Source organism: Pseudophryne corroboree, chromosome 11 (genome assembly GCF_028390025.1).
Source record: "Pseudophryne corroboree isolate aPseCor3 chromosome 11, aPseCor3.hap2, whole genome shotgun sequence".
Lineage (NCBI taxonomy): Eukaryota > Metazoa > Chordata > Amphibia > Anura > Myobatrachidae > Pseudophryne > Pseudophryne corroboree.
Window position 1 is genome coordinate 95901322 of NC_086454.1, and position 576716 is coordinate 96478037.

The 576716-nt window shown below is 45.6% G+C and overlaps 2 protein-coding genes and 1 long non-coding RNA gene across 5 annotated transcripts; 2 read left to right on the forward strand and 1 right to left on the reverse strand.

Moving 5' to 3' along the window:
• The first annotated feature begins 21301 nt into the window (after nucleotides 1–21301).
• SPI1 (Spi-1 proto-oncogene) lies at nucleotides 21302–149272 on the forward strand. Of its 2 annotated transcripts, none has more exons than XM_063944592.1 (5): nucleotides 21302–21420; nucleotides 134593–134683; nucleotides 140536–140726; nucleotides 146797–146947; nucleotides 148165–149272. In XM_063944592.1, the coding sequence occupies exons 1-5, from the start codon at nucleotides 21388–21390 to the stop codon at nucleotides 148479–148481; spliced, it is 783 nt and encodes a 260-aa protein (XP_063800662.1). In that variant the 5' UTR covers nucleotides 21302–21387; the 3' UTR covers nucleotides 148482–149272. The 2 variants fall into 2 exon arrangements, with proteins under 2 accessions (XP_063800662.1, XP_063800661.1); XM_063944591.1 differs by lacking the exon at nucleotides 21302–21420 and adding an exon at nucleotides 73746–74029.
• On the reverse strand, nucleotides 132183–312998 carry LOC134968958 (uncharacterized). 2 transcript variants are annotated; one of them, XR_010189358.1, is made up of 8 exons: nucleotides 312684–312998; nucleotides 287799–287848; nucleotides 285311–285384; nucleotides 267569–267709; nucleotides 248695–248798; nucleotides 235555–235679; nucleotides 200987–201294; nucleotides 132183–133576 (listed from the first exon to the last, which is right to left on the reverse strand). It is a non-coding gene; the product is annotated as an uncharacterized LOC134968958 (long non-coding RNA). The 2 variants fall into 2 exon arrangements; XR_010189357.1 differs by having other exon boundaries at nucleotides 285311–285395.
• On the forward strand, nucleotides 235605–462547 carry MYBPC3 (myosin binding protein C3). The gene is made up of 32 exons (XM_063944593.1): nucleotides 235605–235694; nucleotides 242330–242590; nucleotides 315306–315440; nucleotides 316739–316819; nucleotides 316923–317071; nucleotides 321841–321958; nucleotides 323609–323657; nucleotides 330339–330395; nucleotides 335966–336132; nucleotides 337693–337825; nucleotides 338115–338117; nucleotides 342047–342171; nucleotides 345484–345589; nucleotides 382684–382850; nucleotides 395955–396120; nucleotides 398425–398531; nucleotides 399115–399144; nucleotides 405103–405239; nucleotides 406629–406688; nucleotides 422614–422773; nucleotides 423723–423827; nucleotides 425329–425517; nucleotides 436704–436838; nucleotides 440713–440880; nucleotides 443250–443338; nucleotides 447338–447533; nucleotides 447631–447770; nucleotides 449432–449591; nucleotides 451985–452121; nucleotides 456239–456425; nucleotides 458008–458041; nucleotides 462175–462547. Exons 1-31 carry the CDS (start codon nucleotides 235670–235672, stop codon nucleotides 458016–458018), a joined length of 3753 nt encoding a protein of 1250 aa, XP_063800663.1. The 5' UTR covers nucleotides 235605–235669; the 3' UTR covers nucleotides 458019–458041; nucleotides 462175–462547.
• The last annotated feature ends 114169 nt before the right edge of the window (nucleotides 462548–576716 follow it).

Consider the following 576716-nt stretch of genomic DNA (forward strand, 5'->3'; position numbering starts at 1 on the left):
CTCATTATCCTCATCAAACATGTCGACACAGCCGTACCGACACACTCCACACACACAGGGAATGCTCAATATAGAGGACAGGACCCACAAAAGCCCTTTGGGGGGACAGAGTGAGAGTATGCCAGCACACACCAGAGCGCTATATAAGGCAGGGACTAACTGAGTTATGTCCCTTATAGCTGCTTTTTAATATATACTATATACTGCGCCAAATTAAATGCCCCCCCTCTCTCTTTTTTACCCTTTTCTGTAGAGTAGTCTGCAGGGGAGAGCCAGGGAGCTTCCTTTCAGCGGAACTGTGAGGGAAAAATGGCGCCCAGTGTGCTGAGGGAGATAGCTCCGCCCCTTTTCCGCGGCCTATTCTCCCGCTTTTTTATGGAATCTGGCAGGGGTATTTACCTCATATATAGCCCCTGGGGCTATATATTGAGGTATTTTTGCCAGCCAAGGTGTTTTTATTGCTGCCTCAGGGTGCCCCCCCCCAGCGCCCTGCACCCTCAGTGACCGGAGTGTGAAGTGTGAGAGGAGCAATGGCGCACAGCTGCAGTGCTGTGCGCTACCTTGGTGAAGACTGATGTCTTCATGCCGCCGATTTTCCGGACCATCTTCTTGCTTCTGGCTCTGTAAGGGGGACGGCGGCGCGGCTCCGGGACCGAACATCAAGGCTGAGCCTGCGGTCGATCCCTCTGGAGCTAATGGTGTCCAGTAGCCTAAGAAGCCCAATCCGGCTGCAAGCAGGCGAGTTCGCTTCTTCTCCCCTTAGTCCCTCGCTGCAGTGAGCCTGTTGCCAGCAGGTCTCACTGAAAATAATAAACCTAAGACTATCTTTCTTCTAAGAGCTCAGGAGAGCCCCTAGTGTGCATCCAACCTCGGTCGGGCACAAAATCTAACTGAGGCTTGGAGGAGGGTCATAGTGGGAGGAGCCAGTGCACACCAGGTAGTCCTAAATCTTTCTAGAGTGCCCAGCCTCCTTCGGAGCCCGCTATTCCCCATGGTCCTTTCGGAGTTCCCAGCATCCACTAGGACGTTAGAGAAATTACCTTTCCGTGGATACAAATATCTTTTAGCACCGTTTCCATTGTTGCTGTGTTATATTATAAATAATCTCTCCTACACGCCTTCCTACAAATACTTACCTTGCGTCCACCGACGTCTTCCCAGGAGTCCACCATTAATGTACAAGTTTTCTTTAAAGAAGACACTGACCTCAAATGCACACTAAGACGCAGGAACCGAACGCTATTGTCTGATGTGTAGCGCTACCTTCGGGACAGTTTAGGTAGGGTCGGAACATTTCTTAACCTAAAATATTTGAAGTTGTTCATTACTTTTTAATGATTGCTGTTGCACGTGATTTATATGATTGTTTGACCAAGCCATTGTCGTACTGTCGAAGTAAAAAATATTACATAGATAGAACATACAGCGTGCACAGCAATATATGGTAACATACGCATTTACACAGACATGCCACAAAGATAGATTCAACACATATTTCATACAGCACATATATTTAAACATATCAAGCACCAGACATCATAAGGTTTTAAATTATATAATGGAGTAACGTCATGTATGTGTATTATTGGAGCGGAGCAAGATGGACATGTCATGCTTGGTATCAAAGTAACCAGATTAATGTGTAAATTCATTTGATGCCTGTGGTTATGTTGTAGCACATTGCCATGAGTAGATATGATTAAATGTAGGAATATGAAGCCACAATTCTAAAGTGAACAAAAGATCTCTTGAAGACTTGAAACTAGCTCCACAGCATGGCTCTGGGGGCAGACACATGTGCCAGCAACACAGGACAAAAGCCCTCACTCTGACCAATGAGCCGTTGAGTTCTTGAGAGGTCTGGCCTCTGGACCAATAAAAGGAGACCGAAACCAACTGACTGTAAACTCCCACTGTGTGATATAGGCAGTTTCTAGGACTTAGGGAGTTAGTTGCTGTTTGTCCCAGATGATGGTCGAGATGCTATCTGTCCAGTGGCTGCATGATTTTACTGAGAGAGAGAGAGTGATGTGGAGCGGAGAGTGCATTTGAGCAAAATATAGTAATTGTATTGCTGGCCGTGTCTGTATTTGAATTAGTTTGTAATAACTGCTTACTGTGTAAACTGTAACCATGTAACTATATATACTGTACATTGTGATATACTGAATACATATCCTTTTAATAACAAATATATACATCAATGAGCTTTGGAACTCAGATAATGTGTGGGTGTATTGTTTTCTCTTATGGGATGTAGTGTTTTGCGATGTATAGCGCACATTCATAGCACATGGTAATAAGATGCGCAGGCGTCCACAGTATATATTAGAGCTGGCTTTTTAAATATTTGTTAGAAAGTAATTTGACTTGAACAGTACCTTTGAAATACATAAGCTGTGATTGCTGTTATAGACACTAGAAGAATTGGGGTATTGTAATAATGTCTAACCTATGCAATTTTTCCTAACAATAATTGAGTTACAGTGGTGACTGATAACTTTCCGTTCAATAAATGGTTGTCACCGTCTCCCTGTGTGGTGGTCCTTGAGCATACTGTGTTTGGGTGGTGCTACTGGGGTCCTCCTTGTCCTTCTGTCCCAGCTCTATACAGGTGACGTGAAGAGTAGTCGCTGGTCTCGACATCGTTGAAGAGTGGATTCTGCTGACCACGAACACGACTGAACTTCAGGTACGGACCAACTCCACCCACTTTACCGTTATATCACACCTGCAGATATCAAGAACATACACTGTGATATCTCTCATAGTGCATTGGCCACGATATCTATGCTCCTCCCCTATGGGAGGAGACATTTTACCATTCTGTCCCATGTGATATCTCTCTCATGGCATTAGCCACGATATCTGTCCCCAGGGAGGAGACATTTCCCCGTTCCTCCCCATGTGATATCTCTCACAGTTTTTTGGGAACAACATCTGTGCTCCTCCTCTGGGAAATAGACATTTCCCCATTCCTTCCCATGTGAGGGAACAGGAGAACTGTGCATCAGTCGGCCATGGCAAGGCATACACAGCCCAATGCGGCCAACTTGGCACTTAAGCTGGGTACACACTGGTAGATATATCTGCAGATCAATGGATATGCAGATATATCTATAGCTAGATCGGGCAGTGTGTTGTGCATACACACTGCCTGATCCGTCGTGACTGACATCACAAACTGGGTGGGCATTTACATGCGCCCGCCCATTTAAGCCATCAATCACCGCCGGCTGATGCAGCATGTTTACGGGTGGTCGGGTGAACTCCCGTTCACACACAATGATGCACCAATATATCTGTAGATATATTGGTCATAGTGTGTGCTGCAGGGCTGACACGATATGTCTGTGAACGATGGCGTTCACAGACATATCGTTGGTACACACTGCCCGAAGGGACAGCGATAAAAAGGACGCTCAATAGAATGGCCGATATATCGGCCAGTATGTGCCCAACATTAGAAAATTGTATCGGATGAACATGCTAGATGATTCGGCATGGCCTGACCAAACAATATTTTCAGATCGGTCGCTCCACATACAATCCACAATTATCTGGGCAATCTGCAGATATTTACAGAGTTGCACGATCGTTGACTGAGTACGCATGTGTCACGGTCGCACTACGCACACATTACGATTCACCAGGGATAACGATCGCAGTGAGGATTTATTTGCAAACTAATTGAAAGGCAGGGACTGTTTGTGGGAGGTAATGGGGAGTGGCAAACAGAAACGCAGCAATCCCGTGTGCAGAAACATGGCGTCAGCGACCATTCTGCACGACCATAGAGTTACTCAGGACTGCTACAAACAAATGACCTTTGACTGATGGCACACCATTGCTTGGATCAGCAATGCTGCCGGTAGCTTTGCCGACCCGAACAACTGTGTACGATACAAATCCAGGCATCCGTGGCATCTGCATATTGTCGCACAGTATCTGTGCAAGGGATTGCAGGTTCAGAGCAAGTTGAAGATGGCTGAGGAGGCTGGTTGCTTGTTGCTTGCTCACTGACCTCCAATATTCATCTTTATACTTCATTCTCAGTTCATAGCTATCCAGTCTTTCAGCTGCATCCTTCACCCCTGAATTAATGCCAGTCAATCCCAAGAACCACAGCAGGAATTATACCCAGGCAATCCTCCCCAGACTCCATCTCAGCCCTGAACCCACTGGCCGACCTCTTACCTTATCTGTATCTTGCAACTGGAGCTTCATCCATTCCTGCCCCACTGCAGTCCAACCGCTTGTAGTGGCATTTCCAGCAGATGCCTTCCCCAGCTATGTGTGAGCTGGACTGTCTTTACTGCTGTGCTCAAATTCTGCAGCTCCATCACAATCTATAACCTTTGTACCCTTTCTAATTGGTGTTGATCCTGTGCGGAGTGACCTGTGTGACATTCCTGAATCCTGGTGGTTAAATAATGATGGCTTGTCCCAATGAGGTACTTGCGCCTTCTAGGCTCAATGTCTGGGTCCCATTTCAGGAACTTGCTCTGCACTACTCCAGCAAGATCCGGTATCCCCAATATATTCCTATGCCTCCAACAGTAACAAAAGTCTGGCGCCTCCATCAAAGCCTGGCTCACCTCTTACTCATGATCTCCATGTTGACCCACCTAACCCACAGCAAGCCTGAACTGTCCACCTAGGCTTGGTTCTTCCATCTAGCCTGCTGCCAAAACTGTAACTGACGCTTTGCCACTCTCAAGCAACCGTACAATTATGCCTCCAATATATACCGGGCCAGGGTGCTATAACCACTGGTTCATCTTCTAAATTTTGCAACTTTATTTAATCACTTCTCTAGCAGCACTACAATCAAATCTCCTGCAACTGTACCGTATTCCTTCAACTACTCTTCTGATCCACACTTTTGGACTCCCCTAATGACACAACTCCCACTGATGCTACCAACTATCATCCCACACTGATCCGTGTCCAATAGCTTCTCAGATCTCTGAATTCCTCTCTAGAATGTAGGGGCAGATGTACTGAGCAATGAAAAGAGTGGAGAAGTGAGCCAGTGGAGAAGTTGCCCATGGCAGCCAAACAGCTGCTCTGTATAGTTTTATAGTATGCAAATTCTAAATGTAAATTCTAAATGTTACTTCAATGCTGATTGGTTGCCATGGGCAACTTCTCCACTGGCTCACTTCTCTACTCTTTTCACTGCTTAGTCCAGCGCCCCCGTAATTCCTTACAAGCAGCGCCATCCAAATCATCTGTCTCACGTTCACACCATTGTGTTCACCCCATCTGTTTTCTTTTGTCGTTACAACCTGTCTCACTGCATGTTTTGTTTCCATTTATTAATGAGTATTTTGATATACCAATGTATGGTGTTGCCGACTTTTGTGGCGCCCTAAATGATGATGATGGGGTGAAAATATCATTTTACTGAAGCCTGAAAAAGTAAGAATTGCTTTTATAATATGCAAAATTATTGTCCAGTGTCCCTGAAACAACAAAACAGAAATGTATTTTATTATTTGATAATAGGCATAAAGAATTCTGTGAATAGCTGGAGAACCTGGGAAGGGGGAGACAACTGGGGGAGGGGTTGGAGATTGAGGCTTCCTGACTCATCATGCTACCAAGTTATGCAATCAGGCCTTCTCAAAAAGCAGAAGTGTGGTTTGGGCATAGCAAAGAATGGTTGGAATGATTTAAAATATGGAATTTTATTCTTACTCATCACAAATGCTATTTAAAAATATATGCCTATAGTTTTTTATTTACAGAATCTGAATCACAAGGTTGCTGGCCAAAACATTAAAGCCAGGGAGTTGTTTCCTCTCTTGCTGGTTACAGAGTGGCCCTGATATAGACAAAGCAGTATCCGGTCTTTAGGCAGACCACTATTGGTCGACATACATTAGGTCGTCATCGTCACTAGTTCGACATGGCAAAGGTCGACACATAAAAAGGTTGACGTGATTTTTTCACTTTAAAAAAAAATTAGAACTTTTTCATTATTTACGATCCACGTGGACTACGATTGGGAATAGTAACCTGTGTCGTGCGGAGAGAGGCTCCTTGCCCGAAGCATGGCGAGCGAACACGTTGCACTAATGGGTTCACGGTCACTTTACAAAGAAAATAAATCCCCCCCCCAAAAAAAACCTCAAGTCGACCTTTTTCCATATCGACCTTTTCCACGTCGACCTAATGACCGTGTTGACCTATTTCAGGTGTTGACCTAAGCACTGTCGACCAATAGTGGTCGACCTAATGACTTTCGACCTAGTTACTGTCGACCCAACAGTCGACACCAGACCAAGCACCTCTTGGATGTAGGAGAATCTGAATACTTTGGGCCCTCATTCAGCATGGATCCCATTTGTAAAGTTGCTTGCAGGCAGCTTTGCAAATGCGAACCATAGTAATGAAAATGCAGTAGTAGGTGTTAAGCACCTCCTTGCTACATTTGCATTTGCAATCCCAGCCCTGCAACTGCGACGCAGCCTGGGACCAACATCGTGACCGCTCCTTGAAATTAAGAAGCAAATAAAATAGGGCACAGTCTTTCTTTAGCTATGGAATTCAGCATAAAAGAAGATACGGGATGCAGTTAATTTGCCGGCTGTCGGAATCCCAGCAGTCAGGATAGTGACGCTGGAGTCCCGACAGCCAGAATCCCGACGCACAGAGGCTATTCCCATTTGTGGGTGCCCACAACACCCATAGAGTGGGAATAGAACCTGTGGCGAGTGCATTGAGCCGCCGAGCCCACAGCGTGTCTAGCACAGTGAGCCCACAAGGGGACTCTTTGCCCTCGCTCCGCTGCCAGCATACTGGCGTCCGTGATGCTGCTGTCGGTATACTGACGGAACGGCATCCCAATTTGTATTTTTTGTTTCTGATACCACATAGACTACAGATGTGTCCTTATACACTGTGGCTTCAGTCACGCCAAATAGTCCCTCTCAATGCGCCAGGTCCAATGCGATTCAGCCGCGCCGAGTGTCTTCCTCAAAATATGCGTCCTCTTAATCACATAAAAAAGCAACTGGAAGTGATAAAACTACTTTGCTGGATTGCATTCTTCAATGTGATGTGTGGCATTTGTACATCTGGGTGTGACTGAGTCTGAATCTGTATGCGAAGTGCTGCATCTGCGTCACTTTCTCATGCCTCCACAGTGACATATAAATGGGGGCTTCCACAAGGTTACGCCCCCTGCTGGCAAAGCCATGTCCCCATTTCTGTCACGTACGCAGGGGAGGATATTGGCTGCACCGGATGTCACCGACCCCACTGGTGGGGTAGAGCCCTCCGAAATTGGGACAGTTGGGGAGTCTGCACTTTGTGCTTGTCTGCAACATAATTGCACCAAGATGGAGAAAGGGACTTAGCAGAAATCATTTTTAATTTACTGATGTCTCCACCCCCCAAGGTCACTGCTGGCATGACTGTACAGCCTTGCTGTGCCCTCCATAATGGGTGTAGTAGGGTATGCCAGTGGCCGGCATACCGGCAGCTGGGCGAGCGCAAATGAGCCCCTTGCGGGCTCGCTGTGCTCGCCATGCTGAGGGCATGGTGATGTGCTACGTGCGCCACGCTATCTATTCTCCCTCCAGGGGGGGGGGGGGGGGCGTGGACCCCCAAGAGGGAGAAAAGGTGTTGGTATGCCAGCTGTCGGGATTCCGGCGCCGGTATACTGTGTGCCAGGATCCCGACAGCTGGCAAACCGAAGACCACTCCTCCATAATGGGTACCATGATTTGTTGATAACGATAATATATGTATATCTATATACAGTATCCTGTGTCCCTGCAGCTTTCAGTCTGCGTGCCCTGTCTTGCTTCTACAGACGTGCATTTGCTGTGCTCAGAGGCTGCTCTGGCAGAAGGTATGTTACACACTAGTTACATACATGTGTGTGGCTGAGGATAGCTGTGGTTGCTGTGGTCATAGAAGGAAGCTGTCAGAATAAGATAAGACCTGCTGGGATCTGCTCCAATTCTGTGTACAGAGAATCACCAGGGCCACATGGCCAGGAGACATTTGCTCCTTATCACAGTATAGTGTCATTTAGAATGAAGCATTACACAAAGTCACCTATATAACAAAACGGGGTATGTGCACATGGCACTCACTTTCCTACTCTCCTTGATCTACAGCAGATCACCCACCCACATCCTACCTACTTCCTAGTGAAGGTATACGAGGGGGGTCTGATGATGGGATTCTCAGCCAATTGCGTCACCATGGCCTCTGCATTATCTAACGTTTTGTGGCATTGCCCCATAGAACAGGGCCATATAGATGCTACTTGTCCCAACTTCTCCCACTGTGGCCACTTACAGCTCTCCCATAGTAACTATCCCGGTATGGAGACAACAAAGGTGGGAAATCACGACATGATGTTTACAGGTTATTTCCACAGTTTCCCCATCGTTTTACCCAACATGCGGTGGTCACTCTGGTTGGACCTCCTTTTTCTTCACTGTTTAGCCCTCTAAAAAATTTGTAAAAGCATTATCTGCAAAGCAAACCACAGTACAGCATAATGTCAGCCCTTCCCCAAGGTGTGTCACCTCCATGCTTCACATCACTGATGGGGTCCAAGTGCCAGGATTACTATCTCTACAGCAGTAAGGAAAACCAGTTAGAAAATAAGGTGGAGATGGAAAATTTCCCATTATGTTTCAGGGATTGAGTAACATTCAAGTCTTGCCTTGCAACCTTTTAAAGCCTAGTACAGTACATAAAGGAGCTGAAATAGAAGTGGAAGCCCAGAACTATGGTCCTGAGACGGAGTTGGATGCAGTTTACACAACAGCTGCGTCTTTGGTCATAGCTGCTGTGCAAAAGTAGGTTAATGCTGCAGGAGGAGACTTGCATAAATAGATGTCAACTGCATGCTTCTCTGACCTGCCCACTGCACGCTTCTCTGATCCACCCACTGCACGCTTCTTTGATCCGCCCACTCCTGACTTCTCTGATCCGTCTACTGCTGGCTTTTCTTATCCGCCCACTGCCCACTTCTCTAATCCGCCCACTGCCCGCTTCTCTGATCCTCCCACTGCACACTTCTCTGATCCACCCACTGCACGCTTCTTTGATTCGCCCACTGCACGCTTCTCTGATCCGCCCACTGCACACTTCTCTGATTCGCCCACTGCACACTTCTCTGATCCGCCCACTGCACGCTTCTCTGATCCACCCATTGCACACTTCTCTGATCTGCCCACTGCACGCTTCTCTGATCCGCCCACTACATGCTTTCTCTGATCCGCCCACTGCATGCTTCTCTGATCCGCCCACTACATGCTTCTCTGATCCGCCCACTGCATGCTTCTCTGAACCGCCCACTGCCCCTTTCTTTGATCCGGCGCCCACTGCCAGTCATCTGAGTTACCCTTATGTTACTCAGTAAGTGTTTTCATGCTGCCTGGGCAGGTAAAGCTGCATTCAAGTACAGTATGCAGCCACTGGCCTCGGTTTAATTACAAGACAGGATGATATACCCTTGTTTTCTGGAACGCTGGCTGTGCCTGCCCCCAAATGGCCGTAGCCTGTCAATCAAGATGCTTCTTATGGGACACTGCATCTGACAGCGCAAGACCCGGCTCTGTGCATATGCAGCTCAGCTAACATCAGAGATAAACGTAAACCATTGGTTTGCGTCATCTTTGAATTAGCCCCTATGTGCAGGAAACATGAACATAAATAAGTGCAGGTACTATATAAGTATAAAGGTTATATATTTAAATAGATTAATAATTGAATCTAAATGTCACATCGTTTGACTGCCCTCTCATTAAATAGAAATTGCTGTTTCATCAGTGTACATTGCTCATAGGATATATTTATTTATTTATTTATTTATTTTTTTATTATATATATCTTTATATATCTTTTTATATATATATATATATATATATATATATATGTACATACATACATAGGGGCTTGGACTGTACACTCTGAGTCCACACATAATGAGAGGTGCTATCATGCTGAGCCTTGTAGTTCCACACAGAAAGAAAAAATGCAGATGCACACTCTATAGTATCAGGCATTGCTAATCGGAATCACAATAGAAAATGCTACAATCTAACAAAGAGAAAAATCAAGGTGCTTGCAGTGTACAGTCCAAGGTCCCACACCTTCAGGATGTCTATAGCAGCCATGGGAAGTAATTGGTGCTTTGATCAGAGCTGGCTGGAGACCAAAGAAGGTCAGATAGAGGAAAACCAGAGGCAAGAGCAAATTCCAGGTCTACCCAGGGCTTTGAGCTGGGAGGAAGAAACCAGTCACTAAGCTGGGAGAGTAGGGCAGCCTCATGGTAAAGTGTCAGGTCAGGGAGAGCCAGGCCGCCCAGCAATTTGGAGTGAGTCATTCGTCTGAAGGCTAGGCGGGAAGTCCAGACATAGAAGAGCATCAGCCGCTTCTAAATCTGTTTTCTCTTCAGTCCCCTCACTGCTCTGATACAGCTCTGAATTCTCTCCTGGCCAAACCTTTGCCCACTTCTCCACTGGGCTTCTAAGGGTATCAGGATGGTACCGGATGTTGTAGATAAAGGGGAATGAGCTTGGTTGACTCTGGTACAGAGGCAGCTGGGGCTCAGTGTCCTTTCATGTTCTAACCTCCATATAAGGCATTATTGGGCTGATGTACTAAGCCTTGGAAAGTGAGAAAGTGGAGAGAGATAAAGTACCAACCAATCAGCTCCTACCTGCAATTTTTCAAACACAGCCTGTAACATGGCAGTAAGGAACTGATTGTCTGGTACTTTATCTCTGTCCACTTTATCATTCTCCAAGGCTTAGTACATCTGCCCCTACATACTTCCTTACTTTCCAAACATTGCTCTCATGGTCCCGTTTCACAAGGGATGGTTTCCTTCCATTACAATATGTTAATGCATGCCAAGCAGTCTTCCATTCCTAAATACAAGGGTGCTTGGACAGTGGGCAGATCCCCAGATGAAGCCTCATAAGTCACAGCTAGAGAAGGGCAGACGAAGCCTGAATTAAGCATGAGGCTAAATAAGAATCCTGCTTTTTTTCTGATTGGCTGTATATAACAGCCTTGTTACTGGGCAGATTGCTACATTTGACTGTTACTTAATTTATTATTACTGCAATAAGTGTTGATAAGAAATGATGATTATTGGATCTAATGCTCTGATATTTAATAAATATGTTCTAAATATAATATATAATTGGAAATATATACATACATTAAGAGGAGATTAAGCTACTTTTGCCCTTTAAGCTATAGGCCTGTGAACACCTGTCATATTACCCTGAATGGAAGAGATGTGTTCTTGTATTTGAGTATAAGATAAAATAAGCCTCTCATTCATAATTATTACTGGATAATTATTCAGCGGATCAGTAAGGACCCAATGTACACTATCTGTGTTTGCCGTAATTTGAAAATACTTTTCATGACCATTTTTCTGCTTGGCAGGAGTTAATGAGAGATTAATGAATATGAATACAACTAGTTTATGATGTGTAAGGAAAATAATAATAGGTATGAAGGTGTTAATGGTTGTAAAAGGGGTTATTCATGTTAAATACAGGCGTATCCGTGCTTATCGTGGCTCCATCTTGTGGGATGTGCGCGTCTTTTACCGGCCCATGCAAAGTGAATGAGGTGCATGCGCGTCTAAGACACGTGTGCATTTAAGACGTGCGTGTGGTTACGGCAAATAAGGCGCATTTATGCCTAGATGTAGGCACGATGAGCATGGATACATCTGTAGGGATGTTATGATAATGCAGAAAAAGTTGATGATTTTTGAAAAGGATTTAATTAATGATAAGGCAATGATATTGTCTAGTAATCACTGGAAGGCTCTCTGTATTGAATGAAGGACACTGGGATGCTATATGTATTTATATGTCAATCACTGCTATTCTTTCTGTACTGTACAGTGATTACTTTGATGCACTCTATATCATAGGTTCTCAAACTTGGTCCTCAGGCACCACAGTGCATGTTCCAGGTCTCCTCATAGAATTGCAAGTGATTTAATTAGCTCCACCTGTGGGTCTTTTAAAATGTGTTTAGTGAGAAATTACTACACCTGTGCAACTGCTAGGTGACCTGGAAAACTTAAACTGGGGTCCTGAGGACTGAGTTTGAGAACCTATGTGCTATATCAGAGGTTCTCAAACTCGGTCCTCAGGACCCCACACAGTGCATGTTTTGCAGGTCTCCTCACGGAATCACAAGTGAAACAATTAACTCCACCTGTGGACCTTTTAAAATGTGTCAGTGAGTAATTAATACACCTGTGCACCTGCTGGGTTACCTGCAAAACATGCACTGTGTGGGGTCCTGAGGACCGAGTTTGAGAACCTCTGTGCTATATTGTATGACATTTACTGGGATGCTCTCTGTTTTGTATGGTGGTCACTAAGATGCTGTCTGTGGGTCTAATTCAGACCTGATCGCAGCAGCAAATTTGTCGGCAAAACCATGTGCACTGCAGGTGGGGCAGATATAACATGTGCAGAGATAGTTAGTTAGATTTAGGTGGGTTATATTGTTTCTGTGCAAGGTAAATATACTGGCTGCTTTATTTTTACCCGCAATTTAGATTTCAGTTTAAACACACCCCACCCAAATCTAATTCTTTCTGCACAAGTTATATCTGCCCCACCTGCAGTGCACATGGTTTTGCCCATTAGCTAACAAATTTGCTGCTGCGATCAGGTCTGAATTAGGCCCCATATTATATGGGTTTAAATTAGTGATGTGCACCGGACATTTTTCGGGTTTTGTGTTTTGGTTTTGGATTCGGTTCCGCGGCCGTGTTTTGGATTCGGACGCGTTTTGGCAAAACCTCCCTGAAATTTTTTAGTCAGATTCGGGTGTGTTTTGAATTTGGGTGTTTTTTTACAAAAACCCCTCAAAAACAGCTTAAATCATAGAATTTGGGGGTCATTTTGATCCCATAGTATTATTAACCTCAATAACCATAATTTCCACTCATTTTCAGTCTATTCTGAACACCTCACACCTCACAATATTATTTTTAGTCCTAAAATTTGCACCGAGGTCGCTGGATGGCTAAGCTAAGCGACACAAGTGGCCGACACAAACACCTGACCCATCTAGGAGTGGCACTGCAGTGTCAGGCAGGATGGCACTTTAAAAAAATAGTCCCCAAACAGCACATGATGCAAAGAAAAAAAGAGGCACACCAAGGTCGCTGTGTGACTAAGCTAAGCGACACAAGTGGTCGACACAAACACCTGGCCCATCTAGGAGTGGCACTGCAGTGTCAGGCAGGATGGCACTTCAAAAAAATAGTCCCCAAACAGCACATGATGCAAAGAAAAAAAGAGGCGCACCAAGGTCGCTGTGTGACTAAGCTAAGCGACACAAGTGGCCGACACAAACACTTGGCCCATCTAGGAGTGGCACTGCAGTGTCAGACAGGATGGCAGATTTAAAAAGTAGTCCCCATACAGCACATGATGCAAAGAAAAAAAGAGGTGCACCAAGGTCGCTGGATGGCTAAACTAAGCGACCCAAGTGGCCGACACAAACACCTGGCCCATGTAGGAGTGGCACTGCAGTGTCAGACAGGATGGCAGATTTAAAATATAGGCCCCAAACAGCACATGATGCAAAGAAAAAAAGAGGTGCACCAAGGTCGCTGGATGGCTAAGCTAAGCGACCCAAGTGGCCGACACAAACACCTGGCCCATCTAGGAGTGGCACTGCAGTGTCAGACAGGATGGCAGATTTAAAAAGTAGTCCCCATACAGCACATGATGCAAAGAAAAAAGAGGTGCACCAAGGTCGCTGGATGGCTAAGCTAAGCGACCCAAGTGGCCGACACAAACACCTGGCCTATCTAGGAGTGGCACTGCAGTGTCAGACAGGATTGCACTTCAAAAAATAGTCCCCAAACAGCACATGATGCAAAGATAAATTAAAGAAAAAAGAGGTGCAAGAAGGAATTGTCCTTGGACCCTCCCACCCACCCTTATGTTGTATAAACAGGACATGCATACTTTAACAAACCCATCATTTCAGCGACAGGGTCTGCCACACGACTGTGACTGAAATGACTGGTTGGTTTGGGCCCCTACCAAAAAAGAAGCAATCAATCTCTCCTTGCACAAACTGGCTCTACAGAGGCAAGATGTCCAGTGTCAGACAGGATGGCAGATTTAAAAAATAGTCCCCAAACAGTACATGATGAAAAGAAAAAAAGAGGTGCAATGAAGTAGCTGTGTGACTAAGCTAAGTGACCCAAGTGGCCGACACAAACACCTGGCCCATCTAGGAGTGGCACTGCAGTGTCAGACAGGATGGCAGATTTAAAAAATAGTCCCCAAACACCACATGATGCAAAGAAAAAAAGAGGTGCAATGAGGTAGCTGTGTGACTAAGCTAAGCGACCCAAGTGGCCGACACAAACACCTGGCCCATCTAGGAGTGTCACTGCAGTGTCAGACAGGATGGCAGATTTAAAAAATAGTCCCGAAACAGCACATGATGCAAAGACAAAAAGAGGTGCACCAAGGTCGCTGGATGGCTAAACTAAGCGACCCAAGTGGCCGACACAAACACCTGGCCCATCTAGGAGTGGCACTGCAGTGTCAGACAGGATGGCAGATTTAAAAAATAGGCCCCAAACAGCACATGATGCAAAGAAAAAAAGAGGTGCACCAAGGTCGCTGGATGGCTAAGCTAAGCGACCCAAGTGGCCGACACAAACACCTGGCCCATCTAGGAGTGGCACTGCAGTGTCAGACAGGATGGCACTTCAAAAAATAGTCCCCAAACAGCACATGATGCAAAGATAAATTAAAGAAAAAAGAGGAGCAAGAAGGAATTGTCCTTGGACCCTCCCACCCACCCATATGTTGTATAAACAGGACATGCATACTTTAACAAACCCATCATTTCAGCGACAGGGTCTGCCACACGACTGTGACTAAAATGACTGGTTGGTTTGGGCCCCCACCAAAAAAGAAGCAATCAATCTCTCCTTGCACAAACTGGCTCTACAGAGGCAAGATGTCCACCTCCTCCTCATCGTCCGATTCCTCACCCCTTTCACTGTGTACATCCCCCTCCTCACAGAGTATTAATTTGTCCCCACTGGAATCCACCATCTCAGGTCCCTGTGTACTTTCTGGAGGCAATTGCTGGTGAATGCCTCCACGGAGGAATTGATTATAATTCATTTTGATGAACATCATCTCCACATTTTCTGGAAGTAACCTCGTACGCCGATTGCTGACAAGGGGAGCGGCTGCACTAAACACTCTTTCGGAGTATACACTGGAGGGGGGGGGGGGGGGGGCAACTTAGGTAAAATAAAGGCAGTTTGTGCAAGGGCCTCCAAATTGCCTCTTTTTCCTGCCAGTATACGTACGGACTGTCTGACGTGCCTACTTGGATGCTGTCACTCATATAATCCTCCACCATTCTTTCAATGGTGATAGAATCATATGCAGTGACAGTAGACGACATGTCAGTAATCGTTGGCAGGTCCTTCAGTCCAGACCAGATGTCAGCACTCACTCCAGACTGCCCGGCATCACCGCCAGCGGGTGGGCTCGGAATTCTTAGCCTTTTCCTCGCAGCCCCAGTTGCGGGAGAATGTGAAGGAGGAGCTGTTGACGGGTCACGTTCCGCTTGACTTATCAAGTGTCTCACCAGCAGGTCTTTGCACCTCTGCAGACTTGTGTCTGCCGGAAAAAGAGATACAACGCAGGCTTTAAACCTAGGATTGAGCACGGTGGCCAAAATGTAGTGCTCTGATTTCAACAGATTGACCACCCGTGAACAGAGGCGTCACTAGGGTTGGTGTCACCCGGTGTGGTAACTCATGGTGTCACCCCCCTATGGACCATACGGCGCGTGCTCGCAAAGTAAGATGCAATCGCATCCAGCTTATGCGAACACCTCTGCCTGATTTGACAGGTAGAGGAGTTCACGGGGTGGCGATGCGGCATTGTGGGGTTATCAACTCGGCATTGTGGGGGAATGCCGTCATAAATGGAGATGAGTTCGGGGCGGCCATGTGACATCACACGCGGACGCTGCGATTGGAAACATGGCGGCGTGCTACCCTAAATCATCGATGTGATCACAATTGTATTGCGATTGCATCACTGGCCGCCAATAGCACACAGAATGAGCCAAAATTCACATTATGCCACACGGAATGAGCCAAAATTCACATTATGCCACATGGAATGAGCCAAAATTCACATGAAATGAGCCAAAATTCACATTATGCCACACAGTATGGATCAAAATTCACACGAAATGAGCCAAATTAACATTGTACCACATGGAATGAGCCAAAATTCACATTATGCCACACGGAATGAGCCAAAATTCACATTATGCCACACAGTATGAGGCCGCAATTCAGGGACAGGGAGAGTGACAGAGGGACAGGGAGAGTGACAGAGGGACATAGGGACAGGGAGAGTAACAGCAGGGACATAGGGAGAGTGACAGCAGGGACATAGGGACAGGGAGAGTGACATCAGGGACATAGGGACAGGGAGAGCGACAGCAGGGACAGGGAGATAGACAGCAGGGACATAGGGACAGGGAGAGTGACAGCAGGGACATAGGGACAGGGGAGTGACAGCAGGGACATAGGGACAGGGAGAGTGACATCAGGGACATAGGGACAGGGAGAGCGACAGCAGGGACAGGGAGATAGAAAGCAGGGACATAGGGACAGGGAGAGTGACAGAGAGAGGGCCAGCAATGAAATACAGAAGGGAGAGAGAAAGGCAGCAGTGTATGATTACCTTATCAGCAGCGGCGGTGTGGCGGAGGCAGGTGATTGGCGGCGTAGCATTTGTTACTTTTATCAAATTACAAAATACACTGGTACTTTATTGCCTTTTTTTACTCACAGAGGGACGGGGTAAAAACGGGAGGACTAGCATGGCATCCAGGGCAGCGGAAGGCTAAAGTTAAAAATGGGAGCATCCCACTAAATGCAGGAGGGTAGGCAAATCTGGTATAAACATTTAAAAAAAAAAAGTCACATATGGAAAAAAAGATAGAGTAAAATACACATACCTATTAAAACTAAACACCAGATAAAACAAACAAAATAGTTCAGGCAAAATTCCGGCTCTAAACCCCCCCCCCCCCCCTCCTCTCTCCTGCTTATAATCGATTCACTCACCATGAGACTATGCACTCTTTCTCTTCAGCCTACTCCTCCTAGCTCCCAGCAGTCCAAACTCAATCTTTCCGCGCCAGGTCACCTCACTCCCCCTCCCAACAGCAAGCAGCTCCCAATGTGCTGGGGGACAGGGGGAGGGATCTGTTGCTGCTGTCGCTGCCGCGCCCGCAGTGCACAAAGTCTCCTCTGCTCAGTGCAGCAACGGTGCCCGCGGTGCGAGGCCGGCAATCAAGCTCCGCCCCTCATCGCGTCCGAAGTCGGCGGGGGTGAGGGGGCTTGGTGCCGGGAGGGAGGGTGATGCTGCCGCTGCGGATGTGGATGGGATGGGGGTGCGGGGGTGCAGCCCTTTTAGGTGTCACCCTATTGAAGGGTGACACCTGGGTGCGGGCCGCACCCCCCGCACCCCCCTCATTACGCCACTGCCCGTGAATCCTGGTTTAGCGAATGAAGGGCTCCATCCACAAGTCCCACATGCCTAGCGGAATCGCTCCGTTTTAGCTCCTCCTTCAATTTCTCCAGCTTCTTCTGCAAAAGCCTGATGAGGGGAATGACCTGACTCAGGCTGGCAGTGTCTGAACTGACTTCACGTGTGGCAAGTTCAAAGGGTTGCAGAACCTTGCACAACGTTGAAATCATTCTCCACTGCGCTTGAGTCAGGTGCATTCCCCCTCCTTTGCCTATATCGTAGGCAGATGTATAGGCTTGAATGGCCTTTTGCTGCTCCATCCTCTGAAGCATATAGAGGGTTGAATTCCACCTCGTTACCACCTCTTGCTTCAGATGATGGTGGGGCAGGTTCAGGAGTGTTTGCTGGTGCTCCAGTCTTCGCGGCACGCTGTGGCTGAATGCCGAAAGTAGCCCGCAATTCTTCGGGCCACCGACAGCATTTCTTGCAAGCCCCTGTAGTTTTTTTAAAAAATTCTGCACCATCAAATTCAATGTATGTTCAAAACATGGGACGTCCTGGAGTTTGCCCACATGTAATGCACGCACAATATTGGTGGCATTGTCCGGTGTCACAAATCCCCAGGAGAGTCCAATTGGGGTAAGCCATTCTGCGATGATGTTCCTCAGTTTCCTTAAGAGGTTGTCAGCTGTGTGACTCTTATGGAAAGCGGTGATACAAAGCGTAGCCTGCCTAGGAACGAGTTGGCTGTCACAGTCATATAGTCCTGAGTCTGCCCTGCTCCACTTGTCCACATGTCCGTGGTTAAGTGGACATTGGGTACAACTGCATTTTTTAGGACACTGGTGACTCTTTTTCTGAGGTCTGTGTACATTCTCGGTATTGCCTGCCTAGAGAAGTGGAACCTAGATGGTATTTGGTACCAGGGACACACTAACTCAATAAATTGTTTAATTCCCTGTGAATTAACGGTGGATACCGGACACACGTTTCTCACCACCCAGGCTGACAAGACCTGAGTTATCCGCTTTGCAGCAGGATGACTGCTGTGATATTTCATCTTCCTCGCAAAGGACTGTTGGACAGTCAATTGCTTACTGGAAGTAGTACAAGTGGTCTTCCCACTTCCCCTCTGGGATGACGATCGACTCCCAGCAGCAACAACAGCAGCGCCAGCAGCAGTAGGCGTTACACTCAAGGATGCATCGGAGGAATCCCAGGCAGGAGAGGACTCGTCAGACTTGCCAGTGACATGGCCTGCAGGACTATTGGCTTTCCTGTCTAAGGAGGAAATTGACACTGAGGGAGTTGGTGGTGTGGTTTGCAGGAGCTTGGTTACAAGAGGAAGGGATTTAGTTGTCAGTGGACTGCTTCCGCTGTCACCCAAAGTTTTTGAATTTGTCAATGACTTCTGATGAATGCGCTCCAGGTGACGTATAAGGGAGAATGTTCCGAGGTGGTTAACGTCCTTACCCCTACTTATTACAGCTTGACAAAGGCAACACACGGCTTGACACTTGTTGTCCGCATTTCTGTTAAAATAATTCCAAACCGAAGAGGTGATTTTTTATTTTTATTTTACCAGGCATGTCAATGGCCATATTCGTCCCACGGACAACAGGTGTCTCCCCGGGTGCCTGACTTAAACAAACCACCTCACCATCAGAATCCTCCTTGTCAGTTTCCTCCTCAGCGCCAGCAACACCCATATCCTCATCCTGGTGTACTTCAACAGTGACATCTTCAATTTGACTATCAGGAACTGGACTGTGGGTGCTCCTTCCAGCACTTGCAGGGGGCGTGTAAATGGTGGAAGGCGCCACCTCTTCCCGTCCAGTGTTGGGAAGGTCAGGCATCGCAACCGACACAATTGGACTCTCCTTGCGGAATTGTGATTTAGAAGAACGTACAGTTCTTTGCTGTGCTTTTGCCAGCTTAAGTCTTTTCATTTTTCTAGCGGGAGGATGAGTGCTTCCATCCTCATGTGAAGCTGAACCACTAGCCATGAACATAGGACAGGGCCTCAGCCGTTCCTTGCCACTCCGTGTCGTAAATGGCATATTGGCAAGTTTACACTTCTCATCAGACGCTTTCAATTTTGATTTTTGGGTCATTTTACTGAACTTTTGTTTTTTTAAGTTTACATGCTCTCTACTATGACATTGGGCATCGGCCTTGGCAGACGACGTTGATGGCATTTCATCGTCTCGGCCATGACTAGTGGCAGCAGCTTCAGCACGAGGTGGAAGTGGATCTTGATCTTTCCCTATTTTACCCTCAACATTTTTGTTCTCCATTTTTTAATGTGTGGAATTATATGCCAGTGATATATATCAATAGCAATGTCCTACTGTACCGTACTGCTATATATATACTGGTGGTCAGCAAAATTCGGCATTGTCCTCCTACTATATACTGCGCACAACTAAAATGCAGCACAGGTATGGATGGATAGTATACTTGACGACACAGAGGTAGAGCAGTGGACTACTGTACCATACTGCTATATATATATACTGGTGGTCTGAAAAATTCTGCACTGTCCTCCTACTATATACTGCGCACAACTAAAATGCAGCACAGGTATGGATGGATAATATACTTGACGACACAGAGGTAGAGCAGTGGAGTACTATACCGTACTGCTATATATATACTGGTGGTCAGCAAAATTCTGCACTGTCCTCCTACTATATACTGCTCACAACTAAAATGCAGCACAGGTGTGGATGGATAGTATACTTGACGACACAGAGGTAGAGCAATGGATTACTGTACCGTACTGCTATATATATACTGGTGGTCAGCAAAATTCTGCACTGTCCTCCTACAATATACTGCGCACAACTAAAATGCAGCACAGGTATGGATGGATAGTATACTTGACGACACAGAGGTTGAGCAGTGGACTACTGTACCGTACTGCTATATATTATATACTGGTGGTCAGCAAAATTCTGCACTGTCCTCCTACAATGCAGCACAGATATGGAGCGTTTTCAGGCAGAGAATGTAGATATTTGCAGCACACTGAGCACAGATATTTGCAGCACACTGAGCACAGATATTTGCAGCACACTGAACACAGAAATTGAGAGAACGCAGCCACGTCCTCTCGCTATCACTCCAAAGCACGAGTGAAAATGGCGGCGACGTGCGGCTCCTTATATAGAATACGAATCTCGCGAGAATCCGACAGCGGGATGATGACGTTCGGGCACGCTCGGGTTAACCAAGCAAGGCGGGAAGATCCGAGGCTGCCTCGGAACCGTGTAAAATGGGTGAAGTTCGGGGGGGTTCGGATCCCGAGGAACCGAACCCGCTCATCGCTAGTTTAAATGGGATGCTTTCTGTGTTAAATGGTGGACAGTAGTATGCTCTCTGTATTGCATGGTATCTACTAGGATGCTCTCTGCATTGTAAGTCAGTCGCTAGGATGCTTTCTGTTGTATGGTGGTTACTAGGATGCTCTCTAATCATGACTAGCATGACACTATCACAGAGACTCTCCATTTATTTTGATAAATTAGATGATCATTGTCTAGTCTAGTGCCACACTATCACAGTGGCTGATAATGTTCCTTACATTATTACAGGAACTTTGCATAAAGTTTGTGATAAGTTCCTTCTGCATTAGAAGGATGGAGCATGGAGAAGTGGTGTTCTCTACTTATGTATAGGAAGTCAGTACACTTCCCACTTTAAATCAAATGTACAGTGTATCCGAGTATCCCCAACATGCAGCTGGAGAGCAGGACTGGGCCTTTTGCTAAGAGATAGGAGGGACTGGTATCTGGGAGTGTAACCAGGCAGAGGTGACAAAATGAGCTGCTCCTGGAACACCGTATCCTGTAAGGTAAGGACAAAGTCAATCAGTGATCTCTTATAATTATGCCAGCGCTGTCACAACGTTTTTTTTTTGCAGATAATATTTGGCTTATGTGTGATTGTGGAGCTACAACTCCCAGCAAGCTCTGTAAGCCTCTGCTGTCATTTCCCTTAAGGGCTCGTAGGCTTCCAGTTTGCCTGTAGTAAGTTTAATTTATACATTCTGATTGTTTTCAACCTGTGGATCATTCGTATAACCAATGGAAATTAGTACAAAGGATCAGAGTGTGTCACAATGTTGTGACAAAATATCCTGTCCCTGTTGTGTGTACTCTGCAAAATGACTCAGTTCAGGCCACAAATGTCTCTCATTTTCCATCAAGCCTAAATATTAGATGAACTTATCCTGCTCTCAGTATATTAGAGTCAGAGAATAAATGTATGTTGTGCTTATATGCTTATCTACAAATGACCGTATTGATAGTCAGATACAGTACCCACTCCCCGTATTTGTCTTCATTCATGCGTAGTATGACATATGGGGGTATATTTATCATTGGTGGCATTGCTGCATATAAGAAATTATTTTACAGGGGTGTTTAACAAACAAAACTAAAAACCTTGTACAGGTTGAGTATCCCTTATCCAAAATGCTTGGGACCAGAAGTATTTTGGATATCGGATTTTTCCGTATTTTGGAATAATTGCATAATAATAATGAGATATCATGGCGATGGGACCCAAGTCTAAGCACAGAATGCATTTATGTTTCATATACACCTTATACACACAGCCTGAAGGTTAATACAATATTTTTAATAACTTTGTGTAGTAAACAAAGTTTGTGTACAATGAGCCATCAGAAAACAAAGGTTTCACTATCTTACTCTCGCTCAAAAAATTCCGTATTTCGGAATATTCCGTATTTCGGAATATTTGGATATGGGATACTCAACCTGTAATACTATCGCTTTACTGTTCTGCCTCTGCAATCACCGGAGGGGAGAAGTATGAAGACTGACAGGAATGGACAAGGGCTCTCTCTGGCAATGCTCTCACCATAGGGAGAGACTAGCAAACAACGGGAGTCATTCCGAGTTGTTCGCACGCAAGCTGCTTTTAGCAGCTTTGCACACGCTAAGCCGTCGCCTACTGGGAGTGAATCTTAGCTTCTTAAAATTGCGATCGAAAGATTCTCTAAATTGCGATTACACACCTCTTAGTAGTTTCTGAGTAGCTCCACACTTACTCGGCATCTGCGATCAGTTCAGTGCTTGTCGTTCCTGGTTTGACGTCACAAACACACCCAGCGTTCGCCCAGACACTCCTCCGTTTCTCCAGCCACTCCCGCGTTTTTCCCAGAAACGGTAGCGTTTTTTCGCACACACCCATAAAACGGCCAGTTTCCACCTAGAAACACCCACTTCCTGTCAATCACATTACGATCACCAGAACGAAGAAAAAACCTCGTAATGCCGTGAGTAAAATTCCTAACTGCATAGCAAATTTACTTGGCGCAGTCGCACTGCAGACATTGCGCATGCGCATTAGCGACTAATCGCTCCGTTGCGAGAAAAAAATACAGAGCGAACAACTCGGAATGACCCCCAACATCTGAAGAGTTTTCGGGGCTTACACTTGGTCCAGGAGAAGTCCTCATTGAGAATAATGGGAGAATGACAGTAACAGTGTCAGTTACCCTAGCGCAGGCAATATTTGTGATATCTCTTGTGTTCAGCCTTTGCTAGATTGCTGTGATACTTCAACCAATGTGGAAACTAGAGATGAGCGGGTTCGGTTCCTCGGAATCCGAACCCGCCCGAACTTCATTTTTTTTTTACACGGGGCCGAGCGACTCGGATCTTCCCGCCTTGCTCGGTTAACCCGAGCACGTCCGAACGTCATCATCCCGCTGTCGGATTCTATCGCGAGACTCGGATTCTATATAAGGAGCCGCGCGTCGCCGCCATTTTCACACGTGCATTGAGATTCATAGGGAGAGGACGTGGCTGGCGTCCTCTCCGTTTATAGAGAAGAGAGTGAGACTAGAGTAGAGAGAGACACAGTAGTAATTTTGGGGAGCATTAGGAGGAGTACTAGTTACTTGCTGAAGTGATAGATAGTGTGACTGTATATTATCTGACTTGTGGGGGAGACACTGACAGTGGGGAGCAGTTAGAGTCTGAGAGCAGGACTCAGGAGTACATATAACGTACAGTGCACACTTTTGCTGCCAGAGTGCCACACTGCCATTGTGACCACACTGACCACCAGTATAATATATATTGTGATTGTCTGCTTAGGAGTACTACTTGCAAGTTGCTGATAGTGTGACCAGTGACCTGACCACCAGTTTAATAATCACCACCAGTTTAATATATATATTTATATATAATTGTATATAATATATATATAATATTGTATACCACCTACCCGTTTTTTTTTTCTTTCTTTCTTCTTCTTTATACATACTACTATAGTAGCTTACTGTAGCAGTCTGCGGTGCTGCTGAGCTGACAGTGTCCAGCAGGTCCGTCATCAGTCATTACATAATAAATATATATACCTGTCCGGCTGCAGTACTAGTGATATTATATATATATATATATATATATATATATATTGATTTCATCTCATTATCATCCAGTCTATATTAGCAGCAGACACAGTACGGTAGTCCACGGCTGTAGCTACCTCTGTGTCGGCAGTCGCTCGTCCATCCATAATTGTATACCACCTACCCGTGTTTTTTTTTTTTTTCTTTCTTCTTTATACATACTACTATAGTAGCTTACTGTAGCAGTCTGCGGTGCTGCTGAGCTGACAGTGTCCAGCAGGTCCGTCATCAGTCATTACATAATAAATATATCTACCTGTCCGGCTGCAGTACTAGTGTGATATTATATATATATATATTGATTTCATCTCATTATCATCCAGTCTATATTAGCAGCAGACACAGTACGGTAGTCCACGGCTGTAGCTACCTCTGTGTCGGCAGTCGCTCGTCCATCCATAATTGTATACCACCTACCCGTGTTTTTTTTTTTCTTTTCTTTCTTCTTTATACATACTACTATAGTAGCTTACTGTAGCAGTCTGCGGTGCTGCTGAGCTGACAGTGTCCAGCAGGTCCGTCATCAGTCATTACATAATAAATATATCTACCTGTCCGGCTGCAGTACTAGTGTGATATTATATATATATATTGATTTCATCTCATTATCATCCAGTCTATATTAGCAGCAGACACAGTACGGTAGTCCACGGCTGTAGCTACCTCTGTGTCGGCAGTCGCTCGTCCATCCATAATTGTATACCACCTACCCGTGGTTTTTTTTTTTCTTTCTTCTTTATACATACTACTATAGTAGCTTACTGTAGCAGTCTGCGGTGCTGCTGAGCTGACAGTGTCCAGCAGGTCCGTCATCAGTCATTACATAATAAATATATCTACCTGTCCGGCTGCAGTACTAGTGTGATATTATATATATATATATATATATTGATTTCATCTCATTATCATCCAGTCTATATTAGCAGCAGACACAGTACGGTAGTCCACGGCTGTAGCTACCTCTGTGTCGGCAGTCGCTCGTCCATCCATAATTGTATACCACCTACCCGTGGTTTTTTTTCTTTTCTTTCTTCTTTATACATACTACTATAGTAGCTTACTGTAGCAGTCTGCGGTGCTGCTGAGCTGACAGTGTCCAGCAGGTCCGTCATCAGTCATTACATAATAAATATATCTACCTGTCCGGCTGCAGTACTAGTGTGATATTATATATATATATATATATTGATTTCATCTCATTATCATCCAGTCTATATTAGCAGCAGACACAGTACGGTAGTCCACGGCTGTAGCTACCTCTGTGTCGGCAGTCGCTCGTCCATCCATAATTGTATACCACCTACCCGTGGTTTTTTTTTTCTTTCTTCTTTATACATACTACTATAGTAGCTTACTGTAGCAGTCTGCGGTGCTGCTGAGCTGACAGTGTCCAGCAGGTCCGTCATCAGTCATTACATAATAAATATATCTACCTGTCCGGCTGCAGTACTAGTGTGATATTATATATATATATATATTGATTTCATCTCATTATCATCCAGTCTATATTAGCAGCAGACACAGTACGGTAGTCCACGGCTGTAGCTACCTCTGTGTCGGCAGTCGCTCGTCCATCCATAATTGTATACCACCTACCCGTGGTTTTTTTTTTCTTTCTTCTTTATACATACTACTATAGTAGCTTACTGTAGCAGTCTGCGGTGCTGCTGAGCTGACAGTGTCCAGCAGGTCCATCATCAGTCATTACATAATAAATATATCTACCTGTCCGGCTGCAGTACTAGTGTGATATTATATATATATATATTGATTTCATCTCATTATCATCCAGTCTATATTAGCAGCAGACACAGTACGGTAGTCCACGGCTGTAGCTACCTCTGTGTCGGCAGTCGCTCGTCCATCCATAATTGTATACCACCTACCCGTGGTTTTTTTTTTCTTTCTTCTTTATACATACTACTATAGTAGCTTACTGTAGCAGTCTGCGGTGCTGCTGAGCTGACAGTGTCCAGCAGGTCCGTCATCAGTCATTACATAATAAATATATCTACCTGTCCGGCTGCAGTACTAGTGTGATATTATATATATATATTGATTTCATCTCATTATCATCCAGTCTATATTAGCAGCAGACACAGTACGGTAGTCCACGGCTGTAGCTACCTCTGTGTCGGCAGTCGCTCGTCCATCCATAAGTATACTAGTATCCATCCATCTCCATTGTTTACCTGAGGTGCCTTTTAGTTGTGCCTATTAAAATATGGAGAACAAAAATGTTGAGGTTCCAAAATTAGGGAAAGATCAAGATCCACTTCCACCTCGTGCTGAAGCTGCTGCCACTAGTCATGGCCGAGACTATGAAATGCCAGCAACGTCGTCTGCCAAGGCCGATGCCCAATGTCATAGTACAGAGCATGTAAAATCCAAAACACCAAATATCAGTAAAAAAAGGACTCCAAAATCTAAAATAAAATTGTCGGAGGAGAAGCGTAAACTTGCCAATATGCCATTTACCACACGGAGTGGCAAGGAACGGCTGAGGCCCTGGCCTATGTTCATGGCTAGTGGTTCAGCTACACATGAGGATGGAAGCACTCAGCCTCTCGCTAGAAAAATGAAAAGACTCAAGCTGGCAAAAGCACCGCAAAGAACTGTGCGTTCTTCGAAATCCCAAATCCACAAGGAGAGTCCAATTGTGTCGGTTGCGATGCCTGACCTTCCCAACACTGGACGTGAAGAGCATGCGCCTTCCACCATTTGCACGCCCCCTGCAAGTGCTGGAAGGAGCACCCGCAGTCCAGTTCCTGATAGTCAGATTGAAGATGTCAGTGTTGAAGTACACCAGGATGAGGAGGATATGGGTGTTGCTGGCGCTGGGGAGGAAATTGACAAGGAGGATTCTGATGGTGAGGTGGTTTGTTTAAGTCAGGCACCCGGGGAGACACCTGTTGTCCGTGGGAGGAATATGGCCGTTGACATGCCTGGTGAAAATACCAAAAAAATCAGCTCTTCGGTGTGGAAGTATTTCAACAGAAATGCGGACAACATTTGTCAAGCCGTGTGTTGCCTTTGTCAAGCTGTAATAAGTAGGGGTAAGGACGTTAACCACCTCGGAACATCCTCCCTTATACGTCACCTGCAGCGCATTCATAATAAGTCAGTGACAAGTTCAAAAACTTTGGGTGACAGCGGAAGCAGTCCACTGACCAGTAAATCCCTTCCTCTTGTAACCAAGCTCACGCAAACAACCCCACCAACTCCCTCAGTGTCAATTTCCTCCTTCCCCAGGAATGCCAATAGTCCTGCAGGCCATGTCACTGGCAATTCTGATGATTCCTCTCCTGCCTGGGATTCCTCCGATGCATCCTTGCGTGTAACGCCTACTGCTGCTGGCGCTGCTGTTGTTGCTGCTGGGAGTCGATGGTCATCCCAGAGGGGAAATCGTAAGACCACTTTTACTACTTCCACCAAGCAATTGACTGTCCAACAGTCCTTTGCGAGGAAGATTAAATATCACAGCAGTCATCCTGCTGCAAAGCGGATAACTGAGGCCTTGGCATCCTGGGTGGTGAGAAACGTGGTTCCGGTATCCATCATTACTGCAGAGCCAACTAGAGACTTGTTGGAGGTACTGTGTCCCCGGTACCAAATACCATCTAGGTTCCATTTCTCTAGGCAGGCGATACCGAAAATGTACACAGACCTCAGAAAAAGAGTCACCAGTGTCCTAAAAAATGCAGCTGTACCCAATGTCCACTTAACCACGGACATGTGGACAAGTGGAGCAGGGCAGGGTCAGGACTATATGACTGTGACAGCCCACTGGGTAGATGTATGGACTCCCGCCGCAAGAACAGCAGCGTCGGCACCAGTAGCAGCATCTCGCAAACGCCAACTCTTTCCTAGGCAGGCTACGCTTTGTATCACCGGTTTCCAGAATACGCACACAGCTGAAAACCTCTTACGGCAACTGAGGAAGATCATCGCGGAATGGCTTACCCCAATTGGACTCTCCTGTGGATTTGTGGCATCGGACAACGCCAGCAATATTGTGTGTGCATTAAATCTGGGCAAATTCCAGCACGTCCCATGTTTTGCACATACCTTGAATTTGGTGGTGCAGAATTTTTTAAAAACGACAGGGGCGTGCAAGAGATGCTGTCGGTGGCCAGAAGAATTGCGGGACACTTTCGGCGTACAGGCACCACGTACAGAAGACTGGAGCAACACCAAAAACGCCTGAACCTGCCCTGCCATCATCTGAAGCAAGAAGTGGTAACGAGGTGGAATTCAACCCTATATATGCTTCAGAGGTTGGAGGAGCAGCAAAAGGCCATTCAAGCCTATACAATTCAGCACGATATAGGAGGTGGAATGCACCTGTCTCAAGCGCAGTGGAGAATGATTTCAACGTTGTGCAAGGTTCTGCTGCCCTTTGAACTTGCCACACGTGAAGTCAGTTCAGACACTGCCAGCCTGAGTCAGGTCATTCCCCTCATCAGGCTTTTGCAGAAGAAGCTGGAGACATTGAAGGAGGAGCTAACACGGAGCGATTCCGCTAGGCATGTGGGACTTGTGGATGGAGCCCTTAATTCGCTTAACAAGGATTCACGGGTGGTCAATCTGTTGAAATCAGAGCACTACATTTTGGCCACCGTGCTCGATCCTAGATTTAAAACCTACCTTGGATCTCTCTTTCCGGCAGACACAAGTCTGCTGGGGTTCAAAGACCTGCTGGTGAGAAAATTGTCAAGTCAAGCGGAACGCGACCAGTCAACATCTCCTCCTTCACATTCTCCCGCAACTGGGGGTGCGAGGAAAAGGCTCAGAATTCCGAGCCCACCCGCTGGCGGTGATGCAGGGCAGTCTGGAGCGACTGCTGATGCTGACATCTGGTCCGGACTGAAGGACCTGTCAACGATTACGGACATGTCGTCTACTGTCACTGCATATGATTCTCTCCCCATTGAAAGAATGGTGGAGGATTATATGAGTGACCGCATCCAAGTAGGCACGTCACACAGTCCGTACTTATACTGGCAGGAAAAAGAGGCAATTTGGAGGCCCTTGCACAAACTGGCTTTATTCTACCTAAGTTGCCCTCCCACAAGTGTGTACTCCGAAAGAGTGTTTAGTGCCGCCGCTCACCTTGTCAGCAATCGGCGTACGAGGTTACTTCCAGAAAATGTGGAGAAGATGATGTTCATTAAAATGAATTATAATCAATTCCTCCGTGGAGACATTGACCAGCAGCAATTGCCTCCACAAAGTACACAGGGAGCTGAGATGGTGGATTCCAGTGGGGACGAATTGATAATCTGTGAGGAGGGGGATGTACACGGTGATATATCGGAGGATGATGATGAGGTGGACATCTTGCCTCTGTAGAGCCAGTTTGTGCAAGGAGAGATTAATTGCTTCTTTTTTGGTGGGGGTCCAAACCAACCCGTCATTTCAGTCACAGTCGTGTGGCAGACCCTGTCACTGAAATGATGGGTTGGTTAAAGTGTGCATGTCCTGTTTATACAACATAAGGGTGGGTGGGAGGGCCCAAGGACAATGCCATCTTGCACCTCTTTTTTCTTTAATTTTTCTTTGCGTCATGTGCTGTTTGGGGAGTGTTTTTTGGAAGGGCCATCCTGCGTGACACTGCAGTGCCACTCCTAGATGGGCCAGGTGTTTGTGTCGGCCACTAGGGTCGCTTATCTTACTCACACAGCTACCTCATTGCGCCTCTTTTTTTCTTTGCGTCATGTGCTGTTTGGGGAGTGTTTTTTGGAAGGGCCATCCTACGTGACACTGCAGTGCCACTCCTAGATGGGCCCGGTGTTTGTGTCGGCCACTAGGGTCGCTTATCTTACTCACACAGCTACCTCATTGCGCCTCTTTTTTTCTTTGCGTCATGTGCTGTTTGGGGAGTGTTTTTTGGAAGGGCCATCCTGCGTGACACTGCAGTGCCACTCCTAGATGGGCCAGGTGTTTGTGTCGGCCACTAGGGTCGCTTATCTTACTCACACAGCTACCTCATTGCGCCTCTTTTTTTCTTTGCGTCATGTGCTGTTTGGGGAGTGTTTTTTGGAAGGGCCATCCTGCGTGACACTGCAGTGCCACTCCTAGATGGGCCCGGTGTTTGTGTCGGCCACTAGGGTCGCTTATCTTACTCACACAGCTACCTCATTGCGCCTCTTTTTTTCTTTGCGTCATGTGCTGTTTGGGGAGTGTTTTTTGGAAGGGCCATCCTGCGTGACACTGCAGTGCCACTCCTAGATGGGCCCGGTGTTTGTGTCGGCCACTAGGGTCGCTTATCTTACTCACACAGCTACCTCATTGCGCCTCTTTTTTTCTTTGCGTCATGTGCTGTTTGGGGAGTGTTTTTTGGAAGGGCCATCCTGCGTGACACTGCAGTGCCACTCCTAGATGGGCCAGGTGTTTGTGTCGGCCACTAGGGTCGCTTAGCTTACTCACACAGCTACCTCATTGCGCCTCTTTTTTTTCTTTGCGTCATGTGCTGTTTGGGGAGTGTTTTTTGGAAGGGCCATCCTGCGTGACACTGCAGTGCCACTCCTAGATGGGCCCGGTGTTTGTGTCGGCCACTAGGGTCGCTTATCTTACTCACACAGCTACCTCATTGCGCCTCTTTTTTTCTTTGCGTCATGTGCTGTTTGGGGAGTGTTTTTTGGAAGGGCCATCCTGCGTGACACTGCAGTGCCACTCCTAGATGGGCCCGGTGTTTGTGTCGGCCACTAGGGTCGCTTAGCTTAGTCATCCAGCGACCTCGGTGCAAATTTTAGGACTAAAAATAATATTGTGAGGTGTGAGGTATTCAGAATAGACTGAAAATGAGTGGATATTATGGTTTTTGAGGTTAATAATACTTTGGGATCAAAATGACCCCCAAATTCTATGATTTAAGCTGTTTTTTAGTGTTTTTTGAAAAAAACACCCGAATCCAAAACACACCCGAATCCGACAAAAAAAATTCGGTGAGGTTTTGCCAAAACGCGGTCGAACCCAAAACACGGCCGCGGAACCGAACCCAAAACCAAAACACAAAACCCGAAAAATTTCAAGTGCACATCTCTAGTGGAAACTGTCATTTTGGTGTAGACCCTATAGGTATATATGTTATATACAATTCTCAGCTTCATGGGCCTAATACAGATGTGTACGCAGGCCGCAGGGGCGTATTAAAAGAAGAGGGAGCTCATGTGCAGTTTCCATCTTAGTCCCCTCCTGTCTGGCTGGCAGTACAGAGACTCTGGGCACAGTGGTCCCTAGGAGACCCTAGAGCCACTGGCGTATTTATAATGAGTGCAGTGTGTCAGGTGACACGGGCCCCCACCACACACTCTGTACCCCTTGGTTCAATACTTACCCTCCAGAGTCCAGTGTCAGGAAACAGCAGCGCTTCAGAAATCACCGGCGTGGTGGCCATTTTGTCCGGTGTTTTTCGTTGCATGCACTGGGAAAATGGCCACCGCATTGTTTTCCCGGAGACTTGTGCACTAGACTCTGGGACAGTGCTAGGGTCTACAATGCTGCCAGCTAGAGAGGAGGGGGCCCAGACGGAGTCTGCACACGGGCCTCCTCCTCTCTAGATGTGCCCCTGCCTGGTGCTGTCCCAGAGTCTAGTGCGCATGTGCTGGTCTACGGGAAAATGGTGCGGCGCTGCTGGCGGGGGACTCTGGAGAGGTAAGTATTGAAATATGGGTGTGTGGTGTGCGCCCCACCTGGACGCAGGGGCCTGTGTGCCCCACACACACTGCGCCATACTAGCCGACTTTTAGGCTGCTCTCTCCGGGAGAGAGCAGCCAGGTCGGCTCAGCCGGGGGGCGGGCAGTAACATAACGTGCAGAGGGGTCAGTCCGGAGGTGGAACAGGGGTGTGGTGGCGGAACAGGGGCGTGGCTGCGGGATCGCGTCACGTAAGCCACGCTCCCCGCTGTCTAATGCCGCTATTACCGGCATTATACAGTAGGGGGCGTAGCTATGATGACGCGATTCAACAAGAATCGCGTCATCGCCTGGCCGGACCGCCCACTTTACTTGCTAAGTGGGCGGCTGGGGGGGAGGGGGACCCCTGAAATCGGGAGACTTACCTGCTCTTCCGGGGGGCAGGGAGGGTCACCCGATTTTCCCGGCCATTACGGGAGAGTAGGCAAGTATGCACTGTGCCCATTATAGATACACCACTGCATGTACGGAAACCCGATGGTTTACGTATAACTCCGATGGCGGAGCAGGTACAAGACCCATTCTGTGCATGTACAGAGCTCTGGAACTGAACATGATTTCTATATGATAAATATTTTCCTTCTATCTGATGGTTTCCTAGCGGATGACTGTATATCAGCCTGAGAGCTCAGCTGGGGCTTTCCCAGATAAAGAGGCCATGGCCTGTGTGCTGCTGTATTCACATAACACTGAGCTAGACTGTTTGTGGATAGGGATTTACCAAGCACTGCACTCAGGTTGGAAGTTGGAAGGAAGTCATGTGAAGTCTCATGCTTAGCACAAAGCAGCCATTAGTTTATAAAAAAAAATGACCATCGGTCAGTAATGCGATAACAAAAACAAAAAACTGGCAAGTGAAAATGTAGGCTGTAGACAGGGCTATCTAAGAAAAAAAGGCATTTGGTTTCACCCAGCACCCTGAATGATAACAGTAACAAGATATAAATCCCACATAATAATAGAATTCAGAGATCTTCGTTACACACAGTAGCGGATCTTGCCACGGGCAAGCAGGACTTTTGCCCGGGGCGCTGCCTTCCGGAGGGCGCAGGGCGCCATCCGGAGGGCGCCGCACCAGGGCAAGATCCGCTGCTGCTGTGCCCCCGCTGCCCGTTGCCCCCCGCTGCCGCTGTGAAGAGAAACTAGACGCTTACTCGTCTAGTTTCCCTTCGTGGAGAGGTCCTTTACTGTGCGGTGCGCGATGACGTCATCGCGCACCGCACATCATTTCAGTCTGTACAGGGGGCATAAATGACCACGCCCCTTGTACGTAGCCATGCCTCTATTGTCGCCCGGGGCGCACAGCGCCCAAGAACCGGCCCTGGTTACACATATTTGCGCAAATGTGTGGTTAAGCCCCAAAGCCGCATCAAGGCGTCTCTGTATATTTGGGGTCCCTAGCACTATATCTAGGTGCAGGGCGTGGCACCCCAAAACACCAGCATAAGCCAGAAAGCCCAGCGTAGCATACCAGTGAAAAAACTATAGTGTTAATAAATTTGTATTTAGGAAGCCGAAGCTATAGAGTGGGTGATACAAAAATGAAATGTAATTAAATGAAAATAGAGAAATAGTGTTAGAAAATTAATAAGTGAAAAGTGTTAATAGAATGTAAAGGTATGCCACACTAAAGCCATCCAGCTCAGCCAGTCCAGAGGCACCACACCTCACACCTCCGTTACCCCAATCTGGGTCTAAGATTAATCAGCAAGGAGCCACATGATAATGGCTCCTTACTACAATATGTCTAGGCTAAGAGCTACCTACCTTGGAGCAACCCCATAATGCTCCATGTGGCATGTCAGGGCCTGCACCTCCTCCTAATGCACGAACCTCTCTGCCTCTCACAACAGACATATATAATGGTAGATGCTCAATTAGCTTAGTGATAGCTTTGGGGCTTAACCACACATTTGCGCAAATATGTGTAACGAAGATCTCTGAATTCTTATTATGTGAGATTTATATCTGGTTACTGTTATCATTCAGGGTGCTGGGGGAAACCAAATTCCTTTTTTTCTTGCTCAGAAATACCCCTCTCTTTCGAGCACCTGAATGATATCACTAAGCTAATTGAGCATCTACCATTATATAGGGCTACCTATCTATCTATCTATCTATCTATCTATCTATCTATCTATCTATCTAGTATCGATATATCTATCTATCTATCTATCTATCTATCTATCTATGTGTGAAGATGGGTGGCACGCCAGGATCCTTCAACATAAGTGACAGCGAGCCGTGTCTCCAACATTCCAAAGCACTGTTATACTTTTACTCTCTTTAGTGTAAAGGAAAAAATTAATTTTATATATATATATATATATATATATATATATATATTTACTCTCCGTAAATCCGGCACTCTAGGTATCCTCGGTGGGATATGTCTTGCTCCGGTGCCTTCCTCAGGGGGATCACCCCTCTATAATACATGAAAATTACGGGGATCTTGATGAAGGGGAGGTGGTCCCCGAAACGTTGAGATTGCACTAATACACCTTGTGGTATAATTTGAAGCCTCTGAGTGCCGCCTCGTCATTTTCGTGTGTGTGTGTGTGTGTGTGTGTGTGTGTGTGTGTGTGTGTGTGTGTGTGTGTGTGTGCGTGTGTGTATATATGGCATACCGGCACTTCTTACCACTGAACCTGGAAGTCTTTTTTTTATTTTTTATTAAATGAAAGAGTGTGCAGCAGGAGGCGAGGGAAGTGGCCATCCTGCTGCCATCCATGCTGCTCCCGTCCCTGCCCGGCACCGGACCTGTGAGGCTCTCATACCCGCAAGCTTGACTGTGACTCACTCTCCCCAATATTGACGTTTAATACATCTTCCCCATGGTTTTTCCACAAAATTCTGCAAGTTTTTTCTTTTTTCTGTTTTTCTGTATTTTGTGAGACAGTGGGATAAATTTACTAAGATTAGAGTTCTATTTAAGATACAGTAGGACGCATACCCTCCAACATTGTACACATAAAAATCGGTACAAATTAGGAAAGGGGGCGTGGTCACAGGTAAAGGGGGCGTGGTCACGCCCCTTTTCCTATACTTTTAATGGAAGTTTAGAGGGCCAAAAATCGGTACAGACCATAAAAAAAGGTACTGTACCTGCTAAAAAGGTACAGCTGGAGGGTATGAGGATGTTGCCCATAGCAACCAGAGTCTAATTCTCGTTTATCTAGCACCTTCTAGAAGATAATATCTGGAATCTGATTGTGGCTATGAGCAACATCCCATCTTAAATAGAACTCCCATCTTAGTAAATTTACCCCAGTGGGTCTGACAGTGTAGAGGTGTACAAACCCACATGACACTGGCCGCACCCACACAGCATTGGTCACAGCTCTTCCCCTTCTCAGTATAGGCCTGTAAATCATTTTCAGCCCCAGCTCCATAAGGCTCTTCATTCGGTCCTGAGAACATGTCCCTCCTGCAGTAAACTTGGGATCCCGCTGATGGAAGCACATTATTACGGATACCGTACAGCGTACAACCAACCATTAACATGCGCCCAAACCTCCGAAAATGCAGTTTTCTAAGGTTTGGCCACTTACTGCATATGCACCAAGCCCTGGAATTATATAGATTTCATGGCTTGGGTCTGGTGGGCAATGCCATCTTCTTTATGCGTTTTCCCCCTGCACCACGCGTAGTGCGTGGTGCAGACAGAACTCCAGGTCATAAACCCAGATGCCCCATCATCGCAAAGGACAGCTCTTACCGGATGAGCTGTCCTTTGTGATTTTCTTCAAGCAAACAGCGTTAACAAAAGCCGCTATGCTTGCGAAGAGTGACAGGATGTATGCCAAGCAAAATGCGATGCTTGATACATCCCCCCCATAGAGAGGTTAGCAAGCAAGACAGATGTTACCTGTGCCACGGTGATTTTCCCTTGGAGAAACAGGAAGACTATTCAGTTGTTCACTTAAGAATGCATTTTCCAGTGTTCCGTCAAAGCAACTCATTACTCTGATCTGATATGCTCCTGCGGCACTCCCTATGGGTGTTGGCAAGATCAGGAACCCAGGGACCATATATCAAGACTAGAACTCTTGTTGACAATTTGTAAATGAAAAGCACAACAATCAATGAGATGTATGGGAATATTTCACAATAGAAGTATTGTAAAATTCACATTTTTTTCTTATGCTAATTATGTTCCGTTTGGATAAAAAAATACATACAACTTCCACATCTCCGTACAGTTATTAGTAGAGATGTGTGCAGGGTGTTGTGTTTTGGTTTTGCTTCTAATTTCATCCTCATGTTTTAGTTTTGGAAAGCCACCCTCAAGTGTTTTAGTTCAGATTCTGATTTTGGTTCTGTTTAAAATTGGTAAAAACAAATCGATAATTATTGATAAAAATCGATTTTAAAAAACCCCCAGCTAAAATCATGTAATTTTTGCAATCCAAAACCTAAAATCCGGATTTAAAGTCCGAATTCTGAACTGGGACTTGGTTCAGATTGGATCTCCTTTGGGAACCGGGTTTTGGTTCGGTTTAGTTCCAAAAAATTCATATGGATTCGTATTTCTGGAGAATCGAACCGCACATCTCTAATTAGCATAATACAAAAACCCAGTTCGTTGTGACTTCTGTATAATATCCAATTTTTTCAGTACTAAAGAACAATAGAGGGGCCCATCGTGGGCAATACATGGCCCATTCTGCTTGGATAAAAGTTATACACTGTTATGTGGCGGATAGCATAAATTACAGAGCCTGTTCACTACACTAGGGGTGGGCAAAATACGGCCCGCGGGCCTGATGCGGCCCGCAAACCGATCCTGCCCGGCCCACTGCCTCCCACCAGCGAGTAATGACAAGCGGCCCGACCGGCTGAGCTGCTTGTCATTGCTCTGCACTGCAGTACCTCCAAGCTGCCAGCGGCGCCTCTCTCCCCTGCTGCGTTGTAGCAGCCTCCTTCTCCTCCCGTCCACAGTGACAACGGCTGTGTTCAGCCGAAAAGGGGGCTGAGCTATGTGCCGATGGGGGGGCGGGGCTACACGGTACCTCAGGGGGCGGAGCTACACGGGACAAGAGGCAAACTGCTACAGATCCATCCTTCCTGCCACTGCCAGCCAGATCAGTAAGTAAATGGGAAAAGTGAAAGAAAGTGTGTGTGTGTGTGTGTGTGTGTGTGTGTGTGTGTGTGTGTGTGTGTGTGAGAGAGAGAGTGTGTGTGTGATAGTGTGTGTATATTTGTGTGTGCGGGCAGTGGCGTCAGACTTTTTTTAGGTTGCGGGGAGAGAACTTTAGCTCTCGCTGTACCATCCCCTCCTGTGTTCTGTCACGTGTCACCCCCCATGTTCTGTCACCGTGTCATCCCCGTGTTCCGTCACGTGTCACCCCCCCATGTTCTGTCACAGTGTCACACCCCCGTGTTCTGTCATGTCACCCCTGTGTTCTGTCACGTGTTACCCCCCATGTTCTGTCACCGTGTCATCCCCGTGTTCTGTCACAGTGTCACCCCCCCCCGTGTTCTGTCACTGCCCCCCCCCGTGTTCTGTCACTGTGTCACCCCCCGTGTTCTGTCACTGTGTCACCCCCCCGTGTTCTGTCACTATCACCCCCCCGTGTTCTGTCACTGTGTCACCCCCCCGTGTTCTGTCACTGTGTCACCCCCCCGTGTTCTGTCACTGTGTCACCCCCCCGTGTTCTGTCACAGTGTCACACCCCCCGTGTTATGTCACTGTCCCCCCCCCCGTGTTCTGTCACTGTGTCACCCCCCGTGCTCTGTCACTGTGTCACCCCCCCCCCCGTGTTCTGTCACTGTGTCACCCCCCCGTGTTCTGTCACTATGTCACCCCCCTGTGTTCTGTCACTGTGTCACCCCCCCGTGTTCTGTCACTGTGTCACCCCCCCGTGTTCTGTCACTGTGTCACCCCCCCGTGTTCTGTCACTGTGTCACCCCCACGTGTTCTGTCACTGTGTCACCCCCCCATGTTCTGTCACTGCGTCACCCCCGCCGTGTTCTGTCACTGTCAACCCCACCGTGTTTTGTCACCGTGTCGCCCAGAGGCATCACCGGCTGTGGTGACACCCGGAGCGCACTCTGTACTATTACACCCGCCACCCCCCGCTCGGGCCACGTGGCGCCCTAAAAGTGGGTGTGACCTAATTTAGAAGGGGTGTGGCCTGGTGGGTCTTTTCTCTTTCGCTCCGGGGGCATGTCCAGCTTCCCCAAAGATGCTGGCTGTCCCCCGGAGACTGGACTGTGTGTGTGCCGGCTCTAATCTGTGACAGGAGCCGAGTGCTGCAGGAGATTATCTCATTGCAGCACTCGGCTCTTGTCACAGCAGAAGAGCTGGCACTTTGGTGTCACCCTGTCCATGGGGGACACCCGAGTGCCGGTCGCACCCCCCTTCTGACACCACTGGTGTCACCCCCCATGTTCTGTCACTGTGTCACCCCCCCCGTGTTCTGTCACTGTGTCACCCCCCCGTGTTCTGTCACTGTGTCACCCCTCGTGTTCTGTCACTGTGTCACCCCCCCCCCCCGTGTTCTGTCACTGTGTCACCTCCACCATGTTCTGTCACTGTGTCACCCCCCCCGTGTTCTGTCACTGTGTCAGCTCCACCATGTTTTGTCACTGTGTCACCCCCCCCGTGTTCTATCACTGTGTCACACTTTTCCCCAGGGGCTATAAGACACTGGATAATTTGCTTGCTGCGCAATAATTATCCTAAATAAAATGTTAATGTGTAAAAGGGGCTCTACCTGCCGTAATATGTAAAAGGGGGCGCTACCTGGTGTAATGTGTGTAAAAGGGGCTCTACCTGGTGTAATGTGTGTAAGTGGCGCTGTGTGGCGCAATTTGAATAATGGAGACTATTGTGCAGCCTTATATGAATCTGTATTATTTTTTGCCCACACCCCTTCCACATGAAGCCACGTCCCTATATTTTTGGCAAGTGGGGGGAGCTGCTATTTTGTATGTGGCCCTTGGATACTGACAGGAAATGTCAAGTGGCCCCTCCGCTGAAATAATTGCCCACCCCTGCCCTACACACTAGCACGATCTCGACCCTATATGTCATTACTGGTCAAACCGGAACAACATATCGGGCGGATTATTCAGTGTGTACCCGTGAGTGAGCGCTATCGCGGGTTAGTGATGTCTTCAGTTCGGTCCAGCTGCAGGGTCAAACAGAAGACATCGCTAACGATGACATGTTGCCGAATACAGCGTGGCATAGGCCGTCATTCCATTTTCTCCTGCAGGAGCGTATGTACTTGCCGAAGCAGAGTCCCTTTGCCCACCGGTATGGGCGGCTTCACATCATTATAATCACGTTTACAGTGTTAGATGGGTACAAAGTTTTCTTTCTGTTATAAATTTTGCTATTCCAATGCTTTTGGGTACACAATATTTTTTGTCTTCCCTCCTCAATTTCTGTCAGTTATTTTAGTTCAATGATTTATTGTTATTTACGGTCATTACAGGTCATTAAAGTTTTCATCCTGTTATAACAAGTCAATCAAGTTTTCATCCAAATCCATTCAGTGGAAGACTCCCTTCGTCAAAGTTCTACCCAGCGTACAGCAACGGGAGTTCTGACCGGGACCACAACCCCCTAGTATGTCTTCTGGAATGCAATGTTACCAGTCTGTGAAATTTTTATCTAAAGCTCTCCAGTGGAAGGCTCAGAACAGGCTCCCCGGCCAAATCCATAACCGGACAGACAAACAGAAAAACAGACCAAGAAATTATATATATATATATATATATATATATATATATATATGTATATTAGAGATGAGCGGGTTCGGTTCCTCGAGATCTGAACCCCCCCGAACTTCACTTATTTTACACGGTTCCGAGGCAGCCTCGGATCTTCCCGCCTTGCTCGGTTAACCCGAGCGCGCCCGAACGTCATCATCCCGCTGTCGTATTCTCGCGAGATTCGTATTGCATATAAAGAGCCGCGCGTCGCCGCCATTTTCACTCGTGCATTGGAGATGATAGCGAGAGAACGTGGCTGCGTTCTCTCAGTTTCTGTGTTCAGTGTGCTGCAAATATCTGTGCTCAGTGTGCTGCAAATATCTACGTTCTCTGCCTGAAAACGCTCCATATCTGTGCTGCATTGTAGTATATAGTAGGAGGACAGTGCAGAATGTTGCTGACCACCAGTATATATATAGCAGTACGGTACAGTAGTCCATTGCTCTACCTCTGTGTCGTCAAGTATACTATCAATCCATATCTGTGCTGCATTGTAGTTGTGCGCAGTATATAGTAGGAGGACAGTGCAGAATTTTGCTGACCACCAGTATATATATAGCAGTACGGTACAGTAGTCCATTGCTCTACCTCTGTGTCGTCAAGTATACTATCCATCCATATCTGTGCTGCATTGTAGTTGTGCGCAGTATACAGTAGGAGGACAGTGTAGAATTTTGCTGACCACCAGTATATATATATATAACAGTACGGTACAGTAGTCCATTGCTCTACCTCTGTGTCCTCAAGTATACTTTCCATCCATACCTGTGCAGCATTGTAGTTGTGCGCAGTATATAGTAGGAGGACAGTGCAGAATTTTGCTGACCACCAGTATATATATAGCAGTACGGTACAGTAGTCCATTGCTCTACCTCTGTGTCGTAAAGTATACTATCCATCCATATCTGTGCTACATTGTAGTTGTGCGCAGTATATAGTAGTGATGAGCGAGGTTCGGTTTTACTCGGTTTTACTCGGTTCTCAAAACGGCATCTTATTGGCTATCCAAAACACGTGACATCCGTGAGCCAATAAGATGCCGTTTTGAGAACCGAGTAAAACCGAGTAAAACCGAGTAAAACCGAATCCGCTCATCACTAGTATATAGTAGGAGGACAGTGCAGAATTTTGCTAACCACCAGTATATATATATAGCAGTACGGTACAGTAGTCCATTGCTCTACCTCTGTGTCATCAAGTATACTATCCATCCATACCTGTGCTGCATTGTAGTTGTGCGCAGTATATAGTAGGAGGACAGTGCAGAATTTTGCTGACCACTAGTATATACATAGCAGTACGGTACAGTAGTCCATTGCTCTACCTCTGTGTCATCAAGTATACTATCCATCCATACCTGTGCTGCATTTTAGTTGTGCGCAATATATAGTAGGAGGACAGTGCAGAATTTTGCTGACCACCAGTATATATATAGCAGTACGGTACAGAAGTCCATTGCTCTACCTCTGTGTCGTCAAGTATACTATCCATCCATATCTGTGCTGCATTGTAGTTGTGCGCAGTATATAGTAGGAGGACAGTGCAGAATTTCGCTGACCAACAGTATATATATAGCAGTACGGTACAGTAGTCCATTGCTCTACCTCTGTGTCGTCAAGTATACTATCCATCCATACCTGTGCTGCATTGTAGTTGTGCGCAGTATATAGTAGGAGGACAGTGCAGAATTTTGCTGACCACCAGTAAATATATAGCAGTACGGTACAGTAGTCCATTGCTCTACCTCTGTGTCGTCAAGTATACTATCCATCCATATCTGTGCTGCATTGTAATTGTGCGCAGTATATAGTAGGAGGACAGTGCAGAATTTTGCTGACCACCAGTATATATATAGCAGTACGGTACAGTAGTCCATTGCTCTACCTCTGTGTCGTCAAGTATACTATCCATCCATATCTGTGCTGCATTGTAGCTGTGCGCAGTATATAGTAGGAGGACAGTGCAGAATTTTGCTGACCACCAGTATATATATAGCAGTACGGTACAGTAGGCCATTGCTATTGATATATTACTGGCATATAATTCCACACATTAAAAAATGGAGAACAAAAATGTAGAGGGTAAAATAGGGAAAGATCAAGATCCACTTCCACCTCGTGCTGAAGCTGATGCCACTAGTCATGGCCGAGACGATGAAATGCCATCAACGTCATCTGCCAAGGCCGATGCCCAATGTCATAGTAGAGAGCATGTAAAATCCAAAAACCAAAAGTTCAGTAAAATGACCCAAAAATCTAAATTAAAAGCGTCTGATGAGAAGCGTAAACTTGCCAATATGCCATTTACGACACGGAGTGGCAAGGAACGGCTGAGGCCCTTTCCTATGTTCATGGCTAGTGGTTCAGCTTCACATGAGGATGGAAGCACTCATCCTCCCGCTAGAAAAATGAAAAGACTTAAGCTGGCAAAAGCACAGCAAAGAACTGCAAGTGCTGGAAGGAGCACCCGCAGTCCAGTTCCTGATAGTCAAATTGAAGATGTCACTGTTGAAGTACACCAGGATGAGGATATGGGTGTTGCTGGCGCTGAGGAGGAAATTGACAAGGAGGATTCTGATGGTGAGGTGGTTTGTTTAAGTCAGGCACCCGGGGAGATACCTGTTGTCCGTGTGACGAATATGGCCATTGACATTCCTGGTCAAATTACAAAAAAAAAATCACCTCTTCGGTGTGGAATTATTTTAACAGAAATGCGGACAACAGGTGTCAAGCCGTGTGTTGCCTTTGTCAAGCTGTAATAAGTAGGGGTAAGGACGTTAATCACCTAGGAACATCCTCCCTTATACGTCACCTGGAGCGCATTCATCAGAAGTCATTGACAAGTTCAAAAACTTTGGGTGACAGCGGAAGCAGTCCACTGACAACTAAATCCCTTCCTCTTGTAACCAAGCTCCTGCGAACCACACCACCAACTCCCTCAGTGTCAATTTCCTCCTTAGACAGGAACGCCAATAGTCCTGCAGGCCATATCACTGGCAAGTCTGACGAGTCCTGTCCTGCCTGGGATTCCTCCGATGCATCCTTGAGTGTAATGCCTACTGCTGCTGGCGCTGCTGTTGTTGCTGCTGGGAGTCGATCGTCATCCCAGAGGGGAAGTCGGAAGACCACTTGTACTACTTCCAGTTAGCAATTGACTGTCCAACAGTCCTTTGCGAGGAAGATGAAATATCACAGCAGTCCTCCTGCTGCAAAGCGGATAACTCAGGTCTTGGCAGCTGCGGTGGTGTTAAACATGTGTTCGGTATCCACCGTTAATTCACAGGGAATTAGAGAATTGATTGAGGTACTGTGTCCCCAGTACCAAATACCATCTAGGTTCCACTTCTCTAGGCAGGCAATACCGAGAATGTACACAGACCTCAGAAAAAGAGTCACCAGTGTCCTAAAAAATGCAGTTGTACCCAATGTCCACTTAACCACGGACATGTGGACAAGTGGAGCAGGGCAGACTCAGGACTATATGACTGTGACAGCCCACTGGGTAGATGTATTGCCTCCCGCAGCAAGAACAGCAGTGGCGGCACCAGTAGCAGCATCTCGCAAACGCCAACTCGTTCCTAGGCAGGTTACGCTTTGTATCGCCGCTTTCCATAAGAGGCACACAGCTGACAACCTCTTACGGAAACTGAGGAACATCATCGCAGAATGGCTTACCCCAATTGGACTCTCCTGGGGATTTGTGACATCGGACAATGCCACCAATATTGTGCGTGCATTACATGTGGGCAAATTCCAGCATGTCCCATTTTTTGCACATACATTGAATTTGGTGATGCAGAATTTTTTTAAAAATGACAGGGGTGTGCAAGAGTTGCTGTCGGTGGCCCGAAGAATTGCGGGCCACTTTCGGCATTCAGCCACTGCCTGCCGAAGACTGGAGAACCAGCAAACACTCCTGAACCTGCCCCGCCATCATCTGAAGCAAGAGGTGGTAACGAGGCGGAATTCAACCCTCTATATGCTTCAGAGGATGGAGGAGCAGCAAAAGGCCATTCAAGCCTATACATCTGCCTACGATATAGGCAAAGGAGGGGGAATGCACCTGACTCAAGCACAGTGGAGAATGATTTCAATGTTGTGCAAGGTTCTGCAACTCTTTGAACTTGCCACACGTGAAGTCAGTTCAGAAACTGCCAGCCTGAGTCAGGTCATTCCCCTCATCAGGCTTTTGCAGAAACAGCTGGAGAGATTGAAGGAGGAGCTAAAACTGAGCGATTCCGCTAGGCATGTGGGACTTGTGGATGGAGCCCTTAATTCGCTTAACCAGGATTCACGGGTGGTCAATCTGTTGAAATCAGAGCACTACATGTTGGCCACCGTGCTCGAGCCTAGGTTTAAAGCCTACGTTGTATCTCTCTTTCCGGCAGACACAAGTCTGCAGAGGTGCAAAGACCTGCTGGTGAGACACTTGTTAAGTCAAGCAGAACGTGACCCGTCAACAGCTCCTCCTTCGCATTCTCCCGCAACTGGGGCTGCAAGCAAAAGGCTAAGAATTCCGAGCCCACCCGCTGGCGGTGATGCAGGGCAGTCTGGAGCGAGTACTGACATCTGGTCCGGACTGAAGGACCTGCCAACGATTACTGACATGTCGTCTACTGTCACTGCATATGATTCTGTCACCATTGAAAGAATGGTGGAGGATTATATGAGTGATCGCATCCAAGTAGGTACGTCAGACAGTCCGTACGTATACTGGCAGGAAAAAGAGGCAATTTGGAGGCCCTTGCACAAACTGCCTTTATTTTACCTAAGTTGCCCCCCCTCCAGTGTGTACTCCGAAAGAGTGTTTAGTGCAGCCGCTCACCTTGTCAGCAATTGGTGTATGAGGTTACTTCCAGAAAATGTGGAGAAGATGATGTTCATCAAAATGAATTATAATCAATTCCTCCGTGGAGACATTCACCAGCAATTGCCTCCAGAAAGTACACAGGGACCTGAGATGGTGGATTCCAGTGGGGATGAATTAATAATCTGTGAGGAGGGGGATGTACACAGTGAAAGGGGTGAGGAATCGGACGATGAGGTGGACATCTTGCCTCTGTAGAGCCAGTTTGTGCAAGGAGAGATTGATTGCTTCTTTTTTGGTGGGGGCCCAAACCAACCCGTCATTTCAGTCACAGTCATGTGGCAGACCCTGTCGCTGAAATGATGGGTTTGTTAAAGTGTGCATGTCCTGTTTATACAACATAAGGGTGGTTGGGAGGGCCCAAGGACAATTCCATCTTGTACCTCTTTTTTCTTTAATTTATCTTTGCATCACGTGATGTTTGGGGGCAATTTTTTTTAAGTGCCATCCTGTCTGACACTGCAGTGCCACTCCTAGATGGGCCAGCTGTTTGTGCCGTCCACTTGGGTCGCTTAGCTCAGTCATCCAGCGACCTCGGTGCACCTCTTTTTTTCTTTGCATCATGTTCTGTTTGGGGACTATTTTTTGAAGTGCCATCCTGTCTGACACTGCAGTGCCACTCCTAGATGGGCCAGGTGTTTGTGTGGGCCACTTGGGTCGCATGGCTTAGTCATCCAGCAACCTCGGTGCACCTCTTTTCTTCTTTGCATCATGTGCTGTTTGGGGACTATTTTTTTAAGTGCCATCCTGTCTGACACTGCAGTGCCACTCCTAGATGGGCCAGGTGTTTGTGCCGGCCACTTGGGTCGCTTAGCTTAGTCATCCAGCGACCTTGGTGCACCTCTTTTTTTATTTGCATCATGTGCTGTTTGGGGACTATTTTTTTAAGTGCCATCCTGTCTGACACTGCAGTGCCACTCCTAGATGGGCCAGGTGTTTGTGCCGGCCACTTGGGTCGCTTAGCTTAGTCATCCAGCGACCTAGGTGCAAATTTTAGGACTAAAAATAATATTGTGAGGTGTTCAGAATAGACTGGAAATGAGTGGAAATTATGTTTATTGAGGTTAATAATACTATGGGATCAAAATGACCCCCAAATTCTATGATTTAAGCTGTTTTTGAGGGGTTTTTGAAACACACCCGAATCCGACAAAACATTTTCGGGGAGGTTTTGCCAAAACGCGTCCGAATCCAAAACACGGCCGCGGAACCGATTCCAAAACCAAAACACAAATCCCGAAAAATTTCCGATGCACATCACTAATATATATACATATATAATAGAGTGTTTCCTTAATGCGCTATTATTAAAGTAAATTAACCCTGGAGCCAATTTATTTGTATATTACATACAGCTCGCTTAGGGCAGCTTCCGTGGAGAAAAAACCCTCTGCCGATATGGGTCTATAAAGATAAATAGAAAAATAAATCTTTACGGAGCGCTCTAACTGCTGGATAATCCAATCTGTTTCAGGATATGAACACAAGGTGACTTTGATGGTCCCTTAATACATATACACTCAAATATTAAAAACACATCTTTTTATTAAAATGTAAAATGATATATTTCTATATAAATTTCTGTAATCATTATATTACAACAAAACATACAATTTACTGAAAAACTATATGTTTGCACAATTTCTATTCATACAATAAAAATATTAAAAATATTTTTGTTTCACCCAACACGTTTCGTCTTATGGCGACTTCTTCAGGGGTGTTCTTTTGGGTGTAAAGAAGGAGAAAACACATATATATATTTTAATACACTATTTGTAAAATGGTATGCAATTCAAAGCAGATTGTTGTCAATATTAAAAAGTTGGAATAACTAATATACTATAAAAATAATATAATCCAATACATAGTTCTTTAAACTTAAATAGACTATATTGCTATATTTCATATAACTTATTTTGTTATGTCATACAGATATTGTCATATTACAAATGACAACCTTAGTTTTTATTCAGATAATGGTTGTCTGTTGAAAGATTCCATAATTATATAATTGGTCAATGTACTCATAAGATTATACTGAATACTTACTAATTTCTAGACAATTAGTTATCTCGTAATAATGCCAGGAACGTTTAGAATTATTTTTCTTCTTAAATGGTGACTTAATATATGAAACCATAAGCGAGGCAAATTGTTTAACCTAGCTGAATAGAAATAACCAATTTAATTTAAAAAAAATGTTTTTTTTTAACAATTATACCGTTAGCCATACAATACTTACTAAACATCATGTTTAAAGTAGTCTTAACTAGTTTCCACAGCCTAATGACAATTCCATCTGGTTTCTCTATTAACGAGCTTCCTAGAGGATATATATTTTTTAATTAATTGATTATAAAGATACTTTTTCTTCAGAAAAATTGAGACTAAAGGATATTGAAATGCTTACTAAAGGTGAAAAATTTCGGATTAGATTTTAAGGTCAAAAAATCTTCAAGCTGATGTCAAAGTATTACAATCTTTTCCTAATTGAAAAGACAAAACATTAGTATAATGTGGTATTTTGAAGTCTACAAATTAATTAATTATATATATATATATATATATATATATATATAAAATATATGGTAGCTAGTATACAACACAAAGCCTAATTGCAGCCGTTGAGTGCACAATACAAACCCTTTTCTCTGATGGATAGTGGACAATGAGACATGGGGGGTATTCGATGATCAGCGAAATCACTGCAATTTACTGCAATCGCCACTTTTGCATCTTTTTTGCTGCAAAAATTTACTTTTCATGGATATGCATACTCCTGCGATTCGCCCTTTTCATATGCAAATTAGTGAAAAATGGGATTGCCACGAAAATTGGTGCTAAAAGTGAAAAGTGAAAAATGGGTAAATCTGTTCGTACCCCCCAAAAAAGCTAAACTAATATCGGATAACAGTATAAAAGTTTATTATTGTTTATAATAAAAGTATTTCTGGTACTTAAATTGGGTCACATGGCTGTTATATACATTTTTATAAAAATGGAAAAAAATCATAGAAAGCTATTTTTGGGGGGCGAAATAAGTGCTAAAATTAAACATGGGGTACATAAAAATGGGTATAAGATTATATTTAGGTCATTTTAGAAGACTTTAAAAAAAAGTGGAAGCAGACTGATTACTCCCATCTGCAAGTTTAAAAACACCTTGTATCCCAATTTCAATCATTTTGCGCTTTTTCACTGCCAAAATGTCATGTTATTATTAGCCAATTATAAATAATTAAAAACTTCTAAGTGCCTAATAATAAGTAATTCAGGGGGTTGTTCCAGGGGTTCAGAACCAAATTCCGACATTTTTAACTTAAAATAGGGATTTTCCCCAAGTTTATCACCTGCACAGAGTTGGTGGATTGAAATTTGCAGTAAAATTACCGCAAAAAAAATGCTTTCGCAGACTATTGAATAGGCATTTGGCATTTTTTCTGCGATTCTCAGTAATTTCTCATCTTTTTACCGCAAAAACGTGTTTTCCCCTGTAATTGAATTGCCCCCTTATTCTCTAACAGGAAACTGCAGGCCTCATTTTCTGAAGGATTGCGGACTTTACAGGTCCTACTTTCAGATATAGTGAATAATGCAGGGCACAATCTCTGCTGACTATGATACAACATAGAAACTCATCACCACTGTTTATTAGACAGAACAAACCCCATTCTCTAATGGATAGTGACTATTAAACAAAACAAGCACTCCGAACAAGCACTCTGAATTACACCCCACAAGTGGCACTGGCACTGCAGCCCTCGTAGCCGCATATGCATCCTTCTCCAACGCCGCCCCTGCCACTGTGGGCTAACGAGCAGCACCGGCTTCACAAATCTCTACAGCGGCATCATCACTCCGGTCAGTACATTGCTGCACTATCTCTCTCAGCAACAGCCAAGTGGTGGGCATTGCAGGACTATTAACCGAGGACGCTCGGTTATAACCAGCCCACGGGAGAGGTAACTTTGCTCTTATCTCTACTGCAGATCACCTTATTAACGGAGCTAAACATCTTACTCACGGAACTGCCATACTGTGTATAAATCTATGGAATATTCCTTCTGTATCCCACTGTGCATTCAGGATACGGTATAGCTTTCTTTGCTCTCCATACATGTTACAATTTGTTGCCGTTCTTGTTACAATTGCTCGTTCCGATTGACTCTCTAGCACTATACAGGGTAATTGAACATTCATTCTATAGGTCTAGCCTTAGACCAGTTGGGGTATTTTATAAATTTATATTTTTTATGGTTATTTATATTTATTCTATAATAAACATTTTTTATCTGATTATCTCAGCATACGTCAGCTTCCTTTATTATTATTTTCCAGGTTCCATTGCGCAGCTGGGTTTTTGTTTATATTAAACAAAACAAGTACCTGGTGACCTAGTGTACAAAACAGACTTAATTCTTTAGTAACTAGTGGGAATAAGAGACTCTATTCTCTGATGTTCAGTCTATAATGGTTTGTGGACTGTACGAATACCATTCTCTGGTGTCTAATGTACAATACAAATCAAGTTCTCTAGGGACTAGTGAATGATACATAGGAATATCTGGTAGCTAGTATACAATACATAGGGGATAATTACAGCGGCTAATTGATCCCTTGGGGACTATCCAATTAACCCCGACGCTGGCACTTATCAGGGATTTTTTTTCGCGACTCACTGAGGTCCTTAAAAAAAATAAGTACCCTGTTTTTGTGGGTGCGATCGTGAAAACACATAGGTCTAGGAACTTATCCCGTATCCTACATGTAACCCTGCATGTGTTCTCGCCCAAAAATGGGGCAATTTTCGGGTAAAGAGAAAAGGAGCTGCAATTGAATTGCCTGTAAATTGCGGTAAAGACCTTATTTTTGTGCATAATTGATCCCACATGCCCCCCCCCTCCCCCTTCCATAGCCTAATCTCAACGGTTTAGTGCACAAAGCCAATATTGACTTAATAGGTTTAAGGTAGCAGCAACGAGAATCTATGAGGGAGTTAAGGGCAGGCATTGCTTCAAACCTTTGTAAATATAGGAGGCCTTTGTAGATGCCTCTCAGCCCGTGTTATTATTGTGAGTGGATATGATATGAAATGCACCCACTATTCTAGATCTCATCATCTGGACTGGTCACTGAAATCTTCTTTGCCTTTTTTGTATTGATACACTTTATCACATAATAATAAAAACCTGTAAAACGTACATTCCATTACCAAACTCTCCAGCCTGTGAGATGCATCTTTCATTAAAGGAACAATGAACTTAAAAAGTTATTATTTACGTAAACCCCTGCCTTAAGTTATCACTACTCCCAGTTTACCTGGCTTTGCAGGTTTTCACTGAGAAGCCCCACTTTATGCCCGAGTGTGAGCGGTGACTGGCACGTGATCGGGGGAGTACTGTATCTGGATTGAGAAATTAAAGACACTTACTGATAAGTTACTGCTGAGACTATCCTTGTGAGTGAGTTGGGTATGGGGGACCGGCGGTTGGGATACTGCCGGTCACCATACTGACGCCGGGATCCTGGCGTTTAGATTGCCGGCAGGGGAGGGGGGGGAAAGAGCGCAACGAAGCCCCTTGCGAGCTCTGTGGCACCCTGCACTCACTACAAGCTCTATTCCCACTCTATGGGTGTCGTGGAAAACCATGAGTGGGAATAGGAGTGTAGTTCATCGGAGTGTAGTTTATTAGCATACATGGACTGGTGTTTACTTAACACAGGGTAATTTAAGCCCTTTGATTAGATGTCCAATTGGCTTTAGCTGTAGGCTTTGGATTAGATCTAGTATATCTTAGCATTCAGTTATGGGGCAGTTGTCTGAGTTAGGAAATATACGAAGTTTGGAAATTACAAAGTTAGGAAATTTTTAAAAGAACAGTTAAACCAACAGTTGAACAAACATTGAAAAACATTGAAAACTAGGTAACTTCACCATTTAACTTGCATTTTCCTAAAGACTTTTATCTTTGAAATCACCATGTTCCACAAACTGTTTTTCCTAATAGCACTTCATGGGATCCTCTATAAAATGGCAACATCTTTCACTATCCCTGTTAGTCATCACTCTGTACACATTGCAGCCTCATTAATTCACTCCCTTCTTATTAACACTCATGAGCTTTTAACCTATCTATGTACACTAACTATCACATCCTCAACCTGTCACCATAAGAAACTATCACACACCTCCCACAGCTATACCTACCTCTCTCTTCTTCTGCTTCTACTAGCTGGTGACATATCCCCAAATCCAGGTCCCATCCACATACCACGCTCACATTCAGCTGATTCATAACGGAATATAAATCCAACAAACCTTATCAATATCACATGTCTCCCATCTACCTCCAAGTCACTAAAATCTGCTTTATGGAATGCACGTTCTGTTTGCAACAGATTAACATCTACTCATGACCTTTTCATAGCAAAAATAACTCAATATGTTAGCTATAACAGAAACATGGCTCACACAATCAGACAATGCCTCCCCTGCAGCACTGTCACATGGTGGCCTCCACTTCACACACACCCCCAGGCCTGGTAACAGTAAAGGAGGTGGGGTTGGAATATTACTGTCCAAATCTTACACTCACATCGTTTTACCACCTGTTCACTCGCATTTACATCATTTGAAGTACCCTCTATTAGGATTTTAACTCCTTTCTCCCTGCGTGTTGCAGCTATCGCCCACCTGGGCAACCCAGAAAGTTTCTGGAAGATTTTTCTGCTTGGCTCCCTCACTTTTTATCCTCTGACATGTCCACCATCATTATGGGCGATTTCAATATCTCTATTGACAGTCCACAATCTCCCCATGCCTCTAAACTACTCTCTCTAACCTCCTTTCTTGGCCTCTCCTAATGGACTGACTCCCCTACTCACCAGGAAGTCCACTGCCTTGATCTTGTATTCACCAGACTATGCTCTGTTTCTGAACTCACTAACACTCCATTCCCTCTCTCAGATCACAACCTTATCACCTGCATGCTCTCCTCCATTACTTCAAACTCAATGTCCCTGAAGTCTACCAAGCCGCCTTTAACCCGCAGAAATATTAACGCTATTAATTTTCAACAACTATCTACCTCATTGCAACTACTGCTCTCACCAATTTCTACATTCACCTCTCCTGAGACTGCTGTGTCACACCTTAACCAAACTCTAGAAACAGCACTTCATGAATTGGCTCCGGCTACCCATCACACTCCACGTAGACTTAGATGTCAACCGTGGCACTCTAAATACACTAGACACCTACAAAAACTCTCACGTAAAGTAGAACGCCAGTGGCGTAAATCTCGTAGTTCAAGTGACTTTCTCACATATAAGACCGTGTACCACTCTTATCGTAATGCTCAGGACACTGCCAAACATATTTCCAATCTCTCATCTCTGCTCAAGCCTCAAACCCCAAGCGACTTTTTAATAACTTTAAATCACTTCTTGTCCCTCCTTCACCCAGCCCACCAGCCACTGTCTGTGCACAAGATCTTGCTTCCTATTTCAAGGACAAGATTGAAAAGATCCGAAATGAAATAGTATGCTCTTCCACAGTCACTGACCTGCTCAATTCCCTGCCTGAACCCTCTAACACCTTCTCTTCCTTTGATCCTACAAATGAAGATGAAGTATCTGCACTCTTTTCATCTGCCTACTCTACTACCTCTCCCCTTGACTCTATACTCTCACAAATTAGTAAAGCTCTGTCTACTGTGCTCATCCCAACCTTAACTACAATCTGTAATCTCTCACTGTCTACTGGTATCTTCCCTTCTCTGTACAAGCATGCAGTGATTACTCCCATTCTGAAAAAACAAAACTCTGACCCTAACTCTCTCTCAAACTACCGTCCCATCTCTTAGCTCCCATGCCCCTCCAAGCTACTTGAGAGACTTGTCTACACTCGCCCCACACACTTTCTTAACTCACACAGCTTACTGGACCCACTTCAGTCAGGATTTCATACCCAACACTCCACAGAGACTCTGTGTACCCCGTCTGTGTCACCCCTGTCTGTCTACCCCTCACCTTTAGGATGTAAGCTCTCACGAGTAGGGCCCTCTTCCCTCATGTGCTTATCCTCTTACTTTAATAATCTTCAACTGCATCAACTCCAGCAGTCCTCTGCCACCTGATACTTATTTCAGTGTTCTCTGCTGATGTAGCTATGTTCATTTACCCTGTACTTGTCCTATATTGTCTTCAACTGTAAGTTGCTGTTTTCCTGTTTTGATTATTTGTTTATGTAGTCTGTAATTGGGCGCTGCGGAACCCTTGTGGCGCCATATAAATAAAGGATAATAACAGAGACAGCACTGACTAAGGTAGTGAATAATTTGGTCACTGCTAAATCTAAAGGCCATTACTCACTACTTATTCTCCTTGATCTCTCTGCTGCTTTTGACACTGTTGACCACTCTCTTCTCATACAAACACTACAATCCCTAGGTATGCAGGACACAGCCCTTTCTTGGTTCTCATCCTACCTATCTAATCGCTTATTCAGTGTTCGTTTCTCTGATTCCACCTCCTCTTCGCTACCTCTTTCAGTTGGAGTACCGCAAGGCTCAGTCCTAGGTCCTCTGCTTTTCTCTATCTATACCACATCTTTTGGCAAACTAATCAACTCTTTCGGATTTCAGTACCATCTGTATGTGGATGATACTCAAATCTACCTATCCTCCCCAGTTTTGTCACCTTCTGTATTGGGCCGTGTCACTGAATGCCTTTCTGCCATTTCATCTTGGATGACATTCGCCACCTCAAACTTAATATTTCCAAAACAGAATGAATTATATTTCCACCGGCCAATAGTAGTTACCAACCTGATATCTCTATCACTGTTGAGAACTCGGCAATCATCTCTACCCCACAAGCTCGCTGCCTATGTGTCATTCTTGACTCTGAACTGTCCTTTGTTCCCCACATTTAATCTGTCTCAAGATCATGTTACATACATCTAAGAAACATATCCAGAATACGACCATATCTTACACAAGACACAGCAAAAACTCTAATCCATGCTCTCATTATCTCCTGCATTGATTATTGTAATAGTCTCCTAACCGGTCTTCCCAAACATAGGCTCTCACCACTACAATCCATTTTAATGCCGCTGGGAGGCTAATCTTCCTCACTAGATGTTCATCGTCTGCAGATCCGCTCTGTCAGTCCCTCCATTGGTTACCGGTATTTTACTGTATTAAATCTAAAATACTTTTACTGACATATAAGTTTATTAACCAAACTGCACCAACATACATCTCTTCACTCATCTCAAAATATCTCCCTACCCGACCTCTCCGCTCTGCACAAGATCTGCGTCTCTCATCCACACGCATTACTTGTTACCACTCAAAATTACAGGACTTTATCCGGGCTTCACCCACTCTGTGGAATGCCCTCCCACGCACAATAAGACTCGCCTCTAGTCTCCAAACATTTAACGTTTCCTGAAAACTCATCTCTTCAGACAAGCCTATCAAATTCCAGACCCACCCACAGAACCTTCAATGCTTCCCTATCCAATTCCATCCTCACTGTACAGTACACATAACATCACATATCTTGTCTTTCTTTACTCTCTCACCCTCCTGACACTTGGCCAACATTGCGGGATGATCATATCATACAATCCATTAAGAACCTAGCAATCTGGTGGACCATTATGCAATAGGTAGCATCTATCCTTGGGGGTCATTCCGAGTTGATCGCTAGGAGCCATTGTTCGCTGCGTAGCGATCATTGAAAAAAACGGCTAATCTGCGCATGCATATGCACCGCAATGCGCACCTCACGTCGTACGGGTACGAAGTCCTTTGTGGTTTTGCACTCGTTATAGCGACGATTCCAATCGCACAGCTGACCGCAAGGAGATTGACAGGAAGAGGGCATTTATGGGTGTCAACTGACCGTTTTCTGGGAGTGTTTGGAAAAATGCAGGCGTGGCCGGGCGTTTGCCGGGTGGATATCTGACGTCATTACTGTGTCACTCGTCGCAGCAATCATCGCACAGGATAAGTAACTACAGGGCTGCTCTTGTTTTGCACAAAATGTGTTTGCAGGCGCACTGCTGCACAGGCGTTCGCACTCCTGCAAAGCGAAAATACACTCCCCCGTGGGCGGCGACTATGCATTTGCACGGATGCTAAAAACTGCTAGCGAGCGATCAACTCGGAATGACTCCCCCTTGTGTATCAATGACTATTTCCCTATAGATTGTAAGCTTGCGAGCAGGGCCTTCCTACCTCTATGTCTATCTGGGTTTTTTTTTTACCCAGTTTTGTTCTATTACTGTTGTTCTAATTGTAAAGCGCAATGGAATATGCTGCGCTATATAAGAAACTGTTAATAAATAATAAATAATAGTCCCTGTAAATTGGGATTCCAGCGTTGGTATAGTGACTGCCGGACTCCAGACCTCCGGTCACATAACCGCATCAAAGAGCGAGTGTGTTGTGTTTCAGGACACTGGAAACAGAGGACCTGATTAAGGGGTGGATGGAGGTGCAGTACTGGCTGCGACCTTTGTCGCAACCACTACAGGAAATGTATGCTAATGCCGCAGCTGATGGGCTTCCTACTGAGATGACCACATCTCTAATCCGCTAAGGTGCATTGAAAGTTGCACCACTGAGCGGACATCGGTCACATTATAGGATATCAGAGCAGAATGTCCGACTGTACATGGCCACTGGTGCCAGTGGAACAGTCCCTGTAACCGGAACGACCGCCGACAAAAGCCCCCCTCCAGTAAAGCCCAGGAACGCCAATTGAAATTACATGGATCTCTATGCAATTCCATTATGGGTCCGCTCGTTTAAAATACTTACCCCATGTCGGGATCTTCAGTGTCCGGATGCCACTGTCAGTCATGTGACCGCTGGTATTACATACCGGACCCTTTCAGACATAGGAAGCATCCAACAACAATGGCCACTGCAGGCTAATGCTGCCTGTGTTGAAGCCGTAGCACCTGCCAAGTTGCACAGCCTGATATCAGGAAAGGGTTAAGTCCTGGAGACCCATCTGGTTCTACATCATAGGTAGTCGTTCCTAAAACTATTCTTGTTCTGTATCAAAGGGGAAGTTGTGTGAAATGCTGGGTGCTACCTGTGTTCCTTCTTCTGGCGCCACTAAAGGTGAGAGTAGGAAAAAGAGAACTTGTGGCGATAGAAAACAAGGAACTGTTCCAGCCTGACAGCAGCATCCTACACGTCTAAATGAGAGACCACTGTGTAATAGGCATGTCAGTATGATGGAACAGCGTCAAGGCTTACATGGCTATCACGCAGGAAAGAAACCAAGCCACCACATGTCCACAGACAGTCAGAGAAATGATGTCAACGAGACATTGTTATACTATTGATGCCTGAGTTTTTAAAAGGGATGCTGCTACTGGGTAGATGCTATAGGCCGGATGCTGTGTTGAATGCATAAAAAATTGTATGCTAAGCAGTGTCGGACTGGGGCATGTAGGGCCCACCGGGGAAATGCTGTGGTAGGGGGCCATGTTAGGGGTGTGGCCAGTCTGCAGAGGGGGTGTGGCCTGCCACCTCATTGGTTTGACTAACCATTAGAGAGTGCAACGTTTTGGGCCCCTTCATAAATATATACAGTAAATTCAGCTGCTGCATGCATGATACTGTACTAGATTAATAACAGATTAATTTATTATTATTTATTATTTATTAGCAGTTTCTTATATAGCGCAGCATATTCCGTTGCGCTTTACAATTAGAACAACAATTATAGAACAAAACTGGGCAAAGACAGACAGACAGACAGAGGTAGGAAGGCCCTGCTCGCAAGCTTACAATCTATAGGGAAATAGGCATTGATACACAAGGATAGGTGCTACCTGTCACATAATGGTTCCCCAGGTTGCTAGGTTCTTAATGGGTTGTATATGATATGATCACCCAGCAATGTTGGAAGACAAAATGTGAGTTTATGTGGACTGTACAGAGGGGATGTAACTTGATAGGGAAGCTGTGAAGGTTATGTGTGTGGGTCTGAAATTTGGTAGGCTTGTCTGAAGAGATGAGTTTTCAGAGAACGTTTAAAGGTTTGGAGACTAGAGGAGAGTCTTATTGTGCGTGGGAGTGCATTCCACAGAGTGGGTGAAGCCCGGGTAAAGTCCTGTAATTTTGAGTGGGAACAGGTAATACATGTGGATGAGAGACGCAGATCTTGTGCAGAGCGGAGAGGTCTGGTAGGGAGATATTTTGAGATGAGTGAGGAGATGTATGATGGTGCAGTTTGGTTAATAGCCTTGTATGTAAGTAAAAGTATTTTATATTTGACACGGTAGAATACCGGTAACCAATGGAGGGACTGACAGAGCGGATCAGCAGATGAAGAACGTCTGGCGAGAAAGATTAGCCTCGCAGCTGCATTTAAAATGGATTGAAGTGGTGATAGCCTATGTATGTTTGATGAGTGCATGGATTAGAGTTTTTGCAGTGTCTTGTGTAAGATAAGGGCGTATTTTGGATATGTTTTTAAGGTGCATGTAACATGATTTAGAGACAGATTGAATGTGTGGAACAAAGGACAGTTCAGAGTCAAGGGTGACACCTAGGCAACGAGCTTGTGGGGTGGGGTGGATAGTTGCATTGTCAACAGTTATAGAGATATCAGGTTGGTAACTACTCTTAGCTGGTGGGAAAATAATTAATTCGGTTTTGGAAATGTTAAGATTGAGGTGGCGAGATGACATCCAAGATGAAATGGCAGACAGGCATCCAGTGACACGAGCCAATACTGGTGGTGACAAATCTGGGGAGGATAGGTAGATTTGAGTATCATCAGCATACAAATGATACTGAAATCCAAAGGAGCTGATTAGTTTACCAAGAGAGGAGGTATAGAATGAGAAAAGCAGAGGACCTAAGACTGAGCCTTGCGGTACTCCAACTGATAGAGGTAGAGAAGAGGAGGTAGAATCAGAGAAGTGAACACTGAAAGAGCGATTAGATAGGTAGGATGAGAACCAAGAAAGGGCTGTGTCCTGAAGACCTCGGGATTGTAGTGTTTGTATGAGGAGAGAGTGGTCAACAGTGTCAAAAGCAGCAGAGAGATCTAGAAGAATAAGTAGTGTGTAATGGCCTTTTGATCTAGCAGTGACTAGATCATTCACTACTTTGGTCAGTGCCGTCTCTGTGGAGTGTTGGGCACGAAAGCCTGACTGAAGTGGATCCAATAAGTTGTGCGAGTTAAGAAAGTGTGTAAGGCGAGTGTAGGCAAGCCTCTCAAGTAGCTTGGAGGGACTGGGTAGCTGAGAAATGGGACGGTAGTTAGAGAGTGTGTTTGGGTCAGAGTTGTGTTTTTTTAGAATGGGAGTAATGACTGCATGTTTAAACAGAGAGGGAAAGATACCAGTAGAGAGAGAGATTACAGATTTTAGTTAAGGTTGGGATAAGCACAGGAGACAAAGTTTTACTGACCTGTGAGGGTATAGGATCAAGAGGAGAGGTAGTGGAGTAGGAGGATGAAAAAAGTGTTGATACTTCATCTTCACTTGTGGGATCAAATGAAGAGAAAGTGCCAGAGGGTTCAGGTAGGGAATTGAGCAGGTCACTGGCTGAGTTAGAGCATACCATTTCATCTCGGATTTTATCAATCTTATCCTTGAAGTAGGAAGCAAGTTCTTGTGCACGGATAGTAGCTAGTGGGGGAGGTGAGGGAGGGTAAAGATTAAGAAGTGATTTAAATGTATTAAAAAGTCGCTTGGGGTTGTTGGCATGATAAGAGATGAGAGATTGGAAATATGTTTGTTTGGCAGTGTCCAGGGCCTGACGATAGGAGTGGTAGGTAGTCTTATATGTGAGAAAGTCACTTGGATTCTGAGATTTCCGCCACTGACGTTCTACTTTACGTGACAGTTTTTGTAGGTGTCTTGTTGATTTAGAGTGCCATGGTTGGCATCTAAGCCTACGTGGAGTGTGATGGGTAGCTGGAGCCACTTCATCAAGGGCACTCTCTAGGGTCTGGTGCTGGTGTGATACAGCAGTGTCAGGTGTAGTAAATGTAGAGATTGGTGAGAGCAGTTGTTGCAGAGAAGTGGAAAGTTGTTGAAAATGTATATTGTTAGTATTTCTGCGGGTTAGAGGAGGCTTGCTTGGTTTTAGTGTCCTAGAATTTAAAGTAATAGAAGAGATTGTGAAGGTGATCAGGTTGTGATCAGAGAGAGGGAAAGGAGTGTTAGTGAATTCGGAAACTGAGCAGAGCCTGGTGAACACAAGATCAAGGCAGTGGCCCTCATGGTGAGTAGAGAAGTCGGACCATTGGGTTAGGCCAAGAGAGGAGGTTAGAGAGAGGAGTTTGGATGCATGAACAGATTGTGGACTGTCAAGAGCTATATTGAAATCACCCATAATGATGGTGGTGATGTCAGAGGATAAGAAGTGTGGGAGCCAGGCAGAGAAATCTTCTAGAAATTGTTTTTTAGGTTGCCCAGGAGGGCGATAGATAGCTGCAACACGCAGAGAGAAGGGGGTGAAAATCCTGATAGAGTGAACTTCAAATGAGGTGAATGCGAGTGATGGAACCTGAGGTAGAACAGTGTATGTGAAAAACTGTGACAGTAAGATTCCGACCCCACCACCTTTACTATTATTAGGCCTAGATGTGTGTGAGAAGTGGAAACCACCATGTGACAGTGCTGCAGGGGAGGCAGTGTCTGATTGTGTGAGCCATGTTTCTGTTATAGCCAGCAGATTAAAGTTGTGAGATATGAAGAGGTCATGGATGGATGTTAATTTGTTACAAACAGAGCGTGCATTCAATAAGGCACATTTTAGTGATTTGGAGGGGGATGGGAGACACGTGATATGTATGAGGTTAGATGGATTTCTATGTTGTTTTGAGACAGCAGAGTGTGAGAGGGAAAGGTGGTTGGGGCCTGGATTTGGTGATATGTCACCAGCTAATAAAAGCAGAAGAGTGAGATAAATCTTGGTGGATGTTTGCGAGTGTTTGTACTGGTGGCCAATTGTGGTTGTCAAAGTACTTGCAGAGAGGAAAGTATAAATCTCATGAGTGTTTAGAAGAGGGGAGTGGAGAATAGAAGCTGTAATGTGTACAGAGGGGTGAGTTTCAGGGTGAGTGTAGAATGTGTTAAATTTGGTGAGAATTCCATGAATTGAAATTAGACAAAGTAGTTTGATGAACATGCTGAGTTATGGGTTAAGTGGAGTTAGAGTAAGTTGTTATAGTAAGTAGAGATGTGCACTTGAAATTTTTCAGGTTTTGTGTTTTGGTTTTGGGTTCGGTTCCGCGGCCGTGTTTTGGGTTCGACCGCGTTTTGGCAAAACCTCACCGAATTTTTTTTGTCGGATTCGGGTGTGTTTTGGATTCGGGAGTTTTTTTCAAAAAACACTAAAAAACAGCTTAAATCATAGAATTTGGGGGTCATTTTGATCCCAAAGTATTATTAACCTCAAAAACCATAATTTCCACTCATTTTCAGTCTATTCTGAACACCTCACACCTCACAATATTATTTTTAGTCCTAAAATTTGCACCGAGGTCGCTGGATGACTAAGCTAAGCGACCCTAGTGGCCGACACAAACACCTGGCCCATCTAGGAGTGGCACTGCAGTGTCACGCAGGATGGCCCTTCCAAAAAACACTCCCCAAACAGCACATGACACAAAGAAAAAAAGAGGCGCAATGAGGTAGCTGTGTGCGTAAGCTAAGCGACCCTAGTGGCCGACACAAACACCTGGCCCATCTAGGAGTGGCACTGCAGTGTCACGCAGGATGGCCCTTCCAAAAAACACTCCCCAAACAGCACATGACGCAAAGAAAAAAAGAGGCGCAATGAGGTAGCTGTGTGAGTAAGATAAGCGACCCTAGTGGCCGACACAAACACCTGGCCCATCTAGGAGTGGCACTGCAGTGTCACGCAGGATGGCCCTTCCAAAAAACACTCCCCAAACAGCACATGACGCAAAGAAAAAAAGAGGCGCAATGAGGTAGCTGTGTGAGTAAGATAAGCGACCCTAGTGGCCGACACAAACACCTGGCCCATCTAGGAGTGGCACTGCAGTGTCACGCAGGATGGCCCTTTAAAAAAATACTCCCCAAACAGCACATGACGCAAAGAAAAATGAAAGAAAAAAGAGGTGCAAGATGGAATTGTCCTTGGGCCCTCCCACCCACCCTTATGTTGTATAAACAGGACATGCACACTTTAACCAACCCATCATTTCAGTGACAGGGTCTGCCACACGACTGTGACTGAAATGACGGGTTGGTTTGGACCCCCACCAAAAAAGAAGCAATTAATCTCTCCTTGCACAAACTGGCTCTACAGAGGCAAGATGTCCACCTCATCATCATCCTCCGATATATCACCGTGTACATCCCCCTCCTCACAGATTATCAATTCGTCCCCACTGGAATCCACCATCTCAGCTCCCTGTGTACTTTGTGGAAGCAATTGCTGCTGGTCAATGTCTCCACAGAGGAATTGATTATAATTCATTTTAATGAACATCATCTTCTCCACATTTTCTGGAAGTAACCTCGTACGCCGATTGCTGACAAGGTGAGCGGCGGCACTAAACACTCTTTCGGAGTACACACTTGTGGGAGGGCAACTTAGGTAGAATAAAGCCAGTTTGTGCAAGGGCCTCCAAATTGCCTCTTTTTCCTGCCAGTATAAGTACGGACTGTCTGACGTGCCTACTTGGATGCGGTCACTCATATAATCCTCCACCATTCTTTCAATGGGGAGAGAATCATATGCAGTGCCAGTAGACGACATGTCCGTATCCGTAATCGTTGGCAGGTCCTTCAGTCCGGACCAGATGTCAGCATCAGCAGTCGCTCCAGACTGCCCTGCATCACCGCCAGCGGGTGGGCTCGGAATTCTGAGCCTTTTCCTCGCACCCCCAGTTGCGGGAGAATGTGAAGGAGGAGATGTTGACAGGTCGCGTTCCGCTTGACTTGACAATTTTCTCACCAGCAGGTCTTTGAACCCCAGCAGACTTGTGTGTGCCGGAAAGAGAGATCCAAGGTAGGTTTTAAATCTAGGATCGAGCACGGTGGCCAAAATGTAGTGCTCTGATTTCAACAGATTGACCACCCGTGAATCCTTGTTAAGCGAATTAAGGGCTCCATCCACAAGTCCCACATGCCTAGCGGAATCGCTCTGTGTTAGCTCCTCCTTCAATGTCTCCAGCTTCTTCTGCAAAAGCCTGATGAGGGGAATGACCTGACTCAGGCTGGCAGTGTCTGAACTGACTTCACGTGTGGCAAGTTCAAAGGGCAGCAGAACCTTGCACAACGTTGAAATCATTCTCCACTGCGCTTGAGACAGGTGCATTCCACCTCCTATATCGTGCTCAATTGTATAGGCTTGAATGGCCTTTTGCTGCTCCTCCAACCTCTGAAGCATATATAGGGTTGAATTCCACCTCGTTACCACTTCTTGCTTCAGATGATGGCAGGGCAGGTTCAGGCGTTTTTGGTGGTGCTCCAGTCTTCTGTACGTGGTGCCTGTACGCCGAAAGTGTCCCGCAATTCTTCTGGCCACCGACAGCATCTCTTGCACGCCCCTCTCGTTTTTTAAATAATTCTGCACCACCAAATTCAAGGTATGTGCAAAACATGGGACGTGCTGGAATTTGCCCATATTTAATGCACACACAATATTGCTGGCGTTGTCCGATGCCACAAATCCACAGGAGAGTCCAATTGGGGTAAGCCATTCCGCGATGATCTTCCTCAGTTGCCGTAAGAGGTTTTCAGCTGTGTGCGTATTCTGGAAACCGGTGATACAAAGCGTAGCCTGCCTAGGAAAGAGTTGGCGTTTGCGAGATGCTGCTACTGGTGCCGCCGCTGCTGTTCTTGCGGCGGGAGTCCATACATCTACCCAGTGGGCTGTCACAGTCATATGGTCCTGACCCTGCCCTGCTCCACTTGTCCACATGTCCGTGGTTAAGTGGACATTGGGTACAACTGCATTTTTTAGGACACTGGTGAGTCTTTTTCTGACGTCCGTGTACATTCTCGGTATCGCCTGCCTAGAGAAGTGGAACCTAGATGGTATTTGGTAACGGGGGCACACTACCTCAAGAAATTGTCTAGTTCCCTGTGAACTAACGGCGGATACCGGACGCACGTCTAACACCAACATAGTTGTCAAGGCCTCAGTTATCCGCTTTGCAACAGGATGACTGCTGTGATATTTCATCTTCCTCGCAAAGGACTGTTGGACAGTCAATTGCTTACTGGAAGTAGTACAAGTGGTCTTCCGACTTCCCCTCTGGGATGACCATCGACTCCCAGCAGCAACAACAGCAGCGCCAGCAGCAGTAGGCGTTACACGCAAGGATGCATCGGAGGAATCCCAGGCAGGAGAGGACTCGTCAGAATTGCCAGTGACATGGCCTGCAGGACTATTGGCATTCCTGGGGAAGGAGGAAATTGACACTGAGGGAGTTGGTGGGGTGGTTTGCGTGAGCTTGGTTACAAGAGGAAGGGATTTACTGATCAGTGGACTGCTTCCGCTGTCGCCCAAAGTTTTTGAACTTGTCACTGACTTATTATGAATGCGCTGCAGGTGACGTATAAGGGAGGATGTTCCGAGGTGGTTAACGTCCTTACCCCTACTTATTACAGCTTGACAAAGGCAACACACGGCTTGACAAATGTTGTCCGCATTTCTGTTGAAATACTTCCACACCGAAGAGCTGATTTTTTTTTGTATTTTCACCAGGCATGTCAATGGCCATATTCCTCCCACGGACAACAGGTGTCTCCCCGGGTGCCTGACTTATACAAACCACCTCACCATCAGAATCCTCCTTGTCAATTTCCTCCCCAGCGCCAGCAACACCCATATCCTCCTCATCCTGGTGTACTTCAACACTGACATCTTCAATCTGACTATCAGGAACTGGACTGCGGGTGCTCCTTCCAGCACTTGCAGGGGGCGTGCAAATGGTGGAAGGCGCATGCTCTTCACGTCCAGTGTTGGGAAGGTCAGGCATCGCAACCGACACAATTGGACTCTCCTTGTGGATTTGGGATTTCGAAGAACGCACAGTTCTTTGCTCTGCTTTTGCCAGCTTGAGTCTTTTCATTTTTCTAGCGAGAGGCTGAGTGCTTCCATCCTCATGTGAAGCTGAACCACTAGCCATGAACATAGGCCAGGGCCTCAGCCGTTCCTTGCCACTCCGTGTGGTAAATGGCATATTGGCAAGTTTACGCTTCTCCTCCGACAATTTTATTTTAGATTTTTGAGTCCTTTTTTTACTGATATTTGGTGTTTTGGATTTTACATGCTCTGTACTATGACATTGGGCATCGGCCTTGGCAGACGACGTTGCTGGCATTTCATCGTCTCGGCCATGACTAGTGGCAGCAGCTTCAGCACGAGGTGGAAGTCGATCTTGATCTTTCCCTATTTTTGGAACCTCAACATTTTTGTTCTCCATATTTTAATAGGCACAACTAAAAGGCACCTCAGGTAAACAATGGAGATGGATGGATACTAGTATACTTATGGATGACGAGCGACTGCCGACACAGAGGTAGCTACAGCCGTGGACTACCGTACTGTGTCTGCTGCTAATATAGACTGGATGATAATGAGATAAAATTAAAATATATATATATATCACACTAGTACTGCAGCCGGACAGGTATATATTATGTAATGACGGACCTGCTGGACACTGTCTGTCAGCACTGCAGACTCCTAAAGTAAGCTACTAGTATCAAGAAGATAGAAAAAAAAACCACGGGTAGGTGGTATACAATTATGGATGGACGAGCGACTGCCGACACAGAGGTAGCTACAGCCGTAGACTACCGTACTGTGTCTGCTGCTAATATAGACTGGATGATAATGAGATAAAATTAAAATATATATATATATCACACTAGTACTGCAGCCGGACAGGTATATATTATGTAATGACGGACCTGCTGGACACTGTCTGTCAGCACTGCAGACTCCTAAAGTAAGCTACTAGTATCAAGAAGATAGAAAAAAAAAACCACGGGTAGGTGGTATACAATTATGGATGGACGAGCGACTGCCGACACAGAGGTAGCTACAGCCGTGGACTACCGTACTGTGTCTGCTGCTAATATAGACTGGATGATAATGAGATAAAATTAAAATATATATATATCACACTAGTACTGCAGCCGGACAGGTATATATTATGTAATGACGGACCTGCTGGACACTGTCTGCAGAATGCGTTTATAAAAACACCACACGACGAGTGTTTAACTTTTTCAGGCAGACAATCACAATATACTGGTGGTCAGCAGACAATCACAATACTGGTGGTCAGTGGTCACTGGTCAGTCACACTGGCAGTGGCACTCTGGCAGCAAAAGTGTGCACTGTACTTAAAATATGTACTCCTGCTATAACTGCTCCCCAGTCTCCCCCACAATTAAGCTGTGTGAGCAGTGAGCACTCAGCACAGTCAGATAATGATATACAGTATTACATATGATGCAGCACACTGGGCTGAGCACAGATATGGTATGTGACTGTGTCACACTGTGTATCGTTTTTTATCAGGCAGAGAACGGATTAATTAAACTGGTGGTCACTGGTCACACTATCAGCAGCAAGTAGTACTCCTCCTAATAATATGCTCCCCAAAATTTGTGTCTCTCTCTAGTACTCTAGTCTAAACGGAGAGGACGCCAGCCACGTCCTCTCCCTATCAATCTCAATGCACGTGTGAAAATGGCGGCGACGCGCGGCTCCTTATATAGAATCCGAGTCTCGCGATAGAATACGAGCCTCGCGAGAATCCGACAGCGGGATGATGACGTTCGGGCGCGCTCGGGTTAACCGAGCAAGGCGGGAAGATCCGAGTCGCTCGGCCCCGTGTAAAAAAACCTGAAGTTCGGGCGGGTTCGGATTCCGAGGAACCGAACCCGCTCATCTCTAATAGTAAGTTACCTTTTCTTGATGTTTTTCAATTAATAACAGCAATGCACTGTAGAAAATACATCATAGTCCAGTATAAGGTAACATATGTATAAAGTATAATTCAAGTGCACAGTCTGGAACCTGATCCTTAGCGAAGGAGGTGGGCCCCCATGCAGTGGGGCCCACCAGTGTTTTCCTCTGTGCCCTTGTGAGCCAGTCCATGCCTGATGCTAAGAAAACATTCAGGCTGAAAGAGTGAATTTATGCGCATACGCTCAGTCTCCACTTGAGTCCTGCTCTGCACAGGTAGAAAATTTGTCACATTTATGTATATAAGATATAGTTACACCGAGCAGCGGATGGGGAACATTTCTCAAAGTGGCCTCATGTAGTCAGTACCAAACCATTAGCCCTGGCCACAACATACTGAGTATCCCAATATCTGCTATACAGTACAGTGAGCATACCAGTGACTGACTTGCAGTATAGGCAGCATCTAAGCGACCGCTATACAGTACACTGAGCTTACCAGTGACCACTATACAGTACAGCATTACAGTGACCGTCATATAGAACAGAGCATCCACGTAATCACCATACAGTATAGAGAGCATCCCAGTGACTGCAATAAAGTGACAGAGCATTCTAGGGACTACCACTGTACAGTCAGCATCCTAGTGGTCACCATACAGTATATTGAGTATCCCAGTAACTGCTATACAGTACACTGAGCATACCAGTGACCGCTATACAGTACAGCATTACAGTGACCGTCATATAGAACAGAGCATCCACGTAATCACCATACAGTATAGAGAGCATCCCAGTGACTGCAATAAAGTGACAGAGCAGTCTAGTGACTACCACTGTACAGGCAGCATCCCAAGGGTCTCCATACAGTGCATTGAGAATTCCAGTGCTTACCAGATAGTACAGACCACTAAAGAGATTCAGACTTTAAGATGAGTCTAAATTGTTTTGTTTTTTTCTGAAGATTTTCTTTGTTTTTTTCTGAAATGTTAGTCAAAATTGAAGTAGCGATGTAAACTCAACATTATTTGCCAGGTGCTAGTGGGTATTTAAATGTTTCTGTCTTACCAGTACACTTCTGACATGCCTTAAATGTGTTTCTATTCAACCAACACTAAGGTGCTTACACACTTAACAATATAGGAAACTATATTGCTCATTTCCCCCCTCCTATATCACCCAGTGTGTATGCAGCTGACGACAGCTGAAGCGCAGCCCTGCGGGTCATTAATGACCCTCGGTGTCGGCCATACATGCAAATAAATTTGGACTCATCATCCAAAGCTGCATGTACAACCCAGCCGCGGCATGACGTCACTGTGCGATAACGCTAGCGACATCACACAGTGTGTATGCCCGCCGCCGAGTGGCCCAGCCCGGGAGGGGAAACACAAGGTGATCTCGCTCACGGAGCACATCGCGTGTACCCACCCTAACTCAGTTTTCTCATCCAAGCATCATCCACATTTAAAAGTGAGATATTGTGTTTTGGGATAAAATATACAGGTTAAACATAATTGAACTTCCCCTAATCAGAGCCGACCGTAGCATCATCCAACAACCAGAATGTAAACAAATTTGGTAGAGAGACTAATTAGTACCTGGGAGCACGATTCTGCAAAAATAAATAAATAAATAGTGCAAATAGTCACTGATAGTGGGAATATGACACTGTACAATGTGTAAACAGCATGGCAATGGACAGACAAGTGTTATTACTGGGAGAAGTTTCATTACGGCCGTCGGCCACCCTATAGATTAGCAGATTGGGTATTTACCAGGACATTCCAAGAGTAGCAAAATAACCAGAGCACTCTATGACTCCTTCAAAAGACTTGATATTGCCTGTTCTAAGAGTACCAGAGATCATAAGTCAGTGAGATCTTTTATCTTGGTGTCTTTGTACAGGTTCATGCCCATAATGTACATAGCACAGTGGTTCTCAAACTGTGTGCCGTGGCACCCTGGGGTTCCTTGGGGCACTTGCACGGGTGCCCTGGATTGGTGGTCCAGGACCAATTCCAATTATTTATGAACAAAACCAGTGCTGGTGGTTGCCAATCTTAGAAATATCTGGCAATCAGAAGCAAATCTTGTCCCTCACCACACAATTGAACCTAAAGATGACATAAAAACACAATTTAATTTAATATTTCTTCCTAAATTTCTCATTAAGAAAATTATGATAACCTAGGGTGCCGTGATTCAAAAACGTTTGGGAACCACTGGCATAGCACATAAAACAAATTGTTTTCCAAAAGATTATAATTTGTTTCACTTTTCTGTTATACCCAAAAAATTGGTGGATAGCGAGATTTTTGACTGATTGTCATAATCATGCTATCCAATAATACCCATTTTTATCGGCCAAAAAATGGCCCGCTTTCGGCTTATAACACATGGGAGCCAACCATGTGTTGTGGAAAAAAGGGTCTCTTATCGGTGATTATGGTTCGCGTGCCTGAGACATCCGGGACTAATAGGATAGCTCTGTGGGAATCCATTATCAGCTGTAAATTACCTCTGTTAATTGATTGTTAATTGGATAACCCCATTTATTTATTTGACCGGGGGAGGGGGATGTCATTTCCATTCACTGAATTATATCAGGAGGGTTTGCGTATTATTGGTACCTTACTAGATGTATCGTCCAAACTGCCCCTTCAGTTTGCTCAAACGTCTGAGAAATTCCCCAGCTTTCACCCATATCCTTTTGCTTATATGCAGGCAAAACATTACGCTGACTCAGTCACTAGATGGTTCTCATAAGGGGATTGGGAAGACAATTTGGACAGAATGCTTCTGTCTGAGCTGGCTACTAGACAAGCAAATTTCTATGCACTATTCCTTGTTGAGGACGCAGATGAATCATGAGGATGTGGGCTGGGGTATGAGTAGGTGGGTACAGGCCATTCCGCCTTTAACATGAGAGGCACTGTTGAAAGGACTCCAACTTTCCTGGACCTTGCTTCCTAAGATTCAATATCAGGAGATGTTCCTGAATGTTTTCCATAAAGCAAATTTTTCCCCTCTTTGGCACCTTATGGCTGGAATGTCCCCTTCGCCTATTGTCCTCACTTTCAATCGCCTGTGGCGGACCTGTATCATTATCTTTGTAACTGCCCTCTCCTTAGGGTATTCCGGTTATGGGTTAGGAAATATGCCATGGAACACTTAAGGCCCGTATTCACGGGCCGATGTGGGAGAGATGTGTGCTGAGCGAACCGCTCAGCACACATCTCTCCCACCGCTCATCACAGCGCGATGTGTGCTGAGCGTGCGGGGGGAGCCGCACATTTCACCCAGCGGGTGAAATGAGCGACCTGCTAGATTGGCCTACATGGCAGGCCAATCTAGCACCAGCGATAGCGATGCGCGAGGCTGCGCATCGCTATCGCTGTGGGGGCTACACACGGAGCGATCATGCTTAAAATCTAAGCAATCTAGTCAGATTGCTTAGATTTTAAGCAGCAATCGCTCCGTGAGTACCCCCCTTTAGTGAACTCTGTTTCAGTCACTGAAGTTTGGGAGATATTTGGAATCCAGATCCAGCAGTCAGCAAGTGGCGCAAGAGGCTTCTGTTGATCCTGTAAGGCTGTATTACAGACATGTATTGATGCCCCCTCCCCCCCTCCAAGCTGCAGTTGTTTCACAACAAGCTTTTTCATGGTTTTTCATGGAGAAACCTGGAAGAGTTATATTACAACCTCGACTCCTGATTTCCACAACCATGAAGCATACTCAGTGGTACAGTAGTCGTGAGCTATCAGGTGATCCTCCAATTTGTCTTGATTCTTGATTTTGTTTTATGATTCTGATTTTTAGTTTAGGGAGGGAACACTGTGCTGGAACAGCCCCCACCTCCTGCCCCCAGTGTACTTGACGTCTTTGACGTCACACAACAAGCGCTGAGGAAGTAGACAGATGGACCTTTCTAAAGCAGGTACCCTATTAGGTGCGATCATTTTCCAGCCAATTAAAATGGCATGATAGCAAGATTTTCGACCGATTGTCATTATCGAGCTATCCTGAAAAAGGACCCGCGATCTTGCTATAACACATGGGATCCTGAATAAGCTCCTGATCCCATGTGTTATCGCAGATCTGACGGCTGCTTATCGCTATTATGTTTTGGGTGTCTGAGGCACCCGAAGCATAATCCCCGATAAGTGTCGGATATCGGGGATAATTGGATAGCCCCTGCTGATTCCATTAACTGTGGTGAATTACTGCAGCTAATTGGATACCGGCCTAAGCAGGGGCGTTTCTAGAGAGGCGGAGGCCCGTGTGCAGGATCCATCTGGGCCCCCTCCTCTCTAGAGCGCATGCGCAGATCACTGGGAAAATGGCACCACGCCATTTTCCCAGTGATTTCTGGAGCGCTGCTGCTGTGCCGCGGGACTTCAGAGGGTAAGTATTGAAAAAAATGAGTGCAGGATGTGCGGTGTGGGCCCCCCCCTGGGCCCCGGGGGCACGTGTGCATCGCACACACTGCTCCCACTATATATATGCCAGTGGGACTAAGTAGTAGACTACCTCCCAGGCACCTTGCAAACTATGGGGCTAATTCAGGTTGGATTGCAGTGTGCGATCCAACCGCAAAAATGACAAAAAAATATGCGGGTACATACGCAGCACCGTCCTGCCCATGCACCCGCATTTTCAGCAGGGGGAGGGTGTAGATAATGCGATTGCCTCTAGCTGTCAATCAGGTAGAGGCGGTCTCGTGGCTGGTGGCGGCAACGCTCCGTTTCCTAGGGAGAGATGGAGCGTTGCAGGGGCGGCAAATGGGAGGCGGTGTGGCACGAATGGGGGTGTGGCAGGGTGTGATTGCGGCGGTTGCGTGATGTCACACGCAGCCGCCACGATCAGAAACATGGCGGCGGGCCTCCTGTGCCAGCAGGAGGCATCCTTAATTTCTGCTAACAAGCAGAAATTAGAATGCGATCGCAATTCCTGCTTTTTGAAGGGAAGGGGGGAAGGGGGGAGACGGCGGTCAGCATGCTGAGTGGCCTTGCCCTGCGATGGGTGGCCCCCAGCATGTGAACAGATGGATTGTAAATTCTACTAATTGGCAGGACAATCCTTACTGAATTAGGCCCCATAAACCGAGCCGCCATCTCATCATCGCACCATGAACAGCAGTATTGGTTGTAAATCCTCTCTTACAGCCTCGTATATCCATAAATGTTATTAATCTCTTCTCTATATAAAATAACTTTTATTTTAGGGTGCGTTAGTGGCCCTTTAAAACAGAGGCTTTGGTATGTGCTTAGTGATATGTACAGGAAGTGTTATTTTTGGAACAACAAGGTGAAAGCAGGCAGTTTGTGAACGTACGCTAAATATTAAAGGACAACTGTAATGGACTTCAGTTTAAACAAGTTTACAGACAAATAAATGCAGTTATTTGGAATAAGGATTTGATTATTGGGGAGAGACTTTTTTCCAACTTTGTACATTCTGCCGATAAATGTCATTCTACTCAGCTAATGATAAATACAATATAAAATTTTTGTTGTAGTGTGCTTTAATTTATTTAAATGAATGTATTAGTGGAAGATAATTTGAACCTTTTCATAGGGAATCAACCCTAATTTTGGTTTAATAGGCCCATGAAGAACCATCTACAGTAAAAAAGACCGCAATCATACCGCTATTCATTTGTCTCTATAATTGAGACTGTGATGTATCTTTATTTTTGCCTATTGTGACAGCCACCTTAAGGCTGGGTAATTCAATGGCGTTTAACGTGCAGTGATTATAAGTGATTGCACTTTCAGTTTTAAAAGAGTGTTAATCAACAAATTACAGGCGCTTGGCGCTAGGCATTGTGTTCACTGATTTGTACTTATCTTGAGAATTTATTGCTTCTTGGTTTATACAAGTGGCTGCTTGGTTGTTTGCGCCTTGGGTTTCATTTCAATTCTTTTTATATATTATCTAGAATATCTAGTATTAAAAAAAATTCAAAACAGTTGATTAAAAAAACATCAAAGAAGAATGACACAAAGGAACTGCAGGAACCACTGATAGAAGACTCGGAACAAGATTTACGTTATTCGCACATGGTCCTGATTCATGTTAGTAAGGAAGCAGCTGTGCAAGTCCCTCTCATTGGAATTCTAACGCAGCAGGGAGGCGCCTTCTGTTTGCATTAGCGAGGATCCGAGCACTTGAGAGATGCATCTGAGATCACCATTACGACCATTGGTCACGAATAGCGATGGATTCAGGCACCGGACAGCCTGTGTAAGCTGAGCTTACTCAGGCTGGCCGTCAGATCCGGAAACCCAGGTCCAGTAAGTCTGCGCCTGATGACACAGAACCTGGACTCATCACGCCATGCCGGGCTACCGCTCCCCAAAAGCCCCAGCAGGTCAATCATGCTGCTACTGGCAAGGAGCTGCGATCAACATCGCAAGACCCGTTCTGCACATGCATAGAATGGGTCTTCAGCCTGCGCAGACCCCCAAACCATTGGATTTGCGTACACATTTAAATTAGGCTTCTGGCTTCCATTGAATGCTGGGGTTGCGTCACTTTGTGCAGCGAACACAAGCAAATGAAGCATGCCATGCCCAAAATATGGCAAATGCTCATCCCAGCAGCAAATGCAGGCAGTATAGAATCATTCGAACTAGTAAATTCAATTTCCAAATCCATTTAAATGATATGATAGGGGATACAATCCAGGGGCGTAGCCAAAACTTTGTGGGCCCCATAGCAACATTTTGTTGGGGCCTCTGACCCAATGCTTTTAGAGAGACACTTCTCTGCAGCAGTTGTTAATGTTATGCCCACCCATAGTAGTGCCCCAGTTTCTTTTATGAATCGCAGTAGTGCTTAAGTTCACCCTATGTCACATTTCAGAGCTGCCAGTACACATTATGCCGCACAGTACCCCCAATTCACATTATAATATATAGTGCTCCCCGTTCATACTGTATTGTGCCTTATTACAGAGCCCCGGTTCATATTATATAACATTAGAACGCCCTACAGTTCATTTTATACCACACTACAATGAGCAGGTCCAGGGTCATACCCAGATATATTGCAGGCCCCAAGGAAAACGTTTGAAAGGACCCCTACATACCACCCAATGGCGAAAAATGTATATAACACATGTAACTGTGACAGGGAAGGTGGGCCCCTCTCAGCTCTGGGCCCCATAGCAGCTGCACTGCCTGCACCTATGGTAGCTACACCCTTGATAAAATCGCTAGTAAAAGCATGAATTTTAATACCCATGGGTAAGATCCCTTAGTAGGAATCATTGATCCGGTCAGGATTCCGGTTGTTCAGTTATAATCCCGACAATGCTCGGAATGCTGACGCCCAGGATCCCAACATCGATCACAGTACCGGCGCCGGAATCCCAAATGCTGGCATCCTGAACAAAGGACTGCGGGGAGGGAAGGTTAGGCACCACCGGGAAAGGTTAGGGCTATGCTGTGGGGGGGAGAAGAGGGTTAGGGTTAGGCTGCGGGGAGGGAGGGATAGGATTAGGCAGCAGCGGGGAGGGTTAAGGTTGGGCTGCAGGGGGTGGGGGGAGGGGTTAGATTTAGGCTAGCACCGGGATGCTGCTGTCGGTATTTTGACTGCCGGCATACCAAGCACAGGGATCCCGATACCATCACTTAATCATAAATAGGACACCAAAAGAAGGGGCGGGAACAAAGTACTGGTGCTCTGGCCTGCCAAAGAAATGCAACCATACCCCCAGCATGGTGTAGCCAATTTCCCTTCTGCTGCGTCTTGGCTGAGGCCAAATATTTACAATAGAGCATGGTCATGCCGCCAAGATGCAAGGTCATGCTTGTTTCTTACTGGGGCCTGGTACTTCTCATGGTCGCCCTTTTCATTGCCCAGTGTGGAAAAAAGCTTAAAAGTAATAAAAATACAAATTATTTTTATTTTATTTTTTTAAAGCATGGTGCAAGCATTTTTTCTCTGTACAAATGTATTAAAAGTACACGCTGTAAGGAAACAATGCAAATTTGTTTCAAACTTATTTCAAATATTTCGAAAGAATATCATGCCGGGACACCCAGAGCCTCTTCTACAGTATTTGCAGTATGTATCTGTTGCATCAATCAGAATAATCAGCTATTCCTGATGTTAGAGAATGATGGTTCTATTGAATGGCTGTGTGTCAATGTCATGTTTTCAGGGGAGAATTGCTGTGTTGAGTCACTTTGCAAATCATTATTTCCATTATCACTATTATCTTCAGAGCCCATCTGGATGGTCTGTGGGGTATTTTTGTAAAGTAGTACTGGACAGCCAACCCAGCGTGTCACCCCATGCGCAACTCATCACTTGAAAATATATTTACAGCCTATCTTAAGGCACAGGGGAAAAATATACTGTATAATGAAGTCAGGCCATGTAGCCAGAGCCTGGGGGAGGGATTGGGTGCCCACAGACAGAAAGGATATTTCCTGTGACGTGCCTGAGAGATTTACAGTACAGTATGTAGTGATGTTACGTATATATGACCTGCTCTCTGCTGTCTACCGTTTATAGAAATCAGGAACTTGTCTTGAGAAAGAAGGAAAAACTTCATTATCAGTGTTAGTGATAGCTTGTGTGCTCCCTCCCCATACACACACATAGGGGTCACACAGGTGGCTCTCCACCCTGGTCTGTCCAACCGCCTGCAACCAGGAGCCACACTATCGGGACACTGAGGTACAGAGGAGATCCTGGCTACCAGACTTGTGGATGTTACCAGCTGGAAGGATGGATGGGTTTACCCTCATCTCCACGGTGAGTGCCTGATGGGTCTTGCCATCTCAATGGTCTACTCCTGGGAAAGATTCTCCAAGGGATATATATATATATATATCTATCATGTAAGGTGGCAGTACTCTTGAACATTGAGCAAGCCGGCATGGGTTGACATCTAATTTCTTCAGTGAAGGTCCCGTGAGTGCCGCCTTACATGCACTATATATTGGTGTACAGTTTACCCTGGAGGGCACTAATGTAGGATTATACGGGCTGTAGTATAAAGTACTATAAACTACTATAAATATATATATATTATCTGACTCTGCTGCATCTGGTGGACATATATATATATATATATATGTATATATATACATATATACCCTCTATGTGGACCTGGTAATCATACATTGAGATTATAAACTATGTGTGCAATTTAATCTACTGATAAAATAATGAATATTCATTTGCTAGAAGAAATTACAGAATTTACATATACATAACTATACACAGCACCCTACATCTGCCAGTCCCCTGTTCTATCGATCTTTCCGTACAATGAAGTGTAATTTCTGATGGAGTGTCTTGTCCCAAGTCATGCAGCTGACTTTTTATTATAATAATAATAATAATAATAATAATAATAATAATTATTATTATTATTATTATTATTAATGAAATAAGTATCCTGAAACCCCTTACTTGATATCATTATCCATCATTTATATAGCTGTAACATATCATACTAGGCAGTGCATATTGTATGTAATCATATACTTCATGTCCCTGTGGAATGTATCTTCTAAATTATCCACCACACATAGGCAAAGATCAAACCTACCTGTATGGGTATGTAATGTGGGAGAAACCCAGCTAAACCCAGGTAGAAGGTGCAGATGTGGGGCTTCGGAGTGTGAATGGTGTGTAAGTGACTGTGGGAATGAAGACCCCCTATGCTAAATAACTATGGATAGATTTCATCCTCATATCTAGAGTAAATTGTGTTATTACATTGCTCTCTTTACACTGTAAAAGCTCCTGTACCACTCCCATAGCAAGTACAGTAAATGTTTCAATAAATGCTGATACTAAATCATTGCAGGTACCATTACAAAATACTTTGAAGGAGATTTATCAAACCTTGGAGAGAGACAAGGTGAAGAAAGATAAAGAACTAACCAATCAGCTTCTAACTATCATTTATCAAACACAGCCTGTAATATGACAATTAGTCACTGATTAGTTAGAACGTTCTCTCTCTCTCTCTCTCTCTCTCTCTCTCTCTCTCACACACACACACTTTTTATAGTCCACTGTTTCCCAAACTCCTTCCTCAAAGCCCCCTTACAGTCCAGGTTTTAAGGATAAAAATGACTGAGGTACTAATTAAGTAACCTGTGCTAAAGCATGGCTATCCTTAAAACCAGGACTGTTAAGAGTGTCTGAGGAACGGGTTTGGAAACACTGCATAGATACTATATAACATAGACACATAAATTTCCCCATTTCCCTTTAGTGCTACACCTCAGACATTGAGGCACGCGGTGACTGCAACACCTCAGACATTGAGGCACGCGGTGACTGCAACACCTCAGACATTGAGGCACGCGGTGATTGCACCAAGGTCAAAAGGAACTGACAAATGATTTGCATCAGGGTCTGTACTGAATTACTGAGTTACTATTTTTGAAAAGATATTAGTCACTAAATTAATAGTACTGTGGAATATGTCAATATATATATATATACACATCTGTATATGCCAGGGCTGGCCAAACCAGTCCTCGAGATCTACCAACAGTTCACATTTTCCAGACCACCTAGCTAGTACACAGGTGTAGTCATTACTAATTAAGATGTGCTGCATTCATTCCTAACTGACAATTCTACAGATCTCCAGGAGGCCTGGAAAACATTCACTGTTGGTAGATCTCGAGGACCGGTTTGGCCAGCCCTGGTATATGCTGTTCAATCATTAATCTGTATTTGAACAAGCAATAGTTTTCAACTTAGACAATATGAAAGACAAAAGTGTGGCTCAGCATAAATACTACATATTTCTACTACAGCATTTCTCTATTATACACAGACAGTAGAAGCCGTAATATGTGCCGCATTAATTTGCCTGGACTACCTATTATATTTCCTCATGTCTGAATGAGCTAATACAGTTTTCTGATTCGTGCGCTGGTAAGTCTGGCTCTCTCTCTTCAGAAGTGTGAGGACCATTAGAGTTTCACAGGAAACTCGGCAATTAAAAATGGATTTCTGAGAATGAGATGGCGTCTTATACTTATACCAGTCTTATACTTTGTGTGCTTCAAAGATGGTAATGATCTCTGGCCGTTATATAGTGTGAGGGTAATGGAAAAGGGAGTAGGTACTATGGGCACCGAGTGACCAGATGGCAGGCCAAGACAAGACTGTTGCTTCCTGCCATACCTTAAGTGTTTTATATAAGTAATACTGAAGTCACTGTATAACTCTGTATGGACAATGTGCTTCCTTTCTACTGCACTGTGATACCATATACAGCAACTACACTGGACCAATTCTAACGTACGAACATGGTTACACTACTGTGTGAATTCTGGTTTAGTTGCCGGCCTTAAGGATTTACGTTAAGTTTATTCTTAAATAACAGGATCCATTGAGCTGTTTATGTGCATAAATAACAAATAAAAAGAGTATTTTTTGTACCTACGCAGAATAGAGCTTCATTAAGATGTGGATTATACTGTCAAGGGAACAGATGTCACATTTGAGAACCGATTTATTTTTTAATGTAAGGTTTTTGAAAATAATGATCATTTAGTTAAATGATCACTGCTAAATGATCATGATTTAGTAATTTAGGGAATACCAAACTCATGATTATTTAGTAGTGCAGGGTATACCAAAATCATGGTAACATAGTTAGATAGTTTGTGAGGTTGAAAAGAGGCAAAATGCCCATCGAGTTCAACCTGTATTCTGCGTTAAGTTATTCATATTATAATGCACCTGCTAAAGTAATGGTTTAGTATGAATTGACAACTATGGTTCTTATCATGATTATTTAGTAGTGTAGGGTATACCAAAATCATGATTATTTAGTAGTGTAGGGTATACCAAAATCATGATTATTTAGTAGTGTAGGGTATACCAAAATCATGATTATTTAGTAGTGTAGGGTATACCAAAATCATGATTATTTAGTAGTGTAGGGTATACCAAAATCATGATTATTTAGTAGTGTAGGGTATACCAAAATCATGATTATTTAGTAGTACATGGTATACCAAAATCATGATTATGTAGAAGTATAGGGTATACCAAAATCATGATTATTTGGTAGTGTAGGATATACTAAAATCATGATTATTTAGTAATGTAGGGTATACCAAAATCATGATTATTTAGTAGTACATGGTATACCAAAATCATGATTATGTAGAAGTATAGGGTATACCAAAATCATGATTATTTAGTAGTGTAGGGAATACCAAAATCATGATTATTTAGTAGTGTAGGGTATACGAACATCATGATTATTTAAAAGTATAGAGTATTCCAAAATCATGATTATTTAGTAGTGTAGGGTATACCAAAATCACAAATATTTAGTAGTGTAGGGCAGTGGTTCCCAAACTGTGTGCCGTGGCACCCTGGGGTGCCTCGGAACACTTGTAGGGGTGCCTTGGGTTGTTGGTCCAGGACCAATTCAAATTATTTATGGTCAATGTAATAGGCAAAACCAGTGCTGGTGGCTTCAAATCATAAAATCTGTGGACAAACAGAAGCAAATCTTGTCCCTCATCACACAATTAAATCTAAGGATGTCATCTAAACACAATTTACTTAATTTAATATTATATTCTAAATTTCTCAACAAGAAACTTTTGGCCTAGGGGTGCCGTGAAATAAATTTTGATACTCCAGGATGCCGTGATTCAAAAAAGTTTGAGAACCACTGGTGTAGGGTATACCAAAATCATGATTATGTAGAAGTATAGGGTATACCAAAATCATGATTATTTAGTAGTGTAGGGTATACCAAAATCATGATTATTTAGTAGTGTAGGGTATACCAAAATCATGCTTATTTAGTAGTGTAGGGTATACCCAAATCATGATTATTTAGTAGTGTAGGGTATACCAAAATCATGATTATTTAGTAATGTAGGGTATACCAGAATCATGATTATTTAGTAATGTAGGGTCTACCAAAATCATGATTATTTAGTAGTACATGGTATACCAAAATCATGATTATGTAGAAGTATAGGGTATACCAAAATCATGATTATTTAGTAGTGTAGGGTATACCAAAATCATGATTATTTGGTAGTGTAGGATATACTAAAATCATGATTATTTAGTAATGTAGGGTATACCAAAATCATGATTATTTAGTAGTACATGGTATACCAAAATCATGATTATGTAGAAGTATAGGGTATACCAAAATCATGATTATTTAGTAGTGTAGGGAATACCAAAATCATGATTATTTAGTAGTGTAGGGTATACGAACATCATGATTATTTAAAAGTATAGAGTATTCCAAAATCATGATTATTTAGTAGTGTAGGGTATACCAAAATCACAAATATTTAGTAGTGTAGGGTATACCAAAATCATGATTATTTAGTAGGGTGATCAGTATTAAATACCTACAATCAAAATCCCGACAGTCAATATCCTGACAACAATTGACCGACAGTCAAAATCCTGACAAGGTCAAAATCCCGACAAGGTCAAAATGCCGACATTTAAAATGTCAACAGGTTAAAAAGTCGACACAGGGTTTTTGTTGTTTTGTGTGTGTTGACATAGGTCAACATGGACACCGTATAAGTACCACTTCCCCTTGCATGGCTCGCCATGTTTCAGGCACGGTGCTCGCTGCACTCGGCACACTATTATATTCCCCCTTCAGGTCCACTGGAATGGTAAAGTATGAATAAGTCGGTTTCAATATAAAAATCATGAAAAACTCATGTTGACTTTTTGGCCTGTCGTCATTTTTAATGTCGGTACCTTGACCTTGTCGGGATTTTGACCGTCGGTCAATGGTTGTCGAGATTTTGATTGTAGGTAAATTGACTGCATCCCACAAAATCATGATTATTTAGTAGTATAGGGTATACCAAAATCATAATTATTTAGTAGTGTAGAGTATACCAAAATCATGATTTCTTTGGTATTATAGGAAAGATGTATTTGGCATCCCAATGTATGAAATCCTGTAGGTCAGAAGACCGGTGCCGGAATCCCGACAGCCAAAATCCTGATCATAAGTTTGCCAGGGAGAGTTAGAGTTAGGCTGTGGGGCGAGGGTTAGGTGGTGGGGCGAGGGTTATGCTTAGTTTGCTCAGGGGGAGGGTTAGTGTTAGGCTGTGGGAAGGGAAGGTTGGGGTTATTTAACATGCGGGCACCTGTCAGGATTTTGGTAGTTGAGATGCCAGTGTCGGTATTCTGACCGCCGGCATCCTCAGTGCCGGTTTGTCATACCCAACCAGTTACCAAAATCCTGATTATTCAGTAGTGTAGGGTATACCAACATAGCATTGGGTATACCAAAATTGTGATTATTTAGTAGTTTTGAACTTTTGATAGACAGAGATATCTTATTGAAGTTTATAGTAAATGAGTTTGAGAAGGGTTTCCTTGCTTTGCATTGACTGTTAACTGAAGAACATTTCACTCAGTCTCTACAGCATGAGCAGGTCCATCCACCAAACCTGGAAAGATAGAAGTGTATGTTCTGCTCCTATATGTACATTCATTTGAGAGAAAATCAATTTGCAAACAGCGAAATTGGCAGATGGAAGCCATTTTAGTTGTTTTACAAACTGAATATTTGTATCACCACTCAGCAAACTGGTAAACCAAAAGAATCAGCAGCTGACCAAGCATTGTTGTGTGTTACAGTCATTGTTGCTATGAGTTCAGATACTTTGTTATTCAGCTACAGGATAAAAATAATACACAATAACTTTTTTTGGGGGGTGGGGGAATGGCTCCATCATTTTGTTTCCCTTTCTATATATATCAACATTCCCTATTACAACAATGGCCCTCATTCCGAGTCGTTCGCTCGGTATTTTTCATCGCATCGCAGTGAAATTCCGCTTAGTGCGCATGCGCAATATTCGCACTGCGACTGCGCCAAGTATCTTTGCTATGAAGAAAGTATTTTTACTCACGGCTTTTTCATCGCTCCGGCGATCGTAATGTGATTGACAGGAAATGGGTGTTACTGGGCGGAAACACGGCGTTTTATGGGCGTGTGGCTGAAAACGCTACCGTTTCCGGAAAAAACGCAGGAGTGGCCGGAGAAACGGGGGAGTGGTTGGGCGAACGCTGGGTGTGTTTGTGACGTCAAACCAGGAACGACAAGCACTGAACTGATCGCACAGGCAGAGTAAGTCTGGAGCTACTCTAAAACTGCTAAGTAGTTTGTGATCGCAATATTGCGAATACATCGGTCGCAATTTTAAGATGCTAAGATACACTCCCAGTAGGCGGCGGCTTCGCGTGTGTAACTCTGCTAAATTCGCCTTGCGACCGATCAACTCGGAATGAGGGCCAATGCTCTAAGTTTACCACATTTTGGAAGCTATTATCTGTGCATGACACAGGCAGTGCAGATAGGACTGGGGGCTACATTGCTGCAGTTTGAAGCTTTCTGTGCATTGTTGTAATATAGGGCTTTATTCAGGTTTGTTAGCAAACCATAAAAGCACACTAATGGTCAAAACCATGCTGCACTGCAGCTGGGGCAGATGTAACGGTATCCGGACTCCAGGTCGACAACAAAAAGGTTGACACACCGTAGGTCGACGCCAATTGGTCGACACACCTTAGGTCGACTTGGACAAAAGGTCGACAGGAACAAGGTCGACATGGAAAAAGGTCGACATTAGTTTTTTATGTTTTTTTTTTCTTTTTTGAACCTTTTCATACTTAACGATCCACGTGGACTACGATTGGAACGGTAATCTGTGCCCAGTGAAGCGGAGCGTAGCGAAGGCACCATGCCCGAAGCATGGCGAGCGAAGCGAGCCATGTGAGGGGACGCGGTGCACTAATTGGGGTTCCCGGTCACTCTACGAAGAAAACTACACCAAAAAAACATAAAAAACTTATGTCGACCTTTTTCCATGTCAACCTTGTTCCTGTCGACCTTTTGTCCATGTCGACCTCAGGTGTGTCGACCAATTGGCATCGACCTAAGGCGTGTTGATCTTTTTGTTGTAGACCCTGAGTCCCAGACCCGATGTAACATGTGCAGAGAGAGTTAGATTTGGATGGGGTGTATTCAAACAAATCTAAATTGCAGTGTAAAAATAAAGCAACCAGTATTTACCATGCACAGAAACAATATAACCCACCCAAATCTAACTCTCTCTACACATGTTACATCTGCCACACCTGCAGTGCAACATTGTTTTGCCTATTAGTGTGTTTTTTTTTGGTTTGCTAACAACTCTGAATAACCCCCATAATTCACTCATGAGCAATGGCGGCTGCACCACATCGTTCAGGGGGGGAGCGGGATAGCAATATGAACATTCATGCAAGGATGTCTGTAACATATGTGCTTGCTGCAGGTCTCCAGGAATCGGAAGTGCTGCGTCTCGTCTTACAACTGTCACTGAACCCGGGACCAGGGCCGTTTCTTGGGGCAGGCGAGCAGTGCAACCACACTGGGCGCCCGCCGCGGCACTGTGGCTTCCTGCTTCCCCCTCCTATTTCTCCCCGAGTAACCCGCTTGGGGGGCGGAGTTTCCCGGAATGACGCGGTTGCGTCGTTACGTCGCGACGCAACCCCGTCACTCCGCGAACCCCCCCCCCTCGAGCGGAGTACAGAGGGGGATCCAAGTTAGGAAGAGGGAAGGCTGGCGCGAGGAGCGACTGGTGAGGCGGGCCGAAGAGCGGTAATCGCCTCTGTAAGTATTCTCTCTCTCTCTCAATGTGTAAAATGGGGACACCTACCGTAATGTGTGAAATGGGGACTCTTGCCTGCCGTAGTGTGGGGATTTAATGTATCAAGGGCATTGCGGTGTGTGGCATAATATTGTGCAGGGGGCATTACTGTGTGGGGCTTAATATGGTAGAATTTTTTTTTCCTATGGTGGTCGTGATCTGTTGGAGCAGGGTCAAAAACTGGATTGTGAGGTAGTCTTTTCAGACGAGGCCATGCCCATTTAAATGAGGCCACACCCATTTAGATGAGGCCACGCCCCTTGCCGGGTGCAAGCACAAGTTTTTTTCTTTTCATCTAGGTGTGTGTGTGGGAGGGGGCACATTTTTTATGTCATGGAGGGGCGCATTTTTAAATCTCGCACTGGGAGCCAAATTGGCTAGAAACAGCCCTGCCCGGGACTCAGCATTCAGCATAATACTTCCACTCTCCTGCTAAACCCGCCCCCAGGCTCCCATTGGCTAGTTTTCACAAGCGTCTTGGGGTGGGCTTTGAAGGAGAGTGGAGCCGAATGCAGCATCCCGGGTTCAGCGGCAGCTGTAAGACACGCAGAGCCGCTGAACCCCGGAGACCTGCAACCAGCACATATGTTACATACATCCCTGCATGTATGTTCAATTGTTCATATGTGCTAACCTGCTCCCCTCTGCATGATGCACAGCTCATGAGCATTATGTTATGTATTCCATGTGTCTTTGACTTATAGAGAATGTTTGTCTGCACTTATAACCAGTTTATTGCATATTTATCGGTAGCGACACTGATAGCCTTCTATTTAGTACTTTACATAACTTTATTTTTAATGTTTTGCACACTTTGCATACTTTACATTTTAGCGTAGTGCAGTAGTACTTTATACATGCATTTTACAAGTTTGTCATTAATGTCTCTTTAAAAGAAAGCTACAGTACTACAGTTTCCCCACATATAGGGATATTCAATTAGTGCCGAGTTTTCTGACAGTCGGAAAATCGGCACTAATTCGACTATCGGGCGTTTTCAACAGTTTTTTTGCTCTGTTTTCGCCATGCCTTTTCAATTTTATTTTGTTGAATCGACATGGGCAAAAACGGACAAAAAAACAGTTGAAAATGCCGCAAATTCAACAAAACACTTGGATCGGCAGTGAATTCGATGATCCACATGGTTTTCGCCTGGGCGGCTTTTTCGAAAAGTAAAAAAATTGGAACAGGCTTTGAATAGGTCAAATGTGAATTTGACCTACAAACGGGCGGAAAGTTAAAACGGCACTAACTGAATACCCCCATAGTGTACATACTGTATATAATACGTTAATTCCAGAAACTTACTGGCATTGAACAGTACTATAATAAACTGATATAAGAAAATATAAGTTGCACAACTCTTTGTTAATACGTACAAGTACAGACTGCTGATAATTACTGTTCCTGAGGTCAAATGTGGCTACAGCAGCTGTGAGTCACAGAAAGCCTGGTAACGGATCACAAGACACAATGACTTCAGCGTTTATTCCAGCCATAGGCCCAGGGACCCCGTCTTTGCTGAAGTGCGGAGTACCTCTTGTGTTTATAGGAAAAGTACATTTTTGTATACAATTTGAAGGGTGGTTTTTGAGGAACAAGCTGCCACTTGATGAAGGAATAAGACAAATATACTCTTGTACACTTGAGTGTCCACCTAAACTGTTTCCCATCCCACTCATCTAGACTGGTCAGACTCAAGGAGATTCTCATGTCCCAAATCCTGAATGCAGGAAATATGACAGATATCTTATGTGTTAGGCAAGCTAACATTGCATTTTTTTATTTAATGGGGACTGTGGTCTGGACCATTAGTTTGGCCCTGTTAGCTAAACACATCTTCAGATGGCATTGGTTTTTTATGTTGTTACCTAACTGGCTTCAGAATCGCTGGAAAATGATTCTGGTCCCTCTCCTGCAGCAGCAGCAGCATCTAGGAAGCAAAGTCTCTCACTGAAAGACTTGAAAATGGTGATAGTGTTTCTTTGGACGGCTTCTTTTCTGAAGCACTGTCCAGGCAAGAAATTATCAAATAGGAGGGTGGTTCAACATGTAAGGTAACAAGACCTTCACGTGTGTAATGTTCTCTATTTCATTCTAATTTCCCACCAGGCCAGAGCAGGTATCCCACTGCTTCCCCTCACGGCCATCAGTGGCGGTTATAAGTGCGGGCTTGCAGGGTGGGGGCACGGCTGCAGTCACCCCGCCAACACCATGAATTGCTTTCCAAACTGCGCTGTCTGCCTCTTGGCCCCCGCCTCCTGGCAGTCCCCCTACTTGCCACCTCTCACTGCCCGCACCCCACCCCATGCTATCCGCACCCCCCCCTCCCTTTCCTGCGCTACTCACACGACAAGCTGGACAGATCAAGTGAGGTAGTAGAGCCGGGGGATGAAGTGCCAATACTGACGCAGCCGCATGGTGGGTATGGGGGACACAGCCAGCCGCACACAAACACTCACACTCTCTCTCTATGGAGGGACTCTACCTGGTACAATGTGTATAAGGGGCTACCTGATGCAGTGTATATAAGGGGCTACCTGGTGCAATGTATATAAGGGGCTACCTAGCGCAATATGTATATGGGGCTACCTGGCGCAATGTGTATAAGGGGCTACCTGGCGCAATGTGTATAATGGGCTACCTGGCGTAATGTGCATAAGAGGCTCTACCTGGTGCAATGTGTATAAGGGGATACCTGGTGCAATGTGTATAAGAGGCTTTACCTGGTACAATGGGCTTAATTGAGATCTGATCGCAGCAGCAAATTTGTTAGCTAATGGGAAAAACCATGTGCACTGCAGGGGAGGCAGATATAACCTGTGCAAAGAGAGTTAGATTTGGGTGTGGCGTGTTCAAACTGAAATCTAAATTGCAATATAAAAATAAAGCAGCCAGTATTTATTCTGCACAGATACAAAATAACCCACCCAAATCTTACTCTCTCTGCACATGTTATATCTGCCTCCCCTGCAGTGCACATGGTTTTGCCCATTATCAAACATATTTGCTGCTGCGATCAGATCTCAATTAGGCCCTGTGTCTATAAGAGGCTTCCTGGTGCAATGTGTATGGGGGGCAACCTGGCACAATGTGCATAAGGGGCTACCTGGCGCAATGTGTATAAGAGGCTCTGTCTGGCGCAATGTGTATAAGGGCCTCTACCTGGCACAATTTGTATAAGAGGCTCTTCCTGGCGTAACATGTGTAAAAGGAGCTCTACCTGGCGCAATGTGTGTAAGGGGCTGTACCTGGCACAACATGTGTAAAAGGGGCTCTACCTGGCACAACGTGTGTAAGGAGCTCTGCCTGGTGTAACGTGTATAAAAGGGTCTCTACCTGGCGTAACGAGTATAAAAGAGGCTCAACCTGGCGTAACATGTATAGAAGGACTCTACCTAGCATTACGTGCATAAAAGGTCTCTATCTGGCGTAATATGCATAAAAGGGGTTTTACCTTGCATAATGTGTATAAGAGGCTCTACAAGATGTAACACCATAAAAGGGGCTCTACCTGGCAAAGCAAGTATACAAGGCTCTACCTGGCGTAATGTGTATAAGGGGCTCTACCTGGCATAATGCATCTGAAGGGCACTGCTCTACTGTTGTGTAATATGTGTAAGGGGCTCTAACATGGCATAATGTTTTTAAGGGGTACTACTGTGTTGTGTAATGTGACTGATGAACACTACTGCGCTGTGTAATGTGAATTGGTACTATTCTGTGGCTACGCCCCTTCCCCATGAAGTCACACCCCAACATTTTTGGTGATCGCCTTTGGTGCACACTGTCCCAGTTTTCAATGAGGGGGGGGGGGGGTGCCTCATATCAGTCATACTGTCCCTACATCAGTTGTAGGGCTGGTGGAAACATGGTCACACATTTAGGTATTTAGTGTGATCAGATTTCTGTGTCATAGCCATATTGTCGAGGTGTAGAGGTGATCACGTCATGTTACGGATACAGGTTTGGTGCACTGCTTGTGGTGGACTTGCTTGGCTGATCGGATCACTGCTCATGATGTGCCCTTTAGATACATAAATATGATCACACTGCCCACCTCAATGTGTGACCATGTTTCTGCCAGCCCCGCCATCTTACACCTGATGTTGGGACAGTATGGCTGATATGAGGTACAGTCTATTGGCTGTGAGTGGTAGCAGCAGTCTACCTGCTCTGGCCTGGCGGGAACTTAGAATGAAATATAGAACATTATACATGTGAGAGGTCTTGTTACCTTTCTTATTGAACCAACCTCATAGCTCTGAAAAAACAAACTAATACAAATCTAATTGTCATTCATTACAATTTAGGAGATTAACAGTGTAGAAGTTGCCAATAGAAACCAATTTTCTTACACCTATCATTTTATAGAATGTATTTGATAAATACTACTTCAAAGCTGATGGGTTGCTATGGGCAGGTTCCGCACTTGTCCACTTGTCCGATCTCCAGAAGGCTTTATTATACATCTCCCCTGTTGTCTTCTATTTTTGGTAACTAAACAAGACTCAAATCAGAAGTTGAACTTAAAAATTCTAATACAACAGGCTACTCTATCTATAGTCTGTACACAAAAGATAAATCAGATGATGCATTATCAACAACATCATTTCTTACAGACAGAGGGGGGCACTGAATTAGTGTAGAAATTGTGGCAATTTACTGTGATTGCAATTTTGCACCATTTTCGTGTCTTTTTTTGTGTTGATTCGCCCTATTGAAATGCAAATTCGCAAAATGGGATTGAAGTGAAGTGAAAATGAGAAATGGGTAAATCTGCCCGTACCCCCCAAAAAAGCTAATCTAACATCGGATAACAGTGTAAAAGTTTATTATTGGTTATAATAAACATATTGCTGGTACTTAAATTGGCTTAAATGGCTATTACAGTATATTTTTTAAATGTAAAAAAAATTATAAAAAGCTATTTTTCCCCCCAACAAAATAAGTGCTAAAATTAAACTTGGGGTACATAAAAATGGGTATAAGTATATATTTGGGTCATTTTAGTGGAAACGGACAAATTACTCTCACCTGCAAGTCTAAAAACAGTTGTCCCACTCGTAAAGCACCACAATATACCTGCCCCATACCTTGTACCCCAATTTCCATAATTTTGCACTTTTTCACCCCAAAAATGACATGTCATTATTGGCCAATTAAAAATAATCAAACACTTCTATGTGCCTAATTAGTCATTCAGATGGTAGTTCAAGGAGTTCAGAGACAAATCCCAACATTTTTAATGTAAATTAGGGATTTTCCCCAAGTTTATCACCTGCTCAGAGTTGGTCAATTGAAATTAGCAGTAAAATTACAGCTAAACTGTTTTTGTGGACAATTGAATAGGCACCTTGGCAAATTTACTGCAGTCATATCACCTCTTTTTACAGCAAAAACGCATATTCACCACTAATTGAACCACCCCCCCCACCCCCCCCCCCCCCCCAGAAGCAACACTGTTAATATTCAACCACAGGAAATACCTCATGGAGGTCTGACTAATAAAGTCTTCTTCCACAGTATGCCGATAGGTAATAAAAGGGGGTTTCCAATGTATAACCAGACAATATCTAGATACAGTAGACAGTCAGCCGGTCCACATCATATGGTCGACATGGTCAAAAGGTCGACAGGGTCAAAAGGTCAACATGTAAAAGGTAGATAGTGCTTACGGTCAACATGTCCAAAGGTTGACATGACAATGGTTGACACGACAATGGTTGACACACACTCATGGTTGACACACATATGGTCGAAAAGTTTTTTTGGGGTTATCACATATTTTTCAACTTTTGCTTGATTTGCCATCCACGTAGACTATGAATGGGAACAGTAACCTGTGCCGAACGCAGCGGCAGCAGAGCGAGCCATCTTGCCTGAAGCGTGGTGAACATATGTTTGCAATAATTGTGGGTTTTTAAAATTGTGTCGACCTTTTTTGTGTCAACCATTTCCATGTCAACCTTTTGATCCTGTCGACATTTTGTACCTGTCAACCATTTCTACTGTCTACCATTTCCATGTTGACCTTTTGATCATGTCGACCTAATGCATGTCGACCTATGGGTTCGACTTAATGACTGTGTATCTAATTACTGTAGCTCTTCTATACCACACCCATTAAAAGATAAGGTGGATAGACAATGTAAGAAAAATAATACGTGCCAAGTGCATAAAAATAAATTCATACATGTATAATTACAGCATATGTAACACATTTATACATGTATAATCAGTGGGCGAAGTGGGGCGGTATACGGCGGTATGGTATACTGTCACTTCTTCCACTGACCCGGAAATGCTGAACTGAAAGTGCAGCAGGAGGCGAGGGAAGTGGCCATCCTGCTGCACATGGTGCTCCCCGTTCCTGCGCGGTGGGCGGCGGCTGTGTAGAGTGCTGTATTAGCGCCCAGCCGCCCGCCGCCACCCACTGCACGCCACCCACCGCACGCCGCTCACCGCCAGCTGTTCACAACACGCCGCCCGCCGCCGCCAGCAGCCCACAGCTCACTGCTGCCAGCCACCAGCAAGAGATGAGGTAATGTTCCCCTGCTGTCACCTTTCTCCCTGTCGTTACCGTCCCTGTCCCTACTGTCACTCTCTCTCTCTCCCTGCTGTCACTGTCGTCACTCTCTCTCCCTGTCGTCACTCTCTCTCCCTGTCATCACTGTCGTCACTCTCCCTGTCATCACTCTCTCTCCCTGTCGTCACTGTCGTCACTGTCTCTCCCTGTCGTCACCGCCGTCACTCTCTCTCCCTGTCGTCACCGCCGTCACTCTCTCTCCCTGTGGTCTCTCTCTCTCCGTCGTCACTCTCTCCCTGTCGTCACTGTCTTCACTCTCTCTCCCTGTCATCACTGTCATCACTCTCTCTCTCCGTCATCACTGTCGTCACTCTCTCTCTCCCTGTCATCACTGTCGTCACTCTCTCTCTCCCTGTCGTCACTCTCTCTCCTTGTCGTCACTGTCATCACTCTCTCTCTCCGTCATCACTCTCTCTCTCTCCCTGTCGTCACTGTCGTCACTCTCTCTCTCGCTGTCGTCACTCTCTCTCTCCGTCGTCACTGTTGTCACTCTCTCCCTGTCGTCACTCTCGCTCCCTGTCGTCACTCTCTCACTGTCGTCACTCTCTCTCCCTGTCGTCACTCTCTCTCCCTGTCATCACTCTCTCTAACCCTGTTGTCACTCTGGCTGTCCCTGCTGTCACAATTTCAGTTCATTCAGTGTGCTATAATGTGAATTTTGGTTCATTCAGTGTGCTACAATGTGAATTTCGGCTCATTCAGTGTGCTATAATGTGAATTTCGGCTCATTCAGTGTGCTACAATGTGAATTTCGGATCATTCAGTGTGCTACAATGTGAATTTCGGATCATTCAGTGTGCTACAATGTGAATTTCGGATCATTCAGTGTGCTACAATGTGAATTTCGGCTCATTCAGTGTGCTACAATGTGAATTTCGGCTCATTCAGTGTGCTACAATGTGAGTTTCGGCTCGTACCGTGTGCTATAATGTTAGTTTCGGCTCGTACCGTGTGCTATAATGTGAGTTTTGGCTCGTACCGTGTACTATAATGTGAATTTCAGTTCATACCGTGTGCTATAAGGTGAAAGGGGCACCAGTACCAGATAGTATAAGGGGTTCTACTACACTGGACACGCCCCCTTTTGGGTGACCACGCTCCTTTCTGGAACGATTACGTCCTTGACTTTTGCATAACCCCACTTCAAAATTTCCACTTCAACCACTGTGTATAATTACAGCATATGTAACACAGTCATACATGTATAATTACAGCGTATATATATATAACAGTCATAATATGTATAATTATAGCATTTATATAACAGTCATATATGTATAATTGCAGCATCTAGAACACATTCATACTAGTGATGAGCGGGTTCGGTTCCTCGGAAACCGAACCCCCCCGAACTTCACCCATTTTACACGGGTCCGAGGCATATTCGGATTCTCCCGTATGGCTCGGTTAACCTGAGCGCGCCCGAACGTCATCATCCCGCTGTCGGATTCTCGCGAGATTCGGATTCTATATAAGCAGCCGCGCGTCGCCGCCATTTTCACTCGTGCATTGGAAATGTTAGGGAGAGGACGTGGCTGGCGTCCTCTCCGTTTATTCATTGTTGAGTTGATGAAAATATTTGTGCTTGCTTATATCATTGTGGGGACTTCGGGGCAGCTTTATATTAATATAGGAGGAGTACAGTGCAGAGTTTTGCTGATCAGTGACCACCAGTTTTATCCGTTTTCTGCCTGAAAAAAACGCTCCTTATCTGTGCTCAGTGTGCTGCATATATCTGTGCTCACACTGCTTAATTGTGGGGACTGGGGAGCAGCTGTATTATTTAGGAGGAGTACAGTGCAGAGTTTTGCTGACAGTGACCACCAGTATACGTTGTCTGCCTGAAAAACACTCCATATCTGTGCTCAGTGTGCTGCATACAGTATATCTGTGCTCACACTGCTTTATTGTGGGGACTGGGGACCAAAAGTATAATATTATATAGGAGGAGTACAGTGCAGAGTTTTGCTGACCAGTGACCACCAGTATACGTTGTCTGCCTGAAACACACTCCATATCTGTGCTGCATTGTGTAGTATATAGTAGTACAGTGCATAATTTTGCTGACCACCAGTATATAATATATAGGAGTACGGTACAGAAGGCCACTGCTGTACCTACCTCTGTGTCGTCAAGTATACTATCCATCCATACCTGTGGTGCATTTCAGTTTTGCACAGTTTGCTGACCACCAGTATATAATATATAGCATTACGGTACAGTAGGCCACTGCTGTACCTACCTCTCTGTCGTCAAGTATACTATCCATCTACATTCTATACCTGTGGTGCATTTTAGTTTTGCAGTTTGCTGACAGTGACCACCAGTATATATAGCAGTACGGTACGGAAGGCCACTGCTGTACCTACCTCTGTGTTGTCAAGTATACTATCCATCTACATTCTATACCTGTGGTGCAATTTAGTTTTGCAGTTTGCTGACAGTGACCACCAGTATATATAGCAGTACGGTACGGAAGGCCACTGCTGTACCTACCTCTGTGTCGTCAAGTATACTATCCATCTAGATTCTATACCTGTGGTGCATTTCAGTTGTGCAGTTTGCTGACACAGTGACCACCAGTATATATAGCAGTACGGTACGGAAGGCCACTGCTGTACCTACCTCTGTGTCGTCAAGTATACTATCCATCTAGATTCTATACCTGTGGTGCATTTCAGTTGTGCAGTTTGCTGACACAGTGACCACCAGTATATATAGCAGTACGGTACGGAAGGCCACTGCTGTACCTACCTCTGTGTCGTCAAGTATACTATCCATCTACATTCTATACCTGTGGTGCATTTTAGTTTTGCAGTTTGCTGACAGTGACCACCAGTATATATAGCAGTACGGTACGGAAGGCCACTGCTGTACCTACCTCAGTGTCGTCAAGTATACTATCCATCTACATTCTATACCTGTGGTGCATTTTAGTTTTGCAGTTTGCTGACAGTGACCACCAGTATATATAGCAGTACGGTACGGAAGGCCACTGCTGTACCTACCTCTGTGTCGTCAAGTATACTATCCATCTAGATTCTATACCTGTGGTGCATTTCAGTTGTGCAGTTTGCTGACACAGTGACCACCAGTATATATAGCAGTACGGTACGGAAGGCCACTGCTGTACCTACCTCTGTGTCGTCAAGTATACTATCCATCTACATTCTATACCTGTGGTGCATTTTAGTTTTGCAGTTTGCTGACAGTGACCACCAGTATATATAGCAGTACGGTACGGAAGGCCACTGCTGTACCTACCTCTGTGTCGTCAAGTATACTATCCATCTACATTCTATACCTGTGGTGCATTTTAGTTTTGCAGTTTGCTGACAGTGACCACCAGTATATATAGCAGTACGGTACGGAAGGCCACTGCTGTACCTACCTCTGTGTCGTCAAGTATACTATCCATCTAGATTCTATACCTGTGGTGCATTTCAGTTGTGCAGTTTGCTGACACAGTGACCACCAGTATATATAGCAGTACGGTACGGAAGGCCACTGCTGTACCTACCTCTGTGTCATCAAGTATACTATCCATCTACATTCTATACCTGTGGTGCATTTTAGTTTTGCAGTTTGCTGACAGTGACCACCAGTTTATATAGCAGTACGGTACGGAAGGCCACTGCTGTACCTACCTCTGTGTCGTCAAGTATACTATCCATATAGATTCTATACCTGTGGTGCATTTCAGTTGTGCAGTTTGCTGACACAGTGACCACTAGTATATATAGCAGTACGGTATGGAAGGCCACTGCTTTACCTACCTCTGTGTCGTCAAGTATACTATCCATCTACATTCTATACCTGTGGTGCATTTTAGTTTTGCAGTTTGTAGACAGTGACCACCAGTATATATAGCAGTACGATACGGAAGGCCACTGCTGTACCTACCTCTGTGTCGTCAAGTATACTATCCATCTACATTCTATACCTGTGGTGCATTTCAGTTGTGCAGTTTGCTGACACAGTGACCACCAGTATATATAGCAGTACGGTATGGAAGGCCACTGCTTTACCTACCTCTGTGTCGTCAAGTATACTATCCATCTACATTCTATACCTGTGGTACATTTTAGTTTTGCAGTTTGTAGACAGTGACCACCAGTATATATAGCAGTACGGTACGGAAGGCCACTGCTGTACCTACCTCTGTGTCGTCAAGTATACTATCCATCTACATTCTATACCTGTGGTGCGACCTTGGTGCGCCTCTTTTTTTCTTTGCATCATGTGCTGTTTGGGGACTATTTTTTTTAAGTGCCATCCTGCCTGACACTGCAGTGCCACTCCTAGATGGGCCAGGTGTTTGTGTCGGCCACTTGTGTCGCTTAGCTTAGTCACACAGCGACCTTGGTGTGCCTCTTTTTTTCTTTGCATCATGTGCTGTTTGGGGACTATTTTTTGGAAGTGCCATCCTGTCTGACACTGCAGTGCCACTCCTAGATGGGCCAGGTGTTTGTGTCGGCCACTTGTGTCGCTTAGCTTAGTCACACAGCGACCTTGGTGCGCTTCTTTTTTTCTTTGCATCATGTGCTGTTTGGGGACTATTTTTTTGAAGTGCCATCCTGCCTGACACTGCAGTGCCACTCCTAGATGGGCCAGGTGTTTGTGTCGGCCACTTGTGTCGCTTAGCTTAGCCATCCAGTGACCTCGGTGCAAATTTTAGGACTAAAAATAATATTGTGAGGTGTGAGGTGTTCAGAATAGACTGGAAATTAGTGGAAATTATGGTTATTGAGGTTAATAATACTATGGGATCAAAATGACCCCCAAATTCTATGATTTAAGCTGTTTTTTAGGGTTTTTTGAAAAAAACACCCGAATCCAAAACATACCCGAATCCGACAAAAAAATTTCGGTGAGGTTTTGCCAAAACGCGTCCGAATCCAAAACACGGCCGCGGAACCGAATCCAAAACCAAAACACAAAACCCGAAAAATGTCCGGTGCACATCACTAATTCATACGTGTATAATTACAGCATATGTAACACGGTCATACATGTATAATTACGGTGTATATATAACAGTCATATATGTATAATTACAGCGTATATAACACATTTATACATGTATAAAAACAGTATTTGTAACTCACTCATACATGTATAATTATAACATAAGTAACACAGTCGTACATGTATAATTACAACATACTTAACAGTCATACATGTATAATTACAACATATGTAACACAGTGTCTAATTACATCAAATACGTAACAAAGTCGTACATGTATAATTACAGCATATGTAACACAGTCATACATGTATAATTACAACATATGTAACACACTCATACATGTACAATTACAGCATATATAACACACTCATACATGTATAATTACAGTGTATATAACACATTCATACATGTATAATTACAGCATATAAAACACAGGCATTCATGTATAATTACAGCATATGAAACACAGTCATACATGTATAATTACAGCATATATAACACACTCATACATGTATAATTACAGCATATGTAACAAGGTCATACATGTATGATTACAACATATGCAACACACTCATGCATGTATAATTACAGCATATATAACACACTCATACATGTATAATTACAGCGTATATATCACATTCATAGATGTATAATTACAGCATACTGTATGTAACACATTCATACATGTATAATTACATTGTATATAACACAGTCATTCATGTATAATTACAGCATATGCAACACAGTCATACATGTATAATACAGCATATATAACACACTCATACATGTATAAGTACAGCATATGTAAAACAGTCATATATGTATAATTACATCTTGTGTAACATATTCATTCATTCATACATGTATAATTACAACATATGTAACACACTCATACATGTATAATTACAGCATATGTAACACAGTCATATATGTATAATTACATCTTGTGTAACACATTCATTCATTCATTCATACATGTATAATTACAACATATGTAACACACTCATACATGTACAATTACAGCATATATAACACACTCATACATGTATAATTACAGTGTATATAACACATTCATACATGTATAATTACAGCATATAAAACACAGGCATTCATGTATAATTACAGCATATGAAACACAGTCATACATGTATAATTACAGCATATATAACACACTCATACATGTATAATTACAGCATATGTAACAAGGTCATACATGTATGATTACAACATATGCAACACACTCATGCATGTATAATTACAGCATATATAACACACTCATACATGTATAATTACAGCGTATATATCACATTCATAGATGTATAATTACAGCATACTGTATGTAACACATTCATACATGTATAATTACATTGTATATAACACAGTCATTCATGTATAATTACAGCATATGCAACACAGTCATACATGTATAATACAGCATATATAACACACTCATACATGTATAATTACAGCATATGTAAAACAGTCATATATGTATAATTACATCTTGTGTAACATATTCATTCATTCATACATGTATAATTACAACATATGTAACACACTCATACATGTATAATTACAGCATATGTAACACAGTCATATATGTATAATTACATCTTGTGTAACACATTCATTCATACATGTATAATTACAACATATGTAACACACTCATACATGTATAATTACAGCATATGTAACACAGTCATATATGTATAATTACATCTTGTGTAACACATTCATTCATTCATACATGTATAATTACATTGTATACAACACAGTCATACATGTACAAATACAGCATACAGTATGTACCACACTCATACATGTATAATGATGAAGTTGTATATAACAGTCATACATGTATAATTATAGCATATGTAACACAGTCATACCTGTATAATTACAGCGTATATAACACACTCATACATGTATAATTACATTGTATATAACAGTCATACATGTATAATTATAGCATACGTAACACAGTCATACATGTACAATTACAGCCTATGTAACACACTCATACACATATAATTACAGCATACGTAACACAGTCATACATGTATAAATATAGCATATATAATACACTCATACATGTATAATTATAGAATATATAACACACTCATACATGTATAATTAAAGCATCTGTAACTAGAGATGAGCGGGTTCGGTTCCTCGGAATCCGAACCCGCCCGAACTTCATGATTTTTTACACGGATCTGAGCGACTCGGATCTTCCCGCCTTGCTCGGTTAACCCGAGCGCGCCCGAACGTCATCATGACGCTGTCGGATTCTCGCGAGGCTCGGATTCTATCGCGAGACTCGGATTCTATATAAGGAGCCGCGCGTCGCCGCCATTTTACACGTGCATTGAGATTGATAGTGAGAGGACGTGGCTGGCGTCCTCTCCGTTTAGAGAAGAAATAGATAGGAGAGTGAGAGTGAGACAGTGACACTTCATTTACTGGAGCTTAGGAGGAGTACTCAGACAGAGAGTGCAGAATTTTGCTGATAGTATTAGTTAGTTATAGTGACAGAGTGAGACAGTGACACTTCATTTACTGGAGCTTAGGAGGAGTACTCAGACAGAGAGTGCAGAATTTTGCTGATAGTATTAGTTAGTTATACTAGTGACTGACCAGTGACCACCAGTGCAGTTTTATATTATTTAATATAATCCGTTCTCTGCCTGAAAAAACGATACACAGTGACTCAGTCACATACCATATCTGTGCTCAGCCCAGTGTGCTGCATCATCTATGTATAATATCTGACTGTGCTCACACAGCTTAATTGTGGGGGAGACTGGGGAGCAGTTAGGTTATAGCAGGAGCCAGGAGTACATATTAAAATTAAACAGTGCACACTTTTTTTCTGCAGGAGTGCCACTGCCAGTGTGACTGACCAGTGACCTGACCACCAGTATAGTATACTATATTGTATTGTGATTGACTGTCTGCCTGTAAAAGTTAAACACACGTCGTGTGACTTGTGTGGTGTTTTTTTATTCTATAAAATAAAAAACTCATTCTGCTGACAGACAGTGTCCAGCAGGTCCGTCATTATATAATATATACCTGTCCGGCTGCAGTAGTGATATATATATATTTTTTATATCATTATTTATCATCCAGTCGCAGCAGACACAGTACGGTAGTTCACGGCTGTAGCTACCTCTGTGTCGGCACTCGGCAGTCCGTCCATAATTGTATACCACCTACCCGTGGTTTTTTTTTTCTTTCTTCTTTATACATACTACATCTCATTATCATCCAGTCTATATTAGCAGCAGACACAGTACAGTACGGTAGTCCACGGCTGTAGCTACCTCTGTGTCGGCACTCGGCAGTCCGTCCATAATTGTATACCACCTACCAGTGGTTTTTTTTTTCTTTCTTCTTTATACATACTACATCTCATTATCATCCAGTCTATATTAGCAGCAGACACAGTACAGTACGGTAGTCCACGGCTGTAGCTACCTCTGTGTCGGCACTCGGCAGTCCGTCCATAATTGTATACCACCTACCCGTGGTTTTTTTATTCTTTCTTCTTTATACATACTACATCTCATTATCAACCAGTCTATATTAGCAGCAGACACAGTACGGTAGTCCACGGCTGTAGCTACCTCTGTGTCGGCACTCGGCAGTCCGTCCATAATTGTATACCACCTACCCGTGGTTTTTTTTTCCTTTCTTCTTTATACATACTACATCTCATTATCATCCAGTCTATATTAGCAGCAGACACAGTACAGTACGGTAGTCCACGGCTGTAGCTACCTCTGTGTCGGCACTCGGCAGTCCGTCCATAATTGTATACCACCTACCCGTGTTTTTTTTTTCTTTCTTCTTTATACATACTACATCTCATTATCATCCAGTCTATATTAGCAGCAGACACAGTACAGTACGGTAGTCCACGGCTGTAGCTACCTCTGTGTCGGCACTCGGCAGTCCATCCATAATTGTATACTAGTATCCATCCATCTCCATTGTTTACCTGAGGTGCCTTTTAGTTGTGCCTATTAAAATATGGAGAACAAAAATGTTGAGGTTCCAAAATTAGGGAAAGATCAAGATCCACTTCCATCTCGTGCTGAAGCTGCTGCCACTAGTCATGGCCGAGACGATGAAATGCCAGCAACGTCGTCTGCCAAGGCCGATGCCCAATGGCATAGTACAGAGCATGTCAAATCCAAAACACCAAATATCAGTAAAAAAAGGACTCCAAAACCTAAAATAAAATTGTCGGAGGAGAAGCGTAAACTTGCCAATATGCCATTTACCACACGGAGTGGCAAGGAACGGCTGAGGCCCTGGCCTATGTTCATGGCTAGTGGTTCAGCTTCACATGAGGATGGAGGCACTCAGCCTCTCGCTAGAAAAATGAAAAGACTCAAGCTGGCAAAAGCAGTAGCACCGCAAAGAACTGTGCGTTCTTCGAAATCCCAAATCCACAAGGAGAGTCCAATTGTGTCGGTTGCGATGCCTGACCTTCCCAACACTGGACGTGAAGAGCATGCGCCTTCCACCATTTGCACGCCCCCTGCAAGTGCTGGAAGGAGCACCCGCAGTCCAGTTCCTGATAGTCAGATTGAAGATGTCAGTGTTGAAGTACACCAGGATGAGGAGGATATGGGTGTTGCTGGCGCTGGGGAGGAAATTGACCAGGAGGATTCTGATGGTGAGGTGGTTTGTTTAAGTCAGGCACCCGGGGAGACACCTGTTGTCCGTGGGAGGAATATGGCCGTTGACATGCCTGGTGAAAATACCAAAAAAATCAGCTCTTCGGTGTGGAAGTATTTCACCAGAAATGCGGACATTTGTCAAGCCGTGTGTTCCCTTTGTCAAGCTGTAATAAGTAGGGGTAAGGACGTTAACCACCTCGGAACATCCTCCCTTATACGTCACCTGCAGCGCATTCATAATAAGTCAGTGACAAGTTCAAAAACTTTGTCCGACAGCGGAAGCAGTCCACTGACCAGTAAATCCCTTCCTCTTGTAACCAAGCTCACGCAAACCACCCCACCAACTCCCTCAGTGTCAATTTCCTCCTTCCCCAGGAATGCCAATAGTCCTGCAGGCCATGTCACTGGCAATTCTGACGAGTCCTCTCCTGCCTGGGATTCCTCCGATGCATCCTTGCGTGTAACGCCTACTGCTGCTGGCGCTGCTGTTGTTGCTGCTGGGAGTCGATGGTCATCCCAGAGGGGAAGTCGTAAGCCCACTTGTACTACTTCCAGTAAGCAATTGACTGTCCAACAGTCCTTTGCGAGGAAGATGAAATATCACAGCAGTCATCCTGCTGCAAAGCGGATAACTGAGGCCTTGACAACTATGTTGGTGTTAGACGTGCGTCCGGTATCCGCCGTTAGTTCACAGGGAACTAGACAATTTATTGAGGCAGTGTGCCCCCGTTACCAAATACCATCTAGGTTCCACTTCTCTAGGCAGGCGATACCGAGAATGTACACGGACGTCAGAAAAAGACTCACCAGTGTCCTAAAAAATGCAGTTGTACCCAATGTCCACTTAACCACGGACATGTGGACAAGTGGAGCAGGGCAGGGTCAGGACTATATGACTGTGACAGCCCACTGGGTAGATGTATGGACTCCCGCCGCAAGAACAGCAGCGGCGGCACCAGTAGCAGCATCTCGCAAACGCCAACTCTTTCCTAGGCAGGCTACGCTTTGTATCACCGCTTTCCAGAATACGCACACAGCTGAAAACCTCTTACGGCAACTGAGTCAGATCATCGCGGAATGGCTTACCCCAATTGGACTCTCCTGTGGATTTGTGGCATCGGACAACGCCAGCAATATTGTGTGTGCATTAAATATGGGCAAATTCCAGCACGTCCCATGTTGTGCACATACCTTGAATTTGGTGGTGCAGAATTTTTTAAAAAACGACAGGGGCGTGCAAGAGATGCTGTCGGTGGCCAGAAGAATTGCGGGACACTTTCGGCGTACAGGCACCACGTACAGAAGACTGGAGCACCACCAAAAACTACTGAACCTGCCCTGCCATCATCTGAAGCAAGAAGTGGTAACGAGGTGGAATTCAACCCTCTATATGCTTCAGAGGTTGGAGGAGCAGCAAAAGGCCATTCAAGCCTATACAATTGAGCACGATATAGGAGGTGGAATGCACCTGTCTCAAGTGCAGTGGAGAGTGATTTCAACGTTGTGCAAGGTTCTGATGCCCTTTGAACTTGCCACACGTGAAGTCAGTTCAGACACTGCCAGCCTGAGTCAGGTCATTCCCCTCATCAGGCTTTTGCAGAAGAAGCTGGAGACATTGAAGGAGGAGCTAACACGGAGCGATTCCGCTAGGCATGTGGGACTTGTGGATGGAGCCCTTAATTCGCTTAACAAGGATTCACGGGTGGTCAATCTGTTGAAATCAGAGCACTACATTTTGGCCACCGTGCTCGATCCTAGATTTAAAACCTACCTTGGATCTCTCTTTCCGGCAGACACAAGTCTGCTGGGGTTGAAAGACCTGCTGGTGAGAAAATTGTCAAGTCAAGCGGAACGCGACCTGTCAACATCTCCTCCTTCACATTCTCCCGCAACTGGGGGTGCGAGGAAAAGGCTCAGAATTCCGAGCCCACCCGCTGGCGGTGATGCAGGGCAGTCTGGAGCGACTGCTGATGCTGACATCTGGTCCGGACTGAAGGACCTGACAACGATTACGGACATGTCGTCTACTGTCACTGCATATGATTCTCTCAACATTGAAAGAATGGTGGAGGATTATATGAGTGACCGCATCCAAGTAGGCACGTCACACAGTCCGTACTTATACTGGCAGGAAAAAGAGGCAATTTGGAGGCCCTTGCACAAACTGGCTTTATTCTACCTAAGTTGCCCTCCCACAAGTGTGTACTCCGAAAGAGTGTTTAGTGCCGCCGCTCACCTTGTCAGCAATCGGCGTACGAGGTTACATCCAGAAAATGTGGAGATGATGTTCATTAAAATGAATTATAATCAATTCCTCCGCGGAGACATTGACCAGCAGCAATTGCCTCCACAAAGTACACAGGGAGCTGAGATGGTGGATTCCAGTGGGGACGAATTGATAATCTGTGAGGAGGGGGATGTACACGGTGATATATCGGAGGATGATGATGAGGTGGACATCTTGCCTCTGTAGAGCCAGTTTGTGCAAGGAGAGATTAATTGCTTCTTTTTTGGGGGGGGTCCAAACCAACCCGTCATATCAGTCACAGTCGTGTGGCAGACCCTGTCACTGAAATGATGGGTTGGTTAAAGTGTGCATGTCCTGTTTTGTTTATACAACATAAGGGTGGGTGGGAGGGCCCAAGGACAATTCCATCTTGCACCTCTTTTTTCTTTTATTTTTCTTTGCGTCATGTGCTGTTTGGGGAGGGTTTTTTGGAAGGGCCATCCTGCGTGACACTGCAGTGCCACTCCTAGATGGGCCCGGTGTTTGTGTCGGCCACTAGGGTCGCTTATCTTACTCACACAGTCAGCTACCTCATTGCGCCTCTTTTTTTCTTTGCGTCATGTGCTGTTTGGGGAGGGTTTTTTGGAAGGGCCATCCTGCGTGACACTGCAGTGCCACTCCTAGATGGGCCCGGTGTTTGTGTCGGCCACTAGGGTCGCTTATCTTACTCACACAGTCAGCTACCTCATTGCGCCTCTTTTTTTCTTTGCGTCATGTGCTGTTTGGGGAGGGTTTTTTGGAAGGGCCATCCTGCGTGACACTGCAGTGCCACTCCTAGATGGGCCCGGTGTTTGTGTCGGCCACTAGGGTCGCTTATCTTACTCACACAGTCAGCTACCTCATTGCGCCTCTTTTTTTCTTTGCGTCATGTGCTGTTTGGGGAGGGTTTTTTGGAAGGGACATCCTGCGTGACACTGCAGTGCCACTCCTAGATGGGCCCGGTGTTTGTGTCGGCCACTAGGGTCGCTTATCTTACTCACACAGTCAGCTACCTCATTGCGCCTCTTTTTTTCTTTGCGTCATGTGCTGTTTGGGGAGGGTTTTTTGGAAGGGCCATCCTGCGTGACACTGCAGTGCCACTCCTAGATGGGCCCGGTGTTTGTGTCGGCCACTAGGGTCGCTTATCTTACTCACACAGTCAGCTACCTCATTGCGCCTCTTTTTTTCTTTGCGTCATGTGCTGTTTGGGGAGGGTTTTTTGGAAGGGACATCCTGCGTGACACTGCAGTGCCACTCCTAGATGGGCCCGGTGTTTGTGTCGGCCACTAGGGTCGCTTATCTTACTCACACAGCGACCTCGGTGCAAATTTTAGGACTAAAAATAATATTGTGAGGTGTGAGGTATTCAGAATAGACTGAAAATGAGTGGAAATTATGGTTTTTGAGGTTAATAATACTTTGGGATCAAAATGACCCCCAAATTCTATGATTTAAGCTGTTTTTTAGGGTTTTTTGAAAAAAACACCCGAATCCAAAACACACCCGAATCCGGCAAAAAAAATTCGGTGAGGTTTTGCCAAAACGCGGTCGAACCCAAAACCAAAACACAAAACCCGAAAAATTTCCGGCGCTCATCTCTATCTGTAACACAGTCATACATGTATAATTACAGCATTTGTAACACAGTCATACATGAATAATTACAGCATATGTAAAACACTCATACATGTATAATTACAGCATATGTAACACAGTCGTACATGTACAATAATAGCATATATAACACACTCATATATTTATAATTACAACACACGTAACACAGTCGTACATGTATAATTACAACATACATAACACAGTCAAACATGTATAATTACAGCATATGCAACACAGCCATACATGTATAATTACAGCATATGTAAAACAGTTATACATGTATAATTACAGCATATATAACAGTCATACATGTATAATTACATCTTATGTAACAGTCATACATGTATAATTACAGCATATGTAAAACAGTTATCCATGTATAATGACAACATATGTAACACATTCATACATGTATAATTACAGCATATGTAACACAGTCATACATGTATAATTACATTTTATGTAACACATTCATACAGATGGGTCCACAGTTATCTTGACCTTTTTATTATTATTATTATTATTATCCTTTATTTATATGGCGCCACAAGGGTTCCGCAGCGCCCAATTACAGAGTACATATGCACATAATCAAAACAGGAAAACAGTGATTTACAGTTGATGACAATTTAGGACAATAGTATAGGACACATAGGATTAACTGAGACTGGCCAATTAATCCCATGCTGTAATGACTTAATCCCCTGATGTATTGTTCTCTGTATTGTACTGCAGTTGAGAACAATAGATTAAGGGTTTATGCTAATAAATCATATTGTGACTAGACACAGAAAACTAGTCAAAATAACGGTGGACCCATCTGTACATGTATAATTACATTGTATATAACACAGTCATACATGTATAAATACAGCATATGTAACACACTCATATATGTATAATTACATTGTATATAACAGTCATACATGTATAATTATAGCATATGTAACACGGTCATACATGTATAATTACAGCATATATGACACAGTCATACAGTACATGTATAATTACATTGTATATAACAGTCATAAATGTATAATTATAGCATATGTAACACAGTCATACATGTATAATTACAGCACATGTAACACACTCATCTCCTATATACTGTATTTGGCCAGATCTGTGACTCATTTCCTAACGCTGGGCGTGGCTAGGAGCTCTCATTGGGTTAGTGCCAGATCTATCACACCCAGCCCACAGCTAATTGGCCGAGAAACACCCTCCCACACAAGTTACATCCAATAGGAGGCTCTGCCCTTTGCCTGCTGTGTTCCCTGGACTCCACTCGGCTGCAGAGGTACTCGTCGTCTGGGAAAAGCTGCAGTGCCTGGCCTGGCCACAGGAGCCTTCACCGCCTGCTGCAGGGAGCACCAACACAGGTCAGCAGATTAGCTGCTTCCAGGAGGAGAAGCAGGAGAAGCATTAACCACACCTCCCCTACTCCCAGCCCCTTCGGCCTCCTCCCCCATCCGCGGCACCACCGCAACTGTCTGACGTCATTTTAATAAGACGGAGCAGAGGTTTAGGTAAGAATGGAGAGACCACCCAATGCTGTAGTGGATTGGAGAGGGGCAGGATTTCTTGATGTTACTGACAGGAGTGTCACTTATATATATATATATATATATATATATATATACAGAGCCGGCCCTAACTGATATGATGCCCTAGGCAATATTTTGGCTGGTGCCCCCTAGCACCGCCGCTAGTTCTGCAGGAGTTGCTGGCATGAGTCAGCTGGCAGCTCTGCTAACGTTGGGCGCCTATGAGTCAGCTGGCAGCTCTGCTAACGTTGGGCGCCTATGAGTCAGCTGGCAGCTCTGCTAACGTTGGGCGCCTTTTGTTTATGAAAATGCATCATAATATTTGCATTACTATGTGGCTAGGATTCACAAGCAGCTTCTGCTGATTAAATGATATGCAGCATGCCTATATTCTGTGTGCGACTGCGGCTGTATATGCATACGAAATGCTACATTACAGTGATTTCCAAGAATACACTGCAACGTAGCATTTCATATGCAGATACAGCCGCAGTCACACATAGAATATAGGCATGACACATATCATTTTAATCAGCAGAAGCTGCTGGTGCCCCTAAGCATACCAAATGCCATAGCCATTTCCCTAGTTTGCCTATGCCTAAGGCCGGCTCTGTAGATATATATATATATATATATATATATATATATGGGAGGAAACCCAGAGGCATTCGTTGACTGTATTCCAGAACAGTTATGGAAATGCTGGCCCCTGATAACAAGACAAATGTAGTCATCACTGTGGCAAACTCAGGATTTCTACAGGGTGGTTTCCAAATGCAATCCACAATCTCCCACTCTGTCGAACAATGGCGTAAGTGCGGGAGTCTGGGGGAGTGTTAGAAGAACATAGTAATAACCCTAAATATTGGTCTTTTTATATACTGGAAACTGTATGGAATACATTATTAATAATAACCACTATAGAAAATGGTCTAAAGTACAAGCTGTATCAGACATATTTAAATAATATAAATAAGTCGTCAGGAAAAGGTTCAACATCCCATAATAAGTAAATATATATAAATACACAAACTTAATAGAACCAGTACTGCACTTTCTAAGCACACATTCTCCCACCTCATGGTAAGGCTCCTTTCTCTTATTCCTGGTCCAGAGCACTGATTGAAGATCCATACACACAGCAAACTTAGTAGAAGAAGCTTATACCACTGGGCATGTGCAGCAGCTCCGCTCTGTCCCTTACACTGCATGAGGTGGTGGCAACTCTAGTAATTGTATTATATACCATTGCTATTGTGGTCATAAATTGAGCCACTTGCCAAGAGGAGGGGGGTTTCCAGGCAACCGGAAACCCCACCTGCGTTTGCCTATGCATCATTCTCTGATGAGCTGAAGTTACTGGCAGGAGAAGACAATAGCAATAGTTAACTTTCCAGAGGATCAATGAGTGGCCTTGTGAGTGAACTGACAAAAAGGGTCATTCAGACCCGATCGCACGCTAGCTTTTTTTGCAGCGGTGCGATCGGGTCCGAACTGCGCATGCATATGCTCTGCAATGCGCAGGCGTGCCGGCTGCCGACAACGGGGATCGCCGGACAGCGACTGATATAACGAAGAAAGCAATTGCACCAGTGATCGCAAGAAGATTGACAGGAAGAGGCCGTTTGTGGGTGTCAACTGACTGTTTTTAAGGAGTGTCCGGGAGAAAGCAGGCGTGTCCAGCCATTTCAAGGGAGGGTTCCTGACGTCAGCTCCAGGCCGGATCGTTGCAGCGGCTGAGTAAGTCCTGAGCTGTTCAGAGACTGCACAAACTTTTGTTTGTGCAGCTCTCTGCACAAGTGATCGCACCCCTGCACAGCGTTAAACCCTCCCCCTGTATGCGGCAACTGAATCACCCCCAAACACAGGAACAAAGGTCAACAGCACATACAATTATATCAACTTCTAATTTACCATTGCACCAGGCTACAGTATACGTCACAAAGTAACAATCATATAATAAAAACACTCTCTAAAAAAAAAATAAGATTTTACTTACCGATAAATCTATTTCTCGTAGTCCGTACTGGATGCTGGGGACTCCGTCAGGACCATGGGGATTAGCGGCTCCGCAGGAGACAGGGCACAAAAATAAAGCTTTAGGATCAGGTGGTGTGCACTGGCTCCTCCCCCTATGACCCTCCTCCAAGCCTCAGTTAGGATACTGTGCCCGGACGAGCGTACACAATAAGGAAGGATATTGAATCCCGGGTAAGACTCATACCAGCCACACCAATCACACCGTACAACTTGTGATCTGAACCCAGTTAACAGTATGACAACGTAGGAGCCTCTGAACAGACGGCTCACAACAAGAACAACCCGATTTTTTTGTAACAATAACTATGTACAAGTAATGCAGACAATCCGCACTTGGGATGGGCGCCCAGCATCCACTACGGACTACGAGAAATAGATTTATCGGTAAGTAAAATCTTATTTTCTCTAAACGTCCTAGTGGATGCTGGGGACTCCGTCAGGACCATGGGGATTATACTAAAGCTCCCAAACAGGCGGGAGAGTGCGGATGACTCTGCAGCACCGAATGAGAGAACTCCAGGTCCTCTTTAGCCAGGGTATCAAATTTGTAGAATTTTACAAACGTGTTCTCCCCCGACCACGTAGCTGCTCGGCAGAGTTGTAATGCCGAGACCCCTCGGGCAGCCGCCCAGGATGAGCCCACCTTCCTTGTGGAATGGGCCTTGACAGATTTAGGCTGTGGCAGGCCTGCCACAGAATGTGCAAGTTGAATTGTGCTACAAATCCAACGAGCAATCGTCTGCTTAGAAGCAGGAGCACCCAGCTTGTTGGGTGCATACAGTATAAACAGCGAGTCAGATTTTCTGACTCCAGCCGTCCTTGAAATATATATTTTCAATGCCCTGACAACGTCCAGCAACTTGGAATCCTCCAAATCGCTAGTAGCCGCAGGCACCACAATAGGCTGGTTCAGGTGAAACGCTGACACCACCTTAGGCAGAAAATGAGGACGCGTCCGCAGTTCTGCCCTGTCCGAATGGAAAATCAGATATGGGCTTTTATACGATAAAGCCGCCAATTCTGACACTCTCCTGGCTGAAGCCAGGGCCAGTAGCATGGTTACTTTCCATGTAAAATATTTCAAATCCGCCGATTTGAGTGGCTCAAACCAATGGGATTTGAGAAAATCCAAAACTACATTAAGGTCCCACGGAGGCACTGGGGGCACAATCGGGGGCTGTATATGTAGTACTCCTTTTACAAAAGTCTGGACTTCAGGAACTGAAGCCAATTCTTTCTGGAAGAAAATCGACAGGGCCGAAATTTATACCTTAATGGACCCCAACTTGAGGCCCATAGACAATCCTGTTTGCAGGAAATGTAGGAATCGACCCAATTGAAATTCCTCCGTGGGGGCCTTCCTGGCCTCGCACCACGCAACATATTTTCTCCAAATGCGGTGATAATGTTGTGCAGTCACCTCCTTCCTGGCTTTAACCAGTGTAGGGATGACCTCTTCCGGAATGCCTTTTTCCCTTAGAATTCGGCGTTCAACCGCCACGCCGTCAAACGCAGCCGCGGTAAGTCTTGGAATAGACACGGTCCCTGCTGAATCAGGTCCCGTCTTAGAGGTAGAGGCCACGGATTTTCCGTGAGCATCTCCTGAAGTTCCGGGTACCAAGTTCTTCTTGGCCAATCCGGAGCCACGAGTATCGTTCTTACTCCCCTTTGCCGTATAATTCTCAGTACTTTGGGTATGAGAGGCAGAGGAGGAAACACATACACTGACTGGAACACCCACGGTGTTACCAGAGCGTCCACAGCTATTGCCTGAGGGTCTCTTGACCTGGCGCAATACCTGTCCAGTTTTTTGTTGAGGCGAGACGCCATCATATCCACCTTTGGTTTTTCCCAACGGTTCACAATCATGTGGAAGACTTCTGGATGAAGTCCCCACTCTCCCGGGTGTAGATCGTGTCTGCTGAGGAAGTCTGCTTCCCAGTTGTCCACTCCCGGAATGAACACTGCTGACAGTGCTATCACATGATCTTCCGCCCAGCGAAGAATCCTTGCAGCTTTTGCCATTGCTCTCCTGCTTCTTGTGCCGCCCTGTCTGTTTACGTGGGCGACTGCCGTGATGTTGTCCGACTGGATCAACACCGGCCGACCCTGAAGCAGGGGTTTTGCCAGGCTTAGAGCATTGTAAATCGCTCTTAGCTCCAGTATATTTATGTGAAGAGACATCTCCAGGCTTGACCATACTCCCTGGAAGTTTCTTCCCTGTGTGACCGCTCCCCAGCCTCTCAGACTGGCATCCGTGGTCACCAGGACCCAGTCCTGTATGCCGAATCTGCGGCCTTGTAACAGATGAGCACTCTGTAACCACCACAGAAGAGACACCCTTGTCCGTGGCGATAAGGTTATCCGCTGATGCATCTGCAGATGCGATCCGGACCATTTGTCCAGCAGATCCCACTGAAAAGTTCGTGCGTGGAATCTGCCGAATGGGATTGCTTCGTAAGAAGCCACCATCTTTCCCAGGACTCTTGTGCATTGATGCACAGACACTTTTCCTGGTTTTAGGAGGTTCCTGACAAGTTCGGATAACTCCCTGGCTTTCTCCTCCGGAAGAAACACCTTTTTCTGAACCGTGTCCAGAATCATTCCCAGGAACAGCAGACGTGTTGTCGGGGTCAACTGAGATTTTGGGAAATTCAGAATCCACCCGTGTTGTTGCAGCACTACTTGGGTTAGTGCTACTCCGTCCTCCAGCTGTTCTCTGGACCTTGCCCTTATCAGGAGATCGTCCAAGTAAGGGATAATTAATACGCCTTTTCTTCGTAGAAGAAACATCATTTCGGCCATTACCTTGGTAAAGACCCGAGGTGCCGTGGACAATCCAAACGGCAGCGTCTGAAACTGATAATGACAGTTTTGCACCACGAACCTGAGGTACCCTTGATGTGAAGGGCAAATTGGGACATGCAGGTAAGCATCCTTGATGTCCAGGGACACCATAAAGTCCCCTTCTTCCAGATTCGCTATCACTGCTCTGAGTGACTCCATCTTGAACTTGAATTTTTGTATGTACAGGTTCAAAGATTTCAGATTTAGAATAGGTCTTACCGAGCCGTCCGGCTTCGGTACCACAAATAGTGTGGAATAATACCCCTTTCCCTGTTGTAGGAGGGGTACCTTGACTATCACCTGCTGAGAATACAGCTTGTGAATGGCTTCCAATACCGTCGCCCTGTCTGAGGGAGACGTTGGCAGAGCAGACTTTAGGAACCGGCGAGGGGGAGACTTCTCGAATTCCAACCTGTAACCCTGAGATATTATCTGCAGGATCCAGGGGTCCACCTGTGAGCAAGCCCACTGCGCGCTGAAATTCTTGAGTCGACCCCCCACCGTTTCTGAGTCCGCTTGTAAAGCCCCAGCGTCATGCTGAGGGCTTTGCAGAACCCGCGGAGGGCTTCTGTTCCTGGGAAGGAGCTGCTTGCTGCCCTCTCTTACCCTTTCCTCTGCCTCGGGGCAGATATGACTGTCCTTTTGCCCGCTTGTTCTTATAGGACCGAAAGGACTGCGGCTGAAAAGACGGTGTCTTTTTTTTTTTTTTTGGGAGGGGGTCTGAGGTAAAAAGGTGGATTTCCCGGCCGTTGCCGTGGTCACCAGATCCGATAGACCGACGCCAAATAATTCCTCCCCTTTATACGGCAATACTTCCATATGCCGTTTGGAATCCGCATCACCTGACCACTGTCGTGTCCATAAACTTCTTCTGGCAGATATGGACATCGCACTTACTCTCGATGCCAGAGTGCAAATATCCCTCTGAGCATCTCGCATATAAAGAAAAGCATCCTTTAATTGCTCTAAAGTCTGTAAAATACTGTCCCTATCCAGGGTATCAATATTTTCAGTCAGGGAATCCGACCAGATCACCCCAGCACTGCACATCCAGGCTGAGGCGATGGCTGGTCGCAGTATAACACCAGTATGCGTGTATATACTTTTTAGGGTAGTTTCCAGCCTCCTATCAGCTGGATCCTTGAGGGCGGCCGTATCAGGAGACGGTAACGCCACTTGTTTTGATAAGCGTGTGAGCGCCTTATCCACCTTAGGGGGTGTTTCCCAGCGCGCCCTAACCTCTGGCGGGAAAGGGTATAATGCCAATAACTTTTTTGAAATTAGCACTTTTCTATCTGGGTTAACCCACGCTTCATCACATACATCATTTAATTCCTCTGATTCAGGAAAAACTACAGGTAGTTTTTTCACCCCCCACATAATACCCCTTTTTGTGGTACTTGCAGTATCAGAGATATGCAAAGCCTCCTTCATTGCCGTGATCATATAACGTGTGGCCCTACTTGAAAATACGTTTGTTTCTTCACCGTCGACACTAGATTCAGTGTCCGTGTCTGGGTCTGTGTCGACCGACTGAGGTAAAGGGCGTTTTACAGCCCCTGACGGTGTCTGAGACGCCTGGGCAGGTACCAACTGGTTTTCCGGCCGTCTCATGTCGTCAACTGATTTTTGTAATGTGCTGACATTATCACGTAATTCCATAAACAAAACCATCCATTCCGGTGTCGACTCCCTGGGGGGTGACATCACCATTATCGGCAATTGCTCTGCCTCCACACCAACATCGTCCTCATACATGTCGACACACACGTACCGACACACAGCAGACACACAGGGAATGCTCTATTGAAGACAGGACCCCACTAGCCCTTTGGGGAGACAGAGGGAGAGTTTGCCAGCACACACCCAAGCGCTATAATATATATGGGAACAACCTTATATAAGTGTTGTATCCTTATAGCAGCTTAAATATATAAAATATCGCCAAAAAAAGTGCCCCCCCTCTCTGTTTTACCCTGTTTCTGTAGTGCAGTGCAGGGGAGAGTCCTGGGAGCCTTCCTCACAGCGGAGCTGAGCAGGAAAATAGCGCTGTGTGCTGAGGAGAATAAGCCCCGCCCCCTATTCCGGCGGGCTTTTCTCCCGGAGTTTGAGATATCTGGCAGGGGTTAAATACATCCATATAGCCTCAAGGGCTATATGTGATGTATTTTTTTTAGCCATAAAAAGTATTATACATTGCTGCCCAGGGCGCCCCCAGCAGCGCCCTGCACCCTCCGTGACCTAATGGTGTGAAGTGTGTGACAACAATGGCGCACAGCTGCAGTGCTGTGCGCTACCTTCATGAAGACTGAAAAGCCTTCTGCCGCCGGTTTCTGGACCTTCAATCTTCAGCATCTGCAAGGGGGGTCGGCGGCGCGGCTCCGGGACGAACCCCAGGGTGAGACCTGTGTTCCGACTCCCTCTGGAGCTAATGGTGTCCAGTAGCCTAAGAAGCCAATCCATCCTGCACGCAGGTGAGTTGAACTTCTCTCCCCTAAGTCCCTCGATGCAGTGAGCCTGTTGCCAGCAGGACTCACTGAAAATAAAAAACCTAAAACTTTTTCTAAGCAGCTCCTTAAGAGAGCCACCTAGATTGCACCCTGCTCGGACGGGCACAAAAACCTAACTGAGGCTTGGAGGAGGGTCATAGGGGGAGGAGCCAGTGCACACCACCTGATCCTAAAGCTTTATTTTTGTGCCCTGTCTCCTGCGGAGCCGCTAATCCCCATGGTCCTGACGGAGTCCCCAGCATCCACTAGGACGTTTAGAGAAATATCAAATGACTCTGAATGAATCTTCTAATACTGTATATAACTACATGAGTGTACCCAGGGCTGTCTTAACATCATTGTAGGACCTGAGCAAAGCAATGAACTGGGGTTCCTACACACCCGTTCACAGGAACCAAAAACACAAGATAAAATGCCCCCTCCTGTGGTCCTGCCACGTCTCTCCGCATGCTTCCATACAGTGAAGGGCTGTCAGCACTCTGATTGGTGGATAGCTTCAAACATCCACCAATCAGCATACTGACAGCCATTCACTGTCTAATTGAGGGCAGGGAGACAGGCAGAGAATGCTGGCTGGCCGCTATGATTGTGTGGCCACCACCCACCACTGCTCAGAGACCCCTAGAAATGTGGAGCCCTGGGCAGCTGCCCAGTGTGCCTAGATGTTAAAATGGCCCTGAGTAAGGAGCCCATTGAGAGTTTCATGCATTTGTGTGGTGAATGTACATGGGAGAAGACATATGTAAAAGAGTCAGATGCTCCTCAAGATGCTTCCAGCTCAAATCCAACATACTTTTTTGCCAGACGTATGTCAGGTATTTATACTGACTTTGTAAAACCATTTAAGACCTAAACATTATTTAGTAAAATAAAAGTCTGATGAGAAATCTAATTGAGGTGTTGAGCACATGACTCCACCAGATCAGTAATTGCTGTGTGTTGTTGTTGGCTGACACACAGACACAGCTATGAGGTCCCTAGAATTCAGTCCGAGTGCTGCTGCGGCTGGCCAGCGATTTAATATGAACTGAGAACATTTTGCCATGGAGTGATGGTGTGATAAGCAAAATGTGTCATCTTTAGCAGTGTTTCTGCCAACTTTCACAGCTACAGGAACATCAGGCGTGGAGTGGTCGGTGTTAACACTAGTAGATATTTTGTTCACACCTTTCAGGCGGGTGACCATTACTCGATTAACAAGTCTGATATATATCGGGGTGATTTACGACAGTCGGACACAGTGTAAGTAATAGTATCTATTTTTGTGTGAGTAGTGTGCCAATTTGGGTTGCGTCCACATACACTTATAGACTCAGGAGCATGTTCGAAAACTGCACAGTACTCACAGCTCTTCTGAGAATTTTTTTTTTTAATCCCTGTAATTACTAGTACGACCCTTGTTTAAAAAAAAATAAAATAGGAGAAAAAGAGATTGTTGTTCATTTACTGTATGTATATGAAGGCTCATACACACTAGGCGATTTCAGCCTAAAAAATAAATAATAACGACATAAATCGTTATCGTTTATTTTTAGGCTTATAGTGTCCTGTGTGTATGGGGTAATATTGGTGAACGATGCGCACTCCTGCATGTTGTTCAACGATCAACAATATTGAGCTGACATTCAGCTCCACCCATCAATGTCGGGCTGAGCTGCATGTCCGCGAATGCCATCGGTGATGTCACTGATTGTTATCGTTGAACGATAATGTTAGGTTTATACTCACTATATCGCTGAACGCTATATTGTTCAACGATATAGTCGTTCACCACTGGCATTTAAACATTAGCCAGTGTGTACTCAGCTTAATACTTGAATTGTTATCACTTAGATTAGTGGCTTAAGCAATAACCAGATGAAAAATATTTGTTGCTGATGTTTCCTCTACCCACATGCATTCCTGGTTTATCTGGGGGGGAAGAAGGGGGAAGAGGGGGGTATGGTAGTGAGTTATCTTACACTGTACTGTCCTTCTGTTCTTCAGTTAACACCAGCCTGTACTGTGCTCCTACATGTTCAGGTCTAGTGACAGAGGAGCAAATAAAGCAGGTGTGGCAGATTATAATTACAGCAATGAAATTAAAAGACGAAGGGACTGATTCAGAAATACGTGTAGATCATGCATGGCTGTGATTTCTCAGGGAGTCTCAAATGCGAAAATATGCAAATTGGAGTTTAAGCATTATACTTGTGCCATACTTCAGTACTCTCCCGGATCAACCAGGAAGTTCCTGATAATCTGGCGGTGCCCCCTATTATGGAAGAAGGATACTGCAGAGACATTACTGATTTCCCAGTGATTTCTGTCACCCTACGGGGGACTCCGGAGATATAAGTATAATCAGGGACATAACTAGTACTTTGTGGGGCCCCTAGCAAATTCTTGAAAGCCACTACCCCCCCCCCCCCCCCCCTCCCCATTTGCATTGAGAGGTTAAAACAAAACACACATTGGCATCCTTATGAAAAAAAATAAAAAATACCCAGCACTGTAGGTTTAGTCCCTCAGCTCCGCAATCAGTTCCTACCTGTCATGTACCAATTTCCCATGTCCCAAGGAACTGTGCTAATCCATACTAGGTTAAATGGTTAAATGCTATCGGCGGGTCGCTGCTGAGAGGGTGGATACACTAAGATGCTCCACATAAGATTAGATACACAAAAATACCAAAATCTCTGCACTGCATGCGCAGAGTAACGCAGCGGCCACGGGTGGTGCGGGGAGGGATCCGATTGGATCCCTCTCAGGGGAAGTCACGAAAAGAAGCCCAAAGGCTTCTATTGGATAGCACCACCCAAAGATGACGTTACCCACCGTAACCAAGCTCCGGAATGCATCACATTAGTAAAAAAAAAAAAAACTTAATTTTCAGGGTTTTTATCACATTTTATGGCTTAGTACATTCCGTCCTATATGCACACTAACACTAGAGATGAGCGGGTTCGGTTCCTCGGGATCCGAACCCCCACGAACTTCACCTATTTTACTCGGTTCCGAGGCAGCCTCGGATCTTCCCGCCTTGCTCGGTTAACCAGAACGCGCCCGAACGTCATCCTCCCGCTGTCGGATTCTCGTGAGATTCGTATTCTATATAAGGAGCCGCGCGTCGCCGCCATTTTCACTCGTGCTTTGGAGATTGAACCGAGAGGACGTGGCAGCGTTCTCTCCCTGAAAAGCTCCGTAATCTGTGCTCAGTGTGCTGAAAATATCTGTGCTCAGTGTGCTGCAAATAATCTGTGCTCAGTGTGCTGAAAATATCTACGTTCTCTGCCTGAAAACGCTCCATATCTGTGCTCAGTGTGCTGCAAATATCTGATCAGTGTGCTGCATTGTGGGGACTGGGGACCACCAGTATATAATATATACTTTTCTATAGCTTCTATACTGCTTGTCAGGACACACATGGGTCACAGTTGCACAGCTCTGTACTGATATATATAATAATATATATACTTTTCTATAGCTTCTATACTGCTTGTCAGGACACATGTGTCACAGTTACACCGCTCTGTACTGATATATACAGTAATATATATACTTTTCTATAGCTTCTGTACTGCTTGTCAGGACACATGTGTCACAGTTACACCGCTCTGTACTGATATACAGTAATATTATATATACTTTTCTATAGCTTCTATACTGCTTGTCAGGACACATGGGTCACAGTTACACCGCTCTGTACTGATATACAGTAATATTATATATACTTTTCTATAGCTTCTATACTGCTTGTCAGGACACATGTGTCACAGTTACACCGCTCTGTACTGATATACAGTAATATTATATATACTTTTCTATAGCTTCTATACTGCTTGTTAGGACACATGTGTCACAGTTACACTGCTCTGTACTGATATATACAATAATATATAAACTTTTCTATAGCTTCTATACTGCTTGTCAGGACACGTGTCACAGTTACACCGCTCTGTACTGATATACAGTAATATATATACTTTTCTATAGCTTCTGTACTGCTTGTCAGGACACATGTGTCACAGTTACACCGCTCTGTACTGATATATACAATAATATATATACTTTTCTATAGCTTCTATACTGCTTGTCAGGACACGTGTCACAGTTACACCGCTCTGTACTGATATACAGTAATATTATATATACTTTTCTATAGCTTCGATACTGCTTGTCAGGACACATGGGTCACAGTTACACCGCTCTGTACTGATATACAGTAATATATATACTTTTCTATAGCTTCGATACTGCTTGTCAGGACACATGGGTCACAGTTACACCGCTCTGTATTGATATATACAATATATATATATATATACTTTTCTATAGCTTCTATACTGCTTGTTAGGACACATGTGTCACAGTTACACCGCTCTGTACTGATATATACAATAATATATATACTTTTCTATAGCTTCTATACTGCTTGTCAGGACACACATGGGTCACAGTTACACTGCTCTGTACTGATATATACAATAATATATATACTTTTCTATAGCTTCTATACTGCTTGTTAGGACACATGTGTCACAGTTACACCGCTCTGTACTGATATATACAATAATATATAAACTTTTCTATAGCTTCTATACTGCTTGTCAGGACACACGTGTCACAGTTACACCGCTCTGTACTACTACTGATATACAGTAATATATATACTTTTCTATAGCTTCTGTACTGCTTGTCAGGACACATGTGTCACAGTTACACCGCTCTGTACTGATATATACAATAATATATATACTTTTCTATAGCTTCTATACTGCTTGTCAGGACACATGGGTCACAGTTACACCGCTCTGTACTGATATATACAATAATATATATACTTTTCTATAGCTTCTATACTGCTTGTCAGGACACATGGGTCACAGTTACACCGCTCTGTCTGTACTGATATATACAATAATATATATACTTTTCTTATTTTTTATAGCTTCTATACTGCTTGTCAGGACACATGTGTCACAGTTACACCGCTCTGTACTGATATACAGTAATATATATACTTTTCTATAGCTTCTGTACTGCTTGTCAGGACACATGGGCCACAGTTACACCGCTCTGTCTGTACTGATATATACAATAATATATATACTTTTCTTATTTTTTATAGCTTCTATACTGCTTGTCAGGACACATGGGTCACAGTTACACCGCTCTGTCTGTACTGATATATACAATAATATATATACTTTTCTTATTTTTTATAGCTTCTATACTGCTTGTCAGGACACACGTGTCACAGTTACACCGCTCTGTATTGATATACAGTAATATTATATATACTTTTCTATAGCTTCTATGCTGCTTGTCAGGACACATGGGTCACAGTTACACCGCTCTGTCTGTACTGATATATACAATAATATATATACTTTTCTTATTTTTTATAGCTTCTATACTGCTTGTCAGGACACATGTGTCACAGTTACACCGCTCTGTACTAATATACAGTAATATTATATATACTTTTCTATAGCTTATATACTGCTTGTCAGGACACATGGGTCACAGTTACACCGCTCTGTACTGATATATACAATAATATATATACTTTTCTATAGCTTCTGTACTGCTTGTCAGGACACATGTGTCACAGTTACACCGCTCTGTACTGATATACAGTAATATTATATATACTTTTCTATAGCTTCTATGCTGCTTGTCAGGACACATGTGTCACAGTTACACCGCTCTGTACTAATATACAGTAATATTATATATACTTTTCTATAGCTTATATACTGCTTGTCAGGACACATGGGTCACAGTTACACCGCTCTGTACTGATATATACAATAATATATATACTTTTCTATAGCTTCTGTACTGCTTGTCAGGACACATGTGTCACAGTTACACCGCTCTGTACTGATATACAGTAATATTATATATACTTTTCTATAGCTTCTATGCTGCTTGTCAGGACACATGGGTCACAGTTACACCGCTCTGTCTGTACTGATATATACAATAATATATATACTTTTCTTATTTTCTATAGCTTCTATACTGCTTGTCAGTACACATGTGTCACAGTTACACCGCTCTGTCTGTACTGATATATACAATAATATATATACTTTTCTATAGCTTCTATACTGCTTGTCAGGACACATGGGTCACAGTTACACCGCTCTGTACTGATATATACAATAATATATATACTTTTCTATAGCTTCTAGTATTACAGTGCAGCATTTTGGTGACTAACAGTATACAGTTGTATAGTAGGCCATTGCTGTATCTTGCAGCTTTTTGTCACTGCAAGTATCCATCCATTCCATTTTCTTCCAGTGATTTGGACCAATAATACCATTGATTAGAACAAATAATTCCTGTGATATTGTGTCGCTTAGCTTAGCCATCCAGTGACCACAGTGCACCTCTTTTTCTCTTTTCTTTACATCATGTGCTGTTTGGGGCCAATTTTTTTAAGTGCCATCCTGTCTGACACTGCAGTGCCACTCCTAGATGGGCCAGGTGTTTGTGCCGCCCTCTTGGGTCGCTTTGCTTAGTCATCCAGCGACCTTGGTGCAAATTTTAGGACTAAAAATAGTATTGTGAGGTGTGAGGTGTTCAGATCAGAATAGATTGGAAATGAGTGGAAATTGTGGTTATTGAGGTTAATAATACGATAAGATCAAAATTACCCCCAAATTCTATGATTTAAGCTGTTTTTGATGTTTTTTTGGAAAAAAACCCACCCGAATCCAAAACACACCCGAAACCGACAAAAAAATTTCAGGGAGGTTTTGCCAAAACGCATCCGAATCCAAAACACGGCCGCGGAACCGAATCCAAAACCAAAACCCGAAAAATGTCCGGTGTACATCTCTAACTAACACATAACATATATACACTCATACACACTACCACATACAGTACAGTATATACTCACTAACACATATATACAACTACAGTATATACATACTATCACATACAGTACAGTATATACTAACACATATATACAATTGTACACACTAATAAAGTAGTTACGCGACTGAGTATATATGGGTGTGCGGTGTTGGCCCGCTTGGACCAGGGACCCTGCACCTACTATAGATACGCCAGTGAAGCAGGGGGTTCCGGAACCTCTCATAGTGACTTTGGAATAAGGATGGCCCTTTTTTACCGCAGCTTCTAGAGTAACCGCTGCCGCTGTGTGCAGCATGGAGAGCAGCTAGACGGTATGAACTGTAGACACACATTTGGTAGCCCACAGGTTCATTCTGAAGGTGAGCTGCTCCACTGTAGTGCGCACCTTCATAGCCGACAATCACCTCTCACATCAATGGCACGTGGTGCTCTACAGTTTCCACGCCTGTTATTCGCAATGGTGCCATTTGTCTAGTCACGATACTCCTAGTCCTTCACCATAGCAGCATGCAAACAGATCACAAGCTGCACTGTCTCAGAAAGCGGATAATCATCCCTTTTTGGAACTATGATAAAATGCCCCTTTTACCCATGACAGCAATGAGTGATATGTGTGCAGACAGCCTATCGCACACCTTATATACTCACCAAGCCAGCGCACGAGAAGTGACATACTTCATGGGCTACGCGCTGCCAACGTCAAATGTAGGAGGTGGTCATAATAATGTGGCTCAACCGTGTAGAATGAGTCAAATACCACTTCTTATAAATGGCTTCAAACTAGAGATATGCAGTGGGCACTTTTTGTGTTTTGGTTTTGGTTCTGGTTCCAAGCTCATGTTTTGGATCTGGATTGGTTTTGCCAAAACCACCCTTTCGTGTTTTGGTTTTGGATCTGGATGATTTTTGAAAAAAACAAAAACAGCTAAAATCACAGAATTTGGGGGTAATTTTAAACCTGCAGTAATATTAACATCAATAACATTAATTTCCACTCATTTCCAGTCTATTCTGATCACCTCACACCTCACAATATTGTTTTTAGGCTAAAAGGTTCCACCGAGGTGGCTGTATGACTAAGCTAAGTGACACAAGTGTGCGGCACAAACACCTGGCCCATCTAGGAGTAGCACTGCAGTTGCAGACAAGATGGCAGTATTTAAAAACTAGTTCCCAAACAGCACATGATGCAAAGAAGAAAAAAAATTGCAATGAGGTTGCTGTATGACTAAGCTAAGCAACACAAGTGTGCGGCACAAACACCTGGCCCATCTAGGAGTGTCACTGCAATGGCAGACAGAATGGCACTTAAAAAAACTAGGCCCCAAACAGCACATCATGCAAAGAAGAAAAAGAGGTGCAATGAGGTAGCTGTATGACTAAGCTAAGTGACACAAGTGTGCAGCACAAACACCTGGCCCATCTAGGAGTGGCACTACAGTGGTAGACAGACTGGCACTTAAAACAAAATAGTCCCCAAACAGCACATTATGCAAAGAAGTAAAAGAGGTGCAATGAGGTAGCTGTATGACTAAGCTAAGCGACACAAGTGTGCGGCACAAACACCTGGCCCATCTAGGAGTGGCACTACAGTCCCACTGCACTAGTGGCGGATACCGGACGCATGTCTAACACCAGCATAGTTGTTATGGCCTCAGTAATCCGCTTTGGAACAGGATATATATATATATATATATATATATATACGGCAGTATCAATGGATTTATATGGCAGTACCACTGGAATATACGTCAGTATCACTGGACTGGATTTATACACCAGTACCACTGGAATTATACTGCAGTATCACTCGATTTATACGGCAATACCACTGGACATATACGGTAGTATCACTGGACTGGAGTTATACGCCAGTACCACTGGAATTATACAGCAGGATCACTGGAATTATACGGCAGGATCACTGGAATTATACGGCAGTACCACTGGATTTATACGGCAGTACCACTGGACATATACGGCAGTATCACTGAACTGGACTTACATGCCAGTACCACTGGAATTATACGGCAGGATCACTGGAATTATACGCCAGGATCACTGGATTTATACGCCAGTATCACTGGAATAATACGGCAGGATCACTGGAATCATATGGCAGGATCACTGGACTTATACGCCAGTACCACTGGAATTATACGGCAATATCACTGGACTTATACGGCAGTACCACTGGACATATATACGGCAGTACCACTGGACATATAGAGCAGCACAGGGATACCACCACTGTACTGATGCAGGACAACACAACACCACTGCAAGGGACTGGACTTATACAGCAGCACTGGACATATGGCAGCAGAGGACACCACCACTGTGACTGGACTGATGCAGCATAATACACCACCACTAAACTGATGCAGCACAACACAGCACCACTGGACTGGACTTATACAGCAGCACTGGAGACATATGGCAGCACTGGACACAACCACTGTGACTGGACTGATGCAGCACAAAACACTAACAGTGAACTGATGCAGGACACTGAGGACGGAGACACGTCCTCTCTCTACACTCTCCAATGCCAGTGTGAAAATGGCGGGGACACGCAGCTCCTTATATGGAATCCAAACCCCGTGAGAATCCGACAGCGGGATGATGACGTTTTGCCTCATTCTGGTTTCCAGATCAGGTGGGAAAACCCGAGCCTGATTCGGATCCGGGTTCGGGTTGTGAAGTTCGGGTGGGTTTGGTTCTCAGGGAACTGAACCCGCTCATCTCTACTTCAAACTTATTTAAAAAGTTAATTGCAGTTTGTTCAAACACAACACAGGAGGCTGGGAAAACAAGGCCTTGCATAAGGTATATGAGAAAAGAATAGCACAAACTGGTCAGGCTTTTCAGCGGTATGCTGCCCACTTCTACAGACTTGTATGTATCAACCTTTCCCAAGTAATGTTCTCATGTGGAGAATGGCGAGATCAGAGCAGCAACATTCTGTGCTCTTAGGGGCCTATGTACTAAGCCTTGGAGAAAGATAAAGTGGACGGAGATAAAGTACCAACCAGTCAGCTTCTGTCTGTCATTTTTTCAAGCACAGCCTGTAACATGGCAGTTAGATGCTGATTGGCTGGTACTTTATCTACGTCCATTTACAACCTTCCCTACTCTTGCCTGGTGAGACTGTCACAGTTTCTCAATCCTCCGCTTCTACACAGTTGCACGTCCGCCAGGGTATTCACACGTCTTTAAGTGTTGCCGGCTTCTATCATATACAGTTGTGAACCTCCTAGGGTAGTCTCAGGGCTCGCACTTATGCTCACACCACTTGCAGCTCTCCGCCACATCACTTATCTCTGAGTTCCTGTTCCTCTGTCAGTGCTTTAATATCAGCAGGATTTTCTTGAACAGCGGTCAACATATGCTGAATTAGAAACCAACTGAGAGTCAAATTCTCTGAGGCTGGTGCTCTTTAAACACTGGAACCCAGCGATTGTTCCCCACATCCCACAAAGAATAGGCTTAAGAGCACTGTGGGAATAAATTGCTGGGTTCCTGGCAAGGGACTCCCATAGAGTTGTCCTTTAATGTTACCTCCACTCAGATTTTTGGTGGGTCCTCACATTCAGACAACTTTGTATATGATGCCCTGTAATTTTTACTTAATATATTGCATTATATTTCTGGCTTCTGCCTGTGTTTTCCAGCAAGGCCTTTATATCATTAAGACAGTTCATTTTTATTACGTGTGTATGTGGCATACAATATGTAGGCCGCACGACTAGAATGCTACATATCAGATGTTTAGAACATAAAAACAATATAAGACGGGGGGTTAGTACACATAGTTTAGTGCGACATGTGAAATATAAACATCATAGCAATGTTTCAGTGATCAAGATACAAGGAGTAGAACATGTCAAAAATACAACAAGAGGCGGGGACAGATTCAATCTCCTTTGCAAACGCGAAGCGTTTTGGATCTTTTCCCTGGGCACACTATTTCCGAATGGTTTGAACGATTCAATTGAGATGAATAATATATAGGATTTCTCAATGGGTGATATGACTTTTGATTGCACAATGTGAAAAGATAAGTGACTCCTGGGGAATATTGTCGGGTCTACACTCTTTGAAGGATTAAAAATAATATCTAAGAGCATGAGAGTGTGAGTTATTTATGTGTATATACATACACACATATATATAAAAATATGGGAAAGACAAAATAGATGTGTGATATGTGTATATATATATATATAGATTAAAAGTATATAAGGGCTTATACTACAAATATATCAGGGGTATACTAATCCTATAAGACTATGTTATGGTAGGATAGGTCGGACTCCTTTCCGAATAATATGTCTAGATGTCATATGATAATTATGCTTGTATAAAGATTTTTACATACATTATTTTAAATCATTTCATCCTTATGAGATTTGGAATATAATCATATTAAGAGTGTATATATTTAGAAGATCATTTAGAATCAAGTTGCGTCTGGTTTCGATAAATTTAGTAAATATAATGAAGATGAGAAAATCATTAATAAAATAAAAATCTAATGAATTTGAAGCAAATAGAAAATCTTTTTTTCCAGGGCTGAGAGGGTGACTTGAACCCGGGTCTGCCGGGTTGTAGGTGGAGGCCTTAGCCTCTTGAGCCACATGGCTTCATATTGGTTTGAGCTATACGAAAATATATCTATCATTTGTAAAAATTCAAAATGAACTAACTCCTATGTCTCTTGTGTAAAATAAATAAAGAAATAATATGTAGTATATATTATAAATAAAATAGTTTTTACATCTGTGCAATGAATATAATTAGGTTGTTGCCTTTTGTTATAGTTTATTATAGTTTTTAATGTGTAAAATAATGAGAGATGAAAGACAGGTTTAGAATATCAATACACCTGTAAAAGCTTAATTAATTAATGCTCTCCATTGATTGGGTACCTGGTATTTAAATACGGACAATCTAATGCACCTCAATACCTTCTGATGAAACCGTGAGATTGGAAGCACGGAGAAACGCGTTAAGGATCCATTTTTAAACACCGGCAGGCTGTCCAGAATCCCTCTATGCCAGAGGATACTTTGGAAGAATCACTTGAATCCAACCTTGGAAGTGTGCACCCTTCCCCCGTGGACGCTGCTGTCACCGCCGCTCCCGCCGGAGAACTTCGGCACTGACCGTTTAAGATCTAGCCATGCTGAGGCTTCAACGTACGGCTGTGGTGAGCAAAAATCATTGGCGGTGGGGAGAGAAAAGGGACACTAGCTGCTGTGCGGCAGGCACGTTGTGAACACTTGCAGTCTCTACAAAAGTATAATGTTCTGGCTTGTGGATACAAAGTAAACAACATACATCTTTTTAATAATAACCAGCTCTTCACCGGGGAGTTACAGAAATAGCATTTTGTATGCTTAAAGAATATCCTTATTGGAGCTCCAGCGGTATATGGTTATCTGGACGGTAATAGTCACGGTTTCTGGACTTTGTTTGCACTGCAGATTTGGTGTGTTTTAAGGTTATATTATGCTATGCATTATTAAGAAAATTGTCTATTAAACAAATAAAAAATATCTACAATTTTTAATCAAATATATATATGCGCTTCCTTGTAATATATTTTTATATGGTACATTTTTTAGTTCATTTTTACTGCCTTAGCCAACCTTTGCAAAGTATTACTACAACCAATTACATCATTACTTTCCCATATTTATTAGATAAGGATTATCCCAATGAATATATCAGTGCAGTCTACCACGTACAGTATTGTGTCAGCACTGTATCCCCACTGTTTATGCTAGTAATATACTACCCCACTGATTGTGCCCACAGTGCTAAATATTGATTACACCAGTACTGACTTCTCGCTGATTGTGGCATTGCCATGGGTTACGGAGATTCCTCAAAGTCACATGTCATGACTGTATGCATTCTGTGTGTCCTGGGTAAGCAGTGCTCCCTGACCTATGAGTAATAACCCATCCGTGACCATGAGGTGAATTATTATAGTGCTCCCAAAATGTATATTTTATAAATGTCTGTGTGGTAAAAACTGCTTGGTTCAGAACTATATCTGCATTGTGTAAGCCTTGCTGAACTGTATCGAGGTGTGATCCTTTGAAGGATACAGTAGGGTGGGCCCTGCTCTGATCCTGGAGACAGGCAGGAGGGGAGAGTGTCATTTACAGTATTTTATTCAGCATCTCCTGCCATAAACTACCAACAGGATATCCTGCCAGGGAGGTATCTGATTAGTGTCCCTGAAGACACCTAATTTGCATCTACATTGGTCTTGGGAGAATAAAGGACAATACTTGTTCGGCTTGGAGGGTGGGGACTACTGAAGGAATGCTTGTGGAACTATATGGCTCAGAAGCAGACACTGCTTTTTGTTCATTCTTCAAAAGAGTAGCTTCATTGTAGGAGTGGTCCCATCTTCTGCTTTCCTCAGAATGACCTGAAACCTCAGAGTAAGATTATTTAAGTTTTATGACTTTATTCCTTTTATTTTCTTGAAGTCAACCTCTGCATATAGCATTATTATACGTCTTGTTAATTACCTGTTTTCTTTGTAACTTAACCTTGGAGATATTTCTCAATCAATCCTAAAAATGTATCAGCATTATCTCTGTGCTCTAAGAATTCATGTGCCTGGAGAGGTCAATGCTACATATGGTTAATAACTGTGGATGTTGTAAGGGTGATTTAAGTGTTTGTCGAACGCAGAAACACTATTCTATACTCTTCATGGTCATGGCTTGAGTAACACCCACGTCACGACTGCCCACTTGCATCAGGTTGGTGTATCTGAGCGCAGGCTGGGTGCTGTGACACTGATTATGCCCCAATTGTGCAAAATTTATTTTTTATCAGCAACATGCCTATTGATTGTGCAGGGACAGCTTAAGGGGCGGGCGGCCGGCGATCTGCCAGGAGGCCAGCTGCCTGAAGCCCGAGGTGCTATGTGACCCTGGTGCAGCCTGAGTCAGGGGTGTCTGAAAAAGCACTGTGCTTTAAAATCAGCTCCCAGATCTGCTCCCCTGTTTTAAAATCAGACACCACATCTGATACCCCACTTCCCTCATTCACAATGAGACCCCCGGCTCTGATCCTCCGCTTATTTAATATTATACTGCAGATCTGATCCCCCCTACCTTTAGTAAAAACATACTCCAGATCTGAATTATCCCCTAACCTGTTTAAAGTCAGACCTCTGATCCAATCAGATTATACACAACTACTGGGGTCCCTTGCCACTTCTTGATGCCTTAACAGCTTCTTGCAATCAGACCTGTTCCACTACTCTGAGGCCCCATGAACCACCACTGTTAGCTGAGCCGGCCCCTAAGCATAGTCAAATGGGTTATGGATCAATGGGTTGACCTGCAAAAGGTTACAGTGTCTAGGTCGACCCCAAAAGGTCGACAGGAACAAGGTCGACATAGGAAAAAGGTTGACATTGACAAAAGGTCGACACAGTAAAGTTTGAAACAGGAAAAGGGGGAGTGTCGTTTCCTCCATAAAGTGACTGGAAACCCCAAATAGTACAACGTGTCCCCTTGCATGGCTTGCTTCGCTACCGCTCGGCACTGGTTACTAAACCCAATCGTAGTCCACGGGGAAGTATGAATAATGTGAAGAATTTTAAAAAACTTAAAAAAAAACCCCTCATGTCGACCTTTTCCTGTGCCATGTTGACCCTTTGTCAATGTCAACATTGTATCCATGTCGACCTAATGCATGTCAACCAATAGTGGTTGACCTATTGACTGTTGACGTATAATCTGGCTACCGGCAAAGCCCTAGGCAATTGCTTAGTACGCCTATGCCTAGGGCCTTCTCTCCTTCCACTACTCGGATATGTGAATGATCAGAGGCATCCACCAATCATCATTCTATCAGCCATTTACTTGGTATGACAAATACCACACAAGTGAAAAAGGAAGCGCTGGAATTTCATCCAAAGAGAATACAAATTTTGAGATTGACTGAGAAGAGAACATTTACCATCAGTCCCAAACAGTGAGATTCTAAAGCAGAAGATCAGAAAGTATTAGGCTAGCATACCTTATGTTCACCGTTAAGCGGGGTACACACTAGAGCGATGATGGCATGATATGCCATTTCGTAACAACATATTGCCTACATCACTCAGTGTGAATGGTGGATTGCACGCTCCCGCAGTCATTAGCGACGGGCGCTTGGTTAGATGTGCTGCACGTCCAACCAAGCATTGTCGCTAGTGTCCTGTAGTATGCTCATGAAGGACTATCAACAGTAATAGCTTTTGTTGTATTCTGGTCTTGGTAAATAGGTAAAAGCCCTATCTCCAGCAAAAACACATTTTCAATGCACCACATAGTATTTTCCTATGGCCCTGCTGATACATTATGCTGTGTACTTAGATAGAGTAAGCTCTGGTAACTCATGCTTTTATGTGTTTACACAAAACCAACTAACCTAATATCCAATTCTTCAAAAACCAGTATCCCCCTTTGCAGCCTGAAAGCTGAAGGGTTCCTTCCACAAAAAGTACCCCTACATTTCCAAACTACTAATATTAGTGTGTGGCATGACATAACTGGGGCATTTATCAAGATTGGTGTAAAGAAAAAAGGAGAGGGGCATACAGACAAGGGTGAAACAGATGTGGTAGATAGTGAGCATGGAACAGAGGCTTAGGATGACAAATGGCTGGGTTTGATGAGGAAGTGGGTATTGAGAACCTGTTTGAAGTTTTGTAGGGAGGTGGAAAGTCTGATGGAAGAGGTAGAGGTTTCCAGAGAAAAAGAGCAGCACGTGCGAAATCTTGGAGGCAGGAATGGGAAGCAGTAATCAGTTGGGAGGAGAGGAGGCATGCATTTGTGGAGCGAAGAGGACAAGTGGGAATGTAAAGTGAGATAAGGTCAGAGATGTAAATGGGAGAGGAATGAGTGAGGGCCTTATAAGTGAGTGTAAGAAGCTTGAATTGGATTCTGTAGGGGAAGCGGGGCCAGTGTAGGGCTTATAAAAATGGGGAGGTAGACATAGTACATTTGGAGAGGAAGGTGAACCGGGCAGCAGCATTGAGGATAGATTGAGGTGGATAGAAGCATTTGTCAGGGAGGCCAGACAGGAGGAGATTACAGTAGTCTGATCTAGAGATGACCAGTGAGTGTATGAGGGTCTTAGTAGCAGCCATGGTGAGAAAGGGTCTAAAGAAACCTGGAAATATGTTTGAGTTGGATTCAGCAGGACTGTGAGAGGTGCTGAATGTGTGGTTTAATGGAAAGGAAGGAGTCAAGGATAACGCCAAGGCAGTGCACTTGGGGGTTAGAGAAGATAGTTGTGCCATCAACAGATATGAAATTGTGGGAAGTGAGATTATTTGGAAATGTGGGAAGATGATCAGCTTTGTTTTCAACATGTTAAGTTTAAGAAAGCACTGGGAAGAAGAGGTAGCAGAGAGACAGTTGGAGATACGAGAGGAAAAGTAGATTTGAGTATCATAAACATAGAGATTATAATCAAAGCCAAAATAACTAATGATCTTACCTAATGAGGATATACGTATAGAGAGAGAGAACCAGAGAAGTACAAGAACAGAACCTTGGGGGACACCTACTGTTAGTAGAAGTAGGGGGCAGCCGGCGTCATTAGAGGAGACAGAGGAGAAACAGTCAGAGAGGAAGGAGGACAGCCATGAGAGGGCAGACCAAGGGAGTGAAGGATTTGTAGGAGGAGAGGGGGGTCCATAGTGTCAAAAGCAGCAGGTCAAGGAGAATAAGCATTACTACTGTATAAGGACAGTCCAGATCCTAGTCATCCAAATATTTGGTTTTCGAAAGTTTACCAACTAATAGTTTAGGAGTGTGCATGCACATAATAAGCGTACTGTATGTTAAATAATTTTTTCCCAATGGCTGTACATCTACGAAATTGTCAGAATGCACAAACTTAAGCCTGATGTAAGTATTTTTTACCTGCTTTAATATGCCAGAGTGTTTTAATGTGTTTTTCAATGGCAACTCATTGCTGTTTTGCTAATAAAAATAACAAAGTATCGCACAGCCCTGGAGACTGGTTTTGTTTGAACATTCTGATGTGACGCCTTTCACAACAAAATAACCTAAATTACGTGATGTTAGGATTGTTGGGTTGTTTTTATTTGATTTTTTTATTGAAACTAATGTAATATAATCTGTCCATAATTTGTAATCTTCTCGTTCTGTAACAATACCTTGGAAACATTTATCGGATTAAAATCCACTTGAGCGTATTCTCCATGTCTCTTTTGGAACTCACAGGCCTGTGAGGCCAAAGCTACTGTACATATACCTATGTATAAGTAAGTGTGAAATATTAATATTTGGGCAGGAAACCTAAAGACTTTGTTAAAGTCTTTCATGGTTCCAAGCAGTACAAATTAGGTATATGTGTTAGCGCCTGCATCTCCTAGGTGTCTCTAGTCAGAGTACCCACAAGAATGAATAAGATAAAAACAGATTTATTTTATATACATACAATCATCATAAAGATTTAAAACAACCTTGTTGCATTTGTCAAGTGACACAGTGCAACCAAATTCATTACAGTACCATATAAAGTGATAGTGCATGGGGTTCATCAAATTATGATGTGCATCAATCTCTCACCAAATAAAGGTGCTGCGGTGGGCTAGCTGGAAAACAGTGCAGGTCCCAGGCTGAAAAGATGAGCACCATGCAGACAAACAATGGCAGTTGCTTGGTCATTCCTGGAGATAATTATATATCAGGTGCTAGAAAGGGGAGGGGTCACAGACAACAGACAGAGAGGAAGTGGGGTGCAAATCCCCACCCCTAAATTTCCCCCCAGCACACTAAAAATTACCTGTAACCATACCTGAACCTATCTGGTAATAGAAATTCAGAGAATTAGTCACACATGTTTGCAAACGCATGTTTAGCTGCTGAGCCACTTCATGGCTTCTCCAATATCAGCAGTCCTAACACTACATAATAGCAGTGCCCACATAGGGCCATGTAATTTGTCACAGTAGGCCTAATGATAAAGGCTATTACTAAAACACATCCAGACAGAGAGCTAACGTACCCGGGAGCCACCCCCAGGATCTCCCATTGGCACTACAAGGAACAGCATGCCTTCCAAATACTGCTCCCATTCAATGCCTCTCACACACATGCAGACAAACAATGGCAGTTGCTCGGTCATTTCTGGAGATAATTATATATCAGGTGCTAGAAAGGGGAGGGGTCACAGACAAACAACAGACAGAGAGAAAGTGGGGTGCAAATCCCCACCCCTAAATTTCCCCCCAGCACACTAAAAATTACCTGTAACCATACCTGAACCTATCTGGTAATGGAAATTCAGAGAATTAGTCACACATGTTTGCAAACGCATGTTTAGCTGCTGAGCCACTTCACGGCTTCTCCAATATCAGCAGTCCTAACACTACATAATAGCAGTGCCCACATAGGGCCATGTAATTTGTCACAGTAGGCCTCATGATAAAGGCTATTACTAAAACACATCCAGACAGAGAGCTAATGTACCCGGGAGCCACCCCCAGGATCTCCCATTGGCACTACCAGGAACAGCATGCCTTCCAAATACAGCTCCCATTCAATGCCTCTCACACACATGCAGGCAAACAATGGCAGTTGCTCGGTCATTTCTGGAGATAATGATATATCAGGTGCTAGAAAGGGGGAGGGGTCACAGACAAACAACAGACAGGGGGGGTGCAAATCCCCACCCCTAAATTTCCCCCAGCACACTAAAAATTACCTGTAACCATACCTGAACCTATCTGGTAATAGAAATTCAGAGAATTAGTCACACATGTTTGCAAACGCATGTTTAGCTGCTGAGCTACTTCACGGCTTCTCCAATATCAGCAGTCCTATCACTACATAATAGCAGTGCCCACATAGGGCCATGTAATTTGTCACAGTAGGCCTCATGATAAAGGCTATTACTAAAATACATCCAGACATAGAGCTAATGTACCCGGGACCCACCCCCAGGATCTCCCATTGGCACTACAGGGAACAGCATGCCTTCCAAATACTGCTCCCATTCAGCTGCTGAGCCACTTCACGGCTTCTCCGTTATCAGTACCACTGCAGGTAGCTTTTTCAGACTTTTTCAATGCTGTCCCCTCCTGTGAAGTCCAAACTATTTGGTGAGAGACTGATGCACATCATAAATTGATGAAACCCATCAATTTATACCTATAGCCAACACAGGGTGTCATACGGTATGCCGGCGCTCGTGCTCCCGGCGCCCAGCATACCGGCGCCGGGAGCCCGACCGCCGGCATACCGACAGCGTGGAGAGCGCAAAGGAGCCGCTTGCGGGCTCGCTGCGCTCGCCACACTGCGGGCACGGTGGGGCGCTACGCGCGCTACACTATTTTATTCTCCCTCCAGGGGGGTCGTGGACCCCCACGAGGGAGAATAGTTGTCGGTATGCCGGGTGTCGGGATTCCGGCGCCGGTATACTGTGCGCCGGGATCCCGACATTCGGCATACAGAAGACCACCCGCCAACACATATACCTAATTTGTACTGCTTGGAGCTTGTGGAATTGAGTGCTCATTCCAAAAAGGTATACGTGAGATTTTGCATTTATACTGAGTGACCAAAGTGTGTACATGTCACGGCCCAGCTGTATTAGATTGCGTTATCTAAGTGCAGGCTGGTATTATGACAACACGAGTGCCACCGGATATGATACCAAAAACTGTCCATTCGGAGGATAAGGGTTAGTAATTGACTAGATGACATGTGACATAGCACCACATCTGAATCCAGAATCTCTGTATTACAGAGCATGTCCACAGACGGTAATCTTTTAATAAGTACCATCAAACATACAAATACGCAATACAGTCATAAATATCACAGACATAAAAAGTGGCAGGTACAACTTAGTATAGATAAAGTATAGAAACCAATAGACAGAAAACCAAAGTAAAAATATGGAAGTAACTAACAAGGGGAAGAGGGACAAGCAAACCCTGGGAGGCTGTGGAGAAGGTGGTGGTGGTGGTTGGGGGGAATGGCCTTAGTGTCTATAACGGAATTACATTACTCCGGGGAGTCCTTGAATTCTATCCAGTAGAACCATGTGGTTATAAAGTCAAAGTACCTCTCTAGGGCAGAAAGGGTAATGTCCTCTATGTCCATGTATTGATCAATGCAGTGTAACCTTTTAAAGATGGGCATAGAAAACAGGTTGAGTATCCCTCAAAATCCCACATTGTTAGGTCCCCTACTGAGATAATGACATACATATTATATATTATGTGTACATGTAGATATATTATATAGATATATCATATAAATATATATATATATATATATATATATATATATATATGTCATTACCTCAGTAGGAGAACACAAAATGTATGATTTAGAATTTTGGATAAGGGATACTCAACCTGTAGTACCTACTGTAAACAGCCATAAACAGAAATTAGTTGGGATATCTGCACCAGCTACTATTAAGGAACTAGCAATCACCTGTTGCCAAAGGCAATGATCCTGGGGTGTGTTCATTAACTGCGGAATGGGGTGCCAGGGCCATGGCCACAGTACCAGCATGAGTCAGGAACAGTTGGAAACTTTCTATGCAAAATATTATCGCTACCATCAGGACAAAAACTTATGGTAAGCCTCGATTACCAATGTGCTCTGGCAATTATCAATGATTTTTCTGGTTTATGACTTGGCTTACCTGCATGACCATAGAGCCACGTATAAGCACAGTTTAGGCTGCTGGGGAGGGACCCTATGGAGAGTATTCGATTAGCCCCTGGGTTTACCCCGCAACTAATTGCCAGAAAAAATCCCTACGACGCAGGGAAAGGCTATTCAATTGAATAGCCTTTTTCCTGTGCTGAAAAATTGGGATTCACACACGTAAACCCACCGATTCCGTGTAAACTGGTCTTCCACATTACTTATTGGAACTCTGTAGCCTTCTCTTATATCTCCTGCATTCAATCTTTGTTTACTACCCTGATACTAAAAAGGTGCCCTCATCATGCAGAAAGAGCAGTTTCACATGATTTTGGCTTAATAAATAGGCCCTTTAGTGAGAACGATGTGTGATTAAGGGTACATTTACTAAGCAGTGATAAGAGCGGAGAAATGAGCCAGTGGAGAAATTTCCCCATCAACCAATCAGCAGCTCTGTATAATTTTAAAGTATGCAAATTATAGATGTTACTTCAGTGCTGATTGGTTGCCATGGGCAACTTCTCCACTGGCTCACTTCTCCGCTCTTATCACTGCTTAGTAAATGTACCCCTTAAGCATGAACTGCTAACACTTTGCATTGCATTGATGGTGTGATAAGCTCAATTTGTCAACTTTAGTGGTGTTGGTAGAAAGCGATGCAGCTACAGCAATATCAGATGACAACACCATAGAAGCGTGGAATGGCCAATGTTAACACCAGTAATAGCTGTGGGTGTCTATTTCACTCCTGTCATGCAAGTTCCTCAGTAATGTAGCAATTAGCAGAAAGTAAATTGTAACAGAATATGAAGCTGAGGAAACAGTAGGTATTAGAGGTGTATATACAAAAAAAGACTTGTAACTGCTGTTCTCTATGATGACCTCTCAATGCCAGAATAAGGAAAGATAGAACATTTTATAGTCATTGCTGTGCTGTTTATTCATACATGCCTACTCTCCGGCAAGTTGCGGGAGAGTCCCGATTTTTAGGGTAGTTCCCAGCACCAACAGAAGAAGAATTTTGCCATGACGGGGCGGGGCCTAGTGACGTGACCACCTGGCCGCGCCCCCCTGAAGTGGACCACAGAGTGTTTAGTAAGTCAGCTATGTTAAATATCATATTCTTACATGCTGGGTTCGATTCCCACCACGGCCCTGTGTCGAGTTTGTATATTCTTCCCGTATTTGTGTGGGTTTCCAGTTTCCTCCAGCGATCCAAAAATATTCCTGTAGGTCAATTGGCTCCTGACAAAATTAAGCCTCGTATGAATGTGTGTGCTTTTTACATCTGGTAGGGAATACAGATTGTAAGCTCCACTGGGGTAGGGACTGCAATCATTTACAAGGCAAAACCATACCCTGTACATGATTGCCCATTTATAAAAGGTCCAAATTTGGCTGGCATCCCGCCTGCACGACCACCGCTATTACATCTGGCACCTGATCTGTTAAGATTCTCCACGTGGAGAATAGCTTTGCTGTAGTTCCCCGTGCAGTCATCCTCCACCTACTGTATATCCCAGGCCTCCTGCTTACCTTGCTGAACACTGTGCTGGTTCTGTATCTGTGAACACTGGCCCTTTTTTTGGCCATCCGTTAATGATCTTTAATGAATGTCTGCTTTTATCTCTATCCTTTACAGTGCTGAGGGAAATGTTTTCCCATTATGAAAAAACAAACAAAAAAACAAAATATTTATTTACTAATAGTAATAACGCCATTCTCAGTTGCTGCACATATACATACGCATGGTAGCTGCTGTGTATCCTGGAACCTGTGCCAGAGAAGTAGGGTGGCCAGCTCCTCCAATCCCAGCTCGGCTGCAGCCACGTGCGTTCAGCACATATGGGATTCTGCCGCCTCCCTGCCTTCAAGGCCGACAACCTTTCATAGTTTTCCTGACAACTTTATAAAATCTGACCGACATGCAATGTGTACTGTAGAATAAACAGATTCCTATCATTTATAATATCTTAAAACGTCTATTATAAAAGAAATGGAAACATCATATAACGGATGGACTTAACATTTTACTTACGGATTGTGAAAAAGCAAGGGCAGATTGTGACCACAAAACGGACCTGTATAATATGCTGACGGTGATTTGATGTTGTAGGGAGCAACAAATCCAGGGGGAAATCAGCAGTAGGTGGGGCAATAATAGCGACAGGTGCTCTTTAGCCCCTCCCCTTCTAATACATCTAGGTTAGGTACACGTGGTTCCCCTTTATCTGTAGAGCACCCAGCAGCAGAATGTACCTCTTTGCCTGTCCCTACATCAGGGACACACAATAATTTCCAGTTGCTCCCTCCTGGTGTCAAGTTATTACCAGGCTGCATTCTGAACAATGGGGGTCATTCCGACCTGATCACTCGCTGCAGTTTGTCACAGCGCAGTGATCGGGTTGGAACTGCGCATGCGCCGGCGCATGGCAGTCGTCGGTCGTCGGTGCCCAGCGATCGCCTCTGAGACAGAGGCGGTCGCTGGGCGGGAGGGGGCTGAACGGCGGTGTTAAGCCACCATTTAGGGGGAGCGGTCCGGCCAATGCAGGCGTGGCTGGACCGTTGGGGGGACGGGCCGCTGCGGCCAGCGGGAGCGACGAGTAACTCCCGGCCAGCCGCAGGAGCTGCGCTGGCCGGGAGTAACTCCTCAAATACAAAGGCATCGCCGCTGTGCAATGCTTTTGTATTTGTGCAGGGGGGCCGGCACGGACATGCGGGGTGGGCTAGCCCTGTGCTGGGCGTCCCCCCGCATGTCTGAGTTTACGATCGTAGCTGTGCTAAATTTAGCACAGCTACGATCAACTCGGAATGACCCCCAATGTCACTGACTATTACTGAATTGAGACCTCATAGCTATGACTGTACCACTAGGTACATGCATCAAACCATGAGTGTTGCAGCTTCTGCTTCAATGACTAATCTATATCATCTTGATATCTTCTTCCCTCAGGCACACCCAGAAGAACTGGTTCCCTATGAGACGGAGGTTTTTCGCCCGCCCCACGACTATTACCCATATCTCAGTGACAGTGAAAGCCACGGTAATGACAGAATATCAGACATGGTGAAATGAATGGCAGGGCCCATCAGTGTACTATGTGCTGTAAATATGATATTGATACGCTAGTGTAAGGGTATAAAATAAATACATATGCCCTTATTTATCAATGAGTGATAAATTTCACTGTGAGTGATAAATTGCACCAACCAATCAGCTCTTAACTGCCATGTTACAGACTGTTGTGTTTGAAAAATGACCGTTAAAAGCGGATTGGCTGGTGCAATTTATTACTCCCAGTGAAATGTATATCACTCATTAATAAATAAGGGCAATAGTGGGAGATCGAGGGACATCTCTCTGGTGTGATGTCAGAACTTTAGCTGGACCTGGGTGGGGGGGGTTTTAAATATACAACTTATAAGGAAAATTGTCAGGTAATTGTTATGCAAATTAGTAGGTGTGGCTAAATGGTGTACATTTCTAACACAACATTGATCAAATAGTTAATTTTCTGTTTTAGATGATTAAAAACATACCAATCTTCCCGTATACATTGCGCTGTAGGTTAAGTCTCCCAGTCGCAAATATCTCAAATATGACGATATCTAAATATTTTTGATCGTGACTGAGTTAGTGATACCTTGCTTTTTGATTGTTCAGTGTACACAAACGTTGTTTTATGCATATAATTATAAAAAATATTGTGTAAAATTACCTCAAGGCTATGTGGATAAGGTGTATATACTGAAAGGTGTATATATGTGGATAAGGTGTATATTAGACATACTAGTTTAAATGCATTTTGTGTTGATACTTGGGTCCCATCCCCAAGATATCTCATCCAAAATACTTCTGGTCCCAAGCATTTCGGAGATGGCAGATTAAACCTATGTACTACCTTTTTGAGTTTTGTATTAACATCCTTATTCATAAGATATAATTTTGCAGTGACAATGCGATTATGTAATATAATAGTATATATAAATAGTAGTAGCAGTATGTCACAATGTATTCTGTATAGTATAATGAAGTACCTTTACTTTCCACTCTCTGAATAGGATAATGAAGTACTGTACTATCATTTATAAAGATGTCAGAAGTCACTACAACAGGGGTGGCCAAGCAATCAGAGGCAAAGAGCCAGAAAAGATCTGTAGTCAAGGGGAAGAGAAACTACAATGTGCGCGCCGAAGGCGCACGTGCAAAAATGGGTGGGCGGCCTAGTTGTCACAAAGCCACACCCCATTTTTGTGCGCACACCTTTCGATATGATGTTTGTAGGAGTGTGGCCTTGTGTCATAACCCTATTTTTAGTCATGTTGTACAGTGCCACATACTTATAATGCCCCAGTACAGTGCCACATACATATAAAAATGGCAATATATGGGTACCTACACACTGCCAGGAACATATGTCCCCACAGTGCCAGATACATATATGCCCCCAGTGCCAGATACACATGTCCCCACAGTGCCAGATACACATGTCCCCACAGTGCCAGATACACATGTCCCCACAGTGCCAGATACACATATGCCCCACAGTGCCAAATACATATCTGCCCCACAGTGCCAAATACTCATCTGCTCCACAGTGCTAAATACATATCTGCCCCACAGTGCCAGATATGCCCCCAGTGCCAGATATACATGTCCCCCCAGTGCCAGATATGCCCCCAGTGCCAGATATATATGTCCCCACAGTGCCAGTTATGCCCCCAGTGCCAGCTATGCCCCCAGTGTCAGAAATACATGTCCCCCTAGTGCCAGCTATTCCCCCAGTGCCAGATATACATGTCCCCACAGTGCCAGCTATGTCCCCAGTGCCAGATATATATGTCCCCCTCAGTGCCAGATATACATGTCCCCACAGTGCCAGATATGCCCCCAATGCCAGATATACATGTCCCCCCAGTGCCAACTATGCCCCCAGTGCCAGATATACATGTCCCCCCCTCCCCCCTCATGCTGCTCACCGCGCTGCTGCTGTTTTGTGAGGGGAGGAGAGCGCAGCACGCGCCTCTCCTGCCCCTCACTCTCTGGCAACGGTATCTCTCTTCAATTAGGCGCCAGTCCGTGAGCCAATCAAAGCTCGTGGTCCGGCAGCCAATCAGGAGCCTCAGCTGCCGGTCCGTGAGCTCTGATTGGCTCATGGACCGGCGCTGAATTGAAGAGACACCGCCGCCAGAGACAAGACAAGTGTGTGTGCCGGGCAGCGGTGTCCAGGAGCCGGCCGAGCCGCATGCGGCGGATGAAAGAGCCGCATGCGGCTCGAGAGCTGCGGGTTGGCCACACCTGCACTACAATGTTTTCTCACCATCTGCAGACAGAAGGATAAAACGGTGTCCTTTTATACAGGAAGAGATGACTACCTCCCAACTGTCTCGATTTTGATGGGGCAGTTCTGGTTTTCAGGCATTGTGCCGCTGTCCCACTTCTGGGTTGCAGTGTCCCGCAGTGTCGGGGGGAGGGGGCAGAGATGGGAGGCCCTCTCTCACTTGCTGCTCTGTGAATAGATAGGGAGGGAATACAGAGCGCTGAGCATGACCCCACTGTGACAAAAATGGGGGCATGGCTCGTGACCGAATCACTTCCCACTTGGCCTCCCCCCCTAAATTAAGGTGCGCAAATTTGGGAGGTATGGATGACTGCTAATAACCTTATAATCCGCAGTATTGAATAACATTAGTATTCAGGGATTACATTGAAACTCAATACCACCTATACCGAAACAGCTAACAGGAAATGAAACATAACATAATTACCCTTGCACAGGGGCGTTTCTACAGAGGAGGGGGCCTGTGTGCACCTCCGTGTGGGCCCCCTCCTCTGAACGGCGCTGTAGACTCCGGCAATGTGCCGGAGTCTACTGTGCATGCACAGGTCTCCGGAAACATGGCGCCCGTCATGATCTGAAGACCAATTTGGCTACCGAGCATGCGCGGTGGCCATTTTGGCGGCGATTTCCACCGCGGACGCTGCGCCCGCCGCTGGACTCTGGTTAGGTAAGTATTTAAATGGGTGCAATGTGTGCGGTGTGGGCCCCCCCTGGACCCAGGGTCCCGTGTGCACCGCACACATTGCACCCATTATAGAAATGCCAATGCCACAGCATAATAAAAGGCTAGTGGCATGGGATATATGTCAAAGATTAAAAATTGCAAGAAGGTATAAAAATTAGAGATGTTCTAAATCATCTCCGTGTTTTATTTTTGGCAAAAACCACCCTCAAGTGTTTTGGTTTTGATAAAAACAGCCAACATCATGTAATTAAGGCCTGTTAGGTTTTGTCCAATAACAATCATTCACAGTCATTTGCAGTGTGAAATGTCACCTGAATCACAATTACATGCCATTTAAAACATGTGAGATTTGGTTTTTGGATCCAAGGTCTGAACTTGGCAGGGTGACCTGACCAGGGTCGGATTGCCCCACCAGGACAGATTCCGATGGGCTGGTCCCATATCCCCCTCAGCCAAGCTGATTCACACTCAGGCTGGGCTGGCTCACACTGCTTCCAGTACTTGCGGTTCATTGGAACGCAATCCAGAAGTTAGGCTAGAATGGACTTCCAGGTGCCGCTAGCTGTGAAAAGTGGTGAAGCTGTTCTATCAACAGGGGACCTGGAGAAAGTTAACCAGCCCAGTAGCATCCTCTCCCTGGCCCCGGCCAAAGGTCTCTTCAACCAGCCCAGACTGGGAGCAGTAGCATAGCGATGGTCGGAGCCGGGTTCACTACACCCGCCGCCACCCTAGCTCTCACACTCTTACTGAACTGGCCAGAGCAGCAACTGAGCACTGAAGGTGACCTGGCAGAGAGGATATTTTTAATTACATTATTTGTATTATCATGATGGTGTAAGGGTTAGGGCGTCCCCGGTCACAGCATATGGTTTGGGGACTGGACAGGAGCAGGATGTACCTTGTTCTCAGGATGCCAGCTGATCAGGCAGCCCTGGGACAATCTCTATTGCAAAGTCCTTCAGAAAGTCCTTCAGCCCTATAGCTGCCCAATGTTTGTCCATGATGTTGGGCCTTTTTATGTAATGCGGTGGCTATGTAATGTATGTAATGTGGTGGCAACGTATGTAATGTGGCGGCAACGCATGTAATGCAGTGGCTACATATGTAATGTGGTGGCTACGTATGTAATGTGGTGCTATTTGTGTAATGTGGTGTTATTCATATAATGTGGTCCTATAAGTGTAGTGCGGTGCTATACATGTAATGCGGTGCTATACATGTAGTGTGGTGCTATTCGTGTAATGTGGTGCTATTCATGTAATAATGTGGTGGCAATGTATGTAATCAGGGGCGGATTGGCCACTGGGACAGATTCCGCTGTGCTGGTCCCCTGTGCCTGTGTTTCACTACATGTGTGTGCTCACTTCCTGTATTGTGCTGTATGTAGTGTGTGCTCCCTCCCTGTACTGTCCTGTATGTAGTGTGTGCTCCCTCCCTGTACTGTCCTGTATGTAGTGTGTGCTCCCTCCCTGTACTGTGCTGTATGTAGTGTGTGCTCCCCCTCCCTCTACTGTGCTGTATGTAGTGTGTGCTCCCTCCCTGTACTGTCCTGTATGTAGTGTGTGCTCCCTCCCTGTACTGTCCTGTATGTAGTGTGTGCTCCCTCCCTGTACTGTATGTAGTGTGTGCTCCCCCTCCCTCTACTGTGCTGCATGTAGTGTGTGCTCCCTTCCTCTACTGTGCTGTATGTAGTGTGTGCTTCCTCCCTGTACTGTCCTGTATGTAGTGTGTGCTCACTTCCTGTATTGTGCTGTATGTAGTGTGTGCTCCCTCCCTGTACTGTCCTGTATGTAGTGTGTGCTCACTTCCTGTATTGTGCTGTATGTAGTGTGTGCTCCCTCCCTGTACTGTGTCCTGTATGTAGTGTGTGCTCCCCCTCCCTATACTGTGCTGTATGTAGTGTGTGCTCCCCCTCCCTCTACTGTGCTGTATGTAGTGTGTGCTCCCCCTCCCTGTACTGTGCTGTATGTAGTGTGTGCTCCCTCCCTGTACTGTGTCCTGTATGTAGTGTGTGCTCCCCCTCCCTATACTGTGCTGTATGTAGTGTGTGTTCCCCCTCCCTCTACTGTGCTGTATGTAGTGTGTGCTCCCCCTCCCTATACTGTGCTGTATGTAGTGTGTGCTCCCCCTCCCTGTACTGTGCTGTATGTAGTGTGTGCTCCCCCTCCCTATACTGTGCTGTATGTAGTGTGTGCTACCCCTCCCTGTACTGTGCTGTATGTAGTGTGTGCTCCCTCCCTATACTGTGCTGTATGTAGTGTGTGCTCCCCCTCCCTGTACTGTGCTGTATGTAGTGTGTGCTCCCACTCCTTGTACTTTGAAACAGATAAGGTTAAAAAAAAAGGGGTTTGTAGAATGACAAATCAATAAATTCAGAAGTAGATTAAAGGCATGACAGCAGTGACAGTAGATACTGAAAGTGGGCATATCAGTCCTTGTATATTCAGATGTGCAGATGTACATCAGGGAAGGGCAATGTAGCAGCAGGTAAACATTAGCATAACGTAAAGCAAAGGAGGCCCCAACTGTGTCTATCTCAGAACCAGGACCTCTGAGGAGTGACCCCGCCCTCTTGACAGTCCCCTCCCCCTCAACAGACTCCGCCCCATTAGGGCTGCTTCCATAAATTTCCTGGGCTGGTGTTCGATCCCAATCCGCCCCTGGACCTGATCCAGGACCCGATGCTACCGTGAACCCTATAGTGACCTGAGCCTGGACTCGGAACCCCAAAGTTTGGGTGTCTTTGGTTTTCAGCAAAACTGACGCGCTCATCTCTAATAAAACACAGGCATGAGAAATGGACAGCTACTGTATATACTGTATATACAAAAAACACTTGCTTACTAATCCAATCTTTCTTCTCTCTTAGAGCATTACTGGGAGTACCCCTCACACCTGCATGGGGACCTCGATGGATTCCCAGACTCCCAGCTCACAGAACTGCAGAGCGTACAACCCCCGCAGCTGCAACAGCTGTACAGACACATGGAATTGGAACAAATGCATGTTTTGGAACCTGGAATAACTGCTCCTCATCCGCACCTGCAACTGACACACCAGGTAAGTTCATATGTTTGATACAGTGCAGATGAAGCTTCATCATCTAACATCACTGTCATGGAAATACAGGGAGGGGTGCAATATTAATGCTTTTTTAAGCAACTGCAGATTGCACAGAGTGGAGGCAACCATGTTGTGGCAGCCATCATTGATGACAATGCACTGTGCATCTGAGTTCTTATCACGCTTGGAGAAAGAAATTATTTGCTTATTGTTGAGGCCAGAGCCTTATTAAGACCTGGTGGACAAGAGCTGTACCTAGGCATTTTAATGCCATGTGTCAGAAAGAGCATTGGTATACACTCCACCCCCATATTTTAAATAGGAACAGCACGCAGCAAAGGTGGTGAATGGTCTCGTGGGTAAGCGGCACCTCTAATTCACATACGCCAAACAGTAGTACCCCTTATACATGTTACGGCACAGAGTAGTACCCTTTATACATGTTAGGCCTCACAGTAGAGCGCCTTATTCACATTACAATGCACAGTAGTACCCCTTATACATGTTTCTCCACACAGTAGTACCCCTTATTCACATTATGATACACAGTAATAATTCCCTGTGCACATTATGCCACACAGTAGTAATGCCCCTTACACATTATGCCACTCAGTAGTATTGTCACCACCCTCCTACCCCCTGGGCTCTCTCTCCTATATACAGTACACACCCAATCACTGCCACCATCACAGTGTCTAACACAGTTAGTGTGCCTGAACTCTTGACTTTGCCACCTTACACAGCTTTTCACTTCAAGGGCATCACTGTGGGAGTGTAGAGAGAACAGGCGCCATGATGTCCTACAGGAGGGAGTTGAGGAAAGCTGTGGTGGAGAACAGAGTGAGTCAGGCTGCTCAAGCAGTGCTTCAGTAAAGGAGCAGGGCGCACAACTACTAACATACATAGCAGTAGGAGCCTGGCAAACATAATTCTGCAGCAGCGGCCGGTTCCGCCCACATGGCTCTGTGTGGTGGCCCCAGCTGCACCACCCTAGGTACAGCTCTGTGTTGAACCCTAGAAAATACAATAGTTTGGGCTTCCTCCCCAGGATAAACCCAAGACAAAAACAGGTTGAGGGAATTTCTTGTGAGTCTTTCTTGCATCATTAAAGACTTGACCTTGGTTCTAGCCCATACTGTATATTTGGATTCCAGTATATTGTAAACTGTATATAACTATCTTCTTGTACTTGTCCTGTACTGTACATTACTGTGTATGGGCAGTTCCGTAAGAGGGCTTTGCCAAGACGGGTACCGCCCACACCCGACCATGCCCACTAATTGGTTGCATCATGAGGGGGCAGGGCCACAGGCACGGGTAAGTGGAGCACGGCCCGGAGTGTCCTCACTCTGGAGGGGCTGCACAGACTGCAGGGTGTCTGGCTGGTATTTCTAAAGGACGCATCACAAGGAACTGCAGCAGAGATTCTGGCTTCAAGGATCTGTTCCAGGCACCATGCCAACCAGATGTAGGGACTGTGGGACAGTGACGGTTCCGCCCACAGAGCCCGGCGCTCTGTCCAGCGGCACTGCTTGCTAGTTCCGGCCCTGTGTGTGGTTGTGAGTACATAATGTATCTTTCCTGGCCCAAACAACCTTTGTATTGGCTATATTGATTATTGGAACTTAATATTTCTAGATCACTGTTTCATGAGAGTCTATATATTAATTTATATATGTGTTTATATATAAACCTGTGTATTGTTAAGCTAAATATTAAATATTCCTAAAATAAATGCAGTATTTATGTTTCGTTAATATGGGCCTACATTATGTACTTTGAGAGAGATAAAGTACCAGCCAATCAGCACCTAGCTGCCATGTTACAGGCTGGGTTTGAAAAATGACAGGAGCTGATTGGTTGGTACTTTATCACTCTCCAGTTTATCGCCAAGGCTTAGTACATCTTCTGCTCGTAGTATATAAATATGAGTCTCTTTAAACTGACTTGATTTTTAGAACTGCAGACAGAAAAACTGTTACATTTAATTGAATTTAGTTCTATTTGGGCTGTATTTTATAATTATTATTATTATTATTATTACTAGTTACCAGCCTGTCAAACTGACCGAACAACTTAATAGTAAGGTCAGCGCCGGCGGCTGTGTATGCTCGAACGGAGCAACACTTGAACTGCTCCGTCGGGCACCATCTAGTGGCTGCCAGTGCGCACAACACTTCAATTCCCCTCATAGAGGTGACGAGCAGCGTTAGACCTTTATTATATAGGATTACTGTTATTATTACTATTATTATCATTAATAATAATAATAATAACAATAATAATAATAATAATAATAATTATTATTATTATTATTATACTATATTTGCTTCCTTTATGTTAAGTTTTTAAAGTTACCTATAATATTCTGGGGGTGATTCAATTGTTTGTGGCTACCATTAGGGGGCGCAAAACAGAGCAAATAAATTGTTGCTCCGATTAGACGCCCATTAACTGTGGGGGGAACATTTCTTCTCGCTGCCACCTGAGATGCAAGAAGAAATATGTGCAAAGTCTGTGATTTAGGTGCCCAAACTCTTCTAACCAGGACTAGAGGGGATTATCCGCTACTTGCGGCTAAACCCCATCTATTGGGTGCATATAAAGCAATCGGTAACCAATCAGAGAAACAGTTGAATTGCTCTGATGGGCGCCCATTACTTTGGGGACCCAAAAAACATTTAAATTCCCAACCCCCGGTTCCGCGGCCGTGTTTTGGATTCGGACGCGTTTTGGCAAAACTTCCCTGAAAACTTTTTGTCGGATTCGGGTGTGTTTTGGATTCGGGTGTTTTTTTTTTCAAAACCCCCTCAAAAACAGCTTTAATCATAGAATTTGGGGGTAATTTTGATCCTATAGTATTATTAACCTCAATAACCATAATTTCCACTCATTTCCAGTCTATTCTGAACACCTCACACCTCACAATATTATTTTTAGTCCTAAAATTTGCACCGAGGTCGCTGGATGACTAAGCTAAGCGACCCAAGAGGGCAGGACAAACACCTGGCCCATCTAGGAGTGGCACTGCAGTGTCAGACAGGATGGCACTTAAAAAAATAGTCCCCAAACAGCACATGATGCAAAGAAAAGAGATAAAGAGGTGCACTGTGGTCGCTGGACGGCTAAGCTAAGCGACACAAACACCTCAATATCACAGGAATTATTCGTTCTAATCAATGGTATTATTGGTCCAAATCACTGGAAGAAAATGACAAAATCACTGGAATTATTTGCCAAGATCACTGTAATTAATATATATAAATCACTGATATTAATTGGTAAAATCTCGCTATCGCCTGCCTAGTGAAGTGGAATCTAGATGGGATTTTGTACCGGGGACACAATAACTTCATCAATTGTCTAAATCCCAATGCACTAATGGCAGAAAATGGGCACATGTCTATCAGCGCACTGATTATACTGATCACTGATTATACTGATCACTGATTATACTGATCACTGATAATACTGATCACTGATAATACTGAGCACTGATTATACTGAGCACTGATTATACTGAGCACTGATTATACTGAGCACTGATTATACTGATCACTGATAATACTGATCACTGATTTTACTGATCACTGATTATACTGATCACTGATTATACTGATCACTGATTTTACTGATCACTGATTATACTGATCACTGATTATACTGATCACGGATTATACTGATCACTGATAATACTGAGCACTGATTATACTGAGCACTGATTATACTGAGCACTGATTATACTGAGCACTGATTATACTGATCACTGATTTTACTGATCACTGATTATACTGAGCACTGATGATACTGAGCACTGATTATACTGATAACTGATGATACTACGGAGAACTGACACTGAGCAGCGAGAACAGCACTGGACTATTGTACTGTAGTATACTGGTCACCACAATGCAGCACTGACACTGAGCACAGATATTAAGCACTGATCAGGATACTAGAAGTTACACGGTGCAGCAAGATAACGCTATGGCCTACTGTACTGTACTACTATATACTGGTGGTCACCACAATGCAGCACTGTACTACTGTATATACTGCTCACAAAAATACAGCACAGATATGGAATGGATACTTGCAGTGACACAGAGCTGCAAGATACAGCAATGGCCTACTGTACAACTATATACTGTTGGTCACCAAAATGCTGCACTGTACTATTATATATACTGCTCACAAAAATGCAGCACACTGATCACAGATATTTGCAGCACACTGAGCACAGATATGGAGCTTTTCAGGAAGAGAACGTAGATATTTGCAGCACACTGAGCACAGATATTTGCAGCACACTGAGCACAGATATGGAGCTTTTCAGGCAGAGAACGTAGCCACGTCCTCTCTGTTCAATCTCCAATGCACGAGTGAAAATGGCGGTGATGCGCGGCTCTTTATATAGAATACGAATCTCGCGAGAATCCGACAGCGGGATGATGACGTTCGGGTTAACCGAGCAAGGTGGGAAGACCCGCGGCTGCCTCGGAACCGTGTAAAATAGGTGAAGTTCGGGGGGGTTCCGATCTCAACGAACCGAATCCGCTCATTTCTGAACACAATATGATCTTATTAACCGTTACTGTTGCAGATTGATGCTCAGCACTACTGGCAAGCCTCAGCAAACATTCCCAATGCATTATTGCTTCTCCCAAAAAATCTTAAACCCATACATTCGCTAAAGTTCTAGAGCCTGATTCAGAGATGTATGCAATGTCAATGCTGTATGCAGTGGAGTGATTGTTGCATCTGCGAATGCATCCAAGTTGCACCGCGCATGTGTACAAGTTGCATGTCGCATGGGTACAAGTCACACCACGCATGTGTACAAGTCGCCAGTAGTGTCGGGGGGGAAGGGTACAAACTATCCTGGCCCAGGTCTGATGGAGGGGCCCAGTGGGGGCCCGGATCCACTCCCCCTTACCTGGTAGCAGCTGCTGTAGCTCTTCTTTTCAGCCCAGCACAAGCAGACTCCATGTGGCCATGGAGGCACTTAAAAAAGTTAAAATACCATTTTTTTCAGCATTTTTTTTCTAAGGGTGCATGACCACACCTCCTGTGATTAGGCCACACCCCTAAAAAGTACCTGGGCCCAGCCAGGCTCTCAACTGCCCTGCAAGTCGCGCTGCGCATACGTACAACCCACACCATGGATGTCTACAAGTCGCATCGCGCATGTCTAGAAGTCGCATCGCGCATGTCTACAAGTTGCATCGCACATGTGCCACGATAGTGACATTTGCATGTTTTCACACAAATGCTGCATATAAATTTGCAGCTGGGAATGCATTAGCAAAAACATCTCTGACTCAGGCTTCTAGTTCTAAAACCACAATTAGTGGTGTAACTTTCAGTCTCTGTGGGTAGATTTATTGATATGCTGCAAAAGGATGGATTTCTATAACCGCCTATGATAGCAATACTGTAGGAAATTTAACAAGAAAACTTCACAGGGACAATAGACATACTGTATTAATACACAATGTATGTTACAGGTGTGTTACTATATTTATATGTAATGCACTGTGGGCCTAATACAAGGTTGATTCAAAACAACATTTTCCTCTAATGGGCAAGGCCATGTGCACTGCAGGTGGGTCAGATATAACATGTGCAGAGAGATTTAGATTTGGGTGGGTTATATTGTTTCTGTGCTGCTTTATGTTTACACTGCAATTTAGATTTCAGTCTGAACACACCCCGCCCAAATCTAACTCTCTCTGCACATGTTACACCTGCCCCACCTGCACTGCACATGGTTTTGCCCATTAGAGGAAAATGTTGTCTTGCAATCAACCCTGAATTATGCCCAGTATGTATAAACTGCTGCAAGTAACATCTGTACAAATTGTGAGCTTGGATATCATCGATTGCAATCGCTTATATAACTGGAGTTCTGTTGTCAGAACACCTATGTGTTGCAAGGAATAATGCTCCCCCTACTGTATATCATATAATGTATATTTTCTGAAAATATACCTTGTGAGTGCTGTTTATTCCCGACTTTGGATCTGTATATATATATATATAATTTTTGAATAACATTTCTCTGTAGGTGTCATATATGCCCCGCATGTGTGTGCAGTTCCATGCACCAGCCAGTTCAGAGGAAGATGACCACGAGAGACGCAGCCCGCCTTTGGAAGTGTCAGATGGAGAGATAGATTCCCGAGATCCTAGCTACGCGATGCTTCTTGGAGAAACAGGTCTGTAATTGGTATACTCATTACACTAGGACATTTTAGCCTAAAATACCACTCCTGGAAGACTTGTTTACATTTTAAATGAAAGGGGGTCTCATTAACAGAATGATGTTTAAAATTAGGAAAGAAAACCAATATCTAAATGTGCAATCTTCCTCCATGCAGTTAAATATCTTTCCTTTGCCTGACAAACCTTAGCAAGGAACGGGTTCGGTATGTTATTTCAGTCATCGGGATGCAGGCGGTCACATGACCGACATGGCTCATACATAGTCATTGTACTATTTTTTTGGTATTTGAACGTCCCGACTTCTACCCAAAAGAATATTTTTACCTTTGTGTGGAGCTATATTTAATAGTTGATCTGGATAAGCCTAGGCAATATCAAGACGTATATATCCTCAATTCTTTCTGCTGGGGGCAGAGCCGGTTTAAGGCTATGGGGGGCCCGGGGCACTTCAGAGTGCGGGGCCCTTACTAAAGAGGAAGTAGATTAAATATATAGATAGATAGATAGATAGATAGATAGATAGATAGATAGATAGATAGATAGATAGATAGATAGATAGATAGATAGATTCTATCTATCTATCTATATATCTATATATATATACACATACATATATATCTATATATATCTATATATATATATATATATATATATATATATAAAAATAACCCAGAGCCTACATTTTTTTCATTTTCAGCAGCAGGGAAAAACCAATGAAAGATAGTCAGCCTTACTTGCTCAGGTTGCTGTCAGTGTCTGCTGAGACAGAGGAGTTCGAGACCTCGATCCTCTCTGCCTCTAGTCTCCGTTAAGGGCTCCAGGCTTCCTGTGCTGGGCTGGCTCCACATGTTGCCAGGGTTCGAGTTCTTCTTCCTTCCTCCCCTCTGCAGCCTGCGCGCCCAGCCAATGACTGAGCCGCAGGCTGCTGCTTAAACCGCTATTGGACAGCTGAGCCGTCGCTCAGCTGTCCTCTACTCTCTGCTATGCAGCGCCGCTGCGGGGAGCCGGGAGCGCAGCAGCACCACAGAGCGGATCGGTAAAAGCGATCTGTTCTGTGGAAGGGGGCCCCTTTTAGAAAGGGGGGTCCGGGGTACGTATCCCCGGGACCCCCCCCCCCCTTAATCCGGCTCTGGCTGGGGGTAACATTCACCAACATGAGCTATAATTTCCTGCAAGCTATCTTCTCAGATCTTTACCTCTTATATAACAGGCAACAAGAAGAAGATCCGACTGTATCAGTTTCTCCTAGAGCTACTGCAAAGCGGGGACATGAAAGACAGCATCTGGTGGGTGGATAAAGACAAAGGGACATTTCAATTCTCCTCCAAGCACAAAGAAGCCCTTGCACACCGATGGGGTATTCAAAAGGGAAACCGTAAGAAGATGACCTATCAGAAGATGGCTAGAGCATTGCGCAACTATGGCAAGACTGGAGAAGTGAGAAAGGTGAAGAAGAAGTTGACCTATCAGTTCAGTGGAGAAGTTCTGCACAAAATGTACACGGGTCGGAAGCATTTTCATCATTAAGATGGCAAACACATCCGGGGCCGCCATCAGGGGGGGACTGCCGGGATAGGAGTCCAGGGACCGGGCCGTGATGGGCTCAGATTGACGTGCATTGCAAGTTGCCATAGAGGAACAGCACCAGCAGCATTTTGAATTTGGCACTTGCCGTGGGTTATTTGGCCACAGCGGCAACTCCTCATTGGCTGCCAGTCCACAAGCTCCAATTGGCTCGCAGCCAGCTCCAAATTTGCAATTCCAGTGGCGCTGTGCCTCTATGGCTGCCTGCTCTGGACTCTTTCCCTGTGCTGCTGCAGTGGTCCTGGCTCACCGCGGTCATACCTGCAGTAGGTGCACTACCTGATGTCCTGCAACCAGCGCTCAGAACAGTGTGTGATAGCCGCAGGGGGAGTGAAAGGAGTGGACAGTCCATTCTGGCAGCCCAGGGCCCCAGCATTTCTGATGGCAGCCCTGTATACATCTACATGTACAACACAGAAGTGCCCTTACGTATTCAATTGGTACGAAAGACTCCACCGCTTTCTTCAGAAGAGGAAAGCATTTACTGTATTTGTAAATACTAATATTATAGTAATTATTTTTCTATGTGTACGAAGTGTGCTTTAATGAGAAATCAGCATCTTACCACTCAGTGAAGGAGATGAGCGCTATATGGGGAGTACCCGAAACATTTATTAATTTCAGCATTATTATAAAAAAATAAATTAATAATTTGTATAATATTTTACCTGAGAAGTACAAATGCTGAAATTGTTTAGCAGTGTTAATAAAAAAATAAAAACATTTTAAAATTGCTTCCGGAATGAAATATTGAAGTTTTGTAGAATTTGATTATTTTCAGTAAATGATTAAATATAGACCTCTTATCTTCCAGTTCATTATGAGATTGTGAGCCCATAGTTTGGTTACAGCTTCCATGGTTTTTAGTACAGAATTAAAGATAAGCCACATACTGTATAAAGCAAAGGGACACATAGGTCATTGTGATATACAGTAGTTGTGACTGGCGTCATTGTTTAGGTGAGTTAATGCAATGGTCTACACCACAGCCCTGATTAAATTACACTTCCAAAAGATACGTAAGAAGAGATAGGTTTCCCGTGGCACTGAAAATAGACCCACAATTAAGAATTCCACTCAAAAGTGGAATAGAGTGTTAAAAATTGGACTCTTTAAACACTTCAGTACGTAGTATGAGCAGGGCCGAAACTAGGATTTTCGTCACCCGTGGGAAAAAAAGAAAATTGTCGCGCCCCCCACCCTCCCAAAAAAACAAAACAAAAACAAACTCTGTCAGACTAAAATATCATATTATCAAAAAAATGCGAAAAAAGAGGATACTATTGGACAATATTCCCCTATGTGCCTCAAATACCCAATGCGTCACATGCCCCGCCAGCATGTTCAACTACATGCTCCTTTGTGTGTCCTCATACATTGCACTATATCATAACACTTCATCACTGCACTACATTCCCCTATCCACTGCACTACATCACTATACTACATCCCCTACACGCTGAACTACATCACTACACTACATGCCCCTATGCTCTGCACTATATACCCTATATGCTACACTACATAACTACACTACATCCCCTTATATGCTAAACCACATCAGTACACTACGTGCCCCTATATACTGCAATACATTACTACACTACATACCCTATATGGTACACTACATCACTACACTACATCACCTTATATGCTACACCACATCAGTGCACTACATGCCCCTATATACTGCAATACATCACTACACTACACAGTGCCGTAACTAGGCATTTTAGCGCTGTGTGCAAGAAACGACATTGGCACCCCCCCCCCCCATGCAAGATAGGGGCAGTGCACGCCGTAGGCGCGCTAAAAATATATAGGGGCGTGGCTTCATGGGGAAGGGGCGTGGCCACAAAATAATAGCAATTCATACTACGGTGCACAGTAGTCTCTATTATTCAAATTACGCTGCACAGTAGCGCCACTACACCAGGTAGAGCCCCTTTTATACATTACAGCAGACAGCGTCCCCCTTTTTACACATTACAGCAGACAGTCCCCCTTTTTACACATTGCGGCAGCCAGTCCCCCTTTTTACACATTGCGGCAGCCAGGCCCCCTTTTTACACATTGCAGCAGCCAGTCCCCCTTTTTACACATTGCGGCAGCCAGTCCCCCTTTTTACACATTGCGGCAGCCAGTCCCCCTTTTTACACATTGCAGCAGCCAGGCCCCCTTTTTACACATTGCGGCAGCCAGTCCCCCTTTTTACACATTGCGGAAGCCAGGACCCCTTTTTACACATTGCGGCAACCAGTCCCCCTTTTTACACATTGCGGCAGCCAGTCCCCCTTTTTACACATTATGGCAGACGGTGACCCCCAGAGAGAGAGAGAGAGAGAGAGAGAGAGAGGGATATACTTACCTTCTCCCCGCTGACAGGCTCCTCGTGCTGGCATCTCCCTCTGTGCAGTGTGCAGGCATCGGACAAGGAGGAGGAGGGAGGAGACTGGAGCCGCAGCAGCGCTATGTCATTGGTAGTAAGCGCCGCTGCAACATCCCTCTCTCCTTCCGTATAGGCTGCCTGGCGCTGCTGTGGATGCTGGGATGGAGGAACCGCATCCCAGCATCCACAGCAGTGCCGGGCAGCCAACACGGAAGGAGAGGGAGCTGCTGTAGCGGCGCTTACTACCAATGACATAGCGCTGCTGCGGCTCCAGTCCCCCTCCCTCCTCCTTCTCAGCTGCCTCCGGCGCTTCTCTCTCCTCCAGCGCGGCTGCGGCGCACGGCGCAAACTTCAGAGGCGGCATGTAATGAGTCAATTTGACTCATTACATGCCGCTGGCCGTGCGCCCTCAGGGCAACTGCGCTGTGTGCCAAGCCCACTTGGCACACACATAGTTACGGCCCTGACACTACATACCCTATAAGCTACACCAAATCCCCCCATCTGGGAGGAAAGTAGAGGTTGATACTGCTAACTGGGAGCACAGTGCGCTTCTATAGCTTGTACAGTGCACTGCACGCTAGTCGCAGCACTGCATGGCAAAGAAGAGAGTTTATGACAGTAGCCGGCATAGGAGAGATCCCAGGTACTGGAGCTCACCTGCACAGTTCCGGAGCCAGCTGCAGACAGACAGGTGGGTGAGAAACATTGCCCTGGGAGCTGTCTGCTGTCTCACAGGAGCAGCACAGCACTGCCGGTTAAAAAAAAACAATACCTGCTCCTCTGTAACTCCTTGGCACCCCCTTAAATCCTGCCCCCTTAGCCCCCCACCCCCCCCCCCCCCTAGTTACGGCCCTGGTATGAGTTCTAATTCCACTTCTCATTTCATATGGATATGAGGGTGAAGATAAAGGAACAACAACTTTGGTACTCAGAAATCTGTAAGCTACATTGAGCTAGAAAATGTTTATCTATATAAATTCTCAACCAAACGTTCTTTGGAGGTCATTCCGAGTTGTTCGCTCGCAAGCGGATTTTAGCAGATTTGCTCATGCTAAGCCGCCGCCTACTGGGAGTGAATCTTAGCATCTTAAAATTGCGAACGATGTATTCGCAATATTGCGATTACACACCTCGTAGCACTTTCTGAGTAGCTTCAGACTTACTCGGCATCTGCGATCATTTCACTGCTTGTCGTTCCTGGTTTGACGTCACAAACACACCCAGCGTTCGCCCAGACACTCCTCCGTTTCTCCGGCCACTCCTGCGTTTTTTCCGGAAACGGTAGCGTTTTTTCCCACACGCCCATAAAACGGCCTGTTTCCACCCAGTAACACCCATTTCCTGTCAATCACATTACGATCGCCAGAACGATGAAAAAGCCGTGAGTAAAATTACTAAGTGCATAGCAAATTTACTTGGCGCAGTCGCAGTGCGAACATTGCGCATGCGCATTAAGCGGAAAATCGCTGCGATGCGAAGATTTTTACCGAGCGAACAACTCGGAATGAGGGCCTTTATTGGAGTAATTTCCACACTCCATACATCTGAGGTGTATATTCCAGCACTATGCCTGTGGAAAAGAACTGTTGAGTAGCGAAACGTGTTGCATCCCTCTTAAAAGTCAAACAAATTACTTTTTGCCTGCAGAAAAATTATTTTCAGTCAGTTTTATTTTCATTTTTCAGTTATTGGGGGGGATTCAGAGCTGATTGTAGATGTGTGAAAAACGCACATCTACGATCACAATCTCTGACATGCGGGGGGGACGCCCAGCACAAGGCTAGTCCGCACCGCATGGAAGGCCCTACCCCCCCTCCTGCACACGTGCGAAAGCATCGCACAGCAGCGATGCTTTCGCACCTGGCGAGTACCCGCCTGGCTGCGGGTAGCCGTGTTTTTGGCCACAGCGCCTGCATGTGATGTCACGCAGCCGCCGCGGCCCACCCCGCAAATGGTCTGGACGTGCCTTCGTTGTCCAGACTGCACCCCCCAACGCAACCAACGCCCTGCGACCCCCTCTGCCTGTCAATTAGGCAGAGGCGATCGCACCAGTGAGAATCACTCCCATGGTGCGCTCCCAACATTTTCTCAAAAGGCTGCAGACAGAGATTAAGAAGGCTGAGGGCTGCCTAAGCACGAAGCCACATAAGTGCCCTGGTTTTTGTGACTAATTGGTTAAAGACAGGGCAGTGCTAGCTTAGTGATGTCATTTTGGGTCAGGTGCTTTTATCTGCCTATTAGGTAGATTACCATAGAAACATAGAAACATAGAATTTGTCGGCAGATAAGAACCACTTGGCCCATCTAGTCTGCCCCTTTTTTTTTTTTTTATCTCTAACCTTAATTGATCCTTATTTCTTTGTAAGGATATCCTTATGTCTACCCCATGCATGTTTAAATTGCTCTACTGTCTTAGCCTCTACCACCTCCGATGGGAGGCTATTCCACTTGTCCACTACCCTTTCTGTGAAGTAATTTTTCCGCAAATTTACCCTGAACCTCCCCCCTCCAGTCTCAGTGCATGTCCTCGTGTCCTATTGCTTCTCTTCATTTGGAGAATGTTTCCCTCCTGGACTTTGTTAAAACCCTTGATATATTTGAAAGTTTCTATCATGTCCCCCCTTTCCCTTCTCCTCTCCAAACTATACATATTGAGATTTCTTAGTCTTTCTGGGTATGTTTTGTGATGTAGGCCATGCAACATTTTAGTTGCCCTTCTTTGTACAGTTTCTAATGTATTAAAATCCTTTTGAAGATATGGCCTCCAGAATTGAACACAGTATTCTAGATGAGGCCGTACCAATGACCTATACAGTGGCATTATTACTTCTTTCTTTCTGCTGCTGATTCCTCTCCCAATGCAGCCAAGCATCTGACTAGCCTTCCTCATTGCTTTGTTACATTGCTTACCTGCCTTTAAGTCAACTGAAATAGTGACTCCTAGATCCCTTTCCTCCTCAGTAGTTTCCAGTATAGTGCCATTAATACTATATTTAGCCTTTGGATTTTTGAGACCCAAGTGCATGATTTTGCATTTTTTGGCATTAAACTGTAATTGCCGCACTCTTGACCATTCCTTTAGTCTACCTAGATCCTCAATCATTTGTTTTACCCCACCTGGTGTGTCTACCCTGTTGCATACCTTTGTGTCATCTGCAAACAGGCATACTTTCCCTTTAATGCCATTTGCAATGTCACCAATAAAGATATTAAAAAGCACTGGTCCAAGTACAGATCCCTGGGATACTCCACTGGTAACATTTCCCTCCTGTGAATGCACTCCATTTACCACAACTCTCTGTTTTCTATCCTTCAACCAAGATCTTATCCATTCAATAATCCTAATATCCTAATAGATTGTAGGAGAAGTGTATAATACAGTACTTATAGGCATGTACTGGGGGCCATCTTTCTCTTTGCCATTTGGAAGCCTCTCCCACCCACCCTGCAATTTTTCACTTTGTTTTTTGGTTCACTATTTTGGATTCTATTTCCTTATTAGTAGTTGGCTTTGATAGCCAGATTGGCGGAAAGTCGCTACCAGCCAGCGGTCAAAAGCTTGCATAAGTGGTCATTGTGGGGCACCCCCTTTTGGTAAGACGGCGAGTGTGTCCTCCCCCTGCTGATGGACTACGGACATTCCCGTGCGGTTTTGTCCATTACTCTGCTAGAGTAAAGGGGGTGAGTCCTGCACAATGCGGGTTATGCTTTAGGGGGCGGTGGTAAGTCCCCTCCTAGGTCATTTGGTGTTATTCTAGTTGACTGGTGCTGGTGAGTTAGTAGCGCTTTTTCTTTGCCATCCTCCAATACATAATTAAACCTAGGTCATCAAACAGTAAATACCTGTTAACCTTTTAAATCTAGAAGTAGGTGTCCGTGTCGTCATTTCTTGGTGATAAGCTAGTTTAAGTATATATATATTTAAGTGTGTCACAATAAAGTCATGGGTGACTTATACGGAATATAATATGGACCGAATTCAGTTGCATTAGTCATTCTGAAACTGGATTTTATTATTATATAAAACTGCATTTATTATTCTCCTGCACTGTATATAGCACCAGGGGAGTAGCGAGGGTGGCTCCGGTGGAGCGCAAGCTCCGGGCGCCCAAAAAGTTAGAGGGCGCCCTGTCGTCTGCCACCCCTCCTTCCCGTGGGCCACTGTGCTAGAAGCCGCAGATTAGGAGGAGGAGAAGCAGTTGGGATGGGGGGGGGGGGGGGGAAGAGGCGCGCACGCGCACACACACACCCACACACACACACACACCAGTGTTCATTTTGTTGGGAGCCAATTAGGTAAATTTTTGTATTTTAGGAGGAAAACCAGCACGGGGAGAATATACAAACTCCACGCAGTTAGGACCATGGTGGGAATTAAACCCATGACCTCAGTGCTGTGAGGCAGTAATGCTAACTATTACACCATCCGTGCTGCCATGTCCCTATATTGTAGTTGCAAGCCTTCGGCACACACTGACCCTATATTAAACATGGGGGCACCAAAAAGGAAACTTTCGCCCTGAGCTCCAGAGGGTCTAGAACTGGCCCTGTCACCGATTTAAGATTTTTAAATATTGTTTCTTTTCAAATGTAACATACACCCACATGTTGGCTAGGCCCCAATTCAGTACAGGGGAGGGGGGCGCCAAAACACACCTCTGCATAGCACTGATATATTCTGTACAAGCAGATGCCTTTTATTAAGGCTATTTTATTAAGGTTATTTTCCCATCCAGTGCAACACACTACCAGAGCATATTTTCACAGAAGCCATTTAAGCTAGCGGAATATGCACTTTGGGGGTAATTCAGACCTGATAGCTGCTGTGCGTTTTCGCACAGCGGTTGCAATCAGGCACAAACTGCGCATGCATATGCACCGCAATGCGCAGGCGCGTCGCATGGTTACAAAGCAGATCACTGCTCAGCGATGGGTTTGTGCGACGTGCAATTGCAAAGAGATTGACAGGAAGAAGGCGTTTGTGGGTATCAACTGACTGTTTTCAGGGAGTGTCTGGAAAAACGCAGGCGTATCCATGTGATCGCAGTGGCTGAGTAAGTCCTGGGCTGCGCAGAGACTGCACAAAATCTGTTTGCACAGCTCTGCTACACAGGCGTTCGCACACTTACACAGCTAAGATACACTCTCCCTGTAGGCGGCGACTATCTGATAGCAGCAGTGCAAAAATTGCTTGCTAGCGATCAGGTCTGAATTAGGTCCTTTGTGCTAATGTTTTTCTTTAGATTCTGCTAAACAAGCTCAGCTGCATTGGTTTTAAGCAAATCGCTGCAACATATCTTTTCATACAAATAACTGTTACACCACTTTCAAAGTGTCGGAGGAAAACCCCAGACGGTGCATTTTGTGTTGCTCAGAAATGTGACTTTTACAAACACCAAATAGAAACCCACAGTTCAACTCCCAGAACCACAGTTTAATTTTCTTAAGATTCTGATAAACTTGCTTGTGTGAACTTGGCATGATAGGTAAGCATCAGCATTTTTACAGTAGAGAATGGAGAAGCTTGGAGACAATGAAGCTCTTAGCATGTGCTACATTGTCTGCTGGAAAAAGTTTATCACAGGCACGGGTTTCATACACAGCTGTTATCATCATTAAAGGGATTGGGACAGCAAATAGGGGGACTTTAACATGCAGAATTCCCTGATGCCCCGACAGATCGCCGATGCTCCTTACATATTATGTCCACACAGTAGAAGTGCCCATTATGCATTATGCAACACAGTAGTTGTGCTACTTACACATTATGCCACACAGTAGTTGTGCTACTTACACATTATGCCACACAGTAGTAGTGCTCCTTACACATTATGCCACACAGTAGTATTGCTTCTTACACAATATGCCACACAGTAGTAGTCTCCCTTACACAATATACCCACAGTAGTGGTGCCCCTTACACATGATACCACATAATAATAGTGTTCCTTACACAATATGCCACACAGTAGTAGTGTTCCTAACACATTATACCCACAGTATTAGTGCCCCTTACACATTATACCCACAGTAATAGTGACCCTTACACATTATACCACATAATAATAGTGTTCCTTACACAATATACCACACAGTAGTAATGCCTATTACACATTATGCCACACAGTAGTAATGCCCCTTCCCCCCAGGGCTCTCTTCTATATACAATAATCACCTGGTCACTGGCACTATCACAGTGTCTAACACACTGTTAGTGTATCTGGACTCTGCTGCCTTGCTTGTGTGCCCAACAGACACAGCTCCTCACTCTAAGCATGCTGCACATCATTGTGGCAGTGTAGAGGTCTCTCCTTTTGGGACTATGTAGGTCTCGCCCTACAGACGGCCAAGGCTGCCAAGAGAGATCCTGGGCCCTGTTACAGCAATTTCCCTGCACCCCCCCGGAGGGGGTGTGGCCACAGTATGCTGGGGGCATGGCTGCACCCCTTTGGGGATGATCATATAGAGATGCCTTCCCTTCCCACCACTACTAATACACATAGAAGCTAGCACCCGGCAAATATAGATTGCGGATGCGGCCGGTTCCACCCCCAGGGTATCCTGCACTACTTACAGCCCTGGGGGGCACATCAAAGTAAATAGTTCTAAAAGTTTAAAGGGGTTGTCAGATAGTGTGTGGGGACCCATTGGTGGTGGTTTCCATAAATTAAAATTTTATTCAATTTATTTTGTTATAATCAAATGCTTTTTTTTCTCTCTCTCTCTCTCTCTCTCTCTCAAATCATAATGCTGCAGATGGCTGAATCTTGTGAGTCTGACCCTGAGCCACCAGCCCTTGTCACGCGGCATAACTGGAGCCCTGCCAATTCACTGCGGACTGTAGACTAGCTGAGTGCGCTATCTATATAATTATGTAAATCGTGTATGTTTATATATGCACACACACATTTGTTTTCCCTTTTTTTAAGGAAGGGGGCACCAAACTCCATCTTGCCTCTGGGCGACTGTGATGAACTTCCGCCCCTCTGTAAAATTGGGTGGTCTTCAGTATGCCAACTGATGGGATCCCGGCGCACAGTATACCGGCGCCGGGATCCCGACAGCTGACATACCGACACTTATTCTCCCTCGTGGGGGTCCACGACCCCCCTGGAGGGAGAATAAAATAGTGTGGCACGCGTAGCGCGCCACCGTGCCCGTAGCGTGGCAAGCGCAGCGAGCCCGCAAGGGGCTCATTTGCGCTTGCCACACTGTTGGTAAGCCGGCGGTCGGGCTCCCGGCGCCGGTGTGCTGGTCGCCGGGAGCCCGACCGCCGGCATATCGTAGTGAACCCGTAAAATTCATGGTCCAATTCACCAATATAAAGCAAGGTTTGACTGATTGTATTGGGACACCTAGTTATATTAGATAATCAAATTACAAGGGCAGTACAAACGGGGAGATGTGTGCTGAGTGATCTAGCACAGACCGCTTAGCACCCATCTCTCCCCCCGCTCAGCACACAGCACGATGTGAGCTGAGTGAGGGGGTGGGGGGGCTTACTTCACCCAGCGGTGAAGTGAGCGATCGAACTAGATTTGCCATGCATGCATGCCAAATCTAGAGCCGGCAATAGTGACGTGCGGGACTGCGCATCGCTATCGCCGGCACCCTACACACGGAGAGATCCGTGCTTAATTTCTAAGCAATCTAGTCAGATTGCTTAGAAATTAAGTAAAAATCACTACGTGTGTACCCCCCTTAAGAATAGTCCATTTATATTTCCTTAGTTCTTTTAATGCCATCCATACTTGATAAATAGGATTCTCCTTGGAAAACCATGCACAATTTACCAACAAAAGCTGAATAAACATATCAGCAACACTATTATTGCTGGAGGTAATTCCTTTATGTGTATAGTGATGTGATAACGAGCCCTATTGCTCTTTCTTAAATAGACCCCTGTGGCTTCTGCTGCATAGAATCTAACAATACAGTGGTTAAAATAACCAATACCCGGAAAACTGTCACTCTAAAGTGTAAGAGAGTAATTGCATGTTTTATAATGTGTCAAAACCATTCCGTGAGTCTGTGAGTGCCACACTGAAACCGGAGCGCTTGCATTATATGTGTTTAGAGTGTGAATATGAGAAGTCTATTTATACCACTCTATCTTCAATGGCTAAAATGACCCAACAAGAGTGCCAATTTGTGTGGGTCAGTATTGCTGCAAAGGGAGCTTGGCCCAAGATTTGGGATGTGGCCAATACTGGAGGGACATACGACTAACTAGTGGATGGGTTTAGACTGGGTTCATTTTTACAATGTATGATTCTGGGTAAATTCAAATAAAATTTTACTTTGTATTTTTTTAATGTATTAAAAATCAACTCCATGGTGAAACCTTCAGGTTATGGAAACAAAACAAAAGAAGAGGCTAGTAATTGTAATATTTATACAAAAGAAGAATTCACGCAAACATTAAAAAAACTGCGGCCCATTGACAGCGAGGTATACAGAGACATAGGGCAAGATTCAATTGTTATCGCTCCCTCACCCCACCCCACCCACAATCATGCCCGCTCATTAATCCTGGGGGTGGCAAGCTGAAATGCGTGAATAGTGACCTGTTTGGGCGCCCAAACTGGACTTTTTACGCCACGCCCAATAGTTTAGTCGCGTTTAACTGCTTTACATGGCTAAACCCAACTGTTATTGGCACGATCAATACGAAAATGGGGGACATTTGTATATCGCCCCCTGAGATCTCATTTCACTATAGATGGGAGATCGGGGGCGATAACATTTGAATCTCGCCCATAGAGTTGTAATATTAGTATACAACTCTTTGTCAGACTCAACTACCTCCCGCCCACCAAGCCCCCGCTGGAGGAGAGATCACAGACAATCACTCCTCAGGTGGCAGTTATGGGTACTGTGTGGGAGGTGGTGGCACCACTGGCTGTTAGCATGACCATAGAAGCATGTCTGTAGTCCAGGTCCTCTGCAGACATGTCTCCTCTCCAGCAGCAGCAGTAGATACTGGGCGGGAGGTGGTGGTGCCGCTGGTTGTTAGCATTACCAATGAAGCATGTCTGTAGTCCAGGTCCTTTACAGACATGTCTCCTCTCCAGCAGCAGCAGTAGATACTGGGCGGGAGGTGGTGGCGGCACTGGCTGTTAGCATTACCAATGAAGCATGTCTGTGGTCTGAGTCCTCTGCAGACATGTCTCCTCTCCAGCAGCAGCAGTAGATACTGGGCGGGAGGTGGTGGTGCCGCTGGTTGTTAGCATTACTAATGAAGCATGTCTGTAGTCCAGGTCCTTTACAGACATGTCTCCTCTCCAGCAGCAGCAGTAGATACTGGGCGGGAGGTGGTGGCGCCGCTGGCTGTTAGCATTACCAATGAAGCATGTCTGTGGTCTGAGTCCTCTGCAGATATGTCTCCTCTCCAGCAGCAGCAGCAGATACTGGGCGGGAGGTGGTGGCGCCGCTGGCTGTTAGCATTACCAATGAAGCATGTTTGTGGTCCAGGTTCTCTGCAGACATGTCTCCTTTCCAGCAGTAGTGGTGGGTACTGTGCTGGAAGCGGTAGCACCGCTGGCTGTTAGCATTACCAATAAAGCATGTCTGTGGTCCGGGTCCTCTGTAGACATGTCTCCTCTCCAGCATCAGCAGTAGATACTGGGCGGGAGGTGGTGGCGCCGCTGGCTGTTAGCATTACCAATGAAGCATGTTTGTGGTCCGGGTTCTCTGCAGACATGTCTCCTTTCCAGCAGTAGTGGTGGGTACTGTGCTGGAAGCGGTAGCACCGCTGGCTGTTAGCATTACCAATAAAGCATGTCTGTGGTCCGGGTCCTCTGTAGACATGTCTCCTCTCCAGCATCAGCAGTAGATACTGGGCGGGAGGTGGTGGCGCCGCTGGCTGTTAGCATTACCAATGAAGCATGTCTGTAGTCCAGGTCCTTTACAGACATGTCTCCTCTCCAGCAGCAGCAGTAGATACTGGGTGGAAGGTGGTGGCGCCGCTGGCTGTTAGCATTACCAATGAAGCATGTCTGTAGTCCAGGTCCTTTACAGACATGTCTCCTCTCCAGCAGCAGCAGTAGATACTGGGTGGAAGGTGGTGGCACCGCTGGCTGTTAGCATTACCAATGAAGCATGTCTGTAGTCAAGGTCCTCTGCAGACATGTCTCCTCTCCAGCAGCAGCAGTAGATACTGGGTGGGAGGTGGTGGCACCGCTGGCTGTTAGCATGACCATGGAAGTATGTCTGTGGTCCAGGTCCCCTGCAGACATGTCTCCTCTTCAGCAGGTGGTGCTGGATGTTAGCATTACAAATGAAGCATGTCTGTTTGTGGTCCGGGTCCTCTGCAGACATGTCTCCTCTCCAGCAGCAGCGGTGGACACTATGGGGGAGGTGGTGGTGCTGCTGGATGTTAGTATTACCAGTGAAGCATGTCTGTGGTCCAGGTCCCCTGCAGTGCAGACATGTCTCCTCTCCAGCACCAGGGGTGGGCACTGTGGGGGAGGCGGTAGCGCTGCTCCCTGTTAGCATTACAATGGGAGCATGGCTGCTGTTCGGGTCCTCTGCAGGCATTTCTCCTCTCAGGAGCAGCGGTGGGCACTGTGTGAGCGTCTCCATTCAGCTCAGCAACTGTCCCATTGGCACAGCTGCAGCTGCTGTATAAAAAGGTGGGAACAACACTTGGGGGCATACTCTCAGTTCAGTCAGAGTGAGTGAGTGAGTGAGTCAGTCAGTCAGGGAGGGAATGAGCAGGCATCATGGAAATACACTATATCCTCCAGGCACTGAGGACACTGAGAAGTGTTACATTAGGAAGGAATGAGAAGATACAGAAAAGTGTTCCATTAGTAGGTAAGTTTACTAAAGCAGTACATTAGTAAGAAGAAGCAGTTTATGAGGTCAATCCAATTAAATGAGAAGGGTGCTAGTTGCCGTTGCTGCAGCGTTTCAATGCTGGCAACAGTCAGCACCCTAACTTGCACCCCTCATGGCACGAATTCAACCTAGATTTGCTCAAAAGTGCTCGCAGCCCCATAGGATTTGCGAGTTCCGGCTGCCGTAAAGTGCGGCTGCTGCTGCGCTAACTCGCGGTGCAGGGAAACTCTGAACAAGTTTACGGATGTTCTGAAGCAGTTTAATTATGCTAACCCAGGGGTTCCCATGTTCTGAACTTGAACCAATGTTTCCTCATACACTGTGGCTTCAGTAAAAGCAAGCAACAGCCCCTCTGCGCACCAGGACATATCACACAGAGTTGTATCTCTCCACCCCTGTCTTCATTAACAGATCACATGAAGAGCACCACATGACTCCGCCCATCTTATTCTGACAGGACAAATCATACAGAGCTGTATCACTACGCCCCTCTCGTCGCAGAGCACATTGGGGGGATTTCAATTGTTTCTCCCTGCGGCTGCCACTAGATGGCGCCCAATGAAGCAATTCAATTGTTGCTCCGTTTGGGCGCACTGAGCCGCAGGGAGATACATTTCAGCTGGAATCCCCCAGTGCTGGCGAGCTGAATTGTGTGAAAAGTTACTGGTTTGGGCACCCAATTGGCACTTTTCACAAGTGTGCTCATTAGTTTAGTCGGGTTTAGCTGCTCTAGTGGCTAGACCCGCTATTAACGGTCACGACTGGAAAGATAAGCAGCATTAATTGAATATCACCCCTGCGATCTCCAGTCACTTTAGGCGTGAGATTGGGCGCCGATATCAATTGAATTCTCCCCATTGTGTTACACTAGTGACTGTCATAGGGGAATGTCACATTACCTTATCAGACAGGATGAGTAAGGGACAGGGGGGTAGCTGCGTGATCCTCTGTTATGTGCCTCAGTGGTATCTGTGCAGGGGGGTAGCTGCATGATCCTCTGTTATGTGCCTCAGTGGTATCTGTGCAGGGGGGTAGCTGCATGATCCTCTGTTATGTGCCTCAGTGGTATCTGTGCAGGGGGGTAGCTGCATGATCCTCTGTTATGTACCTCAGTGGTATCTGTGCAGGGGGGTAGCTGCGTGATCCTCCGTTATGTACCTCAGTGGTATCTGTGCAGGGGGGTAGCTGCGTGATCCTCTGTTATGTGCCTCAGTGGTATCTGTGCAGGGGGGTAGCTGCGTGATCCTCTGTTATGTGCCTCAGTGGTATCTGTGCAGGGGGCTAGCTGCGTGATCCTCTGTTATGTACCTCAGTGGTATCTGAGCAGGGGGGTAGCTGCATGATCCTCTGTTATGTGCCTCAGTGGTATCTGAGCAGGGGGGTAGCTGCGTGATCCTCCGTTATGTACCTCAGTTGTATCTGTGCAGGGGGGTAGCTGCATGATCCTCTGTTATGTGCCTCAGTGGTATCTGTGCAGGGGGGTAGCTGCGTGATCCTCCGTTATGTACCTCAGTGGTATCTGAGCAGGGGGGTAGCTGCGTGATCCTCCGTTATGTACCTCAGTGGTATCTGTGCAGGGGGGTAGCTGCATGATCCTCTGTTATGTGCCTCAGTGGTATCTGTGCAGGGGGGTAGCTGCGTGATCCTCCGTTATGTACCTCAGTGGTATCTGAGCAGGGGGGTAGCTGCGTGATGATCCTCCGTTATGTACCTCAGTGGTATCTGTGCAGGGGGGTAGCTGCATGATCCTCTGTTATGTGCCTCAGTGGTATCTGAGCAGGAGGGTAGCTGCGTGATCCTCTGTTATGTACCTCAGTGGTATCTGTGCACATTATGTATGAAGATACCGCTTCTCCATAAGCTATACACCCCTGTCATTGGGATACAGTCATTAGGTCGACCACACTTAGGTCAACAGTCATTAGGTCGACCACTATTGGTCGACATGCATTAGGTTGACATGGTCATTATGTCGACCTGAACAAGGTTGACATAGAAAAACGTCGACATGAGTTTTAAAATTTTTTTTTACTTTTTTATTAACTTTTTCATACTTTATGATCCACGTGGACTTCGATTGGGATTAGTAACCTGTGCCGAGTAAAGCGGTAGTGGAGCAAAGCACCTTGCCCGAAGCAAGGGGACACGGTGCACTAAATGGGGTTCCACATCACTTTATGAAGACAACAACACTAAAAAAAGGGGGGGAAACCCTCATGTCGACCTTTTTCCATGTCGACCTTGTTCATGTCGACCTAGTGACCGTGTCGTCCTAATGCATGTCAACCAATAGTGGTCGACCTAATGACCCATACCCCCCGTCATTATGGGCGCTCCTATCTGCAAGTGACTGACAGTCTGATGCTTTTTTGGGGCAGGAAGGGGGCGGTGACGTCCTCCATTTCTTAAAACAGCGCGCAGGGGAGGGAGGAGGCCAGGATTTCCTTCAGAGGACAGAGATTTCCTGGCCTCTGTGTAGCAAATGCATCAGATGGCTTGCTCGACCTCGCCGGCTGATGGTGATAGGACGCAGTTCGGATTAGCAATTTAAGGAGAAAATAAAGATTTGTGCTAGATGAAAGTAGAATACAGAAAATGCATAGTGGTTTTAATAACTATTAAAAGTATTGCAGTATTATTATTAATAGTCTAATGATTAATAGTCTGTATTAATAGTCTAATGATTAATAGTCTGTATTAATAGTCTAATGATTAATAGTCTGTATTAATAGTCTAATGATTAATAGTCTTTATTAATAGTCTAATGATTAATAGTCTAATGGTTAGGGCATGGGTCTTCAACCTGCGGCCCTCTAGCTGCTGTGGAACTACACATCCCAACATGCCCTGCCACAGTTTTGCTATTAAGGCATGCTAAAACTGAGGCAGGGCATGCTGGGAATGTGTAGTTCCTCAGCAGCTGGAGGGCCGCAGCTTGAAGACCCATGGATTAGGGGAACGCTCCCTGTCCTTCTTCTGTAATATCCTCCAGACTCTAAGGGGTAAATTTACTATGCAGGTCCATTTAAAGCTGCTACACCTTCAGCACTTTCAGTTTTCTGGATTTATATTTTAGTTTACCTGGTTTTGTATTTAGTCATATTGCCCTTTTAAATTCAAAGAAGCATTGACTGTGCAAGGGGCTCTGTAATTCAGCTAGGGTGCACAGCAAGCTATTTTACTGGCCATGGGGGTTGGGGTTACACTGTTTGCACAGAGAGCGAGCTGTAAGTCTTTCACAATCCTTCTTGAGACATCTGGAAAGTTTGAACAAGTTAGGCAATTTCCCCACCGCCCACATGTCATTATGGCAACAGTGAGCGCAGGTCATTGTTGTATGATTCACAGATCTGGTGTTACACGTCGCCCTTAGATCTAGAAAAACCACTGTGACAATTTTCCGGCCACCTTCCTGGGATAAATGGGCAGCTCCAACTGGCAATTCCTGTGGTCTACATGGAGAGACATGTCATCATGCATTTTTAATGTATTTCTGCAATGTTTAACACTTACAAAATGCACAGAAAATACAATGTTCATTTAGGGCAGTGTCCACGGGCGAGTTTTTACCTCAGGTTCCCCACAGCAGAAAATCACTGACAGAAATATTGAACAGTTTTCCTTTTTTTGAGGTCTGGCAAGTAGAAATACAAACAGCTACAAACTGATGTTTAATAGCAGAAGATTAATGTTTAATGTTGATGTCTATAGAGAATAATTTGCTAGTAATGGTAAACGATAATGAAAGATTTGCACCAAAAATGCAGTATGTATTATACTAATCTCTGCTCTTCCCATATGACTGCACGATATTGTATATTACCAGTTATTTATATAGCGCACACATATTCCGCAACAGAGGAAACCCAGACAAGCACAGGGAGATTATGCAAACTCCACGGTTAGGGCCATGGTGGGAATCGAACTCATGACCTCAGTGATGTGAGGCAGCAGGACAAACCATTACACCACCTGTGCTGCCCATATGGCCTCTAGGTTGCTGCAGACTGAACATGCCGCAGCACATTATGCCAGAGGAACCCCTTGCTGCAGGTCTCCGTGTTATAGCTGGTTACGGAAGACTCCATTAGGCCATAAGCAAGCTGGATTGTGTGCCCTTCCCACCTCCAGTAGGCAAAAACTCAACAACATGAAACCTGTTAGAGGAATCTGAGCGCCGAGTGCCCAGTGTGCCGCAGGTAGGAGCCTAGGATGCATAATGGAGCCCATGCTCTTGCCTTAGGGGTTACCCGCACAATAGCCTTCATTTTTTTCTATTCATGTAGGGGGTAGGGGAAATTGTAATTTCTATTTATTTATTATATAAGGTAACACCTGCAGCCTGCGACCCATTTACAGGAGTGTATGCACCCATGTGCTCTTACGGATCACAGATCACCACAATCGAGTCACGTTTGCTGCAGCTAATGGCATCAGTAGCCCCTCTCAGTGCGCCAGGTCCCCGGAGGCCTGGCTGCGCCAAGCTTCTTTCTCGCTCACAATGTGTATCTTATTTGCAAGAAAAAAAACGCTACATCTCTGGATCACACTGGTCCATTTTATGTGCGACATTTGTGCATAATATATGTGCGACTGAATCTGTGTAAAAAGGGCTCCACTGCTTTTTCTGATGCTAAGTTCCCTTGTGCTTAATCTGCGGCTTTGTACGTGTTGTTCTATGCAGTTAATGTAGCAGCGCAGCAACTCTAATACTACAAATGCAGATAATCTAGGCGCTGGTCATGTTTATAGAGCACTATTTCCCAAATATCACTATTATAGTTATCTTTAGAATGACTGCAGCTTCAATAGGAGAACACTGACTCTACCAAAATAGAAAGGACCAGTAAACCTCCTAATGATAATGTGTGGACCCCTATTCCAAAAGTAAAACATTCAATATCTTTAATACCAAGAAATAATGACACGGAGACTTGAATTTGGCAGAAAATTGTTAGCTATTTATTGTACCCTAACCATTAGAAAAAACCTGTAAAGTAAAATTTAAGTTAACATGCCGATTCAGCCGGCATATGGTGGCAGAAAAAAGAACGGCTATATTCCACTGACGATAACCTCAAAAAACATTAAAAACCCAAACGATCCTAATTTACCACAAACCATACATAGGTAATAGGTGCCCGACTCAGACCTCCACGCTGACTGCCCACCCTGACGGGTGATGACGCTGCCCCCTGTTGGGTGATCTAGCGGCCTTAAAAGTCAATGGAGGTGAGTGCACCTAAACCACACCAATACTGTAAACAACTGTAACTAACAAGTCAAACTATAACCTGCCGTTCTTTTCCGCCAACAGTGAAAGACTCTTCCCCAGAGTCTTCGCACCGCCACCATACCCTCAACCTAACTTCTGCAACACCAGAAACAGATCCTCCAGGAAAAACATCATCCCTTCCTTGGACAGATGCACACCATCAGGCCGAAAAAGGTGACTGTCACGAAACCGAATCCTAGGGTGGCGAACCACTTTCCCTCCGTGAGCCAACACCCACTTCGCCACCGCCGCATTCACCTTTTGCCTGGCATCATCAATCGGACGACCGTCCGCCACTCCTCGCCAACGCAACCTTGGCACCATCATAGAGAACACCAAAACACAATTGGGCTAAGCTGCGGCCACACTGGCCAGATCTTCCATCATGGCCCATCGCAGCTCCAAAGATGTCCTCTTCCCCAGATCGTTGCCACCCAAATGGACAACCAGCACCCTAGGGACTCCATGCTCGCTGACCTGACTGACCAATCTACTCTTCAGATCTTGCCACATCATCCCCCGCCAACCAAGCCAACGAACGCCATGAGCCCAAGGAAAAAACTGCGCCCCCTCCGAGGCCAAAAACCTGGCTGCCCAGTAAACATAAGAATGGTCAACTACCCAGATTGCCAAATCGTCTTCTACCCAACCTGAAGAGAAGGAAAGGAGTAAAAATCGGTTAATAAGTATCCTAACCGGAGCTTATTGCATGCATTAACCTGAAGGATCTGCCAAAAGACAAAAGGGGTTTTCGTGTCTTGCATAAGTCCCGGCCTAGCCGATCTAAACAAGCTTCCAGCCAATCGAAGCATAACATAGAAACAAAGTTTTTCTGTAACCCTAATCTCAATTCCAATCTCATTACCAAATACCCCAATAATGGTGGAGAACATACTGCCACAGATACCACCTTAGAATTGGGTCCTGATGACCAGGTAGCACTGGAAACATTAGAAGATCTTGGTCAAGCCAGTAGAGTTGATCAAATTCAATCCATGCCTTTTGATAAGGACAAAATTAAGAAAAAATCTACTTTTTTCCCTGATAGCAAGATATGCCCACAGGTACAGGTTTTCCAAAAGTTGGTATCAAGAGATCTGGATCTCCTATATCAGCACAACAGACACCATCCAGATAACATCACTAAAGAGGAGAGAGCAGCATTGCAGGAACTGGCGGAGTGGCAAGATGTTATAATTAAACCATCTGACAAGGGGGGGAATATAGTGTTATGGCCAAGGGATCTGTACATTGAAGAATTAGAAAAACAATTAAATGATACCAACTGCTATAAAAAATTAATCTTTAGCCCCACACAGCAATTTTTGAGGGAATATAACAAGCTGCTCTCAGATGCACTTGGGAGTGGTACGATCCTAAAGAAAGATTTTGATTTTCTCCAAGTTAACAGCCCCAAGACGCCTACACTATATCTCCTCCCCAAGGTCCACAAAAATGAGAAAAAACCCCCAGGTAGACCTATCGTGTCTGGAAAGGGTAGCCTTACTGAGAAAGCCAGTGTCTTTGTAGACCAGTTTCTCAGGAAACATGTTATAACCCTTCCATCTTACTTAAGAGACACTATGGATGTCCTGAACAAATTAGCTAATCTGCGAGTGAATCCAGGTGTATGGCTGGTGTCATGTGACGTTGAGAGTCTCTACACCAGCATACAGCATGGACAAGGCATCCAAGCATCTAAATTCTTTTTAGACATGGAGGCACATAGTGAATTTAACAACTTTATCATCAGCCTATTGCAATTTGTCCTAACTAGGAATTATTTTGTCTGCAATGAATCCCACTACCTCCAGGTAAGAGGAACAGCAATGGGGACCGCGTGTGCCCCCACTTATGCTAACCTCTACCTGGGGTGGTGGGAGAGGGAATTTGTATTCCATGAATCGATGGAAAAGTATACGGAAAACATCCTTTTATACTGCAGATACATTGACGACATCTTCTTCCTATGGGAGGGTCAATGTCGAGATTTAAAACATTTTATCTCACTGCTTAATACTAATGACCTAAATCTCAAACTGACATGTGAAATGAGTTAGGAGCAGATCAATTTCCTTGATCTAACTATCAAATTGGATGAGGAGGGTTTTCTCTCTACAGACAACTTTAGGAAAACAACTGCCACAAACAGTATCCTGCATGCCCAAAGCTCACATTTTCCCCCTACTATCCGTGCCATCCCAAAGGGTGAACTCCTGCGTATTAAGAGAAATTGCTCTGAGGATGAAACCTATGAGAATAGGAAATTGGAGCAAAGCAGAAGATTTAAAGACAGAGGTTACAGTGGGAGGACCATAAAACAAGCAATTAGGAAGACTGAACAGTATCCTAGGGAATCCCTTCTGAAACCCAAACTGCGGTCCCAAATTGAAGAACCCATTCGATTTATTGGCACCTTCAATGCCCAATGGCGGAACATAGATTCCACCCTACAAAAACACTGGCACGTGCTGAAAACAGATAGTGATCTCAACAAAATCCTACCAGCTAAAGTTAAGTGTAGCTGGCGGAGATCACCCAATGTACGGGACAGGTTGGTCCATAGTCACATGTCAAGAATAGATTCAAAAACCACCATTCAGGGTTCCATGTGTTGCGGCCGCTGCAAGGCTTGCAAATATATGGTCCCTGTAAAATACTACACGGACAAATTTGACAAAAAATGGACCATACCCAGTCTCATTACATGCACAACAGTTGGTACTATCTATCATTTGGAGTGCCCCTGTAAAAAAGCCTACATTGGGAAAACCATCAGGCCCTTAAAAGTTAGACTATTAGAACATGTGGGTAATATACGCAATGTAGACAGGGACCGCAGTAATTTTAGAATCATATCACCGGTGGCGAGGCATTTTCAACAGTCCCACAACTGTGACCCTAGTGGACTTAGAGCCTTTGGGATGAAGCACATCAAATTGGGAATACGTGGTGGGGATCTGGATTCAGAACTCCTGAAAACTGAGACCAAGATGATATTTCTCATGAATACTCTGCATCCCTATGGTCTCAATGAGACTAACAGCTATAGCTCTTTCCTATGAACACATGGAGAACATCAATTCGAAGTATAGCATACTTCTTCTTCCCCTTCTGTCCCCCCCCCCCCCCCTTTTCTTGTTCATATCTTTTTTTGTTTATATATATATATTTAAAAATTCTTTTTGCTCATGGTCCGTTTCCTTTTTTGTGTGTTTTTTTGTTTATTGTCCACATATCATGACAACTATGGGACTCAGCATAATCAGAACCCCTAAGAGTATATTTTAAAACATTCTTGATCTTATATTGAATCAATCAGGTCATTAGATTACAGCTATAATAAGTAGTTATTGGACTACATAAGCATAAATGTAATAGCCATGCACTCCAAGGCTATATGTGTTCCTACTGATACTACATTCACCCAGTATGATCAGACGTATTTCTACTATCTTTTTTCTTAAGAAAACAGTAATACTGTCTTGAAAACCAGTATTTCATAAATCTGCTGACAGTATCACAAACAGGCTTAACTGTAAATGTACACTTATTAGAAAGATGTTTAATGAGCACTGCACATATGCAATATAATGAAGCATATCATCCTGAGGCAGCAACTGCAGTGGTTATTTTCACTTATCAATGCACTTGGTCACTGTTCTTTTCTTCTGTTTTTCAAACAGCACCAATATAATGGAGTGTACTTTGTCATTTTGCCTCGTTATCAAGAGGCATAGATGGCAGAGTTCATATTATTATTCTTACTAATTTTCAAATCATATATTTTCACACACACACTCTCATCTTATTATGAATAAATATCAGTCATCACACATTTAATTATAACTAGTTTTATCAACCAATCACTTGTTTAGTTTTTGGCACCACGCACTATCAATTTGGTTTTGTGTTTTTTGTGTTTTTTGCCGGCACTAGTTTTCAGTCACATTATAGCACTAAGCAACGGATTTTCATCAGCAATTAATACGTATCCTTTCTTTTCTCACGTCTCACTTTCATACATGAACACTATTTAAATCAATACTGATCACTTATTATTACTTCTCTCACGCTGCACTCAATATATCAACATAATTATAAATTAGTAAACCTGGACTATATGTTTTAATAGCAACATCAGAATAATAACATATGTGTATAACTTCTATTTAAGCATGCAGTATCGAACGGGATGGATTGACATTCAGTAATTTTGGCAGCAATAATTATATTCACACATAGCATGGACGAGTGGGCAATCCAACAGAGTAATCAGTATGTAGGAATGCCATAAAATGAACTTGATTTCATCTGTGCAACCATAATGAGGAGTTGCGCAGGATGAATAAATTAAAATAAGATACACCAATAAAGGGCATGATATATAGCTAAATCACTGATTAACATGATATAAGTAATATCATTGTACATACACCTGACATTAATGAGAAATGACCATGAGAGGTATTCCACGCACAATAAAACTATTGAAGTAGGACGTAAATTACCCACTGACATTACGAATAGGAGAGGGCTAAACAGGCTGCTATAGAAGCAGCTGAGACGCTATCATGACTAAACAGCAGCAGAGATTCGTATCTCAACTTTATCCAGGACAAGGTAACTATTGAGTACTAAATCAATCCAGCTGAGACGGTCACATGACCGCAGGACAAGAGGAGATTGGCTCTTTGATAGGATAAATTCCCTGTCAGTAGAGACATTCGGGTTAAGCCCTGAAAAAGCTAGTTGTGAAATGCGCGCATCGGCATTGTAGTCTGCTCCGATGCTCTTGCACTGACTATTATTGAATTTCTTTGATGTTTATCGGGGTTCCGTGAAATTTACTTCTTATATCTATATCATACATTGGGTCATCAGAGTACTGCACAGCGAACACGGGCACATCCGTGGGTCAGACAAATGCCGACCATAAGCTGATGCAGCTGTGATACCCATAAGAATATACCTTTTATATTTTCAATATACATTGGGGTATTGGAGCGCTGCACAGTGCACACGGGAACACCCGTGGGTCGGATAAATGCTGACCAAAAGCTGATGCCAATATTGATCAGTATTAACACTGCTAGAGTGCTGTTACCTACATCAGGATTAGACCCTAACATATTAGAGGGAGTGTGATATAGGTGTAGTTCAGAGCACCAGAAATTAGAAAATATCCTGTTAATCAGATTATTGCTACAGATTCTTGGAGTGGTATCACACATTTATATTTAATTGTTATATTAATACATACATTCATTGGCATACACAGCTTCCAGCTGATGCAGGCTCAGCGGTCTGTGTATGTGTAGAATTTCAGTTTGCCCCACAACACTTATCAGACGTGTCCCATGTGCAGATTATACTATCATTGCTCTTGACAATTTCTATAGTATTCAAGACAACTCAACACTATATAATTGTTAGGGTAACACGCATACAAATCAATACTAAGGAGATATATATCCATAAGGCACTGGGCATTCCACAGCCATTCCGTGATTTGTTACAACAGCATAGCATCAGGAATAAAAAATATCCTGTTAATGAGATCACTGTTGATCAACTCACGGATCTTGTGCAGCGGTATTATACATTCATAGTAATCTGATACATTAGCATGCACGGCCCATTGCAATACAAAGTTATAAACTGACTAAGGCTCAGTGGTCGGTGATTGCTTAACAGTTTAGCTTGACCAATAACACATATCAGACGTGTCCTGTGTGCAGATTTTGTATACTGATTACCATCACTGCCCTTGCTAATCTTTAGAATATTCAAGACAACGTATTACTATATAAATATTAGGGCAATATTATTGTGAATCAGTACAAAGGAGATATACATCAATAAGGCACTGGGCATTTCATAGCCATTGTGTGATTCATTATAACAGTATACAGGGCCCTCTGCATATACAGCCTCAATTGACACGGGCTCAATGGTCTGTGTGTTTGTAGCAGTTTACTTTGCGTCATAAACAATTATCAGACGTATCCTATGTATAGAATACTCACACCGGTAATATAAGAAAACACAATACCAGCAATTTATGGGTTAGATTTTTAATGAATACATACAGATACTGTCATCTGCCCAGTGTTTTCAGTGTCATCATTACCTTTACCTGTGTCAGTCGTCATAGCAGAATTACCAGGGCACTGTCCATGTGAATTAATACACAATATTTGTGTGTCCGTGGGGTGTGGGGCACATTGTGACCAGTCTTGAGACTTGGTATATCAGTACATACAATTTTTCATGTATATATCTTTTTACTGACGTAGGACCAGCGGTCTGCGGATCTGCAGCAGTCCACTTTATAGATAGTAATTGGCATCTTACCATTACGGTAATTGGGGAATAGGGTAGATTTTCTTTAATTGAGCTCATTGCCCCACCAAGCACACATGATAGTGGTGAACATCTTGTATTTCACGTCATAATTTGAATCTCTACAATACCCAACATCTACAGACAATTGTAACAAGTGGGACCAATAGAATTAACGGAGTTTATTTTTACCCGATATAACACATCTTACCCAATATATAGTGGGTTATTAAAGGATCGGTACCCTTAAAATACAAGTGATTGGGTTTTTTCTCTATCAGGGGTATATAATATATGTTAAATACATTAAATATATCCCAAAACACCCTAATAGATTAGAGAGTCAGTGCAATCAGAGGAGCAGACACATTTTTTAATTCTTATCACCTCTATATCTTTGAGCACACAGTTGGATTCTTTATTCAATTTTAACCCTATTTTTCGCACACTGTCCGAAATATCGGTCTTTTAATATAATGTATTAATAAAAGTTAAATTTTATCTTAGTTTAGTGCACCTAGCAGTACAACCCCATTTTCTTTTTGTTTAATAGGTGTTACACATGGTTGTCTTAGGTAGCACCCCCGATATGAGATTATAGGATCTTTCCAGATATTATAATCGGGGTTTTGTCCAGATATTCCATATGGCATTTGGAGAGTGCAGATTTTTTTCTGTTTCTTGGTGCCCAGTAAACATAAGAGTGGTCAACTACCCAGATTGCCAAATCGTCTTCTACCCAACCTGAAGAGAAGGAAAGGAGTAAAAATCGGTTAATAAGTATCCTAACCGGAGCTTATTGCATGCATTAACCTGAAGGATCTGCCAAAAGAAAAAAGGGGTTTTCGTGTCTTGCATAAGTCACGGCCTAGCCGATCTAAACAAGCTTCCAGCCAATCGAAGCATAACATAGAAACACAACGGGAAAGATCAAAGTAAAATAAGGAAAATAAAAAGGGGGGGGGGGTTTAAAATGGGAAAAACATGTAAGAACTCAGCTGGAGGTGAAAGCGTAAAAACCTGCTGAGGGACTTCGTGTTGTAACTAATCAGCCGAATTGTAGATTGAAATTCAGTCCGTCAAGTCAGGCAAAAAATCGCAAAAGAACTCCAGACGCCCGCTGCCAGCAGCGGCGAGTAGCTAATCCCTGAGTAGGATGAACAGGGGAGACAAACAGACACTAACTGCACAAGGACGTACTTAACCTTACAACATGAACTTAGACAACGGCTAATAAAACTGAACGGTTAATCAAACTGAATACTCATGAAACTGGGCGAATATAACGTTTGTAACTTGACGACTTCCATCGCCCCACAGCCTGAATCTCCGCAACGAAAAAACCCGCCGACGCAGCCGACGTCGCCGCCCCGATTCGGAAAGAATGCGTACCGAAAGCAGCGGGTGAAAGGCCCAAGCTCGCCAGACAGCGACTCAGCATCCAACGAAATTGATATTTCGTCAAAGGTAAACCGTCATAATGCAGCAGCCACGACCCCTGCACACCGGGCGGAACTGCTGCATATTTCGATGCCAATCTCACCGGGCAAATGCTCCCCTCCAGAGACGGTACCAAAGTGACCCATCGCCCTCTACCTACTTGGTCCGTCTTAGAGCGACGCAATCTGCACAGCAAAGACCACTCACCCACCACCACGTCATCCAGAAGCATGCGCGAATCTGCCCGCTTAGATGGTGCTACCAGCTCCGAAACCCGAAAAGCTCCGTGATAAGCCATGGAGAACGCCAACTGGAACAACAGCGAGTCAAAAAGTGACGATGCGATACTGCCCGCAGCATCGATGACAGCTGGCAACAAGGCCGCATCGATGGGGTGTCGCCTATCTGGCGGCGTTGGCGCCACCCGTGCCCAACCTTTCATCGCCTTCACAAGAAGCCCGCTCTTTGTCACATCAGGAACACCCTTGATTTTATTAAAAAACAAAATCCCTGCTAAGTACCGGGACACCACCGCTCTGGACCTACCCGTGACAAAGAGCTGCCAAATAAAAGAAAGCATCATCCGATGCCCGCTCTTACCTTCCTGACTACGTCCTCGGACAAACTCTTCCCATTCGCTCCAAGCTTGCCCGTAAGCCTTGAGCGTGTTCGGAGCCACGGACCGCATCGCTAGGCCCTCCAGTCCGGCCCGATCACCTGCCAGACATAACCGGGACATTGAAACCCCCGCTCATCGGCCTCAGGTGCCAACAAACGAAATCTCTCCCACTGCCCGTGGGACAACGCGTCGGCAATCCCGTTCTCAATTCCTGGCACATGCTGCGCGCGGAACCATACATTCCTATGCAAGCATGTCAGCAGCAATTGCGCAAGCACCCTCAAAACCACCAGCGACTTCTCCCTCTGGTTATTGATCGCATGCACCACGCCCAGATTGTCACATCTAAACAAAATGCTGCGATCAGCCAGACGATCGCCCCAAACCTCCAGTGCTATCATAATGGGGAAAAGCTCCAGCAGCAAAAGGTCCTTAGTGAAACCTTCGCGATGCCATTCCTCAGGCCACGAGGCCACGCACCAAGATCCCTTTAGGTAGCAACCGAACCCAGAGGAACCCGCCGCGTCGGTAAACAGCTGTAACCTAGCATTGTCGATCGCTGGGGCCAGCCAGATACGCACCCCATTGAAGTCCTCCAGGAACGAGGCCCAGACGGCCAAATCCCTCTTAATCTCGGAGGACAAGCAAATGAAATGATGCGGCCTGGCACACCCCGCCGTCGCCCTCTCCAGCTTTCGGCAGAAAACCCTGCCCATCGGGATCACCCGGCAAGCAAAGTTCAAGAGGCCCAGCAAGGACTGCGCCTGCCTCAGCGTGACTTTGCGCGACATCACGAACTGGCAAATAACCTCACGGAGCTTCGCGACCTTGGCCTGAGGAAGGCGACACGAGCCTGCCACCGTGTCGATTTCAATCCCCAAGAACGACAAACAGGAAACCGGCCCCTCCGTTTTATCCTCAGCCACAGGAACGCCAAAGTGATAAAACAACGCTCGGATGCTGAACAGCAAGTCGCTGCAGCACGGCGAATTCGCCGGTCCCACACACAGGAAATCATCGAGGTAATGCGCAACTCCATGACCCCCTGAAGAAGACTCCACGCACCAATGCAAGAATGTGCTAAACCTTTCAAAAAACGAGCAGGAAACGGAACATCCCATCGGCAAACATTTGTCAATGAAATATTCCACTCCGTTCCGAAAACCCAAAAAACGGAATGAGTCCGGATGCAACGGGAGCAACCGAAACGCGGATTCAACATCGATCTTAGCCATCAGAGCTCCCGGGCCGTAACTACGAACCAACTCCAGCGCCTCGTCAAATGACTGGTACACCACCGAGCAGTGTGCCGGCGGTATCGCGTCGTTGACCGACGACCCTGACGGGTAAGAAAGATGTTGAATGAGCCGAAAGGCACCCGGAGTCTTCTTGGGGACTACCCCCACTGGGGAAATTACCAAGTCATCCACTGGGGGCGAGCTAAACGGGCCCTCCATCCTACCCATTCGCACCTCTTTATCAACTTTCTCGCGCAACACAGACGGCAAGGCGCGAGCGGACTGAAGATTCCGGAGAGCCTTGACCGATACTTCGCCCGCAACTGGCAAGCGGAAACCAAACTTAAAACCCTGAAACAAAAACTGGGCGTCCGTACTATTCGGATACCAATCCAACCATTTGGACATGGCGTCCAAATTAATTGGCGTTAATTGGGGCCCTGTTGAGCGATCCCGCTCGCGCTGGGTTTTGCGTAGCTTTGCTTTCCCCTCGCACCTTGCCGATTTCCTTTAAAACAGTTTGAGGCCGGGTGGAAGCCGCCACATTGCAAGCACGAATGTCGAAACCGACACTGCTTGCCGAAGGAACAGGTCGCATTATTAAATGCGAAGCACTTCCCCCTCGCGGCGGCCTGTCCTCCCCCGCGTATAGCCAATCTACCTCTCCTACCCGGTCCCCCTTCCGCGCTACTCCCCTGGGCGGACGACCCTGCGCGTTGCCCGTCCGCCCCGGATTCCAGGGCTCCTTTGCGGGTTGAGAAGCCCGGGTGACCTGGAGCCAGACCTCCACGTCCTTGCAACCAAAGTCAATAATCTGTAAGCAGTCCTGCTTCTCTCGGAACTTCTCATCATACATCCGCCATTCGATTCCTGACAATGTGCGCTGCATATCGTGTATCAAGTGCAGGTATCGTATGACGTTCATGTGTTCCTCCGGCCTATCTTCCAGATAACATGCCGCAAAGACGCAGAAACCGGCCAGCCAGTTGTCGAAAGTATGGAAATCCTCAGCTCCGATGCCTTTCTTAGCCATTGCTGCCTTATACTCCTTCTTCGCGTCCTTAGTCAGCACGAACATATCCACGTAATCGCCTCTGCAGATCTTCCTACGGCAGCTATCCCGCAACCCCCTCAACACTGCCGTATAATCACAGTGGACTACTCCTGGCAAATCGCGGCGCTTCTTGGCCCTGCGAGCTTCCTCGCTAAGCCGCTTGCGTCTCTTCCGCTTCTCCTGCTGCCCTGCCGCCCTCTTAGCGTACTTCGTTGCACGCTTTTTTGCCCTAGTCGTGCTACTGACGTCGTACGCTTGCGACAACAGGGATGAAGAAGAGGAGGAACTGAGAGAACTGGAGCGCACGCCCCCCCCCCGCACAAATACAAAAGCATCGCACAGAGGCGATGCCTTTGTATTTGAGGAGTAACTCCCGGCCAGCGCAGCTCCTGCGGCTGGCCGGGAGTTACTCGTCGCTCCCGCTGGCCGCAGCGGCCCGCCCCCCGAACGGTCCGGTCATGCCTGCGCTCCCCCTAAACGGCGGCTAAACACCGCCGTTCAGCCCCCTCCCGCCTAGCGACCGCCTCTGTCTCAGAGGTGATCGCTAGGCAACGATGACTGCCATGCGCCGACGCAGTGCGGCGCCGGTGCATGTGCAGTTCCGACCCGATCGCACGGCTGCGAAGAAGTGCAGCATGCGATCGGGTCGGAATGACCCCCATTGTACAATGACATGTATATGAATTTGTTTGGTATTGTGATTTTTCACGATTTTTTATATTGTCAATTAAATCAATGGTTTAATACTAATCGTATCCATTTCTTGGGTGATTCTTTTTTGGTAAGAGGGTTCTTACTGTAGGGAGTTATATACCAAAGGAAGACTCTTGGCACACCGAATACATGATCAGTCTCCTGAGGTGGGATATTTTGTATTATATATATATATATATATAAATATATATATATATATATATATATATATATATATATATATATATATATATCCCAAAACACTGTGCGGCACACTTAATAGCAGTTTCTTTTCAAGAGTCAAGAGTGCCGCACGGTGTCTTGCTACATTCACCTCTCCGGGATGGTGCTGGCTAATATTATCCCAGCGGGTGCCGGACTGTTTTCTGTGTGTGTATATATATATATATATATATATATATATATATATATACATGTATATATATATATATATATATATATATATATATATATATATGTACACACACACACAGTCACACACACACTTCAATAAATTTATAAAAACACTTATTGATGTTTTGGTGTTCCACATATTGGCAATAAATACAGCAATAAAAATAAAAAATAGTATAAAATAAAAATAAAATTGTTTGAAAGTATCTAAAACAGTGTTCCAAATATATACTGAATTTCAATCTCTGAATCTGGGGCCTTATTCAGATTTGGTAGCAAATAAAAAAAGTTAGCAATTGGGCAAAACTATGTTGCACTGCAGGTGGGGCAGATGTAACATGTGCAGAGAGACTTAGATTTGGGTGGGTTATATTGTTCCTGTGCAGGGTACATACTGTACTGGCTGCTTAATTTCTACACTGCAATTTAGATTTCAGTTTGAACACACCGCATCCCTAGTCAGGGAAGTGACCAAGAACCTATAGTCACTCTGTCAGAGCTACATCATTCCTCTGTGGAGAGAGGAGAACCTTCCAGAAGGACAACCATCTCTGCAGCAATCCACCAATCAGGCCTGTATGGTAGAATGGCCAGACGGAAGCACATGGCAGCCCACCTGGAGTTTTCCAAAATGCACCTGAAGGACTCTCAGACCATGAGAAATAAAATGCTCTGGTCTGATGAGACAAACATTGAACTCTTTGGGGTGAATGCCAGATGTCATGTTTGGAGAAAACCAGGCACCGCTCATCACCAGGCCAATACCATCCCTACAGTGAAGCATGGTGGTGGCAGCATCATGCTGTGGGGATGTTTTTCAGCGGCAGGAACTGGGAGACTAGTCAGGATAGAAGGAAAGATGAATGCAGCAATGTACAAAGACATCCTGAATGAAAACCTGCTCCAGAGCGCTCTTGACCTCAGACTGGGGCTACGGTTCATCTTTCAGCAGGACATCGACCCTAAGCACACAGCCAAGATATCAAAAGAGTGGCTTCAGGACAACTCAGTGAATGTCCTTGAGTGGCCCAGCCAGAGCCCAGACTTGAATCCGATTGAACATCTCTGGAGAGATCTGAAAATGGCTGTGCACCGACGCTTCCCATCCAACCTGATAGAGCTTGAGAGATGCTGCAAAGAGGAATAGGTGAAACGGGCCAAAGATAGGTGTGCCAAGCTTGTGGCATCATATTCAAAAAGACTTGAGGCTGTAATTGCTACCAAAGATGCATCAATACAGTAATGAGCAAAGGCTTTGAATACTTATGTACACGTGATTTCTTCATTTTTAATTTTTTAATAAATTTGCAAAAATTTTAAAAATACTTTCTTCACATTGTCATTATGGGGTATTGTGTGTAGAATTTTGAGGAAAAAAGTTAATTTATTCCTTTTTGGAATAAGGCTGTAACATAACAAAATGTGGAAAAAGTGAAGCACTGTGAATACTCTCTGGATGCACTGTAGCCCGGGAACAACCCTTCTTTATTCCCAGGTTGAATTATCGGGTCAGACGACCCGGGAATTCACACCGCACATCGACCCGGCAAAATAGCGGGTCGATACTGGGTTATTTGTGTGGTCTGAAAGGGGTATTATTTTGTTGCTCCAAATGGCATGGGTCTATAATGCAGTCCAAAAATAATCTCACCAAGAGCTATGAATCATGGTGATGGACCTATACACCCAGTAGGGCGTCTTTATACAGAGAGCCACCCAAACAGCAAACACCCAGTCCATGCAGCAGCCTGGGTGTTTGCTGTTTGGGATGCTCTCTGTATAAAGACGCCCCAGTGGCACAAAGAAAGAGGGGTGGGGAGGGGACATAAGGGGCCAATCTTGGCAGGTGAGGCTGTAGGGCGAATAAAGCAGCTGGAAATACAATAAAAATGCAAAAATAAAAAATAATCCAACAAATCTACGAGGACCCAGTGCCAAATTTGGTTTGAGACTGTGAGGAGAGTTTTAATCCTAAAATTATAATACACTGTAAAGTTACAAATAAACCCCAAGTTCACTGAGGGCACTCTAGACAGGTCGGCCAAACATCACGCTTCTTTTTAAATTTGGAAATAAGGAAATTAGGCCCAGAATTATCAAGCCTTGGAGAGTGTTAAAGTACCAACCCATCAGCTCCTAACTGTAATTTTTCAAACACAGCCTGTAATATGGCAGTTAGGAGCTGATTGGCTGGTACTTTATCACCATGCAATTTATCACTCTCCAAGGCTTGAGAAATCTGGGTCTTATTTTACTATTTTAAATCTTGTGAAAAATCTGACTAAAAAAGGTGGTGATGTGGCTACACCCTCTGGCTCTGCCCTCCATCCGGAAATATGATCATAATGAGGTGGTAACCCAACTCCTGCTGCTGTAGACTTCTGTAAGTCCTTGAAACTAAGTTCACTTTAAGAACTGGCTGGCACTCAGCTGGGGGGTCCGGGAACATTGGGACACTGAAGCTGGTATTCACTCTGTGGTGGTATCACTTGCTGCAGCTGTCTGCTGCCACCTGCTGTGGCTGTGCCTGGAAATCTGTCCAGAGTATGCTCCCCTGTCATCCTCCCACTTATCAGGTCCAGTCAGTAGAGAGTTATAGCCATTCAGCATCAGTGTTTTATCTCATCGCCAAGCAGCACTTGCAGGTGATAGGCTATGTAGGGGAATATTTACTAAAGTGCAAGTTTACAGAAGTTCAGTTGTTACCCATAGCAAGTTAGCAACCAATCAGATTCTCGATAAATGACAAGTAGAATCTGATTGGTTGCTATGGGCAACATCTCCACTTCTATAAGCCCGCACTTTAGTAAATATGCCCTAGTCTTTCCTCAGCAACCAATCCAGCAATGCAGGTCCCCAGGGGCTGCCAAAGACCCTGACTATATAATAACTACTGTATTAGTGTGTCCTCATCAGGTTACAGACAGATTTCATCTTGTCAAGAAAATATAGATTCTATATGCATTTCCATATATGATGTGAAAACGTTTTCCTCGTCGTTACAGCTGGGATGTCCCATTGCTATTATAGAGATATGAACATAGGGCCTAGTTCAGCATGGATCACTAAATTATGCGAACGCAAGTTAATTTGTGTTTATTTGCGTTCAATCACAAAACTGCTAATAGACACAATACACTCCCACAACACAAACTTGCAATAAAAAAACTCCAGTACACAAAAGAGGAGTCGCCCGGAGTACCTAGCAATTCAGCGGTGCGAGTGTGTACCCTTCAGCAACTTCACTAATGTTCTTAATTTAGCAGACATTCGCAAACAAATAAAGGATAATAATAATAATAATAATAATACAGACCAACAGATGTTTTTTTGTTTTTGTTTGCTCAACCTAAGAAATATCTAACCCCTATTATATCACTTAATGATGTGTCATTAAACAATCAGGTCATCAAACAGTGCAAAGTGTTGATTTTGAGGACTCACAGTAGTTGCTCAATGTCATTAAATGTTATTAAACAATTATGCCACCAAACATATCAAAATAGCATGTTTGAAGTCCTAAAGCTTAGCCACTACATGCCCCGTTTTTCTGAATTGCGAAACTGTCCCCCACTGACACACCTCCACCACGCCCTTTCCCCGTTATCTATTTGTGACCTCTTTTTGGTTCGCAGATCTGCCAATTCATGATCTGGCACATGCACGCTGTGATATTTGTGCATGCGTAGTTTGCAAAAACAACGCCAATTGCGTGACTATTTGCAATTATGGCTGAAGTTGAATCAGGCTCTATAGTGGCTTTGCCGGTTTCACATTACATTTATTTTTTCTTTATGGAGCCAAACGGAACACTATATACATATATATATATATATATATATATATATATATATATAAAAAAAAAAAAAAAATATATATATATATATATATATATATATATATATATATATACACACAGAGAAAAAAACCACAGCACTCACCACACCAGAAGCGGGGCACAGCTATGCACTTACCACTTACAGGGTGGGGTGCATGTAACACAGCACTCTCCACCACAAAAGCGGGGTACACAGCTGTACTTACCACTCACAGGGCGGGGTGCATGTAGCCCATGACCACATCGCTCTAATAAATACTTGAAAATCGGTATGCAGGCTTCCGTGCATTGGCCAATCCACCAACTAAACCCCCATCATTTATTTATTGAATTGTTGAGGATAAGCGAGTTTACTTTGGTGAGTGCTGGGTTCTTTGTTTGTATATATATATATATATATATATATATATATATATATACATATACACTGCTCAAAAAAATAAAGGGAACACTTAAACAACACAATGTAACTCATCAACACAATGTAACTCCAAGTCAATCACACTTCTGTGAAATCAAACTGTCCACTTAGGAAGCAACACTGATTGACAATCAATTTCACATGCTGTTGTGCAAATGGAATAGACAACAGGTGGGAATAATAGGCAATTAGCAAGACACCCCAATAAAGGAGTTGTTCTGTAGGTGGTGACCACAGACCACTTCTCAGCTCCTATGCTTTCTGGCTGATGTTTTGGTCACTTTTGAAAGCTGGTGGTGCTTTCACTCTAGTGGTAGCATGAGATGGAGTCTACAACCCACGCAAGTGGCTCAGGTAGTGCAGCTCATCCAGGATGGCACATCAATGCGAGCTGTGGCAAGAAGGTTTGCTGTGTCTGTTAGCATAGTGTCCAGAGCATGGAGGCGCTACCAGGAGACATGCCAGTACATCAGGAGATGTGGAGGAGGCCGTAGGAGGGCAAAACCATGTGCACTGCAGGGAAGGGGGGGGGGGGGGGGGGGGGGGGGACAGATATAACATGTGCAGAGAGAGTTAGATTTGGGTGGGGTGTGTTCAAACTGAAATCTAAATTGCAGTGTAAAAATAAAGCAGCCAGTATTTACCCTGCACAGAAACAAAATAACCCACCCAAATCTAACTCTCTCTGCACATGTTATATCTGTCCCCCCTGCAGTGCACATGGTTTTTCCCAATTGCTAACAAACTTGCTGCTGCGATCAACTCAGAATTACCCCCAATAGTTCAATTACAAAAAGCACAAAACATATTTGATTACAAAATATTCAAAACATCATTGCTTAAATACTTTGTCGATTTGACTTTAGCTGCAATGACAGCTGTGAGTCTGGGAAAGTCTCTCTGCCAGATCTGCACGTCAGAACAGGGTAGTTGGAGACCGCTGGGGAACAGCTATTTTCAAATCGGTACACAGATTCTCAGGGGGAAATGTATCAAATCTTGGAGAAGTGTTGAGAGATAAAGTACCAACCAGTCAGCTTCAAATTGCCATTTTTCAAACACAGTCTGTAAAATGGCAGTTAGGAGCTGATTGGTTGTTACTTTATCTGTCTCCGAGGTTTGATGCATCTCCTCCTCATTCATGTTCTTTGACTAAGCTACCCCACACAGCATATACCATGGTCTAATATGGCATACCTCCCAACTTTCAACTCTAGGGAGTCAGCACCTGCTGGGCCAGAGGTGCAGCCGCAGCCGAAAAGGGGGTGGGACCTCGGCTGGGGGTGGGGCCCCAGGTGGAGAAACGGAAGCCCAGCGCTACCTGAGCAGCCCCCGGCTAACCCTCTCTGCACTGATAGATGCCGTGCACATGAGCATGGTATCTATTCAGTAATCACCGGCTGATTTGCAGAACAGCTGTGATCAATGGCTCTCCCATTTGTCCCCCCCTGCCCGCAGGACACTGTGCCCGCGGTGGGAAGGGTACAGCGGGACAGAGTCCAATTAGCGTCAGTGTCCCGCTGTATTCGGGACAGTTGGGAATATTTACAGAACCAAATCCCTGAAGTTTTGCTGTTTTGGAAAAGATTGGTGTCAGAGTTTTTCTATAAGATCAGAATTGTATTGAATTTACTGGTTGCTTTAACTTGTAAAGTTTCTAAGGGACAGCTTAATTAAATAGTTTATAAAATGAAGAAGATAAAATCATTTGACCCTCAGACTGGTCTGACAGCCGGCCAAGGAAGATCCGCACAGCCAGTATACTATAAGGGTAATACAGTAGTACAGCTTTGGTCAGTTTATTTTACAGAATCCAGGATTGTAGCTCAGATGCGGTCACCATTCTTGCTTCATCACATGTTGCCGGGCTGGAGGGGGTGAAGGGATGTGTGCTCCATTCTTGGCAGGCTCAAAATATTCCAGACTTCAGTTGGAGCTGTGAGCTGCAGCCCTAAATATAGAGGCCATAACTCAGTCCTTAGGGAGCTGTGTGCAGCCACTGAAAGATCGCAGTCCGTACCAGGAATGCCTGTGTCAGGTGCTTCTCCATTCTCTTTTTATGCCAGATTAATCTCAATGCATAACTCATTATCCACAGGCTAAGCCTGCAGCTCAAAACATCTCAGCGTGGAGTCCATCCAAGGCTCACTTCTGCTTAGTAGAGAATGAGCTGTATTCCTACTGTGTAGCTATATGCCCCAGAGGACCAGCTCTGGGGAAATGTCTGGCTAGCAAAAAGGATGGATTCAATTTGTTTGGATTTGCAAGATAGGACAATCCAGTAGTTATGTTAACATAGAGAAGCCTTAAATATTTCTTTCAGTTTAGCCACGTAACGGAGGAGACTGGATATATTACTGAGAGAGTTTTGATAAAACTCATAATAATGAGGAATTTTGATCAGAGACGTGCAGAAAAGAATGACGGGGGTGGGGGGTGGGGGGGGTGGAGGAATGCCTCTTTTTAATCCAGAGTTTTGACTATATAAATTACTAGACTGATGCAAAGAAGATATTTCTAGTATATACTGACACCGGGATCCCGGCCGTCAGAATGCCAGCAGTGGAGCAAGCTGCGCTCACCACAGTGCTGGCTCGGTGGCTCGCCACAGGTTCTATTGCCACTGTATGGGTGTCGTGCACACCCACGAGTGGGAACAGCCCTGGCACAGCTGTCGCCCACTCCACTCCACTCCCCCGAGACTGCCCTGGTGAAAGTCACCAGTGACCTGCTTTCGGCCAAATCCAAGGACCACTTCTCTTTGCTCATCCTTCTGGACCTCTCTGCTGCCTTTGACACCGTGGATCACCCTCTCCTCCTCCGCACACTCCAAAATGTTGGCCTCTCTAGCACCGTCCTTGACTGGTTTACCTCATACCTCACTAACCGCTCCTTCTCTGTGTCTGCCTCCGGAACCACCTCACACCCTTCCATCCTTCCTGTTGGTGTCCCTCAGGGTTCTGTCCTAGGCCCCCTTCTGTTCTCCCTGTACACCTCTTCCCTGGGTGCGCTCATTAACTCCTTTGGCCTTCAATACCACCTCTATGCTGATGACACACAACTCTACCTCTCCTCTCCTGATCTGTCCCCCTCTGTCCTCTCTCAGGTCTCCAGCTGCCTCTCTGCCATCTCCTCCTGGATGTCTGAGCGCTCTCTGAAGCTCAACATGGATAAAACTGAACTTATTATCTTTCCCCCAGCCAGAGCAACACCCCCTACAAATATCTCTATCACTGTTGACAACACTATCATCTCCCCCGTTCCCCAACTCCGCTGCCTGGGCGTCACTCTTGTCTCCTCCCTCTCCTTTGCACCCTACATCCAAGCTCTGGCGCAATCTTGTCGGTTCCAGCTACGCAACATTGCTCGCATCAGGCCATTTCTCTCCCAGAGTGCAACTAAACTTATCATCCACTCACTGGTCATCTCACGTCTCGACTACTGCAATGTGCTCCTCACTGGCCTCACTTGCTCCCACATCGCTCCCCTCCAATCTGTCCTCAACTCCGCAGCTAGGCTCATCTTCCTCTCCCGCCGCTCCACTTCTGCCACTCCCGTTCGACAAAATCTACACTGGCTCCCATTCCCCTACAGAATCCTCTTCAAACTCCTCACCCTCACATACAAGGCCATCTCTAATTCCACTGCTCCCTACATCTCCAACCTCCTCTCCCTTCATACTCCCTCCCGCCCACTACGGTCGGCTGATGACCGTCGCCTCTCCTCTGCCTTAGTCACTGCTTCCCATGCACGAGTTCAGGATTTTGCCCGTGCTGCACCCCTTCAGTGGAATGCGCTCCCCCGCTCCATTAGACTCTCCCCGACCTTGCAAAGCTTCAAACGGGCACTGAAAACCCACCTATTTATCAAAGCGTACCCCTCCAATGCATAACCTAGTCCTTAGGCTGCTTCTCCATCCCCCTGCCCCATGCCTTGGACATCTCTGCTTTGCTCGCATACCACCATCAGGCTTCTACCTGCTTGCTTGCACCTCATGTCATCTGTCTGTTGCCCCTCCCCACTAGATTGTTAGCTCTTCAGAGCATGGCCCCCTTTCCTCTTGTCTAAGCCCTCTTCTTGACACATTTCACTCAGCGACCATCTTTACCTGCTTTTTCTCCTGCTGGTAAATGGCATCTCTCTATTTATGGCCGCCAGCCCCAAGTAGTACAATGATTACTCCTTCGCTACTTACATCTAAGCTGTATTATGTTTTGAGAATTGTGGTGCTCTTTGTTACCTGCACTCCATTTTTGTTATTTATTTACTGTTATGCTAAGTTTTGTCTCCCTGTACTGTCCTTTGTACGGCGCGGCGAAACACTTGTGGCGCCCTATAAATAAAATGTAATAATAAAAAATAATAATATGCTAGGAGGTTGGTATCCCGACCGCCAGGAAATTAACTACACCCCCTGGAGTATATGTTAGTTAGTTATCCCTGCCAAACCTCACCGCACGCCACTGCCACCCACCACATCGTCTCTGCTTCTCATGTGGTTATCACTCCATTGTCCCCCTATATAGTCCCCAACACCTCTGTTCTCTCTCTCTGATTTTCTCTCTTCTGCCTCAAATTCACATTCTCTTCCCTTTCTCCCTCTCTTGTTCTCTCTATTCCACACCCTCGCTGGTTCTCTCTTCTCTAGCCCCTTTTGTCCTCACATATTTCTGGTTCATTCTCCTGTCCTATCTGTCTAGTTCCCTCTTTCCTTACAACCAGGGCACTAGGGAGGGCAGTGCAACAAATGCCACTGGCCAGGGTTCAAGCCCACCAGGACTGCAGAGATGCTTATTACCTGTCCAATGGTCCCTGATCCTTTAAGAGGTACTGCTCCCTTCAGTTGGATGTAGGGATGGGAGGGAGCTGCCCGGCCTGCCAAGTGCCAAAATATCTAGGTATGGCATGGCTATCATACCTCCCTGCTTCTCTTTCCCTTTGGTTCTCTCTCCTCTCACACCCATTCTGGTTCTCTCTGTGGCTGTAAAACTGGAGCAAGTGACTGCTTAGACCAATAGACTGGAGCTTGTGGCTTCCTATCCATCCGTCCTGTCACATCTACCACATAGACTATGGTCCTGGGATCGGTATGGTATACCGGCGCACAGGATCCTGTCTGCCAGAATGGCGGTAGCAGGGTGATCGCATCGAGGCCCCTTGCACTCACCGGGCTGCAGGCATGACTCTATGGGTGTTGTAAACACCCACAGAGGGAGAATCACCTACCTCACCGGTGTTCTGGCAGCGGCATTGTACCCCCGTTGGGATTCCGGCCTGGGTATTGCGCCCGCCAGGATCCCAACGGACGGTATGTAGTTGCATACAGAGACACTCACATAGCAGGTCCATACTCAGACAGAGAACCTGCACCTGCCATAGGGCTGCTGTAAGTTCCAATAGTGCATCTAAAGATGCAGCAATTATTATTGTTATTATTACTACCAGTTATTTCTATAGCGCGCACATATTCCACAGCGCTGTACAGAGAATATTTGCCCATTCACATCAGTCCCTGCCCCAGTGGAGCTTACAATCTATATTCCCTATCACATGTACACTCACACACATTCACTAGGGTATATTTTGTTGGGAGCCAATTAACCTACCAGTATATTTTTGGAGTGTGGGAGGAAACCGGAGTACCCGGAGGAAACCCACGCAAACACGGGTAGAATATACAAACTCCGCACAGTTAGGGCCATGGTGGGAATCGAACCCATGACCTCAGTGCTGTGAGGCAGTAATGCTAACCATTACCCCATGAAGTCTTTCTAGACGCTGTGAGTGGGCGGCATATAAGGTCCTTGCACATTCGGACACACGGATGTACACCAGAGAAGGGCTTTGTACTGGCATCAGCATAAAGTCAAAACTCTGACTGCAGCAAAAGATATAAGGACAACCGAGAATGTATCATGCTGCGGAAGTATTTGCGCATGTTACGTGCTTCAGATAACGCTTCTCCCCGTTGTATTGTATTATTGTGGTAAAGTGTTCAAGATGATTGGGGCACATATCACCATTATCAACGCTCCAATCTGCTAGATAGTGTGTCGATGTGCCCACTAAATGTATGAACGGTCAGTGGCACTGACCATTCCGCCAGCTGCAGCTATCGATTTCAATAGCTGCAGTGGTCGTTGCCCCACCACAGCACTGTCAGAGACTGTGCATACAAAAGAAACACTTTTTTTTTTTCCAATTAGCCACGGGTGTCGCTGGGGGCAATTTCTGACCAGCGCATACGCACAGTCCATGCAGCGCCGGTCAGTGACAAGTACAGCCGCAAGAGAGTGCACTTTGCCAAAGAGGTGAATTAACACTTCGGGGGATAATCAATTACCCAGACATGCTGTTGGGTGTAATGTTTAGCTGGGGGGGAGCTATCTAATTAGCCCCGATAAGCCGGCACGTGCCGCGGCTTATCAGGGATTTTGTTTCACCTGCCTCCGGCAGGCGAAGCACAATCCCCGATAACAGTCCCGTTTTCATCCGAAAACTGGACTATTTCACCTGTAAACACACAGGTTTCACTGAACCTGTGTGTTTTCGGGTGAAAATACACTTTTTACCGGCCGATTAAATCAAATAGCCCGAACGCAAAACCCGAAGAAACATCAGGGTTTTTTTACTTGCGATGTCTCACCGGGGTAATTGAATATCCCCCTTCCTCTCTTAGGCAAAACACATAATACTGTAATACATGCCACCAATGCAGGAACTTGCTTAGCCAAGCTAAATGGGAGAAGCAAGTCCTGACAAAGGGCATTAATCATACATCTCCCCCTGTGTGTGCTGTACAGACTTTTGGGGGAGGATGCAAGACATATTCCCTCCCAGGTCCTGTAACAGGGAGTCACAGAAACTGTAATAGAGATTTCTTGGAGTTGGTTACTGGGTGGAACCCGGCCAGAAGCTGTAAATTTGAGATGGGATAAGAGCAGGTCTTTTACATTAAGTAGAGTTTTGCATTCAATTAAAGTCTTCATTTTAAGTTTCATACATTGTACATTTTTTTACTTTGATTCTGGAGCATGTTATATTAATTTGCATTATTTTCAATTTATTTGGAGTGTTTGATCTACAATGTGTGGGAAAATCCTACAAATGTATGCAATGCAATCATAGTTGAGGGGTCCATCTGCAGAAAGAATGAGGGGCCTCCACTAATGGGAGACTATAAAAACCACAGTTCAATAGTAGCAGCAAAATACTGACCTAACTTATCTGTCCCAATTCCCCACTGTTTATCTCAGTGCAAATCAGCTAAATTGCTCCGTGATTTGTCATCTGATTCTGTTATATTGATTTTACTGTATTGATTTGCCCAGGATGCTAATTGATGAGCTCTGTGTGATGCTGCCCTGCTACACAGAAATATTCCCACATACCTACAGATATATAGTGTATCATTTCTACACAACAAGGTAAGGTATATCTGAAACAATTTTATGTACTGCATAAAACAGTACACATACTGCATTTCATTTATATAGAACAGTCATCATATAATCAGTACGTGTGGCATGGGTAATATCAGAATCTGCATAAACTTACAATTATCTCTTGAATACAAATTGGACCTAATTCAGAGTTGATCGCAGCAGCAAATTTCTTAGCAGTTGGGCAAAATCATGGTGCACTGCAGGGGGGCAGATGTAACATGTGCAGAGAGAGTTAGATTTGGGTGGGGTGTGTTCAAACTAAAATCTAAATTGCAGTGTAGAAATAAAGCAGCCAGGATTTACCCTGCACAGAAACAAAATAACCCACCTAAATCTAACTCTCTCTGCACGTTACATCTGCCCCACCTGCAGTGCGCATGGTTTTGCCCATTAGCTAACAAATTTGCTGCTGCGATCAGGTCTGAATTAGGCCCTATGTCTGAATAACTATGTAAAAATCTTGAGAATTGCTATGGTACAGTCTGGGCCAGCAACAGAAATCTTGGGGCCCGGTACAACGACATTGCTGCCCCCCCCCCCCCCCCCCCGACTCCAGACCAATACAACATGTCAAGAGAGAATTATACACATCATAAAAGATACATTTAAAAAACCCAGAAAAATGTTTAATATACAATGTAAACTAACAGTATTCAATTTAACTATATTAATTAAAAAAAGCAATTAAGTCATGTCACTGAGAGTGACAGGCAGCAGTTCCTATTTCTAGTTTTACAGTTATCATTTTTGTTCAGATCACTTACAGTGATCCAATCTTGCCCAGCGGTGTTCCTTCCAGTCATGGGCTACTCCTCTTAGGTGTCGGATCCGGACGGCATCACCACCACAGGAACAGAGAAAGGAAGGGCGGGAGCAGCATATGGCGCAGCGCCATAATGTCACAACACACAGTACGGGGAATGGGATCCCTCCTCCCGGCTTCCCCTGCCACTAGTCCGGACCAGGTGACCAGAGGGTTACCGGAGGGGGGTGCGGGTGGCCGGATGCTGCTTGAACTGTTTTTTCCCCCCTTACTTGTGCCGCAAGCCACGCCAGGTGGGCGGATAGCGCGAGTAAGTTACTAGGCACCGTGTTTGGTGCCCCTCAGAACCTCGGGGCCCGGCACAGGTGTACCCTTTGACCCCCCTGTCACCGGGCCTGGGTACAGTCGTTTTAATCTACTAGTACAGAGGTTCTCAAACGTGGTCCTCAAAGCAGAACAATGGTCCAGGATTTAAATTTATCCATGCCAGTTCATAGGTGACTTAATTAGCCCTTAATTTGATTTAACCATCTGTGCTGAGCCATGGATATACCTAAAACCTGGACGTTGGGATGCCTTGAGGACTGTGTTTGAGAACCTCTGTACTAGTAGATTTCATCAGGAAATCATGATAAAGAAAGGGATTTGCCTACAGCACCTGCAAAAAGGGAGGGGGATCTAGATAAGGTATGCGGTCAGCATATCGCTCATCGGGATCCCGGCTGTCACAATACCGATGCCGGGATCCCGACTTGGGCACCATACCGGTGAGGTAGGTGATTCCCCCTCTATGGGCGTTCACGACACCCGTAGAGGGAGAATAGAACCTGTGGCTAGCATAACTCGCCACCGAGCCCACAGCATGGTGAGTGCAGCGAGCCTGCAAGGGGATTCGTTGTGCTCGCCCTCTTGCCGACATTCCACCACTCGGGTTACCGAAGTTGGTATACTGACCCGCAACATACCATGTGGCGGGATACCATACCGATCTCCTAGATAGCTGCTAATGGCCTTATTCCTAAACCCACACGTGAGTCACGTGGTGCAATCACGATCCAGAACTGCGATCGCATTGCAGTGTACAGATGGCACATGCAGGAAGTTGGTGCTATGCTGCGAGCAGCTTTGCAAATGCAATCCTTACTGAATTGCTACTTTATTAAGCTTCTATTTATGTTATGGTTTATATCTATTTTACTCTACTGTGTGTTCTCTGTATTATTGTGTATCACCTTACATGTCTTGAATTTTATAAATGAATAATTAGTAGAATAATGTTTTGATATTCTTAACATACTTTACTTGACTATACAAATAGCATGTACGTCATATAAAACGGGGAGTGAGATAACAGTTGTAAACTCTTAAGAAAGTGTAAAATTTAAATATATACTTGAGAGTGCATTGAATTTAGGTAATAGTGAGTATAATGATAAATTGGGAAATATAATGCAACATTAAAGAATAGGGGGCATGTGGAATTGTCCTCACATTTACTAAAGATCTTCAATTTATCTCTCTAAAATAGGACTATTACGTCACGTCTAAACTGGGGGATGAATCCAGCTCTTCACATATTTTATGGCCTTTGCCTCTAGAGTTTCCTGACTTATCAAAACTTTTCTATTTTTAGTTTGAAGACATTTTAAAAGTCTATCGTATTCCACTTTTACTCACAGTACCTTCTCCTTGAGTCAGGGATTTGCGTGTATAGGGCCGGGTGACAAACCTGCTGTTCCCCACGTGACGACACATGTATGAAATAAAATATACACATAATATACAGTAAATACAACAACCTTAAGAATAAATTCATAAATGGTTCTGTATTGTTGGCTGGCAATACAGCGGAAGCTCAGTCACAGGGACAACACAGAAGGATTGCTAGCTATATGTTTGCTGTTGACAACAGTAATAAGTCAGGGGTAATGCTGAAGAGAGATAAAATGTAGAGAGATTATGGGCCAGATGTACTAAGCCTTAGGGTCTAGACCGTCTATTCATGAAGCAGTGAAAAGTGTGGAGAAGTGAGCCAGTGGAGAAGTTGCCCATGGCAACCAATCAGCATTGGAGTAACATTTATAATTTGCATACTATACAATTGTACGGAGCAGCTGATTTGTTGCCATGGGCAACTTCTCCACAGGGTCACTTCTCCACATTTTTCACTGCTTCATGAAAAGACCCCATAAAATGTAATAAAGGGGAAAGTGATAAAGTACCATATAATCAGCTTCTGTAATTTTTCAAACACAGCCTTTCTGCTTTAACTCTCTCCAAGTGTTGATGCATATTCCCCATTGTCAGAAAAAATGTCAGACTGACAGACATTTAATCTGACATACAGCAGATATCATGGCTATATACTGTGAGATATTTCAGTTTTAGATTTCACAGATATCTTGGTACCGCCCTTGGTGAGGAGACATTTCCCCATCTTCCATATGAAGGAACAGGGGAAACATTGGAAGGTCACCCGTGGAAGGTCACCCGTGGCAGTGCATACACTACCAGAGGTGCCTGACCAACGATCGGATCAGTCGGACATGTTGGAAGATATCTCATGCCTGAACACCCTATCATTGCTGATGGGTCACAGCTATACACTATGCGATTATCGTCCGATCCACCAATAATCTGCATATCCGGTCGATAATTGCATAATGTATGACCAGCATAAAATGGGAAAAACAATATATTTAGGAAGATTTATAAAAAAAACTTTTTTTAAATCCATAACCAAGCAAACATTTGCTTTTATCTGCCATACTCTTTAGAAAAAAAAAGACAATCTGACTGGTTAGCACCTTCAGCACAGTCTGCATCAGAATTGTTGCACATATCCTCTTTGATACTTAGATTGTGGACGTGCAAGCTGGGCCCTCTTACCTTTCTTTATGTCTGTTGTTACCCGGTCTTGTTTTATTAATGTTTGTATCTAAATGCAAAGCAAAACTGAGTATGCTGGTGCTATATAAATAAATAATAATAATAATATGACTTTTGGGATATTTGAGTGCTTTTATATAGGTTTTTTTTGTGTGCCAATATTTCCTATTTATGAAACACCCCTGAAAAAATGCTTTGGAGAGAGTGCTTAGCTAACCCCCACCCTCCAGAGAGAGAATCACTTGTATTAGTCGGCTTGGAGCTGCTCCCCCACCACCTGCGTCTTACCTGTGCAGGCTAGGATGGCCATCAGTGTGTTAACAATCAATGGTACCATTGATGGTTGGACCTTGATGGTATAAAACCATCTGTAAAGGAACCATCAATATACCAGTGGCGTGCGGTCAGGGCCGGCGCCACCATTAGGCAGCTTTAGGCAGCTGCCTATGGGCGGCGGCCACTGGAGGGCGGCACTAAACATTGGTGAAGAGCGGATTCTGGCTTTATTATTATACAATTACTCTTGCCTCAGCTCAGTCAGCGAAGCGCCACTTTTTTTTTTTTTTTAAAGACAAGGAGTAGTCAGGGATGTCATCGCTGCCAAGCTGCCACTGAGTCAGGTGAATTTAGTGTGAACACTGACTGAGTGACTCAATCCTATCGCCCACCTCCGCGATTGCACTAGGCTGTCTCGGCATGTTGCCGCCCCACGCTTTGACAGCACCACGATTGGGCTCCCGGTCTCCCATATATTACCCACTCCCCCCTCCGTTATTGGGCTCCCGCATGCCGCATGATTTTGTCACCCGCCCCCCCACAATTGAGCTCCAGGACTCCCGTACGTCACCCGCACCCCCTCCGTAATTGGGCTCACGCATGCCGCTTCTTGTCGCGCATCTCTTAACCCGCTCCCTCACCCCATCCCTGACTCTGCTCCCGCTGCCTTTTACCCGCACCCACTGGCCTCCTGCATTTTGTAACCCGCTCTCCTTTCTCTCTACCCCCCCCCCCCCCCGCGACTCCGTTCTGCTTTCTCCCCCCCCCCCCCACTCTACTCCCGCTGCCTCTTACCCGCACCCACTGGCCTCCTGCATTTTGTAACCCACTCTGCTTTCTCTCCCCCTCTCTCCCTCTCCTCTCTTTCTCCCCCCCCCCCCCCACCGCGGCTTGTTGATCGCACACACTGGGCTCCTGCATCTTTTAACCCGCTCTCCTCTCTCTCTGAGGGCGGGATGTACTACGCTATTACGAATCTGCCGCGGAGCGGCCGCACTGGGAGTTCGGGGCTGAGTTTTTTCCTCATTGATTGTCCGATTCAGCCCTGGTAAGGGCGGTGCTGCGGGGTCCGGTAACCTCAATGTTATTCTATTACTGCTGCTGCTAAGGGCTGTATCTGGCAGTAACTCCCCATGCCATGCCCAGGACGGGGGAACGATCCAGTTACCCAGCTGCGGCACACTGTACGTCCCATGTACTCGGGGTGGTGGGGGCGATCTGACCGTGCCAGAGCTGGGCACCTGTAGCTGGGTGCAGGGTGAAGCTGTGCCTGTAGACGCTGCCCAGCTACCTCTGCCCTGCTGCCCCTGCATGTATGAGAGTAGCATGAGGGCTCCTGGCGGGGTGCTTCTGATTTTATGTAGTGTGTGTCATTTACTTGTGCATCTTACTGTGTCATATTTTATATTGTGTGTGTCACTGTATAGGTTACTCTGTCTGTGTAGGTTACTGTATAGGTTACCGTGTGCTACAATGTGAATTTTGGTCATTCAGTGTGCTACAATGTGAATTTCGGTCATTCAGTGTGCTACAATGTGAATTTCAGCTCATTCAGTGTGCTACAATGTGAATTTCGTCTCATTCAGTATGCTACAATGTGAATTTCGGCTCATTCAGTGTGCTACAATGTGAATTTCGGCTCATTCAGTGTGCTACAATGTGAATTTCGGCTCATACTGTGTGCTATAATGTGAAAGAGGCACCAGTACTATATAGTATAAGGGGTCCTACTATTGTGATGCATAATGTGTATAAGGAGTATATGGTGTGGTAAACTATACTGAAGGACACGTCCCCTTTTAAGTGGCCACGCCCCCCTTTCCGGAGCGCACACGCGCTAAATTGCAACCTTTTTCCATACCTCCACTTCAAAATTTCCACTTCGACCACTGTGTGTATGTACATGTGTGTGTGTGTGTGTGTGTGTGTGTGTGTGTGTGTATATATATATATATAGATATATATAGTATACACACATATATATAGCTATATATTACGTGTGTGTGTGTGTGTGTGTGTGTGTGTGTGTGTATGTGTATATATATATATATATATATATATATATATAGCTGGGAGCAGGGGCGGATTATAAGAAGGACGACAGGGGTGGTTGCGGTATGGGTTTGTGGCTGAAGTTTTGCCTAGGGTGCCAAAAAACCTTGCACCGGCCCTGCGTGCGGTGAGGTCAGTGGCTGGGGAGGCACTGGCAGCTAACCCCCCCCCCCCCTCCATACAATGGGGGGGTAGTGTAGTCCCCCATACATTGCTAAAACCAGCACCAGGCAGAACTAGCCAGGGGGGATAATGCCATAGCAAGGGAGACACTCAGTGTGGGGTCCCCCTGCCATAACATTAATCTGCCCCCCCAAACTAGTCAGCCCAGGGCTGGAATTCCTCGGAAGTGGGGACCCCAAAAAATAAAAAATGGGGTCCCCCTCCCGAGCAATAACCAGCACTGGGCTGATAGCTCAGTGCTATGCACCGCACCCATGGATTGAAAGCACGTCCCTGTATGAAAGTGGCACCTCTAATGGTGTCACTTTCCCATGTATTTTCAATGGGCTTTTAATGCCCATTGCTAGGCCCCACCCGCGCCCGCCCCCTGCTCCCATACCTTTCCCCATTCACAATGGGAGGCACCACGATCGGTGCCACCCAACCCCATTTAGACAGGAATAATGAATAGGATAATATAAAGGCGATACTTATGACACAGAATATGTGTCATAAGTATCTTCTTTATATTAATTTAGTCATTGATGACAGGGGAGGCACTGCCTCCCCTGACTGCACGTCCCTGCAATATACTGGAGTTGGTCATCATTGATGGCAAAAGTATTTAACATCAGACATAGACCATCAATGATTTTTAATTATCAATGCAGGCAAGTAGTGGTGTGGTATGTGGAGAAGAGGGACTGTGGTGCTGGACTATGAGACCACAACCCAGCACCACCTGGCATTGAGAAACAATAGCCAGCAGCTTCACTATTCCTGGTATTCTGTATTTAAACGGCATAGAAATCGGTGTGCATAGAGGTAGCATAGGTTTTTAAATTATTGCTACCCAGTTATAAAGCAGAATGGAATATTCTGGTGTAATCTAAATAAATGTAATCAATATCATATATTTATAGCTTATAGAGTGAAGGCAAGGTTCTACTTGCAGATCACGGGTACAGCCATGGGAGCTACTTGCAGCCTGAGATATACAGGTATTTATTTAGGGTAGTAGTGTGACACTCTGACATGGATATCCTATTAACGTGGATTTATGGGGATATATGTGGCTATAAAGGTACCATCACCCATATACTGGAGACAACCTGGGTGAGACACCTAAACGTTCCCTAAAAGGAACCCTCACTTCTCACTAGCCGAAAGGGTTAATAGCTTCCCCTTTGTCAGGTTGCTAGGCAACACCAGCAACCAAAAGATAGCAACTTGTGGAGCACTAGGACCCAGGTGTAGACCTGCAGAGCAGGAGGAATCGAAGCCGCTGATTGGGTGGTGCAGAGCCGGAAGAGCAGAAGGCGGAGTTGCCATCCAGTGTGTGCTCTGAGGTAACAACGTAGAGAGGATGCTGCCCTGAGGTGATAGGGAGAGACAGCAGCAGGGACGCGCCGCTGGTCTGCCCTGCTGACAGGGAAAAGAGTGCTGAGAGGTATGGAAAACCCTGCTGAGAGACTTGTAAAGAGACGCGCGGGTGACGGAGAGCTGCATTGACGGTGAACTGTGACAAAGGGAGCTGTACCACTGGGGACCCTGGGCAGGGCCAGACTGGCCCACAGGGGAACAGGGGAAACCACCAGTGGGCCCTACTGCCTGTGGGCCCTCCTCCTCCTCTAGGGATCAGGTTCCAGACTCTATGCTAGTGCACTTCTATCATCCATCATACTTGTGTTACATTATACTTCACAAGAATATTGTTTATTATATATTTACCAAGGTGCATAGACAGAGGCGTAACTAGGGTTTTTGGAGCCCAGGGCAAGATGTAAAATGGCGCCCCCCCCCCCCCCCAAAAAAAAACAAACAACATAGCAAAAGAAATATGTGCACGCGCCAAAGGTGCGCGCGGCGAGAACATGGGCGTGGCCACACACCAGAAGGGGTGTGGCCACGCTCCAGAAGGGGTGTGGCCACGCTCCAGAAGGGGTGTGGCCACTGAAAATGGCCCACAGTGCCAGTTACAATGCCCCACAGTGCCAGTTACATTGCCCCACAGTGCCAGATACAATGCCCCACAGTACCAGTTACATTGCCCCACAGTGCTAGATACAATGCCCCACAGTGCCAGTTACATTGCCCCACAGTGCCAGATACAATGCCCCACATTGCCAGTTACATTGCCCCCCAGTGCCAGATACAATGCCCCACAGTGCCGGATACATGCCCCACAGTGCCAGTTACATTGCCCCACAGTGCCAGTTACATGCCCCACAGTGCCAGTTACATTGCCCCACAGTGCCAGATACATAGCCCACAATGCCAGTTACATTGCCCCACAGTGCCAGTTACATGCCCCACAGTGCCAGTTACATGCCCCACAATGCCAGTTACATTGCCCCACAATGCCAGTTACATTGCCCCACAGTGCCAGTTACATGCCCCACAGTGCCAGTTACATGCCCCACAGTGCCAGGCCCCACTCAGTGTCAGTTACATATGCCCCATTTGGTGCCAGATACATGCCCCACTGTGCCGCCAAGCCCGCCGCCCCCCCCCCCCCCCCGTCACTTACCGCTTGCTCTATGTGAGGGGAGGAGAGCGCAGCGCCTCTCCTTCCCCTCACCGCTCCAGGTCTCCGGCGGCTGTCTGGCGCGGGTTCGCTAGCCAATCAGAGCTCGCGGACCGGCAGCCAATCAGCAGCCGGTCCGCAAGCTCTGATTGGCTAGCGCCGGAGACCGGGCACAGCAGCGCTGCTGGCAGCGCTGCTAGTGCTGGCATCGGCGGTGAGGGGAGGGAGAGACGCTGCGCTCTCCTCCCCTCACATTTAGGGTTGACGGGGGCGAGTGGGGCATGATGCCCTTGTCGCCGGCGGCGCCCCCCTCTCCTGGGCCTGCCAAGGCGCCCAGGGCACGTGCCCCACTCGCCCTACCCTAGATACGCCTCTGGGCATAGAACATGTACTCTGTAATGGTTGTAATGTGGTGGTTGGCCATGCCCCACTGGAGTGTGGCCACACCCTTAAGCATGGGCCCCAGCAACAGCATCCCCCCGGTGGGCCCTTCATGCCCCAGTCCGACACTGCCCCTGGGTAAGCCTGTTGGTGAGGAATGTGAAGACAGTCAAAGACTGCCAGCTGTCATACAAACAGACTCAAGCAGCCAGTGTTCAGCCCAGCACTAGTGTGTGACAGATTTCAGACTGCACCAGGTAGAGCCCTGTTTCTGCTTACACTGAACCCCACTGGTAATAGTAAAAGTCTGTCAGCAACCAGCACCAGCCATTGCTAGCTATAGACAGTCAGAGACCATGTCAGCCCTCACATGCATACCTCCCAACTGTCCCGATTTTCGCGGGACAGTCCCATTTTTTGGGGACTGTCCCGCTGTCCCACCCGCGGTGGGGGCAGTTGGGAGTCTCTGTCTCTCGCTGCCCTGCTTAGCAGAGCAGCGGTGAATAGACGCTGTGCGCATGCGCACAGCGTCTATTCAGTGCAGACAGAGGGAGAGGGGACATGCCAGCGGTTCACAGAGCTCTGGGCATGCCCCCTCAGTGACGAAAACGGGGCGTGGATCGCGACCGCGGGTCCTCCCGAGAAGCCACGCCCCTTTGCTTAGGCCACGCCCCTTTTCGGGAGCGTGCACGGCTTCGCCGCGCGTGTGTCCCTGTTACCGACAGGACAAAGTTGGGAGGTATGCACATGTAAGGGGTACCTGATCCCTTTATCCACAGCCAGGCAGTGTAATTCCAAAGTAGAGATTCATAAATCCTACTACATATAGCAGACCCCTCATTCTGCATCTGATGGAGAGAAAGTGAGTTATAGCCGGAAGATGGATACTGCAGGGAGACTTTTTCCAGTCAGAAAAAGTGAGAGACTTATTGGCTACTTTGTCAGTGAATTTACCTCAGGGAGCCTTACGGACTCTTAAGTGTTATTTGCATGCTGCACCAGCCAAATACTGAACTGTGCTATTGTCCTGATTCTCTGCTTGAATTACTCTCTTTCCCCCTCTGCTAAGATTAAGGGGTTTTCTGCATGCTTATTTAACAAACTATGAGACTGCATAACCTTGCTTGCTACTCTTAACCCTGCTAAGTACTCTTAATGCTGGACAGGATCTAATAAAGGGTGCAAGACTTCTTCCCTCTGGAAGCAGAGGACACAGATTTAAGAGACCACATATACATTTGAAGGATAATATATATAGGGACTGGGTCGCAAAGACTTTTAAGTCACCGCTTCATGGACAGTACTAGGTATTACGGTACCATTACTGACAGAGAGTGCATAATTCATATATATTGCTGAAATTCGCATGTTATGTTTATTACCTTGTAGGTGTTCCTTTCGCATGGTGTTATCTGATGATATTGATATACAGTAACTGTCTTTAAAAGTAATTGCAATTGCTTTTGATCAATTAATCTTCCAGCGGTGACCAATTGTTACTGAATAATAAAACCTTCTGTCACCGTCCTAACGCGTGGTGACTATGGTGTTGGCTCCTCTGGGGTTGGGGTCCCTTGTCTCTCTGCCTAGGGTTCCAGCGATGATATCCGTTTGAAGAGGTGATATCGGGCGACGAATCCACATACGTTAACAGACACCTGCACCTGCACAACACATCCACTGTATTTGCCTGTTACAGTAGGAGAGACAATTTTCAGTGAGGAAAATAAAATATAGTATTTATTACATAAACTGACCTTTGGTGGCACCCAGTGCTGTAAATAGCCTTCGCTATGGGTCAAAGGCACACACGCTTTGGTAAAAAACAGTAGTGTTCTTGGTGGAACCCACCATTCACATCAATCTTGGTCGTGGTCTACCTAGAAGGGTGTGTGGCCTCACTGGGAGCATGCTGGACTGCCCCTGGAAACTTTGTCTGCAATGCCGGCTTCTCCGGCAGGAACTGTGTGCTGCACGAAAATATCACAGCACTCCCAGTCACTAAGAAGGAGCCGGCATTGTGGTGTCAGCTCCTTGAGTGGTGACACCCAGATGAAGTCTGTACCCCCCTAATGATGCCTCTGATAAAAAATATCTTTGAAGATTTTAGAAATATGTTGAATAATAATTTAAAAAAAATAAGGTTGATATAAAATAATTCAAGATTGGATACTTTTATAGATCTTATTAAAGAGAATGAAAAAATAATAGTAGAAATGTTCAGAAATAATGAAACAGCATGCAGCACATGTATTCTTTATACTTCCTACTTACTGTGTGTGGCCCCCGATCACCCTATGCATAGTATGGATAAACTAGTATGGATAAACTGTGAATAACAACAGTCACATAAACAGAGCATGCTCTCGCATACAAGATATCATTAACCTTCAAAGCATAACGGCATAAACACAGGATATAAGTAAGTATATGTAGCAGTAGCTGAAGGTGTGCTTTGTTGACTAGGGGGCTATCCAATTTCAGGTGATCCTTTTTTTCATCGGCTGAAAACAGGCCGATTAATAACCGAACGTCGTTATCATGGTATCCCATTACAGGCCGTTTTCATCGGCTGAAAATGGACCCGCGATCGCGAGAAAACACATGGGATTGGGGATAAGTGCCTGGTGCATCCGGAGCTTAAGTGCCGGCATGGTGGGAGAAGCCCCCCGCATCAGGGCTAATAGGATAGCCCCGGCGATACAATTACCCATGATCGTCGACCGCGGGTAATTGGATACCCACAATTATGTGACGTATTGAATTGCAGGAGTTTTACTTTGGAATATTAATACTGTAATATTTGCAACTGTCATGCAGTAGCAAACAGATCGTACAGATGTGATATAATATCGCAATAAATTATATTGATAGTTATTTCAGACAGAACACCAATATTATAACAAAATTGAGAGGTATAACACAAAACTACTGCTACAGATTATGGAATAGTTTATTTACTTTGGGTAGGAAAAATAAAAGTAAAAAACTTTTGGAATCCTACCACTTTTTCTATCCAATAAGCTATAATACATTATGTGCCTGACTGTAAGGTGGGAGTAGAGTAACAAAAAGCCAGTAACTTTGCACGTAGACAATCCATGCTGCACTGCAGATGGTACCAATATACTTTTGTTTGCATGCAGGGTAAATACTTGGCTTCTTTATTTTTACATAGAAATTTAGATTTGATTTTGGACACACCCTCCCTGATCTAAATCTCTTTCCACATTTAAATCTGCCCCACCTGCAGTGCAACATGGTTTTGTCAAGGTGCACAGTTACTTGGCAGTCTATGGGGGTCATTCCGAGTTGATCGCTCGCTAGCGGTGTTTAGCAGCTGTGTGAACGCATAGTCGCCGCCCACTAGGGAGTGTATTTTAGCTTTGCAAGTGTGCAAATGCCTGTGCAGCCGAGCGGTACAAAAACAGTTTGTGCAGTTTCTGAGTAGGTCTGAACTTACTCAGCCGCTGCGATCACTTCAGCCTGTCCGGTCCCGGAATTGACGTCAGACACCCGTCCTGCAAACGCTTGGACACGCCTGCGTTTTTCCAACCACTCCATGAAAAATGGTCAGTTGACAACTTGACACCCATAAACGCCTTCTTTCTGTCAATCTCCTTGCGATCGGCTGTGCGAATGGATTCTTTGTTAAATCCATCGCACAGCAACGATCGGCTTTGTACCCGTAAGACACACCTGCGCATTGCGGTGCATACGCATGTGCAGTAGTGATCTGATCACTGCGCTGCGAAAAACGGCAGCGTGCGATCAGGCCGGAATGACCCCCTATGTACTAAGCCTTATGTTGAGCATACATGTAGAGTGACCATATTATCCCTTTTACCTAGGACGCTCATGAATTACACAGGTTCTGTGGCTGGCTGACTACAAGCCTGCATTTCAGCTGGTATTAATCAGCCACAGAACCTGTGTAATCCATGAGCGTCCTAGGTAAAAGGGATAATATGATCACTCTAATACATGCTACAATTATCTGGCCTTTCCGCCCGGTATCAGCAGATCGGACAGATAATTGCAGTTTGTATGTGGCCTACCGACCCGAAAATATTGATCGTCGGGCATGACCGATCATCCAACATGTCCCTCCAATTCAATATTTTCAAGTCCCATTGTTCCTTCACATGGGAAGGAGTGAGGAAATGTCTCTTCCCTGGGGCAGAGTGCTGATAACACCTGATATATACTGTTAAATACAGATGTAGTCACACTCATCATGGCCACATCTGCGGCAAAAGGGCACTCTCGGTGCAGCTAGACACGCCCATGTCTGGCCTCTCCAAGCTGCATCTATTGCCGCCCCCATTCATGCAAATGGAACGCGTGCACATCTAAGATGTGCATGCAGTCGTGCCTATAAACATCCTAGTGATATTTGGTGGACCCCCTTCATTCCATAGTAAAGCATTCGTTACCTCTAATACCAAGAAATAAAGACACGGAGACTTGATTTTGGCAGAAAAATTGCTAGCTATTTGACCCTAACCATAGCAAACCTGTAAATGAAAAACTTTGTTAAGATGCCGATTCAGCCGGCATATGGTGGCAGAAAAAAGAACGGCTCTATTAAACTAACGCTAACCTTAAAATGCTAAAATCAAAAACCCATCCTACTTTAACTACAAACTATCAAATCGGTAATAGGTGTCAACTCAACCCCCACAGTGACTACCCACCCTGATGGGTGCCCTGCCGCTGCCTCCCGGACGGGTGGTCGAGCGGCCAATAAGTCGATGGAGGTGAGTGCACCTAAACCATACCACACTGTAAATCACTACAGCTAACAATATAACTACAAACTGCCGTTCTTTTCCGCCAATAAATAGCCAACGATAAATCCAGCCAACAATTCAATGCCAAGGCACTCCGTGCCAAAACCTCAACCCACAGGGCGGGAGGGCGGGAAGGCAATTCACCAACAGAGAGAACAAAATGGCCTAGCCTTCCCTATATATATTAACCCTCCCCTTTTTCTAAGGGCTGTACTTTCCTCACAGCTAGGTCCACCCCTCACAAGATGTTTAACTCATTCCTTTCCTATGCAGTCAATTCTCTCTCCTAAACATCCTAGTGATATTTGGTGGACCCGCTTCATTCCATAGTAAAGCATTCGTTACCTCTAATACCAAGAAATAAAGACACGGAGACTTGATTTTGGCAGAAAAATTGCTAGCTATTTATTTGACCCTAACCATAGCAAACCTGTAAATGAAAAACTTTGTTAAGATGCCGATTCAGCCGGCATATGGTGGCAGAAAAAAGAACGGCTCTATTAAACTAACGCTAACCTTAAAATGCTAAAATCAAAAACCCATCCTACTTTAACTACAAACTATCAAATCGGTAATAGGTGTCAACTCAACCCCCACAGTGACTACCCACCCTGATGGGTGCCCTGCCGCTGCCTCCCGGACGGGTGGTCGAGCGGCCAATAAGTCGATGGAGGTGAGTGCACCTAAACCATACCACACTGTAAATCACTACAGCTAACAATATAACTACAAACTGCCGTTCTTTTCCGCCAAAAGCGAAAGACTCCTCCCCAGAGTCTTCGCACCGCCACCATAACCTCACCCTAACTGCTGCAACACTAGGAACAGATCCTCGAGGAAAAACATCATCCCCTCATTGGATAGATGCACACCATCAGGCCGAAAAAGGTGACTGTCTCGGAACCGAATCCTAGGGTGGCGAACTACTTTGCCTCCGTGGGACAGCACCCACTTCGCCACCGCCCCATTCACCTTCTTTCTAGCCTCATCCATCAGGCGACCATCCGCCACCCCTCGCCAACTCAACCTTGGCACCATCAGGGAGAAAACCAATGCACAATTGGTCCATGCTGCGGCCACACTTGCCAGATCCTGTATCATGGCACACCGCAGCTCCAAAGATGTCCTCTTCCCTAGGTCGTTGCCACCTAGATGGACAACCAGTACTCTAGGGACTCCATGCTTGCTGGCCTGACTGACTAGTCTATTCCTCAGATCTTTCCACATCATTCCTCGCCAACCAAGCCATCTAACTCCCTGAGCCCTAGGAAACAGCTGAGCCCCCTCCGAGGCTAAAAACTTTGCGGCCCAAAAAACATACGAGTGGCCCACCACCCAAACGGTCAAGTCATCAGCAAAACAACCTGAAGAGGAGGAAAGGGGGTAAAATTGGTTACTAAATATCTATACCATTGTTTAGTAAATGCGTTAACCTGAAGGATCTGCCAAAAAGAAAAAAAAATTGTTTCCGTATATTGCAGAAGTCACGGCCTAGCCGATCTGCACGAGCTTCCAGCCAATTTGAAGCAGAACATGAACACACAAATGGGAAAGATTATAACAAAAATAAGAAAATAAACGGGGGCGGGGGGTATTTGGGGGGGGGGGGGATAAAAAGGGGTAAAACATGTAAGAACTCGACTGGAGGTGAAAGCGTAAAAACCTGCTGAGGGACTTTGATTAGTACAGATTAGCCGAATTGTGGATTAGAATTCAGTCCGTCAAGTCAGGCAAAAATTCGCAAAATAACTCCAGACCCCCGCTGCCGGCTCACACCAGCAGCGGCGAGTGGCTAATCCCTGAGTAGGATAAAACGGGCAAACAAACAAACTTACAACACCAGAACATACAGAACTGTAACAACATGATTATACCCACTGTAATATAACAAAATACCTCGCGCGAGCCAACATCTCAAGCAACGGGGCGAATATACCGTCTGTAACTTGACGACTTCCATCGCCCCACCGCCTGGATTTCAGCCCTTGAAAATCCCGCCGCCGCAGCCGACGTCGCAGCCCCTATGCGGAAGGAATGTGTTCCGAAAGCAGCGGGTGGAAGGCCCAAACTCGCCAGACAGCGACCCAGCATCCAACGAAATTGATATTTCGTCACTGGCAGCCCGTCATAGTGCAGCAGCCACGACCCCCGACAGTCGGGCCGTACTGCCTCATATTGCACTGCCAATCGTACTGGGCAGATGCTCTCCTCCAGCGCCGGAACCAACGTGACCCATCGCCCTCTCCCCACTTGGTCCGTCTTAGAGCGGCACAATCTGCATAGCAAGGACCTCTCACCCACCACCACGTCCCCGACGAGCATGCGCGAATCTGCTCGCTTAGAAGGTGCTACCAGTTCCGAAACCCTAAAGGCTCCGTGGTAAGCCATTGAGAATGCCAAACTAAACAGCAGCGACTCAAACATGGACGACGCGATACCTCCAACCGCCCCGATGACAGCCGGCAGCAAGGCCGCATCAATGGGCCGCCTCCTGTCAGGCGGCGTTGGCGCGATGCGCGCCCATCCTTTCATTGCCTTCAGCAGAACCCCACTTTTCGTCGCGTCGGGGACGCCCTTAATTTTGCTGAAGAACGAAATGCCCGCCAAGTACCGGGATACCACCGCCCTGGACGTACCCGAAACATACAGCTGCCAAATAAAAGAAAGCATCATCCGATGCCCGCTCTTACCTTGTTTATTACGTCCTCGAACAAACTCCTCCCACTCGCTCCAAGCTTGTCCGTAAGCCTTAAGCGTGGTTGGCGCGACTGACCTCAACGCTAGACCCTCCAGTCCGGCCCGATCACCTGCCAGACATAACCGGGACAATGAAAACCTTGCTCGTCGGCCTCGGGAGCCAACAAGCCAAACCTTTCCCACTGCCCACGTGACAATGCGTCAGCAATTCCATTCTCCAGCCCAGGGACATGCTGTGCGCGAAACCACACGTTCCTACGTAGGCATGTCAATAGCAACTGCCCCAGCACCCTGAGAACCACTAACGACTTTGCCCGCTGGTTGTTTATCGCATGCACCACGCCCAGATTGTCACATCTAAACAAGATGCTGCGATAAGCCAGACGCTCGCCCCAGACCTCCAGTGCCACCATAATGGGGAAAAGCTCCAGAAGCAAGAGGTCCTTTGTCAAACCCTCACGATGCCATTCCGCCAGCCATGAGGCCGCGCACCAAGATCCCTCCAGATAGCAACCGAATCCGGAGGCTCCCGCTGCGTCGGTGAACAGCTGCAACCTAGCGCTGTCGACCGTTGGGGCCTGCCATATACACACTCCGTTGAAGTCCTCCAGGAACGAGGCCCATACGGCCAAATCCCTCTTAATCTCAGAGGACAAGCGCACGAAATGGTGTGGTCTGGCACACCCCGCCGTCGCCCTCTCTAGCTTCCGGCAGAAAACCCTGCCCATCGGGATTACCCGACAAGCAAAGTTCAACATGCCCAGCAAGGATTGCGCCTGCCGCAGTTTGACTTTACGCGACCCCTCGAACCGGCAAATAGCGTCGCGGAGCTTCACCACCTTGTCCCGAGGCAGTCGACACGATCCCGCCACCGTGTCAATCTCGATCCCCAAAAATGACAGACAGGAGACCGGTCCCTCTGTTTTATCCTCGGCCACGGGAACGCCGAAGTGGCAAAACAGAGCTCGGATGCTGAAAAGCAAGTCGCCGCATCGCGGCGAATTTGCTGGCCCCGTACACAGGAAGTCATCGAGGTAATGGGCGACCCCCTGACGAAGACTCCACGCACCAATGTAAAAATGTGCTAAACCGTTCGAAATATGAGCATGAAACGGAACATCCCATCGGCAAACATTTGTCGATGAAATATTCCGTTCCAATCCGGAAACCCATAAAGCGGAATGAGTCCGGATGTAACGGCAGCAACCGAAAAGCGGACTCAACATCAATCTTAGCCATGAGGGCCCCAGCCCCGTAAGTGCGGACCAGCTCCAACGCCTCATCAAACGACTGATACACCACCGAGCAATGAGCCGGCGGTATCGCGTCATTGACCGACGCCCCCGACGGGTAAGAAAGATGCTGCATAAGCCTAAAAGCGCCTGGAGTCTTCTTGGGAACCACCCCCAATGGGGAGATGACCAAGCCTTCCACCGGGGGTGAGGTAAACGGCCCCTCCATCCTGCCCAACCTGACCTCTTTATCTACCTTCTCCCGCAGCACCAACGGCAAGGCTCGGGCAGACTGGAGGTTCCGCTGGGCCCTAACCGACACCTCGCTCGCAACAGGCAAGCGAAAACCAAAACGAAAACCTGAAAACAAAAATAACGCATCGGCCCTATTTGGATACCAATCCAACCACCTGCCCTTCGTATCCAAATTAATTGGCGTTGGCACTCTGCGGAGCGCTCCCGCTTGCGGCCGATCTTGGGTAAGTTTGCTTACCCTGGTACCTTGACGACTACCTTTGAAGCAGGAGGAGGCCGGGTGGGAACCGCCACATTGCAGGCATGAGTGTCGAAATCGACACTGCTTGCCGAAGGAACATGCCGCGTTATTATACGCAAAGCATTTTCCCTTTGCGGCGGCCTGTCCCCCTGTACGGACGGCCGACCTACCTGGCTTGGCCGATCCGCCGTCCGCGCCGGGCCCTTGGGCGGACGACCCCGCGCGGTGCCCGTCCGCCCCCGCGTTCCGGGGCTCCTTACCCTGTTGCGAAGCCCGAGTGACCTTGAGCCAGACTTCTACGTCCTTGAACCCAAAGTCCATCACCTGTAACCCGTCCTGCTTCTCCCGGAACTCTTCGTCATATCTACGCCATTCAGTGCCCGACGATGTGCGTTGCATATCATGTACGAGATGCAGGTACCTAATGATATTCATGTGCTCGTCCGGCCTATCTTCTAGGTAACAAGCCGCGAAGACCCAAAAACCGGCCAGCCAGTTGTCGAAGGTACGGAAGGCCTCGGCCCCGATGCCCTTCTTTGCTGCCGCCGACTTAAAGTCCTTCTTCGCGTCCTTTGTCAAGACGAACACATCGGCGTAGTCCCCCCTGCGAATCTTCCTCCGGCAGCTGTCCCTCAGCCCCCGCATCACGGCAGTATACTCGCAGCGGACTACCCCGGGCAGATTGCGTCGCTTCTTGGCCCTGCGAGCGTCCTCGCTAAGCCGCCTACGCCTCTTCCGCCTCTCCTGCTGCCCCGCGGCCCTCTTGGAGAATTTCGTCGCGCGTTTCTTCGCCCTAGTCGTGCTACTGACTTCGGACGCATGCAACGACAGAGAAGAAGAAGAGGAAGAAGAGGAAGAGCTGCGGGAACTTGCGCGCGTGCAAGAGCCCGACCCCAAATGCCCCACCTCACCTGATGCCGTCGACAGCTCAGACCCGGAATCTTCTGGCGTGGCAAAACCGACATCCTCATCTTCCGACCCCGTCATCTCCACGTCTTCGCGCTCACCTGTAGGAGAAAGAGGAACAGAGGACCCAGACAGCAGTCGCGGCGCGCGCCTAGCACCCCGGGGGGCAGGCGTCTCCGTTAAACGCTCCCACTCACCCCGTCCGGGCTGCTGATGGAGTTGCGACGCGGCCACGCCTAGCTCCCGGCAGGCGCGAGCAACCCGCTGGGCTGCCGACATTGCGCGCATACCGGAACCGCCAGCCGCCGTGCCGGAACTGTTTGCCAGTTCCGGGGCCGCAGCCAGCGGCCCCAGCGCCGCCACCACCGTGGCCAGGGCCGACGCCAGCGTTCCGGGAGGGTCAGCACCACCCCAAGACGCGGCGCCGTCCCCCGTGGGTTCCCGGGCCGGCGTCGGCGTGCGCCGATCCGCCCGGCGCTGAAAAGTTGCCACACTGGGCCCCGCTGTCCGGTGCCCGGATCGGCCCGGTGGGGAACCGCCAGCGTCCCTGAGATCCCGCGGCCCGGTCTCCCACCCTTCACTTCCCTCTCCCAGCCCCTGCCCTTCGGGGCCAACGCCGCCATGCCTCCCCTCCTCCCCGCGGGCACCCATCCCCCGCCGGCCGGAGCTACCTCCGCCTACTGGGGGGGCTCCGCGTCGGGAGAGCTCTCTTGTCTGTGCCTCCGTGCTATTACCTGGCTGATCTCTGCCTCTCCCCCCCCCCCCCCCCCCCGCCCCTCGCCGGGCTCCAGCTGTAGGGGAGAGGGCTGGGCATACAAGGAGGCCTGCTTCCCACCCGCGATCCCCGGCCGAAACCTCTCCATCTACTGCCGAGCGAGGCCCCGCGACAGGCCTCGCTCGGCTCACCAACGGCTCCCGCCAGGCCCCCCCCCGCCTGGCACCTCCACTCGGCCTTGGCAAGGGGGGAGTAGTCGGAGCCGAGTGCGGCTCCACGGACGGGCGCCCGGCGCGGCGCACCTGCGCGCGCCCGCGTGCACCCGACCCGGATGTCTCCTCCGCAGCGCTCGGAGGTGAGGGCTGCTGCCCTACCACCTCCGAGCGACCTGACAGGACCTCTGGCCCACCCCGCCGCCCGCGCCCGGCCGGCAAAGCCGCCCTGGCCTCAAGCGGCAAGGCTGACCCGGTCCGCCGGCCCGAGTACCTTCCCGAACCTGTGGAGGCCCCAGGGGACGGGGGCCCTGTCCCCCAGGCCAGCCACCTCGTCCACGGGTCCAGCCCAACCGCCAGACACGCGGTAGCGAGCTGGGGTCCCGGCGGAACGACGAGGGCGGGAAGCCATAATAGAGGTTTAATTGGGATGCAGGAAGCAAAATGCAATAAAAATTGGGGGAGACTCTGCAATGCAGCACTCACCCACTCACAAAGGCAATTCACCAACAGAGAGAACAAAATGGCCTAGCCTTCCCTATATATATTAACCCTCCCCTTTTTCTAAGGGCTGTACTTTCCTCACAGCTAGGTCCACCCCTCACAAGATGTTTAACTCATTCCTTTCCTATGCAGTCAATACTCTCTCCATACGTGCACGCGGTCACGGATTGCGCTGAGATGTAGCCACGATGAGCATGGCTACAGCTATATCTCCCAGTGTATGGCCCGGATATCGGCAGGGTGAGATAAAATACCTGTCGGTCTGACAGGCGTTTTATCTGACTGTGTATGCCCGGTATTAGTGAGAGATAAAGTACCAGCCAATCAGCTCCTAACTACCATGTTGCAGGCTGTGTTTGAAAAATGACAGGAGCTGGTTGGTTGGTACTTTATCTTTGTCCACTTTATCTCTCTCCAAGGCTTAGTACGTAAACCCCTTGATATTTGTTGCTTCACTCCCAACTCAGAATTAGGTCCCACAGCATACCTCCCAATATAACCCTCTCCAGGTGGGATACAACGCTCTGCTCCTGAACTTTTATTTTAATTTATGATTGCCAGCATCTGTTTTAAACAGGTTAATGGGTAAGAAAGGCATTTGAGCACAGGTGATGGCAATCATAAATTAAGAGGGAAGTCCAGTAGCAGAGCACTCTGTCCCCTCCAGGAGAGGGTCATGTTGGGAGGTATGGCTATAGTATGCGTGATCAGGCGTGGATTGGCATGAAAAACCAGCCCGGGAAATTTATGGAAGCAGCCCTATTGGCGGTATAGTCAGATAAGAGGGTGGGGTCTGTCAAGAAGGGGGCGGGATTCCTCCACGTAGGGGCTTTTTGTACGCAGTTGTGGCCTATCTTGTGTCTTTTGCTGCAGTTGTGTCTGAGATAAGGGGCAGAATGGGAACTATAAGTGGCCCTATAAAATTTTGTAGAAGTGGCCCATGGGCAGCACAAGAGGTATAACATAGCGTGTACCCATGGCAGCATCACTGGATGGCAGAGTTGCTGCACTACAGAGATGGAATAACAGAATGAATGGGAACAATGCAATGTACAGAGTGCGGTGGTCTGCCTGTCATGTGGGGGGTTGAGCCACGTGACAACACACAAAACAGGCCCCACAGACACGTTGGCCTACAAGGAATCTTCCTGGTGAGCACTATGGCCAATCCACCCCTGTTTGTGAAAGATTAAAGAACCCCAACTCCAGTACTCAGGGGTCTCCAACAAGGCATCTCAGCATCACAAGTGAAATAATTAGCTCATTGGCACCTGCTTTCCAGTACTTTCCTGTGCTTCTGGACATCCTTGACTGTGAAAGGGACCACTGGGGAACACGCCTGATGGAGCCACATGCAGGATATTGTTCCCGGGAAATACCTTGCATTCATAACACCTGCGGCTCCGATTATCATCTTGGTAGGACTCTGTTTCCCATGTTGGGTTCTGTTTTTGTCTCACTTTTAATCATTGTGTAGTATTAAATTTATATTTTATTCACATCAAGCCGGTACATTACATTTTATTGAGAAAATAGAAGTTCCTGCAAAAAGTGTAGCATTGGATTAGCGCCAAAGTGGGAGGAGTCACTTTACCATTTTCAGTGTAAATAATTAGCTCCACCTGTGGATCTTTTAAAATGTGCCAGCCAGTAATGACTGCACCTGTGCACCAACTAGGAGATCTGTAACACATGCTCTGTTAGGGGTCCCTGAGAAACCACACCACCTACTGTTTTTCTATTGGGGGCTGCAACCATCATTATTAGAATAGACAACACCACCACTTTTCATTTTATTGTGCATATTTATCATAATCTGCAGTTTTAATGTGAATGTGATAGATATTGTCAACGCATAGTCACCCTTTTTCTCTTGCCAGGAGATGGTCTCGGTTAAGAGCGCGTTCTGGCGAAGAGTTGGAAACAGTGTGACAGAGTAACGCTGTCACACTTCTTCTGGGTTTGGGTCCCCATCAGCCAGTACGCATCACTAGGCGGCCCAACAGAGAGGAATCTGGAGGATCCTTCTCCAGAAGATTTTGTGATACAATAGGCCACCAGAGGCTAAAGCCATCTGGACATGGCATTACCTATTGGGGTCAAGCGAAGTACAGTATTCCGGAGCTTGGGAATTCCAACTGCATAGCAGCGCATATAGAAACCTACATTTGCAGTTGGAAATGGGGACACTGCAAAAGATATCTGAGATTTGACATATGTGCTACGATGCCTCCATGGTACATACGGAAGATGCTTAATATTTTTATCTACCCCCCCAAAAACAGCCACAAATATTGATTCATAAATAGGCCTGTTAGAAACTTCAGTAAATCTACAACTTAGACTGGTTTATAATCAGTTCAAATTCACAAATTGTATGAGTGGTAAAATTACAAGCAACACACAAACCTTTACCACATCAAAAGCAGTCTACGTGCTTAGGTGCTAACCAGTGACCACATTGGTTTTACTAGAAAAGTATCGTGTATTTTTTTTAAATATATTTTTTGTTTTGTTAACAAAAGTCTTTCTGTTTCTCAAGGGATAAAAAAATTTCAACAATCCATCAAATTTTGGAAATGGAATTTTTTCTCCCCAAGATTTGTCTTGTATGAATATAGATTATATTTAAGTAAGAATGGGTAGGTGTGTAAAACATACATTTATTCGGTTATGGCTTAGGTATAGGAGCTGCGGCGACTCCTTACCTGTCTGGCTGATCTACTCCCAGATCACTGGCCCTGCCCTCCCAGTGATTGACGGCCGACATCACCGGTAGTCAGGGCTTAAGTCCAGCAGCAGCGGGAAGTTAATGGACAAGAAAGTTGTGTTTGTGTGTGTGTGTGTGTGTGTGTGTGTGTGTCCGCAGCAAAAGTTTGTGCGCGCCGGAGTCGTGCGCCCCAAAAATAGGGGCATGGCTTCATAGGGGAGGGGTGTGGCCACAGTTATGCCCCCAGATTTGCCCCCAAGTAGTTGTGCCCCCCAGTTGATTTGCCCCCAGTAGATTTGCCCCCTGTAGCTATGCCCCCATTAGTTGTGCCCCATCGCTTGTTGCTTTGCCCCCAGTAGTTGTGACCCCTATTGCTTTGCCCCCAGTAGATTTGCCCCAGTAGTTGTGCCCCCTGTTGCTTTGCCCCCAGTAGTTGTGCCCTCTGTTGCTGTGACCCGTTGCTTTGCCCCCAGTAGATTTGACCCAGTAGTTGTGCCCCCTGTTGCTTTGCCCCCTGTAGCTATGCCCCCAGTAGTTGTGCCCCGTCACTTGTTGCTTTGCCCCCAGTAGTTGTGCCCTCTGTTGCTGTGCCCCCTGTTGCTTTGCCCCCAGTAGATTTGCCCCAGTAGTTGTACCCCCTGTTGCTTTGCCCCCAGTACCTGTGCCCCCTGTAGCTGTGCCCCCTGTAGCTATGCCCCCTGTAGCTATGCCCCAGAAGTTGTGCCCCGTCGCTTGTTGCTTTGCCCCCAGTAGTTGTGCCCTCTGTTGCTGTGCCCCCTGTTGCTTTGCCCCCAGTAGATATGCCCCAGTAGTTGTGCCCCCTGTTGCTTTGCCCCCAGTAGATTTAACCCAGTAGTTGTGCCCCCTGTTGCTTTGCCCCCAGTAGTTGTGTCCCCTGTAGTTGTGCCCTCTGCTGCTGTGCCCCCTGTAGTTGTGCCCTCTGCTGCTGTGCCCCCTGTCGCTGTCAAACACACACAAAAAAACAAGCAAACAATACTTACCACTGCCCCGCTCCTGCTTCCCGACCGCTGCCGCTGCTGCTGCTGATGCTCCGTCTCTGGCCTCCCGCCGCTCCTCTCTATGGGAGAGATGTCATGACGTCTCTCCCATAGCAGCGCCGCACAGACACTAGAGGTCAATAATGACCTCTAGTGTCTGTCACTGGAGCCGGCTGCAGCGGACGCCCACACAGCCCATGGCGTCCGCTGCAGCCGGGGAGCGGGTAGGCGGTGGTGCCTGCGGGGTGACTGCGGCCGCGCCCCCAGGCCGCAGCGCCCCGGGCGCAGGACCTGCTTGCCCGCACCAAGAACCGCTCCTGATGGCAATCATACATTAAGAGGGAAGTCCAGGAACAGAGCATTGTGTCCCTCCTGGAGAGGGTCATGTTGGGAGGTATGAGATCATTTATAAATATGTGAAACAATAGTTTCCTCCAGCACAAAACCCTGCGGTATTCCACTGATTACTTTAGCCCAGGTGGAAAACATCCCATTAACAACCGCTCGCTGTTCCCTGTTATCAAGCCAATTACTCACCCATGTACAAATAGTGTCTCCTATACCGGGCTCCCTTAATTTAAAAAACAGACAGATTTACAGTTGTGAGGTGGGGAGGGGTGCACTAGCTCATCATTAAGACCTGATTCTGAGTCACACCCAAAAGTTTATGCAGCCGCGTCTATTGACGATCGCCTGTCTGTGAGTTTATGAAAAATGTTGCTTCACACAACTTCCCCAGTGTACATCAGTTCGGCTGAATGTGCATGGACTGAGATGCCCACTTTAAGCGCCCATCCATACTATAATAAGGATTAATACGTCCTTATACACCATCATCAGTCGTACCTATGAGAACTGCAGTTTCTCTGTCTTACTAAAGCCTCCTATGCTTGCGGCTATAGCTGAATTAAGGAGGGGGGACAGGAGACACTGTACCCTGGGCCCCCCCTCTGTCAGGGGGGCCCCTTGGCTGGAGCACACGACCAGACAACACCACCATGGTGGCATACATAAACCATCAAGGCAGAACTCGAAGCCGCATGGCAATGATGGAAGTGTCAAAAATTCTTTGTTGGGCGGAACGCCATCTGCCAGCAATATCGGCAGTGTTCATTCTGGGATTCCTCAACTAAGAAGTGGATTTCCTCAGTCATCAGGAAGTACATGCCGGAGAGTGGAGTCTTCATCAGGAAGTCTTTCAACTTCTAGTGGACAAGTGGGGTCAACCAGATGTAGACCTGATGGCGTCACGACACAATCACAAAGTTCCAGTCTTCGGATCAAGAACAACGGATCCTCAAGCAGCGTTCGTGGACACACTGGCAATTCCATGGAACTTTCGGCTGCCCTACGTGTTCCCTCCAGTGTCACTGCTGTACTACGGAAGTTCAAGCAAGAAGGAGGAATACTACTTCTAGTTGCTCCAGCGCGGACCAGACGGCATTGGTTCTCAGACCTACAGGGTCTATCGATAGAGCGTCCTCTTCTACTTCCTCAACGCCCAGACCTCCTCGTTCAGGGCACTTGTGTCTACCCAGACCAGGCCAGACTGGCTTTACCGGCGTGGCTCTTGAAGCTTCACTCCTGAGGGCCAAAGGATTCTCCGAGTTGGTTATCCAAACTATGCTAAAGGCCCGCAAACCGGCTTCTGCACGGATTATAGGGTCTGGAATTCTTACTTCACCTGGTGTGCTGCGAAGAATTATGATGCTTCCAAGTTTAGTACTTCCAAACTTCTGACTCTTTTGCAACAAGGCCTGAATTTATGACTTCGTCTTGCCTCCCTCAAGGTTCACATATCTGCCTTGTCGGTGTGGTTTCAGAGAAAAATTGCGTCTATACCTGATGTTCATACATTCACCCAGGGCATACTGCGAATTCAGCCTCCCTATGTCCCTTCTGTGGCTCCACGGGATTTGTCTGTTGTCCTGAATGCCCTGCAAGAGTCTCCATTTGAATCTCTTGAGTCAGTGAACCTTAAATGGCTCACAGCCAAGGTCCTGTTTCTGCTGGCTATTGCCTCTGCTAGAAGGGTGTCAGACTTAGGCGCTTTGTCCTGTCATCCACCCTTTTTGATATTTCATTGTGACCGAGCAGTTCTTAGAACTCCCCTGGTTATTTACCTAAGTTGGTGTCATTTTTTCACCTTAATCAAGAGATTGTGGTTTCAGCCTTCATCTCTTTCAAATTGTCCTCCAAAGAACGGTCTTTGGATGTGGTACGTGCTCTCCGTATATATGTGGAGAGGACTGCCTCTATCAGGAGGTCAGATACCCTCTTCGTACTGTTTGGTTTCCACAGACGTGGCTGGCCTGCGAATAAGCAAACCTTCACCAGATGGATTAGAATGGTGATTGCACAAGCTTATGCGCAGGCTGGACTCCCAGCTCCTGCTATTAAAGCCCATTCTACCCGGTCTGTTGGACCCTCTTGGGCAGCCCGTTGTGGCGCGTCCACAGAACAATTGTGCAAGGCGGCTACGTGGTCCTCAGTGAACACGTTTATTAGGTTCTATGCCTTTGATACTTACGCCTCCAAGGATGCTTCCTTTGGACGCCGGGTTCTCATACCCGCTAAGGTGCATCCCCTCCCTTGAGGAACTGCTTTAGGACATCCCTGATGTATTCCCTATGAAACACAGTGTACCCCGCTGCAGAAAAGGAGATTTATGGTAGACTTACCATGGTTAAATCTCTTTCTGCGAAGTACACTGGGTTCCACAGGGCGCCTACCCTAACACACTTAGCTTCTTTGGGGTTGTATGGTATTAGCCGCTAGTCCCTTCTCCTGTCGTGAGAACGTGGTTCTATGTGACTAACATCTGCCTTCTCTATTACCTTCTTCTGCATTGGACTGGTTAACTAATCTGAGCGCACAGTGCCTGAAGGCGGGGTTATAGAGGAGGCCCCGCAATGCATTCTGGGACTGTCTAAAGCTTTAGCCTGTTAGTGCCTCTGGATCAAGATCCATCTCTACACCCCGATGTATTCCCTGTGGAACACAGTGTACCTCGCAGAAAGAGATTTAACCATGGTAAGTCTACCATAAATCAATCTGTCTCTCTCTCTCTCTCTCTCCCTCTATATATATATATATATATATACACACACACACAATAAAAATTTTTTTAAACTTACATGACAGTCCTCCTCTTCTGATTGTGGCTGGGGTTCGGCCCAGGCTGGCCAGGGCGGCGCATATTCCTTAGGGGTCTATTTACAAAGCCTCAGGTGGAGATAAAGTGGACGGAGATAAAGTACCAGCCAATCACCTACTAACTGTCATTTTTCAAACACAGCCTGTGACATGGCAGTTAGGAGCTGATTACCTTATCTCCGGCCAATTTATATCCATCCAAGGCTTAGTAAATAGACCCCTAAGACTTGCAGACGGCTTGTCTAACTCCTCTACTTGTGCCTCGCTCACCCAGCATACTCAGTAGGAGGGGGAGACTCGGGGGAGCCAGAGACAGCCAAGAGCACCACTTGCAAGTTGTGATGAGCGGGTTCCGTTCCTCGGGATCCGAACCCCCCCGAACTTCACCCATTTTACACGGTTCCGAGGCAGCCTCGGATCTTCCCGTCTTGCTCGGTTAACCCGAGCGCGCCCGAACGTCATCATCCCGCTGTCGGATTCTCGCAAGATTCGTATTCTATATAAAGAGCCGCGCGTCGCCGCCATTTTCACTCGTGCATTGGAGATGATAGCGAGAGGACGAGGCTGAGTTCTCTCAGTTTCTGTGTTCAGTGTGCTGCAAATATCTGTGCTCAGTGTGCTGCAAATATCTGTGCTCAGTGTGCTTGCAAATATCTACGTTCTCTGCCTGAAAAACGCTCCATATCTGTGCTGCATTGTAGTATATAGTAGGAGGACAGTGCAGAATTTTGCTGTGACCACCAGTATATGTATAGCAGTACGGTACAGTAGTCCACTGCTCTACCTCTGTGTCATCAAGTATACTATGCATCCATACCTGTGCTGCATTTTAGTTGTGCGCAGTATATAGTAGGAGGACAATGCAGAATTTTGCTGACCACCAGTATATATATATATATAGCAGTACGGTACAGTAGTCCACTGCTCTACCTCTGTGTCGTCAAGTATACTATGCATCCATACCTGTGCTGCATTTTAGTTGTGCGCAGTATATAGTAGGAGGACAGTGCAGAATTTTGCTGACCACCAGTATATATATAGCAGTACGGTACAGTAGTCCACTGCTCTACCTCTGTGTCGTCAAGTATACTATGCATCCATACCTGTGCTGCATTTTAGTTGTGCGCAGTATATAGTAGGAGGACAGTGCAGAATTTTGCTGACCACCAGTATATATATATATAGCAGTATGGTACAGTAGTCCACTGCTCTACCTCTGTGTCGTCAAGTATACTATGCATCCATACCTGTGCTGCATTTTAGTTGTGCGCAGTATATAGTAGGAGGACAGTGCAGAATTTTGCTGACCACCAGTATATATATAGCAGTACGGTACAGTAGTCCACTGCTCTACCTCTGTGTCGTCAAGTATACTATGCATCCATACCTGTGCTGCATTTTAGTTGTGCGCAGTATATAGTAGGAGGACAGTGCAGAATTTTGCTGACCACCAGTATATATATATATAGCAGTAGGGTACAGTAGACCACTGCTCTACCTCTGTGTCATCAAGTATACTATGCATCCATACCTGTGCTGCATTTTAGTTGTGCGCAGTATATAGTAGGAGGACAGTGCAGAATTTTGCTGACCACCAGTATATATATAGCAGTACGGCACAGTAGTCTACTGCTCTACCTCTGTGTCGTCAAGGTATACTACAAAAGTTCAGTAAAATGACCCAAAAATCAAAATTAAAAGCGTCTGATGAGAAACGTAAACTTGCTAATATGCCATTTACGACACGGAGTGGCAAGGAACGGCTGAGGCCCTGGCCTAAGTTCATGGCTAGTGGTTCAGATTCACATGAGGATGGAAGCACTCATCCTCTTGCTAGAAAACTGCAGTGCCACTCCTAGATGGGCCAGGTGTTTGTGTCGGCCACTTGGGTCGCTTAGCTTAGCCATCCAGCGACCTTGGTGCACCTCTTTTTTTCTTTGCATCATGTGCTGTTTGGGGACTATTTTTTTAAATCTGCCATCCTGTCTGACACGGCAGTGCCACTCCTAGATGGGCCAGGTGTTTGTGTCGGCCACTTGGGTCGCTTAGCTTAGCCATCCAGCGACCTCAGTGCAAATTTTAGGACTAAAAATAATAGTGTGAGGTGTTCAGAATAGACTGGAAATGAGTGGAAATTATGGTTATTGAGGTTAATAATACTATGGGATCAAAATGACCCCCAAATTCTATGATTTAAGCTGTTTTTGAGGGGTTTTTGTAAAAAAACACCCGAATCCAAAACACACCCGAATCCGACAAAAAATTTTCAGGGAGGTTTTGCCAAAACGCGTCCGAATCCAAAACACGGCCGCGGAACCGAATCCAAAACCAAAACACAAAACCCGAAAAATTTCCGGTGCACATCACTACTTGCAAGTAAGCATCACTGCAGGTGCCTGGCAGGCAGCACACTTCTCTGAGGTCTTCTCCCATGCTGCTCTCCAGGTAGGCCTGACCGCTGTGTTTAGACACACAGAGCCAGCGGGGAGAGGAGCAGCACTCTCTGCCGACCATCACGCCTGCAGTCTTCCTTCTGCCAATAACTGTTGCGTTGTGACGTCCCAACGTAATCGCGTCATTTTGCGAAACTCCGCCCCCAAGCAGAGTCCTATGGATGGGAGGACGGGGAGTAGTATTAGGAGCCAACAGATGTCCCAGCAGGCACCCTGTGCAAATGCATGGCTCGCCCACTGGTAGAATTGGCTCTGTGCACGCTGCTGAACTTGCACTGTGCAGTTCCATAGTGGGGTTGGGTAGGATGACAAGTGGGGGCAGTGCTGACAATATGTGGAGGGTCCCCCTGTGCAGAGCCGGCCCTAACCAATATGATGCCCTAGGCAAGATTTTGGCTGATGCCCCCTAGTACCACCGCTGGTTCCGCCTGACCTTGCACCTCTTTCCCAGCACCATCACCCCTCACCCATAGCAGTCCTTATTTTGGTGTTTGTACCCCCTATATTTTATATAGGAGCAGTTCGCACATTTGACGCTCATCCCAAAAAGGGGTGTGTTTTTGCTGGCAAGGGGCATGGCCACACAATAGTAACTCCAATTCCATTTACGCCACACAGTACTGCAACTTTATTCACATTTGATCATGCGATAGTGTCCATATTTCATATTACATCCCACAGTAGTATCACTTTACCTAATAAACGTTACTCCTCACAGTAGAGTCCCTTATTCACATTACACCACACTGAATTGCTTCTTATTCACATTACACCACACCCTATTGCTCTTTATGCACCTTATACATATAATGCCACAGAGTAATGCCCCTTACACATGAGACACATTATTAATGTCCTTATAAACATAATGCGCCTTACACATTATGACAACCTTTATTAATGCCCTTTTACACATACTGTAATGTCCCTTACACATATGCAGCACATATTTAATGCCCTTATACACATGACACACATAGTGCCCCCTACACATTTGCTGCACATTATTAGTGCCCCTATACACATAATGGACACACATACAGTAGTACCCTGTTACACATATGCCGCACATTATTAATGCCCTTTTACACATGACACACATAGTGCCCCTTACACATATGTGCACATTATTAATGCATTTTTACATGACACACATAATGCTCCTAACTCCTATTCCGAACACTACTGCACAACCAACACACTCACATTTACACAGAACTCACACTGCCACTAACACTGTGACCTCTGCCTCTGCTTGGATACGGATGTGTCCTTATAAATCTTGCCTCAATGCTAACGTCGGGCACCTTTTTTTTTATGAAAATGCATCTTATTTGCATTGCTATGTGGCTAGGATGCACAAGCAGCTACTGCTGATTAAAATGATATGTAGCATGTCTATATATTGTGTGAGACTGTGGCTGTATCTGCATATAAAATGCTACACACAGAATATAGGCATGCCACATATCATTTTAATCAGCAGAAGCTGCTGATGCCCCTAGGCATATCAAATGCCCTAGGCAATTGCCTAGTTTGCCTATGCCTATGGCCGGCTCTGCCCCTGTGTTAAGTTTTCCAGCCCCCCAAGGCTTTATCTGTCCTTGCTTGCGGCTGTGTGGCTGTGAATGTAGCTGCTTCCATTGACATGCACGAGACACTCCCCTAATTCACCCACTAAACGCACCATTTTTACATGCACTACTAGTCACCTACCACTCACCGCACAGGAATGACCATCATATATTTTGTTTTTATCATATTTCATTTATATCTGTATCTATATTTAATTTATATCTATATCTTCCAGTCCCAAACAATTACTACCACTCTCTATGGGGGAGATTTAGCAAATCTTGGAGAAAGATAAAGTGGAGACATTCCCCATACCAACCAATCAGCTTCTTGTGACTGTCATTTTACTGACAGAAGCAGGTGGGTTTCTAGGAGTAGCTTCTGTACTTCATCTCTTTCCAAGATTTCTTGTGTTAAACATTTACCACAAACCCCCTTTCCCCAGATCTAGGCATTTGCTACTTATTCTCTCTATGGGGCCTATTTATGAAGGGTTTGGGTCAATAGATCTACATAGCACTACAGTCAATAGGTCGATCCCAAAAGGTCAACAAGGAGAAGGTCAACACGGTCAAAAGGTCGACAGGTAAAATGTAGACATTGGAAAAAGTTGACAGAGTCAAAAGGTCAACAGGATCAAAAGGTCGACGTAGACATGGTCAACACAAAAAGTTTGACACTTTTTTTTTGTGTGTGGAGGAGGGGAGGAGGGTTTTTTTTTCTATAACTTTTGCCCTGCTAAAAAACATTAGTGTACCACGTCCCGTTGCATGGCTCACTACTCTCAACACTCTTTGAGCAGGTTTGCTACTCCCAATCATAGTCCACACGGATTGTAAAGTATTCAAATGTTGAAAAGAGTTAAAAAAATAAATAAATAAAAACTTGTGTCAACCATACAGTATATGTGTCGACCATTGTCATTTTGACCTTTTGAACCTTGAGCCTTTTGTGCTGTCTTTCTTTTATATGTTGACCTTTTGAACCTATCGACCTTTTGTGCTATCGACCATTTACATGTCAACCTTTTGAACATGTCGATCGTTTGTACCTGTCAACTTAATGCATGTCGACCTACTGACTGTCGACGTTTTGACTGGCGACCTATCATCTGGATTCCATTTATGAATAGATCCTTTTTAGTAGAGATATTTTTTTAATCACTGGTCATTACGTTGATAAAATGATCACTTATGCAAATGTATCAAGAAAATAATGCAGAGTATCGATATTGGCCTGCAGCAGTAACAGTTAATTTACTGTGAAACTAGTCTGATCGCTGACAATATGCACACACATTAGCCACCTAGCACATGGGTAGTGGGACAAAAATCCTCAATTTGGACTATCAGTTCCACTGATACCCCTTTCACACATACGAACCGGGAAGCCACCTAGCACATGGGTAGTGGGACAAAAATCCTCAATTTGGACTATCAGTTCCACTGATACCCCTTTCAGACATACGAACCGGGAATTTCCCTGCTCAGTCCCGGTTTTTCATCTTTGAAAAATCCCGGGTTTTTGCTGGAGACCCCTTTCACACTTAACCTGAGACCTGGGAAATCCCGGGTCGACCCCTTTCAGACATAAGCCTGGTCTGCCCTGACAGCCAGGGCAGACCAGGCTACTCTCATGTCACACACACACACGTCACACTCGTACATGTTGCACACTCTGTTAGCTGCACCGGCTGCTCAACTACACTGCAGCACGGACAACAGCAGCCGGCGCACGCCTCCTCCAGACAGCACCTTCCAGTCCAGCGCCAATCAGAAGTGTGTAGATGCAAGCAGGGAGCAAATTCCCGGGTCACACCTTTCAGACCTAAGCCGGGTTGTCTTCCCGGGACCGAAGTCCCGTGAAAAACCCTGGTCAATTGCAGGGTCGGCAACCCGGAACGTGTTACCGGGTTGGGAACTTTCACACATGCCAAATTCCCGGGATGATGCGCGTTCATGTGCAAAATCCCGGTAATTTGGAGCATGTCTGAAAGGGGAAGAGATAATAATAATAATAATAATAATAATAATAATAATGTGTAAAAATAGATAAGCAATAGTTTAATTTTGTAAAGCTTTTTTCAAGTAAACAATGCTTTAGTAAAAAAAAAAAAAAAACCCAACATTTTACACTGATTTGTATCTGTTATCCGTGCACAGAGGTTAAGATAAAAAAGAACATTATTATAAATAAAAACATTAATATACATAGAAACCTTGATATACCAAGCCTGGTTAGCCATGTATCTAATAAAAAATCAACCCCATAGATTTATGGGATTATAAAAATAGCGAACATAATAAAGTAATGGCCATGTGACCAGTGGACAGCGATAACAACATTATTTATGAAAACAAGACACATAAAAATGTCAACCAGTTAAAGTTTGTCTGTACACAGACCATAATATAGTAGAGTTAGCAAAGGGGGTTTAGATGGTATTATAAACAGGACATACTCGTACAGCATTGGAAATCATATGGTCTCAATTATCTACATATTAGCCTGGAGTGTTGAGACAACTGGAACAGGACTGCTTGATATACAAGATTGATCATTTAGACCACAGGTTCTCAAACTCGGTCCTCAGGACCCCACACAGTGCATGTTTTGCAGGTCTCCTAACAGAATCACAAGTGAAATAATTGGCTTCACCTGTGGACCTTTTAAAATGTGTCAGTGAGTAATTAATACACCTGTGCACTTGCTGGGTTACCTGCAAAACATGCACTATGTGGGGTCCTGAGGACCGAGTTTGAGTACCACTGATTTAGACTGATTTAGGCTGATAATACAGCATACTTGCCTACCTGACCCTCTCCATGAGGGAGAAAATGCTCTGTTCCTGGACTTTCCTGGTAATGTATGATTGCCATCACCTGTGGTGAAACACCTTTCTTATCAATTAATTAGCTCACCACAGGCGATGGCAATTATACATTACCAGGAAAGGCCAGGAACAGAGCATTTTCTCCCTCATGAAGAGGGTCAGGTAGGCAAGTATGTAATACAGTAAACACCAGGAGACAGATATATAAGTATTTAGCAGGTACCATATACAGATGGAAGATATGGTTAAAACACAGGTTCTCAAACTCGGCCCTCAGGAGCCCACACAGTGCATGTTTTGCAGGTCTCCTCACAGAATCACAAGTGAAATAAATAATTAGCTCCACCTGTGGACCTTTTAAAATGTGTCAGTGAGTAATTAATACGCCTCTGCATCTGCTGGGTTAACTGCAAAACATGCACTGTGTGGGGTCCTGAGGACCGAGTTTGAGAACCTGTGGGTTAAAAGGATCTGGTGCCCTTACTGAATAGGTGACAAAGGCTGAGAGATGATAAATAGCATTAGCTAAATATAGGGCTTTATTCAGGTTTGTTAGCAAACCAAAAAAGAACACCATACTTGCCTACCTGACCTTCTCCATACCTCCCAACATGACCCTCTCCAGGAGGGACACAATGCTCTGCTTCTGAACTTTTCTCTTAATGTATGATTACCATCACCTGTGTTGAAAAGGTTAATGGATAGGAAAGGTGTTTCAGCACAGGTGAGGGCAACAATAAATTCATTGGAAAGTCCAGGAGCAGAGCACTCTGTCCCTCCTGGAGAGGGTCATGTTGGGAGGTATGCCTTCTCCATGAGGGAGAAAATGCTCTGTTCCTGGACTTTCCTAATAATGTATGATTGCCATCACCTGTGGTGAGCTAGTTAATTGATTTGAAAGGTGTTTCACCGCTGCCAAACTATCAACACCACTACCCCAACATCACGTGTCCTTGACATTCACTACCTCTACCAACCTCATGCCCCAAATTATTCAACACTGCTAATTATTAGAGATGAGCGGGTTTGGTTCTCTGAGAACTGAAACCCCCGAACTTCACTTACCGAGCCCGGCTCGGGTTTTCCTGCCTGACTCGGAAACCAGAACGAGGCAAAACGGATTTTGGATTCCATATAAGGAGCCGTGCGCCGCCGCCGTTGTCTCCGTCCTCAGTGTCTGTGTGGGAGGGAAAGTGGGGTGGCGATTCCAGTGCTCTCTTATGCTGCTCAGTCCAGTTTAGAGTCTTATGCTACATCAGTCCAGTCACAGTGGTGGTGTCCTCTGCTGCCATATGTCCAGTGCTGCCGTATAAGTCCAGTCCAGTGGTGCTGTGTTGTGCTGCATCAGTCCAGTGATGGTGTCTTGTGCTGCATCAGTCCAGTCACAGTGGTGGTGCCCTCTGCTGCCATATGTCCAGTGCTGCCGTATAAGTCCAGTCCATTGCAGTGGTACTGTGTTGTTCTGCATCAGTCCAGTGGTGGTGTCCCTGTGCTGCTGTATAAGTCCAGTGGTACTGCGGTATATGTCCAGTGATACTGCCGTATATGTCCAGTGATACTGCCATATATGTCCAGTGATACTGCAGTATAAATCCAGTGGTACTAGCGTATAAATCCGGTCCAGTGATACTGCCATATAAGTCCAGTGATACTGCCATATATGTCCAGTGGTACTGCCATATAATTCCAGTGATACTGCCGTATATGTCCAGTGATAATGCTGTATATGTCCAGTGATACTGCCGTATAAATCCAGTGGTACTGGCGTGTAAATCCAGTTCAGTGATACTGCCGTATAAGTCCAGTGATACTGCCGTATATGTCCAGTGGTACTGCCGTATATGTCCAGTGGTACTGCCGTATAAATCCAGTGATACTGCCGTATATGTCCAGTGGTACTGCCATATGATTCCAGTGACACTGCCGTATATGTCCAGTGATACTGCCATATAAATCCAGTCGTACTGGCGTATAAATTCAGTCCAGTGATACTGCCGTATAAGTCCAGTGATACTGCTGTATATGTCCAGTGGTACTGCTGTATAGATCCAGTGATACTGCCATATATGTCCAGTGGTACTGCCACATAATTCCAGTGATACTGCCACATAATTACAGTGATACTGCCGTATATATGTCCAGTGGTACTGCCGTATAAATCTAGTGGTACTGGCGTATAAATCCAGTCCAGTGATACTGCCGTATATTTCCAGTGATACTGCCGTATATGTCCAGTGGTACTGGCGTATAAATCCAGTGGTACTGGCGTATAAATCCAGTCTAGTGACACTGCCGTATATGTCCAGTGGTACTGGCATATAAATCCAGTGATAGTGTCGTATAAATCCAGTCCAGTGATACTGCCGTATAATTCCAGTGATACTGCCGTATAAGTCCAGTGATACTGCCGTATAATTCCAGTGGTACTGCCGTATAATTCCAGTGGTACTGTCGTATAAATCCAGTCCAGTGGTACTACCGTATAATTCCAGTGGTACTGCCGTAAAATCCCAGTGATACTGCCATATAATTCCAGTGATACTGGCGTATAAATCCAGTGATACTGCCGTATAACTCCAGTGATACTGCAGTATAATTCCAGTGATACTGCCTTATAAATCCAGTGATACTGCCGTATAATTCCAGTGGTACTGGCGTATAAGTCCAGTGGCACTGCCGTATAAAATCCAGTCCAGTGGTACTGCCATATAAGTCCAGTGGTATTGCCGTATAGGTCCAGTGATACTGCCGTATAAATCCAGTCCAGTGGTACTGCTGTATAAATCCAGTGGTACTGCCGTATAATTCCAGTGATACTGCCATATAATTCCAGTGGTACTGCCGTATAAGTCCAGTGGTACTACCGTATAATTCCAGTGATACTGCCGTATAATTCCAGTGGTACTGCCGTATAATTCCATTGGTACTGGCGCATAAGTCCAGTGATTCTGCCATATAAATCCAGTCCAGTGGTACTGCCGTATAATTCCAGTGATACTGCCGTATAATTCCAGTGGTACTGCCGTATAATTCCAGTGATACTGAGGTTTAAGTCCAGCGGTACTGCCGTATAAGTCCAGGGGTACTGCCGTATAAGTCCAGTCCAGTGGTGCTGTCTTGTGCTGCATCAGTCCAGTGGTGGTGTCTTGTGCTGCCATAAATCCAGCAGTGGTGTCCTGTGCTGTATATTATTTACTCCAAATAAAAGGGTTATATACATTACTTATATTATTATCCAAATATTTTTTACTGGGTTTGCCCTGTGTGGTGTAGGGGTACGCTCACCTGTGCTGCATATTATTATAATAGCTCCAAATAAAAGGGTTATTATTATCCAAACTAATTTTACAGGCTTTGCCGTGTGTGTGTGGTTTAGGGGTACGCTCTCCTGTGCCACCAATATTGTGCGTGTATTACATCTGGGCAAATTCCAGCACTTCCCATGTTGTTTGTGCCGCACACTTGTGTTTAGTCATACAGCTACCTCATTGCACCTCTTTTTCTTCTTTGCATGATGTGCTGTTTGGGGCCTAGTTTTTTTAAGTTCCATCCTGTCTGCCACTGCAGTGCCACTCCTAGATGGGCCAGGTGTTTGTGCCGCACACTTGTGTCGCTTAGTTTAGCCATCCAGCTACCTCACTGCACCTCTTTGTCTTCTTTGCATCATGTGCTGTTTGGGGCCTTGTTTTTAAATCTGCCATCCTGTCTGACACTGCAGTGATACTCCTAGATGGGCCAGGTGTTTGTGCCGCACACTTGTGTCGCTTAGCTTAGTCATACAGCCACCTCGGTGCAACCTTTAGGCCAAAAACAATATTGTGAGATGTGAGGTGTTCAGAATAGACTGGAAATGAGTGGAAATGAATGTTATTGAGGTGAATAATACTGTAGGGTCAAAATTACCCCCAAATTCTGTGATTTTAGCTATTTTTATGTTTTTTTCAAAAATCATCCAGATCCAAAACCAAAACACGAAAGGGTGGTTTTGGCAAAACAAATCCAGATCCAAAACATGAGCATAAAACCAAAACACGCAAAGTGCCCGCCGCACATCTCTACGTAATTATCTACTTTCACATACATTCTCCACTAACAACAGCAGCACATCACAAACATTGGGTGGATCGACTCTTTTTGGGGTCTATAGATTATAAAATGCAATAGATTGTAAGCTTGTGAGCAGGGCCCTCTTACCTCTTTGTATAACTGTTGTTACCCAGTCAAGTTATATTACTGCTTTGTTCCCAATTATAAGGTTCTACGGAATATGCTGATGCTATATGCGTACATTGTCTATCAGAAAACCTTTTAAGGTACAGTTGTTTACAAAAGTTATAGAAAAAGACCCTCAGCACAAATTACATGTTGTCTATGTTTTAACTACTTAGGGGTCTATTCATGAAGCAGTGAAAAGATTGGAGAAGTGAGCCAGTGGAGAAGTTGCCCATGGCAACCAATCAGCATTGAAGTAACATTTATAATTTGCATACGATACAATTGTATGGAGCAGATGATTGGTTGCCATGGGCAACTTCTCCACAGGCTCACTTCTCCACTCTTTTCTCTGTTTTATGAATAGACACCTGGGGGTATATTTACTAAGGTCCCGAATTAATTAGAATCCATTCGAGTTCCTTTTTTTTTTGTAAGTGTGATCTCGGGAATTTACTAAACACAAATCTCGGCAGTGTTGGGACTATTCGTATTGAGATACACTGCTGACCACACAAATATGAATGAATAGACCATCGGTCAAACGCAGCTGTTATTTTATACAACTCGGTAATTTACTAACAATTTGTATTCTCAATCACTGCCGACAATAGCCAAACACTACCGGGAAAGCATAGAATTCGTAAAAAAAATGGAGCTTTCAAATAGAACTGCTTTTTGCTGGTGTGTTCAGAAAGTCATGCACGGAACAGTGAGAGACGTGCATGCTTCTCTGTGTAAAAGGGTCTGAAATAGTTACAAATTTAGGAAAAAAATTGCGTTGGGTCCCCCCTCCTATGTATAACCAGCCTTGGGCTCTTTGAGCCGGTCCTGGTAGTTTAAATACCGGGGGGAAATTGTCTGGGGTCCCCCAGTATTTAGGCAACCAGAACCGGGCTCTTGGGCCAGCCCTGGTTCCAAAAATATGGGGGACAAAAGATGTAGGGGTCCCCCGTATTTTTAAAACCAGCACCAGAGAGATAATGCCACAGCCGGGGGACACTTTTATACTGGTCCCTGCGGCCGTGGCATTACCCCCCAACTAGTCACCCCTGGCTGGGGTTCCCTGGAGGAGTGGGGACCCCTTAAATCAAGGGGTCCCCCATCCAGGCACCCAAGGGCCAGGGGTGAAGCCCGAGGATGTCCCCCCCATCCCTGGGCGGTGGATAGGGGGCTCATAGCCTTTTCCAGTGTTAAAAAAAGAATATTGTCTTTTGTTTTAGAACTACAATTTTTACTGTCACGGTGTGTGTGTCTTGTTTTTATTTGGGTATTTATTTCGTTGTGGAACTACAGGTACCAGCGGGCCCTGTTATTTCCCCACATGCTGGTACTTGTGATTCTCCAAGTACCAGCAAGCGGGGGAGGCTTGCTGGGACTTGTAGTTCCACAAAAAAATTCAATATTTTTTTTTACACACAAAAAGGCTATCAGCCCGGCAACCACCGCCCAGGGGTGCTGGGGACAGCCTCATGCTTCACCCCTGGCCCTTGGGTGCCTGGAGGGGGGGACCCCTTGATTTAAGGGGTCCCCACTCCTCCAGGGAACCCCGACCAGGGGTGACTAGTTGGGGGGGTAATACCACAGCCTCAGGGACCTATATAAAAGTGTCCCCCGGCTGTGGCATTATCTCTCTGGCTAGTGGAGCCCAGTGCTGGTTTTAAAAATACGGGGGACCGCTACATCTTTTGTCCCCTGTATTTTTGGAACCAGTAGTGGATGCAGAGCCCAGTGCTGGTTGCCTAAATATGGGGAACCCCTGTCCAATTTCCCCCGGTATTTAAACAAGCAGGACCGGCTCAAAGAGCCCTAGGCTGGTCATACATAGGAGGGGGGACTTTTAACAGTTTAAATACTATACACAATGAAGCCCTGCACGGATCTCACTGATCCGGCCGGGCTTCATTGTGTTATGTCCGGCAGTGTTTTACTAATCACTACCGTAAAACACTGCCCGGCAATACGAATGGCATCAACATCGGAAAATACGAATTAGAAAAACACGGTAGCTTAGTAAGTTACCAATTACAAATTCAAAAAGTTGCAATTTTGCACGGCCAATATTATTTGAGTTCAATTTCGACTGAAATCGGCAGAAACATGAATCTTAGTAAATACAGGTTGAGTATCCCATATCCATATATTCCGAAATACGGAATATTCCGAAATACGGACTTTTTTGAGTGAGAGTGAGATAGTGAAATCTTTGTTTTTTGATGGCTCAGTTTACACAAACTTTGTTTAATACACAAAGTTATTAATAATATTGTATTAAATGACCTTCAGGCTGTATATACAAGGTGTATATGAAACATAAATGTATTGTGTGACTGTACACACACTTTGTTTAATGCACAAAGTTATAAAAAATATTGGCAAAAATTACCTTCAGGCTGTGTGTATAAGGTGTATATGAAACATAAATGCATTCTGTGCTTAGATTTAGGTCCCATCACCATGATATCTCATTATGGTATCTAATTATTCCAAAATACGGAAAAATCCGTTATCCAAAATACCTCTGGTCCCAAGAATTTTGGATAAGGGATACTCAACCTGTATACCCCTTAAGTTTATCAGTACTACTATAGTGACCCTGGAATGTTTATTGCTGGCATAAGCCACTCTCTGAGTGGGGGTAATTCAGAGTTTTTATCGCAGCAGCAAATTTATTAGCAGCTGGGCAAACCCATGTGCACTGCAGGTGTGGCAGATATAACATTTGCAGAGAGAGTTAGATTTGTGTGGGTTATTTTGCTTCTGTGCAGTGTAAATAATGGCTGCTTTATTTTTACACTGTAATTTAGATTTCAGTCTGAACACACCCCACCCAAATCTAACCCTCTCTGCACATGTTATATCTGCCCCCCCTGCAGTGCACATGGTTTTGCCCAACTGCTAACAAATTTGCTGTTGCGATCAACTCTGAATTAGGCCCAATGTCTCTGCTTGCATCACGCAGCAAATAACTTCTCGCTGACAGAGGACCCTTCCAAAATCCCTTATTAAGTCACAGATCAAAGCGAGGGATCAAAGGCAAATTCTTTAATCTCCCAAACTTGCAAATAAAATTCCCTCCGTGCAGAACAACGAGCAATGCGGCGGGCAAGTTATATTAACATTCTAAAGTGTAACCTCTTCTGTAAACGACATAATCTGTATAAGTACCATAAAATGTAACAATCTGTGTAGGCAAAACATATTACTAATCGCATAGGGAGTGTAATATCTGTGTTGTGTCACAGCCTTCTCAATGCACAATCCCAGCATTTCCCACTGTCATTAAGAATTGGCTTCATACAGAAGGGAAAGACAAAATAGTATTAATGCATGGTAGAAGAACCCAGCTGTAATCCCGTCCTGACAGCCACTCTTGTACATTGTCCTGTTTATTCAGAGTCCGTCTTCAGATCTCAGAGTTATGAAGGTCACAAAGGACAGCAAAGAATGTGAACTCAGATAAGCGTCAAGAGTTCCTGGTAGCTGCCCCAGTGTCGGTGATAGAGTGGGTGCCTGGATTCCTGATCTGGGCAGTGTGGAATGGAAAGGTAACATCTGCATAAGGGATCATTTTATAAGCATGATGGAAGTCATTATTTATGTGCACATGAGAGTACCCGTCTGTCTACAAGGCATAATTAGTTTGCCCATTGCAAAATGCTGACCGGCTCTAGATGTTTTGCAGGTCAATAGAAAGAATCTAATTATAAAATCGTGCCTTAAAAATCAAATGGAACAGTCTGCCTGCCCCCCAGAACCATAGGCTTGGAAGACCTTGAAGCTGAGCACCCACTGCATTCCAAGTAATTCGTACAGAGAATCATTAGGGGTCACACGCAACACTGAAGACATTCCGTATGCTGGCCACGTATTGTAGTATCAGCCCAAATTCAGAGTCGCATGGATCTCTGCGATCGCACCAGCCCTCCATCCGTTAGAGCAGCTGTCATCACTATTATCGGCCATACTTGCTGACTTTTTTGGGACGAGAACCCCATAGAATGGATGCAGTTGATCACTCGTAGTGCGGGGGTCTCCACATCATTAGTTACACATTATTAAGCAATTCTTATAGAAGCGCAATTCTATAGAAGCGAATCATATTGGACTCCCCCCTTCCCTAGTAGTCCCTACGGACCCGCAATTACCACTGCTATTCTACTCATCCTGTCCACTTTACCAGGACGTTGGAAAGATTCAAGAAAATCACCCATTCTTCCAGGGGTCCAGGAGACTACCCCAAAATCCGACAGGTTTTAGTCCCGTTTTTGACATTGTCAATCCGACTTTAAAAAAAGTCGGATTGGCATTGTCGAAAACGAGGAAAACCAGTCGGATTTGCGTGCAAACTGAATACTGCATTTTCGGATTCTCTCTGTCGGAGAGGATCCGACATGCATTGAATAGACCCCTAAGCCCTAAAATTCACATTATACAAAGTAGCTCCAATCCGCAATGCAATAATTTAAAACATCACAGTCTATCGATATATTCGCTGTCGACTGTGCAGCAGGGCTGACGCAATATGTCAGTAAACAACGGAGTTCATAGACATATCGCTCGAACACACTGACCGACGGACCCGCGATATATCGACTGTTCAAGAGAACGACCGATATATCGGCCAGTGTTTACGCACCTTAAAACTTCTCAATCATTAGGACCTGAACCTCAAAGATCTATTGCAAGTGACATCACTTTGAGAGGTTTTGGAATCCTCTAACAGTTGGGCAACAACTCTAGTGACTGGTGGGACTGTTCCTCCAGTGAGTGGGCGCAAATCACTCTCTCCTATATGTGTCTGCACTGACATGGATCACAGCTGTTCACAATTTGGAGAAAACCCCTTGGTGACCTCACCATAAAAACCTTATTATCATATGCTTAGAGCCAGGCTGTGGAAAAGAAGGAGGAACCCTTTGTAATTGGGACACACCTTTGCACTGCACACACACTAAAAATGTTACAAAAATGCTTCAGAATGCCGATCACCTTGCCACCGGTGCATAGGTCTGCAAAGAGGCACAGCCCACCCACAAAAGAGTGTGGTCATGGCTTCATCAGTGGCACAGCATCTAATTCATGGGGTCTCTGATTCACAACATGCCACAACTCCCACATGTCAAGACCCCACCCACCTTAGTACGGCGGCCCATTCAAGGACATATTAATACTATATCGGGCCCCTGGGCTTTCAGGCATTTCGTGCTGCCTCTGGCACTTTAATCTTTCACCCCACTACAGGTGACATTTGGGAAGCAGAGCTTATGCCATCATTTGCAGTTTCAGTATTCACACAGACACCGATACCCAGTTGAAATAAAGTCTGCTGACCTCTTTTCTTATAATGCAATCGTTCTTCCCTTTCTTTTTCTCCTTTGAAATAGCGCTAGTGCGTTACTGGGCCGGATTCATGTTTTGTAAGTAAAGCAAAAAGAGCAAGTTACTTTGTGTCTGGAACAAACCATGTTGCAATGCAAGGGGAGAAAATGCATTTATATTGTTTCTGTGCAGGGTTTTGAATGTAGCCCACAATGTTAGACAGCTTTATTTTTAGATTGCAATTTAGATTTCAGTTTGAACACACCCAATCCAAATCTACATTACTTTGCACGTTACATCTGCACCACCTGCAGTGCAACATGGTTTTTCACATCGTACACCCTGCAGCCATTTCTTCTATACTTACCTTTCTGGAATCCAGTGCCGGCAGCCGCAGCACTGCAACATCACCAGGAAAATGGTGCAGTAGGGAAATCACTGGGGAAAATGACTGCTACTCCATTTTCCCGGAGTCCTGCGGCACAGTGTCAAAGTCTACTAGTGCTAGATCAGTGCTGCCAGCAGGGGAGGGGGCACACACGAGACTGCACGCAGGCACCCCTCCTCTCTTGATATGCCCGTGCCCAAATTATACCCTTTAATACACACACGCACACATACACAGGCTATTTGTAGCAACTTATCAGATTCCAGATATTTCTCTTTTCTGTAGTCCAGCAAATGTCTGATCGGTTGCTATGGGTTACAGCACTCACAGAGCCATTTTCACTTATTAACCCGCTTGACTTATTTTTTCATGCAATCTGCTGTATGTGTGTCTGTGTGTATGCAAGGTCAGTTGCCAAATGACAAGAGCTGCAGCTTCACTCAGACAAGGATATAGAATGTGACGCTGACCACAGTGATCCAGGAGCACAGACCCATGGTGGAGCAGACTGGGAGCCATCAGGCCAGTAATGTGAGGCAAGAACAATGGTTGCCATAGCAGGCAGGCTTGTTGGACAGTAGAAACCCAAATGAACCAGAGGTCAAACAGCAAGGCACTGGCAGCTCAGCTATATATATCCCAGCTGATATGTCCTGTCAAGTGAGGTCTGCTGCTGAGAAGGTGACAGGACTGTGACAACAGGAGAGAGTGCGGGGGGTGGAGCACTCAGGGTTTCTCCCTAACTCACTTTTTTAAGGGTTCTGTAAAGCCGAGCAGCTTCATACCAGTCTCGACCGAAGACTGGGCTGGTCCTGCTGAAGTTCGGACTCATCTTCTGGGTGTTTCTACCAGGTTAAGCCAGGATGCCAGAGCCTGTTAAGAAAACAGGTACATGGGATAAGCGGGGAGGTGATAATGTGATTAATAAGGACGGCATGTATAATAATAATATAATGCATGTGGACTGAATAAGCCCTGGTCTGTCAGGATGGTGATGAAACAGGACACATTGCGCTGGGCTGGGATGAATGACTTTCACATGACTTTCAGGCAGGGTGTAATAGAGAATCCAGAGGCTGGATTGGCAAAATCAGATCATATTTAATGAACCGTGAGATTCCGGTGTATTTCATTACAGCAGCTGTGGCCGTCTTAGCTATTTCACAGGTATATGTGCCCTAGGAGCATGCTGGAATGAATATGTTATTACAAGCATCATTGTATGCACTCTGCAAGGATTAGTGACGTTCCAGCATTAGATGGCACACAAATAACATGAGGTAAAGGTGCTTACACACTGAGCGATTCACAAACCATGCAATATCGTTTGTGATTTCCCTTTAACTCCACCGGGAGCTCCTTGGCAGTCCCTGACTCACGATTTTGTAAAAAAAGTATTATTTTAACAAACGATTTATCATACGCTCTCTAAAGACATTGACAAGCATTGTCAGATCTTGACTGCAGCAGGTAAGATCAGAGGATACATCATGCGAGCTGCAGGGACGCGCATCGGATCGTTATCGTTTGAGCAGAACATACGATTTGAACTTTTGTGAATAATATATCGTTAAGATGTATTGTTTTCGTCCAAACTGACTGCAAAATCACTCAGCATGTGGGCACCTTAACTGAGCTTGGTATTATAAAAGCTTTCTGAGCTAGACACCGGACAGGGCCAAGGTTTTAATTGTTTGCAGGCCCTGTATTTTGGGGTATGTTGCAGGTATACCTACTGCCCTTATTCCTTGACTCATATACGTATCTACCGGGGTTCCAAACTGTCTTGTCCAGCCTCTGATCTGTTACAAGTTGATGCTGTATTGTGAACAAGGAATAATACTGAAAAGGAATTCTACTTTCCTGGTTTATTTATGCTAATATTTAAAGGTATATTATATCCTGTCAACTGCTAAGTATCTGATTTTTTCACCACAAGGAACGTACAGTAGAACCCAGTGTTAGGCAAACTGGTGACATGTGTAAAGCAGCGCCGGTTTACAGTATTACTGAGTGTATCCACTTTAGTTTTTAGAAACGTAATATATCTTGGTTTTATGGTTTTATTTCTGTAGTTAAAATCTGTGGATAAAGTGCTGAGTTCTCATTAACTTCCAGTGCTTTCAAGTCTGTTATTTAGAGCATGTGGAATACATATGTCACTGTATATATGCATGTTCTCTTTTTCTATTGGGCTGTAGAAAATGTGAGCACTTTATAAATAGACTCTAGTAATAGCATCCTACAGTATGTCATTTTTAGCTCAAAGCTGGGTGCAGTATATATGGTTGTACATCCATTGCATATGGTCCTAGAGACACATTAATATCTGACCTTCTGTCAGAGGCCAAGTAATAAAGTTCCTCTACCTTGACAAAGTTGCCCTGACAAGCAATTATGTGTAATGTACATTTATGTTCCACAGACCATCACCCTCTCCTGACATGTGTAGATAGATCTGAATTGATCATGTATGAAAACTAGGTACACATTTATTTTTTCAGGGGACACAAAAATATAATGATCTCCTTGTATCATTTATTATTCTGCTTTTGCTCCTTGCACTAAACCAACCAGTTATTTTTCCATGGAAATAACGATGATCTAGAGTGTTGGGAGCATGCTATGCTCAATCATAATTAGGGATTATCTAAGGTTGTGTCACTTGCATAGCCTTGGAGATGAGCCGTCAATCAATAGATTCCTTCGATTTTTATTTACAAATATAGGATTATTTTATATATTTTATTAAACCGAGGCAGGGCCGATATTCAAACCCAAATTAATTTGTTGATTGTTTTAGCTGGATTTTAGAGAAGTATCTGTGTTTACAAAGCAAACAGAATGGACGGTGCTTACTTCTGCAATCATATTCACAAGGTCATGTAATTATTATCTGGAAAATCATAAACCTTTAGGATCTGCAGTGCAAAACTGGCTTATGCTTATATAGGAATGGATAATTTCTTATTATGGGACCATTACATCTAGAATAAAAGTAGCCGTGTATAAAAGAATTGCTAATAAGATCCTGAAATATATATATACAGGTTGAGTATCCCATATACAAATACTCCAAAATATAGAAAATTCCGAAATACTGACTTTTTTGAATGAGAGTGAGATAGTGAAACCTTTGTTTTTTGATGACTCAATGTACACAAACTTTGTTTAATACACAAAATTATTAAAAATATTGTATTAAATGACCTTCAGGCTGTGTGTATAAGGTGTATATGAAACATCAAGGAATTGTGTGAATGTAGACACACTTTGTTTAATGCACAAAGTTATAAAAAAAAATGGCTAAAATTGCCATCAGGCTGTGTGTATAAGGTGTATATGTAACATAAATACATTCTGTGCTTAGATTTAGGTTCCATCACCAGGGCCGAAACTAGGATTTTTGTCACTCGGGGCAAGGTAGTCATTTGACACCCCCCCCCCCCCCGCAAAAAAAAAAAAAAAAAATATTTTACAATAAATAAAAATAAATAAAAAAATAATTTTTTTTTAAAATAAATAAATGAATAAAAATATTATATATATCTCTTTCAGAACTTTTTTACCTGAAAAATTGCCTTTTCTAACATAAATTTCATATCCAGGAAAAAGTGTCCCCATTTTACACAGTACGACAGGCAAGTGTCCCCATTCCCCATTTTACACATTGCGGCAGACAGGTGACCCCATTTTACACATTGCGGCAGACAGGTGTCCCCATTTTACACATTGCGGCAGGAAAAAGTGTCCCCATTTTACACATTGTGGCAGACAGGTGACCCCATTTTACACATTGCGGCAGACAGGTGTCCCCATTTTACACATTGCGGCAGGAAAAAGTGTCCCCATTTTACACATTGCGGCAGGCACGTGTCCCCATTTTACACAGTACGCTGGCAAGTGTCCCCATTTTACACATTGCGGCAGGAAAAAGTGTCCCCATTTTACACATTGCGGCAGGCACGTGTCCCCATTTTACACAGTACGCTGGCAAGTGTCCCCATTTTACACATTGCGGCAGGAAAAAGTGTCCCCATTTTACACATTGCGGCAGGAAAAAGTGTCACCATTTTACACATTGCGGCAGGAAAAAGTGTCCCCATTTTACACATTGCGGCAGGCACAGGTCCCCATTTTACACAGTACGCTGGCAAGTGTCCCCATTTTACACATTGCGGCAGGAAAAAGTGTCCCCATTTTACACATTGCGGCAGGCACAGGTCCCCATTTTACACATTGCGGCAGGTGGTGGAGGGAGAGAGAGAGAGAGAGAGAGGAAGGGAGAGGGGCTGACTTACATTTGAAGCGGTTCTCGCCGCTCTTCAGCCGCCTCTCCCTCCTCGTCTGCGCGGCTCCCCCTTCTCCCTCCTCCGGCGGGGTTTCGTGGAATGACGCGTTTGCGCCGTGACGTCACGACGCAATCGCATCATTCCGCGAAACCCCACCCCCCGAGCTGGGCACTCGGGAGAAGGGGGTTTCAAAGTCTAAAAGTGCCGCGGCGGGTGTTAGGGGGTCTCGGCGCCCCCTCCAATCCGGCGCCCAGGTCGCCTGCCCCCCTAGCCCCCCCTAGTTTCGGCCCTGCCATCACCATGATATCTCATTATGGTATGCAATTATTCCAAAATACGGAAAAATCCGATATCCAAAATACGTCTGGTCCCAACCATTTTGGATAAGGGATAAAGGGATACTCAACTCGTGTGTAATTATATATATAGCTATATATATATATATATATATATATATATAATAATAGAAACAGGGCCTGTTCTGCAAAACAAACGGGGCTGGAATGACATTGGACCCATAGATTGTAAGCTTGTGAGCAGGGCCCTCCTACCTCTATGACTGTTTGTTATTACCCAGTTTTGTCTTATCATTGTGTCCAGTTGTAAAGCACAACTGAATTTGCTGCACTATATAAGAAACTGTTAATAAATAAATAACTGTACGCCGAATGCTGAGCCTACATCTTGCTCTCTGCAGCTTTACATGCCTCTTTGACAGAACTACTGCACAACAAAAGTTTAGATAGATAGATAGATAGATAGATAGATAGATAGATAGATAGATAGATAGATATGGAAATGTGAACCAGAGGGCGCTATGACTCCACACTATTGTCCACATAGGAGTCCATACACAAATTAAAAGACCAATGTCCAAATGTTTCAGTGTTCCCCGATGAGACTTGATTGAAACCCCAATATGGTACATGGGTTCTTTTTAGCCACTAAATGGGTATTTCACCTGAAAAATACCCTCACATTAAAATAGACACCCAAAGACATGGCACAAGGGCCTAATATTAATAGAATATCCAAATTGTATTCATGACATTCAAACAAGGTGATACATAAAACGATGATACATAAAAAAGTTTGATCTAATACCATATAAAGGTGTTAACCGGAAACCAGTGTTACACATGAACAGATGTTATGAGATGCCACCAACCACCCTAGGGTGTGAGCTTTATGGTTGTTGTTATTAATGTAAACAATGGGTCCAATCACCTGAAATCCTACGCGTTTTGTCCTTTCATAGGACTTCTTCAGGGGTATATATTGTTTTAAACCACATCCCTTCCTCTAATGTAGCTATAAAATAATGAGCACCTCCTGGGGCTCACTACACCTGATGGTATAGTTGAGTGTAGTATGCAAGGCCATATCTGGTGCCAAAACCAATATGCACAGCTATATACAGTATGTATGTATATATATATATATATAAATATATATACATATATATATATATATATATATATATCATGTCAAGACCAATGTTTAGCTATGTGGTGCCAAGACCAATATGCAGGACCATTTTTGGGGCTCACACTAATATGCAGAGCCATAACTAATGTGTAGACCTACAGCTGGCTTCAATACTATCTTGCAAAGACACATCCTAGTGTTGAGGCTGTGTACAGCTATAACTGGTCCCAAGCAGTGGTGGCACTACCTTGGGCATAGAGAGTGCAGTTGCAATGGAACCTGTAGAGTGGAGTCCTCTTCTAATCAGCGGATGTGCATTGGACCCCCACACCACACCATGCTGGGGACTCAGGAAGGCTACATTTGCAATGCTGAGCAGGGCCATCAAGAGCAGTGATGGGCCCAGGTACCGGAGAGGCATGGCTAAATCAGGGAGTTTGTGTTTTTACATCTTAAGGAGAACTGAAACTATCGGATTCACAGGGGAGTAATATTTTTTGTAGTCAATCCCAAGCGCCATTTGCCCAATATTACTACTATGGTTATTCCCTGTTCCCTATTGTATAAATCAAGGAGGGGTGGCCATGTCCCCTCCCAAACAATGCACAGGGCTGTGCTGGGAAGGGTGGTGGATTTGTCCCCATTGGCCAGGGAGCAGATCCGGGGGGGGGAGTAGAGACAGTAGCCTCCCTGGACCCTCCAAAGTCCAGCTGGCCAGCAGCAGTACTGTCTCTCCCTGCTCAATGTGCTACTGACCTGGGATATTGCCAGGCACTACCAGCCAACCCAGGCTTGGGTAAGTAGTACCCCTCCCACTCTCAGTTCCTCTGTTACTGGGCCCTTTCTTACTTAAGCTTTGCTATGTGGCCAAACAACTATTCTGCCCCGGAGCCAGTACTAAAGTTCAGTGCCACACCAGTGCCCACACTAATGTGCACAACCAAATATTATTTTACTTTGCTTACCTGATGCCAAGACTAATGTGTAGCACCATATTTGATATCCAGACTAATATGGTGAGCCATATCCAGTGCCAAGACTAATATGCAGAGCCATATCGGGTACCAAGACTAATATGCAGAGCCATATCGGGTACAAAGACTAATATGCAGAGCCATATCAGGTACCAAGACTAATATGCAGAGCCATATTGGGTACCAAGACTAATATGCAGAGCCATATCGTGTACCAAGACTAATATGCAGAGCCATATCGGGTACCAAGACTAATATGCAGAGCCATATCGGGTACCAAGACTAATATGCCGAGCCATATCGGGTACCAAGACTAATATGCAGAGCCATATCATGTGCCAAGACTGATATGCAGAGCCATACTGGGTACCAAAACTAATATGCAAAGCCATCTCATGTGCCAAGACTAATGTGCAGAGCCATATTGGGTGCCAAGACGAATATACAGAGCCATATTGGGTGCCAAGACTAATATGCAGAGCGGTATTTGGTGCCAAGACTAATATGTAAAGCCACATCCTGTAACAAGACTAATGTACAAAGCCATGAATGTATACGGTGCCAAAGTTAATGTGCAGACACATATCTTGTACCAAATAAACATACCCACTACCCTTATCCACCCAGCACTGCCTAATTCTACTCATGTGGGTTAGACGGAATACTGAAGCGAATTTTGCTAATACTGGGAGTCTAACTTAGGGCTAGGAAGAGAGGACAAGGGAGCATCAAACAGATGGAGACTTAATTGGCCATAAACTATCACAGGGACATTTTCTGTATTTATACATGGTATGACACCACTATTCTCCACTCCTTGTTCACACAGCTTTTACCAAGAAGCCGAAATCTGGTGAAGTACAGATTGGCGGTTCCATTACCTTTGATGCTGAGACCGAGAAAGCCGGAGTTAAGGTCAAGTGGCAAAAAAATAATGTAGACATTGGCGCTAGTGACAAGTACAGCATCAAAGCTGATGGCAAAAACCACTCATTGACCATCAACAATGCTAGCGCAGAGGATGAGGTCGTCTATGCAGTCATTGCTGGAACCTCAAAGGTGAAGTTTGAGCTCAAAGTGAAGGAGCCAGGTAAGACTTAACACTAAATGTATGTGAGGGTTATTTCTTAAATATGTGTAAAATTACATTGATTTGATTTTCTTATAAAAAAATGTTTTTCTGGTGTATTATTTTTACATAATTACATGGCATTCCCTTATCTGTATAATGCTTTCTAGGCTAGATAGTAATACGCCAGATTTCCCTAATAATTTAGAGGGTATTTCCAGCCCTCTAGGCCCCCAGGAACCATGTTCAAAACAGAATTTTTAGTCCCTGGTATCTATGATTTTCCTGATGGGTAGGTACTAACCAATGGTACCCCTGGTAGATACAAGTCCCATCGAAATTTTAAGCCCTAGATGTGCTTTATGGACCCATACCATGAGAGGCTAGGATATCCTAACTGTGAGGCATCAGTAATTCTGAGTGGACATTTGGCTCCAAGTCCATGTTAGCGCCGGGAGGTGCGCGTCCCAGCCCTTGCTTAGGAGCCAGGACGCCGCCCGGCACGTAGCAACAAGTGGACGCAGGGCACAAGATCTCCTGGTCCCCGCCCGGCGCCTAGCAACGGGCTGACGCCAGGTGCTGGGGGCCACCGCACTCCTTGTCAATGGGGACGTCGGAAGCAGAAGCTGTTCCCCTTTGCTTAAGTTGTTTTGTACGTGCAGCAGGGCAGCTGCACTTAGTGATTAATTAAGGTGCTAAGTAGTGATTGGTGCAGCACCATTTATATTCCCTTCCTGGTCACTCCCAAGACGCTGGTGATAGCTCCTGCTTTTGTGAGAATCTGTCAGCTCGTGTGAGAACCTCTCAGGTCATTTGAGAACCTGTCAGGCTGTGTAACATCAGTGATTCTGAGACCTTGCCTGACTGATTCCTGATCTGATCCAGCTTGCTGTATACTCAGGTTTTGGTGTGGAGACAGGCACTGTCTTGCCAACATTTCTTTATTATAATATCCTGTGCATTGTTGCATTACAAATCATTAGTATTTACAGTCTTGTTGTTCATAAGACCCTGTGCATTGTTGCATGTACATAGTTATTATCTTAATATTATTTCTCTAACGTCCTAGAGGATGCTGGGGTCCATTTAGTACCATGGGGTATAGATGGGTCCGCAGGAGCCTTCGGCACTTTAAGACTTTTTTACAGTGTGAACTGGCTCATCCCTCTATGCCCCTCCTCAAGACCTCAGTTTAGAAAATGTGCCCGGTGAGACTGGACGCACACTAGTGGAGCTCTACAGAGTTCTACTGGAAAAGACTTTATTAGGTTTTTTATTTTACAGGGAAGCTGCTGGCAACAGCTTCCCTGCTTCGTGGGACTTAGGGGAGGAAGTAGGAACCAACTTCTCATTAAGTTTCATGGCTCTGCTTCTACTGCCAGGACATCATTAGCTCCTGAGGGGTGCTGAACATAGCCCAAGCCTGGCTAGCGCTCACTCCCACAGCACTGCCGCCACCCTCTAACACAGCCAGAAGTCAGAAGAGTGGTGAGTATATCACCGGAAACCTACAAGAGAGGGGCCCTCCGGTCATCATTGGCGGTAAAAAGGTACAGCGCAGCGGCGGGACGCTGCACGAGCATGCATCTCAAAACACACAGCCCTTTACAACACAGGGTGCAGGGCGCAGGGGAAGGGCGCCCTGAGCTGCATGAAAACTCCTTACTCTCACTGGCAAAATGGTAAATACATGTATAGCCTCTGATTTACAAACCCCAGCCAGTATAAAAATCATTGGGGTACATTTACTAACATTCGTAATTTCCGAAAATAGGTCAAAGTTCAATCACGAATGACATCGACAGTGTAAAACTGCAACTTTTTTAATTTATTACGATGGATTTACTAAGCTGTCGTATTCGTGTTTTTCTTTTCTTCCGATGTCGATGTCATTCGTTTTTTTTTACCTAATTTTACGGCAGTGATTAGCAAAACACTGCCGTTTTTTTTTACAATCAATCTCGGCCGGATCTGTGTGATCCGTGCTGGGGTTCTTTTTTTTTTTTATTTTTAATTAAACAATGTAAAATCCCCCAAAAAAATGCGTGGGGTCCCCCCTCCTAAGCATAACCAGCCTCGGGCTCTTTGAGCCGATCCTGGTTGCAGAAATATGGGAAAAAAAATGACAGGGGTTCCCCCATATTTAAGCAACCAGCATCGGGCTCTGCGCCTGGTCCTGGTCCCAAAAATACGGGGGACAAAAAGAGTAGGGGTCCCCCGTATTTTTAAAACCAGCACCGGGCTCCACTAGCTGGACAGATAATGCCACAGCCGGGGGTCACTTTTATATAGTGCCCTGCTGCCGTGGCATCAAAAATCCAACTAGTCACCCCTGGCCGGGGTACCCTGGGGGAGTGGGGACCCCTTCAATCAAGGGGTCCCCCCCCCCCAGCCACCCAAGGGCCAGGGGTGAAGCCCGAGGCTGTCCCCCCCCATCCAATGGGCTGCGGATGGGAGGGCTGATAGCCTTTGTTGTAAAATAAAAGATATTGTTTTTAGTAGCAGTACTACAAGTCCCAGCAAGCCTCCCCCGCATGCTGGTACTTGGAGAACCACAAGTACCAGCATGCGGCGGAAAAACGGGCCCGCTGGTACCTGTAGTACTACCACTAAAAAAATACCCAAAAAAACACAAGACACACACACCGTGAAAGTATAATTTTATTACATACATACACACATACATACATACTTACCTTATGTTCCCACGCAGGTCGGTCCTCTTCTCCAGTAGAATCCAAGGGGTACCTGTTGAATAAATTATACTCACGAGATCCAGGGGTCCAGGCTCCTCGGCAAATCCAGGGATAATCCACGTACTTGAATAAAACAAAAAAACGGTTGCCCGACCACGAACTGAAAGGTGACCCATGTTTGCACATGGGTCACCTTTCCACAAATGCCAGAAACCCACTTTGCCTTCTGGCTAAGTGGGTTTCTTCAGCCAATCAGGGAGTGCCACGTTGTAGCACTCTCCTGATCAGCTGTGTGCTCCTGTCCTCACTGACAGGCAGCACGCGGCAGTGTTACAATGTAGCGCCTATGCGCTACATTGTAACCAATGATGGGAACTTTCTGCTCAGCGGTGACGTCACTTTAGGTCAACCGCAGGGCAGAAAGTTCCCATCATTGGTTACAATGTAGCGCATAGGCGCTACATTGTAACACTGCCGTGTGCCGCCTGTCAGTGAGGACAGGAGCACACAGCTGATCAGGAGAGTGCTACAACGTGGCACTCCCTGATTGGCTGAAGAAACCCACTTAGCCAGAAGGCAAAGTGGGTTTCTGGCATTCGTGGAAAGGTGACCCATGTGCAAACATGGGTCACCTTTCAGTTCGTGGTCGGGCAACCGTTTTTTTGTTTTATTCAAGTACGTGGATTATCCCTGGATTTGCCGAGGAGCCTGGACCACTGGATCTGGTGAGTAGAATTTATTCAACAGGTACCCCTTGGATTCTACTGGAGAAGAGGACCGACCTGCGTGGGAACATAAGGTAAGTATGTATGTATGTATGTGTGTATGTATGTAATAAAATTATACTTTCACGGTGTGTGTGTCTTGTGTTTTTTGGGGTATTTTTTTAGTGGTAGTACTACAGGTACCAGCGGGCCCGTTTTTCCGCCGCATGCTGGTACTTGTGGTTCTCCAAGTACCAGCATGCGGGGGAGGCTTGCTGGGACTTGTAGTACTGCTACTAAAAACAATATCTTTTATTTTACAACAAAGGCTATCAGCCCTCCCATCCGCAGCCCATTGGATGGGGGGGGACAGCCTCGGGCTTCACCCCTGGCCCTTGGGTGGCTGGGGGGGGGGGACCCCTTGATTGAAGGGGTTCCCACTCCCCCAGGGTACCCCGGCCAGGGGTGACTAGTTGGATTTTTGATGCCACGGCCGCAGGGCGCTGTATAAAAGTGACCCCCGGCTGTGGCATTATCTGTCCAGCTAGTGGAGCCCGGTGCTGGTTTTAAAAATACGGGGGACCCCTACTCTTTTTGTCCCCCGTATTTTTGGGACCAGGACCAGGCGCAGAGCCCGATGCTGGTTGCTTAAATATGGGGGAACCCCTGTCATTTTTTTCACCATATTTCTGCAACCAGGATCGGCTCAAAGAGCCCGAGGCTGGTTATGCTTAGGAGGGGGGACCCCACGCAATTTTTTTTTAAAAATAAGCACTTTCCCACCCCTTCCCACTGATATACATGCACGGATCTCATGGATCCGTGCATGCCTATCCAATCACGAATAAAAAAAAAAGGTCTGTTTTTTTTTAGCACTTTTTTACGAGTTGTAATTTTTCACGGCAGTGTTTGTTCTTTTTTGGCTTTGCACTTCTTAGTAAATGACCGAGATTCATACTTAAACAGCCGCGTTTTGACCGATGGTGTATTCATTCGTAATTTTTTACCTGAACTTGCAAAAAATTACGAATGCCCTCATCACTGCCGTGATTAGTGTTTAGTAAATGACCGAGATTAACCGAGATGACACTTTGAAGAAAAAACGGCATCTCGGTCAAAATCGGGAGCTTAGTAAATATACCCCATTGTGTCTGAGGCAGGATCGCGCCATTACAGGAGGTGGGGCTTCTCAGACTTGCCAGACACTCACTCAGCGCCATTTTTCTCCTGCACACAGAGAGAATAATAATAATAATAATACTTTATTGTCATCAATAGTTCAATGAACAATCAACGAAACTAAAAAGCAAGCATATACAGAGACCATAAGAACAGAACGAAGAGAGCACTCCTAAACCCAAGACATTCCCAATTGTCAATTTATCTCGGTCCTATCTGGTTTAACATGTTTATTGCTTTTGGGAAAAACTACCCCTTAACCGGTTTGTCCGACAAAGAATAGAACGGTAACGCCTATTAGATGGCAACACAGAAAACATCCCCCCATTTGGATGAGATAGATCTCCCAGAATACTTTTCACCTTAGTGAGGAGCCTTTTTTCATATATATCCTGAATACAGGGCAGGCTGACTCCAATTACTCTACTTGCAGTTTTAACCACTCTCTGAAGGGACTTACGTTCTATAGCAGTACAGTTTCCAAACCATACCATAATTCCGTATGTGAGGACACTCTCTAAAATTGCTGAATAAAAGTTTACTAAAATCTCCTTACGTATCCCCGCCATGCGCATTTTCCTCAATAAAAACAGGCGTTGTTGGGATTTTTTAACAACACATCGTGTATGGATACCCCAAGACAGGTCATTGGAGATGTTAATACCCAGGAATTTAAAGGACTCAACTGTCTCCACAACCTGGTTATTTACGACTAGGGGACAAGAAGGCTGCATGTGAATTTTCCTAAAATCTACAATCATTTCTTTTGTTTTTTTTACATTTAAAATTAAATGATTAGTTTGACTCCAAGCTTCTAACCTAGCGACCTCAGATCTATATTCTGACTCATCGTCCTTACTTATTAAACCTACGACTGCGATATCATCGGCAAATTTAATAATGTGAACTGACTCCGAATTTGAATGGCAATCATAGGTAAACAGAGAGTACAGCAGGGGACTCAGTACACAACCCTGAGGCACCCCTGTACTGATTACAAGTTCGCTTGACAGGGAATTGTACAATCTAACAGATTGGGGCCTGTTAGTCAAGAAATCCAAGATCCATCTACATACAAAGCTATTCAATCCCAACTCAGATAATTTAGACACTAATGATGTTGGGATTACTGTATTAAATGCCGAACTGTAATCCACGAACAAAATTCTCGCAGAGGAACATGTGGATTCTAGATGGGTAGCCACACGATGAATCAAGGTGATAGCAGCGTCATCTGTCGACCTATTTGCTTTATATGCAAATTGAAAAGGATCCAGATTGGCTGGGATACTTTTTTTTATGTGTCCCATAACCAATCTTTCAAAGGCCTTCATTATAAGAGATGTCAGAGCAATTGGTCGGTAATCGTTTGGCTCACTGGCCTTACCATTTTTGGGGACCGGGACAATAATAGATGACTTAAAACACTTAGGCACATGACAAGTGGCAAGAGAAAGGTTAAAAATTATAGTAAAAATCCCAGCCAACTGCTCAGCACATGTCTTGATAACATTTCCCGGAATCCCATCTGGGCCGGGGGCCTTACCTGATTTAGAACTGGCAAAGCACCGTCTGACAGACAATTCATCCAGTACCAGGGGCTCCGCGTTCTCCAGATTCCCATCCCAGTCTACAGGGGAAACAGCCATGCTATCAAAACGAGAGTAAAATATGTTTAATGTCTCCCCTAGGGAACTGTCAGCCTCTTTATGAGAGGGGTTCTTATTAACTTTGTAGTCAGAGATATCTTGAATACCTTTCCACAGACTTTTTGCATCTTTATCATTTTTAAACTTGCTTTCGAGTTTAACAGAAAAGGCCTTTTTTGCCTCTATTATACCCTTTTTTAATTTTTGACGGGCAGCCCTAAAAACATTTTGGTCACCAGATCTGAAAGCTTTGTCTCTCTCACTTAATAAGGTTCGAACCGTACCATTTATCCATGGTTTATCATTTGCGTAAGTACGAACACACTTTTTAATTGTTACACTCTGTATGCAACAACACACATAACCAAGGACCATGGAGGTAAGGGAGTCCACATTCACATTATTATCATCCCCCAATGATTCTTCAATGAACAACCCCCAATCAGTAAATTCCAAAGCATCCTGAAGTTTCTGCATTGCCCCCTCAGGCCAAACTGTAATACTAGTACTAGTCGGCCTAAACCGTTGGACTACGGTTTTGTATGCTGGAACCAAAAATAGGGACATGTGATCAGAATGACCAATATTGGGATATCTAAAAGTCGCATAAGCATCCTTAATATTACAATAGACATGGTCCAACACATTTCCTCCTCTAGTAGGTACTTTAACATATTGATAGAATTTTGGTAAAACTACCTTCAATCTAGCCTGATTAAAATCCCCTGCTACTAAAAGAACCCCCTCAACATATTTAGTTTCCAGTTTAACTATAGCAGCGTGCAAGATATCTAATGCAGATTCTACATGAGCAGAGGGAGGAATGTATACGGCCATTACCAACGCCACTGAAAATTCTCTTGGCAAATAGAATGGTCGACACTTAACCACCATATATTCCACATTTACAGAGCAAAAAGTCGCAACAAGACTGGCATCAGTACACCAGTTATTATTTACGTATACACATAGTCCACCTCCTCGCGTTTTCCCAGATTCCATGGTTCTGTCTGATCTAAATAATGATCTATCTGTAAGCTGAACTACAGAGTCCAGGATAGAGTCATTCAGCCATGTCTCTGTGAAAATCATGAGAGAGCAGGTCTTTAAAGGGGACTTATTTGCCAGTCTCACATGGATCTCATCCAATTTGTTCGTAAGAGATCTTACGTTTGCCATAAATAAACTGGGAAGCGCTGGTCTATAGGGGCACAGATAAAGTCTTACCCTAATACCTGCTCTTTTACCCCGCTTTTGCTTCCTCTCTCTCCGTGGTCTGCGTTTCCATCTGGGCTTGCATACCCTCCAGGGACTAGGCATCCTCCATTCATGGGCAGAGTCTTGTTGCTCAGGCTGCTCGGGCTGACCAGATTCCAGGCTTCCTTGCCTCCTCCAGCCCCTAGCAACCACGGTCCTCCTGAGACCTCCGCAGGATCCACCACAATTCTCCTGACCAGAGGAGCACCCAGCATGCCTCGGGCCATCACCTCCTCTGACCCCGGAACTAGCCTGCGAGCCCGCCGCAGCAGCAGCACTCAGAGGCCGGCCAGCGCCTCCCACATCCACAGCAGCAGCGCCCGGAGGCCAGCCAGCGTCCCCGCCAGCCCGCACACCGGCGCCCGCCGGCCGCACACCCCTGGCCGCACCAGCCCGCCCGCCACCAGGACACCGGAAGCCCGCAGGGTCCCCCACGCGGCTTCCCCCAGCGACAGCGATGCAGCAGAGGGACCAGAGGCGGAACGGACCGCGAGCAGCTCCCACCGCGAGTACACAATCCCACATGGACCACACGGCAGCAGAGCCCCCAGGCCCACGATCCACGTTGCAAACAAAAGGGTGAGTCTGATGGTAGGTAGCGATACTCCTGCTCCTACTACTGCTCCCATGGCTCTGCAAGCTCACAGCCGCTGCGTCTGAACGCGCCGCCAGCCAACTGCACACCACCAATCCTAAGTAGTGATCCAGAAAATGTCCAGAGAAGCTGACAGACGCTGTTTCCTCCTCATAACAATGCTGAAACAAGTACTAGGGTGTTATAGAAGGGGAAGGGGGGAGTATTTATTACATTAGGTGAGCGTGCCTAATATTGAAATAAAGCGCTGAAGGTTTTGTATAATAATTATACATATACAATTCTCTTCATATAGGGTGCAATGTGTGAGCTGGCAAATCTCTCTGCGTTTCTCTGACAGATTTTAGTGTGGGTCTGTCACCGATAGCTCCCCTGTGTGATTGTGGTGTGAAAGTGCACGTTTGTGATATGTCAGACAATGGAGAGAGCTCTTCCCTTGAGGAAGCCATTTTAGATACGCAGGAGTGTAATGTGGGGGCCCTTCCCTCACAGAAGGAGCCAGAGTGGATGAGAAAATTACAAAGTAATAGGTCAAAGCTTTCTAAAAAATTCTCTGAGTCTGAACAGCAGACAAAATACTGGAGAAAGTCAGTGGAGGATGTATTATTTGCTGATCCCTCCACGTCATCCACACAGGACCCCTCAGGGTCGGCTTCATTGAATGAGCTTGCTGACCGTAAGTTAGATCCATTTATATGGCTACCGGAACGTTACTCAGGCCCACCATTGCTTGTGCATGGGTAGGTAATGCTATTGAAAAATGGTCAGACAACTTGCTAGCAAATATAGACACAGTTGATAAGGATGATATGGTCTTAACTCTTGGTCACATAAAGGATTCTGCACGATACTTGGTGGAAGCTATGAAGGATATTGGTTTATTAGTATCAAAATCATCAGCTATGGCGATTTCAGCTCGCAGAACACTGTGGATTCGCCATTGGAATGCAGATGCAGAATCAAAAAGAAATATTGAAGAGCTTCCCTACAAGGGTGAGGCGCTATTTGGGGACCAGCTGGATGCCCTGATTTCAACAACTACCTCAGGTAAATGTGCATTTCTTCCTTATGCAGCGGCACCTGCAAAGAAAGCATATAATTCGCATCCGATGCAGTCCTTTCAGCTCAACAAACACAAAAAAGCCAAAGGTACCCCCTTCTTCGCTGGAAGAGGGCGGGGAAGAGGTAGGAAACCTACAACAGCTTCAGGATCGCAGGAGCAGAAGTCAGCCACTGCTTCTGCTAAAACCACAGCATGACGCTGGGGCTCCCCTGCGGGAGTCCGCTCAGGTGGGGGCGCGTCTAAAACTCTTCAGTCAGATCTGGGTACAATCAGATCTGGATCCTCGGATACTACAAATAGTATCCCAAGGTAACAAGTTAGAGTTTCAAGATCTCCCCCCATGCCGATTTTTCAAATCAGCCTTACCAGTTTCTGTTCAAGACAGAAGAAATATAACGGAAGCAATACAGAAATCATGTCAGGACGAGGTAATTACCTTAGTCTCTTGACCACAACAGGAAAAAGGATTTTATTCAAGCCTGTTTGTGGTACCGAAGCCGGACAGCTCAGTCAGACCGATTTCAAACCTAAAATCATTGAATCTTTACCTAAAAAGGTTCAAATTCAAGATGGAGTCCCTGAGAGCAGTAATCTCCAGCTTGGAGGAGAAGGAATTTATGGTGTCAGTGGACATCAAGGATGCTTACTTGCATGTTCCCATTTACCCTCCACATCAAGCATACCTGAAGTTTGCGTTTCAGGACTGCCACTAACAGTTCCAGACATTGCCACCAGCACGTGTGTCGATTCATCAGTGCATCCGCCTGCTGGGGAAGATGGTTGCAGCCTACGAGGCTCTGCAGTATGGCCGATTCCATGCCAGAGTGTTCCAGTGGGATCTACTGGACAAGTGGTCTGGATCGCATCTACACATGCACCAGAGGATACTCCTGTCAACAAAAGCCAGAGTTTCACTCCTGTGATGGCTACGCAGTTCTCACCTTCTAGAGGGATGCAGGTTCTGGATTCAAGCCTGGATCCTAGTGACCACAGATGCAAGTCTCCGAGGTTGGGGAGCAGTCACACAAGGGGAAAGCTTCCAAGGAAGATGGTCAAGTCAAGAAACACTTATTCACATAAACATACTGGAGTTGAGAGCTGTTTACAACAGCCTGATACAAGCGGTGCATCTTCTTCAAGATCGTCCCATACAGATCCAGTCAGACAATGTAACAGCATTGGCTTACATAAACCATCAGGGCGGAACGAAAAGCAGAGCGGCAATGGCAGAGGTGACAAAAATACTCCTCTGGGCAGAAAGACATGCAAAAGCTCTGTCAGCAATCTTCATTCCGGGAGTGGACAACTGGGAAGCGGACTTCCTCAGCAGACACAATCTCCATCCAGGAGAATGGGGCCTCCACCAAGAAGTCTTTGCAGAGGTAGCAAATCGTTGGGGCGTTGCTCAAGTAGACAAGATGGCATCTCATCTCAACAAGAAGCTTCAGAAATATTGTTCCAGGCCGAAAGACCCACAAGCAATAGCAGTGGATGCACTGGTGACCCAGTGGGAGTTCCAGTCGTTGTATGTGTTCCCTCCACTTCCACTAATACCAAAAATTCTCAAGATCATAAGAAGATAAAAAGTTTGGGCGATCCTCATTGTCCCAGACTGGCCAAGGAGGGCTTGGTATCCAGATCTTTAGGAGTTACTGATAGAAGATCCTCGGCATCTTCCTCTTCACGAGGACCTGCTTCAGCAGGGGCCGTTTGTTTATTAAGACTTACTGCAGCTACATTTGACGGCATGGCTGTTGAGCGCCAGATCCTAGCCCGAAAGGGTATTCCCAACAAAGTCATTCCCACACTTATTCAGGCCAGGAAAGAAGTAACGTCTAGACATTACCATTGTATTTGGAGAAATATATATCTTGGTGTGAATCCAAGAATTCTCCAATGGTGGTGTTTCAATTAGGACGTCTTCTCCTATTTTTACAGGCTGGTGTGGATGCAGGCTTAAGATTGGGATTTATCAAGGTCCAAATTTCGACCTTGTCCATTTTCTTTCAGAAACAGTTGGCTTCCCTTCCTGAGGTTCAAACGTTCGTGAAGGGGGTTCTGCGCATCCAACCACCATTTGTGCCTCCTACGGCACCATGGGATCTTAACGTGGTGTTGCAGTTCCTTCAATCGGATTGGTTTGAACCTCTGCAAGAGGTTGAGTTAAAGTTTCCCTCTTGGAAAGTGGTCATGTTAGGGGCCTTGTCTTACAAGAGCCCTTATTTGATTTTTCATGAAGAAAGGGCTGAACTAAGAAGAACGCGTCAGAAATTTCTTCCAAAGGTTGTGTCTTTTTTCCATATGAACCAACCTATTATGGTGCCAGTGGCTACTGACACCTCAGCTGTTTCAAAGTCATTGGATGTGGTCAAAGCTTTGAAGACTTATGTCACGAGAACAGCTCGTATAAGGAAAACAGAAGCATTGTTTATCCTGTATGATCCCAACAAGATTGGGTGTCCTGCTTCTAAGCAGACAATCTCTCGCTGGATCAGATGTACGATTCAGGATGCTCATTCCACAGCAGGATTGCCGATACCGAGTTCGGTAAAGGCCCACTCTACGAGGAAAGTGGGTTCTTCCTGGGCGGCTGCCCGGGGTGTCTCGGCTTTACAGCTTTGCCGAGCAGCTACTTGGTCAGGGGCAAACACGTTTGCTAAGTTTTACAAGTTTGACACCTTGGCTGCTGACGACCTTAAATTTGGTCAGTCAGTTCTGCAGGAACATCCGCACTCTCCCACCTGTACTGGGAGCTTTGGTACATCCCCATGGTACTAAATGGACCCCAGCATCCTCTAGGACGTTAGAGAAAATAGGATTTTAATATACCTACCAGTAAATCCTTTTCTCTAACGTCCTAAGTGGATGCTGGGGACTCCGTAAGGACCATGGGGAATAGCGGCTCCGCAGGAGACTGGGCACATCTAAAGAAAGCTTTAGGACTATCTGGTGTGCACTGGCTCCTCCCCCTATGACCCTCCTCCAAGCCTCAGTTAGATTTCTGTGCCCGACGAGAAGGGTGCACACTAGGGGCTCTCCTGAGCTCTTTGTGAAAGTTTTAGTTTAGGTTTATTATTTTCAGTGAGACCTGCTGGCAACAGGCTCACTGCATCGAGGGACTAAGGGGAGAAAAAACGAACTCACCTGCGTGCAGAGTGGATTGGGTTTCTTAGGCTACTGGACATTAGCTCCAGAGGGACGATCACAGGTTCAGCCTGGATGGGTCCCGGAGCCGCGCCACCGGCCCCCTTACAGAGCCAGAAGAGCGAAGAGGTCCAGAAAATCGGCGGCAGAAGACGATCCTGTCTTCAGATAAGGTAGCGCACAGCACCGCAGCTGTGCGCCATTGCTCTCAGCACACTTCACACTCCGGTCACTGTGGGTGCAGGGCGCTGGGGGGGCAGCGCCCTGAGACGCAATAAATCGATAAAAACCTTATATGGCTAAAATAAATGCATCACATATAACTCCTGGGCTATATGGATGCATTTAACCCCTGCCAAAACATACAGAAAAACGGATGATAAGGACGCCGAGAAAGGGGCGGAGCCTATCTCCTCAGCACACTGGCGCCATTTTCCCTCACAGCTCAGTTGGAGGGAAGCTCCCTGGCTCTCCCCTGCAGTCACTACACTACAGAAAGGGGTTAAAAAAGAGAGGGGGGCACAAATTAGGCGCAGTATAAACAATACAGCAGCTATAAAGGGAAAAACACTTATATAAGGTTATCCCTGTATATATATAGCGCTCTGGTGTGTGCTGGCAAACTCTCCCTCTGTCTCCCCAAAGGGCTAGTGGGGTCCTGTCCTCTATCAGAGCATTCCCTGTGTGTGTGCTGTGTGTCGGTACGTTTGTGTCGACATGTATGAGGAGAAAAATGATGTGGAGACGGAGTAGAGTGTCTGTAATAGTGTTGTCACCCCCTAGGGGGTCGACACCTGAGTGGAAGTACTGTTGAAATTGCATTACAGTGTCAACTTTGTATTAAAGACAGTGGTTGACATGAGACAGCCGGCTACTCAGCTTGTGCATGTCCAGACGACTCATACAGGGGCTCTAAAGCGCCCGTTACCTCAGATACAGACGCCGACACGGATACTGACTCCTGTGTCGACGGTGAAGAGACAACCGTGATTTCCAATAGGGCCACACATTGCATGATTGAGGCAATGGAAAATGTTTACACTTTTCTGATAATATGAATACCACCAAAAAAAGGGGTATTATGTTTGGTGAGGAAAAACTTCCTGTAGTTTTCCTGAATCTGAGAAATAAAATGAGGTGTGTGATGATGCGTGGGTTTCCCCCCGATAACAATTGATAATTTCTAAAAAGTTATTGGCAGTATACCTTTTCCCGCCAGAGGTTAGGGTGCGTTGGGAAACACCCCCTAGGGGGGATAAGGCGCTCACACGCTTGTATGAACAAGGGCTCTATCCTCTCCTGAGATGGCCGCCCTTAAGGATCCTGCTGATAGAAAGCAGGAGGGTATCCTAAAATGTATTTACACACATACTGGTGTTATACTGCGACCAGCAATCGCCTCAGCCTGGATGTGCAGTGCTGGGTTGGCGTGGTCGGATTCCCTGACTGGAAATATTGATATCCTAGATAAGGACAGTATATTATTGCCTATAGAGCAATTAAAAAATGCATGATGCACAGCGGAATGTTTGCCGACTGGCATCAAGTATAAGTGCGTTGTCCAATTCTACCAGTAAAATGGTCAGGTGATGCGGATTCCAAACGGCATTTGGAAGTATTGCCTTACAAAAAAAAAGGGGATGTACCCCTGGTCGCCTCTCAAAATAAGACGCCGTATTATCAGGCGCAGTCCTGGTTGGCAAGCGGACAAAAGGGTTCCTCTTTTCTGCACGTGACAGAGGGAGAGGAAAATGGCTGCAGAGATTAGCCAGTTCCCAGGAACAGAAACCCTTTTCTGCCTCTGCAAAGCCCTCAGTATGTCGCTAGGGCTTTACAAGTTCAGGCACGGTGGGGGCCCGTTCTCAATGAATTTCAGTGCGCAGTGGGCTCACTCGCAAGTAGACCCCTGGATCCTTCAGGTAATATTTTCAGGGGTACAAATTGGAATTCGAGACATATTCCCCTCGCCGTTTCCAAAAGTCTGTTTTACCGACGTCTCCCGCTGACAGGGAGGCAGTTTTGGAAGCCATTCACAAGCTGTATTCCCAGCAGGTGATAATTAAGGTACCCCTCCTCCAACAGGGAACGGGGTATTATTCCACACTATTGTGGTACCGAAGCCAGACGGCTCGGTGAGACCGATTTTAAAATCTAAAATCTAAAATCTTTGAACACTTACATACAGAGGTTCAAATTCAAAATTGAGTCACTCAGAGCAGTGATTGCAAACCTGGAAGAAAGGGACTACATGAGGTCTCGGGACATCAAGGATGCTTACCTTCATGTCAAAATTTACCCTTCTCACCAAGGGTATCTCAGGTTATGGTACAGAACTGTCACTATCAGTTCAGACGCTGCCGTAGGGATGGGCCACGGCACCCCGGGTCTTTACTGAAGTAATGACCGAAATGATGATATTCCTTCGAAGGAAGGGAATTTTAGTTATCCTTTACTTGGACGATTCCCTGATAAGGGTAAGATCCAGGGAACAGCTGGAGATCGGTGTAGCACTATCTCAGGTAGTGTTGCGGCAGCACGATTGGATTCTCAATATTCCAAAATCGCAGCTGGTTCCGACGACTTGTCTTCTGTTCCTAGGGATGATCCTGGACACAGTCCAGAAAGAAGGTGTTTCTCCCGGAGGAGAAAGCCAGGGAGTTATCCGAGCTAGTCAGGAACCTCCTAAAACCGAACCAAGAGTGCATCAATGCACAAGGGTTCTGGGTAAAAATGGTGGCTTCCTACGAAGCAATCCCATTCGGCAGATTCCACGCAAGAACTTTCCAGTGGGACCTGCTGGACAAATGGTCCGGGTCGCATCTTCAGATGCATCAGCGGATAACCCTGTCACCAGGGACAAGGGTGTCCCTCCTGTGGTGGTTGCAGAGTGCTCATCTTCTAGAGGGCCGCAGATTCGGCATTCAGGACTGGGTCCTGGTGACCACGGATGCCAGCCTGCGAGGCTGGGGAGCAGTCACACAGGGAAGAAATATCCAGGACTTAAGGTCAAGCCTGGAGACATCACTTCACATAAATATCCTGAAGCTAAGGGACATTTACAATGCTCTAAGCTTAGCAACCTCTGCTTCAAGGTCAGCCGGTGTTGATCCAGTCGGACAACATCCCTGCAGTCACCCACGTAAACAGACAGGGTGGCACAAGAAGCAGGAGGGCAATGGCAGAAGCTGCAAGGATTCTTCGCTGGGCGGAAAATCATGTGATAGCACTGTCAGCAGTATTCATTCCGGGAGTGGACAACTGGGAAGCAGACTTCCTCAGCACGACCTCCACCCGGGAGAGTGGGGACTTCACCCAGAAGTCTTCCACATGATTATAAACCGTTGGGAAAAACTCGACAGGTATTGCGCCAGGTCCAGGGACCCTCAGGCAATAGCTGTAGACGCTCTGGTAACACCGTGGGTGTACCAGTCAGGGTATGTGTTCCCTCCTCTGCCTCTCATACCCAAGGTACTGAGATTGGTAAGATGGAGAGGAGTAAGCACTATATTCGTGGCTCCGGATTGGCCAAGAAGGATTTGGTAACCGGAACTTCAAGAGATGCTCACGGAGGATCCGTGGCCTCTACCTCTAAGAAGGGACCTGCTCCAGCAAGGACCCTGTCTGTTCCAAGACTTACCGCGGCTGCGTTTGACGGCATGGCGGTTGAACGCCGGATCCTGAAGGAAAAAAAAAAAGGCATTCCGGATGAAGTCATCCCTATCCTGATCAGCCAGGAAGGATGTAACCGCAAAAACATTATCACCGCAATTGGCGAAAATATGTTGCGTGGTGCGAGGCCAGTAAGGCCCGACGGTGGAAATTCAACTGGGTCGATTCCTACATTTCCTGCAAACAGGAGTGTCTATGGGCCTGAAATTGGGGTCCATTAAGGTTCAAATTTCGGCCCTGTCAATTTTCTTCCAAAAAGAACTAGCTTCAGTCCCTGAAGTTCAGACGTTTGTAAAAGGGGTACTGCATATACAGCCTCCTTTTGTGCCTCCAGTGGCACTTTGGGATCTCAATGTAGTTTTGGGTTCCAAAAGTCACATTGGTTTGAACCACTTAAATCTGTGGACTTAAAATATCTCACATGGAAAGTGGTCATGCTGTTGGCCCTGGCCTGGGCCAGGCGCGTGTCAGAATTGGCGGCTTTATCCTAAAAAAGCCCTTATCTGATGTTCCATTCGGACAGGGCGGAATTGAGGACTCGTCCTCAGTTTCTCCCTAAGGTGGTTTCAGCGTTTCACCTGAACCAACCTATTGGTGGTGCCTGCGGCTACTAGGGACTTGGAGGACTCCAAGTTGCTAGACGTTGTCAGGGCCCTGAAAATATATGTTTCCAGGAGGGCTGGAGTCAGGAAATCTGACTCGCTGTTTATCCTGTATGCACCCAACAAGCTGGGTGCTCCTGCTTCTAAGCAGACTATTGCTCGTTGGATTTGTAGTACAATTCAGCTTGCACATTCTGTGGCAGGCCTGCCACAGCCAAAAATCTGTAAATGCCCACTCCACAAGGAAGGTGGGCTCATCTTGGGCGGCTGCCCGAGGGGTCTCGGCTTTACAACTTTGCCGAGCAGCTACTTGGTCAGGAGCAAATGCGTTTGTAAAATTATACAAAATTGATATCCTGGCTGAGGAGGACCTGGAGTTCTCTCATTTGGTGCTGCAGAGTCATCCGCACTCTCCCGCCCGTTTGGGAGCTTTGGTATAATCCCCATGGTCCTTACGGAGTCCCCAGCATCCACTTAGGACGTTAGAGAAAATAAGAATTTACTTACCGATAATTCTATTTCTCATAGTCCGTAGTGGATGCTGGGCGCCCATCCCAAGTGCGGATTGTCTGCAATACTTGTACATAGTTATTGTTACAAAAATCGGGTTATTATTGTTGTGAGCCTCTGTTATCATGCTGTTAACTGGGTTCAGATCACAGGTTATACGGTGTGATTGGTGTGGCTGGTTTGAGTCTTACCCGGGATTCAAAATCCTTCCTTATTGTGTACGCTCGTCCGGGCACAGTATCCTAACTGAGACTTGGAGGAGGGTCATAGGGGGAGGAGCCAGTGCACACCAGATAGTCCTAAAGCTTTCTTTAGATGTGCCCAGTCTCCTGCGGAGCCGCTATTCCCCATGGTCCTTACGGAGTCCCCAGCATCCACTACGGACTATGAGAAATAGAATTATCGGTAAGTAAATTCTTATTTTCTCGTAGTCCGTAGAGGATGCTGGTTTTTTTTCTTCTTACACAAGTTTATATGTATTAAGTTGTTATTCAGCAGTTGCTGAAAAGTTATTCATGCTCGTTGGCATGTTTTGAGTTGTATGCTATGTTGTGCGGCATGGTTGAATGGTGTGAGCTGGTGTGAATCTCGCCACTAGCTTAAAGTAAATCCTTCTCTCGAAGTTTGTCCGTCTCCTCGGGCACAGTTCCTATACTGAGGTCTGGAGGAGGGGCATAGAGGGAGGAGTCAGTTCACACTGTAAAAATAAGAATTTACTTACCGATAATTCTATTTCTCGGAGTCCGTAGTGGATGCTGGGGTTCCTGAAAGGACCATGGGGAATAGCGGCTCCGCAGGAGACAGGGCACAAAAAGTAAAGCTTTTCCAGATCAGGTGGTGTGCACTGGCTCCTCCCCCTATGACCCTCCTCCAGACTCCAGTTAGGTACTGTGCCCGGACGAGCGTACACAATAAGGGAGGATTTTGAATCCCGGGTAAGACTCATACCAGCCACACCAATCACACCGTACAACTTGTGATCTAAACCCAGTTAACAGTATGATAACAGAAGAGCCTCTGAAAGATGGCTCCCTAAACAATAACCCGAATTAGTTAACAATAACTATGTACAAGTATTGCAGATAATCCGCACTTGGGATGGGCGCCCAGCATCCACTACGGACTCCGAGAAATAGAATTATCGGTAAGTAAATTCTTATTTTCTCTATCGTCCTAGTGGATGCTGGGGTTCCTGAAAGGACCATGGGGATTATACCAAAGCTCCCAAACGGGCGGGAGAGTGCGGATGACTCTGCAGCACCGAATGAGAGAACTCCAGGTCCTCCTTTGCCAGGGTATCAAATTTGTAGAATTTTACAAACGTGTTCTCCCCTGACCACGTAGCTGCTCGGCAGAGTTGTAATGCCGAGACCCCTCGGGCAGCCGCCCAAGATGAGCCCACCTTCCTTGTGGAATGGGCCTTAACAGATTTAGGCTGTGGCAGGCCTGCCACAGAATGTGCAAGTTGAATTGTGTTACAAATCCAACGAGCAATCGACTGCTTAGAAGCAGGCGCACCCAACTTGTTGGGTGCATACAGTATAAACAGCGAGTCAGATTTTCTGACTCCAGCCGTCCTTGAAATGTATATTTTTAAAGCTCTGACAACGTCCAACAACTTGGAGTCCTCCAAGTCGCTTGTAGCCGCAGGCACTACAATAGGCTGGTTCAGGTGAAACGCTGATACCACCTTAGGGAGAAAATGCGGACGCGTCCGCAGCTCTGCCCTATCCGAATGGAAAATTAAATAAGGGCTTTTATAAGATAAAGCCGCCAGTTCAGATACTCTCCTGGCGGACGCCAGGGCCAGTAACATAGTCACTTTCCATGTGAGATATTTCAAATCCACATTTTTTAGTGGTTCAAACCAATGGGATTTGAGGAAATCTAAAACTACATTTAGATCCCACGGTGCCACCGGAGGCACCACAGGAGGCTGTATATGCAGTACTCCTTTGACAAAAGTCTGGACCTCAGGAACTGAGGCCAATTCTTTTTGGAAGAATATTGACAGGGCCGAAATTTGAACCTTAATAGATCCCAATTTGAGACCCATAGACAATCCTGATTGCAGGAAATGCAGGAAACGACCCAGTTGAAATTCCTCCGTCGGAGCACTCCGATCCTCGCACCACGCAACATATTTCCGCCAAATGCGGTGATAATGCTTCGCGGTGACTTCCTTTCTTGCCTTAATCAAGGTAGGAATGACTTCTTCTGGAATGCCTTTTCCTTTTAGGATCTGGCGTTCAACCGCCATGCCGTCAAACGCAGCCGCGGTAAGTCTTGGAATAGACACGGTCCCTGCTGAAGCAGGTCCTGTCTTAGAGGTAGAGGCCACGGATCGTCCGTGACCATCTCTTGAAGTTCCGGGTACCAAGACCTTCTTGGCCAATCCGGAGCCACTAGTATCGTTCTTACTCCGCTTTGCCGTATGATTCTCAATACCTTTGGTATGAGAGGCAGAGGAGGAAACACATACACCGACTGGTACACCCAAGGTGTTACCAGCGCGTCCACAGCTATTGCCTGCGGATCTCTTGACCTGGCGCAATACCTGTCCAGTTTTTTGTTGAGGCGAGACGCCATCATGTCCACCATTGGACTTTCCCAACGGTTTATTAGCATGTGGAAAACTTCTGGATGAAGTCCCCACTCTCCCGGGTGAAGATCGTGTCTGCTGAGGAAGTCTGCTTCCCAGTTGTCCACTCCCGGGATGAACACTGCTGACAGTGCTATCACGTGATTCTCCGCCCAGCGAAGGATCCTGGCAGCTTCTGCCATTGCACTCCTGCTTCTTGTGCCGCCCTGTCTGTTTACATGGGCGACTGCCGTGATGTTGTCCGACTGGATCAACACCGGTCTTCCTTGAAGCAGAGGTTCCGCCTGGCTTAGAGCATTGTAGATTGCTCTTAGTTCCAGAATGTTTATGTGAAGAGACTTTTCCAGGCTCGACCACACTCCCTGGAAGTTTCTTCCTTGTGTGACTGCTCCCCAGCCTCTCAGGCTGGCGTCCGTGGTCACCAGGATCCATCCTGTATGCCGAATCTGCGGCCCTCCAATAGATGAGCCCTCTGCAACCACCACAGAAGAGATACCCTTGTCCTTGGAGACAGGGTTATCCGCAGGTGCATCTGAAGATGCGTGCATTGATGTACAGACACCTTTCCTGGTTTTAGGAGATTCCTGACCAGGTCGGATAACTCCTTGGCTTTTTCCTCGGGAAGAAAAACCTTTTTCTGAACCGTGTCCAGAATCATCCCTAGGAACAGCAGACGAGTTGTCGGCATTAATTTGGATTTTGGAATATTCAGAATCCATCCGTGCTGCTTTAGCACCTCTTGAGATATTGCTAATCCCATCTCTAGCTGTTCTCTGGACCTTGCCCTTATTAGGAGATCGTCCAAGTATGGGATAATTAATACGCCTTTTCTTCGAAGAAGAATCATCATCTCGGCCATTACCTTTGTAAAGACCCGAGGTGCCGTGGACAAACCAAACGGCAGCGTCTGAAACTGATAGTGACAGTTTTGTACAACGAACCTGAGGTACCCCTGGTGTGAGGGGTAAATTGGAACGTGGAGATACGCATCCTTGATGTCCAAGGATACCATAAAGTCCCCTTCTTCCAGGTTCGCTATCACTGCTCTGAGTGACTCCATCTTGAACTTGAACTTCTTTATGTACAGGTTCAAGGACTTCAGATTTAGAATAGGCCTTACCGAGCCATCCGGCTTCGGTACCACAAATAGAGTGGAATAATACCCCTTCCCTTGTTGTAGAAGAGGTACCTTGACTATCACCTGCTGAGAGTACAGCTTGTGAATGGCTTCCAAAACCGTCTCCCTTTCTGAAGGGGACGTTGGTAAAGCAGACTTCAGGAAACGGCGAGGTGGATCTGTCTCTAATTCCAACCTGTACCCCTGAGATATTATCTGCAGGATCCAGGGATCTACCTGCGAGTGAGCCCACTGCGCGCTGTAATTTTTGAGACGACCTCCCACCGTCCCCGAGTCCGCTTGAGAAGCCCCAGCGTCATGCTGAGGCTTTTGTAGAAGCCGGGGAGGGCTTCTGTTCCTGGGAAGGAGCTGCCTGTTGCTGTTTCTTACCTCGACCTCTGCCTCGTGGCAGATATGAATAGCCCTTTGCTCTCTTATTTTTAAAGGAACGAAAGGGCTGCGGTTGAAAAGTCGGTGCCTTTTTCTGTTGGGGAGTGACTTGAGGTAGAAAGGTGGATTTCCCGGCTGTAGCCGTGGCCACCAAATCTGATAGACCGACTCCAAATAACTCCTCCCCTTTATACGGCAAAACTTCCATATGCCGTTTTGAATCCGCATCGCCTGTCCACTGTCGCGTCCATAAAGCTCTTCTGGCCGAAATGGACATAGCACTTACCCGTGATGCCAGTGTGCAGATATCCCTCTGTGCATCACGCATATAAAGAAATGCATCCTTTATTTGTTCTAACGACAGTAAAATATTGTCCCTGTCCAGGGTATCAATATTTTCAATCAGGGACTCTGACCAAACTACCCCAGCACTGCACATCCAGGCAGTCGCTATAGCTGGTCGTAGTATAACACCTGCATGTGTGTATATACTTTTTTGGATATTTTCCATCCTCCTATCTGATGGATCTTTAAGTGCGGCCGTCTCAGGAGAAGGTAACGCCACTTGTTTTGATAAGCGTGTTAGCGCCTTGTCCACCCTAGGAGGTGTTTCCCAGCGCTCCCTAACCTCTGGCGGGAAAGGGTATAATGCCAATAATTTCTTTGAAATTATCAGCTTTTTATCAGGGGCAACCCACGCTTCATCACACACGTCATTTAATTCTTCTGATTCAGGAAAAACTATAGGTAGTTTTTTCACACCCCACATAATACCCTGTTTAGTGGTACCTGTAGTATCAGCTAAATGTAACGCCTCCTTCATTGCCAAAATCATATAACGTGTGGCCCTACTGGAAAATACGGTTGATTCGTCACCACTGGAATCAGTGCCTGTGTCTGGGTCTGTGTCGACCGACTGAGGCAAAGGGCGTTTTACAGCCCCTGACGGTGTTTGAGGCGCCTGGACAGGCACTAATTGATTGTCCGGCCGCCTCATGTCGTCAAACGACTGCTTTAGCGTGTTGACACTATCCCGTAATTCCATAAATAAAGGCATCCATTCTGGTGTCGACCCCCTAGGAGGTGACATCCCCATATTTGGCAATTGCTCCGCCTCCACACCAATATCGTCCTCATACATGTTGACACACACGTACCGACACACAGCAGACACACAGGGAATGCTCTAAACGAAGACAGGACCCACTAGCCCTTTGGGGAGACAGAGGGAGAGTCTGCCAGCACACACCAAAAAGCGCTATATATGACAGGGATAGCCTTATAATAAGTGCTCCCTTATAGCTGCTTTATATATATCAAGATATTGCCATTAAATTTGCCCCCCCTCTCTGTTTTACCCTGTTTCTGTAGTGCAGTGCAGGGGAGAGACCTGGGAGCCGTCCTGACCAGCGGAGCTGTGAGAGGAAATGGCGCCGTGTGCTGAGGAGATAGGCCCCGCCCCTTTTTCGGCGGGCTCGTCTCCCGCTATTTTGTGAATACAGGCAGGGGTTAAATATCTCCATATAGCCTCTGGGGGCTATATGTGAGGTATTTTTAGCCTTTATATAGGTTTACATTTGCCTCCCAGGGCGCCCCCCCCCAGCGCCCTGCACCCTCAGTGACTGCGTGTGAAGTGTGCTGAGAGGAAAATGGCGCACAGCTGCAGTGCTGTGCGCTACCTTTAGAAGACTGCAGGAGTCTTCAGCCGCCGATTCTGGACCTCTTCTTACTTCAGCATCTGCAAGGGGGCCGGCGGCGCGGCTCCGGTGACCATCCAGGCTGTACCTGTGATCGTCCCTCTGGAGCTGATGTCCAGTAGCCAAGAAGCCAATCCATCCTGCACGCAGGTGAGTTCACTTCTTCTCCCCTCTGTCCCTCGTTGCAGTGATCCTGTTGCCAGCAGGAATCACTGTAAAATAAAAAACCTAAGCTAAACTTTCTCTAAGCAGCTCTTTATGAGAGCCACCTAGAATTGCACCCTTCTCGGCCGGGCACAAAAATCTAACTGGAGTCTGGAGGAGGGTCATAGGGGGAGGAGCCAGTGCACACCACCTGATCTGGAAAAGCTTTACTTTTTGTGCCCTGTCTCCTGCGGAGCCGCTATTCCCCATGGTCCTTTCAGGAACCCCAGCATCCACTAGGACGATAGAGAAAAAGTCTTAAAGTGCCAAAAGGCTCCTGCGGACCCGTCTATATCCCATGGTACTAAATGGACCCCAGCATCCTCTACGGACTACGAGAAAATAATTTACCGGTAGGTATATTAAAATCCTATTATTCCAACCTGTGCATTGTTGCACTCACGTGCATTAGGTTATCTCTCTTTGTCCGCAAATAGTGCAGCGGCATCTAGCCAGGGTTCTGTGTATGTCTCACCATACTGCAACCTACTCTTGCCCAGCCTCCAATAGCCCCCTTGTCTTTACATAAAACCTGGGGGCATCTGAGTACAGGGAGGACTTAATCTGCCTTTGAAAGGTGGCTGCAATAGGCAAAGTCTTTGGCTGCAGGAAGCTAAAAGACAAGGGTTATTGCGTGAGCGTCACCAAGAACCATCGGATAGCCATAGCACACCGTAGTCCACGTAACAGTCCATGAATGAAACTCTCCAGTTTGGCAGCTGTCATTTGGCCTGTTAAAGCCTTAGACATGTGAAAACCCTGCAAGCTACCCAGGTCGGATTCCCAGGCCACTGGACCTGGATTAACCCATATACACTGAGCTATGTTACGGATTAACCCGCCAATAACTCAGGTCAAAAGTTTGGTGTAATAGGGTTATTAGACTGATTCTACCAAGTGGGTCCCACACTTCCAGCACTCATGTGTACTAGGCACCAGTTAGTATTAACACTGCCAATAGCACCCTTATCCTCAGCCCAGTGTTTACTCTGTATGCTAGAAGTGCCACATATACAATATTATTTGTGACCTGTTTAGCTGCAAAGGTAGATAACAAATGTATAATTGATGGGCTTGGTTGTTTCCCCAGACTAGAAGTGGAACAATATCGCCACCCCCCACCCCCACACCACCTACACCAATCCATCCACTACCCCGCCCTATCTCGTGTGCAGATAAAAAGTCTGTTTTTCCCATCTTCTGGTGGAGAATAAAGTTCTAGTACCACAATTTGCTGGACCAAAGAGAGTTCTGAAAGTGGAAGGGAATATTTAAGGAAGTTGCTGGAACTGAGCACGACAAACAATAAATTTGCTTGCACCATCGAAAAAATTTTAAGTTCCTCTTTTGCAGAATATTCCTTTTACTTTCTGTTCTATTAATATGCAGAATAATTGCTAACCTCTCTAGAGTTCTGCTGAATTTTTCTCTGTTCCAAATTTTCCATGACGGATATAAAATTATATATTTTATTGAGCATATAATACTAAGAATATTCTTAAAAACATGATTCTAATTGAAAGCATTTAATGAATTGTAATATATATGCAATTACAAAAGCATTTCCTTTCATGGCTTCCCCCCTTTTCTTGTGCCACTGCCACTGCCCTTGGCCTAGTCCTTCAAGAAAAGTAATTTAAGTAACACGGTTTTCATGATGACCCATTTCCACCTTTGGCTCTGGGGCAGCTCTCAATGGGACACATTGGACCTTTCATCTATGTGCTCTACTTTCTTCCTCCCCTCCCCTCCCTGTCCTCTGTGTCTTTTATACCACATCCTTCAGCTGCACCTCCTTCTCTATGTTCCTCAGATGACTTCTTCTTTAAATATCTCCTTCCTTTCATCACTATACCACATGGCTTAAAATAAATCCGGCTGTGGTGGATCAACATTATTATGTGAACTTGTACCTGCTCACCTGCTGAAATACAAATTGTCAATCATTATATCTACTGCTGTTGAGTTCAAAATTCCTCCTGGTTCCCCAGCTGCCTCCTTCTTCCTCAAATATGTCTACAGCACAGTATGTCTTTTCTTTCATCCCGATGATGCCACTTGTCTGAAAATAAACTCTAACTGTGATTGATTGATTTATATTATGTAAAGCACTAGGAACCTTAAGTGGCCACATGGTGAAATATCATGTCTTTGCTAGTATATTTATTGTTTATGAATTAAAATGATCAGTTGGACACAATGCAAGATCATCCCACCATTTTTTAAGGTTAATCAGTCATTGACGTAGCCATTTCCCCTACTTCATTAGTGTTGATATGTGTGCAGGCTTGGACTGGCCCACAGGGTACAGGGGAAACCACCACTGGGACCCACCTCCTGCTCTAAGGATCAGGTTCTAGACTGTGCACTTGAATGATACATTATACATATGTTACCTTATACTGGACTATAGTGTATTTTCTACAGTGCATTGCTGTTATTAATCTGTTATTAATCTGGTACATTATCATGCATGCAGCAGCTGAATTTACTGTATATATTTATGAAGGGGCCCAGACGTTGCACTCTCTAATGGTTAGTCAAACCAATGAGGTGACAGGCCACACCCCCTCAGCAGACTGGCCACACCCCTAAACATTGGCCCCTACCCTGCATTCCCCCAGTGGGCCCTATATGCCCCAGTCCGACACTGTATGTGTGTGAAATTTTGGACTGTACGTGGTTATTAGAAAGCAGACACCTGCAGAAAGATTTTTTTGTAGACACTCCAGCTGGATAGACTTAACCAGGAGCTTGGGTTTATTACAGTTTATAGATAACAATTATACTAATATAATGGTTAAAAAATCAGGCGCACTAAATCAATTAATAATTAGTTGGTCACTTAATAAAAAAAATTTTTAGATATCCATTCATTTATCTATCCATTTAGTTTTTGGTTTAGTTTTTTCTTTCCTTTTTTTGGGCTATTTTCTAATACAGAGGTCCATGACAATAAACAAACAATATAAAATAAATGATTTATGATATGGAATTAGCACTCTATATTTGTTGCACATTTAGTGCTTATTTCTATTATGGGGACTGAATAATGCACAAACGGGCGGGTCAATTTAATATTAGAACAACAATATAGTGACCTACTGCTCTGTAGATTCATATACAAATGTTATCTTTCAGGTTAACTTGCTTCTGGTGTAAATTACAATTCAAATCCAATACTAAAAAACAAAACCACAAATTAAAATAAGATTTTACTTACCGATAAATCTATTTCTCGGAGTCCGTAGTGGATGCTGGGGTTCCTGAAAGGACCATGGGGAATAGCGGCTCCGCAGGAGACAGGGCACAAAAAGTAAAGCTTTTTCAGATCAGGTGGTGTGCACTGGCTCCTCCCCCTATGACCCTCCTCCAGACTCCAGTTAGGTACTGTGCCCGGACGAGCGTACACAATAAGGGAGGATTTTGAATCCCGGGTAAGACTCATACCAGCCACACCAATCACACCGTACAACCTGTGATCTAAACCCAGTTAACAGTATGATAACAGCGGAGCCTCTGAAAGATGGCTTCCTTCAACAATAACCCGAATTAGTTAACAATAACTAAGTACAATTTATGCAGATAATCCGCACTTGGGATGGGCGCCCAGCATCCACTACGGACTCCGAGAAATAGATTTATCGGTAAGTAAAATCTTATTTTCTCTATCGTCCTAGTGGATGCTGGGGTTCCTGAAAGGACCATGGGGATTATACCAAAGCTCCCAAACGGGCGGGAGAGTGCGGATGACTCTGCAGCACCGAATGAGAGAACTCCAGGTCCTCCTTAGCCAGAGTATCAAATTTGTAAAATTTTACAAACGTGTTCTCCCCTGACCACGTAGCTGCTCGGCAAAGTTGTAATGCCGAGACCCCTCGGGCAGCCGCCCAAGATGAGCCCACCTTCCTTGTGGAGTGGGCCTTTACAGATTTAGGCTGTGGCAGGCCTGCCACAGAATGTGCAAGTTGGATTGTGTTACAGATCCAACGAGCAATCGTCTGCTTAGACGCAGGAGCACCCATCTTGTTGGGTGCATACAATATAAACAACGAGTCAGATTTTCTGACTCCAGCTGTCCTTGCAATATATATTTTTAATGCTCTGACAACGTCCAGTAACTTGGAGTCCTCCAAGTCACTTGTAGCCGCAGGCACTACAATAGGCTGGTTCAGATGAAATGCTGACACCACCTTAGGGAGAAAATGCGGACGAGTCCGCAGTTCTGCCCTGTCCGAATGGAAAATCAGATATGGGCTTTTGTAAGATAAAGCTGCCAATTCTGATACTCTCCTGGTAGAAGCCAGGGCTAGAAGCATGGTCACTTTCCAAGTGAGATATTTCAAATCCACCTTATTTAGTGGTTCAAACCAATGAGATTTTAGAAAGTCCAAAACCACATTGAGATCCCACGGTGCCACTGGAGGCACCACAGGAGGCTGTATATGCAGCACTCCCTTAACAAAGGTCTGGACTTCAGGGACTGAAGCCAATTCGTTTTGAAAGAAAATCGACAGGGCCGAAATTTGAACCTTAATAGATCCCAATTTGAGACCCATAGACAATCCTGATTGCAGGAAATGTAGGAATCGACCCAGTTGAAATTCCTCCGTCGGAGCACTCCGATCTTCGCACCACGCAACATATTTTCGCCAAATTCGGTGATAATGTTGCACGGTTACTTCCTTCCTTGCTTTAATCAAAGTAGGAATGACTTCTTCCGGCATGCCTTTTTCCTTTAGGATCCGGCGTTCAACCGCCATGCCGTCAAACGCAGCCGCGGTAAGTCTTGAAACAGACAGGGACCCTGCTGAAGCAAGTCCCTCCTTAGAGGTAGAGGCCACGGATCTTCCGTGATCATCTCTTGAAGTTCCGGGTACCAAGTCCTTCTTGGCCAATCCGGAACCACTAGTATCGTTCTTACGCCTCTTTGCCGTATAATTCTCAATACTTTTGGTATGAGAGGCAGAGGAGGAAACACATACACCGACTGGTACACCCAAGGCGTTACCAGCGCGTCCACAGCTATTGCCTGCGGATCTCTTGACCTGGCGCAATACCTGTCCAGTTTTTTGTTGAGGCGAGACGCCATCATGTCCACCATTGGTCTTTCCCAACGGGTTACCAGCATGTGGAAGACTTCTGGATGAAGTCCCCACTCTCCCGGGTGAAGATCGTGTCTGCTGAGGAAGTCTGCTTCCCAGTTGTCCACTCCCGGGATGAACACTGCTGACAGTGCTATCACATGATTCTCTGCCCAGCGAAGAATCCTTGCAGCTTCTGCCATTGCACTCCTGCTTCTTGTGCCGCCCTGTCTGTTCACATGGGCGACTGCCGTGATGTTGTCCGACTGGATCAACACCGGTTTTCCCTGAAGCAGAGGTTCTGCCTGGCTTAGAGCATTGTATATTGCTCTTAGTTCCAGAATGTTTATGTGAAGAGACGTTTCCAGGCTCGTCCATACTCCCTGGAAGTTTCTTCCTTGTGTGACTGCTCCCCAGCCTCTCAGGCTGGCGTCCGTGGTCACCAGGATCCAATCCTGTATGCCGAATCTGCGGCCCTCCAATAGATGAGGACTCTGCAACCACCACAGAAGAGACACCCTTGTCCTTGGAGACAGGGTTATCCGTAGGTGCATCTGAAGATGCGACCCTGACCATTTGTCCAACAGATCCCTTTGGAAAATTCTTGCGTGGAATCTGCCGAATGGAATTGCTTCGTAAGAAGCCACCATTTTTCCCAGGACTCTTGTGCATTGATGTACAGACACCTTTCCTGGTTTTAGGAGGTTCCTGACAAGCTCGGATAACTCCTTGGCTTTTTCCTCCGGGAGAAAAACCTTTTTCTGAACCGTGTCCAGAATCATCCCTAGGAACAGCAGACGAGTTGTCGGCATTAACTGGGATTTTGGAATATTCAGAATCCACCCGTGCTGTTTTAGCACTTCTTGAGACAGTGCTAATCCCATCTCTAGCTGTTCTCTGGACCTCGCCCTTATTAGGAGATCGTCCAAGTATGGGATAATTAATATGCCTTTTCTTCGAAGAAGAATCATCATCTCGGCCATTACCTTTGTAAAGATCCGAGGTGCCGTGGACAATCCGAACGGCAGCGTCTGAAACTGATAGTGACAGTTTTGTACAACGAACCTGAGGCACCCCTGGTGTGAGGGGTAAATTGGAACGTGGAGATACGCATCCTTGATGTCCAAGGATACCATAAAGTCCCCCTCTTCCAGGTTCGCTATCACTGCTCTGAGTGACTCCATCTTGAACTTGAACTTCTTTATGTACAGGTTCAAGGACTTCAGATTTAGAATAGGCCTTACCGAGCCATCCGGCTTCGGTACCACAAAAAGAGTGGAATAATACCCCTTCCCTTGTTGTAGAAGAGGTACCTTGACTATCACCTGCTGAGAGTACAGCTTGTGAATGGCTTCCAAAACCGTCTCCCTTTCGGAGGGGGACGTTGGTAAAGCAGACTTCAGGAAACGGCGAGGTGGATCTGTCTCTAATTCCAACCTGTACCCTTGAGATATCTGCAGGATCCAGGGATCTACCTGCGAGTGAGCCCACTGCGCGCTGTAATTTTTGAGACGACCGCCCACCGTCCCCGAGTCCGCTTGAGAAGCCCCAGCGTCATGCTGAGGCTTTTGTAGAAGCCGGGGAGGGCTTCTGTTCCTGGGAAGGAGCTGCGTGTTGCTGTCTCTTCCCTCGACCTCTGCCTCGTGGCAGATATGAATAGCCCTTTGCTCTCTTATTTTTAAAGGAACGAAAGGGCTGCGGTTGAAAAGTCGGTGCCTTTTTCTGTTGGGGAGTGACTTGAGGTAGAAAGGTGGATTTCCCGGCTGTAGCCGTGGCCACCAAATCTGATAGACCGACTCCAAATAACTCCTCCCCTTTATACGGCAAAACTTCCATATGCCGTTTTGAATCCGCATCGCCTGTCCACTGTCGCGTCCACAAAGCTCTTCTGGCCGAAATGGACATAGCACTTACCCGTGATGCCAGTGTGCAGATATCCCTCTGTGCATCACGCATATAAAGAAATGCATCCTTTATTTGTTCTAACGACAGTAAAATATTGTCCCTGTCCAGGGTATCAATATTTTCAATCAGGGACTCTGACCAAACTACCCCAGCACTGCCCATCCAGGCAGTCGCTACAGCTGGTCGTAGTATAACACCTGCATGTGTGTATATACTTTTTTGGATATTTTCCATCCTCCTATCTGATGGATCTTTAAGTGCGGCCGTCTCAGGAGAGGGTAACGCCACTTGTTTAGATAAGCGTGTTAGCGCCTTGTCCACCCTAGGAGGTGTTTCCCAGCGCTCCCTAACCTCTGGCGGGAAAGGGTATAATGCCAATAATTTCTTTGAAATTATCAGCTTTTTATCAGGGGCAACCCACGCTTCATTACACACGTCATTTAATTCTTCTGATTCAGGAAAAACTATAGGTAGTTTTTTCATACCCCACATAATACCCTGTTTAGTGGTACCTGTAGTATCAGCTAAATGTAACGCCTCCTTCATTGCCAAAATCATATAACGTGTGGCCCTACTGGAAAATACGGTTGAATCGTCACCGTCACCACTGGAGTCAGTGCCTGCGTCTGGGTCTGTGTCGACCGACTGAGGCAAAGGGCGTTTCACAGCCCCTGACGGTGTTTGAGTCGCCTGGACAGGCACTAATTGATTGTCCGGCCGCCTCATGTCGTCAAATGACTGCTTTAGCGTGTTGACACTATCCCGTAGTTCCATAAATAAAGGCATCCATTCTGGTGTCGACTCCCTAGGGGGTGACATCCTCATATTTGGCAATTGCTCCGCCTCCACACCAATATCGTCCTCATACATGTCGACACACACGTACCGACACACAGCAGACACACAGGGAATGCTCCTAACGAAGACAGGACCCACTAGCCCTTTGGGGAGACAGAGGGAGAGTTTGCCAGCACACACCAAAAGCGCTATATATATATCAGGGATAGCCTTATAATAAGTGCTCCCTTATAGCTGCTTTGTTATATCAAAATATCGCCATAAATTTGCCCCCCCCTCTCTGTTTTACCCTGTTTCTGTAGTGCAGTGCAGGGGAGAGACTTGGGAGCCGTCCTGACCAGCGGAGCTGTGAGAGGAAATGGCGCCGTGTGCTGAGGAGATAGGCCCCGCCCCTTTTCTGGCGGGCTCGTCTCCCGCTATTTAGAAAAATCAGGCAGGGGTTAAATATCTCCATATAGCCTCTAGGGGCTATATGTGAGGTATTTTTAGCCTTTATAGGTATTCATTTGCCTCCCAGGGCGCCCCCCTCCCAGCGCCCTGCACCCTCAGTGACTGCCGTGTGAAGTGTGCTGAGAGGAAAATGGCGCACAGCTGCAGTGCTGTGCGCTACCTTTAGAAGACTGCAGGAGTCTTCAGCCGCCGATTCTGGACCTCTTCTGACTTCAGCATCTGCAAGGGGGCCGGCGGCGCGGCTCCGGTGACCATCCAGGCTGTACCTGTGATCGTCCCTCTGGAGCTTGATGTCCAGTAGCCAAGAAGCCAATCCATCCTGCACGCAGGTGAGTTGACTCCTTCTCCCCTCAGTCCCTCGCTGCAGTGATCCTGTTGCCAGCAGGAATCACTGTAAAATAAAAAACCTAGCTAAACTTTTTCTAAGCAGCTCTTTAGGAGAGCCACCTAGATTGCACCCTTCTCGGCCGGGCACAAAAATCTAACTGGAGTCTGGAGGAGGGTCATAGGGGGAGGAGCCAGTGCACACCACCTGATCTGAAAAAGCTTTACTTTTTGTGCCCTGTCTCCTGCGGAGCCGCTATTCCCCATGGTCCTTTCAGGAACCCCAGCATCCACTAGGACGATAGAGAAAATAACATTTGTAGTGGGTTTTGAACCCTAGTCTGCCTGAGTGGTGTTATAAGGCATCAGACCACTGAGCTATTAGCTCTCAACACAAGTATCTTGGGCTGCATCTGTACTTCAAACTTGCTAGTTTTCTAGCTAAAATATTCACCTATGTCTCTCCCTATTCTGAGCTATTACAGCTGACTGCGTTCAAATCCTTTGTAATAATTACCTACTTTGGCTTTGCCGTCTATTCACTGGCGTTTCTATAATGGGTGCAGTGTGTGCGGTGCACACGGGCCCCTGAGTCCAGAGGGGGCCCCCACCGCACACACTGCACCCATTTTTAAAATACTCACCCTTCCGAAGTCCAGCGCCGGCATCTGCAGCGCTGTTAGAACACCGTGACAATGGCTCAGCGGGCATTTTCACGGAGATCTGCGCATGCGCAGTAGAGTCTGAGCCCTCTAGTTCTCAGACTCTACAGCGTCTGGGCAGAGAGGAGGGGGCCCGAATGGAGGAGGCTGAACACGGGCCTCCTCCTCCTCTCTTAAAGCACCCCTGTGTCTATTATTAATATCTTTAGCTAAAGAACATTGTTGCCACTTGATTATATACTTACTTTTATGTATGGTATGCAGAGTATGAGTGATCCATATTCACCTCAATATAATATGTTTAAAATTACCTGGAGGTGCTCTCCATATGTGCACCTGTGGATCATTAATGATTTCTGCTTACTGATTGGTCACTTATACTTTAAATATGGATGGTTGAACACACTGGACTACCTTCTGATGAAACCGTGCATATTGCGATAACGGAGAAACGCGTAAAGGGACGGATCCACTACCTCTATGCTGTCCTGACCACATACAGACTTGAGGCTGCCGGCTGCTACTTGATACAGCTTTCAATCCGGAGCTGCGCCCTCCCTCCCCGTGGACATCACAGCGACCGCCGCTCCCACCCTGAGTCATCGGATCAGCCTACAGAGCGCTGGCCATGCTGAGACCTGCAAGATCCAGTGGCGGTGGGGAGGTGGTAGCACAGTGCCCCGCTCCGTGAGTCTGCCGGACATACATCCAGCTGTACACTGCACTCTCAGCACACTGTGCATCAGCATTGACTTACCTTTAACCCAGAAAACCACGCTTGGAGTCACATACAAATAGCACTTGAACTTTGCTTAAACATACATTATTGGACCGCCAACATTTTTTCATCTACATATATGTGGACGGTATAAATATACCATGTGGTAATAAGGACATATGTATTGCAGTGGTGATTATCAGTGTGTTCCATTGTTCTTATATATTGTTGATATTTTATCACATTTCATCCATTTTATCAATTAGAAATTTATGTGTATAAATAAATTGTCTTAGACAAATAATTTTAAATTGAAGCGCTCCGTGGTGCTATTTTGTACTTTTCTTTCTTCTTGTTTATTACAGTTCACAGTTTCAGTACAGCCATACTCACTGTTATGTACACAAGCAGCTGTTCACAGTTTCAGTACAGCCAGACTCACTGTTATGTACACAAGCAGCGGTTCACAGTTTCAGTACAGCCAGACTCACTGTTATGTACACAAGCAGCGGTTCACAGTTTCAGTACAGCCAGACTCACTGTTATCTACACAAGCAGCGGTTCACAGTTTCAGTACAGCCAGACTCACTGTTATGTACACAAGCAGCGGTTCACAGTTTCAGTACAGCCATACTCACTGTTATGTACACAAGCAGCGGTTCACAGTTTCATTACAGCCATACTCACTGTTATGTACACAAGCAGCGGTTCACAGTTTCAGTACAGCCAGACTCACTGTTATGTACACAAGCAGCGGTTCACAGTTTCAGTACAGCTAGACTCACTGTTATGTACACAAGCAGCGGTTCACAGTTTCAGTACAGCCATACTCACTGTTATGTAAACAAGCAGCGGTTCACAGTTTCAGTACAGCCATACTCACTGTTATGTACACAAGCAGCGGTTCACAGTTTCAGTACAGCCATAGTTACTGTTATGTACACAAGCAGCGGTTCACAGTTTCAGTACAGCCATACTTACTGTTATGTACACAAGCAGCGGTTCACAGTTTCAGTACAGCCAGACTCACTGTTATGTACACAAGCAGCGGTTCACAGTTTCAGTACAGCCATAGTTACTGTTATGTACACAGGCAGCGGTTCACAGGTTCAGTACAGCCATACTCACTGTTATGTACACAAGCAGCGGTTCACAGTTTCAGTACAGCCATACTCACTGCTATGTACACAAGCAGCTGTTCACAGTTTCAGTACAGCCATACTCACTGTTATGTACACAAGCAGCTGTTCACAGTTTCAGTACAGCCAGACTCACTGTTATGTACACAAGCAGCGGTTCACAGTTTCAGTACAGCCAGACTCACTGTTATGTACACAAGCAGCGGTTCACAGTTTCAGTACAGCCAGACTCACTGTTATCTACACAAGCAGCGGTTCACAGTTTCAGTACAGCCAGACTCACTGTTATGTACACAAGCAGCGGTTCACAGTTTCAGTACAGCCATACTCACTGTTATGTACACAAGCAGCGGTTCACAGTTTCATTACAGCCATACTCACTGTTATGTACACAAGCAGCGGTTCACAGTTTCAGTACAGCCAGACTCACTGTTATGTACACAAGCAGCGGTTCACAGTTTCAGTACAGCTAGACTCACTGTTATGTACACAAGCAGCGGTTCACAGTTTCAGTACAGCCATACTCACTGTTATGTAAACAAGCAGCGGTTCACAGTTTCAGTACAGCCATACTCACTGTTATGTACACAAGCAGCGGTTCACAGTTTCAGTACAGCCATAGTTACTGTTATGTACACAAGCAGCGGTTCACAGTTTCAGTACAGCCATACTTACTGTTATGTACACAAGCAGCGGTTCACAGTTTCAGTACAGCCAGACTCACTGTTATGTACACAAGCAGCGGTTCACAGTTTCAGTACAGCCATAGTTACTGTTATGTACACAGGCAGCGGTTCACAGGTTCAGTACAGCCATACTCACTGTTATGTACACAAGCAGCGGTTCACAGTTTCAGTACAGCCATACTCACTGTTATGTAAACAAGCAGCGGTTCACAGTTTCAGTACAGCCATACTCACTGTTATGTACACAAGCAGCGGTTCACAGTTTCAGTACAGCCATACTTACTGTTATGTAAACAAGCAGCGGTTCACAGTTTCAGTACAGCCAGACTCACTGTTATGTACACAAGCAGCGGTTCACAGTTTCAGTACAGCCATACTTACTGTTATGTAAACAAGCAGCGGTTCACAGTTTCAGTACAGCCATACTCACTGCAATGTACACAAGCAGCGGATATGAAGCTGAGCATCTTAGTAAAGGAGCAGATGCTTCAGTTATGGAGAATCATGGCGGCAGCGCAGTAGCGCACTTCATAAACCAACACTTCCATTGCTGCAAGCTCTCTCCATGTCACAAAAACATAAAGTATTGGTACCTTGCGGCATTGGGGTTCACAGAATGTGATATGTGCAAACTCCTCATATCTTTTGGGTGGTTTTCCCCTGTTCTAGCAAAAGTTATTTTCTGTGTTTGGATATCCACCCTGGTAGTTTCTTGTAAAAGCTGCTGGCATATCCGATGTCACATACTTTTACTGCAACTCCAGTTACTGTACAGCTGTTTTTTTTTAAGTGGTGATGTTTCTTGGAATATAACATCTCTTGATTTTATAAGCTTTCTCCTTTTAGAGTTCCCAAGTCTGTATTATTTATACTCTTGGTAGTATCCAAGCATGATACACTTCACGGATATGGGATCCAGCTTGCGTATCTTCTACTTGGGGATATGTACATACTGTATACGCAATGCACCCAAAGGTTCTGAGATGATTGACGTTTTAGCATAATCGAGCCTTCTCCACTATGGTACAATTTGCATCCTCATTGACACCGTTCTGCTCCGGCATGTATGCAATGGTCTGTTGATGATCAACATCATGCTTTTTTAGGAAGGCTTCAACATCTTTGTTTAGATATTCTTCTCCATTGTCAGAGCACAAAACCTTTAGTTTCAGTGTCTACTGTTCTCTTGTCTACTGATCTCTTGTAGTCTGCAGTCTTGATCATTATTTAATTATTTTCCTTGATGAAATAATATGTGTGGCATTCTGGTGAAGTCATCAATGAATGCTATGAAGTATCTGTATCCACTTATCGATTTTGCTTCTGTTGGACCACACACATCTGTAGCACCAATTCCAGGGGTACCTCAGTTCTGTTCACTGATTTTGGAAAGGTGGAACAGCTTTGCTCGACTAGTATACAGCTCTCACACAAAGGCCTTTCAGTGTTGTTCACAGATATACCAGTCACCAACCCTTCTAGAAATTTCTGGATGCTATCATATCCAAGAGGACTTAACCTTGTGTGCCAGTGTTCCATAGTCTGTGAGTCAGAAGTCATAATCGCATAACACTCCTCTGTAGTTATTACAGTCCCTCTCTTGTTCCCCACAATGCACTTTCCTTCTGTGAACTGAACTTTAATTTCTTTCTGCTCTAGGATACTTATAGCTATGAGGTTTGTTCCCATATCTAGTACATATAACACATCTTGGATTTATGTGACTTTGGTTTCAGCTACTATTCTCAGAAGGGCTGTTGCTGTCCCAACTTTTGTAGGTGTACGTATTTTATCTCCTATTCCTCTGACTTTGAGAGGATCACATGTCAATATATACCAACAATCTTATATGTGACTGTCTGTGACACTTAAAGCTGACTCATTTTAGTTGTTACACTTCTCATCCTGTGTAGCATTCACATTTCCTAGTTTGCATTCAGTTGCTTTGTGGCCTGTCTTATGTGATACATAGCACTTGTACTTTATTTTTCTGGGCTTTACATCTTTAGTGTGTAATGCAGTATTCTCAGCGTGTAATTCAACTGGCACATGTTCTTGGAACTGTGGCAGTTTTGTCCTAACATCCTTGTAGATAGCTTGCCTGTATTAGCTTCTAGAGCTACTGTACCACTAGAAAATGAAATTCAGATGTTCTGTAGCATCGTCATAGCAATCTGCTCATCATCCACTTGGACTCCTACAGACATTTATTGGTGAGATATGAAAATCATCTTATCAATGTAGTCACTCTTACTTGTGCATTCACTAGTGTATTCACCTCAGATTCCTCTCATGAGGCCCTTAGCCTAATATGTTGCCTGCACTGCTGTCCGCATGTCACGCAATTAAATTAAGTATTCTTATGTATCATAGAATAAATATGTTGTTCAACACTTAAGACTATTGTTCCCATGGCTTTATCTACATCACCTGGGTTTGGATTGTCACCTGGATTAATTGTAACTTTCCACAGCTTCTCACTCTTAAGTTGCATTTCCATTGCAAACTTCCAAGTGACATAGGGCCTGATTCATGATTGTAAGAAATTGTACAGCCACAAGAAAGCAGCTGTGCAATTCCGTGTCATTCAAATGCAAATGCAGCAGGAGGCGCCAGTAGGAGATAGAATCATCCTGTTTGCATTAACAAGAATCCAAGTGCTGCATCTAAAGACACAGCCTCAGATCACCATCGCGTCCTTCAGTCGTGATTCGTGATGGTTTTAGGCAGTGGCCAGCCAGTGTAAGATGATTGCTTCATGAATAGACCCTATTGTTGTGAAATTATATCAGAAGCTAAGAGTATACATGAGTGAGAGAGTAGCTAGAATAGATCTAAATAACTTGTGGCTCTCAAGCTGTGAGAGGCACTACAGATCACAGCATACCCAGAACTTGTTGGAACTAGTCTTTAAAGGGAAAAATTTCTGTTATAGTTACAGTTTCATTTATTGAGTTTTAAATGTTCAGTGAATTTTATTGTTAACCAGTCCACATAAGCTTCTATGGTTCCTGCTAAATTGTGAAATTAAGCCCGGTAGATAATGCCATCTTCAGATAGAATTGGATACTGTATTGCAATTATTTTATGGAGAAGGATACTTCTGATCCCTCCCCGTCAGTCCGTTCTGATATATGCACAGAACAGTGGTCACACATGCACATTAGGCTCACCGGATTCACACCCAGAAGCAAAGTGAAGCAGCAGCTTCTAACACTTCACCAAGACAGGGCTTTCTTGGAAACTCTGTCCCAGCACCACAACTATGAAAAAAATGTGAGTGAAAATATTCATATTGCAATTTTGGATGAAATTGTATCACATCGCAACCATAAGATTTGATTAAGACCCTACAAGTGGCAATAAAGTGGCATACCAACTGGCTTTTGGCATTAAAAAAAATGCTGCTTTAAATCCAACGGCAAAATCTCAGAAAAATGTGTACTTTTGTCAAATCAAAAACAGCTACATTTGGCCCTTCCTGTCTATCAGCAAGAATGGCTGACCACAAACTACTATAACTATGAATATGCAATGGCGCATACATGAGATATACCTGCATACGTGTGGATATTAAGATTCCTGTTCATTGTAGATAAAGGTGTAGTGGCCATTAAGGCGAGAGTGTTAAGGCCCGTCCACACTAGAAGAATTTTTTTACAGCGATTTGAGCAGTAACAATGGTATAATCTATTGTTCAAATTGTCTAGTGTGTACACAGTGAACGATAAACATTGCGCACACCCACGCTCGTTTGAAGTGGGTCGTCAGTTGTCCATGCATGCTGATCAATCCCCTTAATTCCAGCAGAGCGTTCGTTGTTCTTTCAAGTCTTCTAGTGTGTATGGGCCTTACGAGCTACTGTTTAATACTGGTTAATCTGACAAATAGAATTTAATGCATTTGATGTAGCTTAGAAAGATATACACACACACACACACACACACACACACACACACACCTTACCGAAACACTAGGGCTATCAGAGATAAGATGCCTGGATATAACACATGTCAGGGAGAATTAGTGACAAGCAACGAATGCAGTCTGGAATAAATCCTATTATCAGCCACTTCAGTTGTTAGATAAATGACTTGTCTTCCTGCTTCCCAGGCACCAAGACAGATTGTAAGCTGTAATGTGATTGAAAACTGTGCCTGAAGTATTTTGTATACTGTATAAATTATTATTATTGGGTACCCCAGGAGGGCGATAGATATCTGCAACACGCAAAGAGAATGGGGTGAAAATACTGATAGAGTGAACTTCAAATGATGTGAATGTGAGTGATGGAACCTGAAGTAGAACTGTGTATGTGAAAAATTGGGACAGTAATATTCCAACCCCACCACCTTTACTATTACTAGGCCTGGAGGTGTGTGTGAAGTGGAGACCACCATGTGACAGTGCTGCAGGGGAGGCTGTGTCTAATTGTGTGAGTCATGTTTCTGTTATAGCCAGCAGATTGAAGTTGCAAGAGAAACTATAGCACAATATGCACACTTTGTGCATAGCCAAGGCTGTCTTTTCGTATGGGCTCAATGCGCAGTTGCCCAAAAGCCTCGGGAGTATAAGGGTCTTAGGCTGATAGTTGAGGATCCCCTCTTTCCAGGAGCAACATATTTTTGAAAAACGGCCCTGGGGAACCGGAGATATCCAACTTCAAAGCAGTGGTACCAATCCGAGCCTGTTAATTGCTATTCCCAGCCAGATATCTAAGGTTCTGTCTAACTTCATCGTTTTTCTGAGGGTATATTCCAAAAGCTGGGACTCTCCCCTTTCGGTGGACACTGTCAGCTTCTCTCTTATATGCCCAAAACCAGAGATATCAGCCTTCCAGCAGCTGGTCCCTGCTCCAGCTCCACACTCCTGGTATGCAGTTTTATATTTTCATCAGTGGATTGCTCTGGCTCCTGAACTCTGATCCCCAAGTCCACTGTACCTCCTAAAAGGTGGGACTCTCTAGATTTGTGTATCTCATTGAAAGCTAAGAAATCTATTTCCAGGAACTGGAGATATCTGCAGTCAAGCAAGCTGCCCTCCCATCGGAAAATGATGAATATTAAGCCCACTCCACTATCGACCCATCCCCTGCGTATTAAACACCCCCTACCACCCTGGAAGTCATGTACCGGGGCCGCTTTATTCAGCCCAATGCTCCTTCTACAGTTTAGTGTTCTCCCTACTGCCCCATCTCCCATCATCTGTGCAGTAAAGAAGTAATTAGCAGAAATTACTGCTCCAGGACCTACATGCTGAGCGGAAGATAGAACACCCCCTACCACCCGCAGGACATCACAGTGGTCACTGATTGCACCCCCCTCGTAGAGGCCCTAGTGCATTGCTGTGCCCAGGGGCCTACACTGGTGTTAAGATGGCCCTGTGCATAGCATATCATTTAATCATGCATATATATGTGCATATAGTACACGTGTGTGTGTGTGTGTGTGTGTATATGTATATATATATATATATATATATATATATATATACACATATTTATAGTATGGGGGTTGTAAATATATATTGTGATGATATGGGGTAATTAGCTCAGTAGAGGGGTGTATTGGTGCAGTGTCTATGTGCTAGATCAGGATCCAAAGACAGCTTTTCCAGTGACTAAGTGAAATAATCAAGTTCTACTGGCAGCATTCAACACATATGACCAGAAAATAACAAACTCCTAGCCTCCCTTCAGGACACTAACTCACTTCTTCACCCCTGATTATAATTGTGCATCTAGTCTGCAAACAAAGGGCCTAATTCAGTAAGGATTGCATTTGCAAAACTGTAAACTTTAGCAATTCAATCTGACAAATCGCAACGCAGTCCGTGGCCTTCCCTGTCTCCTACAGGTATAGGCTCAGGCAGTGTTGGACTGGGCCATGAAGGGCCCACTGGGAGAATGCAGTCGTAGGGACTAATATATATATACGGGAGTGGCCAGTCTCCAGAGGGGGGGTGTGGTCAGATGCCACAGAGGCTTGGCTAACCATTACAGAGTGCATGGTCTGGCCCCCTTGATAAATATGTATAGTAAATACTGCTAGTGCATGTATGATAATGTACTAGATTAATAACAGCAATGCAGTGTAAAGAATACACCACATATGTGTGCAGTATAATGTAACATATGCATAATGTACTGTATAATTCAAATGCACAGTCTGTAACCTGATCCCTAGAGGGGGTGGAGGTGATGGCAGGCAGTGGGGCCCACTGGGGGTTTCCCCCCTGCACCCTGGTGGGCCAGTTCAACCCTGGGCTCAAGCCTCCTGGCCCAAAGTAGCTTCCTAGCATACTGAGCTGTGACTGGTTTACCCATCCCCAGTTGGGCAGGATACAGAGGAAACAGCATATCCTGACTGCAGAGTAAACCAGACTAACTCTCCATTACAGCCATTAGGTGTACTCAATGCCTTTTCTTCCCTGTGTGGGTGGACCACTCCAGCTCCACGCAGAGTCTGTGGTTCACCATCGCCACATAGCTTAATTCTAATATTTATATATATATATATATATATTAGAGATGAGTGATTCAGAGGTTCAGGTTCCTTGGAATCTGAACAGCTCCAAATGTCTGTGATTCAACTCTATCTGAGCTGCAGCTCGGGTATTATTACTGCACCCCAGTATGCTGTACCCCAGTGTGCTTTGTTCACTACACATACACTTCACAAAAAGTACAAAAGTTTACACACAAAAAAAAATAATAAAAAAAAAAATGTATAATTTGTTTGTACTGTTCTGCGCACTGCACCCCAGTACACTGTACCCCAGTGCAACTTTGTTCAAGGACAATTCCATCTTGAACCACTTTTTATTTTTGCCACTGCTGTGTGGCAATGTTTCTTAGATTTGGTATAAGCTGCCATGTGTTTGTGCCACTGCTTGGTCGCTTAGTAACCAGCCAGCTCGCTGCAGCCTTTGGCCTAAAGAGGATAAAAACAATATTGTGAGCTGTTAGGTGGTCAACATTTACTGGAAATGAGTGGAAATTAGGGATGTGCGCCGACCCAAATCTCTGGTTTTGGGTTCTTGTTTTGGATCTGTATCTACTTCGTGTTTTGGATCTGAATTTGTTTTGCCAAAACCTCCCTTGCGAGTTTTGGATCTGTATTTAAAACAAAATAAATCATAAAAGACAGCTAAAATCACAGAATTTGGGCCTGTTTCTGTTCCTACGGTATTATTAACCTCAATAAACCCTCATTTCCAGTCAATTTTGACCACATCACAATATTGTTTTCATCCAGCATGGAATCTTGCAGGTTTTGAATTCCATATAAGGGAGCCGCATCCAGGACCCGGCGCGTTGCGCTCCCTTTCAGTGGCAAACGCAGGATTTCTAGAGGGGGGTTTCCAAATGCAATCCATAATCTCCCACTCTGCGGAGCAAGTGCAGGAGTCTGGGGGAGCTGTAGAAGAACCTAGTAATGACCCTGAGCATTGGTACTTTTTATACATTTATATAAATATATTTAATATTTAACGCTATAGATTGTCTATAGTATAGGCAGTATCAAACATATTTAAACAATATAAATAAGATAAGTGGTCAGGAAAAGGTTAAACATGCCATACTAAATAAATAAACAAACATAATAGAACCAGTAGTAGACAGAAGTGCACTTTCTAAGCACACATTCTCCCACCTCATGGAAAGGCTCCTGTCTCTTCTTCCTGGCAGCTACCTTCATATTATATACCATTGCTATTGTTATAATTTGAGCCACTTGCCAAGAGGAGGAGGGTTTCCAGGCAACCAGAGACCCCCCCCCCCTGCGTTTGCCTATGCCTTTCCCACAATGTCTGCAATAAAGTGCTAATATGTTGAATTAATACAAAAAATAGTTATGTATATTGGTAAAAAAAACATTAACATGTTACTACATACCTTGCATAAAGCTGGATGAAACGGAACCTTCTCCAGGTCGAACATAACTTTCAGGAACTGATCCTACATTGAGGCTGAAAATAATCTGTACAGATGATTACAGCATCTAAAAATATATATTGTACAATATATATTTTTCATTGTTTGTACTGCGGTCAAAATTGCCTGGAAATGAATGTTACTGAGCAGGGGCGCATCTACCCATTGGCCAGCATGGCACTCGCCAGGGGCGCAAGCCGAGCAACGACAGTGCCACCCTCAGCCAATGGGTGGAATCCCTTAAACCATAGTGTCTGGCAATACCTGCTGTGCCAAGCTGCCTGGGATGGAAGGCGGAGAATCGCTCAGCAGGCAGGAGCTGGCGCCGGTGTCCAGCACCGCAATGCACTACAGGGAAGACACTGAAAATAAACTACAACTCCCAGCAACCCTTGCTGTCGGGCGCTCCCAGCGGCAAGGGCTGTTGGGAGCTGTAGTTTATATTCAGTTTCTTCACATAGTTTGGTGCAGTGCCGGACAACGGCTGCATAGCGATCCTCCGCTCTCCATCCTAGGCAGCTCGGTACAGCAGGTATTGCTGGGCCGCCACCTTGCAGACACCGTGGAGAGAGAAGAGCGCAGCATTTGCTTATCCTGTCCTGCCCCCTTAAGTCCGTAGACTGGCAGTCTCACCCCCATTTTGAGTCCGGCGGCTGCGTGTACTCAAACGCTGGTTTGTGAGCCAATCAACTTGCGAACCGGCAGCCAATCAGGAGCCGCCGCTGCCAGACCGCGAGCTTTGATTGCCTCGCAGACCGACGCCAGAATATGAGCTACAGGATGCCACCGCCACCTCAGGAAGGACAGACTGAGGGCAGGAGAGGCGCGTGCTGCGCTCTCTTCTCCCCGACAGCAGCAGCAGACAGTGCTGGACCCAGGCAGCAGCGTCAACAATGGCGAGTTGCGCTTCTGGGGGCATATCTGGCACTATTAGGGCATATCTGGCACCGTGGGGGCATGTGTATCTGGAAATGTGGGGACATATCTGGCAACATGGGGGCATCTCTGGCAGCGTGGGGGAATATGTGTATCTGGCACTGTGGGGGCATATCTAGCACTGTGGGGGCATGTGTATCTGGCAATGTGGGGGCATATATGGCACTGTGGAGGCATATGTGTACATGGCACTTTGGGGGCATATCTAGCACGTGGAGGCATATGTGTATCTGGCACTTTGGGGGCATATCTGGCACTGTGGAGGCATATGTGTATCTGGCACTGTGGGGCATATGAGTATCTGGCACTGCACTATTGGGGTCATACTGTATGTGTATCACGCCCCCATTTTCATTGGCCACACCCCATGTGGCATGTGGCCACACTCATTTTTTTGCGTGCGTGCCTTCGGCACACACACACAGTGCCACTAAGATTTTTTTTCTACTTGCACCACTGGGTAGTGCACTGCACTGCACTTCTTTGCACTACTATTTGATAATACTACCAGGCCATGGGTGCCATTGCCTCCTCAGCCAGGCCAGGCACTGCTGATGTCTCCTCAGTGTTATAAGAATTACTGTGTGGGCATAATGTGTAGAAGGAACTGCTACTGTGTGGGCATGATGTGTATAAGGGTTACTACTATGTAGCGTAATATGAATTGGGGGGAACTATTGTATGGTCATGCACCTTTCCCACAAGATCATGTCCCTTTTTTGCACATGCACCTTCCCTATTTCAAATATGGGGGACGCCAGTCCCTTACTTTGCCAGGGCCGCCCAGACCCCTAGATACACCCCTGTTACTGAGGTTAATAATACTCTAGGAACAAAAAAAAGCCAAATCATGTGATTTTAGCTGTTTTTTGTAATAAAAAAGAAAAAAATTAAACCAAAATCAGCAAAAATGGTCTGACACTGATCTTTAGCAATAACGGGATCAGGGGCCCAAAGGAGGTAAGGGGGTACACACAGAGAGATCCGTGCTTTAATTCTAAGCAATCTGAAAAGATTACTTAGAAGTTAAGAACGGATCTGTCCGTGTGTATCCCCTACAGCGATAGCGATGCGCGGCCCCGCGTGTCACTATCGCCGGTGCTAGATTGGCCTGCATGCAGGCACAATCTAGCAGGTTCATTTCACCGCTGGATGTAATGAGCGCCCCCCCCCCCCCTCCTGTCCCCCCCCCCCCCCCCCCCGCCCTCCACGCTCAGCACACATCGCACTGTGTGCTGAGCTGGGGGAGAGATGGGGGCTGAGCGGTCTGTGACAGGTCGCTCAGCACACATCTCTGCCCGTGTGTACGGGGCTATAGAGTATGTATGTTGTAGAAGGAAGGATTGATTAGTAATTTAATTTCATTTGTTTGATTTAAAAAGTTTAAATCAATCATGGGGGGGGGCATTAGTGACAGTCTTTAATGCATAGACAACAATTTTTATTGGTTATATTATTGCACTAATCTGACTTTTACTAATCTTACTTTTACTTTTTCTTAGATTTTACATACCCTGAATTAAGCTGTCTGTGTCTTTCCTCTCAATTGTTTGTCCTCCAAATCTATCAACAAACACAAACCAAGTTGGGTACAGCACACACCGTAAATTGTAAAAATTTGTACCACCTACAGTATCATGTGTATGAGTCAGAGATAATAATCGAACGCTATGTTTTAATTCCACCAACAGTGTCGCACAATACGTGTATGAGTAGGAAATAAAATATATTACTGTGGTACCACCTTCACCCACAGTGTCACACAATACGTGTGTTAGTCAGAGATAATAATCTAATGCTATGGTTTAATTTCACCAACAGTGTCGCACAATATGTTTATGAGTAGGAAATAAAATATAATACTGTGGTACCACAGGTGCCTGGGGGGAGGGTTTAGCTAGAAACTACGGGTCTAGCAGTGAGAATAGTAAGGATGGAGGTAGTGAGCTGAATGGGGATGGAGAAGGGTGGAGGGAAAGAGCAGCCGGCAAGGGTAATACCAAAACACAAAGTAACAATGAATATGGATTGCCAACATTGCATATAGAAAATGATGTTCCTAGCATAAGAGGATATACTAAACTTAATTGTCTGTATGTAAATGCTTGAAGTCTTACAGGGAAAAATGGAGAATTTGAAGTCATTGCAGCAAACAGTATGATGTTATAGGTATTACTGAAACTTGGTGGGACAAATCTCATGATTGGACAGTAAATCTGGAGGGTTATACGCTGTTAACAAGAGACAGATTAAACAAACGGGATTGAGGGGCATGTCTTTATGTAAAGCCTTTTTAAAACCCTAATATAAAGAGACTTTATGGGTAGAAATTGCATGCGGGGGGATAAGGGAACTAAAAAGCTACTAATAGGGATATGCTACAAGCCGACTGATATTCATATGTCTGATGAGGAATGTTAATGAAGCAAATTGAAAAAGCATCAGGATTAAGAGATGTAATAGTGATAGGAAATTTTAACTATCCAGAGATTACTAAAAAAGGAAATCAGAGCGTCTACAATAGAATCTGAAAAGCTAATAGCAAAGGAAAGTAAATAAAACCCCAAAAAGTTTTTTAAATACATCAACAGCAAAAGATTAAAGTAGAGTATAGGCCCTTTAAAAGACAAGTTGGGAGTCCTAATCAAAGACGACAATGACATAGCGAAAATTATAACGAGTTTTTCTCATCTGTATTCACAAGAGAGTACCAGATGGCGGGATTAACGCATAACCTCAGCAACGATGATGTCTAACTGCTAAATGTTCATTTACAGTAAGTGAGGAAGTAGTCTGTGACCGATTTAAAAAAATTAAGATTGATAAATCACCTGGTCCCGATGGAATTCTCATGGTGCTACACTGTGAATTAGCAAGACCCCTGTATTTGATTTTCAATTACTCGCTTACATCAGGCATGGTTCCCAAAGACTGGCGTATAGCGGAAGTAGTGCCGATATTTAAAAAGCGAAGTAAATCTGAACCATGTAACTATAGATCAGTAAGTCTTACATCTATAGTGGGGAAAGTACTGGAAGGTATTTTAAGGGATAGTATACAGGAGTTTCTTGAAGCCAATAATAAGAATTTACTTACCGATAATTCTATTTCTCGGAGTCCGTAGTGGATGCTGGGGTTCCTGAAAGGACCATGGGGAATAGCGGCTCCGCAGGAGACAGGGCACAAAAAGTAAAGCTTTACGATCAGGTGGTGTGTACTGGCTCCTCCCCCTATGACCCTCCTCCAAGCCTCAGTTAGGTACTGTGCCCGGACGAGCGTACACAATAAGGAAGGATTTTGAATCCCGGGTAAGACTCATACCAGCCACACCAATCACACTGTACAACCTGTGATCTGAACCCAGTTAACAGTATGATAACAGCGGAGCCTCTGAAAAGATGGCTCACAACAATAATAACCCGATTTTTGTAACTATGTACAAGTATTGCAGACAATCCGCACTTGGGATGGGCGCCCAGCATCCACTACGGACTCCGAGAAATAGAATTATCGGTAAGTAAATTCTTATTTTCTCTATCGTCCTAGTGGATGCTGGGGTTCCTGAAAGGACCATGGGGATAATACCAAAGCTCCCAAACGGGCGGGAGAGTGCGGATGACTCTGCAGCACCGAATGAGAGAACTCCAGGTCCTCCTTAGCCAGGGTATCAAATTTGTAGGATTTTACAAACGTGTTTGCCCCTGACTAAATAACCGCTCGGCAAAGTTGTAAAGCCGAGACCCCTCGGGCAGCCGCCCAAGATGAGCCCACCTTCCTTGTGGAATGGGCATTTACATATTTTGGCTGTGGCAGGCCTGCCACAGAATGTGCAAGCTGAATTGTATTACACATCCAACTAGCAATAGTCTGCTTAGAAGCAAGAGCACCCAGTTTGTTGGGTGCATACAGGATAACAGCAAGTCAGTTTTCCTGACTCCAGCCGTCCTGGAACATATTTTCAGGGCCCTGACAACATCTAGCAACTTGGAGTCCTCCAAGTCCCTAGTAGGTGCAAGGCACCACAATAAGCTGGTTCAGGTGAAACACTGACACCACCTTAGGGAGAGAACTGGGGACGAGTCCGCAGCTCTGCCCTGTCCGAATGGACAAACAGATATGGGCTTTTTTGAGAAAAAACCACCAATTTGACACTCGCCTGGTCCAGGCCAGGGCCAAGAGCATGGTCACTTTTCATGTGAGATGCTTCAAATCCACAGATTTGACTGGTTTTAAACCAATGTGATTTGAGGAATCCCAGAACTACGTTGAGATCCCACAGTGCCACTGGAGGCACAAAAGGGGGTTGTATATGCAATACTCCCTTGACAAACTTCTGGACTTCAGGAACTGAAGCCAATTCTTTCTGGAAGAAAATCGACAGGGCCGAAATTTGAACCTTAATGGACCCCAATTTGCGGCCCATAGACACTCCTGTTTGCAGGAAATGCAGGAAACGACCGAGTTGAAATTTCTTTGTGGGGCCATCCTGGCCTCACACCACGCAACATATTTTCGCCACATGTGGTGATAATGTTGTGCGGTCACCTCCTTTCTGGCTTTGACCAGGGTAGGAATGACCTCTTCCGGAATGCCTTTTTCCCTTAGGATCCGGCGTTCCACCGCCATGCCGACAAACGCAGCTGCGGTAAGTCTTGGAACAGACATGGTACTTGCTGAAGCAAATCCCTTCTTAGCAGCAGAGGCCATAAGACCTCTGTAAGCATCTCTTGAAGTTCCGGGTACCAAGTCCTTCTTGGCCAATCCGGAGCCATGAGTATAGTTCTTACTCCTCTACGTCTTATAATTCTCAGCACCTTAGGTATGAGAAGCAGAGGAGGGAACACATACACCGACTGGTACACCCACGGTGTTACCAGAACGTCCACAGCTATTGCCTGAGGGTCTCTTGACCTGGCGCAATACCTGTCCCGTTTTTTGTTCAGACGGGACGCCATCATGTCCACCTTTGGTATTTCCCAACGGTTTACAATCATGTGGAAAAAACTTCCCGATGAAGTTTCCACTCTCCCGGGTGGAGGTCGTGCCTGCTGAGGAAGTCTGCTTCCCAGTTTCCATTCCCGGGATGAAACACTGCTGACAGTGCTATCACATGATTTTCCGCCCAGCGAAAAGTCCTTGCAGTTTTTGCCATTGCCCTCCTGCTTCTTGTGTCGCCCTGTCTGTTTACGTGGGCGACTGCCGTGATGTTTTTCCCACTGGATCAATACCGGCTGACCTTGAAGCAGAGGTCTTGCTAAGCTTAGAGCATTATAAATTTACCCTTAGCTCCAGTATATTTATGTGGAGAAAAGTCTCCAGACTTGATCACACTCCCTGGAAATTTTTTCCTTGTGTGACTGCTCCCCAGCCTCTCGGGCTGGGCTCCGTGGTCACCAGCATCCAATCCTGAATGCCGAATCTGCGGCCCTCTAGAAGATGAGCACTCTATAACCACCACAGGAGAGACACCCTTGTCCTTGGATATAGGGTTATCCGCTGATGCATCTGAAGATGCGATCCGGACCATTTGTCCAGCAGATCCCACTGAAAAGTTCTTGCGTGAAATCTGCCGAATGGAATTGCTTCGTAGGAAGCCACCATTTTTACCAGGACCCTTGTGCAATGATGCACTGTTTTTAGGAGGTTCCTGACTAGCTCGGATAACTCCCTGGCTTTCTCTTCCGGGAGAAACACCTTTTTCTGGACTGTGTCCAGAATCATCCCTAGGCACAGCAGACGTGTCGTCGGGATCAGCTGCGATTTTGGAAAATTTAGAATCCACCCGTGCTGTTGTAGCAGTATCCGAGATAGTGCTACTCCGACCTCCAACTGTTCCCTGGACTATGCCCTTATCAGGAGATCGTCCAAGTAAGGGATAATTAAGACGCCTTTTCTTCGAAGAAGAATCATCATTTCGGCCATTACCTTGGTAAAGACCCGGGGTGCCGTGGACAATCCAAACGGCAGCGTCTGAAACTGATAGTGACAGTTCTGCACCACGAACCTGAGGTACCCTTAGTGAGAAGGGCAAATTTGGGACATAGAGGTAAGCATCCCTGATGTCCCGGGACACTATATAGTCCCCTTCTTCCTGGTTCGTTATCACTGCTCTGAGTGACTCCATCTTGATTTGAACCTTTGTAAGTGTTCAAAAATTTTTTAGAATAAGTCTCACCTAGCCTTCTGGCTTCAGTACCACAATATAGTGTGGAATAATACCCCTTTTCTTGTAGTAGGAGAGGTAATTTAATTATCACCTGCTGGGAATACAGCTTGTGAATTTTTTCCCATACTGCCTCCTTGTCGGAGGGAGACCTTGGTAAAGCAGACTTCAGGAGCCTGCGAAGGGGAAACGTCTCGACATTCCAATCTGTACCCCTGGGATACTACTTGTAGGATCCAGGGGTCCTGTACGGTCTCAGCGCCATGCTGAGAACTTGTCAGAAGCGGTGGAACGCTTCTGTTCCTGGGAATGGGCTGCCTGCTGCAGTCTTCTTCCCTTTCCTCTATCCCTGGGCAGATATGATCTTATAGGGACGAAAGGACTGAGGCTGAAAAGACGGTGTCTTTTTCTGCAGAGATGTGACTTAGGGTAAAAACGGTGGATTTTCCAGCAGTTGCCGTGGCCACCAGGTCCGATGGACCGACCCCAAATAACTCCTCTTCCTTTATACGGCAATACACCTTTGTGCCGTTTGGAATCTGCATCACCTGACCCCTGTCGTGTCCATAACATCTTCTGGCAGATATGGACATCGCATTTACTCTTGATGCCAGAGTGCAAATATCCCTCTGTGCATCTCGCATATATAGAAATGCATCCTTTAAATGCTCTATAGTCAATAAAATACTGTCCCTGTCAAGGGTATCAATATTTTTAGTCAGGGAATCCGACCAAGCCACCCCAGCTCTGCACATCCAGGCTGAGGCGATCGCTGGTCGCAGTATAACACCAGTATGTGTGTATATACTTTTTATGATATTTTCCAGCCTCCTGTCAGCTGGTCCTTGAGGACGGCCCTATCTATAGACGGTACCGCCACTTGTTTTGATAAGCGTGTGAGCGCCTTAGCCACCCTAAGGGGTGTTTCCCAACGCGCCCTAACTTCTGGCGGGAAAGGGTATACCGCCCCTAATTTTCTATCGGGGGGAACCCACGCATCATCACACACTTTATTTAATTTATCTGATTCAGGAAAAACTACGGTAGTTTTTTCACATCCCACATAATACCCTCTTTTGTGGTACTTGTAGTATCAGAAATATGTAACGCCTCCTTCATTGCCTTTAACGTGTGGCCCTAATAAGGAATACGTTTGTTTATTCACCGTCGACACTGGATTCAGTGTCCCTGTCTGTGTCTGTGTCGACCGACTAAAGTAAACGGGCGTTTTAAAACCCCTGACGGTGTTTTTGAGACGTCTGGACCGGTACTAATTGTTTGTCGGCCGTCTCATGTCGTCAACCGACCTTGCAGCGTGTTGACATTATCACATAATTCCCTAAATAAGCCATCCATTCCGGTGTCGACTCCCTAGAGAGTGACATCACCATTACAGGCAATTGCTCCGCCTCCTCACCAACATCGTCCTCATACATGTCGACACACACGTACCGACACACAGCACACACACAGGGAATGCTCTGATAGAGGACAGGACCCACTAGCCCTTTGGAGAGACAGAGGGAGAGTTTGCCAGCACACACCAAAAACGCTATAATTATATAGGGACAACCTTATATAAGTGTTTTCCCTTATAGCATCTTTATTATATATTTCTAACGCCAAATTAGTGCCCCCCCTCTCTGTTTTAACCCTGTTTCTGTAGTGCAGTGCAGGGGAGAGCCTGGGAGCCTTCCCTCCAGCCTTTCTGTGAGGGAAAATAAGAATTTACTTACCGATAATTCTATTTCTCGGAGTCCGTAGTGGATGCTGGGGTTCCTGAAAAGACCATGGGGAATAGCGGCTCCGCAGGAGACAGGGCACAAAAGTAAAGCTTTCCGATCAGGTGGTGTGCACTGGCTCCTCCCCCTATGACCCTCCTCCAAGCCAGTTAGGTACTGTGCCCGGACGAGCGTACACAATAAGGGAGGAATTTTGAATCCCGGGTAAGACTCATACCAGCCACACCAATCACACCGTACAACTTGTGATCTAAACCCAGTTAACAGTATGATAACAGCGGAGCCTCTGAAAAGATGGCTCACAACAATAATAACCCGATTTTTGTAACTATGTACAAGTATTGCAGATAATCCGCACTTGGGATGGGCGCCCAGCATCCACTACGGACTCCGAGAAATAGAATTATCGGTAAGTAAATTCTTATTTTCTCTATCGTCCTAGTGGATGCTGGGGTTCCTGAAAAGACCATGGGGATTATACCAAAGCTCCCAAACGGGCGGGAGAGTGCGGATGACTCTGCAGCACCGAATGAGAGAACTCCAGGTCCTCCTTAGCCAGGGTATCAAATTTGTAGAATTTAGCAAACGTGTTTGCCCCTGACCAAGTAGCTGCTCGGCAAAGTTGTAAAGCCGAGACCCCTCGGGCAGCCGCCCAAGATGAGCCCACCTTCCTTGTGGAATGGGCATTTACATATTTTGGCTGTGGCAGGCCTGCCACAGAATGTGCAAGCTGAATTGTATTACACATCCAACTAGCAATAGTCTGCTTAGAAGCAAGAGCACCCAGTTTGTTGGGTGCATACAGGATAACAGCAAGTCAGTTTTCCTGACTCCAGCCGTCCTGGAACATATTTTCAGGGCCCTGACAACATCTAGCAACTTGGAGTCCTCCAAGTCCCTAGTAGGTGCAAGGCACCACAATAAGCTGGTTCAGGTGAAACACTGACACCACCTTAGGGAGAGAACTGGGGACGAGTCCGCAGCTCTGCCCTGTCCGAATGGACAAACAGATATGGGCTTTTTTGAGAAAAAACCACCAATTTGACACTCGCCTGGTCCAGGCCAGGGCCAAGAGCATGGTCACTTTTCATGTGAGATGCTTCAAATCCACAGATTTGACTGGTTTTAAACCAATGTGATTTGAGGAATCCCAGAACTACGTTGAGATCCCACAGTGCCACTGGAGGCACAAAAGGGGATTGTATATGCAATACTCCCTTGACAAACTTCTGGACTTCAGGAACTGAAGCCAATTCTTTCTGGAAGAAAATCGACAGGGCCGAAATTTGAACCTTAATGGACCCCAATTTGAGGCCCATAGACACTCCTGTTTGCAGGAAATGCAGGAAACGACCGAGTTGAAATTTCTTTGTGGGGCCTTCCTGGCCTCACACCACGCAACATATTTTCGCCACATGTGGTGATAATGTTGTGCGGTCACCTCCTTTCTGGCTTTGACCAGGGTAGGAATGACCTCTTCCGGAATGCCTTTTTCCCTTAGGATCCGGCTTTCCACCGCCATGCCGACAAATGCAGCTGCGGTAAGTCTTGGAACAGACATGGTACTTGCTGAAGCAAGTCCCTTCTTAGCGGCAGAGGCCATAAGACCTCTGTAAGCATCTCTTGAAGTTCCGGGTACCAAGTCCTTCTTGGCCAATCCGGAGCCATGAGTATAGTTCTTACTCCTCTACGTCTTATAATTCTCAGCACCTTAGGTATGAGAAGCAGAGGAGGGAACACATACACCGACTGGTACACCCACGGTGTTACCAGAACGTCCACAGCTATTGCCTGAGGGTCTCTTGACCTGGCGCAATACCTGTCCCGTTTTTTGTTCAGACGGGACGCCATCATGTCCACCTTTGGTATTTCCCAACGGTTTACAATCATGTGGAAAAAACTTCCCGATGAAGTTTCCACTCTCCCGGGTGGAGGTCGTGCCTGCTGGGGAAGTCTGCTTCCCAGTTTCCATTCCCGGGATGAAACACTGCTGACAGTGCTATCACATGATTTTCCGCCCAGCGAAAAGTCCTTGCAGTTTTTGCCATTGCCCTCCTGCTTCTTGTGTCGCCCTGTCTGTTTACGTGGGCGACTGCCGTGATGTTTTTCCCACTGGATCAATACCGGCTGACCTTGAAGCAGAGGTCTTGCTAAGCTTAGAGCATTATAAATTTACCCTTAGCTCCAGTATATTTATGTGGAGAAAAGTCTCCAGACTTGATCACACTCCCTGGAAATTTTTTCCTTGTGTGACTGCTCCCCAGCCTCTCGGGCTGGGCTCCGTGGTCACCAGCATCCAATCCTGAATGCCGAATCTGCGGCCCTCTAGAAGATGAGTACTCTATAACCACCACAGGAGAGACACCCTTGTCCTTGGATATAGGGTTATCCGCTGATGCATCTGAAGATGCGATCCGGACCACTTGTCCAGCAGATCCCACTGAAAAGTTCTTGCGTGAAATCTGCCGAATGGAATTGCTTCGTAGGAAGCCACCATTTTTACCAGGACCCTTGTGCAATGATGCACTGTTTTTAGGAGGTTCCTGACTAGCTCGGATAACTCCCTGGCTTTCTCTTCCGGGAGAAACACCTTTTTCTGGACTGTGTCCAGAATCATCCCTAGGCACAGCAGACGTGTCGTCGGGATCAGCTGCGATTTTGGAATATTTAGAATCCACCCGTGCTGTTGTAGCAGTATCCTAGATAGTGCTACTCCGACCTCCAACTGTTCCCTGGACTATGCCCTTATCAGGATATCGTCCAAGTAAGGGATAATTAAGACGCCTTTTCTTCGAAGAAGAATCATCATTTCGGCCATTACCTTGGTAAAGACCCGGGGTGCCGTGGACAATCCAAACGGCAGCGTCTGAAACTGATAGTGACAGTTCTGCACCACGAACCTGAGGTACCCTTAGTGAGAAGGGCAAATTTGGGACATAGAGGTAAGCATCCCTGATGTCCCGGGACACTATATAGTCCCCTTCTTCCTGGTTCGTTATCACTGCTCTGAGTGACTCCATCTTGATTTGAACCTTTGTAAGTGTTCAAAAAATTTTTTAGAATAAGTCTCACCTAGCCTTCTGGCTTCAGTACCACAATATAGTGTGGAATAATACCCCTTTTCTTGTAGTAGGAGGGGTAATTTAATTATCACCTGCTGGGAATACAGCTTGTGAATTTTTTCCCATACTGCCTCCTTGTCGGAGGGAGACCTTGGTAAAGCAGACTTCAGGAGCCTGCGAAGGGGAAACGTCTCGACATTCCAATCTGTACCCCTGGGATACTACTTGTAGGATCCAGGGGTCCTGTACGGTCTCAGCGCCATGCTGAGAACTTGTCAGAAGCGGTGGAACGCTTCTGTTCCTGGGAATGGGCTGCCTGCTGCAGTCTTCTTCCCTTTCCTCTATCCCTGGGCAGATATGATCTTATAGGGACGAAAGGACTGAGGCTGAAAAGACGGTGTCTTTTTCTGCAGAGATGTGACTTAGGGTAAAAACGGTGGATTTTCCAGCAGTTGCCGTGGCCACCAGGTCCGATGGACCGACCCCAAATAACTCCTCTCCTTTATACGGCAATACACCTTTGTGCCGTTTGGAATCTGCATCACCTGACCACTGTCGTGTCCATAACATCTTCTGGCAGTTATGGACATCGCATTTACTCTTGATGCCAGAGTGCAAATATCCCTCTGTGCATCTCGCATATATAGAAATGCATCCTTTAAATGCTCTATAGTCAATAAAATACTGTCCCTGTCAAGGGTATCAATATTTTTAGTCAGGGAATCCGACCAAGCCACCCCAGCTCTGCACATCCAGGCTGAGGCGATCGCTGGTCGCAGTATAACACCAGTATGTGTGTATATACTTTTTATGATATTTTCCAGCCTCCTGTCAGCTGGTCCTTGAGGACGGCCCTATCTATAGACGGTACCGCCACTTGTTTTGATAAGCGTGTGAGCGCCATATCCACCCTAAGGGGTGTTTCCCAACGCGCCCTAACTTCTGGCGGGAAAGGGTATACCGCCCATAATTTTCTATCGGGGGGAACCCACGCATCATCACACACTTTATTTAATTTATCTGATTCAGGAAAAACTATGGTAGTTTTTTCACATCCCACATAATACCCTCTTTTGTGGTACTTGTAGTATCAGAAATATGTAACACCTCCTTCATTGCCTTTAACGTGTGGCCCTAATAAGGAATACGTTTGTTTATTCACCGTCGACACTGGATTCAGTGTCCCTGTCTGTGTCTGTGTCGACCGACTAAAGTAAACGGGCGTTTTAAAACCCCTGACGGTGTTTTTGAGACGTCTGGACCGTTTGTCGGCCGTCTCATGTCGTCAACCGACCTTGCAGCGTGTTGACATTATCACGTAATTCCCTAAATAAGCCATCCATTCCGGTGTCGACTCCCTAGAGAGTGACATCACCATTACAGGCAATTGCTCCGCCTCCTCAACAACATCGTCCTCCTACATGTCGACACACACGTACCGACACACAGCACACACACAGGGAATGCTCTGATAGAGGACAGGACCCACTAGCCCTTTGGAGAGACAGAGGGAGAGTTTGCCAGCACACACCAAAAACGCTATAATTATATAGGGACAACCTTATATAAGTGTTTTCCCTTATAGCATCTTTTTTATATATTTCTAACGCCAATTTAGTGCCCCCCCTCTCTGTTTTAACCCTGTTTCTGTAGTGCAGTGCAGGGGAGAGCCTGGGAGCCTTCCCTCCAGCCTTTCTGTGAGGGAAAATGGCGCTGTGTGCTGAGGAGATAGGCCCCGCCCCTTTTTCGGCAGCCTCGTCTCCCGCTCTTAACGGATTCTGGCAGGGGTTAAATATCTCCATATAGCCTCCGGAGGCTATATGTGAGGTATTTTTAGCCAAAATAGGTATTCATTTGCCTCCCAGGGCGCCCCCCTCCCAGCGCCCTGCACCCTCAGTGACTGCCGTGTGAAGTGTGCTGAGAGGAAAATGGCGCACAGCTGCAGTGCTGTGCGCTACCTTTAGAAGACTGAGGAGTCTTCTGCCGCCGATTCTGGACCTCTTCTTACTTCAGCATCTGCAAGGGGGCCGGCGGCAAGGCTCCGGTGACCATCCAGGCTGTACCTGTGATCGTCCCTCTGGAGCTGATGTCCAGTAGCCAAGAAGCCAATCCATCCTGCACGCAGGTGAGTTCACTTCTTCTCCCCTAAGTCCCTCGTTGCAGTGATCCTGTTGCCAGCAGGACTCACTGTAAAATAAAAAACCTAAGCTAAACTTTTCTAAGCAGCTCTTTAGGAGAGCCACCTAGATTGCACCCTTCTCGGCCGGGCACAAAAATCTAACTGGCTTGGAGGAGGGTCATAGGGGGAGGAGCCAGTGCACACCACCTGATCGGAAAGCTTTACTTTTGTGCCCTGTCTCCTGCGGAGCCGCTATTCCCCATGGTCTTTTCAGGAACCCCAGCATCCACTAGGACGATAGAGAAAATGGCGCTGTGTGCTGAGGAGATAGGCCCCGCCCCTTTTTCGGCGGCCTCGTCTCCCGCTCTTAACGGATTCTGGCAGGGGTTAAATATCTCCATATAGCCTCCTGAGGCTATATGTGAGGTATTTTTAGTCAAAATAGGTTTTCATTTGCCTCCCAGGGCGCCCCCCTCCCAGCGCCCTGCACCCTCAGTGACTGCCGTGTGAAGTGTGCTGAGAGGAAAATGGCGCACAGCTGCAGTGCTGTGCGCTACCTTTAGAAGACTGAGGAGTCTTCTGCCGCCGATTCTGGACCTCTTCTTACTTCAGCATCTGCAAGGGGGCCGGCGGCAAGGCTCCGGTGACCATCCAGGCTGTACCTGTGATCGTCCCTCTGGAGCTGATGTCCAGTAGCCAAGAAGCCAATCCATCCTGCACGCAGGTGAGTTCACTTCTTCTCCCCTAAGTCCCTCGTTGCAGTGATCCTGTTGCCAGCAGGACTCACTGTAAAATAAAAAACCTAAGCTAAACTTTTCTAAGCAGCTCTTTAGGAGAGCCACCTAGATTGCACCCTTCTCGGCCGGGCACAAAAATCTAACTGAGGCTTGGAGGAGGGTCATAGGGGGAGGAGCCAGTACACACCACCTGATCGTAAAGCTTTACTTTTTGTGCCCTGTCTCCTGCGGAGCCGCTATTCCCCATGGTCCTTTCAGGAACCCCAGCATCCACTAGGACGATAGAGAAAAGGTTATTAATAGGAACCAACATGGATTTGTGAAGGATAGATCATGCCAAACTAATTTAACAGGCTTTTATGAATAAGTTCTCGATCAGGGTAAATAGATGGATGTAATCTTTTTAGACTTTGCTAAAGCTTTTGATACGGTACCTTACATGAGGCTTATCTACAAATTAAGAGAACTTGGGCTAGGGAGCACAATATGCTCTTGGGTTAGAAATTGGTTGGATAAAAGGGAGCAGCGAGTGGTGGTAAATTGAACTTTTTTTGGAATGGACTGAAGTACTAAGTGGTGTGCCACGGCCCACAAGGGTCTGTATTTGGACCACTACTGTTCAACATTTTCATAAATGATCTAGAGCAGTGGTTCTCAAACTCGGTCCTTAGGACCCCACACAGTGCATGTTTTGCAGGTAACCCAGCAAGTGCACAGGTGTATTAATTACTCACTGACACATTTTAAAAGGTCCACAGGTGGAGCTAATTATGTCACTTGTGATTCTGTGAGGAGACCTGCAAAACATGCACCGTGTGGGGTCCTGAGGACCGAGTTTGAGAACCTGTGATCTAGAGGTAAGTCTAGAGAGCATGGTGTCAATTTTTGCAGACGATACAAAACTGTGTAAGGTTATAAATTCAGAGGGGGATGCCGAGTCTCTTCAGAACAACTTATTTAAACTGGAAGCATCGACAGCAAAATGGAGAATGAGATTCATAATAGACAAATATATGGTAATGTACTTTGGTAGCAAGAACAAATATACTACCTACACACTAAATGGGGAAAAACTAGGGGATTCGGTATTGGACAAAAATTTAGGAGTTAACATAGATAACAAACTTAGCAGTAGTACCCAAAGTAAGACTGCAACAAAAAATAAGATTTTACTCACCGGTAAATCTATTTCTCGTAGTCCGTAGTGGATGCTGGGGACTCCGTAAGGACCATGGGGAATAGCGGCTCCGCAGGAGACTGGGCACAGCCAAGAAAGATTTAGGACTACCTGGTGTGCACTGGCTCCTCCCACCATGACCCCCCTCCAGACTTCAGTAAGGATACTGTGCCCGGAAGAGCTGACACAATAAGGAAGGATTTTGAATCCCGGGTAAGACTCATACCAGCCACACCAATCACACCGTATAACTCGTGATAATATACCCAGTTAACAGTATGAACACAACAGAGCCTCTCAAAGGATGGCTCAACAATAACCCTTGTAGTTAACAATAACTATATACAAGTATTGCAGACAGTCCGCACTTGGGACGGGCGCCCAGCATCCACTACGGACTACGAGAAATAGATTTACCGGTGAGTAAAATCTTATTTTCTCTGACGTCCTAGTGGATGCTGGGGACTCCGTAAGGACCATGGGGATTATACCAAAGCTCCCAAATAGGCGGGAGAGTGCGGATGACTCTGCAGCACCGAATGAGAGAACTCAAGGTCCTCCTCAGCCAGGGTATCAAATTTGTAGAATTTTGCAAACGTGTTTGCCCCTGACCAAGTAGCAGCTCGGCAAAGTTGTAAAGCCGAGACCCCTCGGGCAGCCGCCCAAGAAGAGCCCACTTTCCTCGTGGAATGGGCTTTTACAGATTTAGGCTGCGGCAGGCCAGCCACCGAATGCGCAAGCTGAATTGTGCTACAAATCCAGCGAGCAATAGTCTGCTTTGAAGCAGGAGCACCCATCTTGTTTGGTGCATACAGGATAAATAGCGAGTCAGTCTTCCTGACTCCAGCCGTCCTGGAAACATAAATTTTCAAGGCCCTGACTACGTCCCGTAACTTGGAGTCCTCCAAGTCCCTAGTAGCCGCAGGCACCACGATAGGTTGGTTCAAGTGAAAAGCTGATACCACCTTAGGAAGAAACTGGGGACGAGTCCTCAATTCTGCCCTATCCATATGGATAATCAAATAGGGGCTTTTACATGACAAAGCCGCCAATTCTGACACACGCCTTGCCGAAGCCAAGGCCAAAAGCATGACCACTTTCCACGTGAGATATTTTAAATCCACGGTTTTGAGTGGCTCAAACCAATGTGATTTCAGAAACTCCCAAAACCACATTGAGATCCCAAGGTGCCACTGGGGGCACAAAAGGAGGCTGAATATGCAGAACTCCCTTGACAAAAGTCTGAACTTCAGGCAGTGAAGCCAGTTCTTTCTGGAAGAAAATCGACAGGGCCGAGATCTGGACCTTAATGGAACTCAGTTTTAGGCCCATAGTCATCCCTGACTGTAGGAAATGCAGGAATCGACCCAGTTGAAATTCCTCCGTTGGATCCTTCTTGGCCTCACACCAAGCAACATATTTTCGCCAAATGCGGTGATAATGTTTTGCGGTGACATCCTTCCTGGCCTTGATCAGGGTAGGGATGACTTCCTCCGGAATGCCTTTTTCCTTTAGGATCCGGCGTTCAACCGCCATGCCGTCAAACGCAGCCGCGGTAAGTCTTGGAACAGACAGGGTCCCTGCTGCAGCAGGTCTTGTCTGAGCGGCAGAGGCCAAGGGTCCTCTGCAAGCATCTCTTGAAGCTCCAGGTACCAAGCCCTTCTTGGCCAATCCGGAGCCACGAGAATAGTTCTCACTCCTCGCTTTCTTATTATTCTCAGTACTTTGGGTATGAGAGGTAGAGGAGGAAACACATAAACCGACTGGTACACCCACGGTGTCACTAGAGCGTCCACAGCGATCGCCTGAGGGTCCCTTGACCTGGCGCAATATCTTTTTAGCTTTTTGTTGAGGCGGGACGCCATCATGTCCACCTGTGGTTTTTCCCAATGGTTTACCAGCATCTGGAAGACTTCTGGATGAAGTTCCCATTCTCCCGGGTGGAGGTCGTGCCTGCTGAGGAAGTCTGCTTCCCAGTTGTCCACTCCCGGAATGAACACTGCTGTCAGTGCTAACACATGATTCTCTGCCCATCGGAGAATCCTTGTGGCTTCTGCCATCGCCATCCTGCTTCTTGTGCCGCCCTGTCTGTTTACATGGGCGACCGCCGTGATGTTGTCTGATTGGATCAGTACCGGCCCGTTCTGAAGCAGGGGTCTTGCTTGGCTTAGGGCATTGTAAATGGCCCTTAGCTCCAGAATATTTATGTGAAGCGAAATCTCCTGATTTGACCACAGTCCTTGGAAATTTCCTCCCTGTGTGACTGCACCCCAGCCCCGAAGGCTGGCATCCGTGGTCACCAGGACCCAGTCCTGTATTCCGAATCTGCGGCCCTCTAGTAGATGAGCCCTCTGCAGCCACCACAGCAGCGACACCCTGGTCCTTGCCGACAGGGTTATTCGCTGTTGCATCTGGAGATGGGACCCGGACCATTTGTCCAACAGGTCCCACTGGAAAGTCCTTGCGTGGAACCTTCCGAATGGAATCGCCTCGTACGAAGCTACCATTTTTCCCAGGACTCGTGTGCATTGATGTACCGACACCTGTCCCGGTTTTAGGATGTCTCTGACTAGAGATGACAACTCCTCGGCTTTTTCCATTGGAAGAAACACTTTTTTCTGGTCTGTTTCCAGAATCATTCCCAGAAACAGAAGACGTGTCGTCGGGATCAGCTGTGACTTTGGAATTGAGAATCCAGTCCTGCTGTTGCAGCACTTCCCGAGAAAGTGCTACCCCCTTACCAACTGTTCCTTGGACCTCGCCTGTATCAGGAGATCGTCCAAGTACGGGATAATTAAAACTCCCTTCTTGCGAAGGAGTATCATCATTGCGGTCATTACCCATGGTAAAGACCCTCGGTGCCGTGGATAATCCAAACGGCAGCGTCTGGAACTGATAGTGACAGTCCGGTACCACAATCTTGAGGTACTCCTGGTGAGGAGGGTAAATGGGGACATGCAGGTAAGTATCCTTGATGTCCAGAGAGACCCTGTAATCCCCCTCGTCCAGGATCGCAATAATCGCCCTGAGCGATTCCATCTTGAACTTGAATCTTTTGTTATATGTGTTCAAGGATTTTAAATTTAAGATGGGTCTCACCGAACCGTCCGGTTTCGGTACCACAAACATTGTGGAAAAGTAACCCTTTTCCTGTTGAAGGAGGGGTACCTTGATAATCACTTGCTGTGAATACAGTTTTTTTGGATAGCCACCAACACTGCCTCCCTGGCAGAGGGAGTTGCCGGTAAGGCAGATTTTAGGAAACGGCGGGGGGGAGACGTCTCGAATTCCAGCCTGTACCTCTGAGATACTGTTTGAAGAACCCAGGGATCCACATGTGAGAGAGCCCACTGTGCGCTGAAATTTCTGAGACGGGCCCCCACCGTACCCGGGTCCGCCTGAGCAGCCCCAGCGTCATGCTGTGGACTTACCGGACGCAGGGGAGGACTTCTGCTCCCGGGAACTAGCTGTGTGCTGCAGCTTTTTCCCTCTACCTTTTCCTCTTGGCAGAAAAGATGAGCCTCTAGCCCTCTACTTTTCTGGGGCCGAAGGGACTGTACCTGATAATACAGTGCTTACTTTTGCTGTGGGGTAGCTTGTGGCAAAAGTTTTGATTTCCCAGCCGTAGCTGTGGAAACGAGGTCTGAAAGACCATCCCCAAACAGTTCCACCCCCTTCTAGGGCAAACTTCCATGTGCCGTTTTGAATCGGCATCGCCCGACCATTGCCGAGTCCATAACCCCCGCCTGGCGGCAATGGTTTTACATAGCGCTTATTAGTGATGCCAGTCGGCAAATATCCCTCTGTGCATCACGCATGTATAAGACAGCGTCTTTTATATGCTCTATTTTCAGCAAAATACTGTCCCTATCTATAGTATAAATATTATCCGACAGGGAATCTGACCACGCAGCTGCCGCACTGCACATCCATGCCGAGGCAATAGCAGGTCTCAATATAATGCCCGTGTGTGTGTATATAGCTTTAAGGGTAGTTTTCTGCTTTCTATCAGCAGGTCCTTCAGGGCGGCCGTATCCGTGACGGTAGTGCCACCTCTTTTAATAAGCGTGTAACCGCTTTATCTACCCTAGGGGTTATTTCCCAACGTGACCTATCCTCTGGCGGAAAAGGGTACGCTGCTTAGAAATTATGAATTTCTTATCGGGGGAAGTCCACGCTTCCTCACACACCTCATATCAATTCCTCAGATGCAGGAAAACTACTGGTAGTTTTCTGTCACCAAACATAATACCCTTTTTTGTGGTATCTGGGGTATTATCAGAAATGTGTAATACATTTTTCATTGCCTCAATCATGTAACGGGTGGCCCTATTGGAAGGTACACTAGTCTCATCATCGTCGACACTGGAGTCGGTATCCGTGTCAACATCTGTGTCTGCCATCTGAGGTAGCTCGCGTTTTAGAGCCCCTGATGACATGTGAGACGCTTGGACAGGCACAAGCTGAGCAGCCGGCTGTCCTATGTCGTCAAACCTTTTATGTAAGGAGTTGACACTGTCACGCAATTCCTTCCATAAGTCCATCCACACCGGTGTCGACCCTGCAGGGGGTGACATCCCATTCACAGGCATTTGCTCCGCCTCCACATCATTATCCTCATCATACATGTCGACACAGCAGTACCGACACACAGCACACACACAGGGAATGCTCTGACAGAGGACAGGACCCCACAAAGCCCTTTGGGGAGACAGAGGGAGAGTATGCCAGCACACACCAGAGCGCTATATATCACAGGGATATCACCTATAGAGAGTGTTTTCCCTTATAGCTGCATAATATATATATACTGCGCCTAATTTGTGCCCCCCCTCTCTTTTTAAGCCTTTTCTGTAGTGCAGGACTGCAGGGGAGAGCCAGGGAGCGATCCCTTCAGCAGAGCTGTGAGGGAAAATGGCGCCAGTGTGCTGAGGGAGATGGCTCCGCCCCTTTTTCGGCGGGCTTTCTCCCGCTATTGTAAAAGTTCTGGCAGGGGTTAATAAACACCTATATAGCCCCTGGGGCTATATATGGTGTCAGTTCGCCAGCCAAGGTGTTAATATTGCTGCTCAGGGCGCCCCCCCCAGCGCCCTGCACCCATCAGTGACCGCAGTGTGTGGTGTGCATGAGGAGCAATGGCGCACAGCTGCAGTGCTGTGCGCTACCTTGGAGAAGACAGAAGTCTTCAGCCGCCGATTTTCCGGACCACCTTCTTGCTTCTGGCTCTGTAAGGGGGACGGCGGCGCGGCTCCGGGAACGGACGACTAGGTCGGGTCCTGTGTTCGATCCCTCTGGAGCTAATGGTGTCCAGTAGCCTAAGAAGCCCAAGCTACCACCACTTAGGTAGGTTCGCTTCTTCTCCCCTTAGTCCCTCTGTGCAGTGAGCCTGTTGCCAGCAGGTCTCACTGAAAATAAAAAACCTAACATATACTTTCTTCCTAGGAGCTCAGGAGAGCCCCTAGTGTGCATCCAGCTCAGCCGGGCACAGAAATCTAACTGAGGCTTGGAGGAGGGTCATGGGGGGAGGAGCCAGTGCACACCAGGTAGACCTAAATCTTTCTTTAGAGTGCCCAGTCTCCTGCGGAGCCCGTTTATTCCCCATGGTCCTTACGGAGTACCCAGCATCCACTAGGACGTCAGAGAAATAAAGCAGCCAGTATGTACTCTGCACAGAAACAAAACAGCCCACCCAAATCTAACTCTTTCTGCAAATGTTATATCTGTCCCACCTGCAGTGCACATGGTTTTGTCCATTAGCTAACAAATTTGCTGCTGCGATCAGATCTGAATTAGGGGGTCATTCTGACCCGTTCGCTCGCTGCTTTTTGTCGTAGCCGAGCGAACGGGTCCCTACTGCGCATGCGCTGGCGCCGTAGCAGGGATGCGATCGCCTCTGCCTGATTGACAGGCAGAGGTGGTCGTTGGGTGGGAGGGGGCAGAACGGCTGCGTTTGGCCGCCATTTCGTGGGTGCGGTCCGGCCAACGCAGGCGTGGCCGGACCGAACGGGGGGCGGGCCGCAGCGGCTGCGTTACGTCACACGCAGCCGCTTCGGGCCCGGGAGTGATGAGTAGCTCCCGGCCAGCACGCTAAAGCTGCACTGGCCGGGAGTTACTCTTGAAGTGCAAAGGCATCGCCGCTGTGCGATGCCTTTGCACTTCTGAGGGGGGGGGGGGGGGGGGGGGGGACTGACATGCGCGGCGGATTAGCCCTGTGCTGGGCGTCCCCCCGCATGTCAGTGTGATTGATCGTAGCTGTGCTAAATTTAGCACAACTAAGATCAACTCGGAATGACCCCCTTGGGCCCTTGGTGTCTACCTGGACGAGATGATTGGCAGTCCCATGCGTGTGGACATTCCTGTGTACTTTTACTGGCTATTTATATTTGATGTAATTTTATATGCTTTCATTTATATACCTGGTGATAGCGCATGATTTGTTTTATATATATATATATATATATATATATATATATACTAGGTGCTTCATCGCGCCCTACGGGCGCTCTTCACACCGTCGGAAGGGGCTGCGCCCCTTTAACCCCTGCAGAGACGCGGGGCGGCGGGGAGGGGACACAAAGACGCAGGGCGGCGGGGAGGAGACAGACGGGGAGGGGACACAGAGATGCGGGGCGGGGACACAGAGACGCAGGGCGGGGACACAGACGCAGGGTGGCAGGGAGGGGATACAGAGAGGCGGGGCGGCAGGGAGGGGACGCAGAGAGGCGGGGCGGCAGGGAGGGGAGGCAGATACGCGGGGCGGCAGGGAGGGGACGCAGAGACACGGGCGGCAGGGAGGGGACGCAGAGACGCGGGGAGGGAGGGGACGCAGAGACGCAGGGTACCAGGGAGGGGACGCAGAGATGTTGGGCAGCAGGGAGGGGACACAGAGAGGCGGCAGGGAGGGGACGCAGAGAGGCGGGGCGGCAGGGAGGGGAGGCAGATACGCGGGGCGGCAGGGAAGGGACGCAGAGACGCGGGGCGGCAGGGAGGGGACGCAGAGACGCAGGGAGGGGACACAGACGCGGGGCAGCAGGGAGGGGACGCAGAGACGCGGGCGGCAGGGAGAAGACGCAGAGAGGCGGGCGGCAGGGAGGGGACGCAGAGAGGCGGGCGGCAGGGAGGGGACGCGGGCGGCAGGGAGGGGACGCAGAGACGCGGGTGGCAGGGAGGGGACACAAAGACGCAGGGCGGCGGGGAGGAGACAGACGGGGAGGGGACACAGAGATGCGGGGCGGGGACACAGAGACGCAGGGCAGGAACACAGAGACGCAGGGTGGCAGGGAGGGGATACAGAGAGGCGGGGCGGCAGGGAGGGGACGCAGAGAGGCGGGGCGGCAGGGAGGGGAGGCAGAGAGGCGGGGCGGCAGGGAGGGGAGGCAGATACGCGGGGCGGCAGGGAGGGGACGCAGAGACACGGGCGGCAGGGAGGGGACGCAGAGACGCGGGGAGGGAGGGGACGCAGAGACGCAGGGTACCAGGGAGGGGACGCAGAGATGTTGGGCAGCAGGGAGGGGACACAGAGAGGCGGCAGGGAGGGGACGCAGAGAGGCGGGGCGGCAGGGAGGGGAGGCAGATACGCGGGGCGGCAGGGAAGGGACGCAGAGACGCGGGGCGGCAGGGAGGGGACGCAGAGACGCAGGGAGGGGACACAGACGCGGGGCAGCAGGGAGGGGACGCAGAGACGCGGGCGGCAGGGAGAAGACGCAGAGAGGCGGGCGGCAGGGAGGGGACGCAGAGAGGCGGGCGGCAGGGAGGGGACGCGGGCGGCAGGGAGGGGACGCAGAGACGCGGGTGGCAGGGAGGGGACGCAGAGACGCGGGGTACCAGGGAGGGGACGCAGAGACGCAGGGTACCAGGGAGGGGATAGAGAGACGTGGGGCAGCAGGGAGGGGACGCAGAGACGCGGCGGCAGGGAGGGGACGTAGAGACGCGGGTGGCAGGGAGGGGACGCAGAGACGCGGGCGGCAGGGAGGGGACGCAGAGACGCGGGGCGGCAGGGAGGGGACGCAGAGACGCGGGGCGGCAGGGAGGGGACGCAGAGACGCGGGGCGGCAGGGAGGGGATAGAGAGACGTGGGGCGGCAGGGAGGGGACGCAGAGACGCGGGCGGCAGGGAGGGGATGCAGAGACGCGGGTGGCAGGGAGGGGATGCAGAGACGCGGGCGGCAGGGAGGGGACGCAGAGATGCGGGCGGCAGGGAGGGGACGCAGAGACGCGGGGTGGCAGGGAGGGGACGCAGAGACGCGGGGTGGCAGGGAGAGGACACAGAGACGCGGAGCGGCAGGGAGGGGATGCGGGGCGGCACGGAAGGGACGCAGAGACGCGGGGCGGCAGGGAGGGAACGCAGAGACGCGGGCGGCAGGGAGGGAATGCAAAGAGGGGGCGGCAGGGAAGGGACGCAGAGACGGGACACAGACGCGGGGCAGCAGGGAGGGGACGCAGAGACGCGGGCGGCAGGGAGGGGACACAGAGACGCGGGCGGCAGGGAGGGGACGCAGAGAGGCGGGCGGCAGGGAGGGGACGCAGAGACGTGGGCGGCAGGGAGGGGACGCAGAGACGCGGGCGGCAGAGAGGGGAGGCAGAGATGCGGGGCGGCAGGGAGGGGACGCAGAGACGCGGGGTACCAGGGAGGGGACGCAGAGACGCGGGGTACCAGGGAGGGGACGCAGAGACGCGGGGTACCAGGGAGGGGACGCAGAGACGCGGGCGGCAGGGAGGGGATAGAGAGACGTGGGGCGGCAGGGAGGGGACGCAGAGACGCGGGCGGCAGGGAGGGGACGTAGAGACGCGGGCGGCAGGGAGGGGACGCAGAGACGCAGGCGGCAGGGAGAGGACGCAGAGACGCGGGCGGCAGGGAGGGGACGCAGAGACGCGGGCGGCAGGGAGGGGATAGAGAGACGTGGGGCGGCAGGGAGGGGACGCAGAGAGTTGGGGCGGCAGGGAGGGGATGCAGAGACGCGGGCGGCAGGGAGGGGACGCAGAGACGCGGACGGCAGGGAGAGGACGCAGAGATGCGGGCAGCAGGGAGGGGACGCAGAGACGCGGGGTGGCAGGGAGGGGACACAGACGCGGGGTGGCAGGGAGGGGACACAGAGACGCGGGGCGGCAGGGAGGGGATGCGGGGCGGCAGGGAGGGAACGCAGAGACGCGGGGCGGCAGGGAGGGAACGCAGAGACGCGGGGCGGCAGGGAGGGAACGCAGAGACGCGGGGCGGCAGGGAGGGAACGCAGAGACACGGGGCGGCAGGGAGGGAACGCAGAGACATGGGGCGGCAGGGAGGGAACGCAGAGACACGGGGCGGCAGGGAGGGAACGCAGAGACGCGGGGCGGCAGGGAGGGGAACGCAGAGACGCGGGGCGGCAGGGAGGGGAGCGCAGAGACGCGGGGCGGCAGGGAGGGGAACGCAGAGACGCGGGGCGGCAGGGAGGGGACGCAGAGACGCAGGGAGGGGACGCAGAGACGCGGGGCGGCAGGGAGGGGACGCAGAGACGCGGGGCGACAGGGAGGGAATGCAGAGAAGCGGGGCGGCAGGGAGGGGACGCAGAGACGCGGGGCGGCAGGGAGGGGACGCAGAGACGTGGGGCAGCAGGGAGGGAATGCAGAGAAGCGGGGCGGCAGGGAGGGGACGCAGAGACGCGGAGCGGCAGGGAGGGGATGCAGAGACGCGGGGGGCGGCAGGGAGGGGACGCAGAGACGCGGGGCGGCAGGGAGGGGACGCAGAGACGCAGGGAGGGGACGCAGAGACGCGGGGCGGCAGGGAGGGGACGCAGAGACGCGGGGCGACAGGGAGGGAATGCAGAGAAGCGGGCAGCAGGGAGGGGACGCAGAGACGCGGGGCGGCAGGGAGGGGACGCAGAGACGTGGGGCGGCAGGGAGGGAATGCAGAGAAGCGGGGCGGCAGGGAGGGGACGCAGAGACGCGGGGCGGCAGGGAGGGGACGCAGGGAGGGGATGCAGAGACGCGGGGGGCGGCAGGGAGGGGACGCAGAGACGCGGGCGGCTGGGAGGGGACGCAGAGGGGCGGAGCTGCCTGTGCACTCTCACCTGTGAAGTTGGTGTAGCGGCCACATTAGCAGGCGCGCTGTCCCCCGTCTCTGGCCTGTGGAGCCGGCAGCCCAGGCCCTGTGGTGTACAGTCCCGGAATCTGGGGATGGTGGGAGGCCACGTTGTGTTCGGTGTGCGGAGGCGGCAGCGGGTGTCTGTACCGGCGCAGGGGGGGCTATGAAGCCTTCTCCTGCGCCACCCGACCCTCCTGATGTGTATGGCGGCGGCAGCAGTTACAGGCGCGAGTGATGCTGCGCCGTAACTGCAATCTCTTCGTCCGTTGTGCGGACGGCGTCTGGCGGGACAGTGGGTCCCAGGCGCGGCTGCAGTGCGGGAGCTGGCGTTGGGGGGGTGTGGAGGGCGGGAGGGATGGTGCGGGCTGCGGCTGTCTGGTCGGCCGTGGTGCGGGCGGCAGGGCCCGGCCACCGTGTCCGTGGCGCGGATGGCTGTGGGAGGTGCTGGCTTGTGCGGCGGGTGGGTTCGGTGCGGTGGGTTAGGCTGGGCAGTATGTGCTGGTGAGTTATGCAGGCGTCGGGGTCGGGGGTGTCTGGGCTGTCAGTGGCTGCTGGAGGGGGGTTTGGGGTGTGTGGTGCGGGTGGAATTGGGGTGTAGGTGGCACGGGAGGGGTCTGTGGTTACCTAGCAGTGTGGGTTGTCCATGCCCTGGTGGCTTCTGGCTCAGTGGCAAACGCAGGATTTTCATGGGGGGGTTTCCGTGCGCGCGCGTGTATATGTGTGTGTGTGTGTGCTCGTAACTGAGTAGCCAGCACACTGCACAAGCTGTGTGTGTGTGTGTGTGTATATATATATATATATACATACACACACACACACACACATATACATACGTACATACACACACACATACATATTTAAACACACACACACAGAACATCTGTACATAGACATACACACATACTGTACACAGCATACATGTGTACACACACAGTTTACATGCACACATCATACACACACACAGTATACATACTAACAGTATACATGCAAACATACAAACATAGTATACATGCACACAGCCACACACGCACAGTATACATGCAAACACACACACACAGTACACATGCATACAGCATATATACATACACACACAGCATACATAGTTACACACTATACATGCACACAGCATACTGTACATACACACAGTATACATGCACACAGTACACATGCATACAGCATATATACATACACACACTATATATGCACACAGCAAACATACATAGTTACACACACACACACACTATACATGTACTTAGCATACATACATTAATACACACACACACTATACATTTTACATAGCAATACACACATCCATTAACATTGAACAGAACCCCCTCCTCACCTTACACTACAGTGGGAGCCGAAAACAGCAGACACTGCCTCACGTAGCTCTGTCTCATGGCCCCTTGGACTGCCTGAGAGGAGCTGCGCGCTTCCGCTGCAGCTCCCCCTACAGGCAGCCAGCAGCGGCAGCAGCCAGGTTCACACTGTCACTCGGACAGTGTAAAGAGAAGGGAGCTGCTGCATAAGCTTCTCCTCATTTAAAAAAATAAATAAAATCGGACGGGAGCGCCGATGGATCGGAGACCAGGGGGGGGTTCTAGGTACTCGGAAACCCCCCCTGCGTGCGTGTATGTTGGTGGGCGGATTATGTGTCTGCAGCTCCGTCCTGCTAGTGGTGTGCTGGGACAGGGCAGGAGCTGCTAACTCCGCCCACCACTGTGACTCCACCCAGCGTTAGAGGGCCAGGCACAGTCACAGGGCAAATATATAGGAGATATATATATATATATATATATATATATAATTTTTATTTTTTATTGTTTTAAACCCGCAACCAAATCCTTCTTGTCATAATGCCCCGATGCCCTCCAACGCTGGAAGCAAGATGTGGGTAGTCGTGGACTGGCGGCACTCAATAGGGACTGTAGCAACAACAGTAAAATAAAGAGACCACACTCTTGTCTAAATTGGCCAGGAGCGTGGTTCCTTTATTTTACTGTTGTTCCTACAGTCCCTATTGATTGCTGCCAGTCCACGACTACATATATATATATATATATATATATATATATATATAAATTATTTTTGGAACTAAGCACACAAATGTCAAAGAATTATAAATTCTAAATTTATAGAATTAATTATTAAGGAACACTCCCCATTAATATCTATGGGTGGCTACTAGTAAACAGTGTATTTGCAAATCACGCATAAAATAGTAAAACATTACATTCTAAAGCTCCTACTAGTGCAAACATACAAAGTGCAAAATGTGCTCAGGTGAACAAATATTTTGGGAATAGACTTAGCTTCTTAGTTAGCGTCTTCAGTCGTCAGACCAGCATATAATTAGATGTATATAAAAGAAAAGAGAAAATGTAGAGACATCTATCGTGTGTAACATCTTAACTCTGCATATTTGTTTAAAAGCAACAGATACTGTGTAAAATCTAGGGAAAGCAATCAAAACCAACAAGGTTTTTCCTTTTTTCAAAAACACAGTTTTAATCTCAATAAATACATACTTAAAAACAAATAACAAATAGCAGGTAATGGTAGGAAGCACAAGTACAAGAGGTCACAAATATAAAGGCTTATCTGTCCACGGTGGCATTCCTGGATACAGCAAGAGTCCCTGGGCCACAGTGCATCCAGAAAGTATTCACAGCGCTTCACTTTTTCCACATTTTGTTATGTTACAGTCTTATTCCAAAATGGAATAAGTTCATTTGTTCCCTCAAAATTCCACACACAATACCCCATAATGACAGCGAGAGGACTATACCAGAAAGTTATAAATTAAGTAAACTAACACCTTTACTAATAAGAGGATTTTATTCCAAGATCCTGTCTCTCCATTTACAAATCGATTAGCTGGGACTGCTGATCCCAGAATATAATAGGTCACTAAAAAAGGACTTCAAGTTCATGAGGGCCAATTTATATTCAGCCACTCAATCCATTTTGGAAAGGAGAAAACGTCTGATCATTAAGTATTACCAAAGACACTAATCTGGTTAAAAATCCAATTGGAAAGGACCACACTATTAGCAGAGGGGTGGTCTTCAGTATGCCGGCGGTTGGGCTCCCAGCGACCAGCATACCGGCGCCGGGAGCCCGACAGCCGGCATACCGATACTTATTCTCCCTCGTGGGGGTCCACGACCCCCCTGGAGGGAGAATAAAATAGTGTGGCGCGCGTAGCGCGGCGAGCGCAGCGAGCCCGCAAGGGGCTAATTTGCGCTCGCCACACTGTCGGTAAGCCGGCGGTCGGGCTCCCGGCGCCGGTATGCTGGTCGCCGGGAGCCCGACCGCCGGCATATCGTAGTGAACCCTTAGCAGAGAGTTCACTAATACGGACTCATTGTGTAATACACCCCTGATGAAATCATAGATGACGAAATGCGATGGGTGATATAGTGTCTGGACTCAAAGTGAAAGACAAGAGCTGCTTTCAAATATTTAGAAATTTAAGTGTACCTATGTATTAGTACAAATTATTGTTCTATTGCCATAAGATCTTAATATTTTAAGATATTTTAAGGAAGTGTTTTAATAAATTTATACACATTTTGAAGAGTAAGCAATGTGGTTGTATTCAATGTATAATCTGTTGTAATAAATCGACCAATCTCTGTATCACATATACATGTTTAGTGTTAATATGTACAAATCTATACAATAGGCGCCCCTAATGATACAATATCCCTATATCTATCTAGATGGCCCTTTCAGGCAGAGGACCAATCTGTGGGGTTGCTGCCGTCTATAATAAATAATAAGAACAATCTGGATACAGTAATTGTAATCAAACCAAACAGTAACACCATTAGAGGTGTTCAAGCGCAGCACCAGTTACCAAACATTATATATATATATATATATATATATATATTTATACAGATGCAAGTTACATATGCTTTGTTGAAGCAAAATAACTGAAGTCACTGTTTAACCCTAGAAAAATCAGCAGACACCCCAGATGCTGCTGCCGCCGCACCTCCTCCTCCTGAAGTCCCAGAAGCCCCTGCACCGACGAGTTCTGAGGCACCTACCCCAGTTGTAGAGGAGAAGAAAGATGAAGCACCAGCTGCCGGTAAATAAAACACATGGAACTACTGATTTCACTCAACGTAACCCTCTTATTATTACACCACCAGCCTTTTCCTCAACCTCTTAATTTTCATAAACGACATTTACGGTACATTACCTTTTAAAATAAATTGACTTTACTTATTCAATACATCAATTATCTGTGGTAAATTTTTCCCAAGGAAAAAAAAAAAAAGTCAAGATTTTTTGCCCAATTTTATTTTTGGGGGCAATTCAAGTAATGGCCATTTTTTTCTGGAAAAATTTACCTGTTTCTGTGTGAACAACTCAGGATCTGGGATAAGTTCTTAGATGCAGGTGTTTTTGCAATCACGGGCACAAAAAAATGGCACTTAGTTATCACAGATTTTGTTTCTCCTGCCCCTGGGCAGGTGCAACAAAATCCCTGATAATGCCGGCTGTTGGCATCAATTGAATTACCCCTCTGGGATCAATCAGCTGTGGTAGTTTACCACAGCTGATTGAATACCCCTGAGTGTTACTCTCAGCACCGAAGCATACCTGTGCTTGTACAGACTACCCACATATCTCCTTAGGCCAAAGATTGAAAGACACTTCTGTTGGGCTAATCCCATATTTATTTTTCAAATTTTAGCTACATCTTCTGTTTTTTTCATTGGAAGATAGCAAGGAAGGGTTAAATACTATATAGGAGATCTATAGAGGGTAGTCGATTTGTCAGGTGACAGAAGCTGAAATGTACCTTTAATACACTTAAAGGGGGGGGGAATTCAATTGTTTGAAAAGTCGGTTGAGTGTCTGTTTTTTCCTATTAGATAGGAAAAAACGGACACCCAACTGACTTTTCAATCAATTGAATACCGCCCAGTGTGTCAAACAATGACTAGCTGAAGGGATATGTATCAAGCCAGAGAGAAATAAAGTTGAGAAGTTGCCCAAAGCAACCAATGTATTTCCAACTGTCATTTATCTAGCACAGTGTTTGAAATGACAGATTAGATGTATTTGGCAACTTCTGCATTTTAACTCTCTCCAAAGCTTGATACATCTCCCCTTAAATAAGACAAGACAAAATTGTAATGTGTGATCTAAAGTGTTCTCCTAGATCTGAATATATAACCCTGCTGGCTGAATCTAGGCAGTAATCAGCTGAACCTCATTGTCTCAATAGTTGTTTTCTCTCTGTACTGTGTCTATGATTAGGTATTAGAGAAAATATAAGCGTAATATATTCCGAGCTGTATTAGATATGAATTGGGGTCTTGTGCCAGTTTCTATTGCAGTAGAGATTATGTTTCCATTTTGTGTACAACTTTACAGCTCCTATCCTTGAAACAGAGGCTGCTAAGAATGACATTGGGCTGTTCTTGGAGAGACCGGTAGATGGAGAGATCACTGTTGGTTAGTGTTGCAGCATTTCATTGGATTAATCACAAAAAATGTATGTCCCATGACTCACACATGACTTATACCTGATCTCCTGTACGATCATTTCAAACTATAGGCGAAAACATCAAATTTACGGCAAGGGTGAATGGCACCAACTTGATGAAGAAGCCCGTGGCGAAATGGTTTAAAGGCAAATGGATGGACTTGTCTAGCAAAGTGGGCAAACATCTGCAGATCTCTGAGACCTATGATCGCAACACTAAGGTAATGGGTCCAACACTGGGCAGAACAAGTGCACAGGAGGGATCTAGAACTTCCATGAGTCGCTTGTCCCAGTATAAGCTCTCACAACTACCTCTATGTCTGTCTATTATTACCACGTTTGTTCTATCACTGTTTCCAATTGTAAAGCGCAACGGAATATGGGTGGTCATTCCGAGTTGTTTGCTCGCTGCCGGTTTTCGCAGTGCAGCGATCAAGTGTACAAAACGGCAAAAATACACATGCGCATGGTACGTAGCACGCATGCGCTAAGTACTTTCACACAAAACTTTGTAGATTTACACAAGCTCGAGCGACGTTTTTTCATCGCCCGAGTGATCGTAGTGAGATTGACAGGAAGTGGGTGTTTCTGGGCGGAAACTGGCCGTTTTCAGGGAGTGTGCTAAAAAATGCAGGCGTGCCAGGTAAAAACGCAGGAGTGGCTGGAGAAACGGGGGAGTGGCTGGCCGAACGCAGGGCGTGTGTGTGACGTCAAACCAGGAACTAAACGGACTGAGGTGATCGCAGTCTAGGAGTAGGTCTGGAGCTACTCAGAAACTGCAAGGAATTATTTAGTAGCAGTTCTGCTAATCTTTCGTTCACTATTCTGCTAAGATAAGATACACTCCCAGAGGGCGACGGCCTAGCGTGTGCAATGCTGCTAAAAGCAGCTAGCGAGCAAACATCTCGGAATGACCACCATGGTGCGCTATATAAGAAACTGTTCATTAAATAATAATAATAATAATAATAACTGAAATTAATATCTGATTGGTATAAACGGAGGACTGCACATGGGATCTTGTGTGACCTGTTTTGATGATGACTCCAGATAATGTTATTACAAGCTACAAAACATACATACTTATTTTTGCATTGTCTGCAAATGTCCACGCTGTTACATGTTTTCGTGTTACATTACATATATGTTTCCTAGATGCAGGGCCGAACTACCCATCTGGCACTTCTGGCAAATACCAGAAGGGCCGATGGGCTGGTGGGACGGTCCTGTCACACAGAGACTGGTCTGGCCAGTCCCCCACCCCCCTGCCTGTCTCCATGTAAATGGAGGTGTGCCGCGAGTCCATGCCCCCTGACTCGCAGCACGCCCCCGCCCATCTCCATGGAAATTGGGCACGCCCCCGTTGGTAGTGTCCGCGTGCCTCCTTTTGTGGTGCGCGCACCCCTGTCATGTGCACGCGCATGTCAGGGACGATTTCAGCCCCCAGTCCGTACCTGCCTAGATGACTAAGAGACCATCAATGCTAATTTCTGTCGACTGTAATTATCGAATGTTTTTAGAATGGGGTAGTGTGCCTTGTGTATTTGGATCTCACTAACTTGCTAAAAGCATTTGTATACATATTACTATATCTTACTGCTAAAGCAGAGGTTCCCAAACGTTGTCCTCAAGGCACCCCAACAGTCCAGGTTTTAGGTATATCCATGTCTCAGCACAGATGGTTAAATCAAATTGACTTAGGTGCTAATTAAGTCTCCTGTGGCCAAGCATGGATACATTTAAAACCTGGACCGCTGGGGTGCCTTGAGGACTGTGCTTCGGAACCTCTGTACTAAAGTATAGTAGGGATATGGTCATTAGGTCGACAATTATTGGTCGACATGCATTAGGTTGACATGGTCACTGGGTAGACATGGTCACTAGGTCAACATGTATTAGGTCAACATGGAAAAGGTCGACATGTGTTTTTCACTTTTTTAAACTTTTTCATACTTTTCAATCCACGTGGACTACGTTTGGGAATAGAAACCTGTGCTGAGTGCAGCGGCAGCAGAGCGAGGCACCTTGCATGAAGCATGGCGAGGGGACACGGTGCACTAATTACGGTTACCTGTCACTTTACAAAGAAAACAACACCATAAAAAGTTTTTAAAAACTCATGTCGACCTTGTTCACGTCGACCTAATGACTGTGTCGACCTATTTCAGGTGTCGACCTAGTCACTGTCGACCAATAGAGATCGACCTAATGACTGTCGACCAAGTGTGGTCGACCTAAAGAACCATACCCGAATAGTGCATGTAATGGACACAAATGGATATGGCACTTCTGCTAACCAGGGCCAGCATTAGATATAGCAGTGCTTGGTACTAGGAAGCGTGGGCAAGTGTGTAGGGGCATGGCCGCACCTGTTGTGATTACTGGTCCCTCATTATATGCTGTGCCACTAGTTGGAGGGGGTGTGGTCATTTATCCTGCAGCAACGGTTGCACCACCTTAGCGGCTTGGGCCCTCAGACAGGCCTGGGCCTGGGTACTATGCACTAACACATAGACCTAAACCAATCACAGCTCTCTTCACCTCCAGACACAACTCCTAACACAAGCAACAACATGCTCACATCAGTCAACCTAGATTGCCACCTATAGTCTTCTCCACTCTCCCCCTGAGCTGACCTCCCTGGTCCCAACCTGCCACATTTCCTCCTTCAGTACCATAACTCCCAACTTATGTGGAGTAGAGTGGAAGTCAGGACAAAAGTGTGCTGTAGGCGTGCATCTGAAATCAGGTGGCATGACTTAGCAGTAAGGAGGCGTGGCCTTACGGGGAATGTCGTACCCTTGAGCCACAACCCCGTCTTGATCATGTTGGGGTATGTCCAGCACTCTGGGAGCTGCTGACAGCTCCCAGCCTCTCCCATGTGCGCGTCATCCATTCTCCACTGCTCTGCAGCGGTGTCCTTCCCAAACACCCCCCACCAGCAGACAAGTTATTGGGTTATTGCACGCGAACACACATCAGTCCGGGATTTTGCTCAGTGGAAAACCTCCAGTTAGCAGGGTAGCCGATCCTGGTAAATGGCAAGATTTCACCCTGCAAGGACGCAAGTGAGCTGCAGTGTAAATAGGTAACCTGAGTTGTACATCCCAGGACCCATTAACAACATGGGGAGAGACACTTTCCCAGTGCAAGGAGATGATGTCATCTCGAGCTCCAGCACTGCACCCGTGCCATGTGCAGTGTGAACGGCGCCATTCTGGGAATAACCCAGATCTGTTCCATGGTGCAAAGGGGAACTGTGTTCTATATCCCGGTTGAGACTTAGGTGGAAAAGGGGTATAAGTGGGGCATTACGAAGGGAGATATCAGTTCCTGTCAATGGGCTTTGCAGAAAAGTGGCTGCTGATTTCTGACAATGGGCTGTGTGCATTGGCGTTTCTATAATGGGTGCAGTGTGCAATGCACACGGGCCCCTGAGTCCAGGGGGGGGGGGGGGGGGGGCACACCGCACACACGGCACCCATTTCTCCTATACTTACCTTTCCGGAGTCCATCGCTGACTGTGTGTGGGCCCCCTCCTCTCCCGTAGCCGTCGCGCCGCTGCTAGCGCACTAACCACTAGATCCACTGGCACAGTGCCAGAGTCTACAGCGCATGCGCAGGACTCCGAAAAAATGGCGCAGCGGTCATTTTCCAGAGTCCTGCGCATGCACTGTAGACTCTGGCACTGTGCCAGAGTCTACAGCGCTCAGGGCGCTAGCAGCGGTGCGACGGCTACGGGAGAGGAGGGGGCCCACACACGGAGTCTGCACACAGGTCCCCTCCTCTCTAGAGACGCCCCTGGCTGTGTGTAATGTGTATGTAAATGTAATGTGTGCTTTGCAATGAACACTATGCAACGTGTCAGGCAATGTGCTTTCTTCAGTGTGGATGATGGGAATACCTGACAATTTTATGTATTAACATTGACATAAAGGTGGCATTATATATTCCATTAGGCTTTATTGGGCATTCTACAATGCACTGAAACTGTGAGAGGCAAACCATGAAATTCAGCTGCTGCAGTCAGACCCTTGAAGCCGTCAACTGTACCTTTACCGCACGTCCCTGCACTGTACGATATGACGTTGTATGAAGACAAGATGCTTAGGATGTAACACATTTTCAGTGGTTTACAAAATGTTATAAAAAACATATTATACCCAATCCTCACCAGATGGATAGACTATAATTGCTGATACATTGTTATGGTATGGTTCCAGACTGCTGAGAGAGCAGCAAAACTTCAAAAAAAGGTGTGTACCTGCCTCCAGGTGTACCGATACAGTACATGCAGGGTGGTACGTAGATGGCTTTCTGAATCCTCTATGTGTCACAGATCTAAGAAGCATGCAATTAATGGTACTCTAATCTAATTTTCCATTTATCTAATACAACATGAATGGGTCTCCAGTTAGTGTTGGGTATGAGTGTCGTCAAAAGTCCTCACATGGGGTAGCTTTGAGAATGGAGGAACCTGGGGGCCAGTGGGGTTACAGGGATACCAGTAACATGACACATGTCAGTTAATAATATGTTGGAGAGAGCGCTCCTATATAGATTATTATTCCTTATAGATTATTATTCCTGGTCATATCTTTACTCAAATAAATAGTGATCCATCTCAGTGGCCCAGATTTATTAAGGCTTGGTGAGTGATAAATTACACGGTGATAAAGTATCAGTCAATCAGCCCCTAACTGTCATGTTAGAGGTTAGGAACTGATTGGTTGAGACTTTGTCACCATGCAATTTATCACTCGCCAAGGCTTGATAAATCTGGCCCCAAGACTGTTGCGGAGTGATAATTCAATTAGTGCCCACTTGATGATGCAAATGACATCATCAGGTCACACCCAGCTCTTTTCCTACCTTCATCTCCCAGAGTAAAGGCAGGTAAGTGTTATTGCACATTGGTACGAGTTATTTAAAAAACTCTCTCACTCTCTCTCTCTCTCTCTCTCTCGCTGATGTTCTACTCCTCCTTTAGATTTACACTTTCGAGATCCACATTATTAAGGCCAAGACCACCTATGCAGGAGGCTACCGCTGTGAGGTGTCCAGTAAAGACAAATTTGACAGCTGCAATTTCAACTTGAATGTTCAAGGTACTGTGAGACAACAAACTGTGGAAATCAGACGTGTGGGTGTTGATCCAATTAGGTGTGACAGGGACGAGTTGCTGTTAGAGTGGTGTAGAAATGGCGGCAATCTCACTGCAACTTGTCGTCCGTCCGTCACCCCCTCCCCACCTGGTGGCCCAAAGTAGCTCCGTGCTAACAGATTTTTGTATGCAGCCATATGGTGCTGAAATGAAAAATCAACCAGTCCAGAGGTATCATAGGTGCATCATATAACCGCACTTAACGGTGCCACGGGGGGACTCATGGCTAATAGGATCTATGACATGGTCTATGTACAAGAACTGCTGCTATTTACTAATGTTTAAAATAAAAGTAACACAAACTAGTTTTATGTTGGGGGGAATTATCCCAGGTAATTAGTTAGTGCAGCTGTAACGATTTGAACGTGTACATGGAATATATTGAATGTAGATGTGTCCTCATACATCTAGCCTCAATACACCACTCAGCAGGAGATGCCTGGCGTGAGTGAGCTGACAGGCCCCGTGCAACTCCGCTAGTGTTGTGCATCTTTTTTGCCAAAAATGCATCTTAGTCGCAACGTCATGTGATTGGGATGCATCAGGAGACTGTGCTGCTTTATGTGATATATGACACCTGTATATTGCGTGTGACTGACTCTGTATATGGAGCAGAACAGCACTTGTATTGGACAAAAGCTGCGGCTGCTACATTGTAGCACTTTGTGTACAGACTCAAAGACTTAATCGCACACAAATTTGCAAGTGTCACATATCAAATGAATCAGCACAGTCTACTAAAGCATCCTAGTTGCAAAAAAAACACATAAGACGTTAGCAGAATCTCACGGTACCTACCGTGCCAAGAGGGGCTGTTTGGCGTGACCGCAGCACAGATGTATGTGAGGACTCATCTGTACAACGTAAAGGACTCATGTAAAGGACTCATCTGTACAACAAATTAATGCCAGGCTTGTCCTGCTTGAGCAGATATCTCTAGAATATCTCAAAGAATACCAGGACACCCTGACCCTCTACGTACCTAAGATGTAAGAAGATTTTCTTTAATTGGACTTTAATCCCATGTGTCCTAATGGATGTATTATTCAACATTGATGAGTCTCCAGACAGTGTTTTATACAGCATGTTTTGTATAAGTCATGTGGCATCCAAAGTCCTCACACATGGTGGATCTGAGAATGGTGGAACCTGTGGTCCCAATTAAGTGATTGGGACCCCAGGAACAGGGGGTTGCAGTTAAAATGCCAGCTGTCGGGATCCCGGTGGTTTAGGATACCGACAGCTGACAATGCCTACAGCATAGAATCCCGGCGCACCAGGGCTGTTCCCACATGTAGGTGTCCACGACACCCATAGAGCGTGAATAGATCCTGGGTGAGCACAGCGAGCCCGCAAGGGGACTCTCAGTACTCGCCCCGCTGCCGGCATTCTGGTGGGCAAGTTGCCACTGTGGGGATATTGACAGCCGCCATCCTGTCCGCCGGTAAAACATGTAATCCGGAACAGGACACATGTCAGTTATTACATGTTGGAGAGAACACTCATTTATAGATTATTACTCCTTGTGATTTATTAAAATAAGAGGTGTTTTAGTGTAATCTCTTTTACTGAGTTCTCCTTTCCTCTTTTGTAGAAGCCGCTAATGCTGGAGATGTAGATATCCGCTCAGCATTCAAACGCACGTAAGTATCCGTCTAAAGCAAGTTCTCTTGTAATGGTCTTCTGCAAGGTAGAAATTAAGGCGTCTTCTGAAGCTTTAATGTAGTAATTAGGTATCATTTAAGTGGATTGATCAAATGAATGGCTGCAATAAAGGAATTCACTAGGGGAATTCAAGCGATGATCTAATTGTTTTCTCAGACAAATATTTTTATTAATATTATTTTTATTATTATCATCATCCTTTATTTATACGGTGCCACAAGGGATCCGCAGCGCAAGAAAAAGCACTTACAGTTTGTTTGTTAAACAGATTTTTCCAATAGTGGGACATGAGCCCCAAATTATTTGTTGTTTCAACGTTTTCAGAAGTCTCAGCTTTGCTAATTCACATACAGAAGTTAACGTAGAAAGTAAATTTTTATAAACCACCAGATAATATTAGGATTTTCTTTCTGCTCCCTTGTGGGGGAGAAGTAATATTTAAATTATCAGCTTACCTGCAGAAAAGTAGATGCATTAAAACATATATAAAAGCTTCTAATTTCTACCACATAGTAGCAGAAAAATAGAAAGAAATCATCTGCAAATGATCCGGCATCTTTTGCGTGACACGGAAAAACAAAAATTAAGTGGACGTTTTAATGTCTAGAACAGTGGTTCTCAAACTCGGTCCTCAGTACCCCACACAGTGCATGTTTTGCAGGTAACCCAGCAAGTGCACAGGTGTATTAATTACTCACTGAAACATTTTAAAAAGGTCCACAGGTGGAGCTAATTATTTCACTTGTGATTCTGTGAGGAGACCTGAAAAACATGCACCGTGTGGGGTCCAGAGGACCAAGTTTGAGAACCTGTGGTCTGGTTCTCAAACTCGGTCCTCAGGAACCCACACAGGTCCCGTTTTGCAGGTCACCCAGCAGGTGCACACATTACTCACTGACACATTTTAAAACATCCACAGGTGGAGCTCATTATCTCACTTGTGATTCTGTGAGGAGACCTGGAAAACATGCACTGTGTGGGGTCCTGAGGTCCAAGTTTGAGAACCTGTGGTCTAGCACAAATAGTGTGACTTTGGCACAAGAGAGTCAAGTATTACTTCTTTCAATTTAAAAATCCACAGAAAAGTTGTTCAAACAATATTATGAAAGATATTTTAAAAAAAATGTTATTTATTATTGGAGAATGTGGGGGAGATGTATTAAACCTTCTGAAGGGGACAGGAGGAGAAGTTCCCTATCAGCTTATATCTTTCATTTCATAGAATGTACTTGAGGAATGATAACTGAAAGCTGATGGTTGCTAAGACCTCCTTCTTCACTCCTCATTACAAGGTTTGATACATATCCATGTACATGTTTTGTGAAAACAGTATTTTGGATTCAACTGGGACAATACACTATGAAAAATACAATTGCTTTTTTGTAACTATGAAATAGTGAACATGTGTGCCTCTAAAACTTGTCTAAAACATGCAGGAGCATAGTAGGACCATCAAGAAGAAGGATATCCATTGCCAGGTAGATAACCTTTGCTCCAGCAAATTATCTGAAACATTCCAATGACCGCCTTCCTAGACTGACATTGATGAAATCCGCTGTTATATTAAAACTGGGATACTTGCTTAGAGAAACGTTATTCCAAGGCTTCTTTGTGGCATTGACTCGGCAATAAGGATTGTTTCCAGTCTGACATGACCACTCAACCTAAAGAACAGGTTGTAGTATGTAAAAAAGCTACTGATACCATTCCCAAATAAATATATATATATATATATATATATATAGATAGGAATTAGTGAATACAAGCGCCCAAGAGTGTGGTTTGTATCAAGGTGGATGAAGGTGACAAGGAAGGGTATGGTAAAAACTGGTTTAGACCACTTATCTGATAACCAGAGAAGCTTTGCTCAAGCGGTACTTCTTTGTCGCTTAATACATGTGAATAAAGCAAAAGAAAGCAAACATAGTGTGTACCGGTTAAAATTTCTAATCGTATCACTGCAAAAATTCCATAGGCTCAATTAGGGAACCAGTATATTCCCAGAACACAATCAATGTATAGCCTGAGCAGTGTATATATAAAAAGATACAAATATTTAATACACGTAATGACATAAAAATACATAAAAATACATAAAAGTACATAAATAGCTGTATAGCATGCGTACAGAATAAGAAATTATATCAAGCTTATCTGTCCATAAATATCTGGAAAACATGCGTACAGAGTTCAAAATGTATATGGCTTATCTGTCCATAAGAGGAGATGTCCGCAGGTAGTCCCAACGCGTTTCGTCCGTCAGCAACAGGACTTCATCAAGTCATATATACACTGCTCAGGCTATACATTGATTGTATTCTGGGTATATGCTGGTTCCCTAATTGAGCCTATGGAATTTTTGCAGTGATACGATTAGAAATTTTAAACGGTACACACTATGTTTGCTTTCTTTTGCTTTATTCACATGTATTAAGCGACAAAGAAGTACCGCTTGAGCAAAGCTTCTCTGGTTATCAGATAAGTGGTCTAAACCAGTTTTTACCATACCCTTCCTTGTCACCTTCATCCACCTTGATATACAAACCACACTCTTGGGCGCTTGCATTCACTAATTCCTATAATTAATTATATGTGCATGCCAAGCACATGTGTATGTACTATAAGCAGCCGCTCATATAACATATTGAGAAGTGTTATTTATCTGCTTGTTAAGGGTTACTTATACTTATGGTATAGATATCACAAAACTGCACCTAAGTGCCGTAGTCTTCATTTCTATATATATATATCTATATATATCTATATATATCTATATATATATATATATATATATATATATATATATATATCACTAAGCAGGCATACCTTAATTGGTAGTAGGCAGACTATGTTATATTTACATTTGTTATGGATTTAAGTGCAAGCTCTTTTCATTGCTAGTAGCTGGATAAAGAAAGCAATTCAATTATGAGTGATGTGTTTCTAAAATGCACTGATATATCTGGCTGCTAATTTAATATGGTAGCCAATCTTCACTTCCTGTGTACTTCTATAGTGGGGGTGGCCATCGACCATCGATTATTCAAAAGCATTGATGGTTTATGGTCAATGTTGAATACTTTTACCATTGATGAGGGAGAACCAGATGAGATGATTTCCTGCCATCGATAGTATAGAACCACCCCCCTCCCCCCTAGGGGTGCAGAGACAGAGACAGAGAGCATACCTCCGCCCCCTGACTCCCATGAAGCCCTGGCTTTTGATTGGCCCTCGGGCCAGTCACTGGAAGTACAGGTATGACCATTGGGTTGTGTAACTATCGATGGTCATCGAGTGAATAGTATACAACCATTGATAGACACATGCAATTTGTTTGACACATGCACTATAAGGTGCATATGAAAATAATGAAGATAATGGTTATAGAATTCCATTGCACAGCTGTTCTGGTGGCACTCTGTGCATTTTGCACAGAAGTGAATTGCCGCAGAGAGTCTATCTACTGTGTTCTATGATTTCAATGTGTAATTAGAGGCACAAAAAAGAAAAATATCTTCCATAACTATCACTTATATGTCTTATTAACCTTTCTGAAAAGTTATTCGTAGCTGTTCTATATTGGGGTACTTATCTTTTAGGTTTAGTGGTCCTTCATGTTGAGAGCTTAATAATTTTAAGCTGTTTTAATGAGATATTAAACATGCCAGAATCTACCAACCAGTTACCTAGGTAATTACAAATGTCACTGTGTATGAACTCGAAATGATAGTGTATCTGGATCTTTCATTGGTCCATCAGGATTGGCATAATAAGCAGCAACCCGATTCGCCTGGGAGTCAAATGACCTCATCTTTCCAATTTGGTCATATAAGTGTGATCACATTGGACATAAATCTGACCTCTTGATCCTAATGTTGAGTGCCCTAATATGCCAAGCATGGAATTTGTTTTAGTAATTAATTTAAGACTATGGGTGTTATGTAATAGGTTCCAAGATTAGGGAACGGATGCGATTTCAGCGACTGTGTCTCTAAATTTAAGGGGGCAATCAGTTATGAGGCAAAACAAGCCTTAACTGAGTTCCGCTTTAAGTTTAGCTCGGAACTCACTGAAATCACATCTGTTCCATAATACTTTATGAATTAAATCTTATAAAAAAATGTCATACAATAGGCTCAGTTCACGTCTGCTATTTGCGAGCTTTAATAATGGACCTGCGTCAGGATCACTAGAAATAGTACCTGATCGGTGGATTACTGGCGCAACAGCTGTGAAAAGTTGTTCTTCACTCAATTATATTGTCATTGAAAAGCTGCTTAGTCATCCTAGAGGGTGTGATACAAGATACCAGCGTTTGGCATCCCGATGTTCAGCATCCTGACAGGGGTCAGGTAAGTATACTCCCCCTCCCCCCACAACAGTAACCCTCCCTGCAGCCTAAACCTAACCCTCCCTTCCCCGCAGCCTAACCCCAACCCTAACCGTAACCCCCCTCCCCTCAGCCTATCACTCCCTCACAGCCTAACACTGACCCCGCAGCCTAAACCTAACCTACCCCCAATATTCCTCCTCCCCCTCCGCAGCCTAAACCTAACCCTCCCTTCCCCGCAGCCTAACCCCAACCCTAACCGTAACCCCCTCCCCTCAGCCTATCCCTCCCTCCCTCACAGCCTAACAATAACCTTGCAGTCTAAACCTAACCTGCCCCCAATATTCCCCCCCCCCCTCCCCCTCCCTCGGCCTAAACCTAGTGGTCCCTGGCATACTTACGGTCAGGATGTTGGCTGCCAGGATTTTGAGCGCCGGCACCCAGACTGCTGACATCCTGACCCCATCCCATACTCGGAGCCTGGCTAATGCTAGATGTTGTTAGCAACTGTAGCCTATACAGTGTGCTACACAAATGGTAAGTAACCCTTTCACAAGCGCAGTCCGATGTCCAAGCATGAACATTTAGCAAACCTGACCTGAACACAGTAGTAAAGTAATAACACTATAAATTCGTCCTCATACATCCAGCCTCAATACGCCATGTAGTGCCAGATGAATGGCGTGAGTGAGCTGCGTCTGTTTTTTTTAGGGATTCTTGTCAGGACAAATGTGTTTTGGAGATTTCTCTTACCAGACAGTGTAAGAAGCCCCTAGTTACTGTATACAGGAAGTCTGGATTAGCGTTTGTGAAAATATTAGCAAGATCCAACTGTTCAAATTAGTATAAGAGCGAAGTAATGTCAGTAAGGAGGAGCGTTTTTCATTGTCATTGGGATGATTGCTGAGCAAATAAACATCCAGAATTCTGTGTATGTTGTCGCGGAAGATGCAATTTTTCCTTTGACTTTCAATACAACTCAATTCTGGGATTTTGATTGATAGACTATGTGTTCCATTCACACACTCAGCACTGTTATTCATACTAGTAATATTGCACTTGTCACATGATACCTGCACCCCGGTCATAAAACTCCACTTCTCCCAGCATGCCTTCTGCCCCCCATGCACGCATCTCATTGCACCAGATTTACTGCACTTTCAGTCAGGAAGCTTGTGTTACACGTGTCACTAACAGATTAATGTTTCTCTTGAAGGACTAGGAACACTACAGCGTGTAATGTCTATATATTGCCATATGCTATGTCTGCTCCTTGCAACACAAGCACATTTTACACTTATATGATGTCACTTTGTCTACTGTTTTATTAGTATATAATCATTTACTTTATTTCTTCTGCTTTTGTTACAGTATAGAAGCAGCTTTCAGTGATTATTATTTCTGTATGCTATATGTTGTATGCTCATGTCCGAATTTAGGTGCTATTTTCCGAGTCTCAGGGGTATATTTACTAATGTTCCATTTTGGGTGTTTACATTCGATTTTGCAATGTAGACAGGGTTGGACTGGCCCACCGGGGCACATGGGGAAACCCCCTCCTCCTCCAGGGATCAGGTTCCAGACTATGTTCCTGAATGATACATTATATATACAGTATGTTACCTTATACTGCACAGGACTACGGTTTATTATCTACAGGGCATTGCAGTTATCAATCTGCTACACTACCATGTATGTACTAACAGTATTTACTAAATATATTTATCAAAGGGCCCAGACCACGCATTCTCTAATGGTTAGAAAAACCAATGTGGCTGCTGGCCACACCCCCTTTGGAGACTGGCCACACCCCTACCACTGTGTTACTCCTGCATGCGGAGATTTATGAAAGGCAAATTTTAATGTAAAATAAAATATAAACAAAGTCCCAAAATAGAATATAAACAAAACCCTATTCAAAGTTAAATATCGGTACTTTTACATAGACTAATATAGTATTCCCTGATTTACTAACATTTGATTTAAAAATCAAACACAAATCGAACACAAAATCGACAAAGAAATCCCCATAATAATATTAATAATAGATTTAGAGCAGACAGGTGACTGTAGCTTCTAAACAACATTCTGTTCCCTAAACCTTCATTATGATGCCTATAAAAGTAGAGATGATGGACGTATGCGCCAAAGTCTAATAGTGATGCCGCTCGCAGCGCTTACCTTTGCGCAGAGCGAGTGACAGCGTCATCTCCCATCACTGCTCCATTTTTTCTAAAGTTTAAAAAGTGTCAGACAGGAAACTCATTCATGGGACACACTGTTTGCCTCTCTCCTACCAATCACTGCCTTGTCCACCCCTTCTTTCCAGTGGTGACGGAGCGGATGAAGCTGGAGAACTGGACTTCAGTGCTCTTCTCAGGAAAAGGTGAGAGTAATGTAGCAATATATCCACCTCTAAGATCAGTTCCCTGTATACACACTCCATACTTACAGTCATTCTTACACAACTATATATATACATGCTGATATGGCTGATACATTACTGTACATTATTACTCTGTAAGCTACTCCTCTCACACAGTTATTACACATGTACATTGTTTCATATCATCAGTATGTCATGAATCATTCTGGCACTGTTCTGTATCTCCCTCATAAAGCATTGCTACACTGGGCATATCCCAAGCAAATCGTACTCCTGTTATTCCATATCTTCCTCATGACTCCTGGGTACTCTGTGCAGGGCCTTAACTAGGGGTGGGCAAGTGTTGCTACTTCCCATAAGTTGTTTGAAGCTTAGTGCAAACCAAATAGGAATGCAACTGGGCCAAAATATGAATTGCATAATTGTATAATTAATATTTATTTATCACCAACAAATAAATCACTAATGTAGTGAGAGCAAAGGGAGGGGGATATAAAAATGCAAAAGTTCCATTTTGTGATGTCACATGGCAAGTTTGGTGCAAAACACACCCATGCTCCGTGCAGGCTAGGCACAGTGTATGCACCCAATATGCAACATATACACCCACATGCATTGTGTGTAACCAATCGCATACCTCACAACCATCCTGACTGCAGTGTTATGGGATCAGTCCTGCAGTCATTTAAGAGATAAATGAGTTTACAACAAGCAGTAAACATGTTTAAATGAATGAAGAGGCAGTCCTAAAGTAGTAGTACTGGAGACTGGTCTACTTTATATAGGGATTTTTGGGTCTATTTCCACCGTGCCTGACCTGCTGTCTCACAGTAGTGGGAGCACATTGTGTTTCTTCTAGGGGCAGTTCCACAAGCTGTCATGTGACTGCACCTCTGAATGGGCTATTCAGACTATTCAGCGTATTGGGGACTTTGGATGTTTTGCACTTTTGTAATCGCCCTTTATTGAGAGCTAGACAATGTACTGATGTCCCCTATCCTTAAGTCTTGCTATCTGACATATCACACCACTTTTCGGAAACCCATATTTTTTATCATGATGGCACAACACTGCAGGTGGTACTAATGATGTGATCTTTGCAACATCTGATGTTAAAAGACAGATTCTTGATATGAGTGTGTTCATTATCATCGTTATGTCTTTATTCCCTTCTGTTCCGAATCCCTACCAGAACTGTATGCTCTCTAAATGTTTGCTTTCTCTTCCCAATATACTGTATACTGTATATATAAATATAGCTTTATATACTTTCCTTGCCTCGCTCAATGTATTTCATTTCATCCAGCTCTCTTGCAATGCTTGCTGCCTCTCAATTTGCTGGTCTCTTGCAATGCTTGCTACGCTAAGTCGCTAAATTCTATTTCATCCAATTAGTTTGCAATAGTTGCTGCATTCCACTGTAGTGATTGCTGCAAACATTTCATCCACTTTGCTTGCAATGCTTGCTTCACCAATGTCACCTTGCTTTCTTGCAATGCTTGCTGCATCTCTCTCACCCTGCTCTCTAGCAATGCTTGCTGGACTCCTCTCACCCTGCGCACTTGAAATGCTTGCGGCATCTCTCTCACCCTGCTCTCTAGCAATGCTTGCTGGACTCCTCTCACCCTGCGCACTTGCAATGCTTGCTGCATCTCTCTCACCCTGCTCTCTAGCAATGCTTGCTGGACTCCTCTCACCCTGCGCACTTGAAATGCTTGCTGCATCCCTCTCTCTCACCCTGCACTCTTGCAATGCTTGCTGGGCTCCTCTACCATTCTCTCTTGCAATGCTTCCTGCACTCCTCACCCTGTGCTCTTGCAATTTTTGCTGCACTCCTCTCACCCTGCTCTCTCGCAGTGCTTCCTGCACTCCTCTCACCCTGCGCTCTATCAATGCTGCTGTTCTCTCACCCTGTTCTCTTGCAATGCATGATACATTCTTCTCACCATTCTCTCTTGGAATACTTGATGCACCCATCTTACCCTGCCCTCTTCCATTGCGTGCTGCACTCCTTTCACGCTGCTCTTTTGCAAAGCTTGCTGCACAACCACTCCTCTCACCCTCTGCTTTTGCAATGCTGGCTGCACTCCTCTCACCTTGCGCTCTTGCAATGCTTGCAGCACTGCTCTCATGCTGCCCTCTCTTGCAAAGCCTGATGCATCCCTCACACCCTGCTCTCTTGCAATGCTAACTGCACCCATCTCACCCTGCTCTCTTGCAGTGCTTGCTGCACTCCTCTAACCCTGCACTCTAGCAAAGCTTGCAGCATTCCTTCACCCTACGCTCATGCACAGCCTGCTGCATTCTTAAAATGACACAATGTTTACTGCACCTCTTTAATATCTACAGTATAATTGTTTGCCCTTTCTGTTCGCTATCACACTTTAAATCAACTTACACTTGCATCTCTTTCTTTTTGTAATTATCTTCTTATTTTCCTCTGTCCTTCATGATACGTATAGAGAGTAAGTTCTCCGTCATATGCATGCTGTATGCATGATAGAGCTTTACTGACGCTTTAGACAAACTGACTATGCCAGTGGCTCTGACTGATGTCTGGAGGCCTGTAATATGCATTTAATAATGCTTAGCGAATGTCGCCACTCGTATTTTGATGCTGCAGTTCAGTTCTTACTCGTGAGTCATTGTCATTGGTTCTGCTAATCATTTATATATATAGATAGTGAGCCAGTGGTGCCACTGCTCAGTTGTATGATCAATGTCCATAAAACAGAGAAACTATGGAAAACCACATAAGGCAGCTGTCTTGGAGGGACTGGCACCTCTCTCTGTGGAAGTGGCAGCTGACAACCAATGAGTAATAGGATAGTGTGCATCACAGTCTGGAGAAAGAGCTGTGTTACTATATTAAACCCCTCTCCGACTTCTGGTCAAAAATATCTCTCGTCACCGCACAGCTTGAACGGGAAAGAGGTAGACAGCAGAACCAATGAGAAAGCCTTCTGGGCAGAAGGGGGCATGGCTACTTCCACAAGAATGGGGCAGCTATATAATATTTTGTGTACCATCAGGTATATGATATGTTTTACAAGTAAAGAGCTAAAGATAGAATAAAATTTCCCAAGTGATCTTTAAAAGAAAAAAAAAATCAAAGTACAATCTACTGTACCCAGGATAATTAGCTGCTGAACCATTTGTAAATTACTTAACACAATCTAGGATGCAGAGGCGTAGCCAGAACCCCTGTGGGCCCCACAGTAACATTTTGTACTCATTACCAGTAAGTAGTGAAGGCAGTCATTTTTAGGTTAAATTAATTATTATGAGAAATCAGTTTATCAACGTACTAAGAGCTAGTGTCCAACATCTGCACATGAATTAAAGGAATCTGTTTTGTGGAAAGACTCAGTGTTCAGCGTGACACAATGGAGCTTATGTATTGCCTGCAACCTGCAGGCCGTGTTCATTCTGGCGAGTCTGTCCATATTTTAAAGCGGAAATCATTTACATGACAAAACCAACCAAATGATTGCCGCTTTAAAAATAAAAAATCTCCCAAATTCCTTTAGTTGCAAACACTGTGTGTGACTCACAGGGGTAAATTTACTAAGGTGGGAGGTTTTTAGATCTGGTGATGTTGCCCATTGCAACCAATCAGATTCTATTATCTTTTGGAAGCAGCTAGATAAATGTTAAGTAGAATCTGATTGGTTGGTATGAGCAACATCACCAGTTCTAAAAAAAACTCCCACCCTAGTAAATTTACCCCACATACTCAAGCCATGCAGATTTACTTTGGCAGTTAGGCCAAAGGGACAAGGATAAGTTGTATGTATATATACATATATAAATATCCACAGGGGATGTAATCAGGATCCCGGCGGTCAGAATACCAACGCCGGGATCCCGACCACCAGAATGCCGGCAGCGCCGCCACAGCTATTCCCACTCCTGGATGTCCGCAACACCCATGGAGTGGGAATAGAACCTGTGGCAAGCACAGCGAGCCACCAAGACCGCATCGTAGCGAGTGCAGGGGGCTTCATTGCACTCGTCCCCCTGCCGGCATTCTGGCGGTCAAGATCCCAGCGTCGGTATTCTGGCCGTTGGAATCCCGACCGCCAGATTACCTACCAAACCCATCTACAGGACCATACTGCCAGCTCAGGCACAATTCAGACACTTTAAGCGGCTACAATCATAAAAGTGGGTACCTGCAACTGTTTTGCTGCGCCCGTCAGTCAAGCTACTGTATGAATGCTGTCACAGATACGGAGTTGAATGGTGTCTAATGCTTTTACTAATGCTTTTAGTGGTATGTTGTGTAGCATACACACTGTTGAGGTTTCTCTTGCACTGAACCTATATTGCAACGATTTTAATTTTTGTACCCACAATTTGCATGGACTCCTATTTGCCATATTTCCTCTTTGCATGGCCTGATACAGCAGTTTGCCTTATCTACTGCATGTCCGAGAAATCGTGTCTGAATTTCTGTCTTCCTCTGCCTGGTCTCAGCCAGTGAACAATGGTGTTGATGGTTTCCTTGCACTGACTTGTCTTGCTCTTTCTTGCTCCCGGTGATGCGGTTGTTGTCTCCGATGCATGTTTTTCTGAATGCCTCTTTGCAAGTCCAGCAGTTTCCTGCGTTCCGTAAATCGGTAAGACCCAGAACCTACAATGGTCTACCAAAAAGGTGCAGCGGTGGTCTGTGATCAGGAACCGTTTACGTTTAAAAACAGTTATATGTAATGTGTACCCCATGATATATCCATTACAAGAGCTTAATTAGAAACAGCTCAGAATACTTTGTCAAGCAGATTGTCAGCTTTAAAATGCTGTCAGGAGGCAATGTACATCAATTGTATACAAGCAGAGAGATACATAGTAGGAGGGTGACAGGTCTTGGTAAGTAGAGAGTGAGATGTTCCCTATCTTGAAGAGTTCATTTGATTGATGTACATTGTACAGTATTTAGCCTCCTCTTTAAAAGAGGATTTACTGTCCTTAACAACATGAAGTGCTGTGAGAGTAATATCCCCTGTAAACACATGTGCTAATTGCAATCCACAGTGTAATATATACAGGAATACAGTATCCAATCTTATCTGAACATAGGCCAAAGCACGTTGGTTTTTAAAACGTTTCTATTTGCAGTCTACTTTATTACAAGTGAGCACCAGCTCTATTACCTTGTAACTAAATTCACAGTACAGTAGCTGGATAACCTCACAGACATTTGTCATATCACAACCGTCCAATCCCACTGCTGCATAATTCCAGCCATTCCACTCTTTAAAAGTACTGTGCAATGTATCATACACATACTGTATGCTAATAAGTGTCATTTACTAAGACTGCAATCTGCCCTAAAATCCCAGCAACCAATCAGCAATGACCTTTTATTCTTTAAGGCAAGGTAAAAATATCTTGTTAGTTGCAGTGGTTTAGTACAAACCTATACCTAAACACAATGTTAGCAAATAACTGTCACAGACTATTCCCTCAAAACTTGGTGGCATGATGCTCATGTTTGAGGTATTCATCTCTGGCCTCATCAGAGGCTAGAGGCCACCTTGGCTGCTTGTTGACTTGATGTTCTCTGACAGCAATGAGGCCAAGATGGAAGTCGAGCCAGATGTGGATGTTTGGGACATCCTCCGTAAGGCACCACCCTCCGAATATGAGAAGATTGCTTTCCAGTATGGTATTACCGATCTGCGTGGCCTCCTCAAACGTCTCAAGAAGATGAAGAAGGAGGAGAAGAAGAGCACAGGTGAGGATGGTTACCCAAAAACCCCTCATAATAGAAATGTCACCTACATATGGTGGAGGTCATCTTTTTGTATATTGCACCAGTACAAATTTAATAGATAACCGTAACATCACTAGTGAGTGCTAGAACTGAGGTCACGGAAATACTTCCCTGTGGGACTGAAGCCCATAAAATGTGTCTATAATTCTGACTCTTGAGAATCGTTTGGATATAGACAACTGTGTTATAAATCCTTATAATTGGCCATTATTGATGTCATCATATTGGTGCCACTCTTACAAAAGCACATGTTTTTATGGGGGAATACATGAATTAGGGGGCCACAATGGTGAAGTCTACAGGGCTGCAAAAAGTTTCTGTTTCTTAGGAGACTTTAAATGGATTAGTGATGTCCCTTGTACCTAGTTTTGCACTGTGGTAGAATGAGATTTTATTTTGTGGGAAGAGATTATTTCTTGCCTGCAGAGTATAAAATGCAGCTTATCACTGTGGGGGGTCAATGCTTTTCATCATTATGTCCAGCACCTCGCAGTGTAATTCCACGAATCATGGGTCTGTGAAGAGAGGGTGCGGGCAAATAGTTGCAATTCTCTGAGAATTATGTCAATGTGTCACTGTCCTTTCCAGTGTCAGAATGAAGGGCCCACCAATGAATGCAGTGGTAGGTACCCAAGCTTAAGAGGTGTGGCCTAGCCACCACAGGGGGTGTGGTAGGCCACCACAGAGAGACTTGGCTAACCATTAGAGATAACATGCAAAGAACAGAAATGGGCAGGGGTGTGTCAGGACTGGCTAATTTGAACGGCAGGAGGGCCAATCTTGGTGTTTCCAAAGAAACAAACAAATCATCCATGTTCATCCAGGATTCTATTCCACCAAGTTACTGGCCCACTAGAGAAGGGGTGGGGCCCTCGGGCATTGAGGCCCAGTGGGGATTTCCCCTTTACACCTGTGGGCTAGTCTAACCCTGGTCCATCCCAATTCACTAGGAATTGGGTAGCGTGTGGGAGGCTGACTTGCTCTTCTGGGAGCCTTTTGGGAATAACAGGAGAATAGTATGGAACTGAGCTGGCAGGGGCAGAGAAGGGGCAGTTAGGGAGGAACACGCTAGCTCAAAAAGGCTAGTAGCAGGAAACTTAAATTCATTGCTATGTTTTATAGGATACATTTTGCACTCTTCAAATTTTTTTAAACCATTTGGACTAATATAGCTAAACATTGAAATATATAGAAGTAACACATAAAATGACAGTCCTGATGCCCCACAGTCATTTTCCTCTGCCCACAATCAGGATCAGCTGCGTCATGGAAGAGCAGATGGTCTTGGAGTTCAATCTGCCCCCTCCATATTCAGCACAGCTAGGGCGGGTTGGGCACTTTACATTGGCCCCCACACCAACCCACACTACTAACTGAACAGTTTTTTGATCAGTGGGCATTGGTAAAAATGGAGACAGATCCCATTAGTTCCACAGGTTCAGATGTTAATGGAGCATCACAGTGCCATATTGTCAGTGTAACGCACTCCAATCAATTTGTTCACTTTCTCCTGTCCTTTAGCTTTCCTGAAGAAGCTAGACCCAGCCTACCAAGTGGACAAGAGTCAGAAGTTGAAGTTGATTGTGGAAGTGGTCAATCCTGATGCTGAAGTAAAATGGATGAAGAATGGCCAAGAAATCCGCGTCAGTGGAAGGTGAGAGAAGAGAGCCGCATGGTGATCATAACATATGTGCAAGTAACAAGTCATCTATTTAGCCAATATACCATGGCAGATGCTTAATCTGAATATGTTACATACTGTACATATGAATGGTATTAGCCGGAACCAGCCTGTATATGAATATAGATCTATAAATCCTTCACTCTCTTTTGCAAATGATGCTCTTAATGGATTTAACGTTTCTTTTACTGTCTCACATTCTCTGCTTTCTTTCTATGCCTCCACCATGTGACTGACCGGAACCTGCTCGTGAATAATTCAGCAAGTAAGTTATCTAATGTGTTCTATAAATATGCATACAGTATTTATCATATGTGTCATAAGCATACTGTGTTTGTTGTGTGGCTGTTGTAGCCTTTATATCAGTACATGAGTAACTGAGTATTTAAAAGGTAACGTAGTTTATGCACTGACAGATTTCTGGCTGCAGCTGATACCGTTCCATTATTTGACATTTCGGCAGAAAATAATGAGTAGTAGATGCTAATATACTCAGTGATAGCTTTCATATATACAACTGTGTTACAAAGGGAGAAAAAGAAGACTCTTGTGTGGGCGCACTCTTGTAGTTAGTCAAATATAAACGAAAAATTAAAAATACATCTTTATTGATTATGATTTAAAAGGATAAGTATATCCTACAAGACAAACAACACTGAAAAACAACTACATTGGTTGGAATGTTCAACAGTTCAGAAAGTGTGAGCCAATATACGTGACTGTTATGTCAATTGATTCATGATTATCTGGTCACACAATGATCTGAAATTATTGAGAACTAATAGATTAGTTGATTTATTCAGGTCCCATACACAAAACTAATCTGCCAGCATGTTCCTGGGTTTCTTTTAGCATATAATAATATATTTTGGATAGGTAGGGTTTGAAAGTTCCATCCACCTGACATATTTGCACGTTGACAACTAAGGGGACTTCTTGATTCATGGATATCATAGCTATCCCAGAAGACACTTTTAGGTTCCATTTCATCTTCATTGTTAAACGAGCCAAAAAATGCATCCGTCTATAAGGAACTCAAATTTCTGATGTCACTTATAATGAAGTCATCTGTTTGTACACCATAGGCATGGTTACACCATTGTTTCCAGTAGTGCTACAGTTTAGCACTGTGATGGCTGGTAAGACTTGAAAATCACATGCAAACAATAGATACTGTATACATTTTCTGTAGTGGTTACTTGTTCAACACAGAACGGAAGGTCTAACAATGAGTCCACAGGAGAAACCAAATGTAGCGTTTCAGGTACGTCCTGATTGAAGTTCAGATTCTCCAGGTATAATTGGTCAGGTTCTTGTCTGGTTTGTGCAATTAGAGTTTCTGACACTGGCAAAGGTGTTTCCAGTTTGTCTGTTGAAGGAACAGTATCCTTAGATATAAAAGGGTTTTGTTGTAGATCAGCCTGTTCAGTGACCCCATCTGATAGCAAGGATGTGATCAAGATGTCAGGAAGTTTTGTAACTAGTCCTGAATCATAGATCGTAGTGTACAGGTGATTAAAGTCTTCCATATTCCAATTATGGTATTGATATACTGAACCAGAGTAGGTGGGGGCATCAATGTAACTGAAGAGTTCAATTGCACTGTTCAGCAGGACACACTTAAGGAGCTGATTGGCCGAAAACCCGATTTGCTTCCTCAGAAAGTCTACAATCTGTGCTAGATGCCCCATAGCTACCTGTGTGACTGACTCGCCTGCTATCGTATGTTGCCAGCTCTCACCGTTCCCTCTAGGCCACCAGCTGTCCTTGGAGTGCTCCCGGCAGTAACAGGCTGAATGTTTCTATAATAATCATTAATAATCATCATTGTGCTTAATTAAGTTAATGTATATTCCTGGAGCACCTCCCCATGGATATATCTATGAATTGAATACCAATGACTAATAGAATAGAATAATTAGACTAATTGGGAAGGACTAATTCAACAAAGACTGTCTGTGCAGTTCCTTTGAGTGTACAACATGATAATAATCATATTATACATGCCGACTTTGCAAGAGTCCCTGGGAGTTCCCCTCGAGAGGATGGCCTGGGTGGGACATCACAAGTTGCATCATCATTGACCCACCCCCATGTAAGAGTTAGCATCACTGGGTTACGATGCTGTGATTTATTGTGAATTGGACAGATTTAGTAAATATGTACAACTTTACAAAAGGGCACATATCTGCTTTATTTCCAAGCATCTAATTTGGAGGCAATTATATCTGACTTACAATTCAATTCCGCATCAGTCCCATTGTACCAGAATAGTATATTGATGGAATGCTGTGAGACTTTACCTCTAGTAGATGGAATTCTGATAGGCTGTACCTCTAGTAGATAAAATACTGTTAGACTCTACCTCTAATAAATGAAATACTGATAAATGGAATGCTGATATGTTGTAGCTCTAGTAAATGTAATGCTGGTAGACTGTACAGTAGCTCTGGTAAAATAATTGTTGGTAGACTGTACTGCTAGTAAACGGAATGCTGTTAGACTGTACTGCTAGTAAATGGAATGCTGGTAGATTGTACTGCTAGTAAATGGAATGCTGGTAGATTGTAACGCTAGTAAACGGAATGCTGTTAGACTGTACCGCTAGTAAATGGAATGCTGGTAGACTGTACCGCTAGTAAATGGAATGCTGGTAGATTGTAACGCTAGTAAATGGAATGCTGGTAGACTGTACTGCTAGTAAATGGAATGCTGGTAGACTGTAGCTCTAGTAAATGGAATGCTGGTAGATTGTAACGCTAGTAAATGGAATGCTGGTAGACTGTACTGCTAGTAAATGGAATGCTGGTAGACTGTAGCTCTAGTAAATGGAATGCTGGTAGACTGTAACGCTAGTAAATGGAATGCTGGTAGACTGTACTGATAGTAAATGGAATGCTGGTAGACTGTACTGCTAGTAAATGGAATGCTGGTAGACTGTAGCTCTAGTAAATGGAATGCTGGTAGACTGTAACGCTAGTAAATGGAGTGCTGGTAGACTGTACTGATAGTAAATGGAATGCTGTTACACTGTACCGCTAGTAAATGAAATGCTGATAGACTGTAGCTCTAGTAAATGGAATGCTGTTAGACTGTAGCTCTAGTAAATGGAATGCTGGTAGACTGTAATGCTAGTAAATGGAATGCTAGTAGACTGTACCTTTAGTTAATGTAATGCTGGTAGACCATACCTCTGGTAAAAGGATTGTTGGTAGCCTGTACCTTTATTTGATGATAAACCTGGTGTTTTGTTCCTCTAGTAGATTAAACCACTACTAGAATACAGCAGATATAGATTACATGTATGAAAGAGGTGGCCAATCAGCCAGACACAGATCAAATAAATATCTATATATATGGCAAAGAGCCATTCTCCCTTCAGGCCCTCCCATATGTCTCTCACACCTCCCCCATTTATGTTTACCGGTGCAACCTTCAGACTCTGTATGGTAGGAATGACCATCGACCATTGATTGTTAACACCCATCAATGGTTATCCATCAGTGGCCAATGGTTTTGCTATCTGATATCGATGGCGGAGTTTCAGTGGTTCTCTAAAGCCTCACAATATTTTTTTTCTTACTGGCTCTGAGACATGGAGCCTAGCTCCTCCCCTGATGTGACGTCCTGCCCCCACCTCTGACTGGCCCACTGCCCACTGATTAATAGAGCAGGGATGACCATCCCAATGACACAGTGGAAGGAAGGAGAACACACTGTATTCCCTCCTCCTTTGATTGGTTGTAGCTTTGTTACCTCCCAGGTCACATGATGCAATGCGGAAGTAAACTACTCCTGATTAGTCTTATTCTCTGCTTTATACCAAATCAGAGAATGTTACTTTGCACAACAGCAACGTACCTATGCATTGTATGCAGTATGCTGCAATTTGTATGCCGAATGCAGGGGATATCTGTGACATTGGTATATATGTACTTTACACACATAAATAATAATGAAAATGCCATTTCCCCATTATTTCTGGGGCTGAAAGTCACTTTAGTGGGATGATCGATGTGTGCAAAAGTACAATGAGTACGAGTTTATTTTATTGTTACTATCTTATCATTAAAAACCTGCCGATTGCTCAATCAGTTCTGTTATAGGCAACATTTCATTGGTTCTCATCTGGAAAAAAGGGTGTTTGTAAGTCACAAGCTGTGACCAATCCACTGACACATTTACATTTCCTAGGTACATCTTTGAGAACATTGGGAATAAAAGGATTCTGACGATCAATCATTGCTCGCTGGCTGATGACGCTGCCTATGAGTGTGTGATTGGAGATGAGAAGTGCTTCACCGAGTTGTTTGTTAGAGGTTTGTATCTATATAGCACGGTCCTAAATATCCTGCCGTCAGAGTGATATGGTAATGACAGTCACCCGCTGCCCATTTTATGTACATATTTCATCTAAAAGGTGAGTCTGGCTCAGGTTAGATCATCTTTGTCTCCTGAATGACAGGGCTTCATAAATCCAATACGTCAAGTGTTATTTTTTTTGTTTTCTAATCAGGTAGGCATTGACAATCTCCTAATATTGCAGATTCAGGAACCAGGACAGGGGTGTGGCCTCCTCTCAATAGGGGTGTGTCCAGGAGCTAGTAAAGTGCTACTATATGCTGCCCCTTAGCCACATCCCCAACCATGCAAACACCCTTTCATTTCCAGGTGCCTGCAATATCAGTTCACTGCTTTTGCAGAATGGGAGATATCTCTCTCAAATGTTCTCTAGCGGAAGACATGTTGGCTGGTAAGATGAGAGGGGAGAGGGTACCGATTACTTAGGCCTCTATAGGGGCCTTGGTGTGTGCTGCCACTTCATGCACCATAGCTAAGTACTGTGCCCCCTCCTTTGCCAGGTGTGGTATAAAAGATCAGTGTCTAGGTCAACAGTCATTAGGTCGACCCCATATGGTTAAAATACATTAGGTCGACGCTGACAAAGGTTTGATGGGGTGAAAAGCCCAACACGGCAATGGCCGACACAAAAAATGGTTGACGCACCTGTTTTTTTTTGCATTTTGGGAGTTAGTGGGGATAGCTTTTCCATTTGGGACAACCATTTGTAGAAACGCCTTCACTCGCCACGCTTCGGGCGCGATGTCTCACTCCGCTTCACTTCACTTCACTCACCACAAGGTTAGTAAAGGTTATAATTTGTGACATGGATAGTCAAGGATGGAAAAAGTCCAATAACATGAAAAAAAATCCCAAAACATGTCAACCATATATGTGTTGACCACTGCCATTTCGACCATTTGAACCTGTCGACATATTGCCATGTTGACCTTTTCCAGTGTCAACATTTCATAGGTTGACCTTTTGTCCATGCTGACTTAATGCATGTCGACCATATGGTGTCGACCTAGACATTGTGGATCTATAGTCCGGGTCCCTCCTTTGCCTTCCCCAGAGCCTGGGCCCACAGGAACCCTCCCGGTAGCCCGACTGGTTTCCCTACTGCTAGGAAAAGGTATTTTTCAGCAAGAAAATTAACATAACATTGTACAGTGATGCAAATCTGTAAAGAGACCTAAGGGGTATGTATCAAAGCTTGGATCCAATCTGCTCCTACTATAACTCATTTTTCAAACACAGCCTGTAACATGGCAGGTAGGAGCTGATTGGTTGGCACGTTAGAGCATATGTTCTAAAGGGGGGTACACACGGAGAGATCCGTGCTTAAATTCTAAGCAATCTGACTTGCTTAGAAATTAAGCACGGATCTCTCCGTGTGTATGCCCATAGCGATAGCGATGCACAACCCTGCTCGACGCTATCGCAGGCTCTAGATTTGGCAGGCATGCATGCCAAATCAAGTAGATTGTTCACTTCACTGCTGTGTGTAGTGAGCGGCCCTCCGTCTCTCCCCCCCCCCCCCCCCCCCCCCCCTCGCTCAGCACACATCATGCTGTGTGCTGAGTGGGGGAGAAGGAATTTTCTAGAGGTGAATAACACCCCAACTCCTGGCGCAGATAAAAGAGTATATACTTAATTGAACATCAGCTGCACACACTAGAGGATTAGCAAATTTATTATTTGGGGGTGTTGTTTCTGAGTGGGGGAGAGATTTGTGCTGAGCGGTCTGTGCTAGATCGCTCAGCACACATTTCCCCCGTGTGTATGGGGCTTAAGCTTTGGAGAGAGATTAAGGGGCAGATTTAGCAACGAGTAATGTTCTTGTTATCTCTCGTTATGAATCTTAAATGGTGTTCCAGTCAATCAGCTCTTGTGCATACAAATGACAGGAGCTGATTGGCTGGAGCACCATTTATCACTCGTAACGAGTGACAACAAGAATATCACTTATTGATAAATCTACCCCTAAGTACCAACCAACCAGCTCCTGTCATTTTTCAAACACAGCCTGTAACATGATAGGGTTATCTGAAGACTACAACACAGCTTTGGCTGTACCATTTGTTATCATTACCATCATAGGCGTGCGCAGCACATTTTGTTAGGGGGTGCACCGTCGGAGGGGTGTGTCTAGCACCGCTTTTGGGCATGTCTAGCACCATCTATTGATGGCCAATGCAATATAAAATATCCACCCTTGTACCAATCCTAATAAAGCAGATACATTGTCAGATGTTGTGGTGTGCACCAAACAAACACCCCTTATGGCACTCACTGCAATTACACTGCTCCTCCTCAGCCTGGTCTGGCTCCCTCTCTCTTTCCCCTGCAAGCTGCAGTCACTCACTGACACTGACAGTCGCAGACTAGTACTGCTGCTGCTGGAAAAACGTGTTACGTGTCAATGTTGCTGCCGACCGCCTGCCAGTATTGAATTTGTCTTCCTAAGAAGAACGCTGGCTGCATGCTGATTCTTATCAGTGGCTGGCGTTGGCATAGCATAGAAGGAGAGAGGTGGGCATGTGGCGGGTGTGACGGGTGGGCGTGCGAGCAGCATGATGTAATCACATCACATCATGCTGTTTTTGTACATGGAGGTGGAGCCGGGAGTTTAAAAGCCGGTGGCAGTGGCACCCTTGATTAACCCAGGCGTCTGGTCACTAATGCAGTCCTGACAGGGTGCAGTGCAGAGGGGACAGTAATCAGCCTGCTCGGCGATTGCTGCATCAGGCATGTGAGATCGGGGTGCCAGACATTAGGGGGTGCCTGTGCGCACCAGGCACCCCCCCTGCGCACACCTATGATTACCATCTGACTTTCTGTCTAGTTGATTGTTGTTATTTGCTAAAAGATAAAGATGATGATTTCTTTGTAATTCGCAAGACATAGGGCCTAATTCAGACCTAATCACAGCAGCAACATTTTTCTCTAATGGGCAAATCCATGTTGCACTGCAGGTAGGGCAGATGTAACATGTGCAGAGAGAATTAGATTTGGGTGGGGTGTGTTCAAATTGAAATCTAAATTGCAGTGTAAAAATAAAGCAGCCAGTATTTACCCTGCACGGAAACAATATAACCCACCCAAATCTAACTCTCTCTGCACATGTTACATCTGCCCCACCTGCAGTGCACATGGTTTATTTTGCTCCTGCGATCAAGTCTGAATTAGGCCCATAGATACAAATGGCTCAAAAAAATAGGATTCTGTGGATAATTTCCATGTTTGAACAGGCTTGTGTTGACCAATGTTATCCACTTCTCTTTCAGAACCTCCGGTCCAGGTCCTCCATCCCCTGGAAGATCAAGTGGTCATGGTCGGAGAGAGAGTGGAGTTTGAGTGTGAAGTGTCGGAGGAAGGAGCACAGGTCAAATGGTAAGAGACACCGGGCCTGATTCAAATGTGGACGCTAATTGAGCGCAATGACAATGTTTGCGCAGTTGAGCAGTTATTTGCTACTGGAGGTACTATATAGTGACCACAAGTAATCTCATTGACTCTACATTTTACTCTTCTGTACATGGGTCATCCATGCATTCTTATCCCAGCAGATAATAACCAGCTCTATCAGTTGACATTGTTGTCAACCTTGAAAATGCTTTTGTTTTTGTTTTTTACTGAAAATGTTATAAACTTTGTGATAGAATTATTGAGACTTTATTCTGCTAAGGGTGGTCCGTAGTGTGGAAACATCAGGGTGGCTCGTAATGTTGTAACACCCTTATAAAAAGAAATGAGTATGGATATATTAATCCAGTGTCTACACAAGTTATATGGGAGTGGGTGAAAACTTTTCAGGGAATGTACCAGTAATTGTCAACTTTATTGAGATGCTTCCATTTACATTTTGGGAAATGCAGAATGTATAGAGGACAAAGTAGAACTCATCAGATTTACAATAGTCATAGGGGTAAGTCAGACCTGATCGCTAGGATGCGTTTTCATACAGCAGTTGATCAGGTCTAAACTGCGCATGCGTATGCACCGCAATGCATAGGTGCGCCGGACAAGTACAAAGCGGATCACTGCTCAGTTCTGGGTTTGTGTGAAGGATCCATTCGCACGGGCGTTTGCAAGGAGATTGACAGGAAGAAGGCGTTAGTGGGTGGCAACTGACCATTTTCTGGGAGTGTTTTAAAAAACGCAGGTGTATTCAATCGTTTGCAGGGAGGGTTCCTGACGTCAATTCCGGTCCCAGACAGGCTGAAGTGTTCGCAGCGGCTGAGTAAGTCCTGAGCTACTCAGAAACTGCACAAAATCTGTTTGTACATCTCTGCTACACATGCGTTCACAAACTTGCACAGCTAAAATACACTCCCCCTGTAGGCGGCGACTATCTGTTCGCAGCAGTGCATAAATCACCTGCTAGCGATCAGGTCTGAATTAGGCCCATAATTCTCAACATGGTTCAAACATCAGCAGTGAAACTGACATACAAAACTGTTAGATCGCAGCGTGTCTACTCATAATGGCATATCTGCAATTTTTTGGAACTCCTGGCCACTGAGAGGGCTGGGTACCCTGTGTCATTAAGTCACACCCCCATTACATCATAATCCCGGAAATCACGGATCTAAGAAGAGGGGACAGGGCCAAACTGATGCAATTCTCATAGAATTATATCATAGTGGACCCACCCCTTCCACAGGGATCTGCAATTCCTGCCATTACACTTCTCATCCTGATCACTTCCCTAGGAATTGTGCTAGGTGCCTGAGATCCACCTACTCTTACGGAGGACTACGCAAAAAAAATTCAGCCTCCTGGCTGTCCATGAGAGTAGGTAAATATGCATAATGGATTTTCTCTGACGTCCTAAGTGGATGCTGGGGACTCCGTCAGGACCATGGGGATTAGCGGCTCGCAGGAGACAGGGCACAAAAGTAAAAGCTTTAGGACTAGGTGGTGTGCACTGGCTCCTCCCCCTATGACCCTCCTCCAAGCCTCAGTTAGGTTTTTGTGCCCGGCCGAGAAGGGTGCAATCTAGGTAGCTCTCCTGAGCTGCTTAGAATAAAAGTATAGACTTAGGTTTTTTTATTTTCAGTGAGTCCTGCTGGCAACAGGCTCACTGCATCGAGGGACTAAGGGGAGAAGAAGCGAACTCACCTGCGTGCAGAGTGGATTGGGCTTCTTGGCTACTGGACATTAGCTCCAGAGGGACGATCACAGGCCCAGCCATGGATGGGTCCCGGAGCCGTGCCGCCGGCCCCCTTACAGAGCCAGAAGAGTGAAGAGGTCCAGAAATCGGCGGCAGAAGGCATCTTGTCTTCAAGAAAGGTAGCGCACAGCACTGCAGCTGTGCGCCATTGCTCTCAGCACACTTCACACTCCGGTCACTGAGGGTGCAGGGCGCTGGGGGGGGGGGCGCCCTGAGACGCAATGAAAACACTATTTATGGTAAAAAATACATCACATATAGCTCCTGGGCTATATGGATGTATTTAACCCCTGCCATTTTACCTCATAAAAAGCGGGAGAAAGGCCGCCGTGAAGGGGGCGGAGCCTATCTCCTTAGCACACAAGCGCCATTTTCCCTCACAGCTCCGCTGGAAGGACGTCTCCCTGACTCTCCCCTGCAGTCCTGCACTACAGAAACAGGGTAAAAAAGAGAGGGGGGGGGCCACTAATTTGGCATATAAAAACATATATAGCAGCTATAAGGGAGAAACACTTATTTATAAGGTTGTCCCTATACATATATAGCGCTCTGGTGTGTGCTCGCAAACTCTCCCTCTGTCTCCCCAAAGGGCTAGTGGGGTCCTGTCCTCTATCAGAGCATTCCCTGTGTGTGTGCTGTGTGTCGGTACGCGTGTGTCGACATGTATGAGGAGGAAAATGGTGTGGAGGCGGAGCAATTGCCTGTATTAGTGATGTCACCCCCTAGGGAGTCGACACCTGACTGGATGGTCTTATTTAAGGAATTACATGATAGTGTCAGCACTTTACAAAAAACTGTTGACGACATGAGACAGCCGGCAAGTCAGTTAGTGCCTGTCCAGGCGTCTCAAACACCGTCAGGGGCTCTAAAGCGCCCATTACCTCAGTCGGTCGACACAGACACGGACACTGACTCCAGTGTCGACGGTGAAGAAACAAACGTATTTTCCAGTAGGGCCACACGTTACATGATCACGGCAATGAAGGAGGCTTTGCATATTTCTGATACTACAAGTACCACAAAAAAGGGTATTATGTGGGGTGTGAAAAAACTACCCGTAGTTTTTCCTGAATCAGAAGAATTAAATGAAGTGTGTGATGATGCGTGGGTCTCCCCCGATAAAAAATTGCTGATATCTAAGAAATTATTGGCATTATACCCTTTCCCGCCAGAAGTTAGGGCGCGTTGGGAAACACCCCCTAGGGTGGATAAGGCACTCACACGCTTATCAAAACAAGTGGCGTTACCGTCTCCTGATACGGCCGCCCTCAAGGAGCCAGTTGATAGGAAGCTGGAAAATGTCCTAAAAAGTATATACACACATACTGGTGTTATACTGCGACCAGCGATTGCCTCAGCCTGGATGTGCAGCGCTGGGGTGGCGTGGTCGGAGTCCCTGACTGAAAATATTGATACCCTGGACAGGGACAGTATTTTATTGACTATAGAGCGTTTAAAAGATGCGTTTCTATATATGCGTGATGCACAGAGGGATATTTGCACCCTGGCATCAAGAGTAAGTGCGATGTCCATTTCTACCAGAAGATGTTTATGGGCACGACAGTGGTCAGGTGATGCGGATTCCAAACGGCATATGGAAGTATTGCCGTATAAAGGGGAGGAGTTATTTGGGGTCGGGCTTTCGGACCTGGTGGCCACGGCAACAGCTGGAAAATCCACCTTTTTACCCCAACTCACCTCTCAGCAGAAAAAGACACCGTCTTTTCAGCCTCAGTCCTTTCGTCCCCATAAGGGCAAGCGGGCAAAAGGCCAGTCATATCTGCCCCGGGGTAGAGGAAAGGGAAAAAGACTGCAGCAGACAGCCTCTTCCCAGGAACAGAAGCCCTCCACCGCTTCTGCCAAGTCCTCAGCATGACGCTGGGGCCTTACAAGCGGACTCAGGTGCGGTGGGGGGTCGTCTCAAGAGTTTCAGCGCGCAGTGGGCTCACTCGCAAGTGGACCCCTGGATCCTACAGGTAGTATCCCAGGGGTACAGATTGGAATTCGAGACGTCTCCCCCTCGCAGGTTCCTGAAGTCTGCTTTACCAACGTCTCCCTCCGACAGGGAGGCAGTATTGGAAGCAATTCACAAGCTGTATTCCCAGCAGGTGATAATCAAAGTACCCCTCCTACAACAGGGAAAGGGGTATTATTCCACACTATTTGTGGTACCGAAGCCAGACGGCTCGGTGAGACCTATTCTAAATCTGAAATCTTTGAACACTTACATACAAAGGTTCAAATTCAAGATGGAGTCACTCAGAGCAGTGATAGCGAACCTGGAAGAAGGGGACTATATGGTGTCCCTGGACATCAAGGATGCTTACACTTATGTCCCAATTTGCCCTTCTCACCAAGGGTACCTCAGGTTCGTAGTACAGAACTGTCATTATCAGTTTCAGACGCTGCCGTTTGGATTGTCCACGGCACCCCGGGTCTTTACCAAGGTAATGGCCGAAATGATGATTCTTCTTCGAAGAAAAGGCGTCTTAATTATCCCTTACTTGGATGATCTCCTGATAAGGGCAAAGTCCAGGGAACAGTTGGAGGTCGGAGTAGCACTATCTCGGGTACTGCTACAACAGCACGGGTGGATTCTAAATATTCCAAAATCACAGCTGATCCCGACGACACGTCTGCTGTTCCTAGGGATGATTCTGGACACAGTCCAGAAAAAGGTGTTTCTCCCGGAGGAGAAAGCCAGGGAGTTATCCGAGCTAGTCAGGAACCTCCTAAAACCAGGAAAAGTGTCAGTGCATCATTGCACAAGGGTCCTGGGAAAAATGGTGGCTTCTTACGAAGCGATTCCATTCGGCAGATTTCACGCAAGAACTTTTCAGTGGGATCTGCTGGACAAATGGTCCGGATCGCATCTTCAGATGCATCAGCGGATAACCCTGTCTCCGAGGACAAGGGTGTCTCTTCTGTGGTGGCTGCAGAGTGCTCATCTACTAGAGGGCCGCAGATTCGGCATTCAGGATTGGATCCTGGTGACCACGGATGCCAGCCTGAGAGGCTGGGGAGCAGTCACACAGGGAAGAAATTTCCAGGGAACGTGGTCAAGTCTAGAGACTTCTCTCCACATAAATATACTGGAGCTAAGGGCAATTTACAATGCTCTATGCCTAGCAAGACCTCTGCTTCAAGGTCAGCCGGTGCTGATCCAGTCGGACAACATCACGGCAGTCGCCCACGTAAACAGACAGGGCGGCACAAGAAGCAGGAGGGCAATGGCAGAAGCTGCAAGGATTCTTCGCTGGGCGGAAAATCATGTGATAGCACTGTCAGCAGTGTTCATTCCGGGAGTGGACAACTGGGAAGCAGACTTCCTCAGCAGGCACGACCTCCACCCGGGAGAGTGGGGACTTCACATGGAAGTCTTCCACATGATTGTGAACCATTGGGAAAAACCAAAGGTGGACATGATGGCGTCCCGCCTCAACAAAAAACTGGACAGGTATTGCGCCAGGTCAAGGGACCCTCAGGCAATAGCTGTGGATGCTCTGGTAACACCGTGGGTGTACCAGTCAGTGTATGTGTTCCCTCCTCTTCCTCTCATACCCAAGGTACTGAGAATTATAAGACGGAGAGGAGTAAGAACTATACTCGTGGCTCCGGATTGGCCAAGGAGGACTTGGTACCCAGAACTTCAAGAGATGCTCACAGAGGACCCATGGCCTCTGCCGTTAAGAAGGGACTTGCTTCAGCAAGGACCCTGTCTGTTCCAAGACTTACCGCAGCTGCGTTTGACGGCATGGCGGTTGAACGCCGGATCCTAAGGGAAAAAGGCATTCCGGAAGAGGTCATACCTACCCTGGTCAAAGCCAGGAAGGAGGTGACCGCACAACATTATCACCGCATTTGGCGAAAATATGTTGCGTGGTGTGAGGCCAGGAAGGCCCCCACGGAGGAATTTCAACTCGGTCGATTCCTGCATTTCCTGCAAACAGGAGTGTCTATAGGCCTCAAATTGGGGTCCATTAAGGTTCAAATTTCGGCCCTGTCGATTTTCTTCCAGAAAGAATTGGCTTCAGTTCCTGAAGTCCAGACATTCGTCAAGGGAGTACTGCATATACAACCCCCTTTTGTGCCTCCAGTGGCACCGTGGGATCTCAACGTAGTTCTGGGATTCCTCAAATCACATTGGTTTGAACCGCTCAAATCTGTGGATTTGAAATATCTCACATGGAAAGTGACCATGCTGTTGGCCCTGGCCTCGGCCAGGCGAGTGTCAGAATTGGCGGCTTTGTCTCACAAAAGCCCATATCTGATTTTCCATTCGGACAGGGCAGAACTGCGGACTCGTCCCCAGTTTCTCCCTAAGGTGGTGTCAGCGTTTCACCTGAACCAACCTATTGTGGTGCCTGCGGCTACTAGGGACTTGGAGGACTCCAAGTTGCTAGACGTTGTCAGGGCCCTGAAAATATATATTTCCAGGACGGCTGGAGTCAGGAAAACTGACTCGCTGTTTATCCTGTATGCACCCAACAAGCTGGGTGCTCCTGCTTCTAAGCAGACGATTGCTCGTTGGATTTGTAGTACAATTCAGCTTGCACATTCTGTGGCAGGCCTGCCACAGCCAAAATCTGTAAATGCCCATTTAAACGAACAAAACACTTAAAACACGAATAAGTGAACACATTAGAAATATCAAAAAAGGATCAGAAGAGCATAACTTATCAAGGCATTTCAGAGAATTCCATGAGAGCGATCCAAGCTCTCTGAGATTCATTGGCATAGAAGAGGTAACACCAAACTGGAGAGGAGGAAACTTTATGAACAAGATCAACAGGACAGAACTTAAATGGATGTATGAATTGAAAACATTCACACCTCGGGGACTAAATCTTGACAATGAAGTCAGATCCATCATTTGCAAGAAGAACTAGAATCCAAATAGGGGGCAGTTAACCATAGCCTACAGCTGATTCCGTAAGAAAAAACAGAGTAACACACAAGAGTAACTCGATAAGAGTCCCAATCATCGTGGGATGAGCATAGACCCAATATACGAGGGATTAGTATACAATAATAATATCAGGAACACATGGGCACTTTGGACATAGGTTAACAAAGATTCATTCAGATTCAATTAATTATTCCATATCTTCACACCACATACCAACCACCCTTCTCCAACCGGTATCCACCTACGTACCCTCCCCTTTTTCTCCTTCCTTCCCCTTTAAATTCAACACAGTTTTCCCCCCCTTCCACTCCCGTACCTTTCCCCCCCCCCCCCCCCCCACTCCTCCCTCATGATCCATATAACCAATTAATCCTACCCACAGTGAAAGCATCTGGCTCCGCCAACATAACATAAATCATTGTACTTAAAAATAAAACACAAATCAGATATGGTATATGGTATGAAAAAACGTTAGACAAACACTATATTCATTTACTAGGTTCCTATAGTGATTATCTCTTCATTCCATAATAGTAAGGGTATTATGAGGGATGCACACGTATAATCCCATCAGGGATTACAACTATCAGGGTCATTCCACATATGAAACTGACACTTATAAGGGTTGTCAGTCTGTATTTATTCCACGAGATTGAAAGGTTGGCATTGTCGGTGTTTTATATTTTCACCAAAACATGGTATGATTCACTAAAACATCAGAATGACTAATAAGGAGGCTCATATGCATTGTCAAAGCTGCAACTGAAATACTGCATCAAATGTAAAACGTACTAACGTTTAAATCAAAACAGACAGGATCAATTACAACCCAGCATGCGTTCCTGATTAACCAACAATCAATCAATTAATTGCAGCCAATCAGAAATTAGGAGGGACCATATAAAGAGTCCCATGCAGCCCAGAATGATACACTGCTCCCAGAGGAAGGCCAATTAAGGCTGAAACGCGTTGGAGAAAAACGACACATCTAACACATCTAACATCTAGCATCATTCGAACACCCGCTGTAAAGATCAGCCGCTTCCAGATCCCACAGTCTCCTTCACTGGCCAGTGAAGTAGAGCCGCCGTGGGTGCTGCAGCGCGCCGGGGACCGAACGCCAGTAACAGGCTGACAGTGCCCGGAAGTGCCGTAGCCGCCGGTGATTCCGCCGCCCCGAAGGTCCGTGCCTCGGTGTGCAGGCTGCACACAGGGGCTCTGCGCCGGCCGCGGGGAGAGAGACGGAGGGACAGACGAACGGACACAGCGGGGGACGAGAGGCTAAGACGACAAGAGGAAGAAGGGTAAGTATATGCACCTGAGGGTTACGGGACGCCGCACCCCCAGAACATATATCCCCCAACTCACATCTCCATTGACATTTATACCAGGAAATTCACTGCGATCAGCAGGACTAAAAGACGGCCCTAATTAGGGCAGTGATAACACATTTAAGATTAAACGTTAGAACTTTTGCGATCAGCAATTGAACCCTTTTTATTTCTATGTTTTGTTTTTATTTTTTCATTATTTTTAATTTTATGTTGTTTTCATGGTTTTTTCGGCTAGTAATCTGGACACATTAATTTGGACCTTTGAAAGAGGTCAAGTACTCCTGATAATTATTTTACAGGAGAGATTTCACGCAATTGCATGGACTGAAATAACCACAATTAGTTACAAAGTTAACCTTATATTTACCAAGTATCTACAAGGAGCACTGTGACTCCGGAAATAAAAGTTTAATTGTTACATCAAACTGATATTAGCATTTTTTCAACATCAATACAGAGTATGATTTACACTTGTGATTCATTATTATTATTTTCATGAATAAGAACACATAGATAAAGTGAACATCGAAACTGCATTAGTTCTTATCAGGGGTTGAGCGCTGTGTTGTTTATACTCTGCAAACTTTTCCAGTAGGTTAGATCACCTACAAACATCAGCAGCTCGCCACACCCAATAGGGGGTTGACATTACCTCAGTGCGCAGGTGGTAACCCTCCAAAATTGCCATTCCACAAGGAAGGTGGGCTCATCTTGGGCGGCTGCCCGAGGGGTCTCGGCTTTACAACTTTGCCGAGCTGCTACTTGGTCAGGGGCAAACACGTTTGCAAAATTCTACAAATTTGATACCCTGGCTGAGGAGGACCTGGAGTTCTCTCATTCGGTGCTGCAGAGTCATCCGCACTCTCCCGCCCGTTTGGGAGTTTTGGTATAATCCCCATGGTCCTGACGGAGTCCCCAGCATCCACTTAGGACGTCAGAGAAAATAAGAATTTACTTACCGATAATTCTATTTCTCGTAGTCCGTAGTGGATGCTGGGCGCCCATCCCAAGTGCGGATTGTCTGCAATACTTGTACATAGTTATTGTTACAAAAATCGGGTTATTATTGTTGTGAGCCATCTTTTCAGAGGCTCCTCTGTTATCATGCTGTTAACTGGGTTCAGATCACAAGTTGTACAGTGTGATTGGTGTGGCTGGTATGAGTCTTACCCGGGATTCAAAATCTTTCCTTATTGTGTACGCTCGTCCGGGCACAGTATCCTAACTGAGGCTTGGAGGAGGGTCATAGGGGGAGGAGCCAGTGCACACCACCTAGTCCTAAAGCTTTTACTTTTGTGCCCTGTCTCCTGCGGAGCCGCTAATCCCCATGGTCCTGACGGAGTCCCCAGCATCCACTACGGACTACGAGAAATAGAATTATCGGTAAGTAAATTCTTATTTTTTTTCTTCTTCTAAGGTTAAATGATGATTGACAGTCCAAGTTCCATGGTTACTGGAGTTGCACCTATGGCTAACAAGCCGTCCTTCATTCTTGCCCATATTATTGAAGTCACAGCTGGCTTGGTGGCAGTTGATCTTTGCATGTACACAAGAGCTGCTAATTAACTTGCCTCTCTTCTGCAATATTTAAACCTAGGCATCTGTATTTATAAACTTTGAGTTGATGGCCTTGTTTGGAGGTAAGTGGAAGTTCCTTGAAATGGTGCGAGCAGCTGAGTCTCCTGTTAACTTGACCCTTTGCCACTTTGAAACACGAGCCTCTGGTCACTGTACGTGTTTACACCATGTCTTTTAATTATGAGTTTGGAAGCCATCGTAGCTCTTTTTTATAATGAGAATTACCACTCGCATTCCAAGAAATGAGTCTTACATGTCTCTGAGGAACTGTTGGCACTTTACCAAACCTACTTGCACCGTTCTTACAACCTTTATAACTGACAGAGGATATATTTCAGCATTCAAAATAGCACCTCTCTTTACTGGCCTATAGGCTCCTGTACCAAGTCTGTAAATCTGACAATACCATCCCAACTATGTCGCGTCACAGCTGCCAAAATCCGTCTTCAAGCATCGCAAACTCGGAGAGTTAAACTTTGTCAGCAGAACTACGAAAGGCACCTTGGAAGAACCTGAGTTATTTCTCACAATCCATGGAACCTTGCATGGACACACAAATCTCATCCCCATTCAACACTTCTTTTGTAATATGTGTACCTTTTCTATATCCTAGTGTACTGGCACCATGAAATAACAGGGCCGGGGTTATGCTTATAGTGAAGCACGCTGGGGGAGATGTCTCAAGCAGCAGGTTAATATAAATTTATACAAAAGTGCAAATTTCCTTATTTAAAAAGTAGCAATTAGGGCTTTTTACCTTGTTGGTGGTAGATACCCAGTCTTTATATATAAGATATCTCGCATGTGCCTGAGTCAGCTGCATAGGGGTAAGAAATGAGAATGCCCTCGTCTTTGGTGCACTTGCGCGCCGTCGTAGATTTTACTGATTTTTTTCTCAAGCGGACATGACCACGCCCACAGGATTTGACCACACCTCCACTGTCAACTGGTCCCACCACTGCCCTATATGGCCCTGATGAGAGTTGGATGTTACAAGGCTGACAGTGCAGCTACTGGTGTATCTATAATGGGTGCAGGGTGTGCTGTGCACTCGGGCCCCTGAGTCCAGAGGGGGGCCCCCACCGCACACGCTGCACCCATTTTCTAAATACTGACCCCTCCGGAGTCCCACGCTGAAGTCAGCAGAGCTCTGGAATCACTGTGAAAATGGTGTAGCAGGAATTTTCACGCTCTTCTGCACATGCGCAGTACACAAATCACTGGGAAAATGGCCACCGCCCAATTTTCCTGGTGATCTGCGCATGCGCAGAAGAGTCTGAGCCCTCTAGTGCTCAGACTCTTCAGTGCTGCCGGCAGAGAGGAGGGGGCCCGAACGGAGGAGGCAGCACACGGGCCTCTTTTCTCTTAAAGTGCCCCTGGCTGCAGCTTATGATTGTGGGCAAGGTGCATCAAGCATCGCATTGTGACTGTGATACATCCTGACACTCATCACAAGCATATTGCCAGTTATTAACCAAATGCCGAATGCATAAAGATTTCAGCAAAAGACAGCTCTCAAAATGAGAAAAGCCCTGAAGTCCTTCTGTGCATGTGTCATATGATGCACACACAGCAGGGGGTGCGGGGTGGGATCCGATTGGTTCCCTCTCAGAGGGCAATGCGCATAAAGTGGCGTTACCCACTGGTTTATATAAGAAAAGCGTCCAAACCTCAGAAAACTGCATTTGATCGCAAAATATGCTTTGATGCATCCCGCCCTAGGGGATACAGCATGTGTTTGAATGTAGTTTACAAAGGGGGTCATTCCGAGTTGATCGCTCACTAGCAACTTTTTGCAGCGCTGCAATCAGATAGTCGCCGCCTATGGGGAGTGTATTTTAGTTTTGCAAGTGTGCGAATGCTTTTGCAGCCGAGCGGCACAAAAAAGTATTTTGCAGTTTCTGAGTAGCTTTGGGCTTACTCAGCCGCTGCGATCACTTCAGTCTATTTGGTCCCGGAATTGACGTCACTCACCCTGCAAACGCTTGGACACGCCTGCGTTTTTCCAAACACTCCCAGAAAACGGTCAGTTGACACCCACAAACGCCCTCTTTCTGTCAATCACCTTGCGATCGGCTGTGCAAATGGATTCTTCGTTAAATCCATCGCCCAGCACGATCCTCTTTGTACTAGAGATGAGCGCCGGAAATTTTTCGGGTTTTGTGTTTTGGTTTTGGGTTCGGTTCCGCGGCCGTGTTTTGGGTTCGACCGCGTTTTGGCAAAACCTCTCCGAATTTTTTTTGTCGGATTCGGGTGTGTTTCGGATTCGGGTGTTTTTTTCAAAAAACACTAAAAAACAGCTTAAATCATAGAATTTGGGGGTCATTTTGATCCCAAAGTATTATTAACCTCAAAAACCATAATTTACACTCATTTTCAGTCTATTCTGAATACCTCACACCTCACAATATTATTTTTAGTCCTAAAATTTGCACCTAGGTCGCTGGATGACTAAGCTAAGCGACCCTAGTGGCCGACACAAACACCGGGCCCATCTAGGAGTGTCACTGCAGTGTCACGCAGGATGTCCCTTCCAAAAAACCCTCCCTAAACAGCACATGACGCAAAGAAAAAAAGAGGCGCAATGAGGTAGCTGTGTGAGTAAGATAAGCGACCCTAGTGGCCGACACAAACACCGGGCCCATCTAGGAGTGTCACTGCAGTGTCACGCAGGATGTCCCTTCCAAAAAACCCTCCCCGAACAGCACATGACGCAAAGAAAAAAAGAGGCGCAATGAGGTAGCTGTGTGAGTAAGATAAGCGACCCTAGTGGCCGACACAAACACCGGGCCCATCTAGGAGTGTCACTGCAGTGTCACGCAGGATGTCCCTTCCAAAAAACCCTCCCCAAACAGCACATGACGCAAAGAAAAAAAGAGGCGCAATGAGGTAGCTGTGTGAGTAAGATAAGCGACCCTAGTGGCCGACACAAACACCGGGCCCATCTAGGAGTGTCACTGCAGTGTCACGCAGGATGTCCCTTCCAAAAAACCCTCCCCAAACAGCACATGACGCAAAGAAAAAAAGAGGCGCAATGAGGTAGCTGTGTGAGTAAGATAAGCGACCCTAGTGGCCGACACAAACACCGGGCCCATCTAGGAGTGGCACTGCAGTGTCACGCAGGATGTCCCTTCCAAAAAACCCTCCCCAAACAGCACATGACGCAAAGAAAAATTAAAGAAAAAAGAGGTGCAAGATGGAATTGTCCTTGGGCCCTCCCACCCACTCTTATGTTGTATAAACAGGACATGCACACTTTAACCAACCCATCATTTCAGTGACAGGGTCTGCCACACGACTGTGACTGAAATGACGGGTTGGTTTGGACCCCCACCAAAAAAGAAGCAATTAATCTCTCCTTGCACAAACTGGCTCTACAGAGGCAAGATGTCCACCTCATCATCATCCTCCGATATATCACCGTGTACATCCCCCTCCTCACAGATTATCAATTCGTCCCCACTGGAATCCACCATCTCAGCTCCCTGTGTACTTTGTGGAGGCAATTGCTGCTGGTCAATGTCTCCACGGAGGAATTGATTATAATTCATTTTAATGAACATCATCTTCTCCACATTTTCTGGATGTAACCTCGTACGCCGATTGCTGACAAGGTGAGCGGCGGCACTAAACACTCTTTCGGAGTACACACTTGTGGGAGGGCAACTTAGGTAGAATAAAGCCAGTTTGTGCAAGGGCCTCCAAATTGCCTCTTTTTCCTGCCAGTATAAGTACGGACTGTGTGACGTGCCTACTTGGATGCGGTCACTCATATAATCCTCCACCATTCTTTCAATGGTGAGAGAATCATATGCAGTGACAGTAGACGACATGTCCGTAATCGTTGTCAGGTCCTTCAGTCCGGACCAGATGTCAGCATCAGCAGTCGCTCCAGACTGCCCTGCATCACCGCCAGCGGGTGGGCTCGGAATTCTGAGCCTTTTCCTCGCACCCCCAGTTGCGGGAGAATGTGAAGGAGGAGATGTTGACAGGTCGCGTTCCGCTTGACTTGACAATTTTCTCACCAGCAGGTCTTTCAACCCCAGCAGACTTGTGTCTGCCGGAAAGAGAGATCCAAGGTAGGCTTTAAATCTAGGATCGAGCACGGTGGCCAAAATGTAGAGATGAGCGGGTTCGGTTTCTCTGAATCCGAACCCGCCAGAACTTCATGTTTTTTTTCACGAGTCCGAGCGACTCGGATCTTCCCGCCTTGCTCGGTTAACCCGAGCGCGCCCGAACGTCATCATGACGCTGTCGGATTCTCGCGAGGCTCGGATTCTATCGCGAGACTCGGATTCTATATAAGGAGCCGCGCGTCGCCGCCATTTTCACACGTGCATTGAGATTGATAGGGAGAGGACGTGGCTGGCGTCCTCTCCGTTTAGACACTTGATTTACTAATTTTGGGGAGCATTAGGAGTACTCAGTAGTGTACAGTGCAGAGTTTTGCTGATAGTGACCAGTGACCACCACTTTTATTTATAATCCGTTCTCTGCCTGAAAAAAGCGATACACAGCACACAGTGACTCAGTCACATACATACCATATCTGTGTGCACTGCTCAGGCTCAGGCCAGTGTGCTGCATCATCTATATATATTATATATCTGTCTGACTGCTCAGCTCACACAGCTTATAATTGTGGGGGAGACTGGGGAGCACTACTGCAGTGCCAGTTATAGGTTATAGCAGGAGCCAGGAGTACATAATATTATATTAAAATTAAACAGTGCACACTTTTGCTGCAGGAGTGCCACTGCCAGTGTGACTAGTGACCAGTGACCTGACCACCAGTATATAATATTAGTAGTATACTATCTCTTTATCAACCAGTCTATATTAGCAGCAGACACAGTACAGTGCGGTAGTTCACGGCTGTGGCTACCTCTGTGTCGGCACTCGGCAGCCCGTCCATAATTGTATATACCAGTGACCTAACCGTGGTTTTTTTTTCTTTCTTTATACATACATACTAGTTACGAGTATACTATCTCTTTATCAACCAGTCTATATATTAGCAGCAGACACAGTACAGTGCGGTAGTTCACGGCTGTGGCTACCTCTGTGTCGGCACTCGGCAGCCCGTCCATAATTGTATATACCAGTGACCTAACCGTGGTTTTTTTTTCTTTCTTTATACATACATACTAGTTACGAGTATACTATCTCTTTATCAACCAGTCTATATATTAGCAGCAGACACAGTACAGTGCGGTAGTTCACGGCTGTGGCTACCTCTGTGTCGGCACTCGGCAGCCCGTCCATAATTGTATATACCAGTGACCTAACCGTGGTTTTTTTTTCTTTCTTTATACATACATACTAGTTACGAGTATACTATCTCTTTATCAACCAGTCTATATATTAGCAGCAGACACAGTACAGTGCGGTAGTTCACGGCTGTGGCTACCTCTGTGTCGGCACTCGGCAGCCCGTCCATAATTGTATATACCAGTGACCTAACCGTGGTTTTTTTTTCTTTCTTTATACATACATACTAGTTACGAGTATACTATCTCTTTATCAACCAGTCTATATATTAGCAGCAGACACAGTACAGTGCGGTAGTTCACGGCTGTGGCTACCTCTGTGTCGGCACTCGGCAGCCCGTCCATAATTGTATATACCACCTAACCGTGGTTTTTTTTTCTTTCTTTATACATACATACTAGTTACGAGTATACTATCTCTTTATCAACCAGTCTATATATTAGCAGCAGACACAGTACAGTGCGGTAGTTCACGGCTGTGGCTACCTCTGTGTCGGCACTCGGCAGCCCGTCCATAATTGTATACTAGTATCCAATCCATCCATCTCCATTGTTTACCTGAGGTGCCTTTTAGTTGTGCCTATTAAAATATGGAGAACAAAAATGTTGAGGTTCCAAAATTAGGGAAAGATCAAGATCCACTTCCACCTCGTGCTGAAGCTGCTGCCACTAGTCATGGCCGAGACGATGAAATGCCAGCAACGTCGTCTGCCAAGGCCGATGCCCAATGGCATAGTACAGAGCATGTCAAAACCAAAACACCAAATATCAGTAAAAAAAGGACTCCAAAACCTAAAATAAAATTGTCGGAGGAGAAGCGTAAACTTGCCAATATGCCATTTACCACACGGAGTGGCAAGGAACGGCTGAGGCCCTGGCCTATGTTCATGGCTAGTGGTTCAGCTTCACATGAGGATGGAAGCACTCAGCCTCTCGCTAGAAAACTGAAAAGACTCAAGCTGGCAAAAGCACCGCAAAGAACTGTGCGTTCTTTGAAATCCCAAATCCACAAGGAGAGTCCAATTGTGTCGGTTGCGATGCCTGACCTTCCCAACACTGGACGTGAAGAGCATGCGCCTTCCACCATTTGCACGCCCCCTGCAAGTGCTGGAAGGAGCACCCGCAGTCCAGTTCCTGATAGTCAGATTGAAGATGTCAGTGTTGAAGTACACCAGGATGAGGAGGATATGGGTGTTGCTGGCGCTGGGGAGGAAATTGACCAGGAGGATTCTGATGGTGAGGTGGTTTGTTTAAGTCAGGCACCCGGGGAGACACCTGTTGTCCGTGGGAGGAATATGGCCGTTGACATGCCAGGTGAAAATACCAAAAAAATCAGCTCTTCGGTGTGGAGGTATTTCACCAGAAATGCGGACAACAGGTGTCAAGCCGTGTGTTCCCTTTGTCAAGCTGTAATAAGTAGGGGTAAGGACGTTAACCACCTCGGAACATCCTCCCTTATACGTCACCTGCAGCGCATTCATAATAAGTCAGTGACAAGTTCAAAAACTTTGGGTGACAGCGGAAGCAGTCCACTGACCAGTAAATCCCTTCCTCTTGTAACCAAGCTCACGCAAACCACCCCACCAACTCCCTCAGTGTCAATTTCCTCCTTCCCCAGGAATGCCAATAGTCCTGCAGGCCATGTCACTGGCAAGTCTGACGAGTCCTCTCCTGCCTGGGATTCCTCCGATGCATCCTTGCGTGTAACGCCTACTGCTGCTGGCGCTGCTGTTGTTGCCGCTGGGAGTCGATGGTCATCCCAGAGGGGAAGTCGTAAGCCCACTTGTACTACTTCCAGTAAGCAATTGACTGTTCAACAGTCCTTTGCGAGGAAGATGAAATATCACAGCAGTCATCCTACTGCAAAGCGGATAACTGAGTCCTTGACAACTATGTTGGTGTTAGACGTGCGTCCGGTATCCGCCGTTAGTTCACAGGGAACTAGACAATTTATTGAGGCAGTGTGCCCCCGTTACCAAATACCATCTAGGTTCCACTTCTCTAGGCAGGCGATACCGAGAATGTACACGGACGTCAGAAAAAGACTCACCAGTCTCCTAAAAAATGCAGTTGTACCCAATGTCCACTTAACCACGGACATGTGGACAAGTGGAGCAGGGCAGGGTCAGGACTATATGACTGTGACAGCCCACTGGGTAGATGTATGGACTCCCGCCGCAAGAACAGCAGCGGCGGCACCAGTAGCAGCATCTCGCAAACGCCAACTCTTTCCTAGGCAGGCTACGCTTTGTATCACCGCTTTCCAGAATACGCACACAGCTGAAAACCTCTTACGGCAACTGAGGAAGATCATCGCGGAATGGCTTACCCCAATTGGACTCTCCTGTGGATTTGTGGCATCGGACAACGCCAGCAATATTGTGTGTGCATTAAATATGGGCAAATTCCAGCACGTCCCATGTTTTGCACATACCTTGAATTTGGTGGTGCAGAATTTTTTTAAAAACGACAGGGGCGTGCAAGAGATGCTGTCGGTGGCCAGAAAAATTGCGGGACACTTTCGGCGTACAGGCACCACGTACAGAAGACTGGAGCACCACCAAAAACTACTGAACCTGCCCTGCCATCATCTGAAGCAAGAAGTGGTAACGAGGTGGAATTCAACCCTCTATATGCTTCAGAGGTTGGAGGAGCAGCAAAAGGCCATTCAAGCCTATACAATTGAGCACGATATAGGAGATGGAATGCACCTGTCTCAAGTGCAGTGGAGAATGATTTCAACGTTGTGCAAGGTTCTGATGCCCTTTGAACTTGCCACACGTGAAGTCAGTTCAGACACTGCCAGCCTGAGTCAGGTCAATCCCCTCATCAGGCTTTTGCAGAAGAAGCTGGAGGCATTGAAGAAGGAGCTAAAAGGGAGCGATTCCGCTAGGCATGTGGGACTTGTGGATGCAGCCCTTAATTCGCTTAACAAGGATTCACGGGTGGTCAATCTGTTGAAATCAGAGCACTACATTTTGGCCACCGTGCTCGATCCTAGATTTAAAGCCTACCTTGGATCTCTCTTTCCGGCAGACACAGGTCTGCTGGGGTTGAAAGACCTGCTGGTGACAAAATTGTCAAGTCAAGCGGAACGCGACCTGTCAACATCTCCTCCTTCACATTCTCCCGCAACTGGGGGTGCGAGGAAAAGGCTCAGAATTCCGAGCCCACCCGCTGGCGGTGATGCAGGGCAGTCTGGAGCGACTGCTGATGCTGACATCTGGTCCGGACTGAAGGACCTGACAACGATTACGGACATGTCGTCTACTGTCACTGCATATGATTCTCTCAACATTGATAGAATGGTGGAGGATTATATGAGTGACCGCATCCAAGTAGGCACGTCACACAGTCCGTACTTATACTGGCAGGAAAAAGAGGCAATTTGGAGGCCCTTGCACAAACTGGCTTTATTCTACCTAAGTTGCCCTCCCACAAGTGTGTACTCCGAAAGAGTGTTTAGTGCCGCCGCTCACCTTGTCAGCAATCGGCGTACGAGGTTACATCCAGAAAATGTGGAGAAGATGATGTTCATTAAAATGAATTATAATCAATTCCTCCGCGGAGACATTGACCAGCAGCAATTGCCTCCACAAAGTACACAGGGAGCTGAGATGGTGGATTCCAGTGGGGACGAATTGATAATCTGTGAGGAGGGGGATGTACACGGTGATATATCGGAGGGTGAAGATGAGGTGGACATCTTGCCTCTGTAGAGCCAGTTTGTGCAAGGAGAGATTAATTGCTTCTTTTTTGGGGGGGGTCCAAACCAACCCGTCATATCAGTCACAGTCGTGTGGCAGACCCTGTCACTGAAATGATGGGTTGGTTAAAGTGTGCATGTCCTGTTTTGTTTATACAACATAAGGGTGGGTGGGAGGGCCCAAGGATAATTCCATCTTGCACCTCTTTTTTCTTTTCTTTTTCTTTGCATCATGTGCTGATTGGGGAGGGTTTTTTGGAAGGGACATCCTGCGTGACACTGCAGTGCCACTCCTAGATGGGCCCGGTGTTTGTGTCGGCCACTAGGGTCGCTAATCTTACTCACACAGCTACCTCATTGCGCCTCTTTTTTTCTTTGCGTCATGTGCTGTTTGGGGAGGGTTTTTTGGAAGGGACATCCTGCGTGACACTGCAGTGCCACTCCTAGATGTGCCCGGTGTTTGTGTCGGCCACTAGGGTCGCTAATCTTACTCACACAGCTACCTCATTGCGCCTCTTTTTTTCTTTGCGTCATGTGCTGTTTGGGGAGGGTTTTTTGGAAGGGACATCCTGCGTGACACTGCAGTGCCACTCCTAGATGGGCCCGGTGTTTGTGTCGGCCACTAGGGTCGCTAATCTTACTCACACAGTCAGCTACCTCATTGCGCCTCTTTTTTTCTTTGCGTCATGTGCTGTTTGGGGAGGGTTTTTTGGAAGGGCCATCCTGCGTGACACTGCAGTGCCACTCCTAGATGGGCCCGGTGTTTGTGTCGGCCACTAGGGTCGCTAATCTTACTCACACAGCTACCTCATTGCGCCTCTTTTTTTCTTTGCGTCATGTGCTGTTTGGGGAGGGTTTTTTGGAAGGGCCATCCTGCGTGACACTGCAGTGCCACTCCTAGATGGGCCCGGTGTTTGTGTCGGCCACTAGGGTCGCTAATCTTACTCACACAGCTACCTCATTGCGCCTCTTTTTTTCTTTGCGTCATGTGCTGTTTGGGGAGGGTTTTTTGGAAGGGACATCCTGCGTGACACTGCAGTGCCACTCCTAGATGGGCCCGGTGTTTGTGTCGGCCACTAGGGTCGCTTATCTTACTCACACAGCGACCTCGGTGCAAATTTTAGGACTAAAAATAATATTGTGAGGTGTGAGGTATTCAGAATAGACTGAAAATGAGTGTAAATTATGGTTTTTGAGGTTAATAATACTTTGGGATCAAAATGACCCCCAAATTCTATGATTTAAGCTGTTTTTTAGTGTTTTTGGAAAAAAACACCCGAATCCAAAACACACCCGAATCCGACAAAAATAATTCGGTGAGGTTTTGCCAAAACGCGTTCGAACCCAAAACACGGCCGCGGAACCGAACCCAAAACCAAAACACAAAACCCGAAAAATTTCAGGCGCTCATCTCTACCAAAATGTAGTGCTCTGATTTCAACAGATTGACCACCCGTGAATCCTTGTTAAGCGAATTAAGGGCTCCATCCACAAGTCCCACATGCCTAGCGGAATCGCTCCGTGTTAGCTCCTCCTTCAATGTCTCCAGCTTCTTCTGCAAAAGCCTGATGAGGGGAATGACCTGACTCAGGCTGGCAGTGTCTGAACTGACTTCACGTGTGGCAAGTTCAAAGGGCATCAGAACCTTGCACAACGTTGAAATCATTCTCCACTGCACTTGAGACAGGTGCATTCCACCTCCTATATCGTGCTCAATTGTATAGGCTTGAATGGCCTTTTGCTGCTCCTCCAACCTCTGAAGCATATAGAGGGTTGAATTCCACCTTGTTACCACTTCTTGCTTCAGATGATGGCAGGGCAGGTTCAGTAGTTTTTGGTGGTGCTCCAGTCTTCTGTACGTGGTGCCTGTACGCCGAAAGTGTCCCGCAATTCTTCTGGCCACCGACAGCATCTCTTGCACGCCCCTGTCGTTTTTTAAAAAATTCTGCACCACCAAATTCAAGGTATGTGCAAAACATGGGACGTGCTGGAATTTGCCCATATTTAATGCACACACAATATTGCTGGCGTTGTCCGATGCCACAAATCCACAGGAGAGTCCAATTGGGGTAAGCCATTCCGCGATGATCTTCCTCAGTTGCCGTAAGAGGTTTTCAGCTGTGTGCGTATTCTGGAAAGCGATGATACAAAGCGTAGCCTGCCTAGGAAAGAGTTGGCGTTTGCGAGATGCTGCTACTGGTGCCGCCGCTGCTGTTCTTGCTGCGGGAGTCCATACATCTACCCAGTGGGCTGTCACAGTCATATAGTCCTGACCCTGCCCTGCTCCACTTGTCCACATGTCCGTGGTTAAGTGGACATTGGGTACAACTGCATTTTTTAGGACACTGGTGAGTCTTTTTCTGACGTCCGTGTACATTCTCGGTATCGCCTGCCTAGAGAAGTGGAACCTAGATGGTATTTGGTAACGGGGGCACACTGCCTCAATAAATTGTCTAGTTCCCTGTGAACTAACGGCGGATACCGGACGCACGTCTAACACCAACATAGTTGTCAAGGCCTCAGTTATCCGCTTTGCAGCAGGATGACTGCTGTGATATTTCATCTTCCTCGCAAAGGACTGTTGGACAGTCAATTGCTTACTGGAAGTAGTACAAGTGGGCTTACGACTTCCCCTCTGGGATGACCATCGACTCCCAGCAGCAACAACAGCAGCGCCAGCAGCAGTAGGCGTTACACGCAAGGATGCATCGGAGGAATCCCAGGCAGGAGAGGACTCGTCAGAATTGCCAGTGACATGGCCTGCAGGACTATTGGCATTCCTGGGGAAGGAGGAAATTGACACTGAGGGAGTTGGTGGGGTGGTTTGCGTGAGCTTGGTTACAAGAGGAAGGGATTTACTGGTCAGTGGACTGCTTCCGCTGTCGCCCAAAGTTTTTGAACTTGTCACTGACTTATTATTAATGCGCTGCAGGTGACGTATAAGGGAGGATGTTCCGAGGTGGTTAACGTCCTTACCCCTACTTATTACAGCTTGACAAAGGCAACACACGGCTTGACACCTGTTGTCCGCTTTTCTGTTGAAATACCTCCACACTGAAGAGCTGATTTTTTTGGTATTTTCACCAGGCATGTCAACGGCCATATTCCTCCCACGGACAACAGGTGTCTCCCCGGGTGCCTGACTTAAACAAACCACCTCACCATCAGAATCCTCCTGGTCAATTTCCTCCCCAGCGCCAGCAACACCCATATCCTCCTCATCCTGGTGTACTTCAACACTGACATCTTCAATCTGACTATCAGGAACTGGACTGCGGGTGCTCCTTCCAGCACTTGCAGGGGGCGTGCAAATGGTGGAAGGCGCATGCTCTTCACGTCCAGTGTTGGGAAGGTCAGGCATCGCAACCGACACAATTGGACTCTCCTTGTGGATTTGGGATTTCGAAGAACGCACAGTTCTTTGCGGTGCTTTTGCCAGCTTGAGTCTTTTCAGTTTTCTAGCGAGAGGCTGAGTGCTTCCATCCTCATGTGAAGCTGAACCACTAGCCATGAACATAGGCCAGGGCCTCAGCCGTTCCTTGCCACTCCGTGTGGTAAATGGCATATTGGCAAGTTTACGCTTCTCCTCCGTCAATTTTATTTTAGGTTTTGGAGTCCTTTTTTTACTGATATTTGGTGTTTTGGATTTGACATGCTCTGTACTATGACATTGGGCATCGGCCTTGGCAGACGACGTTGCTGGCATTTCATCGTCTCGGCCATGACTAGTGGCAGCAGCTTCAGCACGAGGTGGAAGTGGATCTTGATCTTTCCCTAATTTTGGAACCTCAACATTTTTGTTCTCCATATTTTAATAGGCACAACTAAAAGGCACCTCAGGTAAACAATGGAGATGGATGGATACTAGTATACTTATGGATGGACTGCCGAGTGCCGACACAGAGGTAGCTACAGCCGTGGACTACCGTACTGTACTGTGTCTGCTGCTAATATAGACTGGATGATAATGAGATGTAGTATGTATAAAGAAGAAAGAAAAAAAAACCACGGGTAGGTGGTATACAATTATGGATGGACTGCCGAGTGCCGACACAGAGGTAGCTACAGCCGTGGACTACCGTACTGTACTGTGTCTGCTGCTAATATAGACTGGATGATAATGAGATGTAGTATGTATAAAGAAGAAAGAAAAAAAAAACCACGGGTAGGTGGTATACAATTATGGATGGACTGCCGAGTGCCGACACAGAGGTAGCTACAGCCGTGGACTACCGTACTGTACTGTGTCTGCTGCTAATATAGACTGGTTGATAATGAGATGTAGTATGTATAAAGAAGAAAGAAAAAAAAACCACGGGTAGGTGGTATACAATTATGGATGGACTGCCGAGTGCCGACACAGAGGTAGCTACAGCCGTGGACTACCGTACTGTACTGTGTCTGCTGCTAATATAGACTGGATGATAATGAGATGTAGTATGTATAAAGAAGAAAGAAAAAAAAAACCACGGGTAGGTGGTATACAATTATGGATGGACTGCCGAGTGCCGACACAGAGGTAGCTACAGCCGTGGACTACCGTACTGTACTGTGTCTGCTGCTAATATAGACTGGATGATAATGAGATGTAGTATGTATAAAGAAGAAAGAAAAAAAAACCACGGGTAGGTGGTATACAATTATGGATGGACTGCCGAGTGCCGACACAGAGGTAGCTACAGCCGTGGACTACCGTACTGTACTGTGTCTGCTGCTAATATAGACTGGTTGATAATGAGATGTAGTATGTATAAAGAAGAAAGAAAAAAAAAACACGGGTAGGTGGTATACAATTATGGATGGACTGCCGAGTGCCGACACAGAGGTAGCTACAGCCGTGGACTACCGTACTGTACTGTGTCTGCTGCTAATATAGACTGGATTATAATGAGATGTAGTATGTATAAAGAAGAAAGAAAAAAAAAACCACGGGTGGGTGGTATACAATTATGGATGGACTGCCGAGTGCCGACACAGAGGTAGCTACAGCCGTGGACTACCGTACTGTACTGTGTCTGCTGCTAATATAGACTGGATGATAATGAGATGTAGTATGTATAAAGAAGAAAGAAAAAAAAAACCACGGGTAGGTGGTATACAATTATGGATGGACTGCCGAGTGCCGAGTGCCGACACAGAGGTAGCTACAGCCGTGGACTACCGTACTGTACTGTGTCTGCTGCTAATATAGACTGGATGATAATGAGATGTAGTATGTATAAAGAAGAAAGAAAAAAAAAAACCACGGGTAGGTGGTATACAATTATGGATGGACTGCCGAGTGCAGACACAGAGGTAGCTACAGCCGTGGACTACCGTACTGTACTGTGTCTGCTGCTAATATAGACTGGATGATAATGAGATGTAGTATGTATGTATAAAGAAGAAAGAAAAAAAAAACCACGGGTAGGTGGTATACAATTATGGATGGACTGCCGAGTGCCGACACAGAGGTAGCTACAGCCGTGAACTACCGTACTGTGTCTGCTGCTAATATAGACTGGTTGATAATGAGATGTAGTATGTATAAAGAAGAAAGAAAAAAAAAACCACGGGTAGGTGGTATACAATTATGGATGGACTGCCGAGTGCCGACACAGAGGTAGCTACAGCCGTGGACTACCGTACTGTGTCTGCTGCTAGTAGACTGGATGATAAATAATGATATAAAAAATATATATATATCACTACTGCAGCCGGACAGGTATATATTATATAATGACGGACCTGCTGGAGTGGACACTGTCTGTCAGCAGAATGAGTTTTTTAATTTTTATAGAATAAAAAAACACCACACAAGTCACACGACGAGTGTACTTTTTCAGGCAAACATTCAATCACAATATACTATACTGGTGGTCAGTGTGGTCAGGTCACTGGTCACAGTGGTCAGTCACACTGGCAGTGGCACTCTGGCAGCAAAAGTGTGCACTGTTTAATATGTACTCCTGGCTCCTGCTATAACCTATAACTGCTCCCCAGTCTCCCCCACAATTAAGCTGTGTGAGCACAGTCAGATATTATACATAGATGATGCAGCACACTGGGCTGAGCACAGATATGGTATGTGAGTGTGACTGAGTCACTGTGTATCGTTTTTTTCAGGCAGAGAACAAGAACAGAATGGATTATTAAATAATAATAAATTATAAAACTGCACTGGTGGTCAGGTCACTGGTCATCAGTCACTAGTATAACTCCTCCTAAGCTCCAGTAAGTAAATGAAGTGTCTCACTCTCACTCTCCTATCTATTTTAATTTCTAAACGGAGAGGACGCCAGCCACGTCCTCTCCCTATCAATCTCAATGCACGTGTGAAAATGGCCGCGACGCGCGGCTCCTTATATAGAATCCGAGTCTCGCGATAGAATCCGAGCCTCGCGAGAATCCGACAGCGTGATGATGACGTTCGGGCGCGCTCGGGTTAACCGAGCAAGGCGGGAAGATCCGAGTCGCTCGGACCCGTGTAAAAAAACATGAAGTTCGGGCGGGTTCGGATTCAGAGAAACCGAACCCGCTCATCTCTACTTTGTACCCGTACGATGCGCCTGCGCATTGCGGTGCATACGCATGCACAGTTTTGCCGAGATTTAACCTGATTGCAGCGCTGCAAAAAGTTGCTAGCGAGCGATCAACTCGGAATGACCCCCAATGTTTTTTAAGTTTAACTTTAAAGTTAAAAAAATCACTAAAAATGTTTAAACCTGCTCAGAGGCAGATTCTGCAAAAACAGATGTCATGTAAAATGATGCAATATCCCACATTGTAGGCATCTCTATGTTGTTAGGCAAACAGTAACCACCGAAGATTAGATCAGCGGATAGAGTTGCTGACTGTATAACTCCAACTCTAAATTAATCATTGTAAAAGACTTGCAAGAGACCTTTGATCATGGCCCTCATTTAGTAAGTATCCCACCCGTGATGCGTTTGCCTTATGGCAATTTTCAGCCCGTTGCGCACACGCAGCGCCCATTCTGATCGACAGGCAGAGGTGTTCATGGGACAGCGACGCGGCATTGCGGCGGCGTGGCAACAGGAACGCAGGCGCGTCTGGGCCGTTTTCAGGGTGGCCGCGTGATATCATAAGTGGCCGCTGCGAGGCAAAACACGGCGGCGGTGCGCCTGCCTTCACAGCTAGGCTCTGCAGGCAGGGGGCTAACCTTGTTTTGCGGAGACAGCGATACAATTGAATTGTGATCGCAGTGCTGGGCAGCCCTTAGCATGCTGGGTGGGGCTTGCCCTGTGCTGGACGGCCCCCAGCATGTGATCGTCAGCAGTTGCAGTTTTGCTAAAATAGCAAAACTGCAACTGAAGCTGCATAGGGTCCTATAGACCCATTGATCATTTCCCCAGTTCCCTGCGGCTGTGCAGTACTGTACATATCTGAATCAGGCCCTATAAACTGTACATACTGTATTATATTAGAATTATAAATGTTATTTAGAAAAATTGTAGCAACAGTACAAATAATTTAAATGGTGCTGCTAAATTTGTACAACTTCGTTTTCCCTGGATCTTTCAATCTCTTATTGCAAATGGAGAAACATTTTTAAAAGTCAGAATGAGCAAAAACTAATATTATTCATTTCATATGAGATGTTGTACTGTATTGTGTCTCAGCTCAGGCAGGAGAACACACTTACAGTACAGTATGCTCTCCAATATCAACAGCGCCACCTATGTGTATGTAAAAAGTAGTGCACATCGTTTCCAAAGAAGAAGAATATTTGATTAATTTCTTGCTGAAATAAGTAAAACAGCTCTGTACAATATACAAGCAAGACATACGAGTAAGCAAAATTCATGCACTGTTGCAAGTACTCATTGCATATTAATATTGCTAGTCTGGATTATGGTAGTGTGTTGCTGTCACTTGATTTTTTTCTTTAGTTTTTTTTTTCCAGAATGAACTTTTATTGATAAATGCAAGAGTACAGATGTGTGCTCCTACATCTAGCCTCAATATACCAGAAGAGTAGGCAGGTCTCCCGCATCCTTCTCGCACCCTAGTGATGCGGGCAGGATGGAGAGATAATCTCCCATATTTGCGGGTCCGTGGCGTGGGGAGGGGGTTAAAATGATGCATATTGCGTCATTTTAGCCCCTACACCTTCCCGCAGACCCGCGAATCGCAACATTTTCCGATGTGGGGATGGGGCTTGATGATGTCACTACCCGGCCCGGCCCCCGAAGTCTCCTGCAGCGTCTCCTCTCCAGGCTTCTCCCGGAGAGGAGAAATTTAAAGTAGGCAAGCATGTGTTACTGTATTTTCACAGAACAACTAGAAGCACTGTGTAATGCAGTGACGTGCGGTGAGGTAATAGGCTGGGGAGGCACTGATATATATATATATATATATATATATATATATACACACAGAGCCGGCCATAGGCATAGGCAAACTAGGCAATTGCCTAGGGCATTTGATATGCCTAGGGGCATCAGCAGCTTCTGCTGATTAAAATGGTATGCAGCATGCCTATATTCTGTGTGTAGCATTTCATATGCAGATACAGCCACAGTCTCACACAGTATATAGGCATGCTACATATCATTTTAATCAGCAGAAGCTGCTTGTGCATCCTAACCACACAGCAATGCAAATAAGCTGCAGTTTCATAAAAAAAGGTGCCCAACGTTAGCATTGAGGCAAGATTTATGAGTACACATCTGTATCCAAGCAGATGCAGAGGTCACAGTGTTAGTAGCAGTGTGAGGGCTGTGTGCATGTGAGTGGGTTGGTTGTGTAGTAATGTTCGGAATATGTGTAAGGAGCATTATGTGTGTCATGTAAAAATGCATTAATAATGTGCAACATATGTGTAAGGGGCACTATGTGTGTCATTATTTGTATAAGGGCATTAATAATGTGCGGCATATGTGTAACAGGGTACTACTGTATGTGTGTCATTATGTGTATAGGGGCACTAATAATGTGCAGCAAATGTGTAAGGGGCACTATGTGTGTCATTATGTGTATAAGGGCCTTAATAATGTGCGGTATATGTGTAAGGGATATTATGTGTATAAGGGCATTAATAAAGGTTGTCATAATGTGTAAGGCACATTATGTTTATAGGACATTAATAATGTGTCTCATATGTGTAAGGGGCATTACTCTGTGGCATTATGTGTATAAGGTGCTCTACTATGTGGTGTTGCGTATAGAAAGGGCACTACTGTGTCATCTAATGTGAATAAAGAGCAATAGGGTGTGGTGTAATGTGAATAAGGAGCAATTCAGTGTGATGTATTGTGAATAAGGGGCTCTACTGTGAGGAGTAACGTTTATAAGGTAAAGTGATACTACTGTGGGATGTAATATGAATTATGGACACTATCGCATGATCAAATGTGAATAAAGTTGCAGTACTGTGGGGCGTAATTGGAATTGGGGTTACTATTGTGTGGCCATGCCCCTTGCCAGCAAGAACACACCCCTTTTTGGGCTGAGCACCAAATGTGCGAACTGTTCCTATTTAAAATATAGGGGTACAAACACCAAAATAAGGACTGCTATGGGTGAGGGGTGATGGTGCTGGGAAAGAGGTGCAATGTCAGAGGCGGAACCAGCGGTGGTGCTAGGGGGCACCAGCCAAAATCTTGCCTAGGGCATCATATTGGTTAGGGCCGGCTCTGTATATATATATATATATATATATATATATATATATATACACTAATCGGCGGCACTCACGAGTCTTGCAAAGGAAGAATAAATCAGACGGACAGCGCCACAGTGTTCGATGTTTCAGTCGTGTTAAGACTTTTTTCAAGAAAAAAGTCTTAACACGACTGAATTGTCGAACACTGTGACGCTGTCCGTCTGATTTATTCTTCCTTTGCAAGACTCGTGAGTACCGCCGATTAGTGTGTACATGGAGGGCAACCGAGCGTTTTTCAGCCTGGTCAGTTATGTGAGTGCCGACACAATTGATTGATATATATATATATATATATATATATATATATATATATATATATATATAAATAAAACAGCGAATGGTCCGGCTCTCCCTGTATAACAATTTCTCATCCGGTACCCTCACAATAAATGCAAATGTTGTAACGGGTCCAGGTGCGGCACTCACAGACTAATCAACGACACTAAAGACTAATCAACGACACTCAAGCAGGCTTGTAAAGTAACATTTCTATTTATTCATAGCATGGCACTTTCATCAAACTGATATATATATATATATATATATATACACCAATGCACAGCGGCCCCCCTCTCTCACCTGACAGTGTAGGCACCTGGGATTGTGCTGCTGCTGCTGCTGGCTGGCTGGGAGGGGGAAGGAAGGAGAGGGAAGAGTGCTGGCCTACGTCGCTCCCGCCACACGCACCACCTCTCTGGGCTTCCATCGCCACCGCTGCTGTAGCCGGGGCAGCTGCGGGTCCAACGCCGGTCACCACTGGGTCCCAGCGCCACTTCTGCCTGCAGCACCGGGTATGGGTGATAGGACAGCGGATCCAGCACTGGATCTGCTGTCCAGTCAAAGCTGCCTCGCGGACATTGGCCTGATGTCTCTGTCAACGAGGCATTTGTAGAAGTGCCGCTTTCCTTCTTTTTTTTTTTATGGGCTTTTACAGCCCAGTGCTTGGTCCCGCCCCCTGCTCAATCCTAAACTAATTTAATGAGGTAAAATTATTAGAATAAAATAAAGAAGATACTGAAGTATCTTCTTTGTATTATTATTTTAATAATTAATCACTGGGGAGGCACTGCCTCCCCTGCCTCCCCTGACTGCTTGTCCCTGGTGTAACGTGACTGCTGCAATGATGTAGGAGGACATACACAATACATAATGTCATTTTACAGGGTCAGGGGTCAATGTACTATGCCTTGGAGAATGATAAAATGGATGGAGATAAAGTAGCGTCCAATCAGCTACTAGCTGTCATGTTACATGCTGTGTTTGAAAAATGGCAGGAGCTGGTTGGTTGGTTGGTAGTGTATCTCTCTCCACTTCATCACTCTCCAACGCTGGGGGTAATTCAGACTGGATCGCTGCAGTGGCAGCGATCGCAGTCTGAATTCCTATGTGGAGTGCGCTCGCGCGTCCGCAGCCTGGGAGCCCAGTGAGATGCTAAAAGCATCTCAGGGCTGCGATCGCCTCTGCCTGATTGACAGGCAGAGGCGGTCACGGGGTGGGAGGGGGCGTGCCAGTGGCATCAGAACACGCCTGCGTTGTCCGGACCGTTGCGGGGGAGGGCCGCGGCAGGAGCTCCGTTGGCAGGGAGCTACTCAGCGGGTGCAAAAGCATCGCCGTTGTGTGTTGCTTTCTTTAGGGCCTGACATGCGGGGTGGACAAGCCCTGTGCTGACCTTCCCCCCCGCAATATCAGAGAAACTGATCGTACATGTGCTAATATTAGCACATCTACAATCAGATCTTAATTAGGCCCAATGATAAAAGAAAATAACCCATGCTTCAAAAATATTGTAACTGTGTATAAATCAATATAATGTTTTTTTTTGCTTATCACTGAACTGCCAACTAGAGCAAGTTGTTTGGGTGGGATACATTATTGAGTATACTTAGAAGGGTGTGCTTTTTTTACTTTTATGTGTGGTGTTTTTTACATAGACGGCAGTTTTAGCAGGACAATACCAGAACGCCATTGGTTAAAGAAGGAGACGGCAGAGATTATTCCATTCATAGGTGTTTTTGTTTTTTTTGCATAAAGAATATAAATCAATGTTATGTTCTTCTTGCTGGAGAGGGACAGAAATGGACAGCTCCCTGCACATGCCTGGAAGAAAGATATTGACTGCAACTGCGCATGCGCCAAATCAAGGTTATGCGCACGGGTGGAGCTCGCTAATACGTATGGATTCATCCACCTGTCATAGGACCACACTATCGGGCAGTAACTGGGCGTGGACCATGCACGGAACAGATTCGTGTCATGGGAATGTCATATGTGTGTTGGCTGACTTCCAAGTTTATTCGCAGCGTGCGGACAGAGATGGGACATCTGTTTCAGATGGATTTTATGCACCAGCATTGGGCTGGTATAAGTCCTGATAGGCTTTCACATGCATTCGCACAGGTTTTTACTATGGACAGCCTGATTCTCGCATAAGCGTAATGTAGTAAGCAAGAAATCCCCAGACAAAAAGACATCCGAGAATAGATCAAATAAGAAACAGCCACAAAGGGTTCCGATTTAATCCAGCATTAAAACTGGAAACAGCGTACCTCTTCATGCCCCAAGTTCCATTCTCCACGTCCAAGGTCATTTCAGGGGAAGTGCCACCTGACCGAATCTTGTGAAAAGGCTTCTGGGTTTGGTTTCCAGGAAAGTTGATAAACCAGATCCTGCACACGCAGGCTGGCCCAGCAAGACAATAAATGGTGAATACAGCTTCAGGCCAGTAGGGCCAGATTAACAATGGGGCAGATAGAGTTCCAGCTCCAGGCCTCCACAGTAAAATAGGCCCATCTTCGTGACAGCATGATAATGAGCTGTTGCCCAGCTGGCCTCATGGTTGGCCATAAATCATAAGAATTCAAATTGTAATTCTATTTTCCTTACAGAATGAGGCAATTTTGTACTTTCATGTGTTTAGAGAAACATTGGAGCAGATAGCGTAGCAGTGTACACACCCACATGGCACAGGCCACACCCCCACACCACTGGTGATCACATCCACACAACACTAGCCACACCCACACAGAACTGGTCACAGCTCCTCACCTTCTCACAGTAGGCCGTTGAGCATTTTCAGCCCATGCGGCCCTTAATCCTGCCATGGCTGCAAACCAGTATTGCTGATATGTCGTGGCTATAAAATGTAAATAAATCGAAACAAAACATATCTTTAATAAACATGCAGATACAGTATGCCCCTCTTACCACCTTGGAGAGATGTCAAGTTTTATTTCTAAATAGCAGCAGTTTTCTTTTTCTTTATGTATAACGTTTATATTACTTTTTTGCTTAAATTCCACTGTCCCTGGATCTTTTTTCCAGAGTGTAGCGAGAAGCTTCAGGCAGTATCAGCTCACTGGACACCATACTTACCTACTCGCCCGGAATGGCCGGGAGGCTCCCGAAAATCGGGTGGCGCTCCCGGCCCCCCGGAAGAGAGGGCAAGTCTCCCGGCCAACAGCACCTGCCTGTACTTCCCCTGCAGCTGCACACGAGCTCCCGCAGACAGGAGGGGTCGATGACGTGATTTGATGTAAATCGCGTATTCGTGGCCCTGTCCCCTGCCTCACAATGCCTGTATTGTCAGCATCGTGTAGTGGCGGCGGGTCCACGATGACGCAATTTTACGGACACCTCCCCCGCTCCACCCCTATCCAGTATCACCCCTCCTCCATAACGCCCCCAGTATGCCAAGCCACGCCTCCGCCATGCCGAGCTGGCTGCCTCCTCCCGGAGGAGGCAGCCTGAATATCGGCAAGTATGCTGCACACAAGTGATAGTATTGCACATCATGAATTGAATATTAATATTTGAAACCACCCTATACCATACCTCCCAATTGTCCCGATTTTGTCGGGACAGTCCCATTTTTCACGGTCTGACTCGCTGTCCCACCCACGGGTCACAGTGTCCCAGTTTGGGAGATCCTCCCTGTCACTCGCTGATACTGTGAATAGATGCTGTGAGCATGCACACAGCGTCTATTCCCGGCAGAGAGGGACAGGAGGCATGGCCTTCAGCTCGTTGAGCGCTGTCCATGCCCCCATAATGATGAAAATGGGGGGTGGCGTGGCTTGTGATCGCGGCACTTTATATGAGGCCACGCCCCCTAGCTGATAGACCATGACCCCTAATTTTGGGCACGCGATGATGTCCCTCCCTGGAAGAGAGCAAAGTTGGGAGGTATGCTATACTTAACATAAGTGCAAAATATTAATATCCTGCATTATCTCTGTTCACAACTGATTAAATCGGGGGACATCAGATATAATGCACTCCAGGAGGTAGAGTTAATAAAAGTGGAGACGTTACCATTAGCACCTTATCAGATTCTAGCTATCATTTCTCTATTGCATCCTAGAAAATGATAGCCCAAATCTGATCGGTTGTTATGAGAAACGCCTCTACCTGTATGTTTCAGAATCTTTAGTAAATCAACTAGAGATGAGCGGGTTCGGTTCTCAGAGAATCGAACCCTACCGGACTTTACCATTCGAGTCCGGTTCCGAGTCAGGTTCGGGTTTTCCCGCCTGACTCGGAGCCCCGAACGAGGCAAAACGTCATCATCCCGCTGTCGGATTCTTGTGGGATTTGGATTCCATATAAGGAGCCGCGCGACGCGGCCATTTTCACTCCAGTCTCGGAGAGTGTAGTGAGAGGACGTGTCTCCATCCTCAGTGTCTGTGTGGGGGCGGGAAAGTGGGGTGGCGAGTCTTGTGCTGTGTTGTGCTGCTCAGTCCAGTCCAGTGTAGTCAGTGTCTTATGCTGCATCAGTCCAGCCAGTCACAGTGTTGGTGTCCTCTGCTGCTATATGTCCCCAGTGCTGCTGGCTGCTGTATAAGTCCCTTGCATTTTTGCTGTGTTGCCTTGCATCAGACCAGGGGTAGTGTCTCTCTTGTGCAGCATCAGTCCAGTGACCAGTCACAGTGGTGGTGTCCTCTGCTGCCATATATCCAGTGTAGCTGTATAAGTCTCTTTCAGTGGTGCTGTGTTGTCTTGCATTAGACCAGGGAAAGTGTCTTGTGCAGCATCAGTCCAGTGACCAGTCACAGTGGTGGTGTCCTCTGCTGCCATATATCCAGTGTTACTGCCGTATAATTCCCGTGATACTGGCGTATAATTCCCGTGATATTGCCGTATAATTCCTGTGATACTGGGGTATAATTCCTGTGATATTGCCATATAATTCTCGGAATACTGGCGTATAATTCCTGTGATACTGACATATAATTCCTGTGCTATTGCCGTATAATTCTCAGAATACTGGCGTATAATTCCTGTGATACTGCCATATAATTCCCGTGATACTGCCGTATAGTTCCAGTTATCCTGCCGTATAATTCCATATAAATCCATATAATTCTGTATAAATCCAGTCCAGTGGTGCTGCCATATAAGTTCAGTGGTGCTGTCCTGTGCTGTATATTATTTACTCCAAATAAAGAGGTTATTAATATTTAATCCAAATAATTTTTACAGGGTTTGCCCTGTGCGGTGTAGGGGTACGCTCTCTTGTGCCGCATATTGTGTTATATAACTCCAGAAAAATAATGAAGAACAAACATTTGGAGGATAAAATAGGGAAAGATCAAGTACCACTTCCTCCTAGTGCTGAAGCTGCTGCCACTAGCCATGGCATAGATGATGAAATGCCATCAACGTCGTCTGCCAAGGCCGATGCCCATTGTGATAGTAGAGGGCATGTAAAATCCAAAAAGCCAAAGTTCAGTAAAAAGACACAAAAAAAGAAATTTAAATGGTCTGAGGAGAAACGTAAACTTGCCAATATGCCATTTACGACACGGAGTGGCAAGGAACGGCTGAGGCCCTGGCCTATGTTCATGACTAGTGGTTCAGCTTCACATGATGATGGAAGCCCTCATAACTGAGGCCTTGACATTTATGTTGGTGTTAGACGTGCGTCCGGTGGTATCCGCCATTAGTGCAGTGGGATTTAGACAATTGATGGAGGTATTGTGTCCCCGGTGGTACCAAATCCCATCTAGATTCCACTTCACTAGGCACGCGATAGCGAGATTTTGCCATTTAATTCCAGTGATTTGGACGTATAATTATTAATTACAGTGATCTTGCCAATTAATTACAGTGATTTGGACGTATAATTATTAATTACAGTGATCTTGCCAATTAATTACAGTGATTTGGACGTATAATTACAGTGATTTTGCCAATTAATTCCAGTGATTTGGACGTATAATTATTAATTACAGTGATCTTGCCAATTAATTACAGTGATTTGGACGTATAATTACTAATTACAGTGATCTTGCCAATTAATTCCAGTGATTTGGACGTATAATTCCAGTGATTTTGCCAATTAATTCCAGTGATTTGGACGTATAATTATTAATTACAGTGACCTTGCCAATTAATTCCAGTAATTTGGACGTATAATTACAGTGATTTTGCCAATTAATTCCAGTAATTTGGACGTATAATTATTAATTACAGTGATCTTGCCAATTAATTCCAGTGATTTGGATGTATAATTACTAATTACAGTGATTTTGCCAATTAATTCCAGTGATTTGGAAATATAATTCTAGTGATTTTGCCAATTAATTCCAGTGATTTGGACGTATAATTACAGTGATTTTGCCAATTAATTCCAGTGATTTGGACGTATAATTATTAATTACAGTGATCTTGCCAATTAATTCCAGTGATTTGGACGTATAATTACTAATTACAGTGATCATGCCAATTAATTCCAGTGATTTGGACGTATAATTATTAATTACAGTGATCTTGCCAATTAATTCCAGTGATTTGGATGTATAATTACTAATTACAGTGATTTTGCCAATTAATTCCAGTGATTTGGAAATATAATTCTAGTGATTTTGCCAATTAATTCCAGTGATTTGGACGTATAATTATTAATTACAGTGATCTTGCCAATTAATTACAGTGATTTGGACGTATAATTACAGTGATTTTGCCAATTAATTCCAGTGATTTGGATGTATAATTATTAATTACAGTGGTCTTGCCAATTAATTCCAGTGATATGGACGTATAATTACTAATTACAGTGATCTTGCCAATTAATTACAGTGATTTGGACGTATAATTCCAGTGATTTTGCCAATTAATTCCAGTAATTTGGACGTATAATTATTAATTACAGTGATCTTGCCAATTAATTCCAGTGATTTGGACGTATAATTACTAATTACAGTGATCATGCCAATTAATTCCAGTGATTTGGACGTATAATTATTAATTACAGTGATCTTGCCAATTAATTCCAGTGATTTGGACGTATAATTACTAATTACAGTGATTTTGCCAATTAATTCCAGTGATTTGGAAATATAATTCTAGTGATTTTGTCAATTAATTCCAGTGATTTGGACGTATAATTATTAATTACAGTGATCTTGCCAATTAATTCCAGTGATTTGGACGTATAATTACAGTGATTTTGCCAATTAATTCCAGTGAGTTGGACGTATAATTATTAATTCCAGTGATTTTGCCAATTAATTCCAGTGATTTGGACGTATAATTCCAGTGATTTTGCCAATTAATTCCAGTGATTTGGACGTATAATTCCAGTGATTTGGACATATAATTCCAGTTGGAATTGTTTGTGTCGCTTGGCTTAGTCATACAGCTACCTCATTGCACCTCTTCGACGTCTTTGCATGAGGTGCTGTTTGGGGACTAGTTTTTGTAAAGTGCCATCCTGTGTGACACTGCCGTATGAGTCCAGGGGTACTGCTGTATTAGTCCTGGGGTACTGTCGTATAAGTCCACCAATTGCAGATTTTTTTAAAAGTGACTGGAGCGTGCTGGAGATGCTGTCAGTGGATCGAACAATTGCGGCCCACTCTCGACATTCAGCCACTGCGTGACACTACTAGATGGGCCAGGTGGTTGTGTCGCTTAGCTTAGTCATACAGCAACCTCGGGGGACCTTTTTTTCTTCTTTGCATCATGTGCTGTTAGGGGCCTTTTTTTTTTATATCTGCCCTCCTGTCTGCCACTACAGTGCCACGCCTAGATGGGCCAATTGTTTGTGTCGCTTGGCTTAGTCATACAACAACATCGGTGCACCTTTTTTTCTTCTTTGCATCATGTGCTGTTAGGAGCCTTTTTTTTTATATCTGCCCTCCTGTCTGCCACTGCAGTGCCACGCCTAGATGGGCCAATTGTTTGTGTCGCTTGGCTTAGTCATACAACTACCTCATTGCATTTATTTTCTTCTTTGCATGATGTGCTGTTTGGGGCCTTGTTTTTATATCTGCCCTCCTGTCTGACACTGCAGTGTCACTCCTAGATGGGCCAGGTGTTTGTGTTGTCCACTTGTGTCGCTTAGCTTAGTCATCCAGCAACCTTGGTGCAACCTTTTGGCCTAAAAACAATATTGTGAGGTGTGAGGTGTTCAGAATAGACTGGAAATGAGTGGAAATGATTGTTATTGAGGTTAATAATACCATAGGAGCAAAATTACCCCCAGATTCTGTGATTTTACCTGTTTTTTATGTTTTTTCAAAAATCATCCAGATCCAAAAAAAAAAAAAAAAAACACGAAAGGGTGGTTTTGTCAAAACCAAGCCCAAACCAAAACACGAAAGTGGAATTAGAACCAAAACACAAAACACGAAAAGTGCCAGCTGCACATCTCTAAAATCAACACATTTCTACCATTTTTAGGGATATAACAGATAATTTGGGGAAGCCTAGAAGAGGTACAGTGAACCGTAAGGAAATAGTTACTGTAGAGCATAATGTTAATGGTTGCTGAAAACAGATTAATAGCTGAGTATTAGCCCATGAATGTGTTGGACATATCTTGTGACAGTTTTCTGTTTCCTACAGGGAGAAGGATGGGGTAGAACTGACCAGAGAAGAAACTTTTAAATATCGGTTTAAAAAAGATGGGAAGAAGCATTTCCTCATTATTAACGAAACAACACTGGAGGATAGCGGCAACTATACTGTCAAGACCAATGGAGGAGAGTCTGTGGCTGAGCTGATGGTGCAAGGTGAGTTCCAGGGGTGGTGATACAAGATGAACATCAGAGATGATGGTAGACGATGAGTGTCAGTGATAATGACGTAAGGTAAACGCCACAGATAATATATGAGTCAAAGGCTATGGTATGAGGAGGGTTAGAGATGATGATGAAGGGGGTCAGTGATTGTATTATGGGGGGTGGGGGGGAGTCAGAGATAATAATATAAGGGAGGCCAGAGATGATGGTGAAAGGCTGGGGTCAGGGATAGGGGTATGAAGGGAGGGGATCCGGTTAAAACACCGGTGCTGGAATGCCGACACTGGCATCCCGAATAAGGTCACAGGCCAAGCCCCGGAATCCCGTGGAGGGGGGAGAAGGTTGGAGGTTAGGTTTAGGCTGTGGGGGGAGGGTTATGGTTAGGCTACAGGGACGTTTAGGTACCTCCGGGGAGGGTTATGGCTAGGCTGCGGGGCGGGGGGGGGGGGGGGGGGTAGGGTAGGTTTAGGCTACAGAGAGGGGGGCTAGGTTTAGGCATCACCGGGGAGGGTTAGGCTACAGGGGGGTAAGGGCTAGGTTTGAGCTGCTGGAAGGAAGGACTAGGGGGCCATTGAGGGAAGGTAAGTGTACTCCCCTTCCTCTATTGGGATTCTCAAACTCGGGATGCCGTATTCGGTATTCTGACCACCAGCATCCCAAACGCCAGCATATCAATCCCAACACGAAGGGAGACCAGAGTTATTCAGAGCTGATGGCAAAAAGTGTTAGCGATGACAATACAGGATTAGTGTTAGAGATGATGGTACAGGATTAGTGTGAGAGATGACGGTACAGGATTAGTGTGAGAGATGACTGTACAGGATTAGTGTGAGAGATGACGGTACAGGATTAGTGTTAGAGATGACGGTACAGGATTAGTGTGAGAGATGATGGTACAGGATTAGTGTGAGAGATGATGGTACAGGATTAGTGTGAGAGATGACGGTACAGGATTAGTGTGAGAAATGACGGTACAGGATTAGTGTGAGAGATGATGGTACAGGATTAGTGTTAGAGATGATGGTACAGGATTAGTGTGAGAGATGACGGTACAGGATTAGTGTGAGAGATGACGGTACAGGATTAGTGTGAGAGATGATGGTACAGGATTAGTGTTAGAGATGACGGTACAGGATCAGTGTGAGAGATGATGGTACAGGATTAGTGTTAGAGATGACGGTACAGGATTAGTGTGAGAGATGACGGTACAGGATTAGTGTGAGAGATGACAGTACAGGATTAGTGTGAGAGATGACGGTACAGGATTAGTGTTAGAGATGACGGTACAGGATTAGTGTGATAGATGCTGGTACAGGATTAGTGTGAGAGATGACTGTACAGGAATAGTGTGAGAGATGACGGTACAGGATTAGTGTGAGAGATGACGGTACAGGATTAGTGTGAGAGATGACGGTACAGGATTAGTGTTAGAGATGACGGTACAGGATTAGTGTGAGAGATGATGGTACAGGATTAGTGTGAGAGATGATGGTACAGGATTAGTGTTAGAGATGATGGTACAGGATTAGTGTGAGAGATGATGGTACAGGATTAGTGTGAGAGATGACGGTACAGGATTAGTGTGAGAGATGATGGTACAGGATTAGTGTTAGAGATGACTGTACAGGATTAGTGTGAGAGATGACTGTACAGGATTAGTGTGAGAGATGACGGTACAGGATTAGTGTGAGAGATGACGGTACAGGATTAGTGTGAGAGATGATGGTACAGGATTAGTGTGAGAGATGACGGTACAGGATTAGTTTGAGAGATGACGGTACAAGATTACTGGTAGAGATGATGGTACAGGATTAGTGTGAGAGATGACGGTACAGGATTAGTGTGAGAGATGATGGTACAGGATTAGTGTGAGAGATGACGGTACAGGATTAGTTTGAGAGATGACGGTACAAGATTACTGGTAGAGATGATGGTACAGGATTAGTGTGAGAGATGATGGTACAGGATTAGTGTGAGAGATGACGGTACAGGATTAGTTTGAGAGATGACGGTACAAGATTACTGGTAGAGATGATGGTACAGGATTAGTGTTAGAGATGATGGTACAGGATTAGTGTGAGAGATGACGGTACAGGATTAGTGTGAGAGATGGTGGTACAGGATTAGTGTGAGAGATGATGGTACAGGATTAGTGTGAGAGATGACGTACAGGATTAGTGTTAGAGATGACTGTACAGGATTAGTGTGATAGATGACTGTACAGGATTAGTGGTAGAGATGACGGTACAGGATTAGTGTGAGAGTTGGCGGTACAGGATTATTGTTAGAGATGACGGTACAAGATTAGTGGTAAAGATGACAGTACAAGATTAGTGTTAGAGATGACTGTACAGGATTAGTGCTAGAGATGATGGTACAAGATTACTGGTATAGATGATGGTACAGGATTAGTGTGAGAGATGACTGTACAGGATTAGTGTTAGAGATGACGACACAGGATTAGTGTGAGAGATGACGGTACAGGATTAGTTTGAGAGATGACGGTACAAGATTACTGGTAGAGATGATGGTACAGGATTAGTGTTAGAGATGACTGTACAGGATTAGTGTTAGAGATGACAGTACAGGATTAGTGTTACAGATGACTGTACAGGATTAGTGTGATAGATGACTGTACAGGATTAGTGCTAGAGATGACGGTACAGGATTAGTGTTAGAGATGACAATATGGGATTAGTGTGAGAGATAATGGTACAGGATTAGTGTGAGAGATGATGGTACAGGATTAGTGTGAGAGATGACGGTACAGGATTAGTGTGAGAGATGACGGTACAGGATTAGTGTGAGAGATGATGGTACAGGATTAGTGTGAGAGATGACGGTACAGGATTAGTTTGAGAGATGACGGTACAAGATTACTGGTAGAGATGATGGTACAGGATTAGTGTGAGAGATGACGGTACAGGATTAGTGTGAGAGATGATGGTACAGGATTAGTGTGAGAGATGACGGTACAGGATTAGTGTTAGAGATGACAATATGGGATTAGTGTGAGAGATAATGGTACAGGATTAGTGTGAGAGATGACTGTACAGGATTAGTGTGAGAGATGACGGTAAAGGATTAGTGTGAGAGATGACGGTACAGGATTAGTGTGAGAGATGATGGTACAGGATTAGTGTGAGAGATGACGGTACAGGATTAGTTTGAGAGATGACGGTACAAGATTACTGGTAGAGATGATGGTACAGGATTAGTGTGAGAGATGACGGTACAGGATTAGTGTGAGAGATGATGGTACAGGATTAGTGTGAGAGATGACGGTACAGGATTAGTTTGAGAGATGACGGTACAAGATTACTGGTAGAGATGATGGTACAGGATTAGTGTGAGAGATGATGGTACAGGATTAGTGTGAGAGATGACGGTACAGGATTAGTTTGAGAGATGACGGTACAAGATTACTGGTAGAGATGATGGTACAGGATTAGTGTGAGAGATGACGGTACAGGATTAGTGTGAGAGATGATGGTACAGGATTAGTGTGAGAGATGACGGTACAGGATTAGTTTGAGAGATGACGGTACAAGATTACTGGTAGAGATGATGGTACAGGATTAGTGTGAGAGATGATGGTACAGGATTAGTGTGAGAGATGACGGTACAGGATTAGTTTGAGAGATGACGGTACAAGATTACTGGTAGAGATGATGGTACAGGATTAGTGTTAGAGATGATGGTACAGGATTAGTGTGAGAGATGACTGTACAGGATTAGTGTTAGAGATGACAGTACAGGATTAGTGTTACAGATGACTGTACAGGATTAGTGTGATAGATGACTGTACAGGATTAGTGCTAGAGATGACGGTACAGGATTAGTGTTAGAGATGACAATATGGGATTAGTGTGAGAGATAATGGTACAGGATTAGTGTGAGAGATGATGGTACAGGATTAGTGTGAGAGATGACGGTACAGGATTAGTGTGAGAGATGACGGTACAGGATTAGTGTGAGAGATGATGGTACAGGATTAGTGTGAGAGATGACGGTACAGGATTAGTTTGAGAGATGACGGTACAAGATTACTGGTAGAGATGATGGTACAGGATTACTGTGAGAGATGACGGTACAGGATTAGTGTGAGAGATGATGGTACAGGATTAGTGTGAGAGATGACGGTACAGGATTAGTGTTAGAGATGACAATATGGGATTAGTGTGAGAGATAATGGTACAGGATTAGTGTGAGAGATGACTGTACAGGATTAGTGTGAGAGATGACGGTAAAGGATTAGTGTGAGAGATGACGGTACAGGATTAGTGTGAGAGGTGATGGTACAGGATTAGTGTGAGAGATGACGGTACAGGATTAGTTTGAGAGATGACGGTACAAGATTACTGGTAGAGATGATGGTACAGGATTAGTGTGAGAGATGATGGTACAGGATTAGTGTGAGAGATGACGGTACAGGATTAGTTTGAGAGATGACGGTACAAGATTACTGGTAGAGATGATGGTACAGGATTAGTGTTAGAGATGATGGTACAGGATTAGTGTGAGAGATGACGGTACAGGATTAGTGTGAGAGATGGTGGTACAGGATTAGTGTGAGAGATGATGGTACAGGATTAGTGTGAGAGATGACGTACAGGATTAGTGTTAGAGATGACTGTACAGGATTAGTGTGAGAGATGACTGTACAGGATTAGTGGTAGAGATGACGGTACAGGATTAGTGTGAGAGTTGGCGGTACAGGATTATTGTTAGAGATGACGGTACAAGATTAGTGGTAGAGATGACAGTACAAGATTAGTGTTAGAGATGACTGTACAGGATTAGTGCTAGAGATGATGGCACAAGATTACTGGTATAGATGATGGTACAGGATTAGTGGGAGAGATGACTGTACAGGATTAGTGTTAGAGATGACGACACAGGATTAGTGTGAGAGATGACGGTACAGGATTAGTTTGAGAGATGACGGTACAAGATTACTGGTAGAGATGATGGTACAGGATTAGTGTTAGAGATGACTGTACAGGATTAGTGTTAGAGATGACAGTACAGGATTAGTGTTACAGATGACTGTACAGGATTAGTGTGATAGATGACTGTACAGGATTAGTGCTAGAGATGACGGTACAGGATTAGTGTTAGAGATGACAATATGGGATTAGTGTGAGAGATAATGGTACAGGATTAGTGTGAGAGATGATGGTACAGGATTAGGGTGAGAGATGACGGTACAGGATTAGTGTGATAGATGACAATATGGGATTAGTGTGAGAGATAATGGTACAGGATTAGTGTGAGAGATGATGGTACAGGATTAGTGTGAGAGATGGCGGTACAGAATTAGTGTGAGAGATGACAATACGGGATTAGTGTGAGAGATGATGGTACAGGATTAGTGCTAGAGATGACGGTACAGGATTAGTGCTAGAGATGACGGTACAGGATTAGTGTGAGAGATGACGGTACAAGATTACTGGTATAGATGATGGTACAGGATTAGTGTGAGAGATGACTGTACAGGATTAGTGTTAGAGATGACGACACAGGATTAGTGTTAGAGATGACGGTACAGGATTAGTTTGAGAGATGACGGTACAAGATTACTGGTAGAGATGATGGTACAGGATTAGTTTTAGAGATGACTGTACAGGATTAGTGTTAGAGATGACAGTACAGGATTAGTGTTACAGATGACTGTACAGGATTAGTGTGATAGATGACTGTACAGGATTAGTGTTAGAGATGACGGTACAGGATTAGTATTAGAGATGACTGTACAGGATTAGTGTGATAGATGACTGTACAGGATTAGTGTTACAAATGATGGTACAGTATTAGTGTTAGAGATGACTGTACAGGATTAGTGTGAGAGATGACTGTACAGGATTAGTGCTAGAGATGACGGAACAGGATTAGTGTTAGAGATGACGGTACAGGATTAGTGTGAGAGATGATGGTACAGGATTAGTGTGAGAGATGATGGTACAGGATTAATATGAGAGATAATGGTATAGGATTAGTGCTAGAGATGACGGTACAGGATTAGTGTGAGAGATGACGGTACAAGATTACTAGTATAGATGATGGTACAGGATTAGTGTGAGAGATGACTGTACAGGATTAGTGTTAGAGATGACGACACAGGATTAGTGTGAGAGATGACGGTACAGGATTAGTTTGAGAGATGACGGTACAAGATTACTGGTAGAGATGATGGTACAGGATTAGTGGTAGAGACGACTGTACAGGATTAGTGTTAGAGATGACCGCACAGGATTAGTGTGAGAGATGACGGTACAGGATTAGTTTGAGAGATGACGGTACAAGATTACTGGTAGAGATGATGGTACAGGATTAGTGTTAGAGATGACTGTACAGGATTAGTGTTAGAGATGACGACACAGGATTAGTGTGAGAGATGACGGTACAGGATTAGTTTGAGAGATGACGGTACAAGATTACTGGTAGAGATGATGGTACAGGATTAGTGTTAGAGATGACTGTACAGGATTAGTGTTAGAGATGACGACACAGGATTAGTGTGAGAGATGACGGTACAGGATTAGTTTGAGAGATGACGGTACAAGATTACTGGTAGAGATGATGGTACAGGATTAGTGTGAGAGATGACTGTACAGGATTAGTGTTAGAGATGACGACACAGGATTAGTGTGAGAGATGACGGTACAGGATTAGTTTGAGAGATGACGGTACAAGATTACTGGTAGAGATGATGGTACAGGATTAGTGTTAGAAATGACTGTACAGGATTAGTGTTAGAGATGACGGTACAGGATTAGTGTTAGAGATGACTGTGCAGGATTAGTGTGATAGATGACTGTACAGGATTAGTGTTACAAATGACGGTACAGTATTAGTATTAGAGATAACTGTACAGGATTAGTGTGAGAGATGACTGTACAGGATTAGTGCTAGAGATGACGGAACAGGATTAGTGTTAGAGATGACGGTACAGGATTAGTGTTAGAGATGACGGTACAGGATTAGTGTTAGAGATGACGGTACAGGATTGGTGTTAGAGATGACAGTACAGGATTAGTGTTACAGATGACGGTACAGGATTAGTGTGAGAGATGACTGTACAGGATTAGTGTGAGTGATGACTGTACAGGATTAGTGTTACAGATGACTGTACAGGATCAGTGTGAGAGATGACTGTGCAGGATTAGTTTTACAGATGACTGTACAGGATTAGTGTTAGAGATGACGGTACAGGATTAGTGTGAGAGATGACGATACAGGATTAATGTTAGAGATGACTGTGCCGGATTAGTGTTAGAGATGATGGTACAGGATTAGTGTTAGAGATGACGGTACAGGATTAGTGTTACAGATGACTGTACAGGATTAGTGTTAGAGATGATGGTACAGGATTAGTGTTAGAGATGACGGTACAGGATTAGTGTTAGAGATGACGGTACAGGATTAGTGTTAGAGATGACGGTACAGGATTAGTCTTAGAGATGACTGTACAGGATTAGTGTGATAGATGACTGTACAGGATTAGTGTTACAAATGACGGTACAGTATTAGTATTAGAGATGACTGTACAGGATTAGTGTGAGAGATGACTGTACAGGATTAGTGCTAGAGATGACGGTACAGGATTAGTGTTAGAGATGACGGTACAGGATTAGTGTTAGAGATGACGGTACAGGATTAGTGTTAGAGATGATGGTACAGGATTGGTGTTAGAGATGATGGTACAGGATTAGTGTTACAGATGACGGTACAAGATTAGTGTGAGAGATGACTGTACAGGATTAGTGTGAGTGATGACTGTACAGGATTAGTGTTACAAATGACTGTACAGGATCAGTGTTAGAGATGACGGTACAGGATTAGTGTTACAGATGACTGTGCCGGATTAGTGTGAGAGATGACGGTACAGGATTAGTGTTAGAGATGACGATACAGGATTAGTGTGAGAGATGACTGTACAGGATTAGTGTTAGAGATGACGGTACAGGATTAGTGTTAGAGATGACTGTACAGGATCAGTGTTAGAGATGACGGTACAGGATTAGTGTGAGAGATGACGATACAGGATTAGTGTTAGAGATGACGATACAGGATTAGTGTTACAGATGACTGTGCCGGATTAGTGTGAGAGATGACGGTACAGGATTAGTGTGAGAGATGACTGTACAGGATTAGTGTTAGAGATGACTGTACAGGATTAGTGTTAGAGATGACGGTACAGGATTAGTTTTACAGATGACTGTACAGGATTAGTGTTAGAGATGACGGTACAGGATTAGTTTTACAGATGACTGTACAGGATTAGTGTGATAGATGACTGTACAGGATTAGTGTTAGAGATGACAGTACAGGATTAGTGTGAGAGATGACTGTCCAGGATTAGTGTTACAGATGACTGTACAGGATTAGTGTTACAGATGACTGTGCCGGATTAGTGTGAGAGATGACGGTACAGGATTAGTGTTAGAGATGACGATACAGGATTAGTGTGAGAGATGACTGTACAGGATTAGTGTTAGAGATGACGGTACAGGATTAGGGTGAGAGATGACTGTGCAGGATTAGTTTTACAAATGACTGTACAGGATTAGTGTTACAGATGACTGTGCCGGATTAGTGTGAGAGATGACGGTACAGGATTAGTGTTAGAGATGACGATACAGGATTAGTGTGAGAGATGACTGTACAGGATTAGTGTTAGAGATGACGGTACAGGATTGGTGGTAGAGATGACAGTACAGGATTAGTGTTAGAGATGACTGTACAGGATTAGTGTTAAACATCCTAGTGATATTTGGTGGACCCCCTTTATTGAAGTAAACCTTAGTTACCTTTTATACCAGTAAATAAAGACACGGAGACATGATTTTGGCAGAAAAATTGCTAGCTATTTATTTGACCCTAACCATAGCAAAACCTGTAATTGGGAAAAGTTTGTTAAGATGCCGAATCAGTCGGCATAATGGTGGCAGAAAAAAGAACGGCTCTATTAAACTATTGGTAAACTTAAATTGGTAAACTGACCGAAACCGTCCAGCACCCTATCAAAACCGGTAATAGGTGTCAACACAACCCCCACAGTGACTTCCCACCGCTCCTGGGTGCCCTGCCGCTGCCTCCCGGATGGGTGGTCGAGCGGCCATTAAGTCGATGGAGGTGAGTGCACCTAAACCATATAACACTGAAACTTACTACCTATAAAAAAACCATACAACTACAAACTGCCGTTCTTTTCCGCCTATAAATAGCCAACGAATGAAAACAGCTAAGCAATTAAACGCCAATGCACTCCGCGTCAAACAAAACAACCTCTACCCTTAGGGCGGGAGGGCGGGAAGAAAATTCAGCAAGCAAAGAGACCTAAAATGGCCACTCCAGCCTATATATACCTTAACCCTCCCCCTTTCCTAAGGCTGTACTACCTCACAGCTAGGTCCACCCCTCACAGGATGTTTAACCCATTCCTCTCCTATGTTAGTCAATTCTCTCTCCTACAGATGACTGTACAGGATTAGTGTTACAGATGACTGTACAGGATTAGTGTTAGAGATGACAGTACAGGATTAGTGTTACAGATGACTGTACAGGATTAGTGTTACAGATGACTGTACAGGATTAGTTTTACAGATGACTGTACAGGATTAGTGTTACAGATGACTGTCCAGGATTAGTGTTAGAGATGACAGTACAGGATTAGTGTTACAGATGACTGTACAGGATTAGTTTTACAGATGACTGAGTCTGTACAGGATTAGTGTGATAGATGACTGTACAGGATTAGTGTTACAGATGACTGTACAGGATTAGTGTGATAGATGACTGTACAGGATTAGTGTTAGAGATGACAGTACAGGATTAGTGTGAGAGATGACTGTCCAGGATTAGTGTTAGAGATGACAGTACAGGATTAGTGTGAGAGATGACAGTACAGGATTAGTGTTACAGATGACTGTACAGGATTAGTGTTACAGATGACTGTACAGGATTAGTGTGAGAGATGACTGTCCAGGATTAGTGTTACAGATGACTGTACAGGATTAGTGTTACAGATGACTGTACAGGATTAGTGTTAGAGATGACAGTACAGGATTAGTGTTAGAGATGACAGTACAGGATTAGTTTTACAGATGACTGTACAGGATTAGTGTTAGAGATGACAGTACAGGATTAGTGTTACAGATGACTGTACAGGATTAGTGTTACAGATGACTGTACAGGATTAGTGTGAGAAATAACTGTCCAGGATTAGTGTTACAGATGACAGTACAGGATTAGTGTTACAGATGACTGTACAGGATTAGTGTTAGAGATGACAGTACAGGATTAGTGTTAGAGATGACAGTACAGGATTAGTGTTAGAGATGACTGTACAGGATTAGTGTTAGAGATGACTGTACAGGATTAGTGTTAGAGATGACGGTACAGGATTAGTTTTACAGATGACTGTACAGGATTAGTGTTAGAGATGACGGTACAGGATTAGTTTTACAGATGACTGTACAGGATTAGTGTGTTAGATGACTGTACAGGATTAGTGTTAGAGATGACAGTACAGGATTAGTGTGAGAGATGACTGTCCAGGATTAGTGTTACAGATGACTGTGCAGGATTAGTGTTACAGATGACTGTGCCGGATTAGTGTGAGAGATGACGGTACAGGATTAGTGTTAGAGATGACGATACAGGATTAGTGTGAGAGATGACTGTACAGGATTAGTGTTAGAGATGACGGTACAGGATTAGGGTGAGAGATGACTGTGCAGGATTAGTTTTACAAATGACTGTACAGGATTAGTGTTACCGATGACTGTGCCGGATTAGTGTGAGAGATGACGGTACAGGATTAGTGTTAGAGATGACGATACAGGATTAGTGTGAGAGATGACTGTACAGGATTAGTGTTAGAGATGACGGTACAGGATTGGTGGTAGAGATGACAGTACAGGATTAGTGTTAGAGATGACTGTACAGGATTAGTGTTAAACATCCTAGTGATATTTGGTGGACCCCCTTTATTGAAGTAAACCTTAGTTACCTTTTATACCAGTAAATAAAGACACGGAGACATGATTTTGGCAGAAAAATTGCTAGCTATTTATTTGACCCTAACCATAGCAAAACCTGTAATTGGGAAAAGTTTGTTAAGATGCCGAATCAGTCGGCATAATGGTGGCAGAAAAAAGAACGGCTCTATTAAACTATTGGTAAACTTAAATTGGTAAACTGACCGAAACCGTCCAGCACCCTATCAAAACCGGTAATAGGTGTCAACACAACCCCCACAGTGACTTCCCACCGCTCCTGGGTGCCCTGCCGCTGCCTCCCGGATGGGTGGTCGAGCGGCCATTAAGTCGATGGAGGTGAGTGCACCTAAACCATATAACACTGAAACTTACTACCTATAAAAAAACCATACAACTACAAACTGCCATTCTTTTCCGCCTATAAATAGCCAACGAATGAAAACAGCTAAGCAATTAAACGCCAATGCACTCCGCGTCAAACAAAACAACCTCTACCCTTAGGGCGGGAGGGCGGGAAGAAAATTCAGCAAGCAAAGAGACCTAAAATGGCCACTCCAGCCTATATATACCTTAACCCTCCCCCTTTCCTAAGGCTGTACTACCTCACAGCTAGGTCCACCCCTCACAGGATGTTTAACCCATTCCTCTCCTATGTTAGTCAATTCTCTCTCCTACAGATGACTGTACAGGATTAGTGTTACAGATGACTGTACAGGATTAGTGTTAGAGATGACAGTACAGGATTAGTGTTACAGATGACTGTACAGGATTAGTGTTACAGATGACTGTACAGGATTAGTTTTACAGATGACTGTACAGGATTAGTGTTACAGATGACTGTCCAGGATTAGTGTTAGAGATGACAGTACAGGATTAGTGTTACAGATGACTGTACAGGATTAGTTTTACAGATGACTGAGTCTGTACAGGATTAGTGTGATAGATGACTGTACAGGATTAGTGTTACAGATGACTGTACAGGATTAGTGTGATAGATGACTGTACAGGATTAGTGTTAGAGATGACAGTACAGGATTAGTGTGAGAGATGACTGTCCAGGATTAGTGTTAGAGATGACAGTACAGGATTAGTGTGAGAGATGACAGTACAGGATTAGTGTTACAGATGACTGTACAGGATTAGTGTTACAGATGACTGTACAGGATTAGTGTGAGAGATGACTGTCCAGGATTAGTGTTACAGATGACTGTACAGGATTAGTGTTACAGATGACTGTACAGGATTAGTGTTAGAGATGACAGTACAGGATTAGTGTTAGAGATGACAGTACAGGATTAGTTTTACAGATGACTGTACAGGATTAGTGTTAGAGATGACAGTACAGGATTAGTGTTACAGATGACTGTACAGGATTAGTGTTACAGATGACTGTACAGGATTAGTGTGAGAGATAACTGTCCAGGATTAGTGTTACAGATGACAGTACAGGATTAGTGTTACAGATGACTGTACAGGATTAGTGTTAGAGATGACAGTACAGGATTAGTGTTAGAGATGACAGTACAGGATTAGTGTTAGAGATGACTGTACAGGATTAGTGTTAGAGATGACAGTACAGGATTAGTGTTAGAGATGACTGTACAGGATTAGTGTTACAGATGACTGTACATGATTAGTGTTAGAGATGATGGTACAGGATTAGTGTTAGAGTTGATGGTACAGGATTAATGTGAGAGATGACAGTACAGGATTAGTATTATAGACAATTGTAGAAGGTTAATGCTAGAGATGATGGTACAAGATTAGTGTTAGAGAAACAGATGTGTGCGTAAACACGGTGGCTTCAGTTGCGCCAAACAGCCTCTCATTGGTGCTAAGTCCTGGGTGACTTGTTCGTGCAGTGGGCCTTTCTATCTCAACATGTGCATTTTAGTTGCATAAATAAAACAGCTGGAAGTGACAAAATAACTTTGCTAGATTATACTGATAAATTTGATATGCAACAATTGTATATTAACAAACTCTACAGCCATAATTACTGAACTGAAGTGTTCAGCCTCTCTGCCACTTACTGTATATTATAGGGTCACTCAGCAGTAATATATAACATGATAACTTGCCTTTCCAGAGAAGCAGCTGGAGATTCTGCAGGGTGTAGCTGATTTGACAGTGAAGTCCAAGGAGCAGGCTGTGTTCAGGTGTGAAGTGTCGGACGAGACCGTCACAGGAATATGGGTGAAGAATGGAAAGGAGGTCATTCCCAATGACAGGATCAAGGTCACCCATATTGGAAGGTGATTTCCCGCCCTCATCTCTTAGATACCCCAGTTAGGTTTCAGTTACTCTCCCATCATACTTGCAGCAGCAGGAAGAGGAGCTGCAGCTTGTTTTTAAAGCAATTTTCAAAAAATAAATCAGGTTTGAAGAATATTCACATTAAAATGTGGCGTGCTTGTTCTAAAACCTTCTGTAAAGTAAGCAGGGCACAGATTAGACGTGTGGCAAGAGAGCTTTCTTTGTCATGCATGTGTTTTCACTATGGAGAACATCACAAAGGTGATAATGGCCGGAACTATGGGCAATTATTAATATGCTGCACAATAATTGTCCGGCCATGACAAACAAATAGCCCAATGCTCTTGTGGACAAAGAATCTTCTAAAAGGTGGGATAATTTCTTAACCATGCAGGAGAAACATTGGGGGTCATTCTGCGTTGATCGCACGCAGCAACTTTTTGCAGCCCATGCAATCAACTAGACGCCGCCTATTGGGGAGTGTTTTTTGCATAGCAAGGCTGCGATCACTTGTGCAGCCCTGCTATTCAAAAAAAGTTTTGGGCAGAACAAGGCCAGGGCATGCGTTACTTACCCTGTGCGATGAATCCAGCGTTGATGGTCCTGGAACTGACGTCAGACATCCGACCTCCAAACTCCTGGAAATGCCTGCGTTCACCGCACCACTCCCAGAAAACGGTCAGTTGACGCCCCGGAATGCCTTCCTCCTGTCAATCTTTTTGCAGTCACCGCTGCAACCGCTTTCTTCGCTAGTGCCGTCGCCGGGCAACAACATGCCTGCGCAATGCAGCCGCAGCGCATGCGCAGTTCCGACCCGATCGCATGGCTGCGACGAAGAGCAGCGTGCGATTGGGTCGGAATGACCCCCATTGTCATTCTCACAGAGGCGTAACTAGACTTTTTGGTGCCCTGTGCCAGAGAGAGCATTGGCGCCCCCCTCTCATTTTCTTCAATAGGGACATAAGGCGCATGCCCCATGGGGATGATGCGTAACAAGACTGTTCCCAGAGAAACCCATACTATTATGCCCCTTCCCACATTTTATATATATATATATATATATATATATATACAAGCTGGGTCCAGCACTCAATTAAAAGATTAAATACCCCGGTGTCCTGATCCGATGCGGTGTTTGCCGCTGACATAGGAATCGTTATGAAACGGCACTCAGAGGCTTTGATAAATGCAACAAACGTGTATTTGAGAATCAGCAATACATCACTTCATGGTATCAACGTTTCGGTGCCAGCATGCACCGTCGTCAGGATATGATGTAGCATAAAAGAAAAGACACATACAACCTTGTGCATGCTGGCACCGAAACGTTGATACCATGAAGTGATGTATTGCTGATTCTCAAATACACGTTTGTTGCATTTATCAAAGCCTCTGAGTGCCGTTCCATAACGATTCCTATATATATATATAGAAGAAATAAACTGTCGGCACTCCAGGCGGATGAAAAAATAGGCTGACACGCAGTGTACTAGTCATATATATATATATATATATATATATATATATATATATATTACACACACACATTTATAGGCCATTGCAAGAAAATGGATATACCACATTCATTTATGCACTTAACTTGAGAGCTCGTTGTTATTTAGCTAAAATACCCTTAATTAAATAAGACATTTCAGTATACTGCCATACCCAATATTCAAACCTATAACCTGTTGAATTCTAACTAAACACCCTACTCATTAAGCTATTTAATCCTGCACACATCGAATCCCTCCCAGACACACACTACATACTGTAGACCTGCTCAGCTGCAATGCTGATCATTTTTTCATAAAGTACAAGGTAAGCTTCAAATAGAATTCTCTAGCTAGCATTATCTACCTTTCTATGGAAGGGCAGATAGCTCAATGAATAGATTGCCTGACTGCAATGCCACCGGCAATGGGTTCGAATCCCAGGTATGTCAGCATCTTGAAATGTAATAAAGGACAGTGTGACTGAATAAGAAAGAAATCTCAAGTTGAGTTTATTAATGTTGTAGAAGTATTAGCGACAGAAAGGGTCAGGGTAGGAGACAGGAGCGGTCAGGAGAAGCTGGGCTTCAAAGAGGAGGAAAGCTGCAAGTGAAAGGAATTAAAACAGATAATTGACAAGTGCCGCCAACAGCGCCCCCTAGCCTGCAGCGCTATGTGCGGTGCCCCCTCCGCACACACCTAGTTACGGCCCTGCTTTCTCATCATATAGAGCCGTACAGAGTTGACTGATGGTTTGAAATAAGTACTGTTCCCGCAAGACCTCTAACAAACTATTTCCTTTGATTATAGAGTTCATAAGCTGACCATCGATGACGTCATATCATCGGATGAGGGAGACTATTCCTTTATTCCCAATGGATTTGCCTTCAACCTCTCTGCAAAATTGCACTTTATGGGTGAGTTAAACTACAAGGTTTGAGATTGCCAATAGAATCAGAGAGGTCTAAATTCCAATTCACAGATCATTAGACAGGTCTCACTGAAACATTCCATACACATATGCACACCTTCAATGTCATCATCCAGGGTAGACCCCTGAATGCATATTATTTACAGTACATATACAGTATATAGGTAATGCATCATTCTTGCCTTTGTAGACTACAAATGACATTGTCCATAACTATACAGAGTGTAAAATGGCTCTTTGCATAGTTTGGGCAACGATTATTGAATTGGAGGTATTGCTGGCACCCATGGCACAGCCTAAGCATAATTATGAATAAGATATATTCCATTCCAAGGAAATAATGTCTAAAACTGTAGCAGGGAAATTAGAATATTATTAAACTGCCAAAAGAAGGTGTGGAAGGTGCAACATTGCTGGGAGCAGACCCTGACCGATGTAGAATTCTCAAAAACAAAAAAAACCTTTTACAATTAGTAACAAAATCTGTGTTTCTATATAAAGTTCTCTGTTTTACATGAGTGTGATCTCTCTCTCTCTCTCTCTCTCTCTCTCTCTCCCTCTCTCTCAAGAGGTGAAAATTGACTTTGTTCCCAGACAAGGTACATCTACTGCCGTATTTGACATGCTGCGGGGTTTCTATTGTATGTGACGTATCAGTGAGTGTGTGTGGTGTAGCTTTGTAAGGAACTCACTGTGATATCATGGGGAGCCAGTAGTTTGTTCTAACATTGTCCAGAGCTTGTTATCATATGATAACACTAAGGGTGGTATTCAATTAGCTGCAATGTTTACCCCGCGACGAATTGCTGTGCTGGACTTATTCAATTAGTGAGGTTTCCCCCTCATTCGCAAGTCCCCAGAGTCAGACTGAATCTCACAGGTCATGGAGCTGCAGGAAAAGTCTGCGTTAAAAAAACACAAAATTGGTTCCTGCAAGGGGAAAAAATAGGGGTGTGCGCCAGGCCTTTTTTCGTGTTTTGTGTTTTGGTTTTGTATTTCCTTCGTGTTTTGGATCTGTATTGGTTTTGCCAAAACCGCCCTTGCGGTTTTTGGTTTTGGATCTGTATTTTTTTTAAATCATAAAAACAGTAAAATATCAGAATTTGGGGGTGTTTTTGTTCCTACGGTGTTATTAACCTCAATAACATTTATTTCCACTCATTTCCAGTCTATTCAGAACAGCTCACAATATTGTTTTTATCCAGTTTAGGCCAAAAGGTTGCACCGAGGTAGCTGGATGACTAAGCTAAGCGACAACAGTGGACAGCAAACACGTGGCAGTTAACAATATATTTTTAAATGCTGTAATCGTCTGTTAAAATTATTTTAAAATTAGGATCAAGTTCTTCTGTTCCTCAAAGATATCTTTGATATGCAGAAGATTATACAAGTGAGGAGAAAAAAGATGATTAAGGCAAAGAAGAATTAAAAAAGACAATCTTTTAGATGCTGTAATCATGATTTTAATTTATTTTTGATCAAGTTCTTCTGTTCCTCAAAGATATCTTTGATATGTGTGGAGAGTTTAGTTATATTAATTTAATTTAAATTTAGTTAATTTATAATTATTAATAATATTGATTTGAATGAATCAATGTGGTGATAAGAATTCTAAAAATAGGACAATAAGTAATAACATAAGAATATGAGCTACGGACACAGCACACTGCAATGGACGGAGCACGCCTGGATGTATACTGGGATGACACAGCACAAAATATTAATTTAAAGCAAAATTTATATATTATTTTTTATATCACACACTGCGGTTACAGTGTTGCACAAATGAGTCAAAAATATGTATTATTTTTTATATCACACATTGGCGGTTACAGTGTCGCACATATGAGTCAAAAATATATATAATTACACACTGCGGTTGACCTTCACCGACAGCGTCGCAAAATAGAGTCAGAAATATGTAGAAGTATTTGTTATATCACACACCAGCGGTTACAGTGTCGCACAAATGAGTCAGAAATATATATAATTACACACTGTGGTTGACCTTCACCGACAGCATTGCACAAATGAGTTAGAAATATGTAGAAGTATTTTTCATATCACACACGGGCGGTTACAGTGTCGCACAAATGAGTCACAAATATATATCATTACACACTGCGGTTAACCTTCACCGACAGCGTTGCACAAATGAGTCAGAAATATGTAGAAGTATTTTTTATATCACACACCAGCGGTTACAGTGTCGCACAAATGAGTCAGAAATAAATATAATTACACACTGCGGTTGACCTTCACTGACAGCATTGCACAAATGAGTTAGAAATATGTAGAAGTATTTTTTATATCACACACCAGCGGTTACAGTGTCGCACAAATGAGTCACAAATATATATCATTACACACTGCGGTTAACCTTCACCGATAGCTTTGCACAAATGAGTCAGAAATATGTAGAAGTATTTTTTATATCACACACCGGCAGTTACAGTGTCGCACAAATGAGTCAGAAATATATGTAATTACACACTGCGGTTGACCTTCACCGACAGCATTGCACAAATGAGTTAGAAATATGTAGAAGTATTTTTTATATCACACACGGGCGGTTACAGTGTCGCACAAATGAGTCACAAATATATATCATTACACACTGCGGTTAACCTTCACCAACAGCGTTGCACAAATGAGTCAGAAATATGTAGAAGTATTTTTTATATCACACACCGGCGGTTACAATGTAGCACAAATGAGTCAGAAATATGTAGAAGTATTTCTTATATCACACACTGGCGGTTACAATGTCGTACAAATGAGTCAGAAATATATAGAATTGCACACATTTTATAATTATAATTTTAGGCTTTTTGTTTTTAGCTTTTATTATTTTAATTTTACACTGGGGTGGAGCCCCTGGATGGATGGACAGATCACCCCTTTCAGATACAGCAGACAGAGTACCCGCTGAAGATGGCGCCGATGCACGTGGACTTATATAGAATCCAAAACCTATGAGAATCCGACAGCAGGAAGATGACATTCGGCCTTGCTTTGGGATCTGAGTAAGGCGGGAAGTCCTGAGCCGGACTCGGATCCCACTTGGATCTCAATGTTCGGGTTGAACCAGTTCACAGAGAAACGAATCCGCTTATTGTCAGCAACCGGAGTCTTACCTCTGATTCTGGTCCCTGCGGCCTTCCTGTTAGCCGGCTGGTATGGCTGCGGCGGATAGGAGCTGTGGCAGCGAGGTCCTACGGTGCGGCTGCTGGCTGTCTGGAGGCCAAGCTTCGGGTCCTGCGGATCGGAGCATGGCAGCCGGAGGTGTCTGTTTCCAAGTGTTCTGTTGCTGGAGTGCAGCATCTGGGAGACTGAGGCCTGAGGTAGTGGCTGTGTGCTGGTTCCACATGTGTCCTCTGTGCAGGGGGCCGCCATGTTGGAGACCAAGTCAAGCCAATAGGTATCCCAGTTTGCATCCAGCCAATCCGGTGCAGTTTTCCCTTATAAAAGATGTTGATGCTTAGTCATGGTGCCAGTGGTTCAAGTAACTTGCTGCTGTAAGGTGCTCAAGCTCTGTGCTCCCAGGTTAACTCCTGGTATCCTGGTTCTGTTGTGGCCACCCAGTGGTCAGTTCTGTTATTGCAGCCCTTTGCTCCCAGTCGTTTGCTGACAGTGCTCACAGCGATCCTCTCTTCAACATCATTCTTCAAGTCATCTCTTCATTCAGTGTTCTTCAGCATTGTTTACAGATCACATGTCATCTCTTCATTCAGTGTTCTTCAGCATCGTTTACAAATCACAAGTCATCTCTACATTCAGTGTCCTTCAGCATTGTTTACAAAACACAAGTCATCTCTTCATTCAGTGTTCTTCAGCATTGTGTACAAATCACAAGTCACTTCTTCATTCAGTATTCTTCAGCATCGTTTACAAGTCACGAACAGTTCATCTTTCAGAATTCACTCAGACTTATCTCCTAGTCGTTGTGTAGGATTGTGGTCTAAGTAAAGCTGAATTAATCTTTCTTCAGTGTATCGTTCTCGTTCATTGTCCTCATTGCCTACCCCTCCACATCTTCGGGCCTCAATCCATGAGTAAGAACTAAATTCAGCCATCTCGTTTCCTTCCTTTGTCGAAAGCTGCTCCCTCAGTCAATTGTCAGTTGTCAGATCCTTAACTCAAGCCAAGCGTGACACTTAGGGGGTCATTCTCACTAGCAGTTTTTAGCAGCCGTGCAAACGCCCTCTGGGAGTGTATATTAGCTTAGCAGAAGTACGACGAATGCATCGCAGACCGGCTACAAAGAAATATTGTGCAGTTTCTGAGTAGCTTCAGACCTACTCAGCACTTGCGATCACTTCAGACCATTCAGTTCCGGATTTGACGTCACAAACATGCCCTGCGTTCGCCCAGCCACGCCTGCATTTTTCCTGGCACGTCTGCGTTTTTTCGAACACTCCCTGAAAACGGTCAGTTGACACCCAGAAACGCCCACTTCATGTCAATCACTCTGCGGCGGCCATTGCGACTGAAAAGCTTCGCTAGACCTTGTGTGAAAATACATTGGCCGTTGTGAAAGTACGTCGCGCGTGCGCATTGCGCCGCATACGCATGCGCAGAAGTGCCATTTTTTAACATAATCGCAGCGCAGCAAACATTTTCAGCTAGCGATCAACTCGGAATGACCCCCTTAATCCCTAGAAAACTGCAGAATCAGTGTTTTTCCACACGCGAATCCCGACTTTTCGGCATGGGAAAAAAGCTATTTTATTAAATAACTTTTCCCTTCACCACAGGGATTTTTGCTGGCAATCAGTCGCGGGATAAACCCTACAGCTAATTGAATACCCCCTAAGTGTTAATTCTGCATGTGACATGTCACCAGGTTTTCAGTTGGCACTAATGTAAAGACCCAGGGAGCCTTCTAATAGCCTTCTCCAAGTGTCTAATCAGTAAAACATATTCATGTAGCTGTGCTACGTACAGATTTAAAAAGATTTGAGCATTAATAATGTGAATATTCTAAGGACTGTTCTAAAGAACAAAGTTTTGACAAATTCTGGAATTAAATCTGGAGATAAATTAATAATCCCAGTTTTAAAGATCACTGCACTTATTGTCACTGTAGTGGCCTTAACAGAATAGGAACCCTGGGTACACCACAATTTATATAATGATTTGGGTGTGGTGGTGGTGGTGGGGGTGAGGTTGTGTGTTTATCAGCCGCAGTGGGTATATTTGTCGGAAAAGTAATTCCCAAAATAGGATGTGAGTGTCATGGGACTGGCTGACATTCTGCCATGAGCATCACGATTCAAGATCAGATCAGTGTCAGACTGGTCCATAGGAAATCTCCGGTAGGCCTCCCTCCCCCCTGTAATGTCATGTTCCAGACGGTATCTGGATGATAGATAGACCGTGTCTAGTTAGACAGTCAATACATAGACACCATATGTTAGACAGACATTAGGTCAACAGGGTCAAAAGGTCGACATGAAAAAAAGTAGACAGTACAAAAGTTCAACGGGTCAAAAGGTCGACATGAAAATGGTCGACATAAAAAAGGTAGACACCTTTTTGTTTTTTAAAAAAATTACATGTTTTTGGACTATTTCATACCTTCTCTATCCATGTCGGCATAGAGTTGGTTGCAAAATTTGTGGCAAGCGCAGTGAGCCACCGAGCCTGAAGCGTGGTGAGCGGATGCCTTTCTGCAATTGGGGGTCCCAGTTGACAAAACTATCCACACAAATCACAAAAATGCAAAAAAATGGTGTCTACCTTTTTTGTGTCGACCATTTTCATGTCGACCTTTTGACCCTGTTGACATTTGTACTGTCTACCTTTTCATGTCGATCTTTTGACCCTGTCGACCTAATGTCTGTCTAACATGTGGTGTCTATCTGTTGACTGTCTAACTAAAGACTGTCTATCATCCCACACCTGTTCCAGACAGTGGGGCCAGATTCTAATGGCTGTCTAATCCTGTGTGGGTTGGTCTCACCTCATGGTAACTGGCCACACCCCTTAAGCATGGGCCTCTTCCACTGTTTTGCCCCGGTGGGGCCTTCATGCCCCAGTCTGACAATGCCTAAGATGTTTGTGTTAATGTGGGGTCAACAATAAAGTGCTATTGATGTCACTACTTTTATCTATCTCCGCTTTCTGAATTTGGCATTTTGTGTCTTAGTGTAATGACCAGCGTGTATATCACTGTTTACAAACCTACAAGGTAATCGTAGCCTAATCATACATTAGGCAACCTACTCCCCTGCCTAGTGCCCAGTGCACACTGAGGGACCCAGGTTATCCTAAAACTTTTTTTTAATATTGTTTTTATTGATAAATAAAAGAAGAGGGCACAAACCAGCATATTGCAGAGAGCCCCATGGGGCATTACTCCAACTCTGTGCATAATAAATGATACATGCACCAACATATATTCGTCGTGTTCGGGGAGGACAGAGTTACAGCTGTTGGGTTGTATTTATATATGTGATTTGCTACAGTACTAAGTGAGCACCTGTCTATGTAGCTGTTTGTGTCTTGTGGGACTTTGTGGTAGGTCATGATTTATTGGCACCTATTTTACACAGAGCCCCCGAAGATTAAATTGGACACTACATCTGGACACGCTGACACCATCATTGTCGTTGCTGGCAATAAACTGCGCCTTGACGTCCCCATCACTGGAGATCCAGCACCCATTGTGGTGTGGAGTAAAGGTGACAAGGTATGAATTGACTATTCTTCCCTCATAAAATAAAGTGTACCTATGGGGCAGCCATTTTGTGGAGTCATCAATAGTCAGCCCGTCTATTGTCTCCAAACTAATGTCATAACTGAAGCAAGAATTGTTAGGCTGAATTCTTACACAAAAATGGCTGCCCCCACTGTGTGAGAAATTAAACTTTGCAGCGTTGGGGGCGTTCTGAACGGGGGTGGGCCAGGACCGTTTTCATGGCGGTAGACTGCCTGACATGTGCTGCCAGGGGTCACCCTAAGTTCTGATGCATCCGCAATCTAATTGCAGATGCATCAGGAGGCGGCCTCACACATGCTGGGTGGCCTTGCCCTGTACTGGGCGGCCCCCAGCATGTGAGGAGATGAACGCAGATCTGGCTGCGTGTGCATTCTATTACATTACTTTGCGTCTAAGATGTATTTTCGTGAAATAAAAAAACGCAAAAAAAGACAATCGGCGCTATGCCATGTTATACCCCTCTTACACTAAAGTCCCGGGTCTGACCCAGTATTTGGAACACGGTTCCAAAGCAGATCAGACCCAAAACAACCCCTAACACTGCAGCACTGGCCATGGTTATTCCCAGGTCAATGCCATCCACACTGCACGCGGGTGCAGTGCCGGCACTTGGAGATGACATTATCTCCTAGTGCCGGGAAAGTGTCTCTCCCCATTCTGTAAACAGGTCCCTGGTTGGACAACCTGGGTTACATGTTTACCATACTTGCCTACCTGACCCTCTCCATGAGGGAGAAAATGCTCTGTTCCTGGACTTTCCTGGTAATGTATGATTGCCATCACCTGTGGTGAAACACCTTTCTTATCAATTAACTAGCTCACCACAGGTGATGGCAATCATAAATTACCTGGAAAGTCCAGGAACAGAGCATTTTCTCCCTCGTGGAGAGGGTCAGGTAGGCAAGTATGATGTTTACACCAGCTCACCTGGGTCCTTGTCAGGTAAAACCCTGCTACTACCAGGATTGGATACCTGGCTCGCTGGACCTGGGTGGACCCCTTTCCACTGAGCAAAATCCCAGGTTGATGCGCATTCACTTGTAATAACCTGAGATTTAGTCACTGGAAAAGGGGTATTACAGGCTGTGATTGAAAAGCTTGGGGCTGATTGGTTGGTAGTTTATCTCTATCCATTTTATTACTCTCTAGTCTTAGTACATCTGCCCCTCAAAGAGATACATCGAACTAATTACAGTACACATTTGTAAGGATGTCTTGTACAGTAGATTCCTTGTGGTTTTCATTTATTGTTGATCTGACAACCAGCTGTCTTAAACTGAATATAATCTGGACCATCCACCCCATTTCCAGAAAACCCTTTACTCTCCCTTTAGTCTCAGCTTTGTTTCCCATAATCAGGTAATTGAGCAGATCAGGATTGGCCCCAAGCCTGGGGAGGAGACGAATGAAGATCTGGATGTAAGTGGAGGCACTTTGCCATCCAAGTGTTTTTAAAAGTGAATAACAAAAGCACATTTACTTATATCACGTGTGAACCACCCGTTATGCGATCACACACAACTTACAATCACTTCAGTCTTGTTGGATAACTGCACCTTTTGAACTGCAGGGGTCCGCACTCAATATTAGAGAGTATTTCTCATTTCTCTTAAAGCGAACCTGTCACTTAAACACAGGCAGTCATTAGTGTCAGTTTGTCAGGAAGTCGCAATATCATTGAGGCTTCATGCCCTTTGTGCCTCATGCCTCAATGATGTGGCTAGCTTCTGTAGCTGCATTCTCATGGATATTGGGCCCGAATCATGTTTGTATGGAATTGCACAGCTGCAAGGAAGCGGCTGTGCAATTCCGTCTAATTAAAAAAAATTATGCAAGAAGAGGCATCTATAGGAGATAGACGCCTTCTGTTTACATTAACGAGGATCCGACTGCTGCGTCTGAAGATGCAGCCTTGGATCACCATCGAAGCCATCACGACCATTGGTTGTGAATCACGATGGTTACAGGCACCGGTCAGCCTGCATACGCTGAAGCTTACTCAGGCTGGCCGTAGGATCCAGAGACTGGGGAACAAGATGTCTGTGTCCGATGACGTAGACCCTGGACCAATCACGCCTTCAAAACTGTAATAACACACCTCCGTTTTGAAGAACGGTGCCGGGTTTGCATACAAATATGAATAAGACCCATTGCCTGACCCCACAAACTAGCTGCCGAAACTTTATGTAGGTCATAGGTCCGCTTTAAAAATACTTGTGTCCAAAAGTACCATAGAGTATACTAACAGCATCTTTGTGGCTGTCTGTGATAAAAAATAAAACAGATTTGTTCATTTGAATAATGTCTCTAAAGGATTACAGAAATGTGTGAGGTATACAGTAGATATTTTACAATTTGTTTTTATATCCTGAATCCAGAGATTCCTCGTCTAGAGAAAGAGGGGATACGGTCGTTAGGTCAACACAGCTTAGGTCGACAGTCATTAGGTCGATCACTTAAGGTCGACAGGTCAAAAGGTCGACATGAGGTTTTCACCTTTTTTTTTTTCATTTTTGGAATTTTTTCATACTTAACGATCCACGTGGACTACGATTGGAACGGTAACCTGTGCCGAGTGAAGCAAGCCATGCGAGGTGTGACGACACTGCCGGACAATTCCACAAATACGCCAATTTGAGAATTGCCACATGCGCCGTACGGGCAGAGGCAGAACTCTGGGAGGCACCGGAGTCAGCTGCCGCCGGGCTCCTGCTTTGAAGGGGGGCACCTCTCCTCCTGTTCCGTGTGTTCAGCGACATTAATCAATTAAGTTAATTGACAGCAGCCGGTATCTGTTCCATAGCCGACTTCCCTACTAGTCACTGCACCTTACAAATCACACCCTCTTTATTATAGATATACTGGAAGCAGACACCTTACTGATGAAGCTATTTGCTCCTATAAAGGAAACATGAGAATTCTAACTATATGAAGTTATTTCTCTGACAATTAAACGTAACTTCATATAGTTAGAATTCTCATACTTCCTATGCAAGAGCAGATATCTCCATCAGTAAGGTGCATGCTACCAGTGTAATAGGTTGAGGGTTCTAATCTTGGATATGACACTTGCAAATTAATTGTCAGAGAAATAATCAGCATTGTGAGTGACTGAGCAGATTTATGTAGTGTGTGGTTGGATCCCTACATAGATCTGCCTAGTTGCAACGGTTTTGTAGTAGCTTCATATAGTTAGAATTAGAGATGAGCGGGTTCGGTTTTACTCGGTGTTACTCGGATCTCAAAATGGCATCTTATTGGCTCACGGATGATATATAGGGGTGGGGGACGACAATATTTTTTTTTGCCTCCGGGCAACTGGGATAAACTTACGCCACTGCGTATGGGGGTCACTTTTGACACACGGGATTACTTAACTACTTTCAGCTGCCACCATCAAAGACTTTTCAACGTATTACGGACGTTGCAGGCGTCTTTAGCTTTACCTGTCACACACACACTGCAATACTTAGAAAAATAGGTAGGCGTGAACCACACAGGCTTTGAGTTCATAAGGACAACAGAATCAGGACTAAAATTAGGATTTTAATTTCAAGAATACTTCAGAGCTTTGGTTACAAAAAGGTTATAAAGATTATTAATTATATTTTAAAAACACACACAGAATACAGCAATCTCAATAATGAAAAGGAAATAAATAATATAGAAACCCTATTCACTTACGCAAACAAGTTTTAAGTATTTCTGTTGTGGGGGGATTTCACAGGTCATCTCCAGCATGTATCAGCTGTTTCCCCCAAGAGATCACATCTTCTATTTTCATGAGAGGGACAGACATAGTCTCCAGCTTCATCAGGCCCCCTCCCTTGGTATTTTGAACTATTTCCCTGTTGGACATACTTGGTGCTTGGCAACATCCAAGGGGGGAGGTAAGGGGTGTACTGTATGAATCTCTTTCAAAGTAAGTGAGATTTATGACATTAGCCAGGAAATAGGATCCCTGCATCCCTGGTCTGTTTACAGCCCCTCTGTTGACATAACAAACAAATTGGCCTTATCAGCCCTCAATGTCCAGAGCTTGCAAATATCTGCTTTTGATGTAGAAATGTCATCCCCCTTTACAATGGTCTAGTCAGGCACATGTCATCTCAACCTTTATGGTCTGCAGATCTCCCCTGGCCTGGACCTATGGGGGTCAAATGCAGGATATTGCCTGTCAGCCATCTTGTCACATCTAGGCTGAAAGAATACAAAATTATATATATACAGTCACTTGAAGACATTATTGGTGATTATTCCTGCAGGTAATCACCACACCTTAGATCACATATAATTTGTGATCCTCCTTTCTGTATTTAAATATGACACGAGGGGACACGGTGCACTAATTGGGGTTCCCCGTCACTTTACAAAGAAAACGATGCCAAAAAACCCATGTCGACCTTTTGACCTGTCGACCTAATGTCCATGTCGACCTTTTGTCCCTGTCGACCTTCCATGGTCGACCTAATGACTGTCGACCTAAGTTGTGTCTATCCAACGACCCATACCCAGGAAGAGTATGCTTATTTAGCCACGTACAGTACAGTGCACTAACAAATAAAATGTTTTACTAAATGCACGTGATACTCAAAATATAATGTATAACAAACCATAGAATGTGTAAGTTCTGTCTATGATAAACAATGGTTCTCCTGCGTTTTATAGATATCTTTTGTACAGTCATTCCTTCATAATGTCATTCAACTCACCTGTCATTAACGTTTTTTTTCTTTCATAATTTGTCTCCTGGCAATTGCTGTATGCAGGACATTGGGCCTAATTCAGACCTGATCGCTACTTTGCTAATTTGCAGATGCCAGCGATCAGAGAGCCGCTGCCCATAGAGTGAAAACGCGTCCCATGCAAGTGTGCGAATGCATGCGTACGCCGTGCGAAAACTTACCCAGACAGCGGACTCACTCACCACTGAATGATTTTTCCAGTCTGTGCGTAGCCCAGGCCTTACTCCTACAGTGCGATACAAACAGGCTGATCGGGGCCGGAGCTGACGTCACACACACTACCTGAAAATGTTTGTGAACACTAATTGTAAAGCGCAACGGAATATGCTGAGCTATATAAGAAACTGTTAATAAATAAACACCTGTGTTTTTCCTGACACTCCCAGAAAACGTCCAGTTACCACCCCCAAATGCCCGCTTCCTGTCAATCACCTTGCAATCGTAATTTTCGCACCATTCTGTCGCTGTTTGGGCTCGCGCCTGCACATTGCGGTGCATACGCAGTCATTTGATAATCGCCCGTTGTGCGATTTCACACAAAAGCGATCAGGTCTGAATTAGGCCCATAGACGGCTAGATGCGTCATCACTTGGAGAGTTATATAATGGAGAGAGAAAATGTATCAGCCAATCAACTCCTAAATGTCATTTTTGAAATACAGACTCATGGCAGTTAAGAGCTGATTGGCTGGTACTTTTTCTCTCTCCATTTTATCACTCTCCAAGCGATGATGCATCACTTTAACAGAGCCCGTGTCCTGAGGGTTTGACCAAATCCATAGTAAAGTATTGTGTGCCTCACCATGTCATGCTACAAAGAGGACATTTGTCCCCCTCAGCAGCTGGGCTGGGCCCCCATTGGGCCCCTCCAACAGACCTAAGCCTGGGTAATTAATACCCGCTGGGGACCTAACTAGCCTTGTGTGAGCGGTGCCTCACCCAAGGAGCAAAGCCAAGGGGGAGCCACTGATGCTGCATCAGTGTTACCTGTATTTGGCTTGCATGGTGAACCATAAATACATGGGCAGTGTAGGATGTAGAGGGACGTGATTGATTGGCACTTACAAAATCTTGCACTCGGGCCCATAAATGTCTAGTAACCAGTGGCAGATTAAGCCAGTGGCCCCTCCAGTATACCGCCACCTTCAGTGTTCCAGTTGCAGTCCCTGTGCGCAGGCTACACCATACTTGACTACTTTTCTTGTCTCCTCTCCGAGAGAAACCTGGAGAGGAGATGTCGCTGGACACATCAGGGGCAGAGCCGGGCTCTCCAGTCATTGGGCCCCACCCCCACTAAGACAGAACGACTATAGGGTATGGTGTTATCCTACCGGGGCCTGGAATGCAAAGTAAATCCGGCAGCATAGCAGCTCTGGCTGCTGCATTTGCAGATGAGAATGGAGAGACAATGGCAGATATCAGCGATATCTGCTGCAATACCCCCATGCTATATCTGGGGATACTTAATATTTGTAGGTGCACTCCCAATAACGGCTGTTTTTGGTGAATATCCCACAATAATTTTATGATGAATAAGCCCCTTAGTGAAATGCAGCATTGACTTGTGGATCAAATTAAGAGTGACTTTAAAAAGATGAGTATGAGTGACCATACAGATAGATGTATAAAGTACAACTCATTGTATTCCCATAACAGTGGCCAAGATACAAAAAAACTTGATATGTGACCATGCAGTGGCTTATCCTTAGTTGGTACAGAATGTGCAGTGCACATAGCCCCTGGGTCCAGGGGGCCCACACTACACATGGTGCCCGTCTTTCTTCAATACTTAATTTTTGGGAGTCCCAAATCGGTAGGCGCAAGCGCTACACGATCACCAGGGAAATGGCTGCTACGCCTTTTGTCCAGCATCATGCTGCCCTCTAGAGATGAGGGGACCCGGATGGAGACTGTACACTGGCCCCCTCCTCTCTTAGGGTCTAGTTCATATTTGTACAGAAACCCAATGGTTTGCATACAAGTACGATCTTTGGGGGTCTGCGCATATGCAGAAGGGGTCTTGTCATGTCGCTCACAGCCCCCTGTCAGCCTTAGCATAAAACACATGTTCTGTCGATTGGGGGACAGAGCGGAGGGCGGCACCCAGCACTGTTCTTCAAAACGGAGGACGTGTCATCCCCATTTTGAAGGTGTGATGGGTCCAGGTCTGCGACATCAGATGCAGACTTCCTGAACCTTGGTGTCCGAATCCTATGGCCAACTTGTGTAAAAGTCAGCTTACGCAGGCTAGCAGGCGACCAAAACCATCACAAATTGCAATGGATGGTCATAATGGTGATCAGAGAGGCTGTGTCCTCAGACGCAGCACTCGGGTGCTCGCTAATGCTGACAGGAGGCGTCTATCTCCGACAGACACCTCCTGCTGCATTTGCATTGTAATGACAAGGAACTGCACAGCCACTTCCTTGCGGCTGTGCAATTATGTACAATCATAAACCAGGCCCTTAATACGCCCCTGTAACCATACATTGTGCAATATCAGAAGTGCCTAGAATTATAGATGTTAGTTAATGATTTTAAAAGTAAAATTTTAAACATGAATTTGCTGCCTGTTAGATGCGCAGAAATGTTTCATCTTGCAGCGTGAATCCATCAGTGTTTCTGATCATTTGTCACTTTTCTTCCTATTTTCTAAACGATTGTCCTTGTGCATGCATAACTGCATGCTGCATGCCATTGCTGCTAACCTATCACCACCTACAAAATTAGCTTTTATGTGCGTTTCATCCTCATCAATAATAATTACTTGCCTCTCAGCAGGACCATCATCAACATCAGTGGTTGCCTGTTAATCACGAGCACACATCTGTACTGAAGTAGAATGTATATATTATTGTTGGGCTGGAGAGGGCAGCTGCTGATTGCTGTGATTACCCTTGTTACCCTATCACCTAATGTTTGATTAATGTTACTAAAGGCAACATCATCCTTGCTACCAGAAATTGATTGCCTCAAATTTGAATCATAATATAACAAAGGGGAGATGTATTAAACCTCTAGAGAGGACAGGTGGAGACGTTGCCCAATCAGATTCTAGCTATGACTTTATAGAATGAACTAGATAAATGAAAGCTAGAAGCTGATTGATTGCTTGGAGCAACCTCTCCACTTGTCTTCTTTAGAAGATTTGAGGCACCTCCCCCATAGTCACAGACAGATTTCCTTTGCTCCTGCAGTCTATTAAGTTCAGCCAAAGTAGAATGTCATTGAGACTAAAGATCACATACTGTATTACTGTAGCTGGTCAGTGGCAGTGTTTGATCTTTGTAATGTGGTAAGAGTACTTGTGCAGTCACATCTGTTACTATACAATAGGCAAGGATGTTACTTGGCAATTCTTTCAGTGGCTTAGTAAGTATAGAAGAATCTCTGTAGTACTAGGTTAAAATTACATGTGAAAAACAAGGGATGTGAATTTTTGGCCACAGCTACAAAGAATCAACAATATTTGTGCCACTGTCCAATGTTGCATTTCCAGCTGTTAATAGTCTGGAGGACAATGACTTCGCAATGTTTGCAAATATTGTTTTATGTAATTTATGTTCCAGTAAGGAGGTACTTAATGCCTATGGGTTTTTTTTAAATGATTCTTTCTATGGGTAAAAGTATAGAAGTCAATGGTGACGAGAAAGATGACCATGAAAATGGTCTTGGTAAAGAACATATGTCTTGAAATTGTCTTGAATACTCTACAATCACCTAGTAAAGAGTGAAAGTCATATATCAACCCTGGCCAAAACTACTCAGTCACTTATATGTTGTGGAAGAAACCTACTGTAAGTATGAAAAGATACTGAGAGTGGCTGCTCCTTATTGGTAACTATTTCTGCACATAAAGCTTAAAAATAATACCAACTCGCAACTTGCCATCTTGGTTTTGCCTAAGTCGTCAATTCACAAAATGATGCAGAGTATACAGACATGGACAGCTAAATTTAATATTGGCTTAGATGTCCTGCTGTACTTTTTCACATTGTCTATTATGTGGTGGTGGCAGCTGGTTATGGAATAATTACATACATTACATGATCATGACTGAGGACATCGAGTTTGTGCTTCAGAATTATGTGCAACTTCAGTCCCCTAACAATCAATAGTTACATCACCAGCCTCATCACCATATGATGTGACAATAGTAGATGTACAAGTACACTTTTTTTTGTCTGAAATGCCATCTGAAGTATTAGGTCCTGTATGTCCCAAAGGAAACTGATATCTTCCCATATGCTGTATTACAGATTACATTCCAAGCTTTGTATGCTCTCTACATACTTGACCATTTACATGCTACCCTAGAGCTCTTTAAAATTTGTAAACCAAGAATTTTAAGGTTTCCTGTGGTGGTTGTGGAGTTTAGTCTTGCTGTGGTAGTTGGGGAGTTTAGGCTATATATGGTGGTTGTGGAGTTTAGGCTTGCTGTGGTGGTTGAAACGTCTAGGCTTACTGTGGTGGTTGTGGAGTTAAGGCTGTCAGGTCCGGGTGTTTTTGTGAATCCGTTAACCTGGAACCAACCACAGGTGTAGGTGCTGGGGTATGAAGAAAACAGGGAGGACGAAGGAAGTTCCGTTTCATATATTTATTAAAGTAACAATTCAGTAAGGAGTTAAATGACTAGTTGTTAATCATCATTATACTGAAGTATTGCAGGAATGACAGAAATAATATGCAAGAGAAAACTCAGAAATAAATAAAAGAAATGTTCATGGAAACATATGCAAAAACAAGCTGAAGAATAAATGTTGAATTGTCCAAATATAAACAGGCTTTGATGCTGAACTGTAGATTGTGTTTAACTGGTTAATGCAGACATGGAGAATTAACTGTAAGAATTTGCAATGGAGTTTTAAGAGTTAACTGAGAGACTGTGAAGAATTATCCTTGTAATGACAACATAGAAAAAGTACTGAATTGGGTTACTTGCGGGTTCCGGAGATCACTGTGAAACTGTAGTAGATGGCAAGGTGATGAATGGGTTAAATGCAGAGTTGAACAAACGAACAGCTGAGGGAATTGGAATCCTCCAGACTTTGTATGATAGGCAGACAGACAAGGTAACCTCATGCAGGACACTGGGAATCCAAGTATTTCCAATAGGTGTGCAATTGACTGATAGCACAATGGAGAGCCGGTAGATCTTTGGCAGTGAAGGCTGCAAAACGGACCTCTGGGAACGGAGGCGATATCTGGACCACAGGAATCACACAGGAATGCACGGAGAGAGTTCAGAGCTAGAGCACAGCTTTGATACAACAAAGCACTGGCCCAGAGTGACATAATCCCAGCCTACTTAAAGGCAGCACAAGCACGGGATTGGCTTACACCTGCCCACAGGTGTTTTCACAAGTGCTCAGTATTAGCTATTTGGTCTCCAACATGGCCACCTCCTATACAGCAGACACACCGCAGTGCCTTAGGCCATTTGGTCCCCGCACTCACAGTTCCCAGACTCTGCATTACCTGTGCCATTGATCACGCCGTGTCCCCACACGGGCGCACAGCACCGCGAGCAACCGCACTGGCAACGGATGAACCCCAGAACCCGCAAAGGTGAGAGACCGGTTCGTGACAGTACCCCCTCTTCTACGGGTGGTCTCCGAACACCTTTGAACCTTGTCAGGATTTTTGGAGAAGTATTTCTGTACCAGTCTTGGAGCATGAACATCTTCAGAGAAAACCCAGGATCTCTCCTCCGGGCCGTAACCCTTCCAGTCGACCAGAAACTGTAAACGTCCATATCGGGAACGTGAGTCCACAATCTCTTTAACTTCAAATTCCTCGTTCTGCAAAGAGTGAACTTTAGGAGATTTGGACTGGGTAGTACGGAACTTATTGAGAATCAAAGGCTTCAGTAAAGATGTATGAAAGGCGTTAGGAATTCTCAAAGACGGTGGCAGCTTGACTTTGTATGACACAGGGTTGAGTACCTTTACAATGGGAAATGGACCAATAAACCTGGGAGCAAATTTCTTAGAAGGAACTTTGAACTTGAGATTGCGCGTAGAAATCCAAACTTGGTCTCCCACTTTGTAATTCGGTACAGCTTTACGTTTTCTATCTGCAAAAGATTTATAACGAGCGGAAGTTTTGACCAAGGACTTACGTACACAACTCCAGATGCTAGATAGACGTTGAAGCTCTTGATCTGCTGCTGGGACCTCTAGGGCTGGCAATGGATGAAACTCTGGCACACGAGGATGAAAGCCGAAGTTAATATAAAAGGGCGTAGATTCTGAAGATGAATGGAAGAGATTATTATGAGCAAATTCTGCCAATGGAAGGTAGTCAACCCAGTCATCCTGAGAGGACGATATATATAGCCGGAGAAATGTTTCAAGGTCTTGGTTGACTCTCTCAGTTTGTCCATCTGTCTGAGGATGATATGCAGAAGAAAAGTTCAACTTGACATTTAAAGATGAACAAAGCGACCTCCAAAACTTGGCCACAAACTGTGTTCCCCGATCAGAAACAATTTCTCGAGGAAGGCCATGCAACTTGAAGATTTCAGAGATGAACAATCTGGCTAGTAAAGGGGCTGATGGTAACCCAGTTAATGGAATGAAATGTGCCATTTTCGAAAATCGATCCACTATCACCCAAATGGTATTTCGCCCTTTTGATGGAGGTAGATCGGTCACGAAATCCATTGAGATATGAGTCCATGGTTGTTTGGGTATGGATAGTGGATGTAACAAACCTGGTGGAGAACTTCTTGGACTCTTATGTTGGGCACATTTAGGACATGCTGCTATAAACTCTTGGACATCGGCTTTGAGACGTGGCCACCAATAAGACTGTTGAATAAACTTGAGAGTCTTTAGAACCCCAGGATGACCCATGAAGGAAGAGGAGTGAGCCCAGGTAAGCAGCCGTTTTCGAAGACTTGTGGCGACAAAGGTCTTGCCAGGCGGAGGAACTGGAGAGGTTCGAGTCATTAAAAAGGACCTAGGATTCACAATGGCTTGATTCGTGGTAGCATCATTTAATTCAGAAGAAGCAAAGGACCGGGAAAGGGCATCTGCCTTTTTGTTCTGAGACCCTGGACGATAGGTGAGTTTGAAATCAAATCGTGAGAAGAAAAGCGCCCATCGAGCTTGTCGTGGATTCAAACACTGAGCTGACTGCAGATACAGAAGATTCTTATGATCAGTATAAACTGTAATGCGATGTTGAGCTCCTTCTAGAAGGTATCTCCACTCCTCAAATGCCAACTTGATGGCAAGTAACTCTTGCTCACCGATTGCATAATTACGTTCTGCCGGGAGGAACTTACGGGAGAAATATCCGCAGGGATGGACCTTTTTATCTTCAAAGACTTGTGACAACACAGCTCCTACTGCTTCTGTAGATGCATCCACCTCTAGTAGAAAGGGACGATTCAGATCAGGCTGTCGAAGAATGGGGGCTGACACAAAGGCTTGCTTTAAATCAGAGAAGGCTTTGATTGCTTCTGAAGACCAGTTCGTAGGATTTGCTCCCTTACGAGTTAGGGCTGTGATGGGAGCAGCTAACGTGGAATAATTCTTAATGAATCTCCTATAGAAATTAGCAAAGCCGAGAAATCGCTGAATCCCCTTGAGAGTTGTAGGAGTGGACCAATCTCGGATAGCTTGTACCTTACCGGGATCCATACATAGCTCTGATCCAGAAATGATGTAACCAAGGAACGGTATGGAAGATACTTCAAAAGTGCACTTCTCTAACTTACAATAAAGTTGATTTTTTCTCAGACGTGTCAGTACCTCTTTAACTTGGTGACGGTGAGACTTTATATCCCTAGAGAATATTAGGATATCATCCAGGTACACTACTAGACACTTGTAGAGAAGATCACGAAAAAGTTCATTCACATAGCTTTGAAAAACTGCAGGTGCATTACAAAGACCGAAAGGCATTACAAGGTATTCGTAATGCCCATCCCGGGTATTAAAAGCAGTCTTCCACTCGTCCCCTTCTCGGATGCGGATTAAATTGTAGGCCCCTCGGAGATCCAGTTTAGTAAACACAGTAGCTCCTTTTACCCGGTCAAATAATTCTGGAATTAAGGGTAATGGATACTTGTTTTTCACAGTGATCTCATTGAGTCCACGGTAATCTATGCATGGTCGTAACCCACCGTCCTTCTTCTTAACGAAAAAGAATCCGGCTCCTGCAGGTGAAGAAGATGGTCTGATAAATCCTTTGGTTAGATTTTCTTGTATATAATCAGACATAGCTTGCGTCTCTGGGATGGATAGCGGATAAATTCGTCCCCTAGGAGGTGTTTTACCCGGAACCAGGACAATTGGGCAGTCCCATTCGCGATGAGGAGGTAGAGAGTCTGCTGCTTGTTTACTGAAAACATCCGCAAAGGATTGATACACCGGAGGTAGGTCGGGAAGGCTGATTGACCGGAGAGGTACAATTGAGGCTAAACAGTCCTTGGTACAAGATTTACCCCATGAAAGGACTTCCATGGTTTGCCAATTAAGTTGAGGGTTATGTTTCTGCAGCCAAGGTAAACCAAGTATCACATCTTGAGAGGCTTTGGGAATCACGTAGAAGGAGAGGTATTCGGAATGGAGCACACCAACTTTCATCTTGAGACATACGGTTCGATGAGTAATTATACCATCTGGAATTCGACTTCCATCCACTGCTGTAACGGCAACTGCTGCTTCCAGAGGCATGGTTTGAACTTTAGACCGCATGACAAAGGCTGAGGAGATGAAGTTCTCGGCTGCCCCAGAATCTAGGAGAGCTGAAACTTTCACTGTAGAACTTGGAACTTCTAATTGAATAGACAAGGTCGGCTCTTTCCCAGAACGTGATTCTAGAGTAACTCCTAGCTTAACCTCTCTTGAATAAGCTAGGAGCGAGAGTTTCCCGGTCGGAGTTTGCAGAATTTAACTAAGTGTTCAGAGGACCCACAGTACATGCAGAGGTTACCCTGTCGACGACGAAGTCGTTCCTCTTCTGTGAGGCGAGAGCGCCCAATCTGCATAGGTTCGTCTGTCGTTACCGGAGACTGTGATGAAGAATCTTGTCGAGGCCTAGGATGATAACGTGGACTGGATCGCTCTGCCCTGGATTTCTCTAAACATCGCTCCCTGTAGCGTAGGTCAAGTTTGTTACAGAGAGAAATCAATTCATCCAGTTTAGTTGGCACATCCCGGATAGTTAAATCGTCCTTGATTCTCTCAGAAAGTCCATTCCAAAACGCGGCGATCAGGGCCTCCTCATTCCAGTTTAACTCTGAAGACAACGTGCGAAACTGAACAATATATTGATTGACAGGACGTAAACCTTGACGTAGACGGAGAATCTCCAAAGATGCTGAGGTGGTCCTGCCGGGTTCGTCGAAGATTCTCCGGAAAGAAGATACAAACTCTTTGTAATTAGAGAGGATAGGATCACCTCTCTCCCATAATGGTGATGCCCACTCCAGAGCCTGACCGGAGAGGAGGGCAATAATATATGCGACTTTAGAACGAGCTGATGGGAAACTGGCGGACATCAGTTCGAACTGGATCTCGCATTGATTCAGGAATCCCCTGCAAAGTTTTGGAGTTCCGTCAAACTTACTCGGAGAGGGTAACTGCAAGCGGGACGTAGGCAGCATCACAGGAGAAGCTGTAGTGGTAACTGGGACTACCGGAGTTGGAATCTGGACTTGAGACGTTTTAATTGCTGTATGAAGAGTCTCTAAACGGTCTGCCATAGTTTGCATAAACTGCACTATTTGTGTCTGTATAGACTCCTGGTTTTCCAGACGGGAAAGGATATTTGACGTAGCACCGCCTCCTGCGAATTGGTCACTTGACGGATCCATGTGGCCAGTGCTTACTGTCAGGTCCGGGTGTTTTTGTGAATCCGTTAACCTGGAACCAACCACAGGTGTAGGTGCTGGGGTATGAAGAAAACAGGGAGGACGAAGGAAGTTCCGTTTCATATATTTATTAAAGTAACAATTCAGTAAGGAGTTAAATGACTAGTTGTTAATCATCATTATACTGAAGTATTGCAGGAATGACAGAAATAATATGCAAGAGAAAACTCAGAAATAAATAAAAGAAATGTTCATGGAAACATATGCAAAAACAAGCTGAAGAATAAATGTTGAATTGTCCAAATATAAACAGGCTTTGATGCTGAACTGTAGATTGTGTTTAACTGGTTAATGCAGACATGGAGAATTAACTGTAAGAATTTGCAATGGAGTTTTAAGAGTTAACTGAGAGACTGTGAAGAATTATCCTTGTAATGACAACATAGAAAAAGTACTGAATTGGGTTACTTGCGGGTTCCGGAGATCACTGTGAAACTGTAGTAGATGGCAAGGTGATGAATGGGTTAAATGCAGAGTTGAACAAACGAACAGCTGAGGGAATTGGAATCCTCCAGACTTTGTATGATAGGCAGACAGACAAGGTAACCTCATGCAGGACACTGGGAATCCAAGTATTTCCAATAGGTGTGCAATTGACTGATAGCACAATGGAGAGCCGGTAGATCTTTGGCAGTGAAGGCTGCAAAACGGACCTCTGGGAACGGAGGCGATATCTGGACCACAGGAATCACACAGGAATGCACGGAGAGAGTTCAGAGCTAGAGCACAGCTTTGATACAACAAAGCACTGGCCCAGAGTGACATAATCCCAGCCTACTTAAAGGCAGCACAAGCACGGGATTGGCTTACACCTGCCCACAGGTGTTTTCACAAGTGCTCAGTATTAGCTATTTGGTCTCCAACATGGCCACCTCCTATACAGCAGACACACCGCAGTGCCTTAGGCCATTTGGTCCCCGCACTCACAGTTCCCAGACTCTGCATTACCTGTGCCATTGATCACGCCGTGTCCCCACACGGGCGCACAGCACCGCGAGCAACCGCACTGGCAACGGATGAACCCCAGAACCCGCAAAGGTGAGAGACCGGTTCGTGACAAAGGCTTGTTGTGGTAGTTGTAGTGTTTAGGCTTGCTGTGGTGGTTGTAGATTGTAGGCTTACTGTAGGGGTTGTAGAGAATAGGCTTGCTGTGGTGGTTGTAGATTTTAGGCTTACTGTGGCAGTTGTAGTGTTTAGACTTGCTGTGGTGGTTGTTGATTTTAGGATTGCTGTAGGGGTGGTGGAGTATAGTCTTTATGTAGTGTAGTTTAGGCTTTCTGTGGTGTTTGTATAGTAGAGGCTTGCTGTGGTGGTTGTGAGTTTTAGGTTTGCTGTGGTGGTTGTGGAGTTTAGGTTTGCTGTGGTAGTTGGGGTATTAAGGCTTGCTATGGTGGTTGTTGACTTTAGGCTTGCTGTGGTGGTTGCAACGTCTAGGCTTGCTATGGTTGTTGTGCAGTTAAGGCTTGCTGTGTTAGTTGTACTGTTTAGGCTTTCTGTGGTGGTTGTAGATTTTAGGCCTGCTGTAGGGGTTGTGGAGTATAAGCTTGCTGTTGTAGTGTAGTTTAGGCTTGCTGTGGTAGTTGTAGTGTTTAGGCTTGCTATGGTGGTTGTAGATTTTAAGCTTGCTGTAGGGGTAGTGGAGATAGGCTTGTTGTGTTGGTTATGAATTGTAGGCTTACTGTGGTGGTTGTGTAGTTTAGGCCTACTCTGGTAATTGTGGATTTTAGGCCTGATGTGGTAGTTGTAGGGTTTAGGCTTGCCGCGGTGGTTGTAGAGTTTAGTATTGCTTTAGTTTTTGTTAGGTTTTTGTTTGAAGATGTATTAACGTGTATTTTTTGGATTGGAATATTTTTGACACTAGTGGTTGTAGAGTAGGCAATGGATATTTGACATCAATTGCACTGTCTGCAATTTAATTATTGTTTTTTACATACTGTTTAATAAAGTACACTTTCCATCACAGAATAATGACTTTTATATGGAGGATTCATTCCTAGAGTTGGTAAGGCAGACAAAATTATTTTATGCTTGTTTTGTGCCTGCTCATTACCACTCGAGAAAACTTTGTAAGCACTTCATGAAAATTGCTTGTCTAATGTACTTTAATGTCTGAGGCACTGTCACCAATATCTACAAACACAGGTTGCTTTCCATTGTGCAAAACTGCTAAATAGTGTTTCTGATTGGCACCTCTAGAGTGAGTTCCAAAATGTTTTAAACAGGGTATGTGTCCTACAGCTCAGGAAAATAGGAACTTCCCAAATAGTTCCAATGTAAATTTACTATTATACACAGGGGGCACATATTATATAAAGGGCACACATTACATTTATCATTATACAGTAGGCACAATTACTTTTTTTTAACCCTGGTATTCATTGTCCAGCATTGCTCGTAAAAAGAAATTCGATTTAGCGTTGGCCTGACCACCCCTTAGTGCAGGAGCCCAAATGTTTGTTGGGGCCAACCAATTCTCACATCCTGACTGGCAAAATAGCTGCAGTTGGAGCAATATCACTTGTGTCCTTTTATGTGGAATAACTAAATTCTCTCTCTTTCGTTGACCATGTCTCTGCAAATATGTAAATTTTCAACATTATTTTTGTGTATCCAGTGTGTATCATGATGCAGCCATGCTTTGCACTTCATTGAATGGTCCAGAGGAAATTAATTCCTTTGGAATGCTATTTAAGTTTACAAACCTGTACCCCTAGGTAATTTCAGAAACTGATGGCAGAGTCCATGTGGAGACCTTCGCAGACCACTGTGTGTTCACTATTGAGGGAGCAGAGAAGGTGGACGAAGGGCAATATACTGTTCTTGTGAAGAACGAAGCCGGAGAGGACAAGGCAACCATCAATGTGAAAGTCATTGGTGAGTCACTAAAAAGCTCTCACAATCCACAGGCCTCCAAGAGAAGATATTTGCCATCTTTATGCTTGTTATTTATTTGCTAAAGAAACCGTAAGATATTTAATAATCTCAAGCAAACATTGCACACCCATGATCTGCCAGTAATCCTCTATGGTCTCCAGTACACCCTTTGTCTGTCAAAAATCATCCATGGTCTTTTAGTCCACTCATGGCCTACTCGTAATTCTCCATGGTCTATCAGTCCATAATAATCCTCCATGATCTGACCAATGGTCTGCCAGTAATACTCCATGGTCTGTTAGGACACCTGTTGTCTGCCAGTAATCCTCAATGGTCTGTTAGTTCACTCCTAGTCTGCCAGTAACCATCCATGGTCTATTAGGTTGCACATGGTCTGCCAGTAATCCTCCATGGTCTGTTAGTCAATCCATGGTCTGCCAGTAATCCCAGTAATCCTCCATAGTCTTTTACCCCATCCATGGTCTGCCAGTAATACATGGTCTGTTGGTTGACCCGTGGTCTGCCAGTAATCCTCAATGGTCTGTTAGTTCACTCATGGCTGTCAGTAATCATCCATGGTCTGTTAGTCCACCCATGGTCTGCCAATAATAATCTATGGTCTGTTAGACTATACATTGTCTGCGAGTAATTCTCAATGGTATTGTAGTCCACCCATAGTCTGTAAGTAATCCTCCATGATCTGTTAGCCCACCCATGGTCTCCAGTAATCCACACTGGTCTGTTAGCTCACTCATTCTGCCAGTAGTCCTCCATGTTCTCTTAGCCCACCCATGGTCTGCCAGTAATGTAATTTACAACTATGGAATCTTCCACAGTATTCAGGGTATATACTATACCCTGAAATTATCTTCTGTCTTGCTTTGCAATATCACAATTTCAAGAGAGTCTTCTACATACCATGTAACATTCTCACCATCTATTTTCGCAGAGGTTCCAGACCCACCTGAGTCCCCCAAGATCCTTAACATTGGAGAGGATTTCTGTACTGTGCAATGGGAGGTACCCAAGTATAATGGGGGCATGCCAATCCTGGGTAAGTGGAATTTCACAAAACAACAGTAACAATAAAGTTCCCACTATTTTGGGGGAACAAATTAACCACCTTGGTGTCTGGGGTGGTAACTAACAAAGTGTTTCTAATTCCTTACAAAGTAAATATATTTGTTATATTGTTTTATAAATTTAAATGTAACATTACCAATCAGCAATAGATAAAGCTTCAAAGGACAATCAGACAATGAACCAAGAGCATATGTATTAATAATAGGTAATTCCTACTGTACATCCAGTTAACCTTAAAATCTAGTGGCCTGCGGGAAATACTTTAGCTATCATCAGTATAGGATTATGTCTCTCACCCATAGCTAGATTAATGGGGGGTGCAGGGTATACTGTACCCCAGGCCCCCTCTGCCGATCGGATCCACTAATTGACGGAGCAGTCTGATCGGGGAATCAGATTCCTGATATATGGGGGACTTTACTGTGCGGTGACTTTACTCTATAGTTTACACATATGTAGTGTTCCAGGGCCTGGAATATTTTAATAATGTGAATATTTTGATTATATAAACTATAAAATGCTTAAATAAATTACATTATGCTGTGACAAATCCTAGTATGTTAGAGGTACCAGGTGGATATAATAAGCATCTTGCATGAATTTGTGCTTGCAGATACTATGTAGTATTATAAGTTATTTAAATATACTCAACATGTGCAAAAAGTCTCAGCAACAAGTTAATTTCTCCTCCACATTTCTAAGGGGGTCATTCCGAGTTGTTTGCTCGCAAGCTGCTTTTAGCAGCTTTGCACACGCTAAGCCGCCGCCTACTGGGAGTGAATCTTAGCTTATCAAAATTGCGAACGAAAGATTTGCAATATTGCGAAAAGACTTCTCTGTGCAGTTTCTGAGTAGCTCGAGACTTACTCTGCCAGTGCGATCAGTTCAGTGCTTGTCGTTCCTGGTTTGACGTCACAAACACACCCAGCGTCGCCCAGACACTCCTCCGTTTCTCCAGCCACTCCCGCGTTTTTCCCAGAAACGGTAGCGTTTTTTCACACACTCCCATAAAACGGCCAGTTTCCGCCCAGAAACACTCACTTCCTGTCAATCACATTACGATCACCAGAACGAAGAAAAAACCTCGTAATGCCGTGAGTAAAATTCCTAACTGCATAGCAAATTTACTTGGCGCAGTCGCACTGCGGACATTGCGCATGCGCATTAGCGACTAATCGCTCCGTTGCGAGAAAAAAATAACGAGCGAACAACTCGGAATGACCCCCTAAATGAACATATGTAGAGGAGGCAGACTGGCTATACTGTATACATGTCATGTTAAAGTGCCCAGAGCTCTCCATGGTTCTGTTAACATCAAAAAATGTCTGAATGATCAGTTCCCAGCAATGGGTGTTTGCTTATTTTTACCACTGATGTAGTTTACAAAGAAACCTAATATTTTGTTCTTCAGTTGCTACCACCCCGTCCCGTGAAATGCAGTCACTGATTTTGCCTCTGGATCACACCCGCAGGTTACATTTTGGAGAGGAAGAAGAAAAAGAGTTACAGATGGATGCGGCTGAATTATGACCTGGAGAAGGAACTGACTTATGAATCTAAGAGAATGATTGAAGGGCAGGTATATGAGATGCGTATCTATGCTGTAAATGCCATCGGCATGTCCCGTCCCAGCCAGTCCTCACAGCCATTCATGCCAATCGGTAAGTTGGACAAAAAAAGGATATCATTTTAATTTTAATTTTTTATTTCAACAATTTTTCACCTTCACATAACAATCTTTCATTATGCATTCATTGCACGCTTTCTTGCGACTTTTGCTAAATGCGTTTTACCTCCATCTGTTTTTTTCATCAAAGCCTTTACATAATGGAAGCAGATTTGTTTATTTTTGCTGTACATTGTAGCCCAATGGTGACTTATCTGCTCCAGACGACAGCAGCGGCGTCTTCCAGGTACCCGCAGATATGTAATCATCTCTGATCCTCCAACATTCTGGAAAGAATTTCCTGACCTTTACCCAACCCTAATCCCTACCCCTAACCCACTCTCTAGTGCCTAATCCTACCCCCCCCCCCCCCCGGTAGCCTAACCCTAATCCTCCCACCCACAGCCTATCCATAATGTCAAGATTCTGAGAATGTCCACAAGTTGCCCGTTGACATTTTAACCACCTTTGGGTGGACATGATCAGGACGGAATGGGCATGGGTGCGGAATCCATCGGCTGTTGCTTTGCTATACAGAGCAGCAGGTTACAGAAAGCACCCATCAACCATTCTCCCCCTTGAGAAACTGCAGCTCACCGTTTGGACAGCTGCACATTGCCTGAAAAGCAGGACTGTCCCACCAGAATTGGGCTAGTTGGGTGGTTTGATGAAAGTTCAAACTATCTGATGTCATCAAAGGAGTAAAGCTTGATATACACTCAGAGATTATCTGTCCAATCTTTCTGGTTGGACACTGGAAAAAAGACTAAAATGGTCATTCAGACAAATTGGTTAAATCCGTTTAATTTAACCAATTTATCCAAACAACCATTTTTGTCAGTTTTCTGGATTTTGGGAGCAAATGGTTGATTGTCATTTGCTTCCAGACATTACCAGATTTTCTTTCTAACCAGTTAGATTGGACAGATAAGCTTACGTAGAAATGAACATCAAAATTCCAGTAGAAAAGGTGTGTCTAGCCTGATAGAATAGGACACAAATATCTCCATTTATGGAACATCTATTCATGCCTTGGAAACATAACCCCTTCCTATGCTGACAGGGATGTCTCCAGACTGTCGCTATCTCAGTGTCGGGTACTATGCTGCGTAAGCTGAGTACAGCGGCCTCACCTTTCAAAAAGTTATGCTGCCATTCTTTTTTTCTTTCATTTTATTTTTAAACTGTGGACCCTTCATGTATGCTAGTGTTCCCTAACTGTCCGCCAATCACATTTCAAAATATAGTACATGCCCACTTCCTGGTATTTGAAAATAATCGTCCAAAAAAATGTGCAATGGGTAAAGAGTAAATATGTCACTGCAAGTCTGCCACACTACGTTACAGGATAGGTCCACTCCCGCCACCATGATATAACTCACTGCTCGAAGACAAGGCAGGATACTGAGGGGCTTTAAATGTTTTTGAGCATAGCTAGCCCCCATTCACACTGAAAATTATTTTTTCGGGGTTGGAGGGAAAAAAAAATATTTGCAAAAATATATAAACCCTCTCAAATAAAAGTATGATTATAATTGTTCTTTTATTATCTACATTACTTTGTGAATTATAATATTTCTTACAGATGTCGGATATCAGCTTACTGCTGGTTGTGGAGATAAGTGATTTTTTTTGTCCTTCACATGACAATTTGGTGCCCTAGGCAATATTCCTAATAGTCCCCCCCCCCCCCCCTTGCGTCTTTCCAGCCCCCTCAAAACCCCCCTCCCCCGCCCCCAGGTTCTATCCTGCCCCAACCTACAGTGTCTCTTGAGCTCCAGCCCACGCAGTGTCTCTCTGGCCCCAGCCCGTACAGTGTCTCTCTGGCCCTAGTCCACAGAGTGTCTATCAAGCCACCACACTTACCTACTTTAACGACCTTTGGCTGCCTGCCATGGCTCCTCTGCTCTGTCTCAGCGCTGTGGTGCTGCATAATGTCATGACATCATGAATGCTGTGCTGTAATAACCATAAAAAAACTTTATTGCACAGCCCCCCACCGGTGCAAACCCATACTCGCTGCCACCCCCTGACAACCATTCGGCAGACGGCTAAAACACCTATGCCTAGGGCCAGCCCTGACTTTATATTGCATTTTAACAAAACAATTTAATGACCATTCCGCATGTCAGTCAAGCATGTATGGCAGGCTTGGCAACATGAAGGTACAAAGGATACCCCTGTCCCGGGCCCTGAGGTCCTGAGGGACCCGAAAGTCCCCCCCCCCCCCTTCCACCCCGTTACCAGGTGCCGGCTCCCAGCAGCAGCGCTGTGCCATGATTTGCGGGTGTTTAAGGGACGGAGCCTAATGACAAAAAGTTGCCTGCAGGGGGAGATTGGGAACAAAAAGCGGCCCTGGAAAAATTTGTACTAGTGGCCCCACATGGGCAGCACCAGCGGTGTAAGGTCTAGCCATGGGCCATGGCAGCAGCACCCTCCCCCCAAGACTTTCCAGATAGTGGGCATGTCCAGCATCAAGGGGGAAGTTAAAAAGAAATAAAATTAAATATTATGAGCACATTATATGATACACCTTCAGAATTTAGGAAACTATATCATTCTTTAGAAAGATATATTTTCTTGTTTATTACACCAACCGTATCCCAATCACTATTCACTCAATCTTATATGTCAGCCAAGCAGGCAGACAGAGCATACACTAGATCATCTGCAATCACAGGCTAAGTGGCAGTAATTTTTATATATGCAAATTATTGTGCATCTTATTCATTATGTTTATAAAAGTCCTCAAACAACCCTATGGCCAATCCACCTCTGGTTGCCTGGCTCTCCCACTCCCTCTCTCTCTCTCCCTAACTCTCTCACTTCTCTTGCTCCTTTCTCTCTCTCTCTGACAGTATCTTTCTCTCCCCCTGACAGTCTCTCTCTCCCTGACACTATCTTTTTCTCTCTCCCTCTCTCTGACACTATCTTTCTCTCTCTCTTTGTCTCCCTGCCACGGTCTCTCTCTCCCTGACACTCTGTTCCTCTCTTCCTCTCTGACACAGTCTTTCTACTTGACACTGTGTCTCTCTTTCTCTCTCTGACACAGTCTCTTTTTCTCTACCTGACACTGTCTCTCTCTATCTCTCGCTCTCTGCCTGACACCCTCTCTCTCACTCCCTCTTTCGTTCCCTGACACTCTCTTTCTCTCCCCTCTCTCTCTCTCTCTCTCTCTCTACCTCCCTGACACTCTCTCTCTCCCACTCCCGCTTGCTCCTCCCTCTATCTCTCTCGCCTTGATGCCCTCTCTCTCGCGGTCAGACGGGGGAGAGCAGCGCTACAGCAGCAGCTATATAGGCCCTGCTCTCCCCCGTCTGCCCGCGGCTCTCCCCCGTCCCTCCTGTCTCACAGCCGCCGCTCCGTTCCCCCTGTCACAGCCGCCGCTCCGTCTCCCCTGTCACAGCCGCCACTGCTCCCCGTTTCCCCATCTCTCACAGCCGCCGCTCACGGCAGCGTCCACCCGGCTCCAGCAAGCGAGGTCTCTGCAGAGATATACGTATAACGGGTCCCAAGAGTTCTGTTGCCGACACTGATGTATGGTTTCTGAAGAGATGTTATTATTATTTTATTATATTTATGTCCAGTTTATTCCAGTTACAGCAGAAAGATTGTTTAAATGACCATTCTAGCACACACCCAGAAAAGGTAAACTCTATTTTTATTACACCATAAGGTAGTATGGTTTCAGAATCTTCTTTGCTGCAGTCCGCTGCCACCAATGGTATGCAGCCTAGATGATGTTACAGAGCTATTGTAGGACAATGGCAATGTAAATACCACCACTGTCCTAAAAACACTAATGCCATCTGAGAATTCTTTTTATTTTCCTATGAACTAATTGATTTATTTATTCATATTTTTGAGAATTTGCAATTGTTATGGTGTTATTCTAATTCATATTGGATGGCAGTAGCCATGGAATCTATTTATATGATGATGTCCTGGAACCTTTCACTGTCCTCACAGCTGTTTGGGAGCCTCACTAGTTTGTTGTCTGTGAAGACAGTCTACTCACTCATCAGTCACAACCACTATGGTTTCAGGTTTTGTAACTGGAGACATACTAGACAGAGAAATAGGCTCGGCCAAATATTTCTCTTGCATGTACTAGATCACTTTCTGCGTACACGTGCTGCTTTGCAGCAGGAAACCATTCAGCAATTCAGAATATTAATATGCAACTGGATCTGGGCACAATGGCATTTGTGTTAAACTTAGAGTTACTGCAGGGTTAGTGTCATTTAGCATTACGCTAGCAGTCTAACAGAATAAATTATGTATGTAATGTCCTTAGCGCTGCACAATCTTTCACCTTGCAGTATGTTTAGCCTAAAGTGACACATTGGGCACCCAGAGTCAGAGAGGAATGGCATCTGCCCAAATTCAGAGCGGACCCCAAGAGTGTTGTTTGGCCTTGGTCCTAGTGTATTTTCAGTGGCTTTCATATCACTGTATTCATGATTTATAGAATTATCTTTTTACTTTTTTGATAATGAGATTAGGCTGATTAACAATCTCGGGGCCTAATTCAGAGCTGATTGTAGATGTGCTAAAAATAGCATCTACGATTACAATCTCTGACATGTGGGGGTACGTCCAGCCAGGGGCATCTTAAGAGAGGAGAGGTCTCGTGTGCACACTCCGGGTGGGTACAGCGCCGTAGGCTCCGGCAATATCCTCTCCACAGCGCCGTAGGCTGCGGCAATATCCTCTCCACAGCGCCGTAGGCTCCGGCAATATGCCGGAGTCTACTGCGCATGTGCAGACCTCCCGAAACATGGCGCCCGCCAAGTTTTGGAGACAAAAGTCGAATTGCGCATGCGAGGTGGCCATTTTTGACTTGTTTTCTTTGCCACGACAGGTGCGCTGCAGCGCCCGTCGGTGGACTTCGGAGAGGTGAGTATGAATACAGTATATGGGTGCAATCGCACCGCACACATTGCACCCATGATAGAAACGCCAATGCGCCCAGCACAGGTCTAATCCTGGCCCACATGCCAAGCCATAATCCCCCCCCCCCCCCCCCTGCAGAGGTGTGAAAGTATCACAGCCTATCTGCGGACAGCTGGCTATCCACCATGTTTTGGGTCGCATCGGCTGCGTGTGATATCACGCAGCCACCGCGGCACGCTTGAGCAATGGTCCAGACACGCCTGCGTTGTCCAGACTGTGCCCCCCCAACAGCGTTCAAACGGCGTTCAAACTGTCAATCAGGCAGAGGCAATCGCACCAGTGAGATGCTTCCGCATCTTACTGTATGCGCACACCCAGTGCGGCCACTGCGCGTGCACACACCACATAGGGCTTCAGAGTGCGATTGCTGCTGTTGCATCGATCGGCTCTGACTTAGGCCCTATATAAGGAGAGGGAAACGTTCTTTCCTGCGAAAATTGGCATTTTCAACAGAGTTATGGCTACTGCGTAAAGGATTACCACTATCTATTGATGGGCCGTATACTCCACCATTAAAACTATTTACCGCTATAGAGGATTGTGGTGATAAATCTTCCGCAGCAATCCTCATATCGCTATCGCCATCTCGGGCCACAGAGAAAACACATAATTTAATTAATTCATTCATTTGTATTATTTTTTTTCAGAACAAAAATGCAAATTGCTAATAAATTCTAATATCTTTTTTTTGTTGTTGCTAAAATTACATTAAAACTTAAACCTGAAATTCCAGTCTACTGTGCTAGACAAGTGCGCACTGGCAGAACCTGTTCGCAGATGCATATATACATCCAGGCTTGCCGGTGAAATGGTCAGTTCAGCCTAACCGCTGCCAGGCAGCATTTCTTTATTGACTTGATAAATTGTGATAGAACACCTTATTACCTGCTTGATACTAAGTAGACCCATAAATCTCAGCACAGAGTAGTAGTGTATTTTAAATAATGTTGTGTAGTATATACATAAAATGCAGGAACATAGCTAAGAGAGTAGTGGATGGAAAACTGCCCCTCCTCACCGCAAAGCTTCCCTTTCCAACTTAACCCTTTTTCTTTTCTACAGCCTTTGTCGCCTGCAACCGACTTGTAGTTTCAGCTACTCCGTGTTACAAATAGAACCTTACAGTCTGCCCTCTGTGCTCCCTGTGCTGTACATTTGTCCTTTATGCACCATGCAGGGCCGGTTCTAGACCTTCTGGCGCCCAGGGAAAAAGTTTCCTTTAGCACCCGGTGCCCCCCCCCCCCCCTCCCGACAGTCAAAACAGGGTTAGTGTGCGCGTTAAAAACAGGGGTGTGGCTTCATGGGGAAGGGGCGTGGTCAGTTATGCCCCCTGTAGCTGTGCCCACAGTAGTTATGCCCCCAGTACTGTGCCCTCAGTAGTTGTGCCCCCAGTACTGTGCCCCCTGTGTTGCTGTGCTCCAGTACTGTCATGACGTCTCTCCCATAGTACCTCATAAACACTAGAGGTCAATTATGACCTCTAGCATCTATGGCCGCTCCTACAATGCCGTGCGGTGCGTGATGATATAATCGCGCACCACACAGCACCAGTAGCGGATCTTGCCACGACGGCGGCGCCCTCGGGACGGTGGTGGCGCCCTCAGGGCAACGGCGCCCCGGGAAAAACGTCCTGCTTGCCCGTGGCAAGATCCGCTACTGGCACCATGGTAGCACTGGCGCTTGCAGACCCGAGTGCTATCTGCACCATTAATCGCCACTGCACCGGTCAGAAAAACAAACAAACAATATTGAACTTAGGGGCTAATTCAGGTTGGATTGCAATTTGCGATCCAACCTGAATTTTTGCGTTTTCCCCACGGGCACATGCACATGGCCCATCCTGTGCATGTGCCCTCATTTACTATGGGTGACCCGCAGTAACTATGAATGCCTGTGCCTGATTTACAGGCAGAAGCGTTCACGGGGCGACAGTGCTCCGTTTCCAATGCGGAGACGGAGCATTATGGGAGCGGTGGCAGAGAAATGGGGGTGCGTTGGCACATAAGGGGGGCATGTCGGGTTCCTACTGTCGCTGGCAGGAGGCTTCCATAATTTCTGCGATCACTCTGAAATTGCGATCGTGGCCCAATTTCAGCATGATCGCAGTGGGTGGGCGGCGGACAGCATGCTGGGCGGCCTTGCAGAATTTGTAATCCTTACTGAATAAGGTCCTTAGAACTGTATTTTAGCCTGTATTTCCATAAATTGACATTCTGTGATTTATATTAACAATATTAGAAAAATGACATATATATATATATATATATATATATATATATATATATGGAATCCAACGCAGACCCGGCACTCCAAAATCCCCTTAAAGTCAATTGCTGCGGTGCCATCCAGATGATGTTTAATCACAACTGCAGTGCAAAAGAAGAACGGCGGCACTCGTCAGGCTTAGTATCAAGGTGAAGCCCGGCACTAATAAATGGACTTTTCTTCACCTTGATACTAAGCCTGACGAGTGCCACCGTTCTTCTTTTGCACTATATATATATATATATATATATATATATAATGCTCCCTAATTGTCACATAATAGTTTGCATTGAATATTTTTTTTTACACTTTCTGCCAATTATCATTGTATGGTCCCAGAGGCAGATTCAGCAGTAGATTAATTAGAAAACGTGGCGTTTGACCCTGTAGGTAGTGGAAAATGTATTTGATGTTTTAAACAGAGCTATGTTATTTTACCAGCCCTCAATAAAGGTCCTCCCTGTAGAGTGTAATACAATTTTATATGACAAATGAGTCAGATCTGCGCGTGACACTTAATGGATCCATTGCGGCAGCTGTTATAATCCCCACGTTGCTCTGATAATTTGTATCTTATCATAAAATGTTATGTCACCTAAAGTCACCTTGCACAGAATGCAGCTGAGGTCAGTCGCTGGGATGAAATGCTCCAAATGCACCTCAGATTTACATCAGATTTACATTCTCCATCCCCAGTATTGCATTCTCCTGCTCAAATTATTATTATTATTTTTTTTGTGTGTGGAAATTATCATTCCCTGTCTGGCTTCAGTTTCATAAATGTGCTGATGGGAATGTGTCTGCTATATTTAGAGGTGAGAGCATGAGGGTGATTGAGGATCAAGGCTCAGAGGGAGGAAAGAAATGTTCCTTACTACTATGGAGAAGGGGTGGGGTATGGGGTCTCTCTGTTGAGATCATCCTCCCTTCTCTCCCCACTCGTACAATTCCTGGATTATTACAACCCGGAGTTTCCTCTACCATCCTTACACTTGTGCCGTGAGTTGGGACGTTTGGTTTCAGCATCGCAGAGCCCACCATGACTCGTGTGTCCAAAACCGCGGAACCTGCACCAGCACAATCCCCAAGGACAACCAGAAGGCACAAACCCAAAAAAGAAATCCCAGGTCTGTGCTGTATTTATTATTATGCCCATTGGGAAATGTATCTTGATTCTGAGGGGTCCAGTTGTGTTGGTTTGAGGAGTAGTTTTCTGATGCCACTAAGGAATTTCTGGAACTACTTGTGTTTTTACACCATGAAAGTCCTTAATATCCTATCCGTGCATTGTATCCTGAAAATTACCTTTTTGGAATGGAATGGCAATATTTTCCTGGTGGTCCAAGGGTTCTCTCACTGCTGCTAAAAATACTAGAAAATGAATCATGTATTAGGATGATGATTTATCATTGTGCTGGCAGAATGACACAATAGTAGAGTAGAAAGACATCTGTTAAAGACCATTCAGTAATTATTTTGCTTTATATTGTCTTCATTTGGTTTTTGTTTGCTTGCTTGCTTGTTTGTTTGTTTGTTTATTATGTGTTATATGTTATGTGTGCAGAAATTTTCTTCTTGTTCGGATTATATTATATAAAAACTCATGGCTCTGATGCGTCTTTGTAGTACATACATGTTCTGTCAATGCAACACGTGTTTATTAAATTTTTATGTATAGTTTTTAATATTAAGGGGGTGATGAAAAGTGGTAAATTGCATGGAGATAAAGTACCAGCCAATCAGCTCCTAACTGACGTGTCACAGGTTGTGTTTGAAGAATGACAGGAGCTGATTGGCTGGTAGTTTATCACTCTCCACTTGATCACTTTTCACGGTTTAGTACATCTGGCCCTTAGACACTGACATTTTTTTTTTACTGGAGTGTTGTAAGAACAGCACACAGGGAAAGATAGGCTTATAGCAAGGTGGATCTGACTCTGGGAGAACTGTAATGGCCTATAGCAGCACATTTAAATGAGAGAAATGGCAGCAGATTGAATAATAAACAACACAACTCATATGTGAAGGTTATATATGATACAGAATATATTTATAAAAAAAAACTCTTAAAATGTAAAGCTACACTCACAGTTAAAATGCCAGACAATGGGGAGATATATCAAACCTTGATGTGAGATAAAGTAAAAAGAGCTAAAGGGGTCCTTGGAGAGAGATAAAGTGGACAGAGATAACGTACCAACCAATCAGCTCCTGTCATTTTTCAAACCCAGCCTGTAACATGGCAGTTAGGAGCTGATTGGCTGGTGCCTTATCTCCGTCCACTTTATCTATCTCCATGGCTTAGGGGGACATGTACTAAGCAGTGATAAAAGTGGAGAAGTGAGCCAGTGGAGAAGTTACCCATGGCAACCAATCAGCTGCTCTGTATGTGTTTATAGTATGCAAATTATAAATGTTACTTCAATGCTGATTGGTTGTCATGGGCAACTTCTCCACTGGCTCACTTCTCCACTTTTATCACTGCTTAGTACATGTCCCCCTTAGTACATAGACCCCAAAGTACCAACTGATCACCTCCTGTCATGTTACAGGCTGTGTTTGAAAAATGACAGGAACTGGTTGGTTTGTACTCCCCCCAATATCTGGTGTGATGATGGAAAAGGCAGGGTCAGATTTACACCAGCCAAAAACATTACCTGTAATATGTATACTACACACGGTTTTGTGGGTAAAGTGTCGCCTAGTTACAATCTGTGACGGTGTATTGTGTCTGCAATGCTGGTGACTGTATTTTTATATTCCCATTGCAGCATAAACACTGTGAGATGTATTACTAGTATCCTGGTATAATGGTATAACATAGTGTAAATAGAGTTTACCGATGTGCTTGTTTCTACACTGCTGCCAGATTACTGCTGTAATATTCTTGATAACTATTAAAAGCCTATAGGCTGAACATGACAGCACGGGCCACAATGTGAAGCGGTGGTATAAAAAAATATGGCTGATCATATAGGGGGTCATTCCGACCCGTTCGCACGCTGCAAACTTTTTGCAGCAGTGCGAACGGGTCAGAACTGTGCCTGCGCGCGGGCGTCATTGCGCAGGCGCGTCATTGCCCGGCGTCGGCCCTCGCCAGGCAGCAACGAGGGAACCGAAGAAAGCGTTCGCAGTGGCTAACGCAAGAAGATTGACAGGACAAAGGCGGACTTGGGTTGCAGCTCACCGTTTCTGAGGAGTGTCCGGAAAAACGCAGGCGTGGTCGGCCGTTGAAGAGGAGGGTTCCTGACGTCAGGTCAATGCCGGATCATCGCAGCGGGTGAGTAACTCCAGAGCTGTGCAGCTCTCTGCACAACCAATTGCAGCCCTGCACAGCCCTAACCCACCCCCTCTCCTGTAGGCGGCGATTATCTGGTCGCAGCAGTGCTAAAAATAGCCTGCATGTGACCAGGTAGGAATGACCCCCATAATCGTGTGCGTAGTATGAGGGGAACAGCCCTGTGTGCAGCGTCTCTGCTGGACCCTTCATCACGCCGGTGAGTGTGCAGCGTGGACTTGTGCGCGGTGCCATTTTCCTGTTGATTTCTCTATTGCGCATATTTCTTGGTGCTGTCGCCATTTTCCACAGAGATTTCTTCTAAGCTGGAGGCAGCCCCCGAAGAGGGTAAGTTTTGTAGCAGGGTGTGCTGTGTAGGCCCCCCTGGACAAAGGGGGTCCGTGTGAACCCCACACCCTGCACCCATGATAGATACAACTTCTGCGTATAATAAGGATGATAAAATAATAAGGATTATAAATACTCTATACAGTACTAATTGCAGGCAATATCCAGTATACTGACAGACATTTATCCTGCCCACAAATGATGTTTAATTCTGGTGTGTCGTAATAATGATAATTTTATTTATATAGCGCTCTTCCTCCAATAGGACTCAATGTGCTTGTACTCTCCATGCTGTTGTAGTATTTATGTGTTGTCCTGCTCTCCTTTCTGTCTAGCTCCTACCAGTGAACCCACTCATCTGACCGTAGAGGATGTCAGTGACACCACCATTACACTAAAATGGCGGCCTCCAGAGAGGGTGGGCGCCGGAGGATTGGATGGCTACAACGTGGAATATTGCAAGGAGGGCTGTAAGTCACTTATAGTCTTTTCTTATGTCATGATTTCTAATCCACGGTCAGCGTGAAATATCTGTCCTTTAATCATTACTTTCATTGGGATGCAAGCAAAATACCAGCAGTAGGAATCCTGACAGCCAGAATCCCGACACATCCCAGTCAGGGGCGCTTTAAGAGAGGAGGAGGCCCGGGTGCAGCCTCCTCCGTTTGGGCCCCCTCCTCTCTGTCGGCAGCACTGAGAGTCTGAGCACTAGAGCGCTCGGACTCTACTGCGTGTGCGCAGATCTCCGGGAAAATGGTGCGGTGGCCATTTTCCCTGAGATTTCTCTACTGCGCATGCCACCGCGGACGTCGCCGCGGGACTCCGGAGGGGTGAGTATTTAGAAAATGGGTGCAGCGTGTGTGGTGGGGGCCCGTGTGCACCGCACACACTGCACCCATTATAGAAACGCCAGTGCCGGAGGTAAATACAGGGGTTGGGGTTAGGGTAAGGCACTAGGGGGAGGGCTAGGTTTAGGCTGCGGAGTTGGGGAAGTTAGGGTTAGGCTGCGAGAAGGAGAGGGTTAGGGCTAGGCACTAAGGGGAGAGTAAGGGTTAGGCTGCAGGGAGGGAAGGATAGGGTTAGGCTGCGGGAAGGGGGAGTTAGGGTTAGGCTGCGTGAAAGGTAGGTTAGGGTTAGGATGCACAACTGGGGGGGTTAGGGTTAGGCAGCGGGAAGGATAGGTTAGGGTTAGCTTGCAGGAGTGGGGGAGGTTATGGTTAGGCTGTGGGAGGGGGAGGTTAGGGATAGGCTGCGGGAGTGGGGGAGGTTATGGTTAGGCTGTGGGAGGGGGAGGTTAGGGTTAGGCTGCGGGAGTGGGGGAGGTTATGGTTAGGCTGTGGGAGGGGGAGGTTATGGTTAGGCTGTGGGAGGAGGAGGTAAGGGTTAGGCTGCGGGAGTGGAGGAGGTTATGGTTAGGCTGCGGGAGTGGGAGATTAGGGTTAGCCTGCAGGAGGGGTGGGATAGGTGTAGGATTAACGGTAGGGTAAAAATACTTACTGGGATGTGTCAGGATTCTGGTCGTCAGGATCCCGCTGTTGGTCTTCTAACTGTCAGAATTTCGTACCTAACTCCTTTGAATACTGTATATATTAAGTTGGTGAAGGTTTAATTTCTCTTCCTGTGTCATGCCGCAATGCTTGTTATGCCCCCAAAAGCCTGATACTTTTTGGGCATGCCTATCAACCCACTTCCGTTTGTTTGTTTGTGTGGGCGGTCATCTGCCGACATAGCTAATAAGACCAAATGTGATTCTCTGACATGGTAATGAGCACAAGTTGCTGAATCTACCTTGGTCACACGTGCGAGTGGTCACTTAACTGGTGACATTGAACGCTCAACCAGTGACGTAATCAGCCCGTGTGACACTAGCATAATACTACCAAAAGCATATTATCTGGTGCAGCCATGGTGCAAAGGAACAGTTAGCTTCTGGCGTCTCCTATGTACGGCATATTGCTCTGCCCTATTGTTATTACTATGGCGGTAAAATTACTTTAAATAATGTCTGTACCCAATGCATTTTTTTAATCCGATATTTGTCATTATTTTATATCCATCTTTCTACTTATACATATTTACATATTGGAGCTTATTGACTGGTGCATTATCACCTTGCACTTACAGCAGGGCCGAAACTAGGGGGGGCTAGGGGGGCAGGCGACCTGGGCGCCGGATTGGTGGGGGCGCCGAGACCCCCTTTCCAGAGCTATCGCTGTCCGCTAAGTGTGGTCCGCAATGCGAGGCTCCTGGTCAGGGAGATCGCGCTGAAACTGCTCCGTCCTGCACTGCTAAGCGTGCCGCTGTGTGTCTTTGAAGTGAGGGGAGAGAAGACCTGGTCAGGGAGATCGCACTGAAATTGCTCCGTCCTGCACTGCCTAAGCTTATCGCTGCCTGTCAGCTGTTTGACAAGCGCAGCAAGAACAGAGTGGGAAACTCTGCTGCTTGCTGCACCTGTGAAACAACTGACAGGCAGCAGGAAGCTTAGGCAGTGCAGGACGGAGCAATTTCAGTGCGATCTCCCTGACCAGGTCTTCTCTCCCCTCACTTCAAAGACACACAGCGGCAGTGCTACGTGGGGAAGGAGGAGAGCAGCTAATTACTATGTAAGTGAAGAAAAGGGGGGGGGGTACTACAGGAAGTACAGCTGAGGCCGGGGGAATAACTGACATCACCCAGCAGCCCAGCTTCCCCTCTTCACTCCTCTGACCTCTCTGCAAGTTTCCCAGACCCCAGGTCTCCTGCTGCTCCTCCGTTCTTCCCCTGCTTCCTCTAACTGAAGCTGAGCTAGAGAGGCCATCAGAAGTTATCCAGCTGTGCCTCTCTCCCCTGTATCCCCAGGTATGCCTCTTACCGAGCACTCAAAGTCTTATTCAAACAAAGTTTATTGTTCTCCACATTTCAGGGGATGAACCCCTTTCGTCAGGAGATGAAAGGGGTTCATCCCCTGAAACGTAGAGAACAATAAGCTTTGTTTGAATAAGACTTCGAGTGCCGCCTTGTCTCTGCTGAGATATTGGATTTATATATATATATATATATATATATATATATATATATATATATACGCACACATAGTTACATGCGCGGGTGGGGGTGCCAAGTTAATGCCTTGCCCCGGGTGACGTAAATCCTAGTTTCGGCCCTGCTTACAGTATCACTGCTTTATCACTTCTCCAGGCTTAATACATGATCTGCCCTTATGTCTGAAAGGGGCATTGATCACATTGGTGTCAAAAGTGGCTCCTTGGTGACATTTGCTGACTGTATAATTGCAAAGCGCTTTGTTGGGCAGCGGAGCCTGTAAAATGCTGGTCTGCTTACATTTTGCCGTGTGGCTGTATTATATCAGCATTCTATAATTATTATTCCTACATGACATGATTCCCAGAACATAGCGTCCACCTTGATAAATCCCTTTCCCGGTCACTCACTTACTTTGCCTTATGTCTAATCCAGTCTGCTTGGAACTCCTATTTCTAATGGTCGCTGAGCTGATGACTGACACCGCACGGGTCTATTACATACTCAGCGATGGATCTAGTGCATGTTATTATTGACCTGTTAGGCGGGCAATGGATTACTTGAAATGTTCCCTCAAATGACACTACAAGAGAAGAGCAGCTTAACAGTGTACTAGCTTAAGTTCCTCATTGCCTCTGAAGAAGTGGATCTCTGCCATGGTAAACAGTCCGCTATGGGGCTCAGAAGGGAGCCAAGGAATCTGCAGACTAATTGCAATCCTGGCTCGGTTTTCCTACTCTCTGTAATCAGGCGTTACCTGAGCTTTTCGGCTCAATGCCCCATCACACTGGATCCATTTACTTCGGGCTTCTGCACAGCTGATAATAATGTCATGTAATTTGGGCAGGACACTCTCACTGTTCCCCTGTCCAACGTCCTTACTGCCTGACAGCAAGCTGCCAAAGCAGGATATGTCAGTATGCCCAACATGCAGAGAGGCCAAGTAGTTATGCTTGGAATACATCTGTGCAATGAGGGCCGCTCCTGGTTTCACATATGTATATTCATGTATACAAATTCCTGACTGCAGGGATAAAACGTAGAAGCATCAGGTATATCAGAAATCTAGTGGTGTGTGGATTCTTTGCAAGCGTCTGCAGGTTTTATTTATAAGCATTACCCACTGAACTGTTCTGTTAAGCCGAAAGCAATCTGTCAACACACGCGTTTCCGCGCCAGCTGGGATTATTTCTTCTCGAGTCCGCTGTACAGTATTTTTATACTTCACGCTTTCCAGTACTGACAAGCTTGATTTTATTTCTACTTCTGCACTGTGTCCCTGTTTATGTGAGGCCTCACTGGGAAGTTGTTGTTTCTGTGCAGCTTCAGAATGGATCCCCGCACTGCAAGGCCTGACCGAAAGGACATCTTCTATGATCCGAGACTTGCCCACTGGGGAGCGACTGATCTTCAGGGTCCGGGCATTTAACCTGGCAGGACCCAGTGAGCCATGCACCATGAAAGAGCCTGTGACCATCCGGGAGATCATGCGTGAGTGCTGCAGGGACGCTTGCCTTGTACAGTATCTGAGGAACTGACGACAGTATGTCATGCAGATTAGTACAGAACACAAAAACCGGTGTGGTATAGAAGAGCTACAGTATTTAGGTCCACAGTAAATAGGTCGACACCAAATAGATGACACACATTAGGTCGACGTGTACAACAGGTCGACACCCAGCAGTTGACACACATTAGGTCGACATGTTCAACAGGACGACAGATAAAAGGTTGACAGAGGGTAAGGTCAGTAGGTACAAAAAGTTGAAAGGTCGACAATGACAACTGTTCGACACAAGTTGTTTTGCTTTTTTGGGTCAGATCTTGTAAAACGTTTACCCTCACAGGCTTGCTTCGTTTTTACCACGCTTTGGGCCAGATTAGTATTCACAATCATAGTCCACGTGGATAGTAAATAAAGAAAATGTTGGGAAAACATGTCAGAACCCCCAAAAATGACCATTTGTGTGTCGACCATTGTCATGGTGACCTTTTGAACCTGACAACCTTTTGTACCTGTCAACCTTAAGCACTGTCGACCTTTCATGTACCTGTGGACCTTTTGTACCTGTTGACCTAATGCATGTCGATCATATGGCGTCAACGTATTGACTGTCGACCTGGACACTGTCTATCTATCATCAGGATACCCACAAAAGCAACATTGGCCCTCATTCCGAGTTGTTCGCTCGGTATTTTTCATCGCATCGCAATGAAAATCCGCTTAGTACGCATGCGCAATGTTCGCACTGCGACTGCGCCAAGTAACTTTGCTATGTAGAAAGTAATTTTACTCACGGCTTTTTCATCGCTCCGGCGATCGTAATGTGATTGACAGGAAATGGGTGTTACTGGGCGGAAACACGGCGTTTCAGGGGCGTGTGGCTGAAAACGCTACCGTTTCCGGAAAAAACGCAGGAGTGGCCGGAGAAACGGTGGGAGTGCCTGGGCGAACGCTGGGTGTGTTTGTGACGTCAAACAGGAACGACAAGCACTGAACTGATCGCACAGGCAGAGTAAGTCTGAAGCTACTCTGAAACTGCTAAGTAGTTAGTAATCGCAATATTGCGAATACATCGGTCGCAATTTTAAGAAGCTAAGATTCACTCCCAGTAGGCGGCGGCTTAGCGTGTGTAACTCTGCTAAATTCGCCTTGCGACCGATCAACTCGGAATGAGGGCCATTATGTCACAAAAAAACTATGTATAGTGCAAACAGATATCTCAACTGCAAGAGTATGGTGTCCATTAGCCCTTCCTGTTTCCAAAACGGGGGCTCAGCTCCTACACCCCAACCCCCCACCCCCCGCCACATATCAAATATTCACATATTAGACTTTTTATGAGAACTCAATTTTCACACAAAATAAAATGTTGACTTCAGTCAAGAGGACAAATGTTCCTGTCTTACCTGTGCAAAAATTTCCAGTAGCTGGGTGCATAAACTCACCATTTACAGTAGACGTAGATCCGTGAGTCTCAGAATCAGCTCCACTATGTGTAGGAGACCCGTTCTAGGAGAACACTCTCTGGGGGAGATTTATCAAAAAGGGGGAATTCAGTTGTTTTACCGGGCAATCAAAGGTAATGGGCGCCCATCGGAGCAATTCAATTGTTGCTCCAATTGGGCACTTATTACTATTCATGGGTAAAAAAGCTACTTATTTAGCCACACAAAGCTTCTACACCCATCTAAAGTCCTGGTTAGGTTGGACACCCTAACCATGGACATTCCGCACATTGTGCCTCCCGCTGCTAATGGGCGCCTGAACGGAGCAACAATTGCTCCTTCATTCGCCCACTAGTTAAAGCGCCCGGTAAAACAATTGAATTCTGCCCAAAGAGATAAAAAGCATAGAGGGGTAGATTTATCAAAGCTCAGAGTGAGATAAAGTTGAGAGAGATAAAGCACCAACCAATCAGCTTCTGTCATTTTACAGGCTGTGTTTAAAAAATGGCAGTTAATAGCTACTTTATCTCTCTCCACTTTCTCTCTCACCAATTCTCTCTCCAAGCTCTTATACTGTAAATCTCCCCGTCTATGCTTAATTGATGCCCATTAAAGGCAATATGAATGCTTGATTTTAGACCCTCTGGGCCAAATGTAATGTGAGTGAGAGTTTCAAAAAGTGAGAAATTTGGTAAGGTTTTGCGGGGGTTTTTAAAGTGCCAATCATTTACACAGCAAGATCAACCTGGTTTTGTAGTGTAAATGATTGCCACTTTAAAAAAAACTGAAAAATCTTACCAAATCTCTCATTTTCTGAAACTCTCACTCTATTACATTTGGCCCTCTGTGTGTTACCGAACAATCTGGTTTAAGCCAATTGCCAACGTTCTACGTATATACTTTTTCTTCAGAACGGCCAAAAATCTGGCTCCCACGTTATCTGAGACAGAAGTTTCTGAAGAGAGTCGGTGAGACAGTGAACATTGTCATACCCTTCCAGGTACACCATGCTTAATAAGAGTGACTGTATTGTTATTTGCACTGGGAGCAGCTGTGCTATTATAGATGTCACCGTCAGGGGTGATTTTCATGTAGGGCTGATAACCATTAACTAGGCTATGTTAACAAAATATAAAACTATTCAAGGTTTACTATAATTTTGTTTGAAGGGATCCAGTTCTATTTCAGATTTTATACACTACACTGCCGGATTCTTGGAAGGAGTCCTGCAGTGTATAATGACTGCAGTGCAATTCTCCATCAGATGTGGGGCACCCGCGTGCCTGGTAGTCCAGTCCAAGATGGGCATGCTGTTGTTGAGGGACATAATAAGGACTATGGGGGTCATTTTGACCCGTTCACATGCTGCGGTTCATTGCAGCAGTGCAAACGGGTCGGAACTGCGCATGCGCGGCAGCCGCATTGCGCAGGCACATCGTTGTCGTCGCCAGGCAGCGACGCTGCGTAGGAAGAAACCAGTCGCAGCGGCGACCGCAAGAAGATTGACAGGAGGAAGGCCTTCTGGGACGTCAACTCACCGTTTTCCGGGCGTGGAGATCCTAAAGGCAGGCGTGTCCAAGCGTTTGGAGGGTGGATGTTTGACGTCAATTCCAGGACCTTCATCGCTGGATCCATCACACAGGGTAAGTAACTGCAGGGCTGGTCTTGTTTTACACAAAACTTCTTTAGCATAGCAGGGATGCACAAGCGATCGCAGCCCTGCTATGCTAACACCCATAAGCGGCGTCTAGTTGATCGCACGAGCATCAAAAAGTTGCTACATGCGATCAACTCGGAATGACCCCCTATATACCGTAGTTCCATATAGTACTTATTACGCAGCACTTTGTCCTACAGTATTAATGGCTAACTGAAAGTCCAGTTGTAGGCTTTGTACCTGCTCATATTAACAGCAAATTCTAAAGCTGCATTTTAAATAGTATCCTTCAAATGAGGGGTGCGCTTCAGCTGAGAAGTCTCCCAAAATCCATTATGACCCCGCTGATTGCACAAAACCCTTTTACTTTCACTTCCAAACAGAATGTATCTAACCCACCAGCTCAATCATTGGCCACATTACAGGGCTTCTCCATTTAAAATGTGTATGTATTTTGCTTCCCTAACCCCACTTTCTAAAGTTGTTTATTTCAGTAGGAAACGCTATGCTTAATTATTTTCACAATCCAACACCATACTTACTGTACACATTCTCCCACAACATCCGGGTAGACTCCAGAGTTTTCAGGGATTCTCCCGGTCTAACGTAAGAGATAGGGTGTGCAGTCCAGCCCCCCTCCTTTTTCCCCCCTCTATATGTGTGTATCTATTGTACACTAAAAGGTGAGGCTCCTTCACTTTGGTATTGGCACCACTCCTATCTACCCTCAGGTGTATTAATTAGCACAGGTTCATACACTGCTGACGACACATTTGAAGGTAAGACCTAGATACATTTATATAATGTGATACTATTAGATATGTTAGGGACCCATGTAATGAAGTCACCTGGTCGCGTTGGATGGGCCCACATATTTGCACATGTTAATTGTGAGGGTTTATCAAAATTATTTTTACTATCAGTAATCTTAGTGCTTAGAGTGTGCATCAGCATTTTTCTTTCTCCAGCTTAGTACTAGAAGCCTTAGCATGGTAGCACCTCTTGATATGTTTAGAGATAGGGTGTGCAGTCCAGCCCCCCCCCCCCTCCCTTTTTCCTCCCCTAAGAGTAGGTGGCATGGAAACCAGAACATCCATAAAACTACAGTATAATGATGGAATGCCTTTAAATAACCTACTCTAAAAGGGTGGTAGGATAAGCAATATAATTTTAAGTAAAGAACCCTTTTAACTCACTTGACTTTGGTAGGAATGTGTTGGCTAGATACCAGTGGAATGGAGCAGGTGCCAATATATGGAGACCAGAATAAATTATGAATCAACAACTTAGTGGTTTACAATCTAAGCAGTAGGTCATCGGTGATGAGTGACCAGTGTAAGCCACTAAAGGTAGTGAGGGGCAGAGAGGGAAGATGAGAGAAGGCAATGTACTGTAGGTGTGGGGAAGAACACATTTTCGGAGATACTGATTGAATGCTGGAGAGGCAGCTCAGGGCCAGGGCAGCAGATAAAATTAGGATTTTGGGTTGATATGTACTGTAATAAGAGATGCGACTATAAGTGTGTAACTAATGCAGGGGTCAGTTTTTGTATTGCAATTTTTAAATGGATACAGACAGAATTAGGGAGAGATGTACTAAACGTTGAAGAGTGATAAAGTGGAGAGAGATAAAGTACCAGCCAATCAGCAAATAACTGCTATGTTACACTCTGGGTTTGGAAAATGACAGGAGCTGATTGGTTGATAGTTTATCTTTTTCCATTTTATCATTCTCCAAGTCTTTGAACTACCGATATGGACTATATAGTCCATATTGGTAGAAAACCTACAGGTAGTACATACTGAACTGTGTGTATACAGCTTGCGATGCCAATGCGCGCACTCGCGGGGTCGGAATCGCAAGAAAAAACAGACTGTGCGGGCAGGTCAATTTTAGAAAGTGTACAATCTAGTACATTGTATTGTCAAAATTGTACATAGCCAAAATTGCACCGTGTGTATAGTCAATATCGGTGGTTTTGGGCTTCGGGGAGTTCAAGGTAAATCGCAAAGTCAAAATCGGCCTTTAGGCAGAATCGCACCGTGTGTATGCACCTTTAGTACATCTGCCCCAATTTGAGAGCATATTTAATAAATGGCTCTTCAATGCTGCCTACCTACTTCCTTCCTCTCTGAAAGCCCTCTGACTAGCCCACTTCCCCTCTCTGCAGCTCAGAGTCCCCAAGCAGTAGCGGATCTTGCCACGGGCAAGCAAGACTTTTGCCGGGGCGTCGCCTCCCGGAGGGCGCAGGGCGCCATCCGGAGGGCGCCGGGCGCCATCCGGAGGGCGCCGCACCAGGGCAAGATCCGCTGCTGCTGTGCCCCCCCTGCTGCCCGCTGTGAAGGGAAACTAGACGCGTACGCGTCTAGTTTCCCTTTGTGGACAGGTCCTTTACTGTGCGGTGCGCGATGACGTCATCGCGCACCGCACATCATTTCAGTCTGTACAGGGGGCGTAAATGACCACGCCCCCTGTACGAAGCCACGCCCCTATTGCCGCCCGGGGCGCACAGAGCCCCAGAACCGGCCCTGTCCCCAAGGGTGAGATCCGCCTGGTGACCAGCCCCCTTATCCCACACTTATGCCATTCGGTACCATTGCCTAATTTGACTATAAGGAAGTTGCAAGAAACAACTATTATTTAAAACAACAATATGTTTACCTGTATGTTACATATTTTGGTTATTGATGCAATGGTTTTGCAGCGCTGAGTTTCTTTGATTAGCTAACAGGTTTTATCCTTTGTTGTTGTTCGGTGCTGTTTTTAACACTGTCAAAAAATGACAAATTCAAAAGTTGCTTTTTTTGCGAAGCAGCGGTCTGTTGCAATACTATTATATCATTATACTAATAAGAACTGGCTCTGCTGTTGTGTGTATCTGTGTCTAATACTATTTGTATGTTTAGACTACAATAACACAGAAAATGTAATTGCACTGAATAGCTCTGGAGTGTTTAGACTGGAAAACGTGGGATTGTCACTTCTATTATTATGTACAATAACCTAGCCATCATTGTATACAGGGCCACCGAGACATTGGGTGGGTTTATATACTGGGGATGTGTGCCCATGGCTATACCCCACTGTGATGTACTTTGGTATGGTGGGGTTCTATGATTGCACTAGACAAGGTTACTCCGGGTGGTCTTTACTCCTCCCAGCAGTGGCCCATGTAATTGGTACCCCCTCTGCGCCCCTGTTTGTATTCCATATCTAAGAGTATAAATGATTACTTTGTAACTAGCCCTAATACGTATTACACTGTTTGAAGGTGATTCTAGAATTCCACATGTTATTGTGTTTACCTTCTAATTAACAAGTTCTGCTTATTTGGGATGCAGGGAAAACCGCGCCCTGTGGTAACCTGGCTGAAAGACGGGCAGCCTATTGACCCAAAACAGATTGGCATCCGGAACAGTGAACAGGACACCATCCTGTTCATCAGATCTGCCGAAAGGCATCACTCTGGTGAATACCAGGTTAAAATCCAGATTGAGAATTGTGAGGACACAGCCACCATCCATATCCAGATTGTAGGTACGTGATGGTGACCAATGAAAACTGGGATAGGAACCAACCATTTATATGATATATGGGTTTGGAGTATGATCCTATGAGAAATGTTGTTTTTCAGACAAGCCCAGTGCTCCTCAGAACTTGAAGATTGTGGAAATATGGGGATTCAATGTGGCCCTAGAGTGGTCTCCACCCCAGGATGACGGAAATGCTGAGATTTCAGGCTACACTATCCAAAAGGCTGACAAAAAGACCATGGTGAGCTGTGAGAAGGAAATTTTAGGAGTCTAGAACCTTTCAGAACCAAAACGTGTTCTACAAGCTGTACCTGTTAAAAAAATTATGTAGGACTCAGATCAACACCTGCTATTGTGTTTCTACTTTATAACTCAATCGTAACATTAATCACGGAGACACAGCGTGAGTATAGATTTAAATACAGTCCCGGGTAATGATTCTGAAAGCGCAGAGTGGGTACTATATCGGCTTGCATAACTTATCTATATATTAATAGCAGGAGGATGACTTTCATGATGGATGTATTTCTATGATGCTGTTGTCTGAGCAGGACACATCATATACCAAATTAAAGGACTTTGTAGATTTGTAGAAGAAATATTATTGTTATAATTGGTTGCTTTGTTTTGGAGTTATGTGGCAAAACGTCTGCCTGCCATTTACAATGCATCACCATTGTGTTCTGGAAAATGTGACAGTTGGTGAGCTCTCCCTGTGTACCTGCTGCATGACCTGGAACATGTGACCATGTGACCTACCGGGTGGTCTGGAAACTGTGACAGTTATTTGCAGCCACCCACTAAGCAGGGATTTTTTTTAAATTAGACTCCAAAGGGGGTATAAAGGGGTAAATGTCATCCTGCTCCCCCCCTCGCAATCCTTTGCCCGATTGAAACCGGGCACATCAGCTAGTCATATGTGAATTTGCTCGGTGTGTGTGATCAGATCAGGGGATGTACGTATCTGTGCCTGTGCAGATTTGTCACTTACCCCCAGTGTTGGACTGGGGCGTGTAGGGCCCACCAGGGGAATGCAGTGGTATGGGCCTATGTTAGGGGTGTTGCCAGTCTGCAGAGGGGGTGTGGCCTGCCACCTCATTGGTTTGACTAACCATTAGAGAGTGCAACGTCTGGGCCCCTTCATAAATATATACAGTAAATTCAGCTGCTGCATGCATGATAATGTACCAGAATAATAACAGCAATGCACTGTAGAAAATACACCATAGTCCAGTATAAGGTAACATATTATATATATATAGTATAATCCAAGTGCACAGTCTGGAACCTGATCCTTATAGTAGGAGGTGGGGCCCCAGGCAGTAGGGGCCACCGGTGGTTTCCCCTGTACCCCTGTGGGACAGTCCATCCTTGCTTACCCCTACATGCACCAGGAGAGGTGGCACTAACGTAGGCCAAGTACAAAAGATATTATTAATGGGTGGTTAGGGAAATGTGCAAATAAGTGTACAATGTTATTATATTCACTGGCACTAGCAAACTTCTTGCGATTGGCTATTTAGGGCTGTTCCGCTGATGCCGATTAGTTTGTCACTGTGACATATATTATTCTTCTAGGATGTGTGTTTAAACTGAGCTGGTATTTATTTTGTGTACACAAGACTGCATAACGTATCATTTTCCAGATGTCCCACTCATTCATTGTTGAATGCCAATGGGTAGCACTAGCAATATTCAACCTATCCATGGGAAAGGAGGGAGTAGGAATGTCCAAGGCTCTTGCACAGCGATACTGTACTTTCAATGATGAGGGAGAAGGGTTTATGCATATTCCAAAATAAGAGATGCAATAATGTATAGGCATTGTCGTTACTGACGGAGCAGATATCTCTGTACTGTGCCTGAATTATGAGCATTTATTCTCGTACCTTTTTGTCTCAGGAATGGTTCACAGTCTTTGAACATTATAGACGCCTCAACTGCGTAGTGTCTGATCTGATCATCGGTAATGAGTACTTCTTCCGAGTGTTCTGCGGCAACATGTGTGGCCTAAGCGAGAAACCTGCAACGTCCAAGAACAGCGCATATATTCAGAAACCCGGTAAAGAAGTGTTCAAACACAGGCTGATAACGTGATCGGGGCCGGTGTAAAGCTGTAATAAAACAAATATCGTCTGGGCTTTTAGCGTTACAATAAAATACTGTATACAGTATGTAAGCAATTCTTATCAGAAAACGATTAATATCACAGACCCTTAATATTAGTAAATATTAAGCAATTTATTAGAAGACAGTTCCCATTTCATAAGCGCACACACTACTACATGAACTGCTATTACTAGTTTTCGCTTCTTAAGTTCTTAATATTGCTTGGACAACAATCATCTTGTCTGTCTGAGTGTTCTAGAGCATGCAGATGTGTTCTCTTACATCCTTGCTGCAGACATGCTAAGTAGCCCTTAAAGTCGCACCAATGCGTGGCGGGACTCAGTAGCGCTGAGTGTCTTTTTTTCCGTTTACTTTTCCATGAAAAATTCATCTTAGATGCAAAGTAATGTAATAAGATGCACAAGCAGCTTCTGCTGATTAAAATTTGTGTAATTGCGGCTGTATCTGCATCCGAAATGCCACGTTACAGTGTTTCCCATGAAAACACTCTATCATAGAATTTTGTAAGCAAATACAGTCGCAGTCACACACAGAAAATAAGCATGCTGCATATCATTTTATTCAGCAGAAGCTGCTTGTGCATCCTATTTCATTACTATCCGTCTAAGACGCATTTTCATGGACACAAAAAAAGATTGGTGCTACCAAGTCATATGGCATTCACGCCTTATGTGTAAGGCGACTTGTAGCGCACAGAGCTAAGATGTAAGAGGACACATCTGTATAGCAACTTACCATGATGATGGTTTTATAGTATATGCTAAGATTGAGGTTGTTTTAAATGTAATATATATGTTTTAGAACAGATGGCTGAATTTTTACTTAAATTAAGATTCCGCTATGTAAATATTGTGTGTGTACAGTATGTGTATTTGTATTTCTACAATATAGGTGTATGGATTGATGGAAACATGTATGATGAAGCCTTCTTTGTTCACCAATCCAGATATTTGTTTTCCTATTTTCTTAGAAACTTTGGTGCCAAATGCAACAGGGTGCAGGATTATAAGGGGGGGGGGGGGGGGGGGGGGGCCTTAATAGGGTGTCAGAATCAGGTAGTGAGAGATTTTGTGAAATTTCTCCTTTTTTTTAAATTAAAGTGGCAATCATGTACCTGGCATAAGCAAACCTGGTTCTGCCATGTAAATGACTGCCACTTAAAAAAAAAAGAAACAGGTGTATTTTATATATTTTGTCTTTCATGCTGTTCTAGAACATATTCCTGCCCCCAGTAACCATTCTCCCTTATTTATTACATTTAGGGGCTCATTTATCAATGAATAATACAACTCGTTGTGAATGATAAAACTCATTGTGTAGGATAAATGGTATCCCAGACAATCAGCTACTAACTGTCATGTGTTTGAAAAATGACAGTTGTGAGCTGATTGGCTGGAGCACCATTTATCCTACACAACAAATTTTATCATTCACAGCGAGTTTTATCACTCATTGATAAATGGGCTGCTAAACTTGGCAACCAAATTGCAAGGCAGGTCTGGTATATGTTGACAGTTATAATGTCAATGTTCATTATGTAGACACTGATGAAAAGTCGACAGGTTAGAATGTCGACATATTTGCCCTAGTGACCAGCGGAACCTGGCAGTCATGTGACTGCCACTTCCGAGTCAGACCTCTAATATTCCATCATTCCGTTGAGTATTTCTCCGCTATCCCTATCCCATGTCGACATTTTGGGATGGCCGACATGATGCCTGTCGACATTTCAACAATGTCAACATCATAACTGTCAACACTATGAATGTGGACATTGTAAATATCAATCTAATGGCTATGAACATTTTATTGTTAAAGCGTTAACCCTTATAGTATAACTCTTCATGCCCATTCCCTTTAGGGTGTTATGTACACACTGTAGAACTGGGTCTTCATAGTTACCTACCCACCCTGCCACCTCTGGCCGTGATGTGAAATAGCGGAGATCAGTCCCAGCTGTTTTCTGTCTGACAATGATTAGACAGATTTGCACATCGCCGTCTCCAAGGTGTTGTCTGGAGGATCAGATCTTTTATATTGCCGTTAGGCTTTTAGATACTGCAGCCAGAGTTGGAGAGAGGGCGTACAGTAGGTATAAATAGGGAGATAACTCATCCTACAACCATGAGACAATGACAAACTAGTTTTTTCTATGTAAGTTATTAGTTGATGTGCAAAAATTGTGATTTGCAATGTGGTCTTATCTTAAAAGTTGTGTGGGTTTGGAACATAAATGATACATTGATAAGTAACCAATACACATTTAGAATCTACATATGAATGGCTGTAATCTGTAATTCTACTGATATTTGCTCTTTCCCTCAGGCTCTGGCTATAAACCCCCCAATTACAAGGAGCACGAGTTTGCAGAAGCTCCTAAATTCACTCATCAACTAGTTAGTCGCTCTGTAGTAGCAGGATACAACGCAACCCTCAGCTGTGCACTACGTGGGACACCCAAGGTATATGTTCCGCCATATCTATATATGCCTTAATAAGCATGGTTTATGTAATAATAATACAATTCATTGGGTACAAATTTTCTGTAGCGGGCTACATATGAATACCGTCCACCGGTGGTGCCTAAACATAACCCTTCCACCCACTCCCCCACAGCCTAACCCTAATCCTTCCTGTGGGTGAGTGACCCTAAATCCCCCTCCCTGCAGCCTAACTCTAACCCTGCCCCCCAGTCTAACCCTCTACTCGTAGCCTAAACCTAACACACCCCACCCACACCTTATCTGGAAGACCTTGTTCGGGATTCCGGTGTCGGTATTTCAATCCATGTCGGGATGCCGGCATCGGCATTCTGAGCAGTGTTGTGATTCCTGCGTCGGCATTCCAACTGCTAGGATGCCGAACGCCATTATCCTGAACGGTTCCCCCTGTAACCTATATCAACCATGATACCTGGAACCTGATTAGTTGCTATCTGTTACAGCTTACTTGTATCATTATTGTTTCAGAACATATTAGATTTGTTTGTGGGCTTTATTTACAAATGAGGACAACCAAAAATCTGAACATGCCCAGAAACCAAGAAATACATTTGTATTTATACAAGTTCCAGTATGCTTCTAAACATGTATTGTTATAACGCTCAAAAACAATAACCCCTAGATACAAATGTGCAGTAGATTTAGGTTTTCAGGTAGTCTCCCGGGCTCCTGGAAAATTGGTTAGCTCTCCCGCATCCCACCCGCTTCCTAGTGCAGTGGGCAGGATGAGGAGAATAATGCCAGAGAAGTGATGGGGCCAGTATGACATGACTATGGGGTCTATTCATGAAGCATTGAAGAGAGTGGAGAAGTGAGCCAGTGGAGAAGTTGCCCATGGCAACCAATTAGCTGCTCTGTATAATTTTCTATTATGCAAATTATAAATGTTACTTTAATGCTGATTGGTTGCCATGGGCAACTTCTCCACTCTTTTCACTGCTACATGAATAGACCCCTACATGAGAATTGTCTCTTGGGAAAGGATGCCTTTTTGCAGATGACATAAAAGGTATGCAACAGGGTAGACACACCAGGAGGTGTAAAATAAATGATTCAGGATCTAGGTAGACTAGAGGAATGGTCAAGAGTGTGGCCATTACAGTTTAATGCCAAAAAGTGCAAAATCATGTACTTGGTTCTCAAAAAACCAAAGGCTAGATATACTGTAGTATTAATGGCACTATACTGGAAACTACTGAGGAGGAAAGGGATTTAGGAGTCACTATTTCAGGTGACTTAAAGGCAGGTAAGCAATGTAACAAAGCAATGAGGAAGGCTAGTCAGATGCTTGGCTGCTGTCACGTCTAGCAAAGTTTGGGGATCCGGCAGTTGAGACTTGCCCAAGGAGGTAGCAGGCTGGGGAAGAACAAAATGAGGGGGTTGGATATAGTTCCTTTGCATGGGATACGGAGCAATGAAGGATGTAGGCGGAGTTTGAGAGTCAATGAAAAGTATTTATTATGTACAGAGCAGAGGTAGAAAACTGAGGTTGATGAACGGTGACTTGAGAACGTGGTCGTAGACAAAGAACTGTGGAACTGTGGGTGAGAGTAAAACGAGGCTGAAGACAAGAACCGTGGACTGCGACTTATGAGATGAAACTGCGGTAGAGGAGCTGAGAACTGTGGACGGTAGTTTGGGTCGTGACTGGAGACTGAGAACTGTAGACTGTGGCTTGAAAGATGAAGCTTGAGATAACGAGCTGAGGACTGTGAATGGTGGTTCGAGGACTTGGCTGGTAGCAAGAATCTGCGGACTGTGGCTTGGAGGACGAGGCAAGAGACCCGGGGTCATCCGTGCCCAAAGGGTCTTACTGAACCGGGTTTTCCAAGAGCGTCTCCACGGGCAGCAGCAGGCTAGGAACGGGAAAACTGCAGCAGCAACTGAGAACTGGCAAAGCAGGGTTAGAAGTACCAGAATACAGCAGGAATCCTGGGAGCACAGGCTAAAGCACCTACAACAGGGTTGTAACTTGAAGCACTGGCATCCCTGTCCTAAACCAGCCCCCTTTTATAGGAAGAAGTCTCCCTGGATTGGCTGGAAAACTAGGAACAGGAATTATGTCAGAAACTTGGTCTCCAACATGGCGGCGCCCAGTAATGCAGACCTTTTCTGACAACATGCTGCTCACTGCCCCTGGTCTCCTAGGCAACGGCTTAGCGAGAGCGAGCTGCTGCAGCGGCATCCCGCCGCCACGAGCGGACCCCCTCAACGCCATTACCGCTGCCTGTACCCTTGAACCCAGCGCCGCAGCCCTCCACCGCCGCTGCCCGGCCGCCCGTGAAGCCCGCCCCGCGGCCCCAGCGTTCCGGTAGGACCCCGGACGCTGACAGCTGCATTAGGAGAGGACAGAGAGAAAGAATAATGCACTGTATAGGACAATTGGTACGGCCTCATCTAGAATACTGTGTTTAAGTCTGGAGGCCATATCTTCAAAAGGATATTAATACATTAGAGACTGTACAAAGAAGGGCATCTAAAATGGTGCATGGCCTACATCACAAAACATACCCAGAAAGACAAAAAAAATCTCAATATGTATAGTTTGGAGCAGAAAAGGGAAAGGGGGGACATGACAGAAACTTTCAAATATACCAAGGGTTTAACAAAGTCCAGGAGGGAAACATTCTCCAAATGAAGAGAAGAAATAGGACATGAGACTGGGGGGAGGTAGGTTCAGTGGAAATTTGAGGGAAAATGACTTCACAGAAAGGGTAGTGGACAAGAGGAATATCCTCCCATCAGAGGTGGTAGAGGCTCAGACAGTAGAGCAATTTAAACATGCATGGGATAGACATAAGGATATCCTTACAAAGAAATAAGGATCAAATAAGGTTTAAGGGGCAGACTAGATTGGCCAAGGGGTTCTTATCTGCCATCAAAATCTACGTTTCTATGGCCCCGCCCCTTCTGCTTAGATGTGCGATTCACAGCATTTTCCCCCAGTATACATATAGAAGCTGCCATTGATGATGCAGAAGATGGAAAGACAGACAAAGGACAGTTAGATGGACGGACGGACAAGCAATGGATAGTGACTGGTAGTCTTACTGTATTGAATCCAGGGGCGCTCAGAAAAAACAAATTAAATAAATACTCACAGTGTATTATGTATAAACAAGTGAAAACCAAATACAATGGCAGTCTTTTAGTGCGTCTTGTACCTAAAGTGCTGGTCTACTGTTTTTAAGAGTAGACATTCACGCTTTTTGTAGGAGCTGGGTTTCTACCAGTGTCAGATCCTGAGACCTTTGGCTCCTCCTCCAAAAACGATACCCAAAAGAGAGAAATATAGCCTCCGATGGTGTAACACTTTTTAATCACTGCATAAAACATATAACAACAAATGCGGAATAGATGGTCTCTCACCCTTAGAAGTGGTCTACAGACAAACAGTAGACAAAACAGCAAGTTTAAAGATGATACAATCGGGCGTCCCCAAAACCAGCTGTACAGCTCCACGGGTGATGTCGCAAACGTCTTCCCCACTTCACTTGTTGTGGGGAAGACGTTTGCGACATCACCCGTGGAGCTGTACAGCTGGTTTTGGGGACGCCCGATTGTATCATCTTTAAACTTGCTGTTTTGTCTACTGTTTGTCTGTAGACCACTTCTAAGGGTGAGAGACCATCTATTCCGCATTTGTTGTTATATGTTTTATGCAGTGATTAAAAAGTGTTACACCATCAGAGGCTATATTTCTCTCTTTTGGGTATCGTTTTTGGAGGAGGAGCCAAAGGTCTCGGGATCTGACACTGGTAGAAACCCAGCTCCTACAAAAAGCGTGAATGTCTACTCTTAAAAACAGTAGACCAGCACTTTAGGTACAAGACGCACTAAAAGACTGCCATTGTATTTGGTTTTCACTTGTTTATACATAATACACTATGAGTATTTATTTCATTTGTTTTTTCTGAGCGCCCCTGGATTCAAATGGTATTTCTTCACTGTCTCGATAACTGAAGTGTTGGGTGACACTTTTCCATTCATCTTGAACTCAAGGGCAGCCAGTATTGGCGCACGGTATTTTATCATAATATATTTCTGAGTCTTACTGTATTATCTTCTCTCTTTCTAGCCTAAAATTACTTGGTACAAGAATAAGATGGACCTGTCCAGGGAGGCTCGTTATCGCGCCTTCAGTAAGCAGGGTGTACTCACTCTGGAGGTGAGGAAGCCCAGTTCGTTTGATGGGGGTGTGTACATGTGCAGAGCTGTGAATGAGCACGGAGAAGCGGAGACTGAGTGCCGGCTGGATGTGCGAGGTGAGTCGCAGATCTTTCCATTCTGTCATTATAGGTGGCGTCACCTAATGTTTCCGCTTTGTCTCATCTTGTAACATAGAACATGTGCGACATCACGTTTTACACAAATATTACATTTACCACTACAGTAGACAGTAATGGGTGGGGTAACATTCTTCAGGGTCCTTTGAATAACAAACACAAAAAATGTTGCTCTATTTAAAAAAGAGATGAGCTCAGTTATAGCCGGTGAGCCGCCGCAGCGCTCAGCTATGCACTTATACACCACTTGCGGTACCTCTGACATCGCAAGTTTTCCTGCACAACTGTATGAGGAGGGAGGGAAAACTTGCAATATCGCTGAACACTATTGGTCTGATTCAGAGAAGGACGCTAATGCCGCCCCAGCTGCGAATCTATTCAGAGCGACCGTGCAAAAGTATGCAAATGCCGCAGCTGCCTGGCTTTGTATTGAGACAGCCACCAGCGGCTTTGGGAGTTGCACCGTTGCTCGCACCATGGCCACAGGAAGTGAGACGCCAGAGCCACTGTTACTGCATATGGTGAAAATGATAATGACTTGCCTGCGTTTTTCTGCCACTCCCCATTACCTACCCAAACGGTGCCCGACTAATGACTGCACATAAATCATCTCTGCGACTGATGTCAGTAAAACATCATAGTACATGTGTAGTGCAAATTAGATGCATGTGCAGTCAGTCAATAATTGCTCAATTGTGGAATCATCAGATTTCCATGCAGCTCTATGAGCCGTTCCAGGGTGGCACATGACATCCTTCCTGCTAAATTTAATCGCACCCTAAGGGGGAATTCAATTGGGTAATGGTTTAGCAAGGTAAAAAACCTTGCATGCTCATCCCTCTGGCGGTCTCCGCGGATCTGGCTGGTCTCCATGGCTCCTGGTGGTCTCCCGTCCATCTTCCCACTGGGGGAGGGGGTTGCAGATAATCAATACCTGGTTGCCATGGTGAGAGACGGGTGACTTGGTGCCCTGGAACCCCCTGTCCTGCTATACTGGCACATGTGTGACATTGGAAGCGCAGTCCGCTGTTTAAACAAACATTTAAAAATATTATTCTATAAAAAATATATATATTTTTTTATTATTATTATTATTATTATTATCTGTATTTTTTTCCCCTGAAAATGTTTGCGCTATTGTCCTGAGGATAGGATAATTGTCCAATTTATAGGAAGATCCAATTAGGTGCAAGGTCCCATAGAAGCCTTGTGTGATATCTACTTTTGCACATATCTGGTATATTATGATACTATAATCATTGTTTTTTTCGCTATGTTTTACTACCATAACTTGCCACGGAGACACATTGTGCAAGGCTACTACGTGACCTCGTGCTTAATAGAATCTCATCCTTGCCCTGAATAGAATACAGTATCACTATTAAACAGAATGATTATCTGTAGAAATCGGGCACAAGAGGATTGGACATGGGAACCAATAGCTTTCTAATTGGGGACAGTATAAAAATTCTGGTAGTGGTGTGATTTTACCTTTATAATATATCCCATTGTGATGCAATCAGTAACAGTCTGAATAATATTTCGTATTTTTCCTTTGCAGTGCCCCAGTAAATAACAGTGATGGATTATGGCAGGTGGGTTCAGTATCACTTCTCTGTCACAGTTTAACAGTATATAATACAATCTGAAATGCTGAGAAATGACAATTGCTATTAAAGTTATTTAAAAAAACAAAAAAACAACCCCTCTAACTGGAATACCCATGGGGATTCAGGGCCGGAGCTTCTCACCCAATCCTCTTTTTGCACTAGTCAGTTCACCAGGATTCTGCATTCTCTAGAACTTGCAATAAATCCCTCACTCCGAGCAATTATCTTGATAATGCTTACAGGATGGCGGTCATCCAAATAGTCTTCTATAAAAATTGCACTGAGCAATGGATCTAATGGCTACTGTCCATGGTGTAGACTTAGAGACCTATTGAACTGGCCAATGCTGACAGATATAGTGTTGAGTACTTTGGATATGGCGGCAGACCTAGATATGGTTATCCCACAATTATGCCATTTGGGGGGACCAAAGATAAATACAAAAATCTATGGAATAGTTATTTCAAGTTGATCCAATAGAATATTTAGACAAGTTATGGTGTAAGGACTGTACTATGTTTCCTTTCCTCCTTGGAATCCCTCACAACAGTCTCTTCTGTCTCCTTGTCATACACTGACATTAGTTCATGAGTTTAGTAGCACTGTGGGGGAGATGTACTAAGCAGTGAAAAGAGTGAAGAAGTGAGCCAGTGGAGAAGTTGCCCGTAGCAACCAATCAGCTGCTCTGCATAATTTTATAGTATGCAAATCATAAATGTTACTTCAATGCTGATTGGTTGCCATGGGCAACTTCTCCACTGGCTCACTTCATGATTTTCACTGCTTACATGTCCCCCTGTGTAACAATAGCTGGGATCCCCTCTGTCCTACACCATATCCCCCAACATTGAGAGATTGCGAATCAGGGCAGAGGGGCCTGGCCGTGCAGGCTGGAGGGTGTGGCCGTGTCATATTGGACATTTCCTTTAAATCCTTTTATTTTGCATATATCATATTTAAAATATAGATCTAAGCACCATTGTTATCTAAGAATTACATACAGCACAGTAGTCAACATCTGCTGCTGACGGATTTATTGCAGCAGTAAAAAGGGTAAAGATACAGAACATTAAAGTGTATAAATAACCTGTCCACACGCCAGGCATCCCATTTCAAAGATCAGCTGTATACTAAGGCGATGTCTGCCCACTTACGATGTGTTTAAGATGTAAAACTGTATCCTGTGGTTTCAGGAGGCATTTTTCTCTGGTGCGACAGCTGTCAGCGCAGCCGGGTACAGCCCTGTAGTACATGGTTGCTTGCCATCATTCCTACACTGTAATGTTATATGCCTGTCAGTGGTGCTCAGCTGAGTTGTGTTATTAATGCGGAGAGCACATGTGTCTGCTATGCGAGGCTGCGGGTTTTAAGCTGAAACTGCTTTCTGGTTCTGACACTTACCACTTTGCTTTGATGTGAGTGGTCATAAAACACCATGGAGAGCAAACAGTTGGCTCTCACCCAGCTCGAAATTGAGTGATCAACAGACCATCCTGATTTATAAATTGCTATATAACATAGACGATAGCAAAATTCAGTAAGCCGCTTATAGGGTTGCATGCAAAGTGGCTGTTATAATGCGACAAGACATAGAGCTAATGCGGGGGTTTGTGCTCCTGCAAGTAGAAACCCGTACCGCCCATTCATTTCATAAGACATCCATCAGAAACAGGTGTTTCCCCATACACACCACTCTGAGTCGCACATAGCCTGTGATACATGTCCGTGATACTTTCACAAGCCAGGGCAGTTCCGTGCTCCGCCCATTCGTTGCCCCAAGATGCCTCATTTCAAATAAAGACAGATCTGTACTAGTTCTGTACGAAAAGTGTATGGTTCATCAGATCTGCATTACCCATGTCTACAGTCATTAGGTCGACCACTATTGGTCGACATGCATTAGGTCAAAAGGTTGACACATGAAATGGTCAACATGACAAAAGGTCGACACAACATTTGAATGCTTTTTTAGGTGTCATTTTTGCCATCAAAGGACATGGAACCCCAATTAGTGTACCGTTTCGCTCACGGGTTACTATTCCCAATCATAGTCCACGTAGATGGTAAAGCATGAAAAAGTTGATCAAAATTCTAACCCCCCTCACCCCAAAAATAAGCTGTTTCGACTATTTGCACCTATTACCCTTTTGTATCTGATGACCATAAGCACTGTCGACCTTTTGCATGTCGATCTATTGTCCATGACGACCTTTTGACCATGTCACCCTACTGAATGTCGACCATTAGTGGTCGACCTAATGACTGTTGACCTCTACATGGTCGATCTAGAGCCCGGATACTGTACAAAAAGAGAGGGGAAGATTTACTGCACCAACCTAAATTATAGATACCGCCTATTATAAATCAGACGCAGCAGTGTTCTGTGTTTATCAGAGGTAGTAGTGCTCCCCAAAAGAATAATCAGATAATCTGTATAAATGTACCCGCAAGCCGTGTTCAGGAGTGGAGGACACATTAATGTACAATGGACAAGAGATAAGTACCTCAGGCTTTTCCCTGGTATTCACTGTAGGTATATAATAGCAGATACATTAATCAGTACAGACTTGTAAATAATTCAGTAGGATATCTATAAGAAAACCTGGAACACAAGAAAAACTGACACAAACAATGTCGGACTGGGGTGTGAAGGGCCCACCGGGGGAATACATTTGTAGGGGCCCATGCTTAGGGCTGTGACCAGTCTCCAGAGGTTATGCTAATTGTTAGAGAACTCATGGTCTGAGCCTCTTGATAAATATATAAATAAATCCATTGTGGATTTCCCCCAGTACCATTGTGAGCCAATCCAACCCTGATACAGATATAGAGCCTAATTCAGAGCTGTTCGTAGATGTGCTAAATTTAGCACATCTACGATCAGTTTCACAGACATGCGGGGGGACGCACAGCACAGGACTAGTCCGCCCACTGCCACTGCAGCGATCCAGTCTGAATTACCCCCCATAGTACCCTTGCTCATGAGAACGTCAAATTAGCTCCAATAACAGTGAAGCTCACTATAAAAAGGGACTGTCCGCCTCGTCTCGTCACTAGCTTGAACCAAAGCGATGGGTCTCTTAAAACAAAGACAAGAGGGCGCACATTGTGTAATACTGTCAATTTGCGTTATAGCCTTCCGAAAGGCGTACAAGTACATGTATTCCGCAGAAGTCTGTGGCATATTAGAAATACTTAGCACCACTCTATAGGGGATCAGTATGATTTACCGGTGGCTGGGATGCCAGCCATCAGTATACTGACAACAGCATCCCGGCCGCCAGTATGCAAAGAGTCTCCTTGCGGGCTTGCTGCGCTCGCCACGCTGCGGGCTCATCACAGGTTCTATTCCCACTCTTTGGGTGTCGTGGACACCCATGAGTAGGAATAGACCCTGTGCACTGGGATTCCGTCTGTCGGCATGCTGTGGGGATTCCAGCGTCGGTATCCGGACCACTGGGATCCTGACTGCCAGCAAATTAACTGCATCCCACCTATAGTAGATGTCCACAAAAAGTGAACTTGGACTGCAAAAAATTCCAACCAATCTTTTTGTAAAAGAAACAAGCCATGACATAGGGTAAAACTGGAAATCTTATTAAGCTTAGCCTCGTGTGTAAATTCAAAATGGCCGCATACAAATGATAAAAAAAAAAAATCACACACGCTGGAGAAACATAAACTCTCAAAACAAAAACCGAACAGAAAACAGAAAGGGCCAGGCTGCCCCAATATATTACTTGCACTTGTCAAAATTAGCAAAAACACTAAAAATGAATAAAATAACAAAAAAAGGAGCTGCCTCCTCTCCTGGATTGTCTTTGGGACTGCAGAATTAGAGGGAGACCTTCCAAGAGAGAAAGCCATTCTCCCAGAGAGAGCTTACCTGCCGTAAGGTTGGTGGGGGCCCGGCACAAATTGTGTCATCAAACCTGCCCACACTAGTAAAGTACATTAGGGGTTGCGATGATATTAACAGAGTTTTCATGCCTCTGCCATTCAGAAATGGACAAAATGAGTCACAACAATTGGCCTTAAATTATAAATAAAATGTGTGGTTTCTGTATTGCTCCAGAAAGCTGGGTGATCAATTAAATCATTGCTGTGTCTCTTCACAGGTGACGGGATTGAAAAGAAGACTATAAAACTGGAAAAGGTGAAATCTGTTGAAATTAGTAATCTAATACACATAAACATATTTAATATACGGAAAATAAAACAACAGCATGATAGTGTCATCGTCATTTCCGCAGCTTTCTGTGCACTCTCCGCAGCAATACTTGACTTCGTATTCTACAAAAGATACATATATCGACTTGGATTGTTCTATTTTTTTTGTTTGTTTGTTTTCTAAACTATATGGAGGGGTGGGAGAAATATGACTACTGTTTCCAGTCATAACGAGTAATAATAATATTGCCGTAATAAAATATGGAAGCGCTTAAAGGTATTTTGGAAAGTGAAATAAATAAAGAATGCAGAATATTTTTAGAGCGTGCTTTAATTTGATGTATTTTTTTGTCAAAAGTGATGACCAGCTGCTAACATTAATGCAGCGGTGTACCTACTGCGAGGGCCGGCGAGACATTGGGTAGGCCCAGATACTGAGGTGCTGTGGCCGCTAGAGGGAGCTAAGCCACATCACAGAGCATTTCCCGATTGGTCCTTACTGCAGAGGGAGCGTGCACATGGTATAGTGTGGAGTATGGTAATGCCACCCCTGTTCTCCCTGGCTACTACACAGGAGTGGATCTGGGTACAATGTACCCACCCTCCCTCTCTGCTCCCCTGACTACCGCCATGATGCACCATGGTGATGTGTGGACTCTCAACTTTGGACACACCTCTGTGCTCTCCTGAGCAAGTGTTGGGGCTTCCACAGTGGAGACTATTCCGGCATTTAGTTAAACTGTGATAGAACTGAAAGGCCAAAGATAGCTCCACTGTGAAGGCCCTGTCACCTACACTTAGTCAGGACTGACATTTTGTGGTTTGAACCAACATTCAGCCCAGCAATTTGTGCATTGTGCCTTCAATAAAATGCTGACTCCACTGTGTGTAATAGGTGCTGTTGTCATTGAATGTGGCATGCTTGGAAGTGTACTTCCACAATATCTGGAAGGACATATATTGATTACCCTTGTTTACAACCATTAGAAATATTGTATTTCTATATGGTGATTACCAAAAAATGAATAAATCTAGACTACATCAACATTAGCACCATGAGAGATGCCACAATATAAATGGTGGTATAAAAGTTTTTTTATGATGTGTGGTGAATCTTCAAGTCTGTGGGGGAGATTCATCAAAGTGTGGAGAGAGATAAAGTACAAACTAACCAGCTCCTGTCATGCTTCAAACCCAGCATGAAACATGGCAGCTGATTGGTTGATACTTTATCTCTCTCCACTGTATCTTTTAGGTTGCTTTTAAATTTAGATATTAGCATTTCTTATTATTAATGTTATATTATCAGGATTATTTATATAAGTAAAATGTATGGAGAGGATGCATCTTGGGGGAGGAGGGCACACATAGTTTTTCTCCCCATAGCAGGGAATTAATTCGCCATCACATCTGAGGTCCAGGAGAACAGATCCTTCCTAATACAATCATGCCATATATAGTGACAATGATACCTACACTACAGTAATTTTTGCATTTGAAATACTCTTTTAATAAATAAAAGAATTGATGGTAAGTGACGCTTACTGAAAAACATGGACATATCTATAATTCCTTGTATTATTCCATATAAATTACCCGCACTATTGAATCATTGAGGTTATTCAAGCAACGTTATGTGTATCCGGACATCACTGCAATGTCAGGCTGCATGCATTACCACTGATCACGGTATACAAGCCTCACTCACTTTCCATATGAGGTGCAAAGGAAAATTAGCAAACATAGGCCCTCATTCCGAGTTGTTCGCTCGCAAGCTGCTTTTAGCAGCAGTACACACGCTAAGCCGCCGCCTACTGGGAGTGAATCTTAGCTTATCAAAATTGCGAACGAAAGATTAGCAAAATTGCGAATAGACACTTCTTAGCAGTTTCTGAGTAGCTCCACACTTACTTGGCATCTGCGATCAGTTCAGTCAGTTTCGTTCCTGGTTTGACGTCACAAACACTCCCAGCGTTCGCCCAGACACTCCTCCGTTTCTCCAGCCACTCCCGCGTTTTTCCCAGAAACGGTAGCGTTTTTTCGCACACACCCATAAAACGGCCAGTTTCCGCCCAGAAACACCCACTTCCTGTCAATCACATTACGATCACCAGAACGAAGAAAAAACCTCGTAATGCCGTGAGTAAAATACCTAACTGCATAGCAAATTTACTTGGCGCAGTCGCACTGCGGACATTGCGCATGCGCATTAGCGACTAATCGCTCCGTTGGGACAAAAAAATAACGAGCGAACAACTCGGAATGACCCCCATAGCTCATCAAGGAACATCCACTGACCACTATGAACAGGGCCCCGTCTGGATAAAAAATATACTGCATTGTTCCCTTCAACAGCTGACCGGGACTCCTCCAACAATCCAGAGACTGGGTAATCAGTACCTGCTCCATCTCAACCCCTCTCGCTGCCACCGATTTCAGAAGTACTCTGGGCCAGATTCAGAAGTGGTCGCAACTTCGATGGTGTCGCAACTGAGCAATTATATTTTTAAACCAGCTGGGATCAGCCTGCCTTGGTTACAGACAACAAGATCAGCTGTGTGATGCAGCAGCACACAGCAGGTCTTCCATCCCTCATTTGTGTCTTCATAAAATGTATTTAAAAAAAAAAGATAAAACATTCGCATCTGGAGGAAAATAGGAGACCCTGGGCCTGATTCAGCGGCAGAGGCGAAAATGATGCTGCAGCGGAGATTTGTACAGATATCCTCTGTGGCGATAAAGATGATTCATGAGTTATCACAGCAACATAAAATATCTTATTGCCGCAAGTTATCAATCAATCAATCAATCAATCAATCAAATATCGCTGCTGAACTATACTCTCCTTCCCCAATGATACAGGCCCAGGGGGTGATTCAGGGATGGTCTTCAGGTTGCCGGCTGTCAGGATCCCGGCGCACAATGTACCGGTGCCGGAATCCCAACACTTTTTCTCCCTCTTGGGGGTCCACGACCCCCCTGGAGGGAGAATAGCCATCGTGCCCGCAGCGAGCCCGCAAGGGGCTCATTTGCGCTCACCACGTTGTCGGTATGCCGGCGGTTGGGTTTCCGGCGCCGCTATGCTGGTCGCCAGGAGCCCGGCCGCCGGCATACCCTACTACACCCGTGATTCAGACCTGATAGCTGGGCTACTAAAATTGTAGCCCTGCGATCAGATAGTCGCCGCCCAAGAGGAGTGTATATTTGTCGTGCAAGTGTATGACTGCATGTGTACGCCGAGCTGGTAAAAACCCACTCAGTCAGTGGACAGCTGCAAATCCGTTCGTACCTCACTCACCAGTGAATGATTGGCCCTGTGTGTGCAGTCTCTGCGCAGCCCAGGACTTACTCCTACAGTGTGATGAGAACGGTCTGATCGGGGCCAGAGCTGACGTCACACACCCTCCCTGAAAATTCTTGGACATGCCTGCGTTTTCCGTGCATGCGATTGGCTGTGCGATTAGAATTTGTGCACCAGCCTGTCGCTGACCGGCGATGCCTGTTGTTATTTGCCGACACACGGTGCATATGCAGTTATTACCTGATGGCAAACACACAGCAGCGATCAGGTCTGAATCAGCATTTACCAGTGTCTGCACCTGTTACAGTGCACCATTCTATATGACTGGGCTAATGAACGGTTAGAAAGTTCTGGAATTCTCAGTATCTGTGATACGAAGGAGATACTGGGAATAACCATCTATACAGGTTGAGTATCCCATATCCAAATATTCCGAAATACGGAATTTTTTGAGTGAGACTGAGATAGTGAAACCTTTGTTTTCTGATGGCTCAATGTACACAAACTTTACACAAAGTTATTAAAAATATTGTATTAAATGACCCTCAGGCTGTGTGTATATGAAACATAAATCATACTTACCTACTTTGCTGCCTCCTCCTCCGGGAGGAGGCAGCGTTGTAGGTGTATGGGGGCGTGGCCGGCAGCAGGATGGGCGGTTCGGGGGCATGGCCGGCAGCAGGATGGGCGGTCCGGGGGCGTTGCATCAGGGTCGCGTTATCGTGACTCCACCCCCCGCTGTGCTGTGCCAAGAAACGAGGCGCTGCATAGCGGGGGCAGAGCTACGATGACGCGATTCAGCGCGAATCGCGTCATCGGACCCCCTCGGGCCGCCCGCTTGTTCTCTGCTGCAGGCGGCCGAGGGGGAAAGCGGGAGGCTTGCCCACCTTTCCGGGGGGGCGGGAGGGTCACCCGATTTTCGGGAGCCTCCCGGCCATTCCGGGAGGGTAGGCAAGTATGACATAAATGAATTGTGTGAATGTACACACATTTTGTCTAATATCAAAAATATTGGCTAAAATGACCTTCAGGCTGTGTGTATAATGCGTATATGAATCAAACATAAATGCACTCTGTGCTTACACTTGGTTCCAATCGCCTTGATATCTCGTTATGGTATGCAATTATTCCAAAATACGGAAAAATCCGATATCCAAAATACTTCTGGTCCCAAGCATTTTGGATAAGGGATACTCAACCTGTATTACACATAGTGAGAATAACCACTGTGTCATACTTGGAAGTCATCAGGTATAACTAAATGTGACTAGCCTATTACTATGACCAAATATAGTCATACATACAATATTTAGCAGGAAAAAAAAAAAAAACCTACAAAAAACCTGTATAAACAATTAAAAGAAGATGTCTCTTCCCATTGGTCACTAGTCCTATGTGACAAATTGGGTGAGCGTTATAACTCCAGTTTCAAATGGAATGAGTGAAATAAAATATGATATATGTACCAAAGTGTTATGTTAAAAACAAGCACATGTTTTAAGCTCTACAAACACTTAATACAAAATCAAGGACAGAGAATAACCCCATATGGGAAAACAAATCCTACCAAGATGACCATAGGAGCCGCAGGTGTAATATGCAAGGTATTCCCGGGAAAGATACACCTGAAGGAGCCAGATGCAGGGTATTTCCCAATGGTGCTTGACTCAGTCCAAATGTCCTTAAAAGTCCGGAGGCACTGGAAGGCAAACGCCTATCTATCTATCTATCTATCTATCTATCTATCTATCTATCTATCTATCTATCTATCTATCTATCTATCTATCTCTATATAAAAGTCAGTATTTCTACTGGTATCTAGTAACATGTTAATTCAGTTTTCATACCAAAGAACATCAAAGTGTCATGGTATATTCAGCATTTTAATAATTAGGTTCTAATTACCCTCATAATAAGCAGTAATGAGGACTGTAGACAATACCTGGCATCGGCGGCAATACTTACAGGAAACACAATGGGGAGGGAGTGGACTGAATGGAGATGGAAATATTATTTTAGTGCTTGCTCCTCATTGAAGCTGGTCAGGATTGCAGATGAAAGGCGGCTGACCCTATGGCGGAATATAATTTATCAAGTGTTTGGCTAGCATAAAGCTGACCTGTGAATGCTATGGACTCGCAGTGTCCGGGCTAGATGGCAACGAGACTGCTGCGCTAAGCTATTCCAAGCTCCTGGCGCTGGGCCCATGGGGTGACTTTCCAGGGTTTGTCCTTGCCATGTGCTGACAGCTTTTGCAGTACAGTATGTGTGCTTTGTGAAACTGCGTGGTACATCCTGCCCTTCTATATTACATGTAATTATGTCAGGCAGCCCAAGCAGCATCTCCAGCAAAATCCCTCTAATACAGTCATTTCCATCTCTAATACACAAAGCCAATTAAGCGGTTATCTGCAAGTGTTATATTACTGCCAGCACTCCAGATTTCAGCAGGACATTTCTAATTGTTACCACCTAAAGGCCTTATATAAAATAGGAGTCTTATTGTGATATATGGTGCATAGGGTCATTTGTGTGTTGTTAGGGGAAAATAGGGTCAGACTAGTTGCCCCAAATATTGCTATGATGCCACAGGCTTTACTTCCAAGAAGGTGTTGGTGTGAGACACTACTCACAGGGGTATGGGTCGTTGGGTCGACCCAACTTAGGTCGACACTCATTAGGTCGACCACAGAAGGTCGACATTACCATTAGGTCGACCACAGAAGGTCGACATTGCCATTAGGTCGACATGTATTAGGTCGACATAGGCGTTATGTTCACATGTACTAGGTCGACAGATCAAAAGGTCGACATGAGGTTTTTGACTGTTTTTGGTGTAGTTTTCTCCGTAAAGTGACGGGGAACCCAAATTAGTGCACCATGGCCCTCATTCCAAGTTGTTCGCTCGCTAGCTGCTTTTAGCAGCATTGCAAACGCTAGGCCGCCGCCCTCTGGGAGTGTATCTTAGCTTAGCAGTATTGCGAACGAAAGATTAGCAGAACTGCTACTAATAATTCCTTGCAGTTTTTGAGTAGCTCCAGGCCTACTCCTAGATTGCGATCACCTCAGTCCGTTTAGTTCCTGGTTTGACGTCACAAACACGCCCTGCGTTTGGCCAGTCACTCCCCCGTTTCTCCAGCCACTCCTGCGTTTTTCCTGGCACGCCTGCATTTTTTAGCACACTCCCTGAAAACGCTCAGTTACCTCCCAGAAACGCCCCTTTCCTGTCAATCATTCACCGATCAGCAGTGCGACTGAAAAGCGTCGCACGAACACCAGCAAATCTACAAAGTTTTGTGTTAAATAACTTGTACCATGCGCATGTGCATTTTCCACCTAATCGCTGTGTTGCGAAAAACGGCAACGAGCGAACAACTCGGAATGACCACCCATGTCCCCTTGCATGGCTTTGCACAGATTACCATTCCAATCGTAGTCCACGTGGATCAAGTATGAAAAAATCCCCAATTTATTTTTTTAAATGTTAAAAACTCATGTCGACCTTTTGACCTGTCGACCTAACGGCCATGTCGACCTAATGAGTGTCGACCTAACTACCGTAACCCACTCACAGGTGAGAGTTTGAAGCCAGTCAGGAGCCTGTTTTGAAAACTACAGTTTAATGATGTGAAATAAAGGTACCCTGGAACAGAATGAAAATACCAGTACAAGGTATCTTTGCGCCCGTATTAATGCTACGCCTTATAAACATACCAGCTGACACTTGTCTATTTAACACCCCCAGATAATATAGCAGCCTTTGCATTGCAGCTATTCCCATGTTAGTTCCAAAAACTTTAATTACTCATAATCCCTTATAAACAGGAACTAATGTCTCAGCTGGCACAATGACTTCTAGTGTGACAAGAGCACAGAAACCCAACTCCGAGTCATGCTAGGATGCTGAAGGCTGTGGAGCGCTCGGCTCACGCACTCTGGCAAAAACAGCTGGAAAAACAATTAAGTGTCTTGTATGTCCTCCTGGGACATGTTTGCATACAGAGACAGATGCAAAGGATTGTTCTGCTTAGAGATAAAGGCCTTCATTCCGAGTTGTTCGCTCGTTAGTTTTTTTCGCAACGGAGCGATTAGTCGCAAACTGCGCATGTGCAACGTTCGCAGTGCGCCTGCGCCAAGTAAATTTGCAAAAAAGTTTGGTATTTTACCCACGGCTTAACGAAGAAATTTCAGCGTTCTGGTGATCGTAGTGTGATTGACAGGAAGTGGGTGTTTCTGGGCGGAAACTGGACGTTTTATGGGTGTGTGCGAAAAAAAACCTGGCGTTTCTGGGAAAAACGCGGGAGTGTCTGGGCGAACGCTGGGTGTGTTTGTGACGTCAAACCAGGAACGAAACTGACTGAACTGATCGCAGTGGAGGACTAAGTCTCGAGCTACTCAGAAACTGCTAAGAAATTTCTATTTGCAATTCTGCAAATCTTTCGTTCGCAATTCTGCTATGCTAAAATACACTCCCAGTAGGCAGCGGCTTAGCGTGTGCAAAGCTGCTAAAAGCAGCTAGCGAGCAAACAACTCGGAATGAGGGCCAATGGGTGGAATTCAATTGTTTGAAAAGTCAGTTGGGTATCTATTTTTTCCTATCTAATAGACCGGGGGGAAAGACACCCACCCGACTTTTCAAACATTTGAATCCCCCCCATGTGCCTTGAAAATTTATATATTACAAATAATAGACAATAATTACATCTCTTGATTTAATGCTTGGTAGAAGTGCTTTTAGCAGAAATTACTGCTTTTAGTCTAGACAATACAAAAAGAAGAGTGGTCCACATATGCACTGTCTCTTGATAGATATTACGAGTCTTTCTTCTCTAGTTTTAATAATGAGGTATCCTCATTTTGAGAAACATAGAGAAGAAATAGAAAAAGCTGTTATTCCAGTAAGACTCAACTCTTGAGGATAACCAAACCACCAACAGACTCACCTCATAGAAGTGAGATGCATACACATAAAGGTTTCTTTAAGTTGCTTAGTGACATGGACCTTTGCTGATTGGGTTAGGTAAACATGTCCCCCAAAAGATGAACCCTTTTATTAGATTGTAACTCACCTGGATTGATGTCTTGTTACTGAGGTGTCTCCCACTTTTAATTGTCTCCACTTATTGTACTCAGAGTTATTAAGACCGCTGTATATGCCTGTCTTTGTTTATACTATGGTGATCTGATGCCATTGTATCTCGATTGTGTTTTTACACTGTTATATTGTTTACTGCTGAACTTCCCTCCTTTCCCCTTGTCCCCTTTATACCCTTTTCTTTCACCCCTCCTCCCCCAACCTGTTTATATTTTGTATTTTGCTGAAAAATTCTCAAAAAACATTCTTAAAAAAAAAAAAAAGAATGTAACTCACTCGGGACCAGGTGTAGTCATTCCTCAAAAGGTATCTTTATGGTTGGTTATACCTCCTCCTCCAATGTATACCCCCAGCAAAAAAAATATAAGGGACGGAGTCAATCAAAAACGGCAAGCATTTATTTCATACCATGGTGTTCAAAACAATAGGGAGCTTCAGCAAATTGAACATTTATACCAAACACAGTTAAAAATGGGGTGCATATCATACACAAGTTTCTCCACAAAAAATATCATGGAACAGAAAAACCCCACCCCTCTTTCTCACCTGGAATGAGAGTAGTAAGTGGCGTTTCAACCAGATGGAATTGGGTTAGTCCATAAAAGAAAGTCCTACTTCACCACCAACGCGTTTCTGACACAAAGTCCTTCCTCAGGTTACTTTGTTCTTTCTTGTTTGTATACTGCTTTTAGTTTGTTTTGGTAACTGGACACTTCCTTTATCACCCATTATTTTAGTATTGCTTCCATCAAGTTAGATCGGGACAATTGGTAATCGGCGATGTTGAAATTATTCCATAGATTGAGGTTCTGCTTTGACTGGGCCACTACAAGATAGGTTTTATTTAGAGATATGCGGGTTCGGATTTACCAGGATTTAAGCAGATCTCAAAACGGCATCTTTAATGGCTCTCGGATGTCACATGTGTTGGATAGCCAATAAGAAAAATCCAGATAACTCTGAACTCACTTTAACTTTGTCGTTAAGAACAGAGTAAATACAAACCCGCACATCTCTAGTTTCATTTATTTTATATTTTAGCCACTTCAGCGTGGCTCGTGGTTTTGGCTTAGGGTCAGTTTGTTAAATCTATATTTTCCTGGGACATGGCCTGATTGAGTTTAGAAGATTTGCACTCCTCGTTCTTTTTTTTTTTTTTAAAGATTGTTTTAATTGAACCAAATGTACAAAATCAATAAGTAAAGTGAACTAGAGAAATAGAAAGCTGTACAATACAGGGTATATTTAAATTGCTTTTAATGCAAAGGGGTATGAAAAAGTAACACCACAAGAGGGGGGATGATGAACAGTGTAGAGGAGCGGATTGTCCTGTGCAGGAGTGAAACAAATATTCTAATCAATTATTGCACTGATTCAGAGATATATGCTAATGCAATTGCAGGTGTGATCCTGTATGTAGCGGACGTGCAAAAATGGGCTGGGTATGTGGGGGGGGGAGTCGAGCGCAACGAGTCCCTGTTGGTCGACTTGCCAACCAGTGGGATTTTCAGATACCGTGATCCCAGCATCAGTATTGTGACCGCTGGTCTCCTGACCGCTGGTCACATAACCGCATCCCTGCGACAATATACGAATGCTGAAGCCGCCTGAAAATGGATTGAGATGCCCATTGGTGGCCTCAGAAATCTCAGTATCTGCGTAAAAACACGCATCGGTTATTGCAGAGCCTTCGTTAACCAACTGTGTAACCCTTCAGTCATACAGAATTGCTGCGAGAACTGAGATGCTAGCACTATGTTTTCTGTGTAGAGATTGCAGATGTAGGCTAACATGCCCCAAAAATGGTCGCAGCACGTCATCGTTTTTGCCACCTCTCCCTGTAACCGCCCCAAACCAGTCCCTGACTGGCAATCAGTTTGCAAATAAATCCTCACTGTGAGTGACTGTGCAAAGGTACCTTGGCACGTGCTCGATGCAATCATGGCACATGCACAGTTAGCCATTAATCCCTCAACTGTGTAAATATCGGCATTGCATACATTTCTGGATCAGGCCCAATGGAAGTCAAGTAAAAAGAATCAGTAGTTTGGTTGTCCCAGCGCTTTCTTATACTTAACATGTCTAAGACCGAGCTGATCATCTTCCCTCCCTCCCACATAACCTCACCTCCTACAATCTCATTATCTATTGATGGCACTACTATCTCCTCTTGCCCCCAAGTGCGCTGTCTTGGAGTAATCCTTGACTCCTCCCTCACCTTCAAACCACACATTCAGCACATCTCGCAAACCTGCCGTTTTCATCTAAAAAATATTTCCAGGATCAGACCCTTTCTGACCCAGGATGCTACTAAGACTCTTATCTACTCACTGGTCATCTCCAGACTGGACCACTGTAATCTCCTCCTGACTGGCATTCCTGACAAATACCTCTCTCCACTCCAATCTATCCTCAATGCTGCTGCACGGATAATTTTCCTCACCAGATGCACTACGTCCACCTCTCCTCTCTTACAAGACCTTTACTGGCTCCCCTTCCCTTTCAGAATCCATTTCAGGCTTCTCATACTCGCTTACAAAGCCCTCACACACTCCTCTCCCATCTACATCTCTGACCTTATCTCCCTTTACGCTTCCACCCATCCCCTTTGCTCTGCTAATGCGCGCCAACTCTCCTGCCTACTGATTACTTCCTCCCACTCCTACCTCCAAGCTTTTTCACATGCTGCTCCATTTCTCTGGAATTCCCTACCTCCGCCCCTCAGACTCTCCACCTCTCTACAAAACTTCAAATGGGATCTCAAGACCCACTTCTTCACCAAACCCAGCCAAATCTCATCCTAACCCTCTGTTCCACGCTGTCTATGTACCCCATCTGTGTCACCCCTGTCTGGCTATCCCTCCCCTTTAGAATGTAAGCTCTCACGAGTAGGGCCCTGTTCCCTCATGTGCTTATCCTTTTTCTTACTTTAATAATCTTCAACTGCGCCAAATCCTGCGGTCTACTGCCACCTGATACTTATTCCAGTGTCATCTGCTGACAGATGTTTATTTACCCTGTACTTGTCCTATATTGTCATCAACTGTAAGTTGCTGTTTTCCTGTTTCTGATTATTCGTTTATGTACTCAGTAATTGGGCGCTGCAGAACCCTTGTGGCGCCAAATAAAGGATAAAGGATAATAATAATAATAATAATAATAATAATAATAATAATAATAGCAAAAATCATTGAATACTGTAGATTCGAAAACAGGACGGTATCCAGCTCAGTGGGAGGCACAGAGTGTAGATAGAACTTTCATTTAGCATACAGTAAAAGCAAAACATCCCCTTCTCAATATAGACAAGTGCTGTATTTCATAGTAAAGAAAATCAAGTAGGTCAACCTGTACCATCTTTAAAATGCAAGGGGGATGTCTGTTTATCCAAGACCTATTTGATGAACAGACTGACTATGTTGGGCGCAGTTGAGTGATTATTTTTCTGTACATGGGTCTATGTTAAACTGCATGAATCCAGAGCCTAATTCAGACCTGATCCTAGCAGCAAATTTGTTAGCAGATGGGCAAAACCATGGGGGTAATTCCAAGTTGATCGCAGCAGGAATTTTGTTAGCAGTTGGGCAAAACCATGTGCACTGCTGGGGAGGCAGATTTAACATGTGCAGAGAGAGTTAGATTTGGGTGGGGTGTGTTCAATCTGCAGTCTAATTTGCAGTGTAAAAATAAAGCAGCCAGTATTTACCCTGCACAGAAATAAAATAACCCACCCAAATCTAACTCTCTCTGCACTTGTTATATCTGCCTCCCCTGCAGTGCACATGGGGGGTCATTCAGAGTTGTTCGCTCTAGTTATTTTTTTTCACTACGGAGCGATTAGTCGCAAACTGCGCATGCGCATTGTACGCAGCGCGCCTGCGCCAAGTAAATTAGCAAAAAAGTTTGGTATTTTACTCACCGCGTAACGAAGTTTCTCTGACGTCCTAGTGGATGCTGGGAACTCCGTAAGGACCATGGGGAATAGCGGCTCCGCAGGAGTCTGGGCACATCTAAAGAAAGCTTTAGGACTACCTGGTGTGCACTGGCTCCTCCCCCTATGACCCTCCTCCAAGCCTCAGTTAGATCTCTGTGCCCGAACGAGAAGGGTGCACACTAGGGGCTCTCCTGAGCTCTTTGTGAAAGTTTTAGTTTAGGTTTATTATTTTCAGTGAGACCTGCTGGCAACAGGCTCACTGCATCGAGGGACTAAGGGGAGAAGAAGCGAACTCACCTGCGTGCAGAGTGGATTGGGCTTCTTGGCTACTGGACATTAGCTCCAGAGGGACGATCACAGGTCCAGCCTGGATGGGTCCCGGAGCCGCGCCGCCGGCCCCCTTACAGAGCCAGAAGAGCGAAGAGGTCCGGAAAATCGGCGGCAGAAGACGGTCCTGTCTTCAGATAAGGTAGCGCACAGCACCGCAGCTGTGCGCCATTGCTCTCAGCACACTTCACACTCCGGTCACTGAGGGTGCAGGGCGCTGGGGGGGCAGCGCCCTGAGACGCAATAAATCGATAAAAACCTTATATGGCTAAAATAAATGCATCACATATAGCTCCTGGGCTATATGGATGCATTTAACCCCTGCCAGAACATACAGAAAAACGGATAAGGCCGCCGAGAAGGGGGCGGAGCCTATCTCCTCAGCACACTGGCGCCATTTTCCCTCACAGCTCCGTTGGAGGGAAGCTCCCTGGCTCTCCCCTGCAGTCACTACACTACAGAAAGGGGTTAAAAAAGAGAGGGGGGCACTAATTAGGCGCAGTATAAATAATACAGCAGCTATAAAGGGGAAAACACTTATATAAGGTTATCCCTGTATATATATAGCGCTCTGGTGTGTGCTGGCAAACTCTCCCTCTGTCTCCCCAAAGGGCTAGTGGGGTCCTGTCGTCTATCAGAGCATTCCCTGTGTGTGTGCTGTGTGTCGGTACGTTTGTGTCGACATGTATGAGGAGAAAAATGATGTGGAGACGGAGCAGAGTGTCTGTAATAGTGATGTCACCCCCTAGGGGGTCGACACCTGAGTGGATGTACTGTTGAAAATTACGTGACAGTGTCAGCTCTGTATAAAAGACAGTGGTTGACATGAGACAGCCGGCTACTCAGCTTGTGCATGTCCAGACGTCTCATGGGCCGTCAGGGGCTCTAAAGCGCCCGTTACCTCAGATGGCAAATACAGACGCCGACACGGATACTGACTCCTGTGTCGACGGTGAAGAGACAAACCGTGTTTTCCAATAGGGCCACACGTTACATGATTGAGGCAAAGGAAAATGTTTACACATTTCTGATAATATGAGTACCACCAAAAAGGGGTATTATGTTGGTGAGGAAAAACTACTTGTAGTTTTCCTGAATCTGAGTGTGTGATGATGCGTGGGTTTCCCCCCGATAACAATTGATAATTTCTAAAAAGTTATTGGCAGTATACCTTTTCCCGCCAGAGGTTAGGGTGCGTTGGGAAACACCCCCTAGGGGGGATAAGGCGCTCACACGCTTGTAAGAACAAGGGCTCTACCCTCTCCTGAGATGGCCGCCCTTAAGGATCCTGCTGATAGAAAGCAGGAGGGTATCCTAAAATGTATTTGCACACATACTGGTGTTATACTGCGACCAGCAATCGCCTCAGCCTGGATGTGCAGTGCTGGGTTGGCGTGGTCGGATTCCCTGACTGGAAATATTGATATCCTAGATAAGGACAGTATATTATTGCCTATAGAGCAATTAAAAGATGCATTTCTATATATGCATGATGCACAGCGGAATATTTGCCGACTGGCATCAAGTATAAGTGCGTTGTCCAATTCTACCAGTAAAGTGGTCAGGTGATGCGGATTCCAAACGGCATTTGGAAGTATTGCCTTAAAAAAGGGGACATTTGGGGTCGGTCTTTCAGACATGGTGGCCACGGCAACAGCTGGGATATCCACGTTTGTACCCCAGGTCGCCTCTCAAAATAAGACGCTGTATTATCAGGCGCAGTCCTGTTTGGCAAGCGGACAAAAGGGTTCCTCTTTTCTGCTCGTGACAGAGGGAGAGGAAAATGGCTGCAGTGATCAGCCAGTTCCCAGGAACAGAAACCCTTTTCCGCCTCTTCCAAGCCCTCAGTATGACGCTAGGGCTTTACAAGCTCAGGCACGGTGGGGGCCCGTTCTCAATGAATTTCAGTGCGCAGTGGGCTCACTCGCAAGTAGACCCCTGGATCCTTCAGGTAATATTTCAGGGGTACAAATTGGAATTCGAGACGTATTCCCCTCGCCGTTTCCAAAAGTCTGTTTTACCGACGTCTCCCGCTGACAGGGAGGCAGTTTTGGAAGCCATTCACAAGCTGTATTCCCAGCAGGTGATAATTAAATACCCCTCCTGCAACAGGGAACGGGGTATTATTCCACACTATTGTGGTACCGAAGCCAGACGGCTCGGTGAGACCGATTTTAAAATCTAAAAGCTTTGAACACTTACATACAGAGGTTCAAATTCAAGATTGAGTCACTCAGAGCAGTGATTGCGAACCTGGAAGAAGGGGACTACATGATGTCTCGGGACATCAAGGATGCTTACCTTCATGTCAAAATTTACCCTTCTCACCAAGGGTATCTCAGGTTATGATACAGAACTGTCACTATCAGTTCAGACGCTGCCGTAGGGATGGTCCACGGCACCCCGGGTCTTTACTGAAGTAATGACCGAAATGATGATATTCCTTCGAAGGAAGGGAATTTTAGTTATCCTTTACTTGGACGATTCCCTGATAAGGGTAAGATCCAGGGAACAGTTGGAGATCGGTGTAGCACTATCTCAGGTAGTGTTGCGGCAGCACGATTGGATTCTCAATATTCCAAAATCGCAGCTGGTTCCGACGACTTGTCTTCGGTTCCTAGGGATGATCCTGGACACAGTCCAGAAAGAAGGTGTTTCTCCCGGAGGAGAAAGCCAGGGAGTTATCCGAGCTAGTCAGGAACCTCCTAAAACCGAACCAAGTCTCAGTGCATCAATGCACAAGGGTTCTGGGTAAAAATGGTGGCTTCCTACGAAGCAATCCCATTCGGCAGATTCCACGCAAGACTTTCCAGTGGAACCTACTGGACAAATGGTCCGGGTCGCATCTTTAAAGGCATCAGCGGATAACCCTGTCACCAAGGACAAGGGTATCCCTCCTGTGGTGGTTGCAGAGTGCTCATCTTCTAGAGGGCCGCAGATTCGGCATTCAGGACTGGGTCCTGGTGACCACGGATGCCAGCCTGCGAGGCTGGGGAGCAGTCACACAGGGAAGGAATATCCAGGGCTTATGGTCAAGCCTGGAGACATCAGTTCACATAAATATCCTGAAGCTAAGGGCCATTTACAATGCTCTAAGCTTAGCAAGACCTCTGCTTCAAGGTCAGCCGGTGTTGATCCAGTCGGACAACATTACGGCAGTCACCCACGTAAACAGACAGGGTGCCACAAGAAGCAGGAGGGCAATGGCAGAAGCTGCAAGGATTCTTCGCTGGGCGAAAAACCATGTGATAGCACTGTCAGCAGTTTTCATTCTGGGAGTGGACAACTGGGAAGCAGATTTCCTCAGCACGACCTCCACCCGGGAGAGTGGGGACTTCACCCAGAAGTCTTCCACATGATTATAAACCGTTGGGAAAAACTCGACAGGTATTGCGCCAGGTCAAGGGACCCTCAGGCAATAGCTGTAGATGCTCTGGTAACACCGTGGGTGTACCAATCAGTGTATGGGTTCCCTCCTCTGCCTCTCATACCCAAGGTACTGAGATTGATAAGATGGAGAGGAGTAAGCACTATATTCGTGGCTCCGGATTGGCCAAGAAGGACTTGGTAACCGGAACTTCAAGAGATGCTCACGGAGGATCCGTGGCCTCTACCTCTAAGAAGGGACCTGCTCCAGCAAGGACCTTGTCTGTTCCAAGACTTACCGCGGCTGCGTTGACGGCATGGCGGTTGAACGCCGGATCCTGAAGGAAAAAGGCATTCCGGATGAAGTCATCCCTATCCTGATCAAAGCCAGGAAGGATGTAACCGCAAAACATTATCACCGCATTTGGCGAAAATATGTTGCGTGGTGCGAGGCCAGTAAGGCCCGACGGAGGAAATTCAACTGGATCGATTCCTACATTTCCTGCAAACAGGAGTATCTATGGGCCTGAAATTGGGGTCCATTAAGGTTCAAATTTCGGCTCTGTCAATTTTCTTCCAAAAAGAACTAGCTTCAGTCCCTGAAGTTCAGATGTTTGTTAAAGGGGTACTGCGTATACAGCCTCCTTTTGTGCCTTCAGTGGGCACTTTGGGATCTCAAGGTAGTTTTTGGGTTCCAAAAGTCACATTGGTTTGACCCACTTAAATCTGTGGAGTTAAAATTAGAGATGAGCGCCGGAAATTTTTCGGGTTTTGTGTTTTGGTTTTGGGTTCGGTTCCGCGGCCGTGTTTTGGGTTCGACCGCGTTTTGGCAAAACCTCACAGAATTTTTTTTGTCGGATTCGGGTGTGTTTTGGATTCGGGTGTTTTTTTCAAAAAACCCTAAAAAACAGCTTAAATCATAGAATTTGGGGGTCATTTTGATCCCAAAGTATTATTAACCTCAAAAACCATAATTTACACTCATTTTCAGTCTATTCTGAATACCTCACACCTCACAATATTATTTTTAGTCCTAAAATTTGCACCGAGGTCGCTGTGTGAGTAAGATAAGCGACCCTAGTGGCCGACACAAACAACGGGCCCATCTAGGAGTGGCACTGCAGTGTCACGCAGGATGTCCCTTCCAAAAAACCCTCCCCAAACAGCACATGACGCAAAGAAAAAAAGAGGCGCAATGAGGTAGCTGACTGTGTGAGTAAGATAAGCGACCCTAGTGGCCGACACAAACACCGGGCCCATCTAGGAGTGGCACTGCAGTGTCACGCAGGATGTCCCTTCCAAAAAACCCTCCCCAAACAGCACATGACGCAAAGAAAAAAAGAGGCGCAATGAGGTAGCTGACTGTGTGAGTAAGATAAGCGACCCTAGTGGCCGACACAAACACCGGGCCCATCTAGGAGTGGCACTGCAGTGTCACGCAGGATGGCCCTTCCAAAAAACCCTCCCCAAACAGCACATGACGCAAAGAAAAAAAGAGGCGCAATGAGGTAGCTGACTGTGTGAGTAAGATAAGCGACCCTAGTGGCCGACACAAACACCGGGCCCATCTAGGAGTGGCACTGCAGTGTCACGCAGGATGGCCCTTCCAAAAAACCCTCCCCAAACAGCACATGACGCAAAGAAAAAAAGAGGCGCAATGAGGTAGCTGACTGTGTGAGTAAGATAAGCGACCCTAGTGGCCGACACAAACACCGGGCCCATCTAGGAGTGGCACTGCAGTGTCACGCAGGATGTCCCTTCCAAAAAACCCTCCCCAAACAGCACATGACGCAAAGAAAAAAAGAGGCGCAATGAGGTAGCTGACTGTGTGAGTAAGATAAGCGACCCTAGTGGCCGACACAAACACCGGGCCCATCTAGGAGTGGCACTGCAGTGTCACGCAGGATGGCCCTTCCAAAAAACCCTCCCCAAACAGCACATGACGCAAAGAAAAAAAGAGGCGCAATGAGGTAGCTGACTGTGTGAGTAAGATAAGCGACCCTAGTGGCCGACACAAACACCGGGCCCATCTAGGAGTGGCACTGCAGTGTCACGCAGGATGTCCCTTCCAAAAAACCCTCCCCAAACAGCACATGACGCAAAGAAAAAAAGAGGCGCAATGAGGTAGCTGACTGTGTGAGTAAGATAAGCGACCCTAGTGGCCGACACAAACACCGGGCCCATCTAGGAGTGGCACTGCAGTGTCACGCAGGATGTCCCTTCCAAAAAACCCTCCCCAAACAGCACATGACGCAAAGAAAAAAAGAGGCGCAATGAGGTAGCTGACTGTGTGAGTAAGATAAGCGACCCTAGTGGCCGACACAAACACCGGGCCCATCTAGGAGTGGCACTGCAGTGTCACGCAGGATGGCCCTTCCAAAAAACCCTCCCCAAACAGCACATGACGCAAAGAAAAAAAGAGGCGCAATGAGGTAGCTGACTGTGTGAGTAAGATAAGCGACCCTAGTGGCCGACACAAACACCGGGCCCATCTAGGAGTGGCACTGCAGTGTCACGCAGGATGGCCCTTCCAAAAAACCCTCCCCAAACAGCACATGACGCAAAGAAAAATAAAAGAAAAAAGAGGTGCAAGATGGAATTGTCCTTGGGCCCTCCCACCCACCCTTATGTTGTATAAACAGGACATGCACACTTTAACCAACCCATCATTTCAGTGACAGGGTCTGCCACACGACTGTGACTGATATGACGGGTTGGTTTGGACCCCCCCCAAAAAAGAAGCAATTAATCTCTCCTTGCACAAACTGGCTCTACAGAGGCAAGATGTCCACCTCATCATCATCCTCCGATATATCACCGTGTACATCCCCCTCCTCACAGATTATCAATTCGTCCCCACTGGAATCCACCATCTCAGCTCCCTGTGTACTTTGTGGAGGCAATTGCTGCTGGTCAATGTCTCCGCGGAGGAATTGATTATAATTCATTTTAATGAACATCATCTTCTCCACATTTTCTGGATGTAACCTCGTACGCCGATTGCTGACAAGGTGAGCGGCGGCACTAAACACTCTTTCGGAGTACACACTTGTGGGAGGGCAACTTAGGTAGAATAAAGCCAGTTTGTGCAAAGGCCTCCAAATTGCCTCTTTTTCCTGCCAGTATAAGTACGGACTGTGTGACGTGCCTACTTGGATGCGGTCACTCATATAATCCTCCACCATTCTTTCAATGTTGAGAGAATCATATGCAGTGACAGTAGACGACATGTCCGTAATCGTTGTCAGGTCCTTCAGTCCGGACCAGATGTCAGCATCAGCAGTCGCTCCAGACTGCCCTGCATCACCGCCAGAATGTGAAGGAGGAGATGTTGACAGGTCGCGTTCCGCTTGACTTGACAATTTTGTCACCAGCAGGTCTTTGCACCCCAGCAGACTTGTGTCTGCCGGAAAGAGAGATCCAAGGTAGGTTTTAAATCTAGGATCGAGCACGGTGGCCAAAATGTAGTGCTCTGATTTCAACAGATAGACCACCCGTGAATCCTTGTTAAGCGAATTAAGGGCTGCATCCACAAGTCCCACATGCCTAGCGGAATCGCTCCCTTTTAGCTCCTTCTTCAATGCCTCCAGCTTCTTCTGCAAAAGCCTGATGAGGGGAATGACCTGACTCAGGCTGGCAGTGTCTGAACTGACTTCACGTGTGGCAAGTTCAAAGGGCATCAGAACCTTGCACAACGTTGAAATCATTCTCCACTGCACTTGAGACAGGTGCATTCCACCTCCTATATCGTGCTCAATTGTATAGGCTTGAATGGCCTTTTGCTGCTCCTCCAACCTCTGAAGCATATAGAGGGTTGAATTCCATCTCGTTACCACTTCTTGCTTCAGATGATGGCAGGGCAGGTTCAGTAGTTTTTGGTGGTGCTCCAGTCTTCTGTACGTGGTGCCTGTACGCCGAAAGTGTCCCGCAATTCTTCTGGCCACCGACAGCATCTCTTGCACGCCCCTGTCGTTTTTTTTAAAATTCTGCACCACCAAATTCAAGGTATGTGCAAAACATGGGACGTGCTGGAATTTGCCCATATTTAATGCACACACAATATTGCTGGCGTTGTCCGATGCCACAAATCCACAGGAGAGTCCAATTGGGGTAAGCCATTCCGCGATGATCTTCCTCAGTTGCCGTAAGAGGTTTTCAGCTGTGTGCGTATTCTGGAAAGCGGTGATACAAAGCGTAGCCTGCCTAGGAAAGAGTTGGCGTTTGCGAGATGCTGCTACTGGTGCCGCCGCTGCTGTTCTTGCGGCGGGAGTCCATACATCTACCCAGTGGGCTGTCACAGTCATATAGTCCTGACCCTGCCCTGCTCCACTTGTCCACATGTCCGTGGTTAAGTGGACATTGGGTACAACTGCATTTTTTAGGACACTGGTGAGTCTTTTTCTGACGTCCGTGTACATTCTCGGTATCGCCTGCCTAGAGAAGTGGAACCTAGATGGTATTTGATAACGGGGGCACACTGCCTCAATAAATTGTCTAGTTCCCTGTGAACTAACGGCGGATACCGGACGCACGTCTAACACCAACATAGTTGTCAAGGCCTCAGTTATCCGCTTTGCAGCAGGATGACTGCTGTGATATTTCATCTTCCTCGCAAAGGACTGTTGGACAGTCAATTGCTTACTGGAAGTAGTACAAGTGGGCTTACGACTTCCCCTCTGGGATGACCATCGACTCCCAGCAGCAACAACAGCAGCGCCAGCAGCAGTAGGCGTTACACGCAAGGATGCATCGGAGGAATCCCAGGCAGGAGAGGACTCGTCAGAATTGCCAGTGACATGGCCTGCAGGACTATTGGCATTCCTGGGGAAGGAGGAAATTGACACTGAGGGAGTTGGTGGGGTGGTTTGCGTGAGCTTGGTTACAAGAGGAAGGGATTTACTGGTCAGTGGACTGCTTCCGCTGCCGGCCAAAGTTTTTGAACTTGTCACTGACTTATTAGGAATGCGCTGCAGGTGACGTATAAGGGAGGATGTTCCGAGGTGGTTAACGTCCTTACCCCTACTTATTACAGCTTGACAAAGGGAACACATGGCTTGACAAATGTTGTCCGCATTTCTAGTGAAATACTTCCACACCGAAGAGCTGATTTTTTTGGTATTTTCACCAGGCATGTCAACGGCCATATTCCTCCCACGGACAACAGGTGTCTCCCCGGGTGCCTGACTTAAACAAACCACCTCACCATCAGAATCCTCCTGGTCAATTTCCTCCCCAGCGCCAGCAACACCCATATCCTCCTCATCCTGGTGTACTTCAACACTGACATCTTCAATCTGACTATCAGGAACTGGACTGCGGGTGCTCCTTCCAGCACTTGCAGGGGGCGTGCAAATGGTGGAAGGCGCATGCTCTTCACGTCCAGTGTTGGGAAGGTCAGGCATCGCAACCGACACAATTGGACTCTCCTTGTGGATTTGGGATTTCGAAGAACGCACAGTTCTTTGCGGTGCTACTGCTTTTGCCAGCTTGAGTCTTTTCATTTTTCTAGCGAGAGGCTGAGTGCCTCCATCCTCATGTGAAGCTGAACCACTAGCCATGAACATAGGCCAGGGCCTCAGCCGTTCCTTGCCACTCCGTGTGGTAAATGGCATATTGGCAAGTTTACGCTTCTCCTCCGACAATTTTATTTTAGGTTTTGGAGTCCTTTTTTTACTGATATTTGGTGTTTTGGATTTGACATGCTCTGTACTATGCCATTGGGCATCGGCCTTGGCAGACGACGTTGCTGGCATTTCATCGTCTCGGCCATGACTAGTGGCAGCAGCTTCAGCACGAGGTGGAAGTGGATCTTGATCTTTCCCTAATTTTGGAACCTCAACATTTTTGTTCTCCATATTTTAATAGGCACAACTAAAAGGCACCTCAGGTAAACAATGGAGATGGATGGATACTAGTATACAATTATGGATGGACTGCCGAGTGCCGACACAGAGGTAGCTACAGCCGTGGACTATTGTACTGTACTGTGTCTGCTGCTAATATAGACTGGATGATAATGAGATGTAGTATGTATGTATAAAGAAGAAAGAAAAAAAAACCACGGGTAGGTGGTATACAATTATGGACGGACTGCCGAGTGCCGACACAGAGGTAGCTACAGCCGTGGACTACCGTACTGTACTGTGTCTGCTGCTAATATAGACTGGATGATAATGAGATGTAGTATGTATAAAGAAGAAAGAAAAAAAAAACCACGGGTAGGTGGTATACAATTATGGATGGACTGCCGAGTGCCGACACAGAGGTAGCTACAGCCGTGGACTACCGTACTGTGTCTGCTGCTAATATAGACTGGTTGATAATGAGATGTAGTATGTATAAAGAAGAAAGAAAAAAAAAAACCACGGGTAGGTGGTATACAATTATGGACGGACTGCCGAGTGCCGACACAGAGGTAGCTACAGCCGTGGACTACCGTACTGTACTGTGTCTGCTGCTAATATAGACTGGATGATAATGAGATGTAGTATGTATAAAGAAGAAAGAAAAAAAAAACACGGGTAGGTGGTATACAATTATGGATGGACTGCTGAGTGCCGACACAGAGGTAGCTACAGCCGTGGACTACCGTACTGTACTGTGTCTGCTGCTAATATAGACTGTATGATAATGAGATGTAGTATGTATAAAGAAGAAAGAAAAAAAAACCACGGGTCGGTGGTATACAATTATGGATGGAGTGCCGAGTGCCGACACAGAGGTAGCTACAGCCGTGGACTACCGTACTGTGTCTGCTGCTAATATAGACTGGTTGATAATGAGATGTAGTATGTATAAAGAAGAAAGAAAAAAAAAACCACGGGTAGGTGGTATACAATTATGGACGGACTGCCGAGTGCCGACACAGAGGTAGCTACAGCCGTGGACTACCGTACTGTACTGTGTCTGCTGCTAATATAGACTGGATGATAATGAGATGTAGTATGTATAAAGAAGAAAGAAAAAAAACCACGGGTAGGTGGTATACAATTATGGATGGACTGCCGAGTGCCGACACAGAGGTAGCTACAGCCGTGGACTACCGTACTGTGTCTGCTGCTATATAGACTGGTTGATAATGAGATGTAGTATGTATAAAGAAGAAAGAAAAAAAAACCACGGGTAGGTGGTATACAATTATGGACGGACTGCCGAGTGCTGACACAGAGGTAGCTACAGCCGTGGACTACCGTACTGTACTGTGTCTGCTGCTAATATAGACTGGATGATAATGAGATGTAGTATGTATAAAGAAGAAAGAAAGAAAAAACCACGGGTAGGTGGTATACAATTATGGATGGACTGCCGAGTGCCGACACAGAGGTAGCTACAGCCGTGAACTACCGTACTGTGTCTGCTGCGACTGGATGATAAATAATGATATAAAAAATATATATATATCACTACTGCAGCCGGACAGGTATATATTATATAATGACGGACCTGCTGGACACTGTCTGTCAGCAGAATGAGTTTTTTATTTTATAGAATAAAAAAACACCACACAAGTCACACGACGTGTGTTTAACTTTTACAGGCAGACATTCACAATACAATACAGTATACTATATACTGGTGGTCAGGTCACTGGTCAGTCACACTGGCAGTGGCACTCCTGCAGAAAAAAAGTGTGCACTGTTTAATTTTAATATGTACTCCTGGCTCCTGCTATAACCTAACTGCTCCCCAGTCTCCCCCACAATTAAGCTGTGTGAGCACAGTCAGATATTATACATAGATGATGCAGCAGCACACTGGGCTGAGCACAGATATGGTATGTGACTGAGTCACTGTGTATCGTCTTTTCAGGCAGAGAACGGATTATATTAAATAATATAAAACTGCACTGGTGGTCACTGGTCAGTCACTAGTATAACTAACTAATACTATCAGCAAAATTCTGCACTCTCTGTCTGAGTACTCCTCCTAAGCTCCAGTAAATGAAGTGTCACTGTCTCACTCTGTCACTAGTATAACTAACTAATACTATCAGCAAAATTCTGCACTCTCTGTCTGAGTACTCCTCCTAAGCTCCAGTAAATGAAGTGTCACTGTCTCACTCTCACTCTCCTAAGTATCTATTTCTTCTCTAAACGGAGAGGACGCCAGCCACGTCCTCTCCCTATCAATCTCAATGCACGTGTAAAATGGCGGCGACGCGCGGCTCCTTATATAGAATCCGAGTCTCGCGATAGAATCCGAGCCTCGCGAGAATCCGACAGCGTCATGATGACGTTCGGGCGCGCTCGGGTTAACCGAGCAAGGCTGGAAGATCCGAGTCGCTCGGACCCGTGTAAAAAAACATGAAGTTCGGGCGGGTTCGGATTCAGAGGAACCGAACCCGCTCATCTCTAGTTAAAATATCTCACAGGAAAAGTGGTCATGCTGTTGGCTCTGGCCTGGGCCAGGCGCGTGTCAGAATTGGCGGCTTTATCCTGAAAAAGCCCTTATCTGATTTTCCATTCGGACAGGGCGGAATTGAGGACTCGTCCTCAGTTTCTCCCTAAAGTGGTTTCAGCGTTCACCTGAACCAAACCTATTGTGGTGCCTGCGGCTACTAGGGACTTGGAGGACTCCAAGTTGCTAGACGTTGTCAGGACCCGGAAAATATATGTTTCCAGGACGGCTGGAGTCAGGAAATCTGACTCGCTGTTTATCCTGTAGGCACCCAACAAGCTGGGTGCTCCTGCTTCTAAGCAGACTATTGCTCGTTGGATTTGTAGTACAATTCAGCTTGCACATTCTGTGGCAGGCCTGCCACAGCCAAAAAATCTGTAAATGCCCACTCCACAAGGAAGGTGGGCTCATCTTGGGCAGCTGCCCAAGGGGTATCGGCTTTACAACTTTGCTGAGCAGCTACTTGGTCAGGAGCAAATACGTTTGTAAAATTCTACAAATTTGATACCCTGGCTGAGGAGGACCGGGAGTTCTCTCATTTGGTGCTGCAGAGTCATCCGCACTCTCCCGCCCGTTTGGGAGCTTTGGTATAATCCCCATGGTCCTTACGGAGTTCCCAGCATCCACTAGGACGTCAGAGAAAATAAGAATTTACTTACCGATAATTCTATTTCTCGTAGTCCGTAGTGGATGCTGGGCGCCCATCCCAAGTGCGGATTGTCTGCAATACTGGTACATAATTATTGTTACCAAAAAATTCGGGTTATTGCTGTAGTGAGCCATCTTTTCTAGAGGCTCCTCTATTATCATGCTGTTAACTGGGTTCAGATCACAAGTTGTAAAGTGTGATTGGTGTGGCTGGTATGAGTCTTACCCAGGATTCAAAATCCTTCCTTATTGTGTACGCTCGTCCGGGCACAGTATCCTAACTGAGGCTTGGAGGAGGGTCATAGGGGGAGGAGCCAGTGCACACCAGGTAGTCCTAAAGCTTTCTTTAGATGTGCCCAGACTCCTGCGGAGCCGCTATTCCCCATGGTCCTTACGGAGTTCCCAGCATCCACTACGGACTACGAGAAATAGAATTATCGGTAAGTAAATTCTTATTTTTTTTATCGCTCTGCTGATCGTAGTGTGATTGACAAGAAGTGGGTGTTTCTGGGCGGAAACTGGCCGTTTTATGGGAGTGTGCGGAAAAACGCAGGCGTGCTAGTTGAAAACGCAGGAGTGGCTGCAGAAACGGGGGAGTGGCTGGGCGAACGCTTGGTGTGTTTGTGACGTCAAACCAGGAAAGAAAAGGACTAAGCTCGTCGCACTGGCAGAGTAAGTCTGGAGCTACTCAGAAACTGTGGGGTAATCGTTACGAGAAAATTAGCGAACCCTTCGTTAGCAAATCTGCTATGCTAAGATACACTCCCAGTAGGCGTAGGCTTAGCGTGTGCAATCACTTTTTGTGCACTCACAGGCGCCCGAACAGGCCAGCAAAAGTGCACACCTCCACGTGCGTCTGTGTCTGCACAATTTACGGGCGCAAAAATAGATTGTATCAGCAGGTGTCCTCATTTTTCAATCACAATACAAGATAAGCTGAAGGCTGCATAAGCCTGAGGCCATATAAGCGATCAACGTTTTGTGATTGGTTGTTTAAATGACTAAGCAGTTGCTAGGCAGATCAGTTTTCCCGGTTGGTTTTTTCCTATTGGATTAGAGGGTTGTGCATCAAGATGAAGAGGAGGGTCTTAGGTTAGTATATAGGTGGTGGCCATTTTGCTAGACTTCCTCTTGCCACTTCAGTTTATGCCCAGGAAGGATAAGTATATTATTGCTTGTTCAACTTGTTATAAATTGTTTAGTTTTCTTTTGCCTTCACTGGGCATTATATAATACTGGTTGCCCCCTCTCTGTGCGGTGCATTTGTTTTGCTTTTACCACTCCCTCCCTCCGCTATGCCTCGTCCCAGACGTTCAGCCCCCCCCCCCGGCGCCTCGTGGATGCGGGGAGCACCTTCCGCTCCCGCTTCCCGAGCATTGCACCTCAGAGAGGCCTTTCCCCTGCTGCAGACAGGCGGCGGGGGCGGGCAGTTACAGCCCGCTCCCCTGCCGCACGGAGACGGGCGGCCAGCGGCCGCTCGTCACGTGGTGCCGGGACGCGCGGCTCGGCCGGGACGCGCTCCCCGGCGCTCGCAGCGGGACAGGCCTCTCCTCTCCCTCCTGCTCCAGGCGCCTTCAGTCCTCCTCCTCCGGCGGCCAGCGGCCGCTCGGCACATGGCGCGGGTACACGCGGCCCGGCGGGGCCGCGCGCCCCGGCGCCCCCCGCGGGTCAGCCATCGCCTCACCCTCCCTCTATCAGTGCCTCCGGCCCTCCTCCTCCATCCCCGCGGACGGCTCTCGGCGGCGTCCTGAGGGCACAAGCGGTGCCGGACGGCCGCGGCAGCGCTGCGGGGGGCGAGGAGGGGGTCAATGATCAGCGGGGGAATATGAGCCCAGGACAGCGGGTAGTGGCTCCCGCTGTCCTCGGGACAACACTGGGCCCCAGCCTACCCCCCTCCAGCGAGGGGACTAGCACACCCCAGGACGTTTTGATTAATGTGGGGCCGTTTGGGCCTAGTGTGGCTGGGGTGGGGGACGTGGCAGCGGCTGCCGCCACACCCGCCCCGGCGGCAGTCACATGGCAGGGTTTCCCCCCGGCCTCGGGGGCCTGCTCGAGCGCCCCCTGGTCGTCAGCCGCCCCGCCGCCATTAACGGCGCCCCCGTTTGCAGGGTTTCAAACCCCTCCCCACGCCCTTCCCGGTCCTTTTCAGTTCGGGTCCACGCAGGCGTCCGTCTCGGCGGCTTATATGACGCCCGGCGGGGCGCTTTCGGTAGCAGCGCAGCAAGGCTTCGCGGGGAGCCAGTCCTTCCCCGGGGGTTTTGCTTGGCCTCCGGCTCCGGCATTCCCCTTAGCCGCCAGCATGCCTTCCATGGGCTTCATGACGGTGTCCGGCACACAATTTTCCCCGCACGGGTCCGGCGCGGGCGCCGGCGTGCAGTCCACGTGGTCGGTCGGTGGCCCCCGAGTCGCGGTGCCCTTTCCGGCCTTTGCGGGCCTGCAGTTAGGTCAGGCACCGGGCGGTGGGTATCAGGTGGCACAGGGTTGGCCCCCTCTCCCGGCGCCCCCTCAGTTCCTTCCGGCGTCTTCCGGATGGGCAGGGGCAAGCGCCTGCCAGCCGCATACGGCGTGGCGGCCGTCTTGCCCCGCGAGTTTTGGTGCAGTGAGCGGGTCGGCCTTTACGCAGTCGGTCGGGTACACCTCGGTGGGGGCCCCCTCCCTGCAGCTGCCGGGCGGCCATCCGCCGCGGAGCGGCGGGGCGGGCCCTCCGCCTCCGCAATTTCAGCCACTGGTTAATGAGGTTTTGGTTCCCCCTGTGCCTGTTGTCCCCTCTGTTTCCCCCTCACAGGTCCCGTCTAATTCAGGGGCTACGCCCGTCAGGAGGCGAAGGTCGCGGACGACCGCGACTGCGAACGTGGAGGTGCGGCCATCAGCGGAGGCGGATGCAGCGGACGACGCGTTTCCGGGTCCTTTGAACTCCGGTGAGCTAAACATTCCTTTACACGTTTCAACTTGTAGTTCCTCATCTTCTAGCAGCGTATCATCCGGTTCTCCGCGGCGCCCGCGTAAATTAGCTAGACTCATCGCGCGGCAAATGGCTAAGGAGGCGCATAGGGTGGCCGCTCCTGCGCAGGTGGTCCCCGCTGACCCCCCCCCGTTACGGGGAGATGGTACATTGCGCCAACATGGCAGTTACAAGGGGGGTTCGCAAGCGCATGCGGGAAAAAATCCGTAAGGGGAAGTATGTAGACATATTCACCCTTACGGAGGAAATGCGGCAAGGTTTTGACGCAGCCAAGAAGCCGGGCGGTATTGGGGAAAGTGCGTTCCGCAATTTTCACCAGTGGCTACGGGGGTTTTTGGTGTTCACGGCTTGCTACACGGAATCTCGGCCCTCGGAATATGCCAACTTAGTTAAATATTTGTTTCTGGTACACGATATGTACTTGAAATCCAAGGGTTCCGCCTGGCGTGATTACGACGAGAAGTTTCGTCGCAATCAAGATGGCAACCCCATCCTCCCCGCGGGTTTTAAGGATGTGCAGGTGTGGTTGGAGGTCACACAGCAGGTCAAGCCCACCCCGGAGGTCGCGGCCAAGAAGCCAGGGGCGGCCGGGGCGGCGGTGTCCCGATTGACGGGAAAAGGCAAGTGCTTTGCCTACAACGACGGCAAATGCGTCAAAGGAACGAGTTGTCGTTTTCGCCACTCATGTAGGTTGTGCGGAGCAAGTCACCCGGCCAAGGAATGCACCGCGGCGACAGGCAGTAAGCCTGCCGCTTCCACCGAGGCCGGTGGAGTTGGCAAGTAAGGCCTTCTCCCCGATTATAGTTCCCGAGTTGCAGCGCTGGCTTACCTTGTACTCCGATGAGTCGGCGGCATCGTTTCTCTTGGAGGGCTTTCAGCACGGTTTTCGTTTGCCAATTTCGGATTCGGTGTATGTGGTTGCACGCCAGAATTTGAGATCGGCTCGCGAATTCCCGCAGGAAGTCCGGCGGAAGGTTGACGGGGAGATTGGGCTGGGGCGCATGGCTGGGCCCTACGCCTTTTCCCCGCTGCCCTCCTTGTGCATTTCCCCTGTAGGGGTAGTGCCCAAGAAGGCCATAGGCAAGTTTCGTTTGATACAGCACTTGTCGCACCCGCCGGGGTTGTCGGTCAACGACGCTATCCCGGAAGCCCAGTGCAGGGTTCGATATCAGTCGTTTGACGACGCGCTGCGCTTAGTGAGGGAGTGTGGTCCGGGGAGTCTGTTGGCAAAATTGGACGTAGAGTCGGCCTTTCGGCTACTCCCGCTACACCCAGATTCCCTGCGGTTTCTAGGTTTCAAAATAGGGGGCGAGTTCTACGTCGATCGGTGTCTCCCCATGGGTTGCTCTGTCTCCTGCGTCTACTTTGAGTGCTTTAGCACATTTTTACACTGGTGCGTCCAGACCGCCTCCGGACAACTGGGGGTGGCTCACTACCTGGATGACTTTCTCTTTGTTGGGCCCGGGGACAGTTCGGTCTGTGGGGACATTCTCTCGGTGGCCAGGTCGTTATTCTGCGCTTTAGGGGTGCCGGTTGCGCAAGATAAGTGCGAGGGCCCTTGCACTTGTCTTAGCTATTTAGGTATCGAAATTGACACGGTAGGGGGGTGCTGTCGCTTGCCCGAGGATAAGGTGCGGAAACTATTGGGTTTGATTACAGACTGTTTAGGAAAACGCAGGGTTCGGCTTAAGCAGGTGCAGTCCTTGCTTGGTTCTCTCAATTTTGCGTGTCGGATTATCCCCATGGGTAGGATTTTCTGTCGCAAACTCGAGCGGGCCACGGCGGGGACGGTACGGCAGAATCACTCCGTGTACCTTTCCCGCGAGATCAGAGATGATTTGCGGATTTGGGTCTCTTTCCTGGTGTCCTTCAACAGGGAGATCTTGTGGCCCGCTCCTTGTTGTTCTAGTAAGCAGCTGCAATTGTTCACGGATGCTTCAGGCAGTCGAGGGTTTGGCGCGTTCTTCGCTGGCGCATGGTGCGCTGCGGCTTGGCCGGCATCTTGGGTAACGCGCGGGTTTACCAAGAACCTTCTGTTGCTGGAATTGTTCCCGATCTTAGTGGCGCTTGAGTTATGGGCCGGACGGTTTGCAAATAGGGACATCTTGTTTGTTTGCGACAACTTGGGGGTAGTGCATGCGATTAATAATCAGCGTTCCTCCTCACCGCAGGCACTGAGACTGCTAAGGCATTTAGTGTTGGTTTGTTTGCAGCGCAATATTAATTTTAGGGCTCGCCACGTTCCTGGAGTTGACAATGGAATTGCGGATGCATTGTCCCGGTTCCAATTTGACAGGTTCAGGACGTTGGTTCCGGGAGCGGAGGCAGAGGGGTTACAATGCCCACCTTCTGTCTGGCAGATGGTCGAATCGGTTTAACGGCTTTAGCCAGGTGTGCTCTGGCTCCCTCCACGCTACGAGCGTATGATGCTGCATGGCGGGATTGGTCAGCCTTTCAGAGTAGGTACGGGGTAGCAGGTGAGTCCTCGGCCGACGCCCTGTTGACCTTTGTTTGGGAGCATTACCAAAACGGTAGGTCAAAAGCGGCCATGGCTACTGCCCTTGCGGGCATCGCCTTTCACTCGCGGCTCCACGGGACGACGGACCCCACGGGGTCGTTTGTCCTTTCCAGAGCGCTGAAAGGTTGGGCTAGGTTGCACCCGGCGCCTGCGGATTCACGTAGGCCTATAACGTTGCAGCTGCTAGCAGAATTGCTGCGCGTGCTACCTCAGATTGCGTCCTCGGAATTTGAGGTGGCATTGTTTAGTAGCGCGTATGCCCTGGCCTTTTTCGGGGCTTTTCGGGTGAGCGAGTTAGTGGCGAGCAGCAAGGCGTCCCGGGAATCGGGTCTGCTCTACGAGAATGTGCGCTTGCAGGAGGGCCTGTTGCTCTGTAGGATTGTGCGATCCAAGACAGATCAAACAGGTAGGGGTCGCTGGTTGTCCTTGGAGGCTCAGGAAGGAATGGGCGTTTGCCCGCTGCGGTTGACGCAAGAGTATGTGCGTTTAAGACCTCCGGGGGGCAACCAGTTGCTGGTGCACGCGCAGTCGGACCCTCTGACAAAGTTTCAGTTTTTATCTGTGTTCAAGAAATGTTTGACGGCGCTGGGCTTGCAGGAGGCGGACTTCGGTACTCATTCCTTTCGGATTGGGGCGGCTACCCATGCGGCGGCCGCTGGTTCATCACCAGCGGCTATTCGGGAGTTGGGTCGCTGGAGGTCGGCCTCCTATAAGTCCTACGTCCGTATAGATAAGTTATAAGTGCGCCTGTTGCGCTAACCCAAAAACGTGTTTACTCGTCGGTTTTTGAACGGTTACCGTTCAGGAATCGAGGTTGTGAAGTGAATTTTTAAAATTTTTCCTCCGAGGGGGCCTAATTTCAATTGGCTGTTCTATCAAGGTCCACGGGAGGTTTTTTGAGTTTTCTCCTTCACTTGGGTTTAATTTGGTTACGTTGTGTTTAAGTTACAGATTATGTGCATAATCTGACGTTAGGATATTTTCTTTTACAGCTGTCATCAATTTTGGAGACCACATATGGATGGTTGGTCATTCCTATGTTTTTTGGGCGGAGAAACATCCCATGGCGTCTAGGGCGACTGAGATTTTTGGGTCCAGGCAATTTAGATGGTTAGGTGTTAGGGGCATGTTATGGGGTGATCTGTTGCGCGTCCTTTTTTCTCGGGAGCGCCGCTGGGGTCGCCCCAGTTGTATTATCATTCATTTGGGTGGTAATGATCTAGGCCGAGTTAAAGGCATAGACTTGATTTTGTCTATAAAGGCGGATGTGGTGGCGATCCGTTGTCACTGGCCTGGGCTATGCATTGTCTGGTCGGAAATGGTGCCCCGTTTCCATTGGCGTGGTGCGGTGCGTTTCTCGGCGCTGGAGAAAGCACGCAAAAAGGTGAACTCTACGGTGTCTCTTTTTGTCAAGGCCATAGGCGGAGTGGCAAGTAAGCATCCTCTGCTGGTGCTGCGGAACAGTCAGTTCTACAGAGACGATGGGGTTCACCTTTCTCCGGAAGGAGTGCAGTTTTTTCTGGAGGATATTTTTGGTCTTTTTCGGTAGAGCTAGTTAGTTTCTGGTTGGTTAATGTTCTGTTTGCGGATGGCGGTGGCGGTTTGGTAAACCTTGGTGGCGGGAAATCGCTGCCAACCAGCTGTCACACAGGCATAAGTGGTCATTGTGGGGCTCCCTCTTTAGAAGGACGGCAGGTGTGTCCTTTTCTTGCGGTTGGACATTTAGACGTTCCCCTGCGGGAACCGAACGTTTGCCAGAGAGAGAGGGGTAAGGCCAGCACAATGCGGTTTATGCGGGAAGGAGGTGGGGTAGGTGTACTCCCCTCCTTGGTTTGGTGGTTTTTCATCTAGGTGACTGGTGCTGGTGTTTGGCAGCGGTTTTCTGTTTTGCCATCCTCCAAACTAAAGTTAAATATATATTCAAATCAATTCTAATTCGGCCTCAATTATTAGTTTAAAGAGTTGGTCAGCGATTAATAAACATCGTCTGACCTTTAACTCCAGCTACTGTGTCCGTGTCTTTATTTCGGTGTGTGGTGTGGTTTTATTTAGTGATAAGCTAGCTTAAGAAAAGGTTTAGGTAATCACAATAAAGTTATGAGCGGCTTATACACTGTACTGATCACCAGCTATTAGAACCAGCTGCTCCCACTTAATAGTCTGAAGTAAACTATAATTATTCTAAAAACAGGTGATCTCAACTTGCGCTTACAATAAAATAGTGACAGCCAGTGATATCAAAAGAGCCTTCACCAAAAAGCCCGAAACATAACCACAGAGTGAAACAAATGATATCACACAGCGCTACTATTCATAATATACTTAATACAACCATTAATTAACAGTATGTGGAGGAAAAAATAAGTTTTAATAATAGAATGACTTTAAAAGGAGAGATTTGAGAATGGTTTCATTAGAGAAAAACAGAAGAGATTCATAAATGGTTCAAAGGAACCATTTTAACTCAAAGTCACTGTTTAGACCCTGTGGCATCAGCGTTCCTAGACTATGTATCCAGCGCATCTCTGCCCTAGCTAGGCGGGTGTCTACATCCCTATCCCGCCTGTTAATTAATAAGTAATATAAAAATGAACTGCATTTGCAATGTCTAAAATGTGTTTTTTATCAATGTTTTATTGAGAACCACCGATGTATGGACGGTGGAACGCAAACAGGAAGGAAGTCATCGCGTATGGAACGCATGCGCGTCACTTCCGGTGACGCACTTCCGGAAATGACGGAAATACCGGAAATACCGGAAATAGCGCCAGGTGGCGCTAATTTGGAATCTGGTGAGGGGTATAAAAGGAGACACAGGCAAGCTAGCCCCCATGCTTCTGAGGAAGGACACTGACGTCCGAAAACGCGTTTAAGCAGAACGGGGACTTCACCTTTGGACTCATCCAGTGGCAGACCTTGCAGTATCCAGTGCTTTGAAAGACTTTCTTTCCGTGGTTTCCGGAGCTTTGGAGGGACTTTCTTTTCACCTGTCACAACTGAGGGCCTGAGCTGACGGGAGGCAGCCTCAGTTGTAGGGGCTGAGATGTAACGGAACCTGGGAGGTTGTATCAGACCCCTAGACATGTAAGTAACATGTAGAATAACTGCCCGAAGGCGTGACCACGACAACCAGGATAAAAGTCAATGATGTTTATTATGACAAACTCCGTAACACAGCAGCAGTAAAGGAAACATAAAAGTCAACAGAGGATAAATACAATTCCTGGGTACTACAGGGTGGCAAGGGCCACAGGCACTGGTAGGGTGAGACAGTTCTTATAATCTTCTAGTTGGAAAGTCCTTACCAGACCTGACTGTAGCAATGGAGAGAACCCAGGATCGTACCAGCTGGTGTTCCAGGAAAGGCTGGGTTGCTGAAGATAAAACGGCTGCTGTGGATACTGGCTGGAACCAGACTGTTGTTGGTACGGAGTGGATACTGGCTGGAACCAGTTAAATAATAAACGAACTTGAGAGCGATGAAATAATAATGAAGTTTGGAGTTTGAGAGCGGTGAAATAATAATACCGGTGGAGAGTGGTAAACTGCAGAAAGGACACCGGCCCTTTAAGAGAAGCTGTACACTGCTGGAAGCTGGGCTGGAAGCAGGTGATTGATGAAGTTTGGAGTTTGAGAGCGGTGAAATAATAATACCGGTGGAGAGTGGTAAACTGCAGAAAGGACACCGGCCCTTTAAGAGAAGCTGTACACTGCTGGAAGCTGGGCTGGAAGCAGGTGATTGTTGTAACTGGAAACAGGTGAGTCCAGAATGGATCGGAGAGTCAGGCTACACCGCAGATGGAATGCTGGTGCGGGTCTCTATAGCAGAAGTCTGGAGACAGGAGCTGGAACCTGGAAGACAACCACAGGAGAGAGACAAACTGGAACTAGGTTAGACAACCAAAGCACTGACGCCTTCCTTGCTCAGGCACAGCTTACTTATACCTGCAGCAAGGAAGGGGTTGGCTAGGCAATTATGCAAATCAACAATACAGACAGCAGATTGGTGGAAATGCTCAGATGACAAAATCCAAGATGGCTGCGCCCATGCAGACACTTGGAGGGAAGTTTGGTTTGTAATCCATGTGAGAATTGAAACCGTAATGGCGACGCCGGCCACAGGAGACAGGAGACGCCAGACTGACAAGCGCACATTTAACCACGCGGGCACAGCGGAGGCCGCGGCTGATGAAATCACCACTCTGACATTCTGCATGTGGAAACTCAGGAACAGCGGGATCCGGTCCTGGAACGCTGAGCCAGCCTTAGGAGGCATCTGAAGGGTAAGTAATGGCGTCCAGATACCCGGATCGTGACAGCACCCCCCCCTTTAGGAGTGGCCCCAGGACACTTCTTAGGCTTTAAAGGAAACTTTGCGTGGAAATTTCGGACCAAGGCAGGAGCATGGACGTCTGAGGCATTGGTCCCAGAGCGTTCTTCAGGACCATAGCACTTCCAGTCAATGAGGTATTGTAACTGACCGTAACGGAAACGTGAGTCCAAAATCTTGGCCACCTCGTACTCGACTCCCCGTTGAGTCTGAACTTTGGGAGCTGGAGGAAGTGCGGAATGAAACCGATTCAGGATCAGCGGTTTCAACAAAGAAACATGAAATGTCCTGGGTATTTTCAAGAAGGATGGTAACTGTAACCTGTAGGCAACAGGATTGATGACTTGTTCAATCTTTAAGGGTCCGATGTAGCGAGGTGCAAATTTCATGCTGGGAACTCTCAACCTCAAATTCTTCGTGGACAGCCACACACGATCACCCACCTTGAGGGCAGGAACCGCTCTACGCTTTCTATCGGCAAACTTCTTATACCTGAATGAGGCTTTAAGCAGGGCTGCGCGGACGTTCCTCCAGTTATTTGAAAACTGACGCAAGGTGACATCCACTGCTGGAACAGAAGTTGCGGGAAGCGGTTGGAATTCTGGGACTTTAGGGTGGAATCCATAATTAATGAAGAATGGTGTAGAAGAAGATGAGGAATGGTATTGATTGTTGTGGCTGAACTCGGCCCAAGGAAGGAGTTGAACCCAGTCATCTTGAGAGGAAGACACATATATACGGAGGAAGGCCTCCAAGTCCTGATTCACCCTCTCGGTTTGACCATTGGTCTGAGGATGGTAAGCCGTGGAAAACTTTAACTTGACTTGGAGGGCTTGACACAAACTTCGCCAAAATTTGGCTACAAATTGTACTCCACGATCCGAGATGATCTCTTCAGGAAGACCGTGAAGTCGGAAGATCTCTTGTATAAACACTTGAGCCAACTTGGAAGCTGACGGAAGACCGGTGAGAGGGATGAAATGTGCCATCTTGGTGAACCGGTCAACTACCACCCAGATGGTATTAAACTTGTTGCAGATAGGTAGATCGGAAACAAAGTCCATCGACAAATGGGTCCAAGGTCGACGGGGAACAGATAATGGAACCAGTTGCCCCGCAGGCGACTGGCGGGAGACTTTGTGTTGGGCACACTTTGGGCAGGAGGCAATAAATTCCATAACGTCCTTTTTCAGAGTTGGCCACCAGTAGGACCTAGAAATAAATTCAAGGGTTTTCTGAATGCCTGTATGTCCAGCAAAACGGGAAGCATTGGCCCAATGCATGAGCTTCTTCCTTAGAACTGGCTTAACAAAACTTTTCCCTGGTGGAGGCGTGGAGTCCATCCCTACCGTGGAGAATGCCAACGGATTAATAATAGGATGCTTGTCTGCAGACTCGGACTCATTTTCTTGCTCCCATGAGCGGGAAAGGGCATCGGCCTTACGATTCTGAGAGCCCGGACAGAACTGGAGTTTAAAGTCAAACCTAGAGAAGAAAAGTGCCCATCTGGCCTGACGAGGATTCAGACATTGTGCGCCTTTGAGATATAAAAGATTTTTGTGGTCGGTAAGAATGGTGATTGAGTGGGAAGCTCCCTCCAACAGGTATCTCCACTCCTCCAGAGCGAGCTTGATGGCTAGCAACTCCTGATCGCCAATGGCATAGTTGCGCTCAGCTGGGGAGAACTTCCGGGAGAAGAAACTGCAAGGATGTAGATGTCCATCTTTGGCCCTCTGGGATAACACTGCTCCTACTCCAACGGAGGAGGCATCTACCTCTAAGATAAAAGGAGAGTCGGTGTCGGGCTGTTTCAGAACTGGTGCAGAGATGAACCGTTGCTTCAGAAGGTGAAAGGCCTGTGTAGCTTCCTCGGACCACTTGGACGGATTAGCACCTTTCTTGGTTAATGCAGTGATAGGCGCCACAATGGTGGAAAAGTCTCGTATAAATTTTCTATAATAATTGGCGAACCCTAAGAACCTCTGGACCCCTTTGAGGCTTAAGGGTATAGGCCAATTCTGGATTGCTTGGAGTTTCTCAGGATCCATCTCTAGTCCGGAACCGGACACAATGTAACCTAGAAACGGAATGGTTTTAACTTCAAACACACACTTCTCCAATTTACAATAGAGGTGATTGACACGGAGACGGGAAAGAACCTCTTTTACCCAGAAACGATGATCTTCGAGATTATTAGCAAAGATGAGGATGTCGTCTAGATAAACCACGACATGGCGGTACAAGATGTCCCTGAAAATCTCATTCACGAAGTGCTGGAAGACTGCTGGAGCATTGCTCAATCCGAAGGGCATGACGAGGTACTCATAATGTCCGTCACGGGTGTTAAAGGCGGTCTTCCACTCGTCACCCTCACGGATTCGGATGAGATTGTAGGCACCCCTCAAGTCCAGCTTTGTGAAAATAGTTGCACCACTAACTCTATCAAAGAGCTCGGTAATCAGGGGTAAAGGGTGTCGGTTCTTGACGGTAATGGCGTTCAGACCTCTGTAGTCGATGCACGGACGCAGACCACCGTCTTTCTTCTTAACGAAGAAGAAGCCTGCGCCGGCTGGAGAAGAAGATGGTCGGATGAAACCCTTCGCCAGGTTCTCTTTGATGTACTCTTCCATAGAGTGTGTCTCAGGCAGAGACAACGGATAAGTTCGGCCTCGCGGTGGAACCTTCCCTGGAATGAGGTCGATTGGGCAGTCCCATTCTCTATGAGGAGGAAGGATATCAGCAGAGGCTTTACTGAACACGTCCGTGAAGTCTTGATATGGAGGAGGCGGAACATCAGATGACCTGGGGAAGGAAGAACAAACAGGAAGAACTTTGGCTAAACAAGTCTCAGCACAGGAGGGACCCCATGCCAGTATTTGCGTAGTCGTCCAGTCAATTGATGGGTTGTGGAGACGGAGCCATGGAAGGCCTAAAACCACTGGATGTGTGGCTCTTGGAATCACTAAAAAAGAAATATACTCAGAATGAAGAACTCCCACTCTCAGACGAACTGGAAGAGTCCTTAAGGAAATGACTGCGTCAAAAATCTTGCTGCCATCCACGGCAGTCAAAGAGATGGACGAGGACAGTCTCTCTGTGGGTAGGGACCACCGTTTAACATAAGCTTCGGTTATGAAATTCCCAGCTGCTCCGGAATCAAGGAGGGCAATGACGTTCCTGTAACGTTGAGCAATTTGGAGCGACACTGGGAGGTTACAGTCATGGAGAGGAGATCATTACTCCTAGCCGGCCCTCTCCTTGGCGAGCTAGGATCTGGAGTTTCCCGGACGTTTGGGACAGGCATTGATAGTGTGCGACGGAGCTGCACAGTAGAGACAGAGAGACTCAGAGAGACGTCTTCGGCGCTCAGCGGGAGATAGACGAGAACGACTAATTTGCATAGGCTCATCCTTGGATGGAGATGGTTGACGAGGAGGAGGAGCAGAAGATTTAGGAGTAGATGATCTTCCTCGCTCAGTTGCTCTCTCTCTGAAACGTAGATCAACCTTCGTGCAAAGAGAAATTAGCTCATCCAACTTAGAGGGCAAGTCTCTGGTAGCTAACTCATCCTTGATGCGTTCTGATAAGCCATGCCAGAATGCAGCATACAGGGCCTCGTCGTTCCATGCCAGTTCGGATGCCAGGATTTTAAACTGTATAAGATACTGTCCCACAGTACGTGTTCCCTGGCGTAAACGGAGAATCTCAGATGAAGCAGATGTTATCCGGCCTGGCTCGTCGAAGATGCGCCTGAATGTAGCTACAAAGTCAGTATAGGAGGATAGCAGGGGATCAGACTTCTCCCATAAAGGTGATGCCCAGTCAAGGGCTGAGCCACTGAGAAGGGAGATGATATAGGCAATTTTGGTACGGTCACTGAAGAAATTGCCAGGTAGAAGCTCAAAGTGGATTTCACATTGATTGAGAAATCCCCTGCAGAACCTTGGAGATCCATCAAATTTTGCTGGCGTTGGAAGATGAAGATGTGGACTGGAAATGGGTAAGGTGGGTGGGGTTACAGCTGGTGTCACTGTAGTGGACGCACCGGACGTGCCAGGTCCACGGAGGGTCATTTGAATCCCATCCAGCCGTGTAGAGAGATCCTGGAGACAGCGGATGATGTGGCCCTGTGCAGCCTCCCGATGTTCAAGTCGGGCTGCCAGTTCTTGCATTGGCCTGGCCGCTTGATCCTGGTCTCCGGCTGGATTCATTAGGTCAGTGCTTACTGTCACAACTGAGGGCCTGAGCTGACGGGAGGCAGCCTCAGTTGTAGGGGCTGAGATGTAACGGAACCTGGGAGGTTGTATCAGACCCCTAGACATGTAAGTAACATGTAGAATAACTGCCCGAAGGCGTGACCACGACAACCAGGATAAAAGTCAATGATGTTTATTATGACAAACTCCGTAACACAGCAGCAGTAAAGGAAACATAAAAGTCAACAGAGGATAAATACAATTCCTGGGTACTACAGGGTGGCAAGGGCCACAGGCACTGGTAGGGTGAGACAGTTCTTATAATCTTCTAGTTGGAAAGTCCTTACCAGACCTGACTGTAGCAATGGAGAGAACCCAGGATCGTACCAGCTGGTGTTCCAGGAAAGGCTGGGTTGCTGAAGATAAAACGGCTGCTGTGGATACTGGCTGGAACCAGACTGTTGTTGGTACAGAGTGGATACTGGCTGGAACCAGTTAAATAATAAACGAACTTGAGAGCGATGAAATAATAATGAAGTTTGGAGTTTGAGAGCGGTGAAATAATAATACCGGTGGAGAGTGGTAAACTGCAGAAAGGACACCGGCCCTTTAAGAGAAGCTGTACACTGCTGGAAGCTGGGCTGGAAGCAGGTGATTGATGAAGTTTGGAGTTTGAGAGCGGTGAAATAATAATACCGGTGGAGAGTGGTAAACTGCAGAAAGGACACCGGCCCTTTAAGAGAAGCTGTACACTGCTGGAAGCTGGGCTGGAAGCAGGTGATTGTTGTAACTGGAAACAGGTGAGTCCAGAATGGATCGGAGAGTCAGGCTACACCGCAGATGGAATGCTGGTGCGGGTCTCTATAGCAGAAGTCTGGAGACAGGAGCTGGAACCTGGAAGACAACCACAGGAGAGACACAAACTGGAACTAGGTTAGACAACCAAAGCACTGACGCCTTCCTTGCTCAGGCACAGCTTACTTATACCTGCAGCAAGGAAGGGGTTGGCTAGGCAATTATGCAAATCAACAATACAGACAGCAGATTGGTGGAAATGCTCAGATGACAAAATCCAAGATGGCTGCGCCCATGCAGACACTTGGAGGGAAGTTTGGTTTGTAATCCATGTGAGAATTGAAACCGTAATGGCGACGCCGGCCACAGGAGACAGGAGACGCCAGACTGACAAGCGCACATTTAACCACGCGGGCACAGCGGAGGCCGCGGCTGATGAAATCACCACTCTGACATTCTGCATGTGGAAACTCAGGAACAGCGGGATCCGGTCCTGGAACGCTGAGCCAGCCTTAGGAGGCATCTGAAGGGTAAGTAATGGCGTCCAGATACCCGGATCGTGACATCACCACAAAGACATCTGGTGGCGTTCTGGACTGTGCGACGGTCTCTGGGGAGGTTTACCCTTGGTGATATGCCTATTTTCATTTTATCTATGTGAGCACCTTTTGGTATTAAAATATGTGTTTTTAAGAAAACGGTATTGCACTACATATGTTCATTTAAAGTTTTAGTGATAAAGAAGGAGACTCAAAGATTGAAGACGCCAAATCCATGTTTGGATGATATGCAAATAACCCATTTGCTTGATTATTTGGGATGCCCATTAAAATACGATCTAAGCAAATGGTTGTATTAAGTATATTATGAATAGTAGCGCCGTGTGATATCATTTGTTTCACTCTGTGGTAAACTATAATTATGGAACAATTAAATATCTATAGAGAGCGCATATATTCCAATGTCATTTATTATATAAAAGATATTTTTACTTCTAAAAAATCTGCATAAATAATGCATATACACACATAGTAACACTTATTAAGCTAGGAAACACTGCAGTGTCTAATAATCAGTATCACAGCTTTACCATGATATCAGAATTCATACATATGATGGCAGTCCAAAGTCAAATGTATTAAAAAGTCTCTTTTTATACTCCTATGTCCAGAGATATTTTAGGACCGTTGTTATTTAAATGGCCCACTTTCTTCCTATGGCTACAGGAAATTCATTTGGTGACCAAAAAGATGTATGGCTTTAGATCCAGGCGTTTTAAATTGTGATTTAAGGTGCAGATTCTAAATCATTAAGATCTGGTACATAATCACCAGGAGCCCGCTGTGACCGGCCGCCGCTCTGATTCACTTTTCTATTGCCAGCGTGTAGTGTGGTCCGAACCTGTGCAATGACCGGATAGATCAATGCAGGGTTTCTCACCTCACTTCTCCGCTGACCACGTTGTGAAACCTCTTACAGGATGGAGCAGCCGGCAACCGCAGTGACACAGGCAAGACGTCCCTCCGCCGGAGGGGCCCCCGGATGGGCGGTCTCCCTTCTCTCCGGTCAAACGGACCTGCTGTGGGACGTCACAGTCAGCTGTGTTGATCTGCCAGGTGGATTGATCACTCGTAGCCAAACAGGATAAATGCGGCCAGAATAGCAGAATTTAGGAGCCAGCAGATGTTTCCTAGCACGGTGTCTGATCCTTAACGCGTTTCTCCGCCTGCGCCAAGTAAATTAGCAAAAAAGTTTGGTATTTTACTCACCGCGTAACAAAGTTTTTTCATCGCTCTGCTGATCGTAGTGTGAGTGACAGGAAGTGGGTGTTTCTGGGCGGAAACTGGCCGTTTTATGGGAGTGTGCGGAAAAACGCAGGCGTGCTAGTTGAAAACGCAGGAGTGTCTGCAGAAATGGGGGAGTGGCTGGGCGAACGCTTGGTGTGTTTGTGACGTCAAACCAGGAACGAAAAGGACTGAGCTCGTCGCACTGGCAGAGTAAGTCTGGAGCTACTCAGAAACTGCGGGGTAATCGTTACGAGAAAATTAGCGAACCCTTCGTTAGCAAATCTGCTATGCTAAGATACACTCCCAGTAGGCGTAGGCTTAGCGTGTGCAATGCTACTAAAAGCAGCTAAAGAGCGAACAACTCGGAATCACCCACATGGTTTTGCCCAATTGCTAACAAAATTCCTGCTGCGATCAACTTGGAATTACCCCCCATGTGCACTGCAGGGGGGACAGATGTAACATGAGCAGATAGAATTAGATTTGGACGGGGTTTGTTAAAACTGAAATCTTAATTGCAGTGTAAAAATAAAGCAGCCAGTATTTACTAGTGATGTGCACCGGAAATTTTTCGAGTTTTGTGTTTTGGTTTTGGATTCGGTTCCGCGGCCGTGTTTTGGATTTGGCCGCGTTTTGGCAAAACCTCCCTGAAAATTTTTTGTTGGATTCGGGTGTGTTTTGGATTCGGGTGTTTTTTTACAAAAACCCCTGAAAAACAGCTTAAATCATAGAATTTGGGGTCATTTTGATCCCATAGTATTATTAACCTCAATAACCATAATTTCCACTCAATTCCAGTCTATTCTGAGCACCTCACACCTCGCAATATTATTTTTTGTTCTAAAATTTGCACCGAAGTCGCTGGATGACTAAGCTAACTTAGCTAAGCGACCCAAGTGGCCGACACAAACACCTGGCCCATCTAGCAGTGGCACTGCAGTGTCAGACAGGATGGCAGATTTAAAAAATAGTCCCCAAACAGCACATGATGCAAAGAAAAAAAGAGATGCACCAAGGTCGCTGTGTGGCTAAGCTAAGCGACCCAAGTGGCTAGGAGTGGCACTGCAGTGTCAGACAGGATGGCAGATTTAAAAGATATAGTCCCCAAACAGCACATGATGCAAAGAAAAAAAGAGGTGCAATGAGGTAGCTGTGTGACTAAGCTAAGCGACCCAAGTATACTGTAAAACAATGGAGTGTGTGTATTCTGGCGCAGTGTAAGTATCAGCCCAATCTCAATCCTCTTGTGATCTGCCCAACTTCAAATCACACAAAGTAATCAGAAATAAAAATAAAGTTAGTTGTGGTGCATAGGTGTTAGTCCGGAATTCACCTGTGGGAGTCATATTACATCTGACTCACTCATTGTATACCATTTTGTGGAATTTCATAAGGATACCTTTTTTTAATTTCTTGTAATTTGTGGCAATAAATGAGTTTTTTTTTGGAGAGAAGTTTCATGCACATCCATTCTAAAGAAACCGCTATATGAGGATATCCACCTTTTAAGACCGTGACTGTGGTACGTTCAATTGAACGGATTAAATCCTATTTTGCTGTTCTTCATTAAGAAGTATAAAAGAGGGACTTCCGGTGGGCAGCCCCTGCAACAGGCTGCATTTTAAGTGAGCTCTCTGCTCCTCGCACGCTGGGCGCCTATTACACACTGCTGGCGCCGGGAGCTGTACCCCCATACTGTCACCTAGGGTACTGGAGATAGTGGTGGACAAGTGGACGCTGGTCCCAGCTCTCCACCGCCCTGTTACTGCCGGATCTGGAGGGTTTTAGTCGGCGCTCCCGCCCGCGGCCGCCATCTTGGATCGGCTGGGCTCTTTTCCCCCTCTGTCTTCCCCTGCTCCTGGGACTCTGTGAGGCGGCCAGTGTGAGTACTGAAGGCTGGAAACGGCACTGTGGACCTGCAGCTACTGCCCTGCTGTGTGTCACCTCCGGTCTCCCACATCTCAGACCCGCTGGAAGGCTGAGTTTGTCACCCCTGGAGATTGCACTCACCATCTTCCAGAAGTCATCAGTCCTGTGGGGACTCCCAGGTACCTCTCAGCTGCTTCTCCTCTGCCTGGCCTGATCTCTTTGCCCTCTGCTAAACACACGGCACACGAGGTGGATTTTACGTTCTTTTTTTTTTTTTCCTTCTCGTTTGTCTGCTGGCTTTGACTTTGGCTCCCCCTGCTGGTCAGATACCTGCAGTGTCTGCCTTTTTTTTTTTTTTTTTTTTCTCGTTTGTCTGCTGGCTTTGACTTTGGCTCCCCCTGCTGGTCAGATACCTGCAGTGTCTGCCCTTTTTTTTTTTTTTTTTTTATTCTTTCATCTTTTATATAGTGATTAATTTTTTGGTACCACGTCACCTGTTTTGTCATGGATAAATATATGGCCAAGCAACAAAAGGGTGGTAAAGGTAACCAGGCTACTAAAAGTCGTGAAACCAGAGCCTCCACTCCGGTCTCCCAAGGCTCCTCAGCTTCTCCAGATAGAGATAACGTCCTGGCAGGAGTCTCGGATTTGACCAAATATGCATCTGCCTCTGTCGCTAAAGCACAAGAAATCTCTGATATTATCTCCCCGCTGCTTGACAAAAAATTGGCAAGTTTGAAGGAGGCGATTGACTCTACCATGGTGCAAATAAAAGTACATGAAACACGTCTGGATGAGGCAGAACAACGGATCTCAGATCTTGAGGATGATTTGTCCGCTGCAAAAGCACTGATTGATACACATGAAACGTCCCTCGCAGCAGTAAACGACAAGTTAGAGAATCTTGAAAACCGAAATCGTCGGAATAACTTACGTCTGATTGGTCTGCCTGAGTCGGTCCGCCAAAAGGATCTCATGGATATGGTCTCCACCTGGCTGCCGCAGGAACTTAATTGCGCACCTGCTTCCGGCTCCTTCCTGATTGAAAGAGTTCATCGCGTTGGACCTGACCGTCGGACTGACCAGCGCAGACCTCGACCTGTTATATTCCGGTTCCTTAATTACACGGATAAAGTTGGTGTCATGGAAGCATACCGCAAAGCTCAAGATCTATCCTATCAAGGGAATCGTTTGATGTTGTTTCAGGACTTCTCTTATCAGGTGGCGATGAAACGCCGTGAATTTTCGCCGGTGTGCAAGTTACTGTTCGAAGCGGGAGTTCGCTTCGCTCTTCTATACCCTGCCAAACTTCGAGTACATCATGACGGCAAACAATTCTTTTTTGATTCAGTGGAACCAGCCAAGACTTTCGTGGCCTCTCTTCCTGCTATCTCTACTGCCGCAGAGTGATTGACTGTCACGCCAGCTAGTATTGTGCAATTGTTCTTATTGCAATTATCATTATGATGTTTCTCGCTGTTTATTTCATCATATTGTGGTTAACTGTTATTTTATGTCCCGGGCTGTTTCTGATTGACGCCGTTCACGGGATCTTACTTTTGTTCCATCTCATTGCCTGCTTTTTTGTTCTTTCCTTTTTCTCTTCCTTTTCTAGCTCTCTTCACCCCTTTCTCCCCTTTGTTATTCTTTCCTTTTTCCTCCAGCTCCTCTCCCACCTTATTCATATCAGAGGTTTTTATTTGTTTCATGATAGACTGCTCTGGTCTATTGCGTTGGTTCTTATAATGTTACAAAATGGAAGAACTGCAGGACTTATGTCATATGTTATTTTGTTTGTCTTCTTTTGTTTTATGCTGTTGTTGGGGTTGGGCGGTTACACGCGGTCACACCTTGTAGTTCCCTTGCTTGCTGGGACATGGGGGACTCCTTTCCTTGCTGTATTCAAATTTACTTATTTTACTAAATGTGGTATTGGCTAATCCTATAGACCCTGCTACTTTATCACTGAGTAGAAAAACACATATTAAATTCCTATCCTGGAATGTGGAGGGCTTAAATACCCCTATAAAGAGGAAAAAGGTGTTACAACACCTTAAACGTCTTAAACCGGACGTAGCGGTACTCCAGGAGACCCATTGGAGGGAGGGTGACAATAATAAATTGCGGGACACTTGGATAGGGGAATTCTTCTCTGCCTCCTTTACGACTAAAAAAAGGGGTGTGATGCTGCTTCTTCATAAGTCTCTACGTTATGTTGTCCTTGATAAACTGTGTGACTCTGAAGGCAGATTTCTATTTGTTAAACTGCGCATTGAAAACTCAATTTACACGATAGCCACTATATATGCACCCAATGGCCCGAATGGTGCCTTTTTTACCGATCTTTATGTTAAATTACAGGAATGGGCTGAAGGGGCCATCATTTTGGGTGGGGATTTTAATGCTACTTTGGACCCTATGTTAGACAGATCAGGTACCGGGGGGCGGGGTAGCGCGCCATCCGCATTACGATTTTTTATTTCTTCCTTGCAGCTGTCAGACCCGTGGTGTCATCAACATCCTGTGGAAAGGGATTACACCTTTTATTCTCATCCTCACCGCACCTCCACTAGAATTGACTTTTGGCTTTTGCCTACACATTTACTTTCCAGGGTCTCTCAATCTAAGGTGGAAAATATTGTCATCTCCGATCACGCCCCTACCTGGTTCACTTTATCTCTTCCTAATCCCTCAATGACTTCATTTAATTGGAGATTTCCCTCATATCTGTTTGACTCCCCCGACTTCAAATTAGATTTAGAACGACATTTTCTAAATTATGTGGATGACAATCTACAACACATGGACGACATTAATCTGTTCTGGGCCGCATCAAAACCGGTACTGCGTGGTCATATAATTAATTATGTTGCCCATAAACGGAGAGTACTTAATCAGAGGTATACGGATCTTGGACAGACATTGACTACAGCATATGCAAATATGTTGAGATCTGACACCGCTGAGACTCGCCACACATATTTGACCACTAAACACCTTTATGACACTCTATGTACCGAGCGTGCTCAATGTGTCTTAGATTTTCAAAAACATCGATACTTTAGATGGGGTAATAGGTCAGGCAAATTGCTGGCTAACGTGGTTAGAAGTCAACGCCCCCCAGTTACTGTCTCGCGTATTCTCTCAGACGGAAAGGTTTTAACTGCTCCCTCAGAAATAACAGATTCTTTTTTGAATTATTTTAAGACATTGTATGCTGCTCCACCGGATCACCCTTCTTTAGGTATGTCCTTCCTCAGATCGGCAGGTTCACCTGTTTTGACGGATGAGGAACATGAATCTCTTACTGCCCCCACCAATGACTTAGAAATTTTATCTGTGATAAAACGCCTAACCAATGGTAAGGCTCCAGGCCCCGATGGCCTATCCGCAGAATATTATAAAATATTGGCTCCACATATCGTCCCTCATTTAGTTGTCCTTTTTAATTCAATTCTTTCTGGCCAAGCCCCACCTCCCTCCTTTACTCAAGCCCGCATTATCCTCATACCCAAACCTGGGAAGGATCCCACTTTAATACAGTCCTATCGCCCCATATCTTTACTAAACCAAGATTTAAAACTATTCACTACCTTGCTGGCACAGCGTCTACAGTTACTGCTTCCAAAGTTGCTTCACCATTCCCAATCTGGTTTTGTGAAAGGCAGGTCCTCTGTACATAATATTAGACAAGTGGTCGCTGCTCTTACACAATCCACGAGAGTAACTGGGGGAAGTTCTTTATTGGTCAGCTGTGACGCCGATAAAGCCTTTGATCGAGTTTCCTGGAACCATCTCCTTAGGCTTTTTCACCTACAAAATTTTGGTTCCTCTTTTGTCCGACTTTTTCGCATGTTATACTCTAGCCCGACCGCGTTTCTCACGGTAAACGGCTTGAACACTGATAGTTTCTCACTCCACAGGGGCACTCGGCAGGGTTGCCCCTTATCTCCCCTACTTTTCGACTTAGCCCTAGATCCCCTTATTAGGCAATTCTACAAAAATACTGACTGGCTAGGCATAAAAATTGGTTCTCATGAGCTTAAGGTTTCGGCCTATGCTGACGACTTGTTGTTATATTTTGCTAACCCTCAAGAGGCCTTTCCCAGTTTTTTAAGACTTCTTCATACCTTTGAGTCCATTTCAGGGTTCCAGGTAAATGAATCTAAAACAGAGGCCTTGGCATTACATTCAAAAGCTGTGGAGGGGTGGGATGGCCGATTTCCTTTTAAATGGGCACACTCCTCTTTGAAATATTTGGGACTTAATATCCCGGTGCTTCCATCTGACCTATATAGGGTTAATTTCCCAACAGTAATCTCTCGCATTATGGCAGATTTTCAATCTTGGAAACACCTCCCGCTTTCATACATTGGCAGATGCCATTTAATTAAAATGATCTCGTTCCCCAGATTGCTTTATCCTATACAAATGCTCCCTTTGATGCTTAAGGATTCAGACATTCGGTTACTGTCTACGGCCATGAGTAAATTCATATGGGCGGGGAAAAAGCCTAGAATTTCACTTTTTAAGTTAAGCCAAAGTCAAAACTATGGGGGTATTAACTTGCCTTGTATACGCAGTTATGTTTTAGCAGCGCAATACAGAATAGCAGTTGATTGGTTACAAGGATCCTCTGATTTTGCAAATACTGATTTGGAACAAGCCTTTTGTCCAGACATTCTCCTCCCTAGTTTACTACATATGAAACCCACTACATATCCTCCACATGTGGCCTGTAACCTATTATTAATTAGTACTTGTATGGCATGGAGACGATCTCGCTCCCGGATGGGCATCTCGACCCATACCACACTATTTCTTCCACTATCACACAAGGACTTTCAAATGCCTTACACTACTACATCTACTGTGCTTAGGGACTGGTATTTTGGAGGTTTGCGCTTAACTCACCAGATTATAGATCCAACTTCCCTTAAAGTGCTCTCCCACGATTGCTTGGTGGAAAAATTCCCTAATTTATATATCCCCCTTTTTCTTTATTTTCAGATACGTAGTTATGCTACAAAGGTGGTGTCTAAATTGTCTATATCTGACAAGGCGAATGTGCTGGATGGTGCGCTACGTTGCTGCCCAGGGAGGGGTTGCTCCACATCTGTTATTTATGTACATATCAAACGATCCGTGAATGTTGATACTCTGTCTACGGGTATGGCTAAGTGGACAAATGATTTTCCATCTTTACCTTTCAAATCTATACTTGATGCCTTTGTACGGCTTAACAAACTTTTGATTTCAACATCTTATGCAGAAATGACGTATCAGATCTTACATAGATCTTATATTACACCTAAGTTGCGCTGTCTCATGGGTATATCATCGACTTCTGCCTGTTTTAAGTGTCAAGCTCCTGATGCAGATCTCTATCATTGTTTATGGAGCTGCCCTGAGGTGGCCAAGTTTTGGTCGCTTGTACAGAATTATATTCAAAACACCCTGGGTATATCTTTCGCCCTTTCTCCTGAATGGGCCCTTTGGGATATATATCCGACTTCTAGTGGGAAACCGCCCATGGGACACCGCAACTTAATAGCAAAAATTGCTGCCGCAGGGAGGAAGACCATCCTCTCACAGTGGATATCCTCAGACACTTTGACCCTTACGTTATTACTGCCTAGAATCACTCATTTATTCAATATGGATTGGTTGGAAATGTCCATTAATAAGGAGGCGAGGGCAGACAAATTTTTTAAAACCTGGTTGCCTTACATAAAAACTTTGCCTCGGGCCCAAAGAGATATAATGCGGAAAGGTGTAATACTTACCTCCTGGTACAACTTGGAGATGCTCTCCTCGAACTGCCCTCCGTTTTGAGCTCTCATTGACACTGCTTAAAATTGATTCTGTTGTTGCCTTTTGATTTGATATGTGTTTTTGTGCGATGTGCGGGACGTGTGACCACCTCAATATTCATTTTTATCTGTTTACCTGATATATTTCATGTTTGCTTTAATTCATTTGCTGTTGCAGATATACTTATTACTTATGCATATATTTTTTGTATGTTGTGCATTTCTTCAATAAAATGTTTAAAAAAAAAAAAAAAAAAAAGAAGTATAAAAGATACCTTGATATGCATGGTGCTGTACTCTTTTAAGTGAGTCTTGGTACGTTTACTTATATATGAAGCGGTGGTGAGGAACTGTCCCTTTCTCTACTGTCAAGATTTCCACCATACAGGGTTCCCTTCCTCTTGAAGAACTCACGGGACTCATTATTATCATCTTAGAGCAAACAATACTACACATTTTTTGTTTCCTGTTTGTTTTCTCTATGCATTTAACATCTGGGAGTTGCTTGAATTGACAAAAGAAAATTCATCATTGACACTGGATAAGAAGAAAATCTTTATTAATACAGGACTACAGAGAACACATGTGATGTATATTTAGTTTCTACATTATTGCTTTATTTATTTAGTAGCGCCTTTGATCTCCTCTCACTTTATTTTTATTTCTAAGCGACCCAAGTGGCCGACACAAACACCTGGCCCATCTAGGAGTGGCACTGCAGTTTTGTAGCGAGAGGATGAGTGCTTCCATCCTCATGTGAATCTGAACCACTAGCCATGAACATAGGCCAGGGCCTCAGCCGTTCCTTGCCACTCCGTGTCGTAAATGGCATATTGGCAAGTTTACGCTTCTCATCAGACGCTTTTAATTTTGATTTTTGGGTCATTTTACTGAACTTTTGTAGTCTACTTGACGACACAGAGGTAGAGCAGTGGACTACTGTACCATACTGCTATATATGATATACTGGTGGTCAGCAAAATTCTGCACTGTCCTCCTACAATATATACTGCGCACAACTAAAATGCACCACAGGTATGGATGGATAGTATACTTGACGACACAGAGGTAGGTAGAGCAGTGGACTACTGTATCGTACTGCTATATAATACTGGTGGTCACTGGTCAGCAAAATTCTGCACTGTCCTCCTATACTACAATGCAGCACAGATATGGAGCGTTTTTCAGGCAGAGAACGTAGATATTTTCAGCACACTGAGCACAGATATTTGCAGCACACTGAGCACAGATATTTGCAGCACACTGAACACAGAAACTGAGAGAACGCTGCACGTCCTCTCCCTATCATCTCCAATGCACGAGTGAAAATGGCGGCGAGGCGCGGCTCCTTATATAGAATACGAATCTCGTGAGAATCTGACAGCGGGATGATGACGTTCGGGCGCGCTCGGGTTAACCGAGCAAGGCGGGAAGATCCGAGTCTGCCTCTGAACCGTGTAAAATGAGTGAAGTTCGTGGGGGTTCGGATTCCGAGGAACCGAACCCGCTCATCACTAGTATTTACCCTGCACAGACACACTATAACCCACCCAATTCTAACTCTCTCTGCACATATTATATCTGCCCCCCTCGGAGTGCACATGGTTTTGCCCATCTGCTAACAAATTTGCTGCTGCGATCAACTCTGAATTAGTCCCAGAGTCAGAATTGAGATTGAGACTTATGGGACGTGCACAGAAATGTCTTAAAGGGGGTCATTCCGAGTTGATCGCTCGCTAGCTACTTTTTGCAGCCGTGCAAATGCATAGTCGCCGCCCACTGGAGAGTGTATTTTAGCTTGGAAAGTGTGTGAACGCGTGTGCAGCCAAGCACTACAAAAATAGTTTGTGCAGTTTCTGAGCAGGTCTGAACTTACTCAGCAGCTGCGATCACTTCAGCCTGTCCGGTCCCAGAATTGACGTCAGACACCCGTCCTGCAAACGCTTGGACACGCCTGCGTTTTTCCAACCACTCCATGAAAACGGTAAGTTGACACCCATAAATGTCTTCTTCCTGTCAATCTTCTTGCGATCGGCTGTGCGAATGGATTCTTTGTTAAATCCATCGCCCAGCAACGAACCGCTTTGTACCCTTATGACGTGCCTGCGCACTGTGGTGCATACGCATGCGCAGTAGTGATCTGATTGCTGCGCTGTGAAAAATGGCAGCGTGCGATCAGGTTGGAATGACCCCCAAAATGTATTGGGCATTACTGGGCAGTGACAGAGAGGTGGCTAAGCGGATGCACAGGATTGGTCAGTCTTATGGGCGTCCCATGAGTGTTGTCAGCATTTTTTCTGCAATGCCTAATTTGCGAACTCAGATGCAGATTTTACACTTAGGGGCTATTTATTAACATTATTTTAGTATCACCTGAATGTATTAAAGGGCATTTGGAGCAGTTTTCATAAAAAACTGCTCCAAACCCTTTAAGTCACTTTTTTTTTTAGTAACCCACATCGCATTCCCCATATTGGGAAATGTGATGTGGTCGAATTTACTAAAAAAAAAAAAAAAAATTGAAAAAATAATGCAGTGTGCCCTGTGATAATCTCGCCAGCTCAGGCTGGCAAGATCACAGTGCAGCACTGCGATGTGCACCCTTTTGCACAGCCCCTGGCAGAGAAAGCTGTGTGGGACCCGGCTCCAGTGATCAGTAAAAAAAACAAAAACATACTTACCTGTCCAGGGAGCCGGTGCCCGCTGCTCCGCCTGGTGCTGGGCCCCACATTTATTGTGCTGTGACCCCGGTGCAGTAAAGTGATGCTGCAAAGCGGCAGTGCACTTTACAGCACCGGGGGTCACCGCAGCACACAGGATCCGGCGCCCGGCAGCCCAGCAGGAGCAGCGCAGACCAGCTGCATGGACTGGTAAGTATATTGACCTGCTAGGGGGGGTGTCCGTGGTGTGCAGGTGTATTCGCAAAGGGGGGGGGGGGGGGCGACTGGGCGGCAGCGGCAATATCGGCCGGGGGCGATGCATGCGCAGCGGGACATCGGGGTATTTTTATGAAAAATACCCCGATGATGATGATGATGATGATGCTGCGGTGTGTCATGTCAGGGACAGAGTTTGACCGCAAGCTCTGTTCCTGCATGCGATAATTGATACATCCATGCGATGTAATCAATTAATGCAGTGCGAGTTTGGGCGATTTTATCACCTGTCATCCGTATCCAGGATGCGGATGGTGATAAATAGGCCCCTTCACCCTTTCAGTGGTTTGCCCAGAAACCCTCCGGACTTGCCAGCGCTGGCAACCCCGGAAGATTTCCGGGCATACTACTGACCGATTCCCCAGGGACAGCCGTGCAGCATGCATGGCGCCGTGGAATCAGTATACTCCATTATGGAGTTTAGCCCGTCCCCTGGACTCCTATTGGCAGGGGGGGCAGGCTTGAGTGTAAAATGCCTTTTGCCAAGTCCTGGGCGCCGCAAGGCGCTAGGGCGGGCAATGCCCGCGGGCGATTGCCAGGTGATTACCTCGCCCTGCCCCATCGCTCAACCCCCCTGCTCCTCCCCCCTCCCCACTCACGCTTCAATTTAAAAACACCCCCTCCCCCAGAATCTGCACCTACCATACGGATGCTGCAGGTTTCCATGGTGCGACTGATGGGTCTAAAGAGACACCATTCAGTGTTTGAGCACGTCTCAGTCCGTGCACATTCTGACGCACCAGGGAAGGGCTTGTAGCAGTACTTGCATAAAGTCACAGAAACAAGACCGATAAAATGCCACTGTGTGCGATTCAGAATCATCTCCTTTATGTCCAAATGTCTCACCCTTTACCCGGTGTCTCCTTTGGGCTTGAGAAACTGAAGCCCTATCCTAGACCTTAATATGGATCTCCTTGTAGAGAGAAGAGCTTTCATAATTCATTCAATTATGTCCACCATGGGGGTAATTCCAAGTTGATCGCAGCAGGAAATTTTTTAGCAGTTGGGCAAAACCATGTGCACTGCAGGGGGAGCAGATATAACATGTGCAGAGAGAGTTAGATTTGGGTGGGGGGTGTTCAATCTGCAATCTAATTTGCAGTGTAAAAATAAAGCAGCCAGTATTTACCCTGCACAGAAACAAAATAACCCACCCAAATCTAACTCTCTCTGCACATGTTATATCTGCCTTCCCAGCAGTGCACATGGTTTTGCCCAACTGCTAAAAAATTTCCTGCTGCGATCAACTTGGAATTACCCCCCATATTTGCAGGATTATATCATAGTCTAGTGTAAAGGGCTTCCGTATCTGCAGCTAGTAAATCATTCTACAAATAGCAGTTTGTAAATGTATTATAGGAGAAGAAGAAGAATGAGATTAGTGGAGCAGGGTCTTTAGATGGAAAAAAAAAGCAGAGGGGACAGTTTGCTAAATGCATAATGGCGGGATCAGGGGTGTGGATCATTAGATTGACAGTGTCTAGGTCGACAATATTTAGGTCGACCACTATAGGTCGACAGTCACTAGGTCGACATGGTCAAATGTCGACATGTTCTAGGTAGACAGGTCAAAAGGTCGACATGAGTTTAAAAAAAAAATTGGTGTCGTTTTCTTCGTAGAGTGACCGGGAACCCCAATTAGTGCAACGTGTCCGCTCGCCATGCTTCGGGCAAGGTGCCTCGCTCCGCTACCACTTCGCTCGGCACAGATTACCGTTCCAATCGTAGTCCACGTGGATTGTTAAGTATGAAAAAAGAAAAAAAAAGAAAAAACAATTGAGAAACTCATGTTGACCTTCTGACCCTGTCGACCTAGTGACTGTCAACCTATAGTGGTCGACCTAAACATTGACGACCTAGACACTGTCGATCTTCAGACCGGATCCCGGGATCAGAGGAACCCATAAAATTGTGACTTAAGGCGCATACATACATTGAGATTTGTGCTAGCAATGTGTGCTAAGCAAAAAATAAAAAAGGTTATTTTAAATAGTGGGTTGGTATTACAGTGGGGGGTTCTGTCTTTTTCTGAGGGTATTAATTGCAGCAGCCATTTTGAAATCATTTCATTCATTGATCTGTGGTTAATTTGTTTGGTTTGCCTTCTAAACACGTCACTCTGCTTTGAGTGCTTATCTTTGTTTTTTGTTTCCTTAAAAAAAGTGCTTTTTGCCTTTATGATGGATCACTTTTTTATTATTTTACCGAAAAAAAGGACTATGCCAACAGTACATAGAGAAATCAGGCCTATAACAATTGATCACAAGTACAGTAGAGCCAATTCAAGTGATGTCATCCAACTTGGGCAAAGAGGAAAGATCATGAATTTGCAGACAGAGGGGTAAATTTACTAAGATGGGAGTTCTATTTAAGATGGGTTGTTGCCCATAGCAACCAATCAGATTCCACTTCTCATTTATCTATCATCTTCTAGAAGATAATACCTTGAATCTGATTGGTTGCTATGGGCAACATCACATCTTAAATAGAACTCCTATCTTAGTAAATTTGCCCTAGTGTTCTATGAAGGAACACAGGAATGACCGATATCACAAAATTCAGAAGTCCAGGACAAATGATGTCTAGAAACCAACATTATGGTAACTATGACCAAGATGAAGTTCTTTTTAACAAAAGAGTAAAGGAAACATGACAGAACAAAAATTAAAAAACGTATTTCTGCAGTGGGGTACACTGTGTTCCACAGGAAAAACATTGGGGGGGTGTAAAGTGGATCTTGATCCAGAGGCAGCAACAGGCTAAAGCTTTAGGCTGTCCCAGGATGCTTTGGGCCTCCTCTATAATCCTGGCTCCAGGCATTGTGAGCTCAGTTTTGAGTTGGTGTCTGTAGCAACTTTTTCTGACAGAAAATGTCTTCAAAACTGGGCTGTCAGCGCTGTATTTCATTTTGACACTTCAGTGCTGCAGCTCCATCACCTCCCAATCGACGTTGCATACTCCCGCAGCTCAGTTCCTGGGAACTTATTCATCTTGGATGACATCTCGCCACCTCAAACTTAATATTTCCAAAACAGAATTAATTATATTTCCACCGGCCAATAGTAGTTTCCAACCTAATATCTCTATCACTGTTGAGAACTCTGCAATCACCCCTACCCCACAAGCTCGCTGCCTAGGTGTCATTCTTGACTCTGAACTGTCCTTTGTTACCCACATTCAATCTGTCTCAAGATCATGTTACATACATTTAAGAAACATATCCAAAATACGCCCTTATCTTACACAAGACACAGCAAAAACTCTAATCCATGCTCTCATTATCTCCCGCATTGATTATTGTAATAGTCTCCTGACCGGTCTTCCCAAACATAGGCTCTCACCACTACAATCCATTTTGAATGCAGCTGCGAGGCTAATCTTCCTTGCCAGACGTTCATCGTCTGCAGATCCGCTCTGTCAGTCCCTCCATTGGTTACCGGTATTCTACCGTATTAAATATAAAATAAGAATTTACTTACCGATAATTCTATTTCTCATAATCCGTAGTGGATGCTGGGAACTCCGTAAGGACCATGGGGATTAGCGGCTCCGCAGGAGACTGGGCACAAAAGTAAAGCTTTAGGACTACCTGGTGTGCACTGGCTCCTCCCCCTATGACCCTCCTCCAAGCCTCAGTTAGGATACTGTGCCCGGACGAGCGTACACAATAAGGAAGGATTTTGAATCCCGAGTAAGACTCATACCAGCCACACCAATCACACCGTACAACCTGTGATCTGAACCCAGTTAACAGCATGATAACAGAGGAGCCTCTGAAAAGATGGCTCACAACAATAATAACCCGATTTTTGTAACAATAACTATGTACAAGTATTGCAGACAATCCGCACTTGGGATGGGCGCCCAGCATCCACTACGGACTATGAGAAATAGAATTATCGGTAAGTAAATTCTTATTTTCTCTGACGTCCTAGTGGATGCTGGGAACTCCGTAAGGACCATGGGGATTATACCAAAGCTCCTAAACGGGCGGGAGAGTGCGGATGACTCTGCAGCACCGAATGAGAGAACTCCAGGTCCTCCTCAGCCAGGGTATCAAATTTGTAGAATTTAGCAAACGTGTTTGCCCCTGACCAAGTAGCTGCTTGGCAAAGTTGTAACGCCGAGACCCCTCGGGCAGCCGCCCAAGATGAGCCCACCTTCCTTGTGGAATGGGCTTTTACAGATTTTGGCTGTGGCAGGCCTGCCACAGAATGTGCAAGCTGAATTGTACTACAAATCCAACGAGCAATAGTCTGCTTAGAAGCAGGAGCACCCAGCTTGTTGGGTGCATACAGGATAACAGCGAGTCAGATTTCCTGACTCCAGCCGTCCTGGAAACATATATTTTCAAGGCCCTGACTACGTCCAACAACTTGGAGTCCTCCAAGTCACTAGTAGCCGTAGGTACCAAAATAGGTTGGTTCAGATGAAACACTGAAACCACCTTAGGGAGAAAATGAGGACGAGTCCTCAATACCGCCCTGTCTGAATGGAAGATCAGATAAGGGCTTTTTTAGGATAAAGCCCCCCAATTCTGACACGTGCCTGGCCGAGGCCAGGGCCAACAACATGACCACTTTTCATGTGAGATATTTTAACTCCACAGATTCAAGTGGTTCAAACTAGAGATGAGCGGATTCGGTTTTACTCGGTTTTACTCGGTTCTCAAAACCGAATCTTATTGGCTCACGGGTGTCACGTGTTTTGGATAGCCAATAAGATTCGGTTTTGAGAACCGAGTAAAACCGAATCCGCTCATCTCTAGTTCAAACCAATGTGACTTTAGGAACCCCAAAACTACATTGAGATCCCAAAGTGCCACTGGAGGCACAAAAAGAGGCTGTATATGCAGTACCCCTTTTACAGACGTCTGAACTTCAGGTAGTGAAGCTAGTTCTTTCTGGAAGAAAATTGACAGGGCCGAAATTTGAACCTTAATGGACCCCAATTTTAGGCCCATAGACACTCCTGTTTACAGGAAATGCAGGAATCGACCTAGTTGAAATTCCTCCATCGGGGCCTTACTGGCCTCGCACCACGCAACATATTTTCGCCAAATGCGGTGATAATGCTTTGCGGTTACATCCTTCCTGGCTTGACCAGGGTAGGGATGACTTCATCCGGAATGCCTTTTTCCTTCAGGATCCGGCGTTCAACCGCCCTGCCGTCAAACGCAGCCGCGGTAAGTCTTGGAATAGACAGAGTCCTTGCTGGAGCAGGTCCCTTCTTAGAGGTAGAGGCCACGGGTCCTCCGTGAGCATCTCTTGAAGTTCCGGGTACCAAGTCCTTCTTGGCCAATCCGGAGCCACGAGTATAGTTCTTACTCCCCACCGTCTTATAATTCTCAGTACTTTTTGGTATGAGAGGAAGAGGAGGGAACACATACACTGACTGGTACACCCACGGTGTTACCAGAGCGTCCACAGCTATTGCCTGAGGGTCCCTTGACCTGGCGCAATACCTGTCCAATTTTTTTGTTGAGGCGGGACGCCATCATGTCCACCTTTGGTTTTTCCCAACGGTTTACAATCATGTGGAAGACTTCTGGGTGAAGTCCCCACTCTCCCGGGTGGAGGTCGTGCCTGCTGAGGAAGTCTGCTTCCCAGTTGTCCACTCCCGGAATGAACACTGCTGACAGTGCTATCACATGATTTTCCGCCCAGCGAAAAATCCTTGCAGCTTCTGCCATTGCCCTCCTGCTTCTTGTGCCGCCCTGTCAGTTTACGTGGGCGACTGCCGTGATATTGTCCGACTGGATCAGCACCGGCTGACCTTGAAGCAGAGGTCTTGCTTGGCTTAGGGCATTGTAAATGGCCCTTAGCTCCAAAATATTTATGTGAAGTGATGTCTCCAGGCTTGACCACAAGCCCTGGAAATTTTTTCCCTGTGTGACTGCTCCCCAGCTTCTCAGGCTGGCATCCGTGGTCACCAGGACCCAGTCCTGAATGCCGAATCTGTGGCTCTCTAGAAGATGAGCCCTCTGCAACCACCACAGGAGAGACACCCTTGTCTTTGGTGACAGGGTTATCCGCTGATGCATCTGAAGATGCGATCCGGACCATTTTGCACTGACACCTGGCCTGGTTTTAGGAGGTTTCTGACTAGTTCGGATAACTCCCTGGCTTTCTCCTCCGGGAGAAACACCTTTTTCTGGACTGTGTCCAGGATCATCCCTAGGAATAGAAGTCGTGTCGTCGGGATCAGCTGTGATTTTGGAATATTGAGAATCCAACCGTGCTGGCGCAGCACTATCTGAGATAGTGCTACCCCGACTTCCAACTGTTCCCTGGATCTTGCCCTTATCAGGAGATCGTCCAAGTAAGGGATAACTAAAACTCCCTTCCTTCGAAGGAGTATCATCATTTCGGCCATTACCTTGGTAAAGACCCTGGGTGCCGTGGACAATCCAAACGGCAGCGTCTGAAACTGATAGTGACAGTTCTGTACCACAAACCTGAGGTACCCTTGGTGAGAAGGGTAAATTGGGACATGTAGGTAAGCATCTTTGATGTCCAGAGAGACCATATAGTCCCCTTCTTCCAGGTTTGCAATCACTGCTCTGAGTGACTCCATCTTGAATTTGAACCTTTGTATGTAAGTGTTCAAGGATTTTAGATTTAAAAATGGTCTCACCGAGCCGTCCGGCTTCGGTACCACAAATAGTGTGGAATAGTACCCCTTTCCCTGTTGCAGGAGGGGTACCTTGATTATCACCTGCTGGGAATACAGCCTGTGAATGGCTTGCAATACTGTCTCCCTGTCTGAGGGAGACGTCGGTAAAGCAGACTTTATGAAACGGCGAGGGGGAGACGTCTCGAATTTCTTGAGACGGGCCCCCACCGTGCCTGAGACCACTTGTAAAGCCCCAGCGTCATGCTGAGGACTTTGCGGAGGCGGGAGAGGGCTTTTGTTCCTGGGAATTGGCTGTTTCCAGTGGCCACCAGGTCTGTTAGACCTACCCCAAATAACTCCTCCCTTTTATAAGGCGATACTTCCATATGCCTTTTGGAATCATCATCACCTGACCACTGTCTTGTCCATAACCCTCTTCTAGCAGAAATGGACAGCGCACTTACTCTTGATGCCAGTCGGCAAATATCCCTCTGTGCATCACGCATATATAGAAATGCATCTTTTAAATGCTCTATAGTTAGTAATATACTGTCCCTATCTAGGGTATCAATATTGTCAGTCAGGGAATCCGACCAAGCCACCCCAGCACTGCACATCCAGGCTGAGGCGATTGCTGGTCGCAGTATCACACCCGTGTGAGTGTATATACATTTTAGGATATTTTACTGCTTTCTGTCAGCAGGTTCCTTAAGGGCGGCCGTATCCGGGGACGGTAGTGCCACCTGTTTAGACAAGCGTGTGAGCGCTTTATTCACCCTAAGGGGTGTTTCCCAACGTGCCCTATCCTCTGGCGGGAAGGGGTATGATGCTAATAACATTTTAGGAATTAACAGTTTTTATCGGGGGAAACCCACGCATCATCACACACTTCATTTAATTCCTCAGATGCAGGAAAAACTACAGGCAGTTTTTTCTCACCCAACCTAATACCCTTTTTAGTGGTACTGGTATTATCAGAAATGTGTAAAAACATTTTCCATAGCCTCAATCATGTAACGTGTGGCCCTACTGGAAGTCACATTCGTCTCTTAATCGTCGACACTGGAGTCAGTATCCGTGTCGGCGTCTGTATCTGCCATCTGCGGTAACGGGCGTTTTAGAGCCCCAGATGGCTTTTGAGACACCTGGACAGGCACAGGCTGAGTCGCCGGCTGTCTCATGTCATCAATCTTTTGTAAAGAGCTGACACTGTCACATAATTCCTTCCATAAGCTCATCCACTCAGGTGTCGACTCCCTAGGGGGTGACATCTCTGTTACAGGTAATTGCTCCGCCTCCACCTCATTTTCCTCCTCATACATGTCGACACAACGTACCGACACACAGCACACACACAGGGAATGCTCTGATAGAGGACAGGACCCCACTAGCCCTTTGGGGAGACAGAGGGAGAGTATGCCAGCACACACCAGAGCGCTATATATATATACAGGGATAACCTTATATAAGTGTTTTTCCCCTTATAGCTGCTGTATTGTTATACTGCGCCTAATTAGTGCCCCCCTCTCTTTTTTAACCCCTTTCTGTAGTGTAGTAACTGCAGGGGAGAGCCAGGGAGCTTCCCTCCAACGGAGCTGTGAGAGAAAATGGCGCCAGTGTGCTGAGGAGATAGGCTCCGCCCCCTTCTCGGCGGCCTTTTCTCCCGTTTTTCTGTGGAATCTGGCAGGGGTTAAAATTCATCCATATAGCCCTGGGGGCTATATGTGATGTATTTTCGCCAGCCAAGGTGTTTTTATTGCTGCTCAGGGCGCCCCCCCCTAGCGCCCTGCACCCTCAGTGACCGAAGTGTGAAGTGTGCTGAGGAGCAATGGCGCACAGCTGCAGTGCTGTGCGCTACCTTGGTGAAGACAGGATGTCTTCTGCCGCCGATTTTTCCGGACCTCTTCTTGCTTCTGGCTCTGTAAGGGGGCCGGCGGCGCGGCTCTGGGACCGAGCTCCGAGGCTGGGCCTGTGTTCGGTCCCTCTGGAGCTAATGGTGTCCAGTAGCCTAAGAAGCCCAATCCACTCTGCACGCAGGTGAGTTCGCTTCTTCTCCCCTTAGTCCCTCGATGCAGTGAGCCTGTTGCCAGCAGGTCTCACTGCAAATAAAAAGCCTAAAACTAAACTTTCACTAAGAAGCTCAGGAGAGCCCCTAGTGTGCACCCTTCTCGGCCGGGCACAAAAATCTAACTGGGGCTTGGAGGAGGGTCATAGGGGGAGGAGCCAGTGCACACCAGGTAGTCCTAAAGCTTTACTTTTGTGCCCAGTCTCCTGCGGAGCCGCTAATCCCCATGGTCCTTACGGAGTTCCCAGCATCCACTAGGACGTCAGAGAAAATACTTTTACTCACATACAAGGCTATTAACCAAACTGCACCAACATACATCTCTTCACTCATCTCAAAATATCTCCCTACCCGACCTCTCCGCTCTGCACAAGATCTACATCTCTCATCCACACGCATTACTTGTTCACACTCAAAATTACAGGACTTTATTCGGGCTTCACCCACTCTGTGGAATGCCCTCCCACGCACAGTAAGACTCGCCTCTAGTCTCCAAACCTTTAAATGTTCCCTGAAAACTCACCTCTTCAGACAAGCCTATCAAATTCCAGACCCACCCACATAACCTTCAGTGCTTCCCTATCTAATTACATCCTCTGTAGAGTATTCATAACATCACATATCTTGTCTTTCTTTAGTCTCACACCCTCCTGACACTTGGATAACTTTGTGGGGTATCATCATACAACCCATTAAGAACCTAGCAATCTGGTGGACCATTATGCAATAGGTAGCATCTATCCTTGTGTATCTATGCCTATTTCCCTATAGATTGTAAGCTTGCGAGCAGGGCCTTCCTACCTCTATGTCTGTCTGTTTTTACCCAGTTTTGTTCTATTACTGTTGTTCTAATTGTAAAGTGCAACGGAATATGCTGCGCTATATAAGAAACTGTTAATAAATAAATAAATAATAAATAACTTATGGTGGAGACGCTACGGCTTTAGGTACACGGTCGCAGACGCACTCCTAGTTTGGGTGGCTGCTACAGGGAGGAGGCAAGAAGGTCCCCCAGGCGGGACTCGTCACTAAATCGCGTTCCTGATCGCAGTCTAGAGAGATGGACTGTGACGCTGATGTGGACACTGTCACCAAGCAGGGACCCCACTATATCTACTAGGGCATAGGAGTACAGGTCGGGTGTACTAGCGCCCCTATTGATAAGGCTCCGTAGTATCGGTGGTGAGGCCCAGCATAGGGGAGTCGGCGCATGACCTGTAGCCTCTACCCGGCCCAGGGCGACATCTACTGCTGATTTTCCCGCCCTGGAGCTTCCTCACACTCTCCCGCGCTCCCTGACTGAGACGCTGGGTGCCATTTTAGGAGTATAGCTGCGGCTGGTCTCCGGGACTGCAGGGGAAGGTCTCCCTTGTAAAGCCGCCTGTATACAGCACTGTGACTTTACAAACACTTGAATATTCTACATGTCTCTGTACAGACAGCATTAGTTAAGAAAAAGTGACCAAATACAGAATAAACTTTATGAATATTCTGATATAAACCTCCAGTCTAGGACCGCGCTGAGTTTATATACTGTATATATATATATATATATATATATATAGTATTATATATTTACACACACACACACACACACACACTTCAAGGTATCCGCACCCATATAATTAACAAACAAGTTCGTGGTGCTCCGTCAGGATCCAAAGGGATCAATCAATAAAAAGAATATAAATGGGCACTCAATATCCCAAAAAATTACATTTTTTAAAGACGAAAAAGTCTCTTTATTTACTCACAGACCACAGAAAAGTGCAAGTGTGCATATATTGTCGACGTGACATTTCGGTCCCCAAAGGACCATCATCAGGACCAGCAGCAATGCATCCTATCACCAAAGCAGCAGGAGAGCAGACTGAAGCACCATCACCACCAACACACATATATATATATATATATCAATATCAATTACCCAGAGTTGCCTGTCTCAACCACCAATGCATCATGGGATATCAAGTGCAGCAAAATACCTAACAGGCATTAATAAATCACTACAGAACAGCACAATATCAGCAATAGTGTCAGCGCACTGCGCTATATCCATAAACATCCAGCACAGTATAGAATCCTAGCTAGAAACGCTAGAAAGTATTAATTAGCCACGGCCGGAAACGGACGAATCCGGAAATGGAGCCGTGGAACGCATCCGGAAGTGTCATGCGTTCCAAATCCAAACCGTTCACAACCATAACACCACAGCTCTGTCAATCCCCGGCTACGAATAGCCATGACCGGAAGTAATCTAGTATCCCAGCAACAAGATGGAACGCAACCAGAAATACAAAGGGTTCCATAGTAAAAAAGGTATTTTCAGTCCCACAGAACCATCGGCGGTGGTCTAAACCTCCTGAATAGATCCATAACAGCAACATAAACCATAATAGAATTACCACACATATACATGCTGGAAAACATACCAATCATTAATCAATATTAGGTTAAGAGACAGGAAACTCCAGGAATCGACTTGGCACATAACATAGCAGAATATTAACACAGAAAACATACAATCACATACATATACTATTAAACTAACAAATATATGATCCATACACATAAAATAATTAAATGCCATATGTAGGGACCTTGACATAATAAATAATCAAATGAATTTTTATCACTATTATAAATAGCCAAAAAGACAATAACAATAATCATCAAAAAAAATAGATAATCAAAAGTTGGTCACCTCTGGAGAATAATAAAATAAAGATATTCCATTATCTCAAAAAAATATTATATGGATTGCTCTCATTTAGTTCACGCGGGGAAATGGTATCAAGGACATAAATCCATCTCGATTCACGCTTCCTCAATTCATGGAGCCGATCGCCGCCTCTAACATGAGGCGGTATATGATCGGTTAGCATACACTTAAGACTGGCAATAGAGTGCCCAGCTGAGGCAGAATGTTTAGCCACCAGTTTATCGGAAACACCGGTCTCAATGGCAGCTCTAATAGTAGATCTGTGGTTGGCCACCCGATCTCTAAAGTTCCTTTTAGTCATGCCAACATAGACCAAACCACAGGGGCACAGTAGAATAGATATCACATGGTCCATCTGGCAGTGTAACCAAAATTTAATGTACTGTAAATCTTCTTCCCACTATGCAGATGGGAAAATAAAGATCCAGTTTGCATAGACCTGCAGGTAGTGCAATATGCACATTTAAAACAGCTGCATCTATAATATTTGTAAATTGACGGGTGGTGTCCTGTGGCCTATTAAGAATTTCCTCCGCATGCAGGAAAAATTGCTCTGAGCTGGTGGCCACAGAACCGGATTTCTTAGAGGAAGTCTTTTGCCTCTGCTTTGCTGGTGGTGTTGACAGAGGCGTAGCTGCGGACTGCTCTCCAGTGCACTCCAGTTCTGTAGCGGAAGTGTCCACATCCAGATCCAGGGTAGATTCTTGTAAAAAAAACAACAACAAAAACATTAGGACCTTGATTAACAATGATAAAGTTGAACATATTAATGTTTTTTAACTTACCAGATCAAGGGTCTTCTCCTCCTCTTGCATTATTCTAGGAGACTCTCTATCCAGACTACCCCGTCTATGTACCCTCCATTCTCTCTCCAGACGGAACTTCATCTGGTCCTAGTACCATAGCGTCGGCGTGTAGACATCATCGGTCCCGGCTCCTGAACGTTGCGACTCGGTCACTCGATGTGTTCCTTCATGAACACCGTGCAAATTCACAATCATCTTCCTCTTCACTCAAGCTAGGTCAGCATCACTTTTCTTGGCTCTACTGTACTGGACCAACTGTTTGTAGGCCTGATACCCATGCTGCTGTCGCAACCCAGCCCCCAACCCCCCCCCTCCCCTTCCCCGGGATGCCAGATTAAACACATGGTACAGTGTTTTATACTTACCATACTCCGCTTCAGGCTTCTTGCTGTTGCTCAGCATCGCGCAGTGTGAATAAAACAAGAGGAGGGTTCAAGGAGAGGCAGGGGAGTGGTTCGGGTGACGTAGAACGCTATCGCTGTACACACGCAGCGATTTGAACTCACTTGCTAAGCCATCTAATTAGATTTTGACTGCATGCACACAAGATATGAGCTGGCGATATCGATGCGCAGGACCGCGCATCGTTATTGCTATAGGGTGTACACACAGAGCGTTTTGTGCTTAATTTGTAAGCGAGCTAGATCGCTTAGCACAGATCACTTAGAAAATAGGTTAAAATCACAACGTGTGTATGCAGCCAAAGATCTGTTGAATTAGAGTATATCATTGCAGTATCATATACTGTAGTAATGTTCAGAACGTAGTTGTTCTTTGTACTAACTCCTGGTAAATATGGTTGATATTGATCACAATAGTACTTGTGTATATTTTAAGCACAATTTCAAAATTGTGGTTCTAAAGTTCAAATCAAAGCTTAAAGAAATTTGAAGCTAAACATTTTCCTAATTGTTTTGTTTTTTATTTTTTTATATTTTGTTATTTTTTTATAACACTTTAAAGTTGTTTTATTAAATATAAGATTAGCAACAAAACACGTTAGCATATTTAAAAAAATGTACAGAACATTGTAAGCAATCTCTACCATATACTAAATTAGAACACCATAATGAATGCGGTTTATTGAATATTTATTTTTGAAAACTGTTGAGTCCCTTTGTTGTAACTGAAATTGTTTTAACTTTTTTTTTTTACTACCGTATGATGCATGTATAACATAGAAGGGCAACACATTTGTGGGAACATCGGCAACAGTGTTGGGAAGAACTTGCTATTGTAGGGTAGTTCATATTGTGCTTAAATGTTTTGATAAAGGTGTGGACCAAACTGCTAAAACTTTGCTGTGAACATTAAGTATTGTTTAGTATATAACATGCTCAGTGTGGAAAAAGTCAGGAATGGAATGTGACTGGAAGGGTTAAATTGTTTCTTGTGATTGAGTTCTTATAATGTGCATGAGATGTTTATGTGTATTAAAATCATGGTTTTGTTGCTTATTACCATATTGGTTATGCATGTATATTGGACAGAAATGCATCTTGGTAAAGAATAATGATGAAGAAATATCAGGATCAAGAGATTTTGAATGATAAAGAAACCACAATCAATGAAAATCCTTCTCTCCCTGTTTTTTTTAAATATTTTACTGAAAATACATAAAGGACACCAAGGGCTGAATGTAATGATGTCAGCCGTTCTCAGACTTATCTTGACTTATCGTCTCTTAACCATATCTTGTAAGTGATTGCTCCTTTAAAAAGAAATCCACTCAGCCGACCAATTGTAGCTGGTACAGACTCCATTACTGTCAATCTATCAGAATGTGTGGACCACTACCTTCAACCAGAGATAGTGTAAATAAAATCATATTATACCTTCTAATATATTGGTTTGGCAGGACTATAAAGAACTGTGGCATTGTCACTTGAAACCAATTATGGCACAAGGAAAGTGGTTGCTCAAGGCTCTTTGTGTATAAAAAGTTCTGAAATATCACAAGAGAGAAAAAATAAGAATTTACTTACCGATAATTCTATTTCTCATAGTCCGTAGTGGATGCTGGGGACTCCGAAAGGACCATGGGGAATAGCGGCTCCGCAGGAGACTGGGCACAAAAGTAAAAGCTTTAGGACTACCTGGTGTGCACTGGCTCCTCCCCCTATGACCCTCCTCCAAGCCTCAGTTAGGATACTGTGCCCGGACGAGCGTACACAATAAGGAAGGATTTTGAATCCCGGGTAAGACTCATACCAGCCACACCAATCACACCGTACAACTTGTGATTTGAACCCAGTTAACAGCATGATAACAGAGGAGCCTCTGAAAAGATGGCTCACAACAATAATAACCCGATTTTTGTAACAATAACTATGTACAAGTATTGCAGACAATCCGCACTTGGGATGGGCGCCCAGCATCCACTACGGACTATGAGAAATAGAATTATCGGTAAGTAAATTCTTATTTTCTCTAACGTCCTAGTGGATGCTGGGGACTCCGAAAGGACCATGGGGATTATACCAAAGCTCCCAAACGGGCGGGCGAGTGCGGATGACTCTGCAGCACCGAATGAGAGAACTCCAGGTCCTCCTCAGCCAGGGTATCAAATTTTTAGAATTTTGCAAACGTATTTGCCCCTGACCAAGTAGCTGCTCGGCAAAGTTGTAAAGCCGAGACCCCTCGGGCAGCCGCCCAAGATGAGCCCACTTTCCGTGTGGAATGGGCTTTTACAGATTTTGGCTGTGGCAGGCCTGCCACAGAATGTGCAAGCTGAATTGTACTACAAATCCAACGAGCAATCGTCTGCTTAGAAGCAGGGGCACCCAGCTTGTTGGGTGCATACAGGATAAACAGCGAGTCAGATTTTCTGACTCCAGCCGTCCTGGAAACATATATTTTCAGGGCCCTGACTACGTCCAGCAACTTGGAATCCTCCAAGTCCCTAGTAGCCGCAGGCACCACAATAGGCTGGTTTAAGTGAAATGCTGAAACCACCTTAGGGAGAAATTGAGGACGAGTCCTCAATTCTGCCCTGTCCGTATGAAAAATTAGGTAAGGGCTTTTATAGGATAAAGCCGCCAATTCTGATACACGCCTGGCTGAAGCCAGGGCTAACAGCATTACCACTTTCCATGTGAGATATTTTAAATCCACAGTGGTGAGTGGTTCAAACCAATGTGATTTTAGGAATCCCAAAACTACATTGAGATCCCAAGGTGCCACTGGAGGCACAAAAGGAGGCTGTATATGCAGTACCCCCTTGACAAACGTCTGAACTTCAGGAACTGAAGCTAGTTCTTTTTGGAAGAATATCGACAGGGCCGAAATTTGAACCTTAATGGACCCTAATTTGAGGCCCATAGACAGTCCTGTTTGCAGGAAATGCAGGAATCGACCCAGTTGAAATTCCTCTGTAGGGGCCTTCCTGGCCTCACACCACGCAACATATTTACGCCAAATACGGTGATAATGTTGCACAGTTACATCCTTCCTGGCTTTGATCAGGGTAGGGATAACTTCATCCGGAATGCCTTTTCAGGATCCGGCGTTCAACCGCCATGCCGTCAAACGCAGCCGCGGTAAGTCTTGGAACAGACATGGTCCCTGCTGGAGCAGGTCCTTTCTTAGAGGTAGAGGCCACGGGTCTTCCGTGAGCATCTCTTGAATTTCCGGGTACCAAGTCCTTCTTGGCCAATCCGGAGCCACGAGTATAGTCTTTACACCTCTCCTTCTTATGATTCTCAGTACCTTGGGTATGAGAGGCAGAGGAGGGAACACATATACTGACTGGTACACCCACGGTGTTACCAGAGCGTCCACAGCTATTGCCTGAGGGTCCCTTGACCTGGCGCAATATCTGTCCAGTTTTTTGTTGAGGCGGGACGCCATCATGTCCACCTTTGGTTTTTCCCAACGGTTCACAATCATGTGGAATACTTCTGGGTGAAGTCCCCACTCCCCCGGGTGAAGATCGTGTCTGCTGAGGAAGTCTGCTTCCCAGTTGTCCACTCCCGGAATGAACACTGCTGACAGTGCTATCACATGATTTTCCGCCCAGCGAAGAATCCTTGCAACTTCCGTCATTGCCCTCCTGCTTCTTGTGCCGCCCTGTCTGTTTACGTGGGCAACTGCCGTGATGTTGTCCGACTGGATCAACACCGGCTGACCCTGAAGCAGAGGCCTTGCCTGACTTAGGGCATTGTAAATGGCCCTTAGTTCCAGGATATTTATGTGAAGTGACGTTTCCATGCTTGACCACAAGCCCTGGAAATTTTTTCCCTGTGTGACTGCTCCCCAGCCTCTCAGGCTGGCATCCGTGGTCACCAGGACCCAATCCTGAATGCCGAATCTGCGGCCCTCTAGGAGATGAGCACTCTGTAACCACCACAGGAGAGACACCCTTGTCCTTGGAGACAGGGTTATCCGCTGATGCATTTGAAGATGCGATCCGGACCATTTGTCCAGCAGATCCCACTGAAAAGTTCTTGCGTGGAATCTGCCGAATGGAATCGCTTCGTAAGAAGCCACCATCTTTCCCAGGACCCTTGTGCATTGATGCACTGACACTTGGCCTGGTCTTAGGAGGTTCCCGACTAGGTCGGATAACTCCCTGGCTTTCTCCTCCGGGAGAAACACCTTTTTCTGTACTGTGTCCAGAATCATCCCTAGGAACAGCAGACGTGTCGTCGGAATCAGCTGCGATTTTGGAATATTTAGAATCCATCCGTGCTGTCGTAGTACTACTTGAGATAGTGCTACTCCGACCTCTAACTGTTCTCTGGACCTTGCCCTTATCAGGAGATCGTCCAAGTAAGGGATAATTAAGACGCCTTTTCTTCGAAGAAGAATCATCATTTCGGCCATTACCTTGGTAAAGACCCGGGGTGCCGTGGACAATCCAAACGGCAGCGTCCGAAACTGATAGTGACAGTTCTGTGCCACAAACCTGAGGTACCCTTTGAGAAGGGCAAATTGGGACATGGAGGTAAGCATCCTTGATGTCCAGAGACACCATATAGTCCCCTTCTTCCAGGTTCGCTATCACTGCTCTAAGTGACTCCATCTTGAACTTGAACCTTTTTATGTAAGTGTTCAAGGATTTCAGATTTAAAATGGGTCTCACCGAGCCGTCCGGCTTCGGTACCACAAACAGCGTGGAATAATACCCCTTTCCCTGTTGTAGGAGGGGTACCTTGATTATCACCTGCTGGGAATACAGCTTGTGAATGGCTTCCAATACCGCCTCCCTGTCGGGGGGAGACGTTGGTAAAGCAGACTTCAGGAACCGGCGAGGGGGAGACGTCTCGAATTCCAATTTGTACCCCTGAGATACTACCTGCAGGATCCAGGGGTCCACTTGCGAGTGAGCCCACTGCGCGCTGAAATTCTTGAGACGGGCCCCCACCGTGCCTGAGTCCGCTTGTAAGGCCCCAGCGTCATGCTGAGGACTTGGCAGAAGCGGGGGAGGGCTTCTGTTCGTGGGAAGAGGCTGTCTGCTGCAGTCTTTTTCCCCTTCCTCTGCCCCGGGGCAGATATGAGTGGCCTTTTGCCCGCTTGCCCTTATGGGGACGAAAGGACTGAGCCTGAAAAGACGGTATCTTTTTCTGCTGAGAGGTGACCTGGGGTAAAAAGGTGGATTTCCCAGCCGTTGCCGTGGCCACCAGGTCCGATAGACCGACCCCAAATAACTCCTCCCCTTTATACGGCAATACTTCCATATGCCGTTTGGAATCCGCATCACCTGACCACTGTCGCGTCCATAACCCTCTTCTGGCAGAAATGGACATCGCACTTACTCTTGATGCCAGAGTGCAAATATCCCTCTGTGCATCTCGCATATATAGAAATGCATCCTTTAAATGCTCTATAGTCAATAATATATTGTCCCTGTCCAGGGTATCAATATTTTCAGTCAGGGAATCCGACCAAGCCACCCCAGCACTGCACATCCAGGCTGAGGCGATTGCTGGTCGCAGTATAATACCAGTATGTGTGTATATACTTTTTAGGATATTTTCCAGCTTCCTATCAGCTGGTTCCTTGAGGGCGGCCGTATCAGGAGACGGTAACGCCACTTGTTTTGATAAGCGTGTGAGCGCCTTATCTACCCTAGGGGGTGTTTCCCAACGTGCCCTAACCTCTGGCGGGAAAGGGTATAATGCCAATAATTTTTTAGAAATTAGCAGTTTTTTATCGGGGGAAACCCACGCTTCATCACACACCTCATTTAATTCATCTGATTCAGGAAAAACTACGGGTAGTTTTTTCACACCCCACATAATACCCTTTTTTGTGGTACTTGTAGTATCAGAAATGTTCAAAACCTCCTTCATTGCCGTGATCATGTAACGTGTGGCCCTACTGGAAAATACGTTTGTTTCCTCACCGTCGACACTGGAGTCAGTGTCCGTGTCAGTGTCTGTATCGACCTGAGGTAACGGGCGTTTTAGAGCCCCTGACGGTGTTTGAGACGCCTGTACAGGTATTAACTGATTTGCCGGCTGTCTCATGTCGTCAACAGTCTTTTGTAAAGTGCTGACACTATCACGTAATTCTTTCCATAAGACCATCCAGTCAGGTGTCGACTCCCTAGGGGGTGACATCACTAACACAGGCAATTGCTCCGCCTCCACACCATTTTCCTCCTCATACATGTCGACACAACGTACCGACACACAGCACACACACAGGGAATGCTCTGACAGAGGACAGGACCCCACTAGCCCTTTAGGGAGACAGAGGGAGAGTTTGCCAGCACACACCAGAGCGCTATATATATATATAGGGATAACCTTATATAAGTGTTTTTCCCTGATATAGCTGCAATATATATTTATCTGCCAAATTAGTGCCCCCCCTCTCTTGTTTTACCCTGTTTCTGTAGTTCAGGACTGCAGGGGAGAGTCAGGGAGCCTTCCTCCAACGGAGCTGTGAGGAAAAAATGGCGCCAGTGTGCTGAGGAGATAGGCTCCGCCCCCTTTTCGGCGGCCTTTCTCCCGCTTTTTTATGGAAAAATTGGCAGGGGTTAAATGCATCCATATAGCCCAGGAGCTATATGTGATGTATTTTTTGCCAAAAAAGGTGTTTTTATTGCGTCTCAGGGCGCCCCCCCCCCCAGCGCCCTGCACCCTCAGTGACCGGAGTGTGAAGTGTGCTGAGAGCAATGGCGCACAGCTGCGGTGCTGTGCGCTACCTTATTGAAGACAGGACGTCTTCTGCCGCCGATTTTCCGGACCTCTTCAGTCTTCTGGCTCTGTAAGGGGGACGGCGGCGCGGCTCTGGGACCCATCCATGGCTGGGCCTGTGATCGTCCCTCTGGAGCTAATGTCCAGTAGCCTAAGAAGCCCAATCCACTCTGCACGCAGGTGAGTTCGCTTCTTCTCCCCTTAGTCCCTCGGTGCAGTGAGCCTGTTGCCAGCAGGTCTCACTGAAAATAAAAAACCTAAAACTAAACTTTTTTCTAAGCAGCTCAGGAGAGCCACCTAGACTGCACCCTTCTCGTTCGGGCACAAAAATCTAACTGAGGCTTGGAGGAGGGTCATAGGGGGAGGAGCCAGTGCACACCAGGTAGTCCTAAAGCTTTTACTTTTGTGCCCAGTCTCCTGCGGAGCCGCTATTCCCCATGGTCCTTTCGGAGTCCCCAGCATCCACTAGGACGTTAGAGAAAGTTAAAGATAATCCATATAGGCCCTCATTCTGAGTTGTTCGCTCGTTATTTTTTTTCGCTACGGAGCGATTAGTCGCAAACTGCGCATGCGCAATGATCGCAGTGCGCCTGCGCCAAGTAAATTAGCACAAAAGTTTGGTATTTTACTCACGGCCTAACGAGGATTTTTCATTGTTCTGGTGATCGTAGTGTGATTGACAGGAAGTGGGTGTTTCTGGGCGGAAACTGGCCGTTTTCTGGGAGTGTGCGAAAAAAACGCTGGCGTTTCTGGGAAAAACGCGGGAGTGTCTGAAGAAACGGGGGAGTGTATGGGCAAACGCTGGGTGTGTTTGTGACGTCAAACCAGGAACGAAACGGACTGAACTGATCGCAGTGTAGGAGTAAGCCTGGAGCTACTCAGAAACTGCTAAGAATTTTCTATTCACAATTCTGCTAATCTTTCGTTCGCAATTCTGCTATGCTAAGATTCACTCCCAGTAGGCGGCGGCTTAGCATGTGCAATGCTGCTAAAAGCAGCTAGCGAGCGAACAACTTGGAATGAGGGCCATAGAGAAAAATTCACAGACTGAATCATCATAATTGGTCAGCTGATGCCAAAGGTGAGGTACAACATGAAAAATGGTCTGAGATTATGTCTTAACATTTGCGGAGGGAAAGGGCATTTTACCTAGGAATGTATAAAAGCCTAGTGACAGTGACCCTTTCCTGCACAAATGCAGTGTTAAGAAGATTAAAGCTACCAATTATGTAGTAAGCCCTGTCTCAGGCAAGTCTTCCCTTGTTATCAGGAAATGTGCTGAGTTTCCATTAATAAAAGTGAAAAGTAAGTAGGTCTTCTTTTGTGTAAGACTGGTATTCTAGTACCAAAATATTTAGCAGCAGTTAGATTATGTTTCTGGGGAGACATTTTAGGTGCCCACACACTAGATGATATTATGAGTGATTTGGCCGTTTTCGACGGATCGGAACTACAAATCGTTCGTAATAGTGCAGATTGTTCAGTGTCTGAACGATAATGGATGTAGCCACTCCCAGATCTTAAGATATATCTTAAAGATATATGATGTGTATTGTACTATATCATTTGCCCAGGATTGCCAGGAGAGTTCAAGGGAAATCGTTAACGAGAAATCATCATTTACAGGTCGTCTAGTGTATGGGCACCTTTACATGTATTAAGGAGCAGGTTGTTGAAACTGCCAATCATCAGTGGGTTTAACACAAGAGAAATAACTGCTAAACAAGACTGGACAATCTGCGCATCTTTGAAAACAATCACAATTGTCTTTAAAAAGTTTGTTGTGTCTAGTAAGCCTGTATGTCTAAACATATGGATGATCGCAGATAATATTGGACTGTCTGAATGCCTTTGCTTTCTAAAGAAGTACATTTATTTATTATTTATTACCAGTTATTTATGTAGCGCACACATATTCCGTAGCACTGTGCAGAGAATATTTGCCCATTCACATCAGTCCCTGCTCCAGTGGAGCTTACAATCTATATTCCCTTCTATATGTACCCTGTTAAGGCCGAGTGTTTCCGTGGATCCATTAACCCTGGACCAACCAAAGGTGTAGGTGCAGGGGTATGATGAAAGCAGGGAAGACGAAGAAAGTTCCATTTCATATATTTATTAAAGGCAACAATTCCAGAAAGGAGTTAAATGACAAATTATTAATCACCATATATATACTGACGTATTGCAATGAATGGTATAATGATAAGCAGGAACAGTCTTAAAGATGCATTGAAGAAATGTTCATATAACTGAGTTTTTAAACAGGATTGTGAATGAATGACAAATTGTCCAAATGAAGCAATGATTGGGCCTAAACTGTAAGGAGTGTTAACTGGATATTGCAGACATAAATTAATAACTGTAGTTACTTGTACTGAAGCTTAAAGATTAAACTGGAAGGCTGTGAAGAATTGTCCTTGATTGCTGCAACAATGAAAATACAATACTGAATGGAATACTTGCAAGTTGTGAGGATAACACAGCACTGTGAAACTGCAGCAGACAACAATGGTGATGAATGGGTTAAGCTTAGAGCTGATTAAATGAGCACCTGAGTTTAGTAGAATCTTCCAAAGGCTGTGTGATTGAAGCAGGCAGACAGGGTAACCTCTCACAAGACTCTGAAAATCCACTTGTTGCCACTGGGAGAGCGATTGACTGACAGCACAGCAGGGAGCTGGTGGATCTTTTGCAGTGAAGGCTGCAGGCAGACCTCTGGGAGCGGAGGCGATATTTGGACCACTTAAATCACACGGAAATCCACGGAGAGAGCACAGAGCTAGGGCAGAGAGTAGATACAACAAAGCACTGGCTCAGAGTAACATAATCCCAGCCTACTTCAAGTCAGCACAAGCACGGGATTGGATAACACTTACCCACAGGTACAATATGTCAAATGAGGGTGGTGCTCCTTTCTGTTCGTTATGTTCCTCAAAAAGAAAAAAATTAACAGATCATAGCGTAGTATATTCTAAATGGGCAATTCCACCTTAAGTGACAGAGAAACTTTTCAGTATCGTGGTGTAGAGGAAACCCTTCCACAAGCTGATTTTTTTAGGTGGAAAAACAAGGCACCTTCCAACCTGATTTATGAGGTTACTAAATTGATTACAGCAAAACTAAATGGAATATCATCTTAAAAATCACTCTAAAGGATCCTCATTTTCAGTGGAAAGCACCTTTTGGTAATATAATTACCTCCAACAACTCCCCAAATGAATGAGGTTCGTGCACACAAGTACCCAGAGTGGCAAATAAACAATATGGACTTCTTCACACCTGTGGAGAACACCTTATGGTAATATAATTACCTATATATATCCCTCAACCAATGAGGTCTATGCATATGGATATTTCACCAGGCAAAAGCAGGACACATAAATCTTCCTTAAAAGCAGGCTCTTTTATTATACTCCTCCAAATGTAGCATGTAAAAAAGATTACTCAACATAGAATAATACTGTTTTAATGAGGGTATCCACATAAAAAAGACAGACAATTAAAATTATATTTAAAAAGGGGGATCCCAGTGAGTCGAAACGCCTACCAGATGTCAAATGCTCAGTGCAAAAAGGCAAACTGAATGTCCTCTCAGAGTCCCGGTTACTCCTCGTGGTGATCCAGTATTGCTCACCGGTGGTAGGTTCGTCCAGTACTCAGAAGGTCCCCGCCATCAGCTACGCGTTTCGGTTTCCCTTCCTCAGGCTTCCGGTGTCTATCTAGTCCCAAAGTGTCCGTTTTTATAATGCCTAGTAATCAACAGATTGATAACAAATCCGACACAGGTGGCCGTGGAACGCACGTCGCGCTCTACGGGCTTCCGGAAGGACCTCACTTCAATCTGTTGATTACTAGGCATTATAAAAATGGACACTTTGGGACTAGACAGACACCGGAAGCCTGAGGAAGGGAAACCGTAACATGTAGCTGATGGCGGGGACCTTCTGAGAACTGGACGAACCTACCACCGGTGAGCAATACTGGATCACCACGAGGAGTAACCGGGACTCTGAGAGGACATTCAGTTTGCCTTTTTGCACTGAGCATTTGACATCTGGTAGGCGTTTCGACTCACTGGGATCCCCCTTTTTAAATATAATTTTAATTGTCTGTCTTTTTTATGTGGATACCCTCATTAAAACAGTATTATTCTATGTTGAGTATCCTTTTTTACATGCTACATTTGGAGGAGTATAATAAAAGAGCCTGCTTTTAAGGAAGATTTGTGTCCTGCTTTTGCCTGGTGAAATATCCATATGCATAGACCTCATTGGTTGAGGGATATATATAGGTAATTATCAGGGGCGTTGGAATGGGGGGGGGGGGGGCAAGGGGGCAGCTCGCTCCCCCCAAACATGAGGGAGGCGCCATCCACCCGGATCCGCAATCCCTGCATGTACATTCCGCAAGAAGTAGCAGCGGAGCCCTCTGTGTACCGCTCAGCGAGTCTGCAAAGCAGGGAGGCACCGACCTTGAGAGGTGCTCTCCCCGCTCTGCAACTCTGCTGTATTCCGCACCTGCTGCTAAACGCTGACAGCGCCGCTGCCTGTTATACCATTTGATAAGCGCAGCGCCTGTCAAATGGTATGACAGGCAGCGGCGCTGTCAGCGTCTAGCATGGCTCCCCAGCTGCCCCGGATAATTACCTAAAAACTCAGATTAGCTGCTGCCGCGTTAGGAAGTTTTGGGGCAGGACCTAGCAGAGACCTGGAATCGGGGGTTTAAGTGCTCGCAACCCCTCTACTGATTAACCGGAAGTGGCACCCGGCACCCGGACAGACTCTGGAAGGACCCTTGCAGTCTATCCCGCCCGCAAGGGCTCTGCTGGCGGTGACTGCTGGAGTGAGGTGGGCGCTTCAGAACTAGAGCTCACCCACTATAACGGGCCCGCGGAGGAGAGCTTGCATAGCAGGGATGTGCGGTGCGTCACTGCAGTACAACCTCGCAGCATACCTGCTCCCCACACACATGGAGACAAATGTTCCTGCCCTAGCATTCACTATTAGGGTCTGCGGGGAGCAAGGGATTGCTGTGCACCCGCATCTCCACACAGAGGTTAAAGTAGTGTAGCAGCATGTCGGGTAGCAGCTGTCGCTGGAAGAGATTCTTGCCCGCGCGGAGAGCAGCTCAGGCGGGAGACTTTACAATGTGGTTGATTCTATTTCGGAGTGGGAGAAGGGACCTTCTGACGTATCTAGGGGAGGAGCTACGGGCGAACAGGGTACCCGAAAAGTGGGCTCGCCTCGCTCGCCACGCTTCGGGCTCGGTGGCTCGCTCCGCTCGCCACCTGATTACTAAAGGTAATAGTTGGTGGCGTGGATAGTAGAGGAACTATCCCGCTGGCCTAGCTCCTCCCCCTTGTATCGTAACTCCTCCCCCTTACGGAAAAGGTCCCTTAGCCCACTTGATTCTGGCATCTACCTTTACAATGTGGAGGCAGCTGGCTGGGAGCCCGGAGGAGGAAGAGGAGGAGTGCCCATACCAAGGTTGGTGTCTGTGATTCTACCAACAGTGGCTCCATAGGCTTGAACTTTGTGTAGGGAGGCATTGACCTGTCTGTGTGTTGTCTACTACTTATCCCTTTGTGTATGTGGCCTGCTGCCAATCCCTGTTTGTGTGTGTACACTGGTACTGATCCCTATGTGTGTGTGTGTCTGCGCGCTCTGGTACCGACCCTATGTGTGTGTACGCTGATACCGATGCCTATGTGTGTGTGTCTGCGCGCTCTGGTACCGATCCCTATGTGTGTGTGTGTGTGTTCTCTGGTACCGATCCCTATGTGTGTGTGTGCCTGCGCGCTCTGGTACCGATCCCTATGTGTGTGTGTGTGTGTGTTCTCTGGTACCGATCCCTATGTGTGTGTGTGTGTGTTCTCTGGTACCGATCCCTATGTGTGTGTGTGTCTGCGCGCTCTGGTACCGATCCCTATGTGTGTGTACGCTGATACCGATGCCTATGTGTGTGTGTGTCTGCGCGCTCTGGTACTGATCCCTATGTGTGTGTGTGTGTTCTCTGGTACCGATCCCTGTGTGTGTGTGTGTGTGTGTGTGTTCTCTGGTACCGATCCCTGTGTGTGTGTGTGTGTGTCTGCGTGCTCTGGTACCGATCCCTATGTGTGTGTACGCTGATACCGATGCCTATGTGTGTGTGTCTGCGCGCTCTGGTACTGATCCCTATGTGTGTGTGTTCTCTGGTACCGATCCCTATGTGTGTGTGTCTGCGCGCTCTGGTACCATTTCCTATGTGTGTGTGTGTGTGTGCACGCTCTGGTACCGATCCCTATGTGTGTGTGTGTATGCTGGTACCGAACCCTATGTGTGTGTGCGCGCGCACTGGCACGATCCCTATGTGTGTGTGCACGCGCTGGCACAGATCCCTGAGTGTGTATGTGTGTACACGGTCACAGATCCCTGTGTACGTGTGTACGCTGTTGCAGATCCCTGTGTGTATGTGTGTATGCTGGCATCAATCCCTGTGTGTGCATGCTGGCACTGATCTCTGTGTGTATGTGCGTATCCTGACACTGATCCCCGTGTGTGTGTGTGTGTGTGTGTGTGTGTGTGTGTGTGTGTGTGTGTGTGTACGCTGGCACTGACCTGTGTGTGTGTGTACGCTGGCACCGACCTGTGTCTGAATGCTGGCACCAACCCCTGTTCATGAGTGTAGGCTGGCACCAACCCCTGTGTTTATGTGGGTGTATGCTGGCACCGATCCCTGTGTGTATGTGGGTGTAGGCTTGTACTGACCCTTGGGTGAGTGTGTGCATGCATAGGCTGGCACTGAGCCGTGTGTGTGTAGGCTAATGTAAATTGCCGTTTTTTTTGTGCCTGCACATGCCACCCATCCAGAAACCCCCTTCTGGCAGCATGCTTCATGATTCAACCATGAACGGCAATAGGCATGCCCATAGGTGAAGCTAGACATGCCCTTTAGGTGGGGCATGGATAGTGACGAGGTGCGCCGCATGCACCATTATCAGGTCATCTAGAATCTCCCTGAAACTACTTTTCAAAAGTAGGCAAGTATGAATTAACTGTGCTGGTTTTAAAAGAAATTTAATAGGAATAAATAGAACCATACAAATAACATAATAACATGTATGTATGTATGTATGTATGTATGTATGTATGTATACCTGGCATAATGTGTTTAAGCAGCTCTACCTGGCATTACAATACAGTATAAGGTGCTCTACTGTAGCGTAATGTGTATAAGGGCCTCTGCTGTGGTGTAATGTGTATAAGCGGCTTTTCTGTGTGGTGTATTGTGTATAAGGGGCTCTGCTGTGTGATGTACTGTGTATAAGGGTACTACTGTGCGCTGTACTGTGACTAACGGACGCTACTGTGTGGTGAAATGTGAGTAACGGGTGCCACTGTATGGTGAAATGTGACTAACGGACGCTACTGTGCAGTGTAATGTGAGTAACGGACGCCACTGTGCGGTGAAAACTGACTAATGGACACTACTGTGCAGTGTACTACAACAGTGGGCTTTTTGTGTATAAGGGGCACTACTTTGGGCATTGACAATAAGGGACACTACTATGTGGTGTAATGTGAATCAGGTTCACAATGTGCGGTGTAATGTGAATAAGATTGTGCTACTGTGTGGCATAATTTTAATTGGTATTGTGTGGACATGCACCTTCCTTTTGAGACCACACCCCTTTGGTGTGCACTATCCCTTTATTAAATATGGGAGGGAGGGCACAAATTTATAGTTTGCAGGGGGGCGCCGAACACCCTAGCACCAGCCCTGGTGTAAAGTAACAGTGGTGCCGGACGCACTGCTGCTAATAAAGTGCGCGCAGTGCTGAAGCAGCCTACGCCTGCCTCGTGTGCTCTGCCCCCCATCTCATCTCCTGTAGTGGCTGCGCTCTGCAGGGATGTGCTGCCACCGGTGACAACGGAGGTAAGCAGCTGTTCGCCCGGGGGAAAGGGGTAGGGGAAATGAGCAGAGGAGGAGGTGCTCTACCAGACTAAAGATCCCATGCACAGAGCTGCGGTTACCTGGCATAATGTGTATAATGGGCTTTACCTGGCATAATGTGTATAATGGGCCCTACCTGGCGTAATTTGTATAATAGGCTCTACCTGGCGTAATGTGTATAAGCTGCTCTACCTGGCATAATGTGTACAAGGCTCCACTCACTCCTAGCTACTCTATAGCGTTCCGTACAGGTACAAGTGACCTATCTAAGGTGGCCAGAAGTTAGGGGCGCCAAACTGAGATTTTATCTTGCCCCCCCCCCAAACAGAAAACGTTCTGACACCACTGGTAATTATATTACCATAAGGTGATCTCCACAGGTGTGAAGAAGTCCATATTGTTTATTTGCCACTCTGGGTACTTGTGTGCACGAACCTCATTCATTTGGGGAGTTGTTGGAGGTAATTATATTACCAAAAGATGCTTTCCACTGAAAATGAGGATCATTTGGAGTGAATTTTAAGATGATATTCCATTTAGTTTTGCTGTAATCAATTTAGTAACCTCATAAATCAGGTTGGAAGGTGCCTTGTTTTTCCACCTAAAAAAATCAGCTTGTGGAAGGGTATTCTTTACACCACGATACTGAATATTTTCTCTGTCACTTAAGGTGGAATTGCCCATTTAGAATATACTACGCTATGATCTGTTAATTTTTTCTTTTTGAGGAACATAACGAACAGAAAGGAGCGCCACTCTCATTTGACATATTGTGTCTTTGGAAGTCTGTATTTGAAAGAACAGTGGTATTCTTTTCTTTGGACAATGGTGAAAAACACAAAGAAGCGCTGTCATTGAAAGTATTACACAATTTATTAAAAAAACATATATATATATATATATATATATATATATCACGAGTTAATGAATAAAACCTGGTATCCTGTAATTTGATAACACAGCATAAATAATATAGCAAGCATCAATAATTATCAGTAGCAGCAAATGATGGACACGTTAACAACTCCCCTAAAACCATATAACCACCTGTGCTTCAGATGGTAATACAGCACTTGTAATTATAAAAAGCTCATTGCTGAAAGCTCCACTTGTGTGTTAATTGGACGTATAGGCTCATAAGATGATTTTATAGGTTTGGAAGTCCATCCGTAGTGTGAGTGTATAAGCAGTTCGCATTTGTTTTGTCCACTTTATAAATATCTGCTCCTAATACTTATTCCATATTTAGAAAAGGCTTTCAACGGGTAGCTTTAATTAGCACAATTCGGTGCACAGCACAATGACATTTAAGCTTATACCGCTATTTTAACAGTCTCGTGTTGTGCTTACCCCAGCCTCTGCTGAATGCAATTATCGGTAATTCCTTTTGAAGTGGTGGGCGCCGGTTGCCCACGCCGCTTAGCTGCGGCACCGAAGGAATCGAGGAGAGCAGAATATGTTAGTGTACTGAACACTCAGGACGGTGATCCAGGCGTGAGGATCCAAACCATGAACCGCTCACTTGCAGTAATATAGCAGGAGCCGCCAAAGACGTGCCTGCAGCGGGAGCCGTTTGGGGACACGCTTGTAGTCTCTGGTGATAGCAAGAAGCAGGATACCAGACTAGATACTGGGAGGAATGCTTGACGCGTTTCTCAGCCTCAATCCTGGGGCTGTTTCATCACTTCTGATGAAACAGCCCCAGGATTGAGGCTGAGAAACGCGTCAAGCATTCCTCCCAGTATCCAGTCTGGTATCCTGCTTCTTGCTATCACCAGAGACTACAAGCGTGTCCCCAAACGGCTCCCGCTGCAGGCACGTCTTTGGCGGCTCCTGCTATATTACTGCAAGTGAGCGGTTCATGGTCTGGATCCTCACGCCTGGATCACCGTCCTGAGTGTTCAGTCCACCAACATATTCTGCTCTCCTCGATTCCTTCGGTGCCGCAGCTAAGCGGCGTGGGCAGCCGGCGCCCACCACTTCAAAAGGAATTACCGATAATTGCATTCAGCAGAGGCTGGGGTAAGCACAACACGAGACTGTTAAAATAGCGGTATAAGCTTAAATGTCATTGTGCTGTGCACCGAATTGTGCTAATTAAAGCTACCCGTTGAAAGCCTTTTCTAAATATGGAATAAGTATTAGGAGCAGATATTTATAAAGTGGACAAAACAAATGAGAACTGCTTATACACTCACACTACGGATGGACTTCCAAACCTATAAAATCATCTTATGAGCCTATACGTCCAATTAACACACAAGTGGAGCTTTCAGCAATGAGCTTTTTATAATTACAAGTGCTGTATTACCATCTGAAGCACAGGTGGTTATATGGTTTTAGGGGAGTTGTTAACGTGTCCATCATTTGCTGCTACTGATAATTATTGATGCTTGCTATATTATATATGCTGTGTTATCAAATTACAGGATACCAGGTTTTATTCATTAACTCGTGATATATATATATATATATATATATATATATATATATATATATATTTTATATATAAATTGTGTAATACTTTCAATGACAGCGCTTCTTTGTGTTTTTCACCATTGTCCATGATTTTTTGAGGTTCAGCACCTCAAATTGAGAAGCTGCAGTCAGTGCAAAGTATATTTGTCTCATAGCCAATTTTACTAGCGCTCACTTGTTTTATCTTTTCTTGTGTATTCTTTTCTTTGTCATTTGAAGGCTGTCACCAAATCCTGTTCTAATGAGCGCTAAAAATTGTCACTATATTTTCTTGGATCACTTACCCACAGGTGTTTCACAAGTGCTCTCAGGTGCTCATTTGGTTTCCAACATTGTGATGTTAGTGTATTAGAATGCTTATATTTGTAGACACTCCCTTACTAATCTGTGTAAGCCTGAATCTTCAGTGATGGTCCCTGGGACCAGGGGGATGCTGGGAAGTGGGTGGTCCAGTGTGTGTGTGCCTGGAGTTGGTGAGGGAATAAACAGCACAGCAGTGATCTCACATGTCTCTGTGTCCTGATGACTGGATTTACAAACATATGAACAAAACATGGTGTCAGAAGAAGTGTAACTTGGACTGCTAGTGCTCTCAGAGTGTGAAAGAATCTTGCAGAAGTCTGTAAGGCTGTGATAATCAGTGTCTGCAAAGCCTGCTGTGTGCTCCTACCTTCAAACAGTGAGGAACCATGGATAAACTAGCTCCTCCAACCGGCATGCTGATGTCTGGTAACTTGTCTGAAAACTGGAAAAGATTTAAGCAAAGGTTTAATATATATCTTGCTGCATGTGGAGCTGATTCAGAGGCTGACAAAACGAAGGCATCCATTTTCCTCCATGTGATAGGAGAGGATGTGCTGGACATTTATAATAGTTTTCAGTTTGATGAGGGGCAGAATATGGTGCTATCTTCCATAATGCAAAAGTTTGAAGATTACTCTGTGCCAAGGAAAAATGTGACATATGAAAGATATAAGTTTTTCACATGTGATCAGAAGTCTGGAGATGGATTTGATCAGTATGTTACAGAGCTGCAATCACTCAGTAAAACCTTTGAGTTTGGTAATTTAAAGGATTCACTGATTAGAGATCGTATTGTCTGTGGAATACCTGATAATGGACTCAGAGAGAGACTGCTGAGAGAGCAAGACCTAACACTAGACAAGGCAGTGACTATGGGGGTAATTCCAAGTTGATCGCAGCAGGACATTTTTTAGCAGTTGGGCAAACCATGTGCACTGCAGGGGGAGCAGATATAACATGTGCAGAGAGAGTTAGATTTGGGTGGGTTATTTTGTTTCTGTGCAGGGTAAATACTGGCTGCTTTATTTTTACACTGTAATTTAGATTTCACTTTGAACTCACCACACCCAAATCTATCTCTCTCTGCACATGTTATATCTGCCTCCCCTGCAGTGCACATGGTTTTGCCTAACTGCTAAAAAATTTCCTGCTGCGATCAACTTGGAATTACCCCCTATGTGTAGATCTGCAGAAATAACTAGATTTCAAGCCAAAACGTTACACAAGGAAGTTGATGCTAATGTCCATGTAGTGCAGAAAACAGAGCCATGCAAACCTCCATTCTCAAGAATGAAGCAGTCTAAGCCACAGTCTAATAAGGAAATGTGGAGTAGATGTGGAAATGCTCACAATCCTAAAATGTGCCCTGCTTATGGTAAAACCTGCATGAAATGTGGTAGACTTAATCACTTTGACCAAATGCTGTAAAATTAAAAGTAAAACAGCCAAAGTGCATGCTGTTAAACAAACAGATGAATTTCTTTGTGGATTGCATTGAACTTTGCAGTGCAGATAAGAAAGAATGGATTGTCCCTTTAACTGTGAACGAGATTGTCATTCCCTTTAAGCTTGATACTGGCGCGCAGGTGAATTTAATATCATTTCAAGACTATAAGACTTTTAGAGTAAAACCTAAAATTCATCCAGCCAAAGTGAAAGTTACAGGGTACACTGGGGAGGAAATTCCTGTGAAAGGTACATGCTTAGTGACACTGAAATATAAGGGACAACAGTTTAAAACATCTCTACTGATTGTGGATACAAATGTGCCACCGATTCTAGGATTAAGTTCCTGTGAGAAACTAAGCATGCTAAAGAAAGTTTTTATGGTGACATCACAAGTAGAAGATGACTGCAAATCGATGTTTACAGAATACAGAGACTTGTTTGAAGGTCTAGTTTGTTTGCCTGGAGAGCATAAAATAAATATAGACACGCAAGTTTCTTCAGTGATACACCCGTGTAGAAAAGTGCCGTTTGCACTGAGAGAAAAACTGAAAAGAGTTAAATCGCATGGAAGCCTTGGGTGTGATACAGAAAGTTGATGAGCCTACTGAATGGGTAAGCTCCTTAGTAATTGTTGAAAAGAAAAATGGACAACTCAGAATATGTCTAGACCCCAGAGATTTAAACAAAGCTAATAAACGAGAACATTTCAAACTACCAACCAGAGATGAAATCATGTCGCAATTTGCGGGAGCAAAATGGTTCAGTAAATTGGACGCATCTTCAGGATTCTGGCAAATGAAGCTAGATGAGGCCAGCTCAAAGCTTTACATTTACATTTAATACACCAGAAGGTCGATACAGATTTCTTAGACTACCATATGGAATTTTGTCTGCTCCAGAAGTATATCACAAAAAGATACACATGATTTTTGAACATATTCCAGGTGTTGAAACAATGATGGATGACATTATTGTCTGGGGATCTACAAAGGAAGAACATAATTCTAGATTGAGACAAGTAATGGAACTTGTCAAGAAAGGGAATCTAAAGCTAAACAAGGACAAATGTGAATTTGGCGTGAATACACTTACCTTTATGGGCGACGTGGTCTCGGATCAAGGTGTACAACCAGACCCAAGGAAAATATCAGCCATAGTGAACATGGAACGTCGTAACAACAAAGACGACGTCAGAAGATTCCTAGGAATGATTACTTACTTAGGAAAGTTTATTTCTCAACTCTCTGAACAAACAGCCTCTCTTAGATGGTTGTTGGACAAAGATAACGAGTGGATGTGGTCACATGAACAAGAAGAAAGTTGGCAAAACTTGAAACAGATCATTACAGAGCAACCAGTGCTAAAATTCTTTGATCCTGCGAAAATAATAAAAATTTCAGCAGATGCTTCACAATTTGGCCTAGGCTCAGTGCTGTTACAAGAACATGAGGATACATGGCAACCAGTAATCTATGCATCAAGAGCACTGACAAGTGCTGAAACAAGGTATGCTCAGCTAGAAAAAGAACTTCTAGCTATCACATATGCATGTGAGCGATTTCATCAGTTTGTGTATGGTCAAACATTTACAGTGGAAACCGACCACAAGCCATTGGTAGCTATCATGACTAAATCATTGCATGACTGTCCTATGAGAATTCAACGAATGCTTATCAGACTACAGAAATATGATATACACTTGCTATACTGTCCCGGCAAATACATGTACATTGCTGATACACTTTCTCGTGCTGTGGACAAAAGTGAAGGTTCCAAAAGTCTGATGGATGAAGAGATAGAAGCCTATGTTAATTTGATCGTAGCTTCTCTACCAGTGTCTCTTGCAAGACAAGAACAGATTAGGAAGAAACGGAGACAGATGACACAATGAAAGTGTTGAAAGATAGCTTTCTGAAAGGTTGGCTAGCAGAAAAACATGCGTGCCCGCTGTCTATCCATGATTATTGGATGTACCGCAGTGACCTTACAGTTGTCGATGGTATTATTTACAAAGGCAATAGGTCTGTCATACCTGCACGACTAAGAAAAACTATGCTGTGCAAGATACATGAAGGCCACTTAGGAGAAGAAAAATGTAAGCGGAGAGCGCGTGAAGTTATGTATTGGCCAAGAATGAACCAAGACATAGCAGACTACAGCTACATGTGAATTATGTCTTACGTATAGACCGAAACAACAAGTCGAGCCACTGAGTCCTCACGCAGTGCCAGAGAGGCCGTACCAGAAAGTTGGCGCAGATTTGTTTGATTGTAATGGGAAAACGTACATTGTCGTGACTGATTATTACTCTAACTACCCTGAGGTGAAGACACTACATACAACTACTAGTAAAGCCGTAATCAATTGCATGAAGTCAATCTTTGCAAGGCATGGTGTTCCTATGGAAGTGTTCACTGACAATGGTCCTCAGTTTTCCAGTGGTGAATTTAGACAATTTGCTGATGAGTGGGAATTTGTCAATACTACGGCAAGTCCCCACTATCCACGCTCAAATGGGTTGGTGGAAAGTTCAGTAAAAACTGTAAAGAGTCTCATGAAAAAAGCTCAAGAAGTTAAAGAAGATTTCTACAAAAGTCTTTTAATCTACCGAAGTACACCTTTACAGAATGGACTTTCTCCTGCACAAATGCTGATGGGAAGGAGGATTAGAGCAAATATCCCAATACATGATGAACTGCTTAATACACATAACTCAGCGTTGGTCAGACTGAGTAAGGAACGTCAACAGGCGAAACAGAAACTGTTCCATGACAGGCGAGCAAAAAGCTTATCTGATCTAAAATCGGGTGACCAAGTCCGTCTCAGAGATCACGAGAAAGGTATTTGGGTGCAGAAAGGTATTGTGCAAGCACAAGTAGCACCAAGATCTTATACTATACGTACAGAGCGTGGAACGGAAGTAAGAAGAAATCGGGTGGATTTAAGATCTCAACCTAACCATAATGAAGACAACTTGACTGAAGAATACCCTTCATCTGACATGTATGATGATCCTCATAATGGTGAACAAACCACGATTCTAGAAAGGTCCAACATGGTAGATGAAACACAGAATATGTATGAAAGACCCAAAAGGGAAATACGCAGACCTGAGAGACTCATTGAAACGTGTTAGATGATGTTCTTAATATGACGTTGTTAATTGTTGCATTGAAGCGTACAGGGCTTATCTTTAAAGAAAAGAGGATGTGATGTTAGTGCATTAGAATGCTTATATTTGTAGACACTCCCTTACTAATCTGTGTAAGCCTGAATCTTCAGTGATGGTCCCTGGGACCAGGGGGATGCTGGGAAGTGGGTGGTCCAGTGTGTGTGTGCCTAGAGTTGGTGAGGGAATAAACAGCACAGCAGTGAACTCACATGTCTCTGTGACCTGATGACTGGATTTACAAACATATGAACAAAACAAACATAGCCGCCTCCTATACTGCAGACACACAACAGTACCTTTGGCCATTTGGACCCCGCACTCCCAGCTCCCAGTATCTGCATCACCTCTGCCGCTGACCACGACACATCCCCACACGGCCGCACAGCATCGCGAACAACCGTGCCGACAACTGCCAGACCCCAGAACCCGCAGAGGTGAGTGATCGGTTCGTGACATACACACAGACACATTCACGCTAGGGTTAATTTTGTTGGGAGCCAATTAACCTACCAGTATATTTTTGGATTGTGGGAGGAAACCGGGTACCCGGAGGAAACCCACGCAAGTACGGGGAGAATATACAAACTCCACACATGGTGGGAATCAAACCCATGACCTCAGTGCTGTGAAGCAGTAATGCTAACCTTTACACCATCCGTACATTCATACTAGAGATGAGCGGGTTCAGTTCTCAGAGAACCGAACCCTACCGGACTTTTCCTTCCGAGTTCGGTTAAAACTAGAGATGAGCGGGTTCAGTTCTCAGAGAACCGAACCCTACCGGACTTTTCCTTCCGAGTTCGGTTCCGAGCCAGGCTTGGGTTTTCCCGCCTGACCCGGAAACCCGAACATGGCAAAACGTCATCATCCCACTGTCGGATTCTCGTGGGATTTGGATTCCATATAAGGAGCCGCGCGTTGCGGCCATTTTCACTCCGGTCTCGGAGAGTGTATTGAGAGGACGTGTCCTCAGTATTCAATGTCTGTGTGGGAGCTGGAAAGTGGGATGGCGAGTCTTGTGGTGTGTTGTGCTGCTCAGTCCAGTGTAGTCACTGTGTTGGTGTCCTCTGCTGCCATATATCCAGCGTAGCTGATAAAGTGATGCTGTGTTGTGTTGTCCAGTCCAGTGTAGTCAGTGTATTGTGCTGCATCAGTCCAGCCAGTCACAGTGTTGGTGTCCTCTGCTGCCATATATATATATATACGTTATGGTAACAACTTACCATGGATAACGTGATTTCTATTATGTCTGCAGGTATCCGCAGGATAACATTGGGATATGCCGAAGTGACAGCGGAAATGGCACCAAACGGTCACAAGCTTTCTGGCCTCCCAGTATGCATCGGGGCTTCTCCATATAATCCCGCCCACTGACTCAGTCAAATCAGTTATTTCCACAGCAATTTAGGCAGGAGCATCAGGTAGAAACCTATTCAGGAGATAAGAACACACATGCACACCCTTCCATGCAAGTGGGAAGAGGTTTAGTGATTGTAAAGATCCTTAAATCAGGTGCATCAGGGTGGGACCCCTGTGGATACCTGTGGACATAAGAGAAATCACGTTATCAACGGTAAGTTCTTACCCATAACGTATATTTCTCTGGCTGGATCCACAGGTTATACACAGGATAACATTGGTATTCCCAAAGCCAGTTTTAGTGGTGGGGACGCTCCTGATTAGACAAGAGAACCTTTCGCCCGAATTCAGCGTCATGAGAGGCAAAAGTATCCAAGGCATAATGTCTAATGAAAGTGTTAATGGAAGACCATGTGGCTGCCTTACAAATCTGTTCTGCTGAAGCACCATGTTGTGCTGCCCACGAAGGACCTACCTTACGTGTAGAGTGAGCAGAGACATTAGCCGAAGTAGGGAGATCAGCATGAGAATAAGCTTCTGAAATTACCATTCGGAGCCATCTTGCCAGTGTCTGTTTACTAGCAGGCCATCCTCTTCTGTGAAATCTGTAAAGGATGAAGAGAGAATCTGTTTTTCTGATGGCACTAATACAATCTATGTAGATTCTTAATGCTCGGACTACGTCCAACGACGCTTCTCCCGCAGAAAGTCCCGATACCTGAAAAGATGGGAATACAATCTCTTTGTTAAGGTGAAACTTTGAAACCACCTTTGGAAGATAACCAGATCTAGTTCTGAGAACTACCTTATCTGGAAAAAACTTAGGAAAGGAGACTTACACAACAGCGCTCCTAAATCTGAGACTCTTCTAGCTGAAGCCATTGCCAGTAGAAAGAGTACTATAACCGTTAACCATTTAAGATCTGCTCTCTGAAGTGGTTCAAACGGAGGTCCCTGAAGGAATTTAAGAACTAGATTCAAATCCCAGGAAGCTGCAGGAGGAACAAATGTAGGTTGAATATGTACAACTCCCTGAAAGAAAGTACGCACATTCTGTAAGTCAGCAATCTTTCTCTGAAACCATACAGTTAATGCTGATACTTGAACCCTCAAGGAAGCTACCTTCAACCCCTTATCCAATCCTGCTTGAAGAAAATCCAAAATCCTGGATACTTTAAAAGATCTTGGATTCAAACTTTTCTCAGTACACCAATGAATATAGACTTGCCATATTCGATGATAAATGCGAGCTGAAGAAGGTTTTCTTGCTCTAAGCATAGTTTGAATCACTTGATTTGAAAACCCTCTAGCTTCTAGGATAGATGTTTCAACAGCCACGCCATCAAAGACAGATGATCCAGATGGCTGTGACAACAAGGACCCTGCATTAGCAGATCTGGACGTTGAGGGAGGAGTATTGGTGGTTCCACGGACATCCTTAGTAGATCTGTGTACCAATGCCTTCTTGGCCAAGCTGGAGCTATTAGAATTATGGCTCCCTGTGCTTGCTTTATTTTCCTCACTACTCTGAGTAACAGAGATATTGGAGGGAACAGATATGCCAGATGAAATTTCCATTTTACTGACAGTGCGTCTACAAAGATCGCTCGGGGATCCTTTGTTCTTCATCCGTACCTTGGAACTTTGTTGTTTAGACGAGACACCATGAGGTCTATCTCTGGTAGACCTCATCTTTTCACTATAGTCTGAAACACTTCTGGGTGTAATGCCCATTCGGTTTCCTGAATGGTGTGTCGATTGAGAAAATCCACTTCCCAGTTCAGTACACCTGGAACAAACACTGCTGACAATGCTGGAAGATGGAGTTCTGCCCACCTTAGTATGGGAGTTACTTCCTCCATCAATCTTTTGCTGTGAGTTCCCCCCTGATGATTGAGGTACGCTACTGCTGTTGCATTGTCTGAGCGAATCTGGACTGGTCTTCCTTGCAGACTGTCCTTTGCCTGAACTAGAGCCATATAAATGGCCCTTATCTCCAACAGATTTTTTTGGAAGGCGACTTTCCCTTATGGTCCATTTTCCCTGGAACCAAAGGCTTTTGAGTACCGCTCCCCAGCCTTGAAGACTGGCATCTGTTGTCAGGACTTGCCATTCTTTTATCCAAAAGGGTCTCCCCTTGTTTAAATGGTCCCTCAGTAGCCACCAAGCCAGAGACCTTTTTACGTTTACCGGAAACTTTATAATCTATTTTTTTATTGTCAGATGATTTCAGTTCCATTTGGACAGAATAAGGTGCTGTAGCGGTCTGGAGTGGAATTGTGCATATTCCACCATGTCAAAGGTTGACATCATCAGACCCAACAGTCGCATTGCTGCATGGACTGACATTGTCCTGAGTCATGACCTGCACCTTGACTATCTTTTTCTCTGGTAAGAAAATTCTCTGTAGACCTGAATCCAATATGGCCCCCAGATGAACCATCCGCTGTGACGGAATCAGAGACGACTTTTCCCAGTTTATGAGCCACCCGTGTCTCTGTAGACAAACTACTGTCTGTTGAAGATGGCTCAAAAGTAATTCCTGCGAATGTGCTAGGATTAAAAGGTCGTCGAGGTATGGAAATATTCTTATCCCCTGCTTGGAGATAAGCTGCCATAACCACCATAATTTTGGTAAACACCCTGGGTGCTGTTGCTAGCCCGAAGGGCAAGGCTTGGAACTGAAAATGTTGCTGGAGGATGGCAAACCTGAGGTTACATTGATGAGACCTTGCTATAAGCACATGTAGGTAAGCATCCTGTATATCCAGTGATACCATGTAATCTCCCGGTTCCATAGCCAACACTATGGAGCATAACGTCTCCATGTGGAACCTTGGAATCAAAATGTATTTGTTTAACATTTTGAGATTGAGAATTGGTCGGAATGACCCATTTGGCTTCTGAATCAAAAATAGACTGGAGTAAAAACCCTGTCCCCGTTGTGATGGGGGTACAGGGATAATCACACCCGACTGATGCAATTTCTGAACTGCTTCTTGCAGGGCATTGGCCTTCGACTCTATACGAGACGAGCTGGTGCAAAAGAACCTTTGAGGAGGCTGCCTCCTAAATGGGAACCCATAACCGAGAGATACCACCTTCTGCACCCAAGCATCTGTCGTCGACTGCTGCCATATGTGTGCAAAATGAAGGAGTCAGCCCCCAACCCTGGAATCCTCCAGGCGGAGGCCCGTCTCTTCAGGTTGATGGTTTCTGTTCAGGCTTGGAAGCTGGCTTTCTACTAGCCCATTGCTTCCTACCCCTAGCTGATCTATTGAACTGGGGTTGCTTAGACTCCTCTTTAGCTTTTCTTTGCCTTGCCATCGAAATGGCCGAAACTTTGAACCCCTAGTCTTACGGTTATAACTAGTCGGAAATCTGACCTTTTTGGATTCAGCTTCCGATTCTAGAATATCTGACAATTGTTTCCCAAACAATATATTACCAATGAAAGGCAATGCTTCCAATTCTTTCTTGGATTCTGCATCTGCTTTCCAATTGCGTAGCCAAACTGCTCTACGAGCGGCTACTGCTTTAGTAGCAATCATTCCCATATCAATTGCTGCTTCTTCCAAATTTTGGGCAGCTTGTCTTAAACGACCCAGATGATACTCCTGCTCCCTATTAGGAGGGGAGAGGCCATTCTCTAGTTCCTCCATCCATTCTACCATTGCCCTTTGCCATCCAGGCTGAAGCCATAGCAGGCCTTACCACTGCTCCTGAGAGAGAAAATATATTTTTAAGAAGCTATCTACCCTTCTATCTGTGACATCATTTAGTGAGGTAGATGACAATGGTAAAGCAGATTTATGCACGAGTCGTAGTACATGTGTATCTACTTTAGGAAGAACTTCTCTTTTTGAACAATCCACATCTGGAAATGGATGATAAGAATCCCATTTTTTCGGAATCTTATAGTTTTTACTGGGCGTCGCCCAGGATTCTTCCATCATTTCCGTCAGATCCTCTGACGCTGGGAAATCAGTCTTAACTGTTTTTGTTCGTTTAAACACAGGTGCTTTAGATTTTTACACTGTTTTGGCTGTTTCCTCCAAAGAGAGAATAGCCTTCATTGCGTCAATAAGTTCAGCTACATCCTCTGAGCTGAAACTCTGCGATTGATCATCATACGGAGTATTTGAATATAATGTATCATCATCTGTTGTATCATCTTGTGTAGTCTGCAACATAGACGTATTTATTTTAGTCTTACCAGTACCTTGGTCATACCTCCCAACTGTCCCGATTTTGGCGGGACAGTCCCGTTTTTCACGGTCTGTCCCGCTGTTCCACCCGCGGGTCGCAGTGTCCCGTGTGTGGGGGGGCAGTTGGGAGATCCCCCCTGTCACTCGCTGCTCTGAGAAGAGCGGCGGTGAATAGATGCTGTGAGCATGCGCACAGCGTCTATTCACGGCAGAGAGGGACAGGGGGCATGACCAGCAGCTCTCACAGCGCTGTTCATGACCCCATAATGACGAAAACGGGGCATGGCTTGCGATCGTGGCACTTGTCGTGAGGCCACGCCCCTTTAGTTAGACCACGCCCCCTGAAAATTGGCCACGCACCTTCGGCGCGCGATGTGGTCCCTCTTCCAGAGATGTGAAAGTTGGGAGGTATGCCTTGGTTAACAGCCTGGTTACTTGTAGAAGATACTGGAACCAAACCATAGGAAGAGAGCTGCATGTATGAGTTAATAGTGTAACCTATTCCCTGGGGTGGCGCTGCAGGAGTTAATCTGTCCGCTATTGAAGACAAAGTCTGTGCGAACATACTCCATGGTGGCTCTGCTGGTTGTTGAACCAATTCCTGTTTTTTACTTTACTGAAAAGCAAAACAGTTCGCACATAACCCCTCATAAGTGACCAACTGGCCTATACCAATTAACCCTATTTTACAAGACAAACATGTTAAGGATGTAGGTGTGCCTGATAAATTCTCATAGTCACTTTTGACGCTCACAGACATGGTAATATTCTTTTTATAACCACACAATCTGTGACTGAAAATCACATAATATATTTATATATATATATATATATATATATATATATATATAAAGTGAGATCAAACTGACCACAACTGTGCACCTGAATTGAGGTTCAGAACAGGACTGACAACATATAAAAGTCAGCACACATACTAGCAGTCAGTCACATGTTAAAATATTAAACATTGTCATATGAGAATACAATCACCATCATAATAACTTACAAGTAAGTAGGAAAATTGTATTTCTGTTTTTAACTAGTTTTTTCAAACCTATCATGCAGAAAACACAGTAATATACAGGTCTCATATGCAATATGTACCAAAAATTAACAATTCATACTAACAAGTAGAGAGAATTTTTAGTACTGTATAACCCATTTCTCCATAGAGTTGGATACAGGGAGACTCACCACACTTCCATATCCATCAATACGCTCGCAAGACTCTGAATGGATTCAGACGCTACTAGTGTACACAGCCGCTGTTGATGACTGATAAGAGACATAGACGCTCTTTTGGACATTATTAGTATTATTGTTTGCAAGGTCTAACGCTCATAGGGGGTCATTCCGAGTTGTTCGCTCGGTAAAAATCTTCGCATCGCAGCGATTTTCCGCTTAATGCGCATGCGCAATGTCCGCACTGCGACTGCGCCAAGTAAATTTGCTATGCAGTTAGGATTTTTACTCACGGCTTTTTCATCGTTCTGGCGATCGTAATGTAATTGACAGGAAATGGGTGTTACTGGGCGGAAACAGGCCGTTTTATGGGCGTGTGGGAAAAAACGCTACCGTTTCCGGAAAAAACGCAGGAGTGGCTGGAGAAACGTGGGAGTGTCTGGGCGAACGCTGGGTGTGTTTGGGACGTCAAACCAGGAACGACAAGCACTGAACTGATTGCAGAAGCCGAGTAAGTCTTGAGCTACTCAGAAACTGCTACGAGGTGTGTAATCGCAATATTGCGAATACATCGTTTGCAATTTTAAGATGCTAAGATTCACTCCCAGTAGGCGGCGGCTTAGCATGAGCAAATCTGCTAAAATCCGCTTGCGAGCGAACAACTCGGAATGACCCCCATTGAACGATAAGTGTATGCAGATGCTCCTGTCTGCAGCCGGGTCTAAGCGGAAAGTCTAGTGTACACCATCGTCTAAGCTGCGACCAAGTACCCTCGTGGTAGAGTCTGAGACGGAAGTGAGGTCGTTTAGTTCATGGATGGGAGACGCGCGGAAACTGGTCATGAACTTGGGGGAGGGGCGACCAGGAGAGCATCTAACTCCCTCTGTTGACTTAAACTCTAAGGATCGCGGCCTCAACCTAGTCCTGGCGCCTATGATCCCTAGAGCATAGCGCTGTCGCACCTAAGAGTGGTCGGCGCATCAACACACTGTTTGTAGTCTCCTCCAATACAGTGCAGCTGTGTCCGGAACCCCTAATAAGAAGAACCGATGCCTTACCTTCTCCCCATGCTCCGGCCACAGCCTGGTTACGTCTGCTGGACCTGCTAGAATCATCCGACACAGACGCCCGTCGAGACAGCACTATACCGTGAAGGTAAGCATTGTTGCGACCCGGTGGAGAGTTGTTGGAGCGTCTCTTTCTAATATGCGTTTAAGACGCTGTTAAGAAAAGTCACTCAAAAAAAAAAAAACATAGTACGACTATAAAAATAAAATAATAAAAGCTTTAGGCTGCTATTAACAGCAGCCCTGTGACCATGGTCCGGCTCCTGCTGCACCAAACAAAAAATAGGATTTTGGTACTTACCAGGTAAATCCTTTTCTGTGAATCCATAGGGGGCACTGGAGTACTCTTGGGATATGCACGGTTCCACAGGAACTAGGCACTAAATAGTTAAACTTTGACTATACCTCCCCTCCATAGCCCAGAGTACCTCAGTGTTTTTTACTGAGCCGAACTGGAGCTATGGAGGTTGACAATGGAGAAATACATATAACCAAAAACGGACAACAATAAAGTTGACACAAAACGAAACTGACAACTAACAGTTGACACCAACCCGATAGAATTTCTAATTTGAAACAGTCGGTAAGAGTGTGTTACCATAAAATTCCCTGCACTTACCACAACCAGGTAAACAACTGCTCTGGGTGGGCGTCCAGTGCCCCCTATGGATTCAAAGAAAAGGATTTACCTGGTAAGTACGAAAATCCTATTTTCTTTTTCATCCACTAGGGGTCACTGGAGTACTCTAGGGACGTACCAAAGTTTCCCCCCTGGGCGGGAGAGCTGTTTGGCACCTGTAACACTAGACGGCCAAAGCTAGATGCTGATGCCGCAAAAGTATCAAACCTGTAAAAGCGCACAAACATGTGCACTGAAGACCATGTAGCCGCACTGCAAAGCTGTGTCGTAGAACTCCACGACCAGCTGCCCATGACATTCCCGGAGAACGTGTGGAATGAGCCGTTACTGATGTAGGTGGCTGTAATCTAACATGAAGGTAAGCCTGACGTATGGTCAGTTTTATCCATCTGGATAAGGTCTGCTTAGAAGGTGGCCAACCCATCTTGGCCGCATCATAGAGAATAACAACGTATCTGTCTTAGGAACTGTAGACGTTCGGAATACATAAACTCGTAATGCGCGTACCACAACCAAAATTCCAGAATCTCCTGTTAACACAGGAACTACTATTGGATGATTGATGTGAAAAGAGGACCCTACTTTTGGCAGGAAAGCGGGATTCATCTAAAATTCCGTTCTGTCATTATGAAACACTAAATACGGTGGCTTGCATGACAAGGCACCCAAAACTGAAACCTGCCCTGCCGAAGCTAAGGCTAGGAGAGAAATTGTTTCCCAAGTGAGAAACTTAATATCCACTTGTTGTAAGGGTTCGAAACAAAAAGACTATAAGAAATCTAAACCCAGATTCAAGTCCCACGGCGCAGTAAGTGGAGTGAAATGGAGGCTGTACTTTGAGGACACCGTACATTAAGGTGTGTACCGACGGCAATAGAGCCAATCTTCTTTGAAAATAAATTGACAACGCAGATATCTGCACCTTTAGTGTGGATAAACGCCGACCTCCATCTAACCCCATCTGTAGACATAACAAAAGACGGGATAACTTGAAAGATTATGTCGGAAACTTCCGAACTTCACACCAACCTATATAGGCACGCCAAATTCTGTAATAATGAGCTGCCGTAACCGGCTTCCTAGCTCGTAACATGGTTGGTATAACCTATTCTGGAATGCCCTCTCTTTTTAAGAGGGCTGTCTCAACAGCCACTCCGTCAAACGCAGCCGCGCTAAATCGGAGAAAAAGAACGGACCCTGTTGTAACAGGTCCGGACGCAGTGGGAGCGACCAAGGAACGTCCGCGAGTAGACCGCGGAGATCCGAAAACCAAGCTCTCCGAGGCCAATGAGGCGCCACTAGTATGACTGTGACGGACTCTCTTTTGATCCGTTTTAGCAACAGAGGGAGCAGCGGAAAATGGTGGGAACAGATACACGAGACTGTATGGCCACTTGATTGTGAGAGCATCCACCGCCACTGCCTTTGGATCTCTCGTTCTGGACACGTACTGGGGCGTTTGATAATTGTGGCGAGATGCCAGCAGGTCCACTTGCGGGTAACCCTACTTCTGGACCAGCATGTGAAACACTTCTGGATTTAATGCACATCCTGGATAAAAATCCCGGCAGCTGAGATAATCCGCCTCCCAGTTGTCCACTTCCGGAATGAATACTGCCGACAAAATCACCTCGGCCCAATTGAGGACTCGAGCTACTTCCCACATTGCCATGCGGCTTTTCGTTCCTCCTTGTTTGTTGATGTATGCAACCACCGTCGCATTGTCTGACTGCACCTGAACAGCCTGAGCCTGCAGCATGTGCACTGCTTGTCGTAGCGCATTGTAAATTGCCCGGAGTTCCAGGACATTTATAGACAGCAATCTTTCGTGATCCGCCCAGAGACCCTGGAGCTAAAAATTTTGAACTACAGCTCCCCAACCTCTGAGACTCGCGTCTGCCGTGAGAATTATCCAATTCCAGGCGCCGAACCATTTCCCTGCGGTTAGATTCTGTACTTTGAGCCACCAGAGTAGAGACACCCTGGCCCTTGGAGACCACCTCACCCTGCAGTGAATCTGCAGAAGCGAGCCCGACCATTGTTTTTGGCATGCATTGCAGGCAGACTGTTAGGGTCTCCTGCCCTGTGCTGCCACGTCGTCATGGCAACCGGGAGACAAGTGCTAGCGGAGTAACCTGAGCGCAGCTGATACTCCGGTTCGGGTCTTTTGCTGTGCAGTGGTTATAGGCTCTGTGCATGGCAGGGGATCCGGTGCTGGTTTTTGTGCTCACAGTCTGTGAGGTCTGAGTGGGGCGTGGACAGCACCTGCTTTATAAGGCCTCTTTTCAGGGTAAGCAGATGCTGCTGAATCTTTGTTGGTTAGTCAGTTTCTGAAAGTTAGCCAGTACTGTGTAGCTTTGTATTTGTTTGTTGCTTACTGCAAATAGGCCTGGGGATTTGGTATTACACTCTGCCAATCCAGACCTAGCAGTAAGACTGGAGTCAGTCGTTTAGCTTGCTGGGGTTCTGTTACTACTCTGTGAACTTAGCAAGTTTGCGGCTGTATTCTAAGACTTGCCTGTCTAATCCTGTCTCACTGTGCTAGGTGTCAGGGGTCAGTTTAGTGGCAGTAAACCGAACCTGTGCACTGCAAGTGAGAATTAGGATTGTGGAGAATCTCCTTGTGTCTATCATTCCATCTCTGACCAAGGAGTTTACTGCCACACCCGTTGGTAACCCTTTAGGGTTTTGCTTTTGCCCTTAGCAACAGCATTTCGGGTTTTCTATGTATTAAAACACAACATCTTGCTTTTCACATCTGAGCAGTTCTAATACAAGGGAGATACCCAGTTCCTTAGCCTCTGGGCTTCTCTGTTCACGTTGTGTGTATTTTGTTACCCTACCACCTTCTGTGTACGTTATGTCATATTCCCTAGTCTGTCTGTGAGTCCATTTGTTTTGCATAACAGTTCAAACACCAGTACATTCCTGCAGGCACTGGAGTGCATAACAGTCCTGACACCAGTACTTTCCTGCAGGCACTGGTGTGCATAACACAGACACTGTACTCGTTAGGCCACAGCCAACCATTGCGAGCACATCCAGTTAAAAAGGACGTGAGTGAAGTCTTCCGAACTGAAGCGCTTCAAAAGCCGCCACAATTGTGTCTAATAGGCGAATGTACAAATGAACCGAGACTGTGCGAGGCTTGAGCACTAATTGTACCAGATGACGAATGACCTGTACTTCTGTTCGGGTAGGTAAATTCTTTGATTTACCGTATCGAGAATCATACCTAGGAATTGAAATCGTTGAGACGGAATCATTCAGGAATTCGCGTAGACAATGGTAGGAAATCAGATTCCCCCCCCCCCCCCCCCCCCACTCGGTCTGCGATCTATTCTCGTTTGGAACGAAGCCAAAGTGGACGTTGTGCACCACTAGCGAAGCTGAGACGCAAGAACCAACTGCCAACTTCACAGAAGCTGTAGGCAGCAAGAAGTGTAAGGTGGTCTTTATTTAGGGCAAACCTGAACTGGAGCGCCTTGCCACTACAGCCTTGTTACCTCAAACCCTTACCAAAGCAGGGCGAAGCAACAGCCCTACTGCTGTGTAGGGTACACTCCGATAGGTAGTTAAACGCCCAATAATTGCAATTTTTATCATTGGAAATTGTTCAGCCTTCGCTGAGAACCTGACGTACTGGCCTGGTGCTATGAGGGCTGGCGGCGAATCGACCGCAACAATCTAGCTGAAACAGTAAAAAATTTTCCTCTCAGGCAGTACATGCGCCCGCATTCCCCCCAAAGAGGACCGGTAAGGGTCTGTCTGCGCAGTCGAATTTGTCCGACACACTGTGTGACCAACTCTGCAGCGAAGCTGCTTGTTTGGTTATGCATTAGACTTAGTGATCATGTACCCCGACCAGTAAGTACACCACGGAAGTAATCTGTGTATAAACCTGCATTATAGTGCATGTGGTTTCCAGCAATAGTGAATCTTCCTGTAGAGACATGCTGTCAAAAACAATTAATAAATTAAATTCCTAACAACCCCCCGCTCCCCCAGAGGCTGAGTGTTGTAGGGCAGCAACCTCCAGCAAAGACCCAGGAAGTAACATTAAAAATGGTGTCCTACCATGTTTTTTTTTATTTTTTATTATTATATCTATATATTACACCTGTTAAACCAGGATCTGAACCAGTGTCCATGCAATCACAATGTTTACTGTGGGCGGGAAGCCTAACCACTTGGCTACAGAGCCACCTGTAAAAATAATAAGCAAAAGCTGCTGTTTAAACATCAACTCTGGTGATGAAATGTTGTAGTGACTTGCAATCCAGATGGTACCTGAACCCACAATTCCTGGTTTAGGAAGGCAGTGTCCTATCCATAGGCCACTGGGGATCTGGGAAGGTGAGGCCTGAACTCACAATGTTTGCAGTGCTCAACAGATACTGTTTAATAAGCACTGTGTGCCGACCAACTGCGCCACTGTAGTCTTGCTTATTGCAAAATAGATTTTTAATGTCAGCATATTATACATATACATATATATATATATATATATATATATACACACACACACACACATACAACAATGTATATTCACACATACTCAGACCCTAAAAATATATATATATATTTCATATATGCATACATACACACATACACATATATATTATATACCCATATACATATATCCAGATATATCCTGATTCAGAGGTATAATAATTCTTAGAAGTCTGAAACTAAATGTGACCACTCACAGGCTTAAAAACCTGAGAAATCTGCTGCTTAACCGCAGCTTAGTTAATGGGTCCCGAATCCAGTGTGGTGTGGCTGTAGATTTAAAAATAACTACAGCACCTTGTATTCCCAGGTGGCTAACCAGGCCCAACACTGCTTAGCTTCCAAGATCAGATGAGATCGGGCGTATCCAATTGTGGTGTGGCTAAGTGAATTAAGCAAAGCTGCTGCAGGTGAGCCTGAACTCACAATGCTTGCAGTGCTCCACAAATACTGTTTTATAATCACCATGTGCTGACCAATTGTATAACACATCTTACTTTACAACAGTGAACAAAGCCAGTATTTGGCTGACCACAGCCATGATTCAAATTTGCAGTCTTTGGGATAATATCATTATAAACAGTTATGATAAAAATAATAATAAGAGAAGTGAGTGTAGATCCATGTAATACACTGTTACAGACATGGTAGGAAAACTGCTTTTTAGTCTTTGCTGGTGTCTTACTCATTATGCAGACAGACAATACAAAATACAACTTGTGCGACTCAGTAAATAGCACTAAGGTGTCTCTATAAATATATATCTGGCCAAGTGCAGTGCACGCCAGTAATACCTGATCCCAAATTCCCCTTAACACCCCTGCGCCTTCAATGGAGGAGAGATGTAATACAGGAAATTCTGGAAATACAACAGGAAAAACAACAGGAAGCATGGTTAAAAGTGCAGACTTATAATTATGTAAGCAGATTTAATAAACATACTATGTTGCATTCAAACCTGCACATATAACATGTATCCTATTTAACAAAGACTTAATAGCCTATTGTAACACATATGCAGCGCTGCTGTATTCTAGAAACATACTTCTTTTATCAACAAGAGTGGAACATGAGATTTTATCCAGTGACCCTGACATTTCTGTGTGCAGGGAACATCACTGTGGCAGCAAAGTTACTCACTAGGCTATGGAGCCTGCCTTTTACAAAAACTCTCATTTGTGTGCCCCCCCCCCCCCCCCGTGCTCCGTGTACCGTCTCTATACACGGAGCCGGGCTATGGTGGAGAGAGAGCCGGAAGCCGCATCGAGGGCTGGGGAGCGCGCTGCATAGAGCCGTGGAGCGGCCTATGCATAAATCAACGTGGCCGGCGCGGCTCAGAGCGGCGGGGGACACAGCATAAACAGTGGCGCTGGAAGCGGCGGCAGGTGGCTGAAGGCAGCGGCCGGCGGCCACACACACACAGTATCCCACACAGCGGGGCGGCAGCGTGTGCTGACCGCCCCGTTCAACATACCTGGACCCTGTGGTGAGGGCAATGACGGGGCTTCTCTGTAAGCACTGTCAGCCTTTTACTGCAGGAGTCCTGCACGTGGTAGTGAGGGAGCTCTTCTAGAGAGGTCCGACACCCACAGCTGCTTCAGCAGCTTTCACTATCCCAGATCCTCGCCTTCTTGGAAAAGGGAAAGGGATTAAAAAAAAAAAAAATAATCAAAAAATTCAGTAATCAGTAATTGTGGATCAAGTTCCACAAGCCTAGTCTCGGTGAGCACCGAAAAAACACTGAGATACTCTGGGATATGGAGGGGAGGTATAGTCAAAGTTTAACTATTCAGTGCCTAGTTCCTGTGGAACCGTCCATATCCCAAGAGTACTCCAGTGACCCCTAGTGGATGAAAAAGAAAACCGATTTGACTGAGTTAGTGGGCGGGATTATATGGAGAAGCCCCTATGCATCCTGGGAGGCCAGAAAGCTTGTGACCATCTGGTGCCATTTCCGCTGTCGTTCTGGCATATCCCAATGTTATCCTGTGGATAACTTGTGGACCCAGCCAGAGAAATCCAGTGTAATTGTATAAAGTGGTGTTGTGTTGTGCTGCATCAGACCAGTGGTAGTGTCCTGTCTCATCAGTCATTCCAGTGACAAGGCAGTCACAGTGGTATACGCTGCTGCTATATGTCCACTGCTGCCGTATAATAATTATAACAACAACCACAAGTCCCTTACAGTGTTGTTGTGTTGTGCTGCATCAGACCAGTGGTAGTGTCCTGATTATCAGTCATTCCAGTGACGATATATGCTGCTGCTGCTATATGTCCACTGCTACAGTATTATAATATTTATAACACAACCACAAGTCCCTTACAGTGTTGTTGTGTTGTGCTGCATCAGACCAGTGGTAGTGTCCTGTCCATCAGTCATTCCAGTGACGAGGCAGTCACAGTGGTATATGCTGCTGCTATATGTCCACTGCTACAGTATTATAATAATTATAACAACCACAAGTCCCTGACAGTGTTGTTATGTTGTGCTGCATCAGACCAGTGGTAGTGTGCTGTCCATCAGTCATTCCAGTGACGAGGCAGTCACAGTGGTATACGCTGCTGCTTACGACAGTGCGAAGAGCGCCCGTAGGGCAGGATGAATCACCTAGTATTATTATAAAAGCTCCAAATAAAAGGGATATTATCCAAATTAACTTTACAGGCTTTGCCGTGTGTGTGTGGTTTAGGGGTACACTATCCTGTGCCACCAATATTGTGCGTGTATTACATCTGGGCAAATTCCAGCACGTCCCATGTTGTTTGTGACGCACACTTGTGTCGCTTAGCTTAGTCATACAGCTACCTCATTGCACCTCTTTTTCTTCTTTGCATCATGTGCTGTTTGGGGCCTAGTTTTTTTAAGTGCCATCTTGTCTGCCACTGCAGTGCCACTCCTAGATGGGCCAGGTGTTTGTGCCGCACACTTGTGTCACTTAGCTTAGTCATACAGCTACCTCATTGCACGTCTTTTACTTCTTTGCATGATGTGATGTTTGGGGCCTAGTTTTTTTTTTTTAAGTGCCATCCTGTCTGCAACTGCAGTGCCACTCCTAGATGGGCCAGGTGTTTGTGCCGCACACTTGTGTCGCTTAGCTTAGTCATACAGCCACCTCGGTGCAACTTTTAGTCTTAAAAACAATATTGTGAGGTGTGAGGTGTTCAGAATAGACTGGAAACGAGTGGAAATGAATGTTATTGAGGTTAATAATACTGCAGGAGCAAAATTACCCCCAAATTCTGTGATTTTAGCTGTTTTTACGTTTTTTTCAAAAATCATCCAGATCCAAATCCAAAACCAAAGCACGAAAGGGTGGTTTTGGCAAAACCAAGCCAAAACCAAAACACGAAAGTGGAATTAGAACCAAAACCAAAACACGAAAAGTGCCCGCCGCACATCTCTAATTCAAACGTTAAATCATGAACAGGCAAAAGTTATGCAGATAAAGCTTCAGTTTTCTGTTTATTAAATACAATCTTCTTTAAAACTTTTTTAAACATTGATGTATGAAACAAAATGAATTCTTATATTTAATATTAATATGCTCTTAATAGGTGATTTACTGCTGGTCTGCTTGTTGGCAGTGTTATTGGTTGGGGGGGAAAAAAAGCTGGATTTTTTTTTAATTTACAAAGAGTTTTTCTCTACTAAACACAGTGGTCTCAAATCTTACTTCACAAAACACTTACCAGCAGTCTGTGGTATGATCATAGCACAGAGGTTTTGTTATTTTAGTTGCTATTACAGATACGCAGATGATACAGTATCTTCAAAGATGTTGAGAAATGTTCCTGTATATATTATATAAGAAATGAATACAAAATTCAATTAAGGATGCCAAAATTGCTTAATGGTGCATCACTATATTTGCTGTTTGCCTTTGAAACATTTGAGAAGAAAATTTAAATCTAAAACACTGAATAAAATTGGTTATTGACTATAGAAGCTAAATTGTTGAAATTAGATTTCTAAGGTCCAAAGAAGTTGAAGAGAAGGACTTATATTTAATGATAATTAATTTGAAAATATTTGATGTTGGTTATATATGACAATGGTGTTATTGCTATGTTTTCCTAATATTTCCCTTTCAGATTATAGTTTTATTAATTAATTAAAATAAGTTGCATTATCACTCAAGTGTGTGAAATCTTGAAGATACTTTTTGTCAGTATCCAAGACTTAAGATTTATCTATCTATCTATCTATATTTATCCAAATCAGTCGCCACTCAGTTATCTCAAAGTCCAGCTTCCCCCGGTGCCTGAATCGTCAATACCCCATGAGGAGGGATTGGCGTCAATGAAATACTTCCTAGATCAGTTTTTAGATACATCAGTGTTCAATCATAGCTTGTTTATGCAATTCCTTAAATTAACATTACTTAGGAACTATTTCCTATATGATAGCCAATATTTTTTACAACTGCGTGGCTGTGCCATGGGGTCAGCAGTGGCTCCGGCATACGCGAATATATTTATGTTCGGTATGGAGGACCGCATGTTTCTGGATAGTTCAGAGATTAGCCAAAACATTTTGGCATATACCCGGTACATAGATGATATTTTCATTCTATGGACCGGGGGTGCTGACCAATTTGATCGTTTAATGAGTGAAGTTAATGAGATCGATACGCCCACTAAATATACCTACTCGTACAGTAGTGATGTCATGCAGTTTTTAGATGTCAAAGTTATTATCAATAGTGGACGGATTGAAATGGACAACGTTTTTAAAGATGTAGACCGTAACACGTTCCTGCAGGCAGGCAGCCACCATCCCTCATCTCTGAAAGGGGTCTCCCGCTATCACAGATGATGAGGGTGGCTAGACTCATAAGTGAGCAGTCCAAGATATCTGAACGGTTAGATGTAGTAATCGATAAATTTACGAAGAGGGGGTACGACTATAATATATTACTATCATAGAAAGAGCAGGTCCTTAAGATTCCGAGACCCCAATTATTAGAATCATCTAGGCGTGATAATAAACATGTTATCCCATGGGTAAGTACATATACGGTGGCTAGCACCATCATCAATCAGGCCACTAAGGCACTTTGGCCTATAGTGAAATCTGACAAGGAGTTGGTATGCTTTAAGGAGGATAGACCCATGGCTGCCTTTAAAAGAGGTCGTAATTAACGTGACAGACTCGTGATAACGGATATCTCTGGTCGGGGAGTCCCAAGACCCCCCAATGTATATACCAAGCCGCCTGGCTGCTACAGTTGCCACGATTGTGTCACGTGTCAATATATAACGCCTTGCAAAAGTTTCAAGCATCCCATCTCTAATAAAATGTTTGATATTCGCCATGTACTTATATGCAAAACTACCCATGTAGTATATGTAATTTACTGTCCTTGTAGTTGGTATTACATGGGACAAACCACACGTAAATTCAGGGACCGGATGGCCCTCCACCGTTCTAGTATTGATTTATCTGTAGCTGGGAGATCCATAGACCAGCCAGTGGCGCGCCACTTTAAAATAAAAGGCCACCGACTATCTGATCTTAGATATTTTATCATAGATCATATACCAGAATCCCTACGGGGCGGTGACCGTAGTAAGGCATTGCTTCTGGCTGAGTCACAATGGATATTCAGGCTTAACACTATGGTGCCCCATGGGCTTAATGAGAAAATCAATTGGAATAGTATCATGTGATGTTTAAATATAAAGCTATATGATTGTGCAATAGAAAATGCTGCTATACTGTATCATTTTTGTAGCTATCTATATTGTGTCTCTAGTTGTATATACACATTTGTTCTATGTATGTTTCTTTTTATAATGTGGGTGTGCTGCTAAATCACTCTTTTCTCCCTTATCCCTGCAGGCCGTCCTGTGGCCGGGTTGCCATGGTGAACTCCGGGCTCTGGAGAGCAAGCAGCGTTGTCACTATGACAACGCCCGGAAGCCCGTACCAGGAAGTGAGTCACCAGAGGCGGACCTGCGGCTCTGGGCGCGTCTGGGAGGCGAGGACTGGCAGCGGAGGTACATAAGGGGGCAAGTTGTACTTATGTGTTTGTTCTGGTGTTGTCTGGAAGAAGGGGCTGGTGCTCCGAAACGTTACACCAATATACCAGTCTTTTTGAAACTATATACCCTGTGAGTGCCGTTTATTTCCGCTTTTGGACATTTTATATATATATATATATATATATATATATATATATATACACACACACACACACACAGTATATACACACACACATATATATATATATATATATATATATATACACATATATACAGTGGGGCAAAAAAGTATTTGGACAGCCACTGATTGTGCAAGTTGATCAACTTAAAAAGATGAGGGAGGTCTGTAATTTCCATCATAGGTACACTTCAACTGTGAGAGACAGAATCTGAAAAAATTGCCCATTGTATGATTTTTAAACAATTTATTTGTATAATCTTGCGGAACATAAATATTTGGACAATCAAAAAGTTTAACTCAATACTTTGTAATATAACCTCGATTGGCAATTACAGAGGTCAAACGTTTCCTGTAGTTCTTGACCAGGTTTGCACACACTGTAGCACGTATTTTGGCCCACTCTTCCATGCAGATCTTCTCTAGATCTGTCATGTTTTGGGGCTGTCGCCGGGTAACACGGACTTTCAACTCCCTCCACAGATTTTCTATTGGCTTGAGGTCTGGAGACTGGCTAGGCCACGCCAGGACCTTGAAATGCTTCTTATGGAGCTACTCCTTAGTTGCCCGGGCGGTGTGTTTGGGGTCATTGTCATGCTGAAAGACCCAGCCACGTTCCATCTTCAATGCTCTTACTGAGGGAAGGAGGTTTTTGCCTAAAATCTCACGATACATGGCCCCATTCATCCTCTCCTTAATACGGATCAGTCGTCCTGTCCCCTTTGCAGAAAAGCAGCCCCAAAGCATGATGTTTCCACTCCCATGCTTCACAGTGGGTATAGTGTTCTTGGGATGCAATTCATCATTCTTCTCCCTCCAAACACAGCGAGTGGAGTTTATACCAAAAAGTTTGCTTTTGCTCTCATCTGACCACATTACATTCTCCCAATCCTCCTCTGGATCATCCAGATGGTCACTGGCAAACTTTAGACGGGCCTGGACATGTGCTGGCTTAAGCAGGGGGACCTTTCGGGCGCTGCAGGATTCAATCCATGATGACGTAGTGTGTTACTAATGGTAACCTTTGTGACTGTGGTCCCAGCTCTCTTGAGGTCATTGACCAGGTTCCCCAATGTAGTTCTGGGCTGATTCCTCACCGTTCTCAAGATCAATGATACCCCACGAGGTGAGATCTTGCATGGAGCCCCAGGTCGAGGGAGATTGTCAGTGATCTTGTATTTCTTCCATTTTTTAATATTTGCGACAACAGTTGATCTCTTCTCACCAAGCTGCTTGCCTATTGTCGAGTAGCTCATCCCAGTCTTGTGCAGCTCTACAATTTTGTCTCTGATGTCCTTAGATAGCTCTCTGGTCTTGGCCATGGTGGAGAGGTAGCAGTCTGACTGTTTGAGGGTGTGGACAGGTGTTATTTATACAGATAACCAGTTCAAACAGGTGCCATTAATACAGGTAACGAGTGGAGGATAGAAGAGCTTCTTAAAGAAAAAGTAACAGGTCTTTGAGGGCCAGAAATCTTGCTGCTTGGTAGGTGTCCAAATATTTTTTTCCCACAAGAATATACAAGTAAATTGTTTAAAAATCATATAATGCGATTTCCTGTTTTGTTTTTTTTCAGATTCTGTCTCTCACAGTTGAAGTACCTATGATGGAAATTACAAACCTCTCTCATCTTTTTAAGTGGGTCAACTTGCACAATCGGTGGCTGTCCAAATACTTTTTGCCCCACTGTGTGTGTGTGTATATATATATATATATATATATACATATATATACATATACACATATACATATACAAATACTTTTTTTTTTCCTTTAACCCCCCTCAACAGCAGCATGTCCCCACATCCTCACTATACATCACTGCACTGCATCTCCCCGGGTTCAGTATGGTATGCCGGCGGTCGGGCTCCCGGCGACCAGCATACCGGCGCCGGGAGCCCGACCGCCGGCTTACCGACAGTGTGGCGAGCACAAATGAGCCCCTTGCGGGCTCGCTGCACTCGCTATGCTACAGGCACGGTGGCGCACTACGCATGCCACGCTATTTTATTCTCCCTCCAGGGGGGTCGTGGACCCCCACGAGGGAGAATAAGTGTCGGTATGCCGGCTGTCGGGATTCCGGCGCCGGTATACTGTGCGCCGGGATCCCGTCAGTCGGCATACTGAAGACCACCCCATCTCCCCTATATGCTGCATGACCTCACTACCCTTATATGCAGCACTACACGACATCCCACTTTTATGCCGCACTGCACTAATCACTACACTACATCCTCCTAGACGCCACAGAACATACCTACACTAAATACCATCTCTACACTGCACTACATCGCCCTATATGCCACACTAAATCAATATACTAAATACCCCCTAACATACCATGATGAAGTCCTCTGCAGCTTCACAGTAGGTGACACTACGACATTGTAGTGGAAGAAAGAGGCATGCCTGGCAGGGGCCTGTGAAAGAGCTGGGTAGAGCAGAATAGGTGGTGGCGGGCTGAATGGAATAAGGGGGCGGGGCTTGGTCCCAGACTGGGACAGCGATGGTAGATGGACAGTGGGGACTGGCTGAGGGAAAGAAGGGGACAGGGCCTGATCCTCCGGCCTGGACAGATCAGGGAGCAGAGACTGAGATGGCTGAGGGGAAAGGGGTAGGGCTTTGTCCTCTGCCGAGACAGAGCAGTGTAGAGGAGAAATAGACGTTATGGTAAGAACTTACCGTTGATAACGTGATTTCTCTTATGTCCACAGGATAACATTGGGATATGGTTGTGCGACAGCGGAAATGGCACCAACACGGTCACGAGCTTTCTGGCCTCCCAGGATGCATCGGGGCCTCACCATATAGTCCCGCCCACTGACTCAGTCAGATCAGTTCTTTTCACAGCGATTTAGGCAGGAGCATCAGGTAGAGACCTGTTTAGGTGATAAGAACACACATGCACACCCTTCCATACAAGAGGGAAGAGGTTTAGTGATTGTCAAGATCCTCAAATCAGGTGCGTCAGGGTGGGATCCCTGTAGATACCTGTGGGCATAAGAGAAATCACGTTATCAACAGTAAGTTCTTACCATAACGTCTACTTCTCTAGCTGGGTCCACAGGATTATCCACAGGATAACATTGGGATTCCCAAAGCCAATTTTAGTGGTGGGGACGCTCCTGATTACACAGGAGGACCTTTCGCCCGAAGTCTGCGTCATGAGAGGCAAAAGTATCCAAGGCATAATGTCTGATGTATGTGTTTATGGAAGACCATGTGGCTGCCCTACATATCTGTTCTGCTGAAGCACCCTGTTGTGCTGCCCATGAAGAACCTACCTTACGTGTAGAGTGTGCAGAGACATTAGCCAGAGTAGGGAGATCTGCATGAGAATAAGCTTCTGATATTACCATTCGGAGCCATCTCGCCAGCGTCTGTTTACTAGCAGGCCACCCTCTTCTGTGAAATCCATAGAGGATGAAGAAAGAATCTGTTTTCCTGATGGCACTAGTACGATCTATGTAGATTCTTGTAAGTTAGTGATTTGTGTAAGTAAAGCAGGACAGGAAGTTAGTGTATGTTTGGCGGTTAAGTTGGCTATTTGGGATTCTAGCGAGTGTATCTCCTGCGTCGCTTTCTTGCGCAGCGAGGAGGTCCGTGCCATAAGGAGACCTCTCAAGGTGGCCTTATGAGCCTCCCAAATTATACCCGAAGAGACATCAGGCGTGGTATTCTCAGTAAAATATTGTTCTATCGCCAGTCGTATTTCCGAGGAGATTGATGAGTTAAGCAACAGGGATTCATCGAATCGCTATTTGCGAACAGTGTGTGCGGAATGATACAGATCCAGGAGAACATAAACACCGGAGTGGTCAGTCCAAGTGAAATGGGTTATTCCTGCGTCAGTGTTTCTAGAGGCAATGGATGACGAAATATGTAACATATCAATCCGGGTGTAGTGTTGATGCGGGGCAGAGTAGTAAGTATAATCTCTGGCTCCAGAGTGGCAGAGACACCACGAGTCCCGCAGGTCGTGAAACTTAAGGGAGGCTGCAAGCGTGCGTGAAGCTCTAGAGGCAAGGGGGGGACCAGTCCTATCTAAACTGGGGTCAAGAATGGTATTAAAATCCCCACCCAACACAATATGGCCCTGTGCAACCTTGCTAATGTGATGGAAAAAAGAGTGGAAAAACTGAGGCTGATCCTGGTTAGGAGGGTACACAGAAATAAGTGTCAAGACTTCAGAACGGAGGGTACCAATAACCATCAAGTACCGTTCGTTTGGGTCTGCCACAGTTTTGCTATGTGTAAATGTAACATGGCGATTAATTAAAATTGCAACCCCACGTTTCTTACAATCCGCTGAAGCAAAAAAAGTCTGCGTAAATTGCCTACCGCGGAGTTGCGTATGGGAGCCCGTAAGGTGAGTCTCCTGAAGAAAGACTACATCAGCCTTCTCACGTCTACAGGCGCCCAGGAGCACCGTCCGCTTTTTGGGGGAGTTGAGGCCATTTACATTAATGGATAGTATCTTTAGGGGCATAGCAGCTTGAGTAACAACATCTCATTGAGAGCCATAAAAAAGGAGGCACAAATGCAAAGACTTTCCAGGATCCAACAACCCATAAAGGAATAAGAGCAAGTAGAATGGGTGCCCAGATTCCACCACAAGGACAAGAGGAGAAAAGGGAGATGAGAGAAAAGAAGGCCACAGAAGAAAAGTAAAGAAGAGCCAGAAGAAAGGAGAAAAAGCCCGTCCGGGCAAAAACCCTGTAGCAATGGGGCCCGTAACAGGACCGCCAAACTAAATAAAAACATAGTCAAAAAAGCAATCAAGGCAGGGAGCATGGGAGTAATGGCACGAACCACCATATCAGGCTGAGCGGCCTGACCGAGAACAGAATGGCCGAGGCCAAAAAACTATAACATACGATGACAAAACCTGTGTCAGGAAAGGAGGGAAGGGGAGGGAGGGAGAAGGGGGGAAAAAGGAAAAAGGGAGAGGGGGGGGGGGGGGAAAGAACCGGGAAGGAAGGAGCGGGAAGGAGGGTATCAAGGAGAAAAGTATGGCAACTACATGTGGTCCACATGGTAGGGTAGGCATCATAGGACCAGACCACCAAAACAACCGGTCATCCTGTGAACATAAACCTGAAATCAAAACGTACAATAGCAGACATGACAGGTGAAACGTTGAAAGAACCTTCGTATATAGTGCCTGCGATAAACTAGGAGGGTCCATGAAGCAGGGACCAGGTCAACCCGCTCCGTGGAGGGTCCCCAGTAAAAAAAAACACAAACAAAACACCATGCAAACAGCAAATGTCAAATGTTATTGGATACAGAACATTAAGGGCAAGACATCCAGCAACGTATAGGAAAAAACAAAAAAACAAAAACAAAGGAGGTTCAAAGAACCGGGGATGATCAGTCCAGTCCATGGGGAACCTCCAGCAAACCGGAACTATGGCATAATGAAACCAGTAGTAGAAAAGAAGGCAGGCAATCAGGGAGGAGCATCATCTTCACCTCTATGACGAGATACTCTCGTCCAGTCTGGCTGAGGCGGACGGGATCGTTGTGATTTCGGTGAGGCAGATGGGTCGAGAGACGAGGACGACGAATCTGGGAGAAGATCAAGCTTACGAAGCAGTTCCTGCCGTTGAGCTAGGGTCTTAAATGTATAGTTGATGCCAGTAAAAGAAAACTGCAACTGAAAGGGGAATCCCCATCGATATCGGATTTGGTGGTGGCGTAAAAGCTTAGTAATCGGTTGGAGGTCCCGTCTTTTCTGGATGGTCGAGGGCGCCAAGTCCTGATAAATCTGCAGTTGCATGCCCCGGAAGGCTATATCAGAGGAATCCCGGACTGAAGCAATTATTTTCTCCTTTGAGCGGTAATAATGGAGACGGGTTATAATGTCCCGCGGGGGTTGTGATGTCGAAGGTTTGGCCCGCAGGGCCCTGTGTGCCCTATCAAAGAGGCAATCTTCATCAGATAAGTCCAGGACTAAATGCTGGAAGAGGTCTTTCAAGAAGGAGGGCAACGTAGAGCTCTGAACCGACTCCACCACATTACGTATACGCAAGTTATTGCGACGGGAAAGATTCTCTTGATCCTCTTGGCACTCCTTCAGGGTCTCAACCTCAGCATGGAGCCTCGAGAGTTCGTGGTTTAGACGCTGTTGCGAGCGACATAGGTCGTCGGTCTTCATCTCCAAGGCATCCGTACGATTTCCAAGCGAGGCAATCTCCGTTTTGAAGTCCAAGACAGCTTTGGATAGTTCCTGGATAGTTCCTGCTTAAAGGCTGTTTGGTGACGAAGGGGACTCCGGGGAGGACGCCATAGTCTGGGGACCCTTGCTCCCGAAAAAGTTTGCGGAGGCCTGGGGAGCCTTCTTGTTCCTTTGTGACATAATGGATGCCAGCCAAGGGGAGAATTATCTTGTGCAGTAAAGTTGCAATAAAGAGGGGGGGGGGGGATAGGAATTGACACAGGTGGGTAATGAAGCGGTCAGGCCGATCATGGGGTGTTATTCATCCAGAGACCATCGCAGCCGCGAGGAACACCAGGGCCAGACTGTTTAGGCAAGAGCGGGAATCTCGTAGCTGGGAGTAACAGCGACCACTGGGGGGGGTCAGCGTATCAAAAATGGGTCAGTAGAATCCAAGCAGGGGCAGTATATCAGGGTACGCTGTGAAGGGACAGAGATATAACTGCCTTGCCCCCTAATAGAGGGTAGCGGCCGTTCGTGGACTTTCAGCAGGTGAGAGTGTAACAGCTAGCGGGTAGCGGAGGACCCTTTGTGGAGGGCAAATAGGAGGTGTGGGGGAGAGAGAATGAGGTGTCCCATGCAGCAGATCCCCGAGCTTGGTCAGATCCCAGCTTACTCTGGTTGCAGCTTCCAGTGGGTACTCGCGGGGGGGTACAGCAGGTCCTTGAGAGCTGCAGGGTAGCTGTAGCGGGAGAAGCCCAGAATCAGGAGTGAGGAGGCGGGACTATACTAGCAGGGGGGTATCAATATGACTATTGGTGCAAGAACAGCACCATCCAAACAAACCAGCCTGCTTTGACTTAAAAATATAATTAAAGTAAAAATGTACAGCAGCCTTATGCACACATATATATATATGGGGGCCACGGAGCTTCACCCCCTCCACAATAATATGCACCAGGTGAGAGAGGCAGATGATTGGGATCCCATACACCCCGCAATCTCCACAGGGGGCTCCAACTCTCCCACACCCCACAGAGACCAGGAGATGCAGGGAGCAGTGGGAGACTCGCGTCCCCCCGCAGCGCGCTACGATCCACCCGCAGCCGCGGGCTGGCTTCTGCCTCTACGCGCCGAAAGGCTAGCGCGGGGGGGGGGGGTGAATCACCGGCCGCACGGGGCCGCCGCTTCCACTGCCGTGCGATCCGGACCTCGGCCTGCCAGGACGCAGTCTCTGGTTCCCCCTCCGCTCACAGGGGTAGCTGTGTTTTTCCTCGGCTCAGCCGCCGAGTGGCCTGCACCGCCGCACTTCCGGTCGGGAGGGGAGCACACTGCAGTCCCCGGCTTCAGGTGGAGGAAGAGGCCGCAACCCGCAGGTACCCTGAAAAGGGCTCCCCGGCTCCGCAACCCAGACCCTCCGAGACCCAGCAGTGTAAGGGGAAATCAGCTGGGGATATAAAGTGCTAGGACCCCCCGGGGCACCACTAGGCTGGGTATTAGAGCTGAGCCAGCAGGAGCTCTCCAGAATCCCCTCCACACCGCTCATAGGCTAGGCCACGCCCCCTCACGATCTATGTAGATTCTTAAAGCTCGGACTACGTCCAGCGACGCTTCTCCCGCAGATAGTCCCGATACCTGAAAAGCTGGGACTACAATCTCTTCATTCAGGTGAAACTTTGACACCACCTTTGGAAGATAACCAGATCTCGTTCTGAGAACTGCTCTGTCTGGAAGAAAAAAAAACTTAGGAAAGGAGGCTTACATGATAACGCTCCTAAATCTGACATTCTTCTGGCTGACACCATTGCCAGTAGAAAAAGCACTTTAGCCGTTAACCATTTAAGATCTGCTCTCTTAAGTGGTTCAAACGGATGACCCTGGAGGAATTTAAGAACTAAATTCAAATCCCAAGGAGCTGCAGGAGGAACAAATGGAGGTTGAATATGTACAACTCCCTGAAAGAAAGTACGTACATCCTGTAAATCAGCAATCTTTCGCTGAAACCATACAGTCAATGCTAATACTTGAACTCTCAAGGAAGCTACCTTCAGACCTTTATCCAATACTGCTTGAAGGAAATCCAAAATCCTGGATACTTTAAAAGATCTTGGATTCAAATTTTTTCCAGTACAGCAATGAATATAGGCTTGCCATATTCTATGATACACACGAGCTGAAGTAGGCTTTCTTGCTCTAAGCATAGTTTGGATTACTTGTTTCGAAAATCCTCTCGCT

What these genes read in the sequence shown, in the direction of transcription:
- MYBPC3 (XM_063944593.1), top strand. Translation starts at nt 235,670, where the DNA reads ATGCCAGAGCCTGTTAAGAAAACAG. An exon ending in CCTATGATCGCAACACTAAG is followed by an intron (nt 317,072 to 321,840) that starts GTAATGGGTCCA and finishes CTCCTCCTTTAG; the next exon opens with ATTTACACTTTCGAGATCCA. An exon ending in TGGGGGCATGCCAATCCTGG is followed by an intron (nt 423,828 to 425,328) that starts GTAAGTGGAATT and finishes TCACACCCGCAG; the next exon opens with GTTACATTTTGGAGAGGAAG.
- SPI1 (XM_063944591.1), top strand. Translation starts at nt 73,985, where the DNA reads ATGTTACCAGCTGGAAGGATGGATGGGTTTACCCTCATCTCCACG. An exon ending in CAGTGACAGTGAAAGCCACG is followed by an intron (nt 134,684 to 140,535) that starts GTAATGACAGAA and finishes CTTCTCTCTTAG; the next exon opens with AGCATTACTGGGAGTACCCC. An exon ending in ACCTGCAACTGACACACCAG is followed by an intron (nt 140,727 to 146,796) that starts GTAAGTTCATAT and finishes ATTTCTCTGTAG; the next exon opens with GTGTCATATATGCCCCGCAT.